General features: G+C 49.4%; 8 protein-coding genes across 9 annotated transcripts in view; 4 read left to right on the top strand and 4 right to left on the bottom strand.

The window, feature by feature from the left end:
* The window catches only part of SEC14L5 (SEC14 like lipid binding 5), a 171,096-nt gene extending 169,919 nt beyond the window's left edge, over nucleotides 1–1,177 (bottom strand). For both annotated transcript variants that reach the window (XM_068243465.1, XM_068243467.1), the window contains exon 1: nucleotides 1,058–1,177. The gene's annotated coding sequence lies outside the window, so the exon portion shown is untranslated. The remainder of the gene's footprint in view (nucleotides 1–1,057) is intronic.
* Nucleotides 1,178–16,164: 14,987 nt separating this feature from the next.
* On the top strand, nucleotides 16,165–18,066 carry LOC137524047 (E3 ubiquitin/ISG15 ligase TRIM25-like). The gene has a single exon (XM_068243470.1). It carries the CDS (start codon nucleotides 16,175–16,177, stop codon nucleotides 17,948–17,950), a length of 1,776 nt encoding a protein of 591 aa, XP_068099571.1. The 5' UTR covers nucleotides 16,165–16,174; the 3' UTR covers nucleotides 17,951–18,066.
* A 26,265-nt stretch (nucleotides 18,067–44,331) lies between these two features.
* On the top strand, nucleotides 44,332–72,097 carry PTX4 (pentraxin 4). Its single transcript, XM_068243471.1, has 3 exons — nucleotides 44,332–44,549; nucleotides 53,587–54,556; nucleotides 69,527–72,097. The coding sequence occupies exons 1-3, from the start codon at nucleotides 44,415–44,417 to the stop codon at nucleotides 70,165–70,167; spliced, it is 1,746 nt and encodes a 581-aa protein (XP_068099572.1). The 5' UTR covers nucleotides 44,332–44,414; the 3' UTR covers nucleotides 70,168–72,097.
* Nucleotides 72,098–118,532: 46,435 nt separating this feature from the next.
* Nucleotides 118,533–342,923, top strand: CLCN7 (chloride voltage-gated channel 7). The gene is made up of 25 exons (XM_068243464.1): nucleotides 118,533–118,738; nucleotides 177,607–177,678; nucleotides 180,173–180,244; nucleotides 184,946–185,011; nucleotides 189,406–189,538; nucleotides 191,655–191,764; nucleotides 192,464–192,544; nucleotides 192,697–192,759; nucleotides 194,785–194,868; nucleotides 196,135–196,228; nucleotides 220,869–220,933; nucleotides 221,466–221,582; nucleotides 229,057–229,111; nucleotides 233,045–233,105; nucleotides 273,967–274,105; nucleotides 283,477–283,570; nucleotides 286,140–286,312; nucleotides 293,255–293,306; nucleotides 296,209–296,336; nucleotides 302,951–303,036; nucleotides 303,943–304,069; nucleotides 304,203–304,262; nucleotides 336,238–336,414; nucleotides 340,878–340,958; nucleotides 341,996–342,923. Exons 1-25 carry the CDS (start codon nucleotides 118,631–118,633, stop codon nucleotides 342,080–342,082), a joined length of 2,385 nt encoding a protein of 794 aa, XP_068099565.1. The 5' UTR covers nucleotides 118,533–118,630; the 3' UTR covers nucleotides 342,083–342,923.
* Nucleotides 202,642–220,638, top strand: LOC137525287 (MAP7 domain-containing protein 1-like). Its single transcript, XM_068246342.1, has 4 exons — nucleotides 202,642–202,720; nucleotides 206,433–206,511; nucleotides 214,721–215,076; nucleotides 220,568–220,638. The coding sequence occupies exons 1-4, from the start codon at nucleotides 202,642–202,644 to the stop codon at nucleotides 220,636–220,638; spliced, it is 585 nt and encodes a 194-aa protein (XP_068102443.1).
* Nucleotides 239,973–242,021, bottom strand: LOC137524046 (E3 ubiquitin/ISG15 ligase TRIM25-like). The gene has a single exon (XM_068243469.1). The coding sequence runs from the start codon at nucleotides 242,019–242,021 to the stop codon at nucleotides 240,159–240,161; it is 1,863 nt and encodes a 620-aa protein (XP_068099570.1). The 3' UTR covers nucleotides 239,973–240,158.
* Nucleotides 342,924–377,979: 35,056 nt separating the features above from the next.
* On the bottom strand, nucleotides 377,980–379,030 carry PERCC1 (proline and glutamate rich with coiled coil 1). Its single transcript, XM_068246408.1, has one exon. It carries the CDS (start codon nucleotides 379,017–379,019, stop codon nucleotides 378,204–378,206), a length of 816 nt encoding a protein of 271 aa, XP_068102509.1. The 5' UTR covers nucleotides 379,020–379,030; the 3' UTR covers nucleotides 377,980–378,203.
* Nucleotides 379,031–383,553: 4,523 nt separating this feature from the next.
* On the bottom strand, nucleotides 383,554–394,822 carry LOC137525309 (uncharacterized). The gene is made up of 6 exons (XM_068246364.1): nucleotides 394,816–394,822; nucleotides 394,539–394,720; nucleotides 384,842–385,894; nucleotides 384,478–384,732; nucleotides 383,759–384,424; nucleotides 383,554–383,700 (listed from the first exon to the last, which is right to left on the bottom strand). The coding sequence occupies exons 1-6, from the start codon at nucleotides 394,820–394,822 to the stop codon at nucleotides 383,554–383,556; spliced, it is 2,310 nt and encodes a 769-aa protein (XP_068102465.1).
* Between the last annotated feature and the right edge of the window lie 45,178 nt (nucleotides 394,823–440,000).

The following is a 440,000-nucleotide window of genomic DNA, read 5'->3' as shown; positions in this document are numbered from 1 at the left end:
ACACACACACACACACACTGTACACACACACTCACACTGTATACACACACTGTACACACACACTGTACACACACACACACACACACACACCCCACACTGTACAAACACACTGTACACACACACACACACACACACACACACTGTACACACACTGTACACACACACACACACACACACACACACACACTGTATACACACACACACACACACACACACACACACACACACACACACACACACTGTACACACACACACACACACACACACACTGTACACACACACACACACTGTATACACACACACATCTAATTTATGAATATTATACATCACGTCAGGTTACTTTATGTATACCCCTTATACTATTGAGCCTCTAATCACATCCCCCCTTCCCCACACACACACTTTTTCCTTAACTTGGCCCAGTTCACATTGAACAACCTATCCCTGTCTCACACATGTCTGAAGCATATGACTATGCTGAGTTAGACCGCAGCCCACATGGGGCTCGATTCACCAAGCGGTGCAAAGTGTTAGCACCGTGGTGAAAAGGCCCTTATCACGCCTAAACTCAGTTTAGGCATGATAAGAAGGGCTTCGCGCGAAGTTACCGCGCGTACGCGCGTAAGTGCGCGCGCAGCACCCGACGCTTCGCGCGAAGCTCCCATTAAACCCTATGGGACTTTGCGCGCGCTCTCACGCGCGTACGCGCGAACGCGCGTTCGCGCGGTAACTTCGCGCGAAGAGCAGGAAAAAGCGGTGATAACTCAGTGGTGAAAAGGTCATCACGCCTAAAGTCCTTTAGGCGTGATAACTGAGTTATCACCGCTTGGTGAATCGAGGCCATTGCATGTTGTAACTCCTTCAGCTGGGCTGCTTCAGTTCAAGCAGAAACATTTGGAAAGCAGATTATTGAGAAGCCTGGCATGACACAGAGGGGCAGCAGTGAGATGCGGAGTTATCAGATGGGGCATTTATCTCTGAGGCTGGAGGTCAGGCCTGGGTCTGGTGTATACGGATGAAGCCTGCGGCGAGGGACGATGCCCGGGTGGGTGTTTACCTTGTGCGGATGAGCCAGGGGTCCTCGGTCCGGCCTGCTGGATGAGAGAATCCCGTATATATCACACTGCTGCCAGCAAAGCCCTTTGCTAAGCCGCTGCACACCCTGCTTTGCCGAGCAAGCACATTTGTCGCTGAATAAACTACATTCAGATCCAGGACGCCTGTGACATCAGAGCGCCGCTAGAGCCTGAGAATCTGCCAATTCATCTAACGCCTCATCTGCTGACCACAACTCTAAACACGAGGACTAGAGGGCTGGCCGTAACAATTATCACCCTAGTGAGCTGACCATCACTCTAAACACGAGGACTAGAGAGCTGACTGTAACAATTATCACACCAGTGAGCTGACCGTCACTCTAAACATGAGGACTAGAGGGCTGGCCGTAACAATTATCACCCTAGTGAGCTGACCATCACTCTAAACACGAGGACTAGAGGGCTGGCCACAACAATTATCACACCAGTGAGCTGACCATTACTCTAAACACGAGGACTAGAGGGCTGGCCACAACAATTATCACACCAGTGAGCTGACCATTACTCTAAACACGAGGACTAGAGGGCTGGCCACAACAATTATCACACCAGTGAGCTGACCATCACTCTAAGCACGGGGACTAGAGGGCTGACCGTAACAATTATCACACCAGTGAGCTGACCATCACTCTAAACACGAGGACTAGAGAGCTGACTGTAACAATTATCACACCAGTGAGCTGACCATCATTCTAAACACGAGGACTAGAGAGCTGACTGTAACAATTATCACACCAGTGAGCTGACCATTACTCTAAACACGAGGACTAGAGGGCTGGCCACGACAATTATCACACCAGTGAGCTGAACATTACTCTAAGCATGAGGACTAGAGGGCTGGCCATAACAATTATCACACCAGTGAGCTGACCATCACTCTAAACACGAGGACTAGAGGGCTGGCCACAACAAATCACACCAGTGAGCTGAACATCACTCTAAACACGAGGACTAGAGAGCTGACTGTAACAATTATCACACCAGTGACCTGACCATCACTCTAAACACGAGGACTAGAGGGCTGGCCGTAACAATTATCACACCAGTGAGCTGACCATCACTCTAAACACGAGGACTAGAGGGCTAGCCATAACAATTATCACACCAGTGAGCTGACCATCATTCTAAACACGAGAACTAGAGGGCTGGCCGTAACAATTATCACACCAGTGAGCTGACCATCACTCTAAACACGGGGACTAGAGGGCTGGCCGTAACAATTATCACACCAGTGAGCTGACCATCACTCTAAACACGAGGACTAGAGGGCTAGCCATAACAATTATCACACCAGTGAGCTGACCATCATTCTAAACACGAGGACTAGAGGGCTGGCCGTAACAATTATCACACCAGTGAGCTGACCATCACTCTAAACACGAGGACTAGAGGGCTAGCCATAACAATTATCACACCAGTGAGCTGACCATCATTCTAAACACGAGGACTAGAGGGCTGGCTATAACAATTATCACACCAGTGAGCTGACCATCACTCTAAACACGGGGACTAGAGGGCTGACCGTAACAATTATCACACCAGTGAGCTGACCATCACTCTAAACACGAGGACTAGAGGGCTGGCTATAACAATTATCACACCAGTGAGCTGACCATCACTCTAAACACGGGGACTAGAGGGCTGACCGTAACAATTATCACACCAGTGAGCTGACCATCACTCTAAACACGAGGACTAGAGGGCTGGCCATAACAATTATCACACCAGTGAGCTGACCATCACTCTAAACACGAGGACTAGAGGGCTGGCCATAACAATTATCACACCAGTGAGCTGACCATCACTCTAAACACGGGGACTAGAGGGCTGACCGTAACAATTATCACACCAGTGAGCTGACCATCACTCTAAACACGAGGACTAGAGGGCTGGCTATAACAATTATCACACCAGTGAGCTGACCATCACTCTAAACACGGGGACTAGAGGGCTGACCGTAACAATTATCACACCAGTGAGCTGACCATCACTCTAAACACGAGGACTAGAGGGCTGGCTATAACAATTATCACACCAGTGAGCTGACCATCACTCTAAACACGAGGACTAGAGGGCTGGCTATAACAATTATCACACCAGTGAGCTGACCATCACTCTAAGCACGGGGACTAGAGGGCCGGCCATAACAATTATCACACCAGTGAGCTGACCATCATTCTAAACACGAGGACTAGAGGGCTGGCCATGATAATTATCACACCAGTGAGCTGACCATCACTCTAAACACGAGGACTAGAGGGCTGGCTATAACAATTATCACACCAGTGAGCTGACCATCACTCTAAGCACGGGGACTAGAGGGCTGGCCATGATAATTATCACACCAGTGAGCTGACCATTACTCTAAACACGAGGACTAGAGGGCTGGCCATAACAATTATCACACCAGTGAGCTGACCATCACTCTAAACACGAGGACTAGAGGGCTGGCCACAACAATTATCACACCAGTGAGCTGACCATCACTCTAAACATGAGGACTAGAGGGCTGGCCACAACAATTATCACACCAGTGAGCTGACCATCACTCTAAACACGAGGACTAGAGGGCTGGCCATAACAATTATCACACCAGTGAGCTGACCATCACTCTAAACACGAGGACTAGAGAGCTGACTGTAACAATTATCACACCAGTGAGCTGAACATCACTCTAAACATGAGGACTAGAGGGCTAGCCACGACAATTATCACACCAGTGAGCTGACCATCATTCTAAACACGAGGACTAGAGGGCTGGTCATAACAATTATCACACCAGTCAGCTGACCATCATTCTAAACACGAGGACTAGAGGGCTGGCCATGATAATTATCACACCAGTGAGCTGACCATCATTCTAAACACGAGGACTAGAGGGCTGGCCATGATAATTATCACACCAGTGAGCTGACCATTACTCTAAACACGAGGACTAGAGAGCTGACTGTAACAATTATCACACCAGTGAGCTGACCATCACTCTAAGCATGAGGACTAGAGGGCTGGACATAACAATTATCACACCAGTGAGCTGACCATCACTCTAAACACGAGGACTAGAGGGCCGGCCATAACAATTATCACACCAGTGAGCTGACCATCATTCTAAACACGAGGACTAGAGGGCTGGCCATGATAATTATCACACCAGTGAGCTGACCATTACTCTAAACACGAGGACTAGAGAGCTGACTGTAACAATTATCACACCAGTGAGCTGACCATCACTCTAAGCATGAGGACTAGAGGGCTGGACATAACAATTATCACACCAGTGAGCTGACCATCACTCTAAACACGAGGACTAGAGAGCTGACTGTAACAATTATCACACCAGTGAGCTGAACATCACTCTAAACACGAGGACTAGAGGGCTGGCTATAACAATTATCACACCAGTGAGCTGACCATCACTCTAAACACGAGGACTAGAGGGCTGGCCACAACAATTCACACCAGTGAGCTGACCACCACTCTAAACACGAGAACTAGAGGGCTGGCCGTAACAATTATCACACCAGTGAGCTGACCATCACTCTAAACACGAGGACTAGAGGGCTGGACATAACAATTATCAAACCAGTGAGCTGACCATTACTCTAAACACGGGGACTAGAGGGCTGGACATAACAATTATCACACCAGTGAGCTGACCATTACTCTAAACACGAGGACTAGAGGGCTGGCCGTAACAATTATCACACCAGTGAGCTGACCATCACTCTAAACACGAAGACTAGAGGGCTGGTGTGATGATTTGCTCAGCTGCCTGTGCAGGCAGGCAGCCTTTTGACCATTGTGTAGGTTTGCATGCTGCAGGACTCTGGAAAGAAGAGCTTCTGTCAGTTTTGCAGCTTGTGCTTGCAGAGGAATTTGCATACGTTGTCATGCAAATTGCCTGGCCACATTCATTGGAGGCGTGTACTATAAGTACTATGTCTTTCCCACAATGCTTCGCTGGTCATAAGGATTTCGTCCTATGTAACACTCCTGGTGGGGTGTCAGCCTTACTCTCTGTTTGAAGATCAGCTTAGAGTAATTCCTGGAAACTGTGCTAGGCAGATTTCCCTAGTGCAGTTAGGATTGTTTATCTGTTTTGTTTGCCTGTTGCGATTGTCCTGTCCCAGCGGTGGTCGATAGGAAGTCGTTCTGATCTCTGTTCTTGGAGCATAGCTGGTGCAGCGGTTGCTACCAGCTATCTCTTCTGTTCTGCCTCTCTGGATCGCGCTAGCCACTTTTCGCTAGCGCTGTGGATCCTTCTGTTCTGTCTCCTGGGATCGCGCTAGCCACTTTTTGCTAGTGCTGTGGATCCTATCTCTCGCTTGTCCCTGTTTCCGTGTGTCTGTCTTGTCTGCTACGACCGCTTGCTGGAGGCTCGGTGAGGTAACCGTTAAGCAAGCGTTCGCGTCTTCTGTTTCATGTTTGTCTGTCGATGGTTAGTTAGGCGTGCTTGTCTCTATTGTGCTTATCACGTGGAGACCGCGCATAACCGCGTGCACTGTTGCGAATGAGTGCGGTGTTCGCGGTTAGCTAGCGTTTGTTATTTTCCGCATCTTCTCATTGTATTATTTGCTGTGCCTTTGCTACCCTCGTATTCTGTTCTGATCTGCCTTGTGTCACGTCTGGCGATCGCACCTCTCGCGATCGCGTTCCTATTTCATATCTGCTGTTGTGTGTGCGCAGTCGCGGGGTGGCGACTGGATTGGCGCACACACATACAACCTGTCCCTTTGCTCGTTCTCATTCGCAATCGCCTCTCTTGCGATTGCGTTCTGCGCTTCGTACAATTCCTGTCTGGCATTTGTGGAGGTGCAGAGGATTGGTTCCTCTGCACTCCCCAGAGCCATCTGCCGACAGGAATTTCCCTCTACAGGTGCGTAGCACCTTTTGCTGGGTGCCTGCAATTACACGCTTGTGGAGGATTTACGCCGTGTCAGCGCACGCGTTGTGCGCTGATCACGGCGAAAGTTCCACAATCGTTACAGCTGGCCACAACAATTATCACACCAGTGAGCTGACCATCACTTTAAACACGAGGACTAGAGGGCTGGCCATGACAATTATCACACCAGTGAGCTGACCACCACTCTAAACACGAGGACTAGAGGGCTGGCCATAACAATTATCACACCAGTGAGCTGACCATTACTCTAAACACGAGGACTAGAAGCCTAGCCACAACAATTATCACACCAGTGACCTGACCATTACTCTAAACACGAGGACTAGAGGGCTGGTCATAACAATTATCACACCAGTGAGCTGACCACCACTCTAAACACGAGGACTAGAGGGCTGGCCATAACAATTATCACACCAGTGAGCTGACCATTACTCTAAACACGAGGACTAGAAGCCTAGCCACAACAATTATCACACCAGTGACCTGACCATTACTCTAAACACGAGGACTAGAGGGCTGGTCATAACAATTATCACACCAGTGAGCTGACCATCACTCTAAACACGAGGACTAGAGGGCTGGCCGTAACAATTATCACACCAGTGAGCTGAACATCACTCTAAACACGAGGACTAGAGGGTTGGCCACAACAATCCTCACACCAGTGAGCTGAACATCACTCTAAACACGAGGACTAGAGGGCTGGCCACAACAATCCTCACACCAGTGAGCTGACCATCACTCTAAGCACGGGGACTAGAGGGCCGGCCATGACAATTATCACACCAGTGAGCTGACCATCATCCCAAACACGAGGACTAGAGGGCTGGTCATAACAATTATCACACCAGTGAGCTGACCACCACTCTAAACACGAGGACTAGAGGGCTGGCCATAACAATTATCACACCAGTGAGCTGAACATTACTCTAAACACGAGGACTAGAAGCCTAGCCACAACAATTATCACACCAGTGACCTGACCATTACTCTAAACACGAGGACTAGAGGGCTGGTCATAACAATTATCACACCAGTGAGCTGACCACCACTCTAAACACGAGGACTAGAGGGCTGGCCATAACAATTATCACACCAGTGAGCTGACCATTACTCTAAACACGAGGACTAGAAGCCTAGCCACAACAATTATCACACCAGTGACCTGACCATTACTCTAAACACGAGGACTAGAGGGCTGGCCATAACAATTATCACACCAGTGACCTGACCATCACTTTAAACACGGGGACTAGAGGGCTGGCCATAACAATTATCACACCAGTGACCTGACCATTACTCTAAACACGAGGACTAGAGGGCTGGTCATAACAATTATCACACCAGTGAGCTGACCATCACTCTAAACACGAGGACTAGAGGGTTGGCCACAACAATCCTCACACCAGTGAGCTGACCATCACTCTAAACACGAGGACTAGAGAGCTGGCCATGACAATTATCACACCAGTGAGCTGACCATCATCCCAAACACGAGGACTAGAGGGCTGGCCACAACAATCATCACACCAGTGAGCTGACCATCGCTCTAAACATGAGGACTAGAGGGCTAGCCACAACAATTATCACACCAGTGAGCTGACCATTACTCTAAACACGAGGACTAGAGGGCTGGCCATGACAATTATCACACCAGTGAGCTGTGCTCAATACTGTGTACATAGCTGCTTACCTCCCAACTTTCTGACATAAGAAAAAGGGACACTTAAAGACACACCCCTGCCACACCCCTAGTGACACCTCAGCCACACCCCTAACAAAGAATTCATAAGCAGAAGATGTCATTTTATAATAAAAACCATACTGGTACTTCACATCACTCAGTTTCCTTCATATTGACATTTGAAAATTAGGAATATATACCTTTTGAGCAGGAGTGTCAAACTCAATCATGTAGGGGCCAGTTTAATATGTATCTGCTCCAGTGCTTCTTTGTGTTTCCTCAGATCTTCCTGACAGCCCCATGCTCTACCCTGCACACCTCCGGCTCCAGATGCATGTCATGTGATCAAAACTAGGAAGTATGGATGCAGAAAGCATGCAACTGACATGTAGAACAGAAGAGACAGCCCCCAATTCACTCAGATCGTGCTGGTGATAATAAGGCAAGAGATAACTTTCCTCCACACATCGATCTTCCCTTATTAAGGTATAGAGATACGTTTTCACAGTGAGAGAGTTATCTTATCTCTTCATTCCTTAAGTTACCTCTTCTGTAGTTAAGTTACCTCCTCTGTAGTTATTTTCACATGCAGTTAATTAACAGCCTGTCTTTAACTTTAGAATTTTAAGGATTGAAGAGTTAACTTAAATACAGAAGAGGTAACTTTAGGTTTGCCTGAGGTAAAATGTTTCCTGAATACTACATGCCTCATCACCATGGTGATAACTCTAGAAACGTTATTAAAGACAGGAGATAAGCTTAGTGAATTGAGGCCAATGTATCGATGGAGTTACACTGCTCAGCTGCACTATTCTGTTGTGTGGGGAGATGCAGGGTCGGCAACACTCTTTGAGCGGAGGGGACCTGCCCTTCCACAGCTGTACCTCCGGGGAGGGGGTCCTGCCCTTCCATATCTGTACCTCTGGGGAGGGGACTTGCCCTTCCATAGCAGTACCTCTGGGTAGAGTTGGGCGAACAGTTCGGCTGTGTTAGCTGAACTGCAGCCGAACTGTTCGGCTGCCCAACCTGTCATGTCGCTGTGGCTCTTACTACTTCCGGGTCGCAATGACCCGGAGTAGTACGTCTGCGCTGGCCTGGCGGAGCGCGTCCTAGATCGCGCTCCCGTTGCCGGGCACTCTCTGCGCATGTGTGTGACGTCATGAGAAGGTTTGCCCTTCCATAGCTGTATCTCTATGGAGGGGACTTGCCCTTCCGTAGCTGTACCTCTGGGGAGGGGACTTGCCCTTCCATAGCTGTACCTCTGGGGAGGGGACTTGCCCTTCCGTAGCTGTACCTCTGGGGAGGGGACTTGCCCTTCCATAGCTGTACCTCTGGGGAGGGGACTTGCCCTTCCATAGCTGTACCTCTGTAGAGAGGACTTGCCCTTCCACAGCTGTATCTCTGGGGAGGGGACTTGCCCTTCCATAGCTGTATCTCTGGGGAGGGGACTTGCCCTTCCATAGCTGTACCTCTGGGGAGGAGACTTGCCCTACCACAGCTGTATCTCTGGGGAGGGGACTTGCCCTTCCATAGCTGTCTCTCTGGGGGGGGGGGGACTTGCCCTTCCATAGCTGTATCTCTGGGGAGGGGACTTGCCCTTCCCTAGCTGTAGCTCTGGGGAGGGGACTTGCCCTTCCATAGCTGTACCTCTGTACAGCGGACTTGCCCTTCCATAGCTGTACCTCCTGGGGGGGGGGGGTCTTGACCTTCCATAGCTGTACCGTTGGGGAGGGGACTTGCCCTTCCATAGCTGTACCTCTGGGGAGGGGACTTGCCCTTCCATAGCTGCACCTCTGGGTAGGGGACTTGCCCTTCCATAGCTCTACCTCTGGGGAGGGGACTTGCCCTTCCATAGCTGTACCTCTGGGGAGGGGACTTGCCCTTCCATAGCTGTACCTCTGTAGAGTGGACTTGCCCTTCCATAGCTGTACCTCTGGGGAGAGGACTTGCCCTTCCACAGCTTTACTTCTGGGGAGGAGACTTGCCCTTCTGTAGCTGTACCTCTGGGGAGGGGACTTGCCCTTCCATAGCTGTACCTCTGGGGTGGGGACTTGCCCTTCCCTAACTGTACCTCTGGGTTCCCTCATAGCTTTCTACACATTCTGGGAGTCCTCTTGTTGGGACCAGGGCTGTGGAGTCAGTAAAAAAAATACTCAGACTCCTCAGTTTATGAAACCTCGGACTCCGACTCCAGGTACACAAAATTGCTCATACTCCAACTCCTGGTCTCGGATTCCTTAGTCTAATACCAGGGCTGTGGAGTTGGTACAAAAATCAACTGACTCCTCAGTTTATGAAACCACTGACTCTGACTCCAGGTACCCAGAAATTGTTCAGACTTCTGGACTCCGACTCCACAGTCCTGGTGGGGACAGTCAGGCCTTGGCAGAGTTACCACTCCTCTGTACAGAGATTGTGGCTGTGGTAAAGAAAGGGGGGAATTATACATTCTTTGAGACTCAATGCAGTATGAGAGTCTGAAGAAGGAATGTTTCTAGCTTGCAGAGCACAATACTCTGCTGAGCTCCACTGACAATGCTACAAACACCTGGAATACTGCACATTCACGGCCTGCTACCCAGACACATTAACCACAAGCATTTTCCCTGTGTGTTTGTGCTGCGATTTTAGGTGCGCTTACAAAGTGCAATTCGTTTGTACTGCAGAGGGCGCAATCTCACCATAAAATGCATGAAGAATGGGCATCAGATTGCGTGCAGTGGAAACACGCCCCCTTAGGGCCCTTTTACACTTGGAAACACAATTGTGAGCGCAATTGTGCAACCCGCAATTTCCACTAGTCACATTTCTGCTGTAGCCGTCAGGAATGGAGCAAGATTGTCCTGCAAAAATCGCACAAGACGATTACAATTGGGGAAAAAATTGTGATAGTGGAAAATGACCCTAACTGCTGCATTACTGTTTGTACCACTTGCATTTCCGTCTGTCTCCATTAGGTGGTGATCTCTCCTCAGTAACGAATGCTAGGCCTGTACTCATTATTATTATTATTATTATTATTATTTATTGTATTTATAAAGCGACAGCATATTACGCAGCGCTGAACATTAATTTAGGTTACAGACAATATTTAGGGGTGACATACAGCAATATGACAATACAGGAATAATAGAAAACCAGATCACACGGCACAGTATGAGTGCCAGGTAATGCTTAGTCAGTCACTGGATTGAGCATGGAGATTAGGCAAGTTAGGTTCACTCAGATGCATAGCATGGGTGCACAGTAATGGAGGTGCATGATCAGGTAGGACACAAAAGGAGGAGGATCCTGCCCAAAGGCTTACAATCTAGAGGGAGAGGTAAGGACACGAACGGTAGGGGACCAGAGTTCAGCTGCAGGTTTAGAGCACTTGTGAGGGGTAGTAGGCCAGAGTGAAAAGGTGAGTTTTGAGGGCTTTCTTGAAGATGTTGACACATTGCAGTGCATATAACACTGTGCAGTGCACAGGGAATGTACACATTATGCCTGGTACACACAATGCAATTTTCCATCAGATTAACAGGTCGAATCGATAATTTCTGACAGGTCCAATCAGGTTTGCTAACAATTGTTTTAGTTAGCCAGGTGTGTCCCACTTAGCAGTATTAAGCCCCATCTACACGATACAATTCCACGTGCGATCAATCGAATTCGATTGGATCGAATTCGATTGGATTGATTAAATCCGACATATCCTATCAGGAATCGATTGATAGTGTGATTGATGTTGATTAGTTATCAATGCAAAATCGACCACACTATCGGTTGAGTCCCGATCGGACATGTCAGATTTAATCGATCCAATCGAATTCGATCGAACGCACTTGGAATTCTATTGTGTAGATGGGGATTTAGGTAGTCCTGTGAATCCCCTCATAAGTTAGGTAGCCAGGTGTACCTTCCATTAGTGTTAGGTAGCCAGATCAGTGCATTCTATAATCCACCCTCCCCTCTATGCTTGGATCAGACCTAACATGCCGATCACAGATATGGAATTTTGATCCTAGACAGAGGCGTAACTAGAAATCACTGGACACCCTACAAAACTTTGGATCCCCTCCCCCCCCCCCCCCCCCTCAATTTCAGGCCACAACATTTATGATCAATAGACTATATTTTTCTACGTATGTCATATATAATATCAGAGGCGCCTCTAGAGACCAGCTGATAAGCTAATTGCCTGGAGTGGCAGATTTATCTAGGGGCGCTTTAAGGGGAAAAAAAGTTTATTTTTGCTGTCCTTAGAGACTGAAAATTAAGGGAACGGAGAGAAAAATTTCCAATGAAAGCCTTTGCTGCTCAGCCTCAAATATGGAATGTACAAACCTTTTGTCTACAACACTTTGTATGACATTCCCTAATATAGGTGTTATCTGGGGATCTGGAGTGTGTCTGTGTGACCCCTGTGTGAGGATGGTGTCTTTGTGCATTCCAGAACAGACTGGCCAAGGGAGGTAGGAGGGAGATTTTCCCCCAGGCTGCTGGTACAATATATAAGGCAATGTGAAGCACTAGGCTGGTTGAGGGAAATAAATGTACAATTTGATGGCAAGCTGGTAAATGTACACAGCATGATGCAGAAGAGAGGCTTGCCTCCTACAGTGTCCGTAGAAAAAAAAACTCTGTCTGCTCTCTCACCATTGTGAAGACTGCATGTGGTCAGCTACATAAGGTATTTCACAGGTTGAAAAGATTTAGACAGTCCCTAGACTCCAGGAGGGCTGCTTTCTGACTTGTGTGAGAGACTGGCAGGGACATGAGTCCTATTACAGGCAAGTAGCCTCTGTGTGATGTGGGACTGCAATACAGATAAGCTCTCTGCTCCATCTCAGGTTATTCTCAGTATCTCTCCACTCCTCCTCTCTCTCTCATTCACCTTTGTTTCCCCCCTTCCCCTAGTGCTGGCTGTCTGCTTGTCATACAGGAGAACTAAATAAAAGGGCTTTTCCTCCTCTCTCTGTATAATGTAATGGTTAAGGCCTCTGCCTCTGGCACAAGCAACCTGGGTTCAAAAAATCTCTGCTTCTTTCTACTCAGTAAGCCAGCACCTATTCAGTAGGAGACCTTGGGCAAGACTCCCTAACACTGCTACTTCCTACCGAGCAAGTCAGCACTGAGTCTGCCAGGAGAAAAGTAATTATAAATGTTCCTTGTTACTCTCTACTTTGCCCCCCCAATCTTACCCTTACAATTGAATCACCCAATCTTATTATTAGTAACCCTAGCCTATAGCTGTCAATACATACATTCATTTTTACAGACAGATTATTTCAAAATGATCGAATCTGGTGATTATCAACCACCCACATCAATCAGAATTTCATTCAATCCATGGCAAAAATGTAAAGTACATTCAAACAGTACATTTTTACAATTGGACACAGTGGTATAGAGGCGGTAGATCGGCGGCTCGCAGTATTGCACTGAACCACTACTGTACTATGATTATTTTCTGGTGAAATGCTGCCGCATTGCGAGTATTTTCATGGAGAGGGCAGCGCCACAGGTTTCCTTGCCTGCAGTGACGAAATGGCCAGAGGCGCCCCTGTATAATATCTTCAAACTTCTAAACAAGGGACTGTGTTTTCAAATCCATGCTGTCCATCCAAACATCTCTGTGTAAGGGCAATTCAGTCTATACAGGCCCTTTGATCTCTGCAGGATACCAGCTGGAGCTGAGAAAGTTCACACCTTGACTCTAAATAGGGCCTTTCTCAGCAGGACCCCTGAGCTGTCTCTTTTGTCCATTCTAATGTGTAGGGTGGCCATCCGTCCGGATTTAGGCCGGAAAGTCCGGTTTTTGGACTGCTGGTCCTCCAGCCAGATGTCCTCCTTTTTGGACTGCCCGGCCTGATCTCCATCTCCGCAACAGAGAGTGACGTGACTGACGTCAGTCACGTCACATGTAGACGGCGCACGCCGCACCGCGGGAAAAGGCTGCCCCAACTGACGCAAGTTGGCCCGGCTGACGGGGGGAGGAGCAGACGACGCGAGCCAGGCAGCCACAGCCATACTCAGCCAGCCTAGGCCTAAGCAAGCCAGAGCCAGCAGTGTGAGTGCCGGCGAGCCGCCCGCCCGTGGTCACCGTCACACAGACACAGCCAGAGCCTCTCTGAGAGAGCCAGCAGCGCAGCCAGCACAGTGAGTTCCGCCGCCCGCCGTGGTCACAGACAGCCAGAGGCAGCCAGCAGTGTGTGAGTGCCACTGGGGAAATCTTCTGCCAATGAGATTGCATTTGTGGGGAAATCTTCTGCCAATGAGATTGCATTTGTGGGGAAATCTTCTGCCAATGAGATTGCATTTGTGGGGAAATCTTCTGCCATTAAGTTTACATTTGTGGGGAACTCTTCTGCTAATAAGATTGCATTTGTGGGGAAATCTTCTGATAATACGATTGCATTTGTGGGGAAATCTTCTGCCAATGAGATTGCATTTGTGGGGAAATCTTCTGCTAATAAGATTGCATTTGTGGGGAAATCTTCTGCTAAAAAAATTGCATTTGTGGGGAAATCTTCTGCCAATGAGATTGCATTTGTGGGGAAATCTTCTGCCAATGAGATTGCATTTGTGGGGAAATCTTCTGCCAATGAGATTGCATTTGTGGGGAAATCTTCTGCCAATGAGATTGCATTTGTGGGGAAATCTTCTGCCAATAAGATTGCATTTGTGGGGAAATCTTCTGCCAATGAGATTGCATTTCGTGGTCGGCCGGCCCTCCACCATGTGGACTATTGTGTGCCACTGTCCTCGGTAAGATGTCCTCCTTTTCAGGGTGTGATGTCCTCCTTTTTGGGGTTCTGCAAGGGGCCACCCTAGTGTATGTGCAGTCCAGACTTACTAAGCTCCAGGCACCAGAATCTCAGGCCATTCATCACTCCACAGCACTCTGCACTATCCAGGGCACATTAAAAGTTACACGGAGGCTAGGAGGACCCCACTCTCCTCTGTTCTGTAGGGTGACTCCCATGTGCCCGTTTCCCAGTGATTACAAAAAACTTAGTATATTTCAATCAGGCACTTGAGAGCCAGCCTGAAGAAGCGCAGGGTCCTCTGGGCTCTGTGTAGCTGTTCATGTGTCCGGGGACAGTGCAGAGCACGGCTGATGCAGGGGATAAATGGCGATGATTCCTCTGCTCAGCGGGACACAAGGAGGGGGGCCTGGGACAGAGGAGCGTGCCTTCCGAACAGTGGCTTCCGCCGAACACAGTGAAGGTCCTGCTGTGACTGTTGGGACCTTTGCATGCAGGGAGGACAAGCGGCCCCCTCAGGGGTCCAGGGGGCCCGGGCCCGGTCGCACAGGCAACCGCTGCGACCGTGGCCCCCACACCAATGCTCTATACCCACCAGCTCCACTGGTGAGATTCTGCTACTCATTCTGTTACTGTTGCACCAAGCACTACATATCTTGTTGGTAATTAGCTATACTTGTATTATTGGTGATACTGCAGATCACCACATAATCAGGTATAACATCTGTATTATTGGTGATTCTGCAGATCACACATAATCAGACGTCTGAGTTGCTACACCAATCGTTACAATTAGTATGTTTTTTAGGATGCAGGAAATGTCTTAAATGTCTGAAGACAGAAACTCCATGCAGATTTTGCCCTGGCCAATGTTCAAGCCTAGGACTCAGCACTAAAATGCAGTAGTGCTCCCCACTGAGCCTCTATTCTACTCATAGATATCTGCTCATCCATGTCATCAATTCTGACCCTCTACTACCCTTCCTCCCTCCATTCTACTTCTCTTCTCTTGTATCACTTACACTACAAACACACTGTGCTTATCTCCAGAATGGATTATGCATCAAACTATTAAACCACATTACCATATCAGCCCTTCAATGTCATGATATACCCACTCCAGTCCTATCCTAACAGGTGGTAACATATCTGCATATCTCATAATGTTATTCTGAAATGAAGAATGCCTTGCTTGATAATCCGATCTTGCAATGTGACTGACATTGGAACTTGTAGTGTGGGTGCTGTATTTATTTGAGGTGCATACTGGCAGCATGTGCTGTATGGCATACAATGCTGACCATCCACAAGGCAAACCTAGACAGCTGCCTAGGGTCTGGAGAGAGTCTAGAAGCCTGGAGGATGTTAGCCCCCACCAAATCTAACTAAATAAGCCAGGTGACCATCAGCGGAGGGCAAAAAGTGTCATCTTGCCTAGGGCCCCGTTTCATAGTTATCCCTCTCTGATGGCTTATATCATGTGTGAAGTGTTCTATGTGATTTTTTTTTTTTTTTATATTGGGGGGGGGGGGGCACAGAATGTCTTGCCTGGAGTGACAAAAAGGCTAGAGGCACCCCTGGGTGTGAGTGTAATCCAGTATGTCTCTGAGCTAAACATAAGAAATAAAAAACAGTTTTGCCGCCACCCCTTCCCCAGGCAAATAATAAGTAACTGGTTGTTCTGGATTCCGAGAATCAGAGACTATCACTTTGGTTTCCTCTCCTGCTGCCAGCGATGGCGTCTGCTGATCTGAGCGAGGAGCTGGAGTGTCCCGTCTGTCTGACCATTTATACAGATCCTGTAAGCCTGAGATGTGGTCACAACTTCTGCCGGGTCTGTATTGATCGTGTGCTGGACTCACAGGAGGGGTCTGCAGGTTATTCCTGTCCTGAATGTAGAGAGAAGTACAAGGAGCGGCCTGGATTACACAGGAACATTGCTCTAAGGAACATAGCAGAGCGTTTCCTGACTACTCAGTCAGATCAGGAGGAGGCCGGAGTCCATTGTACTTACTGTATCCATTCTCCTGTACCTGCTGTTATGTCCTGTCTGCTGTGTGACGCTTCTATGTGTGATAATCACCTGAGAGTCCACAGCAAGGCACCAGAACACGTCTTATGTGCCCCCACCACCTCCCCGGAGACCAGGAAATGCTCCGTCCATAAGGAAATACTGAAGTATTACTGCACTGAGGATGCCTCGTGTGTCTGTGTGTCCTGCAGACTGGATGGAGAACATCGGGGACACCAGGTGGAGACACTACAGGAGGCCTCTGAGAAGAAGAAGAAGAAGCTGAGAAATGATCTGCAGACACTGATGGCAGAGACAGAGGAGGCTGAGAAAAGAGTCCAGAGTCTGGAGGAACGCAGGAGAAAAGCACAAGAAAAAGCAGATGGTGAGACAGAGAGAGTCACTGCCCTGTTCAGAGACCTCAGGAGACGGCCGGAGGAGCGATTCCTGAGTGACATTATGAGTCAGGTACAATCCTATGATGACATCATCAGACAGCTGGAGATAAAGAAGGCGGAGCTGTCCAGGAAGATGCGTCACATTGAGGAGCTGTGTAACATGACTGATCCACTGACTGTCTTACAGGAATCAGACACAGGTGACTTGTGTGACACGGAGGACAGACATGATAAGCAGCTCCATGATGGAGGGGATCTGGATGTGGCTGGCATCTCACACACATTACACACAGGACTGGCTGATATCATGTCTGGGGTAATTGTGCAAAACCATACAAACACACAGGCCACGCCCCCACTATCCAGGCCACGCCCCCAGTCCTCCCCCACTGCACAACACACACAGGCCTATCCACATTCCAGTACAGAGGACAAAGTTCCCATCACTGCTAAACTATCCAGGCCACGCCCCCAACCCTCCCCCGCCTCACAACACACACAGTGCCAGGCTGGGGGGACACATATTGGGGCTGCACAGGAAACATTAGGGCTGCCAGTGTATGCAGACATATTACTGGATGTAAACACAGCTGCTAATACTCTACATATATCAGATGACAGGAGAACTGCATCCCTGTTACCATTCTGGCAGAACCACCCAGAAACACCAGAGAGATTTCAGTTTTATACTCCTCAGGTGTTGAGCAGCCGGAGTTTCTCCTCAGGGCGACATTACTGGGAAGTGGATGTTGGGAGATCACGTGACTGGAGAGTTGGGATGTGTTACCCCAGTATAGACAGGAGAGACAGGCAGTCACGGATTGGAGAGAATAACAAGTCCTGGTGTTTGTGCAGGGGGTATAATCAGTACTCAGTGATACATGACAGTGAAGTGATCCGGTTACCTGATGGGATCCCCAGTGATAGAGTCAGGATAGATCTGGATTATGAGGCCGGGCAGATCTCCTTTTATGCCCTGTGTGACCCCATCAGACACATCCACACCTTCACTGCCACCTTCACTGAGCCCCTCCATGCTGCGTTATATGTAGGGGGGTGGGGAGGCTGTATAAAGATATCTGGGGGGAGTCAGGGGGTGTGAGAGCTCCGCCCACTGGTGACATCACAGGGAGAGGATTGTGATTGGCTGATTGTCCTGCCAGTAATTACTAGCTGTCTGTGATTTCCAGGGACAATTCCTGGTTTCTGCCCTGAATCATTATATCCTAAAATCCTCATTTATTGTCACGTGATTATAGCTGTATCTGTATATCTGTCACTGATAATAATCACTATTCTCTGTATTACCTCCAGTGATGAGCTGCCTGTGATAAGAGACATGTAACATGAAACTCATTATTCCTATATCTGTTTTTTAATATTTTGGATTCATTTTAAAATAAATACATTTATAATAAATATTATAATACTTTATATTCTGGTTGAACTTTATGGACAAATGTCTTTTTTCAACCCAAATAACTAGGCAATATATAAAGAAGATAAACAGAAGCATGACTCATGAATGTAAATATTACTGTGTCCAGCAGGTGGCGCTTCAAACACTTCATTAAGTTTGTACAGCCCTGCTTATCAGGTGTGCTCCTGTAGTGATATTACACAGCACTGCAGACTGACTTACACAGGAGGGACACAACTACCTATAGGGATATGTGCACACGTATAAGAGCCTTTACAGATAAAATAAGCATTCCCCAATCAGCAGCCTGTCCTAATATGGCCCAGGTCATGGCTGCAGTGATCACAATATAGCAGGAGGTACTGCTGTGTAGTCACTTATGTTAAAGGCTGGTTTCACAGTGGGAGGTTACAGGCGCACGTTAGAGCAGCCTGTAACGCACCCCAACGAAAAATCAATGGGGCTGTTCACAGTGCCCACGTTGCGTTACTTAGTAACGCTGCGCCATAAGACAACGTACTGCATGCAGTACTTTATAAGCGGCAGAGCCGCGTTAGACTGTTTGCACATTCTCAGTAACGTTGGGGAGGAGGGGAGAGAGGCCGGGCACATGGCTAATTAACATTCACTGCACTCAGTGGCGTGCAGTGTTTACTTCCTGGAGCGGCCACTCTGTGCGGCGATTGGCCGGGCGGGACCACGTGATGCCGCATGCGCACAAGAGTACGCATCACGGACGCCAGAGTGAGCTGCACAACGCGGCTCACTTTGACGTCCACACCAGAGAGCACCAGGCCTTGCATTAGGAGCACGTTATGTGCCCTATAACTTCCCCTAAAACGCAACGTCCTGGTGTGAAACCAGCCAAATACACCAATCTTCAGTCTGTGCTATGCAGGGGCGTTTCTAGGTTCCTGGGAGATCCGGTGCACCCTTGGGTACCAAGAGGGAACAAGTGTGAGGCGCACGTATCATACTTCTGCCTAATCAGTGGTGAAAAAAACAAGATATAGATTGTTTCGTTGTGATAAGCAGTAATAAAGTTATAGGGGAATGAATGAAAGGAGTGCTGACAGGTGACAATTGCTCTGGCTTTTTAAGGGGAAAAACCCTTCGAGGTCGTGACGAGAAGAGTATCCGCACAATACGAGCAAACCAATCATTAGAAGACATCTCTTTTATTCCATCCCGAGCAGCAATACAACTCCATATCAAGCAGTAGTAACACTCCTTGGAGTTGATTCACTAACGCGTGCTTTAGATTTTGCGTGCGCCCTGCAGGTGAAGGTTCAGACTCGCGCACAAAGTCTTGTTTTTTTCTGCGCGCACTGCGCTGTGGTTCGCACGAAATGCGGTTTTTCAAGTGAACTACGGCCCTGCGAGCGTTATGTAGGTAGAGTTTGGTAAGATGATTAGCAGCAGTGTGTGTGCGCGTGAAAATCGTTGTGTGTAGGATCTAATTAGGTCCAATGAAGTTTCTTGCTGATTCCAATGGAGCTAATTAGTGTGTGTGTATTAACCACTTAAGGACAAGGGGTGGTTTGCCTGATCTGTGCTGCGTAGACTCTCCAGCCCGCAGCACAGATCAGTATTATGTCAGGGCGATCAGACTTCCCCCCTTTTTTCCCCACTAGGGGGATGTCCTCCTGGGGGGGTCTGATCGCTGCCGGCTTGCTGCGTTTTGCGGGGGGGGGGGCTCTTCAAAGCCCCCCTCCACAGCATTTTCGGCGCTCCGTCCCTCTCCCTCCCTCTCCCTGTGAGCGGCACAGGACGGACATCCGTCCTGTGCATTGTAGGATAGGCTTCAGCCTATCAAATGACGGCGATCCCCAGACAATCAGAGGCCGGGGATCGCCGATCTGCCTTACGGCGCTGCTGCGCAGCAGCGCCGTATGATGTAAACAGCGGGGATTTCTTCCCCGCGTGTTTACATTTTGCCGGCGAGCTGCGATCGGCGGCTCTCCGGCTGTTCACGGAGACACCCTCCGTGAACTGACATGGAAAGGCCGCTCGATCCAGCGGCCATTTCCATGGTAACCCACTTAAGACCTGCTGATGCCTATAAAGGATTTGTTTGAGGTTGGTGTTTTGTGGGTAGACATGGAGCAAGGCAGGAGTCAGGATGTTAGGCGTAGTGCACGCATCCACACAGGTGCAGTCACCCACCAGTGGACATCAGCGTAGTGGCCGCTCGGAAACTAGAGCTTACACTGGCAGCCGTGGCCATGAGCGCCGTGGTAGCCACAGCCATAGCCATAGTCCCCGTCCTCGCAGGAGTCCCAGCCAGAGTCCCAGAGGTGGCAGTCACCACCGCACTCATAGCCCCCGTCCTGGGACCTCAGGCAGCCACAGAAGAAGCCCGGAAAAGGGGTTCCGGTTCTCAGAAGGTGAGAACTTGGTGCTTTGTGAGGAGGTGGCGGTCCATTATGCTCAGTTATACGGCCATCTGTCTAAGAAGACTGATGTGGCAACCAGAAACCGGCTGTGGCGCATAGTGTTGGGCGCACACCTGGATGTTCGGGTTCGGGCCGAACAGGCCGAACATGGGCCAGATGTTCGGCATGTTCGGCCCGAACCCCGAACTCAATGGAAGTCAATGGGGACCCGAACATGCCGCAATACGGCCCTCCTATGGGGTCGCAGGCATAAGGGGGGAGCATGCCCCGATCGTGGGGGGGGGGGGTCGGAAATTCCCCCCACCCCCTCCGCTAGCGCTCCCCCCTCTGCCCACTTCCCCATAAAAAAAGTTTGTTGAAAGTTAATAGTACCGGTGGCTGGCTCAGTGGCTGGCTGGCAGTGGTGTGAGGGAGGAGGAGGAGTCCGACTAGGACGCGTTGAGGCCGGGCAGCGGGCGGTTCAGTGGTAGTACCCTCGTATGCAGAGGACGTGAGGTCAGAGAAAGGGCGGAAGTACCACAAGGGTACTACCGCTGAACCGCCCGCTGCCCGGCCTCAACGCGTCCTAGTCGGACTCCTCCTCCTCCCTCACACCACTGCCAGCCAGCCACTGCACTGAGCCAGCCACCGGTACTATTAACTTTCAACAAACTTTTTTTATGGGGAAGCGGGCAGAGGGGGGAGCGCTAGCGGAGGGGGTGGGGGGAATTTCCGACCCCCCCCCCCCGCGATTGGGGCATGCTCCCCCTTATGCCTGCGACCCCATAGGGGGGCCGTATTCGGGCGAACAGGGCCCTGTTCGGCCGAACAGGGGCCCTGTTCGGCCCTGTTCGGCCGGGCATTGAGTAGTTCGGGCGAACCCGAACTAAAAGGCCGAACACCATCAGGTGTTCGGCCGAACTCGAACATCACCCGAACAGGGTGATGTTCTGCAGAACCCGAACAGTGGCGAACACTGTTCGCCCAACACTAGTGGCGCAACATTTGTATGAGTGTCTGTGATGTTGACCACAGGGCTCGCACTGAGCAGTGCCTCAAACGGTTTGCCGACATCAAGCTACGGTTGGGGAAGAAGTTGAGCAAGCTGCGACAGTATGCGTACGTTTTGGAAGCCTGTTTTGTTACCAAATTAATATTATGAAAATCTACATTAGCAAAGCGATAAAAATGCACAAGTCAATTGGTGCCATGTATATTGTCTGCCACAACTGAAGCAACAATTGTTTTATTAAAGAATGTTTGGTTTTGGTGATATGGTGGGCATACATGGTTCCATTTCTGTTGATACAATCAAACCATGTATATGTACTATAAGGCTAAAATCAAAACATACACTGAAATCTTTATTTCGGCAGTTCCCTTATACTACATACAATTGGTAACATAACATGCCAACATGGATAACTAACTGAATTCCACTTGGCAGTGTGTTGTTTGGATCGTATGGTTTCAATGGTTGCTTCTTCACGGGCTGAACCAGCATGCATCCATGTGTGAGATTGTTTTGTGAGTAGCTGCATGCTTGTTCCTGGTGTGATTGAGATATATTAGCATAACGTTTTTACATAAGGGCAGTCTGTAAGGGCTGGAACCCACTGCAAAATGCTTTCACTAATTGCAATCGCTAGCGTTTTGTATGAGCAGTTTGAAAGCAATGTCATGAATGTTTTAGTGAGCGTTTGTAAAAAGTGTATGAATTTGCTAGCGGTTGTTTAGCGATTAGCGTTTTAAAGTCTGATTGGTCCTTTCAATTCATTTTAAGTTTGTTGCAGTGTGCAGTAACTTTAACATGCTAGCAAAATCACTCCCTGCAGGTTTAGATGAACTACTTTACATTTAAGTGCTAACGTTCCCAAAATGCTGCATGTCCTGCGCGTGCAATGTTCTGTATTGCATTAATTCCAGTGGAAGTTGCACCCTCCATTAACAGTAGCTGAGCGTTGTTACAAAACGCTAACGTTTTCAAACGCTCCAAAAATGCTCTGAAAATAGCCCTTGTGGGTTCCAGCCCTCAGCCCTCAAGGCTGGAAGCCACTAGAGCGATTTTGTGAGCGTTTAGGGAGCGTGATAAATCGCTGGCGATTTCCCTAAACGCTCTGCCAATGTAAATGGATGGTGCAAATTCCACAGAAGCAATCGCGATTAGCAAAATCACAAACACAGGACATGCAGCACGTTGTTAGCGTTTACGCTTCAATGTAAAGTATATAATCGCTGGCGTAATCGCTCATCAAGACTTGCACAGAGCGATTTTGCTAGCGTATTTAAGTTACTGCAAACTGTAACAAAATGACAATAAATTGAAAGGACCAACCAGACTTTAAAACGCTAATTGCAAATCGCTGCACAACCGCTGGCAACTTGATACACTTTCTAAAATCGCTCCCTAAAACGTTCAATAAACCGCTTACAAACCGCTCATACAAAATTAGCGATTGCGATTTGCAGTGTGTTCCAGGCCTCATGGTGTAATTGTGAAATCTCACAATCATCACCTCTTTATCATTCGAACCTTCTGTGCAGTTTTCCTTTAAAGGGCAGCTGAAGTGTGAGAGATGTGTAGTCTGCCCTATGTCTACATTTGTATGCAATACCACTTGGCTGGCTCTGCTGGTGATTATGAGGCTATGCTAGTTGTACACATTAGCCCTGAACAAGCAGGAGATCAGGTATTTCTGGCTCGTTTTTTAGTCTAATTTTTTTTTTAATTATTATTGTGTATTTTTTTGTTATTGTACTTTTTTCCTGTTTTGGTAAATCAATTTTAGACATATGCATTATCAGGACAGGTGTCCAGTAGAGATGTCCCGAATGGTTCGCCGGCGAACGGTTCCAGGCGAACTTTGGGTGGTTCACCTTTGCAGAGAACCGGGAACCTTTTTTCCAAAAAGTTCGGTTTGCCCATAGACTTTAATAGCCGCCGACTTTAGCGGTTAATAGCAAAATCCCCTTACATGGTAAAAACACCAAAATTGTTGGGAATGTTAAGTGGAATAGTGGGAACAAGAGGAAAAAATTTTTTTTCAAAAAGACCTTATACTTTTTGAGAAAATCAATTTTAAAGTTTCAAAGTAAAATGAGGCGATTCATAAAAAAAAAGAACCGATTCATTAAAAAGAACCGGATGATTCAAGAACCGTTAGTATAGCAGAGAATGCGTCCTGAGCAGGACGTGAAGCTGCCGGCTCGTTGCTGTCTCTCCCCACCTGCCTGCACCTGTCACCCTCACCTAGCCTAGCACCCAGTGCACCCATGGGTGCCAGGCTACGTGAGAGTGACAGGTGAGGAGGTGGGGAGAGACAGCAGGAGCCGGCAGCTATGCGTCCAAAAGGAGGCATTCTCTGCTATGTGGGAGGCGTCGGAGATCTTCAAACAACTTAATTGAAGATCGCAACATAAGAGGATACAGTTCGTTGGATCGTTTACCGTGGATATTGGCGTGGGAAAACTTTTTTAAAGGTACAGGTAAGTATTTATGGTTAATTTAGAATAATAAAATACTTTTCTCATGGTTGTGTTTTTATTTCATTTAACCCTTTGTGGAAATGGGTAAGGGGTACTGTGTACCCTTATACTCATTTCTCCTGGGAGGGGGGTGGGCATCTGGGGTCCCCTTCTTAAAGGGGACTCCCAGATGCCACCATGAAACCCCCCCCCCAGGGAGTCATCGCCCCCACCTCCTCCTGGGGCACTGGAGGTGGGGAAGAGCCCCGTGTCCATGGATTGGACAAGGGCTCCGGGGGGGGGGGGGGGGGGAGGGGAAGGCTTGGCTGCCCCTCCCCCCCCGGAGCCCCCCATACCATGGACCATGCCGGCTGATATAGCTCAGGGTGCGAAGCCCCAGTCGGCCGGGGCTCCGCATTCTGGCTATCCCAGCCTGCATGGGGGACAAGGGGTTACAGAGGCTCAGGAGGGGGGACCCCACGCTATTTTTTTTCAGACTTCCCACACACAGCACATAAAAATAATAAAAAAGAAATAAAAAGTTTTTTTAAAGGACTTCCGAGGCCACAAATGTGAAAAAAAGTTAAATACCTTTTCATAATCCAGATCCATTGAGGATGCCATCCGCGCCCTCCCGTTCATTCCCCCATGGCTCCCGCAGTAATACCGGCCCTGGTCCAGTCCCTACCCCTCTAAACGGGTTCTCATTCCCCCTCAAAATGGCCACCACAGATTGCCGCGGCTGCGCAGTCCGCATAGACGCGATTGCGGCTGCGCAGCTCTTGGACGGCCTAGAGCTCCGCAGCCGCAATCGCGCCTATGCGGACTGCACAGCACCGGCAATCTGTGGCGGCCATATTGAGGGGGGAATGAGAACCCGACCCGTTCAGAGGGGTCGGGACCCGACCGGGGCCGGTATTACTGCGGGAGCCATGGGGGAATGAACGGGAGGGCGCGGATGGCGTCCTCCATGAATCTGGATTATGTAAAGGTATTTAACTTTTTTCACATTTGTGGCCTCGGAAGTCCGTTAAATATTGTTTCCTGCTATCTTTTTAACATATCCTGCAAATTTGGTGTTGATAGGGTGTAAGGGGCCTTTGCTATTAACTGCTAAAGTCGGCGGGTGATGATAACCAACCAGAATTATAGGGGTGCAAAAGTGCTGAATTCTGCCATAGGCTTCCATTAGGCTCCCTATTTCACTTTCCAAAATCTCACATCTTTTCAAAGGGCAATTGCTCAGCAGTTGCAAATTTTCTAGCATTGTAGGGACTCTTAGGGGGATCATAACTGGTGAGTTTCAGGCCCCTAGGCCAAAGAGGTCATAGCCTAGAGTCACAAAAACCTGTTTATTTTGGACTGTCAATGGTGGAGATTCTGACGAACGTAAATCGCAGCCATGGCCGTTAGCAATGTCTGAATCTCACAACATGTCTCATGCAGGTAGAAGGCATATTGTTATACTTTTACTCTAAAGTTGGGTTCCATACATCTCTGCAAACCAGAGTTACAGGGGTGCAAAAGTGGTAAAATCCCCCATAGGCTTTCTGTAATGATCTGCTCTGCTGTCTGCACAGGCAAACAGCTTTTTGACCATGTTGTAGCTCTGAGCATTGCAGGTCCCTGGAAAGGAGACCTGTCTTCACTCTGCAACTTGATGAGTCGCTGTTCTGGGGAGGAATTTGCATCCACTTGTCATGCAAATTGCTTAGCTGCTTCCTCTGATGGCTTGCAGTATAAAAAACATTTCTTCCCAGAATTCCTGGCTGGTCATGATTTGTTCCTGCTAACTCTCCTGGAGTATCAGCCTTGCTATTGTTTGCTAAAGATTATCTTAGGGCTCGTGTTAAGCTTGGAGGTGTAATCTCCACAGTCAGCATACAACACATAAGCTGACGTGAAGGAGGTACACACACCAGCACAAGGGATCAGGATATCCCCAGTTTAGTGGAGGAGAGGACTGACTCCAATAGGAGATTGTGGTGCACAGAGCCGGTGCAGATCCGAACAGCCACAAACAACACTTTCGTAATAACGTCTCAGCGCAAAGTAGCGCTGAGCGCATAAACCAGGACTGAGGAGATCAGGACAGGTAGACAGAATGAACGCTTGCTAGCTAGCGATTACTTAGCGACAGCAAGCGTCCAAAACTAGACAGACTGGAATGAGGCAGCCAATGCGTTGCGGCGATGGCGTGCCTCACAAAGACAGGACAGGATAGTCAGAAAATAGCAGGATCAAGATAGATGAACGTAACACAGATAAATAAACAATAAGTATGTTTTCCTAGCGTATTACAATTACAGCTATCAATGAAACTATTCGTAACGTCTGACTAACATATGTATATATCGGCAATGAACCGATATATGACATAAGCAGGAACGCTGACTAGGACTGGAGTAATACAGGGAACAGGACTCAGAAGGATTCGCTATCTCTTCGCAGAGATGAACGCAATCCACAAACAGGACCAGGAACAGGATAACTAGCTCAGCGTGCTGGAACGCTGACTAACGGAACACAGGATATAAACAGTTCGTGTACGGGGGCGTGGCTTGGATGGCTGACTGAGAGGACGCGCGGTGGAGAGCTCCGCTGTTCCAGACTCCCTAAATCTTAAAAAGCTCTACATATATCCGGGGTGACATACTCATAACTTACCCTGAAGCATCAGTATTACCCTGAGGACAAACTGGCCGAGTGGTGTGCTCCTCCAATCGGAGAAAAAGAAGATAATCCCTCTGATTGGGATTCTGGGCCTAGTCCGTCACGCGGCAACATCTCCCCGCTGCGTTACTCTCCCTACGGACTGCCAATGTCACAAAGGAGTAAAAGAGCCGATAAAATCTCGGCTACCCGGGTGGCAAACTCAAGGGCAAGCAGGACAAAGAACAAGCATCCGACATAGAAGACGAAGAACAAGATGTTTTTCCACCTTTTGTGGAAAACATTATGGAGGCGATCAGGGCGTCCCAGACTGCCGTGACAGCTAAAATTGACCACCTTGATGCCGGTCTAGGGCTTCTCAGGCAGGACATGGCGAAGATCCGAGAGCGAATCACTGAGGTTGAGCGGCGCACATCTAACAATGAGGATCGGGTGGCGGAGCATCAGGCTGCTATTCCTGGCATGCGGAAGGACATACAGACCCTGGAGGAAAGAGCCGAAGACGCAGAGAACAGGAACCGCCGCAGCAATGTGCGCTTAGTCGGTCTCCCAGAAGGAACCGAAGATAAAGACGTTCCAGTCTATGTGGAAACACTCCTCCGACAGCTCCTTCCTGATGCGACCTTCTCTCCCTTCTTCGCCATCGAGAGGGCGCACAGAGTACCCAGCAAACGAGGGCCTCCTGGAGCTCCGCCACGTGCGCTGATCTTCAAATTCCTTAACTTCAGAGATCGTGATATATTGCTGCAGGCGGCAAGACAAGCGGGGGAGATCACCCTGGAGAATTCTCAACTGATGTTTTTCCCGGACTACTCCACGGGTGTGCAGAAGTTGCGGCGATCCTTCGTTCACGCTAAAGCAAAGCTCAGAGAACGGAATATCAAATACTCGATGATGTTCCCTGCCAAGTTAAGGATCGAGTACAAAGAAGAAGTCCTCTTTTTTGAAAAACCAGCTCAAGTGCTCACATGGCTGGAATCCCTGCCTCAACTGCAAGACTAACCGTTCAAGTCTTCCTCCTTGAACATGTTATATTCCTCGTAAGTACTAATTTTATTCTGCTGGCGTAGGACGGATTGTCCCTTTTGTCTCTTTTTCCCTTTTGAACCTTGCCTGGAAGCTGTTTAATGTTTCACGATTAGCATCTACAAAAGCGGGAAGGCTACTCCTAGTCATCTACTTAACTGCCCTATAAATCTCTGGAGACAGACATTATTTCAACACACATGGCTGCAGACTGTTATCCTGCCGACAACTAATATAACATGGCGCTAGATAGGCCCTGAATCTTCTTCACACCCAAACACTAACACTGTGGCCAGATGAGAGGAACCCATGTTGTGACATGACTCACTTTATGTGCTACAGCTCCGAGTTTAATGCATGCTTACTAGTCTGCTATGGTATAGTGAGATCCTATTATGTCATGTAATGCAATGTATTAGATATAACACTATGGAGGGTCTGACAACAAAATGGCGATATAGCAGGCCTGACTGCGCGCAAAGGTGCGCTGGTAGGCTCCCTGGGGCCAAATGGTGAGCTCCTGTTATGGTGAGCAATCGCAACCTCCGGCTATATACCTGGGGATGTGCTTCTCTGCCGATTGGAGTTTGGTGTGACCGGGGGTTGGACGCCCTTGCCCCCACGATTAATCGTGTGGTGTTGGTGTGCTCTCCCTCCGACCGCGCTGACAAACATGGCCGGGTGTGATGAGGAGCGGGGGATATTGCCGTGTACTAACCAGCTATGAGCATAATGGGTTAACTTTACTGTATATAGCTACTGTGTGAAAGATATGCTCATGCGGACTAACAGATACGCCAAACCTAGCTAACTCCTTTTCCGCGTCATTAATCAGGACTAATCTAACACCTTCTATGAAGGCCAGGGCACTATAACGTGAGGCGCTAGACTATGACTCTTAAATCTGTAATATCCTATGCTTTAAGCATGTTTCTCAGCACTGCTCCATACTTCCTACAATAGATAGTGGATGCTCCTTTATTCCTGCTTCATGTGCTGTCTCAACACTAATAATAACACAGACTCAAGTGGGAGCTGAATCCACGGCAATACAGGCTAGAGATAGCCTTCCCACTCTATCCTCTACTAAGTGGCAGCTGCAATAGAACGTGAGATGGCGCCAAAGCCTAACGGTTCCCCCTTCAAAACAACATCTAGTACACAATACTCAGGCTGGAAGGGATTGCTGTGGATTCATCTTTTCTACCACACTCCTTAATCTTTCACTTTCTATTTCTTTACTAACCTACTGACTCACTTAAGTAGAGGGGGAATGTATTCTTAAACAAGTGCTAGGCTAGCGCTGACGCTCCTCCTATGGATGCTCATGGAATAATGCTTCTATGGTAAATCTCGAACTATGAGGTATCCTACAGAGGATTCCTCATTACAGGCTACGCTTGCACAAAACTATGGACAACTCGGTGGAGCCTGTCACACGCCAAAGAATTCCAATGTTGATGGACTTTCGATGGTCACATTTCATGTAGTTTACCAGCTATACCTTGATGTATACCTCTAAGGTAAATGTAACGTTAAGTGTTTAACCCCAACTATTGGGAGGCTGGAACGGTGGAGCCTCTGCCCCGGCAGCGGACGCCCCCGTTGAAGTTGTCTAGATATTGCTAGACTTGTTCTGCTTTGTTTAGGGTATAAGTATCTCTTGTTGGGATACAGGGTGGGGGGGAATGGGCTGCATTTAGGGGGGGTGGGTTCTCTCGTGGTCTCGCTGTGGAAGATTAATAACTACTATGTATCCTCTTGGTTGATTATAACTATAACATCTGGACTATGTCGCATAACGTAGACTGCAAAATCCTCTCATGGAATGTGAGAGGATTGAATGATAAATTCAAAAGAGCTCTCATCTTTAATTACCTGAAAGCTCATAGCCCAGATGTATGCATTCTACAGGAAACACATCTAACTGGTAGCAAAGTGTTGGCGCTTAAACGACCCTGGGTGGGCAGCTGCTACCACGCCACTTACTCTTCTTATTCCAGGGGAGTAAGTGTCCTCATTAGAAAAACACTACCGTTTCAACTCCTACATTTGAAAATAGACCCTAATGGGAGATATGTTGCAGTACACGCCTTAATACAACTCCAGGATGTCTTAGTTGTCGGGGTATACCTGCCCCCCCCTGCTAATGTGGATATTTTGAATTCACTTGTCCCAATAATATCTGAATGGAACCCTGGAAGAGTTATATTTTCAGGCGACTTTAATATGGTCTTGCACCCGACTGACCGACAAACACCCAATCCCAGAGACTCCACTGACCTACTATCCTGGGTTACTGCAATGGGACTTGTGGATGTCTGGAGGTGGAAGCATCCGCAGGCCCCTGGGTTCACTTGTCACTCCGCCTCACACAAAACTCTCTCACGGATAGACTTCACATTGGCGTCCAGCTCTTCTATGGCTGTCATACAGTCAATTGAACGGCTACCTTGGGCCCTGTCGGATCATGCCCCCCTTATGACTACACTATGCTTAAGACATCAATCTAGCAACCGACCATGGAGACTTTCTGGGCACTGGGTGAAAGATCAGGATATACAGGATAGAATCCAGTCCATTATACCACAGTTTTGGGAAACTAATGACGACACGGCCACCAGCCCAATTGTATGGGACGCGTTCAAGGCATACACACGGGGAGAATATATGGCTCAGATCCGTATATGCAAAAAGGACAGACTACTGGCCCTGCAGACTGCCGAAAACAAGGCAAAGGACACTGAAACACGTTACCTTATTCAGCCAAACAGGGCATCCTACTCGGCATGGCAGATAGCAGTCACCGAGCTTAAATTACTACACATAACCTCAACCAAAAAGGCAGAGCTCTCTCAAAAACAAAGAATATTTGAATATGGCGACAAATGTGGTAGGATGCTTGCATGGTTGACTAGGGAACATAGCCCAATCACAACTATCCCTGCAATACACTCCTCAGATGGGAGTAGATTAACAGACTCTAATGCAATTAATCTGGAATTTGCCGGATACTATGAAAAACTATATAGCTCTAAATTTACACAACCCATGAATCACTTATATGACTACATAGCAAACATCTCATTTCCCAAACTGTCAGCAGAACAAATCAAATCCCTAGAAAAAGATATAACAGAGGATGAAATCAATATAGCCATATCCTCATTGCAATCTAACAAGGCTCCAGGGCTAGACGGCATCCCTGCCGAATTTTATAAATCTTACCCAGAACTACTATCCTCGCACCTACTTAACCTTTTTCAGGGACAAGATCAAAAAATAACACTACCTGATTCAATGCAGGAAGCCCTGATCGTGGTAATCCCCAAGAAGGGAAGAGATCCTCTCCTTTGCTCCTCATATCGCCCGATTTCACTCCTCAACATGGATGCGAAAATCTTTGCAAAAATTTTAGGAAATAGACTTAAGCCAATGCTGGCAACGCTAATACACCCTGACCAAACAGGCTTTATGCCAGGGAGGGGGACAGATGTCAATCTGAGAAGATTGTTTACAAACCTAGCAACTAACCACGACAACTCTGGCCAGAGAGTAATAGTCTCCCTTGATTCTGAAAAGGCCTTTGACTCTGTGGAGTGGCAGTATTTGTGGCTAGTACTTGAATCCTTTGGATTCGGCCCCAATTTTATAGGCTGGATCAAACTCTTATACGCCACTCCCAGAGCAAGGGTTCTAACCAATGGGACTATGTCTCACTTATTTAACCTATTCAGGGGAACCAGACAAGGTTGCCCCCTGTCGCCATTTCTATTCTCTCTGGCCATAGAACCACTTGCAATTAAAATAAGGGCGGAACAGAATATTCGGGGCTTCCATGTTGGCAACTTAGTGGAGAAAATCGCGCTGTACGCCGATGATCTCCTTCTCTTCTTGGGGGATGCTAATGAATCACTGACTAATCTCTTAACTATTATTGACGAATTCGGGGGATATTCAGGGCTTCGTATCAATTGGGAGAAATCCGCACTTTTCCCGGTTGATGATAGAGCTAGAGATATGGCTGCTGCAACCCCACTACAATGGGTGTCAGCGTTTAAGTACTTGGGTATCCAAATACACTATCCACTAACAGACTACCTTAAATCCAACCTCAACCCAATCATAGACTCTCTGGAAAAACACTGTAAAATGTGGGCTACACTCCCCCTGACGGTGACCGGTAGATCTAATCTTATCAAAATGCTATACCTACCTAGATTTACATATATATTCAGACAAACTCCAATATGGATCCCGAAACACATTTTTAACAGAATTGACAAAATTCTAGTGAATTTCCTATGGAGCGGAGGTACACCACGAATTTCACTTGCGACCTTGCAACTCCCTACTAACATGGGAGGCATAGCCCTCCCCAATTTTAAACTGTATTTTTGGGCCTCCGCTCTTGTAACCATACGTTGGTGGTTCGCCCAAGAGGACAGAAACACAGTGACCACGCTGGAGGCTGCTGTGGTGGGTTCTTATGAAGGACTTTCTCTTCTTCCCTTCAGAGGAGAAAAGGCCCTTGAACAACTGCCCACTCCTATGAAGTTAACTATTAAGGTGTGGAAAATCGCCAGATTGAAATATAAAGAGCAAGATGTTTTCTCCCCATTTGCTCCACTATGGTGCAACCCTAATTTCCCCCATTTTTTGGCGGTCCCAGACCCCTTGCTTTGGGCTAAACAGGGGATCAAATGGCTACAGCACCTATTCCCAACTGGACAACTATCCACATTCAACCAATTAAAATCAGAATTCTCACTCCAAAACAAAATGTTCTTCAGATACCTCCAGGTCAGGCATGCGGCACAGGCTCAGTTTCCCAATTCTCTCACATTAAAATCCGATCCATTAGAATCCCTACTGCTTCGGAAACAAGTTGAAGCACCCTTGTCTACTATTTACGCTGCCTTAATAGATACAGGATCCTCTAAAATAGATAAGGCCTACCAGAGTTGGAGCCGGGACGTGCCTGATCTGGAGGAATCAGACTGGAGGGACTTGTTGGAAGCCACAGGGGAATATCTCATATCCATGAAAGACAGGCTTATCCAAATGAAATTCCTATACAGAATTTATTATACTCCTACCCGTATGGCACGAATGTTCCCAAATAGAACGGACGAATGCCCTAGATGTGGTGCTTCGCCTGGAGATTTTATCCATATGATGTGGAGATGTTCTCATCTACAATCATATTGGCAAGGAATCAACAACCTGCTACAAAAGGTGTTTGAGCAACATATCTCTCTTGACCCTAAGACACATCTGCTGGGAATTTCGGGTAAAATCCTAAAATCCAGGAACTTGATACTGTTATGGGATTTGCTAAGCTACTATGCGCGGAAAACCATCATTTTACACTGGATACAACCCACCGCACCTACAGTGGCGGAATGGATTAAGATCATCAACTCGGCCTTGCCGATATATAAACTGACATACCTCCAACGTAATTGCCCCCTCAAATTCGAAAAAATCTGGATCCCATGGGTAGAATATCTTAGGGCCCACGGTGTAGACTATGAGACTTAGCCCTATTCTGGCTACCAAACACTTTATTGTATCTCAACCAAAGAGATGAATAAGAAATAAATAAAAAATACACGAGACCCGAGACCAAAGGGAGGGGTGGGATGGCTTTGGGGGAGAGGGAGGGGGGAGGGGCTTGTTGCGGGATGTTGTGGGTTTGTATTGTATTGTATTGTTATGTTCATGTGTAAAATACAATAAAACTTATTTGAAAAAAAAAAAACAGTTCGTGTACGTATATATCAGCGACACTGATATATCAACGTAACACGAATTCAAGGAAAATAACAAAATGCGCAAGTATGCGTATATATTGGCGATGAACCAATATATGACACAAGACAAGCAAGTAACAACTTCTAGAACAAGAGCAGAACTAGGAGGACTCGCTGACCCCTTCGCAGGAGTCAGCACAGTCCACACGGACCAGGAACGAGGTGGGGCACGAGCAGAGTAACAGATAGAATCTGAGACTATGGTAGCCCATGAGACATTGCAGGAAGCAGTTCTTTATACTGAGGTCATCCAATGGGAGCAGACCTGCAGATTCCCACACAAGTGAATGGTAATTAATCACAGGCTGATAGCAGGAAAAGGCAGACAATGATATGCAGCCTGCAGGAAAGGGACTGCCCCTCCACTGCAGCAGACAATGTTTGTTTACACAAGAGCATGTTAAACTGTCATTAATTTCAGAGTGACTGCAGATGGAATCAGCAACCAGTTTAAGTGCAAACCAAACTATGCAAGAAAATGCATGAAATGACATCAGAACTGCTTGGGTTACAATACCACTGCAGCCAGCAGTAAACGCTGCAGACATGATCATAACATTACCCCCCCCCCCTTAAAAGCGGATACCAGACGCTTTTCGAAACTGAAATTCCCAACAAAACAATCTGACTGATAATTCACGATGACCGGGACAGCCCGGCAAGACCAAATTCCAGAATCAGTCCCCACAAGACTGGACCCATCAGAACCAGAACCTACAGAACCATGCCCGTCAGCACCACAAGCCTCAGTGTGATACCCATCAGAACCACGACTTCCAGAGAAAAGCCCCCAGAAACTCTCTGAGCGATACCCACCGCCTTCCCGGGACTGTCCAAAAACGCCAAAGCCTTTGCAATGCCCACCGGAACTGTCCCCACCAACACAAAACCCACCGTTGAACCAGTCCAAGGTACCAGGACAAGTTTCCTCAGAGATCTCCCAGAACACTTGGAAGCTCCAAAGAGATCCCCACAGGTCAGAACGCCCCTTAGGCTCACATGGAGAACCATCAAGAACCCCTATGGAACCCAGGGCAACTCTAGAGTCAGGGTCACAAGGACAAACATCAAGATCAGGGTTTTTAGGGACCAGAACCATCTCTGGGCATGCAGGCCAACCGGCAACATCAGAACATGTCTCCACTAGGGAAGCGTGTGAGCACGCCAACACAGACACACTTGGGCACTCTGGCATACGAAGCACATCTGGGCACACCGGCACAAGAGAGACTTCTGGGCATGTCAAGGAACTGCAAACCTCAAAGTCAGTCAAGGTAGGACCGAAACCAGGACTGGGCAAAAAAAAATCATCATGACTAGACTTCACAGTTACTGGATTCTCACTAAAAAATGCAGGATCAGACTTAGATGTCTCTGATTCCAGCAAAGTTATTAACAAATCATGTTCAGGGGCATTTACAAGACAGGACAAATCTTCTGATGTATGCACCGAACTAGACAGGGTTCCCATAACTTCTTCTGGACTAGACAGAGACTCATCAAATACACTGGATTGGAGCTCATGAAGGGCTGCAAAACAAGTCAATAGTGCAGCAATCCCCACTGAACTAGGCAAAACTGAGTAACTCACTGGACAGGAAGGGGACTCAGGAACTTCTGCCACACCGGCCAGAGAACCAGAATTTTCCAGGATACAGGGCTGGGTTTCAGAAACACTCATTAACCCGGACTGAAATTCTGAGATTTCTATTATTTTTTCCAGCGAGTCAGAATTATCCATGTTACAGGGCAAGACTTTTGAAACATTCAGAGGACAGGGCTGGAGTTCCTCGGCTGTTACAACACTGGAGAGGGACTCAACAACATTGGTTATATCAGACTGTGTACAGGGCAAGGTATCTAACACACTTGCTGACGAGGACAATATTTCAATGGCTTCTGCTTTGCTGGGCAGAAATTCATCAAGTTTTATTAGAGCAGACTGTAATTCCAAAACAGCTGCTAGACAAGTGAATATTACTGCAACACCAACTGAGGTAAGCAGTGCCTCAGACTGTTCTGCTAGAGGGTTTGAAGTATCCAAAGTACTGGGTGAAGCATAAGACTCTGTGACCACAGCTTCACTGGACAGGATCACTGAACAGTCCATATTGCAGGGCAAAACCATGGAAGCACCTGCTGGACAGCATAATGATTCTGTGACCTGAGTTTCATTGGAGAGATCTACTGCACAATTCATGGTACAGGGCAAGTTCACTGGAACATTTTCTGAACACGGTAATAATTCTGCGATTTCGGACTCACATAGCAGACGCTCTGAGTTATTCATGAAACTAGAGCGAGGTGTAGAAACAGGAAGATCAAAACACAATGTTTGCGCATCTAAATCACCATTCAATTGTGAAACTGGAAAATTCAGATGCTGGGGTTCTGAGATTTCTGGACAGGATTGCTGGGACTCAGAAACTGATGTAGTGCATCTATTGGCATCTGCTGGATCAGACAGGAGTTGAACTTTATTAACACAGGTAATTTCTGCAGAAGTGTTTGCAGAGACAGGCAAGATTTTTCTGGTGTCTGTTTCACTGAACAAAGACTCATGAGTACTGGCTAGGCTGGACTCAGAAGTCAGCAGGACCTCTGGATTCTCTGCTGAGAAATTTGTGCAGGGCAAGATTAAGGAAGTATTAGTAATTTCTGTCTTACTGGGAAGTAACACTGAGTTATCCATGGTACAGGGTGGAATTACAGGAACTTCAATTTCACACAAAAGGAGCTCTGAATCACTCGCTGAATCAGCCAAAGGTGCTGAAGCAGGCGAGTCCTCAGGAACTGAGGAAGTGGAACAATCTCCACTTGACAGTGTGTCTTCCCTGGTATCAACTGATTGAATCGCATAAAAATCGTCCAGAATCATTCTCCACACATCGATCAATGGAGCCACAAAGTCATACCCACACACACCAGTTTTTATTAGGTTATAGGCAGACTTAATGCATGCATTCAATACTAATTCATTTTTGCACTGTAAAACTGACAAAATGAACTTGCATCTTTCTTCCATTCATAGACCAGGGCTTCCATCTCTCCTTTCTCAAATGGAGGATCCCATGCATATTTAACAGCTGAGCATTCCGGCTGATCATAGTTTGCAAATGTGTTAGTGGCAGAAACATACATTGGGTTATTTAGCAGGTGATTGGCCGATTTCTTATTCCTAAGGATCTCCAATACCTGTAGCAAGTGTTGAACTGTAGTGTATGCAAATTTCCCTTGCTGCACGAATAAATTGATCTGTTCAATACTCTGTAATATATCTTCATAATCATATTCAGATAATTCATTTAAACAAGAACTTTTATTTTCCCTGGCTAGCAATGAAAGTTCATTAGTAGTTTCATAGGTCCATTTGACTCCCCTGAATGGTGACTGAATTTCATTATCTGCTACTGGCGGAGTCTCATTACAGATCTGATGCGCAGTCGCCAAGGGCAACGACTCCGCTGATTGTAACGCTTTTCTTTTGGAGCGTTTACGTTTGGCTTTAGACCCTGCTGCTACCTTAGGTGATTTATTCAAAGCAGAAGAAAAGTTATCAGAACAATTATCTGCTTGCTGATTATTTTTGTAGGCAGTAGAAGGAGCAGCTGATTGACAAGCTGCCAGGAGCTTATCAAAAGGGCTAGGCAAATCGGTTTTGCGCAGCCAGTTATGGATCACAAACGCTAGAAATTCCAGTGGTCTCTCCTTTAAATTGGTATGATCCAAGACATCGTAGGCCCACTGAAACAATCTTCCCTTAAATAAAACATAAACTAGCTGGGAGGCCCACGTTGAAACAGGAGTAGCCTGGAGCTCGGGATTGGCCAGGAACCTGGTACATTCAGAAAAAAACTCATTTTCTGTTTCAGAATTGAGTCTCTCAAATTTCTTAAAGGAACAGGAACCATAACAAACAGTGTCATTTTTGCTGGGAACCTCCCCCACAATGGGGATTGGTAATGGGGCTACCATAATGTTAGGCTTGGGGGTGTATTCTCCACAGTCAGCATGCAACACATAAGCTGACGTGAAGGAGGTACACACACCAGCACAAGGAAACAGGCTATCCCTAGTTTAGTGGAGGAGAGGACTGACTCCAATAGGAGATTGTGGCGCACAGAGCCGGTGCAGATCCGAACAGCCACAAACAATACTTCGTAATAACGTCTCAGCGCAAAGTAGCGCTGAGCGCATAAACCAGAACTGAGGAGATCAGGACAGGTAGACAGAATGAACGCTTGCTAGCTAGCGGCTACTTAGCGACAGCAAGCGTCCAAAACAAGACAGACTGGAATGAGGCAGCCAATGCGATTGCAGCGATGGCGTGCCTCACAAAGACAGGACAGGATAGTCAGGAAATAGCAGGATCAAGATAGATGAACGTAACACAGATAAATATACAATAAGTATGTTTTCCTAGCGTATTACAATTACAGCTATCAATGAAACTATTTGTAACGTCTGACTAACATATGTATATATCGGCAATGAACCGATATATGACATAAGCAGGAACGCTGACTAGGACTGGAGTAATACAGGGAACAGGATTCAGAAGGATTCGTTATCTCCTCGCAGAGATGAACGCAATCCACAAACAGGACCAGGAACAGGATACTAGCTCAGCACGGGTGCTCACGATACGCGCAAACTACCAAAGCGTGCTGGAAGGCTGACTGACTGAACACAGGAAATAAACAGTTCGTGTACGTATATATCAGCGACACTGATGTATCAAACGTAACACGAATACAAGGAAAATAACAAAATGCGCAAGTATGCGTATATATTGGCGATGAACCAATATATGACACAAAACAAGCAAATAACAACTTCTAGAACAAGAGCAGAACTAGGAGGACTCGCTGACCCCTTCGCAGGAGTCAGCGCAGTCCACACGGACTAGGAACGAGGTGGGGCACGGGCAGAGTAACAGACAGGATCTGAGACTATGGTAGCCCATGAGGCATTGCAGGAAGCAGTTCTTTATACTGAGGTCATCCAATGGGAGCAGACCTGCAGATTCCCACACAAGTGAATGGTAATTAATCACAGGCTGATAGCAGGAAAAGGCAGACAATGATATGCAGCCTGCAGGAAAGGAACCGCCCCTCCACTGCAGCAGACAATGTTTGTTTACACAAAAGCATATTAAACTGTCATTAACTTCAGAGCGACTGCAGATGGAATCAGCAACTAGTTTAAGTGCAAACCAAACTATGCAAGCAAATGCATGTAATGACATTAGAACTGCTTGGTTTGCAATACCACTGCAGTCAGCAGTAAACGCTGCAGAAGCGATCATAACAAGTTGCCATTGGCAGGGATTGCTATGTATAGAGTGCTTGGGGGTAAACAGTAACAACCTGCTCCCCCATCCCCTTCTTGCACCTCTGACACTGTAGTTGCCATTGGCAGGGATTGCTATGTATAGAGTGCTTGGGGGTAATCAGTAACAAGCTGCTCCCCGCCCCCTTCTTGCACCTCTGACACTGTAGTTGCCATTGGCAGGGATTGCTATGTATAGAGTGCTTGAGGGTAATCAGTAACAAGCTGCTCCCCATCCCCTTCCTGCACCTCTGACACTGTAGTTGCCATTGGCAGGGATTGCTATTTATAGAGTGCTTGGGGGTAATCAGTAACAAGCTGCTCCCCATCCCCTTCTTGCACCTCTGACACTGTAGTTGCCATTGGCTGGGATTGCTATGTATAGAGTGCTTGGGGGTAATCAGTAACAAGCTGCTCCCCATCCCCTTCTTGCACCTCTGACACTGTAGTTGCCATTTGCAGGGATTGCTATGTATAGAGTGCTTGGGGGTAATCAGTAACAAGCTGCTCCCCATCCCATTCTTGTACCTCTGACACTGTAGTTGCCATTGGCAGGGATTGCTATGTATAGAGTGCTTGGGGGTAATCAGTAACAAGCTCCTCCCCATCCCCTTCTTGCACCTCTGACACTGTAGTTGCCATTGGCAGGGATTGCTATGTATAGAGTGCTTGGGGGTAATCAGTAACAAGCTGCTCCCCATCCCCTTCTTGCACCTCTGACACTGTAGTTGCCATTGGCAGGGATTGCTATGTATAGAGTGCTTGGGTGTAATCAGTAACAAGCTGCTCCCCATCCCCTTCTTGCACCTCTGACACTGTAGTTGCCATTGGCAGGGATTGCTATGTATAGAGTGCTTGGGGGTAATCAGTAACAAGCTGCTCCCCATCCCCTTCTTGCACCTCTGACACTGTAGTTGCCATTGGCAGGGATTGCTATGTATAGAGTACTTGGGGGTAATCAGTAACAAGCTGCTCCCCATCCCCTTCTTGCACCTCTGACACTGTAGTTGCCATTGGCAGGGATTGCTATGTATAGAGTGCTTGGGGGTAATCGGTAACAAGCTGTTCCCCACCCCCTTCTTGTACCTCTGACACTGTAGTTGCCATTGGCAGGGATTGCTATGTATAGAGTGCTTGGGGGTAATCAGTAACAAGCTGCTCCCCATCCCCTTCTTGTACCTCTGACACTGTAGTTGCCATTGGCAGGGATTGCTATGTATAGAGTGCTTGGGGGTAATCAGTAACAAGCTGCTTCCCATCCCCTTCTTGCACCTCTGACACTGTAGTTGCCATTGGCAGGGATTGCTATGTATAGAGTGCTTGGGGGTAATCAGTAACAAGCTGTTCCCCATCCCCTTCTTGCACCTCTGACACTGTAGTTGCCATTGGCAGGGATTGCTATGTATAGAGTGCTTGGGGGTAATCAGTAACATGCTGCTCCCCACCCCCTTCTTGCACCTCTGACACTGTAGTTGCCATTGGCAGGGATTGCTATGTATAGAGTGCCTGGGGGTAATCAGTAACAAGCTCCTCCCCATCCCCTTCTTGCACCTCTGACACTGTAGTTGTCATTGGCAGGGATTGCTATGTATAGAGTGCTTGGGGGTAATCAGTAACAAGCTGTTCCCCACCCCCTTCTTGCACCTCTGACACTGTAGTTGCCATTGGCAGGGATTGCTATGTATAGAGTGCTTGGGGGTAATCAGTAACAAGCTGCTCCCCATCCCCTTCTTGCTCCTCTGACACTGTAGTTGCCATTGGCAGGGATTGCTATGTATAGAGTGCTTGGGTGTAATCAGTAACAAGCTGCTCCCCGCCCCCTTCTTGCACCTCTGACACTGTAGTTGCCATTGGCAGGGATTGCTATGTATAGAGTGCTTGGGGGTAATCAGTAACAAGCTGTTCCCCATCCCCTTCTTGCTCCTCTGACACTGTAGTTGCCATTGGCAGGGATTGCTATGTATAGAGTGCTTGGGGGTAATCAGTAACAAGCTGCTCCCCAACCCCTTCTTGCACCTCTGACACTGTAGTTGCCATTGGCAGGTTTTGGTGCACCGTATCAATTGTTATGTATAGAGTACTTGGGGGGCCCCATTGTAAAACTTGCATCAGGGCCCACAGCTTCTTAGCTACGCCACTACAGATGGGACAATATGTCCTTTTACTGCTATCCTACTATCACCTTATCCTATTCTCACACTGACCTCCCCATCTACAGTACGCTCCCTCCCTTACACCATGAAACCGTTGTGGCTGCCGATATCGCTCTAACAGTATAAATAACCATTACATTATATTGCTGCCTCTGACACAGAAGGCCAGGGTTCGAATCTCGGCACTTCTTGTTCAGTAAGCTGCACCTATTTAGTAAGGAGACCTTGGGAAAGACTCCCTAACACTGCTACTGCCTATAGAGCGCCCCCTAGTGGCTGCTGCTCTGGCCTAACACTGCTACTGCCTATAGAGCGCCCCCTAGTGGCTGCAGCTCTGGCCTAACACTGCTACTGTCTATAGAGCGCCCCCCTAGTGGCTGCAGCTCTGGCCTAACACTGCTACTGCCTATAGAGGGCCCCCTAGTGGCTGCAGCTCGGGCCTAACACTGCTACTGCCTATAGAGCGCCCCCTAGTGGCTGCAGCTCTGGCCTAACACTGCTACTGCCTATAGAGTGTCCCCTAGTGGCTGCAGCTCTAGCCTAACACTGCTACTGCCTATAGAGCGCCCCCTAGTGGCTGCAGCTCTGGGCTAACACTGCTACTGCCTATAGAGCGCCCCCTAGTGGCTGCAGCTCTGGCCTAACACTGCTTATTCCTATAGAGCGCCCCCTAGTAGCTGCAGCTCTGGCCTAACACTGCTACTCCCTATAGAGCGCCCCCTAGTGGCTGCAGCTCTGGCCTAACACTGCTACTACCTATAGAGTGCCCCCTAGTGGCTGCAGCTCTGGCCCAACACTGTTACTGCCTATAGAGTGCCCCCTAGTGGCTGCAGCTCTGGCCTAACACTGCTACTACCTATAGAGTGCCCCCTAGTGGCTGCAGCTCTGGCCTAACACTGCTACTACCTATAGAGTGTCCCCTAGTGGCTGCAGCTTTGGCCTAGCACTGCTACTGCCTATAGAGCGCCCCCTAGTGGCTGCAGCTCTGGCCTAACACTGCTACTGCCTATAGAGCGCCCCCTAGTGGCTGCAGCTCTGGCCTAACACTGCTACTGCCTATAGAGCGCCCCCTAGTGGCTGCAGCTCTGGCCTAACACTGCTACTGCCTATAGAGCGCCCCCTAGTGGCTACAGCTCTGGCCTAACACTACTACTGCCTATAGAGCGCCCCCTAGTGGCTGCAGCTCTGGCCTAACACTGTTACTGCCTATAGAGCGCCCCCTAGTGGCTGCAGCTCTGGCCTAACACTGCTACTGCCTATAGAGCACCCCCTAGTGGCTGCAGCTCCGGCCTAACACTGCTACTGCCTATAGAGTGCCCCCTAGTGGCTACAGCTCTGGCCTAGCACTGCTACTGCCTATAGAGCACCCCCTAGTGGCTCCATCTCTGGCCTAACACTGCTACTGCCTATAGAGCAGCCCCTAGTGGTTGCAGCTCTGGCCTAACACTGCTACTGCCTATAGAGCGCCCCCTAGTGGCTGCAGCTCTGGCCTAACACTGCTACTGCCTATAGAGCACCCACTAGTGGCTGCAGCTCTGGCCTAACACTGCTACTGCCTATAGAGTGTGCCCTAGTGGTTGCAGCTCTGGCCTAACACTGCTACTGCCTATAGAGCGCGCCCCCTAGTGGCTGCAGCTCTGGCCTAACACTGCTACTGCCTATAGAGCGCCCCCTAGTGGCTGCAGCTCTGGCCTAACACTGCTACTGCCTATAGAGCGCCCCCTAGTGGCTGCAGCTCTGGCCTAACACTGCTACTGCCTATAGAGCGCCCCCTAGTGGCTGCAGCTCTGGCCTAACACTGCTACTGCCTATTGAGCGCCCCCTAGTGGCTACAGCTCTGGCCTAACACTACTACTGCCTATAGAGCGCCCCCTAGTGGCTGCAGCTCTGGCCTAACACTGTTACTGCCTATAGAGCGCCCCCTAGTGGCTGCAGCTCTGGCCTAACACTGCTACTGCCTATAGAGCACCCCCTAGTGGCTGCAGCTCCGGCCTAACACTGCTACTGCCTATAGAGTGCCCCCTAGTGGCTACAGCTCTGGCCTAGCACTGCTACTGCCTATAGAGCACCCCCTAGTGGCTCCATCTCTGGCCTAACACTGCTACTGCCTATAGAGCAGCCCCTAGTGGTTGCAGCTCTGGCCTAACACTGCTACTGCCTATAGAGCGCCCCCTAGTGGCTGCAGCTCTGGCCTAACACTGCTACTGCCTATAGAGCGCGCCCTAGTGGCTGCAGCTCTGGCCTAACACTGCTACTGCCTATAGAGCTCCCCTAGTGGCTGCAGCTCCGGCCTAACACTGCTACTGCCTATAGAGCTCCCCTAGTGGCTGCAGCTCCGGCCTAACACTGCTACTGCCTATAGAGCACCCCCTAGTGGCTGCAGCTCTGGCCTAACATTGCTACTGCCTATAGAGCGCGCCCTAGTGGTTGCAGCTCTGGCACTTTGAGTCCGCCAGGAGAAAAGCACAAAACAAATGTTATTTGTCTTGTCTTGCGATCTAATGTTACTGGCTGCCCCAACAATAATATGTAAACTGTGAATTTACATTGAAAGTTTTGCAACGCCCGCTTCTGGTAGCTGTGTCGGTTGTAGGTAGCCCCATTGTCTATCGTTTAGCACGCGTAGTGCGGGGGGCTCTGAGGGACCCTCGTGCAGCTGAAAGCTGAGCTCTGCCTCTCTGGTAAAGACTTTAAATAAGACTGGCCGAGTCCCTCTCATAGCTTCTCCCATAAATATCACTTTTTCTTCTGGAGCCAGGCGGACAAGACGCAGCTAAAATTGGCTCCTTGGGGATGGTGCGCCTGTGAAAGCCATCTATTTGTGGATGGAGAAGGTTGGTGGGGGGATCAGACGAGAGACAGTCAGACGGGGGGAAACGCACGTGCGGCAGAATAGAGGGACAATACGAAGGAATTACCAAGCCAAGGAAAGAATAACCAGAGACAGGGGGGCTTCCTGCAGGTTACATGTTGAAGAATACTGGTGGCTGAGACAACAGTGAGGTCTTCTGCTGGGATCAGGGGGGGATCTGACCAGAGACAGGCGAATAAGAGAGCAGCGAGGGTCTGAGGGGCTTCTGCTGGGATCAGGGGGGATCTGACCAGAGACAAGAGAATAAGACAGCAGCGAGGGTCTGAGGGGCTTCTGCTGGGATCAGGGGGGGATCTGACCAGAGACAGGCGAATAAGAGAGCAGCGAGGGTCTGAGGGGCTTCTGCTGGGATCAGGGGGGATCTGACCAGAGACAGGGGGACTTCCTGCGAGCAGTGAGGGGGGCTTCTGGAGTATCAGGAGGGCATCTGACGGAATGATGGTGACTACAGGAAACTGGCTGGGGTTGCTGGTACTGACCGGCGTCTGTCTGCAGAATGTCTTCATGGAACAACGCCGGGTTCTGGAGCAGAGGCCGTTCTTCGAGAGGTTCAGAAGGTTGGAGGAACAGGTGAGGCTACATCGGTTATGGTGGTCTTCTGCTGTTATGGAACTGCATGTCCCAGCATGCCCCGAGACCCCTATATGTGACCAGAGGTGCAGCTGTTCCTCAGAAAGTCTATGAGATCTCTCTACGAGACGCTCTCATCTCAATAAGACAGGAGACCGAGTACACGGCTGCAGAGGTTAGCTTCAGCTGAGGTCCCAAGACCACATTAGTTTTTATGGCCACTTCATATTTCCACTTAAAGGTATCAGGACAGATTTAAACCACCTATACACTAGCACAGAATTCAGTGTTTCTGACAGGCACTTACACACACACACACACACACACACACTGTACACACACACACACACACACTGTACACACACACACTGTACACACACACATACTGTACACACACACACACTGTACACACACACATACTGTACACACACACACACACTGTACACACACACACACACACTGTACACACACACACTGTACACACACACACTGTACACACACACACACTGTACACACACACACACTGTACACACACACAGACACACTGTACACGCACACACACTGTACACACACACACACACACACTGTACACACACACACAGTAAACACACACAAACACTGTACACATACACACACACTGTGTACACACACACACACACACACACACACACACACACACACACACACACACACACTGTACACACAAACACTGTACACACACACACACACTGTGCACACACACAGTAAACACACACAAACACTGTACACATACACACACACAGTACACACACACACATTGTACACACACACAGTGTACACACACACACACACACTGTATACACACACAGTAAACACACACTGTATACACACACACACACACACACACAACCACACACACTGCACACACACTGTACACACACACACACACACCGCACACAACCACACACACTGCACACACACTGTACACACACACACACACTGCACACACACACTGTACACACACTGTATACACACACACTGTATACACACACACTGTATACACACACACTGTACACATACACACCCTGTACACACACATACACTGTACACAACCACACACACTGTACACAACCACACTGTACACACACCACACACACTGTATAAACATAAGCACAACACACATACACTGTATACACACACACACACACACTGTACACACACTTTGTTATATACACACACACTGTATACACACACACACACACACACACACACACACACACACACACTGTACACACACACACACACACACACCAACCACACACACAATGTTTACACACACACACCAACCACACACACACTGTACACACACTGTACACACACACACAAACACACACACAAACACACACACTGTATACACACACACACACACACACACACACACACACACTGTATACACGCACATACACGTACACACACACGTACACACATGTACACACACACTGTATACACACACACACACACTGTGCACACACTGTACACACACACACACACACACACACGTATACACACACACACACACACTGTATACATACACACACGTACACACACACACACTGTACACACACATACACACACACAGTATACACACACACACTGTATACACACACACACACACGTACACACATGTACACACACTATATACACACACGCGTACACATACACACACACACACACACACACACACACACACACACACACACACACACGTATACACACACACACACACTGTATACATACACACACGTACACACACACACTGTACACACACATACACACACACACACAGTATACACACATACACTGTATACACACACACACATACATACACGTACACACACACACACACGTACACACATGTACACACACTATATACACACACGCGTACACACAAACACACACACGCACACACACGTACACACACACACGTACATACATGTACACACACACACACACACACACACACATGTACACACACACACACACACTGTACAGTTAGATCAGGTTTATTAGAAGTATGTATTACAGTAATGGACACAGGAAGTGATATGGAGGGTGACATATTTATTTCTTGTTAAACAATGCACATTGCCTGGCTTTCCTGCCAATCTTCTGCCTCTAATACTTTTAGTTACAGACTAACCAGCAAGCTCATGGTGAACCACAACTCCCAGGAGTGTGTGAGGGGCTACAAAGGACCAAAAAGCCCTCTTACTAAAATGTTATGGAAAACAAAAGTTTGCCTTCTTAAAGTGAACCGGAGGTAAAAATAAACGGATGAGGTAAACAATTATATTTATCCTCCTACTCCTAAACATGACTTTTTTCAGTCATCCTATGGTTTTCTTTTATAGTTAATCACAAGAAAATGTATGCGTGCTCTACACCAAGCTTAACCCTTTCAAGTCTAGCTGTGCAAATCTGGCTAAAATGGCTTATCATGAGACATGCTCATGCAGAAATGCATTTGCTTTCGCATGCCAAACTTTGCAGGGTCAAAAACCAATACCGCGAAGCGGTTGCCCTGCGGGAATTAGTTCATGCTATACAGCACTATCCAGGAGCGCCACAGGGAGGCTTCCCATTGCCCCCATACAACCGGGGGGGCTGCGGGGCCCCAGGCTCTCTCACTGCCTAGGGACCACAGCAACACCCCGGAGGTGGAGGCTGGGTAGCGCAGACGACCCCCCCAAGCGTGGCCGGCGCCGGGGGGGGCCATCCGCACCCATCTCCCAAAAATTTAAAAACAGGCACTTACCTGAACGTCCATTGCGTTCTGCTGCTGCGCATCGACTCGGGGCACTGCATGGGAAAGGAGTGACGCATGGTTTGCTCTATGAGTGGGCTGTCTGTGCCTGTCCTCCCCCCCCCCCTTCTGGAGTGATGTGTGTGAGCCAGCCCTGAGCCCCACAGCTCGGGGTGACCCATGCGTCACTCCTTTCCCATGCAGTGCCCCGAGTCGATGCGCAGCAGCAGAACGCAATGGACGTTCAGGTAAGTGCCTGTTTTTAAATTTTTGGGAGATGGGTGCGGATGGCCCCCCCCGGCGCCGGCCACGCTTGGGGGGGTCGTCTGCGCTACCCAGCCTCCACCTCCGGGGTGTTGCTGTGGTCCCTAGGCAGTGAGAGAGCCTGGGGCCCCGCAGCCCCCCCGGTTGTATGGGGGCAATGGGAAGCCTCCCTGTGGCGCTCCTGGATAGTGCTGTATAGCATGAACTAATTCCCGCAGGGCAACAGCTTCGCGGTATTGGTTTTTGACCCTGCAAAGTTTGGCACGCGAAAGCAAATGCATTTCTGCATGAGCATGTCTCATGGTGAGCCATTTTAGCCAGATTTGCACAGCTAGACTTGTAAGGGTTAAGCTTGGTGTAGAGCACGCATACATTTTCTTGTGATTGAGCTTCTTTTATAGTTAAACTATTACAAAGTAGGTTGAATGTTTTAATGTCTCAAATCAGTGACAATCTATTAAATGTCCCCGACATAAAATACATGAAGACCTTTTTATCCCTTTCCTCTTAGCTCAAAAGTTGTTTTCTGCCAGAAAAACTTTTATAACTGTAATTAGCATATCAGTGATGTTTACTATATTGCTGACAAGCTACTGACAAGAGAGAAGCTGTCACTTCCATGCCTAGAAATGAACTCTTTCAGGCAGAAAAATAAAACCGCCTGGTTATTAATATGCTTGGCACTGTACATACACATGTTTATCTCATCATGTCACATGTCACCCCCGTGTACACTTTAAAACAGAAGGAATTTGTGATAATTCAGATTAGAGTAAGCATATGATGTCTCCCATGATGCATCACTGCTGAATATGCAAATCATCTCTTTCCAATCCGAAACAGTCTGTATGCATGTTGGGTTATTATGGCTCTGTACAAATTAACAAGCTGACACATCATAGCATTCCAGCGGATCTGGAGGTGTGGCTAGCTTCCAGGGACAACAAAGAGATGATTTGCATATTCAGCAGTGATGCATTGTGGGAGACATCTCAGAGTTCACTCCAACCTGAATAATCGCAAATACCTTCTGTATTAAGAAGGCAAATGTTTGATTTGTCTTAATGCATTTAGCCTTAGCCCCTGAACAAGCATGCAGCAGATCAGATGACTGAAGTGTGACTGGATTAGCTGGATGCTTCTTTCAGGTGTGTGATTCAGACACTACTGCAGCCAAAGAGATCAGCAGGACTGCCAGGGAACCGGTATTGTTTAAGAGCGCGTTCCCACTAGCGCGGTTTCCACACAGACTCTGCAGAGTTTCCCCGCAGGAAAATTGTGCGGGAAAACTCTGCCATAGGAAACAATGGTGCCGCCGGCAGAATAGCTTGCACTAGTGATTCGTCTGACATTGCCATCTGTTTCCGTGCGGGAGGCTGAGGATCCCATAACCGAGCATGGCACAGCTGATGGGATTCTTCTGCGTACCCCGCAGAGCAGGAAGTGCCGCCGCGCGTGGCGCTAGTGGAGGCGGACCCTAACAGGAAATACATATGGCAGCCTCCATATCCCTCTCGCTTCAGGGGCAACATGTGACATGGTGAGATAAACATGTGTCTGTACAGTACTAAACATAATAATAACCGGGCTGTTTTACTTGCTTTATTTACTGCCTGAAAGAGTTAATTTCTAGGCATGGAAGTGACAGCTTCTCTCTTGTCAGGAATATAGTAACATCACTGATAAGCAAAGTACAGCCATAAACGTTTTCCTGGCAGAATACAACTTCTGAGGGCAGGGAGAGATAAAATACATTAACTTTTGACTTTTTTTCTAATTCTGGGACACTTAATAGGCTGCCACTGATTGGAGACTGTAAAATATTCAACCCGCTTTGTAAATGTTTAAATATAGAAAAAAACCCTTGAATACTGAAAGTTATTCTTAGGAGAAGGAGGGTACATATAGTTACTTATCTCATCCGTTTATTTTCACCTCGGAATTATTTTAAGTAAGGATTTGCTTAAAATAAGTCTAAAGTTGAAACTCTGATAAATAAAGCATTGCTGATTTTAGCTCTGTTTTGAAATACTGGCTTTGTCACTCATGTTAGTCACTGCTTGTCCATGGTGTACTCAGTGGGTGCTGAAGTGTTAAGAAGACATACTTACTGGGGTAACAGAGGTCAGCACACGCTAGTTTACTGTCAGTACAGGCACAGAGTAACAGCTTATACTGTACATACTGGAGGCAGCAGAGATCAGCACCCACTGCAGCTAGTTTACTGTCAGTACAGGCACAGAGTAACAGCTTATACTGTACATACTGGAGGCAGCAGAGATCAGCACCCACTGCAGCTAGTTTACTGTCAGTACAGGCACAGAGTAACAGCTTATACTGTACATACTGGAGGCAGCAGAGATCAGCACCCACTGCAGCTAGTTTACTATCAGTACAGGAACAGAGTAACAGCTTATACTGTACACACTGGAGGCAGCAGAGATCAGCACACACTGCAGCTAGTTTACTATCAGTACAGGCACAGAGTAACAGCTTATACTGTACATACTGGAGGTAGCAGAGATCAGCAAACGCTGCAGCTAGTTTACTATCAGTACAGGCACAGAGTAACAGCTTATACTGTACATACTGGAGGTAGCAGAGATCAGCACACGCTGCAGCTAGTTTACTATCAGTACAGGCACAGAGTAACAGCTTATACTGTACATACTGGAGGCAGCAGAGATCAGCACCCACTGCAGCTAGTTTACTATCAGTACAGGAACAGAGTAACAGCTTATACTGTACACACTGGAGGCAGCAGAGATCAGCACACACTGCAGCTAGTTTACTATCAGTACAGGCACAGAGTAACAGCTTATACTGTACATACTGGAGGAAGCAGAGATCAGCACACGCTGCAGCTAGTTTACTATCAGTACAGGAACAGAGTAACAGCTTATACTGTACACACTGGAGCAGAGTAACAGCTTATACTGTACACACTGGAGGCAGCAGAGATCAGCATACACTGCAGCTAGTTTACTGTCAGTACAGGCACAGAGTAACAGCTTATACTGTACATACTGGAGGCAGCACAGATCAGCATACACTGCAGCTAGTTTACTGTCAGTACAGGCACAGAGTAACAGCTTATACTGTACATACTGGGGGTAGCAGAGATCAGCACACACTGCAGCTAGTTTACTATCAGTACAGGCACAGAGTAACAGCTTAAACTGTACATACTGGAGGCAGCAGAGATCAGCACACACTGCAGCTAGTTTACTATCAGTACAGGCACAGAGTAACAACTTATACTGTACATACTGGAGGTAGCAAAGATCAGTGCACATTGCAGCTAGTTTACTATCAGTACAGGTACAGAGTAACAGCTTATACTGTACATACTGGAGGCAGCAGAGATCAGCACACACTGCAGCTAGTCTACTATCAGTACAGGCACAGAGTAATGGCTTATACTGTACATACTGGAGGCAGCAGGGATCAGCACACACTGCAGCTAGTATACTATCAGTACAGGCACAGAGTAATGGCTTATACTGTACATACTGGAGGTAGCAGAGATCAGCACACGCTGCAGCTAGTTTACTATCAGCACAGGCACAGAGTAACAGCTTATACTGTACATACTGGAGGCAGCAGAGATCAGCACACACTGCAGCTAGTCTACTATCAGTACAGGCACAGAGTAACAGCTTATACCGTACATACTGGAGGTGCAGAGATCAGCACACACTGCAGCTAGTTTACTATCAGCACAGGCACAGAGTAACAGCTTATACCGTACATACTGGAGGTAGCAGAGATCAGCACACACTGCAGCTAGTTTACTATCAGTACAGGCACAGAGTAACAGCTTATACCGTACATACTGGAGGTAGCAGAGATCAGCACACGCTGCAGCTAGTTTACTATCAGTACAGGCACAGAGTAACAGCTTATACCGTACATACTGGAGGTGCAGAGATCAGCACACGCTGCAGCTAGTCTACTATCAGTACAGGCACAGAGTAACAGCTTATACTGTATATACTGGAGGCAGCAGAGATCAGCACACGCTGCAGCTAGTTTACTATCAGTACAGGCACAGAGTAACAGCTTATATCGTACATACTGGAGGTAGCAGAGATCAGCACACACTGCAGCTAGTTTACTATCAGTACAGGCACACAGTAACAGCTTATATGGCATGTATTGTGACTGACATACCAGGATTGTAGAACATAGCTACAGTAAATTAATTAAGTACTCTGCATTATTGGCTGGGATGGGGGGGGGGTTAGGGTAGGGAAGGAGGGCATAAGAGAGGTGTGGGAAGAAGAGAGGGGAACTCAGAGTAGCAGAGAAGAGGGCAGAGAATGGGCGGGTGGGAGAGAGGTGAGGAAACAGGGAAAGAGAGGAGAGGGAGAGAGAAGGAAGAGGAGGCGGGAAAGAGGGGGAGGCAGAGAGGTGACAAGGAATATCATGGAAAGTGAGGAGGAGGAGGCAGAAGAGGATTGCAGAGAGAGGATACAGCTGCCCATATTCATGCTACAATATTTTCCTCAGATGCAATCCTTAGATCAGATCTTTACAGTACAATTGAATTGTACAGAAATCCACGCAGTATGTGGAGAAAATCACCACAAATGGTTCTACGGGCGATCGGAATAATCCGAATACAGGACCCTGTGGATCGGACTGTTGGATTTTATGATCGTATTCTGAAGAAATAAAGCTCTCTAACCGTCTGGTTTATGGGGACAATTGGTGATTATCTTCAGATTACTTACGATCCCACAAATCTGATAGAATGATCACATCAGCGCCACAGAATATGTTGGCGCTTTATAAATCAATAATAATAATCTGAGGAAAATATTTTACCGTAAATGGGCAGCTTAAAGGGCCTCTGTCGCAAAAATCTTAACATTTAAAATACATGTACGTTTCTTCCAGAGTAGAATGAGCCATAAATTACTTTTCTCCTATGCTGCTGTCACTTACAGTAAGTAGTAGAAATCTGACATTACTGACAGGTTTTAGGGTAGTCCATCTCTTCATGGGGAATTCTCAGGGATTTCTTTATTTTCAAAAAGCACTTAGTGAATGGCAGTTGCTCCGTCCAACTGCTAAAAAACTGTTCGGTGAGCAGGGAGGCTGGCCAGCATCATTGTATAAATCTTTTTCAGGGAATGTCTTTATAAGGGCTGGTTCAGATGGACGCTTGCAGAGCGTTCACAGCCAGCGTTCGGGGCTTGGTGTTAGGGCTGGTTCAGATGGACTTTTGGAGGCGTTGCGTTCGTTGGCGTCGCGTTCGTGGGCTTTCAGCAGCGTTCATGTTGCGTTTGGATGCGGTCGCGTTTTTTTCTTCCCCTAGGGGGACATTAGCCGTCGCGGTTAACCGCCCCTTCCAGGGGCTCCTTGAACGCCAGGGAAAATCGGGACCCAAACGCCGCGTTTGTGTAAACGCGCTTGAAAGCTTGGTACAAACGCTCCCATTCACTTGAATGGGAGCGTTTAAGGCCCGGTTCACATTAGCGGTGAGCGGAACGTATACTGTACAAACGGTCCGGTATGCGAACGGATGCAATGTTAACCAATGGATCCGTTCCCATCCATCCACTTGTACAGATCAGTGTAGTCCGTTCCGCTCAACGGACAAAAAAATGTTGCAGGACCTATTTTTACCTGATCCTGATGGCCGGGTCTGTATGGCCCCTTCCGTGAAAAAACTGTGAACTGGGCCTAAGTGACAGCAACACAGGAGAAAAGTAATTTATGGCTCATTTTACTCTGGGAGAAATGTACTTCTTATATGTGTGTGTTTTAAATTTTACGATTTTTGCAACAGTTCCTCTTTAAGATGAAAGACGAGGAGGAACTGAGAAAACCTCCACTGAATGTTAAGAAACACACCTGTGGTTGTCAGTGTATCTCCAACGGTATTGTATCACAATCTCTGTGCACATGTATGGAGCACAGGAAAATGCTGAGTATTTTCACCAGATTAGTTGCACTAAATGGCAGTTTCGTTTTTTGTTCTAGTTTCGACGTTTCCAAGATATGACTCTGACCCGCCTGGAAGGGATCGCTGAAAACTACAACATCTCCTACAACATTGATGCCCGTTTCCACCACATCTATGAGCAGCAGCAGTCACTAGCTGAGGCCTTCAACATCTCCAGCGAGGTCACCAATCGAGAACTCGATGGGGTCAAGTTCTGGCTGAAGAAGGTCCAGAAGAAGACTAAAAAGATGGACTTGAGGATCTCGGCCTTGGAGCAAACCATGGCTGAGCGGAACAAGCAGCTGACCAAGGAAAACAAGGCCCAGGATGTGGCCCTGGCTAATCTGACAACCGTTTTCAGCAACCAGAAAAGGATTATTTACCAACTAGTGAAGGACAAGAGTGACCTGCAGAAAGGGGTGGAGCTCTTACGCGAGTCCATGGACAGCCAAGGCAGGAAAATCTCTGAGCTGGAGAAACAGCTACAAAACATGCAACAAAATGAAATCCTACCACCAAGTTCTCTGATAGCAGCTCCAGAGATCAATCGTACGCCTGAAGAGAAACAACCTCCACAAAACGACCCGGGGCCCGCCACAGTCCAACAGCGACTTCTGAAGCTGCAGACCAAACACAATCAGAGGAAGAAGCTTCAGGAAGAGCAGCAACTGCTGATGCCCAACAAGGTGGCACCCATGGCTGCTCAACGAGGCGAGACAACCAGGAAACTGAGCCCACCAGAAGAAAGGAGGCCTGAGACTACAAGTGAACCACCAGTGACTACGACCAGCAGAGCGATGTCAGAGGACAACCACAACATCCCCAGTGACCAACAACCAGATGCTTCTCCTGACCAGAATAATATAGTGCAGATATCAGCCCATAGGAGCAGTGTGACCAGGGATGTCCGGCCTCCGGGAGAGATGTCCATGCAAGCTACAAGCAGGCCACCACAGACCACGGATCCTCCAAAACCTGAAGAGAAAACCACGAGAATTCCAGCAACACGTAAGTCCAACATGGAACGCTACTGAATGTTATTTTATTATATCTTACTAGCTGATTGCCCGGCGTTGCCCGGGTATGTATTTGGCTGGTGTCGGCTCCACCCACTTTTTCTAACCCTAACACACAATTACTCAATGACGAAGTTTGTGAGCTTTGTAGTCTTTGGCATCAATAATTTGCATTGAAATAAAAAAATCTGATTGGCTGTTTGTGGCTCCACCTCCTTTTCTGAATTTGAACCCGAGTCACCCAATAACCAACTCTACCAGGTTTGAGGCCTGTGCCATTAACAGTGCAAGAATGGCAGCAATTAAATATTCCCTTAAAAGCAATAGGTGAAGCTTTATACACTTTTGTAGGCTCCACCCACTTTTCTCAATATTAATCCTATTCACTGAGTGACCAACTGTGCAAAGTTTAAGAACCCTGCCATTACCAGTGTAAGAATGGCTGCAGTTTACATTTTCCCAGTGAAATTTGTATTTGTCTCCACCCACTGATGACCCGGCATTGCCCGGGAATGCAGGGGCGTAGCAATAGGGGGTGCAGAGGTAGCCACCGCATCGGGGCCCTTGGGCCAGAGGGGCCCCGAAGGACCCTCCCTCAACTGCAGTATTAGCTCTCTATTGGTCCTGTGCTCATAATAATCACTTCTATAGATGCTTTGAATAGTGGTAATCATTAACAAACTGTTCCCCATCCCCTTCTTGTACCTCTGACACTGTAGTTGCCATTGGCAGGGATTGCTATGTATAGAGTGCTTGGGGGTAATCAGTAACAAGCTGCTCCCCATCCCCTTCTTGCACCTCTGACACTGTAGTTGCCATTGGCAGGGATTGCTATGTATAGAGTGCTTGGGAGTAATCAGTAACAAGCTGTTCCCCATCCCCTTCTTGCACCTCTAACACTGTAGTTGCCATTGGCAGGGATTGCTATGTATAGAGTGCTTGGGGGTAATCAGTAACAAGCTGCTCCCCATCCCCTTCTTGCACCTCTGACACTGTAGTTGCCATTGGCAGGGATTGCTATGTATAGAGTGCTTGGGGGTAATCAGTAACAAGCTGTTCCCCATCCCCTTCTTGTACCTCTGACACTGTAGTTGCCATTGGCAGGGATTGCTATGTATAGAGTGCTTGGGGGTAATCAGTAACAAGCTGCTCCCCATCCCCTTCTTGCACCTCTGACACTGTAGCTGCCATTGGCAGGGATTGCTATGTATAGAGTGCTTGGGGGTAATCAGTAACAAGCTGCTCCCCATCCCCTTCTTGCTCCTCTGACACTGTAGTTGCCATTGGCAGGGATTGCTATGTATAGAGTGCTTGGGGGTAATCAGTAACTAGCTGTTCCCCATCCCCTTCTTGCACCTCTGACACTGTAGTTGCCATTGGCAGGGATTGCTATGTATAGAGTGCTTGGGGGTAATCAGTAACAAGCTGTTCCCCATCCCCTTCTTGCACCTCTGACACTGTAGTTGCCATTGGCAGGGATTGCTATGTATAGAGTGCTTGGGAGTAATCAGTAACAAGCTGCTCCCCATCCCCTTCTTGTACCTCTGACACTGTAGTTGCCATTGGCAGGGATTGCTATGTATAGAGTGCTTGGGGGTAATCAGTAACAAGCTGCTCCCCATCCCCATCTTGCACCTCTGACACTGTAGTTGCCATTGGCAGGGATTGCTATGTATAGAGTGCTTGGGGGTAATCAGTAACAAGCTGTTCCCCATCCCCTTCTTGTACCTCTGACACTGTAGTTGCCATTGGCAGGGATTGCTATGTATAGAGTGCTTGGGGGTAATCAGTAACAAGTTGCTCCCCATCCCCTTCTTGCACCTCTGACACTGTAGTTGCTATTGGCAGGGATTGCTATGTATAGAGTGCTTGGGAGTAATCAGTAACAAGCTGCTCCCCATCCCCTTCTTGCACCTCTGACACTGTAGTTGCCATTGGCAGGGATTGCTATGTACAGAGTGCTTGGGGGTAATCAGTAACAAGCTGTTCCCCATCCCCTTCTTGCACCTCTGACACTGTAGTTGCTATTGGCAGGGATTGCTATGTATAGAGTGCTTGGGGGTAATCAGTAACAAGCTGCTCCCCATCCCCTTCTTGCTCCTCTGACACTGTAGTTGCCATTGGAAGGGATTGCTATGTATAGAGTGCTTGGGGGTAATCAGTAACACGCTGTTCCCCATCCCCTTCTTGCACCTCTGACACTGTAGTTGCCATTGGCAGGGATTGCTATGTATAGAGTGCTTGGTGGTAATCAGTAACAAGCTCCTCCCATCCCCTTCTTGCACCTCTGACACTGTAGTTGCCATTGGCAGGGATTGCTATGTATAGAGTGCTTGGGGGTAATCAGTAACAAGCTGCTCCCCATCCCCTTCTTGCACCTCTGACACTGTAGTTGCCATTGGCAGGGATTGCTATGTATTGAGTGCTTGGGGGTAATCAGTAACAAGCTGCTCCCCATCCCCTTCTTGCACCTCTGACACTGTAGTTGCCATTGGCAGGGATTGCTATGTATAGAGTGCTTGGGGGTAATCAGTAACAAGCTGTTCCCCTCCCCTTCTTGCCCCTCTGACACTGTAGTTGCCATTGGCAGGGATTGCTATGTATACAGTGCTTGGGGGTAATCAGTAACAAGCTGTTCCCCACCCCCTTCTTGCACCTCTGACACTGTAGTTGCCATTGGCAGGGATTGCTATGTATACAGTGCTTGGTGGTAATCAGTAACAAGCTGTTCCACATCCCCTTCTTGCACCTCTGACACTGTAGTTGCCATTGGCAGATTTTGGTGCGCCATATCAATTGTTATGTATAGAGTACTTGGGGGGGCCCATTGTAAAACTTGCATCGGGGCCCACAGCTTCTTAGCTACGCCACTGCTGGAATGTATTTGACTTGTGTTGGTTCCACCCACTTCTTCTAACCCTAACGCATATACACTCAATGACCAAGTTTGTGAGCTTTGGGGTCTTTAGCATCAATAATTTGTATATTCCCATAGAAATTAAACAAATCAGATTGGCTGTTTGTGGCTCCGCCCCTCTCCAGCATTTGAACCCCAGTCACCCAATGACTAACTGTAGCAGGTTTGAGGCATCTGCTATTACCAGTATAAAAATGGCAGCAATTTAAATATTCCCCTTGAAAATCAACAGGTGAATTTTGATTGGCTATTATAGGCTCCACCCACTTCCCTGAATATTAATCTCAGTCACTCAGTGACCATCTGGGCAAAGTTTGGGAACCCTGCCATTACCAGTGTAAGAAGGGCCGCAGTTTACACTTTCCCAGTGAAATTTGGTTTTGGCTCCGCCTATTTTTTTGTAACCTGGACATACAGTCACTCAATGACCAAGTTTGTGAGCTTTGGGGTCCTTGGCATCAATAATTTGTATTTTCCCAAGAAATGAAACTGTTTGTGGCTCTGCCCCCTTTTCTGAATTTGATCCCCAATGACTAACTGTATCAGGTTTGAGGCTTGTGCCATTAACAGTGCAAGAATGGCAGCAATTTTAATATTCCCCTTGAAAATTAACTGGTGATTTTGATTGGCTTTTTTAGGCTCCACCCACTTTTCTGAATATTAATCCCAGTCACCCAGTGGCCAATTGTGCAAAGTTTGAGAACCCTGCCATTAACAGTGAAGAAGGGCTGCAGTTTAAAATTTCCCAGAAAAAAATCTGTTTTTGACTCCACCCACCTTTTGTAACCTTGACACACAGTCACTACTCAATGACCAATTTTGTGAGCTTTTGGGTTCCTGGCATCAAAATTGTGTGAATGGAAGCAGTTTATTCAAAAAAGCAAATCTAATTGGCTGTTTGTGGCTCCGCCCCTTTAGTGAATTTGAACCCCAATCACTCGATGACCGACTGTAGCAGGTTTGTGGCCTCTGCCATTAACAGTGTAAGAATGACAGCAATTTCAATATTCCCCTTGAAAATCAATAGGTGAATTTTGATTGGCTCTTGTAGGCTCCACCTACTCTTCCAAATATTAATCCTAGTCCCTCAGTGACCAACTGTGTCAAGTTTGAGAACCCTGCCATTAACAGTGTAAGAATGGCTGCAGTTTATATTTTCCCATGTAAAAATTTAGTTGTTTTGGGCTCTGCCCACTATTTCTAACCTTGACATACAGTCACTTAATGACCAAGTTTATGAGCTGTGGGGTCTTTGGCATCAATAAGTTGCATTTTACCATTGAAATTAAACAAATCTGATTGGCTGTTTTTGGCCCACTCCCTTTTCAGAATTTAAACCCCAGTCTCCCAGTGACTGACTGTACCAGATTTGAGGCCTCTGCCATTAAGAGTGTATGAATGGCAGCAATGTAAATATTCCCCTTGAAAATCAAAAGGTGAATTTTGATTGGCTGCTGTAGGCTCCACCCACTTCCCTGAATATTAGTCACAGTCACCCAGTGGACAACTGTGTCAAGTTTGAGAACCCTGCTAATAACAGAATGGCTGAAATCAACCTAAAAAATCTGATTGGCTGTTTGTGGCTCCACCCACTTTAGTGAATTTGGACCCCAGTCACCCAATAACTGACTGTATCATGTTTGAGACCTCTGCCATTAACAGTGTAAGAATGGTAGCAATGTAAATGTTCCCCCTTGAAAATCAATAGGTGAATTTTGATTGGCTGATTTTAGGCTCCACCCACATTTCTGAATATTAATCCCAGTCACCTAGTGGCCAATTGTGTCAAGTTTGGGAACCCTGCCATGTAAAAAATTAAGTTGTTGGCACCGCACACTTTTTCTAACCTTGACATACAGTCACTCAATTATCAAGTTTATCAGCTTTGGGATCCTTGGTATCAATACTTTGTATATTCCCATTGAAAAATAAACAAATCTGAGTTTGTGGCTCCGTCCCCTTTCTGAATTTGAACCCTAATCACCCAGTGACCAACTGTACCAGGTTTGAGGCATCTGCTATTAACAGTATAAGAATGATAGCAGCTTAAATATTCCCTTTGAAAATCGAAAGGTGAATTTTTATTGGTTGTTGTAGGCTCCACCTACCTTTCAAATTCTTAATCTCATTCACCCAGTGACCAACTGTGCAAAGTTTGAGAACGCTGCCATTAACGGTGTAAGAATGGCTGCAGTTTATATTTTCCCAGTAAAATTTGTTTTTAGCCCCACCCACTTTTTGTAACATTGACACACAGTCACCCAGTGACCAAGTTTGTGAGCTTTCAGGTTCCTGGCATCAAAAATGTGTGAATGGAAGCAGTTTATCCACCAAGGAAATCTGATTGGCTGTTTGTAGCCCCGCCCCTTTTGTGAATTTGGACCCCAGTCACCCAAAGACCGACTGTAGCAAGTTTGAAGCCTCTGCTATTAGTGTAAGTATGGCAGCAGTTTAAATATTCCCCTTGAAAATCAATAGGTGAATTTTGATTGGCTGTTGTAGGCTCCACCCACTTTCTTGAATCTTAATCGTTTTCACCCAGTGACCAAGTGTGGCAAGTTTGAGAACCCTGCGATTAACAGTGTAAGAATGGCTGCAGTTTACATTTTCCCATTTAAAATGAATGGCTGAAATTTAATTGTCTGTTTTATGCTCCGCCCACTTTTCCTGGATTTGTAACCTCGGTCACCAAGTGACCAACTGTGCAAAGTGTGGGGACTCTGGCTTGATTACTGTGAGAATGGCAGCCTTTTACATGTTTTCCATTGACATGAATGGGTGAAATCTGATTAGCTGTTTGTAGCTCCACCCAGGTGTGCAGGGGGGACGTGAGACCCCCAGAACATATCATCCCAGGTAGTAAGGGATCTGTATACCAAGTTTCCTTCAAATCGGTCAAGGTGTTTTCGCGTGATCGCGGCACATACACACACACATACACACACACACACACACACACACACACACATACACACACACACACATACATACACACATCCGATTTTATATATATAGATAGTGGTGAGAGAGGTCTGTCAGATACAGGGCTGTTTCTATTGGCTCTCTGCTCCTGTCAGTCATAGGTTATCCCTCTCTGCTCCTGTGAGTCACGTCTCCGCACAGTCTCCGCACTGTTTCCCACAGACCAGAGCTGGTAGTAATGTTTCTGGGCTTTACAGCTTGTTGTCTGCTTTATGAATTGTCATTTAGTTTCAAAGGGTTTTATTGAAGATTTAACATATATTATGACAGGTTGTGCATTTTGGTTTCGTCCCAAAGGGACTCAATTCACAATAATAAGTAGTACAAGAATTGAACAAATATGACATGACCAATTCAGCAGTATCAAATGAACAGAATCACGGATACAGGTTAATAGGTGACCATAGCGACCTGGTGGTGTGTTATTAGAGAGATATAACAGACTGTCTCAAGCTTTGAGTATCTGCTAGTGATAGCCAAGGCTGCCAGGTATTTATAAATGGGATGGTTGAATCATTGACAATAGCATTAAGTCTTTCGTTAATCATTATTTCATTGATGATGCCTTTAGTTTGGGTTAAGGAAAGGTTTAGTTGCAGCCATTGTCTGGCTAGGTAAATTCTGGCGGCCTTGGCTATGTGTTGAGCGAGCCTGTGATGTCGGTACTTCCAGCCCACGGGTTTATGTCCCAATAGCAGGAGGAATGGGTCGGGGGGGAGGGATTTCTCCAAGACCGTGTTAATGAGGGCCGATACCTGGTCCCAATAATCACGTGCTATTGGGCAGTACCACCATGTGTGTGCTAAGGTGCCGATTCTGCTGCAATTTCTAAAGCATTGGCTCGGTTTAGAGGAATCATATTGGTGGACTCTTTCTGGGACCTGATAGGTTCGGTGGAGAATTTTGATATTAGTTTCTATGTGTGAGTAAAACCCACTTCCTTTAGATAGGGTCAAGCAGCATTTTGACCATTCCTTTAAGGAAAGGGTTGAGTGTAGGTCAGATTCCCATTTTACCATAGATGGTAGCTTGGAGGGTATAAGAGGTTGGGAAAGAATTGAGTATAAGTGGGAGATTAACCCACCCTCCAGAGGTTTGTGTAGGCACCAGAGTTCAAAAGTGGTTCTAGGGGGATCTCCCGTTTTTGGTATAGGGAGTGATTTTATGAAGTGATAGATTTGGATCGCTGAGAAGAGCTCCGAGTGTGGGAATTTGATTTTTGATTGAAATTGAGTCCAATTTGGGCATTTGTCGTCTGTCAGGAAGTGTTTGAGAAGGAGTAGTTCTTTGTCTTTCCACCAGCGGAACAAATTTTTGTCGAGTCCTGGGGGGAAATCGGGATTACCAAATAAAGGGGTTAGCTGTGGGAGTACTGATTGTAATTGCTTAGTTTTCTTAAGTTTATTCCACAAAGTTAGTGAGTTGGTAGATATGGGTGAGGCGTCTCTAAATTTGGTTGGAGGCCTCTTGGCTGACCACATGAGGGCTGGAAGGGAATAGGGTGCTAATAGGCTATTCTCTATTTGGGTCCAGAATGGCGGGTTATGTTCAGAGAAGAGTTGAGATAGTTGGGCGAGTTGCGAGGCTCTATAATAATTGTATAGGTCGGGGACCCCTAGGCCTCCCCTAGTTCTGTTCCAGCCCATTAATTTCCGCGAGATCCTGCTCTTTCTGTTATTCCATATGAACTTAAATATGGCTGATTGGAGTTCTTTCAAGGAGTTTTGGGAGATAAATATTGGCAAGGAGCGAAACAAGTAGAGAATTTTTGGTAGTAGGGTCATGCGTACTGCGTGTATGCGTCCTGTCCATGATAAAGTCGGGGAAACCCACTTATTCAGGTCCATTTTGAGGGTGTTTATCATTGGTTTTATGTTGAGGTCAAAAAGCTCGGAGGGACTGGAGGAGATCTTTATCCCCAAATATGTAAGGTACTTTGTTTGTAGTTTAACCCCCAGGGCAGATGCTAGGTAGGAAGCTGATTCTAAGGGGAGATTAATTGGGAGCACTTCTGTTTTGGTGATATTGAGTTGTAGGCCCGATAGTTGCCCAAAGTGTTTAACGAGGGTGAGTAGATTGGGTAGTGAAGTGTGTGGGGAGGTGAGAGTTAGGAGTAGATCATCAGCAAATAGGTTCGTTTTGTACTCATGTTTGGCTATTTTGATTCCTTGGATGTCAGGGGAGTTGCAAATTTTTTCAGCCAAGGGCTCTATTACTAGGGCAAAAATGGCGGGAGATAGGGGGCAGCCCTGTCGCGTGCCCCTCTGGATCCGCACCATTTCAGGAGAACTGGTGGGCAGCTTCAAATTGGCTTTTGGGGAGGAGTAGAGACAGTTTATGGCTTGCAAAAAGGCTCCCCCTATCCCCACCTTCCTCAGTGCTTCTCTCATGAAGGGCCAATTGATGATATCGAAGGCCTTCTCCATGTCTAGTGAGGCCAGAATTGTGGGCGTTTTTCGCTTCCTGACTACCTGTATAAGATTAATTACCTTCCTGAGGTTGTCCGGTGCTTGGCGTAAGGGTATAAACCCCACTTGGTCTTTGTGTATTAATGGGCCTAGGACTTTGTTTAACCTACCGACTAGTATAGATGTAAATATCTTATAGTCAAGATTTAGGAGGGAAATGGGTCTGTAGTTCTTTACATCTAAATGGTCTCGTTTTGGTTTGGGGATGACTGTGATTATAGATTGTAGGAATTCAGGGGCTGGAGTTTTACCGTTTAATATAGAATTAAAGAGTTTTATAAGGAAAGGGGTTAGCGTACGACCAAACTTTTTATAATAGATGGCGGTTAGGCCATCAGGGCCAGGGGCTTTCCCGTTCTTTAGTTTTTTTATTGCATTGTTTATTTCATGGTCAGTAACTGGGACGTTTAAAGTAGCTGCATATTCTGGCCATAAGTGAGGGGTATGGATTGTATTTAGAAAGTCTCCTATATCAGGGAGAGCCGTATTGTCTTGCGTGGCTGCGTAGAGGGACCTGTAGTAGTCGGAGAAGGTTTTATGGATTTTGAGGGGGTCGGATGTTACCAAGCCCTGTTTCATTCTGATTTGGAGAACTCTGTTGCTGGATTGGACTTCGCGTAGCTTTCTAGTGAGCCAAGGACTGGGTTTGTTGTATTGTGAGTAGATTTTGGACTTGGTCCATCTAATGGCTTTTTCTACTCTGTGAGATAGTAGGATGTTGATTTGGGTTGTAGTGTCTTCGATTTGTTTGAGGAGGAACAAGGTGGGGTTTTGTGCATGGGCATTTTTTAAGTGGAATAGTTTGTGTTCTAATTGTAGCTGTTTTCCAGTTTTGGCTCGCTTGATCCGGGACGCTATTTTGATTAAGTGGCCACGTATGGTGGGTTTGTGTGCTAGCCAGAGTATATCGGGTTTTACATTATTTATATCGTTGTCTCTGAAGTAGTTAGTTAGGTGCTCTTCAATATCGAGGATATTCTCATTGTCCATCAGGAGGGTCTCATTCAACCTCCATGGGGGCCGGGAGATGGGGGTGGACAGAGAGGTGCATGCCATCCAGACAACATCATGGTCTGACCATGTTGTGATGGAATGACGCGCAAATATCAGATTTGGTATGAGGGATGCTGAGAGGAGTATGGCATCTATGCGGGAGTAGGAGCGGTGGGCTTGTGAATAAAAAGAGTATCCCCGAGTATTGGGGTTGTACTCCCTCCAGGTGTCAATTAGCATGTAGGGTGTGAGCAGGTCTCTTAGTTGTTGTGCTAGGCGATGATGTCTGTGGGAGGTTGTTTGGTTGGATCTATCTAAGATCGGATTAGGTGCTACGTTAAAGTCACCTGCCCATATGATACGGGTGTTGTTTAAGTCAGAGATATGTGTCAGTATCTTTTTGATAGCTAGGATGGGAGCTTCAGGGGGGGCATATAGGTTAATCAGACATATTGGGGTTTCTTGTATGAAGCCTATGATGATAACGAATCTACCTTCCTCATCTGTTATTGATTTTTCAATTTGAAGGGGAAGGGAGTTGGCTATTAATGTAATAACCCCCCTGTGCTTCTTATCAGCAGTTGAAACATAGAACCTCTGAAAGTTTTTATGAAAATATCTTGGGGTTGAGGTGCTGGAGAAGTGAGTCTCCTGAATACATATGATGTCTGGGTGACATTTTTGATAGTCAGTGAATGCCTTTCTCCTTTTCATAGGCGAATTTAGTTCCTTGGCATTATGGGAGATGATGTTTAGTGATGCCATTTATCTGTAGGGTGGAGGTCGCTAGGCCTTGTAAAAGCATGGTCAATAGGTGGGAGGTTCTGTATGTCAAGTGAGTGTTTTTTGGAGACTGCAGGTCATGTCGGCTGTCATAAAACAAACGGAGGGGGTAACAGGGATAGTAAAATATACGAACATGCAAAGCTAGACGAGCAGGATAGTTGCTCGTTTGGGTAGAGTGAAAATCGCTCTTAGAGACAAAAGGCACAGCTGGGGATAATACAGGACCAGCAGTGCAAATTGTCATGGTGAGGCAGCACTTGAGCCTAGAGGCTGCATAAACCTAGCGTGTGACAGCTAAACATAGGCATGCATTTAAACAACAGAGTTTGTAACATCATAAGATTTCAACATTTCTATCATATGAGCCGGTGGCAGGTTATGGGTATGCACAATCCTAGGGTGGATTAATCCAGGTAGGTTCACGTTCAGTATGAACCCTGGGGTTAACATAAAGTATGAGGCCTTGGTTAGCCATGTGTCATAAGAGACTGAGTGCCCGGCAGGTGGATATGTACTTAGTCTTAGTCTATATGAAAAGCGCCGGGTCTCAGTAGTTAATTCTTATAAACATCAGGGTTTTCATACTCCATGAGTGGCAGAGTTTTGGAAGTTATCTGGTTTCCATCTTGCTAGTGATTGATTACTCATAGGGAGTCAGGAGGTCAGCGTATAATTAGGATAAATGGGACAGAGTAGTTGTCTCAGGGTAGGCGTTTGGATGGGTGAGATGCCAAAGTGTTGCTTTCTAGCATGACGGGGAAAAGAGGGGGGGGGGGGGGAAGCTGCCCGTGTTCCATAGGCCAACAGGTAATGCATGTCGTAAACCCAGGTAGGGTGCTAGTGCACATGGCGTGATCGCCCCGGTGGGGTTCAGTACTTACTGCCCGGCTGTTGGACTGGTGGAGATAGAGAGGAAAGTTCGCCGGTTGGTCAGGCATCTCCCGCCCGGGATGATCGGCTGCGTGGTGCCTTGGTGGACCAGGCTGTCGTTGGCCTGGGAGCCCTCATGGGGAGGGGAGCAAGTGTCATGGTTTCCATCAGGATTCCCGCCGCTTCCAAGTGCTTGCGGCCTTCTTCTAATGATCGGCAGGCGAGCTCTTTTCCACGGTGTAGGAACGATAGGGAGAAAGGAAAACCCCATCTGTAGCGGATCTCCGCTTTCTGGAGTGACAGGGTGATGGGGCGTAGAAGTCGTCTCCGCTGAATCGTGCCCGGAGCTAAATCGGCAAAGAGTTGGACTCCGTCTGGGGCTCCTGGTAGCGAGGTAAGATTCCGGGCTGCTCGTAAGATTAAATCGCGGACTTCCTCATACTGGAGTTTGAGAACCACGTCCCTGGGAAGGTCAGGGTTACGAGGTTTGTTCAAGGCGCGATGGATCCTGACCATGCAAAACTGCGAGGGGTCCTCCTGGGGCAGGAGAGCCTTAAAGATGGCGAGTGCTGCTGCCGATAGATCCGTGGTCGTCTCTGGGAGGCCTCAGATCCTGAGGTTCGCACGCCTATTGCGGTTCTCGAGGTCTTCCAGTTTTAGTTCCATGGTGTCTAGTTTGGTGGCCTGGTCATCCATTTGTGCTTTATCCTCAGCCAGGGCAACGGTAATGGAGTCTGTCTGCTTCTCCAAGTCCGCGACCCGACCTCCTATCTCCCGCAGCTGGAGCGAGATGTCACGGACTGCTTCTTTTAATTCCGCTCGGAAGACTCTCTGGATGTTTAGTAGAAGATCTTCTTGGTTGGCGGGGGAAGGCGGAGGGGAGTTTTGGTTCTTTTTCTCCTTATTTGTTTTAGGGGGCGAGCGTTGCCCTGGAGAGGCTGGGCCTAGTTGGTCCGCGTCTTGCTGGGCCTCCGCCATTTTGAGTGTAGCGGCGCGTGTGGAGATCGGCGAGGTCTTCGGTGTACTCGCTGTGATGGATTCCGGGAGCTTGTTTTTCTTGGTTTTAGTCCTCCTGGACATGTCACCCGGCCCACACGGAGGGCTGAAGTCGGTGTTGTGCCCCGAATAATACGCTTTTAGGGTAGGTTTTGCAGTTCTAGTGCGGAGCGACTGGGAATCACATCCGTGTCAGTCCGCGCCGCGCATGCGCCTCCATGAATTGTCATTTACTGACGTAGGTTGAGGTAATTACCACACAAGTTGGTAATTTATCTCACTGCTCGGGAATGTCAGTTTTTCATGTGGTAACTCCCTTTATGAATGGACATTTCGCTAAATGCTCGGTAAAGTCAGCTGTTTCCTGCATTACCTCATGTGGCAATAGTGCTTTATGAATCGAGGCCATTGTGTTTTTCTGATTATCTTGTGACTTATTTAAAGATGATGCAGGATTATGAAAGTTTCAAATTTAAATATATGTAGCTTTGAAGTCAAATCCCACCTCATTGACAACCTCTAAAAGCTGGCCAGGGAAAGCTTCTAAAGCACACCTGAAGTGAGAGGGATATGGAGGCTGCCATATTTGTTTCCTGTTAAAAAATACCAGTTGCCTGGCAGCCCTGTTGATCTATTTGGCTGCAGTGGTGTCTGAATCACACCAGAAACACACATGCAGCTAATCTTGTCAGATCTGACAATAATGTCAGAAACACCTGATCTGCTGCATGCTTGTTCAGGGGCTATGGCTAATAGTATTAGAGGCAGAGGATCAGCAAGAGAGCCAGGCAATGTGCATTATTTAAAAAGAAATAAATATGGCAGCCTCCATATACCTCTCACTTTAGGTGTCCTTTAAAATGTATTCAGCTTGTTATTATTAAAGGATACACCTATTTTTTCTTAATGGTGTATTATATATAACACATTATTCCTATAGAAGCAGCAGTAGCAGTGTACGGAGGAGGAGAGCTCCTTGATGGCTGTTTCCCGGGTGCACACATGGCAGAAACGCTTGCGGAGTGTATGGGAATGTTAGTCTATGGGAAGCAGAAGGAGCAGCGTTCCACCTGCGATGTATAGTAAGCGTTCCGCAGATGCTTGCAGTGTGGCATAATATGCAGGCTGGCTGCCACACCGCACAGAATGAAAGTCTATGGTAATGCATATGCATAGCGTTTTCCATGCTTTTTTTGATGCGTTTTTAGTTAAAAGTTAAAGATTTCTGACATGTTTCCGCTTCCTGTTGTCTTCCTGATGATTTGCATATATTTAAATTTAAAAACGCATAGCAAACGCAAACTATTAGCGAACCACACACACGTAAAAACGCACACAAAACACATGGAAAACGCATCTGTGCAAAAGAAAAAACGCAAATGCATCAAAAACACAGTAAAAATGTAAATGGTGGAAAGCGCAGGATTTTCACATTTAGTATGTCTGCGCCTAGCCTGAGGATCATCACATGTTTATGGAAGGAGAGGCCTGGGCTGGACTTAAAGCGGACCCAAACCAAACATCTTTTTAATTCAGAATATTTAGTTGCACCGCTCTGACACATCCAAAGATAAATAAACACTCCTTCAAGCCTATGAGCATTTCAGTGCATGCTTTTCACCCTTCTCTTTCCATAACTAGGGTTATACAGGTGGCAGTCATTACTTCTGAGCTTAGTAGGAGGTTTTAGATCATGGGTGTGTTTGTCATCAGCTACCCTCCCTCACAGGGGCGTGGTCTATGTGAAATCTCACACAAGCTGAGATCACCTCCCCTGTGACATCATCAGTAGCAGCCTGTGCTTTGCTTTTTATCTCTTCCACCAGTCTGCCGGATTTTGTCCCGGGATATATGAAAGGAAGGGAGGGGTTCCTCCAATAAATTTAAACTATTTTATATTTGTCATCATGCAGCTGAAAAAAAGGCTGCTATTTATTATTATAATTTAGAAAATAGATTTTATTTCTGAAATCTTGTATTTTTAATTTGGGTCCACTTTAACTGAAGAACACAAGTAATCCTACAAACATGGCTTGAATTAGTAAAGAATAATGCCCTGCAGGAAAATGATTGGTTGCCATCACACTGCTGCTAATACACAAATTATTCAGCAACTCTCACTATACTCTGATACGACCCTGATGACAGTTACACAGATAGCAGATACATTTCTAGGCTGTGCAGAGCATGTTTGCTGGATATCTTATGTTCCTGGATGATCTTCTGCCCATCGTTCGATGTTCTCTGCATTTGAAGCAGCTGGTTTGCCTTTGCTTTTCGGCTGTTTTATATTTATTGCTTTAAGGTGCTCATACATCAGGCAATTGGAAGCCGCAATCGACCAACCGATCATTGAATCGGGAGAGAATCGAGTCAATATCCAGCACAGAAAGAGTACTCGACCAACCAATAATTGGGAGAATCATGCAGTTTCCTCGATCGTGCATGCTGCAAGATATCGGTTGATCGAGAATGGATCGAGTGATGTATGGGCATGATCAACCGATTGCCGTGCTATAAAGAATCAATTGTACTAGTTGAAGCATGCGCACCAAATACACTCATCATATACACTGCCGGTCACACCCGTGTGCTGTACTAGTAAACCGATCAACCAAGGCTGGCGACAGAAATAGTCCATTTTCTACAGTATGTCGCACGTAATGTATGGCCTACCATCTGATTCATCCCCGATCGACCAACTATTTGTAAAGTCGATCGTTCTAGTCGGTCAATTCTACATTGCCTGATCTATGGCCACCTTTAGTCATCATTATACCCTGGTTTTTGCTCTTGTTGAAGTGTATAATGTGTGGACTCCATGCTAGTTTTTTACTGTTTTATATTGGTTTATTCATCATTTTACCCTCTGTTGTGCTTGCTGCTGTGTGTAATGTGGATAGTTATCGGTTTATTGATCATTATATCCTGTTTTTTGCTCTTGTTGCAGTGTGTAATGTGGACTCCATGCTGGTTTTCCCCGATTCCTCCACGGATAACTACGTGACCTTCACTAAAGGCCTGAGGGAACCTCTGCATGAACTGTCCATCTGCAGCTGGGTCAAGACCAACGCCAGCTACCTGGGCACCATCCTGTCCTACGCCACAGAGGACAACGACAACAAGCTTGTCCTGCATGGTCGCAACGGGGCGGTCCATGACTCCTTTCACTTCGTCATCGGGGACCCAGCTTTCCGGGAACTGCCGCTGGTACCCTTGATTGACGGCAGCTGGCATCACTCTTGCTTCATTTGGTCCTCCATCCAGGGTAAATATTGGTTCTACGTTGACCGTAGGCTTACTTCCACCGGTTCCCGATTCCAGAAGGGCTATGAGATCCCACCTGGAGGGTCCCTGGTTCTGGGGCAGGAGCAGGACATCTTGGGCGGTGGATTTGACAGCTCTGAGGCCTTCGTAGGAAGTCTGGCAGGCTTTGCTATGTGGAACCGGGCCTTATCACCAGGAGAAGTGTCCGGCATTGCCACAGGGAGAGGGCTACCCAGAGGAACCATCCTAACCCTGGCAGATGCCTCCTCAGTGCACGGAGCTGTACAGAAGGTGGACTGTACCTGTCTGGAGCACTGTCCTTAGACTGCCATGGGATCCGTGTCTATATATATTGGATATTAACAGCTTCTTTAGAAGACTTGGGTGAAGCTTGCGGTTACCTGGTCAATGAATGAAAGGCACTCACTGGCTGAACCTAACCGGCGACCAACAGCAGCAAGTCTGATAGTAAACTATTGTCACATATGTAATGGGGACAGGCCAGTCCATGTTGTGTAATCTTATGAAGCTCCAGCAGGGGGCAGTGCAGACTTATCACCAAGCTTCCAAACACACAACCTGTCTATCTTTTCAGAATTGACACTATTTATTCTAAACATCTCTGCATGTCCTATATCCAGACCGCTGATTACTGATCTGTTCCAATCCCGTTATGTTTCTTAGTTGTGGTAGTTTGTGGCCGTTTGCAGAGATCTTATCGTTCTGATCATTGATGCCGCTCTGCTAAGGGTTAAATAATTGTCTGAAAATGAATTAACTTGACCTCTGATAAACGATGTTTACAGTTACAAAAGCAATGTTTCTGGCAATATTTTAATAAGAGAGACCTATGGAGGCTGCCATATGTATTTCCTGTTAAACAATACCAGTTACCTGGCAGCCTTGCTGATCTCTTTGGCTGCAGTAGTGGCTGAATCACACACTTGACCTGAAACAAGCATGCAGCTAATCCAGTCTGACTTCAGTCAGAGCACCTGATCTGCTGCATGCTTGTTCGGGGGCTGTGGCTAAAAGTATTAGAGGCAGAGGATCAGCAGGACAGGCAGGCAACTGGTATTGTGTAACAGGAAATACATATAGCAGCCTTCATATCCCTGTCACCTTGGGTTCCCTTTAAAGAGACACTGAAGCAAAAAAAATGATATAATGAATTGGTTGTGTAGTACGGATAAGTATTATTATTATTATTTATTGTATTTATAAAGCGCCAACATATTACGCAGCGCTGCACAATAGATAAATGGTTAACATACAGGAAACTCACAACAAAACAAGATCATGCAAATGATTTGATAACAATACAGTGTCATCAGGGCCAGCGCTACCATAGAGGCAAAGGAGGCAGCTGCCCCAGGGCCCCAGAGCTTGTAGGGGCCCCCAGTGGCTACAAGAGGAAAAAAAAAATTCAAATCGGCCTTATAGTTTTTGAGAAAATCGATTTTAAAGTTTCAAAGGAAAAAAAATACACATTTAAAAACCTGCCGACTTTAATGGTTAATGGCAAATCCACCTTAAATTCTAGAAACCCCAAATTTACAGGATATGTTAAGGAGATCATTAGGAATCAGAGGAAAAAACAATTTTTCAAAAAGACCTTATAGTTTTTGAGAAAATCGATTTTAAAGTTTCGAAGGAAAAAAGTATACTTTTAAATGTGGTAAATGTCACTTTTAGTAGCAAACCTAACGGTAGTGTAATTTTACATGTATCAAAATAAAGAGCAATACATTTCCTGATAGGGTTTCCAGGGGGTCCATACGCAGCCGCAGCCCTTTGGCCAGGGATCGCTATACAGCCGCAATAAGGCTGCATGAAGATCCCTGGCATTTTTTCCTATTTTTCCAATTTTTTTTTTATGTTTAGAGTGTGGGAATTAGAAAAAAAAAATTATGTGGGGTCCCCCCTCCTGAAACTTTTTAACCCCTTGTCCCCCATGCAGGCTGGGATAGCCAGAATGTGGAGCTCCGACCGATTGGGACTTCACACCCTGACTATACCAGCTGCAAAAAAGGTCCCCTAATGCCAATTTTTGTTCCGTGGTATATGTTGGGGGGGCCCCCCAGGTTTATTTTGCCCTGGGGCCCCATTGTTGCTTAAACCGGCCCTGTGTGTCATAGGTCAGACTAGAGACTGTTCTAGTCCACAAGAGGGGTGGTTGGCAGTAAGATTGCATAATCAGGCTGGAGGCACTAGGGAGGAGGGCCCTGCCAGAGGCTTACAATCTAAAGGGTGGGGGTGGAGCCAATAGGTGCGTCTTTTGAGAGGGGGTCTAACAGAACATATTATGGTGCTGGTGTAGGGGGGTATGCGAGCCTGAAGAGGTGAGTCTTGAGAGCTTGTTTGAAGGTATTAAAGGTAGGGGCGAGTCTGATGGCTGGTGGGAGAGAGTTCCAGAGAGTAGGGGCAGCCCTGGTGAAGTCCTGCAATCGTGCGTGTGACTGAGTTATGAGTGGTGCGACTAGGCGCAGGTCATTGGAGGATCGGAGGGGGCGGGCTGGTATGTGCCTGTGGACCAGATCAGAGATGTAGGTTGGGCAGGTCTTGTGCACTGATTTGTAGGCCAAGCACAGGATTTTGAAATTGATCCTAAAGCTGATGGGGAGCCAGTGTAGGGCTTTACAGAGCGGAGTTGTAGAGGCGCTGCGGTGAGAAGAATGTATCAGTCTGGCTGCTGCATTCATTACCAATTAAAGTGGGTCAGTACGGTTAGAGGGGAGGCCAGATAAAAGAGAATTGCAGTAGTCTAGGCGGGAGATGACAAGGGCATGGATAAGGAGTTTAGTGGTGTCAGGGGACAGGTAGGAGCGGATCTTGGAGATGTTGCGGAGGTGGAAGTTGCAGGATCTGGCAATACCTTGGATGTGGGCTGTAAAGGAAAGTTCAGAGTCCAGAGTAACGCCTAGACAGCGGGCTTGGGAGGTAGGGTGGATAGTAGTATTTTCAATAGTGACGTGCAGATCTGGGAGGGGTGCAGCTGTGCGGGGTGGGAACATTAGAAGCTCAGTCTTGTCCATATTAAGCTTCAGGTACCTGGCAGCTATCCAGGAGGAAATGGATGTGAAGCAGGCAGAGACTTTGTCCATGGTAGAGGAGGAGGGATCTGGGGTGTGGAGATATATCTGGGTGTCATCGGCATACAGGTGGTAATTGAAACCCATGGAGGAGATGATTTTGCCAATTACTAGAACATTAGTAGCAAAGAAACTATTCTAATATTTTTATTTTCAGTTATATAGTGTACTTTATAACATTGCATTCTCTAATATTTGCAGTTTACACACTACTCAGCATTCTAAATGATTTTACAGAGCAGCCCAGTGAACTATTGACTTGTCCTCTGCAGAAGAAAAAACAATACAGTGACTGACAGTTGACATAACAAGCTTCAGAAGACAGAGCTCTCTGCAACTTTGAAAGTCAGGGAGCTCAATGTTGTATTTCTTAGCTGTACTACACATACAAATCATTATATCATCATTTTTTTTCGCTTCAGTGTCTCTTTAAGGGTGGCTCTAGTCTAGCTGAGCAGACCCAGCAGGAAACCTCATAGAACAGCAGCTGCTCCCTGACAGCGGCAATATGGCTGCATCCAGTCATTTGTAAGAAACTGGGGCGTACGTTAAAAAGGGGCGCTGGGAAAAAAGGGCGCCGGGTTTTAAACGATAAACATGGATAACGTTTAAAAATATAATGTACTATATTTCGTTTAAAAATAATGTTTTATAAAGTTATAAATCATTAAATAATGTGCATGAAATTGGCAATTGTGAAAACGTTAATCTTCCGTTTAAAAAGTGAAACGTATAATAACGTTTAAAAAAAAATAGTAAGTAACCCTCCCTGTACCTACCCCTAACCCCTAGACCCCCGTGTTGGTGCCTAAACCTAAGACCCCCCTGGTGGTGCCTAAACCTAAGACTCCCCTGATGGTGCCTAAACCTAAGACTCCCCTGTTGGTGCCTAAACCTAAGACCCCCCTGTTGGTGCCTAAACCTAAGACCCCCCTGTTGGTGCCTAAACCTAAGACTCCCCTGATGGTGCCTAAACCTAAGACCCCCCTGTTGGTGCCTAAACCTAAGACTCCCCTGATGGTGCCTAAACCTAAGACCCCCCTGGTGGTGCCTAAACCTAAGACCCCCCTGGTGGTGCCTAAACCTAAGACCCCCCTGGGGGTGCCTAAACCTAAGACCCCCCTGTGATAAGCATTAATAACGTGTGAAAAAAATATTGTGCTGTTTTTCGTTTAAAAATAATGTTTTAAAAAAGATTGTACTGTTTTTCGTTTAAAAATAATGTTTAAAAAATTATAAATCATAAAATAATGTGTAATCATGAGAAGCAGTTATAAAACAGTAAAAGTCTCCGGGCGCTGCTTATAAAACGGTATTTTTCTCCGGCGCCCTTTTTTCCTGTCGGGCGCCCATTAAACGATATTTATTATGGGAGTGAATGGCGGCGCCCGATTTGTCCACTTGCCTCAGGCGCCCGAATTTACTGTTACCGAAACTGGGGCCCCGGGGGAAACACTAGAATTGCACACCAGGAGGCGCTCATTTTTCTTTCAGGCACGGCGCTCATTTTGACTACCACCTTCATTCACACAACTTTACTAAACCTATTAGGTTGGTGGCGTGTGCAGTGTTTCCTGCTGGGCAGTGTTTCCTGCTGGGCAGTGTTTCCTGCTGGGCAGTGTTTTCCGCTGGGTCCCCTATTTCTTACAAACCAGTGGTCGTGAGTGACCAGATTGTAGCGGGCAGGACACAGTAGTGGGTCCCTTCAACTAGACTAGCGCCTTAAGAGCTGAGCCCACCGCAAAACGCAATCCCTACGCGCTTGCAGCAGCATTTCCCGGAGCGATTTCAGATGATTTTAAAGAGCTTTTGAATGTAATGCTGGCGATTTATTGAGCCATTTGTGATTTCCTATTTTTGGGTTAGTGAAATCGCTGCAAAACCGCTTTATACAGCAATAGAGAAGTGATTACGCGGCGACCTGTTTTGTATTGAAGCGCAGTCACTCCAAGAACGCTGCAGGACCTGCGATTGAGATTTGGGGTAATTGCAATCGCTGGTGTGGTATCCCCCAATTTCCCTTCATAAGCCAAGGCCTTTGGAATCGCCGGCGATTCTGAAGTGCGGCTGACACTGGGGGTCCCGGGCCCTCCTGAGTCACACAGGACTCCTTCACCAAGCCAATAATAGCATGCTGCATCCTCTGTGCAGGGATAGTGACCCCTCCATCACCATCTCCCTAACCCCAACCACCCTAACTCCCTAACCACACCTCCTAACCCCCTAACCCCACCCCCTAACCCCATCCACCCTAACCCCACCCCCTAACCCTAACTCCCTAACCCCCCCCTTAAACCCCATCCCCCTAACCCTATCCCCCAACCCCACCCCCCTAACTCCCTAACCCCACCTACCAACCCCATCCCCATAACCCCACCCCTCTAACCCCATTCCCCTAACCCTATCCCCCCAACCCCACCCTCCTAATCCCATCCATCCTAACCCCATCCACCATAACTCCATCCCCATTCCCCTAACACCTCCATACATGACCCACTGGCCCAGGTGCAGCACAGGTGTGTAGAATCTGCTGTAGTCCACTCAGTGGGGACCACAGCCACAACCCGAGAGAGTCTGACCACCCCCTCTCTATCTGAGGATGAAAAGGTTCTACGATTGAGAAAAACTTCTGCACTGTACCAATTAAAAACATCAATAAATTCTGATAATTAGTAAAATGGCTGCAGATGTTTCATTTCTCCTGCACTGTACAGAAAATCTTCACATCAAAGTGCAAAACATTGTCACATCCTATCCTGGATGCTCACCGCATTCCACGGAATTCCGTTTTCCGCAATTCCGGCCGGATTTTGGTGATTCTGTTCCGTCGCATCGGAACGGAATTGCTATAGCGCTATAGCGGAATTTCCACAGAACGGTGCGTAATAATTCCAGCAGAATGCGGCATTTTGTAAGCCAATCACAAGGAAGCCCCTAGAAGAAGCTTAAAGGGAAAACAACAGGATTTCTTCATGAAAATCGGAATTTCTGCACCAATCAGAGGCTTACAAAAACCACCCAAACGGATTTCTGCATGAAAATCGGAATTATTTCAGCACCAATTACAGTGTTAACAAAAACCAATCAATCCTATGTTAGCAACCAGCTCCCTAGCTATCTCACCTATCCCAACCATTTTGTATAGGTCCCAAAGCTTACGCGACACCTCCTGCGGCGCCAAAACCACCACCATGGGACCACCGCCATGTCCCAAAGCTTACGCGACACCTCCTTGCAGCGCCAAAACCACCGCCATGGAACCACCGCCAGATCCCAAAGCTTACGCGACAGCTCCTGCGGCGCCAAAACGACCGCCATGGGACCACCACCAGGTCCCAAATCTTACGCGACACCTCCTGCGGCACAAAAACCACCGCCATGGGACCACCACCAGGTCCCAAAGCTTATGCGACACCTCCTGCGGCACAAAAACCACCGCCATGGGACCACCGCCAGGTCCCAAAGCTTACGCGACACCTCCTGCAATGCAAAAACGACCGCCATGGAAACACCGCCAGGTCCCAAAGCTTACGCGACACCTCCTGCAATGCAAAAACGACCGCCATGGAACCACCGCCAGGTCCCAAAGCTTATGCGACACCTCCTGCTGCACAAAAACCACCACCATGGGACCACCGCCACGTCCCAAAGCTTACGCGACACCTCCTTGCAGCGCCAAAACCACCGCCATGGAACCACCGCCAGATCCCAAAGCTTACGCGACACCTCCTTGCAGCGCCAAAACCACCGCCATGGAACCACCGCCAGATCCCAAAGCTTACACGACACCTCCTTGCAGCGCCAAAACTACCGCCATGGAACCACCGCCAGGTCCCAAAGCTTGTGCGACACCTCCTGCGGCACCAAAAACACCGCCATGGATCCACCGCCAGGTCCCATAGCTTACGCGACACCTCCTGCAGCGCCAAAATGACCGCCATGGGACCACCGCCAGGTCCTAAAGCTTACGCGGCACCTCCTGCGATGCCAAAACGACCGCCATGGGACCACCGCTAGGTCCCATGGCTTACGCGACACCTCCTGCGGCGCAGAACCCACCGCGATGGGACCACCGCTAGGTCCCATGGATTAAGCGACACCTCCTGTGGTGCCAAAACCACCGCCATGGGACCACCGCTAGGTCCCATAGCTTACGCGACACCTCCTGCGGCACCAAAATGACCGCCATGGGACCACCGCCAGGTCCCAAAGCTTACGCAACACCTCCTGCGACGCAAAAACCACCACCATGGAACCACCGCTAGGTCCCATGGCGTAAGCGACACCTCCTGCAGCGCCAAAATGACCGCCATGGGACCACCGCTAGGCCCCATGGCTTAAGCGACACCTCCTGCTGCAAAAAAAAATAAAAAAAAATTAAAAAAATAAATAAATAAAAAATAAATAAAAAATGACCGGGGGAACAGCGACTAGGTCCCATGGGCTACCATTTAGCAAAAACGAGGTTTCATTTGCGATTACTTTAATTTTTCCGCCGGAATGCGAAATTCCGCGGAAATTCGCAAAATTCCGTGGAAATGTAATGGCGACAGAATTTAGCGCTGGCAGAATTCTGCAATTCCGAACGGAATTTGCTCTTTCTGATCATCCCTACCTGCACAACCGTCCGGCCAAGAAGGTGAGGACCAGGAGAGGACTGACCTGGTCATCTGACTGACTTCTCTTGTCCTGTCCAGCTGCAGAACCACCCATCTGGCTGGAAGGTGAGGACCAGGAGAGAGCTGACCAGGTCATCTGGCTGACTTCTCCTGTCCTGTCCAGCTGCAGAACTGTCCATCTGGCTGGAAGGTGAGGACCAGGAGAGGACTGACCTGGTCATCTGACTGACTTCTCTTGTCCTGTCCAGCTGCAGAACCACCCATCTGGCTGGAAGGTGAGGACCAGGAGAGGATTGACCTGGTCATCTGACTGACTTCTCTTGTCCTGTCCAGCTGCAGAACTGTCCATCTGGCTGGAAGGTGAGGACCAGGAGAGGACTGACCTGATCATCTGACTGACTTCCCCTGTCCTGTCCAGCTGTAGAACCACCCATCTGGCTGGAAGGTGAGGACCAGGAGAGGACTGACCTGGTCATCTGACTGACTTCTCCTGTCCTGTCCAGCTGCACAACCATCCATCTGGCTAGAAGGTGAGGACCAGGAGAGGACTGACCTGGTCATCTGACTGACTTCTCTTGTCCTGTCCAGCTGCAGAACTGTCCATCTGGCTGGAAGGTGAGGACCAGGAGAGGACTGACCTGATCATCTGACTGACTTCCCCTGTCCTGTCCAGCTGTAGAACCACCCATCTGGCTAGAAGGTGAGGACCAGGAGAGGACTGACCTGGTCATCTGACTGACTTCTCCTGTCCTGTCCAGCTGCACAACCATCCATCTGGCTAGAAGGTGAGGACCAGGAGAGGACTGACCTGGTCATCTGACTGACTTCTCCTGTCCTTTCCAGCTGCAGAACCGGCCATCTGGCTGGAAGGTGAGGACCAGGAGAGGACTGACCTGGTCATCTGACTGACTTCTCCTGTCCTTTCCAGCTGCAGAACCGGCCATCTGGCTGGAAGGTGAGGACCAGGAGAGGACTGACCTGGTCATCTGACTGACTTCTCCTGTCCTGTCCAGCTGCAGAACTGGCCATCTGGCTGGAAGGTGAGGACCAGGAGAGGACAGACCTGATCATCTGACTGACTTCTCCTGTCCTGTCCAGCTGCAGAACCGTCCATCTGGCTGGAAGGTGAGGACTGACCAGGTTATCTGACTGACTTCTCCTGTCCTGTCCAGCTGCAGAACCGGCCATCTGGCTGGAAGGTGAGGACTGACCAGGTCATCTGACTGACTTCTCCTGTCCTTTCCAGCTGCAGAACCGGCCATCTGGCTGGAAGGTGAGGACCAGGAGAGGACTGACCTGGTCATCTGACTGACTTCTCATCAGTGGTCACTTGAGCTGAAACCCATCTCCAGTATTTATTCTGCAAAACCTTTATGGTTGGTGGGCCTTGGGGGCAGGGCTGAGGAACTCAGGGGTTGGGGAACTCTTCTGTAGGGGGTGAGGTGTTCACACTGCTTACTTCCTCCCTTCACTGCTGATTGGAGGGGAGGTGTGGCTGTACCACTCACAGACCTCCCCTGCGGGGATGTGTGGCTACAGCAGGTGAATACAGTAATGTGGGGGTGATGTAGGAATTCATGCAGGGGTCTAGCTAGATATCATGGGGGCCCCATAGCAAAATTCTAGTGTGGACCCCCTCCAAAAAAAAGTTGTATGACTGGGAAAAACGTCTTCGCTGTACTAATTAAGAAGAGAGAGTGGCGGATTTGCGTTTCAAGTCGCGTGACTCCGATGCCTCCTCCTTCCAGCCGGACACACCTCCGTTACTCTCCACTCGTAGCGGCGCTGAACTTCTGTGCACGGCAATATCTGGGGTCCCGAATACATAAACCCGGATTTGTAGAACAGCTCCTCTCTCTACCGTCCCTGTGGCTCGTTTCCTGTCCCCAGACGTTGTCATTGTGAAGCCACACATCTGTATGACGGTCCCGGGGAAAGGGACTGAGGGAAAGTTGTGCCTACAAGGACACAGATAGCGATTACCCCCCCCCCCCCCCCCCCCCCACCAACTATAGCAGAATCTCATTATAGTAACCTCTGGATATAGTAAATTCAGTCTTCCGGTCCCAGACAAAGCATATAAATATACATTGGCCTCAATTCACTAAGATCATGCTGGAGATAATTAGGCAAGAGAAACTTACCTCCACTAGTAAGAGAGTTATCTTATCTCTTCATTCCTTACGTTACCTCTTCTGTAGTTAATTTACCTCCTCTGTAGTTATTTTCACATGCAGTTAGTTAACAGCCTGTCTTTAACTCTGGAGTTATTTTAAGGATTGAAGAGTTAACTTAAAGACAGAAGAGTTAACTTTTGGGGTGTATATTTGGGATCATTACTATTGAGCAGGCCTGCTAGGGTGAATCATTGTTATCATTAGCTAGCGACCAGACTCTGACCCATACCACCCTGAACAGTGATTCCAGTCACGTATTCTGTGAGATAGCTACACCCCACTTATATATAAATATAGATTGAAGTGGAGGGGGATCAGCAAGGACCCCCACAGTACGCGACGACCACATCCAAACATTGGATATTGCTGCTAAAAGGACACCAATACCTGGTGGTGGCCTTTCTTCTCGTATTTATTTAAATTATTATAAACAGGTTTATAGGACCTGATACAGTACCTATAGGGCTTGTCTAATTGACATTTGTGTGAGTTAACTTTAGGTTTGCCTGAGGTAAAATGTTTCCTGAATACTGCATGCCTTATCACCATGGTAACAACTCTAGAAGAGTTATTAAAGACAGGAGATAAGCTTAGTGAATTGAGGCCAATGTATGACCAATTCTGCTATAGTAAACTTCTTTGCCTCCAGGTCCCTTGAAGTTGACTATAAAGGGATTCTACTGTGAAATAAAATATTGTCCTGGACTTGGGCTGAAACTCAGGTCAAGAATCATATACTTACCTAAGGAAGAGGAAGCCCCGCCCCCTGGACCCTCCTTAGGCCTCCCTCGTTGTCCAATGCCCGGGACCCTCCAGCTGATCGGGGGTGTGGCTCCTCTCCTGGCACGAGCGGCACACGAGCACAGCCGCACCCGCGTACCAGCATGAAGGGGAAGCCCCGCCTCCTGGACCCTCCTTCCCTCGCTGACCAATGCCCAGGACCCTCCAGCTGATCGGGGGTGGAGCTCCTCTCCTGGCATGAGTGGCACACGAGCACAGCCGCACCCGCGTAGCAGCATGAAGGGGAAGCTCCGCCTCCTGGACCCTCCTTCCCTCGCTGACCAATGCCCGGGACCCTCCAGCTGATCTGGGGTGGGCACACTAGCACAGCCGCACCCGCGTAGCAGCATGAAGGGGAAGCCCCGCCCCCTGGACCCTCCTTCCCTCGCTGTCCAATGCCCGGGACCCTCCAGCTGATCGGGGGTGGGCACACTAGCACAGCCACACCTGCGTAGCAGCATGAAGCCACTTCACAGCAACAATCTCATTACCAAAGAGCCCCTGTCAGTAATCTTTGGAGGCTCTGCGCGCCGCAACAAGGGGCCGGAGGACGGTGAGGGGGGCCTCTATAGGATCCAGAGGCTTCTCTCTTCTTAGGTAAGTATATTGTTTTGTACCCGACTACCCCGAGCTCAGGTACACTTTAAATAAACTAAATAAACACCAGTTTATAAAATAAACACCAAATAAACACCTTAAATTTATAGTTCTATGATAAGACTTAGAGTTACAGATTACCCAGCAAGCTCCTGGTGAACCACAACTCCCAGGAGTGTGTAAGGGGGCTACACAGGACCAAAAATACCTCTTACTAAAATGTTATGAAAACAAAGGTTTGCTTTCTCAGAACAGAAGGTATTTGTGATGATTCAGCTTGGAGTGAGCACCATGTCTCCCACAATGCATCGCTGCTGAATATGCAAATCATCTCTTTGTTGTCCCTGAAAGCTAGCCACACCTCCAGATCTGCTGGAATGCAATGATGTGTCAGCTTGTTAATTGTACAGAGCCAGAATAATCCAACATGCATACAGACTGTTTCATTTTGGTTGGTCCTACAGCTGTATATACAGTATTGCCTCTAGATACAGTATTGCCCTTTAGATTGTAAGCTGGCAAGGGCAGGGCTCTCTCCCCCTTTTGTGTCTTGGAAATCATTATACATTTTATTTATCATGTTACTTTTATCACTGTCATTACCAATTCTGTAATTTGTATTTTGTATCATTTTTTGTATTTTGTCACTAATTATGTATCTTGTATATTGGTGTACACCATTGTCTGTATTATTATGTACCCCATGTTTGTTTCTTACTTTGTACAGCGCCTCGGAATATGTTGGCGCTTTATAAATCAATAATAATAATAATCAGTGCATGGCATGGATTAAGGTGGCTCTATGGAGTAGGACTGGAAACACCCAGAGTTACAGATTACCCAGCAAATTCTGTTTTGCATAGCATTTTAGTAAGAGGGCTTTTTGGTCCTTTGTAGCCCCTCACACACTCCTGGGAGTTGTGGTTCACCATGAGCTTGCTGGGTAATCTGTAAGGCCTTGTTCGCATCATAAATGGCCAGTGCTAACGCAAGCGCTGAGCGATTTATTCAGAGTTTTTTTCAGTGCTTACCCTGCGCTTTGCACTTGGAAAAGCACTTTTCTAAGTGCTTTTGCAGAGCGATTCGTTTTTTCACTTCCTGATGTTAGGCCTGGTGCACACCAGACCAGAGGAGTTTTTCTGAGCGTTTTGAGTTTTTAAATCTGCTGCTAATGTTATCCTATGTGTCTGTGCACACTGGAGCAATGAGGTTTTGTAAAAAACCCCATAGCATTACATTGGGAAGAGCTTTTCAAACCTCTAAAAGCTCTTCCCAATGTAATGCTATGGGTTTTTTACAAAACCTCATTGCTCCAGTGTGCACAGACACCTAGGATAACATTAGCAGCAGATTTAAAAACTCAAAACGCTCAGAAAAACTCCTCTGGTGTGCACCAGGCCTCAGTCAGGAAATGAACTCTTTCACCCGGAAATGAATAGATACAATGTATTTGTTCTTGAAAGTTCTGGGGAAATCGCTGTACAAAGCGCTTCCCTATACCTTCCATTGAGCAAAAACACCCAGAAAATGGTACAGGCAGCACTTTGATGAGCGGATCGGAAACAAACCGCTCAGATGTGATCACTCTCATGGGGAATCATTGCACAGGCGCTTTTAGGGCAATTTTGAAAAACGCAGGCGCTTAAAAAAAACAAAAACACCCTAGGTCTGAACAAGCCCTTACTCTGGATGTTTCATGTCCTACTCCATAGAGCCACATTAATCCATGCCATGCACTGATGAGGACCAACCAAACTGAAACCATCTGTATGAATGTTGGATTATTATGGCTCTGTACAATTAACAAGCTGACATCATTGCATTCCAGCGGTTCTGGAGGTGTGGTTAGCTTTCAGGGACAACAAAGGATGATTTGCATATTCAGCAGTGATGCATTGTGGGAGACATCATATGATCACTCTAACCTGAATAAGCGCAAATACCTTCTGCATTAATAAAGCGAATTTCTGCTTTTCATGAAAAAACTGAAGCTAAATACTATGCAGGAAGATGGATCCAGCGATATCCACCTGATGACGAGCACGATCCCTCCTCCAGCCGGCGGGTACACGCGACGTCACGCAACATTGCACGATGGGCGCAAATGGGAAGTCAAGCGACGGTTGTTATCGCCGTGTGACCCTAAATGTTGTTTGTGTGATCCCACGCTCCTAACCCCCCATTGGGAGATCGTGAAAATAACTGCCTGTCGCTCAAAAAATCATCGGCATTGGAAAAATCGTCGTGTGGTGAATGCAGGTCTTTCACAGAAATGTTTGTTTACAAATCTGCCTTAAAAAAACGTTGTAAAACACGAGGCAATCTGCCAAATGTTGTTGGAAGTGATGTGAGCACCAGATTCTTGGGAGTCACTGACCTCCAGTTTACACCTGTCAGATTTATGGACCTGTCAGTCGCTCTGGGAGTAGCTTACAAGGGTGGATTGTTTGTGAGCTCCTATGGCTGGAGAAAGCTACACAAGTGTGGTAACTTTTCCTGTGTCATCTGGAGAAGGTTCCCTGCTGAGGCCAGACCTTTAAATACCTAAAGAATAACAACTGGTTGAGGTGATGAGGCGGAGATCTTGTTACTCAACCATCTCTCTTCCTCTGCTGATGAACCTCCTCCAGCCAGAGGACTTTTATGAGTTCCAGCTCTGCCTGGAGTGGGTGGCTGAGTGGTCGCCATGAAGTTCAGGAGGAATTCGGTTGGCATTCTCTTGTGTCTCCTCTGTGGCTTGTCGTCTGGAGATCTTGGGTGGCAACTCCCAAATAAAACCTTCTCTGATGAGGATATCAAAAAGGAGCTGAGCCAGGCTCTCCAGCTGGTGGGCCAACCAACATTCCGAGGATGGGAGTCAGAACGCATCAAACAGGTATTTCCTTTGTCCCCTATGACCATGACCTCTTCCATAGAGTGTGTAGAAAGGAGGGGGCCTAGTCATGGCATGGGGAACTCTATGGGAAGCTTTTCTCTAATGGCCTCAATTCTGGTGGGGTTTGCAAACAAATTACCTCATGTGAGGTAATTTACCTCATGAGGTAATGACATTCAGCAATTCTGGCAAGTTTTAGTCATGTTTTACCTCATGTGGTAAATGATGAGGTAATTCATGAGGTAATTTGCATTCATTTTACCGAAAATAGCTATTCTCATGGAAATTAGGGGGCATGTTAGCAGCACATAATTTACCGATCAGTAGACCTGCCTGTACCTGGAGGTAAAGTCAATTTGTGTGCATTTTGCAGTTTTTAGTGGAGTTCCTATTGCTGTTGTAGTGACGTTCCTATTCAGGCTGTGTAATAGAAAAGAATAGTAGAAATAAAACTCCAAATATTTACTGGATTTTTTTTTCATAGGTGATGCCTATAAATATACAGTACTTTTCATAGGTTGCTACATAATCAAATACATCTTCCCCCTCCCCCCCCCCCCAAAAAAAAAAGAATAAAAAAAAATTCCAAAGACTATAATAACTTATGGAAGACAATTGAAGACTGCTATTTATTCCTGTCCTGCAGACTCTGACCTCCCTGCACCTTATTGCACTGCACTCCCCTCTCTGGCAGGCCTCTCCTCCCTCTGCAGCTTATTGCACTGTCCTCTCCTCTCCTGCAGGCTCTGACCTCCCTGTAGCTTATTGCACTGTGCTCTTCTCTCCTCCAGGCTCTGGCCTCCCTGCAGCTTTTAGCACTGTGCTCTCCTCTCCTGCAGCTTATTGCACTGTAATATCCTCTCCTCCAGGCTCTGACCTCCCTGCAGCTTATTGCACTGTCCTCTCCTCTCCTGCAGGCTCTGACCTCCCTGCAGCTTATTGCACTGTTCTCTTCTCTCCTCCAGGCTCTGACCTCCCTGCAGCTTATAGCACTGTGCTCTCTTCTCCTGCAGCTTATTGCACTGTAATATCCTCTCCTCCAGGCTCTGACCTCCCTGCAGCTTATTGCACTGTCCTCTCCTCTCCTGCAGGCTCTGACCTCCCTGTAGCTTATTGCACTGTGCTCTTCTCTCCTCCAGGCTCTGGCCTCCCTGCAGCTTAGAGCACTGTGCTCTCCTCTCCTGCAGCTTATTGCACTGTGCTCTCCCCTCCTGCAGCTTATTGCACTGTACTCTCCCCTCTCCTACAGGCTCTGACCTCCCTGCAGCTTATAGCACTGTGCTCTCCCCTCCTGCAGCCTATTGCACTGTGCTCTCCTCTCCTACAGGCTCTGACCTCCCTGCAGCTTATTGCACTGTCCTCTCCTTCTCCTGCAGGCTGTCCCCAGGATGCACCTCGGCCTGGTTGAGCTATGGTTGGAGGTCAGGAAGCTGCACAAGGATCAGATGGAGACCTGGAAGAAAGTGAAGCGGATGACGAGGACATCTCTCCGCTCCTGGCAAGGTGCTTCATGATTTCTCATTTCTCTTTATCATTGTAAATAGATCTCTGTATTACTGCTGTGTAATGACTTTATATTCCACACCAGGGCTGTTCCAGAAGCAGATCTTACATTACTAAATGAGATATTCCCCAGAGAGTACAGCCTCTCCCCATTAGGGACTGAGCCCACTAACGCAGTTGTGCGCAGTTGTGTCCGCTTTTCATAAACACATCAATGTTACAGATGCTAAAAAGCGGACACTACTGCGCTGATCTGCGCTAGTGGGCTCAGGCCCTTACTCTCCCCAAATCACATCGTATTTATAGAAGTAACAGCCAGGAATTCACTGTAAGTATCGGCATACGTCTCTTCTCCCAGGCAGGAAGCATGGATTTCCACTCTGCTCCTCCCAGCTAGTGAATATGTCCCGCCCCCGAGGGGCCATGTAAAATGTGTAAGTAGCTGTAGTGTACTATATGTAAGCTAGCTATGTAGCATCTTACCAGGTCCAGGGGGTAAAAAAGCCAACAAACAGATGTTTTCGTGGCAAGATTGGGTCAGGTTGTACAAGGACTGTAAGGTGTATGGCAAGCTTTAAGTGCACTCAAAGGTAGCGGTAAGTGACATGTAACATGTGTATTGTAAGTCCCAATCCTGCACAGAACTAGAGTATCAGTCTGTAACATCTATGCATTGCTGAGAAGCAGGCAGAAGTGGACACAGGCATACTAGTGTATTCAGGCCCTAAGGTTTAACAGTCCGGGGTTACAAATCACTAAATAGTCCCTTGGAGGTCAGGAAAGCATACTGCAGTGCTTCTCTCATGGATAACTAACTAGAGGGCGTAAAACGCCTGTGTGGCTAAAAACATTTGTAAGAGCAGGGAGGGTACACATAAAAAGTGCAATAGACTGAGATTTGGCTGTGTGGCAGCTGGATAATAACTAATAAACTATCGAGATTCACCTGCGGCCTACACAACCAAACAAGATATTTAACCTTTATGGCTGGTTCGGGACTCCTGGGCTAAACGCTCCCATTCAAATGAATGGGACGGCAATTACCATTGATTGCGCAAGCCGCATGCGACGTCCAGGGCCGGCTAGCCTTGCAGGGACGAGAAATGTCTATCATGACGGGAAGTTAACGATCGCCGTACCGCCGCCCCCAAACCAGACGTCACAGGACGACGTGGCTTCCCGGCCGCCACCAACGCCACCTGCCATCTGTGTGAACCAACCCTATAACAAAAATAAAACAAAAATACAATTTCCAGGACAGTCCTATGTCCAGATGCAGTTGTTTATCTCATCAGTTGGAATCCAGGTTTTCAGAGATTAAGTGTCCGGTCATCAATTTATACAGTATAAGTAACATAAGCTAGAGCAAATTCTACACAGGGCCCTGATCAATATATAAATATACAGTACTTGCATTATCAATGCTGCCAGTCTTGTCTGTGTATGCTGACATACAGGGCCGGGCCGAGGCATAGGCTGGAGAGGCTCCAGCCTCGGGGCGCAGTGTAGGAGGGGGCGCACAATTCATTCAGCTGTCATTCCTAATTGTGTTTGAAGCAGAAAGAAATAAGAAAAGGGGATACATAGCAGTGACTGCAAGCCAGATAACTAGATATTAAGGTGTTGGGGAGGTTGTGGGCCCTGTGGCCCTCTTAGTCTAATAGCAATCAGTGTGTGACAGCTGGGGTGGGAGGGATGGAGGGGCGCACTTTGGTGTCTCAGCCTTGGGTGCTGGAGGACCTTGTCCCAGCTCTGGTGACATATCAGTGTGTATGGTATACAGTATGTCTGTTACTGAGCTGATAGTAAATTATCTGCAGTGTGTGCTGATCTCTACATAAATATCTCTTCAATCATGTTACATCCTTGTTCCTCTCGCAATAAGTTGCCTTTGTACTGCTTATCATCCCTGTGCAGCTCTTATCTGCACTTCAGCACACACTAATTACAACTTCACTTCCTTGTGCACCCTGTGTGTCCTGCATGTAATATCTTTCCTGAATCATAAGAATGGACTAACATCACTCATGCACGGACTTTACATGCCTGATCAGAGCCTCAAAATACAATATTAAAGTGGACCTGAACTCAGAACTTCCTCTCTGCTCTGAAAGATAAGCAGCAGTATAATAACCTTTAAAGAAAAACATTTCTTTATTACAGCTGATACAAATCCTGCAATAAATCTGCATTGTGTTCTACTTCCTTCTTTCAAGGAAGGAGACATAGAGTAAACATCCTATGTTTACAAATTAGCTGCTCTGCTGAGGTAGCCACCTGACACAGCTGAGAGATCAAATTACAGTTGTGATTAGTCACAGATGAGGGGAATATAGACAGGCTAAACTTGTTTAACCGACGAGTCCCGGACGCTTGGCGGTAAACGCCACCAAGCATCTGTGTGAACCGGCCCTTAGACAGGCTAAACTCTCTAAACGCATACAGGGTGCATTTCTCTATGTTTCCCTTCTGTCCTGTGCAAGAGTTCAGGTCCACTTTAAAGGATACCTCCAGGGGAAAAAGAAATGCACTTACCTGGGGCTTCCTCCAGCCTCTGGCAGCCATCCTGTGCCCTCGCCATAGCTCCGGTGGCTCCCGGTCTTCTCTGCTGCAGAAGCCGACCTCGCCAGGTCGGGTTGTTCTGCACTACACCGCTGACGTCATCAGCACTGCACTTGCGCAGGCGAGGGCACAGGACGGCTGCCAGGGGCTGGAGGAATCCTCAGGTAAGTGGAGGGTTTTTTTTCTTCCCTGGAGATATCATTTCCAAGTGGGTCCGAGATGAACTTTTACTCATTGCATAATTGTGTTCCTTTCATATAGTTTATAGGGCATTCCTCAAGCCAAATACTTTTATTGTTTTGTTTTAATACTATAATTCCCTATAAACTAAACAAGCCTCGCCCACAGCTCCTCCAGTGCCTTGGCACTCTCAGATCCATGTAGCAATGGCTTATGGGAGCTCAGTCTGGGCAGGAGGAGGAGGTTACTAGCCAGAGATTTCAGAGGTCAGGGGGTGGAGAGGGGAAGAGGGAGGAGGAGAGGGGAGTGAAGTTTTCACAGGCTGAGGGCTGGAGATGCAGAGCAGCTTTCCTGTGTGTAATGTGACAAACAGAACATGGCTGCCCTCATTGTATCACAGCATGAAATCATATACTGTTTGCAGCTAGATTTAAACTTTAGATAAGATATATAGACAAGTTACTTGTTATAGTTAGTTTTTCATCTCGGATCCGCTTTAAGGGCTATTTCACAATGACACAGCAGTGCCACCTTCTCCCTTCTGCTGTGCAAATCAAATGAAACACTGCTGCTCTCCTGCCTCCCCCCTCCTCAGACACTGTCAGACTCCTCACACAGCACAACAAGCTGCTTTTCCCCAATGATACTCTCCTGCCTCCCCCCTCCTAATTCACTGTCAGACTCCTCACACAGCACAACAAGCTGCTTTTCCCCAATGATGCTCTCCTGCCTCCCCCCCTCCTCACCCACTGTCAGACTCCTCACACAGCACAACAAGCTGCTTTTCCCCAATGATGCTCTCCTGCCTCACCCCTCCTCACTCACTGTCAGACTCCTCACACAGCACAACAAGCTGCTTTTCCCCAATGATGCTCTCCTGCCTCCCTCCTCCTCACTTACTGTCAGACTCCTCACACAGCACAACAAGCTGCTTTTCCCCAATGCTGCTCTCCTGCCTCCCCCCTCCTCACTTACTGTCAGACTCCTCACACAGCACAACAAGCTGCTTTTCCCCAATGATGCTCTCCTGCCTCCCTCCTCCTCACTTACTGTCAGACTCCTCACACAGCACAACAAGCTGCTTTTCCCCAATGCTGCTCTCCTGCCTCCCCCCTCCTCACTCACTGTCAGACTCCTCACACAGCACAACAAGCTGCCTTTCCCCAATGCTGCTCTCCTGCCTCCCCCCTCCTCACTCACTGTCACTCCTCACACAGCACAACAAGCTGCTTTTCCCCAATGCTGCTCTCCTGCCTCCCCCTCCTCACTCACTGTCAGACTCCTCACACAGCACAACAAGCTGCTTTTCCCCAATAATGCTCTCCTGCCTCCCCCCTCCTCACTCACTGTCAGACTCCTCACACAGCACAACAAGCTGCCTTTCCCCAATGCTGCTCTCCTGCCTCCCCCTCCTCACTCACTGTCACTCCTCACACAGCACAACAAGCTGCTTTTCCCCAATGATGCTCCCCTGCCTCCCCTCCTCACTCACTGTCAGACTCCTCACACAGCACAACAAGCTGCTTTTCCCCAATGCTGTTCTCCTGCCTCCCTCCTCCTCACTTACTGTCAGACTCCTCACACAGCACAACAAGCTGCTTTTCTCCAATGCTGCTCTCCTGCCTCCCCCCTCCTCACTCACTGTCACTCCTCACACAGTACAACAAGCTGCTTTTCCCCAGTGCTGCTCTCCTGCCTCCTCCCTCCTCACTCACTGTCACACTCCTCACACAGCACAACAAGCTGCTTTTCCCCAATGATGCTCTCCTGCCTCCCCCCTCCTCACTCACTGTCAGACTCCTCACACAGCACATTAAGCTGCTTTTCCCCAAATGATGCTCTCCTGCCTCCCCCCTCCTCACTCACTGTCAGACTCCTCACACAGCACAACAAGCTGCTTTTCCCCAATGCTGCTCTCCTGCCTCCCCCTCCTCACTCACTGTCAGACTCCTCACACAGCACAACACAACAAGCTGCTTTTCCCCAATGCTGCTCTCCTGCCTCTCCCCTCCTCACTCACTGTCAGACTCCTCACACAGCACAACAAGCTGCTTTTCCCCAGTGATGCTCACCTGCCTTCCCCCTCATCACTCACTGTCAGACTCCTCACACAGCACAACAAGCTGCTTTTCCCCAATGATGCTCTCCTGCCTCCCCCCTCCTCACTCACTCTCAGACTCCTCACACAGCACAACAAGCTGCTTTTCCCCAATGATGCTCTCCTGCCTCCCCCCTCCTCACTCACTGTCAGACTCCTCACACCGCACAACAAGCTGCTTTTCCCCAATGATGACCTCTTCACCTCGCTCTCCTCTCACTTCTCCTCCTACTCTAACTGCATGCTCTAAGTGTGAACACAGTACAAACATGCCGCCCCTGTAATCTCTGCCTCCTGATGTAAATATTTCACCTTGCTTCATGAGAGAACTGGCCCTGATCCACTCATTGTTAATTGTGTCTTGCAGAAATGAACAATAAAGTTATGGAAGTGCCAACAAGACTGGAGACGATGGAAAGTAAGCTGGAGGCAATGGAGGAGAGACTGGCGGCAATGGCAGAGGCCTGTACACCCCGACCTGTGAGCCCATCAGAGTCAGAGACCTCCACACCCCGACCTGTGAGCCCATCAGAGTCAGAGACCTCCACACCCCGATCTGTGAGCCCATCAGAGTCAGAGACCTCCACACCCCGATCTGTGAGCCCATCAGAGTCAGAGACCTCCACACCCCGATCTGTGAGCCCATCAGAGTCAGAGACCTCCACACCCCGATCTGTGAGCCCATCAGAGTCAGAGGCCTCCACACCCCGACCTGTGAGCCCATCAGAGTCAGAGACCTCCACACCCCGATCTGTGAGCTCATCAGAGTCAGAGAACCACATCGGGGAGAACCAGACAGACTCAGAGCCTTCAGCTCACAGGATCAGCGGGGAGAAGCCTTGTAGGGACAACACTACACAACCCAGAAAGCACAAGACCAGCAGTACCCAACTTGTCCAGAAGGTGGCAGCTCTGACTGAGTTACTGAATGGCCATAATGAACTCCTGGTGGAATTGTACCACAGAGTCTCAGCGCTGGAGGAAACGTATAACCACAAGAAGAGGGCGGAGCTGTCCATTAACTGACGGCAGCCAATGTTTAGGCAAAGGCAACTTACGCAGAACTGTAACACCTAGTCTAATGGGCGTGACCCTGCTAAATACAGAGGATCCCCCATCTAGCTTCATCAAGGGGCGGGGCACTTGTTATATTCTGAGCTGCCCAGTACCTGTCCTGTGCATATAACCCGACTATAACAGAAGCAGCAGTTCTGGGCGCCGGGGGCATGTGGAGGGTGCTGGCGCCGGGGGCATGTGGAGGGTGCTGGCAGCCATGAAACCTTGCTGTATTATTACTATTTGTATTGTTTATATCACATACACTGAATACATTGACATGAAATAATGGAGTTCTGCGTGTTGCTGAAGAGTGCTACGGCAGAGCTGTACATGGCTAAACAGCGGGGAAGAACCACATGTAACAGCTTGCCCAGCTACATGATACTGGAGACCCTTCTCAGAGGTCAGTCTAGGGACCCCATAAGATGGAATGAAGGGCCGCAGGGTGGGTACCCGAGGACAGTCCAGCACAAACCATAGGAATGTACAGAGAGGTGTCTGGAGCCGCCTTAAAGTGATACTGTAGTGAACATAAACGTATGATATAATGATTTATATGTGTAGTACAGATAATGAATAGAACATTAGGAGCAAAGAAAAGTCTCATATTGTTTCCAGTATAGGAAGAGTTAAACTTCAGTTGTTAGGGGGCCTGTTTCCACTACACGCAGATTGGATGCAGAGAAACTGACTCCAATGAATGTCTATGGGCCGGTTTCCACTAAACGCAATTTTTCTGCTGCAGATTTTCCCTTAGGCATTCCTTGGAGTCAGTTTCTCTGCATCCAATCTGCGTGTCGTGGAAACAGGCCCTTATCTATGCAAAAGAGCTTCCCCTATTCTGCTTTATATACATCTGATTCTATGGGTCTGGATTCTTCTACAAGTGTTCCCCGACTTACACACAGGTTCCGTTCTGGGAGATTGTAAGTTGAATCTGTATGTAAGTTGAGTCCTGGGTTATACATGGGAAAACGTGGAGAAATGATTCACTTTTAGAGATCTCTGGATTTGGATAAACTATTGGTTGTCTTTGATATATATCTATTTGCTTCTTATAACAGTTTGTACAATTCTGTAACACTTAATGGAAAAATCCTTTCTAATAAACTCCCTGTCGCTATAAATAATAGCAAATCAGCGCTATTACTCATTATTAATCATTGTCATAAATGAGATTAATAGAATCTCTTCCATTAATTATCAGCACCAAACAATCAGTGTGATCTATAAATCTGTCACCAATCAGTGTGATCTGTCATCAATCAGTGTGATCTGTCATCAATCAGTGTGATCTATAAATCTGTCACCAATCAGTGTGATCTATAAATCCGTCACTAATCAGTGTGATCTATAAATCTGTCACCAATCAGTGTGATCTATAAATCCGTCACCAATCAGTGTGATCTATAAATCTGTCACCAATCAGTGTGATCTGTCATCAATCAGTGTGATCTGTCATCAATCAGTGTGATCTATAAATCTGTCACCAATCAGTGTGATCTGTCATCAATCAGTGTGATCTGTCATCAATCAGTGTGATCTATAAATCTGTCACCAATCAGTGTGATCTATAAATCCGTCACTAATCAGTGTGATCTATAAATCTGTCACCAATCAGTGTGATCTATAAATCCGTCACTAATCAGTGTGATCTGTCATCAATCAGTGTGATCTATAAATCTGTCACCAATCAGTGTGATCTATAAATCTGTCACCAATCAGTGTGATCTATAAATCCGTCACTAATCAGTGTGATCTGTCACCAATCAGTGTGATCTATAAATCTGTCACCAATCAGTGTGATCTGTCATCAATCAGTGTGATCTGTCATCAATCAGTGTGATCTATAAATCTGTCACTAATCAGTGTGATCTATAAATCTGTCACCAATCAGTGTGATCTATAAATCCGTCACCAATCAGTGTGATCTATAAATCTGTCACCAATCAGTGTGATCTATAAATCTGTCACCGATCAGTGTGATCTATAAATCTGTCACCAATCAGTGTGATCTATTAATCCGTCACCAATCAGTGTGATCTATAAATCTGTCAACAATCAGTGTGATCTATAAATCTGTCACTAATCAGTGTGATCTATAAATCTGTCACTAATCAGTGTGATCTATAAATCTGTCACCAATCAGTGTGATCTATAAATCTGTCACCGATCAGTGTGATCTATAAATCTGTCACTAATCAGTGTGATCTATAAATCTGTCACCAATCAGTGTGATATATAAATCTGTCACCAATCAGTGTGATCTGTCATCAATCAGTGTGATCTATAAATCTGTCACCGATCAGTGTGATCTATAAATCTGTCACCAATCAGTGTGATCTATAAATCCGTCACCAATCAGTGTGATCTATAAATCTGTCACCAATCAGTGTGATCTATAAATCTGTCACCAATCAGTGTGATCTATAAATCCGTCACCAATCAGTGTGATCTATAAATCTGTCACCGATCAGTGTGATCTATACATCTGTCACCGATCAGTGTGATCTATAAATCTATCACCGATCAGTGTGATCTATAAATCTGTCACCAATCAGTGTGATCTATACATCTGTCACCGATCAGTGTGATTTATAAATCTATCACCGATCAGTGTGATCTATAAATCTGTCACCAATCAGTGTGATCTATAAATCTGTCACCAATCAGTGTGATCTATAAATCTGTCACCAATCAGTGTGATCTATAAATGTATCACCAATCCTATCTAATAATATCCCTGTGTCATCAGTGTTGGACTGGGAGGTGGTAAAGCTGAGGAAATCCACCTGCTGGCCAAGCAGCAGTAACCCTGTGTTATCACTCCCAATAGAGACCTGCAGCAAGTCCTCACTGTGAGGAAATCCCCCTGCTGGCCAAGCAGCAGTAACCCTGTGTTATCACTCCCAATAGAAACCTGCAGCAAGTCTTCACTGTGAGGAAATCCACCTGCTGGCCAAGCAGCAGTAACCCTGTGTTATCACTCCCAATAGAGACCTGCAGAAAGTCTTCACTGTGAGGAAATCCACCTGCTGGCCAAGCAGCAGTAATACCTGGTTACTGCTGCTTGGCCAGCAGGTGGATTTCCTCACAGTGAGGACTTGCTGCAGGTTTCTTTCCTTCCATGCCAATGTCAGCATACTACGGGGGTTAGTCCCGCCCTGTAACCCCTCCAGGACCTGTCTATATAAATTTCAGACACTCCCCCTAGTAGTTGCTTTTTTTTCTCGTCCTCCTCCTGGACTGTCACTAGTAGGCTTCACGCTAGATTTGTTAATTTATTTTTTCGTTCATTTATTTTTTTGTTTTTTTTGCCTCACCTGCTGCTCTCTTGGCAGCCATCCACACAGCCCCTCACTGTGTGAAGTCCCCGCTGGTTCACCTTAAAGAGACACTAAAGCGAAAAAAAAATGATGATATTATGATTTGTATGTGTAGTACAGCTAAGAAATAAAACATTAAGATCAGATACATCAGTCTAATTGTTTCCAGTACAGGAAGAGTTGAGAAACTCCAGTTGTTATCTCTATGCAAACAAGCCATTAAGCTCTCCGACTAAGTTAGTCCTGGAGAGGGCTGTTATCTGACTTTTTTTTTAAAAAATTTACTTTTTATTGAAAGTGAGGCGTACAGTGACAAAGAGAACAACATGTGTACATATGGTATTGCATATAGGATAACATTCGGTTGTGTTACATTGGGTCCATAACAGAGTTGGATTAGAGAGTTTAAACTAACCTTACCGTATTACATACATATAACCCTTTATTGGATTACTGAGTATTCGGAGTCTCCCTGTTCACCCCACACCTCCCCTCATTTTTCTTATCTATAAGAAGATAGAGGTATTAAGAAGAGAAAAGAAGGAAAGAAAGAAGAAAGAGAAGAGAGAAAGGAGAGGATTAGGGAGGGAAGCGCGTGAGGGTGCCACAGCCCCCACGTACCACCCCCTTCCCCCCAGCCGGTCCAACCATAAACTCATGTGTTATTACACTATAATTCCATATTGTGGGTGGTTTGAGAGTAATAATTATGATCATCTCTGCTCTATATATAAATAATTTATGTGAGTAAGGCTTTACCTTCTTCAGATTCTACAAAAAATTCCCACCGTCTCCAAGTATCTCTAAATTTTACTTCTCTGTTTGTGGCTAAGTGGATTATTTGTTCTAAATGCTTAAGGGAGTCAAGTTCCATTAGCCAGTCGCTGAGTGTAGGGGCATGGGTGGTTCTCCAAAATTTGGGTATTGTCAGCCTTGCGGCAGTGAGGATATGACGAATCAATGATTTTTTATATGATTTTATAGGGCATGATATCTTTAGCAGCAGCAAGGTTAACGGGTCATTGGGTACCTTAATATTACTAATAGATTCAATTATCTTACAAATTTTTTCCCAGAAGGGTTGTATACGGGCACAGCTGTGCCAGATATGTATCATATCTCCATCCTCACTATCGCAACGCCAACATGTGGCTGGTATATCTTTATTAAATTTGTGTAGTCTCGACGGAGTTCTATACCATTGTGATAATATCTTATATGCATTTTCTTGGGCCCTGACCGCCAAAGAACATTTATTGCTAAATAGAAAGCATTTTGACCACTCTTTATCTGACAGATTTATATTTAGAGATTGTTCCCATTCTGTAATACATTTTGGTTTACTGTCACAGGTGTGTAACAGTAGAGTATCATATAGTGCTGAGATTTTGTGTTCTGTTGGGGGTGAGACAAAACAGAGATGCTCCACATCTGTATTTTTTCTGCAGGTTAAGAAAGTATCAATGTGAAAGCTGTATGTATTCAAATTTTACTAAGGGTGATATTTTGTCTTCTTCTATTAGTGAGGATAACGATAAAGGCTTATTGTCTTTCCATAGGTGTTTTAATTTAAGATCTTCTTTCAGAAGCTTACGCAGAGTGAAGGATGGGTTAACCCCAGGTGGAAAAAGTGGGTTGCTCCAAATGGGCATTTCGGGGCCTACATAAGAGGAAATGCGGTGCTGTGATATAAGCCTGTCCCATATTTTCAGGGATGTAGAGGTGAGTATGGCTGGTTTGGGAAGAAGGCCTAGTCTATGTTTTGGGTAAATCCAAATACTGGCCCCCAAGTTGTGTCCTGCTATCTGTTTTTCTAAGGAAACCCATTGGGCCTGGCGTTGGTCATGTGTCCAGTCCATAACTCTATTGAGATGTACTGCGAAATAGTATGTTTTAGGATGAGGTAGGGCTAGGCCACCTTTAGCTTTGGATTTTTGTAAAACTTTTAAGGCTAATCTAGGCCTCTTGGATTTCCAGACATAGTTGCTCATAAGCTGAGATAGTTTTCTCCAAAAGGACTCTTTTATAGGGATAGGCATTGTTTGTATCACATACAGCAGTCTGGGCATCAGGTTCATTTTAAGGATGTTAATCCTACCCACCCAAGAATGTGACAATTGTGTCCATGATTTAAGGTCTTTCTCGAAGGCTTCTAATAAGGGTATGTAGTTCAACTCGTATAATAGTCTTAAGTTTGTGCATAGTTTTATGCCCAGGTAAGTGATGGATGTCTGTTGCCATTTGAATGGAAATGAGTTTTGGATTCCCTGCACCTCCCTAGGGGGGATTGATATGTTTAATATCTCAGATTTCTTGGAATTTATTTTGTAATTGCTGAGTAAGCTAAACTCCTCCACTGTCTTAAGAAAATTTGGGAGAGTGATCATTGGTCTAGTTATATATAATAATAAGTCATCAGCGTAGATCGCCATTTTGTGTTCCTTGCCATGAATGGCTATCCCCGTAATGTCTGGATTATGCCTGATGTTTATAGCCAATTGTTCCATATATAGTATGTAGAGAAGGGGCGACAGGGGGCAACCTTGACGTGTTCCATTCCCAATGGAAATCAGCGGTGATAGACATCCATTAATTTTAATTCTTGCAGTTGGGGATTGATAGAGGGAGAAAATTTTCTGAAAGAAGTTTGAATCTGAAGGGATGCCCCTATTGACCAACACCCTTTGAAGAAATCTCCATGACACCCTGTCAAAGGCTTTCTCCGCGTCGACAGAAAGTAACATTGCAGGGGTATTAGATAAATGGGCTTGGTGCATTAGCAATAAAGTTTTATACGTATTGTCAGAGGGCTCTCTCTTTGGGACAAAGCCAACCTGGTCGGTATTAATTAAAAGGGGGATTACCTGTTGAAGTCTATTTGCTAGGATTTTGGACATAATCTTTAAATCTACATTGATAAGTGATATGGGGTGGTAGTTTGAGCATAGTAGGGAGTCTTTTGCTGGCTTGGGGATGACTATTATATGAGTTTGTAGGGCGTGGCTAGGGGGTGGGTTAGATATGGTAAGACTGTTGAAGGCTGAAACAAACAGCGGAGCTAGCTGGGATCTAAATTTCTTGTAATACTCTATGCTAAAGCCGTCTGGTCCCGGTGACTTGCCATTGGGAAGGGAACACACTGTGGATAAAAATTCGTCTTCTGAAAATGGGCAATTCAATTCCTCTAATTGTTCTTGGGTTATGGAAGGTACAGGATGTTTATGTAGGAAAGCATGAATTAACTCATCAAGTGCGGTCGGGGATTTGTCAGAGTAGGTGCTTTTTAAGTTATATAATGTTGTATAGTATTCATGGAACACTTTAAGGATATCTTCCGTTATAACTGCCCTGCCATTTGTTTTTGTTTTAATAGCTGCAATATGAGAAGATTGCTGTTTGGCCCTCAAAGATCTGGCTACCATACGACTGCACTTGTTATCATATTCATATAGGCGAGCCTTAAATCTTAGGAAATTGTCTACTCTTTTGTGTTCAAACAATTGCAGTAGTTCTTTGCATTTTAAAGTGAGTTCATTAAGTGTCTGTTCCGCTAGACACTGCTTGTGTTGCTGCTCCAGGAGTCTTAATTCCTCCCAAGTTTTTTTAATTTGTGTGGCTCTTTCTTTTTTATATCTGGCTCCCATTTGAATCATGGTTCCCCTTAAAACGCACTTATGCGCTTCCCACCTGCTAAAAGGGGTAGTTTCTTCGGTTTCTTTGCAATTGTCTGTGATATAATCTGTTAGTACTTGTTTATAGCGTTCAGCACAGGCAGTGTCCTGCAGAAGAGAGGTATTCATGCGCCAAGAGAACTGATTCTGTGAGCCTATTTTACCCCTAAAATCAAGTATCACCGGAGAGTGGTCTGACCACGATTGAACCCCTATGGTCGATGTATGCTTCCAGGAGAGCAGGGCATGTGATACTAGGATAACATCCAACCTACTGTAAGTACAGTGAGGGTGAGAGAAATGAGTGTAGTCTTTAGTAGACGGATGGAGTGTTCTCCATATATCTATTAGCTGTAATGAAGCTAGTTTTTTCTTGATAAACTTTAAGGCCTTATATGATATTGGGGATTTTTTTCCCGTGCTATCAATCAAAGGGTCTAGGGTGAAATTTAGATCTCCCCCCAGTATCACATATCCCTCTCTAAATTTGTCTAGCTGTTGTAGGATTTTTGCGAATGTAGCTATTTGTGTAGTGTTGGGTAAGTATATGCTCGCCAAAGTGAACAGTTTACCCTCTATGAGGGTTTTAACAAATACAAATCTTCCATCAGGGTCAGACACACTCTCCAGGACCTGAGCGTTGCATGATTTATGAATAGCTATCTCTACACCTTTTGTCTTCTGAGCTCCAGGGGCACTTAGGAACCATTGAGGGTAGTATGGTGAGTTACACAGGGTGGGTACTTGTCCCTTTTTAAAATGCGTCTCCTGTAGTAGCAGGATTTTAGCTTTTTCTTTATGGAAACCGTATAATATCTGTGAGCGTTTCTGAGGCACATTAAGACTGTTTACGTTCAATGAAATTAGCTTGAAGTGATCACCTTTCATCTTGGAGAGAACCACCCGTTACACCACACCTGCAGGAAGGTTGCGGACCAGCTGGGGAGAGAAAAGGGAAAGAATAGAAAAAACAGAAAAGCAGTACTAGGCACAAGAGTGTGTCTAGGCAAAGAAGTACAATGGTGACAAAGGCACCTGCGATTCTGCTGTTCCCTCGTGGGGAAAGTAACATTGCAGCAGAATCAATGTTTTGAGGCCAGGGCAAAGTTTGCCCTAACATCACTTGGGGGTAGTGAAAAGCCACGCGGCGGAGGCCCCAAACGAGCCCGCAGCCCCCAACTTTTTGCATAACATCTTAAATGAAACATGTATGACAACTTTAAGCAAAAGCCAGTGTGAACATTGCTATAACCTGTTAAATCTCGTAGAACCATAACTTATAGAAACCTATAGCTGTTATAAGACATTGCATGGTATCCCCTGTGTTCATAAATGCAGCTACGTTATAATTTATAGGAGTTCAGCTAACTATATATTAAACACAATTTAAGAAACTGACGTATAGATCTGTTAAGGATATCAAGCTGTTCCAAAGCTGTGTTCAATCCGTACAGCAAAGAGAAAACAAGGGCTCCGAACGATCTGTTTGTTGCATATATGACAATCGCAGTTCCATGGAGGGGATAGCAACCTCTCTGGGTTTCAGTATAGTCAATGCAGGTACTGCAGCCGGAGAACATGAGTGTCCCCTCTTACCCAGTTCAGGGATGCAAAGGTAAAAAGCAAAAGGAAAAATATCACTAAAAAGTGGTAGATTAAGGAAGAAACTTACACTGGTTCTCGCAAAAAGTCAAACGATTAATACTTTCAGTTACTCATTACAGTTACAGACCTTCTTCTGTTTCCGAAGGGGAATCATCTTGAGGTGCGTCATGAGGCCTAGAGCGGCGTCTCTTGGCCTGTACCTTCTGCCATTTTTCTTTCTGTTGTAATGGCGGTAGTTTTTCCGAACCCGGCCAGTCTGGCAATTTGATGTTGGGTAGGTTGAATTTGTCAGAGATCTTCGGCAGGTCGGATGGGTTAAGGAAAACGGCTGACTGACCCTCTCTTTTAATAAGGAGAGAGAAGGGGAATCCCCATGAGTAAGTGGCGCCGGCTTCTCTCAGGGCGTCTAGTAAAGGCTTGGTCGCTTTGCGTAGCAGCAGTGTGAAGCGGGAAAGATCCGCGTATAGATGTATTGTGGCCCCGTCAAACACCAATTCCTTTTTATCTCTGGCTGCCCGCATGATGTCGTCCTTCAAAGCGTATTTGTGGATGCGGCATATGACATCCCTCGGGCGGTTGATGTCCGTCTGCTTCGGACCAAAGGCCCTGTGCGCCCTGTCAAGCTCTATCTGGAAGTCGTCTGGCTTATCCATGAACATGCGGAAAATCCCCTGAAGTGAAGGTATGAGATCTTCTTGACCCGTGGCTTCTGGGAGGCCTCGCACTCTGATGTTATTGCGACGGCCTCTGTTCTCCATGTCGTCCATTTTTAGCCAATGGTCATCCAGGCGTTTGTCCTGGGAGTTCGCTCTTTTCACCAGGGAGTTGACCGATTCTTCCAGCTTGGCTTGTCCTTTCTCTAGCTCACATACTCTGTCCCCCACCTCCGATAGTTCCTCACGGACTTCCGCTATGTCTTGTTTATATGCGTTTTCGATCCGTGAAGCGAGGGACTCAAAGTCTGATTTAGTTGGGATCTGACGAAGAAAGGCTCTTAGGTCGAAGTTATCCTCTTCTTGATCTTCGTCGGAAGAGTCAGAGTCTCTGGCCGGGGTGGGAGCTCTAGGAGGAGATTGCGAGCGGGCTGTCTGGGGCCTCGGGGAAGAAATGGCGTCTAAGGCCTTAGGTGTGTTACCATGCTTCCGCTGCGAGGACTTCTGAAAATACGAATCTATTTCGCCTCCTTCCTCTCTGGACTTAGTCCCCTTCCTTCTGGAGCTTGAACGGCTCATGTTGTTAAGGTTTAGAAGGCTGTGTCGTAGCTTAAAGATCAGTTAAGGGCTGCTGGGCACACGGAGCTCTCACAAGGCACGTCTTGCTGCCGCCATAGCCAGGCCACGCCCCTGTTATCTGACTTTTATTATCTCAACTGTAAGTGAACTGTTTACTTTTCCTCTGCTAGAGGAGAGGTCATTACTTCACAGACTGCTCTGAAAGAATCATTTTGAATGCTGAGTGTTGTGTAATCTGCACATATTATAGAATAATGCAATGTTAGAAAAACACTATATACCTGAAAATAAAAGTATGAGAATATTTTCTTTGCTGCTAATCTTCTAGTAATTATTCATAGTACACAACCAATTCACTATATCATATTTTTTTTTTCGCTTCAGTGTCTCTTTAAACAGGTGTAGGCACTGGGATGGTCCCCTCTTTCTGCTGATCTTTCTGGGGGCATACCTCTATCTGTTCGCGCTGTAAAGCAGCGCTGTCTAGGAGTGGGCAGCTGCAGTAACGCTCTGCAGTAACGCTATGAGTTCCACACTGGTGCGCAGGGTAACTTCCGGGAGGAAGTGACGTCATCGCCGCACTTCCGGTTCTCGCTGGACGCTGGAGATTCAAATAGCCAGCGTCTCAGCGTGCAGAGTAGCAGACCTTGGCGGAGACACAGGGTGCATTGTGCCTGGCAAGCTACACACAACGGAGCAGGTAAGCGGCGCACAGAAGCGGCAGACTAGTGAGTGTTGGCCGCTCTGGTCCTGCATGCTTATATTTATTGTTTACTTTCAGGTCTTATATGGGATCTTTACTGCTGAACTTGCTGTGCTAGTTTATCATTCCTCAGGATTTTTCAGGTGTGTTGGCTATTGGAATACTTTGTGGCAAACATGTTTTACTGCATTTGTGTCTGACCATTCTAAAAGTCTCATACATATCTTTGCAGAATACTCTACATTCTGAGACATGGAATCGAGTGCTGCTGCCTACGAAACAGATCAGCCAGATAATGATAGGTGGGGCTAGAGATGAGCCGAAATTTTCGAAATTTCGAACTGCTTTTATTACGAATGCGAAATTTAACATTACGACCCAAATTCGTAATTAATTTTCAAATCGTAATTTACAATTTCGTAATCCTCTCTCCCTCTCTCCCTCTCTCCCTCTCTCCCTCTCTCCCGAGATTTGTAGTATTTCAAAACCATACTCACATTCATGACATGTCCAGGGATCAAACCCAGGCCAACCACATGGAAGACAGCTATGCTCACCACCATACCACCAAACACACACTAGATAGACTGCTAACCTAAATCTTACTTGTAGACAGTCATATGAGACACATGCTGGGTGCAGGGCTTTGTGATTGGACCATGCGATAGAGTGAGGTGCAAAAATGAAATCATGCCTAGCAGAGGATGGTTTCACAGTGCTAAATGCTAGGCTGGCTGTGGTGCAATTGGTTAGTGCGTCTGGCTGGTAACAGCAAGGTTACAGGTTCAATTCCATCCAGGCATGTCTTTTCCTTTTGCGTTCAACAGTTGTCCAAACAGAGCCAACAGAGCCCCAGATAGCCATGTAGAGTTAGGTCACAGCTAGCCTGGCTGTGGTGCAATTGGTTAGTGTGTCTGGCTGGTAACAGCAAGGTTACAGGTTTGATTCCATCCAGGCATGTCTTTTCCTTTTGCGTGCGCGCGCTGCGCCATTGAACCCCATGGGGTATTTTGCGTGCGTAAAACTTTACGCATGCAAAACTTTGTGCTCGGTGTTTGGACAACTGTTGAACTCAAAAGGAAAAGACATGCCTGGATGGAATCGAACCTGTAACCTTGCTGTTACCAGCCAGACACACTAACCAATTGCACCACAGCCAGGCTAGCTGTGACCTAACTCTACATGGCTATCTGGGGCTCTGTTGGCTCTGTTTGGACAACTGTTGAACGCAAAAGGAAAAGACATGCCTGGATGGAATCGAACCTGTAACCTTGCTGTTACCAGCCAGACGCACTAACCAATTGCACCACAGCCAGCCTAGCATTTAGCATTGTGAAACCATCCTCTGCTAGGCATGATTTCATTTTTGCACCTCACTCTATCGCATGGTCCATGGTCCAATCACAAAGCCCTGCACCCAGCATGTGTCTCATATGACTGTCTACAAGTAAGATTTAGGTTAGCAGTCTATTTAGTGTGTGTTTGGTGGTATGGTGGTGAGCATAGCTGTCTTCCATGTGGTTGGCCTGGGTTTGATCCCTGGACATGTCATGAATGTGAGTATGGTTTTGAAATACTACAAATCTCTGGAGAGAGAGAGAGAGAGAGAGAGAGAGAGAGAGAGAGAGAGAGAGAGAGGAGGAGGAGGAGGAGGTGGTTGGTTATTCATTTTAGGCATCTAGAGGGATAGAAACCTTTGCAAACTTTAAAATACTAAATATCGTAATTACGAAAATTTGCGTAATTTGCGAAAATTACGAAATTTCGATTACTGCTAAAATCGTAATTGTAGTAATTTCGCGAAATTTCGGAAATTCGTAATTAGGTCATTACGCTCATCTCTAGGTGGGGCACGGTTAGATTTTTTTTCTTTAAGACAAGATATTCTTTTTTTGAGGCATCTTCACACTAACAGAAATTTTATTTCTGTTTATTCCCTATACAGTTCCTCCCAACCTGAAGAAAATCCGTCTGCATCAAAGCGCGGATCCTCTTCAAAATCGAGCAAGGCTCGGTCAGATAATGCTTCTAAAGATCAAGATAAAGATCATAGAAGACCAAAGAAATGTTGGGCTTGTGGCAAGGGCTGTATGCCGGGAAAATTAGTCTGCTCGGAATGTTTCTATTCTATTCCGGTTGAAGAGGAGCCCTCAGGGGAATTAAAAAATATTGTAAGGGAAATTGTGCAGCAATCATTAGCTGAACATGCCCATACTTCTGCACCACAGGCACGTGACTCAGATCCTGACCAACCTGAGGAGGAGGAAAGTTTGGCCGTAGGATTTGACTTTTCTCTGGTCACACCCTTTATTAAATCAATAAGAGAGGCTTTACAATGGGAAGAGGAAGAAGAGCCACAGTCTAAAAGACGTCGCTTCTTTCCGCATCTAAAAAAGAAACCCTTACCTTTCCCAGTCATGGAAGAAGTTACAGAAATTATTCAGGACGAATGGTCCAAACCAGAAAGAAAGGTGTCTATGTCAAACCGTTTTTCAAAGTTATATCCGATGGAGGGAGAAATTATAACTCAGCTGGACAGCCCACCTGCGGTGGATGCTTCGGTTATCAGACTTGCTAAGCATGTAACGCTACCCCTTGAGGATGTAGTATCTTTCAAGGAACCCTTAGAGAGGAAAGTGGATACCGATCTTAAACGAGCATATAGTTCTATGGGAACTGTATGTAAACCGGCTATTGCATTGACTTCCGTTTCTCGTGCTCTGAGAGTATGGACGGAGAATCTAGAAGAGGCTATCCGGAATAATGTAGATCGGAAAACCCTTATCAAGGCACTAGATGAGTTCAAATTAACCGCAGATTATGTAGGCGAGGCTGCTATTGACATAATTAGAGTGGCAACACGGGCAATTTTACATACCGTTACAGCTAAACGTGCTATGTGGCTCCGTCCCTGGGCAGCAGACACGAACTCTAAGACTGCATGGTGCAGGATCCCGTATGACGGGAAAAACCTGTTTGGCCCCAAGATGGACACTGCCATCTCAAGGGTCACTGGGGGCAAATCAGGCCTCCTCCCTCAGGAGAGACGACAGAGAAAGACTCGACCCAACGACAGGAGATCCTACCAGAATAAATTTAGAGATTATAGGTCTAACAAAAATTCGCAGTCCTTTCGCAGAAACTGGCAGGGTACACAAACAACCCTGTCAAAATTCAACAAGCAGAAAGGAGCCACTACTAACGCACAGCCCACAAAGTCCTTCTGATGCGGGGCTTGCCCACAAGGAGCCAGTAGGAGGGCGACTCCAGAAGTTTGCAGACCTGTGGGCGAAAAGCATAAAGGACCCTTGGGTCATAAGTACCCTGTCATGGGGTCACTACTGGACTTTCAAAGAAGAGCCCTCCTTGCCACATTTCATTCCGACGGCACTTCCAAGGGCGCCGCAAAGACGCGACATACTGAACCAATATGTACAGGAACTGCTGGACAAGAAGGCAATAGTGGAGGTAGAGCAAGATCAAAGATTTCAGGGCCTTTACTCCCCGTTGTTCTTTGTGACAAAAAAATCGGGTCAGCTACGTCCAGTCTTAGACCTTCGTGTCCTAAACGATCACATTCAGCAGGAAAGGTTCAAGATGGAATCACTGCAGACAATCATCCCAACGATCGGATTAAACGATTGGATGATAGCAATAGACTTGGCAGATGCATACCTGCATATACCCATACACAGAAGGTTTCAGCAGTATCTCAGATTTGCAGTAGGGGAGAGACACTTCCAATTCACAGTGTTACCGTTCGGCATATGCACTGCCCCGAGGACGTTCACCAAGATACTGATCACGATTATTGCCTTACTCAGATGTCAGGGGCTCCACGTTCACCATTACTTAGACGACATCCTGCTGGTAGCATCATCAGAAGAAATTCTTTGGCAACACAAACAGATACTGTTGAGAACTTTGCACAGATTCGGGTGGCTTGTGAACTGGCAGAAAAGCAAACTCAAACCGACCCAGAGGATTGTGTTCCTGGGAGCAGAGATAGACACAACTGCAAATGCGGTCAGCTTACCCGCAGACAAGATAACATCCATTATGATGAGAGTACTACAGGTACAAGAAACCCCCCAGATATCAGCGAGACAATGCCTAGCGCTCTTGGGGTCGTTTTCTGCCGCGATACCAATAGTGAGATGGGCAAGATGGAACATGCAGGCCTTCCAGAAGGGATTCTTGGATCAGTGGGAAGGCACAGACTACCAGCAGCAGATCAATATCCTTCCCAGGATGAGAGACGAGCTAGTCTGGTGGAGCGACAGAGGAAATCTCCTCAATCATCAAAATATAATACCCTCACCTCCAATCACGATTACTACGGACGCAAGTCGGTGGGGATGGGGAGCGCACCTACACACCAACTTTGTGCAGGGCAGATGGGAGAAGGATCCAGAGGATACCCCAGCGAACGTCTTAGAGATGAGAGCAGCGTTCAGGGCTTTAACACACTTTTCCTCTCACATCAGGCACAAGGGAGTCTTGCTCAGGATGGACAATACAACAGCAGTGGCATATCTCCAGAACCAGGGTGGCACACGAAGTCGCACACTCCTAAAAGAATCAGAACCAATAATAGCCTGGGCGCAGAACAACTTGCAATATCTTCGAGCAGTACATATTCCAGGTGTGAGAAACCACATAGCAGACTCTCTGAGTCGCCAATGGATCGATCACAACGAATGGAGCCTCAACAGAGAAGTGTTCGAGATGATCTGCAGAACGTGGGGAGATCCACAAATAGATCTCATGGCGACACCGAAGAACTCCAGGTGCACGAGATTCTTTTCGAGGTACAAGTACCAGCAGGCGGAGGGTTGGGATGCAATGTCACTCCCATGGAATTTCGAAACAGCATATATCTTCCCTCCAATTCCGATGATCCACAGAGTACTAAGGAAGGTCCAGCAGGAAACAGCCTTAGTCTTGGCGGTTCTTCCATACTGGCCTCGGAGGCCATGGTTCCCCCTGCTGCAGAGATTGATGTCAGCCCCCCCCATCCTATTGCCCAATCGACCAGATCTGCTGTCACAGAACAGGATCTTCCATCCACATCCAGAGCTCCTCAGTTTGATGGCATGGAGACTGAGAGGAGGAAGCTAACAGAGTTGGGATGCTGTACGGAGGTGGTAGAGACCTTACTCAAGGCAAGGAAGGGTACGACTAACTTTTCCTACCACAGAACATGGAATAGGTTCATTAACTTCATTAAGGAGGAAAAGATACAGATGGAAGAAGTCAAAGTAACCACTATCTTAGCTTTTCTACAAAGGGGTGTGGATCTGGGGCTTAGTTTAAGCACCATCAAGACACAGATATCTGCCTTATCAGCTCTTACGTTCAAGAAGTGGGCCATAGAACCACTAGTGGTTCAATTCATACAAGCAGTGACTAAAATAAGGCCCCCAAAGAGGAACTGGTACACACAGTGGGACTTACCTTTAGTCCTTCAAGCTCTTACAAAAACTCCTTTTGAACCGGTGGGAAGTTAACCTAACATTAAAAATTGTATTCCTAACAGCAATCACCTCCGCTAGGCGCGTGTCAGAGTTACAGGCTCTAAGCTGTGATCATCCGTACGTTCAATTCTTCCCAGACAGGGTGTCACTACGTCCGATAGATGAGTTTATTCCGAAGGTGTCAAGAACGTACCACTTTAATCAGGAATGGAACCTACCAGCTTTCACTGATGACACTTCAGACCTACCGAACAGTCTTAATGTACCAGAGATACTGAAACGGTACATTGAGGAAACTAAGAACTTTCGCAAAACAAGAAGGCTGTTTATAATCCCTGCAGGCTACAGGAGAGGCCAGGCTGCTACAACAAAGACGATAGCAACATGGTTGGTGAGGGCTATCAGGATGGCCTACGGAATAATGGGCAGATCACCGCCTGAAGAGATTTCAGCTCATTCCACAAGGTCGATCTCAGCATCATGGGCAGCGCTAGTGAAGGTTTCACCAGAGACTATATGCCGGGCTGCCATTTGGTCATCACTCAACACATTCATTACACATTATAAAGTGGACCCAGGATTATTGTCCACAGTTCAATTTGGGAAAGAGGTGTTGTCTGCAGTGAAGACAACTATAGCCTAATTATATTATTTTCAGGATGTCTGTAAAACCACAATGTTATGACTTCTAGTACATTGTTTTCTGTGACTAGGAAGTTGAATAAATTACCTTATGCATCAAAGTACTCCCTCACTTAAGTTGGTGTATAGTTAAATCCCCGTAGTATGCTGACATTGGCATGGAAGGAAAACGGAAAATTGTATACTCACCTTCGGTAATTTTCCTTTCCTTCCAATGACCATGTCAGCATACGGAGGGCCCACCCATTACTTAGGTCATATTGTAGGACTATAAAAAAAGCAACTACTAGGGGGAGTGTCTGAAATTTATATGGACAGGTCCTGGAGGGGTTACAGGGCAGGACTAACCCCCGTAGTATGCTGACATGGTCATTGGAAGGAAAGGAAAATTACCGAAGGTGAGTATACAATTTTCCGTTATTGGGAGTGATAACACAGGGTTACTGCTGCTTGGCCAGCAGGTGTATTTCCTAACAGTTAAGACTTGCTGCAGGTCTCTATTGGGAGTGATAACACAGGGTTACTGCTGCTTGGCCAGCAGGTGGATTTCCTCAGTTTTTCCACCTCTGACGGTGTGCGTCATCCTATCACTGTGTCTGTGTTGTTGCGTTACTGCGCATGTGCAGGATGGACAGCCGTTGGGACAGGAGGACGGGGCCAGGGAGCTGAGCAGCCGGGTGTGCATGCATGCGCAGTGACTGGCGGTGGCGTGAAAAGACCTTGAGCCCGTTTTTAAACAGGCTTAGGTCAACTAGTTCTATATAATAATCCTGAAATGTCAGTGTGTCCCGTGTCCCTGTGTGTAGTGCAATGTGCAGCACAGACAGCCGTTGGGACAGAAGGAGCAGGGCGGGCGGCCGTTGGTGTGCATGGCGCAGAGCGCGGCCGTGTGTGCGAAAGTGGGGAGTGTGGCCATAGGTGCATGTGGCGGGCAGGGAGCGTGGCCATGGGTGCGCGTGGCGGGCGGGGAGCGTGGCCATAGGTGGGTGGGGAGTGTGGCCATAGGTGCGCATGGCGGGCGGGGAGCGTGGCCATGAGTGTGTGTGGCGGGCAGGGAGCGTGGCATAGGTGCGCGTGGGGGGCGGGAAGCGTGGTCATAGATGGTGTGGCGGGCTGGGAGCGTGACATAGGTGCGTGTGGTGGGCGGGGAGCGTGGCCATGAGTGTGTGTGGCGGGCTGGAAGCGTGACATAGGTGCGCGTGGTGGGCGGGGAGCATGGCCATAGGTGCGCGTGGTGGGTGGGGAGCGTGGTCATAGGTGCGCGTGGTGGGTGGGGAGCGTGGTCATAGGTGCGCGTGGCGGTCGGGGAGCGTGGCCATGAGTGTGTGTGGCGGGCAGGGAGCGTGACATAGGTGCGCGTGGTGGGCGGGGAGCGTGGCCATGAGTGTGTGTGGCGGGCAGGGAGCGTGACATAGGTGCGCGTGGTGGGCGGGGAGCGTGGCCATGAGTGTGTGTGGCGGGCTGGGAGCGTGACATAGGTGCGCGTGGTGGGCGGGGAGCATGGCCATAGGTGCGCGTGGTGGGTGGGGAGCGTGGTCATAGGTGCGCGTGGCGGTCGGGGAGCGTAGGAAGGAGTGCGTGTGGCAGGCTGGAGCGTGGCCATAGGTGGGAGTGGCAAGCGGGGAGCGTGGCCATAGGTGGGAGTGGCGGGCAGGGGGGCATGGCCATAGGTGCGTGTGGCAGGCGGGGTGCGTGGGCATCAGTGTGTGTGGCAGGCTGGAGCGTGGCCATAGGTGGGAGTGGCAAGCGGGGAGCGTGGCCATAGGTGGGAGTGGCGGGCAGGGACCGTGGCCATAGGTGCGTGTGGCAGGCTGGAGCGTGGGCATCAGTGCGTGTGGCAGGGGGGGCGTGGCCATAGGTGGGAGTGGCGGGCGGGGAGTGTGGCCTTGCGCCCCGGGGTTGCAGTCACTCCCAGCCATAGCGCTCGTTATTTAACAGGCGGGGTAAATAGCTAGTTCATCAATATATTGATAAGTAACATTGGCCTCAATTCACTAAGATCATGCTGGAGATAATAAGACAAGAGATAACTTACCACCGCACAGTGAGTTATCTTATCTCTTCATTCCTTAAAGGAGTCATCAGGCAATCTATAATAAAATGAGTGGTACTTACCGGGCGCTACTTACCGGGGGCCCCAAGCTCCCAGGACCTCCCTCGCCGCAGCTCTGCCCGCAGCCGTTCACCGAAGCTCCGACCCGGTCCCCGACGATTACATCAGAGCGACCTCCGGGTCGCTCTGTACTGCGGCTGTGTGAGCGGCGCTGTCAATCACCGCCATGTGGGCCGGAGCGGACTGTGCAGGTGGTAGTAGTTCTGTGCTTGCGCAGTCCGCTCCGGTACACGTGGCGGTGATTGACAGCGCCGCTCACACAGGCGCAGTACAGAGCGACCCGGAGGTCGCTCTGATGTCATCGCCGGGGACCGGGACGGAGCTCCGGCGAACGGCTGCGGGCAGAGCTGTGGCGAGGGACATGCTGGGAGCTTGGGGCTCGAGGAAGCCCCCGGTAAGTACCACTCATTTTACTATAGTTTGCCTGACAGCTCCTTTAAAGAGACACTGAAGTGAAAAAAAAAACTATGATATTATGATTTGTATGTGTAGTACAGCTAAGAAATAAAACATTAAGATCAGATACATCAGTCTAATTGTTTCCAGTACAGGAAGAGTTAAGAAACTCTAGTTGTTATCTCTATACAAAAAAGCCATTAATCTCTACGACTTCCAAAAGTTGTGGAGAGGGCTGTTTTCTGACTTTTATTATCTCAACTGTAAGTGAACTGTTTACTTTTCCTCTGCTAGAGGAGATGTCATTACTTCACAGACTGCTCTGAAAGAATCATTTTGAATGCTGAGTGTTGTGTAATCTGCACATATTATAGAATGATGCAATGTTAGAAAAAACACTATTGTAACGATTGGTGTCAGCAAGAGGCACAAATATCTGATTAAGTGGTGATATACAGAATCACCACTAATGCAGATATGTTAGAGTGAAATAGTAAGTATCTTCCTGATGGTAAATCAGCGGAAGGCTCACTAACACGGTAAGTGCCTGAAATGATCTACTCAGACCAGTGTCACACCCCGAACCTTGATTATTGAGGATCCGCAGTATCGCCAATAATACAAGGATAGACCCGATTATATAGCAATCTGCGGAATTGCTAATAATGCGGGTAGATGTAAAGCAGTGGACACACGAACAACATGAAAATATACAAAGCAGTAAATATTCACAAAGTTGTGGAAATATCCACCACACGGCAATTCCTCAGAGGTGTGGTTACCTCTGAATGGGAACCCCGTGTGTGAGATCCCCCAAAGTGGCAGTGGAGGAATCTCGGCCTCTAGCAGTAACGGTCTGCTAGGGCCGGCGTCTCAGGGAGGCAAGCCTCAGATAATAACCCAACAGTAGGAGACGTTCCACTGAAGGGAGCAAGGTCAGACAGAAAGAGGTTCGGCAACAGTACAGGCGGCAACAGTACAGAGACGTGAGACGAGAGAATAGTCAGGAACCAAGCCAATAGTCGTTAACGGTACGGGCTGGCAGAGTACAGAATCAGGAAGCAGAAGAGAAGTCAAGACAGGCACAGAATCATACACAGAGAATCAATAACAATAATAATAATCTCCTAGTCTAGGTGTGAAGTCCTTGGTTTCAACACCTGGGATCTAGTCTAAGGTCTGAGTGCTGACACAGGGTATCGCAAACACAGACAAAGTGTGACTGAAAAGCACTTCCTTATATACTGCCTGGGAGAGAAGTCTCCACCCCAGGCAGCAACCAATCAGAGCAGGCTAAAATGTCAGCTGACCTCCAGGTCAGCTGACACGCTTTCTAAGAGTATAAAGGCGTGTCTGGTGTGCGGCCGCACCCCCTAGAGGCAAGATGGCAGAACCCTGGTGAACAGCATGTTGGTGAGTTTGGAGCAGAGTGCTCGGACGGGTGTGTGCAGCGGATGCGGACGAATTTCCGCATCCCGCGTTGGAAGGTCCGCTTGCCGGACTGGATGCGACCATATTTCCGCAATCCATCCGGCGTTGCAGATTTTTCGTTACAGTACCCCTCCCTCTAGGCGTGGACTCCGGACACGTCCCACCTGGCCTGTCAGGATGGAGCTCATGGAACCGTCTCCTAAGTTTATCAGCATGTAAATCACCTGCTTTGACCCAGGATCTTTCCTCTAGACCGTACCCTCTCCAATGCACCAAATACTGCACTGAACCCTGAACTCGTCTGGAGTCCAAGATCTCCTCAACCTCCCATTCAGGCTCACCATCAACCATGACAGGGTGAGGAGGGGGGGAATCCACCTGAACAGCTGGTTTCAGGAGTGACACATGAAAGGCTTTCCCCACCTTTAGAGACTGCGGTAACCTGACTCTGTAAGTAACACGATTAACCCTTTCGGAAATTGGATATGGTCCAATATACCTGGGCCCCAGTTTCGCGGATGGCTGCCTCAGAGCTATATGACGAGTTGATATCCAAACTCTGTCTCCTGGTTTAAACTCCCACTCCGCAGACCGTCTCTTATCTGCCTGCCTCTTCTGTATGATGAAAGCCTTTTTTAAATTTTCTCCGACATTAGCCCAAATCCTCTTGAAAGATTCCTGCCACTCCTCCAGGACAGGGAATGGAGAGGTCGACACTGGCAAAGGAGAACATTTGGGAGATTTCCCATTGACAATTTGAAAAGGCGCATAACCAGAGGACTCATTCCTGAGATTGTTATGTGCGAACTCAGCAAATGGTAGAAACTCCGCCCACTGGTGTTGGGCGTCCGCCACATAACATCTCAGGAACTGTTCCAAAGATTGATTGGTCCTCTCTGTCTGGCCGTTGGTCTGTGGATGGTAACCTGATGAAAAGGACAACGACATACCCATCCCCTTACAGAAGGCCCGCCAGAACCTAGAGACAAACTGGACCCCTCTGTCTGAGACAACATTCTCTGGAATGCCGTGTAATTTAAAGATATTTTGAATAAAAAGATCTGCTAATTTTTGAGCAGTAGGGAAACCACTCAAAGGCACAAAGTGGGCCATCTTACTGAATCTGTCTGTGACCACCCATATTACAGTCTTTCCATTGGAATCTGGAAGTTCTCCCACGAAGTCCATGGAAATATGTGTCCATGGCTCCTGAGGGGAGGGCAGAGACTGCAAAGTTCCAACTGGAGCCAGTCGGGAGGGTTTGCTCCTGGCACAGACGGTACAGGTCTTAACAAATTCCTTGCAATCTTGTTGTAGAGATGGCCACCAGACAGATCTACACAACAATTCTTGGGTTCGGGTAATGCCAGGGTGTCCAGCATTCTTGTGTCCATGAAACAACTGCAGCACTTTGGGACGTAAAGTACAAGGGACATAAAGAACCCCTCTTGGTTTCCCTTCTGGCACTTCTAATTGAAAAGGACTTAAGAGGCTAGGAAGGTCTTCAACTATCTCAGTGGCTGCCAGGATGATCTCTTTCGACAGAATACTTTCTGAGGAAGGAGATGGAGCAGTTTCAGGTTCAAAACAACGAGAAAGGGCGTCCGCTTTAACGTTCTTACTCCCTGGTGTGAATGTAATTATAAAATTAAAACGGCAGAAAAAGAGAGCCCATCTAGCCTGTCTGGGGGTGAGTCTTTTAGCTTTTTCAATGTACTGTAAATTTTTATGATCCGTGTACACAGTAATTACATGCTCCGCCCCCTCTAACCAGTGGCGCCACTCCTCAAAAGCAAGCTTGATGGCTAATAATTCCCTGTTTCCAACATCATAATTTCTCTGGGCAGGAGAGAATTTTCTGGAAAAAAAAGCACAGGGATGAAGCTTGCCCTGAAGTCCTGAACGTTGAGACAATACTGCTCCTACTCCAACCTCCGAGGCATCCACCTCCACTATAAATGGGTAAGAAACATCTACATGACGTAATATGGGAGCAGAACAGAATGCCTCTTTCAGAGAGGAAAATGCCACAACTGCTTCTTCTGACCAATGAGTGGCATCAGCCCCTTTTTTTGTCAAATTAGTAAGCGGAGACACCACCGAAGAGAACCCCTTGATAAATTTTCTATAATAATTTGCGAATCCCAAGAATCTCTGTAGTGCTTTAAGCCCAGATGGTTGTGGCCAATCCCTTACAGCAGAGACCTTTTTGGGATCCATGGACAACCCTGATGTAGAGATAATGTAACCAAGAAAGGCAATCTCCTTTACCTCAAAAACACATTTCTCTAATTTCGCAAACAATTGATTCTCCCTGAGTCTTTGTAACACATACTTCACATGTTGGCGGTGTTCCATGATATTTTTAGAAAATATTAAGATATCATCTAAGTAGACGATTACAAAGCGACCCAGTACCTCCCTAAAAATCTCGTTGACGAACTCCTGAAAAACTGCAGGAGCGTTACACAACCCAAAGGGCATCACCAAGTATTCGTAATGCCCCTTGGGAGTGTTGAATGCCGTCTTCCATTCATCTTCCTCCCTGATACGGATCAAATTGTAGGCCCCCCTTAGATCCAACTTAGTGAAAACAGAAGCCCCGGGAACCTGTGTAAATAAATCGTCGATTAGCGGTAGTGGATACCGATTCTTAATCGTGATCTTATTTAGACCCCTGTAGTCAATACAGGGGCGCAAACCACCATCTTTTTTCTGAACGAAAAAGAATCCCGCTCCTGCAGGAGATCTTGAAGGGCGGATGAAACCCTTCTGCAAATTCTCCTGAATGTACTCGTCCATGGCCAATTTTTCCGGGGACGAGAGGTTGTATAGGTGGCCCCTGGGTGGCATGGTTCCTGGTTTCAAATCTATCGGGCAATCAAAAGGTCTATGGGGGGGTAATTGATCTGCTGCCCTAGGACAAAAGACATCAGCATATTCCTGATATTGTGGAGGTACTCCTTCCACTTGAATCTTAGTAGAACACAAAACTACATTCTGTAAACAATGTTGTGTACAATAAGGCGACCAAGTAGTCAACTGCCCATTCCCCCAATCAAACTGAGGAGAATGTAATCGTAACCAGGGCAACCCTAGTATCACCGTAGAGGTAGACATCTTTAAAATGAAAAACTGTATGACCTCCCTGTGCAGAGCTCCCACTTGCAGCGAGAGGGGAGGTGTCTGACACAGTGGGGACTTTCCTTGCAAAGGAGTGTCATCAATCGCTGTAACATATAAATGTCTTCCTACCGGAAGTACAGGGATATTTAAACTTAAAGCAAAGCTTAAATCTAAAAAGTTAGCTGTTGACCCGGAATCTACAAATGCTGTGGTAGGAAAGTTCTTCCCTTCCCAATTTAGGGAACAGGGCAATAAAATTTTTTCTTGTTTTGGAGGTAAAACAATTCCGCTTAGGGTGGTACCCCCTACCACACCTAAGCCGAGGAGTTTCCCGACTTCCTACCACAGTTTTGTGCAATGTGGCCCTTTTCCCCGCAGTACATGCAAAGACCCTCTCTGCGTCTTCTTGACCTTTCCGCCTCCGTGAGGCGCCCGTGGCCTAACTGCATCGGCTCCTCAGTCTCAACTGCTGCCGAGCTACTGGCCCCAGAAGTCCTAGAGTACATGGGGTACCTGCCCTTCTTGTTGTACCTCAGACGCCTATCTATTTTAATAGACAGCGTAATAGCCTCATCTAGATCTTTGGGTTCCGGATGACTAACCATCACGTCAGTTACTGCTTCTGACAACCCATCTAGGTATCTATCCAAGAGTGCATATCGCTCCCATCTAGAGGACACAGCCCACTTCCTAAACTCTGACGCATACTCCTCAGCAGTACTGCGTCCTTGTCTAAGGTTTTTGAGCTTACGTTCGGCCGTGGCGGCACTATCTGGATCATCGTAGATGACCGCCATGGCCTTAAAAAACTCCTGGACAGAAGACAGAGCAGGATGCTCATCAGGTAAGCCATAAGCCCAGGTCTGGGAATCTGCATGCAATAGAGTCTTGATAAGAGTGACCTTCTGAGCCTCGGTTCCCGAGGACACAGGTTTCATCTCAAAGTAAGACAGCACTCTGTGACGGAAATTCTGGAAATCTGACCTTGTGCCTGAAAATTTCTCAGGAATGTTCATTTTAGGCTCGCTAAGAGCCGGGGGAGGTAGAACGTTAAGTGGTGATTGCAACCTTTGGACAGTCTCATTTAACTGAGTAATCTGAGCCTGCTGTGCAGTTACAGTAATCTTCAGCTGTTCTAACTCTGCCCTTACAGTCTGAAGCTGGTTTATCACCCCCTCCATCTTACTTCTTTATGGTCTGTGTTTCTGTAACGATTGGTGTCAGCAAGAGGCACAAATATCTGATTAAGTGGTGATATACAGAATCACCACTAATGCAGATATGTTAGAGTGAAATAGTAAGTATCTTCCTGATGGTAAATCAGCGGAAGGCTCACTAACACGGTAAGTGCCTGAAATGATCTACTCAGACCAGTGTCACACCCCGAACCTTGATTATTGAGGATCCGCAGTATCGCCAATAATACAAGGATAGACCCGATTATATAGCAATCTGCGGAATTGCTAATAATGCGGGTAGATGTAAAGCAGTGGACACACGAACAACATGAAAATATACAAAGCAGTAAATATTCACAAAGTTGTGGAAATATCCACCACACGGCAATTCCTCAGAGGTGTGGTTACCTCTGAATGGGAACCCCGTGTGTGAGATCCCCCAAAGTGGCAGTGGAGGAATCTCGGCCTCTAGCAGTAACGGTCTGCTAGGGCCGGCGTCTCAGGGAGGCAAGCCTCAGATAATAACCCAACAGTAGGAGACGTTCCACTGAAGGGAGCAAGGTCAGACAGAAAGAGGTTCGGCAACAGTACAGGCGGCAACAGTACAGAGACGTGAGACGAGAGAATAGTCAGGAACCAAGCCAATAGTCGTTAACGGTACGGGCTGGCAGAGTACAGAATCAGGAAGCAGAAGAGAAGTCAAGACAGGCACAGAATCATACACAGAGAATCAATAACAATAATAATAATCTCCTAGTCTAGGTGTGAAGTCCTTGGTTTCAACACCTGGGCTCTAGTCTAAGGTCTGAGTGCTGACACAGGGTATCGCAAACACAGACAAAGTGTGACTGAAAAGCACTTCCTTATATACTGCCTGGGAGAGAAGTCTCCACCCCAGGCAGCAACCAATCAGAGCAGGCTAAAATGTCAGCTGACCTCCAGGTCAGCTGACACGCTTTCTAAGAGTATAAAGGCGTGTCTGGTGTGCGGCCGCACCCCCTAGAGGCAAGATGGCAGAACCCTGGTGAACAGCATGTTGGTGAGTTTGGAGCAGAGTGCTCGGACGGGTGTGTGCAGCGGATGCGGACGAATTTCCGCATCCCGCGTTGGAAGGTCCGCTTGCCGGACTGGATGCGACCATATTTCCGCAATCCATCCGGCGTTGCAGATTTTTCGTTACAACTATATACCTGAAAATAAAAGTAGGAGAATATTTTCTTTGCTGCTAATCTTCTAGTAATTATTCATAGTACACAACCAATTCACTATGTCATATTTTTTTTTCGCTTCAGTGTCTCTTTAAGTTACCCCTTCTGTAGTTATTTTCACACGCAGTTAATTAACAGCCTGTCTTTAACTTTGGAATTCTGGAGTTATTTTAAGGATTGGAGAGTTAACTTAAAGACAGAAGAGTTAACTTTAGGTTTGCCTGAGGTAAAATGTTTCCTGAATACTACGTAGGCCTCAATTCACTAAGTTTTAAGGCCGAGTTTCCACTGCTGCGAATCCAGGCCGATTCCCCGCCCACGAATTCGGATGGATTTCAGCAGCCTATAGAAGTCTATGAGAGCCATCCGAATTCGTGGCCGAGGAAAAATCTGAGGCCCTGCAGCATAATTTTGTGCTTAGCTGTCCGAATCCCATAGCCGCGCATAGCACGGCTAGAGGGATTCGGCTGCGAGAGGCAACAGCTGTGCCGGCATCGCGTCTCGCAAGACGCATGCCGCCGCACAAATGGAAACCTAGCCTAACTCCTGTCTTTAATAACTCCTCTGAGCTGTTTTACAGTTATTACAATTACTGTAACTGTAAAACAGCTCAGAAGAGTTATTAAAGACAGGAGTTACGTTTAGTGAATTGAGGCCATGCCTTATCACCATGGTAACAACTCTAGAAACGTTATTAAAGACAGGAGATAACATAAGCTTAGTGAATTGAGGCCAATGATTATTCTGGATCAATAAATGATCACCTGAGTGAATTCATTTGTTGGATTATAAATCTGTGGAATCCCTTCTCTATTAATCAGCGTCAATGATCATCAGTTAACCCCTTATAGGCTGGGATATACAATGATCAGCACTGAGCTGCCGGAGCCCCGCCCTCTGATGGGTTGCTAGGGGTGACACGTTGCTCCCGCGCGGGGCTGGCCGGCTTCGCGTCACGTGAGGAGAGGCAGGCGGGGCGCGGAACTACGTCTCCCGGCAGGCAGCGCGGTCTCCCGGCGCTGTGACGTTACGGTCGGGGGGCAGGTCAGGTGACAGAGCTGGAGGCGGAGCGAGCGGCGGCTGTCACGTGATCACACAGTCACACTGGAGAGCGGCGATACAGCGGAGGGCAGCGCTATGGCCAACGTGGCCAACCGAGTGTCCTGGTCCGGCCGCCCCGAGGAGGAAAGTGAGAGGACCCCGCTGCTGCTGAACGGAGCCTCCGCCGCCCCTCCCCCCAGACAGGTCAGTGCCCGCTGCACACTGCTCCATACTGACACCTCACTGACAGCAAACTGCCATACACCACTGTCCTTACACTGCTCCACACTAATCCACTGCAAACTGATATACAACACCCACACTGCTCCCCTCCACACTGCATACTGCTCCATACTGACACCTCACTGACAGCAAACTGCCACACACCACTGTCCTTACACTGCATACTGCTCCATACTGACACTTTACCCACTGCTCCTCTCCACACTGCACACTGCTTCACTGACAGCAAACTGCTAGACACCACTGTCCCTGCACTGCTCCACTGACACCTCACTGCATACTACTGCACTGCAAACTGATATACAACACTCACACTGCTAACTGCCTCAATACATACTTCTCCACTGCTTCACTGACAGCACACTGCCACTACACTGCATACTGCTCCACTGTGACTGCTGTCTCACTACACACTGCCTCACTGACACTACACTGCCATACACCACTGCCACTGATAACTGCCTTACTGACACTACACTGCCGTACACTACTGACACTGATAACTGCCTTACTGACACTACACTGCCATACACTACTGACACTGATAACTGCCTTACTGACACTACACTGCCATACACTACTGACACTGATAACTGCCTTACTGACACTACACTGCCATACACTACTGACACTGATAACTGCCTTACTGACACTACACTGCCATACACTACTGACACTGATAACTGCCTTACTGACACTACACTGCCATACACTACTGACACTGATAACTGCCTTACTGACACTACACTGCCATACACCACTGCCACCTGCCTTACTGACACTACACTGCCATACACTACTGACACTGATAACTGCCTTACTGACACTACACTGCCATACACCACTGCCTCTGCTAACTGCCTTACTGACACTACACTGCCATACACTACTGCCACTGATAACTGCCTTACTGACACTACACTGCCATACACTACTGACACTGATAACTGCCTTACTGACACTACACTGCCATACACTACTGACACTGATAACTGCCTTACTGACACTACACTGCCATACACTACTGACACTGATAACTGCCTTACTGACACTACACTGCCATACACTACTGACACTGATAACTGCCTTACTGACACTACACTGCCATACACTACTGACACTGATAACTGCCTTACTGACACTACACTGCCATACACTACTGACACTGATAACTGCCTTACTGACACTACACTGCCATACACTACTGACACTGATAACTGCCTTACTGACACTACACTGCCATACACCACTGCCACTGATAACTGCCTTACTGACACTACACTGCCATACACTACTGACACTGATAACTGCCTTACTGACACTACACTGCCATACACTACTGACACTGATAACTGCCTTACTGACACTACACTGCCATACACTACTGACACTGATAACTGCCTTACTGACACTACACTGCCATACACTACTGACACTGATAACTGCCTTACTGACACTACACTGCCATACACTACTGACACTGATAACTGCCTTACTGACACTACACTGCCATACACTACTGACACTGATAACTGCCTTACTGACACTACACTGCCATACACTACTGACACTGATAACTGCCTTACTGACACTACACTGCCATACACTACTGACACTGATAACTGCCTTACTGACACTACACTGCCATACACTACTGACACTGATAACTGCCTTACTGACACTACACTGCCATACACCACTGACACTGATAACTGCCTTACTGACACTACACTGCCATACACCACTGACACTGATAACTGCCTTACTGACACTACACTGCCATACACCACTGCCACTGATAACTGCCTTACTGACACTACACTGCCATACACTACTGACACTGATAACTGCCTTACTGACACTACACTGCCATACACTACTGACACTGATAACTGCCTTACTGACACTACACTGCCATACACTACTGACACTGATAACTGCCTTACTGACACTACACTGCCATACACTACTGACACTAACTGCCTTACTGACAGTACACTGCCATACACTACTGACACTGCTAACTGCCTTACTGACAACACACTGCCTCTGCTAACTGCCTTACTGACCCTACACTGCCATATAACACTGACACTGCTAACTGCCTTACTGACACTACACTGCCATACACCACTGACACTGCTAACTGCCTTACTGGCACTACACTGCTTGATCGCTGTAGTTATGCACCGCAGATCACGTATCTGTGGCATTGCTTCTCCTGTCTGTACATTGAACACTGTGCTCCATCACTAGCTGACCATGTGTGTATCGGCTGTTCCAAGACTCCAGGGGCTCTGCAGACATTACTGAGGGTGACAATAGCTTGCAGTGTGTTTGGGGTATAAGGCATGTAACATGTGATATGTGTAGCCTGGGGGGTGCTCTCCACCACTGGGGGCGCTGCAGACATTACTGAGGGTGACAATAGCTTGCAGTGTGTTTGGGGTATAAGGCATGTAACATGTGATGCGTGTAGCCTGGGGGGTGCTCCCCACCACTGGGGGCTCTGCAGACATTACTGAGGGTGACAATAGCTTGCAGTGTGTTTGGGGTAACATGTGATGCGTGTAGCCTGGGGGGTGCTCTCCACCACTGGGGGCGCTGCAGACATTACTGAGGGTGACAATAGCTTGCAGTGTGTTTGGGGTAACATGTGATATGTGTAGCCTGGGGGGTGCTCCCCACCACTGGGGGCTCTGCAGACATTACTGAGGGTGACAATAGCTTGCAGTGTGTTTGGGGTAACATGTGATGCGTGTAGCCTGGGGGGTGCTCTCCACCACTGGGGGCTCTGCAGACATTACTGAGGGTGACAATAGCTTGCAGTGTGTTTGGGGTATAAGGCATGTAACATGTGATGCGTGTAGCCTGGGGGGTGCTCCCCACCACTGGGGGCTCTGCAGACATTACTGTGGGTGACAATAGCTTGCAGTGTGTTTGGGGTAACATGTGATGCGTGTAGCCTGGGGGGGGTGCTCCCCACCACTGAGGGCGCTGCAGACATTACTGAGGGTGACAATAGCTTGCAGTGTGTTTGGGGTAACATGTGATGCGTGTAGCCTGGGGGGTGCTCTCCACCACTGGGGGCTCTGCAGACATTACTGAGGGTGACAATAGCTTGCAGTGTGTTTGGGGTATAAGGCATGTAACATGTGATATGTGTAGCCTGGGGGGTGCTCTCCACCACTGGGGGCTCTGCAGACATTACTGAGGGTGACAATAGCTTGCAGTGTGTTTGGGGTATAAGGCATGTAACATGTGATATGTGTAGCCTGGGGGGGGTGCTCTCCACCACTGGGGGCTCTGCAGACATTACTGTGGGTGACAATAGCTTGCAGTGTGTTTGGGGTATAAGGCATGTAACATGTGATATGTGTAGCCTGGGGGGGGTGCTCTCCACCACTGGGGGCTCTGCAGACATTACTGAGGGTGACAATAGCTTGCAGTGTGTTTGGGGTATAAGGCATGTAACATGTGATATGTGTAGCCTGGGGGGGGTGCTCTCCACCACTGGGGGCTCTGCAGACATTACTGTGGGTGACAATAGCTTGCAGTGTGTTTGGGGTATAAGGCATGTAACATGTGATATGTGTAGCCTGGGGGGGGTGCTCTCCACCACTGGGGGCTCTGCAGACATTACTGAGGGTGACAATAGCTTGTAGTGTGTTTGGGGTATAAGGCATGTAACATGTGATATGTGTAGCCTGGGGGGTGCTCTCCACCACTGGGGGCTCTGCAGACATTACTGAGGGTGACAATAGCTTGCAGTGTGTTTGGGGTAACATGTGATGCGTGTAGCCTGGGGGGTGCTCTCCACCACTGGGGGCTCTGCAGACATTACTGAGGGTGACAATAGCTTGCAGTGTGTTTGGGGTATAAGGCATGTAACATGTGATATGTGTAGCCTGGGGGGTGCTCTCCACCACTGGGGGCTCTGCAGACATTACTGAGGGTGACAATAGCTTGCAGTGTGTTTGGGGTAACATGTGATATGTGTAGCCTGGGGGGTGCTCCCCACCACTGGGGGCTCTGCAGACATTACTGGGGGTGACAATAGCTTGCAGTGTGTTTGGGGTATAAGGCATGTAACATGTGATGCGTGTAGCCTGGGGGGTGCTCTCCACCACTGGGGGCGCTGCAGACATTACTGTGGGTGACAATAGCTTGCAGTGTGTTTGGGGTATAAGGCATGTAACATGTGATGCGTGTAGCCTGGGGGGTGCTCTCCACCACTGGGGGCGCTGCAGACATTACTGTGGGTGACAATAGCTTGCAGTGTGTTTGGGGTATAAGGCATGTAACATGTGATGCGTGTAGCCTGGGGGGTGCTCCCCACCACTGGGGGCTCTGCAGACATTACTGAGGGTGACAATAGCTTGCAGTGTGTTTGGGGTAACATGTGATGCGTGTAGCCTGGGGGGTGCTCCCCACCACTGGGGGCGCTGCAGACATTACTGTGGGTGACAATAGCTTGCAGTGTGTTTGGGGTAACATGTGATGCGTGTAGCCTGGGGGGGGTGCTCTCCACCACTGGGGGCTCTGCAGACATTACTGAGGGTGACAATAGCTTGCAGTGTGTTTGGGGTAACATGTGATGCGTGTAGCCTGGGGGGTGCTCCCCACCACTGGGGGCTCTGCAGACATTACTGAGGGTGACAATAGCTTGCAGTGTGTTTGGGGTAACATGTGATATGTGTAGCCTGGGGGGGGTGCTCCCCACCACTGGGGGCTCTGCAGACATTACTGAGGGTGACAATAGCTTGCAGTGTGTTTGGGGTAACATGTGATGCGTGTAGCCTGGGGGGTGCTCTCCACCACTGGGGGCGCTGCAGACATTACTGTGGGTGACAATAGCTTGCAGTGTGTTTGGGGTAACATGTGATGCGTGTAGCCTGGGGGGTGCTCCCCACCACTGGGGGCTCTGCAGACATTACTGAGGGTGACAATAGCTTGCAGTGTGTTTGGGGTAACATGTGATATGTGTAGCCTGGGGGGTGCTCCCCACCACTGGGGGCGCTGCAGACATTACTGTGGGTGACAATAGCTTGCAGTGTGTTTGGGGTATAAGGCATGTAACATGTGATGCGTGTAGCCTGGGGGGTGCTCCCCACCACTGGGGGCTCTGCAGACATTACTGAGGGTGACAATAGCTTGCAGTGTGTTTGGGGTATAAGGCATGTAACATGTGATATGTGTAGCCTGGGGGGGGTGCTCCCCACCACTGGGGGCGCTGCAGACATTACTGTGGGTGACAATAGCTTGCAGTGTGTTTGGGGTAACATGTGATGTGTGTAGCCTGGGGGGTGCTCCCCACCACTGGGGGCTCTGCAGACATTACTGAGGGTGACAATAGCTTGCAGTGTGTTTGGGGTAACATGTGATGCGTGTAGCCTGGGGGGGGTGCTCCCCACCACTGGGGGCTCTGCAGACATTACTGAGGGTGACAATAGCTTGCAGTGTGTTTGGGGTAACATGTGATGCGTGTAGCCTGGGGGGTGCTCCCCACCACTGGGGGCGCTGCAGACATTACTGAGGGTGACAATAGCTTGCAGTGTGTTTGGGGTAACATGTGATGCGTGTAGCCTGGGGGGGGTGCTCCCCACCACTGGGGGCTCTGCAGACATTACTGAGGGTGACAATAGCTTGCAGTGTGTTTGGGGTAACATGTGATATGTGTAGCCTGGGGGGTGCTCCCCACCACTGGGGGCTCTGCAGACATTACTGAGGGTGACAATAGCTTGCAGTGTGTTTGGGGTAACATGTGATGCGTGTAGCCTGGGGGGGGTGCTCTCCACCACTGGGGGCTCTGCAGACATTACTGAGGGTGACAATAGCTTGCAGTGTGTTTGGGGTAACATGTGATGCGTGTAGCCTGGGGGGTGCTCCCCACCACTGGGGGCTCTGCAGACATTACTGAGGGTGACAATAGCTTGCAGTGTGTTTGGGGTAACATGTGATGCGTGTAGCCTGGGGGGGGTGCTCCCCACCACTGGGGGCGCTGCAGACATTACTGTGGGTGACAATAGCTTGCAGTGTGTTTGGGGTAACATGTGATATGTGTAGCCTGGGGGGTGCTCTCCACCACTGGGGGCTCTGCAGACATTACTGAGGGTGACAATAGCTTGCAGTGTGTTTGGGGTAACATGTGATATGTGTAGCCTGGGGGGTGCTCTCCACCACTGGGGGCTCTGCAGACATTACTGAGGGTGACAATAGCTTGCAGTGTGTTTGGGGTAACATGTGATGCGTGTAGCCTGGGGGGTGCTCCCCACCACTGAGGGCGCTGCAGACATTACTGAGGGTGACAATAGCTTGTAGTGTGTTTGGGGTATAAGGCATGTAACATGTGATATGTGTAGCCTGGGGGGTGCTCTCCACCACTGGGGGCTCTGCAGACATTACTGAGGGTGACAATAGCTTGTAGTGTGTTTGGGGTATAAGGCATGTAACATGTGATATGTGTAGCCTGGGGGGTGCTCTCCACCACTGGGGGCTCTGCAGACATTACTGAGGGTGACAATAGCTTGCAGTGTGTTTGGGGTAACATGTGATGCGTGTAGCCTGGGGGGTGCTCTCCACCACTGGGGGCTCTGCAGACATTACTGAGGGTGACAATAGCTTGCAGTGTGTTTGGGGTATAAGGCATGTAACATGTGATATGTGTAGCCTGGGGGGTGCTCTCCACCACTGGGGGCTCTGCAGACATTACTGAGGGTGACAATAGCTTGCAGTGTGTTTGGGGTAACATGTGATATGTGTAGCCTGGGGGGTGCTCCCCACCACTGGGGGCTCTGCAGACATTACTGGGGGTGACAATAGCTTGCAGTGTGTTTGGGGTATAAGGCATGTAACATGTGATGCGTGTAGCCTGGGGGGTGCTCTCCACCACTGGGGGCGCTGCAGACATTACTGTGGGTGACAATAGCTTGCAGTGTGTTTGGGGTATAAGGCATGTAACATGTGATGCGTGTAGCCTGGGGGGTGCTCCCCACCACTGGGGGCTCTGCAGACATTACTGAGGGTGACAATAGCTTGCAGTGTGTTTGGGGTAACATGTGATGCGTGTAGCCTGGGGGGTGCTCCCCACCACTGGGGGCGCTGCAGACATTACTGTGGGTGACAATAGCTTGCAGTGTGTTTGGGGTAACATGTGATGCGTGTAGCCTGGGGGGGGTGCTCTCCACCACTGGGGGCTCTGCAGACATTACTGAGGGTGACAATAGCTTGCAGTGTGTTTGGGGTAACATGTGATGCGTGTAGCCTGGGGGGGGTGCTCTCCACCACTGGGGGCTCTGCAGACATTACTGAGGGTGACAATAGCTTGCAGTGTGTTTGGGGTAACATGTGATGAGTGTAGCCTGGGGGGTGCTCCCCACCACTGGGGGCGCTGCAGACATTACTGTGGGTGACAATAGCTTGCAGTGTGTTTGGGGTATAAGGCATGTAACATGTGATATGTGTAGCCTGGGGGGTGCTCTCCACCACTGGGGGCGCTGCAGACATTACTGTGGGTGACAATAGCTTGCAGTGTGTTTGGGGTAACATGTGATGCGTGTAGCCTGGGGGGTGCTCCCCACCACTGGGGGCGCTGCAGACATTACTGTGGGTGACAATAGCTTGCAGTGTGTTTGGGGTATAAGGCATGTAACATGTGATATGTGTAGCCTGGGGGGTGCTCTCCACCACTGGGGGCGCTGCAGACATTACTGTGGGTGACAATAGCTTGCAGTGTGTTTGGGGTATAAGGCATGTAACATGTGATGCGTGTAGCCTGGGGGGTGCTCTCCACCACTGGGGGCTCTGCAGACATTACTGAGGGTGACAATAGCTTGCAGTGTGTTTGGGGTAACATGTGATGCGTGTAGCCTGGGGGGTGCTCCCCACCACTGGGGGCTCTGCAGACATTACTGAGGGTGACAATAGCTTGCAGTGTGTTTGGGGTAACATGTGATATGTGTAGCCTGGGGGGGGTGCTCCCCACCACTGGGGGCTCTGCAGACATTACTGAGGGTGACAATAGCTTGCAGTGTGTTTGGGGTAACATGTGATGCGTGTAGCCTGGGGGGTGCTCTCCACCACTGGGGGCGCTGCAGACATTACTGTGGGTGACAATAGCTTGCAGTGTGTTTGGGGTAACATGTGATGCGTGTAGCCTGGGGGGTGCTCCCCACCACTGGGGGCTCTGCAGACATTACTGAGGGTGACAATAGCTTGCAGTGTGTTTGGGGTAACATGTGATATGTGTAGCCTGGGGGGTGCTCCCCACCACTGGGGGCTCTGCAGACATTACTGAGGGTGACAATAGCTTGCAGTGTGTTTGGGGTATAAGGCATGTAACATGTGATATGTGTAGCCTGGGGGGGGTGCTCCCCACCACTGGGGGCGCTGCAGACATTACTGTGGGTGACAATAGCTTGCAGTGTGTTTGGGGTAACATGTGATGTGTGTAGCCTGGGGGGTGCTCCCCACCACTGGGGGCTCTGCAGACATTACTGAGGGTGACAATAGCTTGCAGTGTGTTTGGGGTAACATGTGATGCGTGTAGCCTGGGGGGGGTGCTCCCCACCACTGGGGGCTCTGCAGACATTACTGAGGGTGACAATAGCTTGCAGTGTGTTTGGGGTAACATGTGATGCGTGTAGCCTGGGGGGTGCTCCCCACCACTGGGGGCGCTGCAGACATTACTGAGGGTGACAATAGCTTGCAGTGTGTTTGGGGTAACATGTGATGCGTGTAGCCTGGGGGGGGTGCTCCCCACCACTGGGGGCTCTGCAGACATTACTGAGGGTGACAATAGCTTGCAGTGTGTTTGGGGTAACATGTGATATGTGTAGCCTGGGGGGTGCTCCCCACCACTGGGGGCTCTGCAGACATTACTGAGGGTGACAATAGCTTGCAGTGTGTTTGGGGTAACATGTGATGCGTGTAGCCTGGGGGGGGTGCTCTCCACCACTGGGGGCTCTGCAGACATTACTGAGGGTGACAATAGCTTGCAGTGTGTTTGGGGTAACATGTGATGCGTGTAGCCTGGGGGGTGCTCCCCACCACTGGGGGCTCTGCAGACATTACTGAGGGTGACAATAGCTTGCAGTGTGTTTGGGGTAACATGTGATGCGTGTAGCCTGGGGGGGGTGCTCTCCACCACTGGGGGCTCTGCAGACATTACTGAGGGTGACAATAGCTTGCAGTGTGTTTGGGGTAACATGTGATGCGTGTAGCCTGGGGGGTGCTCTCCACCACTGGGGGCTCTGCAGACATTACTGAGGGTGACAATAGCTTGCAGTGTGTTTGGGGTAACATGTGATATGTGTAGCCTGGGGGGTGCTCTCCACCACTGGGGGCTCTGCAGACATTACTGAGGGTGACAATAGCTTGCAGTGTGTTTGGGGTAACATGTGATATGTGTAGCCTGGGGGGTGCTCTCCACCACTGGGGGCTCTGCAGACATTACTGAGGGTGACAATAGCTTGCAGTGTGTTTGGGGTAACATGTGATGCGTGTAGCCTGGGGGGTGCTCTCCACCACTGAGGGCTCTGCAGACATTACTGAGGGTGACAATAGCTTGCAGTGTGTTTGGGGTATAAGGCATGTAACATGTGATGTGTGTAGCCTGGGGGGTGCTCCCCACCACTGAGGGCGCTGCAGACATTACTGAGGGTGACAATAGCTTGCAGTGTGTTTGGGGTAACATGTGATGCGTGTAGCCTGGGGGGTGCTCCCCACCACTGGGGGCTCTGCAGACATTACTGTGGGTGACAATAGCTTGCAGTGTGTTTGGGGTATAAGGCATGTAACATGTGATATGTGTAGCCTGGGGGGGGTGCTCTCCACCACTGGGGGCTCTGCAGACATTACTGAGGGTGACAATAGCTTGCAGTGTGTTTGGGGTAACATGTGATGCGTGTAGCCTGGGGGGGGTGCTCCCCACCACTGGGGGCTCTGCAGACATTACTGGGGGTGACAATAGCTTGCAGTGTGTTTGGGGTAACATGTGATGCGTGTAGCCTGGGGGGGGTGCTCTCCACCACTGGGGGCTCTGCAGACATTACTGAGGGTGACAATAGCTTGCAGTGTGTTTGGGGTAACATGTGATGCGTGTAGCCTGGGGGGTGCTCCCCACCACTGAGGGCGCTGCAGACATTACTGAGGGTGACAATAGCTTGCAGTGTGTTTGGGGTAACATGTGATGCGTGTAGCCTGGGGGGTGCTCTCCACCACTGGGGGCTCTGCAGACATTACTGTGGGTGACAATAGCTTGCAGTGTGTTTGGGGTATAAGGCATGTAACATGTGATATGTGTAGCCTGGGGGGGGTGCTCTCCACCACTGGGGGCGCTGCAGACATTACTGAGGGTGACAATAGCTTGCAGTGTGTTTGGGGTAACATGTGATGCGTGTAGCCTGGGGGGTGCTCTCCACCACTGGGGGCTCTGCAGACATTACTGAGGGTGACAATAGCTTGCAGTGTGTTTGGGGTAACATGTGATGCGTGTAGCCTGGGGGGTGCTCTCCACCACTGGGGGCGCTGCAGACATTACTGAGGGTGACAATAGCTTGCAGTGTGTTTGGGGTAACATGTGATGCGTGTAGCCTGGGGGGTGCTCCCCACCACTGGGGGCTCTGCAGACATTACTGAGGGTGACAATAGCTTGCAGTGTGTTTGGGGTAACATGTGATGCGTGTAGCCTGGGGGGTGCTCTCCACCACTGGGGGCTCTGCAGACATTACTGAGGGTGACAATAGCTTGCAGTGTGTTTGGGGTAACATGTGATGCGTGTAGCCTGGGGGGGGTGCTCCCCACCACTGAGGGCGCTGCAGACATTACTGAGGGTGACAATAGCTTGCAGTGTGTTTGGGGTAACATGTGATGCGTGTAGCCTGGGGGGTGCTCCCCACCACTGAGGGCGCTGCAGACATTACTGAGGGTGACAATAGCTTGCAGTGTGTTTGGGGTAACATGTGATGCGTGTAGCCTGGGGGGTGCTCCCCACCACTGGGGGCTCTGCAGACATTACTGAGGGTGACAATAGCTTGCAGTGTGTTTGGGGTAACATGTGATGCGTGTAGCCTGGGGGGTGCTCCCCACCACTGGGGGCTCTGCAGACATTACTGAGGGTGACAATAGCTTGCAGTGTGTTTGGGGTAACATGTGATGCGTGTAGCCTGGGGGGGGTGCTCTCCACCACTGGGGGCTCTGCAGACATTACTGAGGGTGACAATAGCTTGCAGTGTGTTTGGGGTAACATGTGATGTGTGTAGCCTGGGGGGTGCTCTCCACCACTGGGGGCGCTGCAGACATTACTGTGGGTGACAATAGCTTGCAGTGTGTTTGGGGTATAAGGCATGTAACATGTGATGAGTGTAGCCTGGGGGGTGCTCCCCACCACTGGGGGCTCTGCAGACATTACTGTGGGTGACAATAGCTTGCAGTGTGTTTGGGGTAACATGTGATGCGTGTAGCCTGGGGGGTGCTCCCCACCACTGGGGGCTCTGCAGACATTACTGTGGGTGACAATAGCTTGCAGTGTGTTTGGGGTAACATGTGATGCGTGTAGCCTGGGGGGTGCTCTCCACCACTGGGGGCGCTGCAGACATTACTGAGGGTGACAATAGCTTGCAGTGTGTTTGGGGTAACATGTGATGTGTGTAGCCTGGGGGGTGCTCCCCACCACTGGGGGCGCTGCAGACATTACTGAGGGTGACAATAGCTTGCAGTGTGTTTGGGGTAACATGTGATGCGTGTAGCCTGGGGGGTGCTCTCCACCACTGGGGGCGCTGCAGACATTACTGAGGGTGACAATAGCTTGCAGTGTGTTTGGGGTAACATGTGATATGTGTAGCCTGGGGGGGGTGCTCCCCACCACTGGGGGCTCTGCAGACATTACTGAGGGTGACAATAGCTTGCAGTGTGTTTGGGGTAACATGTGATGCGTGTAGCCTGGGGGGTGCTCCCCACCACTGGGGGCTCTGCAGACATTACTGTGGGTGACAATAGCTTGCAGTGTGTTTGGGGTAACATGTGATGCGTGTAGCCTGGGGGGTGCTCCCCACCACTGGGGGCTCTGCAGACATTACTGTGGGTGACAATAGCTTGCAGTGTGTTTGGGGTAACATGTGATGTGTGTAGCCTGGGGGGTGCTCCCCACCACTGGGGGCTCTGCAGACATTACTGTGGGTGACAATAGCTTGCAGTGTGTTTGGGGTAACATGTGATGCGTGTAGCCTGGGGGGTGCTCCCCACCACTGGGGGCTCTGCAGACATTACTGAGGGTGACAATAGCTTGCAGTGTGTTTGGGGTAACATGTGATGCGTGTAGCCTGGGGGGGGTGCTCTCCACCACTGGGGGCTCTGCAGACATTACTGAGGGTGACAATAGCTTGCAGTGTGTTTGGGGTAACATGTGATGCGTGTAGCCTGGGGGGTGCTCCCCACCACTGGGGGCTCTGCAGACATTACTGAGGGTGACAATAGCTTGCAGTGTGTTTGGGGTAACATGTGATGCGTGTAGCCTGGGGGGGGTGCTCTCCACCACTGGGGGCTCTGCAGACATTACTGAGGGTGACAATAGCTTGCAGTGTGTTTGGGGTAACATGTGATGTGTGTAGCCTGGGGGGTGCTCCCCACCACTGGGGGCGCTGCAGACATTACTGAGGGTGACAATAGCTTGCAGTGTGTTTGGGGTAACATGTGATGCGTGTAGCCTGGGGGGTGCTCCCCACCACTGGGGGCGCTGCAGACATTACTGTGGGTGACAATAGCTTGCAGTGTGTTTGGGGTATAAGGCATGTAACATGTGATGCGTGTAGCCTGGGGGGTGCTCTCCACCACTGGGGGCTCTGCAGACATTACTGAGGGTGACAATAGCTTGCAGTGTGTTTGGGGTAACATGTGATGCGTGTAGCCTGGGGGGTGCTCCCCACCACTGGGGGCTCTGCAGACATTACTGAGGGTGACAATAGCTTGCAGTGTGTTTGGGGTAACATGTGATGCGTGTAGCCTGGGGGGTGCTCTCCACCACTGGGGGCGCTGCAGACATTACTGAGGGTGACAATAGCTTGCAGTGTGTTTGGGGTATAAGGCATGTAACATGTGATGTGTGTAGCCTGGGGGGTGCTCCCCACCACTGGGGGCTCTGCAGACATTACTGAGGGTGACAATAGCTTGCAGTGTGTTTGGGGTAACATGTGATGTGTGTAGCCTGGGGGGTGCTCCCCACCACTGGGGGCTCTGCAGACATTACTGAGGGTGACAATAGCTTGCAGTGTGTTTGGGGTAACATGTGATGCGTGTAGCCTGGGGGGTGCTCCCCACCACTGGGGGCTCTGCAGACATTACTGTGGGTGACAATAGCTTGCAGTGTGTTTGGGGTAACATGTGATGCGTGTAGCCTGGGGGGTGCTCCCCACCACTGGGGGCTCTGCAGACATTACTGTGGGTGACAATAGCTTGCAGTGTGTTTGGGGTAACATGTGATGTGTGTAGCCTGGGGGGTGCTCCCCACCACTGGGGGCGCTGCAGACATTACTGAGGGTGACAATAGCTTGTAGTGTGTTTGGGGTATAAGGCATGTAACATGTGATGCGTGTAGCCTGGGGGGTGCTCTCCACCACTGGGGGCGCTGCAGACATTACTGTGGGTGACAATAGCTTGCAGTGTGTTTGGGGTATAAGGCATGTAACATGTGATATGTGTAGCCTGGGGGGGGTGCTCCCCACCACTGGGGGCTCTGCAGACATTACTGGGGGTGACAATAGCTTGCAGTGTGTTTGGGGTATAAGGCATGTAACATGTGATGCGTGTAGCCTGGGGGGTGCTCTCCACCACTGGGGGCGCTGCAGACATTACTGTGGGTGACAATAGCTTGCAGTGTGTTTGGGGTATAAGGCATGTAACATGTGATGCGTGTAGCCTGGGGGGTGCTCTCCACCACTGGGGGCGCTGCAGACATTACTGTGGGTGACAATAGCTTGCAGTGTGTTTGGGGTATAAGGCATGTAACATGTGATGCGTGTAGCCTGGGGGGTGCTCCCCACCACTGGGGGCTCTGCAGACATTACTGAGGGTGACAATAGCTTGCAGTGTGTTTGGGGTAACATGTGATGCGTGTAGCCTGGGGGGTGCTCCCCACCACTGGGGGCGCTGCAGACATTACTGTGGGTGACAATAGCTTGCAGTGTGTTTGGGGTAACATGTGATGCGTGTAGCCTGGGGGGTGCTCTCCACCACTGGGGGCTCTGCAGACATTACTGAGGGTGACAATAGCTTGCAGTGTGTTTGGGGTAACATGTGATGCGTGTAGCCTGGGGGGGGTGCTCTCCACCACTGGGGGCTCTGCAGACATTACTGAGGGTGACAATAGCTTGCAGTGTGTTTGGGGTAACATGTGATGTGTGTAGCCTGGGGGGTGCTCCCCACCACTGGGGGCGCTGCAGACATTACTGAGGGTGACAATAGCTTGCAGTGTGTTTGGGGTAACATGTGATGAGTGTAGCCTGGGGGGTGCTCCCCACCACTGGGGGCGCTGCAGACATTACTGTGGGTGACAATAGCTTGCAGTGTGTTTGGGGTATAAGGCATGTAACATGTGATGCGTGTAGCCTGGGGGGTGCTCTCCACCACTGGGGGCGCTGCAGACATTACTGTGGGTGACAATAGCTTGCAGTGTGTTTGGGGTATAAGGCATGTAACATGTGATGCGTGTAGCCTGGGGGGTGCTCTCCACCACTGGGGGCTCTGCAGACATTACTGAGGGTGACAATAGCTTGCAGTGTGTTTGGGGTAACATGTGATGCGTGTAGCCTGGGGGGTGCTCCCCACCACTGGGGGCTCTGCAGACATTACTGTGGGTGACAATAGCTTGCAGTGTGTTTGGGGTAACATGTGATGCGTGTAGCCTGGGGGGTGCTCTCCACCACTGGGGGCGCTGCAGACATTACTGTGGGTGACAATAGCTTGCAGTGTGTTTGGGGTAACATGTGATGCGTGTAGCCTGGGGGGTGCTCCCCACCACTGGGGGCTCTGCAGACATTACTGTGGGTGACAATAGCTTGCAGTGTGTTTGGGGTATAAGGCATGTAACATGTGATATGTGTAGCCTGGGGGTGCTCCCCACCACTGGGGGCGCTGCAGACATTACTGTGGGTGACAATAGCTTGCAGTGTGTTTGGGGTAACATGTGATGTGTGTAGCCTGGGGGGTGCTCCCCACCACTGGGGGCTCTGCAGACATTACTGAGGGTGACAATAGCTTGCAGTGTGTTTGGGGTAACATGTGATGCGTGTAGCCTGGGGGGGGTGCTCCCCACCACTGGGGGCTCTGCAGACATTACTGAGGGTGACAATAGCTTGCAGTGTGTTTGGGGTAACATGTGATGCGTGTAGCCTGGGGGGTGCTCCCCACCACTGGGGGCGCTGCAGACATTACTGAGGGTGACAATAGCTTGCAGTGTGTTTGGGGTAACATGTGATGCGTGTAGCCTGGGGGGGGTGCTCCCCACCACTGGGGGCTCTGCAGACATTACTGAGGGTGACAATAGCTTGCAGTGTGTTTGGGGTAACATGTGATATGTGTAGCCTGGGGGGTGCTCCCCACCACTGGGGGCTCTGCAGACATTACTGAGGGTGACAATAGCTTGCAGTGTGTTTGGGGTAACATGTGATGCGTGTAGCCTGGGGGGGGTGCTCTCCACCACTGGGGGCTCTGCAGACATTACTGAGGGTGACAATAGCTTGCAGTGTGTTTGGGGTAACATGTGATGCGTGTAGCCTGGGGGGTGCTCCCCACCACTGGGGGCTCTGCAGACATTACTGAGGGTGACAATAGCTTGCAGTGTGTTTGGGGTAACATGTGATGCGTGTAGCCTGGGGGGGGTGCTCCCCACCACTGGGGGCGCTGCAGACATTACTGTGGGTGACAATAGCTTGCAGTGTGTTTGGGGTAACATGTGATATGTGTAGCCTGGGGGGTGCTCTCCACCACTGGGGGCTCTGCAGACATTACTGAGGGTGACAATAGCTTGCAGTGTGTTTGGGGTAACATGTGATATGTGTAGCCTGGGGGGTGCTCTCCACCACTGGGGGCTCTGCAGACATTACTGAGGGTGACAATAGCTTGCAGTGTGTTTGGGGTAACATGTGATGCGTGTAGCCTGGGGGGTGCTCTCCACCACTGAGGGCTCTGCAGACATTACTGAGGGTGACAATAGCTTGCAGTGTGTTTGGGGTATAAGGCATGTAACATGTGATGTGTGTAGCCTGGGGGGTGCTCCCCACCACTGAGGGCGCTGCAGACATTACTGAGGGTGACAATAGCTTGCAGTGTGTTTGGGGTAACATGTGATGCGTGTAGCCTGGGGGGTGCTCTCCACCACTGGGGGCGCTGCAGACATTACTGAGGGTGACAATAGCTTGCAGTGTGTTTGGGGTATAAGGCATGTAACATGTGATATGTGTAGCCTGGGGGGTGCTCCCCACCACTGGGGGCTCTGCAGACATTACTGTGGGTGACAATAGCTTGCAGTGTGTTTGGGGTATAAGGCATGTAACATGTGATATGTGTAGCCTGGGGGGGGTGCTCTCCACCACTGGGGGCTCTGCAGACATTACTGAGGGTGACAATAGCTTGCAGTGTGTTTGGGGTAACATGTGATGCGTGTAGCCTGGGGGGGGTGCTCCCCACCACTGGGGGCTCTGCAGACATTACTGGGGGTGACAATAGCTTGCAGTGTGTTTGGGGTAACATGTGATGCGTGTAGCCTGGGGGGGGTGCTCTCCACCACTGGGGGCTCTGCAGACATTACTGAGGGTGACAATAGCTTGTAGTGTGTTTGGGGTATAAGGCATGTAACATGTGATATGTGTAGCCTGGGGGGGGTGCTCTCCACCACTGGGGGCGCTGCAGACATTACTGAGGGTGACAATAGCTTGCAGTGTGTTTGGGGTATAAGGCATGTAACATGTGATATGTGTAGCCTGGGGGGGGTGCTCTCCACCACTGGGGGCTCTGCAGACATTACTGTGGGTGACAATAGCTTGCAGTGTGTTTGGGGTATAAGGCATGTAACATGTGATATGTGTAGCCTGGGGGGGGTGCTCTCCACCACTGGGGGCGCTGCAGACATTACTGAGGGTGACAATAGCTTGCAGTGTGTTTGGGGTAACATGTGATGCGTGTAGCCTGGGGGGTGCTCTCCACCACTGGGGGCTCTGCAGACATTACTGAGGGTGACAATAGCTTGCAGTGTGTTTGGGGTAACATGTGATGCGTGTAGCCTGGGGGGTGCTCTCCACCACTGGGGGCTCTGCAGACATTACTGAGGGTGACAATAGCTTGCAGTGTGTTTGGGGTAACATGTGATGCGTGTAGCCTGGGGGGGGTGCTCCCCACCACTGAGGGCGCTGCAGACATTACTGAGGGTGACAATAGCTTGCAGTGTGTTTGGGGTAACATGTGATGCGTGTAGCCTGGGGGGTGCTCCCCACCACTGAGGGCGCTGCAGACATTACTGAGGGTGACAATAGCTTGCAGTGTGTTTGGGGTAACATGTGATGCGTGTAGCCTGGGGGGTGCTCCCCACCACTGGGGGCTCTGCAGACATTACTGAGGGTGACAATAGCTTGCAGTGTGTTTGGGGTAACATGTGATGCGTGTAGCCTGGGGGGTGCTCCCCACCACTGGGGGCTCTGCAGACATTACTGAGGGTGACAATAGCTTGCAGTGTGTTTGGGGTAACATGTGATGCGTGTAGCCTGGGGGGGGTGCTCTCCACCACTGGGGGCTCTGCAGACATTACTGAGGGTGACAATAGCTTGCAGTGTGTTTGGGGTAACATGTGATGTGTGTAGCCTGGGGGGTGCTCTCCACCACTGGGGGCGCTGCAGACATTACTGTGGGTGACAATAGCTTGCAGTGTGTTTGGGGTATAAGGCATGTAACATGTGATGAGTGTAGCCTGGGGGGTGCTCCCCACCACTGGGGGCGCTGCAGACATTACTGAGGGTGACAATAGCTTGCAGTGTGTTTGGGGTAACATGTGATGCGTGTAGCCTGGGGGGTGCTCCCCACCACTGGGGGCTCTGCAGACATTACTGAGGGTGACAATAGCTTGCAGTGTGTTTGGGGTATAAGGCATGTAACATGTGATGAGTGTAGCCTGGGGGGTGCTCCCCACCACTGGGGGCGCTGCAGACATTACTGAGGGTGACAATAGCTTGCAGTGTGTTTGGGGTATAAGGCATGTAACATGTGATGAGTGTAGCCTGGGGGGTGCTCCCCACCACTGGGGGCGCTGCAGACATTACTGAGGGTGACAATAGCTTGCAGTGTGTTTGGGGTAACATGTGATGCGTGTAGCCTGGGGGGTGCTCCCCACCACTGGGGGCGCTGCAGACATTACTGTGGGTGACAATAGCTTGCAGTGTGTTTGGGGTATAAGGCATGTAACATGTGATATGTGTAGCCTGGGGGGTGCTCTCCACCACTGGGGGCTCTGCAGACATTACTGAGGGTGACAATAGCTTGCAGTGTGTTTGGGGTAACATGTGATGCGTGTAGCCTGGGGGGTGCTCCCCACCACTGGGGGCTCTGCAGACATTACTGAGGGTGACAATAGCTTGCAGTGTGTTTGGGGTAACATGTGATGTGTGTAGCCTGGGGGGTGCTCCCCACCACTGGGGGCTCTGCAGACATTACTGTGGGTGACAATAGCTTGCAGTGTGTTTGGGGTAACATGTGATGTGTGTAGCCTGGGGGGTGCTCCCCACCACTGGGGGCTCTGCAGACATTACTGTGGGTGACAATAGCTTGCAGTGTGTTTGGGGTAACATGTGATGTGTGTAGCCTGGGGGGTGCTCCCCACCACTGGGGGCTCTGCAGACATTACTGAGGGTGACAATAGCTTGCAGTGTGTTTGGGGTAACATGTGATGCGTGTAGCCTGGGGGGTGCTCCCCACCACTGGGGGCGCTGCAGACATTACTGAGGGTGACAATAGCTTGCAGTGTGTTTGGGGTAACATGTGATGCGTGTAGCCTGGGGGGTGCTCTCCACCACTGGGGGCTCTGCAGACATTACTGAGGGTGACAATAGCTTGCAGTGTGTTTGGGGTAACATGTGATGTGTGTAGCCTGGGGGGTGCTCCCCACCACTGGGGGCGCTGCAGACATTACTGAGGGTGACAATAGCTTGCAGTGTGTTTGGGGTAACATGTGATGCGTGTAGCCTGGGGGGTGCTCTCCACCACTGGGGGCTCTGCAGACATTACTGAGGGTGACAATAGCTTGCAGTGTGTTTGGGGTAACATGTGATGCGTGTAGCCTGGGGGGTGCTCTCCACCACTGGGGGCTCTGCAGACATTACTGAGGGTGACAATAGCTTGCAGTGTGTTTGGGGTAACATGTGATGTGTGTAGCCTGGGGGGTGCTCCCCACCACTGGGGGCGCTGCAGACATTACTGAGGGTGACAATAGCTTGCAGTGTGTTTGGGGTAACATGTGATGCGTGTAGCCTGGGGGGTGCTCCCCACCACTGGGGGCGCTGCAGACATTACTGTGGGTGACAATAGCTTGCAGTGTGTTTGGGGTATAAGGCATGTAACATGTGATGCGTGTAGCCTGGGGGGTGCTCTCCACCACTGGGGGCTCTGCAGACATTACTGAGGGTGACAATAGCTTGCAGTGTGTTTGGGGTAACATGTGATGCGTGTAGCCTGGGGGGTGCTCCCCACCACTGGGGGCTCTGCAGACATTACTGAGGGTGACAATAGCTTGCAGTGTGTTTGGGGTAACATGTGATGCGTGTAGCCTGGGGGGTGCTCCCCACCACTGGGGGCTCTGCAGACATTACTGTGGGTGACAATAGCTTGCAGTGTGTTTGGGGTAACATGTGATGCGTGTAGCCTGGGGGGTGCTCCCCACCACTGGGGGCTCTGCAGACATTACTGTGGGTGACAATAGCTTGCAGTGTGTTTGGGGTAACATGTGATGTGTGTAGCCTGGGGGGTGCTCCCCACCACTGGGGGCGCTGCAGACATTACTGAGGGTGACAATAGCTTGTAGTGTGTTTGGGGTATAAGGCATGTAACATGTGATGCGTGTAGCCTGGGGGGTGCTCTCCACCACTGGGGGCTCTGCAGACATTACTGAGGGTGACAATAGCTTGCAGTGTGTTTGGGGTATAAGGCATGTAACATGTGATGTGTGTAGCCTGGGGGGTGCTCCCCACCACTGGGGGCGCTGCAGACATTACTGAGGGTGACAATAGCTTGCAGTGTGTTTGGGGTAACATGTGATGCGTGTAGCCTGGGGGGTGCTCCCCACCACTGGGGGCTCTGCAGACATTACTGTGGGTGACAATAGCTTGCAGTGTGTTTGGGGTATAAGGCATGTAACATGTGATGCGTGTAGCCTGGGGGGTGCTCTCCACCACTGGGGGCTCTGCAGACATTACTGAGGGTGACAATAGCTTGCAGTGTGTTTGGGGTAACATGTGATGCGTGTAGCCTGGGGGGTGCTCCCCACCACTGGGGGCTCTGCAGACATTACTGAGGGTGACAATAGCTTGCAGTGTGTTTGGGGTAACATGTGATGTGTGTAGCCTGGGGGGTGCTCTCCACCACTGGGGGCTCTGCAGACATTACTGAGGGTGACAATAGCTTGCAGTGTGTTTGGGGTAACATGTGATGCGTGTAGCCTGGGGGGGGTGCTCCCCACCACTGAGGGCGCTGCAGACATTACTGAGGGTGACAATAGCTTGCAGTGTGTTTGGGGTAACATGTGATGTGTGTAGCCTGGGGGGGGTGCTCCCCACCACTGAGGGCGCTGCAGACATTACTGAGGGTGACAATAGCTTGCAGTGTGTTTGGGGTAACATGTGATGTGTGTAGCCTGGGGGGTGCTCTCCACCACTGGGGGCTCTGCAGACATTACTGAGGGTGACAATAGCTTGCAGTGTGTTTGGGGTAACATGTGATGCGTGTAGCCTGGGGGGGGTGCTCTCCACCACTGGGGGCTCTGCAGACATTACTGAGGGTGACAATAGCTTGCAGTGTGTTTGGGGTAACATGTGATGCGTGTAGCCTGGGGGGGGTGCTCTCCACCACTGGGGGCTCTGCAGACATTACTGAGGGTGACAATAGCTTGCAGTGTGTTTGGGGTAACATGTGATGTGTGTAGCCTGGGGGGTGCTCTCCACCACTGGGGGCTCTGCAGACATTACTGAGGGTGACAATAGCTTGCAGTGTGTTTGGGGTAACATGTGATGCGTGTAGCCTGGGGGGTGCTCCCCACCACTGGGGGCTCTGCAGACATTACTGTGGGTGACAATAGCTTGCAGTGTGTTTGGGGTAACATGTGATGCGTGTAGCCTGGGGGGTGCTCCCCACCACTGAGGGCGCTGCAGACATTACTGAGGGTGACAATAGCTTGCAGTGTGTTTGGGGTAACATGTGATGTGTGTAGCCTGGGGGGTGCTCCCCACCACTGGGGGCGCTGCAGACATTACTGAGGGTGACAATAGCTTGTAGTGTGTTTGGGGTAACATGTGATGCGTGTAGCCTGGGGGGTGCTCCCCACCACTGAGGGCGCTGCAGACATTACTGAGGGTGACAATAGCTTGTAGTGTGTTTGGGGTAACATGTGATGCGTGTAGCCTGGGGGGTGCTCCCCACCACTGGGGGCGCTGCAGACATTACTGAGGGTGACAATAGCTTGCAGTGTGTTTGGGGTAACATGTGATGCGTGTAGCCTGGGGGGTGCTCTCCACCACTGGGGGCGCTGCAGACATTACTGTGGGTGACAATAGCTTGCAGTGTGTTTGGGGTAACATGTGATGCGTGTAGCCTGGGGGGGGTGCTCCCCACCACTGAGGGCGCTGCAGACATTACTGAGGGTGACAATAGCTTGCAGTGTGTTTGGGGTAACATGTGATGCGTGTAGCCTGGGGGGTGCTCTCCACCACTGGGGGCGCTGCAGACATTACTGAGGGTGACAATAGCTTGCAGTGTGTTTGGGGTAACATGTGATGCGTGTAGCCTGGGGGGTGCTCCCCACCACTGGGGGCTCTGCAGACATTACTGAGGGTGACAATAGCTTGCAGTGTGTTTGGGGTAACATGTGATGCGTGTAGCCTGGGGGGGGTGCTCCCCACCACTGGGGGCTCTGCAGACATTACTGAGGGTGACAATAGCTTGCAGTGTGTTTGGGGTAACATGTGATGCGTGTAGCCTGGGGGGGGTGCTCCCCACCACTGAGGGCGCTGCAGACATTACTGAGGGTGACAATAGCTTGCAGTGTGTTTGGGGTATAAGGCATGTAACATGTGATGTGTGTAGCCTGGGGGGTGCTCCCCACCACTGGGGGCTCTGCAGACATTACTGAGGGTGACAATAGCTTGCAGTGTGTTTGGGGTAACATGTGATATGTGTAGCCTGGGGGGTGCTCTCCACCACTGGGGGCTCTGCAGACATTACTGAGGGTGACAATAGCTTGCAGTGTGTTTGGGGTAACATGTGATATGTGTAGCCTGGGGGGTGCTCCCCACCACTGGGGGCGCTGCAGACATTACTGAGGGTGACAATAGCTTGCAGTGTGTTTGGGGTAACATGTGATGCGTGTAGCCTGGGGGGGGTGCTCCCCACCACTGGGGGCGCTGCAGACATTACTGAGGGTGACAATAGCTTGCAGTGTGTTTGGGGTAACATGTGATGCGTGTAGCCTGGGGGGTGCTCCCCACCACTGGGGGCTCTGCAGACATTACTGTGGGTGACAATAGCTTGCAGTGTGTTTGGGGTAACATGTGATGCGTGTAGCCTGGGGGGGGTGCTCTCCACCACTGGGGGCGCTGCAGACATTACTGAGGGTGACAATAGCTTGCAGTGTGTTTGGGGTAACATGTGATGCGTGTAGCCTGGGGGGTGCTCCCCACCACTGGGGGCTCTGCAGACATTACTGAGGGTGACAATAGCTTGCAGTGTGTTTGGGGTAACATGTGATGCGTGTAGCCTGGGGGGTGCTCTCCACCACTGGGGGCGCTGCAGACATTACTGAGGGTGACAATAGCTTGCAGTGTGTTTGGGGTATAAGGCATGTAACATGTGATATGTGTAGCCTGGGGGGGGTGCTCTCCACCACTGGGGGCGCTGCAGACATTACTGAGGGTGACAATAGCTTGCAGTGTGTTTGGGGTAACATGTGATGCGTGTAGCCTGGGGGGTGCTCTCCACCACTGGGGGCTCTGCAGACATTACTGAGGGTGACAATAGCTTGCAGTGTGTTTGGGGTAACATGTGATGCGTGTAGCCTGGGGGGTGCTCTCCACCACTGGGGGCGCTGCAGACATTACTGAGGGTGACAATAGCTTGCAGTGTGTTTGGGGTAACATGTGATGCGTGTAGCCTGGGGGGTGCTCTCCACCACTGGGGGCTCTGCAGACATTACTGAGGGTGACAATAGCTTGCAGTGTGTTTGGGGTAACATGTGATGCGTGTAGCCTGGGGGGTGCTCCCCACCACTGGGGGCTCTGCAGACATTACTGAGGGTGACAATAGCTTGCAGTGTGTTTGGGGTATAAGGCATGTAACATGTGATGTGTGTAGCCTGGGGGGTGCTCCCCACCACTGGGGGCTCTGCAGACATTACTGTGGGTGACAATAGCTTGCAGTGTGTTTGGGGTATAAGGCATGTAACATGTGATATGTGTAGCCTGGGGGGGGTGCTCTCCACCACTGGGGGCTCTGCAGACATTACTGTGGGTGACAATAGCTTGTAGTGTGTTTGGGGTAACATGTGATGCGTGTAGCCTGGGGGGTGCTCTCCACCACTGGGGGCTCTGCAGACATTACTGTGGGTGACAATAGCTTGTAGTGTGTTTGGGGTATAAGGCATGTAACATGTGATGTGTGTAGCCTGGGGGGTGCTCTCCACCACTGGGGGCGCTGCAGACATTACTGTGGGTGACAATAGCTTGTAGTGTGTTTGGGGTATAAGGCATGTAACATGTGATGTGTGTAGCCTGGGGGTGCTCTCCACCACTGGGGGCGCTGCAGACATTACTGTGGGTGACAATAGCTTGCAGTGTGTTTGGGGTATAAGGCATGTAACATGTGATGTGTGTAGCCTGGGGGTGCGCCCCACCACTGGGGGCGCTGCAAACATTACTGTGGGTGACAATAGCTTACAGTGTGTTTGGGGTATAAGGCATGTAACATGTGATGTGTGTAGACTGGGGGTGCTCCCCACCACTGGTCTTCCACAATTACATTGAATTATTTAGTTTTCTTTCCTAACATTATTTTAGCATACACCCCTTTACTGATGACCCTGCTGGCCAAGAACCCCCAATTGTGGGTAACATCATCTCATGTACCCCCTGACACTAACGCATCTGTTATCACTGCTCTATACTGGAGTATGAACGCTTTTCAAAGCTATTTTTTTTCATGGTTTTGTTAATTATAAATACTAATTCAGATTTGCTTATGTATGATTTATCATTATTTATCACTAGCGGATGGCCCGGTGTTGCCCGCTTATGTATTTGGCTGTATGTAATTTGCATTGAAATGAAACAAATCTGATTGGCTGTTTGTGGCTCTGTCCCCCTTTTATGAAATTGAACCCCAGTCACCCAATGATCAACTGTAGCAGGTTTGATGCTTGTGCCCGCTGGCTGTCAGCATCCCCCCCCCTTTCTTCCCGGCCATTCCCGCTGCCAATCTCCGATTAGCCAGCGACCAGTGAGCAGCAGCTGCATGCTTCCCCCTTGGACACGTCCGTGTTGCATATGTGTAAGTGACGTCACTCCCGCATATGCAGCGCAGAGTCCACAGAGGTCCTAGTGCTCGCTTCTCAGTGGTCAATTACTCACTGACCTAGTTTGTGAGGTTTGCGGTATTTACCATTAATAATTTTCATTGCAGTGAAACAAATCTAATTGGCTGTTTGTACCTCCACCCCTTTTCTGAATTTGAACCCCAGTCACCCAATGACCAACTGCACCAGATTTGAGGCTTGTGTCATTAACAGTGCAAGAATGGCAGCAATGAAATATTTTCCTTGAAAATCAAAAGGTGAATTTTAATTGGCTTTTGTAGACTCCACCCACTTTTCTGAATATTAATCTCAGTCACCCAGTGACCAACTGTGCAAAGTTTGAGAACCCTGCCATTAACAGTGTAAGAATGGCTGCAGTTTACATTTTCCCAGTGAAATTTGTATTTGTCTCCGCCCCCTTTTTGGTTATGGGAATAAAAAGTATCCTATACTTTATTCCAGGTAATGTACTATGTGTGTGCCAAATTTCATTCACATCCGATCAGCCATTGTTGCTGCGTGATCGAGTAACAAACATCCAAACTTTCCCATTTATAATATTAGTGAGATTTTCAATGATTTACTATAATGGATTGACTGTGACCAGATAACATTCCCCTGGGTCCTTCTGCAGTATCCCTTGGGGTAGCTGTACTATGTGGGAACCCCGGATTCAGGATATTTAGGACACCCGTAATTACAGATACTTCATGTAAAGTCAGCAGATAGGATAGTTTGGTACAGATTGAGGATTCTCCCGGGAACGTCTTGTGGTGTCGGGCGGTCACTGTAACTGGGACATGAACCCCTTTTAGTAATGTGATTGGGGGGGGGGGGGGGGGCTCTGTCTGAGTTCAAGAGTGCAGCCCACCTCTGTTTCATATTTTCATATTTCTCGTGTGTGGGGGTAATAAAGTGACACTAAACTGTCCCAAAACCCCAATTTTCCATTTAGTGCAGAATTCTTTACATTCCCAGTTGCCCGGCTGCTCACACAGAGATCTCTTGGGAACCACAGCAGGCCAGAGATATCGCTATGTATTTGGAGTGTACCATGTGACCCTCAGGAAGTAGCCTGGGGGAAGGACTTGTGCAGAGTATGATGCTGGTTGGGGCTGCAGCATTGTAAGGGATGGTCATTGCTCTGATGGGATCACCACATTGATGCCATGTGACCCTCAGGAAGTAGCCTGGGGGAAGGACTTGTGCAGAGTATGATGCTGGTTGTGGCTGCAGCATTGTGAGGGATGGTCATTGTTCTGATGGGATCACCACATTGATGCCATGTGACTCTGCAGTCAGATGATCAGTGATAATTCCTCCCTGCGGATGAAAATAACTCATTTTCCGAGATGTGTATCTCCTCCATCCGTCACGCCTCATGTACACAAATTCCTCGGACTGAACACACATTTTCCTTGCTGGACTCGGGCGGTCAGAGGAAAACTTCTGTTATCCGAGGATCAGAGACCTTCTGTGGACTTTACACCTCAATAACCCTCAGCAAAGATACTGAGGACAGCCTAATGCCGGGAATACACCGTGAGGGTTTCAGCAGATAGATCGCTCGATAGATCATCTCCAACAGGTCCGATCTGATGTCGATTCTTTTTCTGATCGATTTTCTCATAGAAGTGAACGGAAATCGATCAGAAAATCGACTGGAAGATCAATCGGCCAGTAAATCTGCCGTGTATTCCCAGCATTAGATAGATTGACGTCTTAAGCCCCATACACGCTAAACAGCGGTCTTTTATGCAGCACAATTATCGAACAACTTCTGTTTAGAAACTAAGAAAACAACCCAAAAAGTTGCTTGCTATTCACACAACTGATAAGACTGATAACCTGTCAATCCAACAGCTGGAGTGACGTCTTATCAGTCTTATCAGTTGTGTGAACAATAGCAGCAACTCTTTTTTTTAGTTGTTTCAACTTGTTTCACAACAGAAGTTGCTGGATAATTGCGCTGCACAATGCTGGTCATACACGGTTCGTTTTTTCCTCTCAATTCTCCGCTCAATTGATTTTGCCGCTAGATTCTCTTATCTTCCGCTCGTTTTTCTAATCTTTTTCCCTTCACTTCTATGAGAAATCGAGTGGCAACTGATCGAACGGGAGATCGGACATGTCGGAAATTATCTGTCGAACCATCTATCTGCCGCAGAAAGGAACCGTGTATTCCCAGCATCAAAGACCGATGATGAGCGTGTGTATGTGACTTCACCCTCTATACTGAGGACAGCCTAGATCCACCTCTCAGCTGTGTCATTTGGCTGCCTCGGCAGTAGACACACTGCAGATTTCTATCAGCTGTAACAAAGAAATGATTCCTTTAAAGGCTATTATGCTGTTGCTTATCTTTTAGCACAGAGCGGACATTCTGAGCTCAGGTCGGCTGTAATGACCCCAATAATGGGGCGCAGTTGAGTGCCTTGTTCCTGCGCTTGTCGGTCTATCGGTTATGCTCCATCACTGAACGTTTCACCCTAATAATATTTTCAGTCTCTCTCGTGTGTTTTCCTGTTGTAGATATAATTAGTAACCATATTCCCGTCACGTGACCCCCTGACAGATAAGTGGCCGGCAGATCTCCATGGCCGATTATCTCGCAGGAAGTTTCATTCATTCTGTTGATAAGAGCCTCAGCAGATAGCGGCTTCTGTAATCTCACCGCAGTGACCGGCATCTGATAGACGGCGTCGGGCGCTGATATTGGGAAAGCCTGGACAGACAGGCATGCTGTGTTACTAACTGCGTGGTCAGCTATAGGCAGTATGGGTGCTAGAGGATCCGAAACTCCCAGAGTTATACACATTGCCCAGCAAGCTCATGGTGAACCACAACTCCCAGGAGTGTGTAAGGGGCTACAGTGGACCAAAACTGTTACTAAAATGCTAAGCAAAAACAGATATTTGCCTTCTTAAAACAAACTTTTTGTTTTCCATGGCATTTTAGTAAGAGCGCTTTTTGATCCTTTGTAGCCCCTCACACACTGCTGGGAGTTGTGGTTCACCATGAGCTTGCTGGGTAATCTGTAATTCTGGGTGTTTCAAGTCCTACTCCATAGAGCCAAATTAATCCATGCCATGCACTGATGAGGATTAATCAGTCCGAAACAGTCTGTATGCATGTTGGATTACTGTGGTTCTGTAATATTAATAAGCTGACGCTGTCTCAGCATTTTAGCAATTAGGGCTCTTTTCCACTATGAAATGCGATCGCGATTCCGATCGCGATCGCAATCATGTTTCAATTTCCACCATGCGATTACGATTGAGCTACTATTCTCATTATAGTCCAGCTCAATCGCATACAAAACGCGGCAGGACGACGATTGCGCTTTGACCAAAATCGCATCGCAATCGGATCGCACTAATGGAAATTGCTGCTGCAGTTTCCATTAGTTTAATGTACCTTGCGATTTGCGATCAGAAGCAAATCGCAGGCTAGTGGAAAAAGGTCCTTACCCATATTTGATGCCAGAATTCTGCCAGGTTCCATGCTGTGTGCTGTGAGCAATATAAGAAGGAAATATATGGCAAGCTTCGCTCTCCTGGGGTGAGGCAGCACATGTGGCAATCATACACTCTTGGAAATCTCCATTGAAGTTTTGATCGCTGCACGTGCCACTTCTCCCCAGGAGAGGGAAGATTGCCATATATTTCCTTTTTATACCGTCTTGTTTTATGCCCTTTGGACGCCTCCACCATTTCACTTTATACTGATCACATCTCTACTTAGTGGTTGTATGTTTTCAATAGCCATTTTCTCTAGGAATTGCTCAATCTGCCAGGAGGGGTGACCTCTGTGGAACGTCACAGACGCGAGCCCAGAGAGGGTCTCCTCCATAAGCCGTATCAGTGGTTGTATTTTCTGCACTCTGAAATTTGTGAGTGTATTATGTTACATATAAGTGTATAGACATCTTGCACTTTTGGCCCCTGGTGGTTTTTCCTTGGTCCACCCCCCCCTTTATATCTGGAAGCGGGGCTGTGGATTCGGTACAAAAATCTTCCGACTCAGTTTATTACACCTCCGACTCCAACTCCAGGTACTCAAAATGCCTCCAACTCCTTAGTCTAATACTTACCAGGGCTGTGGATTTTGTCCAAAAATCATCCGACTCCAGGTACCTAAAATGCCTCGACTCCACAGCCCTGTCTGAAAGCCTCATAATCTGCTGGATGCTGACCAAACACTGCACATCCAGAAGCCCCATAAAATAATGGGGTGTGACTTTCTTTTGTACCACACCAATACCATGTGTGTGCCGTACAGATCAGGGCTGTGGAGTCGGAGTTGAGGATTCGGAGCAGTTTTTGGGTACATGCAGTCTGTGGTTTCATAAACTGAGGAGTTGGGAGTCAGATGATATTTGTACAGACTCCATGGACCTGGTACAGAGTGTGCCACGTGCGTTTGTAAACCAGTTGATGCCTCCCCCACCTCCTATACATTAAGCAGTTGCATACCATTGGCTATGCTCAACTAGAGATCACCTCGTGTTTTTGGCTTATGAATATGTCAGGAAAGCTTCCAATATGGATTCTCCTGCCTCACGGCGGCTAGTTTTATAAGTCTGAATAATGGAAGGTGCAGCTTGGAGCCCATGAAGAAGACTTGGCCTCGGCTTATCTTCTGTATTTGTGTATCTTTAGTATTATGTGAGGTGTAGCTTGGAGTCCATGAAGAAGACTTGGCCTCAGCTTATCTCCTGTATTTGTGTATCTTTAGTATTATGTGAGGTGCAGCTTGGAGCCCATGAAGAAGACTTGGCCTCAGCTTATATCCTGTATTTGTGTATCTTTAGTATTATGTGAGGTGCAGCTTGAGGTCCATGAAGAAGACTTGGCCTCAGCTTATCTTCTGTATTTGTGTCTCTTTAGTATTATGTGAGGAGCAGCTTGGAGTCCATGAAGAAGACTTGGCCTCAGCTTATATCCTGTATTTGTGTATCTTTAGTATTATGTGAGGTGCAGCTTGAGGTCCATGAAGAAGACTTGGCCTCAGCTTATCTCCTGTATTTGTGTATCTTTAGTATTATGTGAGGTGTAGCTTGGAGTCCATGAAGAAGACTTGACCTCAGCTTATCTCCTGTATTTGTGTATCTTTAGTATTATGTGAGGTGCAGCTTGAGGTCCATGAAGAAGACTTGGCCTCAGCTTATCTTCTGTATTTTGTATCTTCAGTATTATGCGAGGTGCAGCTTGGAGTCCATGAAGAATACTTGGCCTCAGCTTATCTCCTGTATTTGTGTCTCTTTAGTATTATGTGAGGAGCAGCTTGGAGTCCATGAAGAAGACTTGGCCTCAGCTTATCTTCTGTATTTTGTATCTTCAGTATTTTGCGAGGTGCAGCTTGAGGTCCATGAAGTAGACTTGGCCTCAGCTTATCTTCTGTATATGTGTCTCGTTAGTATTATGTGAGGAGCAGCTTGGAGTCCATGAAGAAAACGTGGCCTCAGCTTATCTTCTGTATTTATGTCTCTTTAGTATTATGTGAGGTGCAGCTTGGAGTCCATGAAGAAGACTTGGCCTTGGCTTATCTCCTGTATTTGTGTCTCTTCAGTATTATGCGAGGTGCAGCTTGGAGCCCATGAAGAAGACTTGGCCTCAGCTTATCTTCTGTATTTGTGTCTCTTTAGTATTATGTGAGGTTCAGCTTGGAGTCCATGAAGAAGACTTGGCCTCAGCTTATCTCCTGTATTTGTGTCTCTTTAGTATTATGTGAGGTGCAGCTTGAGGTCCATGAAGAAGACTTGGCCTCAGCTTATCTTCTGTATTTTGTATCTTTAGTATTATGTGAGGTGCAGCTTGGTGTCCATGAAGAAGACTTGGCCTCAGCTTATCTCCTGTATTTGTGTCTCTTTAGTATTATGTGAGGTGCAGCTTGAGGTCCATGAAGAAGACTTGGCCTTGGCTTATCTCCTGTATTTGTGTATCTTCAGTATTATGTGAGGTGCAGCTTGGAGTCCATGAAGAAGACTTGGCCTTGGCTTATCTCCTGTATTTGTGTATCTTCAGTATTATGCAAGGTGCAGCTTGGAGTCCATGAAGAAGACTTGGCCTCAGCTTATCTTCTGTATTTTGTATCTTCAGTATTATGCGAGGTGCAGCTTGAGGTCCATGAAGAAGACTTAGCCTCAGCTTATCTTCTGTATTTGTGTCTCTTTAGTATTATGTGAGGAGCAGCTTGGAGTCCATGAAGAAGACTTGGCCTCAGCTTATCTTCTGTATTTGTGTATCTTTAGTATTATGTGAGGAGCAGCTTGGAGCCCATGAAGAAGACTTGGCCTCAGCTTATCTCCTGTATTTGTGTATCTTTAGTATTATGTGAGGTGCAGCTTGGAGTCCATGACGAAGACTTGGCCTCAGCTTATCTTCTGTATTTGTGTCTCTTTAGTATTATGCGAGGTGCAGCTTGGAGTCCATGAAGAAGACTTGGCCTCAGCTTATCTTCTGTATTTGTGTCTCTTTAGTATTATGTGAGGTGCATCTTGGAGCCCATGAAGAAGACTTGGCCTCAGCTTATCTTCTGTATTTTGTATCTTCAGTATTATGTGAGGTGCAGCTTGGAGTCCATGACGAAGACTTGGCCTCAGCTTATCTTCTGTATTTTGTATCTTCAGTATTATGTGAGGTGCAGCTTGGAGTCCATGACGAAGACTTGGCCTCAGCTTATCTTCTGTATTTGTGTTTCTTTAGTATTATGTGAGGTGCATCTTGGAGCCCATGACGAAGACTTGGCCTCAGCTTATCTTCTGTATTTTGTATCTTCAGTATTATGTGAGGTGCAGCTTGGAGTCCATGACGAAGACTTGGCCTCAGCTTATCTTCTGTATTTGTGTTTCTTTAGTATTATGTGAGGTGCATCTTGGAGCCCATGAAGAAGACTTGGCCTCAGCTTATCTTCTGTATTTGTGTATCTTTAGTATTATGTGAGGTGCAGCTTGGAGTCCATGAAGAAGACTTGGCCTCAGCTTATCTTCTGTATTTGTGTATCTTTAGTATTATGCGAGGTGCAGCTTGGAGCCCATGAAGAAGACTTGGCCTCAGCTTATCTTCTGTGTTTGTGTATCTTTAGTATTATGCGAGGTGCAGCTTGGAGCCCATGAAGAAGACTTGGCCTCGGCTTATCTTCTGTATTTGTGTATCTTTAGTATTATGTGAGGAGCAGCTTGGAGTCCATGAAGAAGACTTGGCCTCAGCTTATCGCCTGTATTTGTGTATCTTTAGTATTATGTGAGGTGCAGCCTGGAGTCCATGAAGAAGACTTGGCCTCAGCTTATCTCCTGTATTTGTGTCTCTTTAGTATTATGTGAGGTGCAGCTTGGAGTCCATGAAGAAGACTTGGCCTCAGCTTATCTTCTGTATTTGTGTATCTTTAGTATTATGTGAGGTGCAGCTTGGAGTCCATGAAGAAGACTTGGCCTCAGCTTATCTTCTGTATTTCTGTATCTTTAGTATTATGCGAGGTGCAGCTTGGAGCCCATGAAGAAGACTTGGCCTCAGCTTATCTCCTGTATTTGTGTATCTTTAGTATTATGTGAGGTGCAGCTTGGAGTCTATGAAGAAGACTTGGCCTCAGCTTATCTCCTGTATTTGTGTATCTTTAGTATTATGCGAGGTGCAGCTTGGAGTCCATGAAGAAGACTTGGCCTCAGCTTATCTCCTGTATTTGTGTCTCTTTAGTATTATGTGAGGTGCAGCTTGAGGTCCATGAAGAAGACTTGGCCTCAGCTTATCTTCTGTATTTGTGTATCTTTAGTATTATGTGAGGTGCAGCTTGAAGTCAATGAAGAAGACTTGGCTTCAGCTTATCTTCTGTATTTGTGTATCTTTAGTATTATGTGAGGTGCAGCTTGGAGTCCATGAAGAAGACTTGGCCTCAGCTTATCTTCTGTATTTGTGTATCTTTAGTATTATGTGAGGTGCAGCTTGGAGTCCATGAAGAAGACTTGGCCTCAGCTTATCTTCTGTATTTGTGTATCTTTAGTATTATGTGAGGTGCAGCTTGAGGTCCATGAAGAAGACTTGGCCTCAGCTTATCTCCTGTATTTGTGTATCTTTAGTATTATGCGAGGTGCAGCTTGAGGTCCATGAAGAAGACTTGGCCTCAGCTTATCTTCTGTATTTGTGTATCTTTAGTATTATGTGAGGTGCAGCTTGGAGTCCATGAAGAAGACTTGGCCTCAGCTTATCTTCTGTATTTGTGTATCTTTAGTATTATGTGAGGTGCAGCTTGGAGTCCATGAAGAAGACTTGGCCTCGGCTTATCTTCTGTATTTGTGTATCTTTAGTATTATGTGAGGTGCAGCTTGGAGTCCATGAAGAAGACTTGGCCTCAGCTTATCTTCTGTATTTTGTATCTTTAGTATTATGTGAGGAGCAGCTTGGAGTCCATGAAGAAGACTTGGCCTCAGCTTATATCCTGTATTTGTGTATCTTTAGTATTATGCGAGGTGCAGCTTGGAGTCCATGAAGAAGACTTGGCCTCAGCTTATCTTCTGTATTTGTGTATCTTCAGTATTATGTGAGGTGCAGCTTGGAGTCCATGAAGAAGACTTGGCCTCGGCTTATCTCCTGTATTTGTTTATCTTTAGTATTATGCGAGGTGCAGCTTGGAGTCCATGAAGAAGACTTGGCCTCAGCTTATCTTCTGTATTTTGTATCTTCAGTATTATGTGAGGTGCAGCTTGGAGTCCATGAAGAAGACTTGGCCTCAGCTTATCTCCTGTATTTGTGTATCTTTAGTATTATGTGAGGTGTAGCTTGGAGTCCATGAAGAAGACTTGGCCTCAGCTTATCTCCTGTATTTGTGTATCTTTAGTATTATGCGAGGTGCAGTTGAGGTCCATGAAGAAGACTTGGCCTCAGCTTATCTTCTGTATTTGTGTATCTTTAGTATTATGTGAGGTGCAGCTTGGAGTCCATGAAGAAGACTTGGCCTCAGCTTATATCCTGTATTTGTGTATCTTTAGTATTATGTGAGGTGCAGCTTGGAGTCCATGAAGAAGACTTGGCCTCAGCTTATCTCCTGTATTTGTGTCTCTTTAGTATTATGTGAGGTGCAGCTTGGAGTCCATGAAGAAGACTTGGCCTCAGCTTATCTTCTGTATTTATGTATCTTTAGTATTATGTGCGGTGCAGCTTGGAGTCCATGAAGAAGACTTGGCCTCGGCTTATCTTCTGTATTTGTGTATCTTCAGTATTATGTGAGGTGCAGCTTGAGGTCCATGAAGAAGACTTGGCCTCAGCTTATCTCCTGTATTTGTGTATCTTTAGTATTATGTGAGGTGCAGCTTGGAGTCCATGAAGAATACTTGGCCTCAGCTTATCTCCTGTATTTGTGTCTCTTTAGTATTATGTGAGGTGCAGCTTGAGGTCCATGAAGAAGACTTGGCCTCAGCTTATCTCCTGTATTTGTGTCTCTTTAGTATTATGTGAGGTGCAGCTTGAGGTCCATGAAGAAGACTTGGCCTCAGCTTATCTTCTGTATTTGTGTCTCTTTAGTATTATGTGAGGTGCAGCTTGAGGTCCATTAAGAAGACTTGGCCTCAGCTTATCTGCTGTATTTGTGTTTCTTTAGTATTATGTGAGGTGCAGCTTGGAGCCCATGAAGAAGACTTGGCCTCAGCTTATCTCCTGTATTTGTGTCTCTTTAGTATTATGTGAGGTGCAGCTTGAGGTCCATGAAGAAGACTTGGCCTCAGCTTATCTGCTGTATTTGTGTATCTTCAGTATTATGTGAGGTGCAGCTTGAGGTCCATGAAGAAGACTTGGCCTCAGCTTATCTCCTGTATTTGTGTCTCTTTAGTATTATGTGAGGTGCAGCTTGGAGTCCATGAAGAAGACTTGGCCTCAGCTTATCTCCTGTATTTGTGTCTCTTTAGTATTATGTGAGGTGCAGCTTGGAGTCCATGAAGAAGACTTGGCCTCAGCTTATCTCCTGTATTTGTGTCTCTTTAGTATTATGTGAGGTGCAGCTTGAGGTCCATGAAGAAGACTTGGCCTCAGCTTATCTCCTGTATTTGTGTCTCTTTAGTATTATGTGAGGTGCAGCTTGAGGTCCATGAAGAAGACTTGGCCTCAGCTTATCTGCTGTATTTGTGTTTCTTTAGTATTATGTGAGGTGCGGCTTGGAGCCCATGAAGAAGACTTGGCCTCAGCTTATCTGCTGTATTTGTGTATCTTCAGTATTATGTGAGGTGCAGCTTGAGGTCCATGAAGAAGACTTGGCCTCAGCTTATCTCCTGTATTTGTGTCTCTTTAGTATTATGTGAGGTGCAGCTTGGAGTCCATGAAGAAGACTTGGCCTCAGCTTATCTCCTGTATTTGTGTCTCTTTAGTATTATGTGAGGTGCAGCTTGGAGTCCATGAAGAAGACTTGGCCTCAGCTTATCTCCTGTATTTGTGTATCTTTAGTATTATGTGAGGTGCAGCTTGAGGTCCATGAAGAAGACTTGGCCTCAGCTTATCTCCTGTATTTGTGTATCTTTAGTATTATGTGAGGTGCAGCCTGGAGTCCATGAAGAAGACTTGGCCTCAGCTTATCTCCTGTATTTGTGTCTCTTTAGTATTATGCGAGGTGTAGCTTGAGGTCCATGAAGAAGATTTGGCCTCAGCTTATCTCCTGTATTTGTGTCTCTTTAGTATTATGTGAGGTGCAGCTTGAGGTCCATGAAGAAGATTTGGCCTCAGCTTATCTCCTGTATTTGTGTCTCTTTAGTATTATGTGAGGTGCAGCTTGGAGACCATGAAGAAGACTTGGCCTCAGCTTATCTTCTGTATTTGTGTATCTTTAGTATTATGTGAGGTGCAGCTTGGAGTCCATGAAGAAGACTTGGCCTCAGCTTATCTCCTGTATTTGTGTATCTTTAGTATTATGTGAGGTGCAGCCTGGAGTCCATGAAGAAGACTTGGCCTCAGCTTATCTCCTGTATTTGTGTCTCTTTAGTATTATGTGAGGTGCAGCTTGAGGTCCATGAAGAAGACTTGGCCTCCGCTTATCTCCTGTATTTGTGTCTCTTTAGTATTATGTGAGGTGCAGCTTGAGGTCCATGAAGAAGACTTGGCCTCAGCTTATCTTCTGTATTTGTGTATCTTTAGTATTATGTGAGGTGCAGCTTGAGGTCCATGAAGAAGGCTTGGCCTCAGCTTATCTCCTGTATTTGTGTATCTTTAGTATTATGCGAAGTGCAGCTTGAGGTCCATGAAGAAGACTTGGCCTCAGCTTATCTCCTGTATTTGTGTATCTTTAGTATTATGCGAGGTGCAGCTTGGAATCCATGAAGAAGACTTGGCCTCAGCTTATCTTCTGTATTTGTGTATCTTTAGTATTATGTGAGGTGCAGCTTGGAGTCCATGAAGAAGACTTGGCCTCAGCTTATCTCCTGTATTTGTGTATCTTTAGTATTATGTGAGGTGCAGCTTGGAGTCCATGAAGAAGACTTGGCCTCAGCTTATCTTCTGTATTTGTGTATCTTTAGTATTATGTGAGGTGCAGCTTGGAGTCCATGAAGAAGACTTGGCCTCGGCTTATCTTCTGTATTTGTGTATCTTTAGTATTATGTGAGGTGCAGCTTGGAGTCCATGAAGAAGACTTGGCCTCAGCTTATCTTCTGTATTTTGTATCTTTAGTATTATGCGAGGTGCAGCTTGGAGTCTATGAAGAAGACTTGGCCTCAGCTTATCTTCTGTATTTTGTATCTTCAGTATTATGTGAGGTGCAGCTTGGAGTCCATGAAGAAGACTTGGCCTCAGCTTATCTCCTGTATTTGTGTATCTTTAGTATTATGTGAGGTGTAGCTTGGAGTCCATGAAGAAGACTTGGCCTCAGCTTATCTCCTGTATTTGTGTATCTTTAGTATTATGTGAGGTGCAGCTTGGAGTCCATGAAGAAGACTTGGCCTCAGCTTATCTCCTGTATTTGTGTCTCTTTAGTATTATGTGAGGTGCAGCTTGGAGTCCATGAAGAAGACTTGGCCTCAGCTTATCTTCTGTATTTATGTATCTTTAGTATTATGTGCGGTGCAGCTTGGAGTCCATGAAGAAGACTTGGCCTCAGCTTATCTCCTGTATTTGTGTATCTTTAGTATTATGTGAGGTGCAGCTTGAGGTCCATGAAGAAGACTTGGCCTCAGCTTATCTTCTGTATTTGTGTTTCTTTAGTATTATGTGAGGTGCAGCTTGGAGCCCATGAAGAAGACTTGGCCTCAGCTTATCTGCTGTATTTGTGTATCTTCAGTATTATGTGAGGTGCAGCTTGAGGTCCATGAAGAAGACTTGGCCTCAGCTTATCTCCTGTATTTGTGTCTCTTTAGTATTATGCGAGGTGTAGCTTGAGGTCCATGAAGAAGACTTCGCCTCCGCTTATCTCCTGTATTTGTGTCTCTTTAGTATTATGTGAGGTGCAGCTTGAGGTCCATGAAGAAGACTTGGCCTCAGCTTATCTCCTGTATTTGTGTATCTTTAGTATTATGTGAGGTGCAGCTTGGAGTCCATGAAGAATACTTGGCCTCAGCTTATCTCCTGTATTTGTGTATCTTTAGTATTATGTGAGGTGCAGCTTGAGGTCCATGAAGAAGACTTGGCCTCAGCTTATCTCCTGTATTTGTGTCTCTTTAGTATTATGTGAGGTGCAGCTTGAGGTCCATGAAGAAGACTTGGCCTCAGCTTATCTTCTGTATTTGTGTTTCTTTAGTATTATGTGAGGTGCAGCTTGGAGCCCATGAAGAAGACTTGGCCTCAGCTTATCTGCTGTATTTGTGTATCTTCAGTATTATGTGAGGTGCAGCTTGAGGTCCATGAAGAAGACTTGGCCTCAGCTTATCTCCTGTATTTGTGTCTCTTTAGTATTATGTGAGGTGCAGCTTGGAGTCCATGAAGAAGACTTGGCCTCGGCTTATCTCCTGTATTTGTGTATCTTTAGTATTATGCGAGGTGCAGCTTGGAGTCCATGAAGAAGACTTGGCCTCAGCTTATCTCCTGTATTTGTGTATCTTTAGTATTATGCGAGGTGCAGCTTGGAGTCCATGAAGAAGACTTGGCCTCAGCTTATCTCCTGTATTTGTGTATCTTTAGTATTATGTGAGGTGCAGCTTGAGGTCCATGAAGAAGACTTGGCCTCAGCTTATCTCCTGTATTTGTGTCTCTTTAGTATTATGCGAGGTGTAGCTTGAGGTCTATGAAGAAGACTTCGCCTCCGCTTATCTCCTGTATTTGTGTCTCTTTAGTATTATGTGAGGTGCAGCTTGAGGTCCATGAAGAAGATTTGGCCTCAGCTTATCTCCTGTATTTGTGTCTCTTTAGTATTAAGTGAGGTGCAGCTTGGAGACCATGAAGAAGACTTGGCCTCAGCTTATCTTCTGTATTTGTGTATCTTTAGTATTATGTGAGGTGCAGCTTGGAGTCCATGAAGAAGACTTGGCCTCAGCTTATCTCCTGTATTTGTGTCTCTTTAGTATTATGTGAGGTGCAGCTTGAGGTCCATGAAGAAGACTTGGCCTCCGCTTATCTCCTGTATTTGTGTCTCTTTAGTATTATGTGAGGTGCAGCTTGAGGTCCATGAAGAAGACTTGGCCTCAGCTTATCTTCTGTATTTGTGTATCTTTAGTATTATGAAGTTTCTGGTTCTGCTTTCTGCCTTGTTTCATGCAGGCTTGATAGGGCCTTATCGTCGTACTTCTGCGTTCCTCTTGTGCTGCTTTTTTCTTGTTTTATAGAATACTTTAGCTTTTTCTCCAGTGAAGGCCTCATTGTTGTCCCTGGTAATTGGAATGGGCACGCTAGTCATGTAGAACGTAAGGAAGGTAATGTGCTCCTTGTTTCAGCGCACTGGCGGGAGTCACACTTCAGCAGCAGAACGATCCGTTAGACACGGTCTCTTATGAAGGACTGAATTCCTGCTGCTTGTAGTAACCGCTGCTCAGAGATGAAAGCACTAGTCGGTCACATCGGCTGAATATTGTAGGAAACCTGCGACATCTGTGCAAGTTGGAATATTGTTTTCTACAGACGTAAATCCCCCCCAGAAGTCAGGAACAGTGTAAAGCTGGACTCATTCCCCAGCTAACCTACAAGGCTCTCCACAATCTCTCTCCCCTGTACATCTCCTCACTATTTTCCAGATACCAACCCAACCGCAATCTCAGATCTGCACACGAGCTTCTTCTGTCCTCCTCTAGAGCATAGGTTCTCAACATGCGGTACGCGTACCCCAGGGGGTACTTCTGATGGGTCCAGGGGGTACTTGGGCTTGATGTATTTCATTAAGTTTAATAAATGTATGGTTTCAGAAAATAAAAAATCCTATTTAAACAACAGCCAAACTAGTATTTCAGCTAATTAAAAACAATAGAAAATGCTTGGAAACGGTTTAGAAACAATTATCAAGTTCTACTATTCAGTGTATCTGTATCAAGGGGTACTTGAGATAGTTCTTACCATATCAGGGGGTACTTGGCCAGCACAGGCTTTCAAAAGGGGTACATACCCATGAAATGTTGAGAAACACTGCTCTAGAGCATACAAGTAAGATTGCTGCCAGCAGACTTAGACGCGGGATACAGCCGATATACGGCATTTCCTGCACAAGTGCCGGCGGCGGTAATTACTATTCCCCCTCCAGGTCCGCGTGGATGGTACGGAATGATGTAATTTGGCTTCCAGCTATTGCTGGCGGATGAATTAGTGTTATAAAAATAACTTTAGCTCTGTCTTCTGACAGCGCCGAAGTTCCTCAGTATGCCGCGCTATTGCCGTAACTCCTATTACGGCCTATGGTGGCGCCAGCTGCGCCCAAATCTCCTGCACTGGATTTGATGTGCTCTCCTCTAGAACCTCCTCCTACCACTCACATATACTGGACTTCTCACGAGCTACTCTTCTGCTCAGGAAGTCCCTTCCTAAACACATCCGTTACTCACCAAACCCTTCTAGCGCATCCTTAAAACACTCAGACAAACATATAATATAATCTAGGCCATTTCACACTCATCCTCTGTTCACACTGTTCTCCTGTATATGATCTGACACAACAGCCCTGAAAACCCTCTGTATCCCCCTCAGCTCTCGTTTCCTCCCTGATTGTAAGCTCACGGGAGCAGGGCTCTCTCCCTTCACTATACAATCATCACTGTTATATAATATATTATATGCTGTATGATAATGTCAGTAGCCCTGGTGTTTGTCTCTAACCCATGTAGTTCAGGCCACACAGAGACTGGTGCCTCCTGGGAGATGTGCTGAGCAGGACTGGTGCCTCCTGGGAGATGTGCTGAGCAGGACTGGTGCCTCCTGGGAGATGTGCTGAGCAGGACTGGTGCCTCCTGGGAGATGTGCTGAGCAGGACTGGTGCCTCCTGGGAGATGCGCTGAGCAGGACCGGTGCCTCCTGGGAGATGTGCTGAGCAGGACTGGTGCCTCCTGGGAGATGTGCTGAGCAGGACTGGTGCCTCCTGGGGGATGTGCTGAGCAGGACTGGTGCCTCCTGGGAGATGCGCTGAGCAGGACCGGTGCCTCCTGGGAGATGTGCTGAGCAGGACTGGTGCCTCCTGGGGGATGTGCTGAGCAGGACTGGTGCCTCCTGGGAGATGTGCTGAGCAGGACTGGTGCCTCCTGGGAGATGTGCTGAGCAGGACTGGTGCCTCCTGGGGGATGTGCTGAGCAGGACTGGTGCCTCCTGGGAGGTGTGCTGAGCAGGACTGGTGCCTCCTGGGGGATGTGCTGAGCAGGACTGGTGCCTCCTGGGAGATGCGCTGAGCAGGACCGGTGCCTCCTGGGAGATGTGCTGAGCAGGACTGGTGCCTCCTGGGAGGTGTGCTGAGCAGGACTGGTGCCTCCTGGGGGATGTGCTGAGCAGGACTGGTGCCTCCTGGGGGATGTGCTGAGCAGGACTGGTGCCTCCTGGGGGATGTGCTGAGCAGGACTGGTGCCTCCTGGGAGGTGTGCTGAGCAGGACTGGTGCCTCCTGGGAGATGTGCTGAGCGGGACTGGTGCCTCCTGGGAGGTGTGCTGAGCGGGACTGGTGCCTCCTGGGAGATGCGCTGAGCAGGACTGGTGCCTCCTGGGAGATGCGCTGAGCAGGACTGGTGCCTCCTGGGAGATGTGCTGAGCAGGACCGGTGCCTCCTGGGAGATGCGCTGAGCAGGACCGGTGCCTCCTGGGAGATGTGCTGAGCAGGACTGGTGCCTCCTGGGAGGTGTGCTGAGCAGGACTGGTGCCTCCTGGGAGATGTGCTGAGCAGGACTGGTGCCTCCTGGGAGATGTGCTGAGCAGGACTGGTGCCTCCTGGGAGGTGCGCTGAGCAGGACTGGTGCCTCCTGGGAGGTGTGCTGAGCAGGACTGGTGCCTCCTGGGAGATGTGCTGAGCAGGACTGGTGCCTCCTGGGAGATGTGCTGAGCAGGACTGGTGCCTCCTGGGAGGTGTGCTGAGCAGGACTGGTGCCTCCTGGGAGATGTGCTGAGCAGGACTGGTGCCTCCTGGGAGATGCGCTGAGCAGGACCGGTGCCTCCTGGGAGATGCGCTGAGCAGGACCGGTGCCTCCTGGGAGATGCGCTGAGCAGGACTGGTGCCTCCTGGGAGATGTGCTGAGCAGGACTGGTGCCTCCTGGGAGATGTGCTGAGCAGGACTGGTGCCTCCTGGGAGATGTGCTGAGCAGGACTGGTGCCTCCCGGGAGATGTGCTGAGCAGGACTGGTGCCTCCCGGGAGATGTGCTGAGCAGGACTGGTGCCTCCTGGGGGATGTGCTGAGCAGGACTGGTGCCTCCTGGGAGGTGTGCTGAGCAGGACTGGTGCCTCCTGGGGGATGTGCTGAGCAGGACTGGTGCCTCCTGGGAGATGTGCTGAGCAGGACTGGTGCCTCCTGAGGGATGTGCTGGGCAGGACTGGTGCCTCCTGGGGGATGTGCTGAGCAGGACTGGTGCCTCCTGGGGGATGTGCTGAGCAGGACTGGTGCCTCCTGGGGGATGTGCTGAGCAGGACTGGTGCCTCCTGGGAGGTGTGCTGAGCAGGACTGGTGCCTCCTGGGAGATGTGCTGAGCAGGACTGGTGCCTCCTGGGAGATGTGCTGAGCAGGACTGGTGCCTCCTGGGAGATGTGCTGAGCAGGACTGGTGCCTCCTGGGAGATGTGCTGAGCAGGACTGGTGCCTCCTGGGGGATGTGCTGAGCAGGACTGGTGCCTCCTGGGGGATGTGCTGAGCAGGACTGGTGCCTCCTGGGAGATGTGCTGAGCAGGACTGGTGCCTCCTGGGAGATGTGCTGAGTAGGACTGGTGCCTCCTGGGGGATGTGCTGAGCAGGACTGGTGCCTCCTGGGAGGTGTGCTGAGCAGGACTGGTGTCTCCTGGGGGATGTGCTGAGCAGGACTGGTGCCTCCTGGGAGGTGTGCTGAGCAGGACTGGTGCCTCCTGGGGGATGTGCTGAGCAGGACTGGTGCCTCCTGGGAGATGTGCTGAGCAGGACTGGTGCCTCCTGGGAGATGTGCTGAGCAGGACTGGTGCCTCCTGGGAGGTGTGCTGAGCAGGACTGGTGCCTCCTGGGAGGTGTGCTGAGCAGGACTGGTGCTTCCTGGGAGATGTGCTGAGCAGGACTGGTGCCTCCTGGGGGATGTGCTGAGCAGGACTGGTGCCTCCTGGGAGGTGTGCTGAGCAGGACTGGTGCCTCCTGGGGGATGTGCTGAGCGGGACTGGTGCATGCTGGGAGATGTGCTGAGCGGGACTGGTGCCTCCTGGGAGATGTGCTGAGCGGGACTGGTGCCTCCTGGGGGATGTGCTGAGCGGGACTGGTGCCTCCTGGGAGATGTGCTGAGCGGGACTAGTGCCTGCTGGGAGATGTACTGAGCGGGACTGGTGCCTGCTGGGAGATGTACTGAGCGGGACTGGTGCCTCCTGGGGGATGTACTGAGCGGGACTGGTGCCTCCTGGGAGATGTGCTGAGCAGGACTGGTGCCTCCTGGGGGATGTGCTGAGCGGGACTGGTGCATGCTGGGAGATGTGCTGAGCGGGACTGGTGCATGCTGGGAGATGTGCTGAGCGGGACTGGTGCCTCCTGGGGGATGTGCTGAGCGGGACTGGTGCCTCCTGGGAGGTGCGCTGAGCGGGACTGGTGCCTCCTGGGAGGTGTGCTGAGCAGGACTGGTGCCTCCTGGGAGGTGTGCTGAACAGGACTGGTGCCTCCTGGGAGATGTGCTGAGCAGGACTGGTGCCTCCTGGGAGATGCGCTGAGCAGGACTGGTGCCTCCTGGGGGATGTGCTGAGCAGGACTGGTGCCCCCGGGGAGATGCGCTGAGCAGGACCGGTGCCTCCTGGGAGATGTGCTGAGCAGGACCGGTGCCTCCTGGGGGATGTGCTGAGCAGGACTGGTGCCTCCTGGGAGATGCGCTGAGCAGGACCGGTGCCTCCTGGGAGATGTGCTGAGCAGGACTGGTGCCTCCTGGGAGATGTGCTGAGCAGGACTGGTGCCTCCTGGGAGATGTGCTGAGCAGGACTGGTGCCTCCTGGGGGATGTGCTGAGCAGGACTGGTGCCTCCTGGGAGATGTGCTGAGCAGGACTGGTGCCTCCTGGGGGATGTGCTGAGCAGGACTGGTGCCTCCTGGGAGGTGTGCTGAGCAGGACTGGTGCCTCCTGGGGGATGTGCTGAGCAGGACTGGTGCCTCCTGGGAGATGCGCTGAGCAGGACCGGTGCCTCCTGGGAGATGTGCTGAGCAGGACTGGTGCCTCCTGGGAGGTGTGCTGAGCAGGACTGGTGCCTCCTGGGGGATGTGCTGAGCAGGACTGGTGCCTCCTGGGGGATGTGCTGGGCAGGACTGGTGCCTCCTGGGGGATGTGCTGAGCAGGACTGGTGCCTCCTGGGGGATGTGCTGAGCAGGACTGGTGCCTCCTGGGGGATGTGCTGAGCAGGACTGGTGCCTCCTGGGAGGTGTGCTGAGCAGGACTGGTGCCTCCTGGGAGGTGTGCTGAGCAGGACTGGTGCCTCCTGGGAGATGTGCTGAGCAGGACTGGTGCCTCCTGGGAGATGTGCTGAGCAGGACTGGTGCCTCCTGGGAGATGTGCTGAGCAGGACTGGTGCCTCCTGGGGGATGTGCTGAGCAGGACTGGTGCCTCCTGGGGGATGTGCTGAGCAGGACTGGTGCCTCCTGGGAGATGTGCTGAGCAGGACTGGTGCCTCCTGGGAGATGTGCTGAGTAGGACTGGTGCCTCCTGGGGGATGTGCTGAGCAGGACTGGTGCCTCCTGGGAGGTGTGCTGAGCAGGACTGGTGTCTCCTGGGGGATGTGCTGAGCAGGACTGGTGCCTCCTGGGAGGTGTGCTGAGCAGGACTGGTGCCTCCTGGGGGATGTGCTGAGCAGGACTGGTGCCTCCTGGGAGATGTGCTGAGCAGGACTGGTGCCTCCTGGGAGATGTGCTGAGCAGGACTGGTGCCTCCTGGGAGGTGTGCTGAGCAGGACTGGTGCCTCCTGGGAGGTGTGCTGAGCAGGACTGGTGCTTCCTGGGAGATGTGCTGAGCAGGACTGGTGCCTCCTGGGGGATGTGCTGAGCAGGACTGGTGCCTCCTGGGAGGTGTGCTGAGCAGGACTGGTGCCTCCTGGGGGATGTGCTGAGCAGGACTGGTGCATGCTGGGAGATGTGCTGAGCAGGACTGGTGCCTCCTGGGAGATGTGCTGAGCGGGACTGGTGCCTCCTGGGGGATGTGCTGAGCGGGACTGGTGCCTCCTGGGAGATGTGCTGAGCGGGACTAGTGCCTGCTGGGAGATGTACTGAGCGGGACTGGTGCCTGCTGGGAGATGTACTGAGCGGGACTGGTGCCTCCTGGGGGATGTACTGAGCGGGACTGGTGCCTCCTGGGAGATGTGCTGAGCAGGACTGGTGCCTCCTGGGGGATGTGCTGAGCGGGACTGGTGCATGCTGGGAGATGTGCTGAGCGGGACTGGTGCATGCTGGGAGATGTGCTGAGCGGGACTGGTGCCTCCTGGGGGATGTGCTGAGCGGGACTGGTGCCTCCTGGGAGGTGCGCTGAGCAGGACTGGTGCCTCCTGGGAGGTGTGCTGAGCAGGACTGGTGCCTCCTGGGAGGTGTGCTGAGCAGGACTGGTGCCTCCTGGGAGATGTGCTGAGCAGGACTGGTGCCTCCTGGGAGATGCGCTGAGCAGGACTGGTGCCTCCTGGGGGATGTGCTGAGCAGGACTGGTGCCCCCGGGGAGATGCGCTGAGCAGGACCGGTGCCTCCTGGGAGATGTGCTGAGCAGGACCGGTGCCTCCTGGGGGATGTGCTGAGCAGGACTGGTGCCTCCTGGGAGATGCGCTGAGCAGGACCGGTGCCTCCTGGGAGATGTGCTGAGCAGGACTGGTGCCTCCTGGGAGATGTGCTGAGCAGGACTGGTGCCTCCTGGGAGATGTGCTGAGCAGGACTGGTGCCTCCTGGGGGATGTGCTGAGCAGGACTGGTGCCTCCTGGGAGGTGTGCTGAGCAGGACTGGTGCCTCCTGGGGGATGCGCTGAGCAGGACTGGTGCCTCCTGGGAGATGCGCTGAGCAGGACCGGTGCCTCCTGGGAGATGTGCTGAGCAGGACTGGTGCCTCCTGGGAGGTGTGCTGAGCAGGACTGGTGCCTCCTGGGGATGTGCTGAGCAGGACTGGTGCCTCCTGGGAGATGTGCTGAGCAGGACTGGTGTCTCCTGGGAGGTGTGCTGAGCAGGACTGGTGCCTCCTGGGAGATGCGCTGAGCAGGACTGGTGCCTCCTGGGAGATGCGCTGAGCAGGACTGGTGCCTCCTGGGAGATGTGCTGAGCAGGACTGGTGCCTCCTGGGAGATGCGCTGAGCAGGACCGGTGCCTCCTGGGAGATGTGCTGAGCAGGACTGGTGCCTCCTGGGGGATGTGCTGAGCAGGACTGGTGCCTCCTGGGAGATGTGCTGAGCAGGACTGGTGCCTCCTGGGAGATGTGCTGAGCAGGACTGGTGCCTCCTGGGGGATGTGCTGAGCAGGACTGGTGCCTCCTGGGGGATGTGCTGAGCAGGACTGGTGCCTCCTGGGAGATGTGCTGAGCAGGACTGGTGCCTCTTGGAAGATGCGCTGAGCAGCACTGGTGCCTCCTGGGAGATGCGCTGAGCAGGACTGGTGCCTCCTGGGAGATGTGCTGAGCAGGACTGGTGCCTCCTGGGAGATGTGCTGAGCAGGACTGGTGCCTCCTGGGAGATGCGCTGAGCAGCACTGGTGCCTCCTGGGAGATGTGCTGAGCAGGACTGGTGCCTCCTGGGGGATGTGCTGAGCAGGACTGGTGCCTCCTGGGAGATGTGCTGAGCAGGACTGGTGCCTCCTGGGGGATGTGCTGAGCAGGACTGGTGCCTCCTGGGAGATGTGCTGAGCAGGACTGGTGCCTCCTGGGAGATGTGCTGAGCAGGACTGGTGCCTCCTGGGGGATGTGCTGAGCAGGACTGGTGCCTCCTGGGGGATGTGCTGAGCAGGACTGGTGCCTCCTGGGAGATGTGCTGAGCAGGACTGGTGCCTCCTGGGGGATGTGCTGAGCAGGACTGGTGCCTCCTGGGAGATGTGCTGAGCAGGACTGGTGCCTCCTGGGAGATGTGCTGAGCAGCACTGGTGCCTCCTGGGGGATGTGCTGAGCAGGACTGGTGCCTCCTGGGAGGTGTGCTGAGCAGGACTGGTGCCTCCTGGGGGATGTGCTGAGCAGGACTGGTGCCTCCTGGGAGGTGTGCTGAGCAGGACTGGTGTCTCCTGGGGGATGTGCTGAGCAGGACTGGTGCCTCCTGGGGGATGTGCTGAGCAGGACCGGTGCCTCCTGGGAGATGTGCTGAGCAGGACTGGTGCCTCCTGGGAGGTGTGCTGAGCAGGACTGGTGTCTCCTGGGGGATGTGCTGAGCAGGACTGGTGCCTCCTGGGAGATGTGCTGAGCAGGACTGGTGCCTCCCGGGAGATGTGCTGAGCAGGACTGGTGCCTCCCGGGAGATGTGCTGAGCAGGACTGGTGCCTCCTGGGGGATGTGCTGAGCAGGACTGGTGCCTCCTGGGAGGTGTGCTGAGCAGGACTGGTGCCTCCTGGGAGATGTGCTGAGCAGGACTGGTGCCTCCTGGGGGATGTGCTGAGCAGGACTGGTGCCTCCTGGGAGATGTGCTGAGCAGGACTGGTGCCTCCTGAGGGATGTGCTGGGCAGGACTGGTGCCTCCTGGGGGATGTGCTGAGCAGGACTGGTGCCTCCTGGGGGATGTGCTGAGCAGGACTGGTGCCTCCTGGGGGATGTGCTGAGCAGGACTGGTGCCTCCTGGGAGGTGTGCTGAGCAGGACTGGTGCCTCCTGGGAGATGTGCTGAGCAGGACTGGTGCCTCCTGGGAGATGTGCTGAGCAGGACTGGTGCCTCCTGGGAGATGTGCTGAGCAGGACTGGTGCCTCCTGGGAGATGTGCTGAGCAGGACTGGTGCCTCCTGGGAGATGTGCTGAGCAGGACTGGTGCCTCCTGGGAGATGTGCTGAGCAGGACTGGTGCCTCCTGGGAGATGTGCTGAGCAGGACTGGTGCCTCCTGGGAGATGCGCTGAGCAGGACTGGTGCCTCCTGGGAGATGCGCTGAGCAGGACTGGTGCCTCCTGGGAGGTGTGCTGAGCAGGACTGGTGCCTCCTGGGAGATGTGCTGAGCAGTACTGGTGCCTCCTGGGAGATGTGCTGAGCAGGACTGGTGCCTCCTGGGAGATGTGCTGAGCAGGACTGGTGCCTCCTGGGAGGTGTGCTGAGCAGGACTGGTGCCTCCTGGGAGGTGTGCTGAGCAGGACTGGTGCCTCCTGGGAGGTGTGCTGAGCAGGACTGGTGCCTCCTGGGAGGTGTGCTGAGCAGGACTGGTGCCTCCTGGGGGATGTGCTGAGCAGGACTGGTGCCTCCTGGGAGGTGTGCTGAGCAGGACTGGTGCCTCCTGGAAGATGCGCTGAGCAGCACTGGTGCCTCCTGGGAGATGTGCTGAGCAGGACTGGTGCCTCCTGGGAGATGCGCTGAGCAGGACTGGTGCCTCCTGGGAGATGCGCTGAGCAGCACTGGTGCCTCCTGGGAGATGTGCTGAGCAGGACTGGTGCCTCCTGGGAGATGTGCTGAGCAGGACTGGTGCCTCCTGGGAGATGTGCTGAGCAGGACTGGTGCCTCCTGGGGGATGTGCTGAGCAGGACTGGTGCCTCCTGGGAGATGTGCTGAGCAGGACTGGTGCCTCCTGGGAGGTGTGCTGAGCAGGACTGGTGCCTCCTGGGAGATGTGCTGAGTAGGACTGGTGCCTCCTGGGGGATGTGCTGAGCAGGACTGGTGCCTCCTGGGAGGTGTGCTGAGCAGGACTGGTGTCTCCTGGGGGATGTGCTGAGCAGGACTGGTGCCTCCTGGGAGGTGTGCTGAGCAGGACTGGTGCCTCCTGGGGGATGTGCTGAGCAGGACTGGTGCCTCCTGGGAGATGTGCTGAGCAGGACTGGTGCCTCCTGGGAGATGTGCTGAGCAGGACTGGTGCCTCCTGGGAGGTGTGCTGAGCAGGACTGGTGCCTCCTGGGAGGTGTGCTGAGCAGGACTGGTGCCTCCTGGGAGGTGTGCTGAGCAGGACTGGTGCCTCCTGGGAGATGTGCTGAGCAGGACTGGTGCCTCCTGGGGGATGTGCTGAGCAGGACTGGTGCCTCCTGGGAGGTGTGCTGAGCAGGACTGGTGCCTCCTGGGGGATGTGCTGAGCAGGACTGGTGCATGCTGGGAGATGTGCTGAGCAGGACTGGTGCCTCCTGGGAGATGTGCTGAGCAGGACTGGTGCCTCCTGGGGGATGTGCTGAGCGGGACTGGTGCCTCCTGGGAGATGTGCTGAGCGGGACTGGTGCCTGCTGGGAGATGTACTGAGCGGGACTGGTGCCTGCTGGGAGATGTACTGAGCGGGACTGGTGCCTCCTGGGGGATGTACTGAGCGGGACTGGTGCCTCCTGGGAGATGTGCTGAGCGGGACTGGTGCCTCCTGGGGGATGTGCTGAGCGGGACTGGTGCATGCTGGGAGATGTGCTGAGCGGGACTGGTGCATGCTGGGAGATGTGCTGAGCGGGACTGGTGCCTCCTGGGGGATGTGCTGAGCGGGACTGGTGCCTCCTGGGAGGTGCGCTGAGCAGGACTGGTGCCTCCTGGGAGGTGTGCTGAGCAGGACTGGTGCCTCCTGGGAGGTGTGCTGAGCAGGACTGGTGCCTCCTGGGAGATGTGCTGAGCAGGACTGGTGCCTCCTGGGAGATGCGCTGAGCAGGACTGGTGCCTCCTGGGGGATGTGCTGAGCAGGACTGGTGCCCCCGGGGAGATGCGCTGAGCAGGACCGGTGCCTCCTGGGAGATGTGCTGAGCAGGACCGGTGCCTCCTGGGGGATGTGCTGAGCAGGACTGGTGCCTCCTGGGAGATGCGCTGAGCAGGACCGGTGCCTCCTGGGAGATGTGCTGAGCAGGACTGGTGCCTCCTGGGAGATGTGCTGAGCAGGACTGGTGCCTCCTGGGAGATGTGCTGAGCAGGACTGGTGCCTCCTGGGGGATGTGCTGAGCAGGACTGGTGCCTCCTGGGAGGTGTGCTGAGCAGGACTGGTGCCTCCTGGGGGATGTGCTGAGCAGGACTGGTGCCTCCTGGGAGATGCGCTGAGCAGGACCGGTGCCTCCTGGGAGATGTGCTGAGCAGGACTGGTGCCTCCTGGGAGGTGTGCTGAGCAGGACTGGTGCCTCCTGGGGGATGTGCTGAGCAGGACTGGTGCCTCCTGGGGGATGTGCTGAGCAGGACTGGTGCCTCCTGGGGGATGTGCTGAGCAGGACTGGTGCCTCCTGGGAGGTGTGCTGAGCAGGACTGGTGCCTCCTGGGAGATGTGCTGAGCAGGACTGGTGCCTCCTGGGAGGTGTGCTGAGCAGGACTGGTGCCTCCTGGGAGATGCGCTGAGCAGGACTGGTGCCTCCTGGGAGATGCGCTGAGCAGGACTGGTGCCTCCTGGGAGATGTGCTGAGCAGGACTGGTGCCTCCTGGGAGATGCGCTGAGCAGGACCGGTGCCTCCTGGGAGATGTGCTGAGCAGGACTGGTGCCTCCTGGGAGATGTGCTGAGCAGGACTGGTGCCTCCTGGGAGATGTGCTGAGCAGGACTGGTGCCTCCTGGGAGGTGCGCTGAGCAGGACTGGTGCCTCCTGGGAGGTATGCTGAGCAGGACTGGTGCCTCCTGGGAGATGTGCTGAGCAGGACTGGTGCCTCCTGGGAGATGTGCTGAGCAGGACTGGTGCCTCCTGGGAGGTGTGCTGAGCAGGACTGGTGCCTCCTGGGAGGTGTGCTGAGCAGGACTGGTGCCTCCTGGGAAATGCGCTGAGCAGGACCGGTGCCTCCTGGGAGATGTGCTGAGCAGGACCGGTGCCTCCTGGGAGATGTGCTGAGCAGGACTGGTGCCTCCTGGGAGATGTGCTGAGCAGGACTGGTGCCTCCTGGGAGATGTGCTGAGCAGGACTGGTGCCTCCTGGGAGATGTGCTGAGCAGGACTGGTGCCTCCTGGGAGATGTGCTGAGCAGGACTGGTGCCTCCTGGGAGATGCGCTGAGCAGGACTGGTGCATGCTGGGAGATGCGCTGAGCAGGACTGGTGCATGTTGGGAGATGCGCTGAGCAGGACTGGTGCCTCCTGGGAGATGCGCTGAGCAGGACTGGTGCCTGCTGGGATATCTGGATAACATAAATTGTAGAATTGGTGATATGGTCTGATGTGAGCAGGTGAAGTTGTGTGTAGTGTAGTCAGGTGAGGTGCTGCTAACCACTGAGCCGCCCTGCTGCCTGATCCTCCTGATAAGCTGTCACATCATCCTGTATATCCCGGTGTTAGCTGTGAGCCTGCAGACCGCCGTGTGTTACAGGCAGGTTAGACTTCCTAATGATCTGATTTATTAGTAACATCTCAGAGTTACCTGACTGTAGACTGAGGCTCCCGGAGCCGTCGCTGAGTCCAGTAATCGCATGCGGCGACATTTAATTATGGCTTGTGGGAACTCTGCAAAGATTGCGTTCTGTTTTACGTGGCGGGATTCACACCACTCTGAGCACTTAATCTGGATTATGTAGAAGAACCGGTCGCGCCGGCTGCTTCTGTCTCCTGCAGCTACGCCAGTAAGTGGCCTCCTGTTTATACAGTTTAGTAGCAATCGTTCCAGCAGATCTGAGTGTTTGCTGTATAGACAGAACGGGAGATTGATCTGCTGATTGTGTTTGGCAGACAACCAATATCTGCGGTACAAACCAGATAGGAGTTAGCTGTAAAAGCATTATGCTGGTTACACATGTTACGTTTTTTTTTGTGCGATACCTCGACCGATCGTTTTTGCGGCACGATTCCGCACTCGACTCTGCGCTCTATTGTCCTAATTCATTTTTCTTATCTTTTTCCACTCACCGCTAGGAGAAATCTAGCGCGGAAACGATCAGGAGCAATATCGGACATGAGGGATTTTATCTATGTGATCCATCTATCGCACGGAAAAACGTACTGTGTGTACCCAGCGTTAGAGGCAGAGGATCAGCAGGGTTGCCAGGCAAATGGTTATAACTATGGCAGCGTCCATACCCCTCTCACTCCAGGTTCCCATTAAAGATCTGGCATGCTCGATAGATCAGACATTCTGGTGAGATAAGTATTGGGGGGAAGAGGGGGGAGTTACTCTGCCCCTGTACTAGTTTATTTTTATTTATTTTTTTTGGGGGGGGGGAGGGGGGGGGGATACTGAATCCCTTTAATCTGCCTCCTCTGCCCTGCTGTCCTGGCCTCCTGCTGTGCTGGGATAGAAGATCTAGTTCTCCCAGGTGGAACCCGTTCATTCTGTTGTGTAGGGACATGTTGGAAGGCAGATGTGTGACTGTTCGGAAGCTGTTCTGCACACATGCTGCACACACACACACGAGATAAAAGTCCTTTGAAACAAATGATTGACAAATGACCGGCAGATAATCGTTGTGAAAAATTGAGTTAGCAAACTGAAAAGTTAACGACGAAAGAGGTTTGTCTCTGTCTCTAATATTCATCCCGGCGGATTTATTCTGAGGACAATCAGCTTCTCTGCAGGGGGGTTTGTGAGATTGTCGGATATTCCTTATTTTTTGTGAGAACAGCGCATGGACCACAGTGACGTGTTCAGCATCGTTGGCCATTTCCCTCCCTCAACAGACATACATACACAGCAGACTGAACTCTCGTTTCCTGAAGATTTAGATCTGGCATGTGTACAGCATCATTACACAGATCTGTCCCTCACACCATCCTGACAGACCCACACAGCAGACTCGTTTTCTGAAGATTTATATCTGGCGTGTGTATAGCATCATTGGACTGATCCCTCCCTCACGCCTTCGGAACAGACTCTCACAGCAGACTCGTTTTCTGAAGATTTATATCTGGTGTGTGTATAGCATCATTGGACTGATCCCTCCCTCACGCCTTCGGAACAGACTCTCACAGCAGACTCGTTTTCTGAAGATTTATATCTGGCGTGTGTATAGCCTCATTGGACTGATCCCTCCCTCACACCTTCGGGACAGACTAGCGCAGCAGACGGAGCCCTATTTTTTGTGAAGATTCATATCTGGCGTGTGTATGCGGCTCACTGCCTGCAGTAGTCGGTCGGCCATCATGCTCCTCTGATCTCGTGCTGTGATTATCGATGTGTCACTTCCACGTGTATCTGTGAGTTTCCTGGAAAAGCAACGTCGCTCTCTCACTTCCTGTTCTTAAAGGGCCCTGTTCCTCTTTGCTGCGCCGGAGTTTCCCCGCAGCGGGCCGGCCTGTTTCCTGTACGGACGGAGAGGAGACTATTCTCACTATTGTGATCACCGCTGATTTCATATCTGGACAGACACACATTATTTCTAATCTTGGTTCTGTACATTACGCCAGAGAATTGTAACTATAACTCAGATGCAGGTGAAGGTCAGACTTTCAGCTGTAATTCAGTGGGGGGGACAAAACGTTTGCATAAAATGTGAGGCAACTAAAGCATTAACACAATCGCTTCATTTCAGGGTTCTCTAAAGTAATTGGGGAAATTAAATAACTAGAAATAAAATGTTCATTTCTAATACTTTGGTAAAACCCCTTTGCTGGCAATGACAGCCTGAAGTCTTGAGCTCATGGACATCACCAGATGCTGGGTTTCCTCCTTTGCTGGCAATGGCAGCCTGAAGTCTTGGGCTCATGGACATCACCAGATGCTGGGTTTCCTCCTCTGCTGGCAATGACAGCCTGAAGTCTTGGGCTCATGGACATCACCAGATGCTGGGTTTCCTCCTTTGCTGGCAATGGCAGCCTGAAGTCTTGGACTCCTGGAGATCACCAGATGCTGGGTTTCCTCCTTTGTTGGCAATGGTAGCCTGAAGTCTTGGGCTCATGGACATCACCAGATGCCGGGTTTCCTCCTTTGCTGACAATGGCAGCCTGAAGTCTTGAGCTCGTGGACATCACCAGATGCTGGGTTTCCTCCTTTGCTGACAATGACAGCCTGAAGTCCTGAACTCATGGACATCACCAGATGCTGGGTTTCCTCTTTTGCTGGCAGTGGCAGCCTGAAGTCCTGAACTCATGGACATCACCAGATGCCGGGTGTCCTCCTTTGTTGGCAATGACAGCCTGAAGTCTTGAGCTCATGGACATCACCAGTTGCTGGGTTTCCTCCTTTGCTGGCAATGACAGCCTGAAGTCTTGAGCTCATGGACATCACCGGATGCCGGGTTTCCTCCTTTGCTGGCAATGGCAGCCTGAAGTCTTGAACTCATGGACATCACCAGATGCTGGGTTTCCTCCTTTGCTGGCAATGACAGCCTGAAGTCTTGAGCTCATGGACATCACCAGATGCTGGGCTTCCTCCTTTGCTGGCAATGACAGCCTGAAGTCTTGAGCTCATGGACATCACCAGATGCTGGGTTTCCTCCTTTGCTGACAATGACAGCCTGAAGTCTTGCGCTCATGGACATCACCAGATGCTGGGTTTCCTCCTTTGCTGGCAATGACAGCCTGAAGTCTTGAGCTCATGGACATCACCAGATGCTGGGTTTCCCCCTTTGCTGGCAATGACAGCCTGAAGTCTTGAACTCATGGACATCACCAGATGCTGGGTTTCCTCCTTTGCTGGCAGTGACTGCCTGAAGTCCTGAGCTCATGGACATCACCAGATGCTGGGTTTCCCCCTTTGCTGGCAATGACAGCCTGAAGTCTTGAGCTCATGGACATCAACAGATGCTGGGTTTCCTCCTTTGCTGGCAGTGACTGCCTGAAGTCCTGAGCTCATGGACATCACCAGATGCTGGGTTTCCCCCTTTGCTGGCAATGACAGCCTGAAGTCTTTAGCTCATGGACATCACCAGATGCTGGGTTTCCTCCTTTGCTGGCAATGACAGCTTGATGTCCTGAACTCATGGACATCACCAGATGCTGGGTTTCCTCCTTTGCTGGCAATGACAGCCTGAAGTCTTGAGCTCATGGACATCACCAGATGCTGGGTTTCCCCCTTTGCTGGCAATGACAGCCTGAAGTCTTGAACTCATGGACATCACCAGATGCTGGGTTTCCTCCTTTGCTGGCAGTGACTGCCTGAAGTCCTGAGCTCATGGACATCACCAGATGCTGGGTTTCCCCCTTTGCTGGCAATGACAGCCTGAAGTCTTGAGCTCATGGACATCAACAGATGCTGGGTTTCCTCCTTTGCTGGCAGTGACTGCCTGAAGTCCTGAGCTCATGGACATCACCAGATGCTGGGTTTCCTCCTTTGCTGGCAATGACAGCTTGATGTCCTGAACTCATGGACATCACCAGATGCCGGGTTTCCACTCTCTGCTGGCAGTGACAGCCTGAAGTCTTGGGCCCATGGACATCACCAGATGCCGGGTTTCCTCCTCTGCTGGCAATGACAGCCTGAAGTCTTGGGCCCATGGACATCACCAGATGCCGGGTGTCCTCCTTTGTTGGCAATGACAGCCTGAAGTCTTGGGCCCATGGACATCACCAGATGCCGGGTTTCCTCCTCTGCTGGCAATGACAGCCTGAAGTCTTGAGCTCATGGACATCACCAGATGCTGAAAGTCTGACCTGCACCTGCATCTGAGCAGTATCATTGTAATGTGCAGAACCAGAATTCACAGAACCAAAATTAGAAAAAAGTTGTCTCTGTCCAAATATTTAAGGACCTAACCATGTAAACAGACTTGTGCAGAGGGGGAGGAGGGAGCGGACCTTTTTCCTGACCGGTGAGGTGACCACATGAGTCACAGTAAAATATCTCAGCATTTTCTGCTTAGTGAGTCAAAACTTTTACAAGCTGGAGTCACTCTGGTCAAGGTTTATCACTTAAAGCTAATCCTAGTCTTGTAGAACCAGGACTTTGTGTGTGTGCGTAGGGGGGGGGGGGGGGGGAGCCACTAAGGTATCTGACCCTGCTGAAGTTTGGGTGGGAGACTCCTGTCTCTGAGCTCCTCTAGGGGGAGGAGCATAGTTAGCACTAGAGGGTCACTGCAAGGTCAGGCAGACAGTCAGCATTGTCTCTCTCTTCTGTCTCTGAGCTCCTCTAGGGGGAGGAGCATAGTTAGCACTAGAGGGTCACTGCAAGGTCAGGCAGACAGTCAGCATTGTCTCTCTCTTCTGTCTCTGAGCTCCTCTAGGGGGAGGAGCATAGTTAGCACTATAGGGTCACTGCAAGGTCAGGCAGACAGTCAGCATTGTCTCTCTCTTCTGTCTCGGAGCTCCTCTAGGGGGAGGAGCATAGTTAGCACTAGAGGGTCACTGCAAGGTCAGGCAGACAGTCAGCATTGTCTCTCTCTTCTGTCTCTGAGCTCCTCTAGGGGGAGGAGCATAGTTAGCACTTGACAAAGGCCTAGTGCCGAAACGTTTTGTGCTTTTTGCTGCTATGGAATACAATTTTCTGCTATAACTGCACTAATCCAGGTTGAGACTCAGTCTTCCTTTCTCTGCTGGTCTGATGTATCTGCACCTTAATGGATCCAGGTGCTGACTGTTTCCTCGCACTGTACCCTGCCGGCTCCGCCCCCTGCTCTGCACAGACTACAGAGTGATAGTTAGTGGCTACATCACTGTATTAGTGTAACATGGTGAGTGTGACAGCGCTCTCTGTATCCTCGCACTGTACCCTGCCGGCTCCGCCCCTTGCTGTGCACAGACTACAGAGTGATAGTTAGTGGCTACATCACTGTATTAGTGTAACATGGTGAGTGTGACAGCGCTCTCTGTATCCTCGCACTGTACCCTGCCGGCTCCGCCCCCTGCTCTGCACAGACTACAGAGTGATAGTTAGTGGCTACATCACTGTATTAGTGTAACATGGTGAGTGTGACAGCTCTCTGTATCCTCGCACTGTACCCTGCCGGCTCCGCCTCCTGCTGTGCACAGACTACAGAGTGATAGTGGCTACATCACTGTATTAGTGTAACATAGTGAGTGTGACAGTGCTCTCTGTATCCTCGCACTGTACCCTGCCGGCTCCGCCCCCTGCTGTGCACAGACTACAGAGTGATAGTTAGTGGCTACATCACTGTATTAGTGTAACATGGTGAGTGTGACAGTGCTCTGTATCCCAGCACTGTACCCTGCCGGCTCCTCCCCCTGCTGTGCACGGACTACAGAGTGATAGTTAGTGGCTACATCACTGTATTAGTGTAACATGGTGAGTGTGACAGCTCTCTGTATCCCAGCACTGTACCCAGCCGGCTCCGCCCCCTGCTGTGCACAGACTACAGAGTGATAGTGGCTACATCACTGTATTAGTGTAACATGGTGAGTGTGACAGTGCTCTCTGTATCCTCGCACTGTACCCTGCCGGCTCCGCCCCCTGCTGTGCACAGACTACAGAGTGATAGTTAGTGGCTACATCACTGTATTAGTGTAACATGGTGAGTGTGACAGTGCTCTCTGTATCCTCGCACTGTACCCTGCCGGCTCCGCCCCCTGCTGTGCACAGACTACAGAGTGATAGTTAGTGGCTACATCACTGTATTAGTGTAACATGGTGAGTGTGACAGTGCTCTCTGTATCCTCGCACTGTACCCTGCCGGCTCCGCCCCCTGCTGTGCACAGACTACAGAGTGATAGTTAGTGGCTACATCACTGTATTAGTGTAACATGGTGAGTGTGACAGCTCTCTGTATCCTCCCACTGTACCCTGCCGGCTCCGCCCCCTGCTGTGCACAGACTACAGAGTGATAGTTAGTGGCTACATCACTGTATTAGTGTAACATGGTGAGTGTGACAGTGCTCTCTGTATCCTCGCACTGTACCCTGCTGGCTCCGCCCCCTGCTGTGCACAGACTACAGAGTGATAGTGGCTACATCACTGTATTAGTGTAACATGGTGAGTGTGACAGTGCTCTCTGTATCCTCGCACTGTACCCTGCCGGCTCCGCCCCCTGCTGTGCACGGACTACAGAGTGATAGTTAGTGGCTACATCACTGTATTAGTGTAACATGGTGAGTGTGACAGCGCTCTCTGTATCCTCGCACTGTACCCTGCCGGCTCCTCCCCCTGCTGTGCACAGACTACAGAGTGATAGTTAGTGGCTACATCACTGTATTAGTGTAACATAGTGAGTGTGACAGCGCTCTCTGTATCCTCGCACTGTACCCTGCCGGCTCCGCCCCCTGCTGTGCACAGACTACAGAGTGATAGTGGCTACATTACTGTATTAGTGTAACATGGTGAGTGTGACAGTGCTCTCTGTATCCTCGCACTGTACCCTGCCGGCTCCGCCCCCTGCTGTGCACAGACTACAGAGTGATAGTTAGTGGCTACATCACTGTATTAGTGTAACATGGTGAGTGTGACAGCGCTCTCTGTATCCTCGCACTGTACCCTGCCGGCTCCGCCCCCTGCTGTGCACAGACTACAGAGTGATAGTGGCTACATCACTGTATTAGTGTAACATGGTGAGTGTGACAGCGCTCTCTGTATCCTCGCACTGTACCCTGCCGGCTCTGCCCCCTGCTGTGCACAGACTACAGAGTGATAGTTAGTGGCTACATCACTGTATTAGTGTAACATAGTGAGTGTGACAGTGCTCTCTGTATCCTCGCACTGTACCCTGCCGGCTCCGCCCCCTGCTGTGCACAGACTACAGAGTGATAGTTAGTGGCTACATCACTGTATTAGTGTAACATGGTGAGTGTGACAGCGCTCTCTGTATCCTCGCACTGTACCCTGCCGGCTCCGCCCCCTGCTGTGCACAGACTACAGAGTGATAGTTAGTGGCTACATCACTGTATTAGTGTAACATGGTGAGTGTGACAGTGCTCTCTGTATCCTCGCACTGTACCCTGCCGGCTCCGCCCCCTGCTGTGCACAGACTACAGAGTGATAGTGGCTACATCACTGTATTAGTGTAACATGGTGAGTGTGACAGTGCTCTCTGTATCCTCGCACTGTACCCTGCCAGCTCCGCCCCCTGCTGTGCACAGACTACAGAGTGATAGTGGCTACATCACTGTATTAGTGTAACATGGTGAGTGTGACAGTGCTCTCTGTATCCTCGCACTGTACCCTGCCGGCTCCGCCCCCTGCTGTGCACAGACAACAGAGTGATAGTTAGTGGCTACATCACTGTATTAGTGTAACATGGTGAGTGTGACAGCGCTCTCTGTATCCTCGCACTGTACCCTGCCGGCTCCGCCCCCTGCTGTGCACAGACTACAGAGTGATAGTTAGTGGCTACATCACTGTATTAGTGTAACATGGTGAGTGTGACAGCGCTCTCTGTATCCTCGCACTGTGTCCTGCTGGCTCCGCCCCCTGCTGTGCACAGACTACAGAGTGATAGTTAGTGGCTACATCACTGTATTAGTGTAACATGGTGAGTGTGACAGTGCTCTCTGTATCCTCGCACTGTACCCTGCCGGCTCCGCCCCCTGCTGTGCACAGATTACAGAGTGATGGTGGCTACATCACTATTAGTGTGACACTGCCCCTTTTGGTGATATGTGACTGTCCCCTCCTGTGACATGTTGAACTGACAGCTCTCTGTTTCCTCCCACAGAGTCCAGCTTCCATCCTGTTTCGCATCGGCCATATGAGCACCGTGGACCTGACTGATGATAACCAGGAAGTGGTGAGTGACAAAGTGACACACGTGTCCCCCGTGACAGCAGAAGTGTGATCAGTAAGATAGGCGACAAGTTAAGGGGGTCACTGGTTGATTTTTATGCATCAATGTTGATTCGATCATTTGGTTTAATCTGCCAGCAATCGATGCATCAAACACTTTGACCGATTATTGGGAGGTGGAAGATTTTGCTTGATTGGTGGTTGGTCGAGAGCACATTGCTAGTGGAGCTATACTCACCTGTCCTTCCTGCGCTCCTCCCTCTCATCTCTCTGAAAGAGTTAAATATCAGGTATGTAAGTGGCTGGCTCAGTCCTGACTCAGACAGGAAGTGACTGTAATTATGTGTGACCCTCACTGATAAGAAATTCCCCTTTTTATCTTTCTTGCTCTCAGAAGCCATTTTATGCTAGGAAGGTGTTTTATAGTTGGAATTTCTTATCAGTGAGGGTCACACTGTAGTCACTTCCTGTCTGAGTCAGGACTGAGTCAGCCACTTACATACCTGATCTTTAACTCTTTCAGGCAGAGAAAAAAAAAAAGGAACACAGCCTAGTTATTTGTGTGCTTGGCACTGTACATACACATGTCTATCTCATCATGTCACATGTCACTTCGAGTATCCTTTAAATCCACCGAACAGTGGCCAGTTGCCATGACTGCAATGCTGTATCATTCTGCTTTTCTAGAAAATCCCAGCCACTGGCAGGTCAGTCTGTATTCCAAAAATATTTCTGTAGCTGCAACGTGTGAAATGTCAATTTTTTTTTTAATGCAAGTAGATTTATACTGCTAAAGTTTGATCCCTAATTTAATTAACGTGTCTCCCAGTCTCTGCTGCTTCCTGGCCCCGCCTCTCACACTGATATACACCTCCCACTGCTGCCTGGCCACGCCTCTGACACGAATATACACCGCCCACAGCTGCCTGGCCCACCACCCACTGCTGCCTGGCCCCACCTCTGACACTGATACACCACCCACTGCTGCCTGGCCCCACCTCTCACATGGATATACACCGCCCATTGCTTCTTGGCCCCCCCCTCTGACACTAATGTACACCTTCCACTGCTGCCTGGCCCCACCTCTGACACTGATATACACCGCCCATTGCTGCCTGGCCCCTCCTCTGACACAACTATACACTGGCCACTGCTGCCTGGCCCCACCTCTGACACTGATACACTGCCCATTGCTGCCTGGCCCCGCCTCTGACACGAATATACACCGGCCACTGCTGCCTGGCCCCACCTCTGACACGGATATACACCGGCCATTGCTGCCTGGCCCCTCCTCTGACACGGATATACACCCGCCACTGCTGCCTGGCCACGCCTTTGACACTGATATACACCGCCCATTGCTGCCTGGCCCCTCATCTGACACGTATATACACCGGCCATTGCTGCCTGGCCCCTCCTCTAACACGGATATACACCGCCCATTGCTGCCTGGCCCCTCCTCTGACACGAATATACACCGGCCACTGCTGCCTGGCCCAGGCTCTGACACGGACATACATCGGCCACTGCTACCTGGCCCCGCCTCTGCTACCTGGCCCCGCCTCTGACACTGATATAGACCACCTGCTGCTTGGCTGCACACACAGTCCCTACTTGTTCAGTGATGTTCAGTCATTGGTCCGTACATTACATCTGGCCTCTGACACTGATATACACCACTTGCTGCCTGGCCCCGCCTCTGACACTGATATACACCACCTGCTGCTCCCTGAAGCAGATGCAGGGCCTGGTTGTTGGCTGCACACACAGTCCCTGCTTGTTCAGTGATGTTCAGTCATTGGTCCGTACATTACATCTGGCCTCTGACACTGATATACACCACTTGCTGCCTGGCCCCGCCTCTGACACTGATATACACCACTTGCTGCCTGGCCCCGCCTCTGACACTGATATACACCACCTGCTGCTCCCTGAAGCAGATGCAGGGCCTGGCTGTTGGCTGCACACACAGTCCCCTTGTTCAGTGATGTTCAGTCATTGGTCCGTACATTACATCTGGCCTCTGACACTGATATACACCACTTGCTGCCTGGCCCCGCCTCTGACACTGATATACACCGCCCACTGCTGCCTGGCCTTGCCTCTGACACTGATATACACCACCTGCTGCTCCCTGAAGCAGATGCAGGGCCTGGCTGCACACACAGTCCCTGCTTGTTCAGTGATGTTCAGTCATTGGTCCGTACATTACATCTGGCCTCTGACACTGATATACACCACTTGCTGCCTGGCCCCGCCTCTGACACTGATATACACCACCTGCTGCTCCCTGAAGCAGATGCAGGGCCTGGTTGTTGGCTGCACACACAGTCCCTGCTCATTCAGTGATGATCAGTCACTGGTCTGTACATTACATCTGGCCGGTGTTGCAGTGCTTTAGGAACCAATCACCACATTCCATGTTTGTGTGACCCATCTAGGGAAATGCTCTATAATCTGTTGATTCCATTGTAATTCTCTGTGTGGTTTTGTTGCAGGAAACGGAGCTGACATCTCCGGTGATGAAAGAAATTCCTCACAATGAGAATCTGCTGTCGCTTAAATATGAGGTACGACTCCCGCCTTCCCCACATTCGCTGATGCTCTGTCCCGGGGTGCAGCGGTAACCATAGCGACTGCAGAGGGGCCCGGGAGCAGAGGGGGCCCGATTCTCCCTAACCTTCTCATTGGCCCTTTTATGTATCTGTGTCCCTTCATCAGACGCCTGCCCCTTTCACCACCGAACGCTTGTACCGTAATCTAGCAGCGTAACCTCCAGATGCAGAGACCTCAGGGGAGTGTGCTGAGCGAGTTTGTCATAGCTCCTCCCCTGCAGGAAGTGACCTCACAAGACCCTGCAGAAAGTGACCTCACAGGGCACAAGACGCAGCAGGAAACGATCTCACAGGTCACAAGACTCTGCAGGCAGTGACCTCACAGGTCACAAGACGCAGGAGGAAGTGACCTCACAGGTCACAAGACGCAGCAGGCAGTGACCTCACAGGTCACAAGACGCAGGAGGAAGTGACCTCACAGCTCACAAGGCACAGCAGGAAATGACCTCACAGGTCACAAGACTCTGCAGGCAGTGACCTCACAGGTCACAAGACGCAGCAGGAAATGACCTCACAGGTCACAAGACGCAGGAGGAAGTGACCTCACAGGTCACAAGACGCAGCAGGCAGTGCCCTCACAGGTGTGTTTGGGAGATGTACTTTCTGAGCACAGCTTTCCTGCAGACTCTGATGATAAGTGCATGAATTTCCCCACTTCCCGTATGCTCTGTAAGTTATAAGGGGCTGTATGTGGACATTATAACTGATATCCATATAGGACATGGAGTGGTGGAGTCCTTGCATAACTTTCAGGTTACCAGCCTGATTGGGGGGGGGGGGGGGGCTCTCCAAAATCTTGACAATGGAAAGTGCTGTTTCCCTGAATATTGTCAGGATTCTGTGCCTTGTAATGCTTCCGCAATGAGTATGCAGAACAGGTGTGCCATTGGCTGCATGCTTATTACAGTGCTGCAAGTCCATGGGCTACATGCTTATTGCAGGGCATTTGACTGCATTGGCTGCATGCTTGTTATAGGGCTGCAACTGCATTGTCTGTGTTCTGTGACTGCATTAGCTGCATGCTTGTTATAGGGATGTGACTGCATTGCCTGCGTGCTGCGGCTGCATTGCCTGCGTGCTGCGACTGCATTGCCTGCGTGCTGCGACTGCATTGGCTGCGTGCTGCGACTGCATTGGCTGCGTGCTGCGGCTGCATTGGCTGCGTGCTGCGGCTGCATTGCCTGCGTGCTGCGGCTGCATTGCCTGCGTGCTGCGGCTGCATTGCCTGCGTGCTGCGGCTGCATTGCCTGCGTGCTGCGACTGCATTGGCTGCGTGCTGCGGCTGCATTGCCTGCGTGCTGCGGCTGCATTCCCTGCATGTTTGTTATAGGGATGCGACTGCATTGGTCACATGCTGCGACTGCATTGCCTGCGTGCTGCGACTGCATTGCCTGCGTGCTGCGACTGCATTGGCTGCGTGCTGCGGCTGCATTGGCTGCGTGCTGCGGCTGCATTGGCTGCGTGCTGCGGCTGCATGTGCTGCGGCTGCATTGCCTGCATGTTTGTTATAGGGATGCGACTGCATTGGTCACATGCTGCGACTGCATTGGCTGCGTGCTGCGACTGCATTGGCTGCGTGCTGCGACTGCATTGGCTGCGTGCTGCGGCTGCATTGGCTGCGTGCTGCGGCTGCATTGGCTGCGTGCTGCGGCTGTATTGGCTGCGTGCTGCGACTGCATTGGCTGCGTGCTGCGACTGCATTGGCTGCGTGCTGCGGCTGCATTGCCTGCATGTTTGTTATAGGGATGCGACTGCATTGGTCACATGCTGCGACTGCATTGCCTGCGTGCTGCGACTGCATTGCCTGCGTGCTGCGACTGCATTGCCTGCGTGCTGCGACTGCATTGCCTGCGTGCTGCGACTGCATTGCCTGCGTGCTGCGACTGCATTGGCTGCGTGCTGCGACTGCATTGGCTGCGTGCTGCGACTGCATTGGCTGCGCGCTGCGACTGCATTGGCTGCGCGCTGCGACTGCATGGACTGCGGCTGCATTGCCTGCATGTTTGTTATAGGGATGCGACTGCATTGGTCACATGCTGCGACTGCATTGGCTGCGTGCTGCGTCTGCATTGGCTGCGTGCTGCGGCTGCATTGGCTGCGTGCTGCGGCTGCATTGGCTGCGTGCTGCGGCTGCATTGGCTGCGTGCTGCGACTGCATTGGCTGCGTGCTGCGGCTGCATTGCCTGCATGTTTGTTATAGGGATGCGACTGCATTGGTCACATGCTGCGACTGCATTGCCTGCGTGCTGCGACTGCATTGCCTGCGCGCTGCGGCTGCATTGGCTGCGTGCTGCGAGTGCATTGGCTGCGTGCTGCGACTGCATTGGCTGCGTGCTGCGACTGCATGGGCTGCGGCCGTATTGCCTGCATGTTTGTTATAGGGATGCGACTGCATTGGTCACATGCTGCGACTGCATTGCCTGCGTGCTGCGACTGCATTGCCTGCGTGCTGCGACTGCATTGCCTGCGTGCTGCGGCTGCATTGCCTGCGTGCTGCGGCTGCATTGGCTGCGTGCTGCGACTGCATTGGCTGCGTGCTGCGACTGCATTGGCTGCGTGCTGCGACTGCATGGGCTGCGGCTGTATTGCCTGCATGTTTGTTATAGGGATGCGACTGCATTGGTCACATGCTGCGACTGCATTGCCTGCGTGCTGCGACTGCATTGCCTGCGTGCTGCGACTGCATTGCCTGCGTGCTGCGACTGCATTGCCTGCGTGCTGCGACTGCATTGCCTGCGTGCTGCGACTGCATTGCCTGCGTGCTGCGACTGCATTGCCTGCGTGCTGCGACTGCATTGCCTGCGTGCTGCGACTGCATTGGCTGCGTGCTGCGACTGCATTGCCTGCATGTTTGTTATAGGGATGCGACTGCATTGGTCACATGCTGCGACTGCATTGCCTGCGTGCTGCGACTGCATTGCCTGCGTGCTGCGACTGCATTGCCTGCGTGCTGCGACTGCATTGCCTGCGTGCTGCGACTGCATTGCCTGCGTGCTGCGACTGCATTGCCTGCGTGCTGCGACTGCATTGCCTGCGTGCTGCGACTGCATTGCCTGCGTGCTGCGACTGCATTGGCTGCGTGCTGCGACTGCATTGGCTGCGTGCTGCGACTGCATTGGCTGCGTGCATTGGCTGCGTGCTGCGACTGCATTGCCTGCGTGCATTGCCTGCGTGCTGCGACTGCATTGCCTGCGTGCTGCGACTGCATTGCCTGCGTGCTGCGACTGCATTGCCTGCGTGCTGCGACTGCATTGCCTGCGTGCTGCGACTGCATTGCCTGCGTGCTGCGACTGCATTGCCTGCGTGCTGCGACTGCATTGGCTGCGTGCTTTGGCTGCGTGCTGCGACTGCGTGCTGCGACTGCATTAGCTGCATGCTTGTTATAGGGATGTGACTGCATTGCCTGCGTGCTGCGACTGCATTGCCTGCGTGCTGCGACTGCATTGCCTGCGTGCTGCGACTGCATTGCCTGCGTGCTGCGACTGCATTGCCTGCGTGCTGCGACTGCATTGCCTGCGTGCTGCGACTGCATTGCCTGCGTGCTGCGACTGCATTGCCTGCGTGCTGCGACTGCATTGGCTGCGTGCTGCGACTGCATTGGCTGCGTGCTGCGACTGCATTGGCTGCGTGCTGCGACTGCATTGGCTGCGTGCATTGGCTGCGTGCTGCGACTGCATTGCCTGCGTGCATTGCCTGCGTGCTGCGACTGCATTGCCTGCGTGCTGCGACTGCATTGCCTGCGTGCTGCGACTGCATTGCCTGCGTGCTGCGACTGCATTGGCTGCGTGCTTTGGCTGCGACTGCGTGCTGCGACTGCATTGCCTGCGTGCTGCGACTGCATTAGCTGCATGCTTGTTATAGGGATGTGACTGCATTGCCTGCGTGCTGCGACTGCATTGCCTGCGTGCTGCGACTGCATTGCCTGCGTGCTGCGACTGCATTGCCTGCGTGCTGCGACTGCATTGCCTGCGTGCTGCGACTGCATTGCCTGCGTGCTGCGACTGCATTGCCTGCGTGCTGCGACTGCATTGCCTGCGTGCTGCGACTGCATTGCCTGCGTGCTGCGACTGCATTGCCTGCGTGCTGCGACTGCATTGCCTGCGTGCTGCGACTGCATTGCCTGCGTGCTGCGACTGCATTGACTGCGTGCTGCGACTGCATTGGCTGCGTGCTTTGGCTGCGTGCTGCGACTGCGTGCTGCGACTGCATTGCCTGCGTGCTGCGACTGCATTAGCTGCATGCTTGTTATAGGGATGTGACTGCATTGGCTGCGTGCTGCGACTTTTGGTTCCATGCTACGTCTGCATTGGCCGCATGCTGCAACTGAAAATGTGTAACATACGCATGAAAAAACACACCAAAATTAGACCTAAATTAGACCTAAAAAGCGCAAATGCAGGGAAAAATGCAGAAACGCGTATGGCAGAACATTGATGCTTTTCCATGGACACGTGTGACCCCAGCCTGAGGCCCGATATCTGGGAATCGGGAGTAGCGCTCTCTCCCCTCTCCATCCCTCTCTCTTCCCCTCCTCTCTCTCCCCTATCTCTCCTTCTCCCCCCCCCTCTCCCCCTCTCCCCCCCCCCCCCCCCCCCACTCTCTCTGATTGCTGTTATGGTTGTATTTGGCTGACATCTGTCATTTGCTTTCTTGCAGAGTCTGGATTATGACAACAGTGAGAACCAGCTGTTTATGGAGGAGGAGCGCAGGATAAACCATGCGGTGAGTTCACACGCCGGGAGCCAGGCTGATGCTGTGATACGGACACGCCTCCCAGGCCAGGGATGCTGTATAGATCATGCAGGAGAGACTCCGCCCCCGCCTCTCTGCACCTCTGCAGGGCTGTGTGTGTCGGTATACATTAGGCTTTGCCTGGGCAAGTCACTGGCGCTTTATTACATCTACATTTTATTTTCAATAAAGGACATATTTTTCCTTTTAGTTTTACATTTAAACCCCATATATCGCACACTCCCCATTAGCCACCAATTTTATTTTATTTTTATTTTTTAGGTAACAGTGATATACCCTCTTTTACATAATATGTATGTAACGAGGGTATATTACTGTTGCTTTATAAATGATGGGCCTGTAATTAGGGATGGATGCAAGACTGAAAAAAATGCACCTTTATTTCCAAATAAAATATTGGCGCCAAACATTGTTCTAAGGAAAATTTGTAAATGTTGCAATAACCAGGACAAATAAAATGTGTGGGTTTTAATAATGGTAGGATGTATTCTTTTAAAACTATAATGGCCAAAAACTCATTCTTTGCAAAAAGTACCCCCCAAAGAAAGCCTAATTGGTGGCAAAAAAACCAAGATATAGATCAGGGGTCTCAAACTCAATTTACCTGGGGGCCGCAGGAGGCAAAGTCAGGATGAGGCTGGGCCGCATAAGGGATTTCACAATCGTGGCGCATAGCCGCCTCTGCCCGCCCCTCTCACTCTTCCTTCACAGAGAGGGGCGGGGAGAGGCGGCGATCCGTGCAGCGATTGACGTCAGGAGGGGCTGAAAGCTCTGCCCCTTCCAGGAAATGCCAGCAGATGGCCCCCCGGGCGATTTGGGGGCTCTACAGCCCTCGTTTAGCGGCGGGGATGCAGCGGATTACTTGGGAGCACTGAAGCGATCTATAAGGAAGCTTTTGCCGGCAAGGGCCGCAAATGGCCCGCGGGCCGCAAGTTTGAGACCCCTGAAAGATTGTTCCGTTGTGATAAGTAGTAATAAAGTTATAAGCGAATGAATGGAAGGAGCGCTGACAGCTGAAAATTGCTCTGGTTTTCAAGGGGAAAAACCCTTCGAAGGGAAGTGGTTAAAGTGAACCCGAGGTGAAAATAAACTGATGAGATAAACAATTATATTCCTCCTCCTACTCCTAAAAATGACTTTTGAAGACATCCCAGGATTTTATTTTATATTTAAACATTTAGAAAGTAGATTGAATGTTTTGTTGTCTCTGCTCAGTTGCAGTCTATTAAGTGTCCCTAAATGAAAATACATGAACTATATTGACCCTTTTCTCTCTCCCTCCGCTCTCAGAAATATGTAGAAAAATGTATTCTGCCAGGAAAACTTTTATGGCTGTAAATTTCTTATCAGTGATGTTACTATATTCCTGACAAGGTACCGACAAGACAGAAGCTGTCACTTCTATGCCTGGAAATTAACTCTTTCAGGCTGCAAAATAAAACACGTAAAACGGCCTGGTTATTATATGTTTAGTAGTGTACATACACATGTTTATCTCATAATGTCACATGTCGCCTCGGGTACACTTTAAGACTGAATGGTGGGCCTGTACATGATACGATCTCTATTGGTGAAAATGATGGATTTTGCTATGTAAATCTGGTATTTTGTTGCCACCACTGCTAGATTGAAATAAGGTGTAGAGACCTCAGACCAGCTACTCCTAAAAGGAAGGAAACTGTTGTTTGTATCCTAACTAGCCAAATAAACCATTTATAAAGATAAGATGCCCGTGTGATGTGTACCCCCCGGCCTCAGAATAACATGTTTCCTGCGGCCTCCTGTCAGCGCGGTCCGCCATCTGTAGCATTGTGCAAGTCCTGCGCCGTGTGTTGTGCAATAGTCTCTGCTGAGGGAGAGATTCTCGTTTTTTTTCAGTGTTAATCATAGAGGGGGAAATTCTGTTCTGGGAAACTTGTGTATTGTGTAACCGACATCTGCCTGTATGATGTGTAATAATGTATGACCTCCATGTTCACCCCCTCCCCCCCAGCAGGCTTTCCGCACAGTGATGTCACCTGCCTGTGTATGATGTCATCTGCCTGTATGATGTGTAATAATGTATGACCTCCATGTTCACCCCCTCCCCCCCGGCAGGCTTTCCGCACAGTGATGTCACCTGCCTGTATGATGTGTAATAATGTGTGACCTCCATGTTCACCCCCTCCCCCCCAGCAGGCTTTCCGCACAGTGATGTCACCTGCCTGTATGATGTGTAATAATGTATGACCTCTGTGACCCCCCCCCCCCCCCCCCCCCGGCAGGCTTTCCGCACAGTGATGTCACCTGCCTGTATGATGTGTAATAATGTATGACCTCCGTGACCCCCCCCCCCCCCCGGCAGGCTTTCTGCACAGTGATGTCACCTGCCTGTATGATGTGCAATAATGTATGACCTCTGTAACCCCCTCCCCCCCCCGGCAGGCTTTCCGCACAGTGATGTCACCTGCCTGTATGATGTGTAATAATGTATGACCTCTGTAACCCCCTCCCCCCCCCCCCCGGCAGGCTTTCCGCACAGTGATGTCATCTGCCTGTATGATGTGTAATGTATGACCACTGTGACCCCCCCTCCCCCCGGCAGGCTTTCCGCACAGTGGAGGTGACACACTGGATCATCTGCATGATGTCACCTGACTGTATGATGTGTAATAATGTATGACCTCCATGTTCCCCGCCCCCCCCCCCGCCCCCCGCTGGGCTTTCCGTACGGTGATGTCACCTGCCTGTATATGATGTCATCTGCCTGTATGATGTGTAATAATGTATGACCTCCATGTTCACCCCCTCCCCCCCGGCAGGCTTTCCGCACAGTGATGTCACCTGCCTGTATGATGTGTAATAATGTATGACCTCTGTATCCCCCCCCCGGCAGGCTTTCCGCACAGTGATGTGTATATGATGTGTAATAATGTATGACCTCTGTGACCCCCACCCCGGCAGGCTTTCCGCACAGTGATGTGTATATGATGTGTAATAATGTATGACCTCTGTGACCCCCACCCCGGCAGGCTTTCCGCACAGTGATGTGTATATGATGTGTATTAATGTATGACCTCTGTGACCCCCACCCCGGCAGGCTTTCCGCACAGTGATGTGTATATGATGTGTAATAATGTATGACCTCTGTGACCCCCCCCCCCCGGCAGGCTTTCCGCACAGTGATGTGTATATGATGTGTAATAATGTATGACCTCTGTGACCCCCCCCCCCCCGGCAGGCTTTCCGCACAGTGATGTGTATATGATGTGTAATAATGTATGACCTCTGTGACCCCCACCCCGGCAGGCTTTCCGCACAGTGATGTGTATATGATGTGTAATAATGTATGACCTCTGTGACCCCCCCCCCCCCCCCGGCAGGCTTTCCGCACAGTGATGTGTATATGATGTGTAATAATGTATGACCTCTGTGACCCCCCCCCCCGGCAGGCTTTCCGCACAGTGATGTGTATATGATGTGTAATAATGTATGACCTCTGTGACCCCCACCCCGGCAGGCTTTCCGCACAGTGATGTGTATATGATGTGTAATAATGTATGACCTCTGTGACCCCCCCCCCCCCGGCAGGCTTTCCGCACAGTGATGTGTATATGATGTGTAATAATGTATGACCTCTGTGACCCCCCCCCCCCCCCGGCAGGCTTTCCGCACAGTGATGTGTATATGATGTGTAATAATGTATGACCTCTGTGACCCCCCCCCCCCCGGCAGGCTTTCCGCACAGTGATGTGTATATGATGTGTAATAATGTATGACCTCTGTGACCCCCCCCCCCCGGCAGGCTTTCCGCACAGTGATGTGTATATGATGTGTAATAATGTATGACCTCTGTGACCCCCCCCCCCGGCAGGCTTTCCGCACAGTGGAGGTGACACACTGGATCATCTGCATGATGTCACCTGACTGTATGATGTGTAATAATGTGTGACCTCCATGTCCCCCTCCCCCCTCCCCCCTGGCAGGATTTCCATACGGTGATGTCACCTGCCTGTGTATGATGTCATCTGCCTGTATGATGTGTAATAATGTATGACCTCTGTGACCCCCCCTCCCCCCCGGCAGGATTTCCGTACGGTGATGTCACCTGCCTGTGTATGATGTCATCTGCCTGTATGATGTGTAATAATGTATGACCTCTGTGACCCCCCCCCCCCCCTGGCAGGATTTCCATACGGTGATGTCACCTGCCTGTGTATGATGTCATCTGCCTGTATGATGTGTAATAATGTATGACCTCTGTGACCCCCCCTCCCCCCCGGCAGGATTTCCGTACGGTGATGTCACCTGCCTGTGTATGATGTCATCTGCCTGTATGATGTGTAATAATGTATGACCTCCGTGTCCCCCCTCCCCCCCGGCAGGCTTTCCGTACGGTGGAAGTGACGCGGTGGATCATCTGTGGGATGATCGGGATTCTCACCGGCCTCATCGCCTGCTTCATAGACATCATGGTGGAGCAGTTAGCTGACGTTAAATATCACATCGTAAAGACCAGTATCCTTTCCTGCAGATGTAATGGCAACAAGACGCAAAGTGTACAGCCATGTAACCATAGCAACGGGACGCAAAGAGTACATCCACATTACCATAGCAACAAGACGCTAAAGCGGACAGCCATGTAACCATATCAACGGGACGCAAAATGTACAGCCACATTACCATAGCAACAAGACGCAAAGTGTACAGCCATGTAACCATAGCAACGAGACAGTGTTTACAGCCACATTACCATAGCAACAAGACGCTACGTTTGCAGCCACATTACCATAGCAACGAGATGCTAAGTGTACAGCCACATTACCTTAGCAACGAGATGCTAAGCGTAACCATAGCAACCTGACGCTGTGTTTAAAGCCACCTTACCATAGCAACAAAACGCAGTGTACAGCCATGTAACCATAGCAACGAGATGCAAAGTGTACATCCACATTACCATAGCAACAAGACGCAAAGTGAACAGCCATGTAACCATAGCAACGAGACAGTGTTTACAGCCACATTACCATAGCAACGAGATGCTAAGTGTACAGCCACATTACCATAGCAACGAGATGCTAAGTGTACAGCCACATTACCATAACAACGAGATGCTAAGTGTACAGCCACATTACCGTAGCAACGATCATTCTTCATGTGTTGCCCTTTAAATGGTAGGATGTATTAGATGAGGGTTGTATTTAGCAGAAGTTTTCCTCCGACTTAAAGGGCAACTGAACTGAGTAAAATGTATTAAAATAAACACATGAGGTAACTTCAAATGAACATTACATAGTTACCTCGCCATCAGTTCCTCTCAGGAGCTCACCATTTTCATCTGACAATAATCCCTTCCAGTTCTGACAATAATTTGTCAGAACTGAAATATATCCGTTGCTGTCAGTTATATATCCGTTGCTGTCGGTTATATATCCGTTGCTGTCAGTTATAGCTGAGAGGGCAAAGGATGTGCCAGGTAATGTCCATGTTTCCCTATGGCTCAAGTGGGTGATGTTACAGTTTAACAGTATGTTGACAAGAAAGCTGTTATGGGGTAATGGCTATTTTCAAAATGGAGGACGGAGAATTCTATTGATCACAGAGGACAAACAGGATGCAGCAGAGGAGAAAGAGATTGAAGAGTAGACTACACAGGAGGCATGTATGAACTGTGTATGTTTAATTTGACTTTTATTTTCAGTTCAGTTCATGTTTTCTGTAAGGTAATTAGGCCTGACCGATTTTAGGAAAAAATTGAATTGAGCGATTTCTGTCCGAAGTTACGATTTTGATTCAGGATTTCCTTCAAATCAAGTATTGTTCCACAATAACACAGTAATCCTATTCCCTAATCCCTAACCCAACCTATACTGTAGCTAGCTAAGGCTAATAGCTGGTCTGTGCACAGCACACACACACACAGACACACACACAGACACATAGCAGCTGCAGCAGCCCTGCAGCACACACTCTGACTGTCACACAATGAAATCAAGCTAATTAACAATACAACAATAGTGTAGTGATAGTGAAGGGGTTAATCACTGAACAGCTTTAGGTGTATCACTGTATAGAGCACTGTATACAGCCCTTGCTAGGCCAGCAGCCCTGGAGCATGTCTCTCAGTGAGCATTTACAAGCTAGGACGATATATATCTCATCATGGCAGCCCTCCTTATTATACAGGGGGGGCTGGCCAGTGTTCCTTTCTGTGATTGGGTGCCAGGGTTTAGGCTGGGAGCCCTCTGATTGGCTCAATGAGGCCATCTCCTTAGTTACAGTATTCGGATCCGGATATCTGGGTATGCAACCAAATATCCGCAGATAGCTATCCGGATTTGTGCAGAAATCCGGAATCTGAATCGGATAGCTGAAAAAAGGTTGGGTATCCCGGAATCCGGATGAGCATACCGGTTACTAAAAATAGATCTAAAGTGTTGAGGGAAAAAAAAAATCTAACCTTGTGGTAATATATAGTATGTGTGGAGTTTCCCCATAGTGCTGGTATAGTGTAGGTGCGGAGTGTCCCCAAAGTGCTGGTATAGTGTAGGTGCGGAGTGTCCCCATAATCTCATGCTGGTAGATTGTATGTGTGTAGTATCTCCCGGTTACTTTCCTTATCCGCCTGCCTCAGATATCGATAAGTTCACAGAGAAGGGCGGTCTGTCGTTCTCATTGCTTCTCTGGGCCGCTTTGAATGGAATCATCGTTCTGGTCGGGTCTCTGCTGGTCGCCTTCATAGAGGTAAGTCCACTAGAATTTTCTGTAGGGGTCACAGCAGGTCCCAGGCCATGCACCAACAGATGTACAACTGACGGGCATTCCTGTGAGCCTGTTCACATAGTCTGTGCTGTAGGGCTTATGTACATGGATATCTCAACTGATTGCTATGACAGAAGTTCATGTCCCAGCTGTACGCGTGGACTGTCAGTGCTGCAGCATGAATGCGGCCAACCTGACGCTGCCATCCCTGCACTATTTCCCCCCCCCCCCTCCCACTATGGACTCACCCCCCTGATATAGGTAGGGAGGGGTGGAGTCACTGGTGAGTGGTGGAGCTGCCATCCCTGCCCTGTGACAGCACTCCTTATCCATACCCCCAGTACTCTGTATATTACGGTAGTAGACCCGCCCCCCTGATATAGAGAGGTAGGAGTGGAGTCACTGCAAGGGCGCTGGTATGGGAGGGGTGGAGTCACTATAGCGTCACTGGTGTGGGAGGGGTGAAATCACTGTAGAGTCACTGGTGTGGGAGGGGTGGAGTCACTGTAGCGTCACTGGTGTGGGAGGGGTGGAGTCACTGGTGTGGGAGGGGTGGAGTCACTGCATGTGTTCTGGTGTGGGAGGGGTGGAGTCAGACCTGGAAGGGAAGGACTGTATTTTCCTTTGGATAGTATGTGAATGTGGTTGGGTGTCAGGTCTGGTGTTGCTTCTCTCTTGCAGCCAGTGGCAGCCGGCAGCGGAATCCCTCAGATTAAATGCTTCCTGAATGGTGTGAAAATTCCCCATGTTGTGCGACTGAAGGTAAGGAAGCCACATGTGGCGTTATTACACAGATCTGCAGATTCTTCCGCACAGGCTGTAACATTAAACAGTTCCTGTTCATAATCTCCTAAAATCTATGCGAATAATAATAATAATATGGTGTGAGTGACGCTGTCCTGGTCTCTCGGCAGACGCTGGTGGTGAAGGTGTGCGGAGTCATATTATCTGTGGTCGGTGGGCTGGCAGTGGGTAAGGTCAGTAGAATCTTTATCCCTTCGTGTTGTGTGATGACACTTTTCTTATCCCTTCATGCTGCGTGATGTCACTTCTTGTTGTTTGATGTCACTTTCCCTATTCCTTACTGTTGTGTGAGGTCACATCCTTTCCCGTTGTGTGATGTCACTTCCTGTTGTGTGATGTCACTTCCCATATCCCATTCCCATTGTGTGATGTCACTTCCCTTATCACTTCCTCTTGTGTGATGTCACTTCCCTTATCACTTCCCATTATGTGATGCCACTTCCCTTCTCCCATTCCTGTTGTGTAATGTCACTTCCCTTCTCCCATTCCTGTTGTGTGATGTCACTTCCCGTTGTGTGATGTCACTTCCCTTCTCTAATTCCTGTTGTGTAATGTCACTTCCCTTCTCCCATTCCCGCTGTGATGTCACTTCCCTTATCCCATTCCTGTTGTGTGATGTCACTTCCCTTGTCCCATTCCCGTTGTGTGATGTCACTTCCCTTATCCCATTCCTGTTGTGTGATGTCACTTCTCTTGTCCCATTCCTGTTGTGTGATGTCGCTTCCTTGTCCCATTCCTGTTGTGTGATGTCACTTCCCTTATCCCATTCCCATTGTGTGATGTCACTTCCCTTGTCTTATTCCTGTTGTGTGATGTCACTTCCTTGTCCCATTCCTGTTGTGTGATGTCACTTCCCTTATCCCATTCCCGTTGTTTGATGTCACTTCCCTTAATCCATTCCTGTTGTGTGATGTCACTTCCTTGTCCCATTCCCGTTGTGTGATGTCACTTCCTTGTCCCATTCCCGTTGTGTGATGTCACTTCCCTTGTCCCATTCCCGTTGTGTGATGTCACTTCCCTTATCCCATTCCTGTTGTGTGATGTCACTTCCCTTCTCCCATTCCCATTGTGTGATGTCCCTTCCCTTATCCCATTCCCGTTGTGTGATGTCACTTCCCTTCTCCCATTCCCGCTGTGATGTCGCTTCCTTGTCCCATTCCTGTTGTGTGATGTCACTTCCCTTGTCCCATTCCCGTTGTGTGATGTCACTTCCCTTCTCCCATTCCTGTTGTGTGATGTCACTTCCCTTGTCTTATTCCTGTTGTGTGATGTCACTTCCTTGTCCCATTCCTGTTGTGTGATGTCACTTCCCTTATCCCATTCCTGTTGTGTGATGTCACTTCCCTTGTCTTATTCCTGTTGTGTGATGTCACTTCCTTGTCCCATTCCTGTTGTGTGATGTCACTTCCCTTGTCCCATTCCTGTTGTGTGATGTCACTTCCCTTGTCTTATTCCTGTTGTGTGATGTCACTTCCTTGTCCCATTCCTGTTGTGTGATGTCACTTCCCTTATCCCATTCCCGTTGTGTGATGTCCTTTCCCTTATCCCATTCCTGTTGTGTGATGTCACTTCCCTTGTCCCATTCCTGTTGTGTGATGTCACTTCCTTGTCCCATTCCCGTTGTGTGATGTCACTTCCCTTGTCCCATTCCCGTTGTGTGATGTCACTTCCCTTATCCCATTCCTGTTGTGTGATGTCACTTCTCTTGTCCCATTCCTGTTGTGTGATGTCGCTTCCTTGTCCCATTCCTGTTGTGTGATGTCACTTCCCTTGTCCCATTCCCGTTGTGTGATGTCACTTCCCGTTGTGTGATGTCCCTTCCCTTATCCCATTCCCGTTGTGTGATGTCACTTCCCTTCTCCCATTCCCGTTGTGTGATGTCCCTTCCCTTATCCCATTCCCGTTGTGTGATGTCACTTCCCTTATCCCATTCTTGTTGTGTGATGTCGCTTCCTTGTCCCATTCCTGTTGTGTGATGTCACTTCCCTTATCCCATTCCCGGTGTGTGATGTCACTTCCCTTGTCCCATTCCTGTTGTGTGATGTCACTTCCCTTGTCCCATTCCTGTTGTGTGATGTCACTTCCCTTGTCCCATTCCTGTTGTGTGATGTCACTTCCCGTTGTGCGATGTCACTTCCTGTTGTGTGATGTCACATCCCTGTGGCTATACTGACCAGCGGGGTTTCCCTTTGTTGCAGGAAGGGCCGATGATTCACTCAGGCGCTGTGGTGGCCGCCGGCATCTCTCAGGGAAGGTCCACCTCGCTGAAGAAAGACTTTAAGGTTAGGAAGTAACTCTTGTGCTGTGGATTTGTTGTAGGTCTGTAACACGCCACAACCTCCGCACTTCCTGTCTTCGGGCATATTGGCCGTAACTACAACCGCAAGCAGCGCTCAAAGTAGCGAATCGGATATACGTTATCCGCTTTACTATTTCATATGACCCAAAACTCAGTGCTTGCCATGTGCGGTTACACATTTCTCAGCTGCACAGCGCATAGCCATGGGGGAATGCGTGCAAAGAAGGTGCGTGATGATGGAACCTGCACCCTTCAGTGGGAGGGGCATAGTTCAGAGACGGGGAGGGGCATAGTTCAGAGACGGGGAGGGGCATAGTGCAGGGACAGGGGGAGGGGCATAGTGCAGGGACAGGGGGAGGGGCATAGTGCAGGGACAGGGGGAGGGGCATAGTGCAGGGACAGGGGGAGGGGCATAGTGCAGGGACAGAGGGTAGATGGGCTAAGCTGAGGGGCCGTTGAGGTCATACGGCCCCAGATATGGACAGCTCATATGGTTTTGTATTTTTCCGGTAGCTGTGCCAGAAATGGTGTTAGAAGGACTGAGTGGAGCACCTGAACAGCTGAAGTGAGAAGAATGAGGAGGCTGCCATATTTATTTCCTGTTAAACAATACCAGTTGCCTGGCAGTCCTGCTGATCTCTCTGGCTGCAGTAGTGAATGAATCACACACCTGAAACCAGCATGCAGCTAATCCAGTCTGACTTCAGTCACCTGATCTGCTGCATGCTTGTTCGGGGGCTATGGCTAAATGTATTAGAGGCAGAGGATCAGCAGGACAGCCAGGGAATCTGCATTGTGTAATATGGCAGCCTCCACATCCCTCTCACCTCTTGTTCCCTTTAGAGTTGAAGTTTTCCTGGTTCTGCTCGTCCTGAATTCTGTATCCAGCTCCTGACGAGGGGAATGGCTCTCCTGTAATTGGCTTCTCTGCCTGTCTGCTGATTGGGTGAGAGGCAGCCTGTAAAATCAGTACATTCATCTGCCCTGTTCTCAGCACTGCCACCTAGTGGTGTGAGGGGTAAAGTAACAGAGCAATGGCCGCTGCTATGATCCCTGGGCCCTGGTGCATGCAGGTGAGGATTGTGGGCATTTGGGGCTGATGAGGGTCGGGGGGTAAGTTTTGGATCCCTGCGCTGCACTCGCACAGTACAGTCATGCATATTGCCCCCCGCAGCCTCCTGTCGCCCCCCGCAGGAATATCTTTACATGATGTGTGGCGGTTCTGGAAGGCTTTCTGTGTGTTTTGCAGATCTTTGAGTACTTCCGCCGGGACACAGAGAAGAGGGACTTCGTATCTGCCGGGGCCGCTGCCGGGGTGTCGGCTGCTTTCGGAGCTCCAGTCGGTAAGATTGTTTGTTTTATAATTGATAGCTGATGACCCGGCATTTCGTTGGGATAAGTACTAATAAAGTTATAGGCGAATGAATCACAGGTGAAAATTGCTGTTTTTTTTTTTTTTAAGGGGGAAAAACCTTCGAGTGTAAGAATGGCTGCAGTTTATATTTTCCCAGTCAAATTGGTTTTTGGCTCCGCCCACTTTTTGTAACCTTGACACACAGTCACTCAATGACCAAGTTTGTGAGCTTTCAGGTTCCTGGCATCAAAATTGTGTAAATGGAAGCAGTTTATCCAGCAAGGAAATCTGATTGGCTGTTTGTGGCCCCGCCCTTTTAGTGAATTTGGGCCCCAGTCACTTAATGACCGACTGTAGCAAGTTTGAAGCCTCTGCCATTAAAAGTGTAAAAATGGCCGCAGTTTCAATATTCCCCTTGAAAATCAGTAGGTGAATCTTGATTGGCTGTTATAGGCTCCACCCACTTTCCTGAATCTTAATCCCAGTCACCCAGTGACCAACTGTAACAAGTTTGAGAACCCTGCGATTAACAGTGTAAGAATGGCTGCAGTTTACATTTTCTCATTTAAAATGAACTGCTGAAATTTGATTGGCTGTTTTATGCTCCGCCCAGTTTTCCTGGATTTGTAACCTCGGTCACCAAGTGACCAACTGTGCCAAGTGTGGGGACTCTGGCTTACTTACTGTGAGAATGGCAGCCTTTTACATTTTTTCCATTGACTTGAATGGGTGAAATCTGATTGGCTGTTTGTAGCTCCGCCCAGGTGTGCAGGGGGGCCGCGAGACCCCCAGAACCTATCATCCCAGGTAGTAAGGGATCTGTGTACCAAGTTTCGTTCAAATCTTTCAAGCCGGAAGGAGGAAGTGCGCCATATGGAGGCTTGCAACGCGACCAATAGGACGCTTGCAAGCTCATTGAAACGCATGGCAGACGGGGGCATAATGGGTAAATAACCCCGCCACATCCAGTCGCACACCTGTACCAATTACAGCTCATTTGAATCACGAGTAACCACCTTGATTACTTGTGATTATCTCGTGATGAGCAAGGCTAGAAGGAGCCCTCAGTTTCTGGGTGGTGGACGGTGTGGCTGCATAGTGTACTGGTGAAACTGGATCTGAGATGAACTTTTACTCATTGCATAATTGTGTTCCTTTCCTATAGTTTACATGGCATTCCTCAAGCCGAATACTTTTTTTGTTTTGTTTTAATACTCTAATTCCCAATGAATTAAACAAGCCTCGCCCACAGCTCCTCCAGAGTGCCTTGGCACTCTCAGATCCATGCAGCAAGGGCTTATGGGAGCTCAGTCTGGGCAGGAGGAGGTGGAGGTTACTAGCCAGAGATTTCAGGGGCCAGGGGGCGGAGAGGGGAAGATGGAGGAGGAGAGGGAAGTGAAGTTTTTTCACAGGCTGAGGGCTGCACATGCTATAAGCTTGCCTGTGTGTAATGTGACAAACAGAACATGGCTGCCCTCATTGTATCACAGGAATAAATAATCATAAACTGTTGAAGCTGTTTGCAGCCAGATATGCTGTGTAAACTATCTAAACTTTAAATGAGATATATAGAAAAGTTACTAGTTAGTTTTTCATCTCAGATCCGCTTTGAAGCTGGGAATACACCGCTCGATTTTGAGCTATTTAGATGGCTCAATTGATCATTTCTGACATCCCCGATCGTTTCCCCACTCGATTCCACATTGAACACAATGGAAAAAAATAAGAAAAATGAGCTGAAGATGAGAAACGCCTGCGGAATCGAGCGGGGAATCAATCGAGCGGGAGAATCAAGCCGTGTATGGCCAGCATAAGGACTGGAGATCTGGAGTGAGCTGGCCCAGTACGCCCTGGAAGTCCTGTCCTGCCCCCCTTCCAGTGTCCTCTCCGAGAGATGCTTCAGTGCGGCCAGTGGTGTGGTCACGTGGCAGAACTCTCCTTCCTGTAGATGGACCAGGATTGGGTGAAAGGTGATTTCCTGGCCCTGGGGTCGGCGGGACACGAGGCGGCTGGGATTGCTGGGCCTGGCCAATATTTCGGACAACCTCCTCCTGTGATTGGCTCATTATATTCATGCTGTGGTTATTATTTATACCGGGCGCTCTGTATTGTAGCTTCCTCTGCAGGGAACACTTTCCTGGCGGCGGTGCCAATTCTTTCCCGAGCTGTTGCTGTATTCTTTGTTTCTTGCTAATCTGGTTCTCGGCCTGAGCCGGGTTGTCAGAAAAGATCCGATAACTCCTGGCCTAATCACCGCGGAGCTCGGGGGTAGTGATGGTCAAGTAGATGCAAATAACTTCAAGTTGATGCAAAATGATGCAAATCTTTGCAACTTGGAAATGAACCAATCGGACATTACCTCAGCAGGATTTGATTGGTTCATTTTCAAGCTACATAAATTTGCATAAACTCGAAGTTATTTGCATCTACTTGACCATCACTACTGGGGGGGGGGGGTCCATAGGGGGTGGAGTCTAGAGTATTTTGTATCCTTCTCTAATCCAGGAGACCTGGAAATACCACCGCAACTGCCCGGCCTCCGCTCACGCAAATACCACCGCAACTGCCCGGCCTCCGCTCACGCAAATACCACCGCAACTGCCCGGCCTCCGCTCACGCAAATACCACCGCAACTGCCAGGCCTCCGCTCACGCAAGTACCACCGCAACTGCCCGGCCTCCGCTCACACAAGTACCATCGCAACTGCCCGGCCTCCACTCACACAAGTACCACCGCAACTGCCCGACCTCCGCTCACACAAATACCACCGCAGCTAAGCGTGCGCTCCTAAGTTACACACGGCCCTGCAGCGAAGCATGCGCTCCTAAGTTACACGCGGCCCTGCAGCGAAGCATGCGCTCCTAAGTTACACACGGCCCTGCAGCGAAGCGTGCGCTCCTAAGTTACACTCGGCGCTGCAGCGAAGCGTGCACTCCTAAGTTACACGCGGCCCTGCAGCGAAGCATGCGCTCCTAAGTTACACTCGGCCCTGCAGCGAAGCATGCTCTCCTAAGTTACACTCGGCGCTGCAGCGAAGCGTGCTCTCCTAAGTTACACGCGGCCCTGCAGCGAAGCATGCGCTCCTAAGTTACACGCGGCCCTGCAGCGAAGCGTGCGCTCCTAAGTTACACTCGGCGCTGCAGCGAAGCGTGCGCTCCTAAGTTACACGCGGCCCTGCAGCGAAGCGTGCTCTCCTAAGTTACACTCGGCGCTGCAGCGAAGCGTGCGCTCCTAAGTTACACGCGGCCCTGCAGCGAAGCGTGCTCTCCTAAGTTACACGCGGCCCTGCAGCGAAGCGTGCGCTCCTAAGTTACACGCGGCCCTGCAGCGAAGCGTGCACTCCTAAGTTACACACGGCCCTGCAGCGAAGCGTGCGCTCCTAAGTTACACGCGGCCCTGCAGCGAAGCGTGCTCTCCTAAGTTACACTCGGCGCTGCAGCGAAGCGAGCGCTCCTAAGTTACACGCGGCCCTGCAGCGAAGCATGCGCTCCTAAGTTACACGCGGCCCTGCAGCGAAGCATGCGCTCCTAAGTTACACACGGCCCTGCAGCGAAGCGTGCGCTCCTAAGTTACACTCGGCGCTGCAGCGAAGCGTGCTCTCCTAAGTTACACGCGGCCCTGCAGCGAAGCATGCGCTCCTAAGTTACACTCGGCGCTGCAGCGAAGCGTGCACTCCTAAGTTACACGCGGCCCTGCAGCGAAGCATGCGCTCCTAAGTTACACTCGGCCCTGCAGCGAAGCATGCTCTCCTAAGTTACACTCGGCGCTGCAGCGAAGCGTGCTCTCCTAAGTTACACGCGGCCCTGCAGCGAAGCATGCGCTCCTAAGTTACACGCGGCCCTGCAGCGAAGCGTGCGCTCCTAAGTTACACGCGGCCCTGCAGCGAAGCATGCGCTCCTAAGTTACACTCGGCCCTGCAGCGAAGCATGCTCTCCTAAGTTACACTCGGCGCTGCAGCGAAGCGTGCTCTCCTAAGTTACATGCGGCCCTGCAGCGAAGCATGCGCTCCTAAGTTACACTCGGCGCTGCAGCGAAGCGAGCGCTCCTAAGTTACACGCGGCCCTGCAGCGAAGCATGCGCTCCTAAGTTACACGCGGCCCTGCAGCGAAGCATGCGCTCCTAAGTTACACACGGCCCTGCAGCGAAGCGTGCGCTCCTAAGTTACACGCGGCCCTGCAGCGAAGCATGCGCTCCTAAGTTACACGCGGCCCTGCAGCGAAGCATGCGCTCCTAAGTTACACTCGGCGCTGCAGCGAAGCGTGCACTCCTAAGTTACACTCGGCGCTGCAGCGAAGCGTGCTCTCCTAAGTTACACGCGGCCCTGCAGCGAAGCGTGCGCTCCTAAGTTACACTCGGCGCTGCAGCGAAGCGTGCTCTCCTAAGTTACACTCGGCGCTGCAGCGAAGCGTGCGCTCCTAAGTTACACGCGGCCCTGCAGCGAAGCGTGCGCTCCTAAGTTACACGCGGCCCTGCAGCGAAGCGTGCGCTCCTAAGTTACACTCGGCGCTGCAGCGAAGCGTGCTCTCCTAAGTTACACACGGCCCTGCAGCGAAGCGTGCGCTCCTAAGTTACACTCGGCGCTGCAGCGAAGCGTGCGCTCCTAAGTTACACTCGGCGCTGCAGCGAAGCGTGCGCTCCTAAGTTACACTCGGCCCTGCAGCGAAGCGTGCGCTCCTAAGTTACACACGGCCCTGCAGCGAAGCGTGCGCTCCTAAGTTACACTCGGCGCTGCAGCGAAGCGTGCGCTCCTAAGTTACACTCGGCCCTGCAGCGAAGCGTGCGCTCCTAAGTTACACTCGGCCCTGCAGCGAAGCGTGCACTCCTAAGTTACACTCGGCCCTGCAGCGAAGCGTGCTCTCCTAAGTTACACGCGGCCCTGCAGCGAAGCGTGCTCTCCTAAGTTACACTCGGCCCTGCAGCGAAGCGTGCTCTCCTAAGTTACACTCGGCCCTGCAGCGAAGCGTGCGCTCCTAAGTTACACGCGGCCCTGCAGCGAAGCGTGCGCTCCTAAGTTACACTCGGCCCTGCAGCGAAGCGTGCGCTTCTAAGTTACACTCGGCCCTGCAGCGAAGCGTGCTCTCCTAAGTTACACACGGCCCTGCAGCGAAGCGTGCTCTCCTAAGTTACACACGGCCCTGCAGCGAAGCATGCGCTCCTAAGTTACACGCGGCCCTGCAGCGAAGCATGCACTCCTAAGTTACACGCGGCCCTGCAGCGAAGCGTGCGCTCCTAAGTTACACGCGGCCCTGCAGCGAAGCGTGCGCTCCTAAGTTACACGCGGCCCTGCAGCGAAGCGTGCGCTCCTAAGTTACACGCGGCCCTGCAGCGAAGCGTGCTCTCCTAAGTTACACTCGGCGCTGCAGCGAAGCGTGCACTCCTAAGTTACACACGGCCCTGCAGCGAAGCGTGCGCTCCTAAGTTACACGCGGCCCTGCAGCGAAGCGTGCACTCCTAAGTTACACTCGGCGCTGCAGCGAAGCGTGCTCTCCTAAGTTACACACGGCCCTGCAGCGAAGCGTGCGCTCCTAAGTTACACGCGGCCCTGCAGCGAAGCGTGCTCTCCTAAGTTACACACGGCCCTGCAGCGAAGCATGCGCTCCTAAGTTACACGCGGCCCTGCAGCGAAGCATGCGCTCCTAAGTTACACGCGGCCCTGCAGCGAAGCATGCGCTCCTAAGTTACACTCGGCCCTGCAGCGAAGCATGCGCTCCTAAGTTACACGCGGCCCTGCAACGAAGCATGCGCTCCTAAGTTACACTCGGCCCTGCAGCGAAGCATGCGCTCCTAAGTTACACACGGCCCTGCAGCGAAGCGTGCGCTCCTAAGTTACACGCGGCCCTGCAGCGAAGCGTGCGCTCCTAAGTTACACGCGGCCCTGCAGCGAAGCGTGCGCTCCTATGTTACACACGGCCCTGCAGAGAAGCATGCGCTCCTAAGTTACACACAGCCCTACAGCGAAGCGTGCACTCCTAAGTTACACTCGGCGCTGCAGCGAAGCGTGCGCTCCTAAGTTACACTCGGCGCTGCAGCGAAGCGTGCGCTCCTAAGTTACACGCGGCGCTGCAGCGAAGCGTGCGCTCCTAAGTTACACGCGGCCCTGCAGCGAAGCGTGCGCTCCTAAGTTACACGCGGCCCTGCAGCGAAGCGTGCACTCCTAAGTTACACACGGCCCTGCAGCGAAGCGTGCTCTCCTAAGTTACACTCGGCGCTGCAGCGAAGCGTGCGCTCCTAAGTTACACGCGGCCCTGCAGCGAAGCGTGCGCTCCTAAGTTACTCGATCGTTCTGTGTGCTGCACGCTGTACTTGTATCGCGACTGCAAGGCTTCCCTAGCGCGGCCACTACTACATTATTTAACAAACTGTAATTGTCATAAATGTCATGATTGCCACTGGATGTAGCAGATGACGTGTGATGTGTGTGGAAGGTTCCGGGAGATCCTGCACTGCCACGTTTCCAGGAAGGATTGCTTCATTCTCTATAGTAAGTCTGAGAATAGCGACCACAGCTTCCTCTTCCATTACTAAGGAGCGCCTCTGCTCACAGACTTACCACTGCTCTGCGCGACCACCATTCCTTCCCATGTCACCGCACTGCTCTCCACACCACTGCACTGCCCGGCCTCCGCTCACACAAATACCACCGCTCTGCCCTCCATGTGACCGCACTGCCCGGCCTCCGCTCACACAAATACCACCGCAACTGCCCGGCCTCCGCTCACACAAATACCACCGCAACTGCCAGGCCTCCGCTCACACAAATACCACCGCTCTGCCCTCCATGTGACCGCACTGCCCGGCCTCCGCTCACACAAATACCACCGCTCTGCCCTCCATGTGACCGCACTGCCCGGCCTCCGCTCACACAAATACCACCGCAACTGCCCGGCCTCCGCTCACACAAATACCACCGCAACTGCCAGGCCTCCGCTCACACAAATACCACCGCTCTGCCCTCCATGTGACCGCATTGCCCGGCCTCCGCTCACACAAATACCACTGCAACTGCCCGGCCTCCGCTCACACAAATACCACCGCAACTGCCAGGCCTCCGCTCACACAAATACCACCGCTCTGCCCTCCATGTGACCGCACTGCCCGGCCTCCGCTCACACAAATACCACCGCTCTGCCCTCCATGTGACCGCACTGCCCGGCCTCCGCTCACACAAATACCACCGCAACTGCCCAGCCTCCGCTCACACAAATACCACCGCAACTGCCCGGCCTCCGCTCACACAAATACCACCGCTCTGCCCTCCATGTGACCGCACTGCCCGGCCTCCGCTCACACAAATACCACCGCACTGCCCGGCCTCCGCTCACACAAATACCACCGCACTGCCCGGCCTCCGCTCACACAAATACCACCGCACTGCCCGGCCTCCGCTCACACAAATACCACCGCACTGCCCCGCCTCCGCTCACACAAATACCACCGCACTGCCCCGCCTCCGCTCACACAAATACCACCGCAACTGTCCGGCCTCCGCTCACACAAATACCACCGCACTGCCCGGCCTCCGCTCACACAAATACCACCGCACTGCCCTCCATGTGACCGCACTGCTCGGCCTCCGCTCACACAAATACCACCGCTCTGCCCTCCATGTGACCGCACTGCCCGGCCTCCGCTCACACAAATACCACCGCACTGCCCAGCCTCCGCTCAAAACAAATACCACCGCAACTGTCCGGCCTCCGCTCACACAAATACCACCGCACTGCCCGGCCTCCGCTCACACAAACACCACCGCACTGCCCTCCATGTGACCGCACTGCCCGGCCTCCGCTCAAAACAAATACCACCGCACTGCCCGGCCTCCGCTCACACAAATACCACCGCACTGCCCGGCCTCCGCTCACACAAATACCACCGCACTGCCCGGCCTCCGCTCACACAAATACCACCGCACTGCCCGGCCTCCGCTCACACAAATACCACCGCTCTGCCCTCCATGTGACCGCACTGCACGGCCTCCGCTCACACAAATACCACCGCTCTGCCCTCCATGTGACCGCACTGCCTGGCCTCCGCTCACACAAATACCACCGCTCTGCCCTCCATGTGACCGCACTGCCCGGCCTCCGCTCACACAAATACCACCGCAACTGCCCAGCCTCCGCTCACACAAATACCACCGCAACTGCCCGGCCTCCGCTCACACAAATACCACCGCACTGCCCAGCCTCCGCTCAAAACAAATACCACCACTCTGCCCTCCATGTGACCGCACTGCCCGGCCTCCGCTCACACAAATACCACCGCACTGCCCGGCCTCCGCTCACACAAATACCACCGCACTGCCCGGCCTCCGCTCACACAAATACCACCGCACTGCCCGGCCTCCGCTCACACAAATACCACCGCACTGCCCGGCCTCCGCTCACACAAATACCACCGCTCTGCCCTCCATGTGACCGCACTGCTCGGCCTCCGCTCACACAAATTCCACCGCACTGCCCGGCCTCCACTCACACAAATACCACCGCACTGCCCGGCCTCCGCTCACACAAATACCACCGCACTGCCCAGCCTTCACTCACACAAATACCACCGCACTGCCCAGCCTCCGCTCACACAAATACCACCGCAACTGCCCGGCCTCCGCTCACACAAATACCACCGCACTGCCCGGCCTTCGCTCACACAAATACCACCGCACTGCCCAGCCTTCACTCACACAAATACCACCGCACTGCCCAGCCTCCGCTCACACAAATACCACCGCAACTGCCCGGCCTCCGCTCACACAAATACCACCGCAACTGCCCGGCCTCCGCTCACACAGATACCACCGCACTGCCCGGCCTCCGCTCACACAGATACCACCGCACTGCCCGGCCTCTGCTCACACAAATACCACCGCACTGCCCGGCCTCCGCTCACACAGATACCACCGCACTGCACGGCCTCTGCTCACACAAATACCACCGCACTGCCCGGCCTCCGCTCACACAAATACCACCGCACTGCCGGGCCTTCACTCACACAAATACCACCGCAACTGCCCTCCGCGCAATCGCACTCCTACCCATGTGACCGCACTGCCCTCCGTGTGACCACACTCCTACCCATGTGCCCGCACTGCCCTCCGTGGGACCGTGCTGCCCTCTGTGTGACCGCACTCCTACCCATGTGACCGCACTGCCCTCCATGTCACCACACCCCTACACTTGTCGCCGCACTGCTGTCCATGTGACCGCACTGCCCTCCGTGTGACCACACTCCTACCCATGTGACCGCACTGCCCTCCGTGTGACCACACTCCTACCCATGTGACCGCACTGCCCTCCATGTCACCACACTCCTACCCATGTGACCGCACTGCCCTCCATGTCACCACACTCCTACCCATGTGACCGCACTGCTGTCCATGTAACCGCACTGCTGTCCGTGTGACCGCACTGCCCTCCATGTGACCGCACTGCCCTCCGGGTGACCGCACTCCTACCCATGTCGTCCGTGTGACCGCACTGCCGTCCGTGTGACCGCACTGCCGTCCGTGTGACCGCACTGCCGTCCGTGTGACCGCACTGCCGTCCGTGTGACCGCACTGCCCTCCGTGTGACCGCACTGCCCTCCGTGTGACCGCACTGCCCTCCGTGTGACCGCACTCCTACCTATGCCAAAGCACTGCTGTCCATGTGACCACACTGCCCGGCCTCCGCTCACACACATACCACCGCACAGCCCTCCGTGTGACCGCACACCTACCCATGTGACCGCACTGCCCTCTGTGTGACCACACTCCTACCCATGTGTCCGCACTGCTCTCTGTGTGACTGCGCTGCCCGGCCTCCACTCACACAATACCACCGCACGCCTCGTCCTCAGAGCCGGACTCCACATAAACCTCCCAGCCCTGTGCGAAGTCCCTTCAGGTGTCCTTTAAGGGAACCCGAGGTGAGAGAGATATGGAGGTTGCCATATTTATGACATATTTGTTTAACTATATAAAGACTGTGGGTAAGCAGTCACCCAAAATGATTATGAATGAGCACTTCAGCTGACAGAAAACTTGTGTTTAGTTTACATCAAAGTATGGCCAGCGCTTTGTAATTTGGCAAACAGGCCAGAGCAGGGAGAGCTCAGGACAGCCCCAGACTGGGGTTAGCTGGGTGTGGTGAGGGAATAGTGATTGTATAGTGTGATTGCTGATAGTGGCATGCTGTAATGCTCTGTGTCTCCTGCAGGGGGCGTACTCTTCAGCTTGGAGGAGGAGCCAGTGCAGGGAGAGCTCAGGACAGCCCAGACTGGGGTTAGCTGGGTGTGGTGAGGGAATAGTGATTGTATAGTGTGATTGCTGATAGTGGCATGCTGTAATGCTCTGTGTCTCCTGCAGGGGGCGTACTCTTCAGCTTGGAGGCGGGGCCAGTGCAGGGAGAGCTCAGGACAGCCCCAGACTGGGATTAGCTGGGTGTGGTGAGGGAATAGTGATTGTATAGTGTGATTGCTGATAGTGGCATGCTGTAATGCTCTGTGTCTCCTGCAGGGGGCGTACTCTTCAGCTTGGAGGAGGAGCCAGTGCAGGGAGAGCTCAGGACAGCCCCAGACTGGGGTTAGCTGGGTGTGGTGAGGGAATAGTGAGTGTATAGTGTGATTGCTGATAGTGGCATGCTGTAATGCTCTGTGTCTCCTGCAGGGGGCGTACACTTCAGCTTGGAGGAGGGGTCAGTGCAGGGAGAGCTCAGGACAGCCCCAGACTGGGGTTAGCTGGTAGTGGTGAGGGAATAGTGATTGTATAGTGTGATTGCTGATAGTGGCATGCTGTAATGCTCTGTGTCTCCTGCAGGGGGCGTACTCTTCAGCTTGGAGGAGGGGCCAGGGGAGGGAGAGCTCAGGACAGCCCCAGACTGGGGTTAGCTGGTAGTGGTGAGGGAGTAGTGAGTGTATAGTGTGATTGCTGATAGTGGCATGCTGTAATGCTCTGTGTCTCCTGCAGGGGGCGTACACTTCAGCTTGGAGGAGGAGCCAGTGCAGGGAGAGCTCAGGACAGCCCCAGACTGGGGTTAGCTGGTAGTGGTGAGGGAATAGTGATTGTATAGTGTGATTGCTGATAGTGGCATGCTGTAATGCTCTATGTCTCCTGCAGGGGGCGTACTCTTCAGCTTGGAGGAGGAGCCAGTGCAGGGAGAGCTCAGGACAGCCCCAGACTTGGGTTAGCTGGGTGTGGTGATGGAATAGTGATTGTATAGTGTGATTGCTGATGGTGGCGTGCTGTAATGCTCTGTGTTTCCTGCAGGGGGCGAAGTCTTCAGCTTGGAGGAGGGGCCAGTGCAGGGAGAGCTCAGGACAGCCCCAGACTGGGGTTAGCTGGGTGTGGTGAGGAAATAGTGATTGTATAGTGTGATTGCTGATAGTGGCATGCTGTAATACTCTGTGTCTCCTGCAGGGGGCGTACTCTTCAGCTTAGAGGAGGGGCCAGTGCAGGGAGAGCTCAGGACAGCACCAGACTGGGGTTAGCTGGGTGTGGTGAGGGAATGCTGATTGTATAGTGTGATTGCTGATAGTGGCATGCTGTAATGCTCTGTGTCTCCTGCAGGGGGCGTACTCTTCAGCTTGGAGGAGGGGCCAGTGCAGGGAGAGCTCAGGACAGCACCAGACTGGGGTTAGCTGGGTGTGGTGAGGGAATGCTGATTGTATAGTGGGATTGCTGATAGTGGCATGCTGTAATGCTCTGTGTCTCCTGCAGGGGGCGTACTCTTCAGCTTGGAGGAGGAGCCAGTGCAGGGGGAGCTCAGGACAGCCCCAGACTCGGGTTAGCTGGGTGTGGTGAGGGAATAGTGAGTGTATAGTGTGATTGCTGATAGTGGCATGCTGTAATGCTCTGTGTTTCCTGCAGGGGGTGTAGTCTTCAGCTTGGAGGAGGGGCCAGTGCAGGGAGAGCTCAGGACAGCCCCAGACTGGGGTTAGCTGGGTGTGGTGAGGGAATAGTGATTGTATAGTGTGATTGCTGATAGTGGCATGCTGTAATGCTCTGTGTCTCCTGCAGGGGCGTACTCTTCAGCTTGGAGGAGGGGCCAGTGCAGGGAGAGCTCAGGACAGCCCAGACTGGGGTTAGCTGGGTGTGGTGAGGGAATGCTGATTGTATAGTGTGATTGCTGATAGTGGCATGCTGTAATGCCCTGTGTCTCCTGCAGGGGGCGTAGTCTTCAGCTTGGAGGAGGGGCCAGAGCAGGGAGAGCTCAGGACAGCCCCAGACTGGGGTTAGCTGGGTGTGGTGAGGGAATAGTGAGTGTATAGTGTGATTGCTGATAGTGGCATGCTGTAATGCTCTGTGTCTCCTGCAGGGGGCGTACACTTCAGCTTGGAGGAGGGGCCAGGGGAGGGAGAGCTCAGGACAGCCCCAGACTGGGGTTAGCTGGTAGTGGTGAGGGAGTAGTGAGTGTATAGTGTGATTGCTGATAGTGGCATGCTGTAATGCTCTGTGTCTCCTGCAGGGGGCGTACTCTTCAGCTTGGAGGAGGGGCCAGAGCAGGGAGAGCTCAGGACAGCCCCAGACTGGGGTTAGCTGGGTGTGGTGAGGGAATAGTGATTGTATAATGTGATTGCTGATAGTGGCATGCTGTAATGCTCTGTCTCTCCTGCAGGGGGTGTAGTCTTCAGCTTGGAGGAGGGGCCAGAGCAGGGAGAGCTCAGGACAGCCCCAGACTGGGGTTAGCTGGGTGTGGTGAGGGAATAGTGATTGTATAGTGTGATTGCTGATAGTGGCATGCTGTAATGCTCTGTGTCTCCTGCAGGGGCGTACTCTTCAGCTTGGAGGAGGGGCCAGTGCAGGGAGAGCTCAGGACAGCCCAGACTGGGGTTAGCTGGGTGTGGTGAGGGAATGCTGATTGTATAGTGTGATTGCTGATAGTGGCATGCTGTAATGCCCTGTGTCTCCTGCAGGGGGCGTAGTCTTCAGCTTGGAGGAGGAGCCAGAGCAGGGAGAGCTCAGGACAGCCCCAGACTGGGGTTAGCTGGGTGTGGTGAGGGAATAGTGAGTGTATAGTGTGATTGCTGATAGTGGCATGCTGTAATGCTCTGTGTCTCCTGCAGGGGGCGTACACTTCAGCTTGGAGGAGGGGCCAGGGGAGGGAGAGCTCAGGACAGCCCCAGACTGGGGTTAGCTGGTAGTGGTGAGGGAGTAGTGAGTGTATAGTGTGATTGCTGATAGTGGCATGCTGTAATGCTCTGTGTCTCCTGCAGGGGGCGTACTCTTCAGCTTGGAGGAGGAGCCAGAGCAGGGAGAGCTCAGGACAGCCCCAGACTGGGGTTAGCTGGGTGTGGTGAGGGAATAGTGATTGTATAGTGTGATTGCTGATAGTGGCATGCTGTAATGCTCTGTCTCTCCTGCAGGGGGCGTACTCTTCAGCTTGGAGGAGGGGCCAGTGCAGGGAGAGCTCAGGACAGCCCCAGACTGGGGTTAGCTGGGTGTGGTGAGGGAATGCTGAGTGTGTAGTGTGATTGCTGATAGTGGCATGCTGTAATGCTCTGTGTCTCCTGCAGGGGGCGTACTCTTCAGCTTAGAGGAGGGGCCAGTGCAGGGAGAGCTCAGGACAGCCCCAGACTGGGGTTAGCTGGGTGTGGTGAGGGAATAGTGATTGTATAGTGTGATTGCTGATAGTGGCATGCTGTAATGCTCTGTGTCTCCTGCAGGGGGCGTACTCTTCAGCTTGGAGGAGGGGCCAGTGCAGGGAGAGCTCAGGACAGCCCCAGACTGGGGTTAGCTGGGTGTGGTGAGGGAATGCTGGTTGTATAGTGTGATTGCTGATAGTGGCATGCTGTAATGCCCTGTGTCTCCTGCAGGGGGCGTACTCTTCAGCTTGGAGGAGGGGCTGGGGAGGGAGAGCTCAGGACAGCCCCAGACTGGGGTTAGCTGGGTGTGGTGAGGGAGTAGTGAGTGTATAGTGTGATTGCTGATAGTGGCATGCTGTAATGCTCTGTGTCTCCTGCAGGGGGCGTACTCTTCAGCTTGGAGGAGGGGTCAGTGCAGGGAGAGCTCAGGACAGCACCAGATTGGGGTTAGCTGGTAGTGGTGAGGGAATAGTGAGTGTATAGTGTGATTGCTGATAGTGGCATGCTGTAATGCTCTGTGTCTCCTGCAGGGGGCGTACTCTTCAGCTTCTCCTGCAGGGGGCGTACTCTTCAGCTTGGAGGAGGGGCCAGAGCAGGGAGAGCTCAGGACAGCCCCAGACTGGGGTTAGCTGGGTGTGGTGAGGGAATGCTGATTGTATAGTGACATGCTGTAATGCTCTGTGTGGTGATATATTGGGGTGCTGATGATGTTAGGAATACAGGAACATATTTCTTTCATTTTTCTGTCTACGTCTGCTAAAAAGCTAGTCTGGCTCTTGAAGGTGTCACCTAGCTCCAGGAAACTGTTAATGGGAGCCTGTATGTACATGTAAATTCTGTATGTAAATGTACATTACCTCTGCCCGCATTATCCAGCAGGGGATGCTGTCTACTGCTAATTAGCTGCCAATTGAGGAAGAATAGACTGGTCAGCATGGCTTTTGAACTCTGGAGTCAGCCATTGTCCCATTATACAAAGCAAGACTACCAGAGTCTTGGGTAGTCTTCAGTCCGAAGCATGCACCCAGGAGAGGATGTCGGGATGTGCTGTGACCCTCAGTATCCCTGCACAGGAAACTCCAGTATATCAATAGCAATAGAGTCAGCACCATCCAGTATTCTTATGCTCTTTATTGGTAAAATAGCATGATGTATGCTGTCAGCAGCGACAGCCCTGCTGTTTCGGTCCACAGACCTTTTTCAAGCTGCTCAGAATGTGCATCACACTACAAATTAAAATCAGTGAGTTTAAATAGGCACATTGCCATATTCCAACCAATCACAAACAGGCACCTCCAAGCCAATCAGAATGCAGAGGCCTTCGCACGGACCTGATAGGAAACTGAGGTCCCTAACATGCAAATTATTCCATTACTATTCCACCCACATGACGAAAATAACGCCACCTATATCCACGCACATCCTCCCAATAATAACACAGGGAGGGTAAATATTCATTACAAGCGATCGACCCAGCCGTAGCACGGCGCTGCATATAAACATCCGTTGCCTCACAAAAATAGAGGAGAAAAAGGGAAAACATACTTATAGTGCTGTAGTGCACAGAGACTCACCACTCCATCAGGAACATCCGGGTCGGTCCTGTCTATTGGGCAGTTAAACGGCCTTCTGCATCCCCTGGCAAAAAAGTGCCTGTTAAAAGGTGGTTCATACCTGTATTCAACCGGAGGAGAAAACCAATAGACGGGGTACATACCCCTGTTTAAATTGCCACATGTGCAGTCATGTGCTAAAAGGAGATTGCTTTACACATCCACTGAGTGGCCGCACGTTTCGCATTAATGGTTGTTACAACTGCGAATCAAGATTCTGGGTTGCCGTGGAGACGCGTGCATACGTTGCCATGGGGACGAGGAGGTGTATTGCCCCTACACGCCCCCTGGAGGTGGGAGCATGTGACTTGGTCACATGTAAACTGACGTCATTGGACGTCTGTATGCGGAAGTGCTTGATGTGGACGGAGAGGAGCCGCTCGATCCTGAACTGTGGGAATTCGGTGTGACAATACTCCAGTAAGTTCAGCGATGTTTCTGTATGCATTTCTCATCTGGAGATGTTTTATTGTAAGCAGAGATGTCGATCGCTTGTAATGAATATTTACCCTCCCTGTGTTATTATTGGGAGGATGTGCGTGGATATAGGTGGAGTTATTTTCGTCATGTGGGTGGAATAGTAATGGAATAATTTGCATGTTAGGGACCTCAGTTTCCTATCAGGTCCGTGCGAAGGCCTCTGCATTCTGATTGGCTTGGAGGTGCCTGTTTGTGATTGGTTGGAATATGGCAATGTGCCTATTTAAACTCACTGATTTTAATTTGTAGTGTGATGCACATTCTGAGCAGCTTGAAAAAGGTCTGTGGACCGAAACAGCAGGGCTGTCGCTGCTGACAGCATACATCATGCTATTTTACCAATAAAGAGCATAAGAATACTGGATGGTGCTGACTCTATTGCTATTGATATACCAGAGTCTTGGGGACAGGGGAAGCTGACACAGGAAGGTTTGAAATTTACATGACAGCCGGCTGGAAGGGGTTTTGAAATCTCTGCAGACTTTAAAAACTGAGACAGGAAAGCTTTGATGCTAGGAAATAATGTCAACAATGTGGCTGTCACCTGTAACAAGGAAGCCTTAACCTCCTTAGCGGTAACCCCGTGTGTGACACGGGGTAAGCCGCCGGAGGGTGCCGCTCAGGCCCTGCTGAGCCGATTTTCATAATTTTTTTTCCGCTGGACGCAGCTAGCACTTTGCTAGCTGCGCCAGCACCCCGATCGCCACCGCCGCGCGCCCAATCGCCGCTATCCGGAGCGGCGCGCGCCCCCCCCCCCCCCCCCCAGACCCCTGCGCTGCCTGGCCAATCAGTGCCAGGCAGCGCCAAGGAGTGGATCGGGTCTCCCAATGACGTCCCGACGTCGGTGACGTCATCCCGCCCCGTCGCCATGACGGGGGAAGCCCTCCAGGAAATCCCGTTCTTTGAACGGGATTTCCTGATCGCCTATCGCCGGAGGCGATCGGCGGGGCTGGGGGGATGCCGCTGAGCAGCGGCTATCATGTAGCGAGCCCTGGGCTCGCTACATGATTTAAAAAAAAAAAAAAATCAAAAAAAAAACTGCTGCACTGCCCCCTGGCGGTATTTTTCATACCGCCAAGGGGGTTAATCAATTTTCACCTGGAGTAGAGAAGCCTTTTGATGTCTGTTAGGATACAATCTTATCTGTTGAATTCTGCAACCTTCAAAAAGCTAAAACAGGAACCCCTTGAAGTTCGCATATCACAGGAAGAATATGACAAGCGTTCTGTGATGTCACAATCTAGGAGATTTGAATTAGTTCCTGGGGGCTGGACATTAAATGCCCCAGGGGACACTTCGGACTATTTAAGCTGGTCCAGGACAGTCACAGGGATCTTCTCTTGGAGGTAGCGCATAGCTAGAGGGATCCCGAGCGAATCGGAACGGCGTTCTCCCGCCAAACCACGTTCTAACCTACGCAGTAACGTTATATCCCATTTTTATTTTTATGCAAATATCCTTGTGTGTATCTTGTAACTTTTACTTTGTAACTTTTTTACTTTGTTTTTTGTACATCTTTTGTATATATTATTTTCTGCATTGTTCCATTTTTTTCTGGAATATTAAATTGTTATTTAATAAGATTGACTTCTGCTGTACTAAACTAACACTCATAGCCTAGAAGAGACTGAAGTGTAACGAAGTTCATGCCTGATTGTATGATTGAGCGACACTACCGTATAAGAATGTAATTCGATTGTGTGTGGGGCGTTTGTCATACGTTGGCCTAAGCGCGCAGCTGACCCAACATACGAAAACGCCAGTGCGAGTAGCTCGACAGCAGTGTGGCTAACAGTATCGTTCGGAACGACTGTTAGTGGTTTTGCTTCACTACAGTGTAAGATTGCAATTGTGTGTGTGTGTGTGCGTGGCGTTCCCGTATTCGGCCTAAAGCGCAAAGCTGACCCGAATATGAAAACGCAGATTGCGTGTTGAGCACTCGACAGCTGAGTGGACAGGTCTAGCAACGGCTAGTGGTGGCAGTGGGAAGTGTTTGAGGGGTCCCAGCCTTGTTTGTAGCTTGAATACGGCTGCTCCCCGCTTGATCTGGTAAATCCCGCAGTCGGGAACCATATCTGCAGGCTTGCCGTGGGGCCAGTTCCTGGCATAATTGGCTGGCAGTGGTGGGAACGTTTAGTACATTAGTACGCAGTTTAGCTCGCTATTCTGAGTACTAAAGGCTGGAAGCTTGCTAGAAGCAACTAGCCTACAGAAGTCTACTCAGTGCAGAACCTATATACGTTTTTCCCCAAAGATACACACTTGGTATTTTGCTTCCTCTCCCCCCTTTTTTCTTTTTATTTTGCAACACGATGGCTCAGAAAGCATCCAGCTATGCAAGGCAAAGCAAAGAGATACTACTCAACCTGTGTGAGCACAAAGGCATCGAGACGGTGAGCGGCCAGACTAAGGAGCAGTTAGTTCGTGCCCTTGAGGAGTATGAGGCAGAGCGAGCCCGTGCTTCAACGCCAGCAGATGCAGCTCATGTATGCTACACAAGAGAAAAGAGATGTGTGCTCAGACCAGTCAACTCCTGACTTCATTACTGGCTGCCTCAAGTCTGCTGGCTAATTAAAATGGCAAAGCGTACCCCCTTCTTTCTTGGGGGTACAAGAAGGCCTACACGCGACACCCCTGTTGAGATGCAATGTACATTGCGTGGGCCAACTCCTGCAGGAAAGGCAGGTTGATAGTTTAGATCCTGCACATTCTGGTAGGCGAATGCATTATGCAAACGCTTTGCCATTTTAATTAGTCAGCAGACTTGAGGCAGCCAGTAATGAAGTCAGGAGTTGACTGGTCTGAGCACGCATCTCTTTTCTCTTGTGTAGCATAGATGCAGCTCATGACAAGCCAGAGGAGGAATCGCTCCCGCCACAGAATGCGAGTGGAGACGATGTCCTGGACGATCCACCAAGCAGGGAGATGCCATCTCTGGAAGCTGATCTACAGCTACTGAACTCGGCTGATCCTGAACTGCGCCTAAAGCTGATCCTACTGCACCGACAGGCAGAGGAGGGAAGAGCTGAACGGCGACGCCAGGCCGAGAGGGACAGACTCCAGGCCGAGAGGGAACAAGCTGCACAGCGACACCAGGCCGAGAGGGAAAGTGCTGAACGGCAACACCAGCTGGAGCTGGCTAAACTTCAGCAGCAGAACCGGTCTGCTGGACCCGCAGAACGCGAAGGTGAGCAAATCTACAGAATCCCCTGGATAAGTTCCCCGCTATGGACATAGACACTTTCCTACAGGGGTTTGAAAGGACTTGTCGGCAGTATGGGGTGCCCCGTGAGCAGTGGGCAAGATACCTCACACCAGGGCTGAGAGGCAAGGCCCTGGAGGCGTTTGTGAGTCTCCCCCAGGAGGAAGAAACAGACTTTGAGGCAATTAAGAAAGCCATTATTGCGCGATACCACCTCACGCCAGAGGTGTATCGAAAACGTTTCAGGACAGTGCAGCGAGGTCCTAATGACAGTTACCTGGATCATGCGTGCAACCTGCGCACTGCCTTCCAGCAGTGGGTAAAAGGACTGGCTGTTGAAACCTTTGATGCCCTGCAGGAACTGATAATAAAAGACCAGTTCCTCCACACTTGTCCTGTTGAGGTCCGGCAGTTTGTACGGGACCGAGAGCCGAAGACCGTGGATGAGGCCGCAAAAGTTGCTGATGCCTACACGTCCAATCGAGCATCTGACTTTCGAAGGACTACGGCGCCCAGCTGGAAGGGAGAAAAGCCTGCGAGACCTTCTCCTCTGAGCACCCAGCGAAGCCAAGTCCCGCAGCCGCCTGGAGGTAGAACAGCCACCGTTGACACTCGGAGATGTTTTGCCTGTAACAAACCGGGTCACATCAGTGCTACTTGCCCAGAAAAGAAGAAGGAAGCCCCAAACTCTGGCGGGGCCCGGAATGCGTTGTGTGCCACCAGGAATGCAGGTAGCTATGCAGAGAATCTGCAACCTGTCACGGTTGGGGATACAGTTACCACCGGTCTAAGAGACACTGGAGCAGAGGTGACTCTAGTGCACCCCCCAGCTTGTGAACCCTGAGGAGTACATTCCTGGCAAGACTATGGCTGTCAAAGCAGTTGGGGGTGTCACCCCCACCATACCCACCGCCTTGGTCCACCTGGATTGGGGGGCCGGCAGCGGAATGAAAGAAGTGGGGGTAACGGATGCCATCCCCACAAACGTTTTGTTGGGTACTGACCTGGGACGGTTAGTGGCCCGGTATGAGCCTACTCCACACCCCATGGGGCCTGCATCCCCAGCAGAAGTTAAGTACTCTTGCAAGGTACTGTGTGATAATGCTGTGCAAGCGGGGAGTGCTGGTGAGGCCCCAGGGGCTACGGACTGTGTACTAGGAGCCAGCCCTAGTGAGTCTCCAGTGCTCAGGCCTGGAGGGGGACACGTTGTTACCATGAATGCAGATAATGTTGATGTAATATGTGATGTGTTGCATGATGACATGTGTACAGTGAATGCTCCGTCAGCTGCAGTGGTGACCCGCAGTGCTCACTGGGCTGCAGCAGACGAATTGTCCACTGAAGGGGCTGATGTCACTGGGTCGGGCTCTTCCACTTCAGAGCCTGGCTCTGAGGACCCAGAGGCCTCTCAGTTTGCCACCTCCCTGGTGCCTGTGGCCGACAGCACTGAGTTCTCCGAGGCTGTACGGCTTGATAGCAGCCTGGAAGAGCTCAGGAGTCTGGCGGACAGGGCACCGGTGGAGGGCGACAGAGTGAGGGTGTACTGGGAGCACGGCAGACTGTACAGAGAGGTTCTTCCCTCTGAGCTGTCTGAGGTGGAGGAGGCCGACCGGCAGTTGATTGTCCCCACAGGTACAGGGAGCAGCTATTAAGAATAGCACATGAGGTGCCCCAGGGATCCGCAAGACCAAATCCCGGCTTGCCCACAATTTTTATTGGCCCCACATGGGGACAGATATTGCTGATTTTTGCCGGTCTTGTGTCACATGTCAGCGGGTCGGCAAAGCCGGTGACACCGACAAAGCCCCACTGAGGCCCTTACCCATAATAGAGGAGCCCTTCCAAAGGGTTGCTGTTGACATAATTGGGCCTCTAGCGATACCCAGCAGCACAGGGAAACGTTTCATTCTTACGGTGGTAGATTATGCCACTCGCTACCCTGAAGCTGTAGCCCTGAGCTCCATACGGGCAGACAAGGTTGCGGACGCATTGGTGCACATTTTCTAACGGGTCGGTTTTCCCCGCGAAATGCTCACCGATCACGGCCCGCAATTCATGTCGCGCCTAATGGAATGCCTCTGTAAACAAATGCAGGTAGAACACATCATGGCCAGCCCTTACCACCCCCAGACAAATGGGTTATGTGAGCGGTTCAATGGAACAGATGCTAAGGGTGTTTGTTGAATCGCAGGGGAGAGACTGGGAGCGATACCTGCCCCACTTACTGTTTGCTTATCGTGAGGTGCCCCAGGCATCCACCGGGTTCTCGCCCTTTGAGCTCTTATATGGGAGGAGGGTATGTGGACCCCTCGATCTCATTCGAGAGGTCTGGGAGGGGCAGGACATGGGTCCCGGGGTCTCCATAGTGGAATACGTTCTAAAGTTCCGGGGAAAAGATGGACACCCTGGTGGGGTTGGTGCGAGAGAATCTGACTCAAGCCCAGGCCACCCAGAAGCAGTGGTATGACCACGGGGCTAGGGAGAGAGTTTATGAGGTAGGTCGCAAGGTATGGGTCCTAAACCCGATGCGACAGAATAAGCTGCAGGCCGCTTGGGATGGGCCCTATACCATACATAGGAAGATTAGTGATGTGACCTATGTGGTCGCGCTGGATGACCGAGGTAAGCAGCTGAAAACATACCATGTAAATATGTTAAAGGAACATCATGCTAGAACCGCTTGCGCTCTCCCTGTCTGCAGTTTGCTACCGGACGGTGAAGCAGAGGCCCTGGTTGACATCCTGGCCTCCACCCAGGAAACCGACTCTGTTACCGAGGTGCAGATTTAGTTGACAGCAGAGGAGCAGGCTGGGCTATCTGATGTGCTGACCCTCTACCGTGGTACCTTTACAGCCCGCCCTGGTCTGACCAGCCTGGCTGTACACCATGTTGACACCGGAAATAACAAGCTGGTTAGACAGTCAGCCTATAGAGTCTCCCCTGAGGTTCAGGCCCACATCAGCAAGGAGATTGAGGAAATGCTGTCACTAGGGGTGATCCAACGGTCGCACAGCGCATGGGCATCACCTGTAGTGCTAGTACCCAAACGGGACCAGACCACTCGGTTCTGTGTAGATTATCGAAACCTAAATTTGATAACTGCGTCAGACCCAATTACCCAATGCCGAGGGTCGACGAATTGTTAGATAAGCTAGCTGGCGCGCAATATCTAACAATCGTGGATTTGAGTCGGGGATACTGGCAGGTCCCTCTAACAGCTGAGGCACGGGAGAGGTCTGCCTTTATCACCCCCTCAGGTCTGTTTGAATTTAATGTAATGCCTTTTGGAATGAAAAACGCCCCGGCCACCTTCCAACGGGTTGTAAATGGTCTCCTGGAAGGTTTGGAACACTGCGCTTTCGCCTACCTGGATGACATCGCCGTGTTTAGCGCCAACTGGAAATACCACTTAGCACAGCTGTCACAGGTTTTGGGATGCATCACTGCAGCAGGACTAACAGTCAAGCCTAGAAAGTGTCAGATCGGCATGAAACAGGTACAGTACCTGGGACATGTGGTGGGGGGGAGAGCTTCGTCCAGATACTGGGAAGGTAGATGCCATTGTGTCCTGGCCCACCCCCAAACGAAGAAGCAGATTCAGTCCTTCTTAGGGACTGCTGGGTACCATAGAAAGTTTGTCCCCAACTACAGTGCCCTCGCCAAGCCATTGACAGACCTCACAAAAAAGAAGCTGCCCAAGCAGATTCTCTGGACACCAGAATGTGAACAGTCATTCACAGCTCTGAAGAGGGCCCTAGCCAGCCCTCCCGTGTTGCAAGCGCCAGACTTCAGCCGACGGTTTGTGGTCCAGACGGACGCCTCAGCCTTTGGCCTAGGTGCTGTGTTAAGCCAGGTAAACCAGACTGGGGAAGAACATCCGATTCTGTATTTAAGTCGGAAGCTGCTACCCCGGGAGGTAGCCTACGCCACCATAGAGAAGGAGTGCTTGGCAATTGTATGAGCCCTACAAAAGCTGCAGCACTATCTCTACGGTCGTGTATTCACGGTCGTCACCGATCACAACCCTCTTAGTTGGTTACATCGGGTTTCTGGTGACAATGGAAAACTGCTGAGATGGAGCTTAGTTCTCCAACAATATAGCTTCACTATTCAACACAGGAAGGGGAGCAATCATGGGAATGCGGACGGGCTGTCCCGTCAAGCAGAACCAACAATGTAGGCGCAGGCAGGATAATCTGGGAAGATCTGCCTTGCCCCATTCTAAAGAGGGGAGGTGTGGTGATATATTGGGATGCTGATGATGTTAGGAATACAGGAACATATTTCTTTCATTTTTCTGTCTACGTCTGCTAAAAAGCTAGTCTGGCTCTTGAGGAAACGGTTAATGGGAGCCTGTATGTACATGTAAATTCTGTATGTAAATGTACATTACCTCTGCCCGCATTATCCAGCAGGGGATGCTGTGTCTACTGCTAATTAGCTGCCAATTGAGGAAGAATAGACTGGTCAGCATGGCTTTTGAACTCTGGAGTCAGCCATTGTCCCATTATACAAAGCAAGACTACCAGAGTCTTGGGGACAGGGGAAGCTGACACAGGAAGGTTTGAAATTTACATGACAGCCGGCTGGAAGGGGTTTTGAAATCTCTGCAGACTTTAAAAACTGAGACAGGAAAGCTTTGATGCTAGGAAATAATGTCAACAATGTGGCTGTCACCTGTAACAAGGAAGCCTTAATCAATTTTCACCTGGAGTAGAGAAGCCTTTTGATGTCTGTTAGGATACAATCTTACCTGTTGAATTCTGCAACCTTCAAAAAGCTAAAACAGGAACCCCTTGAAGTTCGCATATCACAGGAAGAATATGACAAGCGTTCTGTGATGTCACAATCTAGGAGATTTGAATTAGTTCCTGGGGGCTGGACATTAAATGCCCCAGGGGACACTTCGGACTATTTAAGCTGGTCCAGGACAGTCACAGGGATCTTCTCTTGGAGGTAGCGCATAGTTAGAGGGATCCCGAGCGAATCGGAACGGCGTTCTCCCGCCAAACCACGTTCTAACCTACGCTGTAACGTTATATCCCATTTTTATTTTTATGCAAATATCCTTGTGTGTATCTTGTAACTTTTACTTTGTATCTTTTTTACTTTGTTTTGTTGTACATCTTTTGTATATATTTTCTGCATTGTTCCATTTTTTTCCTGGAATATTAAATTGTTATTTGAGGGGTTAAATTGTTGTTTGAGGGGTCACAGCCTTGTTTTTAGCTTGAATAAGGCTGCACCCCGCTTGATCTGAACAAAGCCGCAGTCGGGAACCGTATACGCAGGCGTGCCGGTTCCTGACACTCTGTGTCTCCTACAGGGGGTGTACTCTTCAGCTTGGAGGAGGGGCTAGGGAAGGGAGAGCTCAGGACAGCCCCAGACTGGGGTTAGCTGGGTGTGGTGAGGGAATAGTGAGTGTATAGTGTGATTGCTGATGGTGGTATGCTGTAATGCTCTGTGTCTCCTGCAGGGGGCGTACTCTTCAGCTTGGAGGAGGAGCCAGGGGAGGGAGAGCTCAGGACAGCCCCAGACTGGGTTTAGCTGGGTTGTGGTGGGGGAATAGTGAGTGTATAGTGTGATTGCTGATAGTGGCATGCTGTAATGCTCTGTGTCTCCTGCAGAGGGCAGACTCTTCAGCTTGGAGGAGGGGCCAGTGCAGGGAGAGCTCAGGACAGCCCCAGACTGGGGTTAGCTGGGTGTGGTTAGGGAATGCTGATTGTATAGTGTGATTGCTGATGGAGGCATGCTGTAATGCTCTGTCTCTCCTGCAGGGGGCGTACTCTTCAGCTTGGAGGAAGGGGCCTCGTTCTGGAACCAGCTGCTCACCTGGAGGATAGTAAGTGCTGCGAGCATCATAATATATATTGTGCAGTGATGACATTGATGAAAGGTATGCACACGTAATGTATATGACTTTCACCTGAACCAATCATTGATTGGCGAGTGGTAATCCAGGGACACTGCTGGCTCTGCCTGTCAAAGCATTGTTTTATGGTGAGGGGGAGGGGTCACACTGCAGGCTCCTCCTGTCACAGCGTTCTGTCCTGTGGCAAGGGGGAGGGGTCACACTGCTGGCTCCTCCTGTCAAAGCGTTCTGTCCTATGGGGTGGGGTTACACTGTAGGCTCCTCCTGTCAGCGTTCTGTCCTATGGGGAGGGATAGGGCTGAGGAGTCATGCTGCAGGCTCTGGTGGGAATACAGTGGGGGTCAGCCATGGATTTCCCAGCTCAGCCAGGTGTCGCACACAATATGGCCGCCTCGAGCAATCCTCCCGCTGGCCGCCTCTGTGGTCTCATTTATCATTGTGTGGTATTAGCGTCTGGGCTTTTGTTGCTGTGTATAATTTCTTGTCTTCTGCTTTTCCACAGTTTTTTGCTTCTATGATCTCCACTTTCACGCTGAACTTTGTGCTGAGTTTTTACAACCAGAAGCCAGGCGACCTGAGCAACCCGGGTCTCATCAACTTCGGGAGATTCGACACCGATGTGAGTCTCTGGTCTTCTCGTGTGTATGCCGTGTGTCTGACCTTCCATGTTGTACGAGTTGGTTGGTCTTCTCGTGTGTATGCCATTCCATGTTGTATGGGTTGGTTGGTCTTCTCGTGTTTATGCCGTGTGTATGCCCTTCCATGTTGTAGGAGTTGGTTGGTCTTCTCGTGTGTATGCCGTGTGTATGACCTTCCATGTTGTAGGAGTTGGTTGGTCTTCTCGTGTGTATGCCGTGTGTATGCCCTTCCATGTTGTATGGGTTAGTTGATCTTCTCGTGTGTATGCCGTGTGTATGCCCTTCCATGTTGAACGCGTTGGTTGGTCTACTCGTATGTATGCCGTGTGTATGCCCTTCCATGTTGTAGGAGTTGGTTGGTCTTCTCGTGTGTATGACCTTCCATGTTGTATGGGTTGGTTGGTCTTCTCGTGTTTATGCCGTGTGTATGCCCTTCCATGTTGTACGAGTTGGTTGGTCTTCTCGTGTGTATGCCCTTCCATGTTGTATGGGTTGGTTGGTCTTCTCGTGTTTATGCCGTGTGTATGCCCTTCCATGTTGTATGGGTTGGTTGGTCTTCTCGTGTTTATGCCATGTGTATGCCCTTCCATGTTGTACGAGTTGGTTGGTCTTCTCGTGTGTATGCCCTTCCATGTTGTAGAAGTTGGTTGGTCTTCTCGTGTTTATGCCGTGTGTATGCCCTTCCATGTTGTAGGAGTTGGTTGGTCTTCTCGTGTGTATGCCCTTCCATGTTGTAGGAGTTGGTTGGTCTTCTCGTGTGTATGCCGTGTGTATGCCCTTCCATGTTGTATGGGTTGGTTGGTTTTCTCGTGTGTATGCCGTGTGTATGCTCTTCCATGTTGTATGGGTTGGTTGGTCTTCTCGTGTGTATGCCGTGTGTATGCTCTTCCATGTTGTATGAGTTGGTTGGTCTTCTCCTGTTTATGCCGTGTGTATGACCTTCCATGTTGTATGGGTTGGTTGGTCTTCTCGTGTTTATGCCGTGTGTATGCCCTTCCATGTTGTACGAGTTGGTTGGTCTTCTCGTGTGTATGCCCTTCCATGTTGTAGGAGTTGGTTGATCTTCTCGTGTGTATGCCGTGTGTATGCCCTTCCAGGTTGTATGAGTTGGTTGGTCTTCTCCTGTTTATGCCGTGTGTATGCCCTTCCATGTTGTATGGGTTGGTTGGTCTTCTCGTGTGTATGCCGTGTGTATGCCCTTCCATGTTGTACGAGTTGGTTGGTCTTCTCGTGTGTATGCCCTTCCATGTTGTAGGAGTTGGTTGGTCTTCTCGTGTTTATGCCGTGTGAATGCCCTTACATGTTGTAGGAGTTGGTTGGTCTTCTCGTGTTTATGCCGTGTGTATGCCCTTCCATGTTGTACGAGTTGGTTGGTCTTCTCGTGTGTATGCCGTGTGTATGCCCTTCCATGTTGTACGAGTTGGTTGGTCTTCTCGTGTGTATGCCCTTCCATGTTGTATGGGTTGGTTGGTCTTCTCGTGTTTATGCCGTGTGTATGCCCTTCCATGTTGTACGAGTTGGTTGGTCTTCTCGTGTGTATGCCCTTCCATGTTGTAGAAGTTGGTTGGTCTTCTCGTGTTTATGCCGTGTGTATGCCCTTCCATGTTGTAGGAGTTGGTTGGTCTTCTCGTGTGTATGCCCTTCCATGTTGTAGGAGTTGGTTGGTCTTCTCGTGTGTATGCCGTGTGTATGCCCTTCCATGTTGTATGGGTTGGTTGGTTTTCTCGTGTGTATGCCGTGTGTATGCTCTTCCATGTTGTATGGGTTGGTTGGTCTTCTCGTGTGTATGCCGTGTGTATGCCCTTCCATGTTGTATGGGTTGGTTGGTCTTCTCGTGTTTATGCCGTGTGTATGCCCTTCCATGTTGTAGGAGTTGGTTGGTCTTCTCGTGTGTATGCCGTGTGTATGACCTTCCATGTTGTATGGGTTGGTTGGTCTTCTCGTGTGTATGCCCTTCCATGTTGTATGGGTTGGTTGGTCTTCTCGTGTTTATGCCGTGTGTATGCCCTTCCATGTTGTATGGGTTGGTTGGTCTTCTCGTGTGTATGCCGTGTGTATGCCCTTCCATGTTGTATGGGTTGGTTGGTTTTCTCGTGTGTATGCCGTGTGTATGCTCTTCCATGTTGTATGGGTTGGTTGGTCTTCTCGTGTGTATGCCGTGTGTATGCCCTTCCATGTTGTATGGGTTGGTTGGTCTTCTCGTGTTTATGCCGTGTGTATGCCCTTCCATGTTGTAGGAGTTGGTTGGTCTTCTCGTGTGTATGCCGTGTGTATGCCCTTCCATGTTGTATGGGTTGGTTGGTCTTCTCGTGTGTATGTCCTTCCATGTTGTATGGGTTGGTTGGTCTTCTCGTGTTTATGCCGTGTGTATGCCCTTCCATGTTGTATGGGTTGGTTGGTCTTCTCGTGTGTATGCCGTGTGTATGCCCTTCCATGTTGTAGGAGTTGGTTGATCTTCTCGTGTGTATGCCCTTCCATGTTGTAGGAGTTGGTTGGTCTACTCGTATGTATGCCCTTCCATGTTGTAGGAGTTGGTTGGTCTTCTCGTGTGTATGCCGTGTGTATGCCCTTCCAGGTTGTATGAGTTGGTTGGTCTTCTCCTGTTTATGCCGTGTGTATGCCCTTCCATGTTGTATGAGTTGGTTGGTCTTCTCGTGTGTATGCCGTGTGTATGCCCTTCCATGTTGTATGGGTTGGTTGGTCTTCTCGTGTGTATGCCCTTCCATGTTGTATGGGTTGGTTGGTCTTCTCGTGTTTATGCCGTGTGTATGCCCTTCCATGTTGTATGGGTTGGTTGGTCTTCTCGTGTGTATGCCGTGTGTATGCCCTTCCATGTTGTAGGAGTTGGTTGGTCTTCTCGTGTTTATGCCCTTCCATGTTGTAGGAGTTGGTTGGTCTTCTCGTGTGTATGCCGTGTGTATGCCCTTCCATGTTGTACGAGTTGGTTGGTCTTCTCGTGTGTATGCCGTGTGTATGCCCTTCCATGTTGTATGGGTTGGTTGGTCTTCTCGTGTGTATGCCCTTCCATGTTGTATGGGTTGGTTGGTCTTCTCGTGTGTATGCCGTGTGTATGCCCTTCCATGTTGTACGAGTTGGTTGGTCTTCTCGTGTTTATGCCGTGTGTATGCCCTTCCATGTTGTATGGGTTGGTTGGTCTTCTCGTGTTTATGCCGTGTGTATGCCCTTCCATGTTGTAGGAGTTGGTTGGTCTTCTCGTGTGTATGCCCTTCCATGTTGTATGAGTTGGTTGGTCTTCTCGTGTGTATGCCGTGTGTATGCCCTTCCATGTTGTATGGGTTGGTTGGTCTTCTCGTGTGTATGCCGTGTGTATGCCCTTCCATGTTGTACGAGTTGGTTGGTCTTCTCGTGTTTATGCCGTGTGTATGCTCTTCCATGTTGTATGGGTTGGTTGGTCTTCTCGTGTTTATGCCGTGTGTATGACCTTCCATGTTGTATGGGTTGGTTGGTCTTCTCGTGTTTATGCCGTGTGTATGCCCTTCCATGTTGTATGGGTTGGTTGGTCTTCTCGTGTTTATGCCGTGTGTATGACCTTCCATGTTGTATGGGTTGGTTGGTCTTCTCGTGTTTATGCCGTGTGTATGACCTTCCATGTTGTAGGAGTTGGCTGATATTCTCGTGTTTATGCCGTGTGTATGCCCTTGCATGTTGTAGGAGTTGGTTGATCTTCTCGTGTGTATGCCGTGTGTATGCCCTTCCATGTTGTACGAGTTGGTTGGTCTTCTCGTGTTTATGCCGTGTGTATGCCCTTCCATGTTGTATGGGTTGGTTGGTCTTCTCGTGTTTATGCCGTGTGTATGCCCTTCCATGTTGTAGGAGTTGGTTGGTCTTCTCGTGTGTATGCCCTTCCACTTCGCACTATCGGTGCGTCTGTCTCTGCATCCCCCGGATCCTGAATGCAAAGCTTTGTTCCTCCTTCTGCCCCACAAGCGAGGACTAAATGTGACATGATGGGGCAGTCTGTGTGGCCCCTGAACCTGTATGAGCATAACTGACACACAGGCCAAGAGATAGTCATGTGATTCTGCTGACACCGGTCACCTCTGCCTAATCCCTGAGGTCTCTACACACACTAGATTAAAGTCGGCGCACACAAACAACCGTCTGTCAGACAAGATTACCTGGCAGAAAGAAACAAGTAGTGTAACCTGCATTGTTCCTACACACCGCTATGCCACACTATTCTGTCCTGTGAATACTGCGTGCGCGAGAGAAAGGGACATTCTGCACGACGTGCGCATTCTCTGGAACTATGTCGATTGAGCGGCTTGTACACACCCAGCCGACTGCACAATATCTACCCAATACTTGTCTGTATTGATCCACCAAGCCTTTGACATGGGAGGCCAGGGTTTAAATCATGCTATGGTCAGTACCTATTCAGTAAGGAGTCCTTAGGCAAGACTCCCTAACACTGCAGGGTGGCCTCTTGAGTCCCTTAGTGGCTGCAGCTCTGGAGCGCTTTGAGTCCAACAGGAGAAAAGTGCTATACAAATGTTCTGATTATTATATTGGGCAGAATACCAGATATCAGTCCCTTGTCATTGCCATTTTGGCTAAATGCGATTGTCATCTGACATGGCGATATCTCTTTTTTTCAGTGCTCTGCCCATGCCAGCCAGCAGAGGGAGCTGTGAGGAAGTCTGCATGTCGGGTGTGGGGGGAACGCCAAGCAGACTGCCTCCTCACTCCACCCACCTATCAGTCATGTGACACAAAACTACAGTAACTGATAATTGCGCAGGAAGCTCCGCTCGCTGCAGCCAGAGAAGCAATGACCACTGCAGAGCAGCATGGGAAATCAGCGCACTGCAGAGCAGCATGGGAAGTCAGCACACTGCAGAGCAGCATGGGAAGTCAGCGCACTGCAGAGCAGCATGGGAAGTCATCACACTGCAAAGCAGCATGGGAAGTCATGGCGCTGCAGAGCTGCATGGGAAGTCAGCACACTGCAGAGCAGCATGGGAAGTCAGCACACTGCAGAGCAGCATGGGAAGTCAGCACACTGCAAAGCAGCATGGGAAGTCAGCACACTGCAGAGCAGCATGGGAAGTCAGCGCACTGCAGAGCAGCATGGGAAGTCAGCGCACTGCAGAGCAGCATGGGAAGTCAGCGCACTGCAGAGCAGCATGGGAAGTCAGCGCACTGCAGAGCAGCATGGGAAGTCAGCGCACTGCAGAGCAGCATGGGAAGTCAGCGCACTGCAGAGCAGCATGGGAAGTCAGCGCACTGCAGAGCAGCATGGGAAGTCAGCGCACTGCAGAGCAGCATGGGAAGTCAGCACACTGCAGAGCAGCATGGGAAGTCAGCACACTGCAAAGCAGCATGGGAAGTCAGCGCACTGCAGAGCAGCATGGGAAGTCAGCACACTGCAGAGCAGCATGGGAAGTCAGGGCGCTGCAGAGCAGCATGGGAAGTCAGGGCGCTGCAGAGCAGCATGGGAAGTCATCACACTGCAGAGCAGCATGGGAAGTCAGCGCACTGCAGAGCAGCATGGGAAGTCATCACACTGCAGAGCAGCATGGGAAGTCAGGGCGCTGCAGAGCAGCATGGGAAGTCAGCGCACTGCAGAGCAGCATGGGAAGTCAGCGCACTGCAGAGCAGCATGGGAAGTCATCACACTGCAAAGCAGCATGGGAAGTCAGCACACTGCAGAGCAGCATGGGAAGTCATCACACTGCAGAGCAGCATGGGAAGTCAGCACACTGCAGAGCAGCATGGGAAGTCAGCGCACTGCAGAGCAGCATGGGAAGTCAGCGCACTGCAGAGCAGCATGGGAAGTCAGCGCACTGCAGAGCAGCATGGGAAGTCAGCGCACTGCAGAGCAGCATGGGAAGTCATCACACTGCAGAGCAGCATGGGAAGTCAGGGCGCTGCAGAGCAGCATGGGAAGTCAGCGCACTGCAGAGCAGCATGGGAAGTCAGCGCACTGCAGAGCAGCATGGGAAGTCAGGGCACTGCAGAGCAGCATGGGAAGTCAGCACACTGCAGAGCAGCATGGGAAGTCAGCACACTGCAAAGCAGCATGGGAAGTCAGCACACTGCAGAGCAGCATGGGAAGTCATCACACTGCAGAGCAGCATGGGAAGTCAGGGCGCTGCAGAGCAGCATGGGAAGTCAGCGCACTGCAGAGCAGCATGGGAAGTCAGCACACTGCAGAGCAGCATGGGAAGTCAGCACACTGCAAAGCAGCATGGGAAGTCAGCACACTGCAGAGCAGCATGGGAAGTCATCACACTGCAGAGCAGCATGGGAAGTCATCACACTGCAAAGCAGCATGGGAAGTCATGGCGCTGCAGAGCTGCATGGGAAATCAGCACACTGCAGAGCAGCATGGGAAGTCAGCACACTGCAAAGCAGCATGGGAAGTCAGCACACTGCAGAGCAGCATGGGAAGTCAGCGCACTGCAGAGCAGCATGGGAAGTCAGCGCACTGCAGAGCAGCATGGGAAGTCAGCGCACTGCAGAGCAGCATGGGAAGTCAGCGCACTGCAGAGCAGCATGGGAAGTCAGCGCACTGCAGAGCAGCATGGGAAGTCAGCACACTGCAGAGCAGCATGGGAAGTCAGCACACTGCAAAGCAGCATGGGAAGTCAGCGCACTGCAGAGCAGCATGGGAAGTCAGCACACTGCAGAGCAGCATGGGAAGTCAGGGCGCTGCAGAGCAGCATGGGAAGTCATCACACTGCAGAGCAGCATGGGAAGTCAGCGCACTGCAGAGCAGCATGGGAAATCAGCGCACTGCAGAGCAGCCTGGGAAGTCCTCACACTGCAGAGCAGCCTGGGAAGTCAGGGCACTGCAGAGCAGCCTGGGAAGTCAGGGCACTGCAGAGCAGCATGGGAAGTCAGCGCACTGCAGAGCAGCCTGGGAAGTCAGGGCACTGCAGAGCAGCCTGGGAAATCAGCGCACTGCAGAGCAGCATGGGAAGTCATCGCAATGCAGAGCAGCATGGGAAGTCAGCGCACTGCAAAGCAGCATGGGAAGTCAGCACACTGCAGAGCAGCATGGGAAGTCAGCACACTGCAGAGCAGCATGGGAAGTCATCACACTGCAGAGCAGCATGGGAAGTCAGCACACTGCAGAGCAGCATGGGAAGTCAGGGCAAGGAGAGTTCTTGAGTCCACTAGGAGAAAATCACAATATTAATGTTTTGTGCTTGTCTTGAAGGCCGAACCCACTCGGGGAGTGGTCAGCGCAGCCATAGGCTGATAAGCTGTGACATCATTGCCGCAGTAAAATAAATATGAGTTTAGAATGGCTGCAGGCGTCTCTTGATGACTCTGTAATAAATCGTGTGGAGCAGATGTATCGGAACCAATGCGAGGAAAATTGCTGGGATGTGATTGGTTGCTGTGATTGCTCTACACTGCTTCTCGATAAATCGGTCCCCATGTAATACCCTTTACTGATCTGCTGTCCTGTTTCCTTCATTGCAGGAGAACAGCTACAAGTACTTTGAGCTGCCGATCTTCATTGGGATGGGAGCGATAGGTAAGATCGTCGTGGATCTGTGTGTGTGTGTGTATGAGACGGTATTCATTGGGATGGGACCGATAGGTAAGAGTGTTGCGGATCTGTGTGTGTGTATAGCCCAATCTACACGACACGATTCTTTGTACAATTCGATTACGATTCTATTTACGATCCGATTAAATCCGACTTGTCCGATCGGGATTTGATTCGATTCAGTTGGATTTGCCATTGCAAAACAATGGCAAATTGAATCAAATCCCGATCGGACAAGTCGGATTTAATCGGATCGTAAATAGAATCGTAATCGAATTGTACAAAGAATCGCATCGTGTAGATTGGATTTATGAGACGGTATTCACCCTGCAGACTGTCACACGCACAGCGGTGCTGATATAATGCGTGTGTAATATGTTTGTATTATACTGCTTACAGCACGACTGCCTTGTTTGTGTTCAGATGTGAGCGCTACAATATTTTCCATCAGATTTGTGCAATCGAATTGTACAGAACATCACACAGATCAAATCACATCAATATAGCTGTATTGGCATGACCGAGATACACACAGGCATATACATTGTGTGTGGGGGAAATCAGCGGGAAGCGATTCCATTTTGGATTGCTGAATTCTGTGAATTGGAATGTTTGGTTTTACCATCTTATCCGAAGTGAGTGCACTGATCATCCCTTTTACGGGAACAATCGATAACCACCTTCCAATGACTTACCGTCCTGCAAATCTGACCAAATGATCACATCTGAGGAAAATGTTGTACCTTGAAAGCACACCTGAAGTGAGAGGGATATGGAGGCTGCCATATTTATTTCTTGTTACACAATACCAGTTGCCTGCCAGCACTGCTGATCTATTTCTCTGCAGTAGTGGCTGAATCACGCACACCTAAAACAAGCCTGCAGCTAATCTTGTCAGATCTGATAATAATGTCAGAAACACCTGATCTGCTGCATGCTTGTTCAGGGGCTATGGCTAATAGTATTAGAGGCAGAGGATCAGCAGGATAGCCAGGTAACTGGTATTGCTCAAAACGAAATAAATATGGCAGCCTCCATATACCGCTCGCTTCAGTTGTCCTTTTAATGGACAGATAAAAGGGTTACTAAAGCTTTAATAAAAGCAGTATAACCTCCCTGGCGCTTCTTGCAGCCCCCTGCAGTGAGCCTGTACCCACGCCAACCTTTCACATCCCTCCAGACAGCACCGGCGACCCCCGCAAAGCTGGCTGGGCGTGGCCAGTGGGAGGTTACTGCATGTGGGCGGGCCCAGAGCCGGGAGTGTCATGCACAGTAGCGATAGTCCCGTGCTGCGCATGCACAGAGCACTGCCCTGCACAGGAACGTGATGAGAGGGCGTGGCCAGTGGGAGGTTACTGCATGTGGGCGGGCCCAGAGCCGGGAGTGTCATGCACAGTAGCGATAGTCCCATGCTGCGCATGCACAGAGCACTGCCCTGCACAGGAACGTGATGAGAGGGCGTGGCCAGTGGGAGGTTACTGCATGTGGGCGGGCCCAGAGCCGGGAGTGTCATGCACAGTAGCGATAGTCCCGTGCTGCGCATGCACAGAGCACTGCCCTGCACAGGAACGTGATGAGAGGGCATGGCCAGTGGGAGGTTACTACATGTGGGCGGGCCCAGAGCCGGGAGTGTCATGCACAGTAGCGATAGTCCCGTGCTGCGCATGCACAGAGCACTGCCCTGCACAGGAACGTGATGAGAGGGCGTGGCCAGTGGGAGGTTACTGCATGTGGGCGGGCCCAGAGCCGGGAGTGTCATGCACAGTAGCGATAGTCCCGTGCTGCGCATGCACAGAGCACTGCCCTGCACAGGAACGTGTTGAGAGGGCGTGGCCAGTGGGAGGTTACTGCATGTGGGCGGGCCCAGAGCCGGGAGTGTCATGCACAGTAGCGATAGTCCCGTGCTGCGCATGCACAGAGCACTGCCCTGCACAGGAACGTGATGAGAGGGCGTGGCCAGTGGGAGGTTACTGCATGTGGGCGGGCCCAGAGCCGGGAGTGTCATGCACAGTAGCGATAGTCCCGTGCTGCGCATGCACAGAGCACTGCCCTGCACAGGAACGTGATGAGAGGGCGTGGCCAGTGGGAGGTAACTGCATGTGGGCGGGCCCAGAGCCGAGAGTGTCATGCACAGTAGCGATAGTCCCGTGCTGCGCATGCACAGAGCACTGCCCTGCACAGGAACGTGATGAGAGGGCGTGGCCAGTGGGAGGTTACTGCATGTGGGCGGGCCCAGAGCCGAGAGTGTCATGCACAGTAGCGATAGTCCCGTGCTGCGCATGCACAGAGCACTGCCCTGCACAGGAACGTGATGAGAGGGCGTGGCCAGTGGGAGGTTACTGCATGTGGGCGGGCCCAGAGCCGAGAGTGTCATGCACAGTAGCGATAGTCCCGTGCTGCGCATGCACAGGAACGTAATGAGAGTGCGTGTAGCCGGCCAGCTTTCAGGGGGTCTCCGCTGCAGACTGGAGGGTCCCAGAAGGACAGCGCACATGTCTTTGTTACAGCTGATACAAATCCTGCAATAAATCAGCAGTGTGTTTACTTCCTGCTTTCATGGGAGCAGACATATTGTTTACAGCCTGTGCTTTCAAATGGGCTTATCTGCAGTGGCAGTCAGGTGACACAGGGGAGAGATCAGATTACAACTAGTGATTAGTCAGAGATGAGGGGGGGATCAGACAGGCTAAACTCTCTAAATACACACCGGGTGCATTTCTCTATGTATGAGTTCAGGTCCACTTTAAGAATTACTTGTAGGATTATTAGTTGAGCTGCAGGTTTCAGTCTCTGTGGAGCCGGCTGAGGGATTTGCCTGTGCAGTGAGTCAGGACAAGGGATGTACGGTTATCTGGAAGGGGCCAATCACACCTAAGCGATTAGCAGGCGATTCTCACTAATCGCTAAAGCAGTAGCGCTATGTCACCCTATGGCGGTGTTCTCATTGCTGCAATTGGAAACGATTGCGGGGTGTTTTGCAATTAGTGTCAATCGCAAACACGTTACCTGCAGCATTTTTAACCTTCCTGGCGGTAACCCCTAACGTAGTTCGGGGTAAGCCGCGCAGGAGGTTTTCTCCGGCCCTGCTCGGTCGATTTCCTTAATTTTTTTTTTTTTTTTTTTGCTGGACGTAGCTAGCACTTTACTAGCTGCGCCAGCACACTGATCGCCGCTGCCCCGCGCCCGATTGTCACTATCCGTTGCGGCGCGCGCCCCCCCCCCCCCCCCCAGACTCCGTGCGCTGCCTGGCCAATCAGTGCCAGGCAGCGCCGAGGGGTGGATCGGGACTCCCAATGACGCCATGGCGACGGGGGAAGCCCTCCAGGAAATCCCGTTCTTTGAACGGGATTTCCTGATCGGAGAGCGATCGAAGAGGGCGGGGGGATGCTGCTGAGCAGCGGTTATCATGTAGCGAGCCCTGGGCTCGCTACATGATTACAAAAAAAAAAAAACTGCTGCGCTGCCCCCTGGCGGAATTTTTCATACCGCCAGGAGGGTTAAGGTGATTCTGGAGCGATCGTGGTACAGTGCTTATAAAGCGCTGACTGGAATCGCGGAAACGTCCATCGATTTTTACCGTGCTAATCACGGTAAAAAATCACTTGAGCATTAGCGCTAGCATTTTGCGATTTCTACTGTGAATGGGCCATTAAGACAATAAAGGTTATTTGCTGGACAGAAGCTTATTATTCTGGGTACAGCAGGAAGCGTAAATACACCTTCTGAAACTTCTGACTCATTTCTGAGTGTTCTGAATGGCAGAATAGTTTCAGGAATCCGTCACAGCGTGTTACGGGCAGGGAAATGGCAGTGAGATGGATTGTAGTGACCGGGATTAGGCCTCTCGTATTGTGTGTATGGATGTCGGGAATGTGTGACATGACTTCGACTTGTGACGCTGTGTCTTCTGTCCTGCAGGGGGCATGCTGGGAGCGCTCTTCAACGCCTTAAACAACTGGCTGACCATGTTCAGAATCCGGTAAGTTCCAGCAAGCCTGTTAGGGACTGCCTGCGGTGGCTGTGATCAGAGTCATGTGACCGGCTGTGATGGGAATCATGTGACCAGCCGAGGGGGAGGGGCAGCTCCTGCATTGCTCATCAAACTGTGTACAATTTTTTAAAATATATATTTGTATGCATTCCTGCTTGCACAGAGGCTTGTAGCAGACACTGTTATAAACTGTTCTAAATCACCTTTTTTCGGCACCAGCAACTTCTTATAGCTGCGCCTCACAGACTGTGAGATCACTTTACTCTCAACGCAGCAAGCAGGAGATAGACTTTCTCAGGCTTCTTCAAAGTTTGATGGAGTTTATTAAATACACAGCTATACAGATACAGTTCATCATATCTTAGCCAAGCAAAGTCTTCTGTTTAAGTTCTTGGCGTTACAGCTCTTGACTAACCTCTCTCCTGAATGTTAGTTACCTTCTTTCTAACCTACGTTACATCTTCTAGACTACCTATGTACAGCATACATTAGATCAGATTACATATAGAATGGAAATACTTAGAGGTTCCAGTCAGCATATCTATAGCAGGAAAGTAGGAAGCAGAGTGCGCTCCGTCCGGCCTTTTAATACCGACTAGGAAAGAGTTAAATGTGACCTCATCTTCCGCCATCCCCCAGACCAGACTATTGGCTTAGCCCCCTCGTGGTGTCATAATACCCACCTACTCGATTAATATTTAATGATGCCTTTCCCTTACATACTGGAATGTGGTATTTGGTAAATATGGCCTATGTTTACTGTTCTTGTGGTGTACATGTTGAGGTCAGTGAGACCTGTGGCCTTGTCCATAGAACAGCTTCTTGGTATGTCCTCGTTCTGCTGACAGAACTGTAGATTTTCTCTCTAAGAGAAAATCCCCTTAAAGGGCAGGTCTGCACCCCAAGCCTTTTTGACTAACTCAGTCCAAATAACTGAGGCCTACTTAAATTATAACAGACACCACAGCTTATCGTGTTATTTAGGAGAGTCCAGCTGCCTGCATCACACCAGCAGCACCTGCGTGTATCTGCACAGACTCAGTTACTGCTGTGGCAGCTGTGCAGGAAGAGATGATAGTGGGCTCAGGGGAGACCAGCTGCCTGCATCACACCAGCACCCACGTCTATCTGCACAGACTGTCACCGGAGCTGCTGCACCAACTGTGCAGGAAGAGATCACACTACACAATACATACACAGACAATGATAGGATTAGAGTGTGAGCTCCTCTGAGGACAGTCAGTGACATGACTATGTACCCTGTAATGTGCTGCAGGAGATGTCAGTGCTATATAAATACATAATAATAATATGGTAGAACATTACACTATGACTGTGGTAGGATTAGAGTGTGAGCTCCTCTGAGGACAGCCAGTGACATGACTATGTACCCTGTAATGTGCTGCAGAAGATGTCAGTGCTATATAAATACATAATAATAATATGGTAGAACATTACACTATGACTATGGTAGGATTAGAGTGTGAGCTCCTCTGAGGACAGCCAGTGACATGACTATGTACTCTGTAATGTGCTGCAGAAGATGTCAGTGCGATATAAATACCTAATAATAATATGGTAGGACATTACACTATGACTATGGTAGGATTAGATTGTGAGCTCCTCTGAGGACAGTCAGTGACATGACTATGCTCTCTGTAATGTGCTGCAGGAGATGTCAGTGCTATATAAATACATAATAATAATATGGTAGGACATTACACTATGACTGTGGTAGGATTAGAGTGTGAGCTCCTCTGAGGACAGTCAGTGACATGACTATGTACTCTGTAATGTGCTGCAGACGATGTCAGTGCTATATAACTACATAATAATAATATGGTAGGACATTAGACTATGACTATGATAGGATTAGAGTGTGAGCTCCTCTGAGGACCGTCAGTGACATGACTAAGTACTCTGTAATGTGCTGCAGGAGATGTCAGTGCTATATAAATACATAATAATAATATGGTAGGACATTCTACTATGACTATGGTAGGATTAGATTGTGAGCTCCTCTGAGGACAGTCAGTGACATGGCTATGTACTCTGTAATGTGCTGCAGACGATGTCAGTGCTATATAAATACATAATAATAATATGGTAGGACATTAGACTATGACTATGGTAGGATTAGAGTGTGAGCTCCTCTGAGGACCGTCAGTGACATGACTAAGTACTCTGTAATGTGCTGCAGGAGATGTCAGTGCTATATAAACACATAATAATAATATGGTAGGACATTATACTATGACTATGGTAGGATTAGAGTGTGAGCTCCTCTGAGGACAGTCAGTGACATGATGACTATGTACTCTGTAATGTGCTGCAGGAGATGTCAGTGCTATATAAATACATAATAATAATATGGGAGGACATTACACTATGACTATGGTAGGATTAGAGTGTGAGCTCCTCTGAGGACAGTCAGTGACATGACTATGTACTCTGTAATGTGCTGCAGGAGATGTCAGTGCTATATAAATACATAATAATAATATGGTAGGACATTACACTATGACTGTGGTAGGATTAGAGTGTGAGCTCCTCTGAGGACAGTCAGTGACATGACTATGCTCTCTGTAATGTGCTGCAGAAGATGTCAGTGCTATATAAATACATAATAATAATATGGTAGGACATTACACTATGACTATGGTAGGATTAGATTGTGAGCTCCTCTGAGGACAGTCAGTGACAGGACTATGTACTCTGTAATGTGCTGCAGGAGATGTCAGTGCTATATAAATACATAATAATAATATGGTAGGACATTAGACTATGACTATGGTAGGATTAGAGTGTGAGCTCCTCTGAGGACAGTCAGTGACATGACTATGTACTCTGCAATGTGCTGCAGGAGATGTCAGTGCTATATAAATACATAATAATAATATGGTAGCACACTAGACTATGACTATGGTAGGATTAGATTGTGAGTTCCTCTGAGGACAGTCAGTGACATGCCTATGTACTCTGTAATGTGCTGCAGAAGATGTCAGTGCTATATAAATACATAATAATAATATGGTAGGACATTAGACTATGACTATGCTAGGATTAGAGTGTGAGCTCCTCTGAGGACAGTCAGTGACAGGACTATGTACTCTGTAATGTGCTGCAGGAGATGTCAGTGCTATATAAATACATCATAATAATAATAATATGGTAGGACATTACACATTAAATACATCATAATAATAATAATATGGTAGGACATTACACTATGACTATGGTAGGATTAGAGTGTGAGCTCCTCTGAGGACAGTCAGTGACATGACTATGTACCCTGTAATGTGCTGCAGGAGATGTCAGTGCTATATAAATACATAATAATAATATGGTAGAACATTACACTATGACTGTGGTAGGATTAGAGTGTGAGCTCCTCTGAGGACAGCCAGTGACATGACTATGTACCCTGTAATGTGCTGCAGAAGATGTCAGTGCTATATAAATACATAATAATAATATGGTAGAACATTACACTATGACTATGGTAGGATTAGAGTGTGAGCTCCTCTGAGGACAGCCAGTGACATGACTATGTACTCTGTAATGTGCTGCAGAAGATGTCAGTGCGATATAAATACCTAATAATAATATGGTAGGACATTACACTATGACTATGGTAGGATTAGATTGTGAGCTCCTCTGAGGACAGTCAGTGACATGACTATGCTCTCTGTAATGTGCTGCAGAAGATGTCAGTGCTATATAACTACATAATAATAATATGGTAGGACATTACACTATGACTATGGTAGGATTAGAGTGTGAGCTCCTCTGAGGACAGTCAGTGACATGATGACTATGTACTCTGTAATGTGCTGCAGGAGATGTCAGTGCTATATAAATACATAATAATAATATGGTAGGACATTAGACTATGACTATGGTAGGATTAGAGTGTGAGCTCCTCTGAGGACCGTCAGTGACATGACTAAGTACTCTGTAATGTGCTGCAGGAGATGTCAGTGCTATATAAATACATAATAATAATATGGTAGGACATTATACTATGACTATGGTAGGATTAGAGTGTGAGCTCCTCTGAGGACAGTCAGTGACATGATGACTATGTACTCTGTAATGTGCTGCAGGAGATGTCAGTGCTATATAAATACATAATAATAATATGGTAGGACATTACACTATGACTGTGGTAGGATTAGAGTGTGAGCTCCTCTGAGGACAGTCAGTGACATGACTATGCTCTCTGTAATGTGCTGCAGAAGATGTCAGTGCTATATAAATACATAATAATAATATGGTAGGACATTACACTATGACTATGGTAGGATTAGATTGTGAGCTCCTCTGAGGACAGTCAGTGACAGGACTATGTACTCTGCAATGTGCTGCAGGAGATGTCAGTGCTATATAAATACATAATAATAATATGGTAGCACACTAGACTATGACTATGGTAGGATTAGAGTGTGAGCTCCTCTGAGGACAGTCAGTGACAGGACTATATACTCTGTAATGTGCTGCAGAAGATGTCAGTGCTATATAAATACATAATAATAATATGGTAGCACACTAGACTATGACTATGGTAGGATTAGATTGTGAGTTCCTCTGAGGACAGTCAGTGATATGACTATGTACTCTGTAATGTGCTGCAGAAGATGTCAGTGCTATATAAATACATAATAATAATATGGTAGGACATTAGACTATGACTATGGTAGGATTAGATTGTGAGCTCCTCTGAGGACAGTCAGTGACATGACTATGTACTCTGAAAAGTGCTGGAGGAGATGTCAGTGCTATATAAATACATCATAATAATAATAATATGGTAGGACATTACACTATGACTATGGTAGGATTAGAGTGTGAGCTCCTCTGAGGACAGTCAGTGACATGTCTATGTGCTCTGTAAAGTGCTGCAGAAGATGTCAGTGCTATATAAATACATAATAATAATATGGTAGGACATTACACTATGACTATGGTAGGATTAGAGTGTGAGCTCCTCTGAGGACAGCCAGTGACATGACTATGTACTCTGTACAGTGCTGCAGAAGATGTCAGTGCTATATAAATACATAATAATAATATGGTAGGACATTACACTATGACTATGGTAGGATTAGATTGTGAGCTCCTCTGAGGACAGTCAGTGACATGCCTATGTACTCTGTAATGTGCTGCAGAAGATGTCAGTGCTATATAAATACATAATAATAATATGGTAGGACATTACACTATGACTATGGTAGGATTAGAGTGTGAGCTCCTCTGAGGACAGTCAGTGACATGACTATGTACTCTGTAATGTGCTGCAGAAGATGTCAGTGCTATATAAATACATAATAATAATAATATGGTAGGACATTAGACTATGACTATGGTAGGATTAGAGTGTGAGCTCCTCTGAGGACAGTCAGTGACATGGCTATGTACTCTGTAATGTGCTGCAGGAGATGTCAGTGCTATATAAATACATAATAATAATATGGTAGGACATTAGACTATGACTATGGTAGGATTAGAGTGTGAGCTCCTCTGAGGACAGTCAGTGACAGGACTATATACTCTGTAATGTGCTGCAGAAGATGTCAGTGCTATATAAATACATAATAATAATATGGTAGGACATTACACTATGACTATGGTAGGATTAGAGTGTGAGCACTCTCACTCTTTCTCTCTCCTCATTGTTAATGATAATTAATGACTTATTAGGGTGACAGTTTTGGGGCTGAGCTCTGTACAGACTCTCTCTGAGTATCATCTACATGTGACATCCGGGCTCAGGTGTGGCTCCGCCCCCTGGGGGAGGGGGGTATACAGAGGAGGCAGCCAGGATCCATTGCTAAGCCTCCTGCAGCCAGTATAGCCAATACCCCCTGACCACCCCCTCCCCCACACACTCACACTATTCACACCCAGAGACAGAGGATGGAGAAGCGAGAGGGGAGGAGGAAGCAGAAGAGAGGGTCTCCTGCTATATGCTGGTCGCTGCAGCCATGGCCTGGGTCATATCTGGACATAGCACAGGCTGGAGAGTGGTGTATTTAACATAAGTGACTACACAGCAGTACCTCCTGCTATATTGTGGTGATCACTGCAGCCATGGCCTGGGTCATATTCGGACAGGCTGCTGATTGGCGAATGCTTATTTTTATTTGTAAAGGCTCTTACACATGGGCACATCTCTATATAGGGATGTGCCTCTCCTATGTAAAGGGGCCTATACACTGGTTGATTTCAGCCATCGATCGATTCTACAGAATTGATTGATCGATCAGAAATCGTTTCTTTCAAATCTATCAATCAACCGATTTGCGGCCGATTTCGATGGATTTGATCGATCTGACAGGATGGAAAATCTAGGTTGGCTGCTGGTAGCAGATCGATGGCTCATAGAGTTGCATTGGATCTAATGGTGCAAAATGCATTTAGATCGATTTTCAATAGATTTCAGTCTGAAATCTATTAGACATCTGTTCCTAGTGTGTGGCCCACATCAGATAGATTCCTGTCAGATTGGACTTGTCAGGCATCTGACAGATCTATCCGATGGTCGAATCTGCTGCAAATCTATCAGTGTATGGCCACCTTCAGTCAGTCTGCAGTGCTGTGTAATCTCATCACAGAAGCACACCTGATAAGCAGGGCTGTACAACCCTAATGATGGGTCTGACGCTCCCCCTGCTGGACACAGTCATATTTACATTCATGAGTCATGCTTCTTGTTTATTTGCTTTATAATTTTAATAAACTTATTTATTTTAAAATGAACCCAGAATATAAGAAAAAGATATAGAAATGAGTTTCATGTGACATGCTTCTTATCACAGGCAGCTCATCACTGGTAATAATACAGAGTACAGAGATTATTATCAGTGACAGATATACAGATACAGCTATAATCATGTGACAATAAATGAGGATTTCAGGATATAATGATTCAGGACAGAAACCAGGAATTGTCCCTGGAAATCACAGACAGCTAGTAATTACTGGCAGGACAATCAGCCAATCACAATCCTCTCCCTGTGATGTCACCAGTGGGCGGAGCTCTCACACCCCCCGACTCCCCCCAGATATATTTATACAACCTCTATATACACCTAACCCAGCATGGAGGGGCTCAGTGAAGGTGGCAGTGAAGGTGTGGAGGTGTCTGATGGGGTCACACAGGGCATAAAAGGAGATCTGCCCGGCCTCATAATCCAGATATATCCTGACTCTCCTGACTCTATCACTGGGGATCCCATCAGGTAACTGCATCGCTTTACTGTCATGTCTCACTGAGTACTGATTAAACCATCTCTCCCTGCACAAACCCCAGGACTTGTTATTCCCTCCAATCCCTGACTGCTTTCCCCTCCTGGCTATACTGGGGTAACACATCCCAACTCTCCACTCATGTGATCTCCCAACATCCACTTCCCAGTAATGTCTCCCTGAGGAGAAACTCCGGCTGCTCAACACCTGAGGCCAATCCTGAAATCTCTCTGCTGTGTCTGGGCGGTTCTGCTCTGTATCTGACCTGGATGCAGTTTTCCTGTCATCTGATATATGTAGCTTATTACAAGCTGTGGTTATATCCAGTAATATGTCTGCATACACTGGCAGCCCTGATGTTTGCTGTGCAGCCCCAATATGTGTCCCCCCAGCCTGGCGCTGTGTGTGTTGTGTGGTGGAGAAGGGTTGGGGGCGTGGCCTGGATAGTTTAGCAGTGATGGGAACTTTGTCCTCTGTACTGGAATGTGGATAGGCCTGTGTGTGTTGTGCAGTGGGGGAGGGCTGGGTGTGTGGCCTGGATAGTGGGGGCGGGGCCTGTGTGTGTTGTGCGGTGGGGGAGGGCTGGGTGTGTGGCCTGGATAGTGGGGGCGTGGCCTGTGTGTCTGTATGTTTCTGCACAATTACCCCAGACATGATATCAGCCAGTCCTGTGTGTAATGTGTGTGAGATGCCGGCCACATCCAGATCCCCTCCATCATGAAGCTGCTTATCATGTCTGTCCTCCGTGTCACACAAGTCACCTGTGTCTGATTCCTGTAAGACAGTCAGTGGATCAGTCATGTGACACAGCTCCTCAATGTGACGCATCTTCCTGGACAGCTCCGCCTTCTTTATCTCCAGCTGCCTGATGATGTCATCATAGGATTGTGACATCATCTCTGCCTGCCTCATGATGCCACTCAGGACCCTCTCCTCCAGCTCCTCCAGCCGTCTCCTGAGGTCTCTAAACAGGGCAGTGACTCTCTCTGATTCACCAGCTGCTTTTTCTTGTGCTTTTCTCCTGCGTTCCTCCAGACTCTGGACTCTTTTCTCAGCCTCCTGTGTCTCTGCCATCAGTGTCTGCAGATCATTCCTCAGCTTCTCCTTCTTCTTCTCAGAGGCCTCCTGTAGTGTCTCCACCTGGTGTCCCCCATGTTCTCCATCCAGTCTGCAGGACACACAGACACATGAGGCATCCTCAGTGCAGTAATACTTCAGTATTTCCTTATGGACGGAGCATTTCCTGGTCTCCGGGGAGGTGGTGGGGGCACATAAGACGTGTTCTGGTGCCTTGCTGTGGGCTCTCAGGTGATTATCACACATAGAAGCGTCACACAGCAGACAGGACATAACAGCAGGTACAGGAGAATGGATACAGTAAGTACAATGGACTCCGGCCTCCTCCTGATCTGGCTGAGTAGTCAGGAAACGCTCTGCTATGTTCCTCAGAGCAATGTTCCTGTGTAATCCAGGCCGCTCCTTGTACTTCTCTCTACATTCAGGACAGGAATAACCTGCAGACCCCTCCTGTGAGTCCAGCACACGATCAATACAGACCCGGCAGAAGTTGTGACCACATCTCAGGCTTACAGGATCTGTATAAATGTCCAGACAGACGGGACACTCCAGCTCCTCGCTCAGATCAGCAGACGCCATCGCTGGCAGCAGGAGAGGAAACCAAACTGAAAGTCTCTGATTCTCAGAATCCAGAACAACCAGTTACTTATTATTTCTCTGAGGGAGGGGCGACTGCAAAGCTGACAAACTGCATTACATTCTTATATTTTGTCAGCGCTTAAAGTGAACCAGAGACGAAGCACCCTCATGTATTTTACCATGGAAATCAGTGGGAACATTAGAGAAAACACTTACCATGCTCTCTGTTCCATCCTCACTGCTAAAAGTGTCTGTTATCTAGCTGAGATAAGAATCCCGGACTGAGCATTGAGTCTGGCTTTGCTATAATGACTCAGCTATAATGATTCCTGAGCAAAGCCAGCAGGGGGCAGGCTTGGACTTGAAGACAGCAAAGAACACAGTCTCAGCTATAATTATTCTGTAGCAAAGCCAGACCGACTGCTTAGTCGGGATTCTTATCTTAGAAGTGATAACAGGCAAATTAAACAGAGAACAATGTAACAAAGAGCACATTAGGTGTTTACTGTCATGTTCCCACTGATTTATAAGGTAAAATACATGAGGTTGCTTCATCTCTGGTTCTCTTTAACAGCTTTACCGAGATGTATTTCTTCCACCACGAACACCCGTTTGGTGAACGACTCATCGAGTAGTTGTGACCACCATAAGAATGGTCTACTCCACCTGCGGGGCATTCAATGGGCTCCCCTCGCCACTCGGTCAGACTCCAGCATAAAAGGATGGCTGTGGGGAAGAGAGCCAATCACAGCTGAAGGAGGCTACTGAACTGACACGTGATATAAGAGACTTGCTTTTATTGGATAGATCTGACATCCATGATTAAATTGCAGTTCATTATTGTTCTGCATATAAATCATAAGTACTGTACTGTGTACAGAGAGTGCACCTATTGGGACATTTGACCCTAGTGACAACACTCTGTTATAACATCTGGTGTGAGCACTAAGTGGTAGTAGAAAACTGGATTACACTCCCTCCGTACAGCACGAGCTTCCTGGTCTAAATTAGGGAACAGTCTGCACGGTGGCCTAGTGGTCAGCGCTCTCGCCTTGCAGCGCTGGGTCCCCGGTTTGAACCCTAGCCAGGGCTTTGTCTGCACGTAGTTTGTATCTTCTCCCCGTGTCTGACTGTGTTTCCTCCAGGCACTTGAATTTCCTCCCACATCCCCAAAACAGAGATAAGTTATTTGGCTTCCCTCTAAATTGTTCTTAGAATACATACACTACACAATGCATACATAGACATAGTACTATGGTAGACTTTAGAGTGTAGATCCTCGTTAAATAAACTCAGTAGTAAAAAAAAAAAAATTCCCCTGGGGGGGGGGGGGGGGGGGTACTTACCTCAGTAGGGGGAAGCCCCCGTCGTCCTCTGTCCCACGGTGGTCTCGCTGCAGCCCTCTGAATACATAGCCGACAATTTGTCAAGCTGTGCAGTATTTGCCTTTCCCTGTTCCAGCGGGTGCGCTGTTGCGGCACTCAGCACAGAAATAGGCGGAAATAGCTGATCTCTGTGGAGTCCGCTCTACTGCGCAGATGCCGGAGACTAGCAGGAGACTTGCGCCTGCGCAGTAGAGCGGCCCGGCAGCGATCGATCGGCTATTTCCGCCTATCTCCGAGCGGAGAGCTGATACTGCGCCTGTGCTGGAGCCGGGAAGGTAAATATTTACATCGCAGCCGCTCCGAGGCACAGAGTGAGACCGCCGTGGGACACAGGAGGAGGGGGGAAGCCTCGATAGGATCCGGAGGTGAGTACCCCCCAGGAGTGACAAGACCATATACTCTGTACATCGATGCAGAAGATGTCGGCGCTATATAAATACTAAAGAATTAGTAGCTGTAAAAGAAAGCTGTTATCAGTGTTCTGTAGAGCGATGTGCACATTATATACCGGTCTGGAGTATATCTATGGCCACCTGGACAGACCAGACACACATGCCAGGATACTACGCCTGGATTTCAGCTCGCCCTTTAACATCATCTGGCCACACATTCTCCAGGAAGACCTCGCCGTACTTGGGGTTCATCCTCACCAATTGGACCCAGGTCGTTAAGCTGGGAGACATTTACTCACAAGAAATGGTCACCAACACTGGGGCACGACAGGGCTGCGTCCCGTCTCCGCTGCTGGTCTCCCTTTATACGAATAACTGCAGGTCAAGGTCATTAAGTTTCCTGATGATACTACCATTGTCAGCCTCATCACCAAGGATAATGAACTGTCAGCAGGTGGACAGAATTTGCAACTGGTGCAAGGAGCACAGGCTAGTGCTCAACACTGCAGAAACTGTCGCACTGATTTCAGGAGGTCAGCTCCCACCCCTCCTCCTATCTGCATTGATAGCACTGAGGTGGCTAGAGTACCCTGCGCCCGCCTTCTGGGCACCAGCATCTCCAACTGTCTCAACTGGAAGTCCAACATCACGGCTGCCCAGCAGAAAGCCCAGCAGAGACTCTTTTTTTCCTTCACCATCTGAGGAACTTTGGCATGAACCAAGAGATCCTGACATGTTTCTTCTCCACCACCATTGAATCAATCTTCTGCTTTTCCATCCTTGTCTGGTATGCTGGTGAGGGGCACAAACTGCAGATGGTCATCAGGGCGGTGGAGAGGATGATTTGAAGGCCCCTCCCCACACTTGCCCTCCTACACAGCTCCAGGTTGCACTCTAGAGCACTGAGGTATGCCAGCGACCCCTCTCACCCAGGCCACTGCTTCCTCAGCCCGTTTCCATTGGGCCGCAGGCTAGGGGCCATCTCCACCAAGACCACCAGACACAGGAACTCATGAACTCTCTTCACTTATTGCCCCCCGTAGCTGCGGCCAACCAGTCAACCGGCCCTCTTGACTTGACTGACTGATTTATCTCAGACATTTTCCATGCCACTTCTTGTGAACTTTTTTTTACTGACTAAAGAAAACCTGTAATGAAGAAATAGTCCCCTGGGGGGTACTTACCTCCTGAGGGGGAAGCCTCTGGATCCTAACAAGGCTTCCCCCATTCTTCTCTGTCCCTCCGTTGTCCAGCTGCAGCCCCCCAAAGTGCGGAGATGTAAATATTTACCTGACTGGATCCATCGCAGGCGTACTAGCGGATCTCCCTCCGGGGTGAGGTGTAAATAGCCGAACCCCATCGATCCACTCTGCTGTGCGGGCGTGAGTCCTCTTGCGCCTGCGCAGTAGAGCGGATACAATCGGGTTCGGCTATTTCCCCTTTACCCGAAGGAGGAGCCGCTACTGCGCTGGATCCCGGAAGGTAAATAAATCAGGATTCCGGGACACTTCGGGGGAGCCAGTGCTGGACTGTCTGCAGCTACAGGGGAGGGGGAAGCCTCATTGGGACCCTGAGACTTCCCCCCCCCCCCTCCCAAGGTGAGTACAGCCCCCCCCCCCCCCCGGGGGATGGTTTTTTGTTAGTCTCTTTAAAGCAGAACTGAAATGAAAAAGAAAAACCGTGTTTGACTTACCTGGGGCTTCTGCCAGCCCCTTGCAGCCTTCCTGTCTCGCACCCGTCCTCCGCGATCCTCTGTTATCCCACCACCAGCTAGTCTCGGTACTGTTGTACCATTGACTTGTAAGTCGACGGCAAGCCTCGTGTATTTTTCTCGCCCGCAATAGTGTCCTACGCTAATAGCGCAAGATGCTATTGTGGAGAAAGATACGGGTGGCCCGGGGTGTGCAGGCGCAGTTGCCGAGGGGATGGAACTGAAAGTAGCTGACAGCGGGAGAACGGAGGATCCTGGAGAACTGGTGTGGGACACGAAGATGCACGGGGTTGGTTGGGGGGAGAAGAGAGGATAGTGGAGGAGCGGCACAGGACAGGAAGGCTGCACGGGGCTGGAGGCAGGAGAAGAGAGGATAGTGGAGGAGCGGGACAGGAAGGCTGCACGGGGCTGGAGGCGGGAGAACAGAGGATAGTGGAGGACCTGCAGGGGGCTGGAGGCGGGAGAAGAGAGGATCATAGAGGACCTGCACGGGGCTGGAGGCGGGAGAAGAGGATAGTGGAGGAGCGGCACAGGACAGGAAGGCTGCACGGGGCTGGCGGCGGGAGAACGGAGGATCGTGGAGGACCGGCGTGAGACAGGAAGGCTGCAGGGGGCTGGTGGCAGGAGAATGGAGGATCATGGAGGACTGGCGCAGGACAGGAAGGCTGCACGGGGTTGGTGGCGGGAGAAGAGAGGATCATGGAGGACCGGCACAGGACAGGACGGCTGCACGGGGCTGGCGGCGGAAGAACGGAGGATCGTGGAGGACCGACACGGGACAGGAAGGCTGCACGGGGCTGGAGGCGGGAGAGCAGAGGATAGTGGAGGAGCGGCACAGGACAGGAAGGCTGGACGGGGCTGGAGGCGGGAGAAGAGAGGATAGTGGAGGAGCGGCACAGGACAGGAAGGCTGCACGGGGCTGGAGGCGGTAGAAGAGAGGATCATGGAGGAGCTGCACGGGGCTGGCGGCGGGAGAACGGAGGATCGTGGAGGACCTGCACGGGGCTGGTGGCGGGAGAACAGAGGATAGTGGAGGACCTGCAGGGGGCTGGAGGCGGGAGAAGAGAGGATCATGGAGGACCTGCACGGGGCTGGAGGCGGGAGAAGAGAGGATAGTGGAGGAGCGGCAAAGGACAGGAAGGCTGCACGGGGCTGGAGGCGGGAGAACAGAGGATAGTGGAGGAGCGGCACAGGACAGGAAGGCTGCACGGGGCTGGAGGCGGGAGAACAGAGGATAGTGGAGGACCTGCAGGGGGCTGGAGGCGGGAGAAGAGAGGATCATGGAGGACCTGCACAGGGCTGGAGGCGAGAGAACAGAGGATAGTGGAGGAGCGGCACAGGACAGGAAGGCTGCACGGGGCTGGCGGCGGGAGAATGGAGGATCGTGGAGGACCGGCGTGAGACAGGAAGGCTGCAGGGGGCTGGTGGCGGGAGAATGGAGGATCATGGAGGACTGGCACAGGACAGGAAGGCTGCGCGAGGCTGGCGGCGGGAGAACGGAGGATCGTGGAGGACCGACGCGGGACAGGAAGGCTGCACGGGGCTGGAGGCGGGAGAGCAGAGGATAGTGGAGGAGCGGCACAGGACAGGAAGGCTGCACGGGGCTGGAGGCGGGAGAAGAGAGGATAGTGGAGGAGCGGCACAGGACAGGAAGGCTGCATGGGTCTGGAGGCGGGAGAAGAGAGGATAGTGGAGGAGCAGCACAGGACAGGAAGGCTGCACGGGGCTGGAGGCGGGAGAAGAGAGGATCATGGAGGACCGGCACAGGACAGGACGGCTGCACGGGGCTGGAGGCGGTAGAAGAGAGGATAGTGGAGGAGCGGCACAGGACAGGAAGGCTGCACGGGGCTGGAGGTGGGAGAGCAGAGGATAGTGGAGGAGCGGCACAGGACAGGAAGGCTGCACGGGGCTGGCGGCGGGAGAACGGAGGATCGTGGAGGAGCGGCACAGGACAGGAAGGCTGCACGGGGCTGGAGGCGGGAGAAGAGAGGATAGTGGAGGAGCGGCACAGGACAGGAAGGCTGCACGGGGCTGGAGGCGGGAGAAGAGAGGATAGTGGAGGAGCGGGACAGGAAGGCTGCAGGGGACTGGCGGCGGGAGAATGGAGGATCGTGGAGGAGCGGCACAGGACAGGGAGGCTGCATGGGTCTGGAGGCGGGAGAGCAGAGGATAGTGGAGGAGCGGCACAGGACAGGAAGGCTGCACGGGGCTGGAGGCGTGAGAACGGAGGATAGTGGTGGTGCGGCACAGGACAGGAAGGCTGCACGGGGCTGGAGGCGGGAGAACGGAGGATTGTGGAGAAGCGGCGCAGGACAGGAAGGCTGCACGGGGCTGGCGGCGGGAGAACGGAGGATCGTGGAGGAGCGGCACAGGACAGGAAGGCTGCACGGGGCTGTGAGGCGGGAGAAGAGAGGATAGTGGAGGAGCGGCACAGGACAGGAAGGCTGCACGGGGCTGGAGGCGGGAGAAGAGAGGATAGTGGAGGAGCGGCACAGGACAGGAAGGCTGCACGGGGCTGGAGGCGGGAGAAGAGAGGATAGTGGAGGAGCGGCACAGGACAGGAAGGCTGCACGGGGCTGGAGGCGGGAGAAGAGAGGATAGTGGAGGAGCGGCACAGGACAGGAAGGCTGCACGGGGCTGGAGGCGGGAGAAGAGAGGATAGTGGAGGAGCGGCACAGGACAGGAAGGCTGCACAGGGCTGGAGGCGGGAGAAGATAGGATAGTGGAGGAGCGGCACAGGACAGGAAGGCTGCACGGGACTGGCGGCGGGAGAATGGAGGATCGTGGAGGAGCGGCATGGGGCTGGAGGCGTGAGAACGGAGGATAGTGGTGGAGCGGCACAGGACAGGAAGGCTGCACGGGGCTGGAGGCGGGAGAACGGAGGATTGTGGAGAAGCGGCGCAGGACAGGAAGGCTGCACGGGGCTGGCGGCGGGAGAACGGAGGATAGTGGAGGAGCGGCACAGGACAGGAAGGCTGCACGGGGCTGGAGGCGGGAGAAGAGAGGATAGTGGAGGAGCGGCACAGGACAGGAAGGCTGCACGGGGCTGGAGGCGGGAGAAGAGAGGATAGTGGAGGAGCGGCACAGGACAGGAAGGCTGCACGGGGCTGGAGGCGGGAGAAGAGAGGATAGTGGAGGAGCGGCACAGGACAGGAAGGCTGCACGGGGCTGGAGGCGGGAGAAGAGAGGATAGTGGAGGAGCGGCACAGGACAGGAAGGCTGCACAGGGCTGGAGGCGGGAGAAGAGAGGATAGTGGAGGAGCGGCACAGGACAGGAAGGCTGCACGGGACTGGCGGCGGGAGAATGGAGGATCGTGGAGGAGCGGCATGGGGCTGGAGGCGTGAGAACGGAGGATTGTGGAGGAGCGGCGCAGGACAGGAAGGCTGCACGGGGCTGGCGGCGGGAGAACGGAGGATTGTGGAGGAGCGGCGCAGGACAGGAAGGCTGCACGGGGCTGGCGGCGGGAGAACGGAGGATCGTGGAGGAGCGGCGCAGGACAGGAAGGCTGCATGGGGCTGGAGGCGGGAGAAGAGAGGATAGTGGAGGAGCGGCACAGGACAGGAAGGCTGCACGGGGCTGGCGGCGGGAGAACGGAGGATCGTGGAGGAGCGGCGCAGGACAGGAAGGCTGCACGGGGCTGGTTGAAGCCCCAGGTAAGTGATACTCTTTGGGGGGTTTTTTGTGTCATTTCAGTTCCACTTTAACTGATCAGAATTTTTTTCCATGCCACTTCTTGCAACGCCAGACTCCTCATATACAGAGCTAATGTGTGTACCAGCCGCACATTCTGTCTATACTTTATTATAATGTCTAATGGTTCCCGCTTGCTTTTTAGCCCTCCACGTAATTTGCTATAGATGTCAGCAATGACCACAGTTTCTTCTTTATATTCAGTGGTATTTAGTCGGTCTGCAAAATTCCTGTTGCTGCTTTTCCCAGCTTTCTGCACAGAACTGGAGGCAAAACACGAGCCATCCTGTGTGTTATTCCCAGAATTAGAGCAGCCTGAGCCTCCCTCTTACAGTGCCCCGTAATCGGGTGATGTACGGGCAGATCGGCCATAAGATGGATCTCTCTCTGATCCAATGTGATGAGAGGGATCTGTTGGCTGCCCATATACTGCAGGATAATTTCAGTAACAAATCTGTCAGGAATTGGCCTGGTGACACCGCCTACCTGCCCGCCCCCACAAGAGTAATATGTTATCTCCTCCCCCTTACTTCCATGGTGCCTGTACAGTGTAAATTCTCACCTGTCCTGCTGGGGTGACTGGGCGGCCTCTGCTGCCACCCCTGTTACTGAGTGTCTGTGCCACATGTGATGTCACACACATGGTATCTCGTGGCACAGACACTCTGTAACGGGGGCCACATCAGATGATGCAGAGAGTCACCCCAGCAGGACAGGTGAAACGTTACAAAGCACTGGGGTGGAGGAACAGCGGCCGGGGGTCCGTTACCACAGCACACTTCCGACCAGCATGTCCGATCATTACATCTAACATATATATAATGATCCATCAGGCAGACGTTGTTGGGTGCTGGTTAGTGATTTGGATGGTGATCAGGAGGACATGTTGGGTGCTGGTTAGTGATTTGGATGGTGGATCAGGAGGACGTGTTGGGTGCTGGTTAGTGATTCGGATGGTGGATCAGGAGGACTTGTTGGGCGATGGTTAGTGATTCGGATGGTGGATCAGGAGGACGTGTTGGGTGCTGGTTAGTGATTTGGATGGTGGATCAGGAGGATGTGTTGGGTCCTGGTTAGTGATTTGGATGGTGGATCAGGAGGACGTGTTGGGTGCTGGTTAGTGATTCGGATGGTGGATCAGGAGGACATGTTGGGTGATGGTTAGTGATTCGGATGGTGGATCAGGAGGATGTGTTGGGAGCTGGTTAGTGATTTGGATGGTGGATCAGGAGGAAATGTTGGGAGCTGGTTAGTGATTCGGATGGTGGATCAGGCGTACGTGTTGGGTGCTGGTTAGTGATTTGGATGGTGGATCAGGAGGACGTGTTGGGTGCTGGTTAGTGATTCGGATGGTGGATCAGGAGGACATGTTGGGTGCTGGTTAGTGATTCGGATGGTGATCAGGTGGACGTGTTGGGCGATGGTTAGTGATTTGGATGGTGGATCAGGAGGACATGTTGGGGGCTGGTTAGTGATTCGGATGGTGAATCAGGAGGACGTGTTGGGTGCTGGTTAGTGATTCGGATGGTGATCAGGTGGACGTGTTGGGCGATGGTTAGTGATTCGGATGGTGGATCAGGAGGACATGTTGGGGGCTGGTTAGTGATTCGGATGGTGGATCAGGAGGAAATGTTGGGAGCTGGTTAGTGATTTGGATGGTGGATCAGGAGGACGTGTTGGGTGATGGTTAGTGATTTGGATGGTGGATCAGGAGGACGTGTTGGGTGCTGGTTAGTGATTCGGATGGTGGATCAGGAGGAAATGTTGGGAGCTGGTTAGTGATTCGGATGGTGGATCAGGCGTACGTGTTGGGTGCTGGTTAGTGATTTGGATGGTGGATCAGGAGGACGTGTTGGGTGCTGGTTAGTGATTCGGATGGTGGATCAGGAGGACATGTTGGGCGCTGCTTAGTGATTTGGATGGTGGATCAGGAGGACGTGTTGGGTGCTGGTTAGTGATTCGGATGGTGGATCAGGAGGACATGTTGGGCGCTGGTTAGTGATTTGGATGGTGGATCAGGAGGATGTGTAGGGTGCTGGTTAGTGATTTGGATGGTGGATCAGTAGGATGTGTTGGGTGCTGGTTAGTGATTCGGATGGTGGATCAGGAAGACTTGTTGGGTGCTGGTTAGTGATTCGGATGGTGGATCAGGAGGACGTGTTGGGTGCTGGTTAGTGATTCGGATGGTCATCAGGTGGACGTGTTGGGCGATGGTTAGTGATTTGGATGGTGGATCAGGAGGACATGATGGGGGCTGGTTAGTGATTCGGATGGTGGATCAGGAGGAAATGTTGGGAGCTGGTTAGTGATTCGGATGGTGGATCAGGAGGACGTGTTGGGTGATGGTTAGTGATTTGGATGGTGGATCAGGAGGACGTGTTGGGTGCTGGTTAGTGATTCGGATGGTGGATCAGGAGGAAATGTTGGGAGCTGGTTAGTGATTCGGATGGTGGATCAGGCGTACGTGTTGGGTGCTGGTTAGTGATTTGGATGGTGGATCAGGAGGACGTGTTGGGTGCTGGTTAGTGATTCGAATGGTGGATCAGGAGGACATGTTGGGCGCTGCTTAGTGATTTGGATGGTGGATCAGGAGGACGTGTTGGGTGCTGGTTAGTGATTTGGATGGTGGATCAGGAGGACATGTTGGGCGCTGGTTAGTGATTTGGATGGTGGATCAGGAGGATGTGTAGGGTGCTGGTTAGTGATTTGGATGGTGGATCAGTAGGATGTGTTGGGTGCTGGTTAGTGATTCGGATGGTGGATCAGGAAGACTTGTTGGGTGCTGGTTAGTGATTCGGATGGTGGATCAGGAGGACTTGTTGGGTGCTGGTTAGTGATTCGGATGGTGGATCAGGAGGATGTGTTGGGTGCTGGTTAGTGATTTGGATGGTGGATCAGGAGGATGTGTTGGGTGCTGGTTAGTGATTTGGATGGTGGATCAGGAGGATGTGTTGGGTGCTGGTTAGTGATTTGGATGGTGGATCAGTAGGACGTGTTGGGCGATGGTTAGTGATTCGGATGGTGATCAGGTGGAGGTGTTGGGCGCTGGTTAGTGATTTGGATGGTGGATCAGGCGGACGTGTTGGGCGCTGGTTAGTGATTTGGATGGTGGATCAGGAGGACATGTTGGGGGCTGGTTAGTGATTCGGATGGTGGATCAGGAGGAAATGTTGGGAGCTGGTTAGTGATTCGGATGGTGGATCAGGAGGACGTGTTGGGTGATGGTTAGTGATTCGGATGTTGGATCAGGAGGACGTGTTGGGTGCTGGTTAGTGATTCGGATGGTGGATCATTCGTACGTGTTGGGTGCTGGTTAGTGATTCGGATAGTGGATCAGGAGGACTTGTTGAGTGCTGGTTAGTGATTCGGATGGTGGATCAGGCGTACGTGTTGGGTGCTGGTTAGTGATTTGGATGGTGGATCAGGAGGACGTGTTGGGTGCTGGTTAGTGATTCGGATGGTGGATCAGGAGGACGTGTTGGGTGCTGGTTAGAGATTTGGATGGTGGATCAGTAGGATGTGTTGGGTGCTGGTTAGAGATTTGGATGGTGGATCAGTAGGATGTGTTGGGTGCTGGTTAGTGAGTCGGATGGTGGATCAGGAGGACGTGTTGGGCGATGGTTAGTGATTGGGATGGTGGATCAGGAGGATGTGTTGGCTGCTGATTAGTGATTTGGATGGTGGATCGGGAGGACGTGTTGGGCGCTGGTTAGTAAATCGGATGGTGGATCAGGACGACGTGTTGGGCGCTGGTTAGTGATTTGGATGGTGGATCAGGAGGACATGTTGGGCGCTGGTTAGTGATTTGGGTGGTGGATCAGGAGGATGTGTTGGCTGCTGATTAGTGATTTGGATGGTGGATCGGGAGGACGTGTTGGGCGCTGGTTAGTAAATCGGATGGTGGATCAGGAGGACGTGTTGGGCGCTGGTTAGTGATTTGGATGGTGGATCAGGAGGACATGTTGGGCGCTGGTTAGTGATTTGGATGGTGGATCAGGCGGACGCGTTGGGCGCTGGTTAGTGAATTGGATGGTGGATCAGGAGGACATGTTGGGTGCTGGTTAGTGATTTGGATGGGGGATCAGGTGGATGTGTAGGGTGCTGGTTGGTGATTCGGATGGTGGATCAGGAGGACATGTTGGGTGATAGTTAGTGATTTGGATGGTGGATCAGGCGGACGTGTTGGGCGCTGGTTAGTGATTTGGATGGTGGATCAGGAGGACATGTTGGGGGGGCTGGTTAGTGATTCGGATGGTGGATCAGGAGGACATGTTGGGAGCTGGTTAGTGATTTGGATGGTGGATCAGGTGGATGTGTAGGGTGCTGGTTGGTGATTCGGATGGTGATCAGGTGGACGTGTTGGGCGATAGTTAGTGATTTGGATGGTGGATCAGGTGGATGTGTAGGGTGCTGGTTGGTGATTTGGATGGTGATCAGGTGGACGTGTTGGGCGATAGTTAGTGATTTGGATGGTGGATCAGGCGGACGTGTTGGGCGCTGGTTAGTGATTTGGATGGTGGATCAGGAGGACATGTTGGGGGCTGGTTAGTGATTCGGATGGTGGATCAGGAGGACATGTTGGGAGCTGGTTAGTGATTCGGATGGTGGATCAGGAGGACGTGTTGGGTGCTGGTTAGTGATTCGGATGGTGGATCAGGAGGACGTGTTGGGCGATGGTTAGTGATTCGGATGGTGATCAGGTGGACGTGTTGGGCGATGGTTAGTGATTTGGATGGTGGATCAGGCGGACGTGTTGGGCGCTGGTTAGTGATTTGGATGGTGGATCAGGACATGTTGGGGGCTGGTTAGTGATTCGGATGGTGGATCAGGAGGACATGTTGGGAGCTAGTTAGTGATTCGGATGGTGGATCAGGAGGACGTGTTGGGTGCTGGTTAGTGATTCGGATGGTGGATCAGGAGGACGTGTTGGGTGATGGTTAGTGATTCGGATGGTGGATCAGGAGGACGTGTTGGGTGCTGGTTAGTGATTCGGATGGTGGATCAGGAGGACGTGTTGGGTGCTGGTTAGTGATTCGGATGGTGGATCAGGAGGATGTGTTGGGTGCTGGTTAGTGATTTGGATGGTGGATCAGGAGGACGTGTTGGGTGATGGTTAGTGATTCGGATGGTGGATCAGGAGGACATGTTGGGTGCTGGTTAGTGATTCGGATGGTGGATCAGGAGGACATGTTGGGCGATGGTTAGTGATTCGGATGGTGATCAGGTGGACGTGTTGGGCAATGGTTAGTGATTTGGATGGTGGATCAGGAGGACGTGTTGGCTGCTGGTTAGTGATTTGGAGGGTGGATCAGGAGGACGTGTTGGGTGCTGGTTAGTCATTTGGATGCTGGATCAGAAGGACGTGTTGGGTGCTGGTTAGTCATTTGGATGGTGGATCAGGAGGACGTGTTGGGTGCTTGTTAGTGATTAGGATGGTGGATCAGGAGGACGTGTTGGGTGCTGGTTAGTATTTCGGATGGTGGATCAGAAGGACATGTTGGGAGCTGGTTAGTCATTTGGATGGTGGATCAGGAGGACGTGTTGGGTGCTGGTTAGTGATTAGGATGGTGGATCAGGAGGACGTGTTGGGTTCTGGTTAGTGATTTGGATGGTGGATCAGGAGGATGTGTTGGGTGCTGGTTAGTGATTTGGATGGTGGATCAGGAGGACTTGTTGGGTTCTGGTTAGTGATTTGGATGGTGGATCAGGAGGACTTGTTGGGTGCTGGTTAGTGATTCGGATGGTTATTGATGCAGATTCTCGATCTGGCGGTAGAATTGCTGGATGTGTGGCGGCCAGCTTTAGCAGCCTGGTGTTTTTGCATTGTGATTCACTTGGAAGGGAATGGATGGAGACCTGTTGGAGAGGATTGGAGTGAATTTAGCAGATGTCAGGTGATGTCACACTAATGTCTTTTCCTTGTCGTCCTCCTGCTCTTGTAATTAGCTTTCTGGGCGGCTGTGGTCGGATGTCATTAATAATTCTTATTGGCACGGCTCTGCCATTCGTTGTCTCTGTGTAACGGGAGAAGCTGCTGTCTGCATTATGCGGCGCTGGAAGGATGTGCGTCCGCCGATCTGTGCTGACCGCCGGCGTGGGTGTAAATTCCAGTCACATTCTCTCATCCAACGCTTCAGATCATACTCACATGTAAAGCACTTTTACTACTTAGTGGTAGATTTACTAACTCTGCCGTCCATCGAAGTCCCAACCAATCGCAGGGCCATAAGTGTCCTGACCAATCGCAGGGCCATAAGTGTCCTGACCAATCGCAGGGCCATAAGTGTCCCGACCAATCGCAGAGCCATAAGTGTCCCGACCAATCGCAGAGCCATAAGTGTCCCGACCAATCGCAGGGCCATAAGTGTCCCGCCCAATCGCAGAGCCATAAGTGTCCTGACCAATCGCAGAGCCAGATGTGTCCCGACCAATCGCAGAGCCAGATGTGTCCCGACCAATCGCAGAGCCAGATGTGTCCCGACCAATCGCAGAGCCAGATGTGTCCCGACCAATCGCAGAGCCAGATGTGTCCCGCCCAATCGCAGGGCCATAAGTGTCCTGACCAATCGCAGGGCCATAAGTGTCCTGACCAATCGCAGGGCCATAAGTGTCCTGACCAATCGCAGGGCCATAAGTGTCCTGACCAATCGCAGGGCCATAAGTGTCCTGACCAATCGCAGGGCCATAAGTGTCCCGACCAATCGCAGAGCCATAAGTGTCCCGACCAATGGCAGAGCCAGATGTGTCCTGGCCAATCGCAGGGCCAGATGTGTCCTGGCCAATCGCAGGGCCAGATGTGTCCTGGCCAATCGCAGGGCCAGATGTGTCCTGGCCAATCGCAGGGCCAGATGTGTCCTGGCCAATCGCAGGGCCCGATGTGTCCTGGCCAATCGCGGGGCCAGATGTGTCCCGGCCAATCGCGGGGCCAGGTGTGTCCCGGCCAATCGCGGGGCCATGTGTGTCCCGGCCAATCGCGGGGCCATGTGTGTCCCGGCCAATCGCGGGGCCATGTGTGTCCCGGCCAATCGCGGGGCCATGTGTGTCCCGGCCAATCGCGGGGCCAGGTGTGTCCCGGCCAATCGCGGGGCCAGGTGTGTCCCGGCCAATCGCGGGGCCAGGTGTGTCCCGTCCAATCGCGGGGCCAGGTGTGTCCCGTCCAATCGCGGGGCCAGGTGTGTCCCGTCCAATCGCGGGGCCAGGTGTGTCCCGTCCAATCGCGGGGCCAGGTGTGTCCCGTCCAATCGCGGGGCCAGGTGTGTCCCGTCCAATCGCGGGGCCAGGTGTGTCCCGTCCAATCGCGGGGCCAGGTGTGTCCCGTCCAATCGCGGGGCCAGGTGTGTCCCGTCCAATCGCGGGGCCAGGTGTGTCCCGTCCAATCGCGGGGCCAGGTGTGTCCCGTCCAATCGCGGGGCCAGGTGTGTCCCGGCCAATCGCGGGGCCAGGTGTGTCCCGGCCAATCGCGGGGCCAGGTGTGTCCCGGCCAATCGCGGGGCCAGGTGTGTCCCGGCCAATCGCGGGGCCAGGTGTGTCCCGGCCAATCGCGGGGCCAGGTGTGTCCCGGCCAATCGCGGGGCCAGGTGTGTCCCGGCCAATCGCGGGGCCAGGTGTGTCCCGGCCAATCGCGGGGCCAGGTGTGTCCCGGCCAATCGCGGGGCCAGGTGTGTCCCGGCCAATCGCGGGGCCAGGTGTGTCCCGGCCAATCGCGGGGCCAGGTGTGTCCCGGCCAATCGCGGGGCCAGGTGTGTCCCGGCCAATCGCGGGGCCAGGTGTGTCCCGGCCAATCGCGGGGCCAGGTGTGTCCCGGCCAATCGCGGGGCCAGGTGTGTCCCGACCACAGTTAGGCAAGAAAGAGGTGAGCAGGCAGAATCGTGCAATAAGTATTGCTAATGACTAATGTGTAAACAACAAGGGGGGTAAGGTCACCGACCTAGCTACATTACTACCAAAAAGCTCAAAAAGACAAAGCAACCCCCATAATGGTGTATAGAAATAATTGTCAAGAACAAAGAAATGGTGCAAAAAGCCAAAGGTAAATGCAGAAATGGGCCTGGGCACGGCCTGCATTGTTTTTAATCTTTTTGCAGTTGGCTAAATAAAGAGAAAAACATTTTTGCATTTACCTTTGGCTTTTTGCACCATTTCTTTGTTCTTGAGAATTATTTCTATACACCATTATGGGGGTTGCTCTGTCCCGGCCAGTCGCAGAGCCAGGAAGCAGCTCTTAGACAATCACCTCTTACACGGAGGAAGAGACCCAGGATATCTTCTTATACACACAAATACATGATATAGGGATAAGTTGTTATATTATAGCCATTATCTTTTTATTAGTTTATATTTTCCCCCTTTTATGGATTTGCCATATATCCTCGTGTCCTGTTAGCTTCATCCTTGCCTTTTCTTTCCTCTCTTCGGACGTCTCGCGACCTTTTTCTGGAGCTGCGTAGAGAAGGTAGATTGTCTTTGCCTGGGGCAATCGTTTATAATCTCTTAGATCAGTACCGATGCCGTGTGCCTTCACCTAGTGATCCAGCGTTCTGGCTGATCTGCTGCTAGCTCTTCCCCTCTCCCTAGAACAGAACTCTCCAGCTGGGCTGTGTGTCTGCAGGCATAGGGTTCCCTGTACTGTCACCTGCAGCAATCACTAACTCAGAATGAGTATATACTGTATTTACCAGACTATAAGACGCTCCTGACCATAAGATGCACCTAGGGACAAAAACCAGGGGAAAAATATTTACATATATACTAAACCTGGTGCATCCATTGTGAAGGGGAATCTTGTGGATTAGGCCCCCTTTGTACCTCTTGTGTGTCCCTGTGTCCTCCTCTGTATGGGCACAGTACAGGGAGTCCCCGACATTGCGGTGAATTGGAGGTGCGTATTGGCAGCATTCACAAGTCAGGAACTCCCTGCATTTGGAGTATAAGACGCAGTGACTTTTCCCCCCTAATTTTGGGGGAGAAGAAGTGAGTGTTGTAGTCCAAGAGATCCAGTATGTATATATAGTGTGTGGGCGGGCGTCCGTTCCCCAGCAGGTCGGCGGTGTGGTGGGTGTGGCTGTGAGAAGCTGCTGTACATCGGTTTGCACCGTATAGTAGGCACCATACATCGCTAGCTTTATTTTTATTATTCCTGACACTTCTCTGTACTCTGTACAATCCTCATACGCTGCACAGAAGGAGAGAGGGAACACTGCTGACACTTCTCTGTACTCTGTACAATCCTCATACGCTGCACAGGAGGAGAGAGGGAACACTGCTGACACTTCTCTGTACTCTGTACAATCCTCATACGCTGCACAGGAGGAGAGAGGGAACACTGCTGACACTTCTCTGTACTCTGATACAATCCTCATACACTGCACAGAAGGAGAGAGGGAACACTGCTGACACTCCTCTGTACTCTGTACAATCCTCATACGCTGCACAGAAGGAGAGAGGGAACACTGCTGACACTTCTCTGTACTCTGTACAATCCTCATACGCTGCACAGGAGGAGAGAGGGAACACTGCTGACACTTCTCTGTACTCTGATACAATCCTCATACGCTGCACAGGAGGAGAGAGGGAACACTGCTGACACTTCTCTGTACTCTGATACAATCCTCATACACTGCACAGGAGGAGAGAGGGAACACTGCTGACACTTCTCTGTACTCTGATACAATCCTCATACGCTGCACAGGAGGAGAGGGAACACTGCTGACACTTCTCTGTACTCTGATACAATCCTCATACCCTGCACAGGAGGAGAGAGGGAACACTGCTGACACTTCTCTGTACTCTGATACAATCCTCATACGCTGCACAGGAGGAGAGGGAACACTGCTGACACCTCTCTGTACTCTGATACACTCCTCATACACTGCACAGGAGGAGAGAGGGAACACTGCTGACACTTCTCTGTACTCTGATACACTCCTCATACACTGCACAGGAGGAGAGAGGGAACACTGCTGACACTTCTCTGTACTCTGATACAATCCTCATACGCTGCACAGGAGGGAGGGAACACTGCTGACACCTCTCTGTACTCTGATACACTCCTCATACACTGCACAGGAGGAGAGAGGGAACACTGCTGACACTCCTCTGTACTCTGTACAATCCTCATACGCTGCACAGAAGGAGAGAGGGAACACTGCTGACACTTCTCTGTACTCTGTACAATCCTCATACGCTGCACAGGAGGAGAGAGGGAACACTGCTGACACTTCTCTGTACTCTGATACAATCCTCATACGCTGCACAGGAGGGAGGGAACACTGCTGACACCTCTCTGTACTCTGATACACTCCTCATACACTGCACAGGAGGAGAGAGGGAACACTGCTGACACTCCTCTGTACTCTGTACAATCCTCATACGCTGCACAGAAGGAGAGAGGGAACACTGCTGACACTTCTCTGTACTCTGTACAATCCTCATACGCTGCACAGGAGGAGAGAGGGAACACTGCTGACACTTCTCTGTACTCTGATACAATCCTCATACGCTGCACAGGAGGAGAGAGGGAACACTGCTGACACTTCTCTGTACTCTGATACAATCCTCATACGCTGCACAGGAGGAGAGAGGGAACACTGCTGACACTTCTCTGTACTCTGATACAATCCTCATACGCTGCACAGGAGGAGAGAGGGAACACTGCTGACACTTCTCTGTACTCTGATACAATCCTCATACGCTGCACAGGAGGAGAGAGGGAACACTGCTGACACTTCTCTGTACTCTGATACAATCCTCATACGCTGCACAGAAGGAGAGAGGGAACACTGCTGACACTTCTCTGTACTCTGATACAATCCTCATACGCTGCACAAGAGGAGAGAGGGAACACTGCTGACACTTCTCTGTACTCTGATACATTCCTCATACGATGCACAGGAGGAGAGGGAACACTGCTGACACTTCTCTGTACTCTGATACAATCCTCATACGCTGCACAGGAGGAGAGAGGGAACACTGCTGACACTTCTCTGTACTCTGATACAATCCTCATACGCTGCACAGGAGGAGAGAGGGAACACTGCTGACACTTCTCTGTACTCTGATACAGTCCTCATACACTGCACAGGAGGAGAGAGGGAACACTGCTGACACTCCTCTGTACTCTGATACAGTCCTCATACGCTGCACAGGAGGAGAGAGGGAACACTGCTGACACTTCTCTGTACTCTGATACACTCCTCATACACTGCACAGGAGGAGAGAGGGAACACTGCTGACACTTCTCTGTACTCTGATACAATCCTCATACGCTGCACAGGAGGAGAGGGAACACTGCTGACACTTCTCTGTACTCTGATACAATCCTCATACGCTGCACAGGAGGAGAGAGGGAACACTGCTGACACTTCTCTGTACTCTGATACACTCCTCATACACTGCACAGGAGGAGAGAGGGAACACTGCTGACACTTCTCTGTACTCTGATACAATCCTCATACGCTGCACAGGAGGAGAGGGAACACTGCTGACACTTCTCTGTACTCTGATACATTCCTCATACGCTGCACAGGAGGAGAGAGGGAACACTGCTGACACTTCTCTGTACTCTGATACACTCCTCATACACTGCACAGGAGGAGAGAGGGAACACTGCTGACACTTCTCTGTACTCTGATACAATCCTCATACGCTGCACAGGAGGAGAGAGGGAACACTGCTGACACTTCTCTGTACTCTGATACACTCCTCATACGCTGCACAGGGGGAGAGAGGGAACACTGCTGACACTTCTCTGTACTCTGATACAATCCTCATACACTGCACAGGAGGAGAGAGGGAACACTGCTGACACTTCTCTGTACTCTGATACAATCCTCATACACTGCACAGGAGGAGAGGGAACACTGCTGACACTTCTCTGTACTCTGATACATTCCTCATACGCTGCACAGGAGGAGAGAGGGAACACTGCTGACACTTCTCTGTACTCTGATACACTCCTCATACACTGCACAGGAGGAGAGAGGGAACACTGCTGACACTTCTCTGTACTCTGATACAATCCTCATACGCTGCACAGGAGGAGAGAGGGAACACTGCTGACACTTCTCTGTACTCTGATACACTCCTCATACGCTGCACAGGGGGAGAGAGGGAACACTGCTGACACTTCTCTGTACTCTGATACAATCCTCATACACTGCACAGGAGGAGAGAGGGAACACTGCTGACACTTCTCTGTACTCTGATACACTCCTCATACACTGCACAGGAGGAGAGAGGGAACACTGCTGACACTTCTCTGTACTCTGATACACTCCTCATACGCTGCACAGGAGGAGAGAGGGAACACTGCTGACACTTCTCTGTACTCTGATACAATCCTCATACCCTGCACAGGAGGAGAGAGGGAACACTGCTGACACTTCTCTGTACTCTGATACAATCCTCATACGCTGCACAGGAGGAGAGAGGGAACACTGCTGACACTTCTCTGTACTCTGATACAATCCTCATACACTGCACAGGAGGAGAGAGGGAACACTGCTGACACTTCTCTGTACTCTGATACATTCCTCATACACTGCACAGGAGGAGAGAGGGAACACTGCTGACACTCCTCTGTACTCTGATACAATCCTCATACGCTGCACAGGAGGAGAGAGGGAACACTGCTGACACTTCTCTGTACTCTGATACAGTCCTCATACGCTGCACAGGAGCAGAGAGGGAACACTGCTGACACTGCTCTGTACTCTGATACAATCCTCATACGCTGCACAGGAGGAGAGAGGGAACACTGCTGACACTTCTCTGTACTCTGATACACTCCTCATACACTGCACAGGAGGAGAGAGGGAACACTGCTGACACTTCTCTGTACTCTGATACAATCCTCATACGCTGCACAGGAGGAGAGGGAACACTGCTGACACTTCTCTGTACTCTGATACAATCCTCATACGCTGCACAGGAGGAGAGAGGGAACACTGCTGACACTTCTCTGTACTCTGATACACTCCTCATACACTGCACAGGAGGAGAGAGGGAACACTGCTGACACTTCTCTGTACTCTGATACAATCCTCATACGCTGCACAGGAGGAGAGGGAACACTGCTGACACTTCTCTGTACTCTGATACATTCCTCATACGCTGCACAGGAGGAGAGAGGGAACACTGCTGACACTTCTCTGTACTCTGATACACTCCTCATACACTGCACAGGAGGAGAGAGGGAACACTGCTGACACTTCTCTGTACTCTGATACAATCCTCATACGCTGCACAGGAGGAGAGAGGGAACACTGCTGACACTTCTCTGTACTCTGATACACTCCTCATACGCTGCACAGGGGGAGAGAGGGAACACTGCTGACACTTCTCTGTACTCTGATACAATCCTCATACACTGCACAGGAGGAGAGAGGGAACACTGCTGACACTTCTCTGTACTCTGATACACTCCTCATACACTGCACAGGAGGAGAGAGGGAACACTGCTGACACTTCTCTGTACTCTGATACAATCCTCATACGCTGCACAGGAGGAGAGGGAACACTGCTGACACTTCTCTGTACTCTGATACACTCCTCATACGCTGCACAGGAGGAGAGAGGGAACACTGCTGACACTTCTCTGTACTCTGATACACTCCTCATACGCTGCACAGAAGGAGAGAGGGAACACTGCTGACACTTCTCTGTACTCTGATACACTCCTCATACACTGCACAGGAGGAGAGAGGGAACACTGCTGACACTTCTCTGTACTCTGATACGATCCTCATACGCTGCACAGGAGGAGAGGGAACACTGCTGACACTTCTCTGTACTCTGATACAATCCTCATACGCTGCACAGGAGGAGAGAGGGAACACTGCTGACACTTCTCTGTACTCTGATACAATCCTCATACACTGCACAGGAGTAGAGAGGGAACACTGCTGACACTTCTCTGTACTCTGATACACTCCTCATACACTGCACAGGAGGAGAGAGGGAACACTGCTGACACTTCTCTGTACTCTGATACACTCCTCATACACTGCACAGGAGGAGGGAGGGAACACTGCTGACACTTCTCTGTACTCTGATACAATCCTCATACGCTGCACAGAAGGAGAGAGGGAACACTGCTGACACTTCTCTGTACTCTGATACAATCCTCATACGCTGCACAGGAGGAGAGAGGGAACACTGCTGACACTCCTCTGTACTCTGATACAATCCTCATACGCTGCACAGGAGGAGAGAGGGAACACTGCTGACACTTCTCTGTACTCTGATACAATCCTCATACGCTGCACAGGAGGAGAGAGGGAACACTGCTGACACTTCTCTGTACTCTGATACACTCCTCATACGCTGCACAGGAGTAGAGAGGGAACACTGCTGACCCTTCTCTGTACTCTGATACAATCCTCATACACTGCACAGAAGGAGAGAGGGAACACTGCTGACACTCCTCTGTACTCTGATACAATCCTCATACGCTGCACAGGAGGAGAGAGGGAACACTGCTGACACTTCTCTGTACTCTGATACAATCCTCATACGCTGCACAGGAGGAGAGAGGGAACACTGCTGACACTCCTCTGTACTCTGATACAATCCTCATACACTGCACAGGAGGAGAGAGGGAACACTGCTGACACTTCTCTGTACTCTGATACACTCCTCATACGCTGCACAGAAGGAGAGAGGGAACACTGCTGACACTTCTCTGTACTCTGATACACTCCTCATACGCTGCACAGGAGGAGAGAGGGAACACTGCTGACACTTCTCTGTACTCTGATACAATCCTCATACACTGCACAGGAGGAGACAGGGAACACTGCTGACACTTCTCTGTACTCTGATACAATCCTCATACGCTGCACAGGAGGAGAGAGGGAACACTGCTGACACTTCTCTGTACTCTGATACACTCCTCATACGCTGCACAGGAGGAGAGAGGGAACACTGCTGACACTTCTCTGTACTCTGATACACTCCTCATACGCTGCACAGGAGGAGAGAGGGAACACTGCTGACACTTCTCTGTACTCTGATACACTCCTCATACGCTGCACAGGAGAGAGGGAACACTGCTGACACTTCTCTGTACTCTGATACAGTCCTCATACACTGCACAGGAGGAGAGTGGGAACACTGCTGACACTTCTCTGTACTCTGATACAATCCTCATACACTGCACAGGAGGAGAGAGGGAACACTGCTGACACTTCTCTGTACTCTGATACATTCCTCATACACTGCACAGGAGGAGAGAGGGAACACTGCTGACACTCCTCTGTACTCTGTACAATCCTCATACGCTGCACAGGAGGAGAGAGGGAACACTGCTGACACTTCTCTGTACTCTGATACGATCCTCTCATACACTGCACAGGAGGAGAGAGGGAACACTGCTGGCACTTCTCTGTACTCTGATACAATCCTCATACACTGCACAGGAGGAGAGGGAACACTGCTGACACTTCTCTGTACTCTGATACAATCCTCATACGCTGCACAGGAGGAGAGGGAACACTGCTGACACTTCTCTGTACTCTGATACACTCCTCATACGCTGCACAGGAGGAGAGAGGGAACACTGCTGACACTCCTCTGTACTCTGATACAGTCCTAATACGCTGCACAGGAGGAGAGAGGGAACACTGCTGACACTTCTCTGTACTCTGATACAATCCTCATACGCTGCACAGGAGGAGAGAGGGAACACTGCTGACACTTCTCTGTACTCTAATACAATCCTCATACGCTGCACAGGAGGAGAGGGAACACTGCTGACACTTCTCTGTACTCTGATACACTCCTCATACGCTGCACAGGAGGAGAGAGGGAACACTGCTGACACTCCTCTGTACTCTGATACAGTCCTAATACACTGCACAGGAGGAGAGAGGGAACACTGCTGACACTTCTCTGTACTCTGATACAATCCTCATACGCTGCACAGGAGGAGAGAGGGAACACTGCTGACACTTCTCTGTACTCTGATACAATCCTCATACGCTGCACAGGAGGAGAGAGGGAACACTGCTGACACTTCTTTGTACTCTGATACAATCCTCATACGCTGCACAGAAGGAGAGAGGGAACACTGCTGACACTTCTCTGTACTCTGATACAATCCTCATACGCTGCACAGGAGGAGAGAGGGAACACTGCTGACACTCCTCTGTACTCTGATACAATCCTCATACGCTGCACAGGAGGAGAGAGGGAACACTGCTGACACTTCTCTGTACTCTGATACAATTCTCATACGCTGCACAGGAGGAGAGGGAACACTGCTGACACTTCTCTGTACTCTGATACAATCCTCATACCCTGCACAGGAGGAGAGAGGGATCACTGCTGACACTTCTCTGTACTCTGATACAATCCTCATACGCTGCACAGGAGGAGAGGGAACACTGCTGACACTTCTCTGTACTCTGATACAATCCTCATACCCTGCACAGGAGGAGAGAGGGAACACTGCTGACACTTCTCTGTACTCTGATACAATCCTCATACGCTGCACAGGAGGAGAGAGGGAACACTGCTGACACTTCTCTGTACTCTGATACACTCCTCATACGCTGCACAGAAGGAGAGAGGGAACACTGCTGACACTTCTCTGTACTCTGATACAATCCTCATACACTGCACAGGAGGAGAGAGGGAACACTGCTGACACTTCTCTGTACTCTGATACAATCCTCATACGCTGCACAGGAGGAGAGAGGGAACACTGCTGACACTTCTCTGTACTCTGATACAATCCTCATATGCTGCACAGGAGGAGAGAGGGAACACTGCTGACACTTCTCTGTACTCTGATACACTCCTCATACGCTGCACAGGAGGAGAGAGGGAACACTGCTGACACTTCTCTGTACTCTGATACAATCCTCATACACTGCACAGAAGGAGAGAGGGAACACTGCTGACACTTCTCTGTACTCTGATACACTCCTCATACATTGCACAGGAGAGAGGGAACACTGCTGACACTTCTCTGTACTCTGATACAATCCTCATACGCTGCACAGGAGGAGAGAGGGAACACTGCTGACACTTCTCTGTACTCTGATACAATCCTCATACGCTGCACAGGAGGAGAGAGGGAACACTGCTGACACTTCTCTGTACTCTGATACACTCCTCATACGCTGCACAGGAGGAGAGAGGGAACACTGCTGACACTCCTCTGTACTCTGATACAATCCTCATACGCTGCACAGGAGAGAGGGAACACTGCTGACACTTCTCTGTACTCTGATACAATCCTCATACACTGCACAGGAGGAGAGAGGGAACACTGCTGACACTTCACTGTACTCTGATACAATCCTCATACACTGCACAGGAGGAGAGAGGGAACACTGCTGACACTTTTCTGTACTCTGATACACTCCTCATACGCTGCACAGGAGGAGAGAGGGAACACTGCTGACACTTCTCTGTACTGATACAATCCTCTCATACGCTGCACAGGAGGAGAGAGGGAACACTGCTGACACTTCTCTGTACTCTGATACAGTCCTCATACGCTGCACAGGAGGAGAGAGGGAACACTGCTGACACTTCTCTGTACTCTGATACACTCCTCATACGCTGCACAGGAGGAGAGAGGGAACACTGCTGACACTTCTCTGTACTCTGATACACTCCTCATACACTGCACAGAAGGAGAGAGGGAACACTGCTGACACTCCTCTGTACTCTGATACAATCCTCATACGCTGCACAGGAGGAGAGAGGGAACACTGCTGACACTTCTCTGTACTCTGATACAATCCTCATATGCTGCACAGGAGGAGAGAGGGAACACTGCTGACACTTCTCTGTACTCTGATACACTCCTCATACGCTGCACAGGAGGAGAGAGGGAACACTGCTGACACTTCTCTGTACTCTGATACAATCCTCATACACTGCACAGGAGGAGAGAGGGAACACTGCTGACACTTCTCTGTACTCTGTACAATCCTCATACGCTGCACAGGAGGAGAGAGGGAACACTGCTGACACTTCTCTGTACTCTGATACAATCCTCATACGCTGCACAGAAGGAGAGAGGGAACACTGCTGACACTTCTCTGTACTCTGATACAATCCTCATACGCTGCACAGGAGGAGAGAGGGAACACTGCTGACACTTCACTGTACTCTGATACAATCCTCATACACTGCACAGAAGGAGAGAGGGAACACTGCTGACACTCCTCTGTACTCTGATACAATCCTCATACGCTGCACAGGAGGAGAGAGGGAACACTGCTGACACTTCTCTGTACTCTGATACAATCCTCATACGCTGCACAGGAGGAGAGAGGGAACACTGCTGACACTCCTCTGTACTCTGATACAATCCTCATACACTGCACAGGAGGAGAGAGGGAACACTGCTGACACTTCTCTGTACTCTGATACACTCCTCATACGCTGCACAGAAGGAGAGAGGGAACACTGCTGACACTTCTCTGTACTCTGATACACTCCTCATACGCTGCACAGGAGGAGAGAGGGAACACTGCTGACACTCCTCTGTACTCTGATACAATCCTCATACACTGCACAGGAGGAGGGAGGGAACACTGCTGACACTTCTCTGTACTCTAATACACTCCTCATACACTGCACAGGAGGAGGGAGGGAACACTGCTGACACTTCTCTGTACTCTGATACAATCCTCATACGCTGCACAGAAGGAGAGAGGGAACACTGCTGACACTTCTCTGTACTCTGATACACTCCTCATACGCTGCACAGGAGGAGAGAGGGAACACTGCTGACACTTCTCTGTACTCTGATACACTCCTCATACACTGCACAGGAGGAGGGAGGGAACACTGCTGACACTTCTCTGTACTCTGATACAATCCTCATACGCTGCACAGAAGGAGAGCGGGAACACTGCTGACACTTCTCTGTACTCTGATACACTCCTCATACGCTGCACAGGAGGAGAGAGGGAACACTGCTGACACTCCTCTGTACTCTGTACAATCCTCATATGCTGCACAGAAGGAGAGAGGGAACACTGCTGACACTTCTCTGTACTCTGTACAATCCTCATACGCTGCACAGGAGGAGAGAGGGAACACTGCTGACACTTCTCTGTACTCTGATACAATCCTCATACGCTGCACAGGAGGAGAGAGGGAACACTGCTGACACTTCTCTGTACTCTGATACACTCCTCATACACTGCACAGGAGGAGAGAGGGAACACTGCTGACACTTCTGTGTACTCTGATACAATCCTCATACGCTGCACAGGAGGAGGGGGAACACTGCTGACACTTCTCTGTACTCTGATACACTCCTCATACACTGCACAGGAGGAGAGAGGGAACACTGCTGACACTTCTCTGTACTCTGATACACTCCTCATACGCTGCACAGAAGGAGAGAGGGAACACTGCTGACACTTCTCTGTACTCTGATACACTCCTCATACGCTGCACAGGAGGAGAGAGGGAACACTGCTGACACTCCTCTGTACTCTGATACAGTCCTAATACACTGCACAGGAGGAGAGAGGGAACACTGCTGACACTTCTCTGTACTCTGATACAATCCTCATGCGCTGCACAGGAGGAGAGAGGGAACACTGCTGACACTTCTCTGTACTCTGATACAATCCTCATACGCTGCACAGGAGGAGAGAGGGAACACTGCTGACACTTCTCTGTACTCTGATACACTCCTCATACACTGCACAGGAGGAGAGAGGGAACACTGCTGACACTTCTCTGTACTCTGATACAATCCTCATACGCTGCACAGGAGGAGAGAGGGAACACTGCTGACACTCCTCTGTACTCTGATACAATCCTCATACGCTGCACAGGAGGAGAGAGGGAACACTGCTGACACTTCTCTGTACTCTGATACAATCCTCATACACTGCACAGGAGGAGAGAGGGAACACTGCTGACACTTCTCTGTACTCTGATACACTCCTCATACACTGCACAGGAGGAGAGAGGGAACACTGCTGACACTTCTGTGTACTCTGATACAATCCTCATACGCTGCACAGGAGGAGGGGGAACACTGCTGACACTTCTCTGTACTCTGATACACTCCTCATACACTGCACAGGAGGAGAGAGGGAACACTGCTGACACTTCTCTGTACTCTGATACACTCCTCATACGCTGCACAGAAGGAGAGAGGGAACACTGCTGACACTTCTCTGTACTCTGATACACTCCTCATACGCTGCACAGGAGGAGAGAGGGAACACTGCTGACACTCCTCTGTACTCTGATACAGTCCTAATACACTGCACAGGAGGAGAGAGGGAACACTGCTGACACTTCTCTGTACTCTGATACAATCCTCATGCGCTGCACAGGAGGAGAGAGGGAACACTGCTGACACTTCTCTGTACTCTGATACAATCCTCATACGCTGCACAGGAGGAGAGAGGGAACACTGCTGACACTTCTCTGTACTCTGATACACTCCTCATACACTGCACAGGAGGAGAGAGGGAACACTGCTGACACTTCTCTGTACTCTGATACAATCCTCATACGCTGCACAGGAGGAGAGAGGGAACACTGCTGACACTCCTCTGTACTCTGATACAATCCTCATACGCTGCACAGGAGGAGAGAGGGAACACTGCTGACACTTCTCTGTACTCTGATACAATCCTCATACGCTGCACAGGAGGAGAGAGGGAACACTGCTGACACTCCTCTGTACTCTGATACAATCCTCATACGCTGCACAGGAGGAGAGAGGGAACACTGCTGACACTTCTCTGTACTCTGATACAATCCTCATACGCTGCACAGGAGGAGAGAGGGAACACTGCTGACACTTCTCTGTACTCTGATACACTCCTCATACACTGCACAGGAGGAGAGAGGGAACACTGCTGACACTTCTCTGTACTCTGATACAATCCTCATACGCTGCACAGGAGGAGAGAGGGAACACTGCTGACACTCCTCTGTACTCTGATACAATCCTCATACGCTGCACAGGAGGAGAGAGGGAACACTGCTGACACTTCTCTGTACTCTGATACAATCCTCATACGCTGCACAGGAGGAGAGAGGGAACACTGCTGACACTCCTCTGTACTCTGATACAATCCTCATACGCTGCACAGGAGGAGAGAGGGAACACTGCTGACACTCCTCTGTACTCTGATACAATCCTCATACGCTGCACAGGAGGAGAGAGGGAACACTGCTGACACTCCTCTGTACTCTGATACAATCCTCATACACTGCACAGGAGGAGAGAGGGAACACTGCTGACACTTCTCTGTACTCTGATACACTCCTCATACACTGCACAGGAGGAGAGAGGGAACACTGCTGACACTTCTCTGTACTCTGATACAATCCTCATACGCTGCACAGGAGGAGAGAGGGAACACTGCTGACACTTCTCTGTACTCTGATACATTCCTCATACACTGCACAGGAGGAGAGAGGGAACACTGCTGACACTCCTCTGTACTCTGATACAATCCTCATACACTGCACAGGAGGAGAGAGGGAACACTGCTGACACTTCTCTGTACTCTGATACACTCCTCATACGCTGCACAGAAGGAGAGAGGGAACACTGCTGACACTTCTCTGTACTCTGATACACTCCTCATACGCTGCACAGGAGGAGAGAGGGAACACTGCTGACACTCCTCTGTACTCTGATACAGTCCTAATACACTGCACAGGAGGAGAGAGGGAACACTGCTGACACTTCTCTGTACTCTGATACAATCCTCATACGCTGCACAGGAGGAGAGAGGGAACACTGCTGACACTTCTCTGTACTCTGATACAATCCTCATACGCTGCACAGGAGGAGAGAGGGAACACTGCTGACACTTCTCTGTACTCTGATACAATCCTCATACGCTGCACAGGAGGAGAGAGGGAACACTGCTGACACTCCTCTGTACTCTGATACAATCCTCATACGCTGCACAGGAGGAGAGAGGGAACACTGCTGACACTCCTCTGTACTCTGATACAATCCTCATACACTGCACAGGAGGAGAGAGGGAACACTGCTGACACTTCTCTGTACTCTGATACAATCCTCATACGCTGCACAGGAGGAGAGGGAACACTGCTGACACTTCTCTGTACTCTGATACAATCCTCATACGCTGCACAAGAGGAGAGAGGGAACACTGCTGACACTCCTCTGTACTCTGATACAATCCTCATACGCTGCACAGGAGGAGAGAGGGAACACTGCTGACACTCCTCTGTACTCTGATACAATCCTCATACACTGCACAGGAGGAGAGAGGGAACACTGCTGACACTTCTCTGTACTCTGATACAATCCTCATACGCTGCACAGGAGGAGAGGGAACACTGCTGACACTTCTCTGTACTCTGATACAATCCTCATACGCTGCACAGGAGGAGAGAGGGAACACTGCTGACACTTCTCTGTACTCTGATACAATCCTCATACGCTGCACAGGAGGAGAGAGGGAACACTGCTGACACTTCTCTGTACTCTGATACAGTCCTCATACACTGCACAGGAGAGAGGGAACACTGCTGACACTTCTCTGTACTCTGATACACTCCTCATACGCTGCACAGGAGGAGAGAGGGAACACTGCTGACACTCCTCTGTACTCTGATACAGTCCTAATACACTGCACAGGAGGAGAGAGGGAACACTGCTGACACTTCTCTGTACTCTGATACAATCCTCATACGCTGCACAGGAGGAGAGAGGGAACACTGCTGACACTTCTCTGTACTCTGATACAATCCTCATACGCTGCACAGGAGGAGAGAGGGAACACTGCTGACACTTCTCTGTACTCTGATACAGTCCTCATACACTGCACAGAAGGAGAGAGGGAACACTGCTGACACTTCTCTGTACTCTGATACAATCCTCATACGCTGCACAGGAGGAGAGAGGGAACACTGCTGACACTTCTCTGTACTCTGATACAATCCTCTCATACACTGCACAGGAGGAGAGAGGGAACACTGCTGACACTCCTCTGTACTCTGATACAATCCTCATACGCTGCACAGGAGGAGAGAGGGAACACTGCTGACACTCCTCTGTACTCTGATACAATCCTCATACGCTGCACAGGAGGAGAGAGGGAACACTGCTGACACTTCTCTGTACTCTGATACACTCCTCATACACTGCACAGGAGGAGAGAGGGAACACTGCTGACACTCCTCTGTACTCTGATACAGTCCTAATACACTGCACAGGAGGAGAGAGGGAACACTGCTGACACTTCTGTACTCTGATACAATCCTCATACACTGCACAGAAGGAGAGAGAGGGAACACTGCTGACACTTCTCTGTACTCTGATACACTCCTCATACGCTGCACAGGAGGAGAGAGGGAACACTGCTGACACTCCTCTGTACTCTGATACACTCCTCATACACTGCACAGGAGGAGAGAGGGAACACTGCTGACACTTCTCTGTACTCTGATACACTCCTCATACGCTGCACAGGAGGAGAGAGGGAACACTGCTGACACTCCTCTGTACTCTGATACACTCCTCATACGCTGCACAGGAGAGAGGGAACACTGCTGACACTTCTCTGTACTCTGATACAGTCCTCATACACTGCACAGGAGGAGAGAGGGAACACTGCTGACACTTCTCTGTACTCTGATACAGTCCTCATACGCTGCACAGAAGGAGAGAGGGATCACTGAACTAATGGTGGCCATACATGGTACAATCTTTTTCCTACAATCTTACCAATTCTATGTAGTATAAGGGAACTGCCTATATTATCCTTTCAGTATATTCACTTAATTTTCCCTTATACTACATAGAAATAGTAAGATTGTATGAGAAAATTGTACCATGTATGGCCACCAAGACACACTAAATCTGAATGAATGAAATATTCTTATTAAACACTTTGCTGATTACATGGCTGAATGTGCTGACAGCGAACTCACACAAACAATTATCAATGGAAATCACATTTATCAACCCAAGGTGGACCGGATCTGGTGTCACACTCAAAATTAAAGTGGAAAAAATACACTGCAGGCTGATCCAACTTTGATGTAATGTCCTGAAAGTGGAGCTGAACTCTTGCTCAGGACAGAAAGAAAACAGCGAGAAATGCACCCTGTGTGTATGTAGAGAGTTTAGCCTGTCTAAGTTGTAATCTGATCTCTCCCCTGTGTCACATGACCCGCCACTGCAGATAAGCCCATTTGAAAGCACAGGCTGTAAACAATGTCTGCTTCCATGAAAGCAGGAAGTAGACACACTGTGACTGAAGATTTATTGCAGGATTTGTATCAGCTTAACAAAGCAATGTTTTCTTGTAAAGGTTATTCTGCTGTTGCGTATCTCTCAGAGCAGAGAGGAAGTTCTGAGTTCAGGTCCAGGTCCAGCTCAGGACAAAATGAGGCTCAGCAGTGTGTGTGGCCTCCACGTGCCTGTACGACCTCCCTACACCCCTGGGCATGCTCCTGAGGAGGTGGCCGATGCTCTCCTGTCCTGGGCTGAAGTCTCCTCGGGTCCCCCGCAGTGAGACACTTTGGTGTTTGGCGACTCCATTGATGGACACGGCGTCTGCGCAGCCCTCGATCTCGCTCCCGTCGCCAGGCGTGCCCTACGCATGCGCAGTACAAGATTTTCTGGTACAACCCACACAGGTGGTGCAGGTAGTGCATGCGCAGGACGTTCCTGGGGACTGGAGTGAGATAGAAGCAGGCGGGGGGGGGCGTCAGGGTGAAGATATGTAGAATATAGGAGAATCTATCCGCACAGTCTCAGTCCTGGTTCTTCTCTTCCCAGGTATATACACCGCCGATGCCTGCAGGCAATAGAAGCCATGCTGGTTGCTACGGTAACGGCCACGGTGGCATTTGTCCTGATCTATTCATCCTCTGACTGCCAGCCCCTGCGGGAGGGGTCCGGAGAGTACACACTGCAGGTAACTGGGGGAGGGATCCGGAGCATGCACGCTGCAGGTAACTGGGGAGGGGTCCGGAGAGTACACACTGCAGGTAACTGGGGGAGGGATCCGGAGCATGCACGCTGCAGGTAACTGGGGAGGGGTCTGGAGAGTACACACTGTAGGTAACCTGGGGGGGAGGGGGTGCTGGGGGAGAGGTCCGGAGAGTACACGCTGCAGGTAACCAAGGGAGAAGTCCGGAGCATGCACGCTGCAGGTAACCAGGGGAGGGGTCTGGAGAGTACACACTGCAGGTAACCAGGGGAGGGGTCTGGAGAGTACACACTGCAGGTAACCAGAGGAGGGGTCTGGGGGAGGGGTCAGGAGAGTACACTCTGCAGGTAACCTCCTGTGTGTCTAATGCTTTCAGCCACAGCCCCTGAACAAGCATGCAGCAGATCAGGTGCTCTGACTGAAGTGTGACTGGATAAGCTGCATGCTTGTTTCAGGTCAGGTGTGTGATTCAGACACTACTGCAGCTAAAGAGATCAGCAGGACAGGCAACTGTTATTGCTTAAAAGGAAACATCCATATCCCTCTCGGATTAGGTTCCCTGTAAGTGGGGGTGCTCAATTTTTTTTTAAAGGCCCCCCTTTCCCCCCAATACATTCAGTCACTGAAGCGCTGGCTGCATTCAGTGATGTGGAGTTTGCCGGACCTGTCACTGGTGGACACACGGTCCCACCTCCTTGTTTCTGGCTAAGGAGTACTGGTTGTCATGTGGGTGCTGGGTGCCGATGCTAGGTGCCATGTGGATTCTGGCTATGGTTGGGTATCGAGTGTCATGCGGGTGTTAGTTGCAGGTACTTAGTGCCATGGGAGATCTGGGTGCATGTACTGGATGTCATGTGGGTGCTGGGTGCAGGCACTGGATATCACATAGGTGCCAATACTTGGTGCCATGCCTGTACTGGGTGCTGGCTATGAGTGGGCTTTGGACGTCACATAGGTTTTGAATGCAGATACTTTGGGTGCAGGTACTGGTTAAGTGGGTGCTTGGTGTAGATAGTGAGGGGGGGCCATGTGGAGGCTGGGTGCAATGTCAGGCCTGGGTGCAGGTACTTGGTGTCATGTGGGTGCCAGCTATGGGGGGATGGTTTGCCTCACAGGAAGGGTTTTTAAACCCTCTAACTTCGCTCACCACCGTAGTGGGTAAAATGAATTGCAGCAAAACATGAGGAAAGGTTCAATAATAATATTTATTGGGCTACAATCCTGTTATAATAATTATCGAGGCTTGCAGAAACATAGTTTAAGGGTTAGTAATTACTAGTAAGCATGCATCAACCTTTCTTTACCAAGTGTTGTAGCAATATCACCCAAGGAAGAGGGGACTCCGTCAATCCTCCATAGGGGAAACAACTGGCGACACAATCCATCACGTCTGTTGGTCTCAACAAAGTCCTGGAGTCCCGGCGGTTTCCCAACCCAATTATACCCCCTAAACCATAACACGCGCAAGCGCATATTCAGTCGCTGTCGTAGGCGCGTGATCACAGTACAAATCTATGATATCCGCTTTTGCACAGTACAGCACAGCCGAGTGTGGACACCTCGTGCTCACTGAATGGGAAAACAATGGTTTACTATCACGCTGGTGCGTGACGATATAACTGACACAGATAATATACAATAACAGTAATACAAGGTCTAGACCGGTCAGTACTTGTGCACAAGGTATAATATCGAGGTACAAAAGTTGTAAGGCGTAAATCGTAGTCAAATTCGAGCAGGGTCATCAATCAGATGTCAGTCGAATTTACAAAGATCAGGCTATAACTGAGTCAGGGACAGGCTGAGTCGGTAACGGGAATCAGATGACTGAGGTACAGAATCGTCAGGCAAGAGCGGAGTCAAAAGGCAGGCAAAAGTCGGCACACAGATAAATATACAATAGATGTGATTTCCTAGTAAATTACAATTACAGCTATCAATGAACAACTAACAACGACTGACTAACTGGAGTATATATATATATGGTGAGTACCACCATATATGATGTAGGCTCAAGAAGCTAGCTAGGGCCAAAAACCAGCAAACTGATTAGTATCAAGGCCAGTGAGCAACAACTGCTCTGGCCTATAGACTCACTGGATGATTCCCCAGCCCAACCCCCAGGAGAGGTGTCAGCTGATGACGTCAGGGCCTGTAAAGGCCGTCCTGTGATGCGCACGACCGCACTGCGCACATGTGACTGCCGGAACTCCGCCGCAGGGATGCCGGGAATGCCAGAAGAGGACGGCAGTGCGGAAGTCTGTGCACGCGAACAACACCGCGGGACTCGTTACTGACAGGTAAGTTTGTTACATAACTCCCACCCCCACCCCCCACCCCGAGGAGTGGTCTCCGGACACTCTTTACTCGGTCTATCAAGATTTTCCAAATTAAATTATTGCACCAATTGATCTGCATGAACTTGATAAGCGGGGACCCAGCATCTCTCTTCAGGACCATATCCCCTCCAATCTACTAAATACTGCACAGAATTGCTAATCTTTTGAGAATCAATAATTGTTTCAACTTCATACTCTGGTTCCCCATCTACCTCAACGGGAGGAGTAATCCTCAGAGGTAAGTATATTAACTGCAGGTTTCAAGTGTGACACATGAAATGACTTAACACCTTTAATAATAATAATAATAATCCGAACATTTGTATAGCGCTTTTCTCCTGTCGGACTCAAAGCGCTCAAGAGCTGCAGCCACTGGGACGCGCTCAGGAGGCCACCCTGCAGTGTTAGGGAGTCTTGCCTTGAACTCCTTACTGAATAGGTACTTGACCTAGCCAGGATTCGAACCCTGGTCTCCCATGTCAAAGGCAGAACCCTTAACCAGTACACTATCCAGCCACGGCTAATAGATGGAGGTAATTTTACACGATATGCAACATCATTAATATTTTCTTGAATAGGATACGGCCCGATAAATCTTGAACCTAACTTATGAGAGGGTTGGTGTAGGGAAATGATCAGAGTATACAACCCACACCAGATCTCCAGGTGCAAATTCACACTCAGGTAATCGTCTCGCATCAGCATATGCTTTTTGACGAGTTACAGCCTCTTGCAAATTTTGTTGAACTTGAGACCAGACTCATTTAACATGAGAACTCCAATCTTCCAAATCTGGAAAAGAAGGTGATGAAGGAAAGCAAGTAAATCGCAGATTCTGGCCCGATACAATCAAGAAAGGAGACATTTTAGTGGATGAACTGGGTAAATTATTAAAAGCAAACTCTGCAAAGGGCAAAAAATCCAACCATGACTCCTGGCAATCAGAAACAAAGCAACGAAGATATTGTTCCAATGTTTGGTTGGTCCTTTCAGTTTGTCCGTTGGTCTCTGGGTGAAACCCTGATGAAAAGGACAACGTAATACCCAACAGGGAACTGAAAGAATGCCAAAAAAACGGAAAATAAATTGCACCCCTTGATCTGACACAATATTCTCGGGAATCCCATGTAATCTGAATATATGGGTTATAAACAATTTTGCCAATTCCTTGGCAGACGGTAAACCAGAGAGCAGTACAAAATGTGCCATTTTACTGAAGCGATCAACAATCACCCAAATGACTTTTTTCCCCCAAAGGGAGGTAAATCCACTATGAAATTCATGGATAAGTGAGTCTATGGTTTAGATGGAATGGGTAGGGGCATCAAATGACCTCGGGGGGCAGCCTGAGAAACTTTGCTTCTGGCACAAGTGGTGCAAGCTGCCACAAAGGCTGTACAATCCTTGTTTAAAGAGGGCCACAATACATGTTGAGGCAAGAGTTCAATAGTCTTTGCCTCGCCAGAATGCCCAGCTAATTTAGACTCATGAAAGAGTTGGAGTGTCTGTAGGCGGAGATGCAGAGGTACATACAATACATTAGGAGGTTTTCCTGAGGGGCTTTCTAGCTGATAAGGCTGCAATGAACCGTTCAAATCAGGAAATTCCTGAGTGTTCAGGGCTGCCAAGACACAGCTTGAGGGAATAATTGTTTCTGGAGTCACAGAGGAAGAGATTTCAGCTTCAAAGCTCCTAGATAAGGCATCAGCCTTTACATTTTTTGGGCCTGGTTTGTACGTAATTATGAAATTGAAGCAGGAAAAAAACATTGCCCAACGTGCCTGTCTAGGATTAAGTCTCTTAGCTCCCTCTATGTACTGTAAATTTTTATGGTCGGTATATACTGTAACAGGATGTAATGCTCCTCCTAGCCAGTGTCTCCACTCCTCAAAGGCCATTTTATTACCTATATCATAATTACGTTGGACGAAATTATTTTTGAAAAAAAATGTACATGGGTGTAGGCGTTTAGGCCGGCCAGAAAACTGTGACAATACTGCTCCCATTCCAACCACTGAGGCATCCACCTCAACAAAAAAAGGTAACTCCATGTCAGGGTGAGTAAGGATGGGAGCAGAACAAAATGCAGACTTAAGATCCGAAAATGCCTTATAGGCTTGCGGAGACCAGTGAGCAGGATCTGCATCTTTTTTAGTCAGATCAGTGATTGGAGCAACCAAAGTGGAAAAATTCCTAATGAATTTACAATAGTAATTAGTGAATCCTAGAAATCTCTGAATAGCTTTTAACCCTTGAGTCCAGTCTAAAACTGCCGACAGTTGTTTTTTTTCTGATCCATTAACCTCCCTGGCGGTAAGCCCGAGCTGAGCTCGGGCTATGCCGCGCAGGAGGATTTCTCAGGATCTGTTGGGGCGATTCGCCCGCACGCAGCGGCGGAAGAGGGCCCCCCCCGGCCAGAGCCCTGCGCTGCCCGGACCAATGAGTTCCGGGCAGCGCTATGGGCTGGATCGAGTGCGCCTGACGTCAGGACGTCTGCTGACGTCCATGACGTCATGCCGATCGTCGCCATGGCGACAGGAGAAGCCAAATAGGGGAGCGCGTTATATATAGGCGCTCCCCTGTTTGCTATTGTTGCCGGCGACGATCGCACTAGAGGGCCACATGCGCCCTCTAGTGGTGTTTCATGTAGCTACCACTCTGGTAGCTTTACATGAAACAAAAAAACTAAAAAAAGATTTTTGCCCATTAGGCAAAATAAATTAACCGCCAGGGAGGTTAATAACCCAGTATCAGAGATTATGTAGCCCAGGAAAGGTACCTGAGTGACCTTGAACTGACATTTCTCTAGTTTAGCAAACAGAGAATTCTTCCTTAATATTTGCAACACAATTTTAACATGATGACGATGCTCCGTTAGATTATTAGAATAAATCAGTATGTCATCCAAATATATTACCACAAATTTTCCTAAAATATCCCTGAATAGATCGTTAACTAAATCTTGGAAGACGGCAGGGGCATTGCACAGGCCAAAAGGCATCACCAAGTACTCGTAATGCCCATCCTTGAGTGTTGAATGCAGTCTTCCATTCATCCCCCCTGGCGTATTCATATCAAATTATATGCGCCCCTTAGATCGAGTTTGGAGAAAATCTTTGCTCCCGACACCTGAGAAAAGAGATCATCAATCAAAGGTAGAGGGTAACTATTTTTAATGGTGATTTTGTTAAGTCCTCGATAATCTATACAGGGACGTAAGCCCCCATCTTTTTTTTCTTCAAAAAAGAAACCTGCCCCAGCCAGGGAAGTAGAGGGTCGAATGATGCCCTTCTCCAGGTTCTCTTTTATGTATTCCTTCATAGACACTTTTTCTGGCCCAGTAAGGTTATAAAGGTGACCACGTGGGGGCATGGTTCCAGGTAACAGATCAATGGGACCGTCATATGGTCTATGTGGGAGTAGTTGGTCAGCTGACTGGGACAAAAACACATCAGAGAATTCTTGATATGGTGCTGGTATTTTTGCCTCTTCTACTCCTACAGAAAAAAGTGGTGAATTCTTTAAACAGATTCCTTGACATTGAGGTGACCAACTGAACAATTGTCCTGACGACCAATCAAAACAAGGTTTGTGAACCTGTAACCATGGTAGACCCAGAATTATCGGAGTCGTAGGCATTTTGAGAACCTAAAACTGAATTTTCTCAACATTCATGGCCCCCACCTGTAAGGTGACCTCAGCCGTGATTGAAGTGGGTTGTTGTGACTGCAAAGATGTGTCATCAATGGCAGTTACATACACTTTATTCTCCAAAGACATAGCCGGAATACCCAGGTTTGTGGCAAAAACAGTGTCTATGAAATTGCCAGCAGCCCCGGAATCAATAAAGGCCTGAGAGCAAACAGAACTTTCATTCCAACAGAGGGTAGCTGGTAATAACATTTTCTTCATTTTTAGGGGAAGTGGCTGTTCGCCCAAGTGAAGTTCCCCAACTTGGGCGCTGGATTTTTCCGGCTGACTTTTTGGCAGGGCAAGACTGAGCAAAATGACCCTTGCCCCCACAATACATGCATAATCCTTCCTGTTTCCTTCTATTTTTCTCATCTACTGAGAGTTTAGAATAGCCGAGCTGCATAGGCTCTTCACCTGAAGTGGAGGAAGAGCTAACGGTCTTACTGGGATTACCAGAGGAAGAATATGCCTTTCCCTGATGACGGTGTCTAATCTGTCTATCAGCACGGATGGCCAGGGAAATGGCTTCTTCGAGATTTTTCGGTTCAGGATGGCTAATCAACACATCGCTCACAGAGTCAGACAAACCAAACAGAAACTGATCTAGGAGTGCTGCCGCGCCCCACTTGACCGAAACTGCCCATTTCCTGAACTCTGCGGCATATGCTTCTGCCGTGTGCCTTCCCTGATGGAGATCCCTTAGTTTGCGAGCTGCCGTAGCTGAAACATCAGGATCTGCGTAAATTATAGCCATTTCATCGAAAAAAACCTTCTACAGAGCTGAGGGCCTCGTGACCAGAGTGCAGGCCATAGGCCCAGGTTTGTGAGTCACCTTGCAGCAAAGTTTTAATCAGATTGATCCTTTGTGACTCAGTGCTGATGATCTAGGTCTAACCTCAAAATACGACATACAACGGTTTCTGAAATTACAAAAATCAGCACGGCCCCCTGAAAACCTTTCAGGCAGTGGCATTTTTGGCTCAATGATAGATGGAATGAGAGCCGTTGGAGATGTTTGCGTAGCATTTGCGGGTATATTAATCTGAGCGATAGCAGTAGATAACAGCGTAATCTGAGTTTGCTGGTTATTCAGTTGCTCAGTAAGGTGATTAACTGCGCCAACAAGGTTTCGCATGGCCTCCATGATATATGGGCCTTGATAATATCACGCTGGTGCGTGACGATATAACTGACACAGATAATCTACAATAACAGTAATACAAGGTCTAGACCGGTCAGTACTTGTGCACAAGTATAATATCGAGGTACAAAAGTCGTAAGGCGCAAATCGTAGTCAAATTCAAGCAGGGTCATACACGTATATCAGATGTCAGTCGAATTTACAAGGATCAGGCTATAACTGAGTCAGACAGGCCTAGTCGGTAACGGGAATCAGATGACTGAGGTACAGAATCGTAAGGCAAGAGCGGATTCAAAAGGCAGGCAAAAGTTGGTACACAGATAAATATACAATAGATATGATTTCCTAGTAAGTTACAATTACAGCTATCAATGAACAACTAACAACGACCGACTAACTGGAGTACATATATATGGTGAGTACCACCACATATGATGTAGGCTCAAGAAGCTAGCTAGGGCCAAGAACCACAAACTGATTAGTATCAAGGCCAGTGAGCAACTGAACTGCTCTGGCCTTATATACTCACGAGTGATTCCTGAGCCCAACCCCCATGAGAGGTGTCAGCTGATGACGTCAGGGCTGACACCTCCACACACACGCCTCCTTAGCCTGTAAAGGTCGTCCTGTGATGCGCGCGACCGTTCGGTCGCACTGCGCACACGTGACTGCCGGAACTCCGCCGCAGGGATGTCGGGGACGCCAGAAGAGGACGGCAGTGCGGAAGTCCGTGCACGTGAACAAGTCCCGCCGGAGACACTGACACCGCGGGACTCGTTACTGACAGGTAAGTTTGTTACACTTAGTACGCATGCATATCTCACGCACCATTATCCCACGACTACCCACTCAAACTGGCTGTAGCAGGATTCAGGAATGCATCAACATTCTTCACTGAACCCAAATAGCATCCAGGACATCTGGAATTGAACTCCGATAAAACCCAGGTACTGAACTCCAGTAACCAGAAGCAGAGACATAGGAGAGTGAACACTAAACATACGACATTCATGTCACTTGTGTATCTCAGGGGAAGGGATGGATGTTGGGAGCAGTAGAGGTCCGTGTGGGTGCTGCAGGAAGAGAAAGTCATTGGGGGTGCTGGGCGGGATGGGCTCGAATTTGGGTGAATCCGGATAGTTGCTATCTGGATATCACCCAGTAAACCTGTGTGGGGTGGGCGGGGGGGGTCAATCTTATCTGTCTGACGTCTTCTTTAGTCAGTCACTCGGCACCTCTCACGATGCGTTCCAAGCGGCGGTCACGTGATTACAAACACTTCCTGCTTCCGGGTTGAAGGAGGAAGTGTATAGTCACGTGGCGCGCGTGGACCGCGTCGTGGGAGGCGCCGAAGAAGACGTCAGACAGGTAAGCTTGACCCCCCTGCCCACCCCACACAGGTAACTGGGTGATATCCGGATAGCAACTATCCTGATTCACTCGAATTTGAGCCCATCCCTGGTGCTGGGAGAGGTCAGTTTAGGTGCTGGAGGAGGTCACATTGGGTGTTTCTGGGGACAGGAAGCGTGCTGCTGGGGGAGGGCGAGGTCACTGTGGGTGCTGGGGGAGGGAGGGGTCATTGTGTGTGCTGGGGGTGGGAGGGGTCAGTGTTGGTGCTGGGGAAGGGGAGGGGTCACTGTGGGTTCTGGGGGAGGGAGAGGTCAGTGTGGGTGCTGGGGGAGGGAGGGGTCAGTGTGGGTGCTGGGGGAGGGAGGGGTCAGTGTGGGTGCTGGGGGAGGGAGGGGTCACTGTGGGTTCTGGGGGAGGGAGAGGTCACTGTGGGTGCTAGGTGGAGGGAGAGGTCAGTGTGGGTGCTGGGGGTGGGAGAGGTCACTGTGGGTGCTGGAGGTGGGAGGGGTCAGTGTTGGTGCTGGGGAAGAGGAGGGGTCAGTGTGTGTGCTGGGGAAGGGGAGGGGTCAGTGTTGGTGCTGGGGAAGGGGAGGGGTCAGTGTTGGTGCTGGGGAAGGGGAGGGGTCAGTGTTGGTGCTGTGGGTGGGAGGGGCCAGTGTGTGTGCTGGGGAAGGGGAGGGGTCAGTGTGGGTGCTGGGGAAGGGGAGGGGTCAGTGTGGGTGCTGGGGAAGGGGAGGGGTCAGTGTGGGTGCTGGCTCCATAACCTATATCCTGTGTGATGTCACCTGTGTGTATAAATGTCGTCATGCCATGATATATCCTCCTCTCCGCAGCTGTTCTGCCCGGATGGAGAATATAACGCCATGGCCTCCGCCTTCTTCACCACCCCCGAGAGCAGTGTGCGCAGGCTCTTCCATGACCCGGCAGGTGAGTGCAGTGTGCGCAGGCTCTTCCATGACCCGGCAGGTGAGTGCAGTGTGCGCAGGCTCTTCCATGACCCGGCAGGTGAGTGCAGTGTGCGCAGGCTCTTCCATGACCCGGCAGGTGAGTGCAGTGTGTGCGCAGGCTCTTCCATGACCCGGCAGGTGAGTGCAGTGTGCGCAGGCTCTTCCATGATCCGGCAGGTGAGTGCAGTGTATGCGCAGGCTCTTCCATGACCCAGCAGGTGAGTGCAGTGTGCGCAGGCTCTTCCATGACCCGGCAGGTGAGTACAGTGTGTGCGCAGGCTCTTCCATGACCCGGCAGGTGAGTGCAGTGTGCGCAGGCTCTTCCATGACCCGGCAGGTGAGTGCAGTGTGCGCAGGCTCTTCTATGACCCGGCAGGTGAGTGCAGTGTATGCGCAGGCTCTTCCATGACCCAGCAGGTGAGTGCAGTGTGCGCAGGCTCTTCCATGACCCGGCAGGTGAGTGCAGTGTGCGCAGGCTCTTCCATGACCCGGCAGGTGAGTACAGTGTGTGCGCAGGCTCTTCCATGACCCAGCAGGTGAGTGCAGTGTGCGCAGGCTCTTCCATGACCCGGCAGGTGAGTGCAGTGTGCGCAGGCTCTTCCATGACCCGGCAGGTGAGTACAGTGTGTGCGCAGGCTCTTCCATGACCCGGCAGGTGAGTGCAGTGTGCGCAGGCTCTTCCATGACCCAGCAGGTGAGTGCAGTGTGCGCAGGCTCTTCTATGACCCGGCAGGTGAGTGCAGTGTGCGCAGGCTCTTCCATGATCCGGCAGGTGAGTGCAGTGTGCGCAGGCTCTTCTATGACCCGGCAGGTGAGTGCAGTGTGCGCAGGCTCTTCCATGACCCGGCAGGTGAGTGCAGTGTGTGCGCAGGCTCTTCCATGACCCGGCAGGTGAGTGCAGTGTGCGCAGGCTCTTCTATGACCCGGCAGGTGAGTGCAGTGTGTGCGCAGGCTCTTCTATGACCCGGCAGGTGAGTGCAGTGTGTGCGCAGGCTCTTCTATGACCCGGCAGGTGAGTGCAGTGTATGCGCAGGCTCTTCCATGACCCGGCAGGTGAGTGTAGTGTGCGCAGGCTCTTCTATGACCCGGCAGGTGAGTGCAGTGTGCGCAGGCTCTTCTATGACCCGGCAGGTGAGTGCAGTGTATGCGCAGGCTCTTCCATGACCCGGCAGGTGAGTGTAGTGTGCGCAGGCTCTTCTATGACCCGGCAGGTGAGTGCAGTGTATGCGCAGGCTCTTCCATGACCCGGCAGGTGAGTGCAGTGTGTGCGCAGGCTCTTCCATGACCCGGCAGGTGAGTGCAGTGTGTGCGCAGGCTCTTCCATGACCTGGCAGGTGAGTGCAGTGTGTGCGCAGGCTCTTCCATGACCCGGCAGGTGAGTGCAGTGTGTGCGCAGGCTCTTCCATGATCCGGCAGGTGAGTGCAGTGTGTGCGCAGGCTCTTCCATGACCCGGCAGGTGAGTGCAGTGTGCGCAGGCTCTTCCATGACCCGGCAGGTGAGTGCAGTGTGTGCGCAGGCTCTTCCATGACCCGGCAGGTGAGTGCAGTGTATGCGCAGGCTCTTCCATGACCCGGCAGGTGAGTGTAGTGTGCGCAGGCTCTTCCATGACCCGGCAGGTGAGTGCAGTGTGTGCGCAGGCTCTTCCATGACCCGGCAGGTGAGTGCAGTGTGCGCAGGCTCTTCCATGACCCGGCAGGTGAGTGCAGTGTGCGCAGGCTCTTCTATGACCCGGCAGGTGAGTGCAGTGTATGCGCAGGCTCTTCCATGACCCGGCAGGTGAGTGTAGTGTGCGCAGGCTCTTCCATGACCCGGCAGGTGAGTGCAGTGTGTGCGCAGGCTCTTCCATGACCTGGCAGGTGAGTGCAGTGTGTGCGCAGGCTCTTCCATGATCCGGCAGGTGAGTGCAGTGTATGCGCAGGCTCTTCTATGACCCGGCAGTTGAGTGCAGTGTGCGCAGGCTCTTCTATGACCCGGCAGGTGAGTGCAGCGTGCGCAGGCTCTTCTATGACCCGGCAGGTGAGTGCAGTGTGCGCAGGCTCTTCTATGACCCGGCAGGTGAGTGCAGTGTGTGCGCAGGCTCTTCCATGATCCGGCAGGTGAGTGCAGTGTGCGCAGGCTCTTCCATGACCCGGCAGGTGAGTGCAGTGTGTGCGCAGGCTCTTCCATGACCCGGCAGGTGAGTGCAGTGTGTGCGCAGGCTCTTCTATGACCCGGCAGGTGAGTGCAGCGTGCGCAGGCTCTTCTATGACCCGGCAGGTGAGTGCAGTGTGCGCAGGCTCTTCTATGACCCGGCAGGTGAGTGCAGTGTGTGCGCAGGCTCTTCCATGATCCGGCAGGTGAGTGCAGTGTGCGCAGGCTCTTCCATGACCCGGCAGGTGAGTGCAGTGTGTGCGCAGGCTCTTCCATGACCCGGCAGGTGAGTGCAGTGTGTGCGCAGGCTCTTCTATGACCCGGCAGGTGAGTGCAGTGTGCGCAGGCTCTTCCATGACCCGGCATGTGAGTGCAGTGTGCGCAGGCTCTTCCATGATCCTGTCATCCCTCCCTCCAGGTTCCTTTAACCCCCTGACGCTGGGCCTGTTCACCATCCTGTACTTCTTCTTGGCGTGCTGGACGTACGGCCTTACTGTGTCTGCCGGAGTCTTCATCCCGTCCCTCCTCCTCGGAGCCGCCTGGGGCCGCCTCTTCGGGATTCTCCTCACCACCATCTCCAATGACTCTGTGGTAAGGGGGCGGGGCCAGTGAGGGAGGAGCTCATAGTACAATATCCAGGCCTGGCCGTTCACAGGGGGCGGGGCCAGTGAGGGAGGAGCTCATAGTAAAATATCCAGGCCTTGCCGGTCACAGGGGGCGAGGCCAGTGAGGGAGGAGTTTATAGTACAATGTCCAGGCCTGGCCAGTCACGGGGGGCGGGACCAGTGAGGGAAGAGCTCATAGTACAGTGTCCAGGCCTGGCCAGTCACAGGGGGCGGGGCCAGTGAGGGAGGAGCTCATAGTACAATGTCCAGGCCTGGCCAGTCACGGGGGGCGGGGCCAGTGACGGAGGAGCTCATAGTACAATGTCCAGGCCTGGCTGGTCACAGGGGGTGGGGCTAATGAGGGAGGAGCTCATAGTACAATGTCCAGGCCTGGCTGGTCACAGGGGGTGGGGCTAATGAGGGAGGAGCTCATAGTACAATGTCCAGGCCTGGCTGGTCACAGGGGGTGGGGCTAATGAGGGAGGAGCTCATAGTACAATGTCCAGGCCTGGCCAGTCACAGGGGGCGGGGCCAGTGAGGGAGGAGCTCATAGTACAGTGTCCAGGCCTGGCCAGTCACAGGGGGCGGGGCCAGTGAGGGAGGAGCTCATAGTACAGTGTCCAGGCCTGGCCGGTCACAGGGGGCGGGGCCAGTGAGGGAGGAGCTCATAGTACAGTGTCCAGGCCTGGCCGGTCACAGGGGGCGGGGCCAGTGAGGGAGGAGCTCATAGTACAGTGTCCAGGCCTGGCACAGGGAAAGTGAGTGGACCAGGCCTAAAGCACCCCGAGGTGAGAGGGATATTCTTTAAAGTTTATTATGCTGTTGCTTATCTTCTAGTGCAGAGAGTAAAGCCCCATCTACACGATACGATTCTTTGTGCGATTCGATTACGATTCTACCCGGTATTTACGATCCGATTTAAATCCGACATGTCCAATCAGGATTCGATTAGCTATTGCAAAACAATGGCAAATAAAATCAAATTGAATCCCAATCGGACTTGTGGGATTTAATTTGATCGTAAATAGAATCGTAATCGAATCGCACAAAGAATTGTATCGTGTAGATGACTTCAGGTCTGCTTTAATGATTTCTTGTGTCATATCTCCCTCTAGTGGTCACATTCAGACCTGCGTATTAATAAACCATCTAATGTTGTGTACGGTGTTAGCTTTGCACTGTTATATATTTGGACAGAGAAGCTTTTTCTAGTTTTGGTTCTGTACATTACCACAATGAATTTTAACCAGTTCAGCCTTCAGTCGTTTTCACTTTATGCATCCGAGCAATGTTCACCTCTCATTCATTAGCCTATAACTTTATCACTACTTATCACAATGAACTGATCTATATCTTGTTTTTTCCGCCACCAATTAGGCTTTCTTTGGGGGGTACATTTTGCTAAGAGCTACCTTACTGTAAATGCATTTTAACAGTAAGAATAAGAAAAAAAATGAAAAAATTCATTTGTCAGTTTTCGGCCATTATAGTTTTAAAATAAAACATGCCTTCATAATTAAAACCCACATATTATATTTGCCCATATGTCACGGTTATTTCACCGTTTAAATTATGTCCCTATCACAATGTATCGCGACAATATTTTATTTGGAAATAAAAGAGCATTTTTTCCGTTTTGCATCCATCACTATTTACAAGCTTATAAAAAAAAAAAAATAGAGAGAAATATTTCATCTTTACATAGATATTTAAAAAGTTTAGACCCTTAGGTAAATATTTATGTGTTGTTTTTTTTTTGTTTGTTTTTTATAGTAATTTTTTTGTTTTTTTTTACTAAACATTTTATGTGGGCATTTTTGGGAGGGTGGGATATAAATAGTGTTTTATTTGGGGAAATATTTGTGTATTGTAATGTTTTTTTACTTTTACTTGTAGTTTTACTTTTTGGCCACAAGATGGCAATCTTGAGTTTGTTTACATGACGTCACTCTAAGCGTACAATGTACGCTTAGAGGGACAGAGCTTCAGAAAAAGCGTAACTTCCGAGAGAAGCTGTCGCTTTTTCAGCGGGGGAGAGGAATCAGTGATCGGGCACCATAGCCTGATACATTGATTCCTGGGCTACCGAATCCGCGGCCGGGAGTGCGCGTGCATCCTGAGAAAGAAAGCAAGCAATGGTGAATACAGGAACTCAAAAAGACCTGGAGATCCTTGGAAGACAACAGTGATGGATGATCCCAGAATCATTTCCATGGTGAAGAGAAACTCCTTTCACAACAGCCAACCAAGTGAGCAGCACTCTCCAGGGGGGAGGCGTCTCCATATCCAAGTCTATGGCCACTGCACACCAAAAACCGCTAGCAGATCTGGAAAACGCTAGAGATTTTTTAAGAAGATTTCAGAGCGATTCTAGGCATGTTAGAGATGTTTTCTAAACATGCCTAGCGGTTTTTGGAGCGTTTTTGTGTAGCAGATGTCATATATTGTTGCAGTAAAACTGTTACTGAACAGCTTCTGTAACAAAAACGCCTGGAGAACTGCTCTGATCTAGCGTTTCTCAGAGCGGTTTTCCACTTTCCTATACTTTACATTGAGGCAGAAACGCCTCCGAAATCTATAAAATGCTGCAGCCCCCCGAGTTTGCGTTTGTGAAAAAAACGAACAGCTCTGGTGTGCACCATCCCATTCACTTTCATTAGCCAAGCAGTTTTCGAATCGCAAGCAATTTAAAAAACGTTCCAGAGCCGCTCTGGTGTGCACCAGCCCATTCACTTTCATTAGCCAAGCGGTTTTCCCCCTGCAAGCGTTTTGAAAACCGTTCCAGAACCGCTCTGGTGTGCAGCAGCCCTACCAGAACGGGAAGACTGCATGGAAGTAAATACAGAGAGTGCACTGCAAGGTCCAAGCCACTCATAAGCCTCAACAATAGAAAGGCAGACTGAACTTTGCTAAAGATCATCTAAAAAGCCCCCACAGTTCTGGGAAAACATTCTATGGAGAGATGAAACCAAGACCACCCTCTACCAGAATCATGGCAAGAGAGAAGCATGGAGAAGGTGTGGAACAGCTGATTATCCAAAGCTACCACATCTGTGAGACATGGTGGTGGCAGTGTGATAGCTTGCGTGTGCATGGCCAAACACAGCCTATACAGCGCAGGAGATTTGGGTGCAGCCGGCGCCACCATAGGCAGTAATAGGAATTACATCTATAGCAGCGCACAGTGAGTTACTTCGGCGCGTCCCGGAGCTGAAGTTACTTATAAAACACTGAAATACATCCGCCAGCAATGGCTGGAAGCTGAATTATATCATTCCCTACCATCCACGTGGACCTGGAGGGGGAATAGTAATTACTGCCGCCAGGACTTGTGCAGAAGCAGGATCAGCCCTATATCAGCTGTATCCTGCGCCCAAGTCTCCTGGCGGCGGATTCACACATACGCCTGTTTGGCTGTCAGTGGCACTGGGACACTAGTGTGCATTGGCTGTCAGTGGCACTGGGTGTTACGCTTGGTGGTATATTCTCCACGGTCAGCATGACATGCATAACCGGACGAGGAGGAGGTACACACACTAGCACAAGGAACCAGGATATCCCCACTTTAGTGAAGTAGAGGACTGACTCCAACAGGAGATGTGGCAAACAGAGCAGGCGTAGATCCGAACCGCCACAAATAATCCTTCCACTGTAGTAGCTCAGCCCAAGGCAGCGCTGAGCGCATAAACCAGAACTCAAAAGATCAGGACAGGTAACAGAATGAACGTTTGCTTAACTAGTCACTACTTAAGTGACAGCAAGCGTCCAAGACAAGACAGACTGGAATGAGGCAGCCAATGTGATTACAGCGGTGGTGTGCCTCACAAGGACAGGACAGAATAGTCGGGAAATAGAGTCAAAGAAGACAGACGTAATACACACAAATATACAACAGGTATGATTTCCTAGCGTATTACGATTACAGCTATCAATGAACTACAAACGACTAACTCACATATGTATATATCGGCGATGAACCGATATATGACATAAGCAAGGAACACTAACTAAGAACTGGAGCAGGACTAGGAAGGATTCGCCACTTCTACGCAGAAGCGAGCGCAATCCACGCAAGGCAACAGGAACAGGACTGACTAGCTAAGCACGGGTGATCACGATACGCGCAACCTACCAAAACGTGCTGGAAACTGACTGACTGAACACAGGATATAAACAGTTCGTGTACGTATATATCAGCGACACTGATGTATTAACGTAACACGAATACAAGGAAAATAGCAAACACGCTAGTATGAATATATATCGGCGATTAACCAATATATGATGCAAGACCAGCAAAGTAACATTAGAACTAGAAACACGATCTGGGGCGAAAGCAGCAGCAAGACAGGCTTATGCTGGAACTATGATAGCCCATGGAGCCCTGCAGGAAGCAGTCCTTTATACTGAGGTCATCCAATGGGAGCAGACATGCAGATTCCCACACAGGTGAATGATAATCAGTCACAAGCTGACAGCAGGAAAGGGCAGACAATGATATGCAGCCTGCAAGAAAGGGATTGCAGTTCCATTGCAACAGACAATGTTTGTTTTCACAAAAGCATATTAACCTGTCATTAACTTCAGAGCGACTGCAGATGGAATCAATGCTCAGTGTGAGCGCACGCAAAACTATGCGAGCGAATGGACGCAAAGAAATCAAAAACTGCCTGTCTACAGTAAAATTGCAGCCAGCAGTACATGCTGCAGAAGTGATCATAACACTGGGACACTAGTGTGTATTGATGATGTGACACAGGACAGAAACAGCCGAATGAATTCTGAGGAGTTCAGAGACACACTGTCTGCTCAAATCCAGCTAAATGCAATCAAAATGATTGGCCAACGTTTCATGGGACATACAGCCAAAGCAACCCAGGAGTTTGTTAAAGCAATGGGAAATTCTTGAATGGCCATGTCAGTCACCTAATCTTAACCCAACTGAGCAGCATTTTACTTGCTTAAAGGGAAGGTTCAGGGACTATGAAAAAAAAATAAAAGTCCTTATCCACTTACCTGGGGCTTCCTCCAGCCCGTGGTAGGGAGGAGGTGCCCTCGGCGCCGCTCCGCAGGCTCCCGGTGGTCTCTGGTGGCCGACCTGGCCAGGCCGGCGGCCAGGTCGGGCCTCTACTGCGCTCCATTGTGCGTTCCACGCTGGCGCGCTGACGTCATCGGACGTCCTCCGGGCTGTACTGCGCAGGCTCAGTAGTTCTGAGCCTGCGCAGTACAACCCGGAGGACGTCCGATGAAGTCAGCGTGCCGGCATGGAGCGCAGAAGAGGCCCGACCTGGCCGCCGGCCTGGTCGGGTCGACCACCGGGAGCCAGCGGAGCGGCGCCGAGGGCACCTCCTGCCTGCCACGGGCTGGAGGAAGCCCCAGGTAAGTGGATAAGGATTTTTTTTTTTTTTCATAGTCCCTGAACCTTCCCTTTAAGAATAAACGTTGGACAGAAAGACCCACAAACAGCAACTGAAAGCCGCTGCAGTAAAGGCCGGGCACAGTACTAACTAGGAGGAAACCCGGCATCTGGTGATGTCCATGAGTTCAAGACTTCAGGCTGTCATTGCCAGCAAAGGAGGAAACCCAGCATCTGGTGATGTCCATGAGCCCAAGACTTTAGGCTGTCATTGTCAGCAAAGGAGGAAACCCAGCATCTGGTGATGGCCATGAGCTCAAGACTTTAGGCTGTCATTGTCAGCAAATGAGGAAACCCAGCATCTGGTGATGTCCATGAGCCCAAGACTTCAGGCTGTCATTGCCAGCAAAGGAGGAAACCCAGCATCTGGTGATGTCCATGAGCCCAAGACTTTAGGCTGTCATTGCCGGCAAAGGAGGAAACCCAACATCTGGTGATGTCCATGAGCTCAAGACTTCAGGCTGTCATTGTCAGCAAAGGAGGAAACCCAGCATCTGGTGATGTCCATGAGCCCAAGACTTCAGGCTGTCATTGCCGGCAAAGGAGGAAACCCAACATCTGGGGATGTCCATGAGTTCAAGACTTCAGGCTGTCATTGCCAGCAAAGGAGGAAACCCAACATCTGGTGATGTCCATGAGCCCAAGACTTCAGGCTGTCATTGCCGGCAAAGGAGGAAACCCAACATCTGGTGATGTCCATGAGCCCAAGACTTCAGGCTGTCATTGCCAGCAAAGGAGGAAACCCAGCATCTGGTGATGGCCATGAGCTCAAGACTTCAGGCTGTCATTGCCAGCAAAGGAGGAAACCCAGCTTCTGGTGATGTCCATGAGCTCAAGACTTCAAGCTGTCATTGCCGGCAAAGGAGGAAACCCAACATCTGGTGATGTCCATGAGCTCAAGGCTGTAATTGCCAGCCAAGGGGGAAACCCAGCATCTGGAAGTCTGACCTTCAACTGCAACTGAGTCCTTTCATTTACAACACAGAGGCCTCGCCCATCCATGGCAACACAGAGGCCCCGCCCATCCATGGCAGGCCCCGCCTGTCCACGGCAACACGCAGGCCCCGCCCGTCCACGGCAACACGCAGGCCCCGCCCGTCCACGGCAACACGCAGGCCCCGCCCGTCCACGGCAACACGCAGGTCCCGCCCAACACGCAGGCCCCGCCCGTCCACGGCAACACGCAGGCCCCGCCCGTCCATGGCAACACGCGGGCCCCGCCTGTCCATGGCAACACGCGGGCCCCGCCCGTCCATGGCAACACGCGGGCCCCGCCCGTCCACGGCAACAAGGTCTATAGCAGAGAATGTAGCCTTCCCAGTGCAGCAGCAGAAGTGAGACCAGCTCAGGGAAGTGGCCCTGCATACAGGATGACATGTAAAGGTTGTCTGTGAAGATACGGATGTAGCCAGTGCATCTCCCAGCATAACACAATATAAAGTGCTTATTGTATGAAAGGCTGTGTCTCTATTATTTGTGGTGATGTAATGGCTCTCCCCTTGTCTCCTGCAGTCGTGGGCGGATCCTGGGAAGTACGCCCTGATGGGGGCGGCGGCTCAGCTTGGTGAGTATTCTGATATCTGATACACCCGCTGTAATAATGATCCTCTGACAATGTGAACCCATTCTGAATATATTACCAGGTGCAGCCTGGGCAGACCAGCGAGGAGTCATGTGACCTTTACTGCTGTGCGGTCATGTGATCTTTACTGTGGTGCGGTCATGTGACCTTTACTGCTGTGCGGTCATCATGTGATCTTTACTGCTGTGCGGTCATGTGATCTTTACTGCGGTGCGGTCATGTGACCTTTACTGCTGTGCGGTCATCATGTGATCTTTACTGCTGTGCGGTCATGTGACCTTTACTGCTGTGCGGTCATCATGTGACCTTTACTGCTGTGCGGTCATCATGTGACCTTTACTGCTGTGCGGTCATCATGTGACCTTTACTGCTGTGCTGTCATGTGATCTTTACTGCTGTGCGGTCATGTGACCTTTACTGCTGTGCGGTCATCATGTGACCTTTACTGCTGTGCGGTCATCATGTGACCTTTACTGCTGTGCGGTCATCATGTGATCTTTTCTGCTGTGCGGTCATCATGTGATCTTTACTGCTGTGCGGTCATGTGATCTTTACTGCTGTGCGGTCATGTGACCTTTACTGCTGTGCGGTCATGTGACCTTTACTGCTGTGCGGTCATGTGACCTTTACTGCTGTGCGGTCATCATGTGACCTTTACTGCTGTGCGGTCATGTGATCTTTACTGCTGTGCGGTCATCATGTGACCTTTACTGCTGTGCGGTCATCATGTGACCTTTACTGCTGTGCGGTCATCATGTGACCTTTACTGCTGTGCGGTCATCATGTGATCTTTACTGCGGTGCGGGCAAGTGACCTTTACTGCTGTGCGGTCATCATGTGACCTTTACTGCTGTGCGGTCATTGTCACGGATTCATTTGTGCATTCGCAGGGAACTGAACACACAAAGATGTGATTTAGAGAACCCCTTTTTAGGTCACAGCTTGACTTTAAAAAAAATAAATTACTGTTTTGTCAAAAACCAGCCCTTCTTTTCATAGGAAGCATTGTTTATTCTCCCCTGGAGAGAGTGCAATAAAGTCATTACTTTCTCCTGCAGACACCACTCACATTCTTAAGGGGCCCATACACCTAACGATTTTCCCGCCGATATACAGCCGTTTCGATCACAGTGATCGAAACGGCTGTGAAATCGCTGCGCACACCGCTGACAGAACGATCGATTTCCGTCCGAAATCAATCATTCCCGTTGACCCATCCGTGCGGAAGATTTTTCTCGGTCGTCGGCGGATCGGGAGTGCGTCGATAGCGGCATTCGAATGCCCGTCAACCGGCGCAATAGAGCGGGTATACATTACCTGTTCCGGCCGGCGCGAGTCCCTGCTGTCTCCTTTCCACGCTGGGTTCCGGACGGCTGCAGCTACACAGAATTTCCTGTCCTGGCAGGAAGTTTAAACAGTAGAGCGCCCTCTACTGTTTAAACTTCCCCTGGACAGGGAGTTCAGTAGCTGCAGGAACGGTCTGGAGTCCGGAGCGGAGAAGAAGACCAGGGGACTCGCGCCGGCCGGAACGGGTAATGTATGCGGGGGGGGGGGGGGGGGGGTGGCAGCGGCAGCTCCACAGATTGTGATCGGTTTCAGGCTGAAATCGGTTCACAATCTGTTTGCAGTAAAGGTGGCCATACGATCCCTCTCTGATCAGATTCGATCAGAGAGGGATCTATCTGTTGCTCGCATCTGATGGCAAATCGACCAGTGTATGGCCACCTTTAAGGTGGCCACTGATGGTCCAGTTTTTAGCGAAAAATCGTTCGGGTGATCAGAAAATCTGATCGGATTGGTTGTAAATAATCTCCATTGATGGGCACAATTGATTACGATTTAAAAATAATCATCCAATTTGGATTTTGGTCAAACCAAAATTTGGATTTTCTTGTTGGTTGTGATAGCTAGGGAGCAAAGATTGGTTCGTTGGTGGTGTAGTGAACGCACTAGAAATTGGATCATTTGTGGCCATCTTTATGGGTTCTACTTCAAAGACAGCAAGCAAAAAACAGATCATCGGCACATTCCTTTCCTGTATCCAGTCAGGGAAATCCAATGCCTATAATTAATCTTAGGAACTAATATTCACCTTACTAAAGTACCAGCCTCTCCATAGATACCAGCCACAATGTGCACTGAACCCAGTCTCAAGGTGGAGTCAAGAAGCGTCTACTTACCACCTTCTGTGACCGAGATAATGATCTTTCCTTGCAGAGCAAACCATATTTCATATTATGTATTTAATCTCTGGGCAGAGCTGAAGACACCGGGAACGCACATGTATTATTTTCCACATAATGGTCTGCACTGATGCAAAGATATAATCACTTCAGATAGTTCATAATGAGAGGGGTGGAACTGGGTCATGTGGCTGACCCTGCCCATCTCTGATTACCATCTCCACCCTCCAGCAGAGAAGGGTTAACACTGCTGAAAACACAGGCTGTCAGAGAGTCCTTCCATATCCCTATCCATATCCCATCAAGGATCTGAGCTTTCCATAAATGGACTATTATATCTTCTTTTTGGACTTACCATTTCAAAGGACAAGGTCATTCTACAGACCATTAGCCAGTAGTGTTCACTTTCCCATTATTTTATACACTATATTGATCTGTTCAATTGTTGTATTTAGTTTTATGCGTTATTGTATTAGACAAATGATTTTTAATTGTTTATTTTATAAGTGCTCGTTCTGAAAGCTCCGCAAAGTGAACAGGAATTGGCGGGTGACGTCATATTTGTCACAGTCATCATGTGACCTTTACTGCTGTGCAGTGATGTGACCTTTACTGCTGTGCGGTCATGTGATCTCGTGTGGTATAATGCACGTGTCTCCTCAGTCGGTGGTATAATCCCAGCGTCTCCCCTTCTCTTGCAGGTGGTATAGTCCGGATGACACTGAGTCTGACTGTCATTATGGTTGAGGCCACAGGAAATGTCACCTATGGGTTTCCCATCATGCTTGTCCTCATAACAGCCAAAATAGTCGGGGACATCTTCATAGAGGTGAGTGGCCTGGATCTGAATGCATGTGGAATTGGGTTTTGGCAAGTCCGTGTGCCGCTATAGGCCGTAATGTGGCCGTGTAACTTACAGCTATAGCGCCGCTCAGACAGTAATTCAGCCAAATTATGTCTTTCCCCCCTAAGTCTATGGTGGCCTGGAGGAAGAATAGTAATTAGTGCTGCCGGGATTCTGCTGGAGCAGGGTGAGCCGTTCTTCAGCTTTGCCCTGCGTCTGAATTTTCTGGCACTGTTTTTGGACGTTCTGGCTCTGGGCCTCTGATGCTCACAAGTTCCAACCCCGCCCCCCCAGAATCTTTACCCAGCACGGAGGGAGTCGGGGACAGGGAAATGCAGGGGCCCCGAGCCGGCTGGCAGGCCATCATGTCTCCCCCTAGTAGCAGTGCAGCTCTCCCCCCAGGGGTGCCTGGGTATCCCTGCAGGGAGCAGATGGAGTGTCAGCTCCTCGGCCCAGCGTGCAGTGGGGACCCTCTAATGACCTGTGTGACTGGTTCTGTCATGGCAGCGGGAGTTTAGTTGCCCTGAAATAGTCGAACGGGTTACATGATGCTGCTGTGGCTTTCAGGCACCAGGTCTGCCCTGCTGAACAATCGGAAACTGCAGCAAGCCCATGGCGCTCTCATAGTGTGGTGTCTCCTTGAAGGCAGCCGGTCAGAGGACCTCCTACTCCCTCCCATGCTTCTCCCCCTCCCACCCCTCTCCTCCTCCCTCCCCTCGCCTCCTCCCTCCCCTCGCCTCCTCCCTCCCCTCGCCTCCTCCCTCCCCTCTCCTCCTCCCACCCTCTCCTCCTCCCACCCCTCTCCTCCTCCCTCCCACCCCTCTCCTCCTCCCTCCCACCCCTCTCCTCCTCCCTCCCTCCTCTCTCCTCCTCCCTCCCTCCTCTCTCCTCCTCCCTCCCCTCTCCTCCTCCCTCCCTCCCCTCTCCTCCTCCCTCCCTCCCCTCTCCTCCTCCCTCCCTCCCCTCTCCTCCTCCCTCCCTCCCCTCTCCTCCCTCCCCTCTCCTCCCTCCCCTCTCCTCCTCCCTCCCCTCTCCTTCCTCTCCTCCCTCCCTCCCCTCTCCTCCCTCTCCTCTCCTCCTCCCACCCTGAATCAAGTAATTCAGGCAGCAAACTCTAAGGGACAGCAATGCTGTACACTGGAACAACAGACAATCTTTTTCACACTCTGATGACCCACAGGAGGGTAACAATAACATTTATATAGCGCTTTTCTCCCTGGGGACTCAAAGCGCTGTGACCCTGCATTATGCAGTCTCAAAGGCTAGGGAAAAGAGGTGAGTTTTTAGCCTTTTTTTTAAAGCTGTCCAGAGAGGGAGCCTCTCGTACTGATTGTGGAAGTGAGTTCCATAGAGTAGGGCCTGCATAGGAAAAGGCCCGGGCACCAAATGTTAAGTGTATCCTGGGAATAACCAGCTTCATCTTGTTGGCAGAGCGGAGGGGGCGTGGAGGGGCATAAAGTTCCAATAGATCTGCTATGTATTTGGGTCCCATGTGGTGTAGAGCCTTGAATGTCAGCAGGCAGATCTTAAAATTGATTCTCCATTTTACTGGCAACCAGTGAAGAGTTTGCAGTGCTGGGGTGATGTGTGAGCTGCGGGGGGCATTGCAGTATTGGGGTGATGTGTGAGCTGCGGGGGGCATTGCAGTACTGGGATGATGTGTGAGCTGCGGGGGGCATTGCAGTACTGGGGTGATGTGTGAGCTGCGGGGGGCATTGCAGTATTGGGGTGATGTGTGAGCTGCGGGGGGCATTGCAGTACTGGGATGATGTGTGAGCTGCGGGGGGCATTGCAGTACTGGGGTGATGTGTGAGCTGCGGGGGGCATTGGCTAGGAGTCTGGCTGCAGCATTCTGTACTAGCTGTAAGGGGCGCAGAGCCTTATCTGTAGATCCGATGAACAGGGCGTTGCAGTAGTCTAGGCGGGAGGATACAAATGCATGAACCAGGGCAGGTAGGTCTTCAGCTGGGATATGGTGTTTGATTTTCGCTATATTTCTTAGATGGAAGAAGGAAGACTTGACGACAGCTGATATCTGCTGTTTGAGTTTTAGATTTCCATCCAGGATCACCCCAAGGTTTCGCACAGAGTCTTTATACTGTACAAAATCTCCCCCAATTGCTAGTTTGAGGTGGTGAGCGTTTTGAACTTTATCCATCATGTGTGGACCACCTACCACCAACACCTCTGTTTTGTCAGAGTTCAGCCTCAGCCAGCTGGTGATCATCCAATTTTTTAAATCCACTAGCCCTGCATTTATGGATGCTGATGGGTCTTGGGTGCCAGGCTTGAAGGACAGATACAGTTGTGTGTCATCTGCATAACAATGGTATCCTAGGCCATAGTTCTGGATTATTTTGCCCAGTGGGAGCATGTAGACTGCAAGGAGTAATGGTGATAGTACAGAACCCTGTGGAACTCCATAGGGAAGTGGCACTGGATTAGAGTAGTGTGTGCACAGACATACTTGCTGTGTCCTGCCAGATAGGAAGGTCTGAAACCAGCTAAGAACAGTACCCCTTAGGCCACAGTAATTCTTCAGTCGCTGGATTAGTATTTCATGATCCACAGTATCAAATGCTGCAGACAAGTCAAGAAGAATCAGAATTGAGCAATCACCCTTGTCCCTTGCAGTAAGTAGATCATTCATTACTCTAAGTACCCTGTCTTCCTACACTGACCCTGAGGCAGCATCCAGTTACTTATTTAATGTAGTCTCCTCTGCCATGAATTCAGCCGTTCCACTCACCACCACCCGCCCCCGCCAAACTAACCGGCAGCCCTGGCTCACTGAACAAATCAAACAGCTGAAAAGGCACTCCAGGGTGGCAGAAAGATGCTGGAGAAAAAGCACTGCTGTAGAAGACTTCAATCACTATAAACAAACTATGCAGGAGCTCAGGGATGCCCTCACTTCTGCTAAGCAGTCTTATTTCTCCTCGCTCATTTCCTCACAGTCTCACAACCCAAAACAATTATTCAACACCTTTAACTCCCTACTTCGTCCCCCACCTCCTCCCCCTACCACATGTCTGTCAGCCGACAACTTTGCATCATACTTTACAAGCAAGATTGATGCAATACGTAATAGCTTTAACGCGCAACCATTTTTACCAGCACAGCCGTCACCTATAAATTCCTTCTGTCCGCCTGCACCCTCACCCACCACTAACTGCCTCCCCACCGCTCCACAAGACCAGTCTCCCACTCTAACATCTTTCACCACACTAACTGATCAGTGTCTTTCCTCACTAATCTCCAAAGCGCATCTCACTACCTGTGCCCTGGACCCCATTCCCTCTCATCTAATCCCCCAGCTTTCCTCCTCCTTTAATCCCGCTCTAACAACTCTATTCAACCTTTCTATCTCCACTGGCACTTTTCCTTCCTTATTCAAACAAGCTATCATCACACCACTAATCAAAAAACTCTCTCTTGATCCAACTTCTCTATCCAACTACCGTCCTGTCTCGCTCCTCCCCTTTGCTTCTAAACTGCTGGAACGTCACATCCATTCAGAATTGTCTGCCTTTCTCTCTACCAACTCCTTACTTGACCCCTTTCAATCTGGATTCCGCACACACCATTCCACTGAAACTGCCCTCACGAAAGTTGCTAATGACCTACTGGTAGCTAAATCCAAAGGCCAGTTCTCCATTCTAATACTCCTTGACCTTTCCTCTGCCTTTGACACGGTTGATCATGCTCTGCTTCTGCAGACACTGTCATCTTTAGGAATCAAGGGACAAGCACATTCCTGGATCTCCTCTTATCTCTCTGGACGCTCTTACACTGTCTCCTTCTCTAACACCAAGTCCTCTCCACACCCACTGTCTGTTGGTGTACCTCAAGGCTCTGTTCTTGGGCCACTTCTTTTCTCAATCTACACCCGTGGCCTGGGACAACTAATTAACTCTTTTGGCTTCCAGTATCACCTTTATGCGGATGACACCCAAATCTATCTCTCAGCTCCTGACCTGTCCTCACTACTATCCAGAGTCCCCGACTGTCTACGTGCCATTTCTGCATTCATGTCCTCCCGCTTCCTCAAACTCAACATGACTAAAACGGAAATTGTGATTTTTCCACCATTGCTATCTACACCCCTACCAATTGCAACCATAACGGTAGACAACACCCCAATAACCTCAACCACTAAGGCCCGCTGCTTGGGGGTTATACTTGACTCAGAGCTCTCCTTTAAACCTCACATTGCCTCATTAACCACCACCTGCTATTTCCAGCTCAAAAATATATTCCGTATCCGTCCCTTCCTCACACAAGAGGCCACCAAAATGCTTGTTCATGCCTTAATCATCTCCCGCCTAGACTACTGCAACACCCTGCTCTGTGGCCTACCAAAAAACAGGCTAGCTCCTCTCCAATCCCTTCTAAATGCAGCGGCCCGCCTCATTCACCTTTCCACACGCTCTTCTGATGCAGCCCCACTGTGCCATTCTCTCCACTGGTTACCCATTACCCAGAGGATCCAGTTCAAACTCCTGACTCTAACATACAAAGCCCTCCACGAGTTGTCTCCTCCATACATCTCCTCACTAATCTCAAGATATTGTCCCTCCCGCAACCTTCGCTCCTCCCAAGAAATTCTCCTGGCCTCTAAGCTGATCACCTCCTCTCATGCTCGCATCCAGGACTTTACACGAGCATCAGCCCTTATCTGGAACTCTCTTCCACAGCCTGTACGTCATGCTCCAAACCTGGACATCTTCAAACGCACTCTTAAAACACACCTTTTCAGACAAGCTTATAACATTCTATAGCCCTTTATTTACTTATTTGTCACAATGTAATCAGAGGCAAAGAATCACTGCCTCATCCATCCTCCACCCCCTTACCTAGTGTGTCCCCCACTACCCATTAGATTGTAAGCTCGCAAGGGCAGGGTCATCCTCCTAATGTTTACTGTTTTTGTAACAATATTTGTGCTGCTTGGAACTCTGCTGTATATTTGTTAGTTGTATCTATGTTCCCCTTGTCGTCTTATTGTGCTTTGTAAAGCGCTGCGGAATATGTTGGCGCTATATAAATAAAAAATAATAATAATAATAATAATTACTCGGACTAATGCCGTTTCAGTGCTGTGCCTTTTCCTGAATCCTGACTGAAAAGTATCAATAATAATAATAATCCGAACATTTGTATAGCTCTTTTCTCCTGTCGGACTCAAAGCGCTCAAGAGCTGCAGCCACTGGGACGCGCTCAAGAGGCCACCCTGCAGTGTTAGGGAGTCTTGCCTTGAACTCCTTACTGAATAGGTACTTGACCTAGCCAGGATTCGAACCCTGGTCTCCCATGTCAAAGGCAGAGCCCTTAACCAGTACACTATCCAGCCACTGCCACTGATGTTATCTGTAAGCCTGGCTTCTAGCTGGTTGGCGACTGCTTTCTCGATAACTTTTGATAGGAATGGTAAGTTCGCCACAGGTCTGTAGTTGGTTACAGAATCAGGATCTAGTGATGGTTTCTTCAAGAGGGGTTTTATGATTGCTTTCTTTAGTTCTTCTGGGAAAAGTCCACTTTGCAAGGAGCACTGAGTGATATTGTGAAGTGCTGGCCTGATCAGCTCTGGGCACTGCATTAACCTCCTTAGCGGTAACCCCGAGCTGAGCTCGGGGTAAGCCGCCTCGGAGGATATCTCAGCCCCTGGTGGGGCGATTTAAATTCTGTAAAGTGCTGTACGCGTGGCTAGCTGTTTGCGTACAGCTTGATCGGCGCCGCCGCCCGGCGATCGGCCGCACGCAGCGGCGGAAGAGGGCCCTCCCCGCCAGAGCCCTGTGCAGCCCGGACCAATCACTCCCGGGCAACGCAAAGGGCTGGATCGGGTGCGCCTGACGTCAGGACGTCGGGTGACGTCCATGACGTCATTCCGATCGTCGCCATGGCAACAGGAGAAGCCAAATAGGAAATCGTGTTCTATACGCAATCTCCTGTTTGCTGTTGTTGCCGGCGGCGATCGGACTAGAGGGACACATGCGCCCTCTAGTGGTGTTTCATGTAGCTACCACTCGGGTAGCTACATGGAACAGAAAAAAAAAATACAAAAAAAGTGTGATGCAGCCTCCTTGGCAAAAAAAACGCCAAGGAGGTTAAGGATCCATTTGGGCCAGGATCCAGGTCGCAGGTAGTGGGGCGGAGACTTTGAATGAGAATTCCAAAATCTTCTACACTCAGAGTGTCAAAGACTTGCCATGGTGGTACGGTAGTAGGCAGATGCAGAGTCCAGTGGTCAATTGATGTTGGTGTAATGCTGGCACGGATGGTAGACACCTTGTTTGTGAAGAAGGCAGAGAATTCTTCACACCTTACCCTGGAGAATGTGGTTGGGGCTTTTAGGCAGGAAGGGTTGCAGAGCTGCAAGTGAATGTCCCGCCCCCCTCCATTAGCATTCACTGCTCTGCTTGCTGACCCCGCCTCCTTTGCTTGTGTAACCTATAGGATAGCCATGACAGCCGGGCGGTCACCAAAACCAGCTGTGTAGAGCACCCAGCTGATGAGGCTTGGGGAGAACGCTGCAGAGCAAGGCGTCTGTACATTATGAGATTAATCAGTAATGATGTCCCTGCTGTGTTTCCCCTCAGGGTCTGTATGATTTGCACATCAAGCTGCAGAGTGTCCCTTTCCTGCACTGGGAGGCTCCAGTCACCTCTCACTCCCTCACAGCCAGGTAAGTCCTGTCACTGCTGTCATACACACATTATATAAGGCATCTTCCTGCCGTGCCCCGCCCTTCCTGCCCCGACCCCGCCCTTCCTGCCCCGCCCCGACTGCACCCTTCCTGCTCCACCCCGTCCTGCCCCAACCCCGCCCTTCCTGCCACACCCCGTTCTTTCTGCCCAACCCCGCCCTTCTGCACTGGGAGGCTCCAGTTACCGCTCACTCCCTCACAGCCAGGTAAGCCCTGCCACTCTGCTGTCATACACAAATATGGCATCTTCCTGCCCCGCCCTTCCTACCACACCCGCTCTTCCTGCCACACGCCGCCCTTCTGCTCTGGGAGGCTCTAGTCACTTCTTATTCCCTCACAGCCAGGTAAGTCCTATCACTCTGCTGTCATACACACATTATATAAGGCATCTTTCTGCCATGCCCCGCCCTTCCTGCCGCACCCCACCCTTCCCTCCGCACCCCGCCCTTCTGCACTGGGAGGCTCCAGTCACTTCTCATTCCCTCACAGCCAGGTAAGTCCTGTCACTCTGCTGTCATACACACATTATATAAGGCATCTTCCTGCCGCACCCCGCCCTTCCTGCCGCACCCCGCCCTTCTGCACTGGGAGGCTCCAGTCACCTCTCACAGCTAGGTAAGTCCTGTCACTCTGCTGTCGTACACACCTTATACAAGGCAACTTCATGCCCCGCCCTTCCTGCCGCACCCCGTCCTTCCAGCAGCACCCCGCCCTTCCTGTGGCAATACTGACCAGGAGAGACGCCCTCCCCCCGCCCCCCAGGAAGCCGCTGCACCGTGTAGTGAGTGAGGTGTGTGGGGGATACGCAGAGCATCATGTCCAGCCACAAACACAATGTACATATATGGGGAGTCTGTGATGATCTGCGATCTCTTCTCTCCTCAGGGAGGTGATGAGCACCCCGGTCACCTGTCTGCGGCGCAGAGAGAAGGTGGGGGTTATTGTGGATGTCCTGAGCATCACCACGTCCAATCATAACGGCTTCCCGGTGGTGGAGAATAATACTGGGCAGGTGAGGAGCGACTCTGCGCAGTGATCAGGCTGTAGTCACATGACCCCTGCAGTGATGAGGCTGTAGTCACATGACCCCTGCAGGGATCAGACTGTACCAAACCTGGATGTGACCTCTCTCTGATCTTTTCCAGCCCCCGCGGTTGTGTGGACTGATCCTGAGATCTCAGCTCATCGTTCTTCTGAAGCACAAGGTACACAGACTGCTTTACATTGTATCACAAATCTGCAGTGCTGTCCCATGAGAAGATATCATACAATATTACACTGTTATACAAGCTGTACACTGACTGCTTTACATTGTATCACAGCGTCACATCTGCAGTGCTGTCCCATGAGAAGATATCATACAATATTACACTGTTATACAAGCTGTACACTGACTGCTTTACATTGTATCAGTGTCACATCTGCAGTGCTGTCCCATGAGAAGATATCATACAATATTTACACTGTTATACAAGCTGTACACTGACTGCTTTACATTGTATCACAGTGTCACATCTGCAGTGCTGTCCCATTAGAAGATATCATACAATATTTACACTGTTATACAAGCTGTACACTGACTGCTTTACATTGTATCACAGCGTCACATCTGCAGTGCTGTCCCATGAGAAGATATCATACAATATTTACACTGTTATACAAGCTGTACACTGACTGCTTTACATTGTATCACAGCGTCACATCTGCAGTGTTGTCCCATGAGAAAATATCATACAATATTTACACAGTTATACAAGCTGTACACTGACTGCTTTACATTGTATCACAGTGTCACATCTGCAGTGCTGTCCCATTAGAAGATATCATACAATATTTACACTGTTATACAAGCTGTACACTGACTGCTTTACATTGTATCACAGCGTCACATCTGCAGTGCTGTCCCATGAGAAGATATCATACAATATTACACTGTTATACAAGCTGTACACTGACTGCTTTACATTGTATCACAGTGTCACATCTGCAGGGCTGTCCCATGAGAAGATATCATACAATATTACACTATTATACAAGCTGTACACTGACTGCTTTACATTGTTTCACAGTGTCACATCTGCAGTGTTGTCCCATGAGAAGATATCATACAATATTTACACTGTTATACAAACTGTACACTGACTGCTTTACATTGTATCACAGCGTCACATCTGCAGTGTTGTCCCATGAGAAGATATCATACAATATTACAATGTTATACAAGCTGTACACTGACTGCTTTACATTGTATCACAGCGTCACATCTGCAGTGTTGTCCCATGAGATGATATCATACAATATTTACACTGTTATACAAGCTGTACACTGACTGCTTTACATTGTATCACAGTGTCACATCTACAGTGTTGTCCCATGAGAAGATATCATACAATATTTACACTGTTACACAAGCTGTACACTGACTGCTTTACATTGTATCACAGCGTCACATCTGCATTGTTGTCCCATGAGAAGATATCATACAATATTACACTGTTATACAAGCTGTACACTGACTGCTTTACATTGTATCACAGCGTCACATCTGCAGTGCTGTCCCATGAGAAGATATCATACAATATTACACTGTTATACAAGCTGTACACTGACTGCTTTACATTGTATCACAGTGTCACATCTGCAGTGTTGTCCCATGAGAAGATATCATACAATATTACACTGTTATACAAGCTGTACACTGACTGCTTTACATTGTATCACAGCATCACATCTGCAGTGTTGTCCCATGAGAAGATATCATACAATATTACACTGTTATACAAGCTGTACACTGACTGCTTTACATTGTATCACAGCGTCACATCTGCAGTGCTGTCCCATGAGAAGATATCATACAATATTACACTGTTATACAAGCTGTACACTGACTGCTTTACATTGTATCACAGCGTCACATCTGCAGTGCTGTCCCATGAGAAGATATCATACAATATTACACTGTTATACAAGCTGTACACTGACTGCTTTACATTGTATCACAGTGTCACATCTGCAGTGTTGTCCCATGAGAAGATATCATACAATATTACACTGTTATACAAGCTGTACACTGACTGCTTTACATTGTATCACAGCATCACATCTGCAGTGTTGTCCCATGAGAAGATATCATACAATATTACACTGTTATACAAGCTGTACACTGACTGCTTTACATTGTATCACAGCGTCACATCTGCAGTGCTGTCCCATGAGAAGATATCATACAATATTTACACTGTTATACAAGCTGTACACTGACTGCTTTACATTGTATCACAGCATCACACCTGCAGTGCTGTCCCATGAGAAGATATCATACAATATTACACTGTTATACAAGCTGTACACTGACTGCTTTACATTGTATCACAGCGTCACATCTGCAGTGCTGTCCCATGAGAAGATATCATACAATATTACACTGTTATACAAGCTGTACACTGACTGCTTTACATTGTGTCACAGCTTCACATCTGCAGTGTTGTCCCATGAGAAGATATCATACAATATTACAATGTTAGACAAGCTGTACACTGACTGCTTTACATTGTATCACAGCGTCACATCTGCAGTGTTGTCCCATGAGATGATATACAATATTTACACTGTTATACAAGCTGTACACTGACTGCTTTACATTGTATCACAGCATCACATCTGCAGTGTTGTCTCATGAGAAGATATCATACAATATTTACACTGTTATACAAGCTGTACACTGACTGCTTTACATTGTATCACAGCGTCACATCTGCAGTGCTGTCCCATGAGAAGATATCATACAATATTACACTGTTATACAAGCTGTACACTGACTGCTTTACATTGTATCACAGCGTCACATCTGCAGTGCTGTCCCATGAGAAGATATCATACAATATTTACACTGTTATACAAGCTGTACACTGACTGCTTTACATTGTATCACAGTGTCACATCTGCAGTGCTGTCCCATGAGAAGATATCATACAATATTTACACCTGTTATACAAGCTGTACACTGACTGCTTTACATTGTATCACAGTGTCACATCTGCAGTGTTGTCCCATGAGAAGATATCATACAATATTACACTGTTATACAAGCTGTACACTGACTGCTTTACATTGTATCACAGTGTCACATCTGCAGTGCTGTCCCAAGAGAAGATATCATACAATATTTACACTGTTATACAAGCTGTACACTGACTGCTTTACATTGTATCACAGCGTCACATCTGCAGTGCTGTCCCAAGAGAAGATATCATACAATATTTACACTGTTATACAAGCTGTACACTGACTGCTTTACATTGTATCACAGCGTCACATCTGCAGTGTTGTCCCATGAGAAAATATCATACAATATTTACACAGTTATACAAGCTGTACACTGACTGCTTTACATTGTATCACAGTGTCACATCTGCAGTGCTGTCCCATTAGAAGATATCATACAATATTTACACTGTTATACAAGCTGTACACTGACTGCTTTACATTGTATCACAGTGTCACATCTGCAGGGCTGTCCCATGAGAAGATATCATACAATATTACACTATTATACAAGCTGTACACTGACTGCTTTACATTGTTTCACAGTGTCACATCTGCAGTGTTGTCCCATGAGAAGATATCATACAATATTTACACTGTTATACAAGCTGTACACTGACTGCTTTACATTGTATCACAGCGTCACATCTGCAGTGCTGTCCCATGAGAAGATATCATACAATATTACACTGTTATACAAGCTGTACACTGACTGCTTTACATTGTATCACAGTGTCACATCTGCAGTGTTGTCCCATGAGAAGATATCATACAATATTTACACTGTTATACAAGCTGTACACTGACTGCTTTACATTGTATCACAGCGTCACATCTGCAGTGTTGTCCCATGAGAAGATATCATACAATATTACAATATTACAATGTTATACAAGCTGTACACTGACTGCTTTACATTGTATCACAGCGTCACATCTGCAGTGTTGTCCCATGAGATGATATCATACAATATTTACACTGTTATACAAGCTGTACACTGACTGCTTTACATTGTATCACAGTGTCACATCTACAGTGTTGTCCCATGAGAAGATATCATACAATATTTACACTGTTACACAAGCTGTACACTGACTGCTTTACATTGTATCACAGCGTCACATCTGCATTGTTGTCCCATGAGAAGATATCATACAATATTACACTGTTATACAAGCTGTACACTGACTGCTTTACATTGTATCACAGTGTCACATCTGCAGTGTTGTCCCATGAGAAGATATCATACAATATTACACTGTTATACAAGCTGTACACTGACTGCTTTACATTGTATCACAGCATCACATCTGCAGTGTTGTCCCATGAGAAGATATCATACAATATTACACTGTTATACAAGCTGTACACTGACTGCTTTACATTGCATCACAGCATCACATCTGCAGTGCTGTCCCATGAGAAGATATCATACAATATTACACTGTTATACAAGCTGTACACTGACTGCTTTACATTGTGTCACAGCTTCACATCTGCAGTGTTGTCCCATGAGAAGATATCATACAATATTACAATGTTATACAAGCTGTACACTGACTGCTTTACATTGTGTCACAGCTTCACATCTGCAGTGTTGTCCCATGAGAAGATATCATACAATATTACAATGTTAGACAAGCTGTACACTGACTGCTTTACATTGTATCACAGCGTCACATCTGCAGTGTTGTCCCATGAGATGATATACAATATTTACACTGTTATACAAGCTGTACACTGACTGCTTTACATTGTATCACAGCATCACATCTGCAGTGTTGTCCCATGAGAAGATATCATACAATATTTACACTGTTATACAAGCTGTACACTGACTGCTTTACATTGTATCACAGCGTCACATCTGCAGTGCTGTCCCATGAGAAGATATCATACAATATTACACTGTTATACAAGCTGTACACTGACTGCTTTACATTGTATCACAGCGTCACATCTGCAGTGCTGTCCCATGAGAAGATATCATACAATATTTACACTGTTATACAAGCTGTACACTGACTGCTTTACATTGTATCACAGTGTCACATCTGCAGTGCTGTCCCATGAGAAGATATCATACAATATTTACACCTGTTATACAAGCTGTACACTGACTGCTTTACATTGTATCACAGTGTCACATCTGCAGTGTTGTCCCATGAGAAGATATCATACAATATTACACTGTTATACAAGCTGTACACTGACTGCTTTACATTGTATCACAGTGTCACATCTGCAGTGCTGTCCCAAGAGAAGATATCATACAATATTTACACTGTTATACAAGCTGTACACTGACTGCTTTACATTGTATCACAGCGTCACATCTGCAGTGCTGTCCCAAGAGAAGATATCATACAATATTTACACTGTTATACAAGCTGTACACTGACTGCTTTACATTGTATCACAGCGTCACATCTGCAGTGTTGTCCCATGAGAAAATATCATACAATATTTACACAGTTATACAAGCTGTACACTGACTGCTTTACATTGTATCACAGTGTCACATCTGCAGTGCTGTCCCATTAGAAGATATCATACAATATTTACACTGTTATACAAGCTGTACACTGACTGCTTTACATTGTATCACAGTGTCACATCTGCAGGGCTGTCCCATGAGAAGATATCATACAATATTACACTATTATACAAGCTGTACACTGACTGCTTTACATTGTTTCACAGTGTCACATCTGCAGTGTTGTCCCATGAGAAGATATCATACAATATTTACACTGTTATACAAGCTGTACACTGACTGCTTTACATTGTATCACAGCGTCACATCTGCAGTGCTGTCCCATGAGAAGATATCATACAATATTACACTGTTATACAAGCTGTACACTGACTGCTTTACATTGTATCACAGTGTCACATCTGCAGTGTTGTCCCATGAGAAGATATCATACAATATTTACACTGTTATACAAGCTGTACACTGACTGCTTTACATTGTATCACAGCGTCACATCTGCAGTGTTGTCCCATGAGAAGATATCATACAATATTACAATATTACAATGTTATACAAGCTGTACACTGACTGCTTTACATTGTATCACAGCGTCACATCTGCAGTGTTGTCCCATGAGATGATATCATACAATATTTACACTGTTATACAAGCTGTACACTGACTGCTTTACATTGTATCACAGTGTCACATCTACAGTGTTGTCCCATGAGAAGATATCATACAATATTTACACTGTTACACAAGCTGTACACTGACTGCTTTACATTGTATCACAGCGTCACATCTGCATTGTTGTCCCATGAGAAGATATCATACAATATTACACTGTTATACAAGCTGTACACTGACTGCTTTACATTGTATCACAGTGTCACATCTGCAGTGTTGTCCCATGAGAAGATATCATACAATATTACACTGTTATACAAGCTGTACACTGACTGCTTTACATTGTATCACAGCATCACATCTGCAGTGTTGTCCCATGAGAAGATATCATACAATATTACACTGTTATACAAGCTGTACACTGACTGCTTTACATTGCATCACAGCATCACATCTGCAGTGCTGTCCCATGAGAAGATATCATACAATATTACACTGTTATACAAGCTGTACACTGACTGCTTTACATTGTGTCACAGCTTCACATCTGCAGTGTTGTCCCATGAGAAGATATCATACAATATTACAATGTTAGACAAGCTGTACACTGACTGCTTTACATTGTATCACAGCGTCACATCTGCAGTGTTGTCCCATGAGATGATATACAATATTTACACTGTTATACAAGCTGTACACTGACTGCTTTACATTGTATCACAGCATCACATCTGCAGTGTTGTCCCATGAGAAGATATCATACAATATTTACACTGTTATACAAGCTGTACACTGACTGCTTTACATTGTATCACAGCGTCACATCTGCAGTGCTGTCCCATGAGAAGATATCATACAATATTACACTGTTATACAAGCTGTACACTGACTGCTTTACATTGTATCACAGCGTCACATCTGCAGTGCTGTCCCATGAGAAGATATCATACAATATTTACACTGTTATACAAGCTGTACACTGACTGCTTTACATTGTATCACAGTGTCACATCTGCAGTGCTGTCCCATGAGAAGATATCATACAATATTTACACTGTTATACAAGCTGTACACTGACTGCTTTACATTGTGTCACAGTGTCACATCTGCAGTGCTGTCCCATGAGAAGATATCATACAATATTACACTGTTATACAAGCTGTACACTGACTGCTTTACATTGTATCACAGTGTCACATCTGCAGTGTTGTCCCATGAGAAGATATCATACAATATTACACTGTAATACAAGCTGTACACTGACTGCTTTACATTGTATCACAGCATCACATCTGCAGTGTTGTCCCATGAGAAGATATCATACAATATTACACTGTTATACAAGCTGTACACTGACTGCTTTACATTGTATCACAGCGTCACATCTGCAGTGCTGTCCCATGAGAAGATATCATACAATATTTACACTGTTATACAAGCTGTACACTGACTGCTTTACATTGTATCACAGCATCACACCTGCAGTGCTGTCCCATGAGAAGATATCATACAATATTACACTGTTATACAAGCTGTACACTGACTGCTTTACATTGTGTCACAGCTTCACATCTGCAGTGTTGTCCCATGAGAAGATATCATACAATATTACAATGTTAGACAAGCTGTACACTGACTGCTTTACATTGTATCACAGCGTCACATCTGCAGTGTTGTCCCATGAGATGATATACAATATTTACACTGTTATACAAGCTGTACACTGACTGCTTTACATTGTATCACAGCATCACATCTGCAGTGTTGTCCCATGAGAAGATATACAATATTTACACTGTTATACAAGCTGTACACTGACTGCTTTACATTGTATCACAGCGTCACATCTGCAGTGCTGTCCCATGAGAAGATATCATACAATATTACACTGTTATACAAGCTGTACACTGACTGCTTTACATTGTATCACAGCGTCACATCTGCAGTGCTGTCCCATGAGAAGATATCATACAATATTTACACTGTTATACAAGCTGTACACTAACTGCTTTACATTGTATCACAGTGTCACATCTGCAGTGCTGTCCCATGAGAAGATATCATACAATATTTACACCTGTTATACAAGCTGTACACTGACTGCTTTACATTGTATCACAGTGTCACATCTGCAGTGTTGTCCCATGAGAAGATATCATACAATATTACACTGTTATACAAGCTGTACACTGACTGCTTTACATTGTATCACAGTGTCACATCTGCAGTGCTGTCCCAAGAGAAGATATCATACAATATTTACACTGTTATACAAGCTGTACACTGACTGCTTTACATTGTATCACAGCGTCACATCTGCAGTGTTGTCCCATGAGAAAATATCATACAATATTTACACAGTTATACAAGCTGTACACTGACTGCTTTACATTGTATCACAGTGTCACATCTGCAGTGCTGTCCCATTAGAAGATATCATACAATATTTACACTGTTATACAAGCTGTACACTGACTGCTTTACATTGTATCACAGCGTCACATCTGCAGTGCTGTCCCATGAGAAGATATCATACAATATTACACTGTTATACAAGCTGTACACTGACTGCTTTACATTGTATCACAGTGTCACATCTGCAGGGCTGTCCCATGAGAAGATATCATACAATATTACACTATTATACAAGCTGTACACTGACTGCTTTACATTGTTTCACAGTGTCACATCTGCAGTGTTGTCCCATGAGAAGATATCATACAATATTTACACTGTTATACAAGCTGTACACTGACTGCTTTACATTGTATCACAGCGTCACATCTGCAGTGCTGTCCCATGAGAAGATATCATACAATATTACACTGTTATACAAGCTGTACACTGACTGCTTTACATTGTATCACAGTGTCACATCTGCAGTGTTGTCCCATGAGAAGATATCATACAATATTTACACTGTTATACAAGCTGTACACTGACTGCTTTACATTGTATCACAGCGTCACATCTGCAGTGTTGTCCCATGAGAAGATATCATACAATATTACAATGTTATACAAGCTGTACACTGACTGCTTTACATTGTATCACAGCGTCACATCTGCAGTGTTGTCCCATGAGATGATATCATACAATATTTACACTGTTATACAAGCTGTACACTGACTGCTTTACATTGTATCACAGTGTCACATCTACAGTGTTGTCCCATGAGAAGATATCATACAATATTTACACTGTTACACAAGCTGTACACTGACTGCTTTACATTGTATCACAGCGTCACATCTGCATTGTTGTCCCATGAGAAGATATCATACAATATTACACTGTTATACAAGCTGTACACTGACTGCTTTACATTGTATCACAGTGTCACATCTGCAGTGTTGTCCCATGAGAAGATATCATACAATATTACACTGTTATACAAGCTGTACACTGACTGCTTTACATTGTATCACAGCATCACATCTGCAGTGTTGTCCCATGAGAAGATATCATACAATATTACACTGTTATACAAGCTGTACACTGACTGCTTTACATTGTATCACAGCGTCACATCTGCAGTGCTGTCCCATGAGAAGATATCGTACAATATTTACACTGTTATACAAGCTGTACACTGACTGCTTTACATTGTGTCACAGCATCACACCTGCAGTGCTGTCCCATGAGAAGATATCATACAATATTACACTGTTATACAAGCTGTACACTGACTGCTTTACATTGTATCACAGCGTCACATCTGCAGTGCTGTCCCATGAGAAGATATCATACAATATTACAATGTTAGACAAGCTGTACACTGACTGCTTTACATTGTATCACAGCGTCACATCTGCAGTGTTGTCCCATGAGATGATATACAATATTTACACTGTTATACAAGCTGTACACTGACTGCTTTACATTGTATCACAGCATCACATCTGCAGTGTTGTCCCAAGAGAAGATATCATACAATATTTACACTGTTATACAAGCTGTACACTGACTGCTTTACATTGTATCACAGCGTCACATCTGCAGTGCTGTCCCATGAGAAGATATCATACAATATTACACTGTTATACAAGCTGTACACTGACTGCTTTACATTGTATCACAGCGTCACATCTGCAGTGCTGTCCCATGAGAAGATATCATACAATATTTACACTGTTATACAAGCTGTACACTGACTGCTTTACATTGTATCACAGTGTCACATCTGCAGTGCTGTCCCATGAGAAGATATCATACAATATTTACACTGTTATACAAGCTGTACACTGACTGCTTTACATTGTATCACAGTGTCACATCTGCAGTGTTGTCCCATGAGAAGATATCATACAATATTTACACTGTTATACAAGCTGTACACTGACTGCTTTACATTGTATCACAGTGTCACATCTGCAGTGCTGTCACATGAGAAGATCTCATACAATATTTATACTGTTGTACAAGCTGTACACTGACTGCTTTACATTGTATCACAGTGTCACATCTGCAGTGCTGTCCCATGAGAAGATATCATACAATATTTACACTGTTATACAAGCTGTACACTGACTGCTTTACATTGTGTCACAGTGTCACATCTGCAGTGCTGTCCCATGAGAAGATATCATACAATATTACACTGTTATACAAGCTGTACACTGACTGCTTTACATTGTATCACAGCGTCACATCTGCAGTGCTGTCCCATGAGAAGATATCATACAATATTTACACTGTTATACAAGCTGTACACTGACTGCTTTACATTGTATCACAGTGTCACATCTGCAGTGCTGTCCCATGAGAAGATATCATACAATATTTATACTGTTGTACAAGCTGTACACTGACTGCTTTACATTGTGTCACAGTGTCACATCTGCAGTGTTATCCCATGAGAAGATATCATACAATATTACACTGTTATACAAGCTGTACACTGACTGCTTTACATTGTATCACAGCGTCACATCTGCAGTGTTGTCCCATGAGAAGATACCATACAATATTTACACTGTTGTACAAGCTGTACACTGACTGCTTTACATTGTATCACAGTGTCACATCTGCAGTGCTGTCCCATGAGAAGATATCATACAATATTTACACTGTTATACAAGCTGTACACTGACTGCTTTACATTGTATCACAGTGTCACATCTGCAGTGTTATCCCATGAGAAGATATCATACAATATTTACACTGTTGTACAAGCTGTACACTGACTGCTTTACATTGTATCACAGTGTCACATCTGCAGTGCTGTCCCATGAGAAGATATCATACAATATTACACTGTTATACAAGCTGTACACTGACTGCTTTACATTGTGTCACAGCGTCACATCTGCAGTGCGGTCCCATGAGAAGATATCATACAATATTACACTATTATACAAGCTGTACACTGACTGCTTTACATTGTATCACAGTGTCACATCTGCAGTGCTGTCCCATGAGAAGATATCATACAATATTACACTATTATACAAGCTGTACACTGACTGCTTTACATTGTATCACAGTGTCACATCTGCAGTGCTGTCCCATGAGAAGATATCATACAATATTTACACTATTATACAAGCTGTACACTGACTGCTTTACATTGTATCACAGCGTCACATCTGCAGTGCTGTCCCATGAGAAGATATCATACAATATTTATACTGTTGTACAAGCTGTACACTGACTGCTTTACATTGTGTCACAGTGTCACATCTGCAGTGTTATCCCATGAGAAGATATCATACAATATTTACACTGTTATACAAGCTGTACACTGACTGCTTTACATTGTATCACAGTGTCACATCTGCAGTGTTGTCCCATGAGAAGATATCATACAATATTTACACTGTTGTACAAGCTGTACACTGACTGCTTTACATTGTATCACAGTGTCACATCTGCAGTGCTGTCCCATGAGAAGATATCATACAATATTACACTGTTATACAAGCTGTACACTGACTGCTTTACATTGTATCACAGCGTCACATCTGCAGTGTTGTCCCATGAGAAGATACCATACAATATTTACACTGTTGTACAAGCTGTACACTGACTGCTTTACATTGTATCACAGTGTCACATCTGCAGTGCTGTCCCATGAGAAGATATCATACAATATTTACACTGTTATACAAGCTGTACACTGACTGCTTTACATTGTATCACAGTGTCACATCTGCAGTGTTATCCCATGAGAAGATATCATACAATATTTACACTGTTGTACAAGCTGTACACTGACTGCTTTACATTGTATCACAGTGTCACATCTGCAGTGCTGTCCCATGAGAAGATATCATACAATATTACACTGTTATACAAGCTGTACACTGACTGCTTTACATTGTGTCACAGCGTCACATCTGCAGTGCGGTCCCATGAGAAGATATCATACAATATTACACTATTATACAAGCTGTACACTGACTGCTTTACATTGTATCACAGTGTCACATCTGCAGTGCTGTCCCATGAGAAGATATCATACAATATTACACTATTATACAAGCTGTACACTGACTGCTTTACATTGTATCACAGCGTCACATCTGCAGTGCTGTCCCATGAGAAGATATCATACAATATTTACACTGTTATACAAGCTGTACACTGACTGCTTTACATTGTATCACAGCGTCACATCTGCAGTGCTGTCCCATGGGGAGATATCATACAATATTACACAGTTATACAAGCTGTACACTGACTGCTTTACATTGTATCACAGTGTCACATCTGCAGTGTTGTCCCATGAGAAGATATCATACAATATTACACTGTTATACGAGCTGTACACTGACTGCTTTACATTGTATCACAGCGTCACATCTGCTGTGCTGTCCCATGAGAAGATATCATACAATATTACACTGTTATACAAGCTGTACACCGACTGCTTTACATTGTATCACAAATCTGCAGTGCTGTCCCATGAGAAGATATCATACAATATTACACTGTTATACAAGCTGTACACTGACTGCTTTACATTGTATTACAGCGTCACATCTGCTGTGCTGTCCCATGAGAAGATATCATACAATATTACACTGTTATACAAGCTGTACACTGACTGCTTTACATTGTATCACAGTGTCACATCTGCAGTGCTGTCCCATGAGAAGATATCATACAATATTTACACTGTTATACAAGCTGTACACTGACTGCTTTACATTGTATCATAGCGTCACATCTGCAGTGCTGTCCCATGAGAAGATATCATACAATATTTACACTGTTATACAAGCTGCACACTGACTGCTTTACATTGTATCACAGTGTCACATCTGCAGTGTTGTCCCATGAGAAGATATCATACAATATTTACACTGTTATACAAGCTGTACACTGACTGCTTTACATTGTATCACAGCGTCACATCTGCAGTGTTGTCCCATGAGAAGATATCATACAATATTACAATATTACAATGTTATACAAGCTGTACACTGACTGCTTTACATTGTATCACAGCGTCACATCTGCAGTGTTGTCCCATGAGATGATATCATACAATATTTACACTGTTATACAAGCTGTACACTGACTGCTTTACATTGTATCACAGTGTCACATCTACAGTGTTGTCCCATGAGAAGATATCATACAATATTTACACTGTTACACAAGCTGTACACTGACTGCTTTACATTGTATCACAGCGTCACATCTGCATTGTTGTCCCATGAGAAGATATCATACAATATTACACTGTTATACAAGCTGTACACTGACTGCTTTACATTGTATCACAGTGTCACATCTGCAGTGTTGTCCCATGAGAAGATATCATACAATATTACACTGTTATACAAGCTGTACACTGACTGCTTTACATTGTATCACAGCATCACATCTGCAGTGTTGTCCCATGAGAAGATATCATACAATATTACACTGTTATACAAGCTGTACACTGACTGCTTTACATTGCATCACAGCATCACATCTGCAGTGCTGTCCCATGAGAAGATATCATACAATATTACACTGTTATACAAGCTGTACACTGACTGCTTTACATTGTGTCACAGCTTCACATCTGCAGTGTTGTCCCATGAGAAGATATCATACAATATTACAATGTTAGACAAGCTGTACACTGACTGCTTTACATTGTATCACAGCGTCACATCTGCAGTGTTGTCCCATGAGATGATATACAATATTTACACTGTTATACAAGCTGTACACTGACTGCTTTACATTGTATCACAGCATCACATCTGCAGTGTTGTCCCATGAGAAGATATCATACAATATTTACACTGTTATACAAGCTGTACACTGACTGCTTTACATTGTATCACAGCGTCACATCTGCAGTGCTGTCCCATGAGAAGATATCATACAATATTACACTGTTATACAAGCTGTACACTGACTGCTTTACATTGTATCACAGCGTCACATCTGCAGTGCTGTCCCATGAGAAGATATCATACAATATTTACACTGTTATACAAGCTGTACACTGACTGCTTTACATTGTATCACAGTGTCACATCTGCAGTGCTGTCCCATGAGAAGATATCATACAATATTTACACTGTTATACAAGCTGTACACTGACTGCTTTACATTGTGTCACAGTGTCACATCTGCAGTGCTGTCCCATGAGAAGATATCATACAATATTACATTGTTATACAAGCTGTACACTGACTGCTTTACATTGTATCACAGTGTCACATCTGCAGTGTTGTCCCATGAGAAGATATCATACAATATTACACTGTAATACAAGCTGTACACTGACTGCTTTACATTGTATCACAGCATCACATCTGCAGTGTTGTCCCATGAGAAGATATCATACAATATTACACTGTTATACAAGCTGTACACTGACTGCTTTACATTGTATCACAGCGTCACATCTGCAGTGCTGTCCCATGAGAAGATATCATACAATATTTACACTGTTATACAAGCTGTACACTGACTGCTTTACATTGTATCACAGCATCACACCTGCAGTGCTGTCCCATGAGAAGATATCATACAATATTACACTGTTATACAAGCTGTACACTGACTGCTTTACATTGTGTCACAGCTTCACATCTGCAGTGTTGTCCCATGAGAAGATATCATACAATATTACAATGTTAGACAAGCTGTACACTGACTGCTTTACATTGTATCACAGCGTCACATCTGCAGTGTTGTCCCATGAGATGATATACAATATTTACACTGTTATACAAGCTGTACACTGACTGCTTTACATTGTATCACAGCATCACATCTGCAGTGTTGTCCCATGAGAAGATATCATACAATATTTACACTGTTATACAAGCTGTACACTGACTGCTTTACATTGTATCACAGCGTCACATCTGCAGTGCTGTCCCATGAGAAGATATCATACAATATTACACTGTTATACAAGCTGTACACTGACTGCTTTACATTGTATCACAGCGTCACATCTGCAGTGCTGTCCCATGAGAAGATATCATACAATATTTACACTGTTATACAAGCTGTACACTGACTGCTTTACATTGTATCACAGTGTCACATCTGCAGTGCTGTCCCATGAGAAGATATCATACAATATTTACACCTGTTATACAAGCTGTACACTGACTGCTTTACATTGTATCACAGTGTCACATCTGCAGTGTTGTCCCATGAGAAGATATCATACAATATTACACTGTTATACAAGCTGTACACTGACTGCTTTACATTGTATCACAGTGTCACATCTGCAGTGCTGTCCCAAGAGAAGATATCATACAATATTTACACTGTTATACAAGCTGTACACTGACTGCTTTACATTGTATCACAGCGTCACATCTGCAGTGTTGTCCCATGAGAAAATATCATACAGTATTTACACAGTTATACAAGCTGTACACTGACTGCTTTACATTGTATCACAGTGTCACATCTGCAGTGCTGTCCCATTAGAAGATATCATACAATATTTACACTGTTATACAAGCTGTACACTGACTGCTTTACATTGTATCACAGCGTCACATCTGCAGTGCTGTCCCATGAGAAGATATCATACAATATTACACTGTTATACAAGCTGTACACTGACTGCTTTACATTGTATCACAGTGTCACATCTGCAGGGCTGTCCCATGAGAAGATATCATACAATATTACACTATTATACAAGCTGTACACTGACTGCTTTACATTGTTTCACAGTGTCACATCTGCAGTGTTGTCCCATGAGAAGATATCATACAATATTTACACTGTTATACAAGCTGTACACTGACTGCTTTACATTGTACCACAGCGTCACATCTGCAGTGCTGTCCCATGAGAAGATATCATACAATATTACACTGTTATACAAGCTGTACACTGACTGCTTTACATTGTATCACAGTGTCACATCTGCAGTGTTGTCCCATGAGAAGATATCATACAATATTTACACTGTTATACAAGCTGTACACTGACTGCTTTACATTGTATCACAGCGTCACATCTGCAGTGTTGTCCCATGAGAAGATATCATACAATATTACAATGTTATACAAGCTGTACACTGACTGCTTTACATTGCATCACAGCGTCACATCTGCAGTGTTGTCCCATGAGATGATATCATACAATATTTACACTGTTATACAAGCTGTACACTGACTGCTTTACATTGTATCACAGTGTCACATCTACAGTGTTGTCCCATGAGAAGATATCATACAATATTTACACTGTTACACAAGCTGTACACTGACTGCTTTACATTGTATCACAGCGTCACATCTGCATTGTTGTCCCATGAGAAGATATCATACAATATTACACTGTTATACAAGCTGTACACTGACTGCTTTACATTGTATCACAGTGTCACATCTGCAGTGTTGTCCCATGAGAAGATATCATACAATATTACACTGTTATACAAGCTGTACACTGACTGCTTTACATTGTATCACAGCATCACATCTGCAGTGTTGTCCCATGAGAAGATATCATACAATATTACACTGTTATACAAGCTGTACACTGACTGCTTTACATTGTATCACAGCGTCACATCTGCAGTGCTGTCCCATGAGAAGATATCGTACAATATTTACACTGTTATACAAGCTGTACACTGACTGCTTTACATTGTATCACAGCATCACACCTGCAGTGCTGTCCCATGAGAAGATATCATACAATATTACACTGTTATACAAGCTGTACACTGACTGCTTTACATTGTATCACAGCGTCACATCTGCAGTGCTGTCCCATGAGAAGATATCATACAATATTACACTGTTATACAAGCTGTACACTGACTGCTTTACATTGTGTCACAGCTTCACATCTGCAGTGTTGTCCCATGAGAAGATATCATACAATATTACAATGTTAGACAAGCTGTACACTGACTGCTTTACATTGTATCACAGCGTCACATCTGCAGTGTTGTCCCATGAGATGATATACAATATTTACACTGTTATACAAGCTGTACACTGACTGCTTTACATTGTATCACAGCATCACATCTGCAATGTTGTCCCAAGAGAAGATATCATACAATATTTACACTGTTATACAAGCTGTACACTGACTGCTTTACATTGTATCACAGCGTCACATCTGCAGTGCTGTCCCATGAGAAGATATCGTACAATATTACACTGTTATACAAGCTGTACACTGACTGCTTTACATTGTATCACAGCGTCACATCTGCAGTGCTGTCCCATGAGAAGATATCATACAATATTTACACTGTTATACAAGCTGTACACTGACTGCTTTACATTGTATCACAGTGTCACATCTGCAGTGCTGTCCCATGAGAAGATATCATACAATATTTACACTGTTATACAAGCTGTACACTGACTGCTTTACATTGTATCACAGTGTCACATCTGCAGTGTTGTCCCATGAGAAGATATCATACAATATTTACACTGTTATACAAGCTGTACACTGACTGCTTTACATTGTATCACAGTGTCACATCTGCAGTGCTGTCACATGAGAAGATCTCATACAATATTTATACTGTTGTACAAGCTGTACACTGACTGCTTTACATTGTATCACAGTGTCACATCTGCAGTGCTGTCCCATGAGAAGATATCATACAATATTTACACTGTTATACAAGCTGTACACTGACTGCTTTACATTGTGTCACAGTGTCACATCTGCAGTGCTGTCCCATGAGAAGATATCATACAATATTACACTGTTATACAAGCTGTACACTGACTGCTTTACATTGTATCACAGCGTCACATCTGCAGTGCTGTCCCATGAGAAGATATCATACAATATTTACACTGTTATACAAGCTGTACACTGACTGCTTTACATTGTATCACAGTGTCACATCTGCAGTGCTGTCCCATGAGAAGATATCATACAATATTTATACTGTTGTACAAGCTGTACACTGACTGCTTTACATTGTGTCACAGTGTCACATCTGCAGTGTTATCCCATGAGAAGATATCATACAATATTTACACTGTTATACAAGCTGTACACTGACTGCTTTACATTGTATCACAGTGTCACATCTGCAGTGTTGTCCCATGAGAAGATATCATACAATATTTACACTGTTGTACAAGCTGTACACTGACTGCTTTACATTGTATCACAGTGTCACATCTGCAGTGCTGTCCCATGAGAAGATATCATACAATATTACACTGTTATACAAGCTGTACACTGACTGCTTTACATTGTATCACAGTGTCACATCTGCAGTGTTATCCCATGAGAAGATATCATACAATATTTACACTGTTGTACAAGCTGTACACTGACTGCTTTACATTGTATCACAGTGTCACATCTGCAGTGCTGTCCCATGAGAAGATATCATACAATATTACACTGTTATACAAGCTGTACACTGACTGCTTTACATTGTGTCACAGCGTCACATCTGCAGTGCGGTCCCATGAGAAGATATCATACAATATTACACTATTATACAAGCTGTACACTGACTGCTTTACATTGTATCACAGTGTCACATCTGCAGTGCTGTCCCATGAGAAGATATCATACAATATTACACTATTATACAAGCTGTACACTGACTGCTTTACATTGTATCACAGTGTCACATCTGCAGTGCTGTCCCATGAGAAGATATCATACAATATTTACACTATTATACAAGCTGTACACTGACTGCTTTACATTGTATCACAGCGTCACATCTGCAGTGCTGTCCCATGAGAAGATATCATACAATATTTATACTGTTGTACAAGCTGTACACTGACTGCTTTACATTGTGTCACAGTGTCACATCTGCAGTGTTATCCCATGAGAAGATATCATACAATATTTACACTGTTATACAAGCTGTACACTGACTGCTTTACATTGTATCACAGTGTCACATCTGCAGTGTTGTCCCATGAGAAGATATCATACAATATTTACACTGTTGTACAAGCTGTACACTGACTGCTTTACATTGTATCACAGTGTCACATCTGCAGTGCTGTCCCATGAGAAGATATCATACAATATTACACTGTTATACAAGCTGTACACTGACTGCTTTACATTGTATCACAGTGTCACATCTGCAGTGCTGTCCCATGAGAAGATATCATACAATATTTACACTGTTATACAAGCTGTACACTGACTGCTTTACATTGTATCACAGTGTCACATCTGCAGTGCTGTCCCATGAGAAGATATCATACAATATTTATACTGTTGTACAAGCTGTACACTGACTGCTTTACATTGTGTCACAGTGTCACATCTGCAGTGTTATCCCATGAGAAGATATCATACAATATTTACACTGTTATACAAGCTGTACACTGACTGCTTTACATTGTATCACAGCGTCACATCTGCAGTGCTGTCCCATGAGGAGATATCATACAATATTACACAGTTATACAAGCTGTACACTGACTGCTTTACATTGTATCACAGTGTCACATCTGCAGTGTTGTCCCATGAGAAGATATCATACAATATTACACTGTTATACGAGCTGTACACTGACTGCTTTACATTGTATCACAGCGTCACATCTGCTGTGCTGTCCCATGAGAAGATATCATACAATATTACACTGTTATACAAGCTGTACACCGACTGCTTTACATTGTATCACAAATCTGCAGTGCTGTCCCATGAGAAGATATCATACAATATTACACTGTTATACAAGCTGTACACTGACTGCTTTACATTGTATTACAGCGTCACATCTGCTGTGCTGTCCCATGAGAAGATATCATACAATATTACACTGTTATACAAGCTGTACACTGACTGCTTTACATTGTATCACAGTGTCACATCTGCAGTGCTGTCCCATGAGAAGATATCATACAATATTTACACTGTTATACAAGCTGCACACTGACTGCTTTACATTGTATCACAGCATCACATCTGCAGTGTTGTCCCATGAGAAAATATCATACAATATTACACTGTTATACAAGCTGTACACTGACTGCTTTACATTGTATCACAGTGTCACATCTGCAGTGCTGTCCCATGAGAAGATATCATACAATATTACACTGTTATACAAGCTGTACACTGACTGCTTTACATTGTATCACAGTGTCACATCTGCAGTGTTGTCCCATGAGAAGATACCATACAATATTTATACTGTTATACAAACTGTACACTGACTGCTTTACATTGTGTCACAGCTTCACATCTGCAGTGTTGTCCCATGAGAAGATATCATACAATATTACACTGTTATACAAGCTGTACACTGACTGATTTACATTGTATCAGTGTCACATCTGCAGTGCTGTCCCATGAGAAGATATTATTATTATTATTATTATTTATTGTATTTATAAAGCGCCAACATATTACGCAGCGCTGGACAATAAATATATACAATGATACAAGGATGACATACATAGGGTTATACACATAGAACAAAGTTATACATACAAATTGTACAAAATACATGATCATGCAATATGGGCTGGTTAGGTAGGCCCAGTAATACAAGTACAGGCTGTCATAGGACAGGAGCACATGATCCTGTAGATTACACTAGGGAGTGGAGGACCCTGCCAGAGGCTTACAATCTAAAGGGAGGGGTGGAAACACTAGGGGGGGCTGGTAAATATTCCTTAGAGAGTTACTGTGTGGTAGGAGGTGGGTAGGCCATCATAAAGAGGTGGGTTTTGAGGGCTTGCTTGAATGTGTTGAAAGAGGGAGCAAGTCTGATGGGTGGTGGAAGGGCATTCCAGAGGGTGGGGGCAGCTCTTGAGAAATCCTGCAGGCGGGCATGGGAGTGTGAAATGCACGGAGTGGTGAGGCGAAGGTCGTTGGAGGAACGGAGGGGGCGACCTGGTGTATACTTGTGAACAAGCTCCGAGATGTAGGTAGGGCATGTTTTGTGCACAGATTTATACGCCAGGCTTAGAATCTTGAAACTTATCCTGAGATGGATAGGGAGCCAGTGCAGGGATTCACAAAGGGGAGATGTGGATGCAGAGCGGTGCGAAGAATGGATGAGTCTTGCAGCCGCGTTCATCACTGATTGAAGGGGGGTAGTGCGTTTCAGGGGGAGGCCAGAAAGGAGTGAGTTACAGTAATCAAGGCGGGAGATGATGAGGGCATGGATGAGCAGTTTGGTCGTGTCCGGGGTTAAGAATGGGCGGATCTTGGAGATATTACGGAGGTGGAAATTGCAGGCTCTTGTGATGTTTTGGATGTGTGGGATGAAGGAGAGGTCAGAGTCCAAGGTGACACCCAGGCAGCGGGCCTGGGAGGTAGGGAGAATGGTTGTGTTGTCGATTGTGAGGTGGAAACCTGGGATGGGTGCAGCAGCATGGGGTGGAAAGATCAGGAGCTCAGTTTTGTCTAGGTTAAGCTTTAGGAACCTAGCTGACATCCAGGAGGAAATTGCTGAGAGACACGAGGAGACCTTGTTTATGGTGGTGGCTGAGAGATCGGGGGTATGGAGGTAAATCTGAGTGTCATCTGCATAAAGGTGGTAATTGAAGCCCAGGGAGGAGATAAGCTTGCCAATTGAGGAAGTGTATATGGAGAAAAGAAGGGGGCCTAGAACAGAGCCCTGGGGGACCCCAACTGAAAGGGGGGCAGGAGTTGAGGAGGAGCCATTGAAGGAAGTGGTGAAGGAGCGATTGGATAGGTAGGAGGAGATCCAGGCCAAGGCAAGCCCATGGATGCCCATGGACTGTAGCGATTGGAGGAGGAGGGAGTGGTCAACAGTGTCAAATGCTGCAGAGAGGTCAAGGAGGAGCAGGATGGAATAACTGCCTTTGGCCTTGGCAAGGGTAAGGTCGTTGACCACCTTGGCGAGGGCTGTTTCAGTTGAGTGCGCAGGTCGGAATCCAGACTGTAGGGGGTCAAGTAGGGTATTGGTGTTGATGTATTGGGTAATGCGCTGGTGGACTAGGCGTTCGAGGAGTTTAGAAGCATAGGGAAGGAGGGAGATTGGGCGGTAGTTTGAGGGTAGGGATGGGTCGAGTGAGGGTTTTTTCAGCAGGGGAAGCACAGTGGCCTGTTTGAATGCTTTGGGGAAGATGCCTGTGGAAAGGGAGAGATTGAACAAGGAGGTGAGGACTGGGGCCAGGGCAGGGAAGTGGGGACGAAGAGTATTCGCGGGTACCGGATCACAGGGAGAGGATGTGGGGGGGGAAGCCACTAGCAGCAGGCTGACTTCATCAATGGTGGCAGGAGCAAAAGAGGCGAGGGGTGGATGAGACAAGGGAGTCGCTGGGAGGGAAGGCAAGGGGACAACCTGAGACGCATTGGTAAGGGAGGGATGGAGGAGGGAAATTTCATTGCGTATTGTTGCAATTTTAGTGGTGAAGTGGTTGGCAAGGTCATTGGCTGAGAGGGAGGAGCTGGGAGGGGGAGGAGTGGGGTTGAGGAGGGAATTGAAGGTAGCAAAAAGCTGTCGAGGGTTGGAAGCTTGGGTTCCAATCAGTGCTGCAAAGTACCTTTGTTTAGCCTCAGAGAGGGCAGTGTGGAAGAGTAACAGTTTGGCCTTGTAATCTAGGAAGTCAGCATTGAGATGTGATTTCCTCCATTTCCGTTCGGCTGCTCGAGTTTCTTTCCTGAGGTTACGTGTGTGGGTGTTGTGCCAGGGTTGGGGGTTGGGGGGCTTGATAGGGCGGAAGATTGAGGGGGCAGCTTGATCTAAAGCAGATGAGAGGGCAAGGTTATATTGTGCAGCCGCTTCATTGGGGCATGTTAGGGTGGGTAGGTGGGAGGAGAGGGAGAGAAGGGGACTTGCTAGGACATTTGGGCTGAGATTACGTAGGTCTCTCTGCCATCGACCAGGCTGAGGGGTGGGGAGAGAAGTTGTTGGTGGGGAGATAGTGAAGGTGAGGAGGTGATGGTCAGAGATAGGGAAAGGTGCGATGTCCAGGTTGCTGAGGGAGGTGGACTTTGAGAATATGAGGTCAAGAGTATGACCAGCGCGGTGGGTGGTGGAATTTGTGTGCTGAGAGAGACCAAGGGATTTGGTGAGGGAGAGTAGCTGCTTAGCAGCAGTGGAGATAGGCTCATCGATAGGTAAGTTGAAATCCCCGAGTATGATGGTGGGGAGGTCAGATGACAGGATGTGGGGGAGCCAGGAGGCCAGGTTGTCCAGGAAGAGTGAAGTTGGAGCAGATGGGGGGTGATATAGGACCGCAATGATGGCTGGGAGAGGTTGGTACAGGCGGATTACGTGGGCCTCGAAGGATGAGAAGTGCAGGGAAGGGGGCGGTGATAGGACCCGGAAGGTGCAGGGTGCGGAGAGAAGCAGACCCACTCCTCCTCCAGACCTGTTGTCAGGTCTGGGGGTGTGACTGAGATGCAGTCCCCCATAGGAGAGAGCAGCGGCTGCGGTACAGTCAGAGGGGGTGAGCCATGTCTCTGTGAGGGCGAGGAAGGTGAGGGATTTAGAGAGGAAGAGCTCATGGATGGATGTGAGCTTGTTGCGGACAGATCTGGCATTCCATAGACCACAAAACAGAGGGAGAGAGTGCCTGGGGGTTGTATGGATGGGAATGAGATTATTATGGTGTGGTCTGCGGATGCAAGAGGAGTGTGGAGGGGCTGGAAGGGGGTTGGCTGGGAGTTTGGAGACCAGTGGGGGTCTAGGGATGGGTGGGTTGAGGATGGAGGGAGAAAGCACTGGGACCAGCTGGAGAAGCAGGTGGAGGAATAGCATGTGGTAGTGGTGGAGGGGTGGCAAAGGGTTGGTAGGAATATGGTGGGTGAAGTGTGGGTGAGCCAGAGAAAGGACTGGGGGGAAGGGGTGCATTACGTTGTGTGGAGAGGAGGCTGGCAGTGGTTTGGACAGAGGTAGATGTGTAGAGAACGGTGGAAGATGCATGGAGTAGGAGAGAGGAAGCAATGTGTGTGAGGTTTGGATAGTGATCAGGAATGCAGGTGAGGCTAAAAGATTGAGGAAGTTACCTTGGTGTAATGCTGATTTCTGCTGAATTGCTGTTGAATTGTGGTAAATTCTGGTTAATTTCCACCCTTAGAAGACGACCCGAAGTCGGCCGGCCCGACTACCAGACCTCCTGATATACACACAGCATCAGAGCAAATGAGTAATCAGGATGGTCTGGCAGACGATTTGCAATTAAGCAGGGGGGAGGGCCACTATAGTCTCCTGCAAATCAAACAAGCTTGTAGGTGTTACAACTTTGTTTGAAATTACAGATAGGCCAGCAGTGTGAAACAAAAGCCAGAATTTCAATAGCAAGTAGTAAATTACAATGTAAATATGTTACTTAGACGCTACTAATATGAAAAGCAGAGCAGGACAGCAGAAATGAGCCACATGTAATATATTAGAGATGAAACATACACAGCAGATGGATGCAGTAGGAATCGGTTTCAAATTGAGTGCAGGTCAGATTAGAGATGAAACATACACAGCAGATGGATGCAGCAGGAATCGGTTTCAAATTGAGTGCAGGTCAGATTAGAGATGAAACATACACAGCAGATGGATGCAGCAGGAATCGGTTTCAAATTGAGTGCAGGTCAGATTAGAGATGAAACATACACAGCAGATGGATGCAGCAGGAATCGGTTTCAAATTGAGTGCAGGTCAGATTACAGATGAAACATACACAGCAGATGGATGCAGCAGGAATCGGTTTCAAATTGAGTGCAGGTCAGATTAGAGATGAAACATACACAGCAGATGGATGCAGCAGGAATCGGTTTCAAATTGAGTGCAGGTCAGATTAGAGATGAAACATACACAGCAGATGGATGCAGCAGGAATCGGTTTCAAATTGAGTGCAGGTCAGATTAGAGATGAAACATACACAGCAGATGGATGCAGCAGGAATCGGTTTCAAATTGAGTGCAGGTCAGATTAGAGATGAAACATACACAGCAGATGGATGCAGCAGGAATCGGTTTCAAATTGAGTGCAGGTCAGATTAGAGATGAAACATACACAGCAGATGGATGCAGCAGGAATCGGTTTCAAATTGAGTGCAGGTCAGATTAGAGATGAAACATACACAGCAGATGGATGCAGCAGGAATCGGTTTCAAATTGAGTGCAGGTCAGATTAGAGATGAAACATACACAGCAGATGGAAGCAGCAGGAATCGGTTTCAAATTGAGTGCAGGTCAGATTAGAGATGAAACATACACAGCAGATGGATGCAGCAGGAATCTGTTTCAAATTGAGTGCAGGTCAGATTAGAGATGAAACATACCTGTGAGGAGAAGAAGATAAAGATGATCAGTCAGGGAATTTGCCGATTAATTGATTGAGGGTGCATGTGCAGGTGTAGTTGAATCATAATTTGAATTCTGGTAAATTCTGGTTAATTTCCACCCTTTGAAAACGACCCTTAGAAGACGACCCGAAGTCGGCCGGCCCGACTACCAGACCTCCTGATAAGATATCATACAATATTACACTGTTATACAAGCTGTACACTGACTGCTTTACATTGTATCACAGTGTCACATCTACAGTGCTGTCCCATGAGAAGATGTCATACAATATTACACTGTTATACAAGCTGTACACTGACTGCTTTACATTGTATCACAGTGTCACATCTGCAGTGCTGTCCCATGAGAAGATATCATACAATATTACACTGTTATACAAGCTGTACACTGACTGCTTTACATTGTATCACAGCGTCACATCTACAGTGCTGTCCCATGAGAAGATATCATACAATATTTACACTGTTATAGAAGCTGTACACTGACTGCTTTACATTGTTTCACAGCGTAACATCTGCAGTGCTGTCCCATGAGAAGATATCATACAATATTTACACTGTTATACAAGCTGTACACTGACTGCTTTACATTGTATCACAGTGTCACATCTGGAGTGTTGTCCCATGAGAAGATATCATACAATATTACACTGTTATACAAGCTGTACACTGACTGCTTTACATTGTATCACAGCGTCACATCTGCAGTGCTGTCCCATGAGAAGATATCATACAATATTTACACTGTTATACAAGCTGCACACTGACTGCTTTACATTGTATCACAGTGTCACATCTGCAGTGCTGTCCCATAAGAAGATATCATACAATATTTACACTGTTATACAAGCTGTACACTGACTGCTTTACATTGTATCACAGCGTCACATCTGCAGTGCTGTCCCATGAGAAGATATCATACACTATTTACACTGTTATACAAGCTGTACACTGACTGCTTTACATTGTATCACAGCGTCACATCTGCAGTGCTGTCCCATGAGAAGATATCATACAATATTTACACTGTTATACAAGCTGTACACTGACTGCTTTACATCGTATCACAGCGTCACATCTGCAGTGCTGTCCCATGAGAAGATATCATACACTATTTACACTGTTATACAAGCTGTACACTGACTGCTTTACATTGTATCACAGCGTCACATCTGCAGTGCGGTCCCATGAGAAGATATCATACACTATATACACTGTTATACAAGCTGTACACTGACTGCTTTACATTGTATCACAGTGTCACATCTGCAGTGCTGTCCCATGAGAAGATATCATACACTATTTACACTGTTATACAAGCTGTACACTGACTGCTTTACATTGTATCACAGCGTCACATCTGCAGTGCGGTCCCATGAGAAGATATCATACACTATTTACACTGTTATACAAGCTGTACACTGACTGCTTTACATTGTATCACAGCGTCACATCTGCAGTGCTGTCCCATGAGAAGATATCATACAATATTACACTGTTATACAAGCTGTACACTGACTGCTTTACATTGTATCACAGCGTCACATCTGCAGTGCTGTCCCATGAGAAGATATCATACAATATTACTCTGTTATACAAGCTCTACACTGACTGCTTTACATTGTATCACAGCGTCACATCTGCAGTGCTGTCCCATGAGAAGATATCATACAATATTACACTGTTATACAAGCTGTACACTGACTGCTTTACATTGTATCAGTGTCACATCTGCAGTGCTGTCCCATGAGAAGATATCATACAATATTACACTGTTATACAAGCTGTACACTGACTGCTTTACATTGTATCACAGCGTCACATCTGCAGTGCTGTCCCATGAGAAGATATCATACAATATTACACTGTTATACAAGCTGTACACTGACTGCTTTATATTGTATCACAGAGTCACATCTGCAGTGCTGTCCCATGAGAAGATATCATACAATATTACACTGTTATACAAGCTGTACACCGACTGCTTTACATTGTATCACAAATCTGCAGTGCTGTCCCATGAGAAGATATCATACAATATTACACTTTTATACAAGCTGTACACTGACTGCTTTACATTGTATCACAGTGTCACATCTGCAGTGCTTTCCCACGAGAAGATATCATACAATATTACACTGTTATACAAGCTGTACACTGACTGCTTTACATTGTATCACAGCGTCACATCTGCTGTGCTGTCCCATGAGAAGATATCATACAATATTACACTGTTATACAAGCTGTACACTGACTGCTTTACATTGTATCACAGCGTCACATCTGCAGTGCTGTCCCATGAGAAGATATCATACAATATTACACTGTTATACAAGCTGTACACTGACTGCTTTACATTGTATCACAGCGTCACATCTGCAGTGCTGTCCCATGAGAAGATATCATACAATATTACACTGTTATACAAGCTGTACACTGACTGCTTTACATTGTATCACAGTGTCACATCTGCAGTGCTGTCCCATGAGAAGATATCATACAATATTACACTGTTATACCAGCTGTACACTGACTGCTTTACATTGTATCACAGTGTCACATCTGCAGGGCTGTCCCATGAGAAGATATCATACAATATTTACACTGTTATACAAGCTGTACACTGACTGCTTTACATTGTATCACAGTGTCACATCTGCAGTGCTGTCCCATGAGAAGATATCATACAATATTTACACTGTTATACAAGCTGCACACTGACTGTTTTACATTGTATCACAGCATCACATCTGCAGTGTTGTCCCATGAGAAAATATCATACAATATTACACTGTTATACAAGCTGTACACTGACTGCTTTACATTGTATCACAGTGTCACATCTGCAGTGCTGTCCCATGAGAAGATATCATACAATATTTACACTGTTATACAAGCTGTACACTGACTGCTTTACATTGTATCACAGTGTCGCATCTGCAGTGTTGTCCCATGAGAAGATATCATACAATATTACACTGTTATACAAGCTGTACACTGACTGCTTTACATTGTATCAGTGTCACATCTGCAGTGCTGTCCCATGAGAAGATATCATACAATATTTACACTGTTATACAAGCTGTACACTGACTGCTTTACATTGTTTCACAGCGTCACATCTGCAGTGCTGTCCCATGAGAAGATATCATACAATATTTACACTGTTATACAAGCTGTACACTGACTGCTTTACATTGTATCACAGTGTCACATCTGCAGTGTTGTCCCATGAGAAGATATCATACAATATTACACTGTTATACAAGCTGTACACTGACTGCTTTACATTGTATCACAGCGTCACATCTGCAGTGCTGTCCCATGAGAAGATATCATACAATATTTACACTGTTATACAAGCTGCACACTGACTGCTTTACATTGTATCACAGTGTCACATCTGCAGTGCTGTCCCATGAGAAGATATCATACAATATTACACTGTTATACAAGCTGTACACTGACTGCTTTACATTGTATCACAGCGTCACATCTGCAGTGCTGTCCCATGAGAAGATATCATACAATATTTACACTGTTATACAAGCTGTACACTGACTGTTTTACATTGTATCATAGTGTCACATGTGCAGTGTTGTCCCATGAGAAGATATCATACAATATTACACTGTTATACAAGCTGTACACTGACTGCTTTACATTGTCACATCTGCAGTGCTGTCCCATGAGAAGATATCATACAATATTACACTGTTATACAAGCTGTACACTGACTGCTTTACATTGTATCACAGTGTCACATCTGCAGTGTTGTCCCATGAGAAGATATCATACAATATTACACTGTTATACAAGCTGTACACTGACTGCTTTACATTGTATCACAGTGTCACATCTGCAGTGCTGTCCCATGAGAAGATATCATACAATATTACACTGTTATACAAGCTGTACACTGACTGCTTTACATTGTATCACAGCGTCACATCTGCAGTGCTGTCCCATGAGAAGGTATCATACAATATTTACACTGTTATACAAGCTGTACACTGACTGCTTTACATTGTATCACAGTGTCACATCTGCAGGGCTGTCCCATGAGAAGATATCATACAATATTTACACTGTTATACAAGCTGTACACTGACTGCTTTACATTGTATCACAGTGTCACATCTGCAGTGTTGTCCCATGAGAAGATATCATACAATATTACACTGTTATACAAGCTGTACACTGACTGCTTTACATTGTATCACAGTGTCACATCTGCAGTGTTGTCCCATGAGAAGATATCATACAATATTACACTGTTATACAAGCTGTACACTGACTGCTTTACATTGTATCACAGTGCCACATCTGCAGTGCTGTCCCATGAGAAGATATCATACAATATTTACACTGTTATACAAGCTGCACACTGACTGCTTTACATTGTATCACAGTGTCACATCTGCAGTGCTGTCCCATGAGAAGATATCATACAATATTTACACTGTTATACAAGCTGTACACTGCCTGTTTTACATTGTATCATAGTGTCACATGTGCAGTGTTGTCCCATGAGAAGATATCATACAATATTACACTGTTATACAAGCTGTACACTGACTGCTTTACATTGTCACATCTGCAGTGCTGTCCCATGAGAAGATATCATACAATATTACACTGTTATACAAGCTGTACACTGACTGCTTTACATTGTATCACAGTGTCACATCTGCAGTGTTGTCCCATGAGAAGATATCATACAATATTACACTGTTGTACAAGCTGTACACTGACTGCTTTACATTGTATCACAGCGTCACATCTGCAGTGCTGTCCCATGAGAAGATATCAAACAATATTTACACTGTTATACTAGCTGTACACTGACTGCTTTACATTGCATCACAGTGTCATAACTGCAGTGCTGTCTCATGAGAAGATATCATACAATATTACACTGTTATACAAGCTGTACACCGACTGCTTTACATTGTATCACAAATCTGCAGTGTTGTCCCATGAGAAGATATCATACAATATTACACTGTTATACAAGCTGTACACTGACTGCTTTACATTGTATCACAGTGTCACATCTGCAGTGCTGTCCCATGAGAAGATATCATACAATATTACACTGTTATACAAGCTGTACACTGACTGCTTTACATTGTATCACAGCGTCACATCTGCAGTGTTGTCCCATGAGAAGATATCATACAATATTACACTGTTATACAAGCTGTACACTGACTGCTTTACATTGTATCACAGCGTCACATCTGCAGTGCTGTCCCATGAGAAGATATCATACAACATTACACTGTTATACAAGCTGTACACTGACTGCTTTACATTGTATCACAGCGTCACATCTGCAGTGTTGTCCCATGAGAAGATATCATACAATATTTACACTGTTATACAAGCTGTACACTGACTGCTTTACATTGTATCACAGCATCACATCTGCAGTGTTGTCCCATGAGAAGATATACAATATTACACTGTTATACAAGCTGTACACTGACTGCTTTACATTGTGTCACAGCGTCACATCTGCAGTGCTGTCCCATGAGAAGATATCATACAATATTACACTGTTATACAAGCTGTACACTGACTGCTTTACATTGTATCACAGCGTCACATCTGCAGTGTTGTCCCATGAGAAGATATCATACAATATTTACACTGTTATACAAGCTGTACACTGACTGCTTTACATTGTATCACAGCGTCACATCTGCAGTGCTGTCCCATGAGAAGATATCATACAATATTACACTGTTATACAAGCTGTACACTGACTGCTTTACATTGTATCACAGCGTCACATCTGCAGTGCTGTCCCATGAGAAGATATCATACAATATTTACACTGTTATACAAGCTGTACACTGACTGCTTTACATTGTGTCACAGCGTCACATCTGCAGTGCTGTCCCATGAGACGATATCATACAATATTTACACTGTTATACAAGCTGTACACTGACTGCTTTACATTGTATCGCAGCGTCACATCTGCAGTGCTGTCCCATGAGAAGATATCATACAATATTTACACTGTTATACAAGCTGTACACTGACTGCTTTACATTGTATCACAGTGTCACATCTGCAGTGCTGTCCCATGAGAAGATATCATACAATATTACACTGTTATACAAGCTGTACACTGACTGCTTTACATTGTATCACAGCGTCACATCTGCAGTGCTGTCCCATGAGACGATACCATACAATATTAACACCGTCACAGTGTCACATCTTCAGTGTTTTGCCATGAAAGGGTATTTGGTGAAGAAGGCATGCTTGTTCTTCTTGGCTGTAGTTTCTTCTCCGCCATTCACTGACTCTTCTTCCCTCCTCTCCCCTCAGGTGTTTGTAGAGCGAGAAAACCTCAGTCTTATTCAGAGACGTTTGAAGCTGAAAGACTTCCGGGACGCCTACCCCCGCTTCCCCCCGATCCAGTCCATCCACGTATCTCAGGACGAGCGCGACTGTCTGATGGATGTCACGGAATTCATGAACCCCACACCGTACACCGTGCCACAGGTCAGTCACCCCACACCGTACACCGTGCCACAGGTCGGTCTCCCCACGCCGTACACCATGCCACAGGTCAGTCACCCCACGCCGTACACCATGCCACAGGTCCGTCACCCCGCACCGTTCACTATGCCACAGGTCAGTCACCCCGCGCTGTTCACCGTGCCACAGGTCAGGCACCATACACCGTGCCACAGGTCAGTCAACCAACACCGTACACTGTGCCACAGGTCAGTCACCCCACGCCGTACACCATGCCACAGGTCAGTCACCCCGCGCTGTACACCGTGCCACAGGTCAGTCACCATACACCGTGCCACTGGTCAGTCACCATACACCGTGCCACAGGTCAGTCAACCAACACCGTACACCATGCCACGGGTCAGTCACCCCACGCCGTACACCGTGCCGCAGGTCAGTCACCCCACGCTGTACACTGTGCTGCAGGTCAGACACCCAACGCCGTACAACGTGCCGCAGGTCAGTCACCCCACGCCGTACACTCTGCCGCAGGTCAGTCACCCCACACTGTACACCGTGCCACAGGTCAGTCACCCCACGCCGTACACCGTGCCACAGGTCAGTCACCCCACACTGTACACCGTGCCGCAGGTCAGTCACCCCACGCCGTACACCGTGCCACAGGTCAGTCACCCCACACCGTACACCGTGCCGCAGGTCAGTCACCCCACACCGTACACCGTGCCACAGGTCAGTCACCCCACACCATGTATGTTCCTCTGTATTGTTGCCACTTGTTGCTTTTAGTCTTTAATTTGACGTCTGACGGTATGATTGGCGCAGCTGGGCAGAGAGCCCTAGCGATCTTCACTACCCAACCTCTTGTCGTTCTTACTCCCCCCTCCCAATTTTCCTAAATGTGGCCACTGACAGTTCAATTTCTAGCGAAAAATTGTTTGAGTGATTAAAAATTCTGATCGGATTGGTTGTAAATAATCTCAGTTGATGGGCACAATCGATTATGAACAATTATAAAAACAGTTGTCTGAATGTTCGCCAATCAAAATTTGGATTTTCTTGTTGGGTGTGATAGATAGGAAGCAAAGATTGGTTCGTTGATGGTGAAGTGAATGATTTCACTTCCGATCAGAATTTCTGATCGCTCAAACAATTTTTCAATATAAATTGGATCGTTAGTGGCCACCTTAAGACTGAAGCTCACAAGGGCAGGGTTCTCTGCTCTTTTTGTGTCTTGGAACCTCCATTTTATTCATCATGTTTGTCACTGTAATTGCTGTGTCTGCCATTTCTGTATTATGTACCAATGTCTAGATCCCACTGCACTCGCTAACTACCGCCCAGTGTCACTTCTCCCATTCACATCCAAATTACTTGATCACCATATACATGCTGAACTAAGTCAGTATTTATCTGCTAACTCCCTACTTGAGCAATGGACAATGAGGAGAAAATGGAGGCACGGTTGAAAAAATAGAAATACCTTTTAATCCACGGTGTGCTGACACGCGGGGTACAGTGGGGGTGAGGGGATGCCTGACAGCTGTTTCGCTAAAAAAGCTTCCTCAGAGGCAAAGATTGGGATTGGGTTCCCAATCTTTGCCTCTGAGGAAGCTTTTTTAGCGAAACAGCTGTCAGGCATCCCCTCACCCCCACTGTACCCCGCGTGTCAGCACACCGTGGATTAAAAGGTATTTCTATTTTTTCAACCGTGCCTCCATTTTCTCCTCATTGTCCATTGCTCAAGTGTATGCTCTGGAGAGCACGTTGATTATGGAGTACGCAATCCGGTGAACCCAGCACCCACCCATTCACATCTGGTGCCAGTCTGTCTCTCCCTTATACAAGGATAACTCCCTACTTGATCAGTTCCAGTCTGGCTTTCGCTCCAACCACTCCACGGAAACAGCCCTTACCAAAGTGGCCAATGATCTTCTTACAGCTAAATCCAAAGGTCACTTCTCCATACTCATCCTTCTTGACCTGTCATCAGCATTTGATACGGTTGACCACACCTTACTCCTACAAATACTTTCAAATGTCGGAATAAAGGGTCTTGCTCTCACATGGTTATCTTCCTACCTCTCTGGAAGGTCGTTCACAGTCTCCTACTCAGATCAGATCTCTTCTCCTCATGCTTTGTCTGTCGGGGTTCCCCAAGGCTCTGTCCTCGGTCCCTTCCTCTTTTCCATCTACATGCATGGTCTTGGTGACTTAATCAACTCATTCGGGTTTCAATACCACCTGTATGCAGACGATACACAACTGTACCTCTCTGCCCCAGACCTTAACTCTTTCCTCAAACGTGTTCCTGACTGCTTGTCTGCTATATCCTCCTTCATGTCCTCTCGCTTCCTAAAACTTAATATGAGTAAAACGGAACTAATCGTCCTTCCACCACCTCTGGCCACCTCTCTGCCTGAAGTAACTGTAAATGTTAATAACACTCCCATAACTTCAGTTCCCAAAGCTCGGTGCTTGGGGGTAATATTCAACTCATCTCTCTCTTTTATTCCTCATGTTTACTCCATAACCAGCTCCTGCCATCTCCAACTCAAAAACATATCTCACATCCGTCCTTTTCTCACTAAAGACACAACTAAAATGTTAATACATGCTCTCATAATTTCCCGTCTGGACTACTGCAACGTGCTACTTTGTGGACTACCGCCTAACAAACTGGCCCCGCTCCAGTCGGTACTGAACTCAGCTGCTCGTCTCTTTCATCTCTCTTCTCGCTCTTCCTCTACTGCTCCTCTCTGTCAAGCTCTTCACTGGCTGCCAATTAACCAGAGGATCCAGTTCAAACTCCTAACCCTAATCTACAAAGCTCTCCACTATCTCTCTCCCCGGTACATCTCCACACTAATCTCCAGATACCAACCCAATCGCAATCTCAGATCTGCACATGATCTTCTCTTGTCCTCCTCTTGAATTACCTCCTCATATTCATGTATACAAGATTTCTCACGTGCTTCACCCCTCCTCTGGAATCCTCTACCATAACACATCTGTCACTCTCCAACCTTTGAGATCTTTAAACTTGTCTTCAAAACTCACTTTTCCATCAAGCATACGCGCTACCTTAGCCCAGTTCACCTGTTGACCTCTGGCCAAGTTGTACTTCCTACCAGATAACCCTAAAACACACTGCCTGTAGGTATGAATGTTGTATATTACCCCAACTCTTGTCCCCCCCCCCCCCCCCCCCCATTCCTTTAGATTGTAAGCTCACAAGGACAGGGCTCTCTCACCCTTTTATGTCTTGGATTTTGTTACACTTTTATTCATATTAAATCTGTCACTGTTATAACCTATTCTGTACTTTGTACTAACTCAGTATTTTGTATGTTGATGTACTTCATTGTCTGTATTATGTACCCCATGTTTGTTTCTCACTCTGTACAGCGCCATGGAATAGGTTGGCACATTAATCAGTAGTAATTGTTGTAGTGCTGGGGCATGCGCTCAGCAGAGACTTGTACACAGATCAGTCTGCACATGGCTGGAGGAGATTATAGCTGGAGCAGATATAGTTGTAGTGCTGGGGACATGTGCTCAGCAGAGACTTGTACACAGATCAGTCTGCACATGGCTGGAGGAGATTATAGCTGGAGCAGATATAGTTGTAGTGCTGGGGACATGTGCTCAGCAGAGACTTGTACACAGATCAGTCTGCACACGGCTGGAGGTGATTATAGTTGGAGGAGATATAGTTGTAGTGCTGGGGACATGCGCTCAGCAGAGACTTGTACACAGATCAGTCTGCACATGGCTGGAGGAGATTATAGCTGGAGCAGATATAGTTGTAGTGCTGGGGACATGTGCTCAGCAGAGACTTGTACACAGATCAGTCTGCACACGGCTGGAGGGGATTATAGTTGGAGGAGATATAGTTGTAGTGCTGGGGACATGTGCTCAGCAGAGACTTGTACACAGATCAGTCTGCACACGGCTGGAGGGGATTATAGTTGGAGGAGATATAGTTGTAGTGCTGGGGACATGTGCTCAGCAGAGACTTGTACACAGATCAGTCTGCACACGGCTGGAGGGGATTATAGCGGGAGCAGATATAGTTGTAGTGCTGGGGCATGCGCTCAGCAGAGACTTGTACACAGATCAGTCTGCACACGGCTGGAGGGGATTATAGCGGGAGCAGATATAGTTGTAGTGCTGGGGACATGTGCTCAGCAGAGACTTGTACACAGATCAGTCTGCACACGGCTGGAGGAGATTATAGCTGGAGCAGATATAGTTGTAGTGCTGGGGACATGCGCTCAGCAGAGACTTGTACACAGATCAGTCTGCACACGGCTGGAGGAGATTATAGCTGGAGCAGATATAGTTGTAGTGCTGGGGACATGCGCTCAGCAGAGACTTGTACACAGATCATTCTGCACACGGCTGGAGACTGTTATAGCTGGAGCAGATATAGAGTATAATGTGCTGCCGATGTATTCGCTCTGGTCATTGCGTGTCTCTTCCTGCAGGAGGCGTCATTGCCGCGAGTGTTCAAGCTGTTCCGGGCTCTCGGCCTCCGGCATCTGGTCGTGGTGGACAGTCACAACAGAGTAAGTGCAGAATTTCAGGTTGTTTTCTGTCAGATTCACACGTTTCCACGTGTCGCTGTGCTTATATGTGCTGGAAATGTCTTAAAGAATCTATACTGTGAAAATCTTATATAAATAAACATACCAGCCTGTTTGTAGTCTTCTCCTAGCCCCCCTCTGTGACATTTTCCCTCCTCCTGCTGCTTTCTTGGTGATAAAATCACTGTTTTATTCATTGTTTTTGAAAACAATGAAGACAGCCGCTAAACAGGATATACATCATCAGAGCAGGTGCCTGTTTGCAGAGGCTCCTCTCAAACGTGACTTCACTGCTGTAATATTTCTCCCACTTGTTGCCTTGGCTGCTTGTCTGGGCTTTGAACTTATCTTTCTGCACTCACAGCTGTTCACAAGGTCACAGACAGGCTGGCTGTGAGCAGAAACGCTGGCTGTGACTCATACACACAGCACACACACAGAGCCTGCAGGGGGCGTGGGGGAGGCGTGCATAACTTCTCCCTATTACAGCACATTCCTCTCTGAGCTGACAAGGCTCGACAAAGGAAAGAAGATTAGATATATTACAGAGACAGTGCAACTAGAAAAGGCTGCAGTAAGCCAGCCCACATTAGAACAGCTATAGGAACTTATAGGATAGAAGAAATAAGGCTGAAAATGTTGTTACAGAGTCTCTTTACAAGACCCCTGAAGTGAGAGGGATATGGAGGCTGCCATATTTACTTCCTGTTACACAATACCAGTTGCCTAGAGCCCCCCCCCCCCCCCCCACAGTGTGACGCCCTCTTAGGGGGGACCCCACTCAGATTGTGAATACTTGTTTGATTGCCTGAATACTCAGAATTACCGGCCGGTACACACAGCCGAGGGGGGCTGATAGGAGCAGCCTGTGCCGGGAATCTATTGTGTGTACAGCGTGTCATCTTGTTGCTGATCATTTGGCTTGGCAGCTCAGGGATCTGTTGTTCTCTGTATCACTCATGTGATTTTCTCCATATGTGGATCAGATACTGTAACCGCCTCTCTGTCTTGTCCCGCAGGTGGTCGGCTTGGTGACCAGGAAAGATCTCGCCCGATATCGGATAGGGAAGAACGGTCTGGAGGAACTGAGTCTGGCCCAGACGTGATGTCCGCTTTCTATAGACTCGCCCGTTTCTAAGAACAGATGTTACCAGTTCTATGAACTTGTGGGGGCCCTGGAGGGTTGTGTGGCCCCTGTGCCTGGGGGGGATAATGGCAGCCCCTGCTGTGAGCCCTTTACTGTCATACCCACTATTGCTTTACAGTCCTGACATGAAAGGACTGTTAGGATATTACAAATTGCTGCCGATACCCCCTCCCTCATTCCCAAATCCCCCCCTGCAGGAACATCCCCGCTGTTACACTCGCCTACAAGCCTAACGCACAACCTAGAAACGTCCCAGAAGCAAAGACGCAATGTGTCCTGTGCTCAGATATTGGCTGCCCATACAAGATGGCCGCCGTTACGCAACTACTTAATGCAGGAGGCAAGCTCCACTTCCGTGGCTGACTTTGGTCAGATCTAATTGATACTTGCAAAGATTTTTACAATCCTGTCACACATCAGTAACAGGGCTAGCCCCCCCCCCCTCGTGTGACTAGGAGCCCACCTGACCCACAGCGGCCAATCAGCTCCTCCACCTCCGGAGACCACCTGACCCACAGCGGCCAATCAGCTCCTCCACCTCCAGAGACCACCTGACCCACAGCGGCCAATCAGCTCCTCCACCTCCGGAGACCACCTGACCCACAGCAGCCAATCAGCTCCCCATGTCTCCTCAGAAGCTGCTGCTCCCCTTTTTCCTACCAGCTTTCATTAATTGGCCCCCTTTTCCATATGGAGAATACATATTGATTTTTCTGCTTTTATAATGTTAGACGTGAATATTAGAATTTGCACCAGGACGGTGTTGTCAAAGAATTTATTAAACTCCTGATTTTTAACAATTTGTTTTTTGTATAGAAATTCACACATGCCTGCGAGGGGCGGGGCTTCTACTGACCACACTGAGCAACAAGCCACACCCCATCTTCCACTGACCATACTGAGCAACAGACTACGCTCCATCTTCCACTGACCATACTGAGTGACAAGCCACACCCCATCTTCCACTGAGCGACAGGCCACGCTCCATCTTACACTGACCACACTGAGCGACGGACTACGCTCCATCTTCCACTGACCATACTGAGCAACAGACTACGTTCCATCTTCCACTGACCACACTGACAGGCCACTCTTCATCTTACAGTGACCACACTGAGCGACTGACTACGCTCCATCTTCCACTGACCATACTGAGTGACAAGCCACACCCCATCTTCCACTGAGCGACAGGCCACGCTCCATCTTACACTGACCACACTGAGCGATGGACTACGCTCCATCTTCCACTGACCATACTGAGTGACAAGCCACACCCCATCTTCCACTGAGCGACAGGCCACGCTCCATCTTACACTGACCACACTGAGCGACGGACTACGCTCCATCTTCCACTGACCATACTGAGCAACAGACTACGTTCCATCTTCCACTGACCATACTGAGCAACAGACTACGTTCCATCTTCCACTGACCATACTGAGTGACAAGCCACACCCCATCTTTCACTGAGTGACAAGCCACACCCCATCTTTCACTGAGCGACAAGCCACACCCCGTCTTTCACTGAGCAACAAGCCACACCCCATCTACCACTGACCACACTGAGCGACAAGCCACACCCCATCTTACACTGACCATACTGAGTGACAAGCCACGCCCCATCTTTCACTGAGCGACAAGCCACACCCCATCTTTCACTGAGCAACAAGCCACACTCCATCTACCACTGACCACACTGAACGACAAGCCATGCCTTATCTTCTACTGACCATACTGAGCAACAGGCCGCACTCTAACATCCACTGATGACACAGAGCAACAGACCACGCCCCATCTTCCACCACCAGACACATACGTGAGGCCCACCAGACACGTACATGGAGACCACCAATGTTCTCGGAGGTTCCTCTGCAGTTACCTGGCTGATAAGACTCTGCAGATACAATACATGACAACAGGTGTTGGTCTCACACATGGTTGGCCACATGTTGGTTTTGGTTGGAGGCCATCTCCAGGCAGAACAATGCATGGATGACCTGTGTCTGAGGATGTCTTCCTTTGTACAATCATGAAGGTTATCCGCGTCCTCTGACTCTCCGGGGCCAGGCTCCTGCTCCTGTTTCTGGACAGAATTACGGAGATCGGTGCTTTAGGACCACAAGTCTCAGGCAGGAGGGGCTGAATCTGGAATTTACGGGAGAACGCAATGTGGGAAGCTGATTTCAGCCTACGCTCCGCCCTCCCCAGCGGCATTGAGGTGCGTTGCCTTAAATTCCACATTCTGCCGCCCTATCTGCTGAGCGCGGCACCCGGAGTTGCAGGTCACCGCTTTAATGGCCACAATACGGTGCAGTTACTGTTCAGTGGAATGAAATGATTGCAGCGAAGAGCATGAATGATTGAAGCGCTGGTTCTGCAGTCAGAAGACCCCCCACGCCTCGCAGAACTACTTTCCATTCAGTCTGTGAAAACGTTATTGATGTGGCCATATTACAATCGCTCCGTGTCTGACTCCATCACTGTGTTTTTATACGAGCAGGAAGTGATGCATAGTCGCAAGTCTCATTGTGCCCGCCCCTTCCTGTCTCACTGAGCTGCTGCCATTGGCTGTCTCTGGTCATGTGATGTTGGGGGCAGGGTTACTGGGCTCTGGTCTTCCTCTGTTTCACTTTGTTTTCATAGCAGGAACATTTATATCAAGTCAATGCTGTAAAAATGATGTTAGGAGGACAAACCTCTCACCAGATGCCGAGGACAGGCTTTCTATAACATTTTTAAAGCACTGTATCCCAGAGGACACAAAGGGCATAGATCTGTCTCAGACATCTAATTAGCTGGAGGGTGGATTACACTATAAACAGCTACATGTCTATAAATGGCGGACTAAACAGGTGGCCTTTCAATCTGGATTAAACACTTCCAGGGATGGAGCTGTCCTGATCAATTGTGGAAAGCGTTCCAAAGGGTAGGGGCAGCATGACGGAAGGCTCTTGCTCCTGGGGGTGCTCAGTGGCTGATCACAGTTGTGGGATATACAGTTGCAGGATTGGTGTACCTGCGGACGCTGGTCACTGGCTGGCCGGAATTATACTGGTTTTCCCCAAGGCTGGAAGTACTTGTTTGGCTTCTGGGGGTGAGAAGTGATTAGATCCTGCTGGCCTGAGGTTGTGGGAGGTATGATGGAGTTGCTGCTAATCCACCAGGGATCAGAGGCCTAGATTGTGAACAACTTCCGATACATAAGAGAGATATAAAATGTATATTACTATAAATCCTACAGAACACAGAGAAAGCAGCAGCAGACCAGCCTCTGTGTATCACTCGTTATATCTGCGTGCGTTTCCTGTCTCGGGTTTTCTGTAACAACCCCACCGCTTATTGTACAATGTAGGGCCAAAGCATTGCGAATACGCTGATCTAACTCTAGCTAGTCCTGTAGAATATGGGTTATTTCAACAACCTCTCTAGAGATAGCAAAATATACAGGATATCTATATCAACTAAACAGTTATGGTAACGTCCTCTGCGAAAGGCGGGACTCTTTACAGAGATATTCAGAACAAGCACAAAGAAAGCATCTAACAATGAATCGATTGATATAGTAAAATAATAGGAATCAAAAGTGTAACTTGTTAGTCTGAGCAGTCTACAGAATTACCGTGTCCTTTGGAGGTTGTAAGTCCAAACAGGAGATATAAAGTCCTGTAGATAATAGTCCAGAGATTAAAGCCCAGATCCTGGATGGTATATGGATAGGCACACTGGGACTCCCGACAGCCTTTGTCCACATTTAACCCTCTATTTGCTAAGGGTGAATCTTGTAAGCAGGGCTGAGGCAGAGGTGAGAGAGGCTGGACAGGGCGCAGTGTAGAAGGGGGGCGCAGGGCGAGGCAGAGGCGAGAGAGTCTCCAGCCTCGCCGCAGTGTAGGAGGAGTGCAGAGCAGGGCAGAGGCGGGAGAGGCTCCAGCCTCAGGGCACAGTGTAGGAGGGGGCTTAGGGCCGAGGCGAGAGAAGCTCCAGCCTCATGGCGCAGTGTAGGAGGGGGCGGAGGGCCGAGACAGAGGCGAGAGAGGCTCCAGCCTCAGGGTGCAATGTAGGAAGGGGGCGCAGAGGCGAGAGAGGCTCCAGCCTCGGCGCAGTGTAGGAGGGGGCGCCGAGGCGAGAGAGGCTCCAGCCTCAGGGCGCAGTGTAGGAGGGGGCGCGGGGCTGAGGCAGAGGCGTGAGAGTCTCCAGCCTCGCCGCAGTGTAGGGGGAGTGCAGGGCAGAGGCGGGAGAGGCTCCAGCCTCAGGGCACAGTGTAGGAGGGGGCTTAGGGCCGAGGCGAGAGAAGCTCCAGCCTCATGGCGCAGTGTAGGAGGGGGCGCAGGGCCGAGACAGAGGCGAGAGAGGCTCCAGCCTCATGGCGCAGTGTAGGAGGGGGCGTCGAGGCGAGAGAGGCTCCAGCCTCAGGGCGCAGTGTAAGAGGGGGCACCAGGGCCAAGCCGAGGCAGAGGTGAGAGAGGCTCCAGCCTTAGGGCACAGTGTAGGAGGGGGCGCGTCCAAGGTGAGAGAGGCTCTTTCCTCAGGGCGCAGTGTAGGAGGGGGCACACAACTCACTTAGCTATCGTTCCCCTATTGTGTATGAAGCAGAGAGAAATAAGAAAAGGGGATACATGGCAGCAACTGCAAGCCAGATAACTAGAGATTAAGGTGTTCAGGGGGGGGAGGGGGGTTGGGGTGCCTCTTAGTCTAACAGTAATCAGTGTGTGATGGCTGGGGTGGCAGGGATGGAGGGGCGCACTTTGGTGTCTTAAGCTAAGTACTCACGGGGGGACAATTGTAGCTGTCGCTGCACACGGGAGCGTGTGCGCGACAGTTCGGAGACAGTTCGGCGACAGCTCGTCGCCAAGTCTCTCTGCATACACACGGCAGCAGAGGGATTAGCGATGCGGCGGAAGCTGTCGCCGAGGTTCCTCCCCCCCGCCGGATGCTCCGTGTACTGTGTGTGGGTAGCTGTCGCTAGCCCGCATACACATGCGGAGCTAGCGACAGTTCCGGCGATGTTGCGGCGACGGCTGTAGCCGGCGATTGAACATGTCAATCGCCTGGCGACAGCTCCGACGGGCGACGGTTCGGGGCGCGCGCGTCATACACACGGACGAACCGTCGCCGCAACACGCGCGTGCCACGTAGTTGTGGCGACGGCCGTACCCCGTGTGTATGAGCCTTTAGCCTTGGGTGCTGGAGGACCTTGTCCCGGTTCTTCTTGTAAGGAAAGGTGATCCCCACCACTAGCAATCTGACCTCAGGTTGAGTCCAGCCCCCTTGCCTTATGGAGAGGTGTGTTAGCTTCTAAGGGTAGAATGGGTAATTTGCATATATTCAGCAGTGATGCACTGGGAGACATCTCAAGCTCACTCCAACCTGAATTATCGCAAATTCTTTCTGTTTTAGGAAAGCAAACTTTTGTTTTTCTTATGGAGAGAGTTTTGGCATTTTCTCAAATGATGCTGTAACTAGAAGGATGTCCAGCAAATTATATAATAACCAACATTTTATGCTGTCCTAATGTGCTGAAATCTTGAAGATCAATCCTGTCTGGTTTCCCAGATTCCCTGTCTATCGATATCTCAGGCTATGGACCAGCTAGAAGAATCATTAACCTCGTCAAAGCGTCGCAACCTTGGCATATGTAGCTGTGGCTCTGCTGCTCCTAAATATTCCTCAAATGATGTCACAATGTGGAATTACATCTGAGATGAATGAGAGGACAATATAGCCCTGTGGACAGGCATGGTGAATGTCTCTGACAGTTCTGGCTTTATGATGGTCCTGCTTGCTGTCCAGCTAGCATTGCCCCTGTGATGTAGAAACAAGGAAAGTGAGGAGGTCTGCTGGAGAGTTTTATTGCACCCTCTCCAGTGGAAAAAGGCCTGGACTGACAGAATACTTATTTTTTTTTTAAAGCCAAGCTTAAATGTAAAGGGGACTCTGCAGTACACCTTGTGCATGTATGTAAATTTATGAGATGGGTGATTCTAGCACAGGTCAATCCATCACACTTGTAGCTATAAACCCCTGAACATGCATGCAGCAGATCAGGTGCTCTGACTGATGTGTGGCTGCAACCAAAGAGATCAGCAGGGCTGCCAGGCAACTGGTATTGTTTAACCACTTAAGGACCAGCTTATGAGAGCCAATCGCTCTCCTACCACCCAGAGGGACAGCTGTGTCATACGGCTGTCCCCCCAGTACAGCGCTGTCACAGATCGCTGCGCTGTACTATGTAAATAGATGTTGGTTTCGCTGTCTAACAGTCTCCTGGCAGCGATCGCTGCTGGCGGAGCGCTGTCCTACAAGCGAAGATGTACACGATCTGCAAAACCATCCCAGGACTTCACGACAATCGCCATCGTGTGGTCGGTGAGGGGTTAATAGGAAAGAAATATGGCAGCCTCCATATCCCTCTGACTTCAGGTGGCCTTTAAACTGATTTTGATCTAGTTTGGGTGCCTCCAGCTACTGGTTTCTCCTACTCACGCGTTACCCATTTGTGACCAGCAGATGGCGGTATACAACCTGTTTATCTGAGGTTCAGTTCATGAATCGCTGCAATAGTACCCACCACAGATTGGACAATCTGTTAGATTCTGTAGTCGAGGCTTTAGGTGGCCACACACAATACAATAAAATGATTTGATTTGACATCAATTTCATCAGATTTTCCTTATATAAAAGTCTGTCGGGAATGGTGGATTTTTCTGATCAGTTTTATGAACATTGCATGGTGTGTGGTAGATTGTCAATTTATTAATATACACACCCAAGCAATTTCCTCAGTTTCCAATCATTTTTATCATAATCGAGGAAAAGTTGAATACGTGTGTGGTACATTGGTCAGATTATTGAATTGATACAATCAGTCAGAAAAATGGATTGCTATCCATGGATTGAACAGATATTTAAACAATTGTATGGTGTGTGGCCACCTTTCCAGCGACTGAAGATGAAATGTTTCAGGCATGTTCGGTTCTGTTTGATGCTTTATGTCTGTCTGTGGTTAGCAGAGAAGTGACCGGAATGGAAGAAAGCACAACGTACGCCAATCATTACAATATTATTATTATTATTATTTATTAGATTTATATAGCGCCAACATATTACGCAGCGCTGTACAATAAATAGGATTACAGACAATCATAACAGGGTTGACAGAACAATACAGGTAACAGACCATAGATACAACAATACAGGTAATAACAATAAGATACACAACACAATGCAGATAATAGTACAATGCCAGATCATAAACTGGAATGGTAGTGGTAAAAAATTACAAGTTCCAAATTCTGGGTAAAGTGCACACAGTCATGTATGATACACAAGGGAAGAGGGCCCTGCCAAAGGCTTACAATCTAGAGGGAGGGGCTGGTGACACACAGCTGGTGTTATTGGAAATAATTGCTTTGTGTGAGGTCGTCGCTCAGACAGACCGAATCCGGAGAGAGAGACAGTGTGCCAATATTTGAGTGGAAATGACCGTAATCTTGGAACCGATCTTAATATTTCTTACCTAGGATAATATGGAACACGACCCAGGTTCTTATTGCTGTCGATGAACCCAGCTGAAGTTTCTGTCCCAAGTGGAAGTAAAGATGCAATATGGAAACAAGGCATACCTCCAAACTTTTTGAGATCAGGAAGAGGGACACTTAAGCCACGCCTCTAACCACGCCCCTGACACACCCCTAGGCACGCATACTATAAAGATTTCATAAGAAAAATATGTTGTTTTATAATTCAGACCTCGCTGGTCCTTTCTATCCTGGTGCATTTTCCTTCATATTAACATTTGAAAATAAGAAACACATCCATTTAAAGGGAACCAGAGAGGAAGCACCCTTGTGTATTTTACCATGTATATCAGTAAGAACATTAGAGAAAACACTTACCATGCTGTCTGTTTCACCCTCACTGCTAAAAGTGTCTGTTAGCAGCAGTCACAAGAATCCCAGACTGAGCAATTAAATCTGGCTTTGCTGGGAATGATTATTGCTGAGTCATTATAGCAAAGCCACAAGGGGGCAGGCTTGGGCTTGAAATAACACCACAGAAGACAGACTCGGCTATAATCTTTCTGTAGCAAAGCTAGACGGAGCAGCCTGACTTCTCAGTCGGGGATTCTTATCAGACGTGATAACAGTCAGATTACACAGAGAACAATGAAACAAAGGGCAGATTAGGTGTTTACTGTCATGTTCCCACTGATTTATAAGGTAAAATACAAGAGGGTGCTTCATCTCTGGTTCTCTTTAAAGGATTTGAATAAAGTTTACAGTCGATGAAACACATATTCTATAGAAAAATACATATATTCATATAGATCTGTACATAAGTCCTGAAAGAGGGACACATGAGGAAGACAGAGACACAGAGAGACTGGGTTCCCAAAGAGAGACACATGAGGAAGACAGAGAGACTGAGAGACTGGGTTCCCAAAGAGAGACACAGGAGGAAGACAGAGAGACTGGGTTCCCAAAGAGGGACACATGAGGAAGACCGAGAGACTGGGTTCCCAAAGAGGGACTGTCCCTCAAACAGACAGACCGGAGCTATGAATTAATATAGTGGAAAATTGATCGATAGGCTCAGCAAACAAATGTATCAATTAAACCAAGGGGGAAAATTATAGATAAATAAGTGAAAGATTGAAGAATTGTTCCAGGGAAGGGAGAAAAGATGCAAAACCGAGAAGGGGCAATGAGGAATGGCAATAAGGTGCTAAGTGAAAATTAGATTGATAAGAAGCGTGAACAGAGCTGTGCAGGACTGCAGGGCAACACAAAGTAAGCTGCAGACTGCTGCCATACTGTTACCCGGTGAGAGGATGAGGATCAGCGGGGAACATTGAGCTGCGCAGAACCGCAGCCGGCCAGCGTCACAAGACAGAGAGGAGTCCCCGATCCATGCAGGGTGAAGGGGACGCACATGTCAGCTGATATATCAGACTCAGGATCATTTATTTTACCAAGTACAACAGGGGGTTGTACCCGGAATGGTTTTTGGCACATACAGGGTCGGTGATGGTACAACACATACATGCGATCGTACAACACATACAATCATATACAGTATAGTACAAAGTAGGCATATCCTGTATATACATACGGCACATAACTGTAGTGAAGGAGGCGTGGGGGAGTCTGGAGTGCTATGTGAGGGGAGCAGCCACATTACCGGCGGTGCTTGCTCTGCAGCAGTACCAGATGCCCCACAGTGTGTCCTGGAAAAGAGTGAATAGAGAGAGAGAGAGAGGGGATGGCTAAAGAAAAATGAGGAAAGAAAGAGAACCAAAGCAAGAGGAGAGAGACAGAGGCAGAGAGTCATTTTAGGCCTGCAGATTGAAGCACGCCTGGGTACAATCCGACAATCAGTCCAAAGCCATGTGCTTAAAGCTGAGTTGGTCAATCTGAGTTGGTCAGGAGCAGACTCCATTTGATGGTGGTTGCAGGCAGAGGGGACCCCATGCTCCTGGAGGTGTGGTGGAGGAAAACTAGGCCTTCCAGAGCTTGCGGGGGTCCAGGGCTGCTGTGTAGGCCTCCGGGCTGCTTGTTTCTGTGATGGCATATCTGGGCAGTGGTGGTGTAGTGGCCCCACATGGAGAGCGGTGTGGTTCTGTAGTAAGGTGCCAGTTCGGTGGGCCCCTGCCAGATGGTGGATTATTAAGCCTGGCAGACCACATGGAGACCAGGTAGAAGGTGGCAGCACCAGGTTGTTGGAGCAGGGCCCGGAGGACCAGGATGGCCTCAGCAAAGTTCCTCTGTAGAGGGCCTGGATGCTTCCTGTGGAGGGCCCACAGAAAGTGAAGGCAGTGCCTGCATCAGGTGAAGCAGCTCCTGGGCCTATGGTCGCAGCCACGTGGGGATGATATATATTATGGCCCTATGATAGGGGTGAGCAGTGGCAGCTTGGGCAACAGCAGTAGGCCAGAGGAGTAGCAGCACTAACCTCGGTGGCTCAGGCAGGCAGAGCTGGGCAAGATAACCCTGTGTCCAGCTATGTGGTCCGGCAGGTGGGCAGCTGATCCTCAGGGCTAGGTGGTGGGGCTCACAGACGCGCTGGAGGGACAGGTCACGTGGGATGGCTGGAGTCCTCAAGGCAGCGGGCTAAGGCTAATGACGAACACTCGGGAGGTCCGGAGCTCCTCTTGCGCCTGGCGGGACCACATGGGAGGGCTGGAGCAACCCAAGGTGGATTGCGGTGGGCCGCTGATCCGGGGACGGGGCAATGGTGGAGCAGGCCGACAAAGTCCCCCGCAGTGGCAGGACACGGTGCCGCTGGTGGTTCCCTCCAGTGCAGCATCGGAGGTTGAGTGGAGGCAGCGTAGGCAGCGAGCAATGAAACCCCTCCCACAGTGTGATGTCATGACCATGGTCCTGACATCACACTGTGGGAGCCTTGTTGCATTGTGGGAAATAACAGCTGTTTCCAACTGCCAAAAAAAGCAACCAGCATCTCCTTCCAGTGACATCACCTGCCAGCAGTAAAAATGTCACTGTGGTAAATGTCAGAATGTGAATCAGAGGCAGGAAAGATTTTACAATGGGGGAACAGTGACTACATCATTTTATACATCATTATTGTAAAAACGAAGCACTTTTTTATTACATTATTTTCACTGGAGTTCCTCTTTAAACCCCCCCCCCCCCCCCCCCCTCCCCCTTTTTCCTCTTTTTTTGATTCTTCATACAATGTAACTTATCTGAGGGGTGGCCATACGCTATATCGTTCTATATCGTCTGGGGTTATGCCCATGGGGTTTGGCTTACAGACTTCTAAGACTTATTGTTGGCAGGGCTGTTTTTAGGCTCAGTCATTCTTGGCAGTTTCCTAGGGCACCACCTGCTGGAGGGAGCCCCAAATAACTATTTGAAGAACAGAAAGACTGATTTATGGAGACTGGAGCAGAGGAGGAGCTTGTGCTCAGAACCACCAATCAGGGCTCGGCCAGTAAATGTAAGGAGGATTCTGTCTGGTTGCTGTGCACCTCGTGTCTCTGCTCATGTCTTTGAGAATGATCCCCGCTGTTCCTTGTGGTATAATTATACGCAGACGCCGGTGGTATGGTGGGAGGGATCCGATGGAGAGGAAGTGTAAGTATAGGACACAATGGTCAGGATTTGTATGCAGCCAGCAAGAGATTTTCACATCGCACAGCATAAGACGCTCTTGCAGTGTGAAGCGGCGCTGAGTCTCACTTCACGCTGCTAAACTATGCCATGTTCAGAGCGAGTGTTGTAGGAATTGTGCGTTTTCGCTCGTTCCGTTGAGCTGAATCGCTCTGATAAATGCCGCATGCAGGGAGACTGCGAGTTTGAACACATCGCAGCGCTGCTGTGGGAACACCCTGATAGGGCGACACTGCACTACATGATCAACCAGCGCATCGCAATCACTCCCGGTGTGAACTGGCCCCGAGTGCAGCGTGTCGCCTCTGGGGGGAACTTCAGATTTATGTCAGCTGGAAGAGAGTTTCCAGCAGGAGTGCAGATCGGCTGCTCTAAGGCGGCATTCACACCGGTGCGATACGTCAGACAGGGTGACCACAATGCAGTCGTATTATGGTACGTTCACATCAGTGCGGTGTGACGCAATCCATTGCCATAATGGCATGCCTGCAATGCAGCACCGCAGGAGAGGCCCGTGACCAGCTGCAGTGCAGCACCGCAGGACATGCGTGTTACCAGCTGCAGTGAAGCACCGCAGGACATGCGTGTTGCCAGCTGCAGTGCAGCACCGCAGGACATGCGTGTTACCAGCTGCAGTGCAGCACCGCAGGACATGCGTGTTACCAGCTGCAGTGCAGCACCGCAGGACATGCGTGTTACCAGCTGCAGTGCAGCACCGCAGGACATGCGTGTTACCAGCTGCAGTGCAGCACCGCAGGACATGCGTATTACCAGCTGCAGTGCAGCACCGCAGGACATGCGTGTTACCAGCTGCAGTGCAGCACCGCAGGACATGCGTGTTACCAGCTGCAGTGCAGCACCGCAGGACATGCGTGCTACCAGCTGCAGTGCAGCACCGCAGGACGTGCATGATACTAGCTGCAGTGCAGCACCGCAGGACATGCATGATACTAGCTGCAGTGCAGCACCGCAGGACATGCGTGTTACCAGCTGCAGTGCAGCACCGCAGGACATGCGTGTTGCCAGCTGCAGTGCAGCACCGCAGGACATGCGTGTTGCCAGCTGCAGTGCAGCACCGCAGGACCTGCGTGTTGCCAGCTGCAGTGCAGCACCGCAGGACCTGCGTGTTGCCAGCTGCAGTTCAGCACCGCAGGACATGCGTGTTACCAGCTGCAGTGCAGCACCGCAGGACATGCGTGTTGCCAGCTGCAGTGCAGCACCGCAGGACATGCGTGTTACCAGCTGCAGTGCAGCACCGCAGGACATGCGTGTTACCAGCTGCAGTGCAGCACCGCAGGACATGCGTGTTACCAGCTGCAGTGCAGCACCGCAGGACATGCGTGTCACCAGCTGCAGTGCAGCACCGCAGGACATGCGTGTCACCAGCTGCAGTGCAGCACCACAGGACATGCGTGTGACTAGCTGCAGTGCAGCACCGCAGGACATGGGTGTTACCAGCTGCAGTGCAGCACCGCAGGACATGGGTGTTACCAGCTGCAGTGCAGCACCGCAGGACATGCGTGTTACCAGCTGCAGTGCAGCACCGCAGGACATGCGTGTCACCAGCTGCAGTGCAGCACCGCAGGACATGCGTGTCACCAGCTGCAGTGCAGCACCACAGGACATGCGTGTGACTAGCTGCAGTGCAGCACCGCAGGACATGGGTGTTACCAGCTGCAGTGCAGCACCGCAGGACATGCGTGTTACCAGCTGCAGTGCAGCACCGCAGGACATGCGTGTTACCAGCTGCAGTGCAGCACCGCATGACTTGCGTGTTACCAGCTGCAGTGCAGCACCGCATGACATGGGTGTTACCAGCTGAAGTGCAGCACCACAGGACATGCGTGTCACCAGCTGAAGTGCAGCACCGCAGGACATGCGTGCCACCAGCTGCAGTGCAGCACCGCAGGACCTGCGTGTTGCCAGCTGCAGTGCAGCACCGCAGGACCTGCGTGTTACCAGCTGCAGTGCAACACCGCAGGGCATGCGTGTTGCCAGTTGCAGTGCAGCACCGCAGGACATGCGTGTTGCCAGCTGCAGTGCAGAACCGCAGGACATGCGTGTTGCCAGCTGCAGTGTAGCACCGCAGGACATGCGTATCACCAGCTGAAGTGCAGCACCGCAGGACATGCGTGTCACCAGCTGCAGTGCAGCACCGCAGGACATGCGTGTTACCAGCTGCAGTGCAGCACCGCAGGACATGGGTGTTGCCAGCTGCAGTTTAGCACCGCAGGACATGCGTGTTACCAGCTGCAGTGCAGCACCGCAGGACATGAGCGTGGCCATATGCAGTGCAGCACCGCTGGACATGCGTGCCACCAGCTGCAGTGTAGCACCACAGGACATGGGTGTTGCCAGCTGCAGTTTAGCACCGCAGGACATGGGTGTTACCAGCTGCAGTTCAGCACCGCAGGACATGCGTGTTACCAGCTGCAGTTCAGCACCGCAGGACATGCGTGTTACCAGCTGCAGTGCAGCACCGCAGGACATGGGTGTTACCAGCTGCAGTTCAGCACCGCAGGACATGCGTGTTACCAGCTGCAGTTCAGCACCGCAGGACATGCGTGTTACCAGCTGCAGTTCAGCACCGCAGGACATGCGTGTTACCAGCTGCAGTGCAGCACCACAAGACATGCATGTTGCCAGCTGCAGTTCTGCACCGCAGGACATGCGTGGTACCAGCTGCAGTGCAACACCGCAGGACATGCGTGTTACCAGCTGCAGTGCAGCACCGCAGGACATGCGTGTTACCAGCTGCAGTGCAGCACCGCAGGACATGCGTGTTACCAGCTGCAGTGCAGCACCGCAGGACATGCGTGTTACCAGCTGCAGTGCAGCACCGCAGGACATGCGTGTTACCAGCTGCAGTTCAGCACCGCAGGACATGCGTGTCACCAGCTGCAGTGTAGCACCACAGGACATGCGTGCTACCAGCTGCAGTGCAGCACCGCAGAACATGCATGATACCAGCTGCAGTGCAGCACCGCAGGACATGCATGATACTAGCTGCAGTGCAGCACCGCAGGACATGCATGATACTAGCTGCAGTGCAGCACCGCAGGACATGCGTGTTACCAGCTGCAGTGCAGCACCGCAGGACATGCGTGTTGCCAGCTGCAGTGCAGCACCGCAGGACCTGCGTGTTGCCAGCTGCAGTTCAGCACCGCAGGACATGCGTGTTACCAGCTGCAGTGCAGCACCGCAGGACATGCGTGTTGCCAGCTGCAGTGCAGCACCGCAGGACATGCGTGTTGCCAGCTGCAGTGCAGAACCGCAGGACATGCGTGTTACCAGCTGCAGTGCAGCACCGCAGGACTTGCGTGTTACCAGCTGCAGTGCAGCACCGCAGGACATGCGTGTTACCAGCTGCAGTGCAGCACCGCAGGACATGCGTGTCACCAGCTGCAGTGCAGCACCGCAGGACATGCGTGTTACCAGCTGAAGTGCAGCACCGCAGGACATGGGTGTTACCAGCTGCAGTGCAGCACCGCAGGACATGCATGATACTAGCTGCAGTGCAGCACCACAGGACATGCGTGTTACCAGCTGCAGTGCAGCACCGCAGGACATGCGTGTCACCAGCTGAAGTGCAGCACCGCAGGACATGCGTGTTACCAGCTGCAGTGTAGCACCGCAGGACATGGGTGTTACCAGCTGCAGTGCAGCACCACAAGACATGCATGTTGCCAGCTGCAGTGCAGCACCGCAGGACATGCGTGTTACCAGCTGCAGTGCAGCACCGCAGGACATGCGCGTTACCAGCTGCAGTGCAACATACTTTGCACTGTATGCGTCTCGCTGTGTGTGTATAGCATAATTTTAATTGTCACCACTGCTGCGTTGCGATCCGGTGTTGCTTGTAAATTTCCGCTGCCCTGCATGTGCAGTAGGATTCTGTGTCGCCACGTTTCCTGTATAATTATGCTGCCGGTGGTAAAACATAAAATATATCCGTTTCCACACCTCTTACACTCCCCAAATTTTCAGGGTAGGGAGGGGATCCCCCAAACTACATTTGTGCTAAATTGCAGCCTTCAAGCCCCGCTGGTTCCCGAGATTGGTTTCTGTAATCTCTGGACCGAGCGGGGCTGAAAATTTGGGGAGTATAGGTGGTGTGGAAGCGGAGATATTTAGTGTTTTACCACCAGCAGCAGCATAATCATCTTCCCACTGGGCATGCATGAAAGGTCGTGTGGAAGGGAGCTTCCTGGCAGCACGATCACACATAACACCGGCACTCATCACCTCCAGCCCCGGAACCAGCATGCATGAAAGGTCGTGTGGAAGGGAGCTTCCTGGCAGCACGATCACACATAACACCTGCACTCATCACCTCCAGCCCCGGAACCAGCATGCATGAAAGGTCGTGTGGAAGGGAGCTTCCTGGCAGCACGATCACACATAACACCGGCACTCATCACCTCCAGCCCCGGAACCAGCATGCATGAAAGGTCGTGTGGAAGGGAGCTTCCTGGCAGCACGATCACACATAACACCTGCACTCATCACCTCCAGCCCCGGAACCAGCATGCATGAAAGGTCGTGTGGAAGGGAGCTTCCTGGCAGCACGATCACACATAACACCTGCACTCATCACCTCCAGCCCCGGAACCAGCATGCATGAAAGACCGTGTGGAAGGGAGCTTCCTGGCAGCATGATCAGACATAACACCGGCACTCATCACCTCTAGCCCCGGAACCAGCATGCATGAAAGGCCGTGTGGAAGGGAGCTTCCTGGCAGCACGGACAGACATAACACCGGCACTCATCACCTCCAGCCCCGGAACCAGCATGCATGAAAGGCAGTGTGGAAGGGAGCTTCCTGGCAGCACGATCACACATAACACCGGCACTCATCACCTCCAGCCCCGGAACCAGCATGCATGAAAGGTCGTGTGGAAGGGAGCTTCCTGGCAGCACGATCACACATAACACCGGCACTCATCACCTCCAGCCCCGGAACCAGCATGCATGAAAGGCAGTGTGGAAGGGAGCTTCCTGGCAGCACGATCACACATAACACCGGCACTCATCACCTCCAGCCCCGGAACCAGCATGCATGAAAGGTCGTGTGGAAGGGAGCTTCCTGGCAGCACGATCACACATAACACCGGCACTCATCACCTCCAGCCCCGGAACCAGCATGCATGAAAGGTCGTGTGGAAGGGAGCTTCCTGGCAGCACGATCACACATAACACCTGCACTCATCACCTCCAGCCCCGGAACCAGCATGCATGAAAGGTCGTGTGGAAGGGAGCTTCCTGGCAGCACGATCACACATAACACCGGCACTCATCACCTCCAGCCCCGGAACCAGCATGCATGAAAGGTCGTGTGGAAGGGAGCTTCCTGGCAGCACGATCACACATAACACCTGCACTCATCACCTCCAGCCCCGGAACCAGCATGCATGAAAGGTCGTGTGGAAGGGAGCTTCCTGGCAGCACGATCACACATAACACCTGCACTCATCACCTCCAGCCCCGGAACCAGCATGCATGAAAGACCGTGTGGAAGGGAGCTTCCTGGCAGCATGATCAGACATAACACCGGCACTCATCACCTCTAGCCCCGGAACCAGCATGCATGAAAGGCCGTGTGGAAGGGAGCTTCCTGGCAGCACGGACAGACATAACACCGGCACTCATCACCTCCAGCCCCGGAACCAGCATGCATGAAAGGCAGTGTGGAAGGGAGCTTCCTGGCAGCACGATCACACATAACACCGGCACTCATCACCTCCAGCCCCGGAACCAGCATGCATGAAAGGTCGTGTGGAAGGGAGCTTCCTGGCAGCACGATCACACATAACACCGGCACTCATCACCTCCAGCCCCGGAACCAGCATGCATGAAAGGTCGTGTGGAAGGGAGCTTCCTGGCAGCACGATCACACATAACACCTGCACTCATCACCTCCAGCCCCGGAACCAGCATGCATGAAAGGTCGTGTGGAAGGGAGCTTCCTGGCAGCATGATCAGACATAACACCGGCACTCATCACCTCCAGCCCCGGAACCAGCATGCATGAAAGGCCGTGTGGAAGGGAGCTTCCTAGCAGCATGATCAGACATAACACCTGCACTCATCACCTCCAGCCCCGGAAACCAGCATGCATGAAAGGCAGTGTGGAAGGGAGCTTCCTGGCAGCACGATCACACATAACACCGGCACTCATCACCTCCAGCCCTGGAACCAGCATGTGTGAAAGGTCGTGTGGAAGGGAGCTTCCTGGCAGCACGATCACACATAACACCGGCACTCATCACCTCCAGCCCCGGAACCAGCATGCATGAAAGGTCGTGTGGAAGGGAGCTTCCTGGCAGCACGATCACACATAACACCTGCACTCATCACCTCCAGCCCCGGAACCAGCATGCATGAAAGGTCGTGTGGAAGGGAGCTTCCTGGCAGCACGATCACACATAACACCTGCACTCATCACCTCCAGCCCCGGAACCAGCATGCATGAAAGACCGTGTGGAAGGGAGCTTCCTGGCAGCATGATCAGACATAACACCGGCACTCATCACCTCTAGCCCCGGAACCAGCATGCATGAAAGGCCGTGTGGAAGGGAGCTTCCTGGCAGCACGGACAGACATAACACCGGCACTCATCACCTCCAGCCCCGGAACCAGCATGCATGAAAGGCAGTGTGGAAGGGAGCTTCCTGGCAGCATGATCAGACATAACACCGGCACTCATCACCTCCAGCCCCGGAACCAGCATGCATGAAAGGCCGTGTGGAAGGGAGCTTCCTGGCAGCACGATCAGACATAACACCGGCACTCATCACCTCCAGCCCCGGAACCAGCATGCATGAAAGGCCGTGTGGAAGGGAGCTTCCTAGCAGCATGATCAGACATAACACCGGCACTCATCACCTCCAGCCCCGGAACCAGCATGCATGAAAGGCCGTGTGGAAGGGAGCTTCCTGGCAGCACGATCAGACATAACACCGGCACTCATCACCTCCAGCCCCGGAACCAGCATGCATGAAAGGCAGTGTGGAAGGGAGCTTCCTGGCAGCATGATCAGACATAACACCGGCACTCATCACCTCCAGCCCCGGAACCAGCATGCATGAAAGGCCGTGTGGAAGGGAGCTTCCTGGCAGCATGATCAGACATAACACCGGCACTCATCACCTCCAGCCCCGGAACCAGCATGCATGAAAGGCCGTGTGGAAGGGAGCTTCCTGGCAGCATGATCACACATAACACCTGCACTCATCACCTCCAGCCCCGGAACCAGCATGCATGAAAGGCCGTGTGGAAGGGAGCTTCCTGGCAGCATGATCACACATAACACCTGCACTCATCACCTCCAGCCCCGGAACCAGCATGCATGAAAGGCCGTGTGGAAGGGAGCTTCCTGGCAGCATGATCAGACATAACACCGGCACTCATCACCTCCAGCCCTGGAACCAGCATGTGTGAAAGGCCGTGTGGAAGGGAGCTTCCTGGCAGCATGATCAGACATAACACCGGCACTCATCACCTCCAGCCCCGGAACCAGCATGCATGAAAGGCCGTGTGGAAGGGAGCTTCCTGGCAGCACGATCACACATAACACCGGCACTCATCACCTCCAGCCCCGGAACCAGCATGCATGAAAGGCCGTGTGGAAGGGAGCTTCCTGGCAGCACGATCACACATAACACCTGCACTCATCACCTCCAGCCCCGGAACCAGCATGCATGAAAGGCCGTGTGGAAGGGAGCTTCCTGGCAGCACGATCACACATAACACCGGCACTCATCACCTCCAGCCCCGGAACCAGCATGCATGAAAGGCCGTGTGGAAGGGAGCTTCCTGGCAGCACGATCACACATAACACCGGCACTCATCACCTCCAGCCCCGGAACCAGCATGCATGAAAGGCCGTGTGGAAGGGAGCTTCCTGGCAGCACGATCACACATAACACCGGCACTCATCACCTCCAGCCCCGGAACCAGCATGCATGAAAGGCCGTGTGGAAGGGAGCTTCCTGGCAGCACGATCACACATAACACCGGCACTCATCACCTCCAGCCCCGGAACCAGCATGCATGAAAGGCCGTGTGGAAGGGAGCTTCCTGGCAGCATGATCACACATAACACCGGCACTCATCACCTCCAGCCCCGGAACCAGCATGCATGAAAGGCCGTGTGGAAGGGAGCTTCCTGGCAGCATGATCAGACATAACACCAGCACTCATCACCTCCAGCCCCGGAACCAGCATGCATGAAAGGCTGTGTGGAAGGGAGCTTCCTGGCAGCATGATCACACATAACACCGGCACTCATCACCTCCAGCCCCGGAACCAGCATGCATGAAAGGCCGTGTGGAAGGGAGCTTCCTGGCAGCATGATCAGACATAACACCAGCACTCATCACCTCCAGCCCCGGAACCAGCATGCATGAAAGGCTGTGTGGAAGGGAGCTTCCTGGCAGCATGATCACACATAACACCGGCACTCATCACCTCCAGCCCCGGAACCAGCATGCATGAAAGGCCGTGTGGAAGGGAGCTTCCTGGCAGCATGATCACACATAACACCGGCACTCATCACCTCCAGCCCCGGAACCAGCATGCATGACAGGCCGTGTGGAAGGGAGCTTCCTGGCAGCACGATCACACATAACACCGGCACTCATCACCTCCAGCCCCGGAACCAGCATGCATGAAAGGCCGTGTGGAAGGGAGCTTCCTGGCAGCACGATCACACATAACACCGGCACTCATCACCTCCAGCCCCGGAACCAGCATGCATGAAAGGCCGTGTGGAAGGGAGCTTCCTGGCAGCACGATCACACATAACACCGGCACTCATCACCTCCGGCCCCGGAACCAGCATGCATGAAAGGCCGTGTGGAAGGGAGCTTCCTGGCAGCATGATCAGACAACACCGGCACTCATCACCTCCAGCCCCGGAACCAGCATGCATGAAAGGCCGTGTGGAAGGGAGCTTCCTGGCAGCATGATCACACATAACACCGGCACTCATCACCTCCAGCCCCGGAACCAGCATGCATGAAAGGCCGTGTGGAAGGGAGCTTCCTGGCAGCATGATCACACATAACACCGGCACTCATCACCTCCAGCCCCGGAACCAGCATGCATGAAAGGCCGTGTGGAAGGGAGCTTCCTGGCAGCATGATCACACATAACACCGGCACACATCACCTCCAGCCCCGGAACCAGCATGCATGAAAGGCCGTGTGGAAGGGAGCTTCCTGGCAGCATGATCAGACAACACCGGCACTCATCACCTCCAGCCCCGGAACCAGCATGCATGAAAGGCCGTGTGGAAGGGAGCTTCCTGGCAGCATGATCACACATAACACCAGCACTCATCACCTCCAGCCCCGGAACCAGCATGCATGAAAGGCCGTGTGGAAGGGAGCTTCCAGGCAGCATGATCAGACATAACACCTGCACTCATCACCTCCAGCCCCGGAACCAGCATGCATGAAAGGCCGTGTGGAAGGGAGCTTCCTGGCAGCATGATCACACATAACACCGGCACTCATCACCTCCAGCCCCGGAACCAGCATGCATGAAGGGCCGTGTGGAAGGGAGCTTCCTGGCAGCATGATCAGACAACACCGGCACTCATCACCTCCAGCCCCGGAACCAGCATGCATGAAAGGCCGTGTGGAAGGGAGCTTCCTGGCAGCATGATCACACATAACACCTGCACTCATCACCTCCAGCCCCGGAACCAGCATGCATGAAGGGCCGTGTGGAAGGGAGCTTCCTGGCAGCATGATCAGACAACACCGGCACTCATCACCTCCAGCCCCGGAACCAGCATGCATGAAAGGCCGTGTGGAAGGGAGCTTCCTGGCAGCATGATCACACATAACACCTGCACTCATCACCTCCAGCCCTGGAACCAGCATGCATGAAAGGCCGTGTGGAAGGGAGCTTCCTGGCAGCACGATCAGACATAACACCGGCACTCATCACCTCCAGCCCCGGAACCAGCATGCATGAAAGGCCGTGTGGAAGGGAGCTTCCTGGCAGCACGATCACACATAACACCTGCACTCATCACCTCCAGCCCCGGAACCAGCATGCATGAAAGGCCGTGTGGAAGGGAGCTTCCTGGCAGCATGATCAGACATAACACCGGCACTCATCACCTCCAGCCCCGGAACCAGCATGCATGAAAGGCCGTGTGGAAGGGAGCTTCCTGGCAGCATGATCACACATAACACCTGCACTCATCACCTCCAGCCCCGGAACCAGCATGCATGAAAGGCCGTGTGGAAGGGAGCTTCCTGGCAGCACGATCACACATAACACCGGCACTCATCACCTCCAGCCCCGGAACCAGCATGCATGAAAGGCCGTGTGGAAGGGAGCTTCCTGGCAGCATGATCACACATAATACCAGCACTCATCACCTCCAGCCCCGGAACCAGCATGCATGAAAGGCCGTGTGGAAGGGAGCTTCCTGGCAGCATGATCACACATAACACCTGCACTCATCACCTCCAGCCCCGGAACCAGCATGCATGAAGGGCCGTGTGGAAGGGAGCTTCCTGGCAGCATGATCAGACAACACCGGCACTCATCACCTCCAGCCCCGGAACCAGCATGCATGAAAGGCCGTGTGGAAGGGAGCTTCCTGGCAGCACGATCACACATAACACCGGCACTCATCACCTCCAGCCCCGGAACCAGCATGCATGAAAGGCCGTGTGGAAGGGAGCTTCCTGGCAGCATGATCACACATAACACCAGCACTCATCACCTCCAGCCCCGGAACCAGCATGCATGAAAGGCAGTGTGGAAGGGAGCTTCCTGGCAGCACGATCAGACATAACACCGGCACTCATCACCTCCAGCCCCGGAACCAGCATGCATGAAAGGCCGTGTGGAAGGGAGCTTCCTGGCAGCATGATCAGACATAATACCAGCACTCATCACCTCCAGCCCCGGAACCAGCATGCATGAAAGGCCGTGTGGAAGGGAGCTTCCTGGCAGCACGATCACACATAACACCGGCACTCATCACCTCCAGCCCCGGAACCAGCATGCATGAAAGGCCGTGTGGAAGGGAGCTTCCTGGCAGCACGATCAGACATAACACCGGCACTCATCACCTCCAGCCCCGGAACCAGCATGCATGAAAGGCCGTGTGGAAGGGAGCTTCCTGGCAGCATGATCACACATAACACCAGCGTTCATAACCTCCAGCCCCGGAACCAGCATGCATGAAAGGCCGTGTGGAAGGGAGCTTCCTGGCAGCATGATCACACATAACACCTGCACTCATCACCTCCAGCCCCGGAACCAGCATGCATGAAAGGCCGTGTGGAAGGGAGCTTCCTGGCAGCATGATCACACATAACACCGGCACTCATCACCTCCAGCCCCGGAACCAGCATGCATGAAAGGCCGTGTGGAAGGGAGCTTCCTGGCAGCATGATCACACATAACACCTGCACTCATCACCTCCAGCCCCGGAACCAGCATGCATGAAAGGCCGTGTGGAAGGGAGCTTCCTGGCAGCATGATCACACATAACACCAGCACTTATCACCTCCAGCCCCGGAACCAGCATGCATGAAAGGCCGTGTGGAAGGGAGCTTCCTGGCAGCATGATCACACATAACACCAGCACTTATCACCTCCAGCCCCGGAACCAGCATGCATGAAAGGCCGTGTGGAAGGGAGCTTCCTGGCAGCACGATCACACATAACACCAGCGTTCATAACCTCCAGCCCCGGAACCAGCATGCATGAAAGGCCGTGTGGAAGGGAGCTTCCTGGCAGCATGATCACACATAACACCGGCACTCATCACCTCCAGCCCCGGAACCAGCATGCATGAAAGGCCGTGTGGAAGGGAGCTTCCTGGCAGCACGATCACACATAACACCGGCACTCATCACCTCCAGCCCCGGAACCAGCATGCATGAAAGGCCGTGTGGAAGGGAGCTTCCTGGCAGCACGATCACACATAACACCGGCACTCATCACCTCCAGCCCCGGAACCAGCATGCATGAAAGGCCGTGTGGAAGGGAGCTTCCTGGCAGCATGATCACACATAACACCTGCACACATCACCTCCAGCCCCGGAACCAGCATGCATGAAAGGCCGTGTGGAAGGGAGCTTCCTGGCAGCATGATCAGACATAACACCAGCACTCATCACCTCCAGCCCCGGAACCAGCATGCATGAAAGGCCGTGTGGAAGGGAGCTTCCTGGCAGCACGATAAGACATAACACCGGCACTCATCACCTCCAGCCCCGGAACCAGCATGCATGAAAGGCCGTGTGGAAGGGAGCTTCCTGGCAGCACGATCACACATAACACCAGCGTTCATAACCTCCAGCCCCGGAACCAGCATGCATGAAAGGCCGTGTGGAAGGGAGCTTCCTGGCAGCATGATCAGACATAACACCGGCACTCATCACCTCCAGCCCCGGAACCAGCATGCATGAAAGGCCGTGTGGAAGGGAGCTTCCTGGCAGCATGATCACACATAACACCGGCACTCATCACCTCCAGCCCCGGAACCAGCATGCATGAAAGGCCGTGTGGAAGGGAGCTTCCTGGCAGCACGATCAGACATAACACCGGCACTCATCACCTCCAGCCCCGGAACCAGCATGCATGAAAGGCCGTGTGGAAGGGAGCTTCCTGGCAGCACGATCACACATAACACCAGCACTCATCACCTCCAGCCCTGGAACCAGCATGCATGAAAGGCCGTGTGGAAGGGAGCTTCCTGGCAGCACGATCAGACATAACACCGGCACTCATCACCTCCAGCCCCGGAACCAGCATGCATGAAAGGCCGTGTGGAAGGGAGCTTCCTGGCAGCATGATCACACATAACACCGGCACTCATCACCTCCAGCCCCGGAACCAGCATGCATGAAAGGCCGTGTGGAAGGGAGCTTCCTGGCAGCACGATCACACATAACACCTGCACTCATCACCTCCAGCCCCGGAACCAGCATGCATGAAAGGCTGTGTGGAAGGGAGCTTCCTGGCAGCACGATCACACATAACACCGGCACTCATCACCTCCAGCCCCGGAACCAGCATGCATGAAAGGCCATGTGGAAGGGAGCTTCCTGGCAGCACGATCACACATAACACCGGCACTCATCACCTCCAGCCCCGGAACCAGCATGCATGAAAGGCCGTGTGGAAGGGAGCTTCCTGGCAGCACGATCACACATAACACCGGCACTCATCACCTCCAGCCCCGGAACCAGCATGCATGAAAGGCCATGTGGAAGGGAGCTTCCTGGCAGCACGATCAGACATAACACCGGCACTCATCACCTCCAGCCCCGGAACCAGCATGCATGAAAGGCCGTGTGGAAGGGAGCTTCCTGGCAGCATGATCACACATAACACCTGCACTCATCACCTCCAGCCCCGGAACCAGCATGCATGAAAGGCCGTGTGGAAGGGAGCTTCCTGGCAGCACGATCACACATAACACCAGCGTTCATAACCTCCAGCCCCGGAACCAGCATGCATGAAAGGCCGTGTGGAAGGGAGCTTCCTGGCAGCATGATCAGACATAACACCGGCACTCATCACCTCCAGCCCCGGAACCAGCATCCATGAAAGGCAGTGTGGAAGGGAGCTTCCTGGCAGCATGATCAGACATAACACCGGCACTCATCACCTCCAGCCCCGGAACCAGCATGCATGAAAGGCCGTGTGGAAGGGAGCTTCCTGGCAGCATGATCACACATAACACCTGCACTCATCACCTCCAGCCCCGGAACCAGCATGCATGAAAGGCCGTGTGGAAGGGAGCTTCCTGGCAGCATGATCACACATAACACCTGCACTCATCACCTCCAGCCCCGGAACCAGCATGCATGAAAGGCCGTGTGGAAGGGAGCTTCCTGGCAGCACGATCACACATAACACCGGCACTCATCACCTCCAGCCCCGGAACCAGCATGCATGAAAGGCCGTGTGGAAGGGAGCTTCCTGGCAGCATGATCAGACATAACACCGGCACTCATCACCTCCAGCCCCGGAACCAGCATCCATGAAAGGCAGTGTGGAAGGGAGCTTCCTGGCAGCATGATCAGACATAACACCGGCACTCATCACCTCCAGCCCTGGAACCAGCATGTGTGAAAGGCCGTGTGGAAGGGAGCTTCCTGGCAGCATGATCAGACATAACACCGGCACTCATCACCTCCAGCCCCGGAACCAGCATGCATGAAAGGCCGTGTGGAAGGGAGCTTCCTGGCAGCATGATCACACATAACACCGGCACTCATCACCTCCAGCCCCGGAACCAGCATGCATGAAAGGCCGTGTGGAAGGGAGCTTCCTGGCAGCACGATCACACATAACACCTGCACTCATCACCTCCAGCCCCGGAACCAGCATGCATGAAAGGCCGTGTGGAAGGGAGCTTCCTGGCAGCACGATCACACATAACACCGGCACTCATCACCTCCAGCCCCGGAACCAGCATGCATGAAAGGCCATGTGGAAGGGAGCTTCCTGGCAGCACGATCAGACATAACACCGGCACTCATCACCTCCAGCCCCGGAACCAGCATGCATGAAAGGCCGTGTGGAAGGGAGCTTCCTGGCAGCACGATCACACATAACACCAGCGTTCATAACCTCCAGCCCCGGAACCAGCATGCATGAAAGGCCGTGTGGAAGGGAGCTTCCTGGCAGCATGATCACACATAACACCGGCACTCATCACCTCCAGCCCCGGAACCAGCATGCATGAAAGGCCGTGTGGAAGGGAGCTTCCTGGCAGCACGATCACACATAACACCTGCACTCATCACCTCCAGCCCCGGAACCAGCATGCATGAAAGGCCGTGTGGAAGGGAGCTTCCTGGCAGCACGATCACACATAACACCGGCACTCATCACCTCCAGCCCCGGAACCAGCATGCATGAAAGGCCGTGTGGAAGGGAGCTTCCTGGCAGCACGATCAGACATAACACCGGCACTCATCACCTCCAGCCCCGGAACCAGCATGCATGAAAGGCCGTGTGGAAGGGAGCTTCCTGGCAGCATGATCACACATAACACCTGCACTCATCACCTCCAGCCCCGGAACCAGCATGCATGAAAGGCCGTGTGGAAGGGAGCTTCCTGGCAGCATGATCACACATAACACCTGCACTCATCACCTCCAGCCCCGGAACCAGCATGCATGAAAGGCCGTGTGGAAGGGAGCTTCCTGGCAGCACGATCAGACATAACACCGGCTATGCCAGGATTTGCAAGGCCACGTCTTACTCTGAACGACTTGACACATCCTGACGTGGCTCACATCCGGTGAAAGAAAGAGACAGGCCACTAACACTGCCACTGAGTGCCACGTCACACAGCCACGCCTGGGAATATTAGTCATTTATATCTTCTGTGACGCTGCCTGGGGACATTCCACATGGTTGGAACTACTCCAGTTTCTTCTGACATCACCACCGAGTCTAGGCAAAATGGGCTCTATTCACAAAACTTCTTATTTATCACCTAATTCACAGTTCCCCAACCCTGTCCTCCAGGCCCACCAGCAGTCCTGTATGCAGAGTTCCCCAACCCTGTCCTCCAGGCCCACCAGCAGTCCTGTATGCAGAGTTCCCCAACCCTGTCCTCCAGGCCCACCAACAGTCCTGTATGCAGAGTTCCCTAACCCTGTCCTCCAGGCCCACCAGCAGTCCTGTATGCAGAGTTCCCCAACCCTGTCCACAAGGCCCACCAACAGTCCTGTATGCAGAGTTCCCCAACCCTGTCCTCAAGGCCCACCAACAGTCCTGTATGCAGAGTTCCCAAACCCTGTCCTCAAGGCCCACCAACAGTCCTGTATGCAGAGTTCCCCAACCCTGTCCTCCAGGCCCACCAGCAGTCCTGTATGCAGAGTTCCCTAACCCTGTCCTCCAGGCCCACCAGCAGTCCTGTATGCAGAGTTCCCCAACCCTGTCCTCCAGGCCCACCAGCAGTCCTGTATGCAGAGTTCCCCAACCCTGTCCTCCAGGCCCACCAACAGTCCTGTATGCAGAGTTCCCTAACCCTGTCCTCCAGGCCCACCAGCAGTCCTGTATGCAGAGTTCCCCAACCCTGTCCACAAGGCCCACCAACAGTCCTGTATGCAGAGTTCCCCAACCCTGTCCTCAAGGCCCACCAACAGTCCTGTATGCAGAGTTCCCCAACCCTGTCCTCCAGGCCCACCAACAGTCCTGTATGCAGAGTTCCCCAACCCTGTCCTCCAGGCCCACCAGCAGTCCTGTATGCAGAGTTCCCTAACCCTGTCCTCCAGGCCCACCAGCAGTCCTGTATGCAGAGTTCCCTAACCCTGTCCTCCAGGCCCACCAGCAGTCCTGTATGCAGAGTTCCCCAACCCTGTCCTCCAGGCCCACCAGCAGTCCTGTATGCAGAGTTCCCCAACCCTGTCCTCCAGGCCCACCAACAGTACACGTCTTGCAGGAAACCACAAACATGCACAGGTGGGGTAATCAGTGTCTCAGCAGAGCTGATTACTACCTCTGTGGATTTCCACACAACATGCACTGTTGGTGGGCCCTGAGGATGGGGTTGGGGAACACTGACTGACCTATTTGCTATAAAAATAACCATTCAGCACATTTACAAACAAAATAATCGCTGAAAGTAAGTTGTTCCAGATTAACTTCATTTCAATATTACGTTTCGTAACGTAATTATATTATATTTTTGCTCTTAGGGAGATGAAAAATGTAACCTAGATGAGTTGAAAACCAAGGCAAACAGGTGAGAAAGCTTTGCGAGTCATTGCCATTGTGGCCATATGTGGTGATTGCATCTCAAGTCTCATCTTCTCAAGCTGTGTCTATAAAGGGTACCTGAGATGGTATAACAGGAAGAAATTATACATACCCGGGGCTTCCTCCAGCTTCATCAGGCTGATGGCTCCCTCACTGTCCTTCTGTGCCATCTCCTGGATTCTCAGCAGTTAGCCCCGGTAAATCCTCCAGTTGGGGCAGGTGCAGTACCAGAGGCGTAGCTAGGGTTTTCAGCGCCCGGGGACAAAGACTATTAATGCGCCCCCAAGGTGAAGGGTCGTGACCAAATGTGGGTGTGGTTATGGGTGCTCCACATTTGGTCACGCCCCTTCAAATGTACATGGAGGTTAGCAGGCTCACGCTCACCCACCCTCCCTCAGTATGTACCTTCCAGCATGTTCCAAGACAAATTCAGCAATCATGAGCCCCCCCCCCCCCCCCCATCAAGACAAATTCCGCAATCATGAGCAATCATGAGGCCCCCAACAAGACAAATTCAGCAATCATGAGGCCCCCAACAAGACAAATTCAGCAATAATGAGGCCCCCAACAAGACAAATTCAGCGATCTTGAGGCCCCCAACTAATCATGAGGCCCCCAACAAGACAAATTCAGTAACCATGAGGCCCCCAACAAGACAAATTCAGCAGTCATGAGGCACATAAATAGACAGCATTTCACATAAATAGGCAGAATGCCCCCTTAATATGGTAGACACCTCTCACCTGGCAGCAGTTCCCCAAAATACACTCAATCTGACGTGGTTCCCCAAAAATAGGTAGCCCCAGGTCTGTAAGTGTCCCCAGAATAGGTGGCCAGCAGTATAGATGTCCCCAGAATAGGTGGCCAGCGGTATAGATGTCCCCAGAACAGGTAGCCAGGGGTAGAGATGTCCACAGAACAGGTAGCCAGGGGTATATGTGCCCAGTATATGTAGGCAGGGGTATGTGTCCCCAGTATATGTAGCCAGAGGTATATGTGCCCAGTATATGTAGCCAGGGGTATATGTGCCCAGTATATATAGCCAGGGGTATATGTCCCCAGTATATGTAGGCAGGGGTATATGTCCCCAGTATATGTAGGCAGGGGTATATGTGCCCAGTATATGTAGCCAGGAGTATATGTGCCCAGTATATGTAGTCAGGGTTATATGTGCCCAGTATATGTAGCCAGGGGTATAATATGTGCCCAGTATATATAGTCAGGGGTATATGTGCCCAGTATATGTAGCCAGGGGTATGTATGCCCAGTATATGTAGCCAGGGGTATATATGCCCAGTATATGTAGCCAGGGGTATATGTGCCCGTATATGTAGCCAGGGGTATATATGCCCAGTATATGTAGCCAGGGGTATATGTGCCCAGTATATGTAGTTAGGGGTATATGTGCCCAGTATATGTAGGCAGGGGTATATGTACCCAGAGTAGGTAGCCAGGGGTATATGCCCAGTATATGTAGTTAGGAGTATATGTGCCCAGGGGTATATGTGCCCAGAGTGGGTATATGTGCCCAGGGGTATATGTGCCCAGGCAGGGGTATATGTGCCCAGAGTAGGTAGCCAGGGGTATATGTGCCCAGAGTAGGTAGCCAGGGGTATATGCCCACTATATGTAGGCAGGGGTATATGTGCCCAGAGTAGGTAGCCAGGGGTATATATGCCCAGAGTAGGTAGCCAGGGGTATATGTGCCCAGAGTAGGTAGCCAGGGGTATATGTGCCCAGAGTAGGTAGCCAGGGGTATAAGTGCCCAGAGTAGGTAGCCAGGGGTATATGCCCAGTATATGTAGTTAGGGGTATATGTGCCCAGTATATGTAGGCAGGGGTATATGTGCCCAGAGTAGGTAGCCAGGGGTATATGTGCCCAGAGTAGGTAGCCAGGGGTATATGCCCAGTATATGTAGCTAGGAGTATATATGCCCAGTATATGTAGGCAGGGGTATATGTGCCCAGAGTAGGTAGCCAGGGGTATATGTGCCCAGAGTAGGTAGCCAGGGGTATATGCCCAGTATATGTAGTTAGGGATATGTGTGCCCAATATATGTAGGCAGGGGTATATATGCCCAGAGTAGGTAGCCAGGGGTATATGTGCCCAATATATGTAGGCAGGGGTATATATGCCCAGAGTAGGTAGCCAGGGATATATGTGCCCAATATATGTAGGCAGGGGTATATGTGCCCAGAGTAAGTAGCCAGGGGTATATGTGCCCAGAGTAGGTAGCCAGGGCAGGGGTATATGTGCCCAGAGTAGGTAGCCAGGGGTATATGCCCAGTATATGTAGTTAGGGGTATATGTGCCCAGTATATGTAGGCAGGGGTATATGTGCCCAGAGTAGGTAGCCAGGGGTATATGTGCCCAGAGTAGGTAGCCAGGGGTATATGTGCCCAATATATGTAGGCAGGGGTATATATGCCCAGAGTAGGTAGCCAGGGGTATATGTGCCCAATATATGTAGGCAGGGGTATATATGCCCAGAGTAGGTAGCCAGGGGTATATGTGCCCAGAGTAGGTAGCCAGGGGTATATGTGCCCAATATATGTAGGCAGGGGTATATATGCCCAGAGTAGGTAGCCAGGGGTATATGTGCCAAATATATGTAGGCAGGGGTATATGTGCCCAGAGTAGGCAGCCAGGGGTATATGTGCCCAGTATATGTAGTTAGGGGTATATGTGCCCAATATATGTAGGCAGGGGTATATATGCCCAGAGTAGGTAGCCAGGGGTATATGTGCCCAGAGTAGGTAGCCAGGGGTATATGTGCCCAGAGTAGGTAGCCAGGGGTATATATGCCCAGAGTAGGTAGCCAGGGGTATATGTGCCCAGTATATGTAGCCAGGGGTATATGTGCCCAGAGTAGGTAGCCAGGGGTATATGTGCCCAGTATATGTAGCCAGGGGTATATGTGCCCAGAGTAGGTAGCCAGGGGTATATGTGCCCAGTATATGTAGCCAGGGGTATATGTGCCCAGAGTAGGTAGCCAGGGGTATATGTGCCCAGAGTAGGTAGCCAGGGGTATATGTAGCCAGGGGTATATGCCCAGTATATGTAGTTAGGGGTATATGTGCCCAATATATGTAGACAGGGGTATATATGCCCAGTATATGTAGTTAGGGGTATATGTGCCCAATATATGTAGGCAGGGGTATATATGCCCAGTATATGTAGTTAGGGGTATATGTGCCCAATATATGTAGGCAGGGGTATATGTGCCCAGTATATGTAGTTAGGGGTATATGTGCCCAATATATGTAGGCAGGGGTATATGTGCCCAGAGTAGGTAGCCAGGGGTATATGTGCCCAGAGTAGGTAGCCAGGTGTATATGCCCAGTATATGTAGCCAGGGGTATATATGCCCAGAGTAGGTAGCCAGGTGTATATGCCCAGTATATGTAGTTAGGGGTATATGTGCCCAATATATGTAGCCAGGGGTATATATGCCCAGTATATGTAGTTAGGGGTATATGTGCCCAATATATGTAGCCAGGGGTATATGTGCCCAGTAGATGTAGTTATGGGTATATGTGCCCAATATATGTAGGCAGGGGTATATGTGCCCAGAGTAGGTAGCCAGGTGTATATGCCCAGTATATGTAGCCAGGGGTATATGTGCCCAGAGTAGGTAGCCAGGTGTATATGCCCAGTATATGTAGCCAGGGGGTATATATGCCCAGTATATGTAGTTAGGGGTATATGTGCCCAATATATGTAGCCAGGGGTATATATGCCCAGTATATGTCGTTAGGGGTATATGTGCCCAATATATGTAGGCAGGGGTATATGTGCCCAGAGTAGGTAGCCAGGGGTATATGTGCCCAGAGTAGGTAGCCAGGTGTATATGCCCAGTATATGTAGCCAGGGGTATATGTGCCCAGAGTAGGTAGCCAGGTGTATATGCCCAGTATATGTAGTTAGGGGTATATGTGCCCAATATATGTAGCCAGGGGTATATATGCCCAGAGTAGGTAGCCAGGGGTATATGTGCCCAGAGTAGGTAGCCAGGTGTATATGCCCAGTATATGTAGCCAGGGGGTATATATGCCCAGTATATGTAGTTAGGGGTATATGTGCCCAATATATGTAGCCAGGGGTATATATGCCCAGTATATGTAGTTAGGGGTATATGTGCCCAATATATGTAGGCAGGGGTATATGTGCCCAGAGTAGGTAGCCAGGTGTATATGCCCAGTATATGTAGCCAGGGGGTATATATGCCCAGTATATGTAGTTAGGGGTATATGTGCCCAATATATGTAGCCAGGGGTATATATGCCCAGTATATGTAGTTAGGGGTATATGTGCCCAATATATGTAGGCAGGGGTATATGTGCCCAGAGTAAGTAGCCAGGGGTATATGTGCCCAGAGTAGGTAGCCAGGTGTATATGCCCAGTATATGTAGCCAGGGGTATATGTGCCCAGAGTAGGTAGCCAGGTGTATATGCCCAGTATATGTAGTTTGGGGTATATGTGCCCAATATATGTAGGAAGGGGTATATGTGCCCAGAGTAGGTAGCCAGGTCAGGTGTCCCCTTCCCCAGCAGGAGGGGAGCAGCGCAGAGAAGAGGAAGAGCTGCTCTCACTCCCTCGCTGTCCCCTCCTATGTCCGGGTGGCTAGCAGCGGCAGGCGGAACTTACCTCCGCTCCGTCTCGTCGCAGCGCCGGATGGATCTGCCACTACTCTGGTCTGGTTCAGACCAGAGCAGCGGCTGCGCACCCGAACTTCCGGCCGGCGCTGGAGCGAGATGGAGGTGAGTTCCGCCCGCCGCTGCCAGCCACCCGGACAGACATTGGAGGGGAGAGCGAGGGAGTGAGAGCACCTAAGGTGAGGGAAGGAGGGGGGAGATGGCCCCCCTTCCCCACCGTCCGCACAGCTCTCCCTCTTCTCTGCGCTGCTCCCCTCACCCCCCGCAAAAAAAAAAAAACGAAGTTCAGCTGGGCGCCCTTGGGGACCAGGCGCCCCGGGGCACTTGTCCTACCCCGACCCCCCTAGCTCCGCGCCTGTGCAGTACGCTCCCACCCACGGAAGTGCAAGGCCGGGCTTCCCCTGCGCCGACTGGAGGATTTAAGGTACCAGTACTAACTGCAGAGGATCCAGGTATGAAGTTGGAGGAAGCCCCGGGTGTGTATAATTAGGATTCCAGTGATTCCATTTATGGTGGAGTCTTGGGTGGCATCATTGCAGGTCCACTCTCCATACAACACAGAGCCTTTCCGTTGCTTGAGGTCCTCTATTTATATCAAGTTGACCAGGATAATGTTAGACAGTCTCAGGTTTTTATCTATGTCCATTTCCTCAGCCAGACTCCGATGGCACACAGACGTCAATAACAATCTGAATGGATCTGACCCTACAGGTCAACCCGTCTCTAACTGTTACTGGGGAGACTAATGCCTGGTGCAATCATAACTGACCGTGTATACCAGGCTTAAACTTCATACACACACCTAACTTAAAGAGAACCTGTACTGAGTAAAATTATTTAAAATAAACACATGAGGTAACTTCGAATGAACATTACATAGTTACCTTGCCGTCAGCCATCAGTTCCTCTCAGAAGCTCACCATTTTCTTCTGACAATAATCAGAATGACAATGCCCGATGGATCTAAGACCCCCACACACCCACTGCGTAACGTCACACACGCACCGCTCGTCACCCCTCTGTTGCCCCAACTCCCCCCCCCACACACACACACACACACGTGTTGTCGGCTACACAGCTGAAACGTGTGTGTGCAGCCCGGCCCAGCAATGCTGCCCTAGGGAATCCACTCCTGATCCCCGACAGGCAACATCAGTTGGGCATCTGTACACACCCTTAAAGGTGCATACACACATCCAATTTTGATTGTCCAGTTTTACTAATTGCATGTAGTATGAGTCAATGTATTCTGCATACAGTACCATGAGCAGATTGTGTAGGTAAACCCTCATACTAGAGGTGGTAACATCGGTCAGTGATTGGCCAATAAAAGTTGGCTGTTTGTACCCACCTTTTAAGCCTAGTTCAATTGTGAAAGTATTAGTGGGGATTGGTTGAGTGAAAGACAGCCAGTTCTAAAGCTCTGGTCCCCCAGTCCCTCCAGACACTATGTGACAATACCCCCTCACTGGTCCTCTCTTCTTCTGCACTGAGCCTCTCCTACCACCGTGTGGCAGCGTCTTCCTGTAGGCTCCCTGTGTCACATGACATGCATTGTTAGCCTATGGCAGTGATCTGCAAACTTGGCCCTCCAGCTGTTAATGAACTACAAGTCTCACAATGCATTGCGGGAGTCTGACAGCCACAGTCATGATTCATAAAGGCAAATACATTGTGGGATTTGTAGTTCCTTAACAGCTGGAGAGCTACATTTGCAGATCACTGTCCTATGGGGAGACGCAGCTGCAGAGTGATTGGCTGCGGGGCAGAATGGGGGAGGAGCCAGTGATGGACCAGGTTATTTCGCTCTGCTGTGGCTGCTCTGTATATCAATGTCACAGACACTGCCCCCTAGAGTCTGCTGCCTGAATGACATGATTTCAGGACTTCATGGTAGGGCCGGCACTGCAGATAATCTGTTCAACGTATTCGAAACCAAGATTGGATGTGTGTGTACCTTTCATCCCATTCTTCACGGATTGCATTCAGCCTTTTACCGATCTGCTATCAGATCAATCGTGCAGCATCGATTCTGCAGGGAGCGATCTGGAGACCATTTCATGGAATTTAGCTTACGAGTAAATCAAGGAAATCGTGTTTTTTTTTTTGTTGTTTTTTTTTTGCAGGATTTGTTGAAGACATTTTACAGTCTCCCAGGCTGGATCGGTTTTCAGAAAAACTTTATTACACAAAAATATATATATATGAATATTAGGCCTACAATATGTACATTGACACTCTTCATATGCTTTCATATTAATGATTATAAAATGGAAAAAAACGATCTTTAGTTCATTTAATGGTTGAAACGTCATATCTCCGTGCAATCGCTGTAATGATAGATTTCTATATAACCGTCACACACACGTCAGTCTGGCATTGGGAGTGGCCACCAAGGTCACTAATGTACAGCCACACCCAGGCAAGGCGGAGATTAGCAGTGTTCATAGGAAAAAGCATGAATATAGCGCAGGGTAAAGTGTACCTCCGCGGCGCTTACAGATCTCCGACAGTATTGCCTTCCATGTGGCCAGGACAAATTTTGACTCTTAGTATTACTAGGAAACGATTTCTAAACATCCTGAAATTTTGACCATCAAAGTGATGTACGAGTCTCTCTCCTCCTGTGTCTTATGCTAGTTTTTTCCTTTAACCCCATAAGTTAAAGGGATACTGTAGGGGAGTCGGGGGGGAAAATGAGTTGAAGTTACCCGGGGCTTCTAATGGTCCCCCGCAGACATCCTGTGCCCGCGCAGCCGCTCACCGATGCTCGGGCCCCGCCTCTGGGTCACTTCTGGAATTTCAGACTTTAAAGTCGGAAAACCACTGCGCCTGTGTTGCCGTGTCCTCGCTCCCGCTGATGTCACCAGGAGCGTACTGCGCAGGCACAGACCATACTGGGCTTGTACTATACACTCCTGGTGACATCAGCGGGAGGGAGGGCGTGGCCACGCAGGTGCAGTGGTTTTCTGACTTTAAAGTCAGAAATTCCAGAAGTGACCCCGGAGGCGGGGCCGGAGCATCGGTGAGTGGCTGCACCAACACAGGATGTCTGCAGGGGGCCATTAGAAGCCCCGGGTAACTTCAACTCATTTTCCCCCGACCCCCCTACAGTATCCCTTTAAGTTAGGAGGAATCTCAAAGCTCATTGATATAGAGGCCAATATGCAATTCATTTTTTTCTCCTAGGAGATAATTTTCATATTCTCTTTAAAATAACTTTTAAGCATTTTACAATTCAAAAAGAACCCAAAAGTTGGCGATAAAATACTATCAAAATTATTTGGAGTATTTTCTTAGTTGCTGGTGGTTTATAAAGCATTTTATGACAAGATGTGAAACTATCACCAAGGAGAAAACACAGGAGAAAAAGGGACTTGCATAGGGGCCCGAATGTCTTTAGTAGTCAACAACTTTTTTCCCCCCAAAACTCTGGAAATGTCTCAGTGAAGGGGAGTGGCAGTTCCCATTGTTGCAGGAGGATTAGGATTGCTCCTGGATTGTGTACGATGTCACACACTGTTCCGCTGACCTATCGGCTGAACTCCCCCATGAGGTCCCTGGTGCTGCTGTGAAGGTCGTTCTGGGCGTCTGTTGTCCAGTTCTCCAGGAGGTCGCTGAAGTCTGGAGTGTTCGTGTTCAGAATACAGGACGGGTCTGGAGATGGCTCTTTCCAAAAAGACATTGGCAGTAACCTTCTGTGCATGGGGACAATATGGGAATACTTCCTATCCAGTCTCTGAAACCTTCCATCCTTGGCCAGTGATGTCTTCTGCTTGAAATACCTCCGAAGGCCAAAGTCAAACAACTCAGTCAGAGGTCCCAGTTTCTTAGGATCTTCTTTAGTGCAGATGGTTTTTAATATTTTTTCATCTAACTCTATTGGTGGAGTGAGTGGGTTGAAGAAGTCCTCCCTGTCGCGATCTCTGCATTGGGCTATCTTCACCAAATCTTGATAGTACATCTCCTGGCCTCCTGACCCTCGCGGGGAGAAATAATCCTCGTAGATGTTGCAGGAGTCCGGGTCTTCTTCCTTCGTCTTCTGCCCAAAATATCTCTGAATGTCTGAGCTGATGATTTCCGAGAACTTCAGAAGTTGGGTTGTCATTTCAGCGTTGGACTCCTCAGGACCCAAACCTGGTGGGTTGTCTGAGGTGCTTGACGATCTGATGCCCGAAAGTTCCTCAGATGAGTCTTCCATCTCCTCGTCCTCCAGAATTTCATCTTCTTCCTCTTCTGAGGAATACTGGAAGTCCACGTCTTGATCTAAACCTTGGAAAAGGTACGAGCTCTGGAAGGATGGGGGCAATTTAAATTCAGTGAGGTTGCGAATCACGCCAGTAGCCATTGTGTCCACCTCAAAACCTACAAAACACAAATAAACACCAAAAAATGTAAAATCAGGTATATTTCTTGTACAGCTCTATATCAATTCTCCAAAAAAGTTACTCCGACTTTATGCTGATTATTATAATAATAATAAGTTTAAGGTGAAACCTGAAGCTATAAAGTAGGCTTAAATGATATTCAGACTCATTATTGTAGCTATAAATATTTAAAATGTGAGGAGAAATGTACTAAAGTAAATCGATAGACTCCGATTACCGACAACCTCCTAAAACTGCCGCCAGTCATGTTTGTCTTCCATGAAAGCCAAGGAGAAATATGAAGATTGGAAGTAACACCTTCCTCCATACTGGTCACAACCCGTCCATGAACCTCCAATGCTTTTAGTGTGCCGTTTTCGTTGCATACTCATGGAACGAAAATAGCGCATGCGTTACATTTTAAAAAAAAGAAAAAAACCTTACTGAGCATGTGCAACACACATAACACAGCAGATACATTGCTAAACGCACAGCATGCAGCACTTTCTAAATATTGCTACAAGTTACACACAACGCAACATGTGTACTGTGAATGTCGCATAGACTTTGTATTGCTGTGCGTTACTCTGCATTAAAGTATTTTCTAACGTGTGACTTTAATGTCGCACTGTGAAAGAGGCCTTAACCGAGATTCTACTGGTATGATATATTTTACTATATACGGTATGTACAGCTTTACTGCGCATTATAGATTGTAAATGTTGAGTGCATATCAGTGTGTTCTACAAATCAATAAAATAACCCCGCGCCTTGCTTCTCAAGTAATAATATGTCAAAGATAAGATTTAGATCTACCAAGTATTAAAGGGGCACTATGATGAAAAATTGTAAAATTGTGCAAACAAACAAATAAGTACTTTTTTTCCAGAGTAAAATGAGCCATAAATTACTTTTCTCCTACGTTTCTGTCACTTACAGTAGGTAGTAGAAATCTGACAGAAGTGACAGGTTTTGGACTAGTCCATCTCTTCATAGGGGATTCTCAGCAAGGCTTTTATTCTTTATAAAGATAGTCCCTGAAAAGGATTTAAACAACGATGCTTTCCAGCTTCCCTGCTCGCTACACAGTTTTTTGGCAGTTAGACGGAGCAACTGCCATTCATTAAGTGCTTTTAAAAATAAATAAATCCCTAAGAATCCCCCCATGAAGAGATGGACTAGTCCATAACCTGTCGCTTCTGTCAGATTTCTACTGCCTACTGTAAGTGACAGCAACATAGGAGAAAAGTAATTTATGGCTCATTTTACTCTGGAAAAAAACGTACTTCTTATTTGTTTGTTTCCACATATTTTACATTTTACAATTTTTTCGCCATAGTGCCCCTTTAAGCTGGAGAATTCTACTTCATCAATTGTAATAAGATGGGAGGGCAGAGAAATGCCCAGCGGCAGGAGGGAGGAAAAAATGTACATATCCTATTATTATTATTATTACATTATTTTTTGTATTATTAATTGTATTATTATTATTATTATTATTATAATAACATTATTGTTTAGTTGTTATATAGAGCTGGCATCTTATATCACAGGACTCCTTCCCTAAAAATCCCTAAATCATTGGATTATTTTCTTTTCTTTAGCACAATACAGCTGAACCAGCATTGGATAATAGTGAACATGCCGGCATGCTGGTACAGAAAGAGGAAAACGTTTTATACAACTCAAATATTAGATAAAATATCTGTCATTTTATATGTATTAGAAATAAGTTATTTATTTACACGCTACAAATGTTTGCCTCAGCTGTCTTCACTTTCTTCATGCTTATAAAAAAAATAAAATCTCCATAATCATTCAGAGCGTAATAACTGGATTGCTTTGATATACTTGAAAGAAAAAAAATATATACAGTAGTTTTTTTTTTGTTTTTTTTTTTTAAATTATGAGGGTTTTTTTAAGCACCATTTTATTAGCATATAAACAAACGTCTAATGATTAAAACATGTCCTAAGCATAAGAAGAAAATGAAAAAATATAATCTAGATCAGCCTTTCTCAACCTTTTTACCCTGGAGGCACCCTGCAAACAAGTTTTTAATCTCAAGTAACCCCTGCATTTATTTTGCAGGAGGCGTGGTCTTTCAAAGTAGGGGAGGCTGTTAATTTCACTACCCCCCTATTACACTTCCACTCATTATACTTTTTCCTGACCCCCCAATTTAGTGCTTCTTGTTACAGTACCCCCTATTATATTGTCCTCTATTATACTTCCCACACAATGGGGGAAAAGTTTTGAATCAGGATGATACCATTTGGGGAAAATGGGGGACAATGCCAGGGAACCCTGCAGAGTCCTTAGGGAACCCTGGTTGAGAAAGCCTAATCTAATGTATATTAAACAAATATCATAATTTGACAGTAATTACACAAAAACAAACAAAAAATACATCTAAATAAAAATCTCAAATGAAAAGGATATGATATGTAATATGAATATAAATTGTTTGTCTAATAGATCTCTTTAGGTTCTACGGGAGAAAAGCCCTTTACAAATGTTTGGCTGCTGTTGTATCTATCTGACTATGGATTTATCTGTGTATATAATATATCTCACACAGGACAAATAAAATACACTAGCCGACCCGCGGCGTAGCATACGCCACATAAGGGGGTAGAGGGCAGAAAGGGGGTATTGGGCACAGCGGCGGGGAGGGGGGTCGGACCCCCCTCAACTGGGTCCCCCATGTGCGCTCCCCCTCCTGCTTAAGCACAGTAGCAGCCGCCACTATTAGTAAGAGGCAGCAGGCGGGGATTACTCACCTCTTCCGTGTTCCATCGTGCGTTCCACTGTCGTCACTTCCTGCAATGCCACCCACTGTATTGGTGTAATTTGCCTTTTTAAAACAGAAGGAAATCTGCAATAATTCAGCTATAAGTGAACATTTGTGGTTACCCACAATGCACTGCTACTAAATATGCCAATTATTCTTTTTCACCCTTAATAACCCAAGCAAGCATCCAGAACCACTGGTGTATAGTAAGCATATAGCTTTAAATTTTACACAGCCACATTAAACCCACATGTGACAGCCTGTTTCAGACTTTTGGTCCTCATCAGTACATGGCATAGATTGATATGGCTGTATGAGATAGGGCTTGGACCAAAAAGACCTTCTACTAAAAAAAACAAAGCTTGGTGTAATTTGGCTTCTTAAAACAGAAGAAAATCTGCAATAATTCAGCTACAAGTGAACATTTGTGGTTACCCACAATGCACCGCTACTAAATATGCAAATTATTCCTTTTCACCCTTGGTAAGTCAAGCAAGCCTATGGGCCGGATTCACAAAGCGGTGCAAACTGTTTAGCATGGGTGTGCTAAACAGTTAGCACGTGAAGTGCCGTTCGCAGACTTTTGCACGCGCAAAGTGCCGCGATTTGCCCGATAGCGGTCTTTTGCGCATGCAATTTGCCGCAACTCGCGGCAAATTGCGCACGCAAAAGACAGCGATCGCACAAATCACGGCACTTCACGTGCTAACTGTTTAGCACAACCGTGCTAAACAGTTTGCGCCGCTTTGTGAATCAGGCCCTATTGCTTTACATTTTACACAGTCATATCAAGCCCACATGTGACAGCCTATTTCAGACTTTTGGTCCTCATCAGTACATAGCAGGGATTGATACGGCTGTATGAGATAGGGCTTGGACCAGTACAGCAGAGTAACCAAGCAGCTCAGGGTGACCCAAACCACTCAGAATGTATAGGGGGATAAAAGGGACCAAAAAGCCCTCCTACTAAAAAAAAGCAAAGCTTGGTGTAATTTTCCTTCTTAAAACAGAAGCAAATCTGCAATAATTCAGCTATAAGTGAACATTTGTGGTTACCCACAATGCACTGCTACTGAATATGCAAATTATCCCTCTTTGCCCTTGGTTTGATATGACACTACTTCTTCTTGCTTGGACCAGCCCCTTCTTCTTGCTTGGACCGGCCCTGGGGGCAGGGCGCTACTTCTTCTTCTTGCTTGGACCAGCCCTTTCTTCTTGCTTGGACCGGCCCTGGGGGCAGGGCGCTACTTCTTCTTCTTGCTTGAAGGTTGAGGCACTTACTCTATTATATATATAGATATACATATAACGGTAAATAAAGGTATGTTGTTCCATATTGTTGAAATGTAAAATAATTGCTAACCAAAAAAACAGTAATAGTGAGAAAGGACAGTTCCACAGGTACAAATCAGAGAATTATTTTCATATGATTAGAATATAATAACATACACGTGATATTGTATTCTATCTGTCCAGATAGTTGTATTGCTGCACATATATTTCAGCCATACTATTCTGCCATCTATAGGTCTATCCTTCTACCCTACTAGCAATATTTATATCCAATAATATGTCCATATATCAGTCAGTCTTCCTATAGTTTATCCCTGTATAGACCTATGCATATATCTATTCTATGTATATATATTTCCTTTCTGTAGGCCTATGTGTACCATCTGTAGATCTAGGCTATAGATCCTATAGATATATCTGTATATCTCTCATTCTGGACTTCTTTCTGACCATAGCCTCCACACCAGATAATATAAGAAAGGGATATTGGTGGAGACAAGGTCGGTTGGGGTGGATGGTTTCACCTGGAGGGGGATATTGTCGAAGACAGGGTTGGTGGTGGTGGATGGCCTCACCTGGAGGGGGATATTGGTGATTGGTGGAGACGGGGTCTGTGGTGATGGATGGTCTCACCTGAAGGAGGATATTGGTGGAGACAGGGTCGGTGGAGGTGGATGGTCTCACCTGGTGGGGGATATTGGTGGAGACAGGGTCGGTGGAGGTGGATGGTCTCACCTGGTGGGGGATATTGGTGGAGACAGGGTCGGTTGGGGTGGACGGTCTCACCTGGAGGGGATACTGGTGGAGACAGGGTCGGTGGTGGTGGATGGTCTCACCTGGAGGGGGATATTGGTGAAGGCAGGGTCGGTGGTGGTGGATGATCTCACCTGGAGGGGATACTGGTGGAGACAGGGTCGGTTGGGGTGGACGGTCTAAGGGTTGGTGGAGGTGGATGATCTCACCTGGAGGGGGATATTGGTGGAGACGGGGTCGGTGGTGGTGGATGATCTCACCTTGAGCGGGATATTGGTGGAGACAGGGTCGGTTGGAATGGATGATCTCACCTGGAGGGGGATACTGGTGGAGACAGGTTCGGTGGTGGTGGATGATCTCACCTGGAGCGGGATATTGGTGGAGACAAGGTCGGTGGTGGTGGATGATCTCACCTGGAGGGGGATATTGGTGGAGACAGGGTCGGTTGGGGTGGATGATCTCACCTGGAGGGGGATACTGGTGGAGACAGGTTCGGTGGAGGGGGATATTGGTGGAGACAAGGTCGGTTGGGGTGGATGGTCTCACCTGGAGGGGGATACTGGTGTGGAGACAGGGTCAGTGGAGGTGGATGGTCTCACCTGGAGGGGGATATTGGTGGAGAGGGGGTCGGTTGGGGTGGATGATCTCATCTGGAGGGGGATACTGGTGGAGACAGGGTCGGGGGTGGTTGATGGTCTCACCTGGAGGGGGATATTGGTGGAGACAGGGTCGGTGGAGGTGGATGATCTCATCTTGAGCGGGATATTGGTGGAGACAGGGTCGGGGGTGGTTGATGGTCTCACCTGGAGGGGAATACTGGTGGAGACAGGGTCTGTGGTGGTGGATGGTCTCACCTGGAGGGGGATATTGCCGTAGATAGTGTCTGATGAGGATGTAAGGTCTCACCTGGAGGAGGATATTGTTGGAGGCAGGGTCAGTTAGAATTAGGGTGGATGGTCTCACCTGGAGGGGGATACTGGTGGAGACAGGGTCGGTTGGGATGGATGGTCTCACCTGGAGGGGGATACTGGTGGAGACAGGGTCGGTTGGGATGGATGGTCTCACCTGGAGGGGGATACTGGTGGAGACAGGGTCGGTTGGGATGGATGGTCTCACCTGGAGGGGGATACTGGTGGAGACAGGGTCGGTTGGGATGGATGGTCTCACCTGGAGGGGGATACTGGTGGAGACAGGGTCGGTTGGGATGGATGGTCTCACCTGGAGGGGGATACTGGTGGAGACAGTGTCTGTTGAGGTGGATGGTCTCACCTGGAGGGGGATATTGTCAGAGATGGTGTCTGTTGAGGTGGATGGTCTCTCCTGGAGGGGGATATTGTCGTGGATGGTCTCTCCTGGAGGGGGATACTGGTGGAGACAGGGTCGGTTGGGATGGATGGTCTCACCTGGAGGGGGATATTGGTGGAGAGAGGGTTGGTTGGGATGGATGGTCTCACCTGGAGGGGGATATTGGTGGAGAGAGGGTTGGTTGGGATAGATGGTCTCACCTGGAGGGGGATACTGGTGGAGACAGGGTCGGTTGGGATGGATGGTCTCACCTGGAGGGGGATACTGGTGGAGACAGGGTCGGTTGGGATGGATGGTCTCACCTGGAGGGGGATACTGGTGGAGACAGGGTCGGTTGGGATGGATGGTCTCACCTGGAGGGGGATACTGGTGGAGACAGGGTCGGTTGGGATGGATGGTCTCACCTGGAGGGGGATATTGGTGGAGAGAGGGTCGGTTGGGATGGATGGTCTCACCTGGAGGGGGATACTGGTGGAGACAGGGTCGGTTGGGATGGATGGTCTCACCTGGAGGGGGATATTGGTGGAGACAGTGTCTGTTGAGGTGGATGGTCTCACCTGGAGGGGTATATTGTCGGAGATGGTGTCTGTTGAGGTGGATGGTCTCTCCTGGAGGGGGATATTGTTGGAGATGGTGTCTGTTGAGGATGGATGGTCTCACCTGGAGGGGGATATTGTCGGAGATGGTGTCTGTTGAGGTGGATGGTCTCTCCTGGAGGGGGATATTGTTGGAGATGGTGTCTGTTGAGGATGGATGGTCTCACCTGGGCCGTACGCTTGGCTCCCCAGTCCTGCAGCACCTGAGCCTCTAGATGAAGTATTTATAGCGAGAGCTGGAGGTGACAGGTTGACAAATATTTGATAGGAGCATTGTAACATTACACTGGGCAAACACAGCAGAGATTTGCTTTAGCAACCAGCGAGCGAGCGGAAAAGAGCAAATTAGAGGCGGATGGTGAGTTTTCAGTTAATGGTCAATTTGCCAGGGGATTGTGGAGAGCTGTTCCTGTGGCTGCTATTAAGCCTGTCCCCACAGCTGCCCCTCCGCCCCCCTTATCACGGCGGGGATCTGGCAGCCCGGACACCGCCGAGAGAGCGCCGGGAAATCACATTTCATGCTATTTTGACTTCTGGAGTACAGATCTTTGAAAGGACATGATGCTCAACAAACAGTCAATATTGATTCAGACACTTTGCAGCTCGTAGTGGAGAGGAATCGATAGAGAACTGCGACCGGCAGGAGGGAGGAAATATCCCACACCTGTCAGGCCTATCCTCTGCCTTCAGTCATGTCTGAGTCACACACTGGGAATCTATAGAGAACTGCGACCGGCAGGAGGGAGGAAATATAACAGCCTCAGAATAAGAGAAATATCCCCACACCTGTCAGGCTTATCCTCTGCCTTCAGTCATGTCTGAGTCACTCACTGGGAATCTATAGAGAACTGCGACCGACAGGAGGGAGGAAATATAACAGCTTCAGAATAAGAGAAATATCCTACAGCTGTCAGGCCTATCCTCTGCCTTCAGTCATGTCTGAGTCACACACTGGGAATCTATAGAGAACTGCGACCGGCAGGAGGGAGGAAATATAACAGCCTCAGAATAAGAGAAATATCCCACACCTGTCAGGCTTATCCTCTGTCTTCAGTCATGTCTGAGTCACACACTGGGAATCTATAGAGAACTGCGACTGGCAGGAGGGAGGAAATATAACATCCTCAGAATAAGAGAAATATCCCCACACCTGTCAGGCTTATCCTCTGCCTTCAGTCATGTCTGAGTCACTCACTGGGAATCTATAGAGAACTGCGACCGGCAGAAGGGAGGAAATATAACAGCCTCAGAATAAGAGAAATATCCCACACCTGTCAGGCCTATCCTCTGCCTTCAATCATGTCTGAGTCACTCACTGGGAATCTACAGAGAATTGCGACCAGCAGGAGGGAGGAAATATAACAGCCTCAGAATAAGAGAAATATCCTACAGCTGTCAGGCCTATCCTCTGCCTTCAGTCATGTCTGAGTCACACACTGGGAATCTATAGAGAACTGCGACCAGCAGGAGGGAGGAAATAGAACAGCCTCAGAATAAGAGAAATATCCTACAGCTGTCAGGCCTATCCTCTGTCTTCAGTTATGTCTGAGCCACACACTGGGAATCGATAGAGAACTGCGACCAGCAGGAGGGAGGAAATATAACAGCCTCAGAATAAGAAATATCCCACACCTGTCAGGCTTATCCTCTGCCTTCAGTCATGTCTGAGCCACACACTGGGAATCTATAGAGAACTGCGACCGGCAGGAGGGAGGAAATATAACAGCTTCAGAATAAGAGAAATATCCTACAGCTGTCAGGCCTATCCTCTGCCTTCAGTCATGTCTGAGTCACACACTGGGAATCTATAGAGAACTGCGACCGGCAGGAGGGAGGAAATATAACAGCCTCAGAATAAGAGAAATATCCCACACCTGTCAGGCTTATCCTCTGTCTTCAGTCATGTCTGAGTCACACACTGGGAATCTATAGAGAACTGCGACTGGCAGGAGGGAGGAAATATAACAGCCTCAGAATAAGAGAAATATCCACACACCTGTCAGGCTTATCCTCTGCCTTCAGTCATGTCTGAGTCACACACTGGGAATCTATAGAGAACTGCGACCGACAGGAGGGAGGAAATATAACAGCCTCAGAATAAGGGAAATATCCCACACCTGTCAGGCTTATCCTCTGTCTTCAGTTATGTCTGAGTCACACACTGGGAATCTATAGAGAACTGCGACTGGCAGGAGGGAGGAAATATAACAGCCTCAGAATAAGAGAAATATTCCACACCTGTCAGGCTTATCCTCTGCCTTCAGTCATGTCTGAGTCACACACTGGAAATCTATAGAGAACTGCGACCAGCAGGAGGGAGGAAATATAACAGCCTCAGAATAAGAGAAATATCCAATACCTGTCAGGCCTATCCTCTGCCTTCAGTCATGTCTGAGTCACACACTGGGAATCGATAGAGAACTGCGACCGGCAGGAGGCAGGAAATATAACAGCCTCAGAATAAGGGAAATATCCCACACCTGTCAGGCCTATCCTCTGCCTTCAGTCATGTCTGAGTCACACACTGGGAATGAGTCAGAAAACAAAATGGCCTCAGTCAGTGGTTTAATGCAGCTGTGGAAAATGAGTAACAAGGGCTCCTACTCTGCAGCTAATTACGTATGCAGAAAGGGAGGGTTTCCACAAAGACAGATTCCAGCTTCTGTCTGGTCTGGGAACATGTATATAACAAAAACACTGAAGTTACCGCCACGCTTGTCAGAATTCTCAGGGGAGTTTCGCTTTATATAAATACTGAAGTGAGAGGAGTATGGAGGCCCTGGGGATAGATTAGCCACACACAGGTGTCCAATGCTTGAACTTTACACTGCTGGTAAATGTAGTCCACCTACCTGCCTGTATAACGTGTTCTGAGAGGCGGAGGACTGCTTTTTTATTTTAATCAAACAACTTTATTGAAATAAACGTACCTAAGTACACAAACCAGTTGGTAGCAGGCAATACAACTACTGCAATTAGCAGCCAATCACAAATGCAGTGCAAAAGAAAGACATGCACAGTTTAACTTGCACAACAGAAATAATGGTCTGCTCTGAGATGTTACAAAGTCACCAATTCAAGAAGCAGAACCAGGGGAGTAACTGGAAACCACTGGTACCCCTGCAAAACTGTGACAGGGAACAACCCTCCCCCTCAAAACAGAAATGGGAAAGGCAGGCCAGGCAGGATAGTAAAATAGGTGCCTGGCTCCAGGATGAATAACAAGGTATAGGTGCCCCAGTATAGGTAGCCAGGAATATGTACCCCGAGTATAGATAACCAGGTATAGGTGCCCCCAATATAGGTATCCAGGTATATGTGCCCCCAGTATAGATAACCAGGTATAGGTGCCCCCAGTATAGGTAGCCTGGTATAGGTGCCCCCTGTATAGGTAGCCAGGTATAAGTACCCCAGTATAGGTAGACAGGTATAGGCGCCCCCAGTATAGGTAGCCAGGTATAGGTGTCCCCAGTATACATAACCTGGTACAGGTGCACCCAGTATAGGTAGCCAGGTATAGGTGCCTTAGTATAGATAGCCAGGTATAGGTGATCCCAGTATAGGTACCCTGGTATAGGAGCACCAGTATAAATAACCTAGTGTAACGATTGTGGGATCTCTCCGTGTTCAGCGCACAAAGATGTGCGCTGACACTGCGGAAGTCCTCCACAAGCGTGTCAAGATACTAGAACCCAGCTTTTGGTGCAAGCACCAGTAGAGGGGAATTCCCACCGGCAGGTGGAGCTGTGGAGTGCAGAGGAATAAACCCTCTGCGCTGCCACAAATGCCAGATGGAAATTGTACGAAAAGCAGCAACGCAAGGCAAGATAGCCCCCAAGAGAGAGAGCAAAGAGACAGAATTAATGTGTGTCCATCAAACTAGTCGCCACTGAGCGACGGTGAACACACAACGGCGGAAACAAAGTGGGAACGCAATCGCAAGAATGGCGATTGCCAGATAGTGACACCAGACTGAGCAGGACAGAGCACGAGAGGAACAAAGGCACAGCAAACAACAATCAGAGGATAAGGAAAATAACAAACGCTAACTAAACGCGAACACCGCACTCATTCGCAACAGCGAACACGTTTATGCGCGGTCTCCACGTGATAAGCACAACAGAGACAAGCACGCCTAACTAACCACCAACAGACAAACACGAAACAAAGAACGTGGACGCTTGCTTAACGGTTACCTCACCGAGCCTACAGCAAGCGCCCGTATCAGACAAGACAGACAAACGAGAAACTGGAACTAGGCAGAAAGGATCCACCGCTCTTACGCCAGAGCTAGTGTGATCCAAGCAGGAACACCGATCAGAAAGATCCACAGCCGCTAACGCTAGCGGCTAGTGCGATCTAAACAAGACAGATCAGATGAGGTAGCTGGTAGCAACCGCTGCTCCAGCTTACACTCCAGGAACTCAGATCAGAAGGATCCACAGCCGCTACCGCTTAGAGGCTAGTGAGATCCAAACAAGACAGAGCAATTCGCTATCAACCGCCGCTGGCAACAGTGCAATCGCGACAGACAAGACAGGACAGATCAGATGAGGTAGCCGGAAGCAACCGCAGCTCCAGCTTACACTCCAGAAACTAGATCAGAAGGATCCACAGCCACTACCGCTAGAGGCTATTGCGATCCAGACAAGACAGAACAATTCGCTATCAACCACCGCTGGTGACAGCGCAATCGCGACAGACAAGACAGGACAGAATAGGCAGTACAAATATACACAAACTGACTGCACTAACTAGGAATGCAAGGAGCACTCCCCAAGGATTAACTATACTAAGATAGCAGTGGCTGACACTCCAGGTGAGTCCAGCAGGAACAAACCTCTATGAGCAGCAAAGCATTGTGGGCCAGAAAGGCTTTTATACTGCCAGCCTTCAAAGGAGATAATTAGGCAATCTGCATGACAAATGTATGCAAATTACTCAGCAGCAAGCTGCAAAACTGACAAAAGGTCTCTTTTCCAGAGACCTGCAGAATGCAGACCTGAACAATGGTCAAAAGGCTGCCTGTCTACGCAGGCAGCTAAGCGGATCGTTACACCTAGTAAAGGTGCCCCCAGTATATAAAACCAGGTATGGGTGCCCCCTGTATAGGTAGCCTGGTATAGGTGCCCCAGTATAAGGTAGCCAGGTATAGATGCTGCCAGTATAGATAGACAGGTATAGGTGGTGCCCCAGTATAGGTAGCCAGGTATAGGTGGCCCCAGTATTGGTAGCCAGGCAGAGGTGCCCCAGTATAGGTTGCCAGGCAGAGGTGCCCCTAGTTTAGCTTGCCAGGTATAGGTGCCCCCAGTACAGGTAGCCTGGTATAGGTGCCTCCAGTATAAGGTAGCCAGGTACAGGTGCCCCCAGTATAGATAGCCAGGTATAGGTTCCCCAGTATTGGTAGCCAGGCAGAGATGCCCCCAGTGTAGCTTGCCAGGTATAGGTGCCCCCAGTATAGATAGCCAGGTATAGGTTCCCCCAGTATTGGTAGCCAGGCAGAGGTGCCCCCAGTATAGGTAGCCAGGTATAGGTGCTGACAGTATATGTAGCCAAATATAGGTGCACCTAGTATAGGTAGCCTGGTATAGGTGTTCTCAGTATAGAAAGCCAGGTATAGGTGTTCCCGGTAAAGGTAGCCAGGTATAGGTGCCCCCAGTATAGATAGCCAGGTATAGGTGCCCCCAGTATAGGTAGTCAGTTATAGGGGTCCCCAATAAAGATAACCAGGTATAAGTGCCCCCAGTATAGGTAGCCTGGTATAGGTGCCCCCAGTATAGATAACCAGGTATAGGTGCCCCCAGTATAGGTAGCCTGGTATAGGTGCCCCCAGTATAGATAACCAGGTATAGGTGCCCCCAGTATAGATAGCCAGGTATAGGTGGTGCCCCAGTATAAATAGCCAGGTATAGGTGCCCTCAGTATAGGTAGCCAGGTATAGGTGCCCCCAGAATAGGTAACCTGGTATAGGTGCCCCCAGTATAGATAGCCAGGTATAGGTGGTGCCCCAGCATAAATAGCCAGGTATAGGTGCCCTCAGTATAGGTAGCCAGGTATAGGTGCAGCCAGTATTGGTAGCCAGGTATAGGTTACCCCAGTATAGGTAGCCAGGTATAGGTGTCCCCAGTATAGGTAGCCAGGTTTAGGTTACCCCTGTATAGGTAGCCTGGTATAGGCGCCCCCAGTATAGGTAGTGGCTGGATAGTGCAAAGTAGTGGCTGCATGGTGTAATGGTTAAGGGCTCTGCCTCTGACACAGGAGACCAGGGTTTGAATCTCGGCTCTGCCTGTTTAGTAACACTGTACCTATTCAGTAGGAGACCTTAGGCAAGTCTCCCTAACACTGCTACTGCCTATAGAGCATGCCCTAGTGGCTGCAGCTCTGGCCTAACACTGCTACTGCCTATAGAGTGTGCCCTAGTGGCTGCAGCTCTGGTGCTTTGAGTCTGCCAGGAGAAAAGCGCGATATAAGTGTTTGTTTTCTTTTAGCCAGGTATAGGTGCTAGGCATGGTCGGAAATGTCGATTTCCGATTCCGCAGAAATTCTGATTTTCAAAGTTCAAAGCAGGGAGAGCTCGCAAGGAGCTAGTGGCACTGTCAGACAACATGTATCGGCACCTGGGGTCACCTAGCCAACATGCCCAGCCAACTTCTGCTGTTACCACCACCACAATGCCGCCATCACCAGTGTGGCAATTTAGCAACACATGAGGATAAGCAGTACACAAAGTCAAAGCCACCTTCCTCCTGGTCCAGCTTCTTCAGCCACATCAACCTCTGCTCTCCTTCTCCCTTCTCGATCACCCTCCACTCCGCCGCCTCTCACCTTGAGCAGTTCCTGCTCATCTGCCCACAGTCAGATTTCTGTAAATTACATTTTTGAGCTTAAGAAGCCAATGTCTCGGAGTCACCCCCTTGCCCGGTGTCTGGCAGCTGGCTTGCCGGAACTCTTAGCCCGCCAGCTGTTACCATACCAGCTGGTGGACTCTGAGGCAGTGGTACCCAGCAGAGATTGTTTTTTTTCCAAAAAGGCAATACTGAACCTGTACTGTAATGTGCAGAACTAAGTCATCGCATCTCTGACGCACAGTGTTGGGGCAAGGGTCCATCTGACCACTGATACCTGGTCTTCAAGGCAAAGTCAGGGCAGGTATATCACCTACATTGCACATAGGGTAAACCTGCTGACTGCTGGCAAGCATTAGAATGCAGGGCTCTGTAGGGGAGTTGGTGACACCGCCACAAATTGTACGTAGGCCTGCTGCCACCTTCTCTTCTACTCCTACTCCTCCTCCATCCTCTTTACTATCATCCTCGGGTGAGTCCTCCTCTGCTGCTGTCCCCTCCTCTACTACAACTGCACCCCCCAGCTCCCCAAGGCCTATTCCACATCCCAGGTACGACGGTGTCACGCCGTCTTGGGTGTGAAATGCCTGAAAACCGAGAGTCACACCCAACTCCTGGCCGCTCTGAACAAACAGGTGGATCAGTGGCCGACCCCGCACCAACTGGAGATCGGCAACGTGGTGTGCAGTGGTGCTCGGATACCCCTTTTCAAAATCCGAATTGATCCAGATACCCAGATATCCAGATCCAAACCTTTGGGTATCCGAATAGAATCGGATATCCGACCCCAGCATCTGGGATATCCGGGCGGATTTGGATATCTGGATAGAAAAACCGGGAGTGGCCTTTAAATTGCTTTTAAAACATTTTTTAGGGTAAATGACTCATAAACGCTGGCGTAATCGCTCGTCAAAACCTACGCAGAGCGATTTTGCTAGCGGTTTTACATTACTGCACACTGTAGAAAAATAAAAATTAATTGAAAGTACCAATCAGAATTAAAAACGCTAATCGCTACACAATCGCTGACAAAAAGCTGACACTTTTTAAAAACGCTACCAAAGTTGCTCATGAAATCGCTTACAAACCGCTCTTTAAAAACGCTAGCGATTGCGATTAGTGATAGCGTTTTGTAGTGGGTTCCGGGCCTTAGGCATGGATCCCAGAGGGTTACTGTCTGCTGGAAGACTTGTCACACTCCGTCCCCACACAGCTGTCTTTCCTCTCTGCACGCCGCATGACTCACACAGCTGTCTTTTTCCGTCACCACCAACTAGGGGCCAAACCTTTATTTTTTTTTTGGTGGAAACATTTCATGCAGGCTGAATTTTTCAGGCCGCTGCTGCAAAGCCTAATTTTCAGGCATGTGTACATGTCAAATATTTCTGGCCTCTGGTGCTGCACTGCAGCTGCAACAACAAAACAAAAGGCATGTACATGTGTCAATTCCCCTTCGTGATCATTACCTTGCCGCGGTGAAGGGGCTTGCGTATCACAATGAAGCAATGACCTATATGAGTGTGTTGGGGGCACACCCAAGATGATGAAGCCGTTGTTTCAATGTGGACATACTAAATTTGATCGGCCCAATAAGTTTGGGCAAAACCTTTTTTTTTTTTTTTTATGGTCACCCCAGGTGATCAATAAAGCCTACTAGGCCAACACTGGGACCACACTGCAGAATCAGTGGGTTTTTTTTGGTCCCTTTACTGTCATTGAGCCACCTCAGCCTGACCGTAGGGCTGGAAAACCTCCATCCTGCACTCCCGTGAACGTGCATACAAGCATGCGACCACCACTACACTTGCTTAATCCTGTGTAACTGGAGCAACGGGCCTCAGCAAATGCGTGCCACCGGTTTCTGTTCTGGGCGATTTTTCCTATCTCAGTCCGTGATGTCTCTGCATTCTTTACTATCTTCCTCCACACTTCTTCTCCAAGTTGTTCTTCCTCTTTTTCTGCTGCCTTGAGGATTTCATTTGAACGCTTCTTTCTCAGTTGATTTGTCCTAGTGAAGAGTATGGCCAATTTATCTCCACTTTCTGCGCTTGATCTGCAAGTCCACTTGTTGTTCTTGGGTTCTTTCCCACAACTCTCTATTGGAGATTACATTTGGCCACCAGATGTTTATGATTCTTCGAAGGCAGCGGTTTATAAGGGTTTGGAAGCTTTTTGTCACCTCTTCTGTCACCTTCCATGTCTCACCTTCCATACAGGAGGACTGTCTTCATGTTACTCTGGAATATTCTCAGGTTGGGTTTTGTGGAAATATCCTGGGCTCTCCAAATTGGATACAGTTGTACAAAGGCTGCATTCGCCTTCTTGATTCAGCTTTTCCCATCAGCACTGGCACCACCATCCATTGTCATCAGGCTGCCCAGATACTGAACCTCAGTCACAGTATCTACATGTTTTCCATACACCTGAAACTTTGGTTTAGGATCTACGCAGGGCTGGTTCTAGACTGTTTGCTTTCTCCCAATTTGGAATGATGGCACAGCACCCAACAATTCCGGATAAGCCCACAATTCTCTGGAGACGTGGAGACTCAGGTCTCGTTCAATGAACTCTACTCCTGAGTTTTTCACAGGAAATATTTTAACATCTTATCAATAAAACAGCTTTTAAAAGCGGACCTGTAACCAAGGATTAAACTTCATCCCGGTCAGAAGCTGATACTCCCTTTCCCATGAGAAATCTATTCCTTTTCTTGCATAGATCACCGGGGTGGGGGCCTGTATGGCTGATATTGTGGTGAAAGCCCCCCCACAGTGTGATGTCATGGCCATGACAGTTTCCTGTCTGCGAACATCCCTTCATTTTGGGAACAAGCTGTTGCCAACTGCCAAGCAAGCAGTATGTCCCTCTGTTTGTATTTATTTTAGCCAACACACTAAAGAAAAGACATCCATATTGGTAAACAGTCCAGAAGAAATGACTGATGCTAGTGATTGCCAAAATATGTTGTAGAATATTTATATATTATTATATTATATTTGGTTCTCTTTGTTTTTTTTTTTATTGTTTTATATTTTTGTTCTCAGTAAAGTGAAAATTATATTTAAATAGGAACTCCAGTGAAAATAATGTAATAAAAAAGTGCTTCATTTATACAATAATTATGTATAAATGATGTACTCAGTGTTTGCACATTGTAAAATCTTTCCTCTCCCTGATTTACATTCGGACATTTATTACATGGTGACATTTTTACTGCTGGCAAGTGATGTCAGTGGAAGGAGATGTTGCCTGCTTTTTTGGGCAGTTGGAAACATCTGTTATTTCCCACAATGCAACAAGGCTCACACAGGTGATGTCAGGACCATGGTCATGACATCACACTGTGGGAGGAGTTTCACCACAATATCAGCCATACAGAGCTGCCTGACGATCCGTTTGAGAAAAGGAATAGATTTCTGGTGGGAAAGGGGGTATCAGTTACTGATTGGGATGAAGTTTAATTCTTAGTCACGGTTTCTCTTTAAGGGCTACTTTCCCACTAAGACGTTGCGTTAGATGCGACGTTAAGGTCGCATAACGTGCCCCTAACTAGTGTTGGGCGAACACCTGGATGTTCGGGTTCGCGAACGTTCGCCGAACATCGCCACGATGTTCGGGTGTTCGCGCCGAACTCCGAACATAATGGAAGTCAATGGGGACCCGAACTTTCGTGCTTTGTAAAGCCTCCTTACATGCTACATACCCCAAATTTACAGGGTATGTGCACCTTGGGAGTGGGTACAAGAGGAAAAAAAGATTTAGCAAAGAGAGCTTATAGTTTTTGAGAAAATTGATTGTAAAGTTTCAAAGGAAAAACAGTCTTTTAAATGCGGAAAATGTCATGTTTCTTTGCACAGGTAACATGCTTTTTGCCGCCATGCAGTCATAAATGTAATACAGATGAGAGGTTCAATAAACAGGGACCGGCAACGCTAACCCAGCAGCAGCAGCAGCACACGTGATGGAACAGGAGGAGGCGCAGGAGGAGAAGGCCACGCTTTGAGACACAACAACCCAGGCCTTGCATGAGGACAAGAAGCGTGCGGATAGCATGCTTTTTACCGCCATGCAGTCATAAATGTAATATAGATGAGAGGTTCCGTAAAAAGGGACCGGCAACGCTAACCCAGCAGCAGCAGCAGCAGCACACGTGATGGAACAGGAGGAGGCGCAGGAGGAGAAGGCCACGCTTTTTGAGACACAACAACCCAGGCCTTGCATGAGGACAAAAAGCGTGCGGATATAGCAATGCTTTTTGCCGCCATGCAGTCATAAATGTAATAAAGATGAGAGGTTCCATAAACAGGGACCAGCAACGCTAACCCAGCAGCAGCAGCAGCACACGTGATGGAACAGGAGGAGGCGCAGGAGGAGAAGGCCACGCTTTGAGACACAACAACCCAGGCCTTGCATGAGGACAAGAAGCGTGCGGATAGCATGCTTTTTACCGCCATGCAGTCATAAATGTAATAAAGATGAGAGGTTCCATAAACAGGGACCGGCAACGCTAACCCAGCAGCAGCAGCAGCACACGTGATGGAACAGGAGGAGGCGCAGGAGGAGAAGGCCACGCTTTGAGACACAACAACCCAGGCCTTGCATGAGGACAAGAAGCGTGCGGAAAGCATGCTTTTTACCGCCATGCAGTCATAAATGTAATATAGATGAGAGGTTCCGTAAAAAGGGACCGGCAACGCTAACCCAGCAGCAGCAGCAGCACACGTGATGGAACAGGAGGAGGCGCAGGAGGAGAAGGCCACGCTTTTTGAGACACAACAACCCAGGCCTTGCATGAGGACAAAAAGCGTGCGGATATAGCAATGCTTTTTGCCGCCATGCAGTCATAAATGTAATAAAGATGAGAGGTTCCATAAACAGGGACCGGCAACACTATACGCTAACCCAGCAGCAGCAGCAGCACACGTGATGGAACAGGAGGAGGCGCAGGAGGAGAAGGCCACGCTTTTTGAGACACAACAACCCAGGCCTTGCATGAGGACAAAAAGCGTGCGGATATAGCAATGCTTTTTGCCGCCATGCAGTCATAAATGTAATAAAGATGAGAGGTTCAATAAACAGGGACCGGAAACGCTAACCCATCACAGATGGTCATTGTTCATGTTACTTGGTTGGGGTCCGGGAGTGTTGCATAGTCGTTTCCAATCCAGGATTGATTCATTTTAATTTGAGTCAGACGGTCTGCATTTTCTGTGGAGAGGCGGATACGCCGATCTGTGACGATGCCTCCGGCAGCACTGAAACAGCGTTCCGACATAACGCTGGCTGCCGGGCAAGCCAGCACCTCTATTGCGTACATTGCCAGTTCGTGCCAGGTGTCTAGCTTCGATACCCAATAGTTGAAGGGTGCAGATGGATTGTTCAACACAGCTACGCCATCTGACATGTAGTCCTTGACCATCTTCTCCAGGCGATCGGTGTTGGAGGTGGATCTGCACGCTTGCTGTTCAGTGGGCTGCTGCTACATGGGTGTCAGAAAATGTTCCCACTCCAAGGACACTGCCGATACCATTCCCTTTTGGGCACTAGCTGCGGCTTGTGTTGTTTGCTGCCCTCCTGGTCGTCCTGGGTTTGCGGAAGTCAGTCTGTCGGCGTACAACTGGCTAGAGGAGGGGGAGGATGTCAATCTCCTCTCTAAAGTCTCCACAAGGGCCTGCTGGTATTCTTCCATTTTGACCTGTCTGACTCTTTCTTCAAGCAGTTTTGGAACATTGTGTTTGTACCGTGGATCCAGAAGTGTATAAACCCAGTAATTGGTGTTGTCCAGAATGCGCACAATGCGTGGGTCGCGTTCAATGCAGTCTAGCATGAATTGAGCCATGTGTGCCAGAGTCCTGCCAGAATCCTCATCATCCTCTTGTGAGCGTTGTGATAGTTGTTGTGATGCATCATAGTCGTCACCTTCTTCCTGGTCTGCTTCTGCTGACCATTCGCGCTGAATTGTGGAAGTCCAACGTGCACCGCTCTGGCCCTCGTCAGTGGTGGCAGGAAATTCCTGCTCCAACTCCAGCTGTTCCTCCTCCTCTTCTTCGTCATAGCTGCTGGGGCCAGCGTTTCCTGAGGCGGATGGCCTGATGTTGGTACCATCACGCTGATCGTTTTCTCCTTCAGATTCCCCCAGTTGCATCATGACAGCTGTTTCCTTGATTTTCAACATTGACCTCTTCAGTAAACACAGCAGTGGTATGGTAATGCTGACTGAAGAGTTGTCACTGCTCACAAGCAACGTGGATTGCTCAAAATTTTGGAGGACTTGGCAGAGGTCCAACATGTTGGCCCAATCGGATCCACAGAAGCTTGGCAGCTGGCCGGATGCGCCTCGGTACTGCGCCGTCATGTACTGGACCACTGCACTCTTCTGCTCGCAAAAGCGGGCTAGCATGTGCAGCGTAGAATTCCAGCGCGTAGGGACATCACACAGCAAGCGATGGTGGGGGAGATTGAAGCGCTCCTGCATCTTGGCGAGTGCCCCCGAAGCAGTACTGGAATTTCTACAATGTTTGGCCACTCGTCGCACCTTCAACAGAAGATCGGCCATGCCTGGGTATGTCCTCAGGAACCACTGAACTACTAGGTTCATCACGTGCGCCAGGCAAGGGATGTGTGTCAGCTTAGCCAACCTTAAAGCGCGAATGAGATTACTCCCATTATCACACACAACCATGCCCGGTTTCAGGTCCAGCGGTGCCAGCCACAAATCCGTCTGTTCCTCTATTCCCCTCCAAATTTCCTCCCCTGTGTGCTGCTTATCCCCAAGGCAGATCAGCTTCAGCAATGCTTGCTGACGCATGCCAACAGCTGTGCTGCACTGCTTCCACGATCCTACTGCTGCTGGTGCGGGGTTAGCGTTTCCGGATGAGGTACAGCTTTGAGATGCGTTGGAGGAGAAGGAGTCCGAGAGGTAGGTGCTGCTGTTGTTATCCTGTGGGAGGGACGGCGGTGCAGCTGTTTGCGGCGTGGGCAACACCCGCGCCGTAGCAGGTGAGGAATCGCTGCCAGGCTCCACAAGGTTCACCCAGTGCGCGGTAAGGGAGATGTATCGACCCTGGCCGAACGCACTCGTCCAGGTGTCAGTGGTGAGGTGAACCTTGCAGGCAACGGCATTCTTCAAGCTTCGGGTTATTTTGCTGACCACGTGCTCAGGCACTGCAGAGCGCGCAAAGTGGTAGCGGCTGGGAACCACGTAACGTGGGATGGCCACTGACATCATGCCCTTGAAGCTGTTTGTCTCCACCACTCGATATGGCAGCATTTCGCAGGCCAGAAGCTTGGCTATGCTGGCTGTTACTGCCACGGCCCGGGGGTCATTTGCTGGCAATTTCCTCTTGCGCTCAAACATCTCCGAGACAGACAACTGAACCGTAGGGCTGCACACTGAAGGGCTGTTGGTTGTTGTGTTTGATGAAGACTGGGAGACCTCAAGAGCAGTAGTCCGGAAAGTGACAGTGTCAGCGTCGTCTGATGTTTGTGAATGTTGTTGTGAACCACGCAATGGCTGGGCTACTGCTGCTGCTGAGGCGGGTCTGGTGGTGAGTCTGGTGACCCCAAGGGAGGCAGTGTTGCTGGTACCCTGTCCTGCCGCGTTTGCCCACAGAGTGGGATGTTTGGATAGCATGTGGCGGCTCATGCTGGTGGTGGAGAGGTTGTTAATATTTTTCCCCCTGCTCAGGCGGGTCTTGCACACCTTGCAAATCGCCATGGTACCATCCTCAGTGCAGTCTTCAAAGAAAGCCCAGACTTTGGAGCACCTGCCTTGCTGGCGATTTCTGTTTGCGCCTCTTTTGCCTCTCACTTGAACTTCAACGCTTGTGGTGCCTGAAATTGCGCGCCGCCTACCTTGTGGCACAAGGCGAACTCGTGCAGCAGTGGGTTCTTCAACAGACTCATCTGTGCTGCTACGACGGTGATGTTCTCCTTCACATACAAAATCTGGGTCTGTGTCCACATTGTCCAAACCCAGGGGCAAACGCAGGATTTTTAAGGGGGGGGTTCCTGAAAGGTCCAGAAGCACGTATGTCCCGAGTGCTTCCGAATACAGGTGGCTCCATACTGCCCATGCACAAAAGTGCGCTGGCGTATTACGGAGCTGCCTATCGTTGGAAGTACTCAAGGACACGAGTGTTTCTGAGGGATTCTGGTAGCAGCAAATGTGAACGGGGGACAGCGCTGGAACAACTCCCCAAGAGAGGAACAGGAGATAGACTTAGTTTGGACAATTCAGTGGAATATGCCACATAGTGTCACATAGCGCAAGCGATACCCATATGATGCAGGGATATATGCATCTGCGGAAGATGGCGGCGCTATATAAATACTAAATAATAATATTTTGCCTCACCAGGATTGCACTTTTATTTAGCTTTCCTGTAAGACAAGAACACACAGTCAGCTCTAGGGGAAGAGGGAAACAAAGGTGAATGAGGGAGGGCTGGTGCACACCAAGAGTGCTTCTGAGCGTTTTTCAAATCAACAGTGATTTGAAAAGCGCTTGGCTAATGTTACCCTATGTGGGTGTTCCCACAGCAGCGTTGTGATTTTTTCAAAATCGCAGGTATACTGCATGTAGCATGTTTTTGAGCAATTCATTCAAAAATCGCTCTGAAAATCACTTCACAAAATCACACTCACAAATTGCTAGCGATTGCTATTGTCATTTTGGCGTTGCACTAGCCCAGAGAGAGGAGTGGAGAAATTGAGAATAGCCTGAGATGGAGCAGAGAACTTATCTGTATTGAAGTCCCACATCACACAGGCTACTTGCCTGTAATCGGACTCCTGTCCCTGCCAGTCTCTCACACAAGTCAGAAAGAAGCCCTCCTGGAGTCTAGGGACTGTCAAAAACTTTTCAGCTTGTTATCCACACCTTATCCACACATGCAGTCATTATAACAATGGGAAGAGACCAGACAGATGTTTGCCCACAGACCCTGAGTCCAGGCAAGCTCTGCATCATGCTGTGCATATTTACCAGCTTGCCTGCACTCTAATTTCATCATGTCTGACACTGCTGTGCTGTGGAGAGTCTGGGACTCCAGAATCAACATTCTCTCACTCACTGCAGGCTGCATCTTCTTGCAGGGGAAGCTCGGCTGCCTCTCTCATTCTATTAGCTGGAGGGAGGCACCAGAAGTAAGAAGGGAGGGAGAATGAGGCTGTTTATATTATGTGGGCTTCCCTGGCTGAATACACAGCTCAGTGCAGGGGGGAGGTTCCAGACACCCGGAACAGCCCCCTGAGTTCGCCAGTGAAACCCTCCTCTTCCATCTCCTCAAACTCGTCATATGTCATTGTGGGGGGCCGCCGCCGTGGAGTAGAGCTCCCCAGAACAACCTCTGCGCAGCTCACTCCAACGTCGTCTTCCAGAGCTTCTCGGCCGACCTCCTGCAATTGCAACCCCTCCTGCCCAACTTGCTCTGGGATTTGGATTTCCGAGTCCTCCTCAGACTCGCCTTGCATTTCAGTGCGCGGTGCATTTCCCACAGTTAATGGTTGTGAATCCAGGCACAACATTTCTGGCTGTTCCATTGACCTTTGAAAGGTGGAAGTTTGTTGGGCTGGGAATAGCTCCTGCGAATACCCCATTGTGTCCTGAGGTAATTCATCGGACTGGTTATCTGGCAGTTGTGTGCGTGGTGTCGCTGCCGGTTGTGTCAGCTTTGTGCCCACTGGCTCCTTGTAACTGGCTGAGGACTCGGACCTCGTGCGTGATGTGCTGGTGCTGCTTAACCCACTGCTGGACGCTTGAGAGGTCATCCAAGTAATTATCTGGTCCTGTTCTTTTGGATTTGTGAGGGTTGTTGTCCTGGACAACATGGGCGGTATTGAGTGGGTTTTTTTCGGTGCTCCCCTGTGGCCTGTACGTGAACCGTCAGGGGAAACACCTCTTCCCTTGCCCCTCCCTCTTTCACCGGATTTCTTCCTCATTTCACTTATCCTTAAAGTACACGCTGACTGGCAGCAGTACAGTGGCAGTACAGAAATGCTATACAGTGGTGGGTGAGCGGTGTACCACTATTCCCAGCAGCGACACAGAGCACAATACTATACAGTGGTGGGTGAGCGGTGTACCACTATTCCCAGCAGCGACACAGAGCACAATGGTATACAGTGGTGGTTGAGCGGTGTACTACTGTTCCCAGCAGACACACAGAGTGGCAGTAAACACAATGCTATATAGTGTGGGTGAGCGGTGTACTACTATTCCCAGCAGCAAAACAGAGCACAATGCTATACAGGGTGAGCGGTGTACTACTGTTCCCAGCAGAAACACAGAGTGGCAGTAGACACAATGCTATGTAGTGTGGGTGAGCGGTGTACCACTATTCCCAGCAGCGACACAGAGCACAATGCTATACAGTGGCGGGTGAGCGGTGTACTACTCTTCCCAGCAGACACAGAGTGGCAGTAAACACAATGCTATATAGTGTGGGTGAGCGGTGTACTACTATTCCCAGCAGCAACACAGAGCACAATGCTATACAGGGTGAGCGGTGTACTACTGTTCCCAGCAGACACACAGAGTGGCAGTAAACACAATGCTATATAGTGTGGGTGAGCGGTGTACTACTATTCCCAGCAGCAACACAGAGCACAATGCTATACAGGGTGAGCGGTGTACTACAGTTCCCAGCAGAAACACAGAGCGGCAGTAGACACAATGCTATGTAGTGTGGGTGAGCGGTGTACCACTATTCCCAGCAGCGACACAGAGCACAATGCTATACAGTGGCGGGTGAGCGGTGTACTACTGTTCCCAGCAGACACAGAGTGCAGTAAACACAATGCTATATAGTGTGGGTGAGCGGTGTACTACTGTTCCCAGCAGCGAGTCAGAGCACAATGTTATACAGTGGTGGGTGAGCAGTGTACCACTATTCCCAGCAGCGACACAGAGCACAATGGTATACAGTGGTGGTTGAGCGGTGTACTACTGTTCCCAGCAGACACACAGAGTGGCAGTAAACACAATGCTATATAGTGCTGGGTGAGCGGTGTACTACTGTTCCCAGCAGCGACACAGAGCACAATGCTATACAGTGGTGGGTGAGCGGTGTACCACTATTCCCAGCAGCGACACAGAGCACAATGGTATACAGTGGTGGTTGAGCGGTGTACTACTGTTCCCAGCAGACACACAGAGTGGCAGTAAACACAATGCTATATAGTGCTGGGTGAGCGGTGTACTACTGTTCCCAGCAGCGACACAGAGCACAATGCTATACAGTGGTGGGTGAGCGGTGTACCACTATTCCCAGCAGCGACACAGAGCACAATGGTATACAGTGGTGGTTGAGCGGTGTACTACTGTTCCCAGCAGACACACAGAGTGGCAGTAAACACAATGCTATATAGTGTGGGTGAGCGGTGTACCACTATTCCCAGCAGCAACACAGAGCACAATGCTATACAGGGTGAGCGGTGTTCTACTGTTCCCAGCAGAAACACAGAGTGGCAGTAGACACAATGCTATGTAGTGTGGGTGAGCGGTGTACCACTATTCCCAGCAGCGACACAGAGCACAATGCTATACAGTGGCGGGTGAGCGGTGTACTACTGTTCCCAGCAGACACAGAGTGCAGTAAACACAATGCTATATAGTGTGGGTGAGCGGTGTACTACTGTTCCCAGCAGCGAGTCAGAGCACAATGCTATACAGTGGTGGGTGAGCAGTGTACCACTATTCCCAGCAGCGACACAGAGCACAATGGTATACAGTGGTGGTTGAGCGGTGTACTACTGTTCCCAGCAGACACACAGAGTGGCAGTAAACACAATGCTATATAGTGTGGGTGAGCGGTGTACACAGAGTGGCAGTAAACACAATTGCTATATAGTGTGGGTGAGCGGTGTACTACTGTTCCCAGCAGCGACACAATGACTGGGGGGACCCTGGCTAGCCTGGCTGGAGAGAGAACTACCCTGCCTGCCTACCCAAAGCTAAACCCACAGACAAATGGCGGAGAAATGACGTGGTTCGGGTATTTATTGACCTGAACCACGTGACCCGTTCGGCCAATCAGAGCGCGTTCGGGTCCGAACCACGTGACCCGTTCGGCCAATCACAGCGCTAGCCGAACGTTCGGGGAACGTTCGGCCATGCGCTCTTAGTTCGGCCATATGGCCGAACGGATTGGCCGAACACCATCAGGTGTTCGGCCGAACTCGAACATCACCCGAACAGGGTGATGTTCTGCAGAACCCGAACAGTGGTGAACACTGTTCGCCCAACACTACCCCTAACGCAACGCATGTGAGCTTTGAAGTTGGACGTTATATAGAGCCGCGTTATGCGTCTCTTGATGCGTCCGTGATGCGTACTTTTTGACGCATACTATCAAACGAAAATGGCGCATGCGGCAAAAGACTGTGATCGGAACACTCCGCATCACGTGGTCCCGCCAGTGACGGTCGCACAGTGCAGTGAATATTAATTAGCCATGTTGCTACTCACAATACACATCACTGAGCATGTGCAAACAGTCTAACACGGCTAAAACCACATATAATGCACAGCATGCTGCACTTTCTTTGAACGTCCAGCGTTACACTGTAACGCAACGTGTGCACTGTGAGCAGCCCATTGATTTTTCATTACTGTGCGGTGGGCTGCGTTACAGGCTGCTCTAACGTGTGCCTGTAACATCCCACTGTGAAAGCAGCCTAAGGGACAACTGAAGTGAGAGATATGTGGAGGGTGCTATATGTATTTCCTGTTAAACAATACCAGTTGCCTGGCAGTCCTGCTGATCTCTCTGGCTGCAGTAGTGTCTAAATAATGTCAGAAACAAGCCTGCAGCTAATCCAGTCAGATCTGACAATAATGTCAGAAACACCTGATCTGCTGCATGCTTGTTCAGGGGCTATGGCTAAAAGTATTAGGCAGAGGATCAGCAGGACTGCCAGGTAACTGGTATTGCTCAAAAGGAAATAAATATGGCATCCTTCATATCCCTCTCGCTTGAAGGGGAACTGAAGTAAGAGGTATACGGAGGCTAGCATATTTATTTCCTTTTACTCAATACCAGTTGCCTGGCTGTCCTGCTGGTCTATTTCTCTGCAGTAGTGTCTGAATAACACCAGAAAGAAGCATGTAGCTAATCTTGTCAGATCTGACAGTAATGTCAGAAACACCTGATCTGCTGCATGCTTGTTCAGGGTCTATGGCTAATAGTATTAGAAGCAGAGGATTAGCAGGACAGCCAGGCAACAGGTATTGCTTAAAAGGAAATAAACATGGCAGCCTCCATATCCACTCACTACAGTTCCCCTTTAAATTATATATTGCTAGCATCAGTCATTTTTGTTACCAATATGGATGTCTTTTCTTTAGTTTGTTGATTTGTTTTTTCGTCCATAAAGGCGTTTATCATGGTGATTATTATACTTTCCTACTGGTTTATAAATAGCGGTAGTGTTGTATATTTTAGCCTGTCGCATTGTTAGTGGCTGTGTTTATGGATATTAGGGCAGGATATGTCTTATTTTATGCTCTTGGTGGATCAGACAACATGAACACATTCATCAGTGATCTGGAAGCTGTAGCAGGTACAGAAGAAAAACGCAGGGACACCGGGAGCCTCAGGGCTGGAAGCCACTACAGCCATTTTTTGAGCGTTTAGGGAGTGTGAGAAATCACTAGCAATTTCCCTAAACACTCTGCCAATGTAAATGGAGGGTGCAAATTCCACAGAAGCGATTGCGATTAGCAAAATCACAAATGCAGGAGATGCAGCATTTTGTTAGCGTGTGTGCTCCAATGTAAAGTACACCCTGTGGTGTCAGGTATATAGCTGGAGGATGGCGAGGAGGAATATGTCTATGCATGTTCCGGCCCCTCTGATGTCAGTATGTCCATGCTTGTTCCAGCCCCTGTGGTGTCAGGTATATAGCTGTAGGTTGGCGGGGAGGAATATGTCCATGCATGTTCCGGCCCCTGTGGTGTCAGGCCTATAGCTGGAGGTTGGCGGGAGGCATATGTCCATGCATGTTCCGGCCCCTGTGGTGTCAGGCCTATAGCTGGAGGTTGGCGGGGAGGAATATGTCCATGCATGTTCCGGCCCCTGTGGTGTCAGGCCTATAGCTGGAGGTTGGCGGGGAGGAATATGTCCATGCATGTTCCGGCCCCTCTGATGTCAGTATGTCCATGCTTGTTCCAGCCCCTGTGGTGTCAGGTATATAGCTGGAGGTTGGCGGGGAGGAATATGTCCATGCATGTTCCGGCCCCTGTGGTGTCAGTATGTCCATGCTTGTTCCAGCCCCTGTTGTGTCAGGTATATAGCTGGAGGTTGGCAGTGAGTCATATGTCCATGCATGTTCCGGCCCCTGTGGTGTCAGGCCTATAGCTGGAGGTTGGCGGGGAGGCATATGTCCATGCATGTTCCGGCCCCTGTGGTGTCAGTATGTCCATGCTTGTTCCAGCCCCTGTGGTGTCAGGTATATAGCTGGAGGTTGGCGGGGAGGCATATGTCCATGCATGTTCCGGCCCCTCTGATGTCAGTATGTCCATGCATGTTCCGGCCCCTGTGGTGTCAGGCCTATAGCTGGAGGTTGGCGGGGAGGCATATGTCCATGCATGTTCCGGCCCCTGTGGTGTCAGTATGTCCATGCATGTTCCGGCCCCTGTGGTGTCAGGCCTATAGCTGGAGGTTGGCGGGGAGGCATATGTCCATGCATGTTCCGGCCCCTGTGGTGTCAGGCCTATAGCTGGAGGTTGGCGGGGAGGCATATGTCCATGCATGTTCCGGCCCCTGTGGTGTCAGGCCTATAGCTGGAGGTTAGCGGGGAGGCATATGTCCATGCATGTTCCGGCCCCTGTGGTGTCAGGCCTATAGCTGGAGGTTAGCGGGGAGGCATATGACCATGCATGTTCCGGCCCCTGTGGTGTCAGGCCTATAGCTGGAGGCTGGCGGGAGGAATATGTCCATGCATGTTCCGGCCCCTGTGGTGTCAGGCCTATAGCTGGAGGTTAGCGGGGAGGCATATGACCATGCATGTTCCGGCCCCTGTGGTGTCAGGCCTATAGCTGGAGGTTGGGGAGGAGGAATATGTCCATGCATGTTCCGGCCCCTGTGGTGTCAGGCCTATAGCTGGAGGTTAGCGGGGAGGCATATGACCATGCATGTTCCGGCCCCTGTGGTGTCAGGCCTATAGCTGGAGGTTGGCGGGGAGGCATATGTTCATGCATGTTCCGGCCCCTGTGGTGTCAGGCCTATAGCTGGAGGTTAGCGGGGAGGCATATGACCATGCATGTTCCGGCCCCTGTGGTGTCAGGCCTATAGCTGGAGGTTGGCGGGGAGGCATATGTCCATGCATGTTCCGGCCCCTGTGGTGTCAGTATGTCCGTGCATGTTCCGGCCTATAGCTGGAGGCTGGCGGGGAGGCATATGTCCATGCATGTTCCGGCCTATAGCTGAAGGTTGGCGGGAGGCATATGTCCATGCATGTTCCGGCCCCTGTGGTGTCAGGCCTATAGCTGGAGGTTGGCGGGGAGGCATATGTCCATGCATGTTCCGGCCCCTGTGGTGTCAGGCCTATAGCTGGAGGTTGGTGGGGAGGCCTATGTCCATGCATGTTCCGGCCCCTGTGGTGTCAGGCCTATAGCTGGAGGTTGGCGGGGAGGCATATGTCCATGCATGTTCCGGCCCCTGTGGTGTCAGGCCTATAGCTGGAGGTTGGCGGGAGGCATAGGTCCATGCATGTTCCGGCCCCTGTGGTGTCAGGCCTATAGCTGGAGGTTGGCGGGAGGCATAGGTCCATGCATGTTCCGGCCCCTGTGGTGTCAGGCCTATAGCTGGAGGTTGGCGGGGAGGCATATGTCCATGCATGTTCCGGCCCCTGTGGTGTCAGGCCTATAGCTGGAGGCTGGCGGGGAGGCATATGTCCATGCATGTTCCGGCCTATAGCTGAAGGTTGGCGGTGAGGAATATGTCCATGCATGTTCCGGCCCCTGTGGTGTCAGTATGTCCATGCATGTTCCGGCCCCTGTGGTGTCAGGCCTATAGCTGGAGTGTGCGCGGGGGGGGGGGGGGCATATGTCCATGCATGTTCCGGCCTATAGCTGGAGGTTGGCGGGGAGGCATATGTCCATGCATGTTCCGGCCTATAGCTGGAGGCTGGCGGGAGGCATATGACCATGCATGTTCTGGCCCCTGTGGTGTCAGGCCTATAGCTGGAGGTTGGCGGGAGGCATATTTCCAAGCATGTTCCGGCCCCTGTGGTGTCAGGCCTATAGCTGGAGTGTGCGCGGGGGGGGGGGGCATATGTCCATGCATGTTCCGGCCTATAGCTGGAGGTTGGCGGGGAGGCATATGTCCATGCATGTTCCGGCCTATAGCTGGAGGCTGGCGGGGAGGAATATGTCCATGCATGTTCCGGCCCCTGTGGTGTCAGGCCTATAGCTGGAGGTTGGCGGGGAGGTATATGTCCATGCATGTTCCGGCCCCTGTGGTGTCAGGCCTGTAGCTGGAGTGTGCGCGCGGGGGGGGGGGGGGGGGAGGGGGCATATGTCCATGCATGTTCCGGCCTATAGCTGGAGGTTGGCGGGGAGGCATGTGTCCATGCATGTTCCGGCCCCTGTGATGTCAGGCCTATAGCTGGAGGTTGGCGGGAGGCATATGTCCATGCATGTTCCGGCCCCTGTGGTGTCAGGCCTATTGCTGGAGGTTGGCAGGAGGCACATGTCCATGCATGTTCCGGCCCCTGTGGTGTCAGGCCTATAGCTGGGGGTTGGCGGGAGGCATATGTCCATGCATGTTCCGGCCCCTGTGGTGTCAGGCCTATTGCTGGAGGTTGGCGGGAGGCATATGTCCATGCATGTTCCGGCCCCTGTGGTGTCAGGCCTATAGCTGGAGGTTGGCGGGGAGGCATATGTCCATGCATGTTCCGGCCCCTGTGGTGTCAGGCCTATAGCTGGAGGTTGGCGGGAGGCATATGTCCATGCATGTTCCGGCCCCTGTGGTGTCAGGCCTATAGCTGGAGGTTGGCGGGGAGGCATATGTCCATGCATGTTCCGGCCTATAGCTGGAGGTTGGCGGGAGGCATATTTCCATGCATGTTCCGGCCCCTGTGGTGTCAGGCCTATTGCTGGAGGTTGGCGGGAGGCATATGTCCATGCATGTTCCGGCCTATAGCTGGAGGTTGGCGGGAGGCATATGTCCATGCATGTTCCGGCCTATAGCTGGAGGTTGGCGGGAGGCATATGTCCATGCATGTTCCGGCCTATAGCTGGAGGTTGGCGGGAGGCATATGTCCATGCAAGTTCCGGCCTATAGCTGGAGGTTGGCGGGGAGGCATATGTCCATGCATGTTCCGGCCTGTAGCTGGAGGTTGGCGGGAGGCATATGTCCATGCATGTTCCGGCCTATAGCTGGAGGTAAGGCATATGTTGCAGCATCTGTCTGCGTTATACAATACATGACACCATGTTCTCCCCTTATCAGCCCATCACAGAGAGGTCGGCACAGACTGGCTGCACGCTGCTGGTTGCCCAGAGATCCTCAATGTGAGATCCTCACAGTGGAATATTAATAGGCAGCTCCCCCCGGCCTCCTGCTCCTCCAAGCATCGAAAAATCAATATGTGCAATATGTCTGCACTTAGCTGAGCACAATGAATTACACCAGCCATTAGGCACACGAGGGCTGCAGCCATTACATAGACATTAAGAGAACCTTCATACACTACATCCAGAGATAGCAGATACACTGTCACCTCTGTCCCCAGACTCCCAGCATCCTCTCTGCTGAGGACCTGTCACCTCTGTGTCCCAGATTCCCAGCATCCTCTGCTGAGGACCTGTCACCTCTGTGTCCTCAGACTCCCTGCATCCTCTGCTGAGGACCTGTCACCTCTGTCCCCAGACTCCAGAGATAGCAGATACACTGTCACCTCTGTCCCCAGACTCCCAGCATCCTCTCTGCTGAGGACCTGTCACCTCTGTCCCCAGACTCCAAGCATCCTCTGCTGAGGACCTGTCACCTCTGTGTCCTCAGACTCCCTGCATCCTCTGCTGAGGACCTGTCACCTCTGTCCCCAGACTCCCAGCATCCTCTGCTGAGGACCTGTCACCTCTGTGTCCCCAGACTCCCTGCATCCTCTGCTGAGGACCTGTCACCTCTGTCCCCAGACTCCCAGCATCCTCTGCTGAGGACCTGTCACCTCTGTCCCCAGACTCCCAGCATCCTCTCTGCTGAGGACCTGTCACCTCTGTCCCTAGACTCCCAGCATCCTCTGCCTGTCACCTCTGTCCAGTGGCGTAGCTATGGAGCTTGGAGCCCCGGTGCGAGTTTTACATTGGGCCCCCCCAAGCACTCTATACGTAACACTTAATAGGGCGCAACAAAACCTGCCAATGTCATCTACAGTGTTAGAGGTGCAAGAAGGGGATGGGGAACAGTGTGTTAATGATTACTAACGTTCAAAGCATCTATAGAAGTGATTATTACCACCACAGGACCAATAAACAGCTTATACTTTGGTTTAGGAAAGGCCCCATGGGGCCCCTCTGCCTCAAGGGCCCCGATGCGGTCGCTACCTCTGCAACCCCTATTGCTACGCCCCTGCCTCTGTCCCCAGACTCCCTGACGGACGTCTCACCGGATGCGGTAATGCTGAGTGACCTGACATTTCACCGAATGCGGTAATGCTGAGTGACCTGACATGTCACCGGATGCGGTAATGCTGAGTGAACTGACGTCTCACCGGATGCGGTAATGCTGAGTGATCTGACATGTCACCGGATGCGGTAATGCTGAGTGATCTGACATGTCACCGGATGCGGTAATGCTGAGTGATCTGACATGTCACCGGATGCGGTAATGCTGAGTGATCTGACATGTCACCGGATGTGGTAATGCTGAGTGATCTGACATGTCACCGGATGCGGTAATGCTGAGTGAACTGATATTTCACCGGATATTTCACCGGATGCGGTAATGCTGAGTGATCTGACATGACATCAGTGGCTGGATAGTGTACTGGTTAAGGGCTCTGCCTTTGACATGGGAGACCAGGGTTCGAATCCTGGCTAGGTCAAGTACCTATTCAGTAAGGAGTTCAAGGCAAGACTCCCTAACACTGCAGGGTGGCCTCTTGAGCGCGTCCCAGTGGCTGCAGCTCTTGAGCGCTTTGAGTCCGACAGGAGAAAAGCGCTATATGAATGTTCAGATTATTATTATTATTATGTCACCGGATGCGGTAATGCTGAGTGAACTGAAATCTCACCGAATGCGGTAATGCTGAGTGAACTGATATTTCACCGAATGCGGTAATGCTGAGTGATCTGACATGTCACCGGATGCGGTAATGCTGAGTGAATTGGCGTTTCACCGAATGCGGTAATGCTGAGTGAACTGATATTTCACCGAATGCGGTAATGCTGAGTGAACTGAAATCTCACCGAATGCGGTAATGCTGAGTGAACTGATATTTCACCGAATGCGGTAATGCTGAGTGATCTGACATGTCACCGGATGTGGTAATGCTGAGTGACCTGACATGTCACTGAATGTGGTAATGCTGAGTGATCTGACATGTCACTGAATGCGGTAATGCTGAGTGATCTGACATGTCACTGAATGTGGTAATGCTGAGTGATCTGACATGTCACTGAATGCGGTAATGCTGAGTGATCTGACATGTCACTGAATGTGGTAATGCTGAGAACTGACATGTCACTGAATGCGGTAATGCTGAGTGATCTGACATGTCACTGAATGCGGTAATGCTGAGTGATCTGACATGTCACTGAATGCGGTAATGCTGAGTGAACTGACATGTCACCGGATGCGGTAATGCTGAGTGATCTGACATGTCACTGAATGCGGTAATGCTGAGTGAACTGACATGTCACCGGATGCGGTAATGCTGAGTGATCTGACATGTCACTGAATGTGGTAATGCTGAGTGATCTGACATGTCACTGAATGCGGTAATGCTGAGTGATCTGACATGTCACCGGATGCGGTAATGCTGAGTGATCTGACATGTCACCGGATGCGGTAATGCTGAGTGATCTGACATGTCACCGGATGCGGTAATGCTGAGTGATCTGACATGTGACTGAATGCGGTAATGCTGAGTGATCTGACATGTCACTGAATGTGGTAATGCTGAGTGACCTGACATGTCACTGAATGCGGTAATGCTGAGTGACCTGACATGTCACTGAATGCAGTAATGCTGAGTGATCTGACATGTCACTGAATGCAGTAATGCTGAGTGATCTGACATGTCACTGAATGCAGTAATGCTGAGTGACCTGACATGTCACCGGATGCGGTAATGCTGAGTGATCTGACATGTCACTGAATGTGGTAATGCTGAGTGATCTGACATGTCACTGAATGCAGTAATGCTGAGTGATCTGACATGTCACTGAATGCGGTAATGCTGAGTGATCTGACATGTCACTGAATGCAGTAATGCTGAGTGATCTGACATGTCACTGAATGCAGTAATGCTGAGTGATCTGACATGTCACTGAATGCGGTAATGCTGAGTGATCTGACATGTCACTGAATGCAGTAATGCTGAGTGATCTGACATGTCACTGAATGCAGTAATGCTGAGTGATCTGACATGTCACTGAATGCAGTAATGCTGAGTGACCTGACATGTCACCGGATGCGGTAATGCTGAGTGATCTGACATGTCACTGAATGCAGTAATGCTGAGTGACCTGACATGTCACCGGATGCGGTAATGCTGAGTGATCTGACATGTCACTGAATGCAGTAATGCTGAGTGACCTGACATGTCACCGGATGCGGTAATGCTGAGTGATCTGACATGTCACTGAATGTGGTAATGCTGAGTGATCTGACATGTCACTGAATGCAGTAATGCTGAGTGATCTGACATGTCACTGAATGCGGTAATGCTGAGTGATCTGACATGTCACTGAATGCGGTAATGCTGAGTGATCTGACATGTCACTGAATGCGGTAATGCTGAGTGATCTGACATGTCACCGGATGCGGTAATGCTGAGTGATCTGACATGTCACTGAATGTGGTAATGCTGAATGATCTGACATGTCACCGGATGCGGTAATGCTGAGTGATCTGACATGTCACTGAATGCTGTAATGCTGAGTGATCTGACATGTCACTGAATGCGGTAATGCTGAGTGATCTGACATGTCACTGAATGCTGTAATGCTGAGTGATCTGACATGTCACTGAATGCGGTAATGCTGAGTGAACTGACATGTCACTGAATGCGGTAATGCTGAATGATCTGACATGTCACCGGATGCGGTAATGCTGAGTGATCTGACATGTCACTGAATGCGGTAATGCTGAGTGATCTGACATGTCACTGAATGCGGTAATGCTGAGTGATCTGACATGTCACTGAATGCGGTAATGCTGAGTGATCTGACATGTCACTGAATGCGGTAATGCTGAGTGATCTGACATGTCACTGAATGCGGTAATGCTGAGTGATCTGACATGTCACTGAATGCGGTAATGCTGAGAACTGACATGTCACTGAATGCGGTAATGCTGAGTGATCTGACATGTCACCGGATGCGGTAATGCTGAGTGATCTGACATGTGACTGAATGTGGTAATGCTGAGTGAACTGACATGTCACTGAATGCGGTAATGCTGAGTGATCTGACATGTCACTGAATGCGGTAATGCTGAGTGATCTGACATGTCACTGAATGCGGTAATGCTGAGTGATCTGACATGTCACTGAATGTGGTAATGCTGAGTGATCTGACATGTCACTGAATGCGGTAATGCTGAGTGATCTGACATGTCACTGGATGCGGTAATGCTGAGTGATCTGACATGTCACTGAATGCAGTAATGCTGAGTGATCTGACATGTCACTGAATGCGGTAATGCTGAGTGACCTGACATGTCACCGGATGTGGTAATGCTGAGTGACCTGACATGTCACTGAATGTGGTAATGCTGAGTGATCTGACATGTCACTGAATGCGGTAATGCTGAGTGATCTGACATGTCACTGAATGCAGTAATGCTGAGTGATCTGACATGTCACTGAATGCGGTAATGCTGAGTGACCTGACATGTCACCGGATGTGGTAATGCTGAGTGACCTGACATGTCACTGAATGTGGTAATGCTGAGTGATCTGACATGTCACTGAATGCGGTAATGCTGAGTGATCTGACATGTCACTGAATGCCGTACTGCTGAGTGATCTGACATGTCACTGAATGTGGTAATGCTGAGTGATCTGACATGTCACTGAATGTGGTAATGCTGAGTGAATTGGCGTTTCACCGAATGCGGTAATGCTGAGTGATCTGACATGTCACTGAATGCGGTAATGCTGAGTGATCTGACATGTGACTGAATGCGGTAATGCTGAGTGATCTGACATGTCACCGGATGCGGTAATGCTGAGTGATCTGACATGTCACCGGATGCGGTAATGCTGAGTGAACTGACATGTCACCGAATGCGGTAATGCTGAGTGATCTGACATGTCACTGAATGTGGTAATGCTGAGTGATCTGACATGTGACTGAATGCGGTAATGCTGAGTGATCTGACATGTCACCGGATGCGGTAATGCTGAGTGATCTGACATGTCACCGGATGCGGTAATGCTGAGTGAACTGACATGTCACTGAATGCGGTAATGCTGAGTGATCTGACATGTCACTGAATGCGGTAATGCTGAGTGATCTGACATGTCACTGAATGCGGTAATGCTGAGTGATCTGACATGTCACCGGATGCGGTAATGCTGAGTGATCTGACATGTCACCGGATGCGGTAATGCTGAGTGACCTGACATGTCACTGAATGCGGTAATGCTGAGTGATCTGACATGTCACTGAATGCGGTAATGCTGAGTGATCTGACATGTCACCGGATGCGGTAATGCTGAGTGACCTGACATGTCACTGAATGCGGTAATGCTGAGTGATCTGACATGTCACTGAATGCGGTAATGCTGAGTGATCTGACATGTCACTGAATGCGGTAATGCTGAGTGATCTGACATGTGACTGAATGCGGTAATGCTGAGTGATCTGACATGTCACCGGATGTGGTAATGCTGAGTGACCTGACATGTCACTGAATGTGGTAATGCTGAGTGATCTGACATGTCACTGAATGTGGTAATGCTGAGTGAATTGGCGTTTCACCGAATGCGGTAATGCTGAGTGATCTGACATGTCACTGAATGCGGTAATGCTGAGTGATCTGACATGTGACTGAATGCGGTAATGCTGAGTGATCTGACATGTCACCGGATGCGGTAATGCTGAGTGATCTGACATGTCACCGGATGCGGTAATGCTGAGTGAACTGACATGTCACCGAATGCGGTAATGCTGAGTGATCTGACATGTCACTGAATGTGGTAATGCTGAGTGATCTGACATGTGACTGAATGCGGTAATGCTGAGTGATCTGACATGTCACCGGATGCGGTAATGCTGAGTGATCTGACATGTCACCGGATGCGGTAATGCTGAGTGAACTGACATGTCACCGGATGCGGTAATGCTGAGTGATCTGACATGTCACCGGATGCGGTAATGCTGAGTGACCTGACATGTCACTGAATGCGGTAATGCTGAGTGATCTGACATGTCACTGAATGCGGTAATGCTGAGTGATCTGACATGTCACTGAATGCGGTAATGCTGAGTGATCTGACATGTCACTGAATGCGGTAATGCTGAGTGATCTGACATGTCACTGAATGCGGTAATGCTGAGTGATCTGACATGTCACTGAATGCGGTAATGCTGAGTGATCTGACATGTCACTGAATGCGGTAATGCTGAGTGATCTGACATGTCACCGGATGCGGTAATGCTGAGTGATCTGACATGTCACCGGATGCGGTAATGCTGAGTGATCTGACATGTCACCGGATGCGGTAATGCTGAGTGACCTGACATGTCACTGGATGCGGTAATGCTGAGTGATCTGACATGTCACTGAATGCGGTAATGCTGAGTGATCTGACATGTCACTGAATGCGGTAATGCTGAGTGATCTGACATGTCACTGAATGCGGTAATGCTGAGTGATCTGACATGTCACTGAATGCGGTAATGCTGAGTGATCTGACATGTCACTGAATGCGGTAATGCTGAGTGAACTGACATGTCACTGAATGCGGTAATGCTGAGTGATCTGACATGTCACTGAATGTGGTAATGCTGAGTGATCTGACATGTCACTGAATGCGGTAATGCTGAGTGAACTGACATGTCACTGAATGTGGTAATGCTGAGTGATCTGACATGTCACCGGATGCGGTAATGCTGAGTGATCTGACATGTCACTGAATGCGGTAATGCTGAGTGATCTGACATGTCACTGAATGCGGTAATGCTGAGTGATCTGACATGTCACTGAATGCGGTAATGCTGAGTGATCTGACATGTCACTGAATGCGGTAATGCTGAGTGATCTGACATGTCACTGAATGCGGTAATGCTGAGTGATCTGACATGTCACTGAATGCAGTAATGCTGAGTGACCTGACATGTCACTGAATGCGGTAATGCTGAGTGATCTGACATGTCACTGAATGCGGTAATGCTGAGTGATCTGACATGTGACTGAATGCGGTAATGCTGAGAACTGACATGTGACTGAATGTGGTAATGCTGAGTGATCTGACATGTCACTGAATGCGGTAATGCTGAGTGACCTGACATGTGACTGAATGCGGTAATGCTGAGTGATCTGACATGTCACTGAATGCGGTAATGCTGAGTGATCTGACATGTGACTGAATGCGGTAATGCTGAGAACTGACATGTGACTGAATGTGGTAATGCTGAGTGATCTGACATGTCACTGAATGCGGTAATGCTGAGTGATCTGACATGTCACCGGATGCGGTAATGCTGAGTGACCTGACATGTCACTGAATGCGGTAATGCTGAGTGATCTGACATGTCACTGAATGCGGTAATGCTGAGTGATCTGACATGTCAGTGAATGCGGTAATGCTGAGTGATCTGACATGTCACTGAATGCGGTAATGCTGAGTGATCTGACATGTCACTGAATGCGGTAATGCTGAGTGATCTGACATGTCACTGAATGTGGTAATGCTGAGTGATCTGACATGTCACTGAATGTGGTAATGCTGAGTGATCTGACATGTCACCGGATGCGGTAATGCTGAGTGATCTGACATGTCACTGAATGCGGTAATGCTGAGTGATCTGACATGTCACTGAATGTGGTAATGCTGAGTGTTCTGACATGTCACCGGATGCGGTAATGCTGAGTGATCTGACATGTGACTGAATGTGGTAATGCTGAGTGATCTGACATGTGACTGAATGCGGTAATGCTGAGTGATCTGACATGTCACTGAATGCGGTAATGCTGAGTGATCTGACATGTCACTGAATGTGGTAATGCTGAGTGATCTGACATGTCACTGAATGCGGTAATGCTGAGTGATCTGACATGTCACTGAATGCGGTAATGCAGAGTGAACTGACATGTCACTGAATGCAGTAATGCTGAGTGATCTGACATGTCACTGAATGCGGTAATGCTGAGTGATCTGACATGTCACTGAATGCGGTAATGCTGAGTGATCTGACATGTCACTGAATGCGGTAATGCTGAGTGATCTGACATGTCACTGAATGCGGTAATGCTGAGTGATCTGACATGTCACTGAATGCGGTAATGCTGAGTGATCTGACATGTCACTGAATGCAGTAATGCTGAGTGATCTGACATGTCACTGAATGCGGTAATGCTGAGTGATCTGACATGTCACTGAATGTGGTAATGCTGAGTGATCTGACATGTCACTGAATGCGGTAATGCTGAGTGATCTGACATGTCACTGAATGTGGTAATGCTGAGTGATCTGACATGTCACTGAATGCGGTAATGCTGAGTGATCTGACATGTCACTGAATGCGGTAATGCTGAGTGATCTGACATGTCACCGGATGCGGTAATGCTGAGTGATCTGACATGTCACTGAATGCGGTAATGCTGAGTGATCTGACATGTCACTGAATGCGGTAATGCTGAGTGATCTGACATGTCACTGAATGCAGTAATGCTGAGTGACCTGACATGTCACTGAATGCAGTAATGCTGAGTGATCTGACATGTGACTGAATGCGGTAATGCTGAGTGATCTGACATGTCACTGAATGCGGTAATGCTGAGTGATCTGAAATGTGACTGAATGCGGTAATGCTGAGAACTGACATGTGACTGAATGTGGTAATGCTGAGTGATCTGACATGTCACTGAATGCGGTAATGCTGAGTGATCTGACATGTCACCGGATGCGGTAATGCTGAGTGACCTGACATGTCACTGAATGCGGTAATGCTGAGTGATCTGACATGTCACTGAATGCGGTAATGCTGAGTGATCTGACATGTCAGTGAATGCGGTAATGCTGAGTGATCTGACATGTCACTGAATGCGGTAATGCTGAGTGATCTGACATGTCACTGAATGCGGTAATGCTGAGTGATCTGACATGTCACCGGATGCGGTAATGCTGAGTGATCTGACATGTCACCGGATGCGGTAATGCTGAGTGATCTGACATGTGACTGAATGCGGTAATGCTGAGTGATCTGACATGTCACTGAATGCGGTAATGCTGAGTGATCTGACATGTCACCGGATGCGGTAATGCTGAGTGATCTGACATGTCACTGAATGCGGTAATGCTGAGTGATCTGACATGTCACTGAATGCGGTAATGCTGAGTGATCTGACATGTCACCGGATGCGGTAATGCTGAGTGATCTGACATGTCACTGAATGCGGTAATGCTGAGTGATCTGACATGTCACTGAATGTGGTAATGCTGAGTGATCTGACATGTCACTGAATGCGGTAATGCTGAGTGATCTGACATGTCACTGAATGTGGTAATGCTGAGAACTGACATGTCACTGAATGCGGTAATGCTGAGTGATCTGACATGTCACTGAATGCGGTAATGCTGAGTGATCTGACATGTCACTGAATGCGGTAATGCTGAGTGATCTGACATGTCACTGAATGCGGTAATGCTGAGTGACCTGACATGTCACCGAATGCGGTAATGCTGAGTGATCTGACATGTCACCGGATGCGGTAATGCTGAGTGATCTGACATGTCACTGAATGCGGTAATGCTGAGTGATCTGACATGTCACTGAATGTGGTAATGCTGAGTGATCTGACATGTCACTGAATGCGGTAATGCTGAGTGATCTGACATGTCACTGAATGCGGTAATGCTGAGTGATCTGACATGTCACTGAATGTGGTAATGCTGAGTGATCTGACATGTCACCGGATGCGGTAATGCTGAGTGATCTGACATGTCACTGAATGCGGTAATGCTGAGTGATCTGACATGTCACCGAATGCGGTAATGCTGAGTGATCTGACATGTCACCGGATGCGGTAATGCTGAGTGATCTGACATGTCACTGAATGTGGTAATGCTGAGTGATCTGACATGTCACTGAATGCGGTAATGCTGAGTGATCTGACATGTCACTGAATGCGGTAATGCTGAGTGATCTGACATGTCACTGAATGTGGTAATGCTGAGTGATCTGACATGTCACCGGATGCGGTAATGCTGAGTGATCTGACATGTCACTGAATGCGGTAATGCTGAGTGATCTGACATGTCACCGGATGCGGTAATGCTGAGTGATCTGACATGTCACTGAATGCGGTAATGCTGAGTGATCTGACATGTCACTGAATGCGGTAATGCTGAGTGATCTGACATGTCACTGAATGCGGTAATGCTGAGTGATCTGACATGTCACTGAATGCGGTAATGCTGAGTGATCTGACATGTCACTGAATGCAGTAATGCTGAGTGATCTGACATGTCACTGAATGCGGTAATGCTGAGTGATCTGACATGTCACTGAATGCGGTAATGCTGAGTGATCTGACATGTCACTGAATGCGGTAATGCTGAGTGATCTGACATGTCACTGAATGCAGTAATGCTGAGTGATCTGACATGTCACTGAATGCGGTAATGCTGAGTGATCTGACATGTCACTGAATGCGGTAATGCTGAGTGATCTGACATGTCACTGAATGCGGTAATGCTGAGTGATCTGACATGTCACTGAATGCGGTAATGCTGAGTGATCTGACATGTCAGTGAATGCGGTAATGCTGAGTGATCTGACATGTGACTGAATGCGGTAATGCTGAGTGATCTGACATGTCACTGAATGCGGTAATGCTGAGTGAACTGACATGTCACTGAATGCAGTAATGCTGAGTGAACTGACATGTCACTGAATGCGGTAATGCTGAGTGATCTGACATGTGATTGAATGCGGTAATGCTGAGTGATCTGACATGTCACTGAATGCGGTAATGCTGAGTGATCTGACATGTCACTGAATGCGGTAATGCTGAGTGATCTGACATGTCACTGAATGCGGTAATGCTGAGTGATCTGACATGTCACCGAATGTGGTAATGCTGAGTGATCTGACATGTCACTGAATGCGGTAATGCTGAGTGATCTGACATGTCACTGAATGCGGTAATGCTGAGTGATCTGACATGTCACTGAATGCGGTAATGCTGAGTGATCTGACATGTCACTGAATGTGGTAATGCTGAGTGATCTGACATGTCACTGAATGCGGTAATGCTGAGTGATCTGACATGTCACTGAATGCGGTAATGCTGAGTGATCTGACATGTCACTGAATGCGGTAATGCTGAGTGATCTGACATGTCACTGAATGCGGTAATGCTGAGTGATCTGACATGTCACTGAATGCGGTAATGCTGAGTGATCTGACATGTCACCGGATGCGGTAATGCTGAGTGATCTGACATGTCACTGAATGCGGTAATGCTGAGTGATCTGACATGTCACTGAATGCGGTAATGCTGAGTGATCTGACATGTCACTGAATGCAGTAATGCTGAGTGATCTGAAATGTGACTGAATGCGGTAATGCTGAGTGATCTGACATGTCACTGAATGCGGTAATGCTGAGTGATCTGACATGTCACTGAATGCGGTAATGCTGAGTGATCTGACATGTGACTGAATGTGGTAATGCTGAGTGATCTGACATGTCACCGGATGCGGTAATGCTGAGTGATCTGACATGTCACTGAATGCGGTAATGCTGAGTGATCTGACATGTCACTGAATGCGGTAATGCTGAGTGATCTGACATGTCACTGAATGCGGTAATGCTGAGTGATCTGACATGTGACTGAATGTGGTAATGCTGAGTGATCTGACATGTCACTGAATGCGGTAATGCTGAGTGATCTGACATGTCACTGAATGCGGTAATGCTGAGTGATCTGACATGTCACTGAATGTGGTAATGCTGAGTGATCTGACATGTCACTGAATGCGGTAATGCTGAGAACTGACATGTCACTGAATGCGGTAATGCTGAGTGATCTGACATGTCACTGAATGCGGTAATGCTGAGTGATCTGACATGTCACTGAATGCGGTAATGCTGAGTGATCTGACATGTCACTGAATGCAGTAATGCTGAGTGATCTGACATGTCACTGAATGCGGTAATGCTGAGTGATCTGACATGTCACCGGATGCGGTAATGCTGAGTGATCTGACATGTCACTGAATGCGGTAATGCTGAGTGATCTGACATGTGACTGAATGTGGTAATGCTGAGTGATCTGACATGTCACTGAATGCGGTAATGCTGAGTGATCTGACATGTCACTGAATGCGGTAATGCTGAGTGAACTGACATGTCACTGAATGCGGTAATACTGAGTGATCTGACATGTCACTGAATGCAGTAATGCTGAGTGATCTGACATGTCACTGAATGTGGTAATGCTGAGTGATCTGACATGTGACTGAATGTGGTAATGCTGAGTGATCTGACATGTGACTGAATGCGGTAATGCTGAGTGATCTGACATGTCACTGAATGCGGTAATGCTGAGTGATCTGACATGTCACTGAATGCGGTAATGCTGAGTGATCTGACATGTCACTGAATGCGGTAATGCTGAGTGATCTGACATGTCACTGAATGCGGTAATGCTGAGTGATCTGACATGTCACTGAATGCGGTAATGCTGAGTGATCTGACATGTCACTGAATGCGGTAATGCTGAGGGATCTGACATGTCACTGAATGCGGTAATGCTGAGTGATCTGACATGTGACTGAATGCGGTAATGCTGAGTGATCTGACATGTCACTGAATGCGGTAATGCTGAGTGATCTGACATGTCACTGAATGCGGTAATGCTGAGTGATCTGACATGTGACTGAATGCGGTAATGCTGAGTGATCTGACATGTCACTGAATGCGGTAATGCTGAGTGATCTGACATGTCAGTGAATGCGGTAATGCTGAGTGATCTGACATGTCACTGAATGCGGTAATGCTGAGTGATCTGACATGTGACTGAATGCGGTAATGCTGAGTGATCTGACATGTCACTGAATGCGGTAATGCTGAGTCATCTGACATGTCACTGAATGCGGTAATGCTGAGTGATCTGACATGTCACTGAATGCGGTAATGCTGAGTGATCTGACATGTGACTGAATGTGGTAATGCTGAGTGATCTGACATGTGATTGAATGCGGTAATGCTGAGTGATCTGACATGTCACTGAATGCGGTAATGCTGAGTGATCTGACATGTCACTGAATGCGGTAATGCTGAGTGATCTGACATGTCACTGGATGCGGTAATGCTGAGTGATCTGACATGTCACTGAATGCGGTAATGCTGAGTGATCTGACATGTCACTGAATGCGGTAATGCTGAGTGATCTGACATGTCACTGAATGCGGTAATGCTGAGTGATCTGACATGTCACTGAATGTGGTAATGCTGAGTGATCTGACATGTCACTGAATGCGGTAATGCTGAGTGATCTGACATGTCACTGAATGCGGTAATGCTGAGTGATCTGACATGTCACTGAATGCGGTAATGCTGAGTGATCTGACATGTCACTGAATGCGGTAATGCTGAGTGATCTGACATGTCACTGAATGTGGTAATGCTGAGTGATCTGACATGTCACTGAATGCGGTAATGCTGAGTGATCTGACATGTCACTGAATGCGGTAATGCTGAGTGATCTGACATGTCACCGGATGCGTTAATGCTGAGTGATCTGACATGTGACTGAATGCGGTAATGCTGAGTGATCTGACATGTCACCGGATGCAGTAATGCTGAGTGATCTGACATGTCACTGAATGTGGTAATGCTGAGTGATCTGACATGTCACTGAATGCGGTAATGCTGAGTGATCTGACATGTCACTGAATGCGGTAATGCTGAGTGATCTGACATGTGACTGAATGCGGTAATGCTGAGTGATCTGACATGTCACTGAATGCGGTAATGCTGAGTGATCTGACATGTCACTGAATGCGGTAATGCTGAGTGATCTGACATGTCACTGAATGCGGTAATGCTGAGTGATCTGACATGTCACTGAATGTGGTAATGCTGAGTGATCTGACATGTCACTGAATGTGGTAATGCTGAGTGATCTGACATGTCAGTGAATGCGGTAATGCTGAGTGATCTGACATGTCACTGAATGCGGTAATGCTGAGTGATCTGACATGTCACTGAATGCAGTAATGCTGAGTGATCTGACATGTCACTGAATGTGGTAATGCTGAGTGATCTGACATGTCACTGAATGCGGTAATGCTGAGTGATCTGACATGTCACTGAATGTGGTAATGCTGAGTGATCTGACATGTCACTGAATGCAGTAATGCTGAGTGATCTGACATGTGACTGAATGCGGTAATGCTGAGTGATCTGACATGTCACTGAATGCGGTAATGCTGAGTGATCTGACATGTCACTGAATGCGGTAATGCTGAGTGATCTGACATGTCACTGAATGCGGTAATGCTGAGTGATCTGACATGTGACTGAATGCGGTAATGCTGAGTGATCTGACATGTCAGTGAATGCGGTAATGGTGAGTGATCTGACATGTCACTGAATGCGGTAATGCTGAGTGATCTGACATGTCACTGAATGCGGTAATACTGAGTGATCTGACATGTGACTGAATGCGGTAATGCTGAGTGAACTGACATGTGACTGAATGCGGTAATGCTGAGTGATCTGACATGTCACTGAATGCGGTAATGCTGAGTGATCTGACATGTCACTGAATGTGGTAATGCTGAGTGATCTGACATGTCACTGAATGCAGTAATGCTGAGTGATCTGACATGTCACTGAATGCAGTAATGCTGAGTGATCTGACATGTCACTGAATGCGGTAATGCTGAGTGATCTGACATGTCACTGAATGCGGTAATGCTGAGTGATCTGACATGTCACTGAATGCGGTAATGCTGAGTGACCTGACATGTCACTGAATGTGGTAATGCTGAGTGATCTGACATGTCACTGAATGCGGTAATGCTGAGTGACCTGACATGTCACTGAATGTGGTAATGCTGAGTGATCTGACATGTCACTGAATGCGGTAATGCTGAGTGATCTGACATGTCACTGAATGCAGTAATGCTGAGTGATCTGACATGTGACTGAATGCGGTAATGCTGAGTGATCTGACATGTCACTGAATGTGGTAATGCTGAGTGATCTGACATGTCACTGAATGCGGTAATGCTGAGTGATCTGACATGTCACTGAATGCGGTAATGCTGAGTGATCTGACATGTCACTGAATGCGGTAATGCTGAGTGATCTGACATGTCACTGAATGCGGTAATGCTGAGTGATCTGACATGTCACTGAATGCGGTAATGCTGAGTGATCTGACATGTCACTGAATGCGGTAATGCTGAGTGATCTGACATGTCACTGAATGTGGTAATGCTGAGTGATCTGACATGTCACTGAATGTGGTAATGCTGAGTGATCTGACATGTCAGTGAATGCGGTAATGCTGAGTGACCTGACATGTCACTGAATGCGGTAATGCTGAGTGATCTGACATGTCACTGAATGCGGTAATGCTGAGTGATCTGACATGTCACTGAATGCAGTAATGCTGAGTGATCTGACATGTCACTGAATGCAGTAATGCTGAGTGATCTGACATGTGACTGAATGCGGTAATGCTGAGTGATCTGACATGTCACTGAATGCGGTAATGCTGAGTGATCTGACATGTCACTGAATGCGGTAATGCTGAGTGATCTGACATGTCACTGAATGCGGTAATGCTGAGTGATCTGACATGTGACTGAATGCGGTAATGCTGAGTGATCTGACATGTCAGTGAATGCGGTAATGGTGAGTGATCTGACATGTCACTGAATGCGGTAATGGTGAGTGATCTGACATGTCACTGAATGCGGTAATGCTGAGTGATCTGACATGTGACTGAATGCGGTAATGCTGAGTGAACTGACATGTGACTGAATGCGGTAATGCTGAGTGATCTGACATGTCACTGAATGCGGTAATGCTGAGTGATCTGACATGTCACTGAATGCGGTAATGCTGAGTGATCTGACATGTCACTGAATGCAGTAATGCTGAGTGATCTGACATGTCACTGAATGCAGTAATGCTGAGTGATCTGACATGTCACTGAATGCGGTAATGCTGAGTGATCTGACATGTCACTGAATGCGGTAATGCTGAGTGACCTGACATGTCACTGAATGCGGTAATGCTGAGTGACCTGACATGTCACTGAATGCGGTAATGCTGAGTGATCTGACATGTCACTGAATGCGGTAATGCTGAGTGACCTGACATGTCACTGAATGTGGTAATGCTGAGTGATCTGACATGTCACTGAATGCGGTAATGCTGAGTGACCTGACATGTCACTGAATGCGGTAATGCTGAGTGATCTGACATGTCACTGAATGCGGTAATGCTGAGTGATCTGACATGTCACTGAATGCAGTAATGCTGAGTGACCTGACATGTCACTGAATGCAGTAATGCTGAGTGATCTGACATGTGACTGAATGCGGTAATGCTGAGTGATCTGACATGTCACTGAATGCGGTAATGCTGAGTGATCTGACATGTGACTGAATGCGGTAATGCTGAGAACTGACATGTGACTGAATGTGGTAATGCTGAGTGATCTGACATGTCACTGAATGCGGTAATGCTGAGTGATCTGACATGTCACCGGATGCGGTAATGCTGAGTGACCTGACATGTCACTGAATGCGGTAATGCTGAGTGATCTGACATGTCACTGAATGCGGTAATGCTGAGTGATCTGACATGTCAGTGAATGCGGTAATGCTGAGTGATCTGACATGTCACTGAATGCGGTAATGCTGAGTGATCTGACATGTCACTGAATGCGGTAATGCTGAGTGATCTGACATGTCACTGAATGTGGTAATGCTGAGTGATCTGACATGTCACTGAATGTGGTAATGCTGAGTGATCTGACATGTCACCGGATGCGGTAATGCTGAGTGATCTGACATGTCACTGAATGCGGTAATGCTGAGTGATCTGACATGTCACTGAATGTGGTAATGCTGAGTGTTCTGACATGTCACCGGATGCGGTAATGCTGAGTGATCTGACATGTGACTGAATGTGGTAATGCTGAGTGATCTGACATGTGACTGAATGCGGTAATGCTGAGTGATCTGACATGTCACTGAATGCGGTAATGCTGAGTGATCTGACATGTCACTGAATGCGGTAATGCTGAGTGATCTGACATGTCACTGAATGCGGTAATGCTGAGTGATCTGACATGTCACCGGATGCGGTAATGCTGAGTGATCTGACATGTCACCGGATGCGGTAAGACTGAGTGATCTGACATGTGACTGAATGCGGTAATGCTGAGTGATCTGACATGTCACTGAATGCGGTAATGCTGAGTGATCTGACATGTCACCGGATGCGGTAATGCTGAGTGATCTGACATGTCACTGAATGCGGTAATGCTGAGTGATCTGACATGTCACTGAATGCGGTAATGCTGAGTGATCTGACATGTCACCGGATGCGGTAATGCTGAGTGATCTGACATGTCACTGAATGCGGTAATGCTGAGTGATCTGACATGTCACTGAATGCGGTAATGCTGAGTGATCTGACATGTCACTGAATGCGGTAATGCTGAGTGATCTGACATGTCACTGAATGCGGTAATGCTGAGTGATCTGACATGTCACTGAATGCGGTAATGCTGAGTGATCCTGACATGTCACCGAATGCGGTAATGCTGAGTGATCTGACATGTCACCGGATGCGGTAATGCTGAGTGATCTGACATGTCACTGAATGCGGTAATGCTGAGTGATCTGACATGTCACTGAATGTGGTAATGCTGAGTGATCTGACATGTCACTGAATGCGGTAATGCTGAGTGATCTGACATGTCACTGAATGCGGTAATGCTGAGTGATCTGACATGTCACTGAATGTGGTAATGCTGAGTGATCTGACATGTCACCGGATGCGGTAATGCTGAGTGATCTGACATGTCACTGAATGCGGTAATGCTGAGTGATCTGACATGTCACTGAATGCGGTAATGCTGAGTGATCTGACATGTCACCTGAATGCGGTAATGCTGAGTGATCTGACATGTCACCGGATGCGGTAATGCTGAGTGATCTGACATGTCACTGAATGTGGTAATGCTGAGTGATCTGACATGTCACTGAATGCGGTAATGCTGAGTGATCTGACATGTCACTGAATGCGGTAATGCTGAGTGATCTGACATGTCACTGAATGTGGTAATGCTGAGTGATCTGACATGTCACTGAATGCGGTAATGCTGAGTGATCTGACATGTCACTGAATGCGGTAATAGCTGAGTGATCTGACATGTCACTGAATGCGGTAATGCTGAGTGATCTGACATGTCACTGAATGTGGTAATGCTGAGTGATCTGACATGTCACTGAATGCGGTAATGCTGAGTGATCTGACATGTCACTGAATGCGGTAATGCTGAGTGATCTGACATGTCACTGAATGCGGTAATGCTGAGTGATCTGACATGTCACTGAATGCGGTAATGCTGAGTGATCTGACATGTCACTGAATGCGGTAATGCTGAGTGATCTGACATGTCACTGAATGCGGTAATGCTGAGTGATCTGACATGTCACTGAATGCGGTAATGCTGAGTGATCTGACATGTGACTGAATGCGGTAATGCTGAGTGATCTGACATGTCACTGAATGCGGTAATGCTGAGTGATCTGACATGTGACTGAATGCGGTAATGCTGAGTGATCTGACATGTCACTGAATGCGGTAATGCTGAGTGATCTGACATGTCAGTGAATGCGGTAATGCTGAGTGATCTGACATGTGACTGAATGCGGTAATGCTGAGTGATCTGACATGTCACTGAATGCGGTAATGCTGAGTGATCTGACATGTCACTGAATGCGGTAATGCTGAGTGATCTGACATGTCACTGAATGCGGTAATGCTGAGTGATCTGACATGTCACTGAATGCGGTAATGCTGAGTGATCTGACATGTGACTGAATGCGGTAATGCTGAGTGATCTGACATGTCACTGAATGCGGTAATGCTGAGTGATCTGACATGTCACTGAATGCGGTAATGCTGAGTGATCTGACATGTCACTGGATGCGGTAATGCTGAGTGATCTGACATGTCACTGAATGCGGTAATGCTGAGTGATCTGACATGTCACTGAATGCGGTAATGCTGAGTGATCTGACATGTCACTGAATGCGGTAATGCTGAGTGATCTGACATGTCACTGAATGTGGTAATGCTGAGTGATCTGACATGTCACTGAATGCGGTAATGCTGAGTGATCTGACATGTCACTGAATGCGGTAATGCTGAGTGATCTGACATGTCACTGAATGCGGTAATGCTGAGTGATCTGACATGTCACTGAATGCGGTAATGCTGAGTGATCTGACATGTCACTGAATGTGGTAATGCTGAGTGATCTGACATGTCACTGAATGCGGTAATGCTGAGTGATCTGACATGTCACTGAATGCGGTAATGCTGAGTGATCTGACATGTCACCTGATGCGGTAATGCTGAGTGATCTGACATGTGACTGAATGCGGTAATGCTGAGTGATCTGACATGTCACCGAATGCGATGAGTGATCTGACATGTCACTGAATGCGGTAATGCTGAGTGACTCTGACATGTCACTGAATGCGGTAATGCTGAGTGATCTGACATGTCACTGAATGCGGTAATGCTGAGTGACCTGACATGTCACTGAATGTGGTAATGCTGAGTGATCTGACATGTCACTGAATGCAGGTAATGCTGAGTGATCTGACATGTCACTGAATGCGTAATGCTGAGTGATCTGACATGTCACTGAATGCGGTAATGCTGAGTGATCTGACATGTCACTGAATGCGGTAATGCTGAGTGATCTGACATGTCACTGAATGTGGTAATGCTGAGTGATCTGACATGTCACTGAATGCGGTAATGCTGAGTGATCTGACATGTCACTGAATGCGGTAATGCTGAGTGATCTGACATGTCACTGAATGCGGTAATGCTGAGTGATCTGACATGTCACTGAATGCGGTAATGCTGAGTGATCTGACATGTCACTGAATGCGGTAATGCTGAGTGATCTGACATGTCACTGAATGTGGTAATGCTGAGTGATCTGACATGTCACTGAATGCTGGTAATGCTGAGTGATCTGACATGTCAGTGAATGCGGTAATGCTGAGTGACCTGACATGTCACTGAATGCGGTAATGCTGAGTGATCTGACATGTCACTGAATGCAGTAATGCTGAGTGATCTGACATGTCACTGAATGCAGTAATGCTGAGTGATCTGACATGTGACTGAATGCGGTAATGCTGAGTGATCTGACATGTCACTGAATGCGGTAATGCTGAGTGATCTGACATGTCACTGAATGCGGTAATGCTGAGTGATCTGACATGTCACTGAATGCGGTAATGCTGAGTGATCTGACATGTCACTGAATGCGGTAATGCTGAGTGATCTGACATGTCACTGAATGTGGTAATGCTGAGTGATCTGACATGTCACTGAATGCAGTAATGCTGAGTGATCTGACATGTCACTGAATGCAGGTAATGCTGAGTGATCTGACATGTCACTGAATGCGGTAATGCTGAGTGATCTGACATGTCACTGAATGCGGTAATGCTGAGTGATCTGACATGTCACTGAATGCGGTAATGCTGAGTGACCTGACATGTCACTGAATGTGGTAATGCTGAGTGATCTGACATGTCACTGAATGCGGTAATGCTGAGTGACCTGACATGTCACTGAATGTGGTAATGCTGAGTGATCTGACATGTCACTGAATGCGGTAATGCTGAGTGATCTGACATGTCACTGAATGCGGTAATGCTGAGTGACCTGACATGTCACTGAATGTGGTAATGCTGAGTGATCTGACATGTCACTGAATGCAGGTAATGCTGAGTGATCTGACATGTCACTGAATGCGGTAATGCTGAGTGATCTGACATGTCACTGAATGCGGTAATGCTGAGTGATCTGACATGTCACCGGATGCGGTAATGCTGAGTGATCTGACATGTCACTGAATGCAGTAATGCTGAGTGATCTGACATGTCACTGAATGCGGTAATGCTGAGTGATCTGACATGTCACCGGATGCGGTAATGCTGAGTGACCTGACATGTCACTGAATGCGGTAATGCTGAGTGATCTGACATGTCACTGAATGTGGTAATGCTGAGTGATCTGACATGTCACTGAATGCGGTAATGCTGAGTGATCTGACATGTCACTGAATGCGGTAATGCTGAGTGATCTGACATGTCACTGAATGCGGTAATGCTGAGTGATCTGACATGTCACTGAATGTGGTAATGCTGAGTGATCTGACATGTCACCGGAATGCGGTAATGCTGAGTGATCTGACATGTCACTGAATGCAGTAATGCTGAGTGATCTGACATGTCACTGAATGCGGTAATGCTGAGTGATCTGACATGTCACTGAATGCGGTAATGCTGAGTGATCTGACATGTCACTGAATGTGGTAATGCTGAGTGATCTGACATGTCACTGAATGCGGTAATGCTGAGTGATCTGACATGTCACTGAATGCGGTAATGCTGAGTGAACTGACATGTCACTGAATGCGGTAATGCTGAGTGATCTGACATGTCACTGAATGTGGTAATGCTGAGTGACCTGACATGTCACTGAATGCGGTAATGCTGAGTGATCTGACATGTCACTGAATGCGGTAATGCTGAGTGATCTGACATGTCACTGAATGCGGTAATGCTGAGTGATCTGACATGTCACCTGAATGCGGTAATGCTGAGTGATCTGACATGTCACCGGATGCGGTAATGCTGAGTGACCTGACATGTCACTGAATGCGGTAATGCTGAGTGATCTGACATGTCACTGAATGCGGTAATGCTGAGTGATCTGACATGTCACCGGATGCGGTAATGCTGAGTGACCTGACATGTCACTGAATGCGGTAATGCTGAGTGATCTGACATGTCACTGAATGCGGTAATGCTGAGTGATCTGACATGTCACTGAATGCGGTAATGCTGAGTGATCTGACATGTGACTGAATGCGGTAATGCTGAGTGATCTGACATGTCACCGGATGTGGTAATGCTGAGTGACCTGACATGTCACTGAATGTGGTAATGCTGAGTGATCTGACATGTCACTGAATGTGGTAATGCTGAGTGAATTGGCGTTTCACCGAATGCGGTAATGCTGAGTGATCTGACATGTCACTGAATGCGGTAATGCTGAGTGATCTGACATGTGACTGAATGCGGTAATGCTGAGTGATCTGACATGTCACCGGATGCGGTAATGCTGAGTGATCTGACATGTCACCGGATGCGGTAATGCTGAGTGAACTGACATGTCACCGAATGCGGTAATGCTGAGTGATCTGACATGTCACTGAATGCGGTAATGCTGAGTGATCTGACATGTGACTGAATGCGGTAATGCTGAGTGATCTGACATGTCACCTGATGCGGTAATGCTGAGTGATCTGACATGTCACCTGATGCGGTAATGCTGAGTGAACTGACATGTCACCGGATGCGGTAATGCTGAGTGATCTGACATGTCACCGGATGCGGTAATGCTGAGTGATCCTGACATGTCACTGAATGCGGTAATGCTGAGTGATCTGACATGTCACTGAATGCGGTAATGCTGAGTGATCTGACATGTCACTGAATGCGGTAATGCTGAGTGATCTGACATGTCACTGAATGCGGTAATGCTGAGTGATCTGACATGTCACTGAATGCGGTAATGCTGAGTGATCTGACATGTCACTGAATGCGGTAATGCTGAGTGATCTGACATGTCACTGAATGCGGTAATGCTGAGTGATCTGACATGTCACCTGAATGCGGTAATGCTGAGTGATCTGACATGTCACCTGATGCGGTAATGCTGAGTGATCTGACATGTCACCTGATGCGGTAATGCTGAGTGACCTGACATGTCACTGATGCGGTAATGCTGAGTGATCTGACATGTCACTGAATGCGGTAATGCTGAGTGATCTGACATGTCACTGAATGCGGTAATGCTGAGTGATCTGACATGTCACTGAATGCGGTAATGCTGAGTGATCTGACATGTCACTGAATGCGGTAATGCTGAGTGATCTGACATGTCACTGAATGCGGTAATGCTGAGTGATCTGACATGTCACTGAATGCGGTAATGCTGAGTGATCTGACATGTCACTGAATGCGGTAATGCTGAGTGATCTGACATGTCACTGAATGCGGTAATGCTGAGTGATCTGACATGTCACTGAATGTGGTAATGCTGAGTGATCTGACATGTCACCTGAATGCGGTAATGCTGAGTGATCTGACATGTCACTGAATGCGGTAATGCTGAGTGATCTGACATGTCACTGAATGCGGTAATGCTGAGTGATCTGACATGTCACTGAATGCGGTAATGCTGAGTGATCTGACATGTCACTGAATGCGGTAATGCTGAGTGATCTGACATGTCACTGAATGCTGTAATGCTGAGTGATCTGACATGTCACTGAATGCAGTAATGCTGAGTGACCTGACATGTCACTGAATGCGGTAATGCTGAGTGATCTGACATGTCAGTGAATGCGGTAGGGGGATGGCTGGGAGACATGTCACTGAATGCGGTAATGCTGAGTGATCTGACATGTCACTGAATGCAGTAATGCTGAGTGATCTGACATGTCACTGAATGCAGTAATGCTGAGTGATCTGACATGTGACTGAATGCGGTAATGCTGAGTGATCTGACATGTCACTGAATGTGGTAATGCTGAGTGATCTGACATGTCACTGAATGCGGTAATGCTGAGTGATCTGACATGTCACTGAATGCGGTAATGCTGAGTGATCTGACATGTCACTGAATGCGGTAATGCTGAGTGATCTGACATGTGACTGAATGCGGTAATGCTGAGTGATCTGACATGTCAGTGAATGCGGTAATGGTGAGTGATCTGACATGTCACTGAATGCGGTAATGCTGAGTGATCTGACATGTCACTGAATGCGGTAATGCTGAGTGATCTGACATGTGACTGAATGCGGTAATGCTGAGTGAACTGACATGTGACTGAATGCGGTAATGCTGAGTGATCTGACATGTCACTGAATGCGGTAATGCTGAGTGATCTGACATGTCACTGAATGTGGTAATGCTGAGTGATCTGACATGTCACTGAATGCAGTAATGCTGAGTGATCTGACATGTCACTGAATGCAGTAATGCTGAGTGATCTGACATGTCACTGAATGCGGTAATGCTGAGTGATCTGACATGTCACTGAATGCGGTAATGCTGAGTGACCTGACATGTCACTGAATGCGGTAATGCTGAGTGACCTGACATGTCACTGAATGTGGTAATGCTGAGTGATCTGACATGTCACTGAATGCGGTAATGCTGAGTGACCTGACATGTCACTGAATGTGGTAATGCTGAGTGATCTGACATGTCACTGAATGCGGTAATGCTGAGTGATCTGACATGTCACTGAATGCGGTAATGCTGAGTGATCTGACATGTCACTGAATGCGGTAATGCTGAGTGATCTGACATGTCACTGAATGCAGTAATGCTGAGTGACCTGACATGTCACTGAATGCAGTAATGCTGAGTGATCTGACATGTGACTGAATGCGGTAATGCTGAGTGATCTGACATGTCACTGAATGCGGTAATGCTGAGTGATCTGACATGTGACTGAATGCGGTAATGCTGAGAACTGACATGTGACTGAATGTGGTAATGCTGAGTGATCTGACATGTCACTGAATGCGGTAATGCTGAGTGATCTGACATGTCACCGGATGCGGTAATGCTGAGTGACCTGACATGTCACTGAATGCGGTAATGCTGAGTGATCTGACATGTCACTGAATGCGGTAATGCTGAGTGATCTGACATGTCAGTGAATGCGGTAATGCTGAGTGATCTGACATGTCACTGAATGCGGTAATGCTGAGTGATCTGACATGTCACTGAATGCGGTAATGCTGAGTGATCTGACATGTCACTGAATGTGGTAATGCTTGAGTGATCTGACATGTCACTGAATGTGGTAATGCTGAGTGATCTGACATGTCACCGGATGCGGTAATGCTGAGTGATCTGACATGTCACTGAATGCGGTAATGCTGAGTGATCTGACATGTCACTGAATGTGGTAATGCTGAGTGTTCTGACATGTCACCGGATGCGGTAATGCTGAGTGATCTGACATGTGACTGAATGTGGTAATGCTGAGTGATCTGACATGTGACTGAATGCGGTAATGCTGAGTGATCTGACATGTCACTGAATGCGGTAATGCTGAGTGATCTGACATGTCACTGAATGCGGTAATGCTGAGTGATCTGACATGTCACTGAATGCGGTAATGCTGAGTGATCTGACATGTCACCGGATGCGGTAATGCTGAGTGATCTGACATGTCACCGGATGCGGTAATGCTGAGTGATCTGACATGTGACTGAATGCGGTAATGCTGAGTGATCTGACATGTCACTGAATGCGGTAATGCTGAGTGATCTGACATGTCACCGGATGCGGTAATGCTGAGTGATCTGACATGTCACTGAATGCGGTAATGCTGAGTGATCTGACATGTCACTGAATGCGGTAATGCTGAGTGATCTGACATGTCACCGGATGCGGTAATGCTGAGTGATCTGACATGTCACTGAATGCGGTAATGCTGAGAACTGACATGTCACTGAATGCGGTAATGCTGAGTGATCTGACATGTCACTGAATGCGGTAATGCTGAGTGATCTGACATGTCACTGAATGCGGTAATGCTGAGTGATCTGACATGTCACTGAATGCGGTAATGCTGAGTGACCTGACATGTCACCGAATGCGGTAATGCTGAGTGATCTGACATGTCACCGGATGCGGTAATGCTGAGTGATCTGACATGTCACTGAATGCGGTAATGCTGAGTGATCTGACATGTCACTGAATGTGGTAATGCTGAGTGATCTGACATGTCACTGAATGCGGTAATGCTGAGTGATCTGACATGTCACTGAATGCGGTAATGCTGAGTGATCTGACATGTCACTGAATGTGGTAATGCTGAGTGATCTGACATGTCACCGGATGCGGTAATGCTGAGTGATCTGACATGTCACTGAATGCGGTAATGCTGAGTGATCTGACATGTCACCGAATGCGGTAATGCTGAGTGATCTGACATGTCACCGAATGCGGTAATGCTGAGTGATCTGACATGTCACCGGATGCGGTAATGCTGAGTGATCTGACATGTCACTGAATGTGGTAATGCTGAGTGATCTGACATGTCACTGAATGCGGTAATGCTGAGTGATCTGACATGTCACTGAATGCGGTAATGCTGAGTGATCTGACATGTCACTGAATGTGGTAATGCTGAGTGATCTGACATGTCACCGGATGCGGTAATGCTGAGTGAACTGACATGTCACTGAATGCGGTAATACTGAGTGATCTGACATGTCACTGAATGCGGTAATGCTGAGTGATCTGACATGTCACTGAATGTGGTAATGCTGAGTGATCTGACATGTCACTGAATGTGGTAATGCTGAGTGATCTGACATGTCACTGAATGCGGTAATGCTGAGTGATCTGACATGTCACTGAATGCGGTAATGCTGAGTGATCTGACATGTCACTGAATGCGGTAATGCTGAGTGATCTGACATGTCACTGAATGCGGTAATGCTGAGTGATCTGACATGTCACTGAATGCGGTAATGCTGAGTGATCTGACATGTCACTGAATGCGGTAATGCTGAGTGATCTGACATGTCACTGAATGCGGTAATGCTGAGTGATCTGACATGTCACTGAATGCGGTAATGCTGAGTGATCTGACATGTCACTGAATGCGGTAATGCTGAGTGATCTGACATGTCACTGAATGCGGTAATGCTGAGTGATCTGACATGTGACTGAATGCGGTAATGCTGAGTGATCTGACATGTGACTGAATGCGGTAATGCTGAGTGATCTGACATGTCACTGAATGCGGTAATGCTGAGTGATCTGACATGTCACTGAATGCGGTAATGCTGAGTGATCTGACATGTCACTGAATGCGGTAATGCTGAGTGATCTGACATGTGACTGAATGTGGTAATGCTGAGTGATCTGACATGTGACTGAATGCGGTAATGCTGAGTGATCTGACATGTCACTGAATGCGGTAATGCTGAGTGATCTGACATGTCACTGAATGCGGTAATGCTGAGTGATCTGACATGTCACTGGATGCGGTAATGCTGAGTGATCTGACATGTCACTGAATGCGGTAATGCTGAGTGATCTGACATGTCACTGAATGCGGTAATGCTGAGTGATCTGACATGTCACTGAATGCGGTAATGCTGAGTGATCTGACATGTCACTGAATGTGGTAATGCTGAGTGATCTGACATGTCACTGAATGCGGTAATGCTGAGTGATCTGACATGTCACTGAATGCGGTAATGCTGAGTGATCTGACATGTCACTGAATGCGGTAATGCTGAGTGATCTGACATGTCACTGAATGCGGTAATGCTGAGTGATCTGACATGTCACTGAATGTGGTAATGCTGAGTGATCTGACATGTCACTGAATGCGGTAATGCTGAGTGATCTGACATGTCACTGAATGCGGTAATGCTGAGTGATCTGACATGTCACCGGATGCGGTAATGCTGAGTGATCTGACATGTGACTGAATGCGGTAATGCTGAGTGATCTGACATGTCACCGGATGCAGTAATGCTGAGTGATCTGACATGTCACTGAATGTGGTAATGCTGAGTGATCTGACATGTCACTGAATGCGGTAATGCTGAGTGATCTGACATGTCACTGAATGCGGTAATGCTGAGTGATCTGACATGTGACTGAATGCGGTAATGCTGAGTGATCTGACATGTCACTGAATGCGGTAATGCTGAGTGATCTGACATGTCACTGAATGCGGTAATGCTGAGTGATCTGACATGTCACTGAATGCGGTAATGCTGAGTGATCTGACATGTCACTGAATGTGGTAATGCTGAGTGATCTGACATGTCACTGAATGTGGTAATGCTGAGTGATCTGACATGTCAGTGAATGCGGTAATGCTGAGTGATCTGACATGTCACTGAATGCGGTAATGCTGAGTGATCTGACATGTCACTGAATGCGGTAATGCTGAGTGATCTGACATGTCACTGAATGCGGTAATGCTGAGTGATCTGACATGTGACTGAATGGGGTAATGCTGAGTGATCTGACATGTCACTGAATGTGGTAATGCTGAGGATCTGACATGTCACTGAATGCGGTAATGCTGAGTGATCTGACATGTCACTGAATGCGGTAATGCTGAGTGATCTGACATGTGACTGAATGCGGTAATGCTGAGTGATCTGACATGTCAGTGAATGCGGTAATGGTGAGTGATCTGACATGTCACTGAATGCGGTAATGCTGAGTGATCTGACATGTCACTGAATGCGGTAATGCTGAGTGATCTGACATGTGACTGAATGCGGTAATGCTGAGTGAACTGACATGTGACTGAATGCGGTAATGCTGAGTGATCTGACATGTCACTGAATGCGGTAATGCTGAGTGATCTGACATGTCACTGAATGTGGTAATGCTGAGTGATCTGACATGTCACTGAATGCGGTAATGCTGAGTGATCTGACATGTCACTGAATGCAGTAATGCTGTGTGATCTGACATGTCACTGAATGCGGTAATGCTGAGTGATCTGACATGTCACTGAATGCGGTAATGCTGAGTGATCTGACATGTCACTGAATGCGGTAATGCTGAGTGACCTGACATGTCACTGAATGTGGTAATGCTGAGTGATCTGACATGTCACTGAATGCGGTAATGCTGAGTGACCTGACATGTCACTGAATGTGGTAATGCTGAGTGATCTGACATGTCACTGAATGCGGTAATGCTGAGTGATCTGACATGTCACTGAATGCAGTAATGCTGAGTGATCTGACATGTCACTGAATGCGGTAATGCTGAGTGATCTGACATGTCACTGAATGTGGTAATGCTGAGTGATCTGACATGTCACTGAATGCGGTAATGCTGAGTGATCTGACATGTCACTGAATGCGGTAATGCTGAGTGATCTGACATGTGACTGAATGCGGTAATGCTGAGTAATCTGACATGTTACTGAATGCGGTAATGCTGAGTGATCTGACATGTCACTGAATGCGGTAATGCTGAGTGATCTGACATGTCACTGAATGCGGTAATGCTGAGTGATCTGACATGTCACTGAATGTGGTGATGCTGAGTGATCTGACATGTCACTGAATGTGGTAATGCTGAGTGATCTGACATGTCAGTGAATGCGGTAATGCTGAGTGACCTGACATGTCACTGAATGCGGTAATGCTGAGTGATCTGACATGTCACTGAATGCAGTAATGCTGAGTGATCTGACATGTCACTGAATGCAGTAATGCTGAGTGATCTGACATGTGACTGAATGCGGTAATGCTGAGTGATCTGACATGTCACTGAATGTGGTAATGCTGAGTGATCTGACATGTCACTGAATGCGGTAATGCTGAGTGATCTGACATGTCACTGAATGCGGTAATGCTGAGTGATCTGACATGTGACTGAATGCGGTAATGCTGAGTGATCTGACATGTCAGTGAATGCGGTAATGCTGAGTGATCTGACATGTCACTGAATGCGGTAATGCTGAGTGATCTGACATGTGACTGAATGCGGTAATGCTGAGTGAACTGACATGTGACTGAATGCGGTAATGCTGAGTGATCTGACATGTCACTGAATGCGGTAATGCTGAGTGATCTGACATGTCACTGAATGTGGTA

This window comes from Hyperolius riggenbachi, chromosome 7 (assembly GCF_040937935.1).
Source record: "Hyperolius riggenbachi isolate aHypRig1 chromosome 7, aHypRig1.pri, whole genome shotgun sequence".
NCBI lineage: Eukaryota > Metazoa > Chordata > Amphibia > Anura > Hyperoliidae > Hyperolius > Hyperolius riggenbachi.
The sequence above is the reverse complement of the archived record's forward strand: the minus strand, read 5'-3'. Positions and strand labels throughout refer to the sequence as shown.

What these genes read in the sequence shown, in the direction of transcription:
- LOC137524046 (XM_068243469.1), bottom strand. Translation starts at nt 242,021, where the DNA reads ATGGCGTCTGCTGATCTGAGCGAGGAGCTGGAGTGTCCCGTCTGTCTG.
- PERCC1 (XM_068246408.1), bottom strand. Translation starts at nt 379,019, where the DNA reads ATGGCTACTGGCGTGATTCGCAACCTCACTGAATTTAAATTGCCCCCA.
- LOC137525287 (XM_068246342.1), top strand. Translation starts at nt 202,642, where the DNA reads ATGACGTGTGATGTGTGTGGAAGGTTCCGGGAGATCCTGCACTGCCAC. An exon ending in ACTGGGGTTAGCTGGGTGTG is followed by an intron (nt 206,512 to 214,720) that starts GTGAGGGAATAG and finishes TCTCTTGTGTAG; the next exon opens with CATAGATGCAGCTCATGACA. An exon ending in TGGACCCGCAGAACGCGAAG is followed by an intron (nt 215,077 to 220,567) that starts GTGAGCAAATCT and finishes TGTCTCCTGCAG; the next exon opens with GGGGCGTACTCTTCAGCTTG.
- LOC137525309 (XM_068246364.1), bottom strand. An exon ending in AAGAAGTGTGGAGGAAGATA is followed by an intron (nt 385,895 to 394,538) that starts GTAAAGAATGCA and finishes ATCCCCCTCCAG; the next exon opens with GAGAGACCATCCACCTCAAC. An exon ending in CCACCAATATCCCCCTCCAG is followed by an intron (nt 384,425 to 384,477) that starts GTGAGACCATCC and finishes ATCCCCCTCCAG; the next exon opens with GTGAGACCATCCACCCCAAC.
- CLCN7 (XM_068243464.1), top strand. Translation starts at nt 118,631, where the DNA reads ATGGCCAACGTGGCCAACCGAGTGTCCTGGTCCGGCCGCCCCGAGGAG. An exon ending in CCCATGTTGTGCGACTGAAG is followed by an intron (nt 192,545 to 192,696) that starts GTAAGGAAGCCA and finishes GTCTCTCGGCAG; the next exon opens with ACGCTGGTGGTGAAGGTGTG. An exon ending in TCTCACTCCCTCACAGCCAG is followed by an intron (nt 303,037 to 303,942) that starts GTAAGTCCTGTC and finishes TTCTCTCCTCAG; the next exon opens with GGAGGTGATGAGCACCCCGG.
- LOC137524047 (XM_068243470.1), top strand. Translation starts at nt 16,175, where the DNA reads ATGGCGTCTGCTGATCTGAGCGAGGAGCTGGAGTGTCCCGTCTGTCTG.
- PTX4 (XM_068243471.1), top strand. Translation starts at nt 44,415, where the DNA reads ATGATGGTGACTACAGGAAACTGGCTGGGGTTGCTGGTACTGACCGGC. An exon ending in TCAGAAGGTTGGAGGAACAG is followed by an intron (nt 44,550 to 53,586) that starts GTGAGGCTACAT and finishes TTTTTGTTCTAG; the next exon opens with TTTCGACGTTTCCAAGATAT. An exon ending in CACGAGAATTCCAGCAACAC is followed by an intron (nt 54,557 to 69,526) that starts GTAAGTCCAACA and finishes CTCTTGTTGCAG; the next exon opens with TGTGTAATGTGGACTCCATG.